General features: G+C 40.6%; 5 protein-coding genes, 1 long non-coding RNA gene and 3 pseudogenes across 11 annotated transcripts; 3 read left to right on the forward strand and 6 right to left on the reverse strand.

The window, feature by feature from the left end:
* Positions 1–720: 720 nt before the first annotated feature.
* Positions 721–10,239, reverse strand: CUNH3orf33 (chromosome unknown C3orf33 homolog). 2 transcript variants are annotated; one of them, XM_036444244.2, is made up of 5 exons: positions 10,070–10,237; positions 8,183–8,242; positions 5,490–5,637; positions 4,884–5,044; positions 721–1,513 (listed from the first exon to the last, which is right to left on the reverse strand). In XM_036444244.2, the coding sequence occupies exons 1-5, from the start codon at positions 10,181–10,183 to the stop codon at positions 1,124–1,126; spliced, it is 873 nt and encodes a 290-aa protein (XP_036300137.1). In that variant the 5' UTR covers positions 10,184–10,237; the 3' UTR covers positions 721–1,123. The 2 variants fall into 2 exon arrangements, with proteins under 2 accessions (XP_036300137.1, XP_036300138.1); XM_036444245.2 differs by lacking the exon at positions 8,183–8,242 and having other exon boundaries at positions 10,070–10,239.
* A 6,491-nt stretch (positions 10,240–16,730) lies between these two features.
* SLC33A1 (solute carrier family 33 member 1) lies at positions 16,731–36,082 on the reverse strand. Of its 3 annotated transcripts, XM_036444243.2 has the most exons (7): positions 34,841–36,080; positions 26,500–26,690; positions 22,341–22,525; positions 21,710–21,827; positions 19,188–19,403; positions 18,395–18,591; positions 16,731–17,028 (listed from the first exon to the last, which is right to left on the reverse strand). In XM_036444243.2, the coding sequence occupies exons 1-6, from the start codon at positions 35,613–35,615 to the stop codon at positions 18,424–18,426; spliced, it is 1,653 nt and encodes a 550-aa protein (XP_036300136.1). In that variant the 5' UTR covers positions 35,616–36,080; the 3' UTR covers positions 16,731–17,028; positions 18,395–18,423. The 3 variants fall into 3 exon arrangements, with proteins under 3 accessions (XP_036300136.1, XP_036300135.1, XP_045439580.1); XM_036444242.2 differs by having other exon boundaries at positions 16,731–18,591; XM_045583624.1 differs by lacking the exons at positions 16,731–17,028; positions 18,395–18,591 and adding an exon at positions 18,638–19,078 and having other exon boundaries at positions 34,841–36,082.
* Positions 16,731–44,403, reverse strand: LOC123650983. Its single transcript, XR_006742027.1, has 2 exons — positions 44,355–44,403; positions 16,731–17,491 (listed from the first exon to the last, which is right to left on the reverse strand). It is a non-coding gene; the product is annotated as an uncharacterized LOC123650983 (long non-coding RNA).
* A 5,752-nt stretch (positions 44,404–50,155) lies between these two features.
* GMPS (guanine monophosphate synthase) lies at positions 50,156–90,142 on the forward strand. 2 transcript variants are annotated; one of them, XM_036444721.2, is made up of 16 exons: positions 50,159–50,491; positions 53,929–54,110; positions 59,820–59,934; positions 68,486–68,583; positions 69,739–69,842; positions 73,440–73,633; positions 73,850–74,015; positions 77,264–77,415; positions 77,998–78,171; positions 79,889–79,994; positions 80,390–80,505; positions 84,442–84,567; positions 85,058–85,173; positions 87,670–87,800; positions 88,690–88,862; positions 90,020–90,142. In XM_036444721.2, the coding sequence occupies exons 1-16, from the start codon at positions 50,465–50,467 to the stop codon at positions 90,119–90,121; spliced, it is 2,082 nt and encodes a 693-aa protein (XP_036300614.1). In that variant the 5' UTR covers positions 50,159–50,464; the 3' UTR covers positions 90,122–90,142. The 2 variants fall into 2 exon arrangements, with proteins under 2 accessions (XP_036300615.1, XP_036300614.1); XM_036444722.2 differs by lacking the exon at positions 84,442–84,567 and having other exon boundaries at positions 50,156–50,491.
* A 44,233-nt stretch (positions 90,143–134,375) lies between these two features.
* Positions 134,376–142,363, reverse strand: LOC118722277 (annotated as a pseudogene).
* Positions 142,364–146,215: 3,852 nt separating this feature from the next.
* KCNAB1 (potassium voltage-gated channel subfamily A regulatory beta subunit 1) lies at positions 146,216–439,175 on the forward strand. 2 transcript variants are annotated; one of them, XM_045583626.1, is made up of 14 exons: positions 146,216–146,647; positions 348,303–348,346; positions 372,091–372,128; positions 377,804–377,883; positions 380,668–380,712; positions 384,448–384,492; positions 386,284–386,327; positions 392,027–392,113; positions 414,132–414,217; positions 415,877–415,997; positions 417,252–417,346; positions 427,505–427,625; positions 432,830–432,918; positions 438,510–439,175. In XM_045583626.1, the coding sequence occupies exons 1-14, from the start codon at positions 146,406–146,408 to the stop codon at positions 438,597–438,599; spliced, it is 1,227 nt and encodes a 408-aa protein (XP_045439582.1). In that variant the 5' UTR covers positions 146,216–146,405; the 3' UTR covers positions 438,600–439,175. The 2 variants fall into 2 exon arrangements, with proteins under 2 accessions (XP_045439582.1, XP_036300215.1); XM_036444322.2 differs by lacking the exon at positions 146,216–146,647 and adding an exon at positions 239,792–240,858.
* Positions 423,823–425,049, reverse strand: LOC118722626 (annotated as a pseudogene).
* A 5,631-nt stretch (positions 439,176–444,806) lies between the features above and the next one.
* SSR3 (signal sequence receptor subunit 3) lies at positions 444,807–456,061 on the reverse strand. Its single transcript, XM_036444324.2, has 5 exons — positions 455,860–456,061; positions 454,524–454,650; positions 450,449–450,547; positions 446,584–446,715; positions 444,807–445,428 (listed from the first exon to the last, which is right to left on the reverse strand). Exons 1-5 carry the CDS (start codon positions 455,993–455,995, stop codon positions 445,362–445,364), a joined length of 561 nt encoding a protein of 186 aa, XP_036300217.1. The 5' UTR covers positions 455,996–456,061; the 3' UTR covers positions 444,807–445,361.
* A 60,929-nt stretch (positions 456,062–516,990) lies between these two features.
* On the forward strand, positions 516,991–517,692 carry LOC123652799 (annotated as a pseudogene).
* Positions 517,693–555,690: the final 37,998 nt, after the last annotated feature.

Raw genomic sequence — 555,690 nt, forward strand, 5'->3', positions numbered from 1 at the left:
CTGCTCAAGGAGTCAACAATTTGGACTAGATGATGCTCTGACTTTTGTCAGTTACTACACATCATTAAGAAAGAGGTCTGTATGCTGAAACCGGTTTGGCTCAGTGGACAGAGCGTCAGCCTGTGGACTGAAAGATCCCAGGTTCGATTCCGGTCAAGGGCATGTACCTTGGTTGCGGGCACATCCCCAGTAGGGGGTGTGCAAGAGGCAGCTGATCGATGATTCTCTCTCATCGATGTTTCTAACTCTCTATCCCTCTCTCTTCCTCTCTGTAAAAAATTCAATAAAATATATATTTAAAAGAAAGAAAGAAAGAAAGAGGTCTGTAGACATTGTGGATGTAGGGGATTATTGTTGGCTTTGTAAACAAAGTATTGTCAGGATGATTTTAGCAGCAGGTATGTGCCAGATGCTCAAAGCAACAAACTGGCATTCAAATAAACACATTTATTATTTCACATAATGAGAAGTTGGGAGGTAAGATCTTTCAAGGGTTGGCGACGTTAGGAGTTCAACAATGTCATAAGGCATCTCTATTCTTTCTATTTTCTGCTGCCATCCTAAGCATATTGTTTTTTATCGTCACAATTCTTCTTCATAATTATCCTCAAGATTTTGTCCTCCCATCTAAAAGAGGTAGACATTTTCCATTCTTTTTTTTATTAGGAATGGAATGAACTTCTCTAACAGAACTGCCCCAAATTAAAAACAGTAAGCAGAGAGTAAAGAGCAGCTCCTTTATTATAAATAATCAAAGTTGGCAAAACTGGAAGAAATCTTTAAAAAAAACTTAAATACGGCTGCCCACGATAACTAAAAAGAACACAATGAGCCATACAAGTAAACTCTCTCTTCAAATACCAGTACAACATGTATATGTCCCCCAACCTGGTATATTTTTATAGTGTTTCATTTTTCCTAAAAGCGTATTACATCAATCACATTTTGTTTAAATTATTTTGATGTCACCTTTAGAACAATCATCTGTTAGATATTTAAATACCATGAAAATACAACTTTGATCATTTGGGGAAATTCCCATTTCAACTCAATGAAATATGTCCATATAGTTACATATTTTACTCTTTTCAGAGAAGGCCACCTCTAGACCTCTTGGAATATTTCACCCTTTTCTACGTAAGTGTATTCGACTCATAAGTTCTCTGAACTTCAGTATTAAGGAGTTGTCTTTCCATGCTTCGTAAGTATTTCTAAATTTGTCATAATAACTTTCTTTTTTCAGGTTGAAATCTGATCCAATTTTTTTAAAATAACTATCTTTTTTCCAATATTCTCCCCAGGAGCCTTTGAATTTTTCCAAATAAGATTTTTTTTCATGTTCTTCCTTCCATATTCCTTCTCCCTTTTTTAAGGCTTTTAATTCAGCTTTCAGTAAGCGTCTGTGAATTTTCCAATACAGTTTAGAATCATGATCTAGTCCTTGAACAAGAACAGTTTTACCAAGGCCTCTTCTCAAAATGTCTTCATTTAGATTCACATTAAAAAATCTACCCTGGAATGAAAAATAACACAAACCAATTATTTAAGAAAATTGCTAGTATGCCCATACCATCTATTTATTTTAAATCGAGTCATTCAGCAACTTTAGTTCTCCAGAGAAAAGCCAAAAAGCAAAAGGGTCCCCAAAGGCTTAAAACAGCTAATTTATTATCCAAGAATTTCATTACTAGAAGAGATATCTGCTCAAAGTCAATGGCCTGTTTTTTAACATATCACTCTCTACAGCCTCGTGTTCTAACCCAAAGAGGCTTAGAAGCAGTAAAATGTATGAAAAGCATGTGTTTTTTTTGTTTGTTTGTTGTTTCATAGAGGAATGGATCATACAAGATAGGCAAAATGACAGAAGGTCACAGTAAAAAAAACTAAAAAAAAGTAAGCAAATGCAAGATGAACTGAATCTTCATGAAAATATTAAGTTAGGTTCAGAATTCTAGCGTTTTGTAAGGCACTAGCATGTAAATGAATTTTTTAAAGACTTTCCACAAAATAATTAACATAAAAATAGGCCTGCCCTGGAATCTTCATCCTTCAGAAAATTTCATTAATGGAATCCCTCATTTTCCCGTGAAACGGGATAAATGGGATTTCCTCTCCCCATACCCCTCTTTAAGTTACAAAATTACAAAGTAAAGGAGATCCTGATTAGCTATTTTTATACTCCTTGTGGGATTTTAACAAATTATTAATAATTTCATAGCTCTGTTAGACAAGTAATTTACAGTTAAATTCTAAAAATGTGAAAACTCCAAGTTTAAAGTAGGAAAGGTTTTCTAGGTATTTCTAAAGAAAAAGTATCCTTTTGCTCCTTTAAATACAGTAATTTTTGCCCTGGCTGGTTTGGCTCAGTGACAGAGCATTGGCCCTTGGACTGAAGAGAAGCGGGTTCAATTGCGGTCAAGGGCATGTATCTTAAATGCAGGCTGGATCAGGTTAGAGTGCACACGGGAGGCAACCAATTGATGTGTCTCCCTTACATCAATGTTTCTCTCTCTGTGTCTCTCCTCCTCCCTTCCACACTCTCTAAAAATCAATTGAAAAAAATATCCTCAGGTGAAGATTAACAACAACAAAAAATCCCACAAAATAAATACAGTAACTTTTGGTATAGGAGTTCATAAGTACAATTTTTAAATGTTTACCATATTTTTCTCAATCATTTTATTTTAAGAGCTCATTCCCTTAAGCCAAAATCAGAATAATTAAAATTCAACCTCACACATTAGTAAAATTCAACAGATATGTAAATTACCACACTATACATATAGCACTGTTCGGTCACCTACTAGAAAGCAATATAAGATAAAATATACAAGATGAAGTGTGGGCTCAGGGGCCAGAAAGAGCTGGGTTTGAATCCAGGTTGGTTACCCTGACTCCCATTATTTTTTTAAAAATATATTTTATTGATTTTTTACAGAGCAGGAGAGAGAGGGATAGAGAGTCAGAAACATCGATGGGAGAGAATCATCAATCAGCTGCCTCTTGCACACCACCTACTGGGAATGTGCCCGCAACCAAGGTACATTCCCTTGACCGGAATCGAACCTGGGACCTTTTAGTCCGCAGACTGACGCTCTATCCACTGAGCCAAACTGGTCTCGGCTCCCATGATTGCAGGAAGAATTAATGGGCCAGATTTCCCAGACACAAGTGGGAATGAGGTTCTTAGGAGTCAGCTGAAAGAAGCATTTTCAGAAGCCCCCAGGAGGATGGGATGTGGAGGAGGCCTTATTTGCATAAAGTTGCATTTCTCCAGTTGTAAGGTCCCCTGCTTCATAAGCCAGTCCTGGGAAAGGTGTAGCTGGGATTCCAGCAAAGCCAGAAGCAAGGCCAGTGCCTAGAGTTTCCATTCCATGTTGTATCCCCGTGCTGTTTAGCATCCAAGTTCATTCAAGTCCGTTAATCCCTTGTGGAATGGTACGTGGCTGAGAACCACACGGGGGCAGGGGAGCACACCCCTGCCACAGAAGAGCCCTGACCGGGCACCAGAGAAGAAAAGAGAGAAGTAGGGAACTTCCTTTGTTTGGAAATTTAAATATTCAGGTGGCACTTGTGATGGCCACGCCTATTCTGGCCAATTACCTGTTCCCATGTCACTCAGAACTTTACTGGACATGTTTCTCAACTGTCCCTTCCCCCATGGTTCAGCTGGGGACAGAGTTGGGAGTGTTAAATGCAACTTTTTGGCAAAGCTATATAAAAGGCATGCGTATGTCAAAACTGGTTTGGCTCAGTGGATAGAGCGTCAGCCTGCAGACTGAAAGGTCCCAGGTTCCATTCCAGTTAAGGGCATGTACCTTGGTTGCTGATCGATATTCCTTTCTCATCAATGTTTCTAACTCTCTATCCCTCTCTCTTCCTCTCTGTAAAAAAAATCAATAAAATACATTAAAAAAAAAAAAAAAAAAGGGCATGCCTATGTTACTTAGCCTTCCCTTCCCTCCTTTTCTTTTCTGTTAAATAATAACCAGGTTATTACAATGATGTCACCATCTGTGAATGGAAATAAAAACAATGACTCTATAGGGTGATTTTGAAGATAACTAAAATATAATCCTTAATTAAAAAGAGAAGATAATATTTTGAAATGCCTTTGGCATCTCTCATATAATTTTGTGTCATCCATTTACTTTTAAACACAAGATGCTCTGGTTAATTCTTATTTTAATAGAAATGAATATGATCTCGACATGCAAAAAATAATGAATTCCATTAGGCTTTCTAGAAATAATTCAAAAACTAAAGAATTCAAATAGTTACCATTCTAATCATTTATTAAAAATATGTTTTTATTTATTTCAGAGAGAGGAAGCGAGAGAAAGAGAGAGCTATAAAATCAATCATGAGGAAGAACCATCCATCAGCTGCCTCCTGCAAGCCCCCAATGGGGATCAAGCCCAAAATCTGTGCATGTACCCTGACCTGGAATTGAACTTGGACTTCCTGGTTCATGGGTTGACACTCAACCACTGAGCCACATCAGCGGGGGTTTTAATCACTTTAATGTAAGGTTATTGTTTCTTCAAATTACTCTTGTTTATTATACAATAAGGGACTTTAAAACTAAGAAAAAACACTCAAAAAAAAAGCTTCTCCTTACATTACCAATGTTTAGAGTGAATAATTTAAAATTTTTCCTTTATCTTAATTTTCTATTTTTGATAATAAACATATATAACTAAAACTTTATAACAGAATTTACATATGAAACACCCGATTCTCTAAAAATAATCACTATGAGTAGCAGATTTAAGAGACAAAAATATTCAGTCCCATTATATAGCCAATGTTCTAATTAATGGCATATTAATGTGTCACTAAAAAGAACAAAATATTGCTTATTATTTCTTCACACTACTTACCTTATTCACTAAAAGGTAGCAAAAGAGTACTGAGTTCTCCCTTCCAAGAAGCTGGAACCACAGTAGTTGGGAAGGTTTTAGTTCCTTTTGTAACCACATGTTCCCAGATGTGGTGAGTTCTACTCCAGCCAGCTTAACCAACAAAGCCCCACTGGGCTCTTCTGAAAAGGTTAGGTAGCTTTAATACCGTGTTGTGAATGCAAATTTCAAAATAATTTTCCACCCCCCCAAAAAAAACACACAACAACAATTGAATGTATTATGCTTATGCATAAATACCCAGATTCTCTAGATGTAAGTCTACTTATTTCTATACTCAAGTTTTCTTTTAAAATAAGACAAGTATATAACAGATGGAATAATTTCAAAAACCTACTTCAGTCTCCACAACGGGAGAATTTCAGCAGGAAAGAACCAGCCCCTGCCCAGCTCTCCAATCTCCTTAGTGCCCCTTGTCCCCTTCTTCCCTGTCCCCTAGCCACTCGAGTCTTTATATGGCTTCACAAAAGCCAAGCCCATTCCCACGCACATTCTCTGATAACTTCTAATAAAAGAACACTACAATAGTTATTTCATTTTATTATATTGTACTTGCACCTTACTTACTTCTCCATGAAGATATAATAGGTAAAGTAATAGGAATGTGTTCAATTTCTAAACCATTCTCAGTTATTCGGCGTAATCGTCCACGTAGTTTAACATTCTTTCTTATAAATTCTAGTGGGATGTCTGAAGAACTTGTAAACTTTGATGTCTAATGATTTACAAAGAGAAAAATACATTTTGTTATTATTTTCACTTTAAAATTGTGTTAAATTATTACTTAGACACTTACCAAGAAGACAGCCATTGAAAAATTTTTATTTGGTTCTTAATTTTATATTAACATTTAATATGATTTAATCAAAAGTGTTTATAGGGACATTCTTTTCTAAAAAAATACATATTTTATTGATCTTTTACAGAAAGGGAGAGAGATAGAGAGTTAGAAACATCAATGAGAGACATTGAGCAGCTGCCTCCTGCATGTCCCCCACTGGGGATGTGTCCGCAACCAAGGTGCATGCCCTTGACTGGAATCGAACCTGGGACTCTTCAGTCCACAGGTAGACACTCTATCAACTGAGCCAAACCGGTTTCGGCTATAGAGACATTCTTTAGAAATTTTTGTCACCATTTTACTATTTCAAGCTACTATACAGAGCTCATTGAACAGATTCCTAACTTCTAAAAGTTTACATCCTCAAGATGTAACACAATTCATCAAAAAGAAGTGAGTATAATGAGTATATATCTGTACCTTGCACCACACAAGTCTGGTTAATAGTCACTATCCTATTCCTCAGATGTGTAATCTACTCAGACAGGTACTGCTGGGAAAACCTAAACCAAGCTGAGTCAAATTAAAATAGAACTTTTAATCAACAAGACTTTTTTTTACTTATTTTTTTATCTCATAGGAGAAAAATTACAAAAAAAAAAAAAAAAGGCCAACATTAGAAATTTAATTAAATACTTAAAGCCCTAGAGTTAGTCAATATTTTATACCTATATGTTCCACATTAACAATACTATAGGGACACAGGGATGAGCTTCATTCATAATCATGGCTAACCAAGAGTTTCCCATATGTAGGATAAATTAGTACCCAACTTCCTAAGAGAGTAAAGTTGAATTAAACATTACCCAAAAGAGTTACACACAAGAATAATATAGTAGCAGACAAATTCAGCATGTGAAACACTCAATGGGACAAATGACTCTTCTAACAAATCAATGGCTTGATGGGAAAAATAGGGATGGTGAATTGTTATAAAATAAATGAGACTTAACAAACAAGCACAATTTCTGGACCATCTGAATCCTGAGTTGAATAACTCATCTACTTAAAAAAAGACATTACTGAGACAATCAAAGAAATTTTAATATTGATGGAGTCTGAAATACTAAGGGATTATTAATTAAATTATGTGACATATTATAGTACACACAGGCATTAATGAGCTTCTTGATGCAATATAATAAGAAGTATAATATACACCACCTTCTTGTTCACACTAAATCTAATGAGGAAACACACACACACAGACAGTGGGACATTCTACAAAATAACTGGCTTGGACTCAGAGCATTGTCTTCTACTCTGAAAGGTTGCATGTTTGATTCTCTGTCAGAGCATATACCTAAGTTGTTTGATCTCAGGTCAGGGCACAAACAAGAGGCAACTGATCAATGTTTCTCTTTCACACTGACGTTTCTTTTTCTTTTTCTCTCTCTAAAAAGAACTGATAGTAAGTAAGTTCAAAACACTGAGGATACAAGTGATGACATGGAGTTAGGGGGGAAAGGCAATAGTTGGAAAAGATGTAGTATAGTAATGCTATGTAGTCATTGATAATATAAAACAATATCTAAATAATAAATGTAGGAAATATATACAGGAACAATAAATCCATGCCAAATTGCAACATGACATTAAAATTACATCCTATAGCAAGTACAGTTATTAAAAAAAACTTGTAAGTCTTGAAATGTCAAATGTATCATTTCCACAAAGTGTTTATTTTTAAAAAATATATATTTTATTGATTTTTTATAGTGAGGAAGAGAGAGGGATAGAGAGTTAGAAACATGGATGAGAGAGAATCATCGATCAGCTGCCTCTTGCACGCCCCCTACTGGGGATGTGCCCGCAACCAAGGTACATGCCCTTGACTGGAATCGAACCTGGGACCTTTCAGTCCGCAAGCTGACACTCTATCCACTGAGCCAAACCGGTTTATTATTAAAACAGTATTGAAAGTGCAAAAAAAATATGCTAACTGAAAGCATAAATTATTTTTTATACTGTGCAAGTTGCTTTATTCATTGCACAACTGATCTTAAAGACTGTTGCAAATTAGAGGAAGCATAAATTTTTCAGTTCAGAGGAACATAATTTAACTATGATCTAAATCTAAAACTGCTATAGAAACGAGTTTTGAGATATTCCACAATGTTAGAAATGCAAATTTAGTAATTATACCATCCTAACAAACTAAATCCTTTTCAGATTCCTTTTTAACCATGAAGAAAATGATTATGGAAATACAAGCTGTGCAATTACTTGCCATAAAAAAATACTGTGGATGTGTTACTGTTAAACAAGATCTTACCGGTAATTGTTCATTGTCCTAAAATACTATTTAAAGTTTCTAATATGAATAACAAAATGCTACACTGCTTGAGATAAAAACTGAAGTGAGAAAAAAGTAACTGTTTATTGCTTCTCATAATGTCTTGTTCATTGTTTAACTTACCAGCCGTACACTTCTTAGGAGTAATGATAGTCCCACTATGGCCATTATGGTGCTGATGTTCTTCAGAAAGAAATTCAATGATTAATTCTCACAACAGTGAAAGTACTAATTAGAAAGGGCGAAAAGGACAGTCCTCCTGTCCAAATAAGGTACATGCTTCAACTAAAGGCCTACTTATTCCAAAAAACTTTAACTGCCCACCTATTAATCTCCTTTTTCTCCCAAATAACCTGGCATGCCCAGTAATTCACATAATAATGTATTGTTCTCTATTATTGTATTACTTTATCCATGACTACCTTGAAAGCAAGAATCACTTTTAATAGATTTTTGTGTAATGCCAACAGCTAACTCATGTAACCCTGAGTCTACGGTGAGGGTTTAAGTATTTGGGTAGAAAATTTTACCACCAAAACCTTAAAATACTGCACCTTGAGAAATACATGTGGGCAAGTAGTTGAGAAAAACTCATTGATGTTCTTATAGTGTTTTCTATAAACTGAAATAGGTGTTTAATTTAAAAAAAAACAACAATAAGAACCCTGCAGCTCCCTACACAGAAGTGAGACTTTCGCAGGATTTTCTTCAATACATACAAGTGGGTATGTAAGAAATGACGTTGAAAGCATACTTACGGTACCTTCTGAGATGGGGTCCTTGGGATGATACATCCCTGTACTAACTTAAACACTGCTTCCACTCCCAATCCTGCTAACGTCATTTTTCCACTTGAAAAAGCCCAGGCACCCCTGCCTGCTTACCTGGCAGAGTGGAGGCCTGATCAATTCACATCTACATATCCACCACTCATTAACGCCACGTCTACTTATCCAACACTTACTAAGTAAGGGCTGGAGCTGTACCCATTGTGTGAAACCAGACATGGTCCTAGCCCTCTGTGCTGTTTGGCCACAGAGTAGGCTTAAGGCATTGATCCTACCCAACTTCTCAGCAGAATTCAACCGGGTTAATCATTCCTTTTGAAAGCATTCTCTTCACCTGCCTACTAGGACACCTGGCTTCCCTCTCCCCCTTCCCTGTTCCTTTGCCAATCTTTGCTGACACCCTTCTTCTCACTCCCCAATTTCTAAATGTTTTAGATGTCCTCGACAGGAGACTAGGACTTCTTCAGTAGTGTCTCTGACTCGCTTCAAGATGCCATCCAGGCTTTAAATACTCCTTTCAGATAACAGAGCTCATTCCCAAAGCTTTACGTCCTGTCCTGAGCCCTTCAACACGAGATTCCTCATCCAGGTGCCTAAAACCGTGGTCGGCAAACTGCGGCTCGTAAGCCGTGGCTCTTTAGCCCCTTGAGTGTGGCTCTTCCACAAAACACCACAGCCTGGGCGAGTTTATTTTTGAAGAAGTGGCGTTACAAGAAGTTGAAGTTTAAAAAATGTGGCTCTCCAAAAAAAAATCTCAAACGTTGTCCTGATGGTATTTGGCTCTGTTGACTGATGAGTTTGCCGACCCCTGAAACCATCAGCTGGAGCGAGAAGCCTAGGAACCGTGTTCCAGTTCACACATCTCTCCTTCCAAGCCCAACAGGCATCTTCAAGTTCAAGCGCCCAAAAAGGTCTCTGGATTTTCCTAACATTTACCCCCCCACTGCTCCCTCCCAGCAATGCCTGCCGCAGCCAGCAGGGGGCAGCCCCTCCATCCCTCTCTTTGGACCCCACACCTGACCCCGCTTAGCACCACCCTCCCCAGCTCCCCCTCCCTGGCTGGATCTGCAGGGGCCTCTCACCCTACGGAGAAGTAAACAAAACAAAACCACCCCCAGGCCTGCAGGGCCCACGTGCCGGCCCTCCGCACGGGCACCCAGGCCCCGCGGCGCCCCGGCCCCGCGCCCACCCCTTGCCCGGCCGGCGGGCGGGGCCGCGGTACCCGGACGAGGCGCAGGTGGTCGTCCGCCCACTGCGACAGCCGCGCCACCGCATTGGGCGCCGCTCCTTCTCGGTCGGCCGGCGGCGAGGCCCGGGCCTCCGGCCGCCCGGCCATGTTGCTCCCGGCCTCCCCGGGCCCTCGCTGCGCCGCGCTCCTCCGGGCGGCAGGGGGCGCTGCCCCCCCCCCTCCCCCGGCGGCAGGTGCGGATCCGGGATCCCCTAGCAGCTGGCTGATAGCGGGGTTCCCTTCACCCACGCCTGGGAGTGTCCGGAGGCCCGGCTGTTCCCTCTTTCCGACGTTGGGGGTGGAGGCCCCTCCTCCCCACACACACCCGTTATGAGACGCCCCAACACTGTGCAGTGCTTGTCCCAGGCCTGAGTGCTCCCTGTGGGGTAGGGGTGGGGCTGAAGGACTCTCCCTTAGGCTTCAGGGAAGCTGTCACTTTGTGATTTCAATGATTTGAGCCGCAGTGCGGAACATGGAGGAAGGAAATTGGAGCAGGTCATGCCTCCACTGACGGCGACAATTCCCTGAGCTCCTTAAGATGACCAAGCCATGTCCTGTTCATCTGCCCCCTCTAGTCTTCATGCCCATCTAACCTCGCTTTGACTCTCTGCTTGAGCGTTATGATCATTCCCTTGAAAACAGCTTCAACTCCAATTCCCTCCCCCAACCCCCATCTTCTTTGCATTTGTCTGGCAAAACCCCATCATTGGATTACACCCAGCCTCACCAAACAGTTGGAGTCTGGTATGGAGAGATCTTCAGCTTTTTTTCATGATAAACTGAAAATCTAGATTTTTCTATGAAAGCACCCTGTTTGAAATGAAATGTTGGCAAAACACTCTGTGCTGGGCATAAAATATATGTTCAGGGAGAGACTATTGACTTTCTGTGTGTTATCTCTGCTTTAATGGCTTTGCATTAAATGTCAGAAGTCCATAGGCTCCTGTAGAGGGGCTGCATAATGGAGGTTCTGACTAGCCAAGCTCTTCTTTAATCACCTGCCTCCTGCACACACCCTACTGTGGATGTGCCCACAACCAAGGTACATGCCCTTGACTGGAATAGAACCTGAGACTCTTCAGTCCGCAGGCTGACGCTCTATCCACTGAGCCAAACAGGTTAGGGCAAATTTGTAATTTTATAGACTGACTGACAGGCTTTATTTTTATTCCTTTGCTTGTCCTCTAGTCTGTAGGTCAGGACTGTGTCTCTTAACTATGTCTGTGTCTATGCCCAGTGTGAAGGACAGTTTCTGATACATAGGAGAATCTTATTAAATACTAGAGGCCCAGTGCACGAACTTGTGCATAGGTGGGGTCCCTCGGCCTGGCTGGCAATTGGAGCCAATCAGGGCGGGGGGGGGGGGAGATGAGGAGACCATGGGAGGTTGGACAGCCAGGGGGAGGGATGGCAGGAGGTTGGCAGACTGCAGGAGGTTGACTGTGGGAGTGCACTGACCACCAGGGTGCAGCTCCTGCATTGAGTGTCTGCCCCCTGCTGGTCAGTGTGCATCATAGCTACCTGCCAGTCGTCTGGTTGTCTAGTCACCTGGTCTTAATGGTCACTTAGGCTTTTATATATATGGATTAGCTGAGTGAGAGATATCGTCTTCAGTTATCTATACGGCAAAATCTCTAGCTATCTTTCCTGCTCTGCTGTTTTGTCCTCCTCTTCTTCCCTTCCTCTTCCTAACAAACAAATTCAGTCTGACAGCCTTTAGGGAACTAGTAATTAGAATTCACATGAAGAATTAAAGAGTACTAATAAAGAAAAAAATTAAATGCTGCATAAATGTATTTTTGTTTATAAATCTTTGCTTCTCCTGTGTGATTTCAAATACAACTATTTACAAAACCATGCAGCTGGGCTTATAATGTATATATATTTTTTATGACAATAGAACAAAGGAGGGCAGAGGAAACAACTATTTTGGAGCAGTTTTTGTATTTGATTTGTGACTTTATGTAAATTATATCTTTATTTATTATTATTTTTAAATAGGTGGAGGAAAAATTTGGAAAGTATAATGATACTTAGAGAAACAAGGAACCCTGGGACCTCAAGCTGGTTATCTGGCAATGATCAGGAATTGCAACATAGCTAGGTCTCATGTCTAGAATATAGTTTGGGCTACATTCAGGATCTAATACAACTCTATTGAGTTTAGGCATTAACATTACCCCTTCCTCAGAAGCAGAAGTTCATTGAGCCCTTCAAATATTATTAACCTATTGTTGCAAATATTATCCTATCTCCAACAATTCAATGTCTGCCTCACTGTGTATTTTTTATTCTCCTTTCACTACTAACACACACTTTTATCTCACACTGTTTGTATGACTTCCTATAAAGCTATGATTGGTCTAGGCATTATCATTCAAGGTTTTTATGCCAAGACAACTAATGAACTAATAACTATTCTATAAATTGGCTATGTTTCAGTCAGAGATAATCACCTGGAGTCAGTATGACAAGATTAAGCACTTAAAAATTGGCCATGTGAGCTTAACCATAAAGCTAGAGTTGCTTTGCTAAGCCTGGGACTCTAAGAATGGCATTTGCCCTCAGAAGGGGATAGGGTAAGCATGTAAAAGTATTCTCCAGAATATTCTCCTATTTTCCACAGTCCTTTTTTTGCTGAGTAAATCATGAACCTTCAAAGGAGAAAGATGTCAAAAAATTTTTATTGCAAAAACAGATAAATTTGTTGAATCAAAGTAAGAATCCAAGACTATAAGAGACTCACCAACATATTAAGAAAATGTATAGAACCCTAATCAATTTGGCTCAGTGGATAGAGCATCAGCCTGCAGACTCAAGGGTCCCGAATTTGATTCAGGTCAAGGGCATGTGCCTTGGTTACGGACACATACCCAGTAGGGAGTGTGCAGGAGGCAGCTGATCGATGTTTATCTCTCATCGATGTTTCAATTTCTCTATTCCTCTCCCTTCCTCTCTGTAAAATATCAATTTTTTTTTTTAAAAAGAAAGAAAATGTATAGATAGATGCCTGTAAAATACCTTGTAATCTTTCTATCAAGTTCAGAATTAGTCTTACAGTATTGTCCTATTTGTAATCTATTGCTCTACCATTCACTCTATCATGTAAAGCCCAATTTAGAAAGCTGGATAGTTAAGACTCTGAAATTTGCCTCGTGAGGTTATCATTAGAATCTTAGCACTTAGTAAATTTAACATGAACAATTTACTTTTCGTTTTAATGAAATGAATAGGCTTTAATATTTATATTTTACAATAGTGACTGATTAACTGTAATGGCTAGGGTTCTCAATTTTAGAGACATGATAATTCTCTAAGAATTATGACAATACCTTATTCATTTCTGTAGTGCTATTTAAACATTCTTCACACAGAATGCTTATAAGTGATGTCTATATTGACAATAAAAAATAATTGAAAAGTAGCAACCTTTTTCTCAGTACTCCAAGACTTCATATAAACTATGCAAATTAATACTGGTGACATTTTAATATATATTTAATTATATACTTGGCAAATTTGTTTTCAAGATGAACTATGATTAATCACAGAATTTTCATTTTGCTACATAGAACTTTTCTCTACAAAATGTCCTCTCTGCCCCACAAAGATAAAACAAAACTTGCTCCTTAAAATCAATCTTTATAATCCAACAGTTAAATGAAGTTTCTATTCACTTAAGGGGAGGGCATGAGTCCTATACATTAATTATTCTGCCCTGATACAGGACTTGCCTCTACAAATATAGAATCCCAGGAAGGAATATTAGCTCTTCATGCCTATTCTAAAGATTTAGAGATAAAATGAAGAATCTAATAGAAGTTCTCAACAGGTAAGGAAATGGAAAGGCTCTCAACCTCAAACTAAATTATATATATATATATATATATATATATATATATATATATATATATATACATATATATAATTGATTTTTTACAGAAAGGGAGAGGGAATTAGAAACATCAATGAGAGAGAAACATCAATCAGCTGCCTCCTGCACACCCTCTACTGGGGATGTGCCCATAACCAAGGTACATGCCCTTGACTGGAATTGAACCTGGGACCCCCGAGTCTGCAGGCTGACGCTCTATCCACTGAACCAAACCAGTCAGGGCTCTAGTACTCTTGATTTACAATAAACAAACCTTCATATTTAGGTAGATTATTTGTTAAAACACCATCAGTTATCTATATAGCAAGCATGTCAAACTCCCGGCCTAACGGCTGTATATGGCCCACAACAAATTTTTGCAGCCCCGCCAATATAATGGTATGTAAGAAATGTTTTAATAAAAATTTTATAACTTAATTTTTACAATATAACGAACTACAATGTTTGCTAATGACTGATTACTATAATCGTGTTGCATTCATTTCCCTTACTGCCTTACGGGCAGGCACACAATTTCTCTCCACTAATACTAGCAGGGAATATTTCAGCAGTTGATTGCCGTGTCAATAGTCTTTTCTTTTCTTTTTTTTAATGTATTTTATTGATTTTTTTTTTTTTTACAGAGAGGAAGGGAAAGGGATAAAGTTAGAAAATCGATGGGAGAGAAACATCAATCAGCGCCTCCTGCACACTCCCTATGTGCCCACAACCAAGGTATATGCCCTTGACTGGAATTGAACTTGGGATCCTTCAGTCCGCAGGCCAACACCCTATCCACTAAGCCAAACTGGTTAGGGCCATGTTAGTCTTGTACTATTTGGTGTTTGCAACAGGAAATATTTTGCTTTTGGGAAACAAGAAAAATATGTTTACTTCCATTATGCTTATTAATTTGTATAGTTACTCAGTGCCTGGTAAGTTAATATTCAAGAAAAAAATATTTTTTTTATTAAAATGTTCTATTAGCCCAAACTGGTTTGGCTCAGTGAATAAAGCGTTGGCTTGTGGATCAAGGGTCCCAGGTTTGATTCCGGTCAAGGACATGTACCTTGGTTGCGGGCACATATCCAGTAGTAGGGAGTGTGCAGGAGGCAGCTGATCAATGTTTCTCTCTCATCAGTGTTTCTAGCTCTATCTTTTCCCCTTTCTCTCTGTAAAATATCAAAATATATTTTTTAAAATGTTCTATTATGTTGATTATTCATTATTTCAGCTTTTTATTCAGCATGTCTCTATTGAAATAAGCCTGTTTCTATGAAAATTGAAACTTTTGGGGTTTTTTTATGGCCCACATAAACTTAAATCTGTTTTGGCCTGTGTTAGCTTTTGAGTTTGACATGCTTGCCATATAGTTAAACATAGCTAGTAATAAGTCATTCTGGATGCAGTACAAGTATGTATCCAAATAACCAAATGACTACAATCCATACTAATAAAAGCATGATATGCTACCTAGACCAGATAGCTGTATGTCCTTCCAGACATTATTCTGAACGTTCTTCTAGATTAAGCCGCAGTGGCAGGGTCTGAGGCAGAGGCGGTTAGGGGTGATCAGGCAGGCAGGGGAGTGGTTAGGGGCAATCAGGCAGGGAGACAGAGTGATTAGGAGTCATCACTCAGGCAGGCAAGTGGTTAGGGGCAATCAGGCAGGCATGCAGAGGGATTAGGAGTGATTAGGCAGGCAGAGTGGTTAAGGGCAATCAGGCAGGCATGCAGAGGGATTAGGAGTGATTAGGCAGGCAGAGTGGTTAGGGGCAATTAGGCAGGCAGGGGTGATCAGGCAGGCAGGCAGGCCAGTGGTTTGGAGCCAGTGGTCCTGGATTGCAAGAGGGTGCAGGCCGGCTGAGGGACCACCCCTCCCATGCACCAATTTTGTGCACCTGGACTATATAATAAAGAGGTAATATTCAAATTGACCTTCACACTCTTGAACAAGATGGTCACTCCTATGTCGTTAAAGATGCCGCTACAAGATGGCCAGCAGGGGAGGACAGTTGGGGATTACTGGGGCCAGCAGAGGAGGGCAGCTGGGGGTGATCAGGCCGGCAGAGTAAAGCAGTTGTGGGCAATCGGACCGGCAGGGGAGCAGTTAGGCATGGATCAGGCTGGTAGGGGCATGTTTAGGGGGTGACCAGGCTGGCAGGCAGAGGCAGTTAGAAAAGATCAGGCAAACATGTAGGTAAGTGGTTGGGAGCCAAGAGTCCTGGATTGTGAGAGGGATGTCTGACTGCCTGGACATCCCTTGAGGGGTCCCAGATAGGAGAGGCTGCAGGCTGGGCTGAGGGGCACCCTGAATTTCATGCACTGGGCCTCTAGTATATATAAAAGCTTAAGTAACCATTATGACCAGGCTCTATGATGACTCAATGACCACCAATGGCAGATGCTCAATGCAGGAGCTGGCCCCTGGTGGTCAGAGCGTACCCACAGCCAACCTCCCATGGCTGGCCAACCTCCCTTGTTCCCTCCCTCTGGCTAGCCAGCCCAATGCCCAATCACTGGCCAGGCCAAGGGACCCCACCCATGCACAAATCCGTGCACTGGGCCTCTTGTTTAAAATAACTCTTAATTTCTAGAGCAAATGCAATTACTGGCTTCCACCTCATAGTTAAAGACTTATAGAGTATTTTAAAACTTCAGTCATTAAATATTCGTACTTGAAAATATGTTGGAAAGTATGAATAAGAAAGAAATAAAAAGGTAATTCTGGTAATGTGAGCTCCGTACTTCAAAACTAAAAATCAAAATACATTTCACATATGATAGTTAAGTGGACTTTTTATTTATTCAAGTAAACATTTTTTATTTATAATACATGATAATTCACATGTGACAGAGTACTGGAATCTATTGTTTGGTGTAGTCTCCTTGTCTGTAGGTTGACTTTCTAGGTGATTCTGCAGGATCTGACATCAATGCCCAACACTGGCTTCCCAATGGCCATGCTCACATTTAGAGACTGTTGCCTTCATCTATCTTTCTTCGGATGCCAAATGCCATTTTCTCCCACCCAGTTTATCCTCCATTACTTAAAAAAAAACCCACTCAAAAATTCAACCTATGTTTTAAAGTTAAACAAAAAAACAGGAGTTAGTGTATATTTTCCAAATAATAATAATAATAATACTAGGACTCTACTTATAATCTCTTTTTTTTCCTCTAGCTTCAATTTTGAAGGATTTATATAATCTTTAAAAAGTCACAGTAATACACCACAAAATATGCAAAGAACTTTATTACTGAATGTACATAATATGTTAGAAATTTCTAAAGTACTAGAAAGCTTAATTCTCCTGGAATAGCAATTCTCTACTGGCAGCTATAGTTTACAAACAGAAGACTGTGCTTTAATAAGTGGAAATACAGTACTTGATTTGGTATAAAGTTATTGTGAGATCTTTTCTCACCAGTAAAGTGCTTAATTAAGAAATATTCTTCCACCACATGATATAATTTGTCAAAGGCACAAAATATCTCTGTCTCAGTGCTTAAAACATTTTTTCACTTAAATTTTACTTAATCTAAAAACTTTACTGTTCTTTTTTTTTTTCTGGTAAAAAAACAAACAAAAAAACTACTTGAAGAAAAAACTAATTTTTATTTTCAAAACTTTGCAACAAACATGTATTCAACACTAAATTTGATCCCCTCACGAGATTTCTGTGTTCCATGTAACTCCTATGACAAACAAAAACATGCAAACTTTAGGGTAAAAAGTTACAAGGAATAAAAATTCCAAAAAAAAGTGTGGACAGGGGAAATCAATAAATTAAATATCATAGCTTTCATGTTATAAAAAAATAGTTTGAGTAATCTTCTTATAAATCTTTAATGCCTACAAAAGCAGGAACTATATTTCAAATAGTCTTTTAAACACAGATTCATTAGTACAATGTTGTTGTGGTCAGAAAAATAACAACTAAAATGGCATTTCAGTCAGCAGTCTAAATTCTCTTTTCAGGAAATTCCACATAGAATCTAACAACTTGCAATTCAAAATGAGGTTTATCTTTCAACAGGTCAGGACTATTATAATTAGTATCTGATTATCATGCTCTTTTCCATTGAATATATTTTACCAAAATTTTAAATACAGCTCGAGGATAGGAACTGATAACAATACTTGACTGTGTGGTTACCACTCATGGCTACTGCTTTGCTGCCTAAAAAATACTTTGGTCAGTAAATTAAAAAGATATAAATCAAACAAGGCCTAAAAAGTTGTTTTAGAACAAATTTCCTTACCTTAAGTGAACTGTAAATGCACTAACAAGTCAAGGCAAAAATAATCATGGATGCAGAGAGGTCTCTATTTTTTAACCATTTGGCATTTTATAGCACTAATTTCCTTGTTCAAAATAATATTTTTTACCCCTGTTCACTGATTATCATAGCTCTCTGAATTAAAACTAAACTATAGTTACCTTTCTTAGAATGTCCAGTAATAGATGCACTAATTGTTCCTTTTGCACTTCCATGAAGACAGTCCTTCATCCTGCAACTTTTTAAATTTTGGACCAAAACCGAACCACCACCCAAATCCAATAAGCACACAAATAATGGACTCCACATAATAACCATCCAGCGCTGTTACACATGAGCCACCGAGTTTTTTGCAAAGCTGTTAAAAAAAAAAAAAATTCCATAATTTCAAAATGGAAGTATTTACAAACTTACATGTTTCTACTTTATAGTTTAAAAGATTGATCAAAATTTATTTTTGTTACATGTTACTGTAATATCTCTTAAATCTCTCTAATGCTACCAACAAGAGTAGAGCAATTTTCAGCTCATGCTATAAACAATACTCCAAAAGTCAGCTAGTTGTTACTTTGAAATAATCAACAAGCTACTAACCACTTGGTTTTACCTACAATTGTTAAATGAATAGCCAATGAAATTTCCCTTTTGCTGTCATTAAAAAACTTAACTATTAATAATGCATTTTTTTTAAGATCCTACTGTGTACAACAGCGATCCTCAGGTGGGAAGAGTGACTGCACCTCCCTTGCTGAGAATTATCCTCAGGTAAAAACTACTTTTATTGATTTCAGTTGCATTAAAACCCTTACTCATGATGGGAAAGATGTAGATTTCTGTATGAGAAACTATGGGCAGACATGATTTTTAAAATAGATATAGTTCTTCTAGAGGCAAAACGAGGAAATTAATACCTTAATGTTAGTTTAATGTTATTTAAAATTACAACACACTTACCTCAATAGTATCAGCTGTTCGACAACTCTGGTTTGATGCGCCTACACACTCTTTCACAGTGAGGGGATCCACTAGCCAAAGGGCTACTGTAGAAGGCCAGTTTCCTCCCAGATTGGACACGGTGTTTAAAAGGGTCATATATGTTCCTCCAATAAGTGGATCGCTAACCTTTGCATTAAAAGCCATTATGGAAACATACATACTGTATAATGTAACCTACAAGGAAAATGTAAAACATCTTTAATATGATTAGGCTTTTTAAAGCTATAGTCTGAATTAAGAAAATCAAAATTATAAACCTTAAAATTAATTTTCATGTCCCTTATTAAACTCATGTCAAAAAACATTTATTGAACATTTCTTATTGACTAGGCTTTAGGCCAGATCATGACAGTATAAAGATGACTAAGACAGTCTCTCTGTAACCTTCAAGAATTTATTCTAGGCTGGGAAAATAGGGAATAAATAAATATTATGAAATGCAGTAAATATTCTTAACAGAAGTATACAAATTGTATTACTGGGGTCTAGATAGAGCTTAAATTAAGCTAAATAAGAGCTTAATTTAAAATAAGTAGTCAAGGGATGATCAAATGAGAAAACGACAGATGAGGTGGCCTTGAAACACTAAGCAAAGCCCTATATATGTACTGTACCTAAATATAAAATACACACACACACACACACACACACACACACACACACACGCTTTTATATATATTGTATAAAAGGCTAATGTGCAAAGTGTCCACTTGGGAGTTTGACCAGGACACCAGGAGTTCTATCACTTGCTATGATGTATGCTGCCACCAGGGGGCAGCGCGGAACAAAGGAAGGTCCCGGCCGGCCGGCAGCTTGAAGGCCCCAATCGTCCCTGATTGCTGACCAGGCCTAGAGACTCTACCTCTGGAGGAATTTCATGCACTGGGCCTTTATTATCATATATGTGTATTTTATGTATATATGTATTATACATGTAAGCACTCAAATATAATTTTTGTCTATAAACATAAAAAAAAGCATTTCAAAATGTATGTGACAAATTGAAGAAAAAGTCTTAAAGGCAAAAGTGCTTAAGAGGCAAGAATTAACCCTTTATTTAGGAATATAGAAATAAACCATGCTTCCAAGACAGTATTCCTTTTATTATTATCCCATGGGATGTTACAATATCAAAAAAGACTGAGAAACACTAAATTACGTAAAATTAAACAGGTCCCTTTCACTCCAGGCCTTCTGAAAGCCTTTAGGATATAAACTCCTTAGGGTAGGGATTTCGGCATGGTTTATTCACTGTTATACTATAGTACTTAGAATATTTCCTATCATGGAATCAGTGATCACTTAAGATTTGTTGAAGGAATGATTAAGATGCTACATAAAGAAGGGTTGTATCATGTATCATTTCTCAAATTTACTTGGCCTTATACCTTTTCTCCCACAAAGCATCTGGTTGTCTGGGTTTCAATGACTATACTTTAAAAAATTACCTAATGAAATCCAAAGCCAAACGAATGATTTTTGAACTACTACATCATAGTTGTTGTTTTTTTACTTAGGTAGTAAAGCATTTGCTAAGCTAAAACACTTCTTTTAACTTTTATTTAACTAAGTATGTGCAAAACAAAAGAAAATTACATTTGACATTCTGGCCTTCATGATGTACATAGTTAGTCAGACATGATCCACTATGGAGATCTTTTAAATGAGACAATTGCAGGCAAAAAAAATTACTGAGATTATTTGATAGCCATATTTTTAGTTTCAGTTAAAAACAAAATGAGGAGTTGATAAATATAATTTTCAAAATGTAACTATAACTTTCAAATGTTTAAGCTAGGCTTCATTGAAAAATCCGAAGTGACTCTAAAATACACATTAGCAATTACTACAGTTGAGTCCCTTATAAACCTTAAAATTATATAAAGATAATCTGCCATTTACTTGAATCACTTGCCCCCAAACAAAACCCCATTGTGCAACAGTAGCTTAGGTGAGGCTATAGCAAAGTGAGGTATCACTTTTTTTAAGGATTACAAATGTATTTAATAAAGAAAGAAAAAGCAGATTGACACACAGCTTCCAAAATCACAAAAGAGTAAGTTATAACTTTCAAAACGATTCTAAACCAAAAACCTATAACCTTTAACCTAGTAGCCATCCTTATTTTTTTTAATACTTTCAGAAAAAAAAATATTGGGACTAGAAGAAAGAAAGAACCAAAGTCTAGGGTTGGAATAAGAAATACTTAGCAAGGATGGAATTACTAGTTTGAAATAAATTCTGAAATGTAAAAAATATTTGTCAAATGAACAAAAAAATGGAATAAAGAAGAAACTCTTTCTATGAATAGAGCTCATTAAATCAAAAGTAATAAGGGTTCAAGTACACTGTCAAATAATTTCATTGTCAGATCTGTGCTTAAATCTTAAAATTTATTATCATTATTTTAAAGCCACTGTAGAAAAATGTCCTCTTTATTTTACCAAGAACCGTTTACTTCCTTAGAAAACTACACTTACCTGGTGTAACGCATAACTCAGCAGCAGTACGAAATAGTAATATATAGGGAATCCCCCTTGATGTTCTACTTTCGGAGTCCACCAAACCAGCAGAGCAAACTCTAATCCAAGCAATAATCTATAGAGGGGGGAAAAAATGGAGCTGACTTCCATTTTAGGTTAAAAAACAACTAAAACAGAAATCCGTGTGTCTACCACAGGAAAAAAGCTTGAATCAACAACCTATTAGGCTAAAAAGAGAGAGAAAAGTCTGTATAAATGCTATTATAGTTAAAGATGCTTTTCAAGCTGAAACCGGTTTGGCTCAGTGGATAGAGCATCAGCCTGCGGACTGTAGGGTTCCGGGTTCGATTCCGGTCAAGGGCATGTACCTTGGATGCGGGCACATTCCCAGTAGGGCGTGTGCAAGAGGCAGCTGATAGATTACTCTCTCTTATCAATGTTTCTAACTCTCTATTTTCTCTCCCTTCCTCTCTGTAAAAAAATCAATAAAATATATATATATATATTTTTTTAAAAAGATGCTTTTCAAGCCTTTTTCCATATATACTCTACACACAGATATTAGTGACACTAATGAATGTTCCTCATTTACCCTTTTTTATTTAAGAAGATTCTACTTTGTTTTTACCTGTAGGGCATGGCTTTGTAAAATACATCTAGTGGCCGGGGACCTGAAGTGTATTTGCTGATAATCAGAGGCAATATTATCTGTAAAGGAACCATTGGAACTGCCAATAAGGCTAAATGTTCTTTAGGTACTCCCTCTTCTACCAATTTCAGTCCTGTTACTGCATCTGCTGCTGAAAAACCAATCTGCAATAGAAAAATATTTTAATTTATTACTTAGGAAATATTTTCTTCCAAGCATATGTAAGTTCTCAATAAACTCAATTTCATGATTAACCCATGACAGTTACAAGTATGGTAAAACAATCAAGTTAGAGAAGGTGCACTTTGCCCTATGGTCTACTGACAATATTCAGTGAAAACAACTAAAAATTCAGCACTCTTAGGAACTGTAGATGGCTCTAATTACAACAAAATTTCCACTTCAAAAGTTCAATCTCTTATAATAAAGTGTCCCAACCCAAACTTACTGATTTGTTCATTTTAAGTTTTTTTAAAAAGTCATTAATTGACTCCAAATAAATCTGGTTAAAATGGAGAATCACTGCCACATATATACATTTTTATGATTTCTGATTGACCATAATAAAAATTTCAGGTCTCCTAACATTTCAAAAGTAATTCTGAGAAAACATTATATCTGAAAAGTTGAATAAAATGAGGGAGAAGGGAAAAGTATAGTTAGATTAAATCTTAAAAACAACCCCATCTGTAATGGGGTACATAGAGGAGGCAAATGATCTATGTTTCTCTCTCACATAGATGTTCCTCTCCCTCTCCCTCTCCCTCTCCCTCTCCCTCTCCCTCTTCCCTCTTCCCTCTTCCCTCTTCCCTCTTCCCTCTTCCCTCTTCCCTCTTCCCTCTCCCTCTTCCCTCTCTCTCTCTCTCTCCCCTCTCTCTCTCTCTCTCCTCTCTCTCTCTCTCTCTCTACAAATCAAAGGAAACATATCCTTGGCTAAGGATAAAAAGACAAAACCCTGATTATTTTATTAAAGTTGTGGCTTTGCCATTCTTAGGAAATACATACTTATGGTATGGATGGATAAAGGGTCATGGTATGTACAAATTGCTCTCAAACATTTCAAAAGAAACAGGTAATAGAGTGCAAATTTACAAAATAAAGGGGAACTAAATGTTAATAGTTAGAGAACTTGGATATGACATATGGGAATTCTTTAAATTAAAAAGTAAAATTTTTAATAAGTATGAAACTCTATCAAATAAAAAAATTGTTCAAAGAAATATACTTTTACTGGAATGGAGCCAGAACGCAAATTTCACCATGAAAACATTAAAGGTCAAAGATATTTCACTTAAGTCTAGAAAATAAATTCACCCATTCTCTTTGTAAAAATCAGATATACAAACTCACTTCAACATTTACTCTGTCTTAAAACTGGTATAGATAGGAGATATTTATAATAGACACAACTAACAAAAACCTCAAATCTAGGATATATAAAAAAAAATCAAAGTTCTACAAATTTAAAGAAAAAGGCAACTCTGAATATTCATATGGCTATAACTATATGAAAAATGCTCAGCTTCTTTAGTCATCAGGGAAATGAAAATTATAACCATAATGAGATGCCTCTACATACTCACCAAAAAGGCTAAAATTGAAAAGACAATCTGTTCTCTAGGCTGTGAAGCAATTGGAACTCAAATACTGCTGATGGTAGGAGAATTGAAACAGCAACTTCTTTGGAAACTTGTTTGGCTGTATATACTAATGGAATATTTATGACCCAACAATTCTACACTTAGGTATTTACCCATCTAAATGTTCACCTAGGTTCACTAAAAGTAATATAAAAAATGTTTGTAGAAACACTATTCATAATAGTCCAAAAGTAGAAATAACCTAAGTATTTGTTGATAAAATAAATTGTGGCAAATTCATACAATGGAATACAATAAGCAATGAGATGAACTACTGCTAAAATTAGCAATATAGATAAGTTATACAAATACAGGGTGTCCCCAAAACTGTATAAATACTTTGAATACTATTATTAATCCCAATGGCTTATATCAGAAAAGAAAGAGACATCAATTGTGCCATCAACTGTTAAAGTGTGTTTTGGAACATTGTATAATGTTGAGTAAAACAATACAAGAGCTAGACATAAGAACACCTACTGGATATTTCATCTATAAAGAACTCAAAGGAAGGGAAAACTAATTTCTGATACTAAAACTTAAAAGATGTCTTTTGGTAAGATTTACTTTAAAGGAGAACATGGGATTCTAGATTCTGTAATTGAAGCACCTCTTTATATATTACTCGGGACAGTAAAAACTATTATAATTTTTTAAAAAGTAATTTAGCAGTTACATTCACTGACCCACTAATTGCCCATTTAAGAATCTATTGTTAGGAAACCGAACATCAAAGAAAAACTCATGCAAAAAAAATTCACTAGAACATTTTTATAATTAAAAACCCTAAGCAAATTAAATATGCAACAGAAAAATGACTGAATAAATTATGGTAAATTTATACAATGTGACAATTATATAGCTACTAAAAAGTTTTCAAGTATGATTTAATGATACAGGCACATGGATATTTCATCTATATAAAACTCAAAAGAAGAAGAAACTAATTTTTTTTTTTTAAATATATTTTATTGATTTTGTACAGAGAGGAAGGGAGAAAGATAGAGAGTTAGAAACATCGATGAGAGAGAGCCATCGATCAGCTGCCTCTTGCACACCCCCTACTGGGGATATGCCCGCAACCAAGGTACATGCCCTTGACTGGAATCGAACCCGGGACCCTTCAGTCCCCAAGCCGACGCTCTATCCATTGAGCCAAACCGGTTTCGGCGAAGAAACTAATTTCTGATACTACAAATTTAAGACAAAATCCTGATGATTATGGAATCATAAGACAGAAATGTGGTAAAAATTTATATACAGTATGATCCTATTATACTTTTAAAGTGTTTATGTATAAATATATATAGCATTAATATAAAATTGATTATAAAAGTTATATTTCTGCATATAAAGTATATGTATACAGATACATATATAAAGGGGGAAATATACCAAAGAAAATATATCAAAAATGTTACCAAAGGTGATTTCTACATTATGTAATTAGTTAATATAGTCTCCCTTGAACTTTTTACATTTACTACACTTAAACCTTAAGTTCCTAAAGTTTAAGCCTCCTTCATGTTTCCTTAAAATTTAACCCACTTTTTCATTAGAGAGGAGGAAACAGCCGAGACTGGTTTGGCTCAGTGGATAGAGCGCTGGCCTGCAGACTGAAAGGACCCAGGTTCAATTCTGGTCAAGGGCATGTACCTTGGTTGCGGGCACATCCCGGGTAGGGGGTGTGCAAGAGGCAGCTGATGGATGATTCTCTCTCATCAATTTTTCTAACTCTCTATCCCTCTCTCTTCCTCTCTGTAAAAAATCAATAAAATATATTTTAAAAAAAAAGAGAGAGAGAGAGGAGGACACACTATTTCAAAACATTGAAGCTACAATTTTTACCTCAAAGATAGTTGTAAAATGTTTATGCAGATAAGTATAAATATTAATATGAAATTCCTATAACTGATTTTAGATTTTAATAATATTAATTCCAACAATAGCAATAGCTCACTTTAACAGAGTATACTCACCTTTCTTCTAGCATATGTCTTTAAAATGTTTTAGAGATATAAGGACATCTTAATACACAAAACATAAAGAATAAAATCAACATCACCAAAATCCCCATTTCTTTTATGGTTTAAATAAACTTGTGATTTACAATGATATATTTCTATATCATTGTAAATCACATCTTAAGTAAATAGTTGCATTTCTTTATCATTGTAAATCACATCTTAAGCAAATTATTTTTTTCAAGGCAGTCACTTGTATACCAAGCATTAATATAATTCATTAAATAAGATTTCACTTATATTAGACTTACTTCAAATTGGTATAATTCTTTTCAAAATCCCATTTAGCTTACTTTGAAATTATATTTGATATCATCACACCTTTCAAAACACATTTAATAAACTGAAAATTGTTTTTTATTATTAAATTCTAATAGTAGTGGAAAGGAACCTATGATATGAAAAGGCAACAGAAGTATTTTACCATATTGTTAATTATAGCAGAATGGTAAATTAGCTTTAGAAATCTCTTACCTTTGCAGTTAGAATCAGAAGGCAAAATGTCAGAACAGCCGGCATTTTTATAATTGCAAAAAGCAGCTTGTAAGTATCTGTGATACCTTGGGTTTCTTCTTTTCCTACTGATACCTCTTTGTTTTCTTTTTTCAGAATGGCAACTAAAGTTGTTGTTACCAAAAATACAGCTCCCCAGAAAAAAAGGAAATCTGAAATTCAAAATGTTATAATCTATAACTTTTGAAATGACATAACTTCACTGGTAGTATATAATTCTGTATACAACTTTTCCTCAGAAAACCTTGGTTTAAAAAAAGTAACACAATGTGGCTATCATGTTTAAGGTATATAAGTACCAGGAAATAAAGATGAATGAGGCAGTCCTAGGTCTGCATATACAGCACAGACTCAAATAGACAGTGACACTTAACAATGGGGGTACAAGGGAGTTACACACATTAAATGGGCTGAATATAACAAAAGTCTGTCATTTTATTCAAGAAAAGTTCTGGGATGCCCTACCCAATTTGGCTCAGTGGGTAGAATGTCAGCCCATAAACTGAAGGGTCCTGGGTTCAATTCCAGTCAAGGGCACACACGTTGGTTGCAGGCACAATTCCCAGCCCTGATCCCAACCAATTGATGTGTCTTTCTCACATCCATGTTTTTCTCTCTCTGTCTCTCCCCCTCCCTTCCACTCTCTAAAAATCTATGTTATTCTCCGGTGAGGAGTAACAAAAGAAAGAGTTCTGGGAAATGATTTTCAAGCACCATCAGTCATAATTCTTAAGCACTTAAGCCATTTTAGTTCTTTATTAAATCATGACAATTTAGACAATAAACAGGTGATATTTTTACTATTAAACTTTAAAAAAAAAACTGTTTAAGAATAGTCTTCTCTTTTCAGTACAGTGGTGGGAGCCTCTCCCGCCTCTGCTGCAGGAGGGCGGTAAGGAGCAAGGGGTCCTGGACTGCGAGAGGGTACAGGCTGGGCTGAGGAATCCAACCTCCCCAACCAGTGCACAAATTTAGTGCACTGGGCCTCTAGTTTACAGATAAAGAAACAGGCTTAGAGAGGTTATGCCTGAAGTTACATTCTAAGTCGGTGATAAAATTGTGATTTAATGCCTTATATAATTAATTTCAAAACCTGAATCTCCTTAACCACCCTGAGAAATACATCTTAGTTTGCCCCTCTAGAACTTACTGGATAACCCTATCCAGTTTCGTTGTCTATAAAATAAGAAGCCTTTGGCTAGAAAATCCCAGACTTTCTAGCTCTAACATTTTAAATTTATACTCAGTTTTATATGTGGTTACTTGTTTTGTTTTTATTTCATTGCTCATATAGCACAACTTACTGTTCATGGAACCTAGTCATCTTTTTTCAAAAACAAGTAGAACATTGTTCAATCAGGGCTTTTCCTTGGCATTTAGTCTTGCTTCCCGGCTGTGCTAGCTGAAGGTGATCAGTACCATTTGAACCTCACTTATGGATGGAGGCATATAGCAATATTAGGTAAGACCAATTTTCACTTGAGTATTTAAATGCTCCTTTCTTATACGCTATCTGATTTGATTTTCATAGCAAATATGTGAGTGAGGCAAAGCAGGCATTACTATTATAAAGACATGAGGAAAAGAAGCCCAGAATATTTAAATCTTTGTCAAAGGTACAATTATTAAGAGGCAGAACTTGAACCTAAATCTGAATTTGAGTTTTATAATCTTTCAATTATTTCACACTATCTGCATAAAATTTTTTAAAAAATTAACGATGAAATAAGAACTTACTTGAATTGGCTAATTATTTAGTTTCCACAACCCCAATAAAAAACAAGGCTATACTATAAAAAAATAATACAAATTAAAGGAACTAAAATGCTTCAATACATATGGACATCTGTATTCTGAGGTGAATTCTTTCTCCAACATGGAAAAGTTACACTTGATTTTAGATATTAGAAGAAAAACACATAACATTCTTAAGCGCAATGGTATTACATCTTAAAATAGTAATCTATACAAGTTATGATTAAAGCTCATCAAAATAGCATCTTTACAACTTCTAGTTAACAAAACATTTGGAATCTGATTCTAAAGGAATGAACAACAATTTAAGATTATTCTTTAAATAAGGCTAATGTTCATTATTTTTGCATCCTTAATATCATCTGTGAAATGTGACAAATAATGACTTGTTTACAGAATTTCACCTACATTATTTTTTAATTTTTACATGTTTTTATTGATTTTTAGAGAGAGAGCAAGGGAGAGAGATAGACAGACAGAAAGATCAATGAGAAAGAAACTTCATGGATTGGCTGCCTCAAGTCCACAGTCCACAACCCGGGCATGTGAATCACACTGTGACCTCCAAGTCAACTACTGAGCCACACGGGCTGGGCTCATCTACATTACTATTCTTATTCAGAAAGGTTTTGTTCCTCATTTGGTTTAAATGAACTGTTTAAGAAACCCTGAAAACATGTATGATATATCACCGTCACCAGAAATTTCAATTAATGGTCTGTACATAAATGTTACGTGAAATTTAAAAGTTTGTCAGTTATATACCACTTTAAGAGTTCCAGTTCTTTTTTTTTTAAAAAAAACTTTTAGTATGTTCCACAATTTTAATGAATAAAATCTTCATCTAGAATTTAAAGTCCTTGACATTAGTAGCAGGAAGAAGAAAAAAAGAATAAGAACAAGTTAAACAGGTTTCAGTATTTGCAGGTAGGATTATTTGTGATTTCTTTGTGCTTTGAGGATAAAACAACAGTGCACTTGAGAGAAGGAAGTGGTAACAATGCATGATTCAGAGCCCTAATTTAAAGCTTTTCCATAGCTCACATGAACAGAATAAAGCTAATAGTTCACAAAGCATTACCATTGCCAGAAAATATATTAAGTTTTATGGACGTAATTACCATAAGTACTATTATAGACTATTGGCTATTATTTATTAACATTGTTTAAGGTAATGGATTTTTTTTTTTTTAATGAAGGTTACTTTTCTTGTTAATCCTCACCTGAGGATATTTTTTTCCATTGAGTTTTAGAGAGTGGGAAGGAGGGAGTGAGGGAGAAGGAAGAGTGGGAGGGAGGGAGGTGGGGGGAGAGAGAGAGAGACAGACAGACAGACATATTGGTAGATGTGAGAGAAACACATCGATTGGTTGCCTCCCGAACACACCCTCCACTGGGGCCAGGATGGAACTAGCAACCCAGGATGTGCCCTTGGCTGGGAATCAAATCCTCAACCCTTTGGTGCCCTGGCTAACTCTCTAACCATTGAGTCACCCTGGCCAGGGTTAAAGCTTAATTTTTTACACTTGATCTTAGCCAAAAGGCCAAGAAATGATTAAAGCTTAATTTTAAAAATTACTATACAGAAATTAGCTTTTAAAGAAAGGTTAGTTATTTTTATTTGTGTAATATTTACCCATATATTAGCTTTTAAGATAATGAATTAGTTATTTAAATAACTTTTTACTTTATTATCATACAATAGAGCTAAATATTTTTAGTGTACAGTTCTATGAGTTTTAATACATGTATCAATTTCAAATCACAACCATAATCAAGATTCAGAACAGTTCCATCACTACCCAAAACTCCCTCAGGCTATCCATCACCTTCTTCTCATCCACAACCCCTAGCAACTACCAATCTGTTCTCCATCTCTATAGTTTCATCTTTGAGAATATAAGAAGGTGTTTTAAGCTTAGATATAGATGCTAAAGTATGTATTACAGCCTATATAAGAATAACTGATCTAACTAGAAATAAGTCAGTCAGTTCTACCCAATTCTAAATATCATTTTAGTTACATAAAATATATTAATGAATACTGCTTCAGAAAGCAAGACAAAGAATTGGTCCTGATCTCTTCATAGTTCATATCATGAATGTTTTAAAAATACAGACTGTTACTATTATCACCACCAGTTTGATTAGCTTCACACTTAGAGCATCCATTTTTCAAAGCAACAGTTCCCTTTAACTCCTAATGTGTATGCTTATCTATAAACAAGCTGACTCATAAACTGTTAATATGTTTAACTGTCTTCTCTGTTATCAGACTATCCTTCTCCCTGCCCCCAAACCCATCACAATCACTTCTTTTATTCATTACTAGAGGCCTGTTGCATGAGATTCGTGCACTGGGGAGAGGAGGTGTGTCCCTCAGCCAGGCCTATGCCCTCTCACATTCCGGGAGCCCTCGGGGGATGTCCGACTGCCAGCTTAGGCCTGTGGGGAGCACTGTCATCCTTAGCACTGCCACTGAGGCGGGAGAGGCTCCTGCTGCGCCTGATAGCCGTGAGCCCAGCTTCTGGGGTTCTGGCTGAGTGGCACTCTCCCTGTGGGATGCACTGACCATCCGGGGGCAGATCCTGTGTTGAGCATCTGCCCCTTGGTGTGCATCATAGCAACTGGTCATTCTGCCGTTTGGTCAATTTGCATATTACCCTTTAACTATATAGGATTGTCACCACTGCCTATAGAGGAATTGGCCTCAACTACCAGCTGGACCTAGCCAAAACACATATTTTATATGAATCAAACCAGTGTTTTAAAATTAGGAGAGAAAAAAACAAAAAAGAGAAAATTTTCAGCTTTTGAATACTAATAAAATCTAGCAATCCTAGGATCCTGTTACCACAGGCAATGATTTATTGGGGTTGAAACTCACTGCCTTTATTTTTATATATATATTTTAAGAAATTGATTTTCGAGAGGAAAGGAGAGGGAGTGAGATATAGAAATATCAATGATAAGACATCATTTTGGTTTACAAACCTTCATTATAGACTATAGAAAGATTCCTTAGGAGCAGAGAATTCCCAGGTCTTATTCATTAAATTATAACACTGGCTAGCACCAAATAGGCACTCATGACTGAGTAAATGAATAACATGCATCACTTAAAAAAACAAACAAACAGCTGAAACCGGTTTGGCTCAGTGGATAGAGCATCTGCCTGTGGACTGAAAGGTCCCAGGTTCGATTCCGGTCAAGGGTATGTACCTTGGTTGCGGGCACATCCCCAGTAGGGGGTGTGCAAGAGGCAGCTGATTGATATCTCTCTCTCATCGATGTTTTTAACTCTCTATCCCTCTCTCGCTTCCTCTCTGTGAAAAATCAATAAAATATATATTTTAAAACAAACAAATAAACAAAAAAACCTTTTAAATCTTTCACTTCTGGGCATTATGTATTCCAGGGGTAGGTTGATGTATTTTATGGATCAGCAATCATAGTGCAAATTTTCTCTAGTAGAAAAGCTCGATGATATGAACATATTATATTTTAGTATTATGTTACATTACACAGATATTATATTTAAGGAGTCAGGAAATTTAATCCTGTAGAAATATCTCTACCTCTAATTAGCCACTTGGCTGCAGTTTTCTCATCTATAATAAAGGAACTGAAATATATTCTTCTTTCAAGTCATAAAACATTGTTATTAACTCTATGTTCTTCTGGGTTAATCAGTTCTTGCAGCTTAAAAAGTCATCCCTTTTTGCTAAGATCCTTGAAAGCCAAATGTGGCAGGAGAGAAGTCCACTTCTGAGTTCAGTACTGGACCCTGAAGGTACCAAAGCCAATCTCAGCATAGTCGTGGTTTTGTTTCTAAGGGGTTCTATCTCAACCTGTCCTTCTTGTTCCATATTTATTCTTTAGAATGTTTTTTAGATGGCAAAAACTATTCTTTCTCAATATTTTCCACTTTGAGTGTATCTGTAACACTCAAAATGTTAATCACAGAACATATTTTAGAATTTCACACACACACAAAAAAACTATGCCTACTTTTAATTTCCTGATTTTCTAGGGCATCTGTCTCAGTGTTTGGCTCTTCTTTTATTACCTAAGCAATTTTATATCCTTCATGATTATTTCTGTGCTCTTTAAATTACTCAAAATCACTGTTTTTTTCTTAGTTTTACTAAGTTTCAGAAAGTACAAGGCTACAAATGTGATATGTGCAGTCATAAAGAGACAAATGAAAATTCAGAAAGTCTTCAACTCTTAACTTACTAAAATGTTTGAACCAGAAACAGCAATCCACTACAGACATAAAAAGTTAAATTAAATAGTAAGCTATTTCTACCATTTACTAGAGAACAAAGTTCAAATTCCACAAAATAAAAGGCTATTCAAAATAAAAAAAATCAGTGTAAATAAAACTCCAATAGCACAATTTCGATCTTCCCATTAGGGAACAGCTCTTGATAAGGGAGGATATAATTATAACTAGAGGCCCTTTGCATGAATTCATGCACTGGGGTAGGGAGGGAGTTTCTCAGCCCGGCCTGTGCCCTCTCCCAGACCAGGAGCCCTCTCTTCTTACTGCCTACCTGCTCCTACTGCCTGCCTGCTCACTGCTCCTAAAGGCTCAGCTTGCTGCTCCTTAGCACTGCCTCAAAGGCAGGAGAGGCTCCCACCACCACTGTGCTCACCAACCTAGCCTGGTTTCTGGCTGAGTGGCACTCCCCTTATGGAAGCTCACTGACCACTAGGGGGCAGCTCCTGTGTTGAGTGCCTGCCCCTGGTGGTCAGTGCACATCATAGCAACTGATCATTCTGCTGTTCGGTTGATTTGCATATTAGGCTTTTATTATATAGGATGGCTCCTGAATGCCATTCTCCGGAATGATGTTTTATCATTCACTCTTATATCATAAATATTTAAGAGAAAGTTATAATTTACCTTGTTAGTAATTTAGTTTCCATAGCCCCTTAAATCTTATTTTCTCTACTGAGACTTTTGTATATTAAGTAACACATTATCTCATTAATCTTTCCTGGTTGCCTGAACGGTCCAGCACACAATGAAAAGCAAAACATATAAAAAGCAACAAGGTGCCAATTTGATGCAGTCACACATTATTTTTAGGCAAAGATTTATCCGTAGAGCAGGGGTGGGACCCCAGAACATTCAGAGACAAATCTATCTATTGCAAAGCAACAAGCTCTCAAACATTTTTGGCTTCAAACCAACTGATGAAAAGTACAATTATCATTTCATCACGAGAGCAGTTTGAGGTGGTAGAAAGGGGGTTCTACAGGGCGGGGTGTACAGTGAGCCACTAGCAATAATGAGCTTTCCTTCAATGTCACAGGGGGGTTTCAGGCAATGAGCAGTTCAGTTGTGGATCCCTCCCTCCTCAAGACACTCCCCAAATAGTATAATTCTTACACTTCCCTCACCACACACCTACCTGACATTTATGCTGTTGGGAATCCCTAATCTAGTACTGGCAAGATGAAAGTTTAGCTGTTTAAACTCATCATCACTACCAGAATGAAGAATTCTACTGCATTCCTGATGTAGGTTATTACTGATATTGGTCATTTTACTTCTGCTTCCCAGTTGTTAGGAAAGTTAAACAAAAAATCCTCAGAAAAACCTTCCAGAGGCATGTATTTTACTCATGCAGGAAAAGAGGAAATTTTGTAGAACTTATATCCAATTTCTTACTAGATAGAATTCAAGCTCTTTCTCATAGTATTTAAATGAAATCTTACTCATTTGGTCACTACCTTTCTTTCAGCACTATTTTCCCAAAGCCAGGCTCCACAATTACTGCCTCAGGCGCTCTGAACATCACCGGCACCCTGTACTTTGTGCGTTGCTTCTTCACAGTGCATTTTCACCTGGTATTGGGCATTCTGGAATTCCACTTACCCACTTCATGGAATCTTACAATTGAACAAGGTCAAATATCTGCTGATGAAATCTAACTCCCACCAGCAGTTAATAAGCAGCAACTGTGTTCTCCCCTAAAAATGAATCTTTCCTGTTCCTTGTGGGCTGGACTCTGCTTTATAATAGCAGGCCCTTAGAAGTCTGTCACTGAGCCCACTAGTTAATGTTTGAATAAATGAAGCCCATTCCTTTCACAAGAGGGCTAAATAAAGACTCTTGGTGTAAGAATAGGGGAAATGGACCATAAAGCACGCAGCTAGAAACCTCAATCCAAGGAACAAGAAAAGTAAAATGTGAACCATGGATGTCAGATTAGATTCGTGTCGTCACACTGGCCATACTGTTAAAAAATGTGTATTAGTCAATAGACTCCTACACTGAGTTGTGTATGCCATTCTACACTGTTATTGCGTACGCTGTCTCTCCCTACTTACTGCAGAGTACTGATCAATTAAGATTACTCCAATGTAGTCCTTGTGTCTGAAGCTCATTTTAGTGGAACGGGAAGCTTACCTCGGGTCATCTCCCATAAAATGATTTCTAGTGAATTAAGTAATGAGCTTCCCTTCCATGTCTTACGCTGTCAAAAGGATTCAGACACGTAAGATAAACCTAACAGCATATTAGTGGAAATACCTGAGAGAGTAACGATCCCCCTGGGTTGAGGCTGAAACCGCAAATACTTGTTGCAAAAGTCGGCAGATTCAAGGGCCAAAAACAAAACATTGCCCAGAAAGTAGCCCGCTGTTTGGCCCACCGAATTGCAGGTCGAAGCATAACCCACGTTCTCCCGGGATAACATAGTCAATGCCCAACCATCCACCGCGATGTCCTGTGTGGCCGCCAGGAACTCAAACAAAAAGAAGGTCACCGTGAGGGCCACCACATCGGGGGCTCTGCCATCAGTGTTCCCGAGCAATCGGTCCACCTGCGTGGACAGATACATCATGAAGATCCCCAGGACATACTGTGTGGGGACAAGCCAAGACTTCCGCCGACCGAAGTTCCTAAAGTAAACTGCATCAACCAGCGGGGCCCAGAGCAACTTGAGACTGAAGGGCCAGAAGACCAAGCTGAAGAAAGCCTGATCGGTATAGCTAATATTTTTGCTCTGCAGAATGAGCGGTATGCTCCCCGCCAGGCCCAGGGGAATGCCCTGCAGCACGTAAAGAAAAAGCAACAGCAGAATGCTGCTTAGCTCGGCCCGGCAGCTCCGCGGGGGCTTTGAGAAACCACTGATGCCAGTGTCCCAGAGAAGAGCTTCTTTGTCCCCTTCTCCGCCCACCACGTCCGGATGACAGTCATCCCAGCTGCCCGGCGGCAGGGGCCCGCTCTTCATATCCAGAGAGTGATTGAAAGTCCCCGGCCGGCGCTGCCGACTGTTGTCCTTGTGGGAGACGGTGGGGGACATGGTAGAGACGATGCAGAGCCCCGTCGGAGATGACGATGCCAGGGCTGGGCGTCTCGGATCCGTCTTAGTTCAAGGTCCAAGGCTACCTCTTGGACCGGGGTCTAGCTGCTGTGTGTTCAGAGAGGGAGTCAGGGCGCCGGGGGAACCAGGGTGCTTCTTACTGCGGCGCGGAGCGCTGAAGCCGGAAGCCAGTGCCCAAGCTGGAGACCCAGGCGCCGACCAGGCAGGCAGGTGCCCCTTTGGAGCGGCGGCAAGGAGGCTGGAGGAGACCCCCGGGCAGTCGCGCCGGGCTCCGGGCTGGGGGACGGGGCCGTGGTACTACGATGGAAACCGGAGCCTAACTAGCGGCGAGACCGAACGGCCGGTCTCGGCACCAGCCTGGGGCTCGCGCCGCTGCCCGAAGCGGCTGACAGCACTATCTCCACGGGACTCCAGCGGATGACTTCCTGCCTCATGCTTCAGGAAGTGGTCCTCTTCTCAAATAAGCCGGGTCCCGCCTTCCGAGCCAGCCAATCAGGGCGCGCTCCCGGGGCCCAGTTGGAAAACGACACCTGGTAGGAACCCACGACTCTGGCGGCCGGGATCTCGCGGGAGGGTTAACGCGGGCGCACAGAGCGGCGGGGGCGGGGCGTCGGCGGAGCTCCGGCTCTGTGAGCGCATGCGGCCTTGGGGAGCGCGTGGGCCTAGGTCATTGGGCCGCAGCTGCCACGTGACGGGGTGTTGAGCCCAGGCTCCGCCCCTGCTCTGTGCTGAGCAGCCTCTGAAGCAGTGGCTGCCCAGGGAGGCTGGTCGTTTCGCTGATGGAGGGCAATGCCCGAACTGCATGCTGAGAATTGTGCAATGCCCTTCCTTTCGTTTGCGGAACAGAAACCGGGAGAGGAGAGTTGTTTAAAGTTTAAAGTGTGTTAGCCTCAGGCAAGGGTGCTTTGTGGCCTCAAAAGCGTAGAAAAAGTCCTAGCTAAAAGGGTGAAGCGATGCCTTACAAAGCCCATTTATAGAATGAAAGAAATTGTTCCAGAGATGTTAGACTTCTCTGTAGTCCGTTTTTTTCCAACATAGAGGAAGACATGTAGGGCAGTTGGGGTGTAGGTGACCGCATGCACCAGTTGAGTGGATTGGGATTATAAAACTCATTACATACCACTATTTTTAAGCTACTGTGAAAGGTCTTCTGGAGCCAATATTAAAATTTTGTTTCGTCAAAACCGGTTTGGCTCAGTGGATAGAGCGTCCTGAAGGGTCCCAGGTTCGGTTCCAGTTGATGGCATGTACATTGGTTGCTGGCCCATCCCCAATGGGGGGTGTGCAGGAGGCAGATGGTCAATGTTTCTCTCTTATGGATGTTTCTATCTCTCTATCCCTCTCCCTTCCTCTCTGTGAAAAATCAATAAAATGTATTTTTTTAAAAATTTTGTTTCATGTGAACTCTTATGTATTCATTATTGAAATGATAAGAGAAAATAACCTGTGAAAGAAAAGCCATGTACTAACCTGACAATCTCAGGGGAGGCTTGTGTGGCAGTCTTGCAAACTCAGAGACCTAAAATAACCACAAAAGATGGTTTTAAAATTTAATATCTAACTACTAACAGGTTATTTTGGGTAGTCATGTCCCAGATATTTCACCTGACAAAGGTGCACTTGGATCTTCTTTACTGAGCCCATCTGCCTTCCAGTCTCTAAGATAACCTATCTGTGAGATGTCTGGGTAACTTGTAACTTCCTTTTTACCCCAGACCCCTCAGGGGACAACAAATGGCCTTGAGACATTCCCTCATTGTTATTGTTATCAAGTTAATTGTCAACTGTTAAATTACGTTAGAGAATCCTGTATCCAACTCTGTAAAAGAAGCTCATGTCCATCACCTCACCTTTTACCCAATCCCAAAGGTCCGTCATCGTCGTCCCCGTGTCCCGTGTGTGTGTGTGTGTGTGTGTGTGTGTGTGTGTGTGTGTGTGTCCCATCCCGCCCTGTCCGTCCCGTGTCGTGTGTCCCCCCCCCCGCTTCGCTCGGTCCCACCTCCCTAATCTATCACCAATGAATTTCATGTAACTCACCTACGTCCCTTTCCTTTGATTGCAATGTATAAATATAGAAAGGTAACCCGCCATTCTCCGGAGCATTATCTCAATCCCTTGAGGTTCTGCTTCCCAGCATATGTTGACAGTTTGGCTCAAATAAACTCACTAAAATTCTTTACAGGTTTCAATGGTTTTTCGTTAACAACCTTAGGAAACCAATAGCATAATTTATAATATAAATTGATTTGAAGTATGGTTTTGGAGGAGAGCTCTACCAATATCCTGAACTGTCAGAAAGATGAACAAATGGAGTCTAGAGCAAATATAAGGTCGGAAGCCCTTCAAAACAATACAATTTTCCTCAACTATTTACAGGCCAATCCAGACAGTCCATACAATAACCGATACATCTTGTAACTGACAAAAAAAAGATGAAATGATGAGTTAATTTTTAAAATATATTTTATTGATTTCTTACAGAGAGGAAGGGAGAGGCTTAGAGAGCTAGAAACATCGATGAGAAAGAGACATCGACCAGCCTCCTGCACACCCCCCACCGGGGATGTGCCCACAACCAATGTACAAGCCCTTGACTGAAATTGAATCTGGGACCCTCCAATCCACAGACCGATGCTTTATCCACTGAGCCAAACCGGTTTTGGCATGATGAATTAATTTTTATAGGCCACTTGGTTAAGGTTGACCAAACTGACTCTTGATATTTATTCTGGTTAGGTGTAGGTTGACAAAAAAATTAAATACAAACTTTCCTTTTTCTTTTTGCTTCTATGCTATTGAAAACTTCCGAACCAGGTCCTCTAAAATAAAATTGAAATTGTACAGTTAAAATTTGTGCATTTCAGCAGGGGTTAAGGGGAGGGAGGGATAAGCATAGATGATTAGGAAAGTGAAACTACTTTTTATGATAACATGCTGACTATAATGGCAGTCATATATTTGTCCAAATCTGTAGCATATACAACAATTCAACCCTAATATAAACTATGAACTTTGGATGATAATGATGTTGTCAATGTAGCTTCATCAATTGTCACAAATGTACCACTTTGTGAGGGATGTTGCTAATGGAGGAGGCTATGTATGGAGATGGGGGGCAGTTAATAATTATTCTCTGTACTTTCTGCTCAATTATGCTGTGAACCTAAAACTGTTTTATTTTTCTAAAACTGCTTTTTCAAAAAGGTATACTTGTAAAAATCTATGCACTTCAAAATATGTAAATTTTATCCCATTAGAAAAGGAATTTTAAAAAACAACTTGCATGGGTATTGGGGTGGTCATTTGATAAATTAAGAATGGCAGAATATTACACCAGCTGGGTAGCTCAATTAGTTAGCACATGTGTCAAACACAAGGCCCGTGGGCCAAATCCGTCCCGCCAGGCCTTGCAATGTGGCCCGCACCGCGCTGTCATCACTGCACTCCGCTGCGTTTCCATCACAATGACAGTTTATGACTGTTCAGTAAACCATTCGGCCCGCGATTTAGGCTGGATTTTAGATTTTGGCCCCTTCTCTGATTGAGTTCGACACCCCTAAGTTAAGGCATCGTCCAGATACAGCAAGGGGTGAGTTCTATCCTTGGTCAGGGAACATATAGGAATAAAAAATGCACAAATAAGTAGAACAACAAATCAACGTGTCTCTCTTTACCATCCTCCCCTTCTTAAAAAAAAAGAAAAAAAAAGGAAGAAGGAAAGGAAAGGAAAGGAAAGGAAAGGAAAGGAAAGGAAAGGAAAGGAAAGGAAAGGAAAGGAAAGGAAGGAAGGAAAGCAGATCAATGATTATTGATGTTTGCTGATATTGGGAGTTGATTATACCACTAGAGCAGTGGTTGGCAAACTGCAGCTCAAGAGCCACATGAGGCTCTTTGGCCCCTTGAGTGTGGATCTTCCACAAAATACCACGTGCTGGTGCACATGTATAGTGTGATTGAAACTTCGTGGCTCATGTGTAGAAGTCAGTTTTTGGCTCTCAAATTTCAATCGTTGTACTGTTGATATTTGGCTCTGTTGACTAATGAGTTTGCCTACCCCTGCACTAGAGGCTTGGTGCACAAATTTGTGGATGGGTGGGGTCCAGTCGGCCTGTCCTGATGGGGGCCCATTGGGCCGGGCCAGTTGGGGAGAGGGGCTGTGAGCAATTGGCTAGCTGGCCCTGCCTCCCCATCAGGATGTTGGGGGCAGATTGGGGTTAGGAGCTGATAGGGGCAGGGCCAGCCTGGGGTGGGCAACAGGGGCCCAGATCAGGCTGGTTGGCTGTGACAGTGTGCAACATAGAAACCAGTTGTTCTGGTTGTTTGCTATTCGGATCACTGGGCTTTATATATATATATAGATTCTGTTTATTTTGTACATTTCAAAATTCTCTATTACCTAAAATAATAAAAGTATAACATGCTAATTAGACCAGACAGCTGAATAGCCTTTTGGACATCATTCTGATGTCCTTCCAGACGAAGCCGTGGTGGCAAGGTCCAAGGCAGAGACTGTTAGGGGTGATCAGGCAGGCAGGCAGAATGGTTAGGGGTGATAGGGCAGGCCAGGCAGGTGAGCGGTTAGGGACCAGCGGTCCTGGATTGTGAGAGGATGTTTGACTGCCAAGTTAGGTCTGATCCTTGAATAGTCCCGGACTTCAAGAGGGTGCAAGCTGGGCTGAGGCACAAATTTCATGCATTGGGCCTCCAGTGAAAAATAAGAACAAAACAAAACAAACAAAAAATAAATTGGTCAACAGCCATCTTTAGTTTTGTTATTCAGTCTGTTTCAGAAAAAACCACCACAACAACAAAAAGTGAACTACAGAAAAATAAATTTTACTGGAAGGATATTGATGGCTTCCCAGAATCAGTGGGAGAGTGGGAGACTTGGTGTAGCAAAATGACAGAAACCAATGCAGCTCAAGGCTTGCTATCAGAAGTTACAGCTATGGATTTACAGGAAACTTTCCCCCAAAGTGCTCCACTTCCAAGTCTGTGATCTCTGAGCTTTAAGATTTTCCCTGGGCTGTATTACAAAAATTAATACCACCATCTAGTGGCCCCTTCCTAAATCTATGTGTGGTTGTATATTTCTTGACTGGGTTTTCAGTTCACTATTATCTGAATTATATCTTCTATATATTCCTCAGAATTTTTAACTGCTTTGGTGGTGGTGGTGGGGGAGGACGGTCATGTTTATTGAAGTATAATTTACATACAAGTAAAATTTTATACTACGGTAAGTTAAATTTTAGTGTATAGTTCTATGAGTTTTGGCAAATACAAACCCAACAGATAGATTAATAACCACGGCCACAATCAAGGTATGGAAGTTTCATTATTCAGAACAATGCCCTTGTATTCCTTTGAAGTCAGTCTCTCCACCCCCCCACCCCCACCTACCCCACCCCCGACCCTGGACATATATAGTTATGCCTTTTCTGAAATGTTATATAAATGAAGTAACACACTATATAACCTTTTGGGTCTGGCTTCTTTCAGTGAGCATAATACATTGGGATTTATCCACATTGTCACCCTGATTGTTAATTCTCCTCTTTCCGTCTACCACTAGTGCCCCCACTTATTTTCTTTTTTTTCCCCTCTCCTGTGGAATCTTTTTAAAAAATATATATATATATATATTTTATTTTATTAATTATTATTATTATTATTTTTTTTTTTTTTTTTTTTTACAGAGAGGAAGAGAGGGATAGAGAGTTAAAAACATCAATCAGCTGCCTCTTGCACACTGGGGATGTGCCCGCAACCAAGGTACAGGCCCTTGACTGGAATCGAACTTGGGATCTTTCAGTCCACAGACCAACGCTGAGCCAAACCAGTCTTGGCTCCCTCAGAATCTTTAGCTCCATATAGGCAATCTTGTTATTCTGAAACTGGTGATGAAGAGGCTATATAGAGGCAGAGATGCCAGATGGGCCATTACTTTTGAAGCCCTCAGCTGCTTGAGTCTCCCAGCTCAGGTGTCAGAGATGTGAAGTGGGAAAGCCTTCCAATGATTCTTGCTTCCAGCCTTTGAGCCACTTGAGCTGAGGCCTAGTATAGCCAGGCTCTGGGCTGTAACACATGTACATTAGGGCAGAGAAGAGCTGCCCCTTGTCCAAATTATAGTAAAATAAAGCATTGTTTTAAGCAGGTAGGTTTTAGGGTGTTTGTTACAAAGAAATGGGTAACTGGAAAAAATACAGGCCTGTTATTTTGTGGAATGTGCCTCCATTTGGGTTTGCCTAATGCCTGCTTACAGTCAGGTTACACATTTTAGGAAGTAATACTGAGTTCATCTCACTGTATTCATCAGATGACTCATGATGTTAATTTGTTCCACTGCTGTTGATGTTAACTTTGATCACTAGAATAAGGAGGTATCTTCAGGTTTCTCCACCGTAAAGTTACTCTTTTTCCTTGAATAATTGATGATTATTTTGTAGGGAGAGACTTTGGGACAATGTAAATAAAACTTATTCTTGATCCAGCTTTCATTAATGAGTTTTACCAACCATTAATGTTTCTTGTCTGAAATTATTATTATTTCTGTGATGGTTGCAAAATAATGATTTTCTAAGTCAATTATTATTTTACTTTTATTAGTTGATATTCTATTATAAGGAGTTTCTCCCCATTTTAATCATTCATTTTTTTTCTTTTTTTAAAATATATTTTTATTAATTTCAGAGAGTAAGTGGGAAGGAAGAGAGATAGAAACATCAATGATGAGAAATAATCACCAATTGGCTGCTCTCTGCACACCCCCTACTAAGGATCAAGCTTGCAACCCATGGGAGCACACTGACAACCAGGGGACAGATGCTCAATGCAGGAGCTGGCTACTGGTGGTCAGTGCGCACTATAGTAGCCGGTTGTTCCTGGTGGTTCCCCCATGAGGGTCAATTTGCATGTTAACCTTTTATTATATAGGATACAATGATGGATTCCTAACTTAATCAGCAGATATCTGTTTACCATTATTATTTTTTTCCAGATTAAAACATTTTATTTATTTTTCATTGATAAAGAATGCTTCCAGTAGGTAGTACTTTTATTGTTGATAAAACTGGTCTGTTTTACAGCTGAATGTCTTCAAGGGTGGTCATTTCCCAGGAGGAAGCAGAAGCCTGAAGACTAAGGCTGTAAAGGAGTGACCAGATGTGATTTTAGGTGCTAATGCCAGAAGAGACATGCCTGTGAGTACCTTTATTAGCATTATTGTTGTTCTTATTAGGGATCCAATTACAACATTCTGGTTATAACCTAATAAAGGACTTGAATCCAGAATATATCGATATAAAGAACTCTTATTCTATATAACAAAAGCCTAATATGCAAATTGACCGAATGGCAGAATGACCACTGGAACAACCAGTTGCTATGATGCTCACCGACCACCAGGGGGAAGACACTCAATGCAGGAGCTGCCCCCAGCCTTCAGACCCCAAGCCAATGAAGGTGGGTGCCAGCAGGGACCCCTGATTGCCCCACTGGTCGCCTCCCTCTGTGGGAGGCAACTAGTGGTGGCAGCAGGGGGCAAGGCTGGCAAGTGGGCAGTGCCAGACAGGCCAAGGAAGGTGCCAGCAGGGCCCCCCAATTGCCCTGTGGTCACCCCACAGATTGGTCCTGATCGCCAGCCAGGCCTAGGAACCCTACCATGAATGAATTTCATGCACCAGGCCTCTAGTAACTCAATAATAAAACAAACAACCCAGAAAAAATGAGCAAAATATTTGAAGAGACATCTCAGCAGAGATATGGATCACATACAAGCACATGAAAGGATCATTAGTCAATATCAGTGAGATACCATCACACACCCACTTAAAGGCTACAATGAAGATTGAAGATATATGTTAGCAAGGAGGTGGAGCACCTGAAACTCTCATACCCTGCTGGTGGGAATATAAACTGACAACTGACTCAGCCCCTTTGGAATACAGTTTGGCATTTTCTTATGAAAGTGTGTGTGCGTGTGTGTGTGTGTGTGTGTGTGTGTGTGTGTGTGTACCATCACTACCTGTCCCATATTTGGCCAGTAAAAGCCTTCTCTAACTGACTTCTGTGTCCCTCTGACATGTTCCTATTATTCTCTGGGTACTTCTTTACTTTCTGGCACACACAAACACACACACAAAATGTTTCTGCTTATTTATCATTGCCTCGGTTTTAAAATCGGCCATTTCTCCAGAAAACCCTGGTTCTTATTACTGGAGAATAGTATGTAAAAACCAGTATCTGGGTGCTATGTTTGCTCATTGCTACTGGGATGATACTGCATCCAGGACTTTCTGTGGACAGAGACAAGTGAACAGTAAACATAGTGGAGGGTGGTGAGTACTAGTGAAGGGAAAAGGGTTGTGGGAGCACAAAAGAGAAAGATACATCTATCCCAGGACTGCAGAGTTGTGGGGAGGAGAGCAGAACTACTCTAGACAGAAGATATTTAGGTCCAGAAGGCCCAAAGCAAGAGAAAACATTTCATGTTTAAGGAAATAAAGCAGTTTAATATAGATACAGTGTAAAGTGATGGGGGACGTGGTAAAAGATCAGGCTACAAGATAAACAGGGGCTGGCCAAATCTCCAAGTACTAAGCAAATACAGTAGAACTTAGTTTATCCTGATAGCAATGGAAAGCTATTAATAAGGGTCACATGATTAAATTTTATTTTTGAACAGTTGTTTACAATTTTTTTAAAAAACTCACATACCAGCTGAAACCAGTTTGGCTCAGTGGATAGAGCATTGGTCTGCGGACTGATGGGTCCCAGGTTCGATTCAAGTCAGGGGCATGGTTGTGGGCGCATCCCCAGTAGGGGGTGTGCAGGAGGTGGTTGGTTGATGTTTCTCATCGATGTTTCTAGCTCCCTTGCTCTCTGTAAAAAATTAATAAAGTATATTAAAAAATAAATAAATAAAAAATGAAATAAAAAACTCACATACCATCCGAAAAGAATTTTAAAACACTATGTACTTCCACATTTTAAGTTGACATCTAATATTTTTCATATGTTTAAAAGTTATTTTTTTTTGTTAATGAGAGATTTAAAATAGTAAACATTTTGAAAGATGAAATGAAATGACCACAGATTATGCCTGTATTAAACAGTCAATAATATGATACACAGAAAAACTGGAAATATCTATCTGCTAACGCTGCTCAACCGCTCACTATGATGTGCACTGACCACCAGGGGACAGACACTCTGACTGGTACGTTAGCTTGCTGCTGGAGTCCAGCTAAGCAAGATGGGCCAGACATGCCCCGGAGCCCTCCCACGTCCCTCCCCAGTCCTGATCATGCACTGGTGGGTTACCTTGGCCTGGCCTGCACCCTAGAAATCTGGGCTACGGTACCCCCCTCTCCCCACCTCAAGTGTAAAAATTTCGTTTCACAATAAGATTCTGGGTGATTTTGAGAGTACACTTATTAAAGCTGTAGAGTAGACAGTGAAACAAAAGAAGGACTTAGTGTAGAAGAAGCAGCAGGAGAAAGCCTGTGTTCTGTTTTGGCTCCCTAGAAGCATTATAGGAAAAATGTGAACCAAGGTAGGGCTGCTTTTATCTCACTGGAGAGTCAGAGAAAAAGAGGGCCTTGGAGATAGGATCGGGGGTAAGCCCAGGACAAGCTGCTGCTATTCGATGCTCCCCTGGCTGAAAGTCTCCTGGGAACCCTTAGAGTTTAGGAGGAAGTAAAAAGTTCATGCTCCAGATGGGCATGGGAGTTCTCTAGAGTGAGCCTGCACCAGATTTTTGTCTTGAGGGTTTTTATCTTTCTCCTGAGGGCAAGACTTTTAGGGGAGGGTTTTAATTGAATATTCATTAGCTTTCCAAGTGTGTTTTCAATATGCTGATGAATCAAAATGAGCCTATAGGGGAGTTTGGGATTACTCTTTAGTCTGCTTTACTGTTGGACTTTTATCTTCCATATGTCTGGCTTTACTGTGGTTTTTGTTATTTGTTCCCCTGACTTCCACTGTCCTTGAGTTTGGCTGGTACAAATGGCATTAATTGGGTCTCTGTTCTCTATTTTCCCTGACCAGGGTGATTGAAACTATGTATTCTCTGGTTAGGGAGGACAGGTATAAACCATTTGCTCTCAAGTGTCCTTGGTTAAGGAAGATAAGGTCTTGCCATCCACTAGCTGGCTGTAATTTATTCAAATTGTTTGGTCTTATTTAATTTTCTTGTCTCAGTTTCCCCTATCTACTTGCCCAGGAATTTTCCTAGCTTTTTCCTATTCTTTTTTCCATTACCAGGAATAAAGAATGCCATTTCCTAATTATAAATTGATCTACAACAATTCTAAAATATATGGCCCTATTAACAGAGCTTCAAAATAGATAAAGCAAAACTGATAGACCTATAAGGAGAAATGATAAAATTACAATTATAGTGATTCTCCCAATTCCTGATAAACCACTGAACAGAAAATCAGCAAGAATATAATAGTCTTGAACAATACTATCACCTTAACCTATGTGCCTTTATAGAACACTCCACAAAACAATGGCAGAACATTCACTGAGATAGACTATATTCTAAGCCATAAAACCAAATCTTATCAAACTTTAAAAAAATTAAGTCATACACAATATTTTCTCTGACTAAAATGGAATTAAATTAGAAATCAATAACAGAAAGTTCTCTGGAAAAGCTTCAAATATTTTTATACTCAATAACATGCTTTTAGATAACCCATAGATCAAAGAAGACATTTTTAAAAAATTTAGACACTATTTAGAAATGAATGAAAATGATATATAAGAATTTGTGGGATATTACTAAAGCCCTGCTTAGGGATAAATATATAGAGGTAAATACGTATAGTAGAAAAGAAGAAGGTGTCAAATCAATGATCTCAGATTCCAACTTAAACTAGAAAAAGAACAAATTAAAGCAAGCAGAAAAAAGGGCATAATAAAGGTGAAAGTAGAAATTAATGTAGTAGAATGCAGAAAAACAATAAAGAAAATAAGTGAAACTAAGCTTTTTTTTTTTTTTTAAGAGAATCAATAAAATTGGTAAACTTCTGGCCATACTGATGAGAAAAAAATAGAGCAAACACAAATCACCAATATCAGGAATGAGGAAGTTGACATCACTACAGATTGTATATATTTAAAAGATAAAAAGCAAATATTATGAATAACATTATGCATATGAATTTGACAACTTAGATGAAGCTGAAATTACTTGAAAGACACATATTGCCAAAGCTAAAAAAAAAAAAAAAAGATATCTTAAAGAACACATAGGAAGAAAAACACCACATGATCTCACTCATTTATGGATAATAAAGAGCATTATAAACTGATGACCAAAAAGATAGATACAGAGACAGTAAAGCAACAAGCAGACCGTCAAATTACAGCGGGAAGGTTAGGGAGAGGTGGGAAAGATAAGAGATCAACTGAAGGACTTGTATGCATGCATATAAGCATAACCAATGGACACAAAACTCTGGGGAGGGAGGGCATATATGGGGGGAGGGCAATGGTAAGATATGTACACATATAATACCTTAATAAAAAATGAAAAAAAAAAGAACACATAGGTATATACACACATACATATATAAAGAGCCTTATATCTAATTTTTAAAATTGAATTTTTGTTAAAAACCTTATTATAGTCCATCCGGCATGGCTCAGAGATTGAGCATCAACCTATGAACTAGGAGGTCATGGTTTCCAGGTCAGGGCACATGCTCAGGGTTGTAGGCTCAATCCCCAATGTGGAGTATGCAGGACGCAGCCGATCAATGACTCTCATTATTGATGTCTTTCTCTCTCTCTCTCTCTCTCTCCCTCTCCATTCCTCTCTGAAATATATATATATAATTACAAACACTGCAGGCTCAGATGGCCTTATTGGTGAAGTCTACCAAAAATTTAAGGAACTCTTCTAGAAGTAATTCTACAAAAAGTCTCAACTTTATTCTTTGAGTCCAGCATAACCCAGATACCGAAACTAATCAAAGATATTACAATACAACTACAAACTGATATTCCTCATGAACATAGATGCAAAGATTGGAAATCAAAATTTTACCAAATCCAATCCAAAATAGTACTTTAAATTTTTCCCAAGAATGCAGGGCTGATTTAACATTTCAAAATCAATGTAATTTACCACAATAAATTGAAAAAATCAAAATCATATGATTATCTCAAGAGACACAGAGAAAGTATTCTTCAAAGTCATTCAAGATAAAAATTCTAAGCTAAATTGGAATAAAAGGGAACTTTTTCAATTTGACAAAGGGTACCTATGAAAACCTGTAGTTTCTGGGTGAAAGACTAAATGTTTCCTTCTTTTTAAAAAAAAAATATATATTTTATTGATTTTTTTACAAAGAGGAAGGGAGAGAGATAGAGAGCTAGAAACATCAATGAGAGAGAAACATCGACCAGCTGCCTCTTGCACACCCCTTACCAGGGATGTGCCCGCAACCAAAGTACATGCCCCTGACCAGAATCGAACCTGGGACCTTTCAGTTTGCAGACCGACGCTCTACCACTGAGCCAAACCGGTTTTGGCTAAATGTTTCCTTCTAATATCACAGTGCCAGTGAGACTTGGCACAGAAATTTGGGAACTTCTGTTTTGGACTTGTTGAGTTTGGGGCCCATTATGCCTGGGGATGTGTAGAGTGATATGGATCAGATCGGGAGCTCAGAAGAGAGCTGTCAAAACATAGTTTATTAAGGGAAATTTTAAGCAGGTCTATATTTTTAAAATAAGTGCCCCAGGGAAACAGGTGAAGAGACAGATGAGAAAAGGGTTAGAAATGGAAATCCTGAAGAAACCAACACTTCAGCCTTCTCCTGTAGGACAGATAGAGGAAGGGCAAGAAAAGGTGACCAAGAAAAAGCCTGGAAGTGAAAAGACACCTCGACGCTGTATTGTAAGGAAAACCCAGTTTCAAGAAAGGGCGAGGGGGGTGGGTCAATGAAGCCAAAGGTGCAGAAGAAGAACATAAGATATTAGGATTCTGGTGCATGTCAATATTCTTAGCCATAACCGTAAGTGGCCACTAGAATATATTGGTTATTATTGGTTACTACATTGTTCTCTGGATTATTCATACAGACCTACCAAGAGAATCCAGTATATATGGCCTTAGAAAGTTCAAGTATCCATTTTTTTTACCCCCTTAAAAATGGGTAAGTGAATTCCTTTCGTTGATTCAGAGGCCCACTGGGGTTTGGGGCTCTTTGTTGTTGTAAATATTGTTCTACTAAACTTTCCCATGTCAGGTGCCAGTTATCCTACACGGAGAGCAAAGAGGCACCTATCTCCCTGAGCCTCAACTTCTCATTAGTTAAAAAGTGGAGAAGAACAGCAATCCTGCCTCACTCACTTCATGGGGTGGTTAGAAGGACATGAGTTTCTGGAGATCAGGGTTGTCTCACTTGGGCTCCTTAATATCTGGACTGGAGCCTGACATAGCATGAGCTCAGCAAATTTGGTTTTCTGTAACCGAGTATCTACTCAAAAGCTTTGCTGGTGAAGGCCTGGGGCGGGGACGGGGCAGACTGGAGAGGTCAAGGGGAGAAAATAGGGACATAAGTCATACTTTCAGTAATAAAGAGGAAAATAAAAAAGCTTTGCTAACTGGAAGCCGTTTCCACATGTTTATTTATTGTTTATTCCCCAACCCGAATGTAGCCTGTCAGGTGCCCAAATTCATAACCACCTCTCATCTTGACGGGCGTCAAAGAGTAGTTGGAAGGTCTGAAGCCCGTTCGTTCCCCACAAGCAATGGAAATGAAAACACTGTTTGCTGTGCAAACTAAGCTCCTGGCTGGCCCCCAGGTCCAGCCGCTCCCGAACCTCCCTTCCCTTTTGGAAATTCTGCCCGCACCCGCGTTGTGGAACTTTCGAGGGACGTCAGTGATCAGATCACACTTGGACGTCCCTTGAGACGTCACCGCGAGAATCCTTCCAAGCAGCCGTGGCCTCCTGCAGGTTCCCCAAACTTGAGATGAGGTCGCGCACCGCGGGCCCACCTCTCTAAGATCTCCCAACTCTCCGGCGGCGCCAGGGTCTCCGCCAGGGTCCGAGGCTGCAGAGAGGCGAGAGAACAGCAAGGTGGCGGCGGCGGTTTGGGCTTTGCTTGGGAGCGGGCCTTCACGGCGGGGTGTGTGTATGTACAATATGTATGTGTGTGTATGTGTGTGTGTGGTGGGGGGGCGCCTCGGACCCCTTCTCCTAGGGCCGGCTGCCCAGTGCGGGAGGCGGGAGGGGCGGAGCCTTCCGGAAGCCGCGGGCTCCTCCTCCCAGGGGGGCGGGCCAGACGCAAGCGGAACAGGTTCCTCCCCGAGGGGGCGGGGCTTGGGGTCGGGGCGGAACCGTGCACCTCAGGCCCCGCCCCCATGGGCGGGCAGGCCGGGGACCAGGCGGGTTTATTCTCCCGCAGCGCAGGCCTCTGCGGCCCTGCGGATCCCGGAGGAGGGGTCCGCGGCTGAAAGCCCCGCCTCTGGAAGCCGCTGTTTTTAGCCGCGGAGCTTGGGGGGGGCTGCCCACACCTCGGCGGCCCAGCCGAACGGGCTCTGGCTCCTCCCAGCGGCCGGCAGGGGCGGAAGCAGGAGGCGGGGTAGCGTGTTCGCTGCCGGTCTCTGCTCCCCCGGCGCTGGGGCCCGCGCTCCGCCGCAGCCGCTGCTGGATTCGGCGCTTCGCCGGCGGCCAGTTTCCCTCCGCGACCTCCCGCTCACCCACCAGGCCTCTCTCTCTCCGTCGCGGCCCGTGGCGTCCACCCGGCCGGCCCTCTCCCGCCCCGTCGTCTCGTTTCTCTGGCCGCCGCGGCCCCGGCCCCGATGGCTCTGTGCAACGGAGACTCCAAGGTCAGTGTGTGGCGGGGGGTCCCTGCCTCCCCGCCTCCGGACGAAGGCGAGACCCGGGGGGGCCGCGAAGCTAACGCAGCGGGGCCCTTGGGCGCCCCCTCACCCCAAACCCGTTCGCGCAGCCCCACGGCCGGGGCAGCGGCGCGGCGCGTCGGGGAGGCACGGCCGGGGCCTGTGGCGTGCTGCCTCCTCCAGAGGGGCAGGTGCTTTGTTGATGTTGTCTGTTGATGAGCGGTGTCCGGGTTCCTGCGCTCGCTGGGCTCCGGGCGTCGGGGAGGGCGTCAGCCTCTCCCTCACCCCCACCTCCCCGCGGCCGCCCCGCCGGCCCGGCCTCCCCGCGTCTCTGTGGGGCGCCGAGTCCGCGGAGCGCGGTCCGAGGGTGGGGGGTAGGGAGGCGGGCGTGTGTGTGCCTGTGCGTGTGCGTGTGTGTGTGTGTGTGTATGTGTGTGTCTGTTTGTCTGTCTTCCTAAGCTCTCATCCCGTCCTTTCGGGAGGATGGGGGCCTTTGTGGAGCTCCCGGGGCCCGCATGGGCCTCGCGGTGCGGGGATCCAGCTGGGCCGTCCCCTCGCCTTCCCGCCACCCGGTTTCCCGCCGGCCCTCGGTGGGGCCCGTCCCGTCCCGTCCCCCCACGCTGGCCTCGGGGTCCGCGGCGGCGGCGGGGCCAGCCTGCGGGCAAGCCGTGCGACTGCTGCCCCTACCCCCCCCCCCTCCCCCCCGCATGGGGTCCGACGGGTGGCCCGAGGGGCGCGCTCCCCGCTCCCCTCCCCCACCCTCCCAGCCGGGGGATGGAGCGGCTCCAGCCCCGCCCGCCCCGCCGGCGCGCGCCCTGAGTTACAGGTTCCTCTGCTGCCGGACGTGCTCCCGCCGCCGCGGGGAGCGGGCCCAGGGGTGCGGGGAGTCCCCGGAGCCGGGAAAGTTGCACGTTTGAGCCCCGCGGCGCTCCTGGCCACCTCCCGCTGACTCTTGTTCAGACCCTTCCTCCTCCGTCTCGCTTCCCGATGGAGCACCTTGGCTTTCATTTCTTGTGTGGCCGTTTAAGTTGGCCTGGAATTGTCTCTCGGACCCTCCCCGGGTCCGTCTCATCCGCGGGGGGGACGGCGTGGTTTTGAATTGCCATTTCCTGGAGCAGTTGGTGTGGTGCACCCCACCCCTGCACGCTGCTGAGGGCCCGGCGTTAGGCAATCACTCCATCCCATTTCATTCAGGTGTGTGTGTGTGGGGTTGTAAACGTCAAACGCCAGTGGTGGTGAGGCAGGGGTAATGCCTTATCCAGGCAGGGTGCTCTGGCACAGGTGACGATGCCCAAGTGTCACACTTGAGTGGGTCTTCTTCGTGAATGCTTGCCTAGTACTCAGGAAGCATTCATTTAGTGTTGGTTGAACAGATGGATCAGGATTGTCAAGTAGCGGATACATATACTCTTTTAACTGATGCTCAGTCTCGTTAGGGCTCTTTCTCAGGATTAAATAGATGAAGATATTCAGACTCTTCGTTTCTGACCTTAGAATGAAACCTCAACGTACAGACAGCTCTTTCCTGTGCACTAGTTAACAGAGCATTTTATGTTCTCTTATTTTGAGCCTTACAACTCATTGGCAAGATTCAGCTTTGTCCTGGTAGAGGAAATGACTGTTACTAGGAGGACTCAAACCTAACTTTGCAAAGTATGTGGTGATTTCAGAAGAGCCTTTTTTTACAAAATTAGGTTAACAAAGAAAGTTCAAGATTCAGTTTCCAAATACTTTCTCTGTCTCAGGAATATAGAACATACACTTTCTTCCTAGTTTTTTTTTTTCAACTTGAATTTTAAAGAGAACCAGGTGAATTATTTTTATTTCAAGGACCTTTATGTTTTATAACCATCAGGGATATGTGTGTGTGTGTGTGTGTGTGTGTGTATTTTCGCGCGTGCACACAAGCATATACATTACGATGAAGGACAAGGTCTGGAAGGAAAAAAAGTTTTAGTATTTCTTGCACTAATATATTCTGTAAACTGCTGCTTTCTGTGACCTGATTTTTCTACATTGCTCAGTATTCCTAATTAAAACCATATTTAAGGTCTAAGTAATTTTTTTTGGCAAGTGATTGGTCTGTTTGCAAATCCTCCTCGGTAGATGGTGGTGATCATTGCTTTTTTCATTACTGTAGCAGAAGTGTTAGTGGTATTATGAGATCTGTATTTATTTTTTCATGTAAAGGGAAAGGGTTATAAAAGAGCAAAAAAGACTGACACTTTTTTGTTATGTGCAAATTTTACAACTGGAGGGGCGAAAAACCTCAAAATATGTTTATTGTATACATTTAGAACATACCAAAGAATATAGAGAGAAAAATTTAAGATCTCCTGAAGTGCTATCAGATATAACCTCTATTAATACTTTGGTGTATATCTGTTTAGACTTTTTTTCATACATGCACACATTGTGTTTTACACAAAATATTTAAAAAATGGAACCACAGTCTAGATGCTTCCTCCAAGTGGATTTCCAGTATATATACACATTTAAAAGCTTTTTCATAAGTTAGAATATTCAGAATAGCATAGAGACTAGACTAAAATGAATGTACCTATCACTCACTTTTTTTTTTATTTTTAGTCTTCACCCAAGAATATGTTTTTATTGACTTGAGAGAGAGAAAGAGGGAGAGAGAGACATCAGTGTGAGAGAAACATCGGTTGCTTCCTATCTGTGCTCCGACTGGGGATCTATCCCGCAACCTAGATTTAGGTATGTGCCCTGACTGGGAATCCAATCCACAACCTTTTAGTGTACAGGACGATGCTTCAGCCAACTGAGTTTCTTGGCCAGGGCATTGTAACCTGACTGATTTCAGTACATAAGCAGTCATGTTTTATCCATACACACCTACACTTTCATTCTTTTGTACTCAGTTCCAGGAAAATATATTTCAGCACACAGTTTATTTTACGTTATGGGTTAAATGCTTATATATCATTTTCCTAATAAAGTAAATTTGGGCATACTTATACTCTGGCATCAAATTTTACAGTTTCTCATCAGTACATCCATCATAGGAAAGCCATGAGTACTAGGTAGGCTCACCATATAATTTATTGTCCAGTTGGATGCTTTTGAGATTTGAAAGAGGCATTATTAATAATATCAGTATAACAGACATAAATCAGGACTATATTTTGGCATGACTGGATTGTATGCATACCATATTATTAGATAATAATGTAGGATGCACTATATATATAAAGTGACTATATCATATAGCCAGTAAAGGGTAGATTTTATTAAAGTATGTATGCTAGTATATGGATATTTATGAAAATCTTTACTTTAAAAGAAATGTTTTGAATTGGCAACTTAGAAAATTCTAAGTTAACAGTTTTTGTTTCTGTGTATTTTTGGAGCTGACCATGACAACTGTTTCTTAAAGTAGACGTTTGTATTAATATTTGCAGCTGGAGAATGCTGGAGGAGACATTAAGGATGGCTGCCACCACTATGAAGGAGCCGTGGTCATTCTGGATGCGGGTGCTCAGTACGGGAAAGTCATAGATCGAAGAGTGAGGGAACTGTTCGTGCAGTCGGAACTCTTCCCATTGGAAACACCAGCATTTGCTATAAAAGAGCATGGATTCCGGTAAACTTTTTTCTTGTGTTTTTCTGAGGATATTGAGCTTACATTTTAGGGTATTTTATTATTAACTTGCTTGGGCACTGTGTTGTTTTAAAAGTAAATATGATATGGAATGGTTTTACAAGAAGTTTCCCATGGTTCTGATTTAAAAAAAAAAGGAAATATTTAAGTTTTTCAGTTAAAAAGATTACCTTAATTTTAATTGCATAGTCATGAGGACTTGCATTATATTTATTTATTTATTTTTTAAAATATATTTTTATTGATTTTAAAGAGGAAGGGAGAGGAGAGAGAGAGATAGAAACATCAATGATGTGAGAGAAACATTGATTGGCTGCCTCCTGCATGTCCACTACTGGGGGTCGGGGATTGAGCCCACAAGCCAGGCATGTGTCCTTGACTGAAATTGAACCTGGGACCCTTCAGTCCGCAGGCCGACTCTCTATTCACTGAGCCAAACCAGCTAGGGCAGGTTTTATCCCCCTATGTAATAAAAGGCTAATATGCAAATTGTTCTTTCCTTGACCAGAAGTTCGACCAGGGGAGGGGACTGGGTGGCCCGCCAACTGCCTGCAACCCCTCCCCCTTCCACATGAATTTGTGCACTGGGCCTCTAGTGTTTTATAAGATTACTGGGTTAGACTATGTAAGGCTATTGTGGTCATTCATTCATTGATCCCAGAGCATTTCATCAAAGGAATATATACAGTGGCTAGAGTACTTAAATGAGAAGAGTTCTGTGCACAGAATTTTGCTTCCTATGCCAAGAAAATAATTTCTAAAAGATGAAGATTTCTTAAGTCTAATATAAGGGCTAATTCCATAGCTTATACTTTTACAGCTAGTTCAAATGATAGCAAACAAACACACATACAATATGTTTCTTCCTTAAACAGCTATTTCTGTTTAATTTTATGCCTTTTCTCATTAAAGGGTTGGGAAATGTCTGACCAGGCCATATAAGGTCTGAAAAATCATTTACTCTGGCCCTGACAATGCATTCGGGGTGAGTTAATTAAATGTTTGACTAAATATAGCAGGCTTATTTTTAAGTTGATAATTTTGTGTGGACCATGAATGATGATATAAATATCCAAACGGCCCTTGGCAGAAGAAAGGTTCCCACCTTTGCATTAAGCTAATATTTTTTCTTATCCAGAACTAAGCAACTGCAATTTATATCCTTAAATGTTAATGCTATGTTGCTTTCAAAAATTATTTTTTTCTTAAAAACATAACTATTTAAAGAGCAAAACATTCGCCTTCATAGACATGTATACATTATCCTGTGATTCCTGTTTCTGAATTACACTGAATTGGAAATCTGAAAAGGCAGGTTTACTTAACTCTGTACTAATCTTCAGATGCAGGTTAAAACAGCTATTTTTTTTTTTTAACTTTGTTTATTGATTAAGGTATTACATCTGTGTCCCTATCCCCCCATTGCTCCCCTAACCCCTGCTCGTGTCCCCCCCTTTCCCCCCGTGTCTGTGTTATGCTTATATGCATGCATACAAGTCCTTTGGTGGTTCTCTCCCACTTACCCCCACACTCCCCTGTCTTCCCTCTTGAGGTTTGATGGTCTGATTGATGCTTCTCTGTGTCTAGATCTGTTTTTGTTCAACAGTTTATGTTGTTCATTATATTCTTCAAATATCATGTGTTATTTATTTTTCTCCAACTGACTTATTTTGCTTAGCATAACGCTCTCCAGGTCCATCCATGCTGTTGCAAATGGTAGGAGTTTCTTCCTTTTTACAGCAGCATAGTATTCCATTGTGTAGATGTTCCACAGTTTTTTCTTTTAAATATTTTTAAAAATATATTTTATTGATTTTTTACAGAGAGGAAGAGAGAAGGATAGAGAGTTAGAAACATCGATGAGAGAGAATGATCAATCAGCTGCCTCTTGCACACCCCTTACTGGAGATGTGCCCGCAACCAAGGTACATGCCCTTGACCAGAATCGAACTTGGGACCCTTAAGTCCACCGGCCGACGCTCTATCAACTGAGCCAAACCGATTTCAGCTCTTTTAAATATTTTAAAAAATATATTTTTATTGATTTCAGAGAGGAAAGGAGAGGGGAGAAAGAGATAGAAACATCAGTGATGAGAGAGAATCATTGATTGGCTGCCTCCTGCACGCCCCCTACTGGAGATCGAGCCCAGGCATGTGCCCTTGACTGGAATTGGACCTGGGACCCTTCAGTCTGCAGGTCAATGTTCTATCCACTGAGCCAAACCAGCCAGGGTACCACAGTTTTTTCATCCACTCATCTGCTGATGGGCACTTAGGCTGTTTTTAAATCTTAGCTATTATAAATTGTGCTTCTATGAACATAGGCGTGCATATATTCTTTCTGATTGGTGTTTCTAATTTCTTGGGATATATTCCTAGAAGTGGGATCACTGGGTCGACTGGGAGTTCCATTTTTAGTTTTTTGAGTAAACTCCATATTGTTATCCACAGTGGCTGCACCAGTCTGCATTCCCACCAGCAGTGCACAAGGGTTCCTTTTTCTCCGTATCCTCACCAGCACTTGTCATTTGTTGATTTGTTGATGATAATGATTCTGACAGGTGTGAGATGGTACCTCATTGTCATTTTGATTTGCATCTCTCGGATGATTAGTGACTTTGAGCATGTTTTCCTATAACTCTTGGCCTTCCTTATGTCCTCTTTAGAAAAGTATTTATTTAGGTCAGTTGCCCATTCCTTGGTTGAGAACCGCTGCCCTAGGAGCTGTGTCTGAAGAGATTGCCATGACATATGTCTGCTATTTTGCTGCCTATGGAGTCTTGTAGGATTTTTATGATTTCCCATCTTACATTTAAGTACTTTATCCATCTTGAGTTTATTTTTGTATATGGTATAAGTTGGTGGTCTAGTTTTATTTTTTTTGCATGTATCTGTCCAATTTTCCCAACACCATTTATTGAAGAGACTGTCTTTACTCCATTGTATGCTCTTGCCTCCTTTGTCAAATATTAATTGAGCACAGTGGTTTGGGAACAGCTATGTTTTCTAAACTGTAGAATTTTATAGTAAGAAGGGACTCTTGAATTTATTTAATCTGTCTTCATTTGCCATCGAGAATCAATTTTAAGAGAATCAAAGATGGTGAAAAATCCAAATAGCTCTTTGTCAAATTCAAGCTTCTTCATTCCACAACCTAAAAGAAACTAACAAAACATTCCCAGCAAACTAATTGTTTTAGGGTAGGATAGATAAATATTTGGTAATGGAAGTTTAATTGTTTTTCTTGTCACTTGATCATAAATAGTTCCTAGGTCTTGTTTGTGCCTAGAGCTTCTTTTCTTTGTAGGAGAATAGGAACTATGGGTTTTATTACTGTAACCTTTGCCACTGAGATAAATATTTGACCCCCCCCCCCTTTTTAATAAATGTTAGTTTTATGACAAGAGACATCTTAACCTACTTGTTTGTAGAACCTTGATCTGCTTGATAACATAAAATTGATATCTGGAATGCCTTATGTCTTATTGGGCCTTGTAATTGTAAGTTAGTTTCAAAATAATAGAAGCATAGAAATAGACTCAGAATGAGTGATTAGCTTTTCTCAAGATTTACTGAGATGAGAATTTTCATAATTGGTGTAAGTACTACTTGAGTTTTTATCCTTGGCTAAGACCATTGCCTTTTTAAGTATTATGACTCTTATAGAGCCTTGAGTTATTAATTAATTAATGTCGGATGCTGAGCAGTCATATAGTGGTTATCCTTTATAAAATGAAATATACTGAAATTAAAGAGGTTGTGAATATTAAATATATTTTATAGAATTTTAGCTTCCGCATATTTAGGATGCCAGGTTACATATCTACCATTAGGTTTAACCTAACACACCCCTTTAGAATTGTTGTCTTAAAGATGTTATATTTATCATATGAGTAGTTTGTCTTCAATTTCATTCTAAAGAAGGGCTAACAAAATATATATGACATAATTCATGTTACTAATACAAAGTTCTAAAAGTGGGGCTTTTGAGCTCACTTAAATTCTTGTAATTTATATTTTTAAAATGCTTGATGTGGGGGAAGGATGAAGAAGGTAAAAGGGTCAAATTTATGGTGACAGAGAGAGATTAGACTTTGGGTGGTGAGCATACAATGCAATGTGCAGATAATGTATTGTAGAATTGTATACCTGAAACTTAAATAATGTTACCACTGTCTCTCCAATGAACTTAATAAGTAAAAAAAATAGCCCTAGCTGGTTTGGCTCAGTGGATAGAGCATCGGCCTGTGGACTGAAGGATTCTGGATTTGATTCCGGTCAAGAGCACATATCTTGGGTTACAGGCTCGATCCCCAGTAGAGGGGGTATGCAGGAGGCAGCCAATCAATGATTTTCTCTTATCATTGATGTTTCTATCTCTCTCCCCTCTCCTTTCCTCTCTGAAATGAAAAAAAATAAAAAAAAAATAAAAAATATATATATATGTATGTATGTATGTATATATATACACACACACACACATATATATTTTTTAAATGGCTCTAGCTTGCTGAGAAATTTTTATAGACTTGACTTTGGTATATTATTCTTCTGGATATATCAAGCCTAGCATTTTAGTTTGTATGTTTTTACATGGCAGGCAGCCATTAATTATAAATTGTATAATCCAGATTTATTTATAAGTAGATTTTAGTTAGATCTTGGAATGCATTTTCCTTTAGAAATATAGATAAATCGGGATTCCTGCAAACTCAGATTTAAGATGAGTCTGAGAATATCTTAAATTGATTAAAGGGCCTAAGTTTGCCTGTTGTATGTAAGTGGGCATGTATGGCAAACTGGACAGCATATATGATATGTATGATAGTATGATAGTGCAACTCTGTGTGATTCGTTATTTGTAGCCATCTGAGAGTGAAGGCCTAGTTTTGCCAGATTTTCCCCTTCTTTTTCTTAAATAAAATCCAGAAATCTGAATTTTCTGTCAAATTCTTAATAGTAATAAAATGTTCTAAATTTTTTGATTGAATACTAACGGTCAAATTTGATGTGTCAGTGGCCTGATGAGGAATATGGGCCTCAGTTTGTAGCTTCATTTATATTAATTAGTTTGATTCTTAAGTTAACCTATAGAATACTTTGTGAGTTGCAGTGTAGCTAAGTTATAATATTGACCTCGATTCTGAGAGCAGGGCATATGGGGCAAAAGTGATGCTAGCTCCTTTTCCTGGGTCTCAAGTAAAATTGTTGGGAATATTGGACAGGTTTTGAAAAGGCCAAGTTAGGTAATTCTTCACATCCTGCCATTCTGTGTTGTAGAATATGTTGCTCTGAGGCATCCAGAGCCTTCATACCTTTAATTGTCCTTTTGTGACCTGCTTTACTCCTTGCCTCCCAGAAGGACATGTATGTTCTCCATCTATTAGAATTCTCACTTATTTCTCCCCTTAATGAAAACAATCAAAACAAATTTATGCCATCTTAATAGATAGAAACATTGGCATTTATGTATTTGGAAGTTGTGCTTATTAACAAATAAATGTTGACTCGAGGCTTCCACACATTGTAGTAGAGTAAGAATAATTAAGCTCTTTGGGAGGATATTAATTAGTTGTGATAGAATCTAGATACTAACAATGTACCAAAAACATAAATTCGCTGAATCTGTAGACTTTGTATAAAAGTTAGCAGTTAGAGATTCTCCACTGACTTTCTTGCTTAAATCCACAGTGCCATTATCATCTCTGGAGGACCTAATTCTGTGTATGCAGAAGATGCTCCCTGGTTTGATCCAGCAATATTCACTATTGGCAAGCCTGTTCTTGGAATTTGCTATGGCATGCAGGTATATCTGTAAATTTGTCTTAAGAGCTGACTTAATTTTATTTATTCTGTTTGTGAATCCTACTCTATAATAGTTTCTGTCTTTAGACTATTTAGGATATTTAGTTGTGTGAGATAATTTGTGCATATTATATATGTTTGTGAGTTGTTACACTGGTAAGGCAGAATGTACCTGAGTGGGAATCTATTTTTAGAAAAGTAGCTCTATTACTGCATATAACAATACTGTTCATTAAAATATAAACAAGTTTGACATTCAAATTTACACAAAAGTAGCAGAAATATTACACAGAGCTCCTATATATTTTTGCTCAATTCCTTTGACATTTTTAACCATTTGAGAGTAAGTTGCAGACATGATGTTCTTTCTTTGTATTTCCTAAGTACTAGAACTTTGTCCTATATAACCACAGTAAAACTATCAAAGTCAGAAGTGAACACTGATTCAGTGTTAGAATCTAATCCACAGAATTGATTCACATTTCACTGTTTTTCACATTAATGTCCCTTGTAAATCCTGGATTCGTTCCAACCATGTGTTGTATTTAAGTTGTCATGATTCTTTGACTCCTTTAGTTTGGACCCATTCCTTTGTCTTTCCTTCTATTTCATGACCTAGATAGATTTTATTTTTAAGTTACTTTTTAGATTATCCCTCAGTTTTGGTTTGTTTGATGTTTCTTCATTGTTAGGTTCAGGTCATATATTTTTTGGCAGGAGTACCACAGAAGAGGTGCTGTGGTCTTCCCAGAGCACATCATTAGGAGACATACAATGTTGATTTGTGTTTTGACTGGTGATGTTAATTTTGGTCATTTGGTTATGATGGTCACTGTAATATTATTATCTGTACCTTGGAGCTGAATGAAAGCAAGAACAAATAGGGACTAATTAAGATGTTGAGATAAGCTATTCTCATATGAGTTAAATATTTAGAAATACATTTTGACTCATTAAATATATATTTGCTTACTTTGCTTTAAAGAAGTATAAGTTTAACAGGTAAGTAGAATGTGATCCGATATAATAAAAGGCCAATATGCAAATTGCCCCTTAGACTGGAAGTTTGAACAGGGGGTGGGGCTGGCTGGCCAACAGCTCTCAGTCCCTCCCCTGGCTGGTCCTACTTCTGATTGCCCCACCCCCAATAAGGGTGGGCTGGCTGGACCCCACCTGTGCATGAATTCATGCACCAGGCCTCTAGTTATTGAATAAGATGATAGATAATACTGAGTTGTAATATGCTACATTCTCACTTATCAAAGAACTAGGGGCCCAGTGCACGAATTTGTGCACCTTGAGAGGAATTGTGGGCTGCAAGGCTACAGTGAGCACAGGGGCTGGACTTGGTCCATCCTCTGCATCATAACCCAGTCCCTCCTGTTGCAGCCCCCAGTCCTCTGTCTGCTGGCAGCCCCACTCCCACCACCACCACTGCCACATGCTGATGGCAGAGGCCACACTTGCACCCACTGACAGTGTTGAGCGATTGGGGCTGATGCCAGCAGCAGGTGCGAGAAGTGGCTGCCAGCCACAATCAGCCTCAGAGCAGGGTGAGGTGGAGAAGCCCTAAGGGGTGATTGGGGCCAGTAGCTGCTATTTACACCCGCTGATAGTGCCGAGCAATTGGGGCTGGTGCCAAGCTTTGGCAGCGGGTGTGAGCAGCTGTGAGTGGCTGCTCTGGCACCAGCCACAGGTGCGAGTGGGGCTGGCACCTGCAGCAGGTTTGAGCACCGGGTGGGACCATGATGCACAGGAGCAAGTAACTTTCAGTAACCAGCAGAGGCTAGCCCCAGTGACAGCGACCAGCGCTTCCCCTTGGACAGGTGCACCTATTCACCTGCTCCACCATCCTGCCATGGCCGACACCCACCATGTTCGGTGCTCTACCACCTGCTGCCAATACCTGCCATGGTCTGCAAACGCTCTCTGATGGTCAGCGCATGTCATAGCGACCGGTTGTTTGGTTGTTTTGCCATTTGGCCTATTTGCATATTAGGGTTTTATATACAGTATATAGATGATTGCTTCAATAAGATCTATTTACCGAGGAGGTGGGAATATAAATAAATACATTTAAGAAAAGTTATCACTGGTGATAAGCAAAATGACTTTCCAGTTAAGATAATTTTAAGAATGCATTTTATTTAACAGATCATCTCAAAATTGAATTACCGTATTTTTCGGACCATAAGACGCACCAGTTTTTAGAGAAGGGAAATGAAGAAAAAAACATTCTGAAACAAATAGTGTCCTAAAATATTTTATGTGCATTAAAACCCAACATCACAGTCATAAATACATGTAATCAACCCTGTAAAGTAAACAGCAGCGTTTAGAACCATTTTAGAGCTGGGCAAGCACACACAGACCACACAGAGCCGGGCAAGTAAAAGAACTTTTTTTTAAAAGTATATGTGTAGGCTATATTTGGACCATAAGACGCAGGGACTTTTTCCCCCCACTTCTGGGGGGAAAAAAGTGCGTCTTATGGTCCGAAAAATACAGTAGATGGGAAAGTATTCCCTGAGTAACACAGTATTAATAACTGATATTTATGGTATTTTTGCCTTTTCTAGCTAGTGTCAGAAGCAATATACTTATTTTTTTAATGCAGAATTTTCTGCCATGATAAGAATAGCCAAATAAATATAGTGGTTGTGTATTAATTGGTTTGTGATTTGTCTTGACCTCTTTTCCCTTTTGACCAACATCTGGCATAGCACATACTAAAGTGGAAGGGAGGATAGGGTCAGAATACAAGTGGAATTAATATAATTGTGAGATCCTACTTGACCAAAATGGAATTGGAGTTAATTAAAAATCAGCTTTGTAATTTCCTCATAATATTCTGGTCCTCCCTAATTGATTATTAATTATCTGTTAATTTTTAATTTCTTGAATAAATGGCTTGATAAAGATGTTTACTTTTCCCCAATGGCTGAGTTGTTTTAAGTCCTTGTATTGAGTATAATTTAAATTTTTGTAAGTGGGCAAAAAATCCAGTCTGATTGGAACTGTTGTGCTTTAATATGAATATTGTATTGGGAAAGCTGTTTAAAAGGTAGAAAGTGAACAGATCAATATATTTTCTTTTTTTCTTTTTTTTTTTTTTTTAAAAAAATATATTTTATTGATTTTGTATAGAGAGGAAGGGAGAGAGATAGAGAGTTAGAAACATCGAAGAGAGAGAGTCCTCGATCAGCTGCCTCTTGCACACCCCCAACTGGGGATATGCCCGCAACCAAGGTACATGCCCTTGACCGGAATCGAGCCCGGGACCCTTCAGTCCCCAAGCCAACGCTCTATCCATTGAGCCAAACCAGTCATGGCTCAATATATATTTTCTTCTAGCTGACTCTGGAGTTACCAAAGAAATATAAGGAAAGATATATAAATCAATCTGCCCTATATGATAGAGCTAATATGCAAATGGTTGTCACACCCTCACGCCGTTAAGGCTCAGACACTCAACAATGGGGAGATAGGAATTGGAACCAGCCAGGCACAAATGACCTGGTGAGAGAGGAATGGGGATCGACCAGGCTGCGGCCCGGGAGAGGAACAAGCCACCCGCCCAGTGGCTGCATCTGCATCCCAGGGTAGGGAGAAGCCTCCCGCCGCACGGTCCGGGCACCAGAGCCGCCACTGCGGCCAGGAGAGGGATAAGCAGCCCACCCCACGGTCCGTGGTGCCAGCCTTTGCCTCTGTGGCTCGGGCACAGCCACCCGCCCACAGTTTACCTGCGGTTACAGCCAGCTCGGGGGAAGCCACCCCGGGTCTTGGGTACCTGTAGCTGGCCAGAGGGAGGGAAGCCCAGGTCCCAGGTGTGGGGTGAGGCAGAGGCTGTTCGGGTGATCAGGCCAGTTAGGGACAATCAGCTAGGCAGAGGTGCTTAGGGACAATCAGGCAGGCAGGCAGGTGAGTGGTTAGGAGCAAACTATTCTGGATTGTGAGAGGCAATTGGACATCCCCTGAGAGGTCCTGGATTGGAGAGGATGCAGGCTGGGCTGAGACACACACCTCCCCCCCCCCTCTGCTCCCCAGTGCACAATTTCTTGCACCGGGTGCTAGTCTATATATAAAAACCTAAGCAGCTGGAACTGGTTTGGCTCAGTGGATAGAGTGTCTGCCTGTGGACTGAAAGGTCCCAGGTTCAATTCTGGTCAAGGGCATGTACCTTGGTTGCGGGCATATCCCCAGTAGGGGCTGTGCAAGAGGCAGCTGATCAATGTTTCTCTCTCACTGATGTTTCTAGCTTTCTATCCCTCGCTCTTCCTCTCTGTAAAAACTCAATCAAATATATTAAAAACAAAAACAAAACAAAACCTAAGTAACTGAACAACCAGTTGCTATGACATGCACTGACCATCAGGGGACAGGTGCTCAATGCAGGAGCTGTCCCCTGGTGGTCAGTGTGCTCCCAAAGTGTGAGCACTGTCCAGCTGACCAACGGACAGCCAGATGCAGGGCTCACGGCCATTGTGGCAGCGCAAGCCTCTCTCAACTGTGACTGACTGGGTGTGAGCCTGCAACAGGTGCAACAGGGCAGGAATGCCAGGAAGAGTGGCAGGCGGCTTTGGACTGCTGGTTTCGTTCGCCTGGATCCCGCAGGCCAGGGATCCAACAGAAACCGGCAGTCTAACATCCCCCTGGGGACCCAGATTGCAAGAGGCGCAGGCCAGGCTGAGGGACCCCACTGTGCACACATCCGTGCATTGGGCCTCTAGTGTTTATATACAAATGTGAATAAATATTTTATTATTTCTATTTTAGATACAAGAACTGTTATTAAAAATCACTGGTTTTGCCGAAACTGGTTTGCTCAGTGGATAGAGCCTCGGCCTGCGGACTGAAAGGTCCCGGGTTCGATTCTGGTCAAGGACATGTACCTTGGTTGCGGACACGTCACCTGTGGGGGGTGTGCAGGAGGCAGCTGATCGATGTTTCTCTCTCATTGATGTTTCTAGCTCTCTATCCCTCTACCTTAATCTCTATAAAAAATCAATAAAATATATTAAAAAATAATCACTGGTCTTGAAAACAGCTTTACCAGACTTCGTTAGTTGCTAATTATTATGGTTATCCACTTTGATTTAAAAGAAATACTGATCACTAAGAATATGTCAAATACAAAGTAAAAACTCTACAGTAGATATTTTCTTCTATAGGCAAATAAGCAAGCATTGTGTAGCAAAAGGCTTGTTTTCCCCTGTTAATGTTTTCTGAAAAGCCAAATGGTGATTATGAATTTGACTTGGATAATAAGTAACTTATTTTTAGGTTTTCTCACTTAATATTCAAAAGATATATTTTTTAGAAGAGCCTGTATCCTAATTGCATTAAACATTGGAAATTGACTGACTTTTTAAAAATATACCTTTGCCCCAGGATGTAATTTATTGATTTCCTTTGCCAGAGTAGTCAATATTAATTATATAGCACAACTTATAATTAAGTTAAAAGGATTTTGGTATACTGAGAGGCATTTTAACATCTTGTAACGAAGAGTCTTGCAGGAATTTTCCCCCCACCCACTTATAGTAAAATTGATCTGGAAAATGCTTCCTTAATTTAAGTGGTAGAGGCTCTTCCTCTGCCGGCCTGGTCACCCCTAACTGCCCTTCCCTGCCAGCCTGGTCCTTTCCAACTGCCCTTTCTTGCAGGCCTGGACTCTCCCAACTGACCTCTCTTACTGGCCATCTTGTGGTGGCCATCTTGTGTCCACATGGGGGCATCCATCTTTGACCACATGGGAGCAGCCATCTTGTGTGTTGGAGTGATGGTTACTTTGCATATTACTTTATTTTTTTTATTTTTTATTTCTTATTTTTTTATGTTTTATTGATCCTTTACAGGGAGGAAGGGAGAGAGATAGAGAGCTAGAAATGTTAATGAGAGAGAAACATTGACCAGCCGCCTCCTGCATACCCCCCACCGGGGATGTGGCCACAACCAATATACATGCCCTTGACCGGAATCGAACCCAGGACCTTTCAGTCTGCAGACTGACGCTCCACCACTGAGCCAAACTGGTTTCGGCTGCATATTACTTTTTTATTAGATAGGATAGAGGCCTGGTGCACAGGTGGGAACCAGCTGGTTTGCCCAGAGGGTGTCCTGGGCCAGGGTGAGGGTGCCTGTGGGGCGGCCTGGGTGAGGGGCCTGTGGTGGTTTGCAGGCCAGCCACGCCTTCCGGCGACCCAAACTGAGGCCCTGGTTTCTGGGTTCTACAGTTGAAACTTTGTAGCCTGGAGCAGAGCCAAGCCTTTTGCTCCCTCCATGGTGGCAGCCATTTCTGTTGGGATTTATTTATCTTCTATAATAGAAACTTTGTAACCTTGAGTGGGGGCCTAGGCTGGCCAGATGTACAGAAAGCTTGCCTTTCTCCATTGCAGGGGAAACGCAAATCTCCTGCTCACTCTGTGGCAGCAGCCATTTTTGTTGGGATTTATTTATTTTCTATAATTGACACTTTGTAACCTTCAGTGGAGGCTTGGTCTGTCAAGGGCAGGCCGAAAGGTTGGCTTACTCCATCGCCCGGGAAACCCAAGCCTCCCTCCTGCTTTCCATGGCCTCAACCATCTTGGTTGGGTTTATTTGCATATCTACTCCTGATTGGCTTGTGGGTGTGGAAGAGGTATGGTCAATTTGCATATTATTCTTTTATTGGATAATTTCTAGAATGTGTGATTTTTCATTCTTTATAATTTCATTGGGGTTTTTTTTTTATTGTTGTTCTTTTGGAGTTCTAAGAAACATCTTTATTACAAGCACTTGATTTTCTTACACACTTCCACAGGTTTTGTCAAATTATTTTTATTTACAGAATTTCTGTCTTTGTTCTAAACCTAATATTTAAAGCTTTGGCATATAAGGTAGATAAAATAGGGGCTGATCTGATGGGGGTAGTAGACCTAGATTCCTACAGGGATTTCTTTGAGGCATTTAGGACTTTGGGATTTTTAGAAACCCACACTGAAAACAATTTCTTTAATTTAAAATAGAATGTTAAACAAAAATTTAATAAGATAGCAAATTATCTTTATTACACAAAAAATTATCCCCATCTCCCACAAACACATAGGATAGAGGCCTGGTACATGGGTGGGAGCTGGTTCTTCAACTCGTTGCACTTTAAAAAAAATTTATTGATTTGAGAGAGGGAGAAACATCAATTTGTTATTCCACTGTTTTGTTTTTGTTTACTGATTTCAGAGAGAGAGAGAGAGAGAGAGAGAGAGAGAGAGAGAGAGAGAGAGAGAGAGAAAGAGATTGACTTGCTGCCCCACCCACTTATGTTTTCGCTGGTTGGTTGTTTGTATGTTGCCCTGACTGGAGATACAACCCACAATCTTGATTTATGGAGAGGATGTTCTAACCAATTGAGCTACTTGGTCAGGGCCTCAACTCCTTGCACTTTCAACCTTAAGTTGTATAGTCAGGAACAAAAAATAAGTATGAAAGCCTTCTGAATAGGTGACATAGCTTTAATCTTTACTGCAAGCCATTGGCTTTATAAACTTTATGGACTTTAAAATTGTATAGAATTCCAACAGCTTTGGTTATCTTGATCATTCAGGATAGGGCAGGATGAAGAGAACCTCCTATATAATAAAAGCCTAATATGCTAAGTATCCAGTCCACCAGTTGGTTCAATCAATCAAAGCATGATATGCTAATGACATGCTAAGGTTGCTCAACTGTTTGCTATGACATTGCACTGACCACCAGGGGGTAGACACTCCAACAGGTAGGTTAGCTTGCTACTGGGGTCTGGCCGAGATAGGACATCCTTGGAGCCATCCCACTGTCCCTCTTCCACTAGACAACCTCCTGCATCCCTCCCTGGCCTCGATCATGCATCTGTAGGGTCCTTTGGCTTGGCCTACACCCTCTCACAATCCAGGACTCCTAGAAGGATGTTGGAGAGTCAGTTTTGGCCCAGTCCCGCATGCTAGGCTGAATTTGTGCACAGGGCCTATAGTTTAAAATAAAAGTCTATACTAGTATATGGGTTTTGAACAAATGAGTTTAATTAAAAGACCAGATTTTTTGCTTATCCTATCTCCATAGCACAATCTTCTGCCAGCTTTCAGATTGTTCCTTTGGGGCCACAGATTAAACAGGTTGGAGGAATTTATACGTATCTAATTTTAATACCACAAATCTTCTGTTGTTTACTATAGCCTTTTCTAAGCTCATATTACTTTTTAAATTGAACTCAGATGAAAGTATTAGAGAAATTTACTTTTAACAGATGAATTAATTAAAGTACACTAAATAGAAAATCTGCCGGTGTTTAATGGAAATTAACCTCAGGTCAGATTTTTAATCTAGTTTTGTTTTATAACTGTCTCTCTTAATTAACTGTATAATTATATAATAATGCCAAGATATCTACATTTATCAAACTCCTTTTTTTTATTTTTTGGTCACAGACCTAATATATCCTGAAAATAAAGAATATAATTATGAAATGAGGGTAATTAAGAAAGTAGCTATTGAAATAGTTTTCTTTTGATTTATATTAACATTTTATCTTTGAACAGATGATGAATAAAGTATTTGGAGGTACTGTGCACAAAAAAAATGTTAGAGAAGATGGAGTCTTCAGTATTACCATGGATAACACATGCTCATTATTCAGGTATTACAGTTTTTTTTACATGAATAAGAATAGTAGTAGGTTAATTTAAAGTTGTGATTGTTATGCTTCAAAATTGAAGACTATAATTCAGTATTGGATAAAGGTATAATTGTCATAGTATTTATTTTTCAATTGCTTGGCAGAGGAGGGGGTGATGTATACTAGGAGTAAAGAAAGCACTTACCATGTAATTTAAAAACACCTCTGCAGTCTTGGACACCTATTTGGGATTGCATATTGTGATTCCAACATTTGTAGTTTTCCCTCATCACTCTTTGATGTAGAGTGTGATTCTAAACATGTATGCCAGATGTGGCAGATGGATCCCGTTGTAAACTGTCCCACATCTACCAAATGCATTTATATACCTTTCCCCACCACATTCTTGTTGTTACTTAGCAATCCACCTATTTGTTGGACTCATTTCTTAATATGTGCTTTGTTTTCCCCATAACTTTATCTACATTGAGCATAACTGTACCTGGTATGCTGTTTTTTAATAGTGTGACTTTATTCACTGATTTTATTGCTACATAATAATATATTAGGTGTATGACTTTAAAATTGGTGAATTCACTAGCTTCCTAGAATTATTTATCTCTGCTTTACTAAAAAAAAAAAAATAAATAAATTGCTGAGTTTTCATTCAGTTTCCTGAAAGACCAGAAAATTTAAGTGTTAGTCACTTGCTTTCTTTTTTTGTTTTTTTCCACGTTTGAGGTTAAGCCCATTTTTTGACCTACATTTAATATTCTTTTATTGGCTTTTTAAAATAAGGGGTAGAAAAAATTTGAATTCTAGCAATGTTGCACTATTACATCTTATTTTTATTTTCCTGATCAAACTGTAATTTCATAAGTAAAAGAAAAAATTTCCGGTTATGTACAGCATGGTGACTACAGTTAAAACTGTATTGTATAAGTGAAAGTTGCTAAGAGAGTACATCTTAAATGTTCTCACCACACACACAAAAAAATGGTAACTACGTGAAGTGATGGATGTGTTAACTAACCTTACTGTGGTTGTTTCACTGTATATATAATTACGTGGTGCACCTTAAATTTGCAAGATGTTTAAGTTAATTATATCTCAACCCATTAATCATGTCTTTAATTAACATATTTATGTGGTATATTTTCCTTTTTGTGTCTTTAGGGGCCTTCAGAAGGAAGAAATTGTTTTGCTTACTCATGGAGATAGTGTAGATAAAGTAGCTGATGGATTCAAGGTTGTGGCACGTTCTGGGAACATCGTGGCAGGTGAAAATTCTAAAATTTTGCAGATTTAAAAAATTTTATTTAAAATGTTTCTTATGAGATACTGTTTTTGATTTTTCTTATTTTTAAAAGATAACTTAGATGTCATAGGATTGATCATTCTTTAATTTGTGAAGGGAATTTAATATTAGAAGGCTTATCTGGAAGTCACTGGTTTGCTCTGAAATACTTTTAAGAATGTTTATCCTAACGAGTTTTTCACATATAAAACAGCAGCTATACTTTTATAGCTCAGGAAAAATTTGAGAACTGTCCATCTTTCTAGAATGCTATTTTTATAATTACCTTTTTAAATGCCTTTCTTAGGTATGCGTAGGCATGTATCTTGGATGGCTGCAAAACAGAATTTCTCTGAACCAGGGTTTCCCACTGGGTCAAATCCAGCAAGTAGTCCTGTTTTGTATGTGGAACTAAGGATGATTTTTACCTTATTAAAGGGTTATAATAAAAGAAATAGACTATACATGTGTATTCCTAACATTTTTACTATCTAGTTCTCTGTAGAAAGCTTGTCAACCCATACTCTGAAACAGTTTTTGTTCTGTTTTTTTTTTTTTTGAATAAGAGGATTTTATTTTGAATAAGAGGATTTTGCTTTTCTGGCTGTTTGTAATCACTTGCTTACTTGATAACTATAATGTAAACAAGTTACCAGTAATTCTGGAAAAAAAGAAAAAAGTGGGTTAATTAATAAGTTTTTTTTGTTTGAAATGCCATATCTAAATAAGTTGAAAAAAGATTTGTCATTGCTAAAATGAATTGAGTAAACTGCCCTCAGTTACTTATCAGGATAATATACTAGCATAAGAATGATCAAGAATGGTTTTTATAGTGATGTTTTTATTTTATGTAAAAGATAACAGTGGTAGGTGGCTTATGTTTTTTATTCATTCAGCAAATATTTGAGTATCTGCTATGTACCATAAACAGTTCTAGGTGCCAAGATACAGTAATGAACAAAATGGACAAAATATTTGTTTACTTTCTAATGGAGGGGAGGAACAGACTAAACAGACTGTATTGGTTATTAAGTGCATTGAAAAAATAGGTGAAGAAAGGAGTGTTGTAGAACATGTGTGATTAAGGTTGTTTTATTAGATATTCAGGGAAGGTATTTCTGTAAGATGATATTGGACATGAAGGAAGGAAGTACAGACCCTTCTGGATATTTGGGGAGAAAGGAAAGGGCAGTACAAAGCTTCTGAGATGGGACCATGTTTGAGGAACAGCAAGGAGACTGGTTAGAATTGGGTAAACATGGGGAGAGTGTTAGTAGTTGAGGCCAGAGTGGTTACTGGGGACCAGAACACAGGACCTTTGAGGCCATTATGAAACCATTTGCTTTACTCATAGTGAGGTGGGGTTAAGGAGAGATGTGATCTGATTTCAGGATTATCATGACTATAATGAGGAGAAAAGACAGTCAAATGTGGAAGCGGGGAGGCTCACTAGAAATCTATGGTAGTAAATCAGAAAAGGAGACAATGGTGTAAGGAACAGTGTGGCAGTGATAGGGAGTAATTGGGGTCTTATAGAGATCTTGTACATATTTTATTAGATTAATACCTAAGTATTTCATTTTTGTGGGGGTGTTAATTGTGTTTTAAATTTCAAGTTGTTGTTCTTCACTGCTGGTATATAAGAAAAAATGAACTTTTGGTATTAACTGTATCCTACAGTCCTGCTGTAATCAGTTATTATTCAGGAATGTTTTTTATTGTTGATACTTTCAGGTTTTTTGCATAGACCTGGGGTGAGAACATGGTTTATTTTGGTTATCACGCTAGCTTGAATGGCTAGAATAGAGAATGAAAGGGAGATGAGAAGTAAAATTAATTGGACAGTAGCTATTTAACGACCACTCTTTGTTTAATATAAAGGACTTGGACTTTGTCCTGTAGTCAAGGAATCAGCAAACTACAGCCTCCTGCCAAATTGGGCTCACTGCCTGTTTTTTATAACCTGCAAGTTAAGATCGGTTTTTATGTTTTCAAATGGTTAGAAAATTTTTTTAAAGAGAATTATATTTTATAATGTGAAAATTAACTGAAATTCAGATATCAGTGTTCACAAATAAAGTTTTATTGGAACACAGCAGCATCCAATTCTTAAGGTATTGCCTATTGATGCTTTTAGTTGCTTCAGTGACAGTAAGGCCTACAAAGGCTAAAAAGACTTAGTACTCTGGCCCTTTCTAGGAAAAATTTACCCAATCCTGCTTGGCATAAAATTCACAAAATTTGTGGGATACCCCGATGACTGTGTCCTTCTGGAGTTTTTGTTTTTCAGATTTGTTCTTGCTGAGCCTCTAGCAATTCACCAGTTGCGTTCAGGTTTCCTACATCAGCAGTTTGCACCCATGGGTTTCTGCTATGTTAAGTTGACATTCTCTGTATTCACTGTCAGTCTCTCTAAGGGCAGTAGTCAGCTTTTTACTTCTTGTTAGGACATAGTGGCATCTTAGCTTTTTATATTTCAGACTGGAAATGGAAGTTGGACTGGATTCTGACACGTTTTGAAGGGAGAGGACTTACTTTTGGGATTGCATGTGGAGTGGGGATGAGGGTAGGGTCATGGCATTTCTGTTTACCTGATGGGGAAGATTGTATAAGTTTGGGTTTGCATATTTAATTAAAGATGCCTTATTAAAAATTAAAATGTAGGTATGAGTAGACAGTTTTATATATGAGTCTGGACTGGAGAGGAAAGAACTGGGCTGGAGGTACAAATTTGGGAGTGTACCAACAAATTTGGGTAGAATTTAAGGTCATAAGAGTGACATCACTCAGAATGTACAGAGAAGAGATTTAAAGGCTGAGTAGTGGGCAATTGCATGTGTGGTGAGGGATAAGATAAAGAGGAACTAACAAAAGATTCAGAACTAACAGTGAAATAATTAAGTGAATCGCGAAAGTAGTGTCTTTGAAGTTAAGTAAAGAAAGTGTGAGGTACTTTGGTATAGTAGATGAGTATGAATTTCGGAGTCTTCCGGGCCTGTTTTAACTACGTAACTAGTTGTGAGTTCAGGCAAGTTTCTTGATATCTCAGAGCCATAAGTGGGTAATACATGCACATGTGAAATATCTATAGTCTAACATCTGCTGCCTAGTAGTTAATCAGTAATTGTCAGAAGCACATTAGTCCAGTTAGTGAAGTTATATTTGTGGTTAATGGTACACTTGAAGTATTCTGTCTGGTCTAATATATTAGGTTCTTCTCAGAGAGAAAATTGGTACCTGCATATTCTAGATGGAAGCCAAGAACCTAAATTGAGTTATTGTATTTAATAGTCAAGATATTGAAGCAATCTATGTGGAGAAGTGAGGTTACTATTAAATAATCTCTGTAGGACTTATTTTATTATCACATAGTTCACTCATTGCTGCATAAGGAAAGACTTTTATAAAGAAAGATCATGATAATAGAATTTCTATTATTTTTTCCTGTTGCTTAAAATCCAGCTAACTCATATCAATTTTCACATTTATTGAGGAAGAAATAATTAGGAATTATTATAAATACTGGTGGAGTCTTTTCAGCATGAAAAAAATTGAATTTGTGATTATTTTTTCTGTAAAGGTATAGCAAATGAATCTAAAAAATTATATGGAGTACAGTTCCACCCTGAAGTTGGCCTTACAGAAAATGGGAAAGCAGTACTGAAGAACTTCCTCTATGATATAGCTGGGTGCAGTGGGACCTTCACTGTGCAGAACAGAGAACTGGAGTGCATTCGAGAGATCAAAGAGAGAGTAGGCACATCAAAAGTTTTGGTAAGCAATTTACATCTGAAAGTCTACAAATTTATGTAATAATTCTAGAACTAAGGGCTGGCTTCCTCAACATTATAGCCCTTCAGTGTTGCCTGGGCTCATGCGCTTTGTGAGTTGTACTGTTTGAGAGAGCTTTTACAGTTCCATACATTCCTGTGATAACAATGTCTTAGGTAACGATAAACTGATTTTTATCTTTTACATTTCACCCTGTAGGTTTTACTCAGTGGTGGTGTAGACTCAACAGTTTGTACAGCTTTGCTGAATCGTGCTTTGAACCAAGATCAAATCATTGCTGTGCACATTGATAATGGCTTTATGAGAAAACGAGAAAGCCAGTCGGTAGAAGAGGCCCTCAAAAAACTTGGAATTCAGGTCAAAGGTATTGATGACTCCCAGAAAAGTTAATTTGTGCGTCAGGACTTTTTAATCAAATCTAGCCTATGGTCTAAGTAAGCACATTGTCTTAACCAAGTTCAGTTTTCCCATTAATCTCAGGGTTGAAAATGTTTATTTTTATTTTTATAATTTTTTCTGGTTCAGGAGGGAATACCAGAATAAATTTTAAAACTGTTGCTTACTCCTATTATATATAGATAAAAAATCTACCATTTTCCAGTTGTCATCATTTTCTTCTACACATTCTGTTTCTTTTTTTTAAGTTATCTTTTCCCATCCATAATACTATTTATGCATGAGAATAACCAAGCCTTCCTATAAAGGTATGTCTATACAGTTTATTTTGCAAACAGTAAGGCTTATTTATATAAAGAAGAGTATTGAAAAGTTTACAGTCACTTTTTTTTAAAGGCAACTAATCAACTTCTTAGGCCATAACTATATTTACATTTGTGGAAATCTTAAAATGAAAACAAAAACCAACAAGATGCAATCAGTAGTTATAGTGAAATCATGTTAGTAGTTTAATGATGCAAACCATATATATTACGGAGTTATTTGAAATCATTGCCCAAAGATTGAATATAAAAATGAAGCCTTGTAATTAAACTTGTTGTGAAGATGGGTCTATTTCTCTTTTCAAAACTTCACTAAAATGACAGTATGAGTATAAAACAAGTGTAATGTCACAAGGAGAAAGAACAGAGAAGGGAATATGGGACTAAAGGTTTCAACAAAATGTTGGAAAGTGGAAAGCAGATTGATAAAGCAGATTGTCTCTAAGCTAATAAAGTTTAAACTTCATGACCCTTTACAAGTCAAACCTTTTCCAAAATCCTGGGAAGGACCCTAGTATTATCTTCAGATGGTCATATGTTTTTACGAAATTTGCAAAGTAAGAAATTTTAATAACTTCCAGTTAATTAAGTTAACACTCTTTTCTCTAACTTGACCTTTGTTGGGTGGTGGTTGAGTAGCTGTGGGCATTTTGGGATTAGGCTAAGAAAAAGTTGAGTAAGATCTATTGCTAGTGGTGGGTCTTGCCTTCAATTTGTAAAAAAAACAAACACAAAACAACATCTGGGAGAAGCAATAAAGTGAAGCACAAAGGGAGGTATGCCTGTACATATGTTTTATATATTTCATTTCATGTTAGCTCCCCTAGTATTGCCTTGTGATCTTTTTAAATACTTAATTTGTCAATTCTATTTCTTTTCTTTTTTCATGTATAAACCCTTCTGTTTTGTTTTGGTTTTTTTAAAAAAAAATTTTCTTGTTATTTTTTATTGATTTCACAGAGGAAGTAAGGGGGAGAGAAAGAGAAACATCAATAATGAGAATCATTGATCGGCTGCCTCCTGCACTCCCCCTACTGGGGATCAAGCCTGCAACCCAGGCATGTGCCCCTGACAGGAATTGAAACTGGAACTCTTCAGTCCACAGGTCAACGCTATATCCACCTAGCCAAACCAGCTAGGACTCAATTCTATTTCTTGAAAGAGGCTTCCAAATTATAAAAATTTTTAGCCCGACAAAAATTGCATTGTTCCTGGTAACTGACATAGTAGAATAAAGGACTCTAAAACCTTGGTATGGGGATGAAGGGAGAAAGCCAACAAAAAGCAATACTTCCGGGGAGACTCAGTAATTAGAAGCATTGGCTTCCTTGTGGTTCCTGGTTCTCTGGGTGAGCCTAAAATAGATTGGTTGGAAATCTGGGAAGCAAATTCTTTTCCTTAATGTGGGAACAAAACTGCTGTTGTCCCTCCCCATCAGAGGACTGGCTTCATTCTTTATCGAGAGGCTAAACAGGAGAGGCTTTGGACTTTGGCAAATTAATAATGCCAGGCATAGTTGAGAGTGAAAGTAAGATTTTACATTAAAAACAGTAGGATTAAGTAGAAATGTTTGAAGTGAATAGTGACTCTCTTATCCCACCTCAGAAGTAGTTGTAGGGTAAGAGAGTGGAGGTGTCTTCTCTGGAGTAAAGAACTTAAAAGAAAGACCCACAAATTTACTGTATGTTCCTCAGTGAAAAAGCAAGCTGCCTTGCTACCTTACAGTGAAGCCCACCAGTTGTTCTTTTTACCAAACTAGAAGCACAATGCATGGATTCATGCATCGGTGGGGTCCTTCATCCTGGCCTGGGCCCTCTTGCAATCTGGGATCCCTCGGATGTAGTAGTGCGTGAAGCGGAAGGCGACCAGAGGAGCCTGAGCCCTGGCCAGGTGTTGTGCTGCTTCTGCTCATCCCTGCCCCAGTGAACCTGCTGCTGCCGCAGCTTGATTACGCTGCCATGGAGGTGGGAGAGGCTCATGCTATTCCAGCTGTGCTTGCCAGCCATGAGCCTGGCAGTCCGCATTGAGCATCTGCCCCCTGGTGGTCAGTGCATCATAATGACTGGTCGTTTGGTCTCTTAGTCTTTTATATGTATAGACTAGAGGCCTGGCACACAGATTCGTGCTTTGTTGGGGTCCCTCGGTGTGGCCAGGAATTGGGCCAATGCCACCTGCAGTTCCTGTCTGCCTCGGCCTTGCACCTAGTCAGTCCCAATTGAGAAAGGCTTGCACCACTGCAGTGGTGCTTGCCAGCTGTGAGCCCTGGTTCAGGCAACTGTCAGTCAGCTTAGAAGTGCTCCTACTGTGGGAACCCACTGACCACCAGGGGGAGGCTCCTGTGTTGAGTGTCTGCCCCCTAGTGGTCAGTGCTCATTATAGCATCTCTTCGACCAGTCAGTCAGTTGCTTAGGCTTTTATATATAGAGGTAGAAATCTTAGTTGGTTTTTGAAAATCTTGTGCTTAAATATTGATATTAAGGGACAGTCAAGAATCACTAAATGTATGTTCAGAAATATCAGTTTCTCAAGAGACTAGTCTATGTAGTTCTGAAAACTTTGATCACTGTACATGAACCATTGCTTTTAATTTCCTTGGGGCCATGATTTTCTGCTGTTACTTTTGCCTGTTCTGGCGATGCACTGAGTAGGGGATAAACAACCAGCATAATTTATGCTATCGTGAGCCTAGATCATTAAATGTCACAGGATTCAAAAAAAAAGTTAATTTAGACTCCATTAATCATGGTTTATTGATTGTTCTGAAATATGTAGGCAAATTAATGGGAGATCAAAGGACCCATCTTGGTTTTCTTTCTGTAGTTTGATTTGTTAGTATGATATTTAGAAATATTTTTTAAAAATGTTAAAACACGTTTCTGCTCTCTTTCCCCAGTGATAAATGCTGCTCATTCTTTCTACAATGGAACAACAACTCTACCAATATCAGATGAAGATAGAACTCCACGAAAAAGAATCAGCAAAACCTTAAATATGACAACAAGTCCTGAGGAGAAAAGAAAAATCATTGGGGATACTTTTGTTAAAGTACCTTTTTAATATCCTCAATATGTAGTATTTTTAATATGAATTTTAGTATTTTCTTTTCCTTGCCATTATATCAAATGACCAAATTTGCTACTAACTAATTTTTATTTTATTTTTGGATAAAAGTTTTACTGTATATTACTACTATGTAGACTAATAGTATAAACTGTTTTATATTTTAAAAACATATATACTTATGTTTTGCTATTGATTTAACTATTTTAAAAAATAGGTATTTTCAGTTGATGTTAGACTTTTAATATTTCACTGACTATTTTTTAGCTTTTGAGTGGGAATGTCTGCATACCTTTTTGAATCATGTTATAAAGCATCTTCTTTTAAGAACATAAGTTGTTAAAGGAGTTTATTTTGGGAGTTGGATGATCTTTTTTTTATGTTTTCATAGATGTGTAGGTTACCTAGAAAAGTGGGCTATAAGAGAGGGGGAAAAAACTCTGGTTGGTACATTTCATCCTTTCAATATTGCACAAGGACTTTGAGAAATTTAGCTGAAAGTATAAAATTTTGCTGTCTTTTTAAAAGTCATCTTTTAAAAGGCTCCTTTACTCTTGTTGGTTATAGATTGCCAATGAAGTAATTGGAGAAATGAACCTGAAACCTGAGGAGGTTTTCCTTGCCCAAGGTACTTTACGGCCTGATCTAATTGAAAGTGCATCCCTTGTTGCAAGTGGCAAAGCTGAACTCATCAAAACCCATCACAATGACACAGAGCTTATCAGGAAGTTGAGAGAAGAGGTAGGTAAAAACTTATGAAACTTTCCCATAAGCCTTTTTCTTCTTCCCTTAACCATTTTTAAGTGTGCATTTTAGGTATATTTGCATTGTTGTGAAACAGATTTCTACAATTTTTCATGTTGCAAAATTGAAAATGTACTGTACCTATTGAACAACAGCTACTGTTTTATCCCTCTACCCAACCCCTGATAACTACCATTCTATTTTCTGTTTCAGTGAATTTTACTACTTCAGATAGCTTATATAAGTAAAATCATTTTGTGACTAGCATATTGCACTTACCATAGGTCCTCAAGGTTAATCCATGTTAAGACGTCCTTTCTAAGACTGAATAATATTCTGTTGTATGTATGTACACATTTTGTCTATCCATCTATCTGTCAGTGGACATTTTGGTTACTTCCACTTTTGGCTATTGGAAATTATACTATGAATCTGGGTTTGGGCATATCTCTTGTAGACCCTGCTTTCAATTCTTTTGAATATATGCCAGGAAGTGGGGTTGCTAGATCATGTAGTTGTATTTTTTTTTTTAATGTTTTATTGATATTTTTTTTGGGGGGGGGGGGTGGAAAGAGAGGGAAGGAGGGAGAAAGAGAAACATCGATCAGTGCTCTCCTGCATGCTCCCAAGTGAGGATTGAGCCTGCAACCTAGGCATGTGCCCTTCCTGACTGGTAATAAACTGGTGAACTCTTGGTGCATGTGAGCCACTCTTATCTGGGCAAGATCATGTAGTTGTAGTTTTTAATATTTTGAGGCTTTCTTCATGTTTTCATAGTGGTTACACCATCTTACATTCCCATCAACAATACCAAGAGTTCTAATTTCTCAAAATCTTGCCAACACTTGTTATTTTCTGTTGTTTTGATAGTAGCTATCATAATGGCTATGAATTATGTCTCTCTTTATTTTGTGCTTCTTAGTGTGTAGTGGTAACTCATTGTGATTTTAACTTGTATTTCCCTAATAGCTAATGTTGCTAAATAACTTGTCATGTGCTTATTGGCTATTTGTGTATCTTCTTTAGAGAAATATCAATTCAGATACTTTACCCCTTTGAAAATTGGTTTATCTTTTCATTGAATTGTTCTTTATACAATATATTCTAGTTACCAGTCTTTTATAAGATACATGATTTGGCTGAAACCAGGTTGGCTCAGTGGATAGAGCGTCGGCCTGCGGACTGAAATGTCCCAGGTTTGATTCTGGTCAAGGGCATGCACCTTGGTTGTGGGCACATCCCCAGTAGGGGTGTGCAGGAGGCAGCTGATCATGTTTCTCTCTCATTGATGTTTCTAACTCTCTATCCCTCTACTTTCCTTTCTGTAAAAAAAAAAAAAAAAAAAGATACATGATTTACCTTTTGTGTTGTCTTTTTACTTTCTTGATGGCATCATTTGGAGAGTTTCAGTTTGAAACACTAGTATATATTTAATTTTCCTTGTATTCTAACGAAAACTATATCAGAGATAGGGGAAGATTTGCTTTGATTTATTTATATTTAAAAGGTTTATATTTAAAATGTGTTTCAAAGGGAAATAAGGTCACTGAAATGTTTATCTAATGACTATAAGCATACAGGAGGAAATGAAGTTTTAAAAACTGATTTTTAAATCTGAGGTAAAAGACAATAGGGAAATCTAATAATTTATTACTCTTTGTTTCCATGTGATTTTGGTTACTAATTTGTGCTAATTGTTTTTTCCCCCATATAGGGAAAAGTAATAGAACCTCTGAAAGATTTCCATAAAGATGAAGTAAGAGTTTTAGGCAGAGAACTCGGACTTCCAGAAGAGTTAGTTTCCAGGCATCCATTTCCAGGTAAAATTGAAATTGAATTGTTTGATTTGTTCTTAGACCTTCATGTTGAAGAAAAATCAATTAAGACAATTTTGAAAGAATTTATTATCACAAGGAAAATATAACTTGAGAGAAAGAAAAAGGTGTGTAGGGAACAAACATTTTTTTTAGTTTCTAGTCATTTTGCTACAAAATTTACAAATACTGTCTTATTTGATCCTCACAATAGAAGCTATTTACAATGATGATATATCAATTATATAAAAAAAATAAATTTTCCAGTCAGTAAAACTGGAAAAAAAAACTTGAAGTGGCACATGGATATTAATTTTTGGAGAGGTTTTATATTTTGGGAGTAGGGACATTTTTATATTAACATTTCAAAATAATTTTTAAGTTATTATTCTTCACTTTAGGTCCTGGCCTGGCAATTAGAGTAATATGTGCTGAAGAACCTTACATTTGTAAGGACTTTCCTGAAACCAACAACATTTTGAAAATAGTAGCTGATTTCTCTGCAAGTGTTAAAAAGGTAATTAGGTTGGATTTATATAACTAGTGGCCTGGTGGACGAAAATCATGCACCCAGGGGGAGGCCCCTCAGCTCAGCCGGCACCCTCTTGAAGTCAGGGAGCCCTCTGGGGATGTCTGACTGCTGCAAAGGTGGGAGAGACCCCCGGTACTGCACTTGCCAGCCATGAGCCCGGCTTCTGGCTGAGCAGTGTTCTCCCTGTGGCAGTTCACTGACCACCATAGCTCCTGTGTTGAGTGTCTGCTCCCTGGTGGTCAGTGCACATCATAGTAACCAGTTGTTCTGCCATTCAGTGATTTGCATATTAGCCTTTTATTATATAGGATGGGAGTTTTAAACAGGCTCAACTAATCAGTACAAGGAATTGAATGGATTCTTATCGTACTCCAGAATTTACAGTGGTTTTATTAGGGTTTCATGATTTGAAAATTCAAAGTAATTTAACTTTTGGAATGACTATGAAGAAAATATTCTACATAAACACTTAAAATGCAGACTCCTATTTTTCAGTTATATAGCAGATTGGTTGCCCTGAATCCTTAAAAATGCTAGAAATGAAAAGGTGTTTTGTTTTATTTATTTATTTATTTATTTATTTATTTATTTTTGCTTTGTTGTTGCTCCTCCCCCAAGTTTTCATATTATTATTATTCTTTTTATTGTTTTTTAAATGTTTAAAGTATTACATACTAGAGGCCTGGTGCATGAAATTCATGCGTGGTTAAGGTCCCTAGGCCTGGCCCGTGATCACAATTGATTTGTGGGACGACTGACCAGCAGGGTGATTGGGGTCCCTATTCACACCCACCTTGGCCTGGAGCAGCCCCAACCCCAACCACAGCAGGTTGATCAGGGGACCCTGCTTGCACCAGCCTTAGCTGGTTTGGCACCACCCACTCGCCACCCCTGACCCCCACTGCTATTCATTGAAGCCTGAAGGTTGGGAGCAGCTCCTGCATTTAGGGTCTGCCTCCTAGTGGTCAGTGAGCATCATAGTGACCAGTCGTTCTGCCCATTTGGTCGATTTGCATATTAGGGTTTTATATAGATAGATATAGATAGAAATCTCCTTTTTCCCCCATCGACCCCTTCCTGGCCACTCCCACCCCTGAGGACAAGCCCCCACAGCCCCAGGGTCCAGGCATTGGTTATGCTAATGTGCATGCATACAAGTCCTTTGGTTGATTTCTTCCCTCTGCGGTTTGATGGTCTGTTTGGTATTTCTTTGTCTCAGGATCTTTTTTGTTAATCAGTTTATGTTGTTCATTATATTCCACAAATGAGATCATGCAATATTTATCTTTCTCCAACTGGCTTATTTAGTTTTGCATAATGCTCTCCAGGTCCATCCATGCTGTTGCAAATGGCAAAAGTTTTGTCTTTTTTATAGCTGTTTAGTATTCCATTGTGTAGATGTACCACCCTTTTTTAATCCACTTGTCTGCTGATGAGCACTTAGGCCGTTTCCAAATCTTAGTTATTGTAAATTGTGCTGCTATGAACATAGGGGTGCATATATCCTTTCTGATTGGTGTTTCTGATTTCTTGTGATATATTCCTAGAAATGGAATTACTGGGTTGAATGGGAGTTCCATTTTTAACTTTTTGAGGAAACTTAATACTGTTTTCCACAGTGGCTGCAGCAGTCTGCTTTTCCCACCAGCAATGAACAAGGGTTCCTTTTTCTCCACATTCTTGCCAGCACTTGTCATTTGTTGATTTGTTGATGATAGCCATTTGGACAGGTGTGAGATGGTACCTCATTGTTGTTTTGATCTTGCATCTCTTAGGTTATTAGTGACTTTGAGCATATTTTCCTGTGTCTTTTGACCTTCCATATGTCCTCTTCGAAAAATATCTACTTAGGTTCTTTGCCCATTTTATGATTGGATTGTTTATTTTCCTTTTGTTAAGTTGCGTGAGTTCTCTATAAATTCTGGAGATTAAACCTTTATCATAGATAACATTGGCAAATATGTTCTCCCATGCAGTGGGCTTTCTTGTTGTTTTGTTGATGGCTTCTTTTGTTGTGCAGAAGCTTAGTCCCATTTACTTTCTTAAAACATGTTTTAAAATATTCTATGTGTGTTATAAGAAAACAAGGGGAATTATTTCAGCTCCAGATTGAGAAAGAATGGAAAAGTCTTCCAGTCCATCTGCAGTTTTGGTGCCTAAATTCATAACCTGTGTTGTCTGAAAACCTGCAAGCTAATAATTCAGTTCTTATTTAAAGTGGACCTTGGTTGGTAATGCTTCCAGGTGTCAGGCAGGAAGCAATGTAAATTAATTTATTCTTTGGAATGTCTTCAGGCTTCAAAGAATTCCCATAAAGTTCTAGCAAATATGAGCACAATAAAAAAATTACAAAATATGTATAGAAATAAAGCTCCATGATGAAGAGCTAGTGGAAACGAGCAGAAAACCCTCCCAACAGTTCAAATACCGCAATTAGCAGATAGATAATATAAAGTACATAAAATTAAAAGAAGCAATAGATAATAAGAATAAGGTATATAATAAGAATATAAAAAATGACTGGGCCGTTTTTAAAAATTAAATTGTACAAATGAAAATAATAGCTGAAATTAAACAGCTATAGAAAGATGTTAAAAAGTTTACCAGAAATCAGAACAATGAATAGAAGATAGAATGAAAAGGTTAACATTAACATACTTTCAGAAGGAGGTAATAGACAAAAGTATTTGAATTTCTCCACAGTGGTTGAAACCATGCCTCAGATTCAGGAGAAGGTAACACATTGCTATCAGGATAAATGAAAAGAATTTGATACTGATTTGGCATACCTAGCAAAACTGCATCCTGCCAAAGACAAAGCAGCTGCAGAGGAAAGGTTGTTTTAATCTACAAAGGAAACACTATCATACAGAAAGCTGTAGTAAAAGCAAGAAGACTTCAAAGTCCCAAGAGAAAATAATGGTGAACAATAGTGAACAGATACACTGTCTTCTAAAAGTAGGGCAAAATAAAGACATTTTCAGATAAACAGTTTACTACCACCAGTGCAGATACACCTACCTTGGCTGTGTATTAGAATCTTCTGGGGGTGGGGGGGTTAGTATGTATTAATTTTAGAGAGAAATATGGACCGGCTGCCTCTTGCTACATGCCCCTTACTGGGGATCCAGCTGGAAATCTGGGCATGTACCTTGACCCAGAATCAAATCCTATTGACCTTTTGTTGCATGGAACAATACTCAACCAACTGAGCCACACTGGCAAGAGTTGGGGCGAGCTTTTGAAGTACTATTCTTGGACCCTTTCTAGAATTTCTTATTTAATCCAAGATAGAACCTGATTATATCAAGTAATTTGACTGTACAGCAAGGCTTGAGAACCACTGTTAATTTATTTTAATTTAATTAATTAATTTTATTATTTTGTTTTTTTTATTTTTTGAGAACCACTGTTTTAAAGGGTTGACTTTAGGAAAAGCAAAAGGATCTTTTTATGATATGCAAGAAAAAAATGGTAAACAAAAATAAATAATAGAAAAAAATGGTAAAGAAAATGGTAAACAGAAAAGAAAATGGTAACATTCAAGCAAACATGGAATATATAATAAAAATAATGATCTGTAATAATTGGTGTTTGTTTTAAAAATATTACAACAATAATATATAACATGTAAACCACAAGGGGATTGATTGGAGTTAAAGCATTTAAAGATGCTTGCATTGTTTTCCAAGTGGTTAGAGAGATTCTCTTGCTAATTATGCATAACATTTAAGGGGAACTCTAAAAGAATAAAAACAGGGTTAGGGTTTATACTGCATAGTACACACAAATCAAAGAGAAATGCCCAATAGGATCTATTGCTATAAAACAGTAAGTGTAGATATATAAGATAGTAATAGATACCGAAAGAGTGAGTACCTTATTTTTTGAAATCTTAAATACCTGTGTGTGTGTTTTCAGCCACATACGCTGTTACAAAGAGTCAAAGCCTGCACAACAGAAGAGGACCAGGAGAAGCTGATGCAAATTACAAGTCTGCATTCCCTGAACGCCTTCCTGCTGCCAATTAAAACTGTGGGTGTGCAGGTGAGTTGTGTGAATCCATTCCTCTCTGACATAACTTTATGCAGATGTTCTTTTCACTATTGTTCAAATAGGAATGATTTAGGAAAATGAAATATGAAAATAAGTAAAAAGGTAATGTTTTATGTAATACTTATGGAGTGAACAAGGTTATAGGAACTCAGTATTCAGGCTGAGATTTTGTAGTTTTGGAACATCTGTGATCTGTAACCAAAAGTAAAAACTCAAAGAATGACTTGCTATAGGGTTTGCTTGTTCATCAAATTATGTTGATCATTATATTCCACATATGAGTAAGGTCATGTGATAATTATATTTCTCCAACTGGCTTATTTCGCTTAGCATAATGCTCTCCAGTTCCATTCAGTTGCAAACAATAAAAGTTCTTTCTTTTTTATAAAAGTGTAGTATTCCATTGTGTAGCTGTACCACAGTTTTTTAATCCACTCATCTGCAAAACCATTAAAATCATTGAATGCGTTTTTACTTTCAGGGTGATTGTCGTTCCTACAGTTATGTGTGTGGAATCTCCAGTAAAGATGAGCCTGACTGGGAATCTCTTATTTTCCTGGCTAGACTTATACCTCGCATGTGTCACAACATTAACAGGTATGTTCTACAGTGGGAGCAGGTGATAAGGTGTAATAGAAGGATAAGTTTTTTTTGTTGTTTGTTTGTTTTTTACATGTTTTTATTGATTCCTTTAGAGCACATGTGTCAAACACAAGGCCTGCGGGCCAAATCCGTCCCGCCAGGCCTTGCAATGTGGCCCGCACCGCGCTGTCATCACTGCACTCCGCTGTGTTTCCATCACAATGACAGTTTATGACTGTTCAGTAAACCATTCGGACCGCGATTGAGGCTGGATTTTAGATTTTGGCCCCTTCTCTGATTGAGTTCGACACCCCTACTTTAGAGAGAGAGGAAGGGAGAGGGATGGAGAGATAAAATATCAATGAGAGAGAAATATCGGTCGGCTGCTTTCTGCAGTTCCCAAACTGGGAATCAAGCCCAAAACCTGGACATGTGTGCCCTGACTGGGAATCAAACTGGTTGGTTACCTCTTAGTTCATGGGTTGACCCTCAAACACTGAGCCACACCAACTGGGCAAAATGTTTTTTTGAAGGACCAAAATGCTCAAGTGTAGATACAGATATATCTACTTAGGTCACAAGTTTTAGATTTTGCAAAGTTCCTTTTTAGGAATTAGAAATAAATTTTACAATTGTTTCCCATTTTTTTGGTGTCTGTCCCCCCTCATCTCCACCCCCATTGACATGATGAAATCTTGGAATCTTTGTACAGAGAGACTCTGCTCCAGTTTTGTTCTTTTACCTATCCTTGCACATTTATTATCACCCTTGTTTGTAAAAATTAGACCAAAAAATCAAGTTGTGGCATTCTCTTGTCTACTTGCCTTTTCCTTTAAGGATTGTTTATGAGCTCTAGGAAATATATTGCTAAGTAGATATGTGTCTTACTTTCTGTGAGACAAAACTTTTTTTCCTGCTACAGCATATTTTGGAGGAGGCAATCAAGTAGTTAGTGGTAGTGGTGGTTTTGATCTGTTGCTCTATTCTTCTGTGTGCTTTATACTAGTACACTAGAGGCCTGATGCACGAAGATTTGTGCGAGAATAGGCCTTCCTTCCTGTGGCTCCGGCCCAGAGCCGCATTTCCGCCTTCGCTCCAGCAGGGAGCCACCTTTCCTCCTTCACTCTGGCCTGGAGCCACCTTCCGCCTCTCACCTTGTGTCAATTTGCATATTCCCTCCTCATTGGCTGTGGGTGCTGCCATCTTTGTTGTGGAGTTATGGTCAATTTGCATATTCTGTCTTTATTAGGTAGGATATTAAGAAGAAAAGAAAAACATCACTAAACTATGGGAGATTGCAAAGAGAGATTTATTTTCTTTGCTAAAGACAGATAGGGCTAAGAGAAAGTGATAGTTAGTTGACTCTGACTAGAGTTGGAATGGGGAGGCAAGGTGGCACTCCTATCTCTACCCTGACTGCCTCTTTTTTCCTGAGTGAAAGTTGTACAACAGTGCCAAACGGTGGTAAGATTCCCCTTGAGTTGTTTGATCCTAACTTCCTCAAGCTATGTTCCAAACCCTACTTTTATTAATACCTTCAGTGGTGTATCTTCATATATTTCAAATAGATATTTACTGAAAGCACTAGTGAGTTATTCCTTTTAGAAGGAACTACTAGGATACCATGTTTTGGTGACATTTTTAATAAAGTGGAAAGGAGAATCTTTCCTTAGGATCAATGCTGCCCCAAATGAAAAAAAGATTGAGTGGTCAAATAAGTTTGGGAAATGCACTATTGCCCCATCTTGGATATTTCCAGTGCATATTAGCATATTACAATTTCTGAAGTTTTGTGGTAAAAACTTATTTATTTGTTCAACTCATTATTTCCCCAAGCTTATGAGTATTAATTTCCTGGGTCTACTGATTTATATTACCACAAACAGAGAAGCTAAAACAAGATAAATTAATTATTCTCTCACAATTCTGGAGGCTAAAAGTCGAAGATCAAGGTCTCAGCAGGGCCATGCTCTCTGTGAAGGCTCTAGGGGAGGATCCTTTCGTACCTCTTCCTAGTTTCTGGTGTTTATTGGCAGTCCTTGGCTTGTGGCAGTTTAATGCCAGTCTTTCTTCATTCTCACATTCCCTCTTCTGTCTGTCTGTGTTACGTTCCCAGATTTCTCTGTTTTTAGAAAGACACCCAATTATTGGATTAATGGCCACCCTATCCTTATCGTAACTTGATTAAATCTACAAATATCCTATTTTCACCACAGGTTCCAGGTGGATATGGTACATTGGGGACACTCTAACCCAAGACACAATATGAAAAGAGGAATATGATAATCACATATATCTTTGCACATTCTAAGATATTAGTGTTCTAGAATGCACATGGAGGAAGGTACATAGAACATAGACCCCTCTATAATTTTATATTCTAACCAACCCATTTGGGGATTTGAAATGGGTAGGAGAGGGGCCTAAGTAAATGGAAAAAAGGTTATTCCTTGTGTATTGCTTATTATACTAAATTGTAATTCTCTCTAATTTTCTCTTGCCCCCTTCTAGAGTTGTCTATATATTTGGCCCACCAGTTAAAGAGCCTCCTACAGATGTTACTCCCACTTTCTTGACAACAGGGGTGCTCAGTACTTTACGCCAAGCTGATTTTGAGGCTCAGAACATTCTCAGGGAGTCTGGTAAGTTGCTCATTTTGCTTATCACTGCACGCTCTAACTAAAATTTGTATGCTTGGCATTGTGATTTCTACAATAGTATAATAATAAGATTTTTAATTTTTAGGTGCTTTCATTTTTATGGATATTTCTATGATACTGCCTTCATAAAAAGCTTATCCACCCTTTGATTGTGCGCAGACATTTGCAGAGTGGCAAAAAATTTGAGTTGCCCAACTTGCAACTGATGTTGAACAAGGCAGTACTTTGTCTACATACTGTAAACAGCTGTTCTCTTTGTAGGCTATTTAGTGGCATATTTTTGGCATTTTCATGCTTTTCATTGGTGATTTCACTATTTAAAATGTCCTCCAAGCATAGTGCTGAGGTGCTGTCTAGATTTCTAAGCACAGAAAGGCTGTGATGTGTCTCAGAGAGAAAATATGTAGGTTAGGTAAGGTTCATGCCTGAATTTTAGTGCTGTTGGCAATTAATTCAATGTTAATCTGCAATAAATATGAAATTAGGTGTCTTTAAACAAAAACACACATAAAACAAGGTATGTACTGGTTGGTTGATGAAAATGAAAACGTGACCAGAGGCTTGCAAGAACTTAACTGTATTGCCTCTACATCATAACTACTATGAATTATAAGAATAGACTTTAAATATATATTACATGTGTATAAAGTGTCATCACTATAACATAGCACCACAGTCAAATTTTATTACTTGTATTTGTGATTGAGTTTACTTAAAATGCTGTGAGAGTAGCTGGAAACAATGCTCAATGGCTGTCCTAACTGGTGTGTGTATGTGACTTCAGATATTGTCTGTAGGGTTTTATTGAACTAGGTCGCAGTGCTTTTCCATGGATGGCGATTGGCTCTATATGTTAACTTCCTTTCTCTAGGTTATGCTGGAAAAATCAGTCAGATGCCAGTGATTTTGACACCATTACATTTTGATCGGGACCCACTTCAGAAGCAGCCTTCATGCCAGAGATCTGTGGTTATTCGAACCTTTATTACTAGTGATTTCATGACTGGTATACCTGCAACACCTGGCAATGAGATCCCTGTAGAGGTAATTTACGTATTCCTTCTAATGTGTATTTTCAGTACCTCATTCATTTTATAATATGGTGAGTGGAATAGACTATGTCAATGTTGATATTTGGTTTTCTGTTCAGAAGATAGGCCTTTTTATCTCCACATGGTTGTTCAGTACACTATAGTAGAAAAAGGCCTTAAATGTGTTATAACCCTCTACATGTCTAATTACTATAATATATGGAGAGGAACCAACCAACTCTAATCTATAACTATTTAATTTTGCCAACCAACCTCTACTTTACAAATAATATTTTCTAAGTAAAGAAGAAAACGCGAGGACTGGAGAAAAGTTTATTGGAAATAAGGATGAGAATTGATGGCATTATGATCAGAAGCCCAAGAATTCTTTAATGTTCTGCTACCAGCAATTCAATAAAAAATATATATTTTTAATGATTTTAGAGAGGAAGGGAGAAGGAGAGATAGAAACATCAATAATGAGAGAGAATTTTGATGGGCTGCCTCCTGCATGCTCTGAGAGAGAATTTTGATGGGCTGCCTCCTGCATGCTCCCTACTGGGGATTGAGCCCACAACCTGGGCTAATTAAATAGTTATAGATTAGAGTTGGTTGGTTCCTCTCCATATAGCTCCAGTAGCTAAAGCAAGGTTCTGGTTGTAGCTGCACAGCTGGGCTGGGAAATGTGGCTTATGGTCTGTTTTCTGTTAGACTCAGATTTGCCAAGTTTTTGTTCAGTGACCAGGCTTTCTCCTTCTGTACACTTGCCAGTGGTTATTATTAAAATGCATTATGCTCCACCTTGGTAGTCTCAGAATTGTTTCAGCCACAGATAATTTGTGAAGAATTGGCTTAAACACATAAAATACTATTTTTAGATGCCAGAGCAATGTGAAGTTGCTATGAATGTTTCTAAACACTTGTTGACAAACATAACCTATAGGCTAGCACCTATCTGTGGGCCTTACTTTGAGTAGTACTGACTTTAAGTCACTTCAACCTATAGAGGGAAATAGGTTGACTACCTAATTAATCAGAGGCCATCCCTTGTATATAGAAACAAATAGTAAAAATAGATTACAGTTTCAAATTGCAAATGCAAACCCTTTGGGTTTTTTAGACATGCAATGGATTCTGGCTCTTTTAATTATAATCTTTGTTTTATGACAGGTGGTGTTAAAGATGGTCACTGAGATTAAGAAGATTCCTGGTATTTCTCGAATTATGTATGACTTAACATCAAAGCCCCCAGGAACTACTGAGTGGGAGTAATAAACTTCTTGTTTCACTAAAGTACTGTGTGCAGTTTAAATTAATTAGAGACCACTCCCAGTATTGACACGCAGTAATGTGAAGAGTGCTGGATCGGCTATATTACATCTGAATTCTTCACAGCAAAAATGTATGGCCTGAAGGCTCAGTTGGGGATAACTAAAGGGGACTGAAGTTTGTACGGGTATAATCAATGCATCATTGCCTACACTCAGACAAATTGACACTGCATTTGCCTTTGCCTCACTTGTTCTTTATGTGTAAACTTGCTGTTGCTGTTGATGTCTGTCAATGAAGATGTATGGAGGTGCGTGACTTTAGGGTAGTAATGGGCTTCCAAGTTCCCTTGCCAGTTTCTAAGAGCTGTTAGAAAACTTCCGTGACTTAGTATGTATGCCTGTTGGAGAATCTGAGTTCCCATGTAAGTAACTCTGTTTTTCCAAAGATTGGAGGAAGTGATGAACATGTCAGATAAAGGTATAGGTGGGCTGTTCTAGCCACTTTTTCAGTACACTGGCATTATAAGTGTAAGCTACTTTAAGATGAAAAGCACCAGGAATTTGCGGAAGTGCTTTAGAATTTTACGATACCACAGCCATGGGAGAAAGAAACTATGAGTGGTCTCAGTTGAAAATGTTTGCAAATCCTGTTTCCCATAGATGTCGTGTTGCTCACGTAGCCTTTTCACTAATAAGGAGCTTTATCCTCCCTACCTTCTATTGCCTGCTATCGCAGTCTTGCCTAGGAACTTTCTGTTTTCTTCCTAGAAGAGACTGGCTTTGGTGCAGCAACAAGTTTGAGGGCTTTTATCTTGTTTGGTCAGAGGGGAAGCTCTGAGACCACGAAGACCATCGTGCATGCCCGCAGATTACAAATGCACGCCCATAGCTTACAAAGACATGCCTGCAGCTTACAAATGCACGCCCGCAGCTTACAAATGCATGCCTACAGCTTCTATCACCTACTGAAGAGTTTAAAATGAACTCTTAGATTTCATATGTGAGACAGGTTCATTACCCACTGCCCAGAAGACTGACTAGTCTTGGTCTGTGCACACTGTTGCCAAACTTTGTAATCCTACCAACTGTAAGAGAAGATTCAAGAACTGGTGTAGGACTTGTTCTGATTGCCACCAATTTCTACCAGATCTTTTGTAATATTTATGTAAGCACTATAAAAATAGGCATTGTTAGACATACATTCTACAACCATTTCTCAGTATTTTAGCTGATGTTACTATTTAAGAATGTTACCATGTTTTCCTTCTTTTGTTTATTGAATTATAATTGAGATGCAACATATTAGTTTTAGGTGTCTATATTTTTCTTATACCACTTCCATCTCAGGTTGCTGCCTCTTATTCTCAAAATTCTGTATTAAGGTACACAATTTTGTATGGTATTCAGTGTTAGACAAATAATAAAATTATGTGTGGCAGATGTCTTCATTCTGGCTGGCCCCCAGAGTACAAGAAAACTATTGCTGGACCGTTGAGGGAAGAGCTCTGTCTATTGTAACCGATATTCTTACTTGAGACCAAGGAGTCCAGTGACTTCTACAAAACTTGAAAGGCTCCTTTTCTGTCCTGATGATGGGTTATTCATCATGGCCTTTTGAAAACAGGCTATGTTAGTGATCTGGCCTTTAGAGCTGGAATTAACCTATAAAAGGTTTACAAATATTTATGTTTATGTGAAAAATTTCTAGCAAAAGTGTCATGATTTTGTTTTTAAGCAGATACTAGGAATCTGTAGTAATAGTGGTTTTTTGTGTCCCCATCCCTAAAGTGCATTCAAAGGAACATTGCTCCACTGAAATGGTATGTAAAGAGCTAGACCATGAAAGCTTGGAAAGTGCTGTTCACTTGTCCTTCCATCTTGGGGACTGATTGAATATATTGCATTCAAAGCTCTGAGAAATTTTGAAGTTAACAATGGCTAAACATTTTTTAACCATTAAAATTAAACATTTTTTTAATTAAACAAAATGATATTTTCCTGATATTTAGTCACTAAACCCATTCTTAAATAGTCCTGCTTAATACTGGAAAATGGTTTCTCCAAAGCACACCTTGACATGATTCAGAAAAAAATAAAATTTCAGAAGTTTCCTGAAAATTGATACCATCTCTTCCTCTGCCAAACACTTGTTTTGTGCCATACAGTATTATTCTATATCTTCAGAGTATTTCATTTGAGCATCTGAGAAATGTTAAGATTATAATCCCATTTTACACATTAGGAAACAAGCTCAGTTTAGTATTAGATACCTAGTTTCAGATTAAATGTGATCCTTGGTAGGTCATGACTTGCATCCCTGTCATTCTCCACTCACCTGGGTATCTCTCTAATATACCTTGTTTCTTTGTACCTATTAGAAGGAAGGTAGCAGAGCACTGAAAGCATCGTTTCTTCCTATGATTGGGAAATACAAAAGAATATTTAAGTACCAGTTACAATATTTAACAACCTATCTTTTGCTGCCTTCTTCCTGAAGCAGCAGCATGCATGTAGCCAAGTAAGAATTGTAAAGTTTGTTTCTTGGTGTGTTTGGATTTAGCTCCTGAGAGCCTGTTCTACCAAAATCCTTGAATCAAACCTTGAGAGAAAGAAGGCATTCAGATTAGATAGGTGGGACTGTCCTTTAGTTTTTCCCCCCACATCAGATACAACCCAAAGGTAAATATAAAAATACATTGTAAAATCAAATGTTACCCCCTTTTTTGAATTATACCTAAGCAGTGTTTGAACAGTTGAATCTTCCATTGTGATCATGACACTTGGAAAATACCCATCAACATGTACCCACTGGCAATCTCTTCATTGTGTGGTTTTGGGAAAGTTGGCAGAATATTCTTTTGTTCCGAGACCAGTATAAGAGTCTCCCACAATCAGTTGTAGACAGGTAATTGTTGGCAGAGCTAGAGCTCAAATCCAGGCTTGCAACTAACTCTCTGCCTTGAAGAGGTAATGCTCCATGGGCCTTTATAGTAAGGCCTAACAGAAAGTTACCAGTGTAATTGACCATTGGGGATAAATATACTTGCAAAGTGTTAATCATCTTTTTGACAGTTAGTGATTAGTGCTTAGAAATAGTATCTTTCAGAAATTCCTCTGACACTCATGCCCAATTTATACCCCAGTTTCTTTCTACCTTTACATTCTCTCCCCTTCGCTATTCTCCACTCCTGCTCCTTTCTTTCCCTCTTTCCTGAATTCTCATTGGAATGTAGGGAGGACACACCTCAATGGAGGCTCCTTTCATTGTCCCAAATTAAGAATATAATAGGAAACTGAATACAAGTTGGATGCTTCCACCATAGGAAAGCATTCCCTTTGTCCCTACTAGAGATAGCTTAGCCACATGGGTGACATAGGAGCTTAGAGTATTTTACCACTGTAGGGTGTTGATAATAGTGATGTTGGCTTCCTTGGCTCTTATATTCCTGAGTGTTTGATTTAATGACAAGGGGTTTGGACTCTCCCAGTCAAATGCTAGCTCCAAGCCCTGGTCTTCATATTGAAGAGGCCTAGGTATGCGACCCAACTCTCCTCTTTCTGCCAGTGATTCTCAGCCCTGGGTGCCCATTACTACTGCCCGAGGACTTAAGTTAGGGTCATGCCCAGACCCCATCATAAACTCAAATGTGAATCTTGATGGGGCTCAAGCATTGGCAGTTTTAAGTCTCTCCACTGGAACAAATTATTAATGAGGAATGTACCTGGCCTATCTGATTATGGTTTAAAAATCTTAGACAAACCTATAGATGAGGAGCCCATAGATACTGCCTTGTCGAAGATCTCAGCTAAATTAGTTCAGACTCCAGAAATGAGTCTAACACTGCATTGTTGCTCAGACACTCCAAAGGTCTGTTTGGTGATATTTAAGGCAGCGGACATAAATGTTGCCCCTGCTGAGGTTGCTTCTCTCAATCTATTTGATATATATGTATATGTATATGTATATGTGTACGTGTATTTTAGAGGAAGGGAGAGGTAGAGAGAAACATCAATGAGAGAATCATCGATTAGCTGCCACGCCCCCTACTGGGGATTGAGCCCAGGCCGGGACATGTAGCCCTTACCTGGAATCAAACTGTGACCTAGCTCACGGGTCAATGCTCAGCCACTGAGCCACACGTGCCTGAGCATTGTGGCTGCAGCAACCTCTCCAAATCTGAGTCTGGCCAGATCAGGAAACTGATACTGAGCTAGTCCTGTACCCATTCAGAGTTCTGGAGATGTATTAGAATAATTCTCTGGAGAGCTAGAGATTACCTGCCTGAAACCTAAATTCCTGAGTGAGAATCTTTTGAGCACCTCCATCTTAATTTACCTACCTACTAGGTTCTTTGTTCACTGGTGATTCCTGTGGCATTTTTGGACTTTGTTAAAGGCCCTTTGATTAACAAAATCATGAAACTTCGGGTGGAGTTTGGCTATTTCTTGAGTATACTAAAAGTAACTGAAGTGGAATGTATGCTTTTGGAGAATACAGATATCTAAGGTAAGAAATTCTCTGTCTTTGAATTTACTATGACCTTACGTATTAAATGGAGAAGTGAATGTAACCTTTGGAACAGACTTTTTATAAAGAAATATTTTGTTAATTGGAGTAAGTAGTATAGTTGTGAAATAATCATGTAATTGTTCATGGCATACTTGTATGTTGTGATAATGTTGGCATAAAATCGCTTTGCTAAATTAATGCGAAATGACTTTAATGCCTTTGTCTTCAATATGCGTCACAAAAGAGGAAACTACTTTCACAATTTGTCGTTAAGTTTCAGTGTTCATGAGAAAGTCAGAAGCAAGAGCACAGAGGACACACTATCGGGACATGGGAAATAAGAAGTTGCATAGAATATCAGGGATTTTTGGATAATGAACGTAATTTTCTCTTACATTTATGAGAGGGTGGGCAGCATTTTGCCTAGAATGTTAACAGTAGCATAGTGGACATAAAATACTGGGAAGCTTTTTACTTAAATGATTAGCTTAAAGGGGTGTGTATTTGTGTTTCTGAAATTAAAGTCATACATATAAACAGTTCTTTCATATTTATATTTAATCAAATCTTCCCAATTTCTCAAGTTACCTTTATGAGATACAAAAGTTGGATCCATTTCATTGTTCAGAACTATGTTATCAGAGTTAATCAAAGTCATCAAAGTAAATGTGTATATGAGCGAGTTACAAATATGAGGATTTGAGGAAATAAATTTGTTCAGAACCAATTTACTCATTACTCTCAGCTAGCTCCATTGCTCCAGGATGTTTCCTTCACAGCATTGATCTGGTCTGGCCTGCTATCTGAGAAGACTTTAATTCAATTGTATTTTTGAAAAGTTTTTATTGTTTTAACATGGCTTAAATCAATATGGAGCTTATATCTTAAACTCTCAAAAATCTGTCATTCTCTCTTTTTTAGAAAAATTCTACTGTTCTCAAAAGCTATATTTCATACCATAGCTACATAGGGTGTTTTTTTTTGTTTTTGTTTTGTAGATTGTTACTGGATTATTGTAATGATAATATATATATCTTTTAAAAGAGTAATATGCAAATTGATTATACCTCTGCTACACCGATAAGCCATGCCCACCAGCCAATCAGAGAAAGTATACAAATTAATCCCAATCAAATTAATCCCTACTGCCACAGAGAGCAGGAGGGAGGTTTGGGTTCCCAGGCAATGGAAGAAGCCAAGCTTTCTGCCTGCCCTTGCTGGCGTAGGCCTCCACTCAAGGCTATAAAGTTTCAATTATAGAAGGTAAACAAATTCAAACAGAAATGGCAGCAGCCACGGAGCAAGAAGGCGGCTTGGCTCTGCTCCAGGCTACAAAGTTTCAAATGTAGAAGGTAAATAAATTTCAGATACCAGGACCTCCGCTTGGGTCGCCAGGGGGTGTGGCTGGCCTGCAAACCACCACAGGCCCCTCGCCCAGGCCACCCCACACCCCAAGGGAACCCCCACCCTGATCTGGGATACTGTTCAGGGCAAACCAGCTGGCCCCCACCCATGCACCAAGCCTCTATCCTATCTAATAAAAGTAATATGCAGATTGACCATCACTCCCACACACAAGATCAAGATAACTGCCCCATGTGGTCAAAGATCCTGCCTCCATGTGGACTCAAGATGGCCACCACAAGATGGCCAGCAGAGGAGGGCAGTTAGGAGTGATCAAACCTGCAGGGGAGGGCAATTAGGGGTGACCAGGCCAGCACAGGAGGGACGTTGGGGGCAAACAGGCTGCAGGGGAACAGACAATCAGGCTGGTATGGGAGTGGTTAGGGGGTGATCAGGCTGGTGGCAGAAGCGGTTAGTGGCAATCAGGAAGGCAGGCAGGTGAACAGTTGGGAGCCTAAACGGGCAATTGGACATCCCTCAAGGGGTCTCAGATTGGAGAGGGTGCAGGCTGGGCTGAGGGACACCACTATCCCCTCCCCCTGTGCATGAATTTTGTGCTCTGGGCCTCTAGTATACACACACACACACACACATTAGATACTAGAAAAGCAACTAGGAATTTCACTTTAATCTCACTGTTACCCAAATACTGTGTTGAATTCTAATTAAATACGCTTTCATATTTCAGAATGCTATTCTACATGCAGTTTTATATTACAGTTTGTTTAGCAATATATCACTTGCCAACACATTTTAAAAAAAATAACACCACAGAGAAAAGTATATTTTAAAATTTTCCACTTAATGTGGCCACATTGATTAGTGAGGAACATGAGAGCCTTTTGTCAAGATGCCTTTACCTAATTACATTAGGGTGATCAATATTTGCTCTGATATCTAAGTAAAAGCTTAATAGACAAAATATTGAGCTAAGTGCAAGAAAATTCCAGTTTCTGATTCTTTTAGAAAGCAGCATCTTTACAGTGTTGGTGGTAAGGATCTAATGATATAATGAATGGAACTATTTATTTTAGTGCTTTTTTCTTTTTTTTAGGGGAAAAGTGCTATGTCCATAATTAATCTCCTTAAGGTTTTTCAAACATACACAACTAGCATCCCATTATTTAAAAAAAAAAAAAAAAAATATATATATATATATATATATATATATATATATATATATATATATATTTTATTGATTTTTTACAGAGAGGAAGAGAGAGGGATAGAGAGTTAGAAACATTGATGAGAGAGAAACATTGATCAGCTGCCTCTTGCACATCCCCTACTGGGGAATGTGCCTGCAACCAGGGTACATGCCCTTGACTGGAATCGAACCTGGGGCCTTTCAGTCCACAGGCCAACGCTCTATCCACTGAGCCAAACAAGTTTGGGCAAACATCCCATTCTTATTCCTATTAGTTAGATTCAAGAATTGGTACTTTTACTTAATGATTGAATAAATGATGTAGCACATAGATTTCCCTGAAGTTGGTAATAAGTATCCAGAGATTTAAAAATCAGTAGTCCAGCCAGCATGGCTCAGTGGTTGAGCATCAACCTATGAACCAGGAGGTCATGGTTTGATTCCTGGTAAGGGCACACGCCTTGGTTGTGAGCTCAATCCCCAGTGTGGGGTGTGCAGGAGGCAGCCAATCAGTAAGACTCATCATTGATTTTTTCTTTCTCTCTCTCCCCCTTCCTCTCTGAAATCAATAAAAATATATATATTTTTTTTAAAAAGAGAAAAGCATAGCATAGTGGGTGGTAGACCCAGCTTCAGATGGTCTGAACAATTTCTATGGTGCTTACAGTTAGACTGGCCTGCTGGCAGTTCAGGTTTCTTTTAGAAACTCTTCTTCATTCTTCTCTGGACATCTTGTGCTCTTTCCCAAGGATAAGAGGAGAGCTGTAGAAAAGAAGCTTAGGTCATTAAATCTCAATGAGGACTTCAGGGCTGTTTTTCAGCTTCTGTTGCAGCCGAGAAATACTGTTTAGTTCATGACTCAGGAAGTGAAGACTGATGGGGCTGATCCCAGGAGGTTTATTTTTGAGTGCTAATGCGCTGCTGAGTGGCCTGGCAAATGCGAGGCAGCCAGAGGCTGCATGAATTTTGTGGTTTAAGGCCAGGAGAGCAAAAGATTTATTATCCATCGTAATTACTATAAACATTTGGCATTTATTCAGTAAGGGGAAGGCATATGTAACGTGACATTTATTATCTTCCGAGCCCACGGAGGTTCATTGTGGCAGTAACTACTGACTGAGCACCTGTTCTGTGCACTGCACTGAGCTGGACTCCAGAGAGCACTCCTCGCCTGGAGGAGACATAGGCGCGTTTGGTTCCTCTGACTCACTCACCATCCCCAGCCTTCCATATGCATATATAAATGTTTTGTTTAGGCAACACTATGTTTTTAATATCAGGAGACATTGTAGAAAGAAGCAAGATTTTGGGCTTCTCTTGAAAAATGGGAAGATTTGTGAATTTTTGCCAACCGTCCCATATAGCACAGCTGGCTGCAGCTGCATTGCTATTGCCCACTAGGAAGCAGTCTGAATGTCCAGGTCTCTACATGGAATCTAGGTGGGTTAAGGAGCTTAATATGAGAAATAAAACTAAAGTGTATGGGAGGAAATGCAGGAGAGTACAATATATTTGTCTTGCTGTTTAAGGACAGATTTCTTAAATAAGATTCCAGATAGTTTACATTGGACATTAAAAATTTATTTTTTTAAAAGATACTTTATTGATTTCAGAAAGGTAGAGAGAGAATCATCAATGACCAGAATAATTGAATGACTGCCTCCTGCATGCCCCCTACTGGGGATCGAGTCTGCAACCTGGGCATGTGCCCTTGACCAGAATCGAACCTGGGACTCTTCAGTCTGCAGGCTGACACTCTATCCACTGAGCGAAACCAGCTAGGATATGGAAAATTTATTTTTATCAGAAGTAAAGGTTCTTACTCATCAATGGGCATCATAGAAAAGCAATCTACAGAAACCAGCTTGGAACAACTATTTTCAGTGCATAAAACCAATAAGGAATTACCATCTAGATTCTAGAATTACCATCTGGACTATTCAAGGAATTCCTTTAAAAATATATATTTTATTGATTTTTTACAGAGAGGAAGGGAGAGAGATAGAGAGCTAGAAATGTCGATGAGAGAGTAACATCGACCAGCTGCCTCTTGCAACCACGGTACATGCCCTTGACCGGAATCGAACCCGGGACCTTTCAGCCCGCAGACCGACACTCTACCACTGAGCCAAACTGGTTTCGGCTATTCAAGGAATTCTTGACCATAGTTTTAACTTAAGCCAGAAAAGCCAGAAATAGACTATTGATAACTAACGAGTAGAAAGAGAAATTTGGATAATTATTAAGTATCTTAAGTGAATGTAATCAGAAAATGCAATTTAAAATGAAATGACTCAGTTTCCCCACAATTCAGTTGGTAAAAGTTAGGAAGTCATAATATCAAACGGTGGCCAAAGATAAGGGAACAGGAGAATCCTCGTGTGCTGCTGGTGGAGGGAGAAATGGCTCTTTCCCGTGAGCTATGTGGTCAGGGCAGAGTGAAATGAAGAATGTGTATGTGCTGTGTCTAGGATGTCATGCCTGACTGAGGTCATGTCAACAACCATGGGTGAGCCTGACTTGGGCAGCAGCACTGCCCAACACTAGTTGTTGCTGTTGCCTGTTACCCAGGCACACATTCCTGATCTTCCCATTTGGTTGTTCTCAATGTGTTCATTTATCTCCACTCAATACCCTACTCCACCAAGTGCCCTACTCCACCTTTGCCTAAGTAATGTTTTTCTACAAGCCAGAGGGACACTTCCTGCAACTTAACTACCCTACTGCTGTTGGATCTGGAGTGGCAGATGGTGGTTGGATTTTACAAGACTCCTTTGCCCTGTCCCTTCATTTTCAGCCTGTTTGTACATTGATCCTCTCTGTGCAGACTTGGCTAAATGGGTGAAGTACCCTCCTAGGAACCGCGTTAATGAGAAGCCCCAATCCGGGTCTCTGAAGAATGAGACTGCCTTGCATTTGCAGAGTCTGGAAGCCCCTCTGGCCTTTGCCATTTGAAGTTTTGCAGCAACTGTGATATTTAGAGAGCACACATATGCAGGATGGGCATTGGGGGTGGGGGGTGGGGAGGGAAGGCTCACAGTTTTCTCAGCAGAGGGCTTCCCTGCAGGCTGGATTTATTGAATTTTTCACTTTGCTTCACCATTTGGATTTCCAAATCCTATTTACTTTAGAGATGAGAAAAGCAGCTGAATTGTACCCGAACACTGCAGCCTTAGTCCCTGAGGGGCAAGAGCATCTGCCGAACTCTTCCAACCGGGCTGCAAGCAGCATCTGTTTGAGTCTCCTGTGCTTACCTCCTCAGACAAAGGGACATCTCACAGTGCTAGAATTTTTTTTTGAAAAAAATGCATCTGTGAGTGTATCTTATATCTCAGTTTTTTTTTCAATTATTTATGCTTCATGTTAATATTTCTAGTTTAAGAATAACTGAAGTGATTTCTTAATGCTTAACAGAGCAAAATGTGTTGCTTAGCTTTGAGGCATGCATTCATTCATTCATTCATTCAATAAGTGCTTTCTGAACACATGTGTCAGGTATGTGGCTCTAACTTTCACGAGGTAATTGTTAGGTTGTCCTTTTTCTTTGGTGATGAGATTATGTGTTGCATATTTTGGAATGCTTTACATTTGCTACATGGCTTTTAAAATTATTTTTAAAAAAATATATATTTTATTGATTTTTTACAGAGAGGAAGAGAGAGGGACAGAGAGTAACATCGATGAGAGAGAATCATCAATCAGCTGCCTCTTGCACCCCTCCCCCCACTGGGAATGTGCCCGCAACCACGGTACATGCCCTTGACCGGAATCGAACCTGGGACCTTTCAGTCTGCAGACCGACGCTCCACCGCTGAGCCAAAAACAGTTTTGGCTGATAAATATTTATTTTAAAAAATACAGACTGGCCCCAGCCCCATCCCAGTGCTTCAGCTGTCTTGGGAAGGAGATGGTTCTGGACATAACGTGTGTCAGAAGTTGGGACCTCAAGGCTTATTCTTCAGTGGTGAGCTTATCAATGCTTTGGAGGAAGTCTTAATGACCAGCCGAGTGTCTGCTGCCATTACATCTCACAAAGTTGCTGGTATCACACATAGGGGCAGTGTAGCTGCAGGTTCTCTGAACACCCTCTGGGGAGGCTATGCTATTCTGAAGCCTGGAGATGGCGCCTGTGAAGCTGGTGAGAGATAGTGGGTGAAGGGTTGGAATAAGGTGTCTCCAGATATGGTGGCTGTTAAAGAAGGCCACTGATGGAGTGTTTAAAGGAGTTAGGACTCTGGCTGGTTTGGCTCTGTGGATAGAGAGTTGGCCTGCAGACTGAAGGGTCCTGGGTTCGATTCCAGTCATGGGCTTAAGCCGGATTGTAGGCTCAATCCCCGGTGGAGGGCGTGCGGGAGGCAGCTGATCAATGATTCTCTCTCATCAATGATGTTTCTATCTCTCTCCTTTTCCCTTCCTCTCTGAAATCAATAAAAAAAAATATTAATGGAGTCAGGATTGGAAATTCCTAATCACTCTTCCCCTTGGGGAAGCAATTAACATACACATCAATAGCCGAGTTGAAACTTGAATACAGGTTTTGTTCTGCCTCCAGTTCCGATAGTCTCCCTAGTCTGGCCATCCCCAATGAGACGGTGCATGTATAGACTGAGGGCCGTAGGAGTAGCTAATTTGGCCAGCCTTTCCCTTGGTGCAGGTGCCCCGGTGTCAGTGGCCACTGTTCCCGAGCCCACGCTCAGCTCGCTGGTGTGCCTCTATAGGAGCTCCGGTGCCCCCAATGTATTTCATTGAGCGGACTGATATAAACTTCTGGCTCTTTCCTCTCCCTGTGTTGGAGTGTTCTCAGAGGTGGAGAAGTCAGAGGTCTACATGGCATTATTCATAACTCCCTGGATGAACTTGCACTAGTCTCAACCTCGCTGGGCACTGGAGACAAAAATACTTACTTTACTTGCTTTACATGGTTTGATGCTAGATTAAAGTGAGAAAATGCAAGAAGACACTTCATTCGAAATGGGAGGATACAGCCCTAACGGGTTTGGTTCAGTGGATAGAGCGTCGGCCTACGGACTGAAAGATCCCAGGTTCAATTCCCGATAAGGGCATGTACCTTGGTTGCGGGCACATCCCCAGTAGGAGGTGTGCAGGAGGCAGCTGATCAATGTTTCTAACTCTCTGTCCCTCTCTCTTCCTCTCTGTAAAAAATCAATAAAATATATTAAAAAAAGAAAAAAAAGAGAAAAAAATGGAAGGATACAAAGCATACTGAGAGAAGCTTATTTTAAAGGATTCCTGGAAGAGCAGAATGAAATTTAATATGTTCTTCAAGTCAATAAGGTATTTTGTGTTGAAGCCCCACCAACCAAAGGCCATCAGGAGCACACTGATTGTAATGAAAAGAAATGTAGTTTATTTTTCTTGCTGTAGCAAGACTGCACGTGCTCCAAAGGAACCTGGAGGAGCTGGGAGAAGCGTCTTGTAGCATGCGGGTGGGTTCCGGGTGACTCAGGGAGGACCTAAGGTTGTGGAGGCCAATGTGGGTTGGCTATTTGAGGAGAGAGCCGCGGGTTTGTGATTGTGTGTCTTTGCAGTGTGTATTGGTCAGTCAGGAGGACTGGCGTGGGTGGGTGTGCTCTTACTGAGGTGAAGGAGCAGCAGTCTCTCCTGTTAAACAGAAGAGGGGGATGTTTCACCATTTTTGTGGTTGCCGAGTGGCCTTATCTCTCTTATTCTCAATGTGGTCATGGAGTGAGTGGCCTTGTTTAGGCATTTTTCTATTCTCTGAGTGTGGCTTATATTCTGTTGGGAACAACATGGACTAGATGCCAGCCGGGCTGCTTTCTCACCTGGTTTCATGTGTATGTACTTATCTCCTTTGGTGGAAGGGGGAAATGGAATTCATATTCTAGAAGAGTGACAAGGCTGACCACTGGCACAGAGGGTCTCTACCTGGGTTTTGGAAGTTATTTAAAAAATGAGAAGTTACAGAACAAAAATGGGGAACATCAACCATCACAACCACCACAGTTTTTACATTTTCTCAATAAATGTTAAACTGGCTTCATGGAGAGAGAAGGATATTAGTTTGTTCATATATATATATATATATATATACATATATATATATATATATATGTATATATATATATAATTTATTATTTCAGAGAGAAAGGAGCGGCAGAGAGATAGAAACATCAAAAATGAGAAAGCATCATTGATCAACTGCCTCCTGCATGCTCCCTACTGGGGATCAAGCCACAGCCAGGCATGCGCCCTACCAGTAATCCAACTGTGGCCTCCTGGCTCATGGGTCAATGCTCAACCACTGAGCCACAACTGCCAGGCATTAGTTTGTTCTGACATATATCCTTTAGGGCAGTGGTTGGCAAACTGTGGCTTTTGAGCCACATGTGGCTCCTCTGTTGACTAATGAGTTTGCCAACAACTTCTTTAGGGGAATAATTCTGCTTCTGGTTCTAAATGCAATAAAGTTTCCTCAGTTCGGACTTAATTCCATTAAGAATTCCATTCTTAATTGCAAAGGGATTAGTCTGAGGTTTGCTCTGCCAACCATTTCTTTGTAGGTGATGAAAATTAATATTATAAATATGATTCTGGTCATGTCTGGGGTGTTATTGGTGATTTACATTTTAAGAACAACCATGTTCTAGTATAAAAAAATATATTTTTTCAATGCTAATAAAACATGGTGTCAAATAGATCATTTAAGATCATGGTGTCAAATAGATCATGTGCAAATACCCCTTTTTTAAGATATTAAAACCAAGCAAATACTTCTTCTGGTTGGTTTTAATATGTATCCATGTGGCAGACCCATTTTAGCCTAAGATTTTGTCAGGTTGATTAGAATTATGCCATTTTCAGAAAGCCAGGACCCACTTCCTAAGGTCTTAATGAATTCTACCCCCTGGCACAATGTCATCCAGGGTTAGTCAGGCATCTGAGCCATGACATTCTGCAAGGTAATCTAAAACACTGAAGGTGGAATTTTATGACTACTGAAAGTAAAGAAAATGATGCGTATCTTTTGTTTGTTTAGTGTTCCTTTCTGCATAGGAAACGCAATAACCTGGATAAATGACTGCCTTCGTAGCCAGGGGTTAAAGAAACACTATTAACTTCTAATGCTAGCAAGACACTTTATTTTGTGCCAGCATCCATACTGAGTGCTACACCTGCTTTCTCACAATTATACTCACTCAACAGCATTGTCTCTGTTTTTCACAGATGAGGAAACTGAAGTGCAAAATAGTTAAGTGACTCGCCCAAGGCCATGCAGCTAGTAAGTGGTAGAGCCAAGTTCCCAAGTCCTGGAGACAGATCATCACACTTAATTCCTGCTTTGGTTTTATTGTTTTATTTTTAAAATATATATATATATATACGTTATTGATTTTTTACAGAGAGGAAGGGAGAGGGATAGAGAGTTAGAAACACCGATGAGAGAGAAACGTTGATTCAGCTGCCTCCTGCACACTCCCCACTGGGGATGTGTCCGCAGTCAAGGTACATGCCCTTGACTGGAATCGAACCTGGGACCCTTGAGTCCGCAGTCCAATGCTCTATCCACTGAGCCAAACCAGTTAGGGCTAAAGTTAGGGCTTTGTAAAAAAAAAAAAAAAAAAAAAAAAAAAAAGAATCCTTTTGAAATGATTTTTCAAAATGATTTTTGGTGATTAAAAATTACTTTAATTTCTGAAGTCTTTCTACCATTAGAGCTATACCATGAAGTTTTTTGGTGCCAGGGAAGGGGGGTAATATTCCCCTGTAAAAAGGAAGCTCATAGGACTGGTAAGAAGGAAGCTGTGGCATAAGGAGAATTGTTTCCAGAAGGGAAAGTCCTTCTGGTGGGAGAGGAAGAAAGGGGCTGAGAAAGAATCTCAAGGGCCTGATAAGAGTTTCTTGGCTCTCCATGTCATCAGGATTAAACATTTAAACAGGTTTGGGGCTGTCAGAGGCTAGCCAGACTGGGAAGACTGGAGGCTGTTGAGGGAAGTCCTGGGTTTTTTTTGGCACCTGTTCATGGCTCTGTTCAGAAATGATATCAGGGAGAGATACTTCCATGAAGGGCCTAAAATAGTGCCCCTGTTCTCTGTAGTCTGTACCAGGGCACACTGGAGAGTCATAGGTACTTCTGCATGGAAGTGGAGAGGACTGATAGGCCAGAAGAAGCCTGGCGTCATGGAAAGGGGGTCTCTGAGTGAAGGGCCTTATGAATGGAAGGATGATTAGAGGTCTACAGCCTTGTTGGTGGTACTAACATGATAGCCACACGAATGATCAAAGGGGTGAGGCCAGCAAGGACCCAGAGGATGGCACATGAACAGGAGGCTCTTCCCCCCCCTAGCCATGAACTTTCCCTTGAACTAAGAGGAAAGGAAAATTGGTCGGGAAGACTTCTTATGGGGAAAGAAACCCCCATAATGAAGAGTCTAAATCTAAAATGCATTGGCCTTTAACATGGAAAGATATACTATTACTTTTATTTGGCAGAATCAAGTGTTCCTCCCAACTCTACCTCAATGGCTATCAGAAAAAATGGTGCCACAAGAGACTGGAGCAAGATGAGAACAATTGTGGAAAATAGATACATTTAGTCACATTTGGATCATTATAAATTCTGATTTTGCTATATCATATGGATGTATGCCATAAATATTGAAAGTCACTTCTGGCAAGTTGAACAGTAACCTACTTTTCTTAAAAACAGACTGGCATGACCCCTAAGGCACCAGGAGTTCCTTGAACCTTGAGTAGATGTCAGACCACAACTTCTGGCCACATCTGCCTCTTCACTGGAAATCCCCAATAGAAAGGGGCAGAGCTACTGGTAATGCCTCCTATTGTTTATCCTTGAAGGCTGATGAGCAGCTGGGATATGTGAACTCCTATGGGCAGGTCACTGAGGAAAAAATCCATTAAAGCCATTAAGGACCTTTGTGACTTTGAGAATATTGCTTATCTTTTCGGAGCTCCAGCTTCATGCAGAAGGTGGACATAAACATAAAATATTTGCTGCATACAGTTTTTGTAAGGATTGGTGAATGAGACAAATATGCTGTGGAATGATACACCATTATTGTTATTGTTAAGACTTTTGTCATTGCTATTATTGTTGTTATTAATTGATGTATTTTGAACTAACAAAAATACATCAATTGGGAGACCCTGATGTAGATAAATAATCTTAACACATGCAAAGCTATTTGTCTGGTTTTGTGAAATACCCCATCATCATTCTCTTAAAATCCAAGCTGTCAAACTCAACATTTTGTTGCATATTGCCTAATTTTTAAACTATTTTACTTAGTTTTCATGATTCTCATATCTAAATGTTCATTTCTAGATAGGCACTGTGTCTTATGGCACATAAATACCCATTCCTGTATTAGAGGTTATAACATAATAAGTATAATATGTACAAAAGCTATAAAAATGTGAACTAGAAACTGGAAGTACTTATTTTCAACCAATTTATAAGATAAAAATTAGTTATTATAAACATGTTGAGCAAATAATACAGGAAAAGCTGAATACATATAAATTAAAAAATAAAAAATCCAATCCAATCAAGCTCTTGAAAAGTCAATTTCCCCCTTTATTTTCTTGTTTCTTTCATTACTCAAGCTTATTTTATTGCCTTTTCTCTCTTATTATTAAAAACCCCCACCAATTTAGCTTTTAAGCTGCAGATTAAAAGAGAAGATTAGACTATTGAATACCCATAGCCTATGCACTTTAATAACTTGATAGCCTTCCAGATCCCTTTTAATACATTTAAAAAATGATTAAACTACACCTATTCTTTTGAAAATTATCAGGAGTTATGTAACTAATTCCATCCTGTGGACATTTAGGTTGTTTCCAACTAACTCCTCTTGTTGGATATTTAGGTTGTTTCCAACTAATCCCTTTTGTTGGATATTAGGATGTTTTCCAATTTATTACTATTGTATTAAACAATAACAGAAGCAATGGTTAATACAAGTTAGCAGCTTACAACAACACAAGTTTATTCTCTTACAGCTCTGGAAATCTGAAATCAGTTTCATTGGCCTAGGATGAGATGCCAGGAGGGCTGGGTCCTGAGTGGAAAATCTATTTCCAGCTTTCAGAAGCTGCCAATCAACCCAATCTCTGCTTTTGTCACATTGTTTCTTCTTTGACATAGTATCTCTTCATTTTTCCTCTTGTGAGGACACTTGTGACTACATCATTGGGTTTAGATGAATTTTATGGTATGTAAATTATATCTCAATAAAGCCATACATTTTTTTAAAAAATCACCTCGATATTAACATGGTCAATTTCCTTAAGTGTAGGAATGGAAGGGGGGAAAGATTGGAGCAGGCCTGCATGTCAAAATTTTTAGTTGAGCATTAAAGCAGGCGAGGTTTTCTTAAATTTTAAAAGTTGTTAAAAATAGATGTTTATTCTAGAAGACTGATTATAATGTTTTCCTGCTCCAGTCACTTGTGTGCTATTCTCATCATTGTTGTTACAGGCACAGCACATGTAGCTATGTACCATGTGATGCATCGTGAAGAAAGGATACTCTAGGTTCCATGTGGCAAGAGTTTGCTGCTTAGCAAGTCAGCTGATGTACAGGTAGGAGGTTAATCAGGCTGTCAAACTGTTTCTCCAAAAATAGATGGAGCAGAAGAGACAACTTGTGGCTTTCTCCGTTCAGCAAGGCAGCTGTTTAAGGTTTTACACCCGCAGTGTCTCAGTATCTCTTCTTGGCTATAATTGAGGGCTTTGTCTATTTAGACACACAGGGTCCTCTTCTGTAACAAGTAGTTAGTATTGATGTGTTAAAAAAAGATGACAAAACCTGCTTCTTACCTTCCCCAAGGCCTCTCATCAATAACGTGCACTTTATATAACAATACACTTATGAAAATTGATATATTTTTAGTGTTCCTTTCTTCTCCTGATAAAGATGCAGGCAGGCCATAATGTCCCAATGTCACAAAATTCAATACAGGGAGTAAAATTTTAACTGTTGGAGATATACACGAAAAACTATATAAAGTAAAAGCAATTTAAACACCCATAGCTAGGTGTTCACTTCTTAACTAGAAGACAGCTCTGGCTTAGGAAATAAGAAAATGAAGTGGCTTAGTATCCATTCATCGGATGCTAGTAATACCAAAGAAGGCCATGGGCATTGGTAACTCATTGTGGCACATAACAGCCTCGTGGACTCACATTTCTTCATTTATAAAGTCGGGTAATGTGTTATGAGGGCAGGTGGGGTGTTGAGCATCCATTACTGTGAACTTCATGAGAAACCTCTGCATAACAGCAACAATATTGTTTTGCTCATCCTCTGCCTCTTTTGGATGAAGTCTACCACCTATGGAGGCTGTACTCACTGTGGTCTGGGCTACATTATCCTGGGAATTACAAACACTGAGGGTAACCAGTGGTGGGGGTGGGGCTGGCAAGCATGTGGGAATGGCCTACCTCTTTGTCCCTCACCTGGCCACCTGTTAGGATCTTATGGCAGGATAGTGAAAGGGGAACTGGGATGGGTGGGGGTGGGGGTGGGGCCAGCTGATGGTAGCCTGGAAAGATGGTCCTGATCACAGGCTAGGCCTAGGGACCACACGGGTGCATGATTTTGTGCACATGGCCTCTAGTTATAAATAAAACTGTACTTAATATCTAAAATATCTGTACATATCACATTTATGTGGATGTCCATTGCATCCTCAAGTTAAATACTACAAAGTAAAATCATTTTTCATGCTCCTGGTACATATTTTAGAATTGTGTTCTATGAATTTATACTCCAAGGGGAGATGTTCAAGGGGACTGGGAATCTAGGTGCCCAGACACCTAGGAGGAAGGGGCTTGTAGATGTCTCTGAGAGGGGCCCAACAAGAAAGTCAGGAGAGGGAATTTTAAGGGAAGAACCCAGAAGTCCTCAGGGATTTGTGCCTGAACCAGTGACAAAGTCAGCAAAGTGAATGAGCTGAGGGCAACACTCCACCTTGAAGAGTGGGTTAAAGAAAAAGATGTCCTTGAAAAAATGTTCCTGGAACTCTTTTGGGCTTTATAAAATTTTTCCTAGAATGAGTTGATTATGATCCTGGTCACTGAGGAGAAACCAGAGGCAGAGAAATTGACTTTCCTACCACCACACTAATACAAGTGGCAGAACACGGATTCAAAATGATTTCTTGTAGTTCTCTAGTCTTTTTCTATACCACTAAGGAAAGAGCATGGTGTGATATCACCTTCTTCACCTTTGGGTCATGAGCAGTTCCCACAGTGGGGCTGAAATGAGAATGAATGAAGCTGATGGACAATAAACAAGAAAGGGACAATTTCTGCAACATGAAATGACTATTTAAAACCCAAAACCCACTATTTCATGACACATTATTGCTAAGCACAAAAGAAATCTTTACGAGACTCTTTTACTCAGCTCCTAGTCCAGATCCATACATTGCAGGTGCATGGGAGCTCTGTGATTGACTTAGGCATGGCAATTATGTGCAAGCAGTAGCAAGCTGAATCCACCAGGCTGTAGCGCACACTCATTGTGATATTCTAACAAGGTACCTCATTAAAACTTTTAATACTGGTTATTTCTCTTAAACTCACCTTATTAAAATGACCAGCGGGAAGAAGTTCTCTGTGTCTGTGAGTCTGTTTCTATTTTGTTTGTCCATTTATTTTGCAACAGGAGAGCTTTGATACCTAGGACTGAGAAGTAAGTGGCTGGTGAGCTAGAGACCAGGGGTTCCCTGGGTACTCAATGTACTAGTAAAGACAACACCCAGAGATATGTTGGGGAAAGTTAGGAAGGAACCTTACCCATGACAGCTGAACTTTCTACCCTCAGTGAAATATCAGTTGTAGGAGAGTAGGACTATACTGCTTTTGATATCGCAGTTTAGTGTTCACCACAGGGTGACCTGCAGGTTACAGTAAAATGATAGGGTGGTGGAAAAGCATTGGCAATTTAATCTTCCACGTGGATCTCAGAATGAAGGAACCAGCGGGAGTGAGAAAGAGCTGAAAGTGGGTGTCAGTACACCCAGTGTTTTTAATTTCCTGCCTAAAGACTTTTTTTTCCAGGGGTGTGGGTCTCTTTTTCATCTTGTTTTTTATTTATCTATCTTCCCTCTTCTTATGTGGCCCTCTTGAATTAAGGCCTGAGATCTCCTGTGTTTCAAATTATGCTGGGAAGGGGTCTACAAATAAGTGACAAGGCGATTCAGATTTCTGAGCTCCTATGCTGTGCTCAGACATCTAGAAGATAATTTTTTACTCTCCCTCCCCACACCTCTCTGTTTTCCATGGGTAGCTAAACATATATACTAGTAAACTCATACATGCTCACAAAAGCATACATCCTCATACATATATACACATATATTCTTGGTCCACTCTTAAGCAGCAGTTGAATACTTTATGACAAGATATAAAAATAAAACCTTATTAGTGTTTGCCACTCTAGGGGATTTTATTTCTTTGACCTAGAGCTGCTGTCCAATACAGTAGCCCCTAGTTACATGTAGATTTTAAAATTTAAATTAATTGAAATTAGCCTGACTTGATCGGCGCAGCTCAGTGGTTGAACATTGACCTATGAACCAGGAGGTCACAGTTCAATTCCAGGTCAGGACACATGCCTGTGTTGCAGGCTTGATCTCCAGTGGGGGTGTGGAGGAGGCAGCCAGTCAATGATTCTCTTTCTCATCATTGATGTTTCTATCTCTCTCTTCCTCTTTAAAATAAATAAAACTATATTAAAAATTAATTGAAATAAAATGTATTTCCTTAGTCATATTAGCCACTTTCCAAGTGTTCAACAGCCTGTGTGGCTAGGGGCTACCTTGTTGGACAGCACAGATATATAAAACTTCCATCATTGCAGAAAGACAGAGCTGCCGAGGCCTAGACTATAAACTGTCTTCAGTGGCCCAGAGCTCTCTCACTGAATGGAGCCTGAGACTTCACTTTTGTATTCTTACTGCTAGGCATATAGTAGATGCTCAACACACTGTTTGATATCACCACTTGTATACACAAAATTGATAGAAAGCTCCTTCTACTAAAAATTGATGGAAAAATAATAAAGTGTAGTAATTGAATTCTTATTTTAACATTGCTTCATTAGAGCATAGTAGTTTTATTTTTTTCATCTTCTTTAATAAAATTGGGATATTTGCTAATAAAATTGGTTCAAATGTAGTTCTATACAAATTTACTAAGCATAGACTATGAGTTCACCTCTGTCTTAAGCGTCGCAGGAAGACCAGTGTCCTTATAGCACTTTCAATATAATTAATTGAGCAAATATTTATTGACCACAATATTATATGTGTTTGACAGTTGTTCTAGGAACTGAGGATACACCATTGTTCAAAACAGAACAAATCCCTACCTAATGGGGCTAACATTTGAGTTGGAGAAAATAAGCAATAAACAAGTTAAACAGATAAATTATATATTCTCTTAAAGGGTAATAATGTTACAGAGAAAAAAATAGCAAGGGCTGAGATGGAGCATTCTGGTAAGACTATCACAATTTCACATAATGTGGTGAGGGCACATTTGAACAAAAACTTTAAAGGAAGTGAATCCATGCATTATCTAGGGAAGAGCATTTCAGGGATAGAATTCTTTATCTTATAGTTCCAAGCACATCCCTGCCTCAAGGCTTAAAAGTAGCTACTGCCCTGAGAATTCTTCACTACAACCTCCTAGGTTGCTGCTCTTCATGATCAGAATTTTATTGGGCTTGGTGTGCTTAGCCTTATGAAGCATGTTGGAACAGGTTTATTTTTATCTCTACCTTCTGTGAAAAAGAACACATATTGTACTTGTCTTTTGTCAAAAGGCATTCAATAGAAATTTATTTTAAAAAGATATTTTAAAAATGTAAAATTTTTCCCCGATGGAAAACAAGCACAATATAACCTGAACAATTTTTGGGACCCCATGTGGACTATTCTCTGCACAGAGTTACATCAAGGGAAGTCCAATCCAACAATCAGAGTGATTAAAAGGGAATTCCAGTTTGTGTTCTTTCTAAGAATATGAAAGAGATCTATTTCATGAGTCTCCCAAAAATTTTTCTCAAATAACTTTTTCTTATGTTGCAATATTCTCTCTTAGAGCCTCTGCCCAGTGAAATGCTTCAAATGTTTCTTCAACTTCTGTCAACAGGTTATTTTTGTTTCCCTTCTTCTTATTCTCGGGCCTTCTCAATCTATTCTCTCAAATCTACAGCTGAGGGTGAGGAGGGCAAAGCAGAGTGGGCAAAGACAAAGTTCTCTTCAGAAGGTAGAGGTGATGTTGAATGGAAGACTGAAAGTACTCGTACCCCTGTCATAATCCTCTTGATTGTTTCTCTTTAGTAGAATACTTGTTGCTATCAAAATTGTAAACCATTTCATAATGCTTTGGGATAAGAAGTGTATAATAATAGGCACATGTAGTCTAAGGTGATGGACAAAAAAATTGGATTCTTGAGTACATTTTAAAAAATATCATGGGTGTCTGATCTAGAAATTTATATTAAACAAAGTTACCTTGTGGTAACATCTTGTTCCAGGTTCTGTTAATGCCTCTGTGGAATAGACACTTTTCTATGATGGCAGTAAGTACAGCTCATAAACTTTCTCTTGAAACAGGGTCTTTGGTAAGAGAATTTGTATTGCAAAGTGCTCTGCAGCTTACAGAGAACATCGAAGGCATCCTACTTGCATTCATGATGGGAATACACAAGTTCCTCCCAGAGGGAAGGCACAGCCTACCTGTTTCATATTTCCCTGACAAATAAGCAGTAAAGTATTTGAGTTTCAAACATTCCTCTTATTTTATTGAAAAATACAATTGAAGGGGATTAGGATGTCAGCAAAGTAGTTATTAATTGATTATATACTGTAGTAGATACCTGGATGGGAAAAAAAGCATAGATGTTTGCCTACAGCAGGTATTAGAATGAAAGGGTTTTTAGGATAAATAGATATTTGCCCACCAAATATCCAGGGTTAACTGAAATTCTATAAAAATATTTTTAATCTTCTTCCAGATATGAGTCTTTAAAAATGAACTACACACACACACACACACACACACACACACACACACACACACGAATATGGATTAAATGTGTGGAAAGATAAAATTTGTAGAAATGCTGATAAACCATGTGCATCCTTGACTCTAATAAACCAACAGGCTTAGAAATAGCTCTCATTTCAAGAGAACTCAATAATGTTTGTGAATACCAATTAACCAAACTGAGGAGAGATTTATGCAGGCTCATGGGAGCAGAGACCATGACAACTAGTTTAGCAGGGTACATCATGAATTTATGTATTTATTTTTAAAGAATGATCATTCCAGACCAGATGAAGGAGATGTGCTTTCTGTCATTTTAATGAGAAGTTTACACCAAGGTACAGCAAAGCTTCAAGTGAGCTAATTTGTTGGAGGGCTAGTGGTATCCTATCGATAGTACCCTCTGGGAAAGTGTCTATTCCCCCATCCACCTCTCAACACTTCTACAGAGCTTTCATCACAGCCCTGGGATTCTTAGACAAGAGCCTACATTACAGCACAAAGTGTAGGGATATTGCTTCCTTTGTCCCTTCACTTGACCCAGGGATGGACTTTGGAAAGGAGAGGATGGTTTATCAAAGTATCAAAAAATGGGAAAATGAGTAATCCATTCCTTTCCAAAATGATGATTATTGAACATAATGGCATCTAAAAGATGATTCCAGAAGCCCACCTGGGCATTATCAAAGTCTCATTATTTCCTTTCATACCACATGGCTCAATAATACTGTCGTACTGGACTTGTGCTCTTTGCAGTTATTTATTTCTCTGATCAGCAAACCGTTTGGGAAACTAGAGAAAATAAATGTTATTAAAAACAAAATATTAGTTGAACTTGTTAAGCATGTTCAATGCTTACTTATACAACTTTACAATTTTAAGATACAACTTTTATCTAAAATTATCACTTGTTGATTTAGTGCACATGCATTGTTCATGGAAAATGGCTTATGGCAGATAAATTGAATAATATGTGATGATATAATTTTTAGTATTGATTTATTCTTTATAATTAATTATTTATCAAGTATTACAATGTTTTTCATAACATTACAATGTAATTTACCTTGGGATAAATGTAACATTGAAAAATTATTTATAGTGCAAAACAAATGACTGGAATCTCTGTCAGCAATATTGTCTTCTAAGAGAATCTCATATAGAAGTCCTAGGGACACTCCGAGCTGTGGGTGAGTATTTTGTTGTTAACCACATGCAGGGCCTTGGTTTATAATTAATTTCAGAGTGTTGCATCAAAATAATGTAGTTGCTCGCTTGAAGAGTAGCATGAAAACTAATTGTTTGAAAGAAAAAAAAAAAACTATTTCAGAACAACTCTTTACTCATGGTTGACCTAGACACATGTAGGTTTGAGCTGTTTTAGAAAAAGAGTTTTATCAGGGCTGCTCAAATTTGCTCTGTAAGATGAATTCCTTTGGGTTAAGGCAAAGAAAATTTCTGATAGAGAGTGAATATTATATATCACAGTAAAGAAAAAGATAGTAAAAATGTCAGATTAGTCTCCATAAACCACAGTTCTGATCTCATCCCTTCTCTGTTTATCAACTCCCAGTAGCTTTCCATTCCCCAAAGCATGACTTCAGCTATCTTAGCCTGACATTCAAAACTCTACTAAAGGTTTTGCATCTTCTATTTTCAACATTTGTCACCTGCCACCTTCCTGCCCACATCTTTGTAACACAATCCAACTGAATCTCTGCAATTCCTGGAGCCTCCTTTTATTTTCCTGACTTCATTAAAAAAAAAAAATTAAATCTTTTTGTTGAAAGTATTACATATGTCCCTTTCCCCCTCATTGACCCCTTCTTGCGCCCTAGGCCTTCACCTCCCTATTGTCTGTATCCATGGGTTATGCATATATGCATACAAGTTCTTTGGTTGATCTCTTCCCACCCACCCACCCTCCCATCCTTCCCTGCCTTTCTGCTGAGATTCACAGTCTGTTCTATGTTTTTATGTCTCTGGATCTATTTTGTTCATCAGTTTATTTAGTTCATTAAATTCCACATATGAGTGAGATCATGTCATACTTGTCTTTCTCTGACTGGCTTATTTCACTCAGCATACTGCCCTACAGATCCCAGAGACATAGAAGCAATGAACAGATTGTTGAATCTCAGAGAGAAGGTGGGGTGGGTGGGTGAGTGGGTGGGTGGAAAGAAATCAACCAAAGAATTTTTATGCATATATGCATAACCAGTGGACACAATAGGGTGGTGAAGGCCTGGGGTGGGGGTGGCCTAAGAAGGAGTCAATAGGGGGAAAAGGGGAACATATGCAATACTTTCAATGACAAAGATTTTTAAAAAATGCATTCCTTGCCAAAACAGGTTTGGCTCAGTGGATAGAGCATTGGCCTGCGGACTGAAAGGTCCCAGGTTCGATTCCGGTCAAGGGCATGTACCTTGGTTGTGGGCACATCCCCAGTAAGGGGTGTGCAGGAAGCAGCTGGTTGATGTTTCTCTCTCATCGATGTTTCTAGCTCTCTATCCCTCTCCCTTCTTCTCTGTAAAAAATCAATAGAATATATTAAAAAAAAAAGTATACCTTGCCCTTAATTAGTGCTGCTGGACAGAATAATTGTGTAGTTAAGTTGAAAGGAAGCAGTAAAACGTTTTCCTAAGTAGCTGCACCATTTTGTATTCTCACCAGCATTTTGGAGGCTGCTCTTTGCCGTCTGTGCTGTTGAGCAGAGAAGAATTGTAGCAGGTGCCATGTCTGGCCCCCACCTTGATGAAGACTGTGTCAGATATGGGCATTTGAGCAGCCAGTAATTTCCTGACTTGGTGAGGAGCAGATGTTGTATTGGTGGCCTAGTTCTGATGAGGCTTTGGGAGGTGTTCCTGGAAACTCGGCCTAGATTCTGTTTTGCTCACTTTCCGGTGAATCTGGTATAGTGCTTAATATCTAGAATGAGTCTCCTGTGCTAGGCAGATGGGTTTTTGTTTTCTGAAAATGAGCCCTGACACAATATATCTGCCATTGTATTTACTCTTTACTGGTTGGGAGGTAATGGTGGAAGAAAGACAATTAACCTAGGCTCTTTTTGTCTTCTCTATCTTCTGTACCAACATATACACCAGTAGTACCTATTCTAATAGTGATGATGTTAGTGATGATGATGGTTGTGGTAGTCATAAGAAAATCCAGGTTCACAAAGCATTGGTGAGTGATGCAAATGTTATTGTTGATTCTGTGGAGAGATGGATTAGACTAGTATTTGCATTCCTCTTGGTAAAACTTAAGACATATCTTTCATAGAGGCTTCATTTCTCCTCCCAAAGTTCTTCTCACTTGTCATTTCCCAACTTTCCCAATTCTTTCTCCACAGGCCTCTTTTACCTTCTGAATCCCTCACTTTCTTCTCCTCTCCCCATGTCATTCTAGTAAATTTATTGTAATATTAAAATTCTTCAGAATAAACAAACTCATGGAGAGATGCTTCCTTGGAAAAATAAAGGAAAACATACGGGTGCACACTGTTTTGAGTAGTTGGTGTTTTGCAATAGAAGGTTTAGAATTCTAAGCAATATTTGGAAAGTGATCTTCACAAATTTCCACAGAAAGACTAAGGCCCACTAACCTTGCCAAGTGATTGGCTTCCTGGGCATGTATTTATGTTAGTTAAGATATTGTCTTCAGTATCTACCTTTGATGCTTTGCTTTGTGACATTGAGGCTGGAATTGCAAACTGCCTTTCTGCTTTGCTCCCTGGATCTTGGTTAGACTCTGTCAATAGGGGGAGCTTACCGTTGGAGGAGGGAGGAACACTTGCTTCCGACTTGCCTTCAATTCAGTGTCATCCCAGCAATGGTCTCAGCAGTAGTCATTTCTCTAATGCCAGCCGAGTTCGGTTGGGAGTTTTTCTAACACATGTAAAAGCAGCTTCATTGTGTGTCCCCTCAGGGCCACCAGCTCCTGCTGAATGATGTCCCAGGGTACCATCCACCCAGTTCACTATTGTATCTCTAGCATATAGAACAATGTTTGGCTAGAGAAGGTGCCTAATAAATATTTTTTAAAAGAATGAATGAAAAAATTCAGACAGGCCAGAAATATGGTGGATTTCAAATGCTCCAAGGAATTCTCTCCTCAAGACGGCCTCCGCCCTCCTGCCCCCCAAATCCAGAGCCTATATAAGGGGCTCTGCATTAATCTTAATAAAGTAGGCATTAATCATTCCATTTTAGATGTGGAAATTGGGGCTCAAATCCTTTAGTACCGTTGTAGTCGGCAAACCACATGCGGCTCTTTGGCCCTTTGAGTGTGGTTCCAAAAAAGTACCACGGCCTGGGCGAGTCTATTTTGAAGAAGTGGCATTAGAAGAAGTTTAACTTTAAAAAATTTGACTCTCAAGAGAAATTTCAATTGTTGTACTGTTGATATTTGGCTCTGTTGACTAACAACCACTGCTTCAGTAGATTAAATAACCAACTTCACTGTCTGTATTCACAACAGACTGGGTTCAAATTCTATTCCATCTGAGTCCTAAATCTGAACTCTTTCCCCCCCCTGCTTTGTAAAAACTGTGATATTTTAAGGGCCAGTGAGAAGAGTCATTGACAAAACATAAATATTCTGATGCTACACATGCAGACCCTAAGAGACTGTAACTTATGAGTAAACATTTATTAGAAATACTACTATTATAATTTTCATTTATCTAATGAAAACATGGACATTGGTTTAAAAGATGCTTTATAAACTTTGTGAAAATTATCAGCAGCATACATTCTGGGGAAGTCAAGAGACATAGAATCTATTTCTGGCTCTGACTCTAATTAGCTTTATGACCTTGACCTCCCGGCATGTCACTTTTCTCATTGGCATACCATGTAGCCTTGTAATTTGACAATTCCATATGTGATATAAAAATCTATATGTGAATAAAAATGAACCAGCTCATCCCATGCAGACAATAGGAACCATCCAAGTCTAATTCAGATAATAAACTAATGGAAACATAGATTCATTGTTCTTCCATTAAAATGTTTGCATTGCCACACATGAAAATCTGTTCTTACAACTTATGATTTAGGTGCTAACGGAACTTGTAAAAGCATTAATTTTTTTTCTTTTTAAAGCTAGCTTTAGGCTACAATGATTTCTTAAGGTCTGTTTTGTTTAGAAACTGTTTATTCTACCCACTGAAAATTAAGTAGAGGATTCTGTTTTCTGTTACTGGGATAATGGAAGAATTTATTGAGAGGTTTATTCAATTAGAGAACTGAAGTAAGACTTCCTATTTACTTGTCCTGAATTATTTCTAAAAGGAGGCACTAGAATATTTTGATTAAATTCGCTCTTTCTTGTGACTTTGTGCTCAGTTATTATTTGGGGGATGCATCAGAAAGATTTTTAGAAATGACTCAGCCATTGAAATAGAATAGTTGCATCATAAATTAAATTCATTGAAATCTCTGTCCATTGGTTGAATGCCTGGGGACCTTTGACATTCTGTCGAACTTAGGAATCCATGAGTATTGTGACCACTGTAGCGTACAGGTAAAAAAGGATGCTGCTCCTTTCTCCCCCAAGGTTGCCATTTCTCTCTCCCCACTCCAAGGGAGACAGTGAAAGAGGGACAGGCAAGAATGTCAGTGTAAAGAACCCTGGACTGGCATGTCCCAGCCTTGGGTTCTGATTCTCCCTGGGCCAGTGCTTTGCTGTTACTTTGGGCAAATAACCCTCTTTCTCTGGGCTTCATCTATAAAAGACCCCCCCCCCCCCCCCCGGCTCTGACGGAACCCTCCCAGGGGTTGTGTTTATAGCCTCTGGCCTACAGGCCCACTGCATGGAGTTACCTTCAGTTAGCATCATGCCCAGATAGACAAGGCTGACTGGGGGGCTCTAAGGAGGCCTAACGAGGCATTTTTACACAGGAGTCAGGAGAGGGTTTTACTCTGGCCCAGGCTGTTTGACTAATAGGCTTTGTGTAAGTTAGCCTGGGAGTAGCCAAGCAAGAACCTGTTTCACAGGAGAAGTATTATTTGTTTGAGCAGTTATATTTAATAACCCAAGATCTCCTGGGACAGAGACTGAAACAAGAAAATGTTATTTATTTTCCCTTCACAACCCAAAGTGTCACATTCTTCTAGGTCAAAGCTGTATCTTGCTTTTCCACCTGGTTTTAATATAGATAATGTCTATTTTAGTGATCTTCAAGAATCCTACCTACCAAGGAGAGAAAGACCAAAAAAAAAAAAAAAAAAAAAAGGAATTATAGAAAAAAAAATTCCTTAGGCCACTTGCTTCCAATTTACATTTTTATTTGGGTGTTGATGCAATAAAATTAAGTGACTAGATAATGATCCCATTCATTTTAGACTTTTAATCTATTTGCTGTATCATAGTCATGTTGAAGAGTCCTGGGCCTACGGGGCCTTCAGAGACAGTCTAGTCTGTTTAATGCTGACAAACTGCCTCTCTGAAAACAAGGGTCCAGGTGTGTGGCTGTTGCTGGTTTCTGTGGTATAAATTCTCTCACTGTGGTCAATTTCAAAGTATCCATGTGACATCATTAAATGCGGAGATGGGAAGAAATACATATATTAGCTCCCTTAATCTGTAGGAGCCGTTTCAGCACATCCCTGAATATACCCAATGAATAGCTATGCTGAGGAATGCAGAGGCATATTCTTGGTATTATTTGTGTATTATTGGAGGGAGCTAAAGGACGAATATGATTTAAGGGGTGGGCAGCTTCTTAGGAGAGGACGGCAGGAAAATAAATGATCTGAATACAATTGAAATGAAAGCTGCAAAATTAAGCATGAGTTCCTGGGTCCAACTCTTATATATCATCTTAGGCTAGAAAGCAGGTGAATGGAACCAAACTGTCCAGAAACAGATGTCAGTACACATAATATGTGTATATGGATATATCATATGATGAAGGCAGTATTTCAATGAGAAAGAAATATCCTATGTAATAAAAGGCTAATATGCAATTGTCTTCTTGACTGGGAGTTCATCCAGGAGATCAACCAGGAGTTCAACGAGGGAGTGGGGCCGGCGGCCAACTGCCCTCAGCCCATTCCCACGGCTGACCCTGCTCTCCATCTGCTCGGGCTGGCCAAACCTCACCCATCCATGAATTCGTGCACTGGGTCTCTAGCATCTATCTATCTATCTATCTATCTATCTATCTATCTATCCACCTTTACATATTACATATATTTGTAATATATATCTAATTTTTTCTTCTTAATCGTTGTCTATCCTGAAAAAATGTTCCATGTGCACTATTCTGCTGCTTTTGGGTAAAATGTCCTAAAAATATTAATTAAGTCCATCTGGTTTAAAGTGTCATTTAAGGTCACTGTTTCTGCATTGATTTTTTTTTTTTTTTGTCTCAATGATCTATCCATTGATGTCAAAATGAGTTCAAAATGAACACACATTGAGTTTATAATTAGGGGGGAAAAGGATTCTTAGGAAAAAGGCAGGCAATCACTCTTTTCTTTGGGTAATCTTGAAAAAGGTTTCTATAAAGTGCCATTTCCTTTCAAATAGTCCCCTGTTTGTAAGAGAAGCATGAAATAATATAGTGTAGAAGCAGCAGCATTTAAAATTACATGGATGAGAAGATTCTCAAAAATGTTAAAAATGGATACCTTTTAGAAGGCAGATGTCTTTGACATTTCAAAAATAAAGCTAACATTTTCGTAAGCTATCAAATGACAGACGCTATTTGTCAAATGAAGTGGCATTTGTGTTGTGCTTTACCCTTTATAATGTACAGTCATTGTCTCACTGTTTTGTCAGTCCTCACAAGACTCCAGGGCAGGAAGCCTTATGATCTTCTCTAACTTACCCCCTCGGGGCTAAATAGAGCCAACTCAGGGCCCTTGGGTGGTAGAAACATGTTTCACATTTAGATCTTGTCTTGAGAACTCCCAAGGTCACACCACTGCACCACACAGTTTCTCCAGAGTTGTCAGGTAGGATCCTGACAACAAGAATACATTTTTTTGTGTCACAAGACTTTTTAGATTTGAAGCTGTTTTAATTTTTGAGAATGTGATGCCATCTGTAAGTGGGATCCCATTTTGAAGCTGAGACTGTGACTCATGATTTCCTGACCATACATACATACTGTCTACTAGTTTTGTCCTTTTTCCTTCCTTAGATTCTCTGTACCAGAAAGGAGGTAGGTGGCTGAAACATTGTAATATCCACAACTCCTTGGAAGCACCATTCACATCATTGTCTATGTGAATAGCATCTTCTGGGACTGTGCTGTGGAACATAGTTTCTGGTGAGAAATCAGCTGACAATATAGGTACCTAGGCAGTGGTACCTAGCCCAGGGGACACTGGGAGGAGCCTGCCTTCCATTGTGGTTCTCAGTTCAGGTAATGTTAGCTCTGAGGATAAAAAATCAAGTGTCCAGCAGAGGTGTCTAAATCCTTGCATTCTGAATTTGGCCCTACCTCGTATGGCCACAGCACCTTCCTCCGCCTGCCCATCCTGAGTCCTGGGTAGTATATGAAGCACAGAGGCTGCTACAAGAAAACAAGTGTTTTGCTATTATTTAAAGCTAACATTACACATTCCTTTATCCCAACTTAGTGGTTCTTAATTCTGGGTATATTGGCAACGTTTGTAGACATTTTTGGTTGTGACAACTAGATATCTGGTTCTATTGGTAACTAGTGGGTGGAATCCAGGAATATACATCCCAAGAGTGCCCTCACAATGAAGACTTGTCTACTCAAATGTCAACAGTGCAGATCCCTAAATGTATCTTCTTGATGAGTTGGGCTAATGAATTTGTAATCCGTGAGTATTTTCTTGGCTCTTTTCAAGCCTCTAATAGAAGAAGGCAAAGGGACTCCTTTACCCTAAATCTACAGCTTGTGGCTTCCTCCTGGGAATTTTCTATTTTCTCTGTGAGAGAAACACAAGTCTTTCTTGTGGAGAGTTTTCCTGAGCCATTTACTCAATGTCTTTTTCCCTCTATAAATTTTGGTGCAGCAAATGGTGTGAAATATTTCTTAGGGCAGGAGGAAGTGCACGGATGGAATTCCCCAGAGTACAAGAGGGCATGAGAAACATTTATATGTATGGATATTATCATTTTATGACATTGCTGCCCAACTAAGCATATCAGAAAGGTTTTGGAGGAGTGGATTGCCCCAGAGATGGTTTTCTGATGGTTAGGTTTCACAAAAACAACTTTCTCCTGCAGTCTTTGAAAGTGTTTTTAATTGGGTGATCCTTTGTACTGGGCTTAGTAATCAAAAGCAAGGATTTAAAGAGAAAAAGGAGCCAGGGTAAGCTTGGGAACTCTCGACTTTTTTGCCCCGGTACTGCACACGACTCTCTGCAGGTCTTTTTCTCTTGGCACAGCACAGCTGGTACACTGGAAAACTTCAGGTACCTTTTTGTGCCTAGCTCAGCTATGGGTTGATTTCTTGAGTTCCCTTCTGCCAGCAGCCATGTGGACCCCCTTCCATATTTGAGGACTATGCTGGTCCCAACAGCCGTGGATTTTGTGGGGTGCAGACTTCCTCTGAACCTCTAGATCCTGCTGTGCATGTTTCTCCCTCCAGTCTGGATCACAGACCTCACCTTTCTCTTGGCGAAATCTTAACCTTTCTGTGAGAAGGTACAGTACTTGTCAATGTCCATGTATTCGCGCTGCTTGAGATCCGGTGATAGTGGGTTTGCAGCTGGTCCTTGGGTGTTGTGGTTGTAGGGTTTCCGGGAGGTATCTGATTCTTCCTGGTTGAAGGTAAGGCTAGGATTTCCATCACAACCACTCTCCCCTTCAAGATGGCATGGTCTCTGCGTATGCTAACTATTGATGATAATAATAATAGAAAGGGGAAAATTCAAATGTCTAGAGTTTGCATCAGAGGAACGGTGAACACTGTCCCTCTTTGACATGTCCTCTGGACCTGGCACCCCCTTTGAAGCTGAGCTGGAGAGGGCTGAGGACCCAGAGGAAGGCCTGGAGGCCGCAGGAGCAAATTGGGGCCATTTGAGTCATCGTATTTTATTTTCTCTGCATGCTATACAGCTCCTGCCAAGGAGATGGCAGGCTCTTCTTTCAAATAAAACTGAATTTTGCACAGTCCTCAGAAGAAGGTTTATTTTCCTCTGTTGCTGAATTAGTTTCCAACGGGCTTCTTGCCAGCATGAAGAGAATGAAATGCTTGACTTTTCGACAACAGCCTCTGGCTTAATAATTAGAGATTCCAGGAATAACTGCTTTGGCAGGAGTCAGCTACATTTTATTTTGACAGGGAAGGAATCTTAAAAAAAATATTTTTTTCTTCTTCCTATTTCATTGTAAGGATGGGAGAAGCTATTTGGAAGCCTGGAGTTTTTGTAACACATTTTACTATTTAAGGCCATGATGTGTGCTAAAATTTTCCCTGAAGGTCACAAGTAGAAATATTTTATGGTTGTGAGATCATGGGGAAGGCCAATCTCCTATATATCCCAGCCAATATCTACTTAAGAAGTATTCTAATTAAAGCTATAATACAACTTCTTTCTGAGTTTATGGTATCTTTGCAATAGGAAGTTGGCACTGTGGGGTTTAAAAAAGATGGGAGGTTTGGGGCAGAGAGACCAAAGCATGGTGACTTATATAGAGTTATTTTTTTTAAAAATATATTTTATTGATTTTATACAGAGAGAAAGGGAGAGAGAGAGTTAGAAACATCGATGAGAGAGAGGCATCAATCAGCTGCCTCTTGCATACCCCATACTAGGGATATGCCCGCAACCAAGGTAGATGCCCTTGACCAGAATCAAACCTGGGACCCTTCAGTCCCCAAGCCGACGCTCTATCCATTGAGCCAAACCGGTCCCAGCTACTTATATAGAGTTTTGACCATGAGAAGTGGTTTTGCTGTGGGACCATCCTTGGTCCTCATTGGCTTCAGGCTGGTTGTCCACTTGACACAAGATTTCCTGCTTTCACAAAAAGGCCCACATCAGGGACTTGGCAGTTCCCTTGTCTTGACCCCAGCATTCATAACTCCTGGTGCCTTCCTATCCTCTTTTGATGGGAGGGGCCACTGCTATAGAAACATTTTGAATGTTCTTCTATATCAGGCTAGGAGTATGCGTTTAGAATGAACACACCTTTTGGTTTCTGGGACATTGCCAGTTTTTACCTATTGTTTCTCTGTAATTTAAAAAAATTAATTAATTTTTGTTTATTTCATATAGAAGATGGAAGAGGGAGAGATAGAAACATCAACAATGAGACTCATTGATTGGCTGCCCCTAGCACACCAACTACTGGGGATCAAGCCTGTAATGTTGCCTGACCAGGAATCAAACCATGTCCTCCTGGTTCATGGTCAATGCTCAACCATTAAACTACACCGGCTGGGATGACGTTATTATTAATAGCACACACTTCACTCTTGAAAGTGTCCCTGTTTCACAATACATTCTGTAGCCACGTTGGTGCACAGGGAGGCCCTCTCAGGCCCATTGCTTCCCTCCCACTCATGCCCTCTTGAATTCAGGGTAGATGGGGCCCAGGAGCATCTCAACCCGAATCAAGTCCACTTCAAGCCCTCTCGTCTCGCTTCAAGTTTCTTTTTTCCCCGAGGGATGGGAGAAGAGGAAAATAATACTGATGTGATCAAATATCCTTCTCTACTTCATGAGTTTATGATGTAAGCTTTCTCTCTTACTATTTAAACAGAAGTTTCTAGAAATAAAGAAATATAAAACATTTCTTTTTCAGGTTCCTGGCCCTGTCATTGACCTTCAAGAACCTATACTGGCGCTGAGGGGGAGACTCAATGAGTAGGATGATGAAGGTGTGTATAAAGGGGGACACCTCAAAAGGGATTGCAAAGGAGAGGGACTAAGGGCAGGTGGAAGAGGACAGCCTGAATTCAAGAGGGCATGAGTGGGAGGGAAGCAATGGGCCTGAGAGGGCCTCCCTGTGCACCAACGTGGCTACAGAATGTATTGTGAAACAGGGACACTTTCAAGAGTGAAGTGTGTGCTATTAATAACACTAAAATAGTCCAAGACAGTTCTAACTGGTTTGCCTCAGTGGATAGAGCTTCGGCTTGCAGATTGAAGGGTCCCAGGTTCGATTCTGGTCAAGGGCATGTACCTCGGTTGTGGGCACATACCCAGTGGGAGTGTGCAGGAGGCAGCTGATCAATGTTTCTCTCTCATCGATGTTTCTAACTCTCTATCTCGCTCCCTTCCTCTCTGTAAAAAAATCAATAAAATATATTTTAAAAATAGTCCAAGACAGCAGTAAAGAAGTTGTCACAAAGCTGTGAGTAATCCAGGTACCCTAATTAGTTCAGACAGTAAGTATGAGAAGGGCAGTGGCCTCTTCAGGTGGTAAGGAGTCAGAGGAGGCCTAGGACAGCCTGGAATTTCACTGAGGAAACTGGAAAATGTGTAGGTAGAAGCATATGGAGTGGGGGCTGGAGATGGGGGAAAGATGTGATAAAGATGTGGTGGTGTGAAACAGAGGGTGCTTTAGGGGAGCAGTGAGCAACCAGGGGTAAAACAATTTAGTTAGAACACACTTTGTGCAAAGAGGCAGTGGGATAGAAGCTGAATGAATAGACTACAGACAGATAGCAATTGACCTTTAAAAATCAATTTGATGAGTTTCAACATTATTCTCTGGTATAGAGGAAACATTGGATAATTTTGAGTCAAGGAGAGATGTAATTAGAGCAGGTTTTTCTCCCTTCTTCCTCCATTTTTGTTTGTTTGTTTGTTTGTTTGTTCAAGAGAAATTTATCTGTCAGAGTTGTTGAGTGTATAAAACTTTGGAATGATTAGAAAGAAAAAGATCAGATAAGAACTGAAATCCTTAAAATCAGCTATTATTGCTATGATCACCGAGATAAAGAAGATACTTGCAGTGAAAGAAAAGATAAGAAATATTGAAGTAATAAAGATATAGAAAATAACCAAATGAAAATACTGAATAAAAAAAATTACTGGATGCACTTAGCAGAATAGAGATGACAAAGTGAGCTTCAAGGGAGATCAATAAAATTATCCAATCTAAAGAATAGAGAAATTAGAATTAAAAGAGAAGGAACAAAGCCTCAAGAACATGAATAATATCAAAAGATCTAATATATGTGTTATCAGAGTCCCAGAGGAGAGTCTGTAAAAGTAATAGATACAACTTATCAAAATTTGGTGAAAGATAGTAATTTATAGATTCAAGAAGTTCAGCAAACTCTGAGCAGGATAAATACATAAAGAGAAAAGGTTGAACACATCCAGCAACATCTAACACATTGCATACAAGGGAAGATGACTCAACTAATCACTAACTTCTCATCAGAAAATATGGAAGCCATCCGAAACCGGTTTGGCTCAGTGGATAGAGCGTCAGCCTGTGGACTGAAAGGTCCCAGGTTCAATTCCAGTCAAGGGCATGTATGTTGGTTGCGGGCACATCCCCAGGTCGATGTTTCTCTCTCATTGATGTTTCTAGCTCTCTATCCCTCTCCCTTCCTCTCTGTAAAAAATCAATTAAAAATATATTTAAAAAAAAAAAAAGAAAATATGGAAGCCAAAAGACAATGAAAACACGTTTTGAAAGTGATGGAAAAAAAGAACCCGGTGGGGCGGGGGGCGGTAAAAAAAAAAGCGGGGGGGCTCTTTAAAGATGAAGGTGAAATAAAGTTATTTTCAGGTAAAAGAGAATTTGTTGCTAGTAGACCTACATAAATATTCAGGGAAGTTCTTCAGACTGTAGCAAACGATAATGGATGGAGCCATGGGTTAGGAAGATAGCAAGAGCATCAGCAATGGTGAATATGTGAGTAAATACAAAGGCAATCCTCTGGTTACACCTTCGCCCACCCAACAAACTTGATCTTTCTGCATCTTCCCAGTCTCAACAAAAGGCTCAGGTCAAAATTCTTTGGGTCATTTTTAACATCTGTCATTCTTTTATACTGCTTTCCTGGTACCAATCCACCAGGAATTCTGCCCTTTCTTTCAAAATATGTACACAAAGTTTGACTACTTTATTTATTTATTTTTTACCTTCCCTGGTTTAAATACCAATATCTCTCCTAGGTTATTGTTGCAGCCTCCAGACTGCCCTCCCCTCTGCTTCCTTGACCCTTATAGATTGTTCCAGCACAGTAACATAGTGACCTTTTTAAAGATCATATTACTCCCCTGTCACCACCTTCTAAAATCTCCCCATCTCAGAGTTGTGGGTAGATAAATTATTACATTTTTAATGACACATCATTCTGACTTTTTATATATATCCGAGTAGACAGTTAAAGAACTGAATAATTTTACTATGATAAAAAAGACTTCCTCTTCCATGAACTTATCTATATGAACAAGATTTCTCAGAACACGAATCTGAGAAAGGAAAATCACAAAAGGAAATACAATTGATGCCGAATCTTGTCTCAGTCTATTCATAAATATCACTCTATGGATACGTAACGTAATTCAGGAAAAAGAATTCCCAGCTCCATCCATGTCATTAAGAGATACATTTTAAATAATATTTTACTTATCATGTTAAGCGATAATTTTTCCAAATTTAGAAAATCTAATTTTGATCAATTATGTCCAATAATAATTGTTATGATAACCCAATTCCTGAGATGTTTTATAACACTTAGAGTTTTATGGTAATAGAAAATAAAAATTTAGCATTTTTTTATGTTCATATTTTTGTTGCAGAGAATTATTTGATAGGATCATCTGTGAAATATTTTCAAGCACACAAATATTTAATATCAGTATAAAATTCTGGCTGAACAATGGACTGGAAAAACAAGTTCAGGGAGAAAAAGGAAGAATGTAAAATTTCCAACTGCTAAAAGGCATGCTCATGAATTTTTTAAATGGATGATGATAGATATCAAATAGCTATGGGATTTAAATTCCATTGGATACATTTAAGATACCACTGTAACAACTTTATTTTAAAAACACCAACACTTAAAATATGCTGGGCCTGGCATCTTTTGTGATTTTTAAAAATGTATGATGAAAATACTTCATATTTTAAAATGTTTACATTGATATTTAGTTTACCAATTTAAAAAAAAAATGAAAACGTAAGCAGAACGTTTGAATGCCAGTGCTGCAACAGTATCTAACCTGGAGGATAAGTATTAATACTGATTAAATGTTAATATATGCTAGACACGGTTCTAAGTATTTCTCACATCTTCTGTTAAATATTTATAATAAAGATATGAGTAGTGTTCTGGTTACTACTGCTGCAAGGTAACCCCCAAACTTAATGGTGGTCATAAGGCATCCATTGTATTTGGCTCAAAAGTTGGTGGGGTAGGCATTTGGGAGGGGCCGCGCTAACGTGGGCTGTCCCGTGCAGTGACAGTCAGAGGTTGGCTGGGACTTCTGCCATCTGGAGGATGGACTGTGCCCAGATGCTCATGCTGGCTTCCTCACGGAGTTGGCACTTGCCTGGGAACTCGGCCGGGGCTACTGATCAGAGTGATTACATGTGACTCCCAACCATGGCAATCCCAAGGTAATGAGATTCCTTAGGTAGCAGCTGTCTTCCCCCAGAATGCACATCTCAAGAGCAGCGGGTGAAAGGTAGATGGCCTTCCTTCCACCATAAGACAGCTTCACTTCGACCAGATTTTACTGACCAGGAGCCCACCCAGCTGCCGGGGAAGGGAAGTAGACCTCACCCGTCAATGACACAAAGAAGTTGGGAGCCATGTTTTAAAACTGCCAAAAGTAGATGATTATCCCTATTTTTAGGAAACTAAAGCATAGAGGGGTAAAGTAATTTGCTTAAGATCACAGAGCAGGTACATGATGAAGATTCAAACCCAGAGCAAAGCTCTCAAACACAACAACACTGCTTCCTGAGGAAGGCAGTCCAAAGGGAGTGTGATGACCCCGTGTTGAATGTGCATAGACCACCCCCTCTCCCCAGTTCCACTGCAATCTCCTCCATTGACACATCCCCAAGAATGTCAAACTGGAAACTGTTTCCAGAGTCTATACTTGGGGAGCCTATTGCTATTGGATACCATGTTGCTGAAGCTCTTCTATGACTTAAGGGGTGGTGAGTAGAGAGGAGAGTTGGAGAAGCTGCTGGTGATGTTAACTATTCCTAAGACCACACAGCTTCAGGGGGGGCAGACCTGGTGCTTTGTAGCAGCTGCCTCCTTGCCCACGGATTAATGTTTCAGATTGCACATTGGTTAGTGGTCTTGGTTCTGGTCCTACACTACTCTGGAAGCTAATATGAAATAGCTTTTACCTGAATATGGATGAGTCCACATAGTGTGACTTGCTGTCCTCTCATTCTTGGCTTGGACTACTTGACAGCCATAGGGATTTGCAAAGTCATTTGCATACTTTCCAAAAGGGCCACCTCTTTAACCAGAGCCTCCTTTTTCCTCTTTTCTCTCCTGCCATTCTCAGAGTCTATAGGACCTTACTATACTTCTCTGATTTTTAATTTATGGGTTTGCATGGACAAGGAAATTCACACACCGTCCCAAGTCCTTCACATGCAGCCGGCACAGAGCAGTTGATCCCAGAGCACTGGAGTTGATTAGGGGGCTCCAGGGGCTTAGAGGGTCACCAAATGCTTAGGTGGGCACTGACATTAATGTGTCCTGAGCTAAGACAGAGCTCACATGTCACATGGGTGGGCATGTGTGTGGGTCAATGCCATTCATCTTAACTGAATGTTTTTTCCATATTCAGAACTAGTAGTCATGTGAAGTCGGCATACTGCCTCATTCATATCCACATACACTCAGACTCTTACGACTTCCTCTTTCTACTCCCCCTTCCCCCCCACTCCAACATCAGCCTCAGCCCCTGGATTAGAAGATGATTCTCATGCTTCCAACCATCAGAATCATCAAGAGGGCCAATTACTGAGTCAGTTATGGTGGGCTCATAGTGTTTTCATTCAGAATGAAAGGCTGTTTGACATAGTGATTCGCTGACATTCAAAAAGCCCCCCCCGCCCCCCAAAAAATAAAATCAATTAAAAATTTCATTTTAAGGCTTACACAAAAGGACTATTACCCTCCCCTTGCATTGATATTAGACTTGAGGAAATTCACATTAAAACTTTTAGAACTCTAAAGGGACTCTAGTAAAGAATGTCTAGTGAGCCTGTACATGTCCCTTGTTAAAAACAACTCTCACAAGATAATCAAATATAATTTACCATGCCTCAGGAGCTAAGGTTGAGAGTTACTGTTAGATGAAGCCGAGGTCCACACTTTGCAGAAGCCAGAGCACAGCAACACTTGTGTCTTACCAAGTTGTCGGAGGTTGTTTTGACAATTTCCATGTTCTGTGCTGTCACTGGTCCCCAGCTCTTCCTCAGGAAAATTAGAGATACCCTTTCATGCCCAGCCACAGACCCGGCTCAGTTACAGCTTCGTAGCAGGATAAGGTTAAAGGGATGGGCAAAGGCAGTGAAGACGAGGAAGGCCGAGCAGAAAAACCCACTCCAGCTGCTTTGATGACAGGCATTTGGAGTCTTTTCTGACACACAGACAGACAGGCCCCTCCAGGATGCTGTCAGCCCGGGTGGTAGAAGAGAGCAACACCACCAAGTTAAGGAAACAGGCAGCCAAGGACAAGCCTGTCAAGAAAGCCACTGACAATGGGAAGGATGGCAGCCTCAGCCCCATGGGGCAAAGCCAGCTCAGGGCGCAGCAGCTGGCGCTGGTGCGTGAGATGGAGATGAACTGGTACCTCAAACTCTGCGACCTGTCCATCGAGGGCACCACTGCCTACATCACCGGCATGCCCCACAGGTAAGCCTCCTCCCTGGGCGCTTTGATTTATTGCCCTGGGCTGCTGGAGACCTTCAGGGCTCTCATTGCCTTACGGGTGGATGATTGACACCAGAACGTGTAGCCACCAAGAGAGTGACTTGGTGAAAATGGCACATGATGGTCCCTGGGTAGTTGTTCAGAAACCACCCCTTGGAAGGAGGCAGCAGGCACTCATGAACTGACAGGACAAAGGAGGGCAGCATTAAGATTTCTCTTCAGTAACAATCAGTTCCAAGATTGCAGGGAAGTGCCCCCTCCTAAAACAACAAGAAAGGCCCTGTGGTCTTCTTGCACTTCTGTTACCCTGAGAACTTGGGGATGAGGGAGTGCAGTGCATTTGGCCTGTTGGAAAATATCCTGATTATCTGGTGTGAAATTGCTCAATGGGGCTTAGGTCTGGCCATGGGCGCAGAGTAGAACACGCTGACCACCAAGATGAGGGTCTGAGCATCTCTCCAAGACAGTCAACATCAGGGGGGGGGGGAAAAAACACATAAAAAAAAGAGGTAATATAATACAAATTTCTATAGATTTTTCTCTCTTGCTCTTTCTTGTTTCCCCAGTGTCAGATTCAAATAACGCAGAGGAGGAAACATTTCACAAATCTCTTTGTTATAAGGCAAAATGTACTGAGCAAAAGTGTCTGTAGTCCTGAAATTTAAGAGTGCCTATTCCCTGTAATTGCCATAAAAATCTCATAGGCGCTGTTCAATCCGGTTTATATTATTTTTGTTCCAGATTGCCTTATGCCCTGATGCAAGAAAAATTATTATGAAAATAAAGCCTAAAATAACTATTTGTATTAAGCCATTAATAAAAACCATGAGAAATGAAAAATGGTTTCAATGAAACGGCTGAAGTATGGAAAAGTAATTCCGAAGAGACTGTGTGGAAGTATAGAAATCCTGGCTGTATTCCATTTATCAAAGTGTCCCCATGTGCTCTGAGCTGCCCGGCTTTTATATTTCTGATTCCAAGAGGGCATGGTAGGGAAACTTACCTAGCAATTGAATTAACTGATGTGTAGGCTCTGAAAATTTGTTGTTTGACTATGAACTTCAGCTTCTTTTCTTTCCTTTCCAAAGCAGGAATAAAAGAGGTATTTCCAAATCTAAGGCACTGTTTAAAAATCAACATGTAAAAGATAGAATGAGATAAAAAGTGTCTGGAAATGTTCTGTGAAAGACAGTGACTATTTATGGCCAGAGAGATTTGTCTGAAGCTCTTGTAAAATGTTATTTAATGTACATGGAGGAAGGGCCAAAGGAGAATTATTTAATCAAAAAAGAACTTGAATGAACTGCCAGTGCTGGGAAGGTGCCTCCTCTCTGTCCATCTTAAAGCTACCACGAACAAGCTCCTGGACAATTAAGTGGCACAGAAAGCCTCTATAATGATTTCCTCCCATAACATATTATTTTAGTACTCTAGGCCAGAAACTGTCCTTCAAGGAGTCTAACACAGGACCATACAATTCCTGCTCTATTATCTGACATTGGAATGACATCTTTCAGGGTAGAGGGGAATATTCATTAAAGTAACCAGGTTTAGCCAGCAACTTTTGGAAAAAAACAGATGCTACTCTTTTCTGCTTTACTCAAGCAATAACAACATGTCCTGTAACCAGAATGAATGGTTTCCATGGTAATCTATAGAGTAATGTTATTAATCATTGCTTTGCAGTAGCCTTGTGTATCCCTTGTTTAATGAGTGTGCTAAAGAACAGTGAAAGTCATGTCTATCTTACATGACCTAAAATTAAACATGTCTCCCCCCTCTATTTTATAGTTTTAGGAGGAGAATAGTGTGTGCAGTTGAAACCAAGTCTACTTACAAATTAGATTTACTGCAGAGCTCCATGTGCATATCTCAGAAAAAACGCAATTTTCTCATCACCTGTTCCTTTCCTTTTTTTTTTTTTAACCTAATATTGGAATTACCTTCCTCAGTTGAATCATTGAATTTACTGGAACAATGACAAGGATGAATGGTGTAATTCCTTCAAATGATAATGTAAACAATAGACTGAGCAATTCCTCATGCAACCAGCTTTTCTTTCATTGGTAGATGTTGTCTGTGAAGAACTACAGAAAGTTCTTCCGGACTTCCAATTGTCCTTTCTTCCAACAACGTGGCCTAAGCAGGAGATCTTTATTAGAGACCTATATGTAGAAGATAGATATGATTGGTACAAAATATAGACATATGTATCCATCTGTAAAACCTTACTTTCAGAATATAAACTGGATTGAACAGGCCTAGAAGACATTACACATTTGCTATGGGCAAGAATTCTATGAGTCCTTGCTTTATGGCCATAAATAGGGAATTGCTAGAGGATCTAACTCTAATTTCCAATGAAAATATTTCACATCAGGTTAATTCCAGTTCTTGAGGGATTTGAGGATTGGCTTATGCACAGATTCAATGATAATCTATATTTGAAATCAAGGGTATTCTTAACTGATTTCGCCCCTAAAACTCAAGCTTCTTTTTTATTTTTAATATCTATATTTCTTCTTTATTTTTTTACTTTAAAAATCAAGGTTCTTGAGAACATGAGGCATTTAATATTATTCCATATTCCTTACAGAGAGCTAAGCATGATAAATGCAGCAGACACTAAATACTTATGGGCTTCTATACAAACACTTCCCAACTAGGAATCTTTTAATAGTTTGTCTCCAAAAACTTGAACTAGAGTGCTCAGATTTCAGGCATCAGGTGCTTTTAGCAGGATTTCTATCCCAATTGAACTCTAATTCTTAGCTCTCAACAGTCTGGACAAACTGCCCTTCACTGTCTCCAAAGTTTCTTATTCGTCACAAGCCAATCCCCTACTTCCCATTTTTTTATTTTATTTGAGTTCAATGTTATATATCCACATCAGTATCAATGTACCATAAAAACCCACCTGCCAGCCTAGCTGGACAGGCAGGAGGAGGGTCCATGGCAGCATAGAAAACCAGAGTTCTTGTCCCAAAAGAGGAGAAAATGGGTTTACTGTCAAGGAAACAAAACCAGAACCCAACATGATCAAGGAGAAGCCTTGAAACTGCATGGAGCAGAGGTGCTGTGGCAGCGGTGCATCTCGGCTGGCCCAGCAGTACCTGCTGCAACCTCAGTTCCTGGGAAGACTGGGGTCAGAGAGGGCCCAGCTCTGGAGGTTGTTTTCAATAATTTTGCTTTTGGGGAAGGAGGGTCTGTACAGCATCTCCATGTGGCGGTAACCTGTATGGTTTCACTTCAGGGTTTGGATAGGAAGTTGGGTCTGTGGACAGGACCTGGCCATGCCCCATTCCAAATGAGGTTTTTGGGAGTGGCCCAGCAAAGTTCCTTCTTGCCTTCTTCCTGCCCTGACCCCAGGTCTATGGCTTAGAAATCAGGCACCAGGTGGGGCTGAGCACCCAGGGGCCTTTGTAAACATGGCAGGTACAGGAGGGGAGCTTGGGGGAACTGTAGGAACTGGTAGGGGTAGCCAGAGCCAGGGTAGGGCAGTACCCATGGGAGAAGGGGGCATGGGGTGGAGGACGTATGTTCCTCAAACAGAGACTTAGAGGCACAGAGACTAAGAGAGATAGAGAGGACGGAAATGGGGACAGAAAGAGTAACAGGAAGAGAAAGACTCAGAAAAAACAAGGGAGAGATTGAGACAGAGAAAGATTCACAAAGAAGAGAGACAGACAGAAAGATGGAATCCTCCTCTGTATGAGTCAGGGTTGGGGGTGGGGCAGGAGATGTGCCAGAGTGACAGTAAGTGCATCATTGTGTTGCACGAGGGAGGTGTGCTGGTGATGTAGCACCAGCTCCATCAGAGGCCCCTACAGGTTGTAGGGCTCCCCAAAACCCAAGCCAGTGGCCGTGCGGTAGATGACACAGTGCTTGGTATTGCTGTCTACCACCACAGAGCAGGCGTGGCAGCATCGCTGGCTACTCTCACAGATGAGGAAGGTACCATCCCACTTGCCGTTCAGCATTTCCTCAGCCTGCATGAGGCAATCTTGCCCACACACCAGGTTTGCTCCTCATGGTGACGGAGATCATCAGCATCCTCATCAGTGCAGACTGGTGTTCAGTCTCCTTTTTGATTCCCAGCCACTCGTTGGTTTTCCTCTGCCGGGCGCCTTTCTGGGTGAGCCATACCCGGTGCTGGTCTCGGATCTTGCGCAGCTGCATGAGGTCTGGCCTCAGGCTGTTCATGCGCTTATGGATCTCCCGGTTGTCCAAGGCCTGTGCCCGCAGCTCCTGCTCCAGCTTCATGCGGCTCTCATGGTCATGGACCTTGGTGAGGCGAGACTTGAGCCTTTCTGAGTTCGGCGGGATCCTCTGCATCTCGTTTTCATTGCCCTCACGCTGGAGGCACTCCAGGCACTCCTTGTGCACTTCTCTTGAGTCTGGCCCTGCTCTTCGAAGACCTTGATGGTACATCTGCAGTTTCCGGGAGGTGCGTCTGTACTGGGCCTAGAGCTGGTCGCCCTCGCGGCTCTTGTCCTCGCTTCAAACCAAGGTAACAAAGGAAACCTTTCATTCTGATCTTCCTTCCCATGAGGGGACAGCAAACCTCAATGGAAATAACTTCCCGTCAGAAGTCAGGTCCAAATACTGCGAGGCTGAGGACTACAGGGGGACTATATACATGTGCAATAGCCGGCCCGAGTGCTACCCATAGGCGCCCAGGCGGCCTCCACACTCCCACAATCCTCTGGGGCACACTTCCGGTTCTTCTAGCTCCGCAGTAAGTGGTGTTTCCTTCGGTCCTGTTGCAAGTCCAGGGCCTCTAGTGGCATTGGTAGCTGTTTGCTGTTTAGAATCCGTGACGTTTCAGGGGCACTGCTGCTGCCATGAACATGTCGGTCCCAAGCGCACTCATGAAACAACTGCCCCTTCAGTCGTCGGCTGGAGCCAACCCAGTTCGCAATGAGAAAGGTACTGTGCTGAGCCTTTTCCAATCGGATCTTCCTCTCCTTTCCCGGCACACTCCAAACCTACTCCGGGCCGACCACCCCAACCCCGCAGACCCTTAAGACCTTCTTCCCCTCTATTTCTCTGACTTTCCCCATCAAACTTGCACCCTTTTGCATTGCCTATGGGAGCCCCTGACCCTCCCTGGGGGACAGGGCTGGCCTGGGCGAGGGAACATGGTGTTCTGGTCTCTGGTCATTTTGGTAGCTGGCTATATATATATATAGATTGCATAGATACAGAGCAATTTTACACATTCATTCTAAGGTACTATTCCGGTTGGAATATAATTCCACAAGAGAGAAAAAAGTAGCTATTGCATTCAGTGTTTTTCATCTCTACCTTCAGACCCTTCCCATGTTGCATTTTATTGATACCAGGATCTCAGGTTGAACCCCACACTTATAGCAGCATCAGACAGGGCCCGGGATGACAAGAATTAAAGACACATCCTGGCTCTAGCACTTGATATGATTTGGCACTTAGAACAAAACTCTCTTGCATTGTTTCTCATTTGTTTCCCAACTCTTGTTTAACCAAAGATATTATAAACTCTTTATGAACCTGATCCATGAGTAAATTTCTTTAATAGTTTCTAGACCAGGACTAGTTAGGCACAAAATAGATACCCCAAAATACTTATATTGAATATGTCTTCCAAGAACTTCAGTGGAACATAAAGAAGATACTTTCCCCTAATTCTAGCTTAAGGAAAGGATGCCTGACACTTTCATAATGGAAAAATACTTGGATGTCCTATTTTTTTTTGTATTTTATAATAAGGAATTAGGCTGAATGAATATTTTCATGTATTACAGCTTTAAGTGACAGAGTTCTTCCCTTGTTACAGGGATTTGAGTCATTACTATGATTATATGAGAACATTTATATAAGTAGCAGTGTGTGTATGTGATTATATAATAACTAAAATTCAAAGAGATTGAGAATCACTAAGCAACTTATAAAGTATCTGAATTAGTGGCCCTCACTTCCTTAAAATGATATGTATATATGTTTATGTGTGAATTACATAAAAACATATATGAGTAATGTAGTTTTCATAACTCTCTTCATATGACTGGAGATGGCTAGGCTTGGGAACAATAAGACTAGATTGATAACTATAGAAATGCATGTTAAACATGTTCTGAGGAATATTGCAGAATAGTGGTCCTGTGGGTTATTATTTGTGTGTACATGAAAAGGGTTCTGGGATCAAATAGGTTTGCAAACCGTTGAGCCAACAAAGGTGCTTTTTCTGCCATTACTGAAGCACCTGTCAGACCTCCTCATGTGCTGATGTGCACTGTTAATCTAGAGAAAGGGAACAACAGGCAGGGATTCCCAAACTTATTTGTGGAATATCTTAGTACGAAGTGTTCTATGACACACACTTAGGGAGATCAGAATTAAAGAATGAATAACATTTAAAAGGCACTGAGCTGGTGTGGCTCAATGGTTGAGCATGGACCTATGAACCAGGAAGGAGATCAGTGTTTGATTCCTGGTCAGGGCATATGCCTGGATTGTGGGTTTGATCTTCAGTGTGGGGCTTGCAGGAAGCAGCCTATCAATGATTCTCTCTCATCATTAATGTTTCTCTTTCTCCCTCTCTTTTCCTCTCAGAAATCAATACAAATGTATATATATTTAAAACACTGAGATACATATGATTGAATACCAAAGGAGAGTAAAAAGTAACAGAATCCTCAGTCAATCTAAATTGAATTAGATTCTACTTATATGAATTCAGCTGTCAAATGGATTCTTCCACATAGGGCTTATTCATTATGAACAAAATAAGTTATTAAATTAATAACTCTAAATAGCATTACCCCAGATGACCAAATAAGCAGACTGGCAAATTCTCTGGTTATTTTCTTAGGCTCTATTTGTAGAAGTGGAATGAAAGGGTAAATATTATGTACTAATATTACATATGCATGTATGCAGTCATATTTATTATTAATGCAGTTGCTATCTGGAAATATTTTCTCACTTTCCTTCCCACTGGCAATATTTGAGAATGCCTATTTCATTGCTTTCTCTATACTACACAGTGTTACATGGAATATATGGCATTGAGTTATATAGTTAAACAAATCATTGGGTAAGTTGATTAACTTTTCTGAGTCTCAATTTTTTTGACTGCAAAGAAGACTAATAGCATTAGAAAGGACCATTGAAAAAAAAAAAAAAAAAAGAAGTAATACTGTACAAGTGATTTGAAAGAGCAATGCACTTTGTTTTCAAACTCTCTGAAATAAGGGTTGAGGTGACCCCTGACTGTGCACGGTGTATTTAAATGTTATGAAGATAATTAAGGATAGGGTGACTCTTAAAATATCTGGAGAAAATGTGCACTTCACCTAATACCTGACTGCTGAGCTCAAGTAGTATTTACGGGAGATCTGTGTGTTCTTACAGAGGCTTTTAAGGGATTTTTTATATAATCACCAACCTCCCGGGAAAAAATGACTTTGGGATAAAATACAAAGAGCTTTTAAAACCATCATTGTCAACATTCCAAACCATAGCTGCCTGAACCTATTAATTTGAAATGACTGGGTACATTTAGTAGAACAAATCAACACATGAATAAACATTTAGCTCTAGTCCTTTAAGAGTGATTTCTATCATCTTAATAAGTGTTTCTTTTTAACTAGAGAGTGGGTACACTGAGCATCGTTTCTGATATTTCCTCTCTGCTATTAAAACTCCCTGACTTCCTAGAATCATTTACTTCAGCCACTTCCAGAGGATCAGCTGTGGTCCTGTGTGTGTGGACAGGCAGTTCTCCACATACAGTGAGCTGTGGTGCACTCGGTTCCTGCCCGCAGGGCAGCAGGTAATCCATGAGTTTAGCAACCTGGCTTGAATTCATGCAGGAAGATCTGGTGTTGAGAATCAACCTGAGGTGAGTGCAAGAACATTCAACAACCATTGAGTGAGCAACCGGAGATGAATTAGAGAAGAATCCTGCTCTGAGAGGATGTAACAGCTGCCCTGGCCTTTCCCGTTTAGTTTGTGGTTGCACTAAATGGCCCGTGGTTGTATTATGTGCATTTGCTCAGTGGGAGGAGGAAAAAGCATGATTCCCAGGAGTACTGACTCACATCTCTCTGGAGCTGCCGGTTGAGACCATGCTTCCCTTCCCCATGGCCTCCCGAGCGATGAGAAATGTCACCTTTCCGAGGCAAGAGAAATGAAGGATTTTGTGTGCATTGGTACACATATTGCAAACTGGTTACAGACAGAAACCTGCCAAGTATTATATTTGGCCAGTCACCAGGAAATTAAACTGGGCTCCAGATCAGATATCTAGGTCTGCCTCCTAATCCAGGAAGAACTACTGAATGCTCATTATAGGTAAACGGTAGGCAGATGCCCTTTGCAACATAAAGGCAATGATTTCATGAAAGGTAATCCTTGGCTGTTAAATCCTGAAACCTCAATGATTTGAGGGGTAGGAAATTCCAATCAGGTGAAAGGTGGGATCAGCCTATGTTTCCTAAGGTGGATAGTGGCTGAGTATTGATTGGCATTGATCCAACGGACAGGACAGAGACTGTGGAGGATTATGTGGAGGGTACTTTGTGGACGAGGCCTGAAAGTGACACCTGTGGGCAGAAGTGACATTGGCTGGAATTCAATCACATGACACACTGAACTGCAAGGGAGACTGGGAGTTGTGGGCCAAATGCGTGCCTAGGAAGAGAGAGAAAGGGGCATGGTGAAAGGTTGGTAAGTCTCAAAGGAGCTGCCCAGGAAGAGTCCAGCTGTTTGCTACAACCGTATAGAAGCAAAGAAGCTGCCCAGGAAGAGTCCAGCTGTTTGCTACAACCGTATAGAAGCAAAGGAGCTGCCCAGGAAGAGTCCAGCTGTTTGCTACAACCAGAAAGAAGTCAAAGCACAGCTTTCCCATCAATACTACTCTCCTCGTCCCAGGCCTGATGCACCAACCTAACCCATAGGGTGGGCCATTCACTTTTGGCTTCTCTACTTGGGACTCACTTTCCTGTTTCACTGAGAAAGCTGATGGCCCTTCAGGAACCTGTAGATGGTGATCTGACATTTACAGATGGCAGGGACTTGGAACACAGCCTGGCTTATGACACTCCATGAGGGCCCTCAACTCTCGTTTTGAACGGCTCAGAGTTTGTTTTTATTGCCCTAAGCATCACTTGGGGTGGATGAGCCAGGAGTCCCCCTGCAGCTCATTTTATTCCACCTGCATTTGGCTGTGAGATGGTCATCCCTCCCCATGGTTAGAGCCACAGGCTCTGGCGCCGGGGACACAGGCTGATAGCGCATGAGGCAGGATCTGGCACATGGTCAGAGAGCACTTGTTGAGCCAACAGAGCTCACTTACGGCAGCCTGATCTTCCAGAAATGGCCAGGTGTGTGTTTTCCAGAAGAGCTTCCAGGACAGTGTTTTGATTCAGACTGTAATCATTACACGTTTTTCTAGAATGCACCGATAAGATTCTAGAAGCCAGAGAAGCCTTGCTCCTAGCAGCAGGATACAGCATGGTTTTGAATGTAATATTATTAAATAAAACTGCTGATCATGGATGATGTCTTGGTATTCTTCCCCTGGCTCACTGTCTTCAAACAAAATACATGCATTTTGTGTGTGTGGGTGTGTTTTTGTGTGTAAAATGGTGAAACATTTGAGGAAAAATTAGTTAAAATATTGGATTGATTCAAGAGACTTTTTTTTTTTATGACAATACCTCCCATTTGAAATACTTCACCAATAAAAGATGAGCCGAGACTGGTTTGGCTAAGTGGATAGAGCATTGGCCTGTGGACTGAAAGGTCCCAGGTTCGATTCTGGTCAAGGGCATTTACCTTGGTTGTGGGCACATCCCCAGTAGGAGGTGTGCAAGAGGCAGCTGATCAATGATTCTCTCTCATCGACGTTTCTAACTCTCTATCCCTCTCTCTTCCTCTCTCTAAAAAATCAATAAAATATATTTTAAAAAAGATGAAAGCCCAAGGTGCATTTTATAGCTCAATCTTCATATTTAATTGGATTAGAGCAATGAACATCAAGCATGAAACAAGCTGTCGAAAGGGCTGTTTCATTATTTTGTTTCTTCTGAGGTTAAGGGGGTGGTAGGATAATCAATTCCACAAGTGAGCACATTGGATAGATCAGCTCTTCCTGTCCAAGCTCAGTAATTTGAATGATGTGACTATCCAAACACCAGTTGCTTGTTGAACAAAATATTAAACGCTTAACTCTGCTTATATTATTTTAGGTTCCAAGTGGTCATTTATCCAAAATAAATGACAAAGCAGTATTACGTTTAAATGTGTTTTTAAAGTATTTTCAGTTAAATGAATTTCTAATAATGCCAATATTCAGAACTCAGGGACACTCAATATTGAATGTGTAATATTAAAAAAAAGTTGAAGTTAAACTAGAAAATGAAATAGAAATCCATTCAAGAGGTTTGATCATCTCTTATGTCCCAGTTCCAGAGATATGAGGATATATAAGATAGGCTTCTTGCCAAGAATAATCTTGGAGTTTTTTTTGTTTTTGTTTTTTTGGGGGGATACAGATTATAGTATTGTTTTATTAGTATAATGTTAGAAGAGTGAAATTCTCTGGAATTAGAGGCAAAGAACAGGGGCAGACAAGGATATGTCAGAAAAAAAAAATACGCACAAAATACACCATTTCAGCTGGAGTTTTATAAGGATGCAAGGAAGTTTGTGGGAATGAGAACCAGCAGGGAGGCAGGGAGGAAAACAGAGGGAAGACACGTGTGGTCTGTGACTCAAGAACAAAGTTGACCTTTTTTTAGGCTGGGAATCCACTAAACCACCAAGTTCCTAGGAATGGTGAAAAAAAAAGTTCATGACAAGAGCAAGCAGTATAACTAAATGCAGAAATTCATCCCAGTTAGGCATTGTTTATCTGATATTGTGAGAGAATGAAAACTCTGACTCAAGTGATTTTTCCCTGAAACTTTGTAATTGTATCAAGGATTTTTAAAACTTTTTAAACCTGAAGTAACAACTTGACAACTCTAGTTTATCTTTTAAAAAAATGATATATGTTTTTATTGATTTCTAGAGAGAGAAAAATGAGAAGGAGAGAGAGAAACATCTATGTGAGAAAGAAATGTGGATTGGTTGCCTCCTGTCAATCAGGGATTGAATCCACAACCTGGATATATGCCCCGTCAGGGAATCAACCTGCAACCTTCTGGTGCATGGGACAACACTCAACCAATTGAGCCACCCTGGCCAGGACTCTAGTTTATCTTAACAAATGTCAACTGTTGTGCTGTGTTAAAACATCCCCAGGAACTTACGGCATGTAGAACTATTTGCCTTGAAAATTAGATGCCTTCTTTTGGTATTTTATTTTTAAAGTTCAGCTTCTGTATTTTTTTCTCCCTCCATTATTTTTCTGTATCTTTACCTTGCTGTAAGTTTTTCTTGCTGCTGTCGGTAGATCTGCCTCTAATGGGCTTTTTCATCTGATTTGCCATCTTCACTCTGCTGAGGAATGGGGAGCAAGAAAATCCACTTTGCTTGAATTTTGTGCACAAAAGAGTAAATGGTTTATGAATTGAGGTCCTTTTCCAGGAAGCCTAAAACTTTTTGTTTATTCTTGTTTGTATTCCATTAAGCAAGGTTGCAAAAAAGGTGACCTCTAAAAAAAAAAATCAGTTGTGACTTTATATGAACTAACATTTTAATCTGTTTGGGAAAATGGCAAATCTTGAAATGGCTTCAAGTTGAAGTTTATCTTGGAATAGTCCTTAGAGATGTTAGAAAAGCAACGCCTGTAGAACGCTATTTTTCAAAACGTTGGTGGGACAATTGTGTTTCAGGTTTTATAATTTTCCCAGCTGAAAAGAACATTCTAGCACAAAGTAAGGGAAGTGAGTTTGTCTTCCAGGGCAGAAACATACTTTTCTGAATATTGAACTTTAGTCAACGATTAAACATATACAACGATTATACAGAGGAATGGCATTTCAATAGGCAGCATGGTATGTTTGGGGATTTAAAATATACAACCTGACTTTGCTTCTCTAACTCTAAGGAGGTAGTATTATTTTACTAATTTTTCTGAGGAAGAAACTAACAACTCAGAGAGTACTCACACAGTACTGTACTGATGGGCAAGGATTTAAAACCCTGTCAGTCTGAACTCTAAGCCCATGCTCCTGGGAATTTGTACTTTATTCCAGTCCTCCTGATAACTGAATCTTTAACAATTATTTTTAATCATTAGTATTTTTATTTGAAATTTTAAATTGCCTTTTAAAAATTAAATGTATTGGAATAACTTTAGTTAATAAAATTATATAGGTTTCAAGTGTACAATTCTATGATTCCTCATGTAACCGATAGTATTGAAGTCCTCTGAAAATTGTTGCTTGCTAAGTCTGTCCAGGTTTACCCATCCAACTATGCCAGCTGAGTATTGCAACACTAGGGGGCGCCATCCACATGGACTGCAATGTCATGGCGGTCCTTAGAGTTGTGCCATGCAGGAGATATTATAATGACCACTTAGAGGGCTATTAATTTTGTGCCAAGTACATCAAATACTATATTTCCTTTATTCTTTAAACAGTACTATAAGGAAATATGGTGAGGTGTATTTTCCAGAGGAGGAAATTGGGACTCAAAAAGTGCCCTCAGTCAATTCATTAGTGTGTTATAGGGGTAGAATTCAAACCCAAGTCTTCCTGATTTCACAGCCCATGCTATGTTATTTCCACCTTACTTCATCCACCCCCATTCCATGGAATTTCTTATCAGCCAGGCAAGTGCAGACTGGGATAAAGGGGAACGTGTTCTCAGCATCCTGGAAGCATTACTTAAGTGATGACTCATCAGCACATGGACCACAATACTATCCTGATCTCAAACCTTCCATGGCTACAACATTACTTAAGAAGAGAGTGCAAGAGGACCAAAGCCCCATCGCCAGCCAACCTTCCTTCCTCCTCATCTACCCCTTCTCCAAGGCACTCTGTGCCCCCCACAGCTACCTTTCGAGGCATTTTTGGCTACAGAGTGCACATTTGCATATTGGAGTCCCATTGGTCATTTCCTTTGCTTTAGCTTTAGACTGAAGGCCACATGTTGTTTCCCTATCCAGAGAGCAGAAAAAAACAGTGATGCTTTGAAAGCCAGTGATGCATGCAAGAAGGTTCCTATCTCATTCTTCATTATTGCTTTTTCAGTTCACCTCTGTTTCTTCTTGGCTATTACAAATTAACCTGCGACGAACATTTGTATGTAGATATTTGTGTGAACATAGATTTAACTTCTCGGGGATAAATACCCAAGAGTACAATTGTTGTGTCAGAAGTTTTGTATATTTAGTTTTAGAAGAAACTATTGTACCATACTTTTCTAGGGAGAGGCTGCACTTTTATACTATACTAGAGGCCCAGTGTACAAAATTAGTGCACCGGGGAAGGGGGGTGTCCCTCAGCCCAGCATGCACCCTTTCCAATCTGGGACCCCTTGAGGGTTGTCTGAGCACCTGTTTAGGCCTGATCCCAGTGGGCCTAAACGGTCAGTCTGACATCTTCTCACAATCCAGGACTGCTGGCTCTTAACCACTCACCTGTCAGCCTGATTGCCCCTAACCGCTTCTGTCTGCCAGCCTGATCACCCCCTAATCACTCTACAGCCAGCTTGATCAATGCCTAATTGCTCCCTGGCCAGCCTGATTGCCCCTAACTGCCCTCCCCTGCAGGTCTGGTCTCCCCTAAATGCCCTCCCCTACAGGCTTGGTACCCCCCAACTGCCCTCCCATGTATGCCTGGGTTCCCCCTCCCAATTGTCCTCCCCTAAAGGCCTGGTCCCCCCTACAAGTGCCCTCCCCTGCCAGCCTGGTCACCCCTAACTGCCCTCCCTGCTGGTCTGATCACCCTCAATTGCCCTCTCCTACTGGCCTGGTTCCTCCAACTGCCCACAACTGCCCTCCCCTGCCAGCCATCTTGTGGTGGCCATCTTGTGTCCATATGGGGCCAGCCATCTTTGGTCACATGGGGGTGGCTATCTTGTGTCTTGGAGTGATAGTCAATTTCCATATTATTATTAGATAGGATCCCCACCAGCAATTTATGAGTGATCCAGTTTCTCTGAATCCTTGCCAGCATTTGGTGTTAACGCTATGTTTATTTTAGCTATTCTGATGGATGTGTGGAGATATCTCAATATGGATTTAATTTGCATTCCCCTAATGGCTAATGATGTTGACCACCTTTTCACATGTTTATTTGCCATCTGTATCTCCTCTTTAGTAAAATGTTTGTCCATATCTTTTGTCCATCTGCTAATTGGATTATTTATATATTTTTTATTGTTGAGTCTTGAGACTTCTTTATATGCTCTAGTTATAAGTTTTTTGTTAGATATGTGACTTGCAAATAGTTTTTCTCAGTCTGTAATTTGTTTTTTCATCCTATTTACAGGGTCTTTCACAGAGCAGAAGTGTTGAGTGTTTATGAGATCCAATTTATGATCTTTCATTTTACAGACCTTATTTTTGGTGTCAAGTCTAAGAACTCTTTTTTTAGTTCCAGATTCTGAAGATTTTCTCTTAAGTTTTTACCTAAGAGTTGTATCATTTTACATTGAAGTCTGTGATCCATTTTGAGTTAATTTTTGTTACGAATATGAGGTGTCAAAGGTCATTTATTTTGTTTGTTTGTCTTTGCTTATCAGTGTCCAGCTGTTCCAGCACCAATTGTGGAAAATCCTGTCCTTCTGTTGAATTGCTCTTGCACCTTCATAAAAAATCAGTGGGGCATATTGGTGGAACCCGTTGCTTTTTACAACCTTATTGATATGTCCTATCATTTGACAGCAGCATCTGAAGAAGAAAAGGATTAGTGGGCCTATTGCCCAAATGAATCATGTCAGTAGGATAGTAAATTTTGAAATATTTGAAAACTTAGAGAGGTCTGATTACACACTCCTGAATCATGCTCAAGGCCTTATGGTCCTTATGAGAACAGAACGCTTGGCTCATATCCCATCAAAATACTCCCTTTACCTAAATAGAAAGACATGGGAAAGAATGTCTGTATTTTTCTTGGTTGCTTACGTTTGATTTTGTGAACTTGTTGGGGTCGGGTAAAGTGATTGGCCTCTGCCAGGCTTCTTTTTGCGTAGGTTTCTGCTGAGACATGTAGCCAGCAGCTCTGCCAGGACCTCAGGAGCCAGCTCACATACAAACACCATAAGGGGCATCTGAGGAAAACAATCCGATCCCTTTTAGGGACACAGCAAAGCCGGGTAACTCAAGTTAAACATAGCAAGATACAGCCGGTCTTAGAGCTGAGTCCCGCGCCATTAGCACTGCTTCCCTGTGTTTTTAAAACATGCATCTGTATAAACCTGCCTGTGCAGACATCCCCAGCCCCAAGCTGGGTCTGCCCAAATCCAGCGACTCTGCTCCGAAATGTAGACGGCACATGGTGGTGACCAAGCCTCCGCTGGGAGAAGCCTGCTGGCCTGCCAGGCCCAGTGGAGCAGCGGAATGGAAACACCTGGAGAAGTTTTTACGCGTCCATGGAATTTCGTTGCGGGAAACCACCAGGGCAGAGACGGGCATGGCTTACAGGTACTTGCTGGTTGTAATGTCATCCAACCAGGGCACTGCACTGGAGTCAGAGGTTGCTGTTATCAGAGAAATAAGGATTGCAATAGCAAAACAAACAGAAAAAGGAGTAGGACTGGGAATGTAATGAATCCTCTTCTTGGGCTACTTTTTTTTTTCCTTTTCTTCCTTCTTTGAGCTTTCAATTGTCTATTTCCTCTCTGCTCAAAAGGTAACGCAAGCTCATCTGGGAAGCTCCTAACCATGAGCTGCCAGTAGAAGTATTTTTGACATTGAGCAGGCAGGTGGTTTTGTGGGTCATAATGAAGAAATAATAACGGTTTTGTGGGACTCTGTCCTTTTTTTATTTTTTTATTTTAAATATATTTTATTGATTTTGTACAGAGAGGAAGGGAGAGAGATAGAGTTAGAAACATCGATGAGAGAGTCATCGATTAGCTGCCTCTTGCACACCCCCTACTGGGGATGTGCCCACAACCAAGGTACATGCCCTTGACAGGAATCGAACCCAGGACCCTTCAGTCCCCAAGCCGACGCTCTATCCATTGAGCCAAACCGGTTTTGGCGACCCTGTCCTTCTTAAGAGAATTTACTAATTAAGAGAAGGATTTTTTTTCGCTGCCTGGGCTTTAGGACTGTTATTTCCTTCCAAGCCTGAATCATGTGGTCTGTGCTAATGGCTAATAAAGTAGTTCATGAAACTGAGGTAGTTATTGAAATGACAGGACTTTTTATCAATGTAGCCCAAGATAAATTACGGTTATTCTCTCAACTTCCAATCTCATCATTTACTCTGTGAAAGATTAACAAAAGGGAGAATTTTTTTTCCCCCCTGGTGTGGGGTGGGATGTGGAATATTTATAAATTGCCCTGAGATGGGAGACAGCTTCTTTTGCAGAACAATTATTAGTAAAACCTGTATAAGAGGTGCTTGTGATTAGCTAAACCTCACTGCAGAAATGCTTCCTTGACCATTGCCTGAAGTTCTAAACATCTGGGAAGCTGAGCCAAAGCCATTCAGAAGGACTAGGGTGCTTGCTGAACGCTTTAAAAAAGAAAAAGGAAATATACTGTTTGTATAACTAGTTGTTGTAGCTAGGTCAAAACTTCTGCTTCACAGAATAAGATTGTTTTCCATGGACAGGCTCTCCCCAATGATTTCAATTTTATATAACCTAAAGGCCAGTTTTAATGTAGTAGCTAGAACTGTCGTTTATCAGCTAATGTGATTAATAAAGCAATTTGCAGTGAGATAGCTTCTCTCTGGAGAACAGAGTGCAGAGTTTTTATGCAGAAGGCGAGTGAACTTTTCTAGGTTTCTAGGACATATAATCATAGGACAGCCCACCCCATCATGCTTAAGAAGTGGAATCTAAGAAGAATCTAGTCACCTTTTCAAGAGAACCTGTGACTCCATATACCTCCTTGTCCTGAATCCGTCCCACACAAAAAGGAGCAGCCGTCTCTCTCTCCCTCTCCACAGTCTCTCACATGTCTTCTCGATGTTTTCCTTGCCCCTCAGTGATAGACTATAGACCAGTGAGGAGGGACTGTCTCTCTTTCCATCTTTATCATAGGATGCGTGGTGTTAGCATGAACTTGGACAAACCTCCAGAGGGCAGGCCTCTTTCCCTCAGAAGTCCTGGTGTGAATATCGGTTACACATCTTGTGATGTGTTCCAATGTTCAAATATATGTTCTAGGACAGTGTCTTTATAATGAAGCAGAGGAATACTTTCTTCAAACCACAAAGGTGCCCTCGTTGACACTGGGGGCCAGGAGGCCACCTGCTTGAGGGGAGCCGTCATCCCCAGCCTGGTCTCTGAGGCACCGTACTATTCACAGAGTGAGAGTCCAGTTGTGATGTGACTCTTTATAATGCCTTGGAGAGCAGGGCTCTGTGACCTTGAGGATACCAGATCCTACACAAAGGAACAAACTCTTGGGCAAGCGTGCATACCACTGGATCATACTCTAATAAGAAATGGGACATAGGAGATTGTTAGCTCCAGATCAGAAATTCAGGAAAGAAAAGTGCAGTTAAATTGGGCCTAGGAACAGTGAAGGCTGTGAATTATGATGACCTTGCTGACTCTGCCACTTCTCCCTGATGCATTTCTCCATCCCCATCCTCTCCATCCCCAACTTGAAGCATGTCTCCTTTCTTTAAATTCCACAGTACTTTGTCTATTCTTCTTTCAAGGCACTTACTAATGAACACCATTTAAAACATCCTCCTTTAAGCATTAGGAAGGTATTGTTGGGAAAGAGAGTCCTGGTTCTTTTGGTTCCTCCATAACTTAGCTTTTGACCTTGACTTCTTATAAACATAGTTGAGATTTAGGAGAGAAAGTAACTTTCATATTCTAATATCTTTATGTTGATTTCCATCTTCCCTCAAGACCATTGGTTTGGTTCAAAGACCTGGTTCAAACTGTATGTCCCATATGCTTCTTCTTTGCAAGGGTATCACCACACGTGTGGTGGAAAGAAAGTGCACGTTGGCAAGACCGGAATTCAAATCCCAGCTTTTCTGGTTTACCAACTTTGTGACATGGGCCAGCTGCAACATCTAAGTGCCTAACACACAGTAGGTGCTCACTAAAGGTAGGCTCCCTTCCTGCTTATTCTGTAGACTCTGCGACTTGTTCTAGGAGCAGCAAATGAATGCCCCCTATAGATGAAACATAGAAATAGATAGGAGAATATTCGCAGAAGGAAAAAGACTAAAAAACTCTCAGCAGTTCACAGTCTGTGTAGGTTTCCATGCTGAGCTTTAGAATTCTGAGAGGCCTGGAAGAGCTGGGTAAGCTGCTTTCTCTTCCTAATTTGGTCCAAAGCCATTGCAGCCTTCAGCCCAATACCAGCTGCTCAGGTCCTTCGATCATCTGTGATAGAACATTATGCTGTGTTTCCATGGAGACATGGTTATATTTCTAACTAAGGGTGACCAGGAGAGGAAAAAAAAAAAATCAGTAAATATGCAAACACATGTATCTGAAAAGAAACTGGAGGAAATTGTTTGAATGTGTTTTGAAAAGTGCCACATAGCTGTGTAGATTCTTCTGTGGCTTAGAATTTTCAGCAAAAATAGACTTTTTTGTGGACTCATTTTATTAGTGTCTATAAAATAGTCACTGAAGAGGGTCCTTCAGTTATTTCTAAGTGGCTGAAAGTTAATTGTCTTTATTCCATTATACCGAACTCTGAGCCAGACAGTACGCTGCAGCTTGGGTCAAGGTTAAAGTGCACTGAGAAGTAAATTTATAGACAAAGCACACAAAATAAAATAGCGAGGCTAAGTAAGGAGGGATGCATCAAACACCAGCTTTGAAGCAATTTCATAAAACTAATATTAGCCAAGAGGAACTCAAATATGTAAAATGAAGGTCTCATCCAGGAGTCAGCAAGCTTTTCTTGTAAAAGGCCAGAGTGTAAATATTTTAGGCTCATGGGCTACCTCTGCTTTTGTGAGAACTACTGGACTCCGCTGTGGCAGGGTGAGAGCAGCATTGGCAACGAAGAAACGAGTGGGCACAGCTGTGTGCCAATACACTTCATTTACAGATGAGGAAATTTGAGATATATACAATTTTCTCATCTCACAAATATTCCTTTTTCTCCTCCCAAACCATTAAAAAAATATAAAAGCCAATCTTATCTTGGCAGGCTGGATTTGGCTAGCAGGCTGAAGTATGCTCACTCCTGGTATAAAAACAAAGCTTTTAGTTGTATAGGTTCGTGGTCGGCAAACTGCTGCTCTCGAGCCACATGCAGCTCTTTGGCCCCTTGAGTGTGGCTCTTCCACAAAATGCCATGGCCTGGACGAGTCTATTTTGAAGAAGTGGCTTTAGAAGAAGTTTAAGTTTAAAAAATTGGTATATGTACAAAAATAATAATTTAATAAAAAAATAGATTAAAAAAATTTGGCTCTCAAAAGAAATTTCAATTGTACTATTGATATTTGCCTCTGTTGACTAATAAGTTTGCCTACCACTGGTATAGGTTATTTCTTTATTTGATTGTTTATTTTCTTTTTTCTTTAAATAAATCTTTATTGTTCATATTATTACAGATGTTCCTCTTTCCCCCTCTCCCCCCTCCATTGCTCTCCTCCACCAGGTTCCCACCCCACCCTCTGCCCTTTCCCCACCCCCACATTGTCCTCATCCATAGGTGCACAGTTTATGTTCAGTCTCTTCCCACATCCCCCTCTCCCCTTTTCCCCAAGAATCATCAGTTCACTCCCCTTCCATACCTCTGATTCTATTATATTCAACAGTTAATATTGTTCATCAGATTTTTTTAATTTCCTTGGTTTTTAGATTCACTTGTTGATAGTTATGTATTTGTTGTTCATAATTTTTATCTTTATTTACTTTCTCTTCCAAAAGAACCCCCTTCAGCAATTCATATATTTCTGGTTTGGTGGTGATGAACTCATTTAGCTTTTTTTTTTATTAGTGAAGCTCTTTATCTGGCCTTCGATTCTGAGTGATAGCTTTGCTGGATAGATTATTTTTGGCTGTAGGTTCTTACTATTCATCACCTTGAATATTTCTTGCCATTCCCATCTGGCCTGCATGGTTTCTGTTGAGAAATCAGCAGACAATCGTATAGGTGCTCCTTTATAGATAACTACCTGCTTTGCTCTTGCTGCTTTTAATATTCTCTCTTTGTCTTTTGCTCTTGGAATTTTAATTATGATTTGTCTTGGTGTGGTCTTCTTTGGATTCTTTTTGTTTGGAGTTCTGTGTGCTTCCTGGACTTGTAAGTCTAATTCTTTCACCAGGTGGGGGAAGTTTTCTGTCACTATTTCTTTCAGTATGTTTTCGATATCTTGCTCTCTCTCATCTTCTGGGACCCCCATAATTCTGATGTTGGTTCGCTTGAAGTTGTCCCTGAGGTTTCTTACATTATCTTCCATTTTCTGGATTCTTTTGCCTTCTTGCTTCTGCGGAGGAGTGTCTTCTGGCTCTTTATGTTCCAAATCTTTGACTTGATTCTTGTGATCTTCCATTCTGTTTTTAGGACTCTGAATAATATTTTTTATTTCAGACAATGTATTCTTTATTTCTTGTTGATCCCTTATTATTTCTAGTTGATCCCTTTTCATATCCTCATAGGTCTCATTTATTTTATCAGCCTTTTCTAGGAGATTCTTGAACAACCTTATAAGTGTGGTTTTGAACTCTATATCCAGTCGCTTTTTGTCCTCCATTTCTTTCATTTGTCATCTATTTCCTTGTCTCGGCATTTTTGCAGTTTCCCTGATGGGGCGGAGTTTCATGGTGGAGCCTACAGGCTTGGCTTCCGTAAGCCCCATGCGGCTCCTGGGTCTCAGTAATCCTCAGGGTCCTTCAGTACTCGCTGGAAGCACCTCCGAGAGAAAGGTGCCCTCAATTTTTGCCTGCTACCAAACAGTCTAGGCTCTCACCCAATGAGCCCGGAACTGGAGTTCAGTTCAGTTGGAAGTGGGGTTGGAGGTAGTGTTCAGAGCAGTCTGGAGCTTTTGTCTCCTTCCCGCCAGGGCAATCCCACGGCACAGTCAACCGTCCCTTCTCTGCGTGCTATGTGCGAGCCTCCGGGACCTCCTTTCGCCGCTCCCCCAGGGTTCCGCCTTACAGCCCAGTCTCCCTCTGGATGAGCCTGGGTCCCAGGGTCTGGCCTAGAACTGGGGTTCAGAGTAATCAGTACTGGGGCCCAGCACAGTCCGGAGCCTCTGTCTCCTTCCTGCCAGGGCAGTCTGGCAGCAGAGTCAACAGTCCGTCCTCTACATGCAATGTGCGTGCCTCCGGGGGCTCTGCCTTTCGCCACTCCCCGGGTTTCTGCCTCACAGCCCCGGCTCCCTGGCCTAGAACTGGGGTTCAGTGCTGTCGGGTCTGGGATTCAGCACAGTCAGAGCTTTTATCTCCTTCCCGCTAGGGAATGCCAGCCAGGCACTCAGCTGCCCTTGCTCTCCGGCTCCCTCCTCTCCACGCGTGCCGCGTGTCTCCGTACCTTAGGCTTTTACAGCTCCTCCGCTCTTCCTTCTGGTTTTCTCCTTGCTTCTCGTTGTAGAATTTCCAGTCATTCTACTTTCCTGTAGTTCCATTTTATATTTTAGTTGTATTTTATTGAAATTGTTGTGTGCGGCTGCGGCTAGGTGTTTACCTGTGCAGCCATCTTGGATTCTCCACCTTGATTGTTTATTTTCTTACGTCTCCTTGTGCCTAGAGGTATTTAAGGGGCCCAAGTGCATGTAATTCAGAAAAGATAAAAATAAATATAAAAGGAAAAAGTTGAGACTAAGAAAGATTAGGAGCAGGAAGGGAAGACAGCCCAGGTGAGTGAGCATGCCAGGTTCAGGCCATGCACTTGGGCCTGGATTTGGCTCTGCACTTTCTAGCAGCACCAAACTGAGTAAAGGGAAATGGAGTTCCTTACAGCAGTCACGGAGTTCTTGAGGTAGAGGCGAGCCAGGTGTGCTCAGTAATGTGCTCTGATCTAGAGATCAGAGAGAAATTTCTCTCTTGATTCTTCTTCTTGGTGTAATCAACAACATCCTCAAAAATATCCTTACACTGTAGTAAACACAGCAGTGGGGTTCCTAGCGCTCTTTCCTATGGAGCCCCTAATATTAATAATGGCAGGGCATCAAATAGTAACTCATCAAAAGCAAGTGGGTGGATGACAGATGAAATGACGCTAGTTGATAGAAACCACATCAATCAGTTTGAGATTATTTATGCTTAAAACATTTCCCAGTAATGATGACACAGATATTGTTATATATTATAGTGACAGGATTTGTCCAGGTTTATGGAATAAAACAATTGTTTCTCAAAAGATAAAACAAAAAATAGCCAGTTATGCTATTTGCCAACCAAAAAGAATTTTTTTTATAGCCTTGAGTTGAAGGTGGGGAGGGAATAATAAAAGAAGGAAAGGAGAGGCAGGGGAAGTATTAGAATTATTTTATGGGACAGATTTCAGAGAAAACCTTCTCCAATTTCTGGTTTAATATCTGAGGGAAATTGAGGCTCAGAGATATTGGGTGACTGACCTGAAGGTGCAAAGCAGGGAACCCCTGTCCCTTGGGTCCCAGCTCAATGCTTTCTATAGGCTCTCCATTTTTATTTCTAATCCCCCAATCATCCCATTCCATACCAACACACACGTACCCCGCCCCCCCCCTCCACACACACACCTTCCTACTGGGGATGCTGTCGCATTCACCACCCTGCTCTGATCCACTTTTCCAGGTGCTGCTCTTTTTGCTCTGGTCTGGAGCCTGCTTCAGTCCTCTGCTCTACACACTGACCCTTCATCCCTGCCCCAAACACTGAGTCTCACTCATCATCACTTTCCCTATCTATCGATATAATAGAATATTTTTTCACAGCCCCTCTGCCTAGGAAAATCCAACCCAGAGTCTTTCCATTCTCTCTTACAGCATGACCTGTCTTTGGTCTAGATAGAGTTTGGATTATCAGTTGTGTGTGTGTGTGTGTGTGTGTGTGTGTGTGTGTGTGTGTTTCTTATTCTCAAAATTATGCCATTGTCACCTTAAGGATAAGGAGTAGAGTTTATAATATTTTTTAATTCTTCCATGTTTTGCACTTAGAAAGTGTTCAATGCATGTGTATTGCTTGATTGGGGTACATCCATTCAGAAGTTGGGGAACAGAAAGAAAGACATCAAAGAGCAAATAGAAACATCCCTTTCCCCATTTAATAGTGTTCTAGCCTCATATTTTCTTCTGTTACTTGATCTTGGCTGAGCCTTAGTTTCTTTATCTGTAAAATGGTCCTAATTCAACAGGATGTCGTAAGAAATGAAGCCACACATGTGAAAGCCCTTAGCTCACAGCCTAACAAACTGAGTTCCCTTGCTTCAAACTCCATGTTAACCCTAGGAATCCATTATTTTGTCCTCTTTCAGAGGGTGAAAGGAAATGTATAACGATTTAGAGAGAGGGGCAGATTGAATCTTGCATAATTCTGAGCACTTCTTTCTTCACTTTCTTTTAGAATTTTTTTACTTTTCCTATCAGAATATATTATTAGGATTTATAGAGTAAAAGTTTTTTTTTTCCTTTTTACCTTATACATGTCCTTCTATTTAATTAAGATGGCCTCATGAAGCATTGTTACAGATTACTCTCTAAATTTGGTAATATGAAGATGAATTCATGTATTTTTGTGGCTAGCTTTGGGTCTAGAACATAAATATCTGAAACAGAATGAAATGAAAGGGCTAAGACTCCCACTTGTATCCGCAATACTTCTCCCATCAGCTGGCTGGTCACTGTGTACGAGAATTTCTTTGACCAGAGGCATCAGTTCTCCTGTTAAAATGGAATCTAAGCTCTGGCCAGTTGCTCAGTGGTTAGAGCATTGGCCTGTGGACAAAGGGTCTAAGGTTTGATTCCTGGTTAAAGAAACATACCTGGCTTGGTTGTAGATTTCCCAGTCCCTGTAGGGGTGCTTGCAGGAGGCAACCAATTGATGTGTCTCTCTCATGTCAATGTTTCTCCTTCCTCCCAACTCCACTTACACTCTTTCTAGAAATCAATGGGGAAAACAAGGGAATCTAAGCTAATAGTGGCCTGAACTGAAAGCAGAGAAGGTGGGAGAAGATTCTAGACTAAACCAAGGGGAAAGCTTGGTGTCAGAGCCGGCTCAGAGCCACAGGCTAATTGTGCAGGACCACCGGAAGGAAGGAAAGCTAGAGAGAGACATCACTCACCCACCAGCTTTTCTCAAAGATGTCCATGCAAGCAATTAGGATGCATTCATAGGCTAATGGAGTTTTCACTGGTCTCCAAGAGAAGATTCTAAAGAGAAAGAGAAACCTTTTCATGCTGAAAGCCATTCCCTGGCACAGTGAGAATGTGGAGTCCTGGCTGGAGGATTGGAAGACCGTCTTCCTCCCTCTCTCTTTCCCCGATCCTCTACTCCCTTTCCGATAAAGTGGAAGTAAAGCGTCCTTCCTCCCAGGATGAAACTGTTCCTGCAAAAGGGGCCTAGAGCGACTCCGGAGAGGCACCCCTCCTCTTCATCTTCCTGTGTTATAGCGTGGGAGTTGCAACTTATTTTTGTTCCTAAATTCAATGTCTGCTCACCCCCGAAGTATCCCCTCCCCAAAACCTCTCCCCCAAACCTTTTTTCACTGCCTTCCCATGACCTACTTTTATCATGGAACACTTGGCGCACTCAGACCCACTTGAAAAGTGGCTATGGCTGTGACCGTGAAAATCAAAGCCTAGAACAAAATGCTAGGGGGTTGTGTTTTCAACATTAAAGAGAAAAGCCTACATGGCTTATTTTAGACTGGCCTCATTTTGGTCAGTCACAGGGCTGTGCTAATTTGCTCTAAGCCCTCTGGCTGTGGCTCTCCCGGCAGTGACATTTCTGGGTGAACATGGATGACACCTACATGGTTCCGGCTCAAAACCCATGTGATTGATCACATGAAACCTGAATAGGCTGCGGGTGAAGGGCCCAGGAGGCTTAGGGAAAGAGGCTCATTCAGAACAGGGTAGAATGCTTTTTTCTGTTGACTGGGACAGAAGTTTTAAAACAAGTACATTTAAAAAAAATGTCAGTTTAGATAGAAAGTGCTCTGAAGTCTAAGCGTGGGTGAGAGATGAGTGCCACTTGGAATTGAAATATTATTTTGTTTCGTTTTGAAATTTCCACTTGTGATTTTTCCAGAGGGAAAGTTGCTTTGTTTACATGGCACAATAAAAACACTGGAAATTCAAGGTCCGAAAACAACACTGGATTAAATGAATCTGCATTTCCTCATATGAAAATTGTGAGTAGCAGTTTCATATGAAAAAATAAGCATTTTGAGATCTGTGTTTTTGTCAAATATGTCTTTACTCAAGAAAAAAAAACAAAAAAACCCACACCTCTTCCTGCATTTCCCTGTAGTGCCTGTGAGTGCCAATAGAATGCGCTATTTCATAAAGAACATGGAACACTTCAGTACCCTAAACCCAAGAAATCTACCCAGGCAATGCTAGGGCAGAACTTAAATTTGAATGTATATATTTACTTTGTGAAAATTAAGAAGTGTCTCTTGATACCACATAGAATATTTTCCATAGTGAGAAGAAAAAATGAAGTTATGGCTAGCATACTCAGGATTCTGAGAAGCCCCTGCCCTATAGCAGGCATCTGTCTATATAAAAGCCTAAGCGACCATCCAAACATTCGACCCTTCGCCTGGCAGCAGATGCTCTGACCAGTAGAGAAGGGAGCCTGATTACCGTATTTTCTGGCGTATAAGACGACCCCCTAATTTTACAGTTAAAACATAGGCTTAGGCCTATATTCGCTGTATAAGACTACCCCCACTTTACTGTGGGGGTAGTCTTATACAGCGAATATACTGTACTACACTGTGTTCTAGTAAAAAGCCTGCTCAGATTGGCCAGAGTCAGAGAGGCGGTCTATTAAAAGAAGAACTGGTGTTGCCTCAGAAGTGGGGGGTAGTCTTATACAGCGAATTATAGGCCTAAACCTACGTTTTAACTGTAAAATTAGGGGGTCGTCTTATACGCCGGAAAATACGGTACTTGTGGAATTGGCCATGGGTTAGGTTGCTGCTGGGGCACTGTCGGCTCTGAATCTGCTTCACCTGCACTCTGGACCTAGAGAGGAGGGAGCCTGATTCTGGAGTGCATGACCCGAGAACTGCCCTCTTGCAATCCAGGACCCTTTAGGGAATGTCAGAGAGCTGGTTTTGGCCCGATCCCCACAGGCCAGGTCATTTCATTGGTGCATAAATCTGTGCACTGGGCCTCTAGTGTTATTATAACATAATCTAGTTAGGTATTTGATAAAGTTTCTATGTCCCTGAGTTTCTGAGCACAGGGGATTCTGAACCACACTGAAGACCTCTGGGGATGGCTGGTGGAGAAAGGAAAGGCAGATGTGTCCCATACGTGGTCTTCCTCGAGGGAATGTTTGTTAATTCCTTTGCACAGTTAAGATGGAGCAAATTTGGTCAATCTGGAAGGTGTGTGTTATCAGGATGATCTTGCAGAAAGCCGACTCAGAATCCAGGAATGTTCTTAGGACCATGATCTTGCCAGTCTGGCTCAGCACCAAATTAGGAGGTGGATGATTGATGGTGCCCTTCCTCCTCTGTCCCCAGGGCTTATTTTCACTTCTCATGGGACATCTCTCCACACCTAGCACTTCAGCCTCTCATCCAGCGATTCCTTTGCCAGACCTTAGCTAGTTATCAACTAATGCTCCCTAAGATACCAGTTATACATCTTGTGACGTGTCAATGTTCAGATAAAGATATGTTCTTTCAAACAATTGTGAAGCAGAAAAACACTTCCTTCAAACAGATGAAAGCAAAGCTGTCTCAGATGAAGTTGGGGCCTGAGGGTATCTTCAAACTCTGTCACATCCAAAGGAGTGAACCTCTAATGGTGGGAGTCCAAGTTATAGAGGAGCTATTTTTAGACAACATATGTGCCTCCCAGTACTATTACCAACTTCAATTAAATTTATACAATATACTTTCATCTCATCTACCTTCTGTATTCCAATTTTATCAGCCAGCACAATAATGCCCTTTATAGAAAACTTTTCACTCCACTAATACTGGAACCAGTTTAGAATCATGTATTTTGTTGTTGTAGTCATGTCTCTTTAGTTTTTTTCAATCTTGAACAGTTCAGGCCAGAATATTAGCCTGGGAGGGTGGTGAGAATTGCTGTGACCAATTGCAATGTCTGCTTTGAGTTGGGAGGTGGCGCTGTAGTGCCGCACAATTGCACTACGTGTCCTGAGGTCTCCCAGCTCCAGCTACGAATTCTGTGTCAAAGACTGTGTTATCCAGCAAGGGCCATCACATTTTCATCCTGTACTTTAGGTCCAAAGCTGAAGTGGACCTCAAAGACTTTCTGAGAAAATTGACCTGCATACAGTCATCCTCTGTGGGCTGTTGAGAATCACCAGGAACTGGAGTAAAGCACTGACAGGCAGGGTCAAGCATACAGTTTCCTCAGACTGTCCAGCCCCAAAGTGAAGTACCCATGGAGCTGGGCCAGGGAACCACCCCAAGAGGCTGGAGCAGCAGCCAAAGGAAGAGGCCTATTCCAAACAGGCTCCAGCACAGAAGAGGTGGATTCCGGCAGTAGGTTTTGGTGAGCCCACTGAGGGAGCAGTGGGAGTAGCTGAGCTGCCCCAGGAGTCAGGAAAACACAGGTTCTGAGTGGGTTAGATGTAATATTTTTAGACCCAACTACCTTTAATCTATTTTTCCTTCCATGATGTTCCTTTTAATTTGTTAAGGCAGGGTGAGATAGAAGCTCTGACAGTTGTGGAGTATGGGTGTAGAATATGCAGCTCATTAAGTATCTGAGCTCCTGCTTTAGCATCGGAAGAATCTGTAACAGGTCACTGATTCACCCTCCTTTTGAAATTTTACAGCACTCTTTAACTCAGCACATGGTGACAGCACATACATTTAGAAGCCTGTTATGGCTTACAAAGGAGCTATGATTGCTTCCTGAGAGGATCATTGTGTAAGATGGCACCTCTATGAATGATTTTTGAAAAGGTTAATACTCACTGGAACTTCTTTGTAAGATTCAGCAAACTAGCACCTCTCTTCTTTACCACTGTTTTCCCCCTTAGCACTCTTATTTATTCCTGTATTGTCTGTCCCTTCCCCTGGAGGGAACTCTAGGAGGGCAATGATTTTTATCTGTAGGGTTAACTGCTGAATCCTCAGAACCTGATGTCTAGTGCAGGACTCAATAAATATTTGCTGAATAAGTGAATTATTAAGCAGGGGGAGGACAAATAAGTCTTCACGGTTCCCTGGCTGACAGCATGCTGGGTCATCAGACACAGGGACGGAGTGTTCAACCAGGCTCTCCAGCCAGAGTTTCTCTGCCATGTACTTTCTCTGTTTACTAAACGCATCCAAAGTGTCCTTATTTAGGACAGTGATATTTAGAGACAGCATTGTTCCCACAGGACATAGGTCCTTAACTCTTGGATTTTAAGATCCTTTGTAAGTGTCCTTATACTTATCATATTGTCATGTGCTCAGTTTATTTTTGTTTCTCTGCAGACATTCATCTTGTTCACTTCTCATTCACTCATTTGCTTCACTCTAATCCCAGAGTTTTCACTGTCCTTTCCTCCAGAGTGGGGTCCTGAGTTACAATAACTAGTACAAGACACTTGGTGCTTTCACTTCTCCTTGGAAATGGTGCTTATATACCTACATATGGAGCTATGGGCCTATCCTTTCCCACCTCTTCCCACCACAAGCTCTATCCCCTCCGACCCTTTGTGTTTCAATCCCATTGGCCATCCCTCTTTAGTTTACTCTTTTCCTGATCATCTTCTATTTCTATTTCATTACAAGAGGGGCACCATCTTATTATATCACCTAGGTGTCATTCAGGGACAAGTCTGGAGAGTCAGCCCTCCGGTTGGGATTCCTGGATTACCCATCATCCTACATACACTAGAAGATTTTCTGTTTACTCAGTAATTATAAATGGTTATGATTGGACTTTCTTGTTCTTAGTGTGATCAGACTGTTCCAGGAACAAGCTGGCCAACAATAAGGAAACTCTAGCTGGTGATGAGCAGTTGCTGGATGGTACCTTGCTGGTATCATTAGGTCATCGTGGGGCTTCTCACTTGAATCTGGCTCCACTCTACTTCCTGGGAAAGATGCTGACTTGTTCAACGCAGTGTTAGTGGAACTGGGCAATGGCAATAGTAGGTTTTCCTACTCCATGGCTTTAATTGTCTGAAGGAGCCTGAGTGACACTCAATGACAGTGGACAGAGTCCAGCTATCTGCTTTATGATCCTTCCTCACAACCTCTCCAAAGACCTTCCATTTCTGACTCCACATTCACCAATTCTTGGTTTCTGGGTGTCCTGTATGGGTTAAATATTTTACATAATTAGTCCCATGCCCCCTTTAAACTGTTGGGTGATCCAAAACACATTCTCTTAGAAGATGGAAAATCAGGACCATGTGGCTAAATATAATACATTTTATAATGGAACTCTTCTTATGAAGTCATTTTGTATGACTACTAATCAGTCTTTGTTGTTATGGTAAAGTATCTATTTTTATTGTTCTTCTTGAACCACTTAGTTTATTTCTTCCCTGACATATACAGATTTTATCTTTCATTCAAGAGCTATTACTGGGTGTTAACCTGTGTTATGCATTAGTCCAAGAATTTGGGACAGAGAAGTGAACAGAACAGACTAAGTTCTCTGCTTTGTTGAAGATTTCATTCTAGTTGAGGTAAGGTAGACAATAAATTCACTAACTAAATGAAGTTTGTAGCATTTCAAAATGGATAAGTTCTTTATAGAAATAAAAAGTATGGAAGGAAGATGAGGATATGTATCAGAGGATAGTTGCAATTTTAAGTATTGTAGCCAGAGAATATGGCTATAATACTTCTCACTGAGAAGATGACATTTGGATAAATATCTGAAGGAAATGAAAAGGACAATAAGTTTTCCTGGGGTGGGAGGAGAGTACTGCAGACAGAGGATAAAGCATGTCTAAAGGCTTAGAGTGAGAGTATATAAGGGAAAAACATCACAGAAGCCAAGAGGAAGTGATGAGTGAAAGAGTAGCAAGAAATAATGTCATGAATGTAAAGGAGAATACTGCAAGTTCAAATGTTTCCCAAGACCTCCCTCAGGGTCAGTGATTCACTAGAAGGACTCACAGAACTCAGCAAAGCCATTATACTCACAATTAAGGTTTATTACAAAAAACGAAAAAAAGAATAAGAAAAAGAGAGAGATACAGATTAAAATCAGCATCAGGAAGAGGTGCCTAGGGGTACAGTCCAGGAGAACCAGAAAAGTCTGGTTGTCCTCTTCAATGGAATCATGTGGAAAGCACTTTTAGCTCAACAATAATGTGGGACAATATGCATGGAATGTTGCCAACCAAGGAAGCTTATCAGAGATTTGGTATTCATAGCTTTCATTTTAGATTGGCTACGTAAATAGACACACGAACCACCTGTATGGTTGACCTTGGTCTTCAGCCTGTGTGGAGGTTGAACTGATTCTGTATAGCCCAAGGCCTCCAGGTAAACATAGACACTTCTGTTGGGTAGAATAATTCCAAGGGCTTAGAGTTTACCTTCCAGGAGCTGGGGCAAAGGGCCAAACCTTTCTTTGGTCACCCCATCCCCAGCTACTTGGTTGAGAGTGGGGAGGCAGAATATTGTTGGTATGAGAAGAGGGGCGTAGATTATGGTGAGGCAACCTACTTATGTCAACCACATTCTCTAATAATCACATCTGGAGGAGACAGATGTATCATAAGCTGGTATGATAATAAACTCTCGGAAATAAGATTCCAGTTGGTCAGTCATCTGGAAATTGGGAATGAGGCTACCCTGCCATTAACCAGCAGTGTGCTATCTCCATTGCTGGAGCTTTGTTCTCTTATTGCTCTAAAATCCTCTGACTTTTTATGTGTAGAGAGATATTTTCCTCTTTTTACATCCCCAACAGCTTATGCTACTTAATCACATGACTAAAAGAAGCATAAATCTCATTTAACTAAAGGTAAGAAGGGAAATTCTGGCTTTAAATGATATTTAATTTAGCATGGAAAGTAATGCATTTTTAATAAGAAACACATTAAAAACTCATAAAGTGGTTTATTTATAAGGTTATTATTCCCCCCCCCACCCATTATCCCAATAACTACAGTTAAGTTCCATCAACTATTCAGGAAGTGCAATTACACAAATTCCATGTTTCATTTTGCATCTGATTATAGTAGTTCTCCCTCTGCATACAGACTGTGTGTGAAGAGTAAAGGCATAAAATTTTAGACTCTGTGAGATCACGTGGATAATCAAATATATCTTCCCCACCTCCCAATAATGTTACAAATACATTTTTTGAGTCTTGAAAAGTTTAAGCAGTCTGGTAACAGTCACATAAATGGTTTGCTAAGTTATAGTTAAGAACTTAACCAAAGACTTTTGATCTATTAGTTTATTTGTCACACAACAGAATTGCTCAAATCAATGAAGATTAACAGTTGTGCCTGGGCATTATGCCAATCCCTGACTCATAACAAAGGAGTACACGATTCCTGGATTTAAGCAACTTCAAGAGCAATCCAGTTGGTGAGAGAACCATGTCAACCAGATAATTAGAGTCTAGTTAGATACATGCAATATTGCTATTCTAAATACAGTCATAATAGCAGAGCAAGTGATGAATGCTTGCTTGAGACTCCAAGATGACTTTGAAGAATTGTCAATTTCATGCACAGGGTTTTGAAGGATGAATAAGAGTTTTACAATTGTGCCAAAACTGGGAGAACATTTGGTGTAGAGACAATAGTATGCTTGAAGGCCCAGGGGTAATTATTATATAAACAAGTTTTGGAAACAGAAAGGTCTGGATTGAATGCTGTTTCTAAGGCTCACTAAGTGAGTGACTCTCACAATTTGTTTATCCCTTTTGCATATTCACTTTTGTTCATCAGTAAAATGGAACTAATAGTACCTATCCCATAGGATAATGGAAAAAATTAAATAATGTTACAACTATAAAGCACATACATAGTAGGAACTCAGGAGCAGGTAGTTACTATTCTCTTCTTCCTTCTTACTTTTCTGCAGACCTTCTTGATGAGGATAGTGCTGGAAGAGGAGACTAGAGGCAGGAAAGAAATATGTTGATCATTGGAAAAGCTTGCTGTGAAAACTGTTGCTGGATACTTAGGTAAGAAAGGACAAGATCAAATTTGCATCCTAAAAAGGTAGTTTGGAAGAGCTGTGCATAGAAAAGGATAGAAGGCCATTTCACTGAGTAAGGGCAGTGGCATGGAAGGGAGAAGAGAGCACAGACAGAACAATTTGGGAAGGTACAAGGAGCGGGATGTATTCTGGTACAGCTCTGTTCATTGCATTTTGTTTTCATTTCCACATGTACTTGAGAGATTGTGTAGAAGGGAAAATGCTCACTGGTTTAACTGGGCCCTAAGGTATGGCACTCTGGCATCAGAAAGGAGGCAGAGGGGCAGAACTCTGCAGCAGCTGCTGTTGCCTTAGGTTCTTGTGTTCCTAAAGTGCTTGCACAGAATCACTTAAATTGTCCACATTCCCATTCACATGAAAAGAAACCTCAGAGAGAGCCGCTGCACAGTCAAATCTTTTCTTCCTTGCCTGACTTTAAAGCAACTCCTAAGCTGCTACATTCCTGAGGCAATGATCTCTTCACTGTAATTTGTTAACTCTGAGTAACCTCAAATACATCACTTTTAAGGAGCTCAAGACTTTTCTCTGAGGCTGCTTGTGTCTCCTCTTTAACAGACTTTGAACGGCCCAGTTGGGCATAGAGCTGGCTCCCTGGGGAGTGCTCAGCAGATCCCTTGGGTTGACTGCACAATCTCCATCACCTCTATCACTTACCTTATACTTTCCTTTAAAAGCCATGCAACCTTTACTACCTTTGTCTTTTTGTTTCAAATTAGTCTTTTAAAACAATTTCTTTATGAAGTTATTACATATGTGTCCTTATCCCCCCTTTACCCTCATTTCCCCACTCATGCCCTCACCCCCCTGTTGTCTGTGCCCATTGGTTAGGCTTATATGCATGCATACAAGTCCTTTGATTGATCTCTCCTCCTTACCCCAACCCTCCCCTACCTTCCCTCTGAGGTTTGATGGTCTGATTGATGTTTGTCTCTGGATCTGTTTTTGTCCATCAGTTTATGTTGTTCATTATATTTCATAAATGAGTGAGATCATGTGATATTTATCTTTCTCTGACTGGCTTATTTCACTTAGCATTATGTTCTTCAGTTCCATCCATACTGTTGCAAATGGTAAGAATTCATTTTTTTTTTTTTTTTTTTTTTACCACAGCATAGTACTCCATTATATAGATGTACCAAAGTTTTTTAACCTACTCATCTACTGATGGGCACTTAGGCTGTTTCCAAATCTTAGCTATGGTGAATTGTGCTGCTATGAACATAGGGGTGCATATATCCTTTCCAATTGGTGTTTCTAGTTTCTTGGGATATATTCCTAGAAGTGGGATCACTGGGTCAAATGAAAATTTCATTTTTAGTTTTTTTTGAGGGAACTCCATACTGTTCTCCATAGTGGCTGCATCAGTGTGCATTCCCACCAGCAGTGCACGAGGGTTCCTTTTTCTCTGCATCCTCGCCAGCACTTGCCGTTTGTTGATTTGTTGAGGATAGCCATTTTGACAGGTGTGAAATGATACCAAATTAGTCTTAACAGCTCTTTTACTGATGGCAAAACTGTAAGTTAACATAACACCCACCACCACCACCACCACCACCACCAACAACAACTTCCCCCTGACTCCCAGAGGACTGATATATATAAAAGAATACCTGACTTCCAACCTCCTAACATGGGTGTGCTAGGATCAGTCAGAGAGAGGATTTTTCCATTTCATGCTTATTTTAGCTTTCACCAGCATTTTGGTATTTATTCATATTTTTGTTTTGAATATAAATAGCCATCTATACACTTTGACAATGTTTTAATTCTGCCCACTTTGGGGCTTCTGTACAATCTATGAAAGCTGGTTCACATACAAAAGCAACATGGCTCCACACTGTTAATAAAATGATTGGTCTTTGACTTCATTATATACAAAAAATATGGGAATCCAGATGAAATTAAGTACAAAATTATTGGCAAGATATTTCTGCACTTATCTGTTAAAATAACTATGACTGCCTATTTTAAAAAAGAACTACTCACAGAATTTCCTTAGATCTGACACTTATTTAGGTATTGAAATCATTCTAAGAATTTACAAAAGCTCAGGGCACACAGTTAGAACACTGTGTTTGGGCTAACCTGACTTTCAGGATTGGGCACATAAAAGAAGTCTTTGAAAAATTCACATCTGAAGTGCTTTCATTACTTGAAATCATAAAGTGGTTTTCTAAACATTGCTTGAAGCCAAACGAATAGATCGCATACTTAGCATGTATTTATACTGGATATTGTTAAGCAAGAAAGACAGAACAAATAGTAGCAATAATACTATACCCATTTAATTTTTTGCTTTAGGTAAATTTGCTATTTATTCCAATTTTAGGACTTGCAATTATGCAGCCAATCAACTAATAATTTTGACCACCTGCTACATGCAACACATTATGTTAGACACTAACAAGGCTCTAACAACTCTCAAACCAAAACATCCTGGCAGCTACCTTTAATCTCCTCCCTCCTGACTGTCTGGAGGGGTTAGTTATCTTGTTTTCATTGGGCATTCACCTGCCTTAAGCAGTTTATTCAGGTTGGAGAGGACCACAGATGTTAAGATGTGGAATCTCTCACTTGAATAGGTGGCCACTACCATCTCTTATTAATGAGTGATGTCTAAAATTCTTTCAGATCATTCCTGCTGGGGACTCTAAGAGAGACCATTTGCCAGCCATCATTTTGACATCTTCAGTAACTATTACCCCTGCATTAAAACAAAACAAAACAAAACAAAACAAAACAAAACAAAACACTCACCAAACAGCTTGACCTTGGATCAGCCGGGGCTTCTGCCCATTCTGTGGCTCCAAATGAATAAAAACAACTCCTCGTCTCCTTCATGTGATTGGCTGTTTCAAGCTTAAGCCAAAGGAAGCTAAAGTCCCAACTGACATCTGTTTAAGACAACAACAAGATCAACAAAACAAGGAAAAACATTCTATAAAGTCAATTATGGGATTCACATAATTTGGGTGCTCTGAAGTTAGCAACACATTGCAGAAAAATTATACCTAGGTAGTTTAAAAACTGTTTTTAATACTGAAATCTAGCTGTATTTGAAAACAGGACTCATACTGTGCTATCTTCTATGGTAGCCACTAGTAATATGTGGATGAGTGAAAGTTAATGTTAAATTAAAATAAAATTTAGATCCTCAGTAGCATTAACATATTGCAAGTACTAAATATCTGCATGAGGTCGGTGGCTACTGTGTTACATAGTGAAGCTATAGAACATCTCCATCATCAATGGAGTAGTCCTGTATTAAAATATTAGCTCAAGGAAAGAATCTCAGACTCAGCAGCCATAGGATTGTCTTCACCTTCATGTATTTTTTTCCAGGTTTTCAAATGAATTATGGCACTTAAAAATGTCTACAGTCCCTTTATCTTGAGACAAGTCAAATAGTGGGAAGGTCTGGCCACCGACCATGCTGTCCTTATGGTGAAAGTGTAGCAGTAATAATCGTTAAGTATCCAATTACTACCTGCCAGTGGGGTTGATTAGTAACTTGTAAATAAAACTCTGTTATGGAGAAGGTGTCAAAATGAACCTCACCAAAGAGCATTTTGATGTATACTATTCTGCAGGCCCAGTTATTTTTTAAGGTAATGAGAACCATTATTTGGTCTCTGTGATGAAATTACCACAATGAAGAGGTTCCTGGCACCAGCTGAACCCTGTGACTTGGGAAAGAGAAATATGAATTTTGTCTTTATTCTTGTTGGTTCAAATCCATCCATAACTTTTGATGGGTGTAGACATTTAGATGAAAAAGCACTTATAAATTAAACTTTATCTTATTTCATTGCCCTTTTGCAATAATGGCAAACTTTGTACAGAATTATAAATCAAGGCCAAATGTTGCCTGGATGCCATAGTACAAAGATTCATTTAGTGTGCATACAACCTTATGATCTACAAGGTGATTCATCACTTATTATCCTGTCTTCTGATGGAGGCGTTGGATGCTGATGCATACTAATGTGCAAAGTCAATGCTGGGTGTCGATTCTTCTCAGATCTAACTGTTTCTTAACCCATTGGCTGCAGGGAGGGTTGCCTTTCAGAATCAATGACCTAAATACAGTGGATTAATCTGGGAAAGTGGTGAAATATGAAGCATGGCTTACCCTACCTCTGCTTGGCTGTTGACAGTTTGGTGAACATTGCAGTTTAGATGTGACCAGATAAAGCAGGAGATGAGTGCCCCAGAAGAGAAGAAATCTGTGTACTTTCCAAAGTGCTTTGTCCTATAATAACCCATTTGATCCTCACATCATTCTGTACCCAAGCAGGGAACGTTTAGGTGCCACGAATGAGGCAGCTCTCTGGAGAAGAATTGATCACGTCCCCACCTGTGTCCCATGGGCTCTGCTCCCATGAATATGCCTCTGTTGTAATTATCTGTATGCTTGGCCACCTCTTTCACTAGACTTGAAGGTGGGGGTGAGACAAACATGTTCTTATTTATCTCGTTTTTATGGCCTCTAGCATGATGTTTCAGATATAAGTTGTTTATCTGCCCAGAAAAAGAAGGGTGAATGTAACACAAAAGAACTCTAAAGGAGGTAGGATTTTTTTTTTAAGGGAGGAAAACATTATGCTGGGTTTTATTTGTTCTACTGAAATTCAGAAAAATGACATTTAGCATGATCTGGGTCACACAGTCCCCAGTGTTGGAGTTAGATCTAAGAGTTGGGTCTTCTTTCAGAATACATTTCCCACCAAAACATTCTATTCTTCTCATATTGCTGAATATTTATTTTAAGACATTCTATTTCTCTTTGTAGCTAGTTCAGCAAAAGGGAACATGAATCTTACCTGAATTTTGAGTAGTAAGAGATTACAAATGCTTGAGTAGGAAGAATTGAAAAGCTGAACTGCTGTTTATACTTTTGTTCCTGGACATGATGTCTTAAACCTCTTTGATGTGAAAGGAGATCGCAATGAAAGCAAACATGTGACTACAGTGTTCTATTGTAGCCCAGGCTCTAAGCACAGACAGAGGAATGGATTTTCTGGTCACAGATGAACACAGGTACGTGATACTGTGAGTGGTCAGTGGTATGTATAAGTTGTGGGCCTGTTCCAAAAGTCTTGTTCTGTGCTCAGGCTAGAGATTCAAAAGGAGAGGCAGAGTCCAGATGGGCAGAATAACAGAAAATTGAAGAGGTAGCAGTCTCCACAATCAGAGGACTTCGTGTTTCACATAATGAGTGGACACTCATAACAAAACCGAGCACGAGGTTTACTCTATTGACAAACATCGAACTCCTTTACTGATCTTTTGTGTTGCATTTGCTTTTTCCCTTCTGAGCAACTGTTTTGTTATATTGAATACTTTTACTTATACTTGTCTTTAGCATTGATTTTTATATTTATGGTTTAACTCCCTTTTATATCTCTGAACTCTTCCTGTTTTAATTTTCAAACATAAATGATTGGTACTTGCCTTTGACAATAGTAGTTTCGCCTTTATCTTTGCATGGCTTTAGTTACCAGTGGTCAGTCGTGGTCTGAAAATGTTGAATGGAAAATCCCAGAAATAAATAATTCAAAAGTTTTAAATTGCACATCATTCTGAGTAGTGTGATAAAATTTCATTCCATTCCACTCTGTTCTTTTTGGACATGAATCATTTCTTTGTCCAGCCTGTACAATGCAGTAAGATATTTTGGGAGAGAGAGAAAGACCACATTTACTAGTTTATTACTTTTATTTCAGTATATTGTTTTAACTTTCTATTTTATATTAGTTATTATTGTTTGTCTCTTACTGTATCTAATTTATAGATTAAACTTTAATATAGGTAGGTACCTATAGGATAAAATATAACATATATAGGTTCAGAATATTCAAAGTATCAGGCATCCACTGTGGGTCTTAGAACATATCCCCGAGAATAAGTGGGGACTGCTGTACCATTGTGAATCTTGCTGAATTGGGAACTTGTTTACTGTGTTTTCAAAAAGCCTTTCTCCACTCTGGGTCACAGAGTGGTTCCTTGAAAGTATGTGAGGGATTCTAAGCTTGTGTTCACATGCAACGGAAAGCCGGTAGTGATGTAGGGGACTGAGATGTTATGGGAATCACCCAGATTTTGGTTGGAGTTCATCTCCCTCATTTCTTCCCACATGCAGATTTTCAGTGACCATTCATATATTGTAAGGAAGAGAGGAAAATGGCCTTATTTGATGTAGAGGTAATAAGCCAAAATAAAATTGCAGAAGTGACAAGAAAGTGGAACACTGCAGATAATTTGCTGAGCTTTACTTTAAGTGTAGTGCCAACAAAGTTCTCAGTGTTATGCCATGGTACAAAATAGAGTTGAAGTGGACATATTCCCTTCTTTGAGGTACCATGACCTGTGAGGCCCACATTGAGTTTGCAGTATATTCAAAGGCCCTGAGGTCTCAGCCTTTGATGGGCCAGGGGCAACAGAGGATGCATTTGAAAACAAAGAGTAATGGAAGAACCAGTAAATGAATTGTGTGATAGGACCAGACAGACAATAACAGAGTAAGATAGAAAAGTAACAGGTAATCCCAAACCAATATCTTATTTTTATCATTGTGCTAGAATATGGTATACGGTATATTTAAAAGTAATCTAATTAATGAAATTCAGTGATATCTCTCTATTTCTTATGTGGTTTTAAACCTGTTAAAGAGATTTCAAATATCATCTTTTAGTTCTTTGCCAATAGTTTCTTTGTTTCTGTGGTAACTGCACTATTGCACAGACACCTCTTTCAACTAACTGTACAGTTGAAATGAGTAGAGAGAATGTGTGGAGTGAATAAATTGATCAGTAATTTTATGACAAGATCTTTGTTTCAATTAAACATCTATCCATTTTATTTTATTTATTGATTAAGGTATTACATATATGACCTTATCCCCTTCTTGCCACTCCCCCTTTGCTCATGCCTTCACTCCCTCTCCCCCCAACCTCTGTGTCCATTGGTTAGGTATTTGTGTCCATTGGTTAGGCCTATATGCATACATATAAGTCCTTTGGTTGATCTTTCCCCCTCACCCCCACCTTCCCCTGCCTTCCCTCTGTGGTTTGATGATCTGATCAATACTTCTCTGTCTCTGGATCTGTTTTTGTTCATCAGTTTATGTTGTTCATTATATTCCACAAGTAAGTGAGAGCATGTGATATTTATCTTTCTTGGACTGAATTATTTCGCTTAGCATAATGCTCTCCAGTTCCATTCATGCTATTGCAAATGGTAAGAATTCCTTCTTTTTTATAGCAGCGTAGTATTCCATTGTGTATATGTGCCATCGTTTTCTAATCCACTCATCTGCTGATGAGCACTTAGGCTGTTTCCAAATCTTAGCTATAGTAAATTGTGCTGCTATGAACATAGGAATGCATACTAGGTGTACTGGTTAATAATGCAGACTTTTTTCTTTCTTTTTAAAAAATCATCTATCTTCCTAATAAACTTCTTTGAGAAGGTTGGGCTTTTCGTGTAACTTTGTAAAAAGAGTTTTTAGGGTTTTTACAAACCAGTTTATATTTGAAGTGCTATTTTAATTTAATTTAATTTTTATTATTTTATTTTATTTGCAGTATTTTGGCAGGACAATTGGAAGTCATTCAGGAAATGGGCACTTCTTGATTTCCTTGGATTGTCCCAGCAGGACAACATGTCTAGCATTGCCCCATTGTTCCAGGCAGTTTAGGACCCTACTCTGACTCCGACAGGCAGAGAGTCCTTTGACCCAAGAAATGTACCCAACCAGCTGTTTGTCCTGTCTGGACCATCCTTCCTGCATATCCTGAGTTCCCTGCTAGAGGGCCTGCATAGCCTCTTCTGTGGGTCTCCTCCCTGGAGGGTGTAGATGTGCGGGCTGAGATGTCTGCGTAGGCTGGGCTATTCTCAGGGGTGGCATGTGTGGCTCTTTGCAGAGACCAAAGGAGAACAAGATGGAAAAGAAGAGGGCTTTCATCCACAAAGATTAGGCATGAGCTTGTCTCTGACCCATACCCACTAAACGGCAGTGGCAACTTAATCATCTTTACAATCAAAGTATTTCTGAGAATTTCTGAAAATCTCGCTAGAAAGTAATAGTGCCACTGTTCTAAGCAAGAAGGTTGATTTTATTTTCTAACATAAACTTTATCTGAGGATGACATCAGACAAACCTGAGAGATGTTCTGTGCTATGACAGCACTACTGAAATAAAAAGTGTATAATTTTCAAAGGAGCGTACTTTGAAGAAAATTAATTGAAATGTATAAGATCTGATATGTGTGGTAAAAACAACAGTCAAATAACTTTTTAACCAAAAGAAAAAATGACAGTGCCTATTGGTATTACTCATGGAATTTTTATGGTATAACGTGTTGTGTGAAATATTCAGCCAAAAGTCAGGAAAATGGCACTCTAGTTCTAGCAATTCTGTGGAACAGCTGAATTATTTGGGCCTTGACCTTTTAGGATCTCAGATTTGATATCTATTAAATGAGGGAGAATAGACAAGATGCCCTCTAAGGTTTCTTCTATATTAAAAAATCCAGGAGTTTTGTATAAGCCATCTTCTTTTGGTTAGATATGTGACATAAGATATTCATCAAATCAAAGATACCATCAGTTGTAAGATACACCATTAATTTTGTACTGTTAAGAATGAGACACACTGCCTTTCATAATTTTAAGACTATTGACTCTAAGAAGCATTCCAGTTTTGAGATGTGAAAAATATTTTAAAAAGTATATTTTAGAGTCTCTAATAAATGATGATTCTTATCTTATTTATCCTACCATTTTTCAAAGAGTCTTACAGAGTACTTACTATATCTAGTTAATCATTTATTCATTCAGTAAATAAATATAAACTTAGTGTCTACTGTATTTCAGGCAAAACAACATGCATGTATCAAAACATATTGAATAATGGAATTTTAGAAATATGCCTGCCTTCCATAGCATCAACATGTATACCAAACTAGAGATGTGGATGAGAATTCAGTTCAAGAAAACAGCAAGATCTTCTCTTTTGAGGACAGCAGAATCACCAGAAGCTTGACCTCAAATGTGGACACTGATCCATAGAAATTTGTGTTGAGAAATGGAAGGCAGGTAAACAAGAATCCCTAGACCCGTTTCTTAGTAATCAAGGGAGCCTGGTTACTTTTCCACATTTCTATGAAAAATCTTGTTGAAACAAGCACCACCTAATTCCATGACTCCAGTAGATTTCTTTTCCAGTAGAAATAAGGCAAGAAGTGAGTGTTCTATTAAACACTTTTATACTATACCACATTAAGCAATTTTAGATGATGTATTATTATTCTATATTATTAAACTTATTCATATGCATGTAAATATTTATATTATCCATTTGTGTCACATAGTACCCCAAGACTAAGCAAGACCTTAAATCAACACTCTGTAGGGAATGATACTTCTCCTAGTGAGCTAATTCTCAGAGTCAGTGTCTTGAGTGCATTAGGCAAGTAACAAATAATGTTCATTCAGCCCCAATATGCTTATCTATTGGGGTTGTGCTGGGACTTTAGGAAGATGGCAAAAGAATTAGCTAAAAATGCTCGAACCCACTTTCTATAATGGAAACCATGTACAGTGATTTTTAAGCCTAATTCTATACAACAATGATCTGCCCCTCTTCAAGAAGGAACTGTCAAAAACCCTAAGTCAAGGATGACTAAGAAAACAGTTTATGTTCTTGTTTGGCTTGGATTTTCCTTCTTGACTGTTTGGGTCATGTGGAATATTTGAATATTTCTAATTGGCCTTTTCTGTCTTTCTCTGTTTCAAATTGGTTTTAGGCACAAGATCCTGATCAGTCACATTTCTCGCTGCTACTGAAGGCTGCTCATCCTGAGAGCAGCTTCCTTCTGGGTCCCAGGTCCCAGTATCCTGTTCCTCTGTGATCTGAGCACAGTAGGCTTTCTGATCAGCAAAATCTCTTCTCCAAATTGGGGTGAAGAGAGGAGTTCCACACACTGCTCTTAGGATGAACTGGGCAAAATATGGCAACCAGGATACTTTGAATCATGGTTCAAAGGTTTATGGCAGGTTATCTGCATGAGTTTCAATACTATCTAATTATGTTTTCTTTGCTATTGCATAATCTACATTGGGAAAAAATTTATAGCTTTTAAATATGTTGCTTAGGGCCATATCATAGTCAGAAACTTAATATGCGCACACACACAGACACTTAAACCAGTTTCCACTTACATCATTTGATCTATGATACCCCTTCCAGGAGCATTATTGTAAGAGTAAGAATGGTTCATATTGATTTCTTTCTCTTATAAATGTCATTGAAGAGTAGCTTTCCTGAAGAATCCTAATCCTTATGAGTACGTTTTAAATTTAAATGTCTCCCTAGTGGTCCTTTGGCTATGGAGAAATTAGCACAGACTATAAAACAGAGTGCTTGGAGGACTCTCCTTGAGGGAAATGGGAGAGCAAGAAGGAGATTTATGCCTTTCATTTAGTGGTAATACTTATTGTATGCAATTTTATACCATTAGAATCATTAGAGGGCAAGGATATTAAATATGTCCTCCCTGTAGGCAGTCTTTCGTAACATTTTCCTCTGAATAATCCAATCACAAGGAAGAGTCCAATGTGGATGTATTCTACTGCTCTGACTGTTTATTTCAAGGGCTCTCCAATCCCCCTTTCCGCCCCACCCCCATCCTTCAGTGCTGGAACACCACAGAGCTGCAGTCCTTAAGGGCATAATAAGCTGTCTTCTCTGACCATCTGTTTCTGAAAATGCCTTTTGAAATCAACAGCAAAAATGCCCAATCTATTGGTTGGTTCCAGTTTGTAAGCTTCTCTTATAAACCACAGCCTGCTCAGGGATCTATGAATGTAAGTCACAGATTTCTGGGAGTAGAATGTATTTGAGAATGTGAGTGCATGCCAGACAAGGTTTTTTTTTCCTTCTTTTTTTTTTTTTTCCATAAGACATCTTATCACAGACACTTTTCAAATGCATTTCAGCAAAACCTGGACACGGTAGACTGGATTTCCTATTTCCTGGCAATGTCTGGCACACGTAATTTAAAAAAGTATATATAAAATTCAAATACATGTTGAGAATAATCCTTGAAATTGAAACAAGATGAGCAATTGATGCCCAGGAGATTCATACCCAAACATGGCAATTTTCTTCATATCTTCACTCATCAGAAAGTGTTAATAAACCAGACCCTGTGAGCAAACACAACCTAATTTCCTTTGGTTGCTCTGTTTTATAATTCAAATGGAACTTTTAAAAAAGGGAATTAAAGGTGGTGTCATGGCTGGTCACTTATATCTAGCCCAGTGGCTAGTGGTACTAAGGAAAGATAGAGGCCCTTCTAGGCAAACTGAGGCAGTCATTGTGAAAGTCGTAGGAAAATGAGACAAGGAGATAAGACCCTTAGTCCAAAGGACTGAGGTAGGATATGGAAAGTCCTCAGGATGGTATCAGAGACTGGATTTTACCAGCCATGGGAGGAACTGATACCTTTTAAGGTGGAGAAGTTCCATACTGTCTTTGTAGCCCCACATTTTCCTTGCTGTAACTCTACACCAACTTTGCTGTCATTGGGCAAATTCTTTCAGAGACTGGTTTGGGCATTTTATGCACTGATGGGCCTTAAACATTTTGCTGCTGCGGAAAGCCATGTAAGGTTCATCAAAAGCACCTGATGGTGCTGTCTAGCAAAGGCTTCTTCTCTGAAGGGGGGAAATCGCCTGGAAGAAACTCTGAATGTCAGATGCCTCAACCCACACTGTCAACTTCTAAGAGAAGTAGTAACCTGGTTATAAGATCCTGCCCCCAAAAACTATGTTCAGTAGAAACGGACTCAGCACTTTTCTTATAGCACATCTACTATATCTTAAGACATCTACTATATCTTAAGAAGTGCACTGCTGATTCCTCAGTAGGAGCAACAGGATTTTTATCAAGATGGCCGATGAACTGACCACAGTGTTTCTGAGATGAAAGAATGATGGAGGACATAGTAAGTTATGAGAAGAATAAGAGAAAAAAATAAGAAGAAAATTTATCCTCTGAACGTGGGGCTCTTTCTTTAACCAATTATTAACCAGAAGTGAGTGATGGACTATTTGGATAATAAGAACAATTGTTATCCAGAGTTTAATAAGAAAGAAAATGGCATTGTCCATCTGGGCTTGATTCCCAACTATATTATCACTGTCTCGGAGTCAAATCCCTTAACTTCTTGAAGGACCTCAGCTTCTCCATCTTTAAATGAGAACATTAATTGACATCTCTTCCAGCATTAATGCTCTAGGTTAGGGGTGTCGAACTCAATCAGAGAAGGGGCCAAAATCTAAAATCCAGCCTAAATCGCGGGCCGAATGGTTTACTGAACAGTCATAAACTGTCATTGTGATGGAAATGCAGCGGAGTGCAGTGATGACAGCGCGGTGCGGGCCACATTGCAAGGCCTGGCGGGACAGATTTGGCCCACGGGCCTTGTGTTTGACACATGTGCTCTAGGTAATAAGAAAAAGTGCAACAAGTTGTACGTGAAGGTTAATTTTATGTGTCATCTTCACAGAGTCCAGGCATGCCCAGATATTTGGTTAAATATTATTTCTGGGTGTGTCTCTGTATTTCCAGAAGAGTATAGCATTTGATTGGTAGACTGAGAATGCAAACTGTCCTCCCCAAAGTTAGTGGACATATATATTAAGTTGAGGTCTTGAATCAAATAAAATTGCACAAGAAGGGAGAATTTGCTGTCTGTCTAACTGCTGGAAATGAGACATGACTCTTCTGTCCTCAGGCTGGGGACTAGCTCTCCTGGCCCTCAGGCTTTCAGTCCTGGACTGAAACTGTATCACCAACTCTCCTGGGTCCCCAGCTTTCAAATAATAGATTGTGGAACTTCTCCATAATCACATGAACCAATTCCTTATAAGTATCTCTCCCTCTTTCTATATATATATCTGTTCTGTTTTGTTTCTCTGGAGAATCCTAACTAACAACACATTGTCCACTTGGGTATGAAAATACTGCTCAAGTCTAAGAGCCTTCTTGTCTCCAGTTTCATGAAAAGTAATTTTAGGAACTAAACACTTGCTCCTTTTAAGAAATAATTGGTTTTTAGTGGTTTGTTCCCAGGTAGGAATTAAAAACATTATGTGGCCGACAGTACACTGCATGTAGGGCTTATAAGAAGATTTTTTTTTTTTTTGCAGCTGGTTCCTTGATGAGAATTCAGCAGGAGGAGCTCTTTAGCTGTGCCAACAGCTGTCAGAGGGGTAACTAGTCAATAGGATCTATGGTACTCAAGAAAAGAAATTTCTCCCAGCACAGAGTGGACTGCTTCATAAGAAATGTAATGGGCTTATTCTTGACACCCTGTTTGTCTCAGTGTATAGTCAAGGTATCACCATTGTACAGTATCAACATATGGTGAAAGAAAACCAGAAATCCCCATATATACCAAGTCCTTCTTTATGTCTATGCCTTTAAGGTGGCGAGCTGCCCCTAAATGTTAGGTGCATATGAGATCCAGAAGAACTGAAAGAGCTGGTATTTAGCAAATATGGTTATTCCCACTGGCTTTCTGGGCCTCACAGCAAGCCACTGAGAGCAGAAGACAGAGAGCCACTGATGCAAGGGTGTAAAGAGGAAGTGGGAAGCCACATGGCTTGGGCTTCCAATGAGGGGGCATCTGTCAGTGAACTCTCATTTCTAGAAGATGTACCAGATTTTAGCTAACTCTGCCAGGTGCTGTTTGTCCAAGTGTCCTTAAATCTGTGGGTAGAATCCTTTAGGACAGCATTATGCTTCTCTAGATTTCAGGAGATTTATTATTATTTTTAAATTACCTATTTATTTGTTTGATGTAGGATCCTGCAGAGCTTAGACTGGTCTCAGCCAAAAGATCAGCCTGCTCATGAAACTTCTGATCTGCTGCAGTGGGTTTGGATTTAAACCCTTCAGGACTGTGGTTAAAAGAAAATGGCATGGTTTGGGTTTTGCCCCCTTTTCTGTGGAGCTGTCCCCATTCCCCGGTGTGTGGAGTCCCTGTGGTCTTGCTGCCTTCACTCCTGCAGCTTCTCCACAGCACTTTGAAAGCAAGATGATGACTCTGTATCCTTTGTGTGAGGTGATGACTTGTTTTGTTTCTCTAGGGGCACCTGTACTTGAATAGGGCAAAATCTATGAATCCTCAAGTGATTTGAGGCAAACACTCAGCAGTACTTGAAGGCTGTTATAGAAAGAGGCTTGTACTGCTGTCTTCACATATATGATGTGAGAATCTAAACATGAATCGAATGTTGCTGGTTCTGCCTCACACCCAGGCATTTTGTAGAATTGCCTGAAAAATAGCTAATGCAAGTTTGAACTTATGATTCTTAATTTGGTGGTGATGGTGGTTGTGATGAATCCTTTTGAGAATATGTTAAGAGCTGTGGATCACTTCCACATAGTTAAATATATGTATCCAAGCATACCCATACTTATTTACCAGTCTAAGAGGGTCACCAGACTTCCCATAGCTCATCTTGGGATTTCAGGGTTAGAGAAAACCTGATATTTGGAGTAAAGAGACCTGGAATTCAGGCCCCATTGTGATCTTAGACAAGGTCTGTGTGTTGCTATAGCCTATATCAAAACCTTGGACTAATCAGTGGATTTCAACGAAGGTCAGCCCTGCAGGCATATTCTACTTCTCACACCCATCCAGGATACATCTAATCTGGGGGATAGGCGAATATTGTTTTGAAAAATATACTCAAGTGAGCTGATATGCCTCCAATGAGGTTGAGAAATCTAGGCAAGGGGCCCTCTAAGATAAACTGGCTCCAGGGTTCTACGACTCAGGTTTTGCTCCAGAAATTCTACTCCACAAAGTTGAGAGGCTGCTCAACCAAGCACTAGTGGGAGAGTAGGGGATGTGTAGCATGACAGAGGAGGCCGGCCGAGGCTTGATTTTCCTCTCCTCACAATTCTGTGCCATTGTTTAATGGGGGTGGGGGAAATGGTAGGAAGAGAGAAGAACCCTTCTAGAATTCTCTTTCCTTGAGAGCCTATTGAATTGGAGAGTATTTATTTATTCAATCTTGAGAGGATATACAAACTAATTTATCTTTATCTTTTGAAAACCTATATACTTGTCATATTATAGCTACATAATAAATGTTTTTTGGCTAAATACATTTTTTTTTCATTAGTTGCTTTTTAAAACCAAATTTTGTGATGAACTGCTATTCCATTCAGGTTGAGCATCACCAATATTGTGTAAGGTGTTGTTTTACTCATCATTAAATAGATATTAATTTAATGATTAATTGAAATTCAAGGAATATTTACTAAACTCTTACCCTGTTTCCCCAAAAATAAGACAGTGTCTTATATTAATTTTTTTCTCCCAAAGTTGCGCTAGGTCTTATTTTCAGGGGATGTCTTATCTTTCCATGCGCTAGGTCTTATTTTCAGAGGATGTCTTATTATTGGGGAAACACAGTAGTATGTGCTCGACACAGTAGAGTTTTCAAAATAAGATATTTAAAAAGAGAGTTCATAATCCTATGCTAATAACAAACCCATATGTAAATACTAAGTACTGAAAAACATTACAGTCTATTTATGCCCCCCCCCCCCCCCCCCCCAATTCCAGAAAGGGGAATACAAACCTTTATAAAATAAAAGATAATTGAAAAATGTCCTTGCCCTAACTGGTTTGGCTCAGTGGATAGAACGTCAGCCTGCGGACTGAAGGGTCCCAGGTTTGATTCCGGTTGGGGACTGTACCTTGGTTGCGGGCACATCCCCAATAGGGGGTGTGTAGGAGGCAGCTGATCAATGTTTCTCTCTCATTGATGTTTCTAGCTCTCTATCCTTCTCCCTTCTTTTCTGTAAAAAAAATAAATAAAATACATATTTTTTTTAAAAAAGAAAAATGTCCTTTATTATTCCCTGGTTTGGACCCCCTTGGAGTTTTTTTCTGGCTGACTGCTCTTGTGGCTTCTTGTCAAAGGGTTCAGACACATACACGTGGTTTAGGCTGGGAAAGCAGCCCATTTGGGTTCCCTCAGAAAGTATGTGTCTGAAAGTATATGTCAGGTAGCTGAGCCAGTCTCACCAAGAGCTTTATTTCTCTGTCCAGCATTGCATGAAATCAATACTGTAGAGTTCTGGAGGCTTAAAGAGGGCAGTAACCACAGACACCAAAGACATTAATACAATGAATAAAAACCAATGAGGTTACATACCGCTTTGTTAATGGTCCAGCTCAAAATTAGTTCATTCAGGAGAGGATTAAATTGCTTCAAATACTGCGTGTAATAAAAGACTACTTTTCCCTTATGACAGTAGTTCTAGTTTTGATTTAAATCTTCCTGGAAGAAGTAATAATAATAAAAATACTACATACTGGATAGTCTCTATGTGGTAGGCTTTGCATTAAGCACTTTATTATTATACTACTTGACATATTTTGAACATTTACAGATCCCAAACAATCAGCCTCATTAGCTTAAAGCTATCATTATTATCCTCCTTCCATAGCTCCTAACATTCTCAAATTCAGAGTTAGAGCAATTAAGTAACTTATCAGAGGTCACTCAGCTGATAAATGGTGGAAAACTGGGATTCCAATGTTGATTCTTTAATCTTATTTCTAATGTAATCCTCATAGCAGTTATGGGCATTTCTGTTGTGCAGATAAGGAGACAGAGTTGGGAGATGGCTACTCTGATAATAGTCCCATAGCCAATAAATGGCAGAGCCAGGTGTGGAACCAGATTAGTCTGACTCATAAATTGGTGATTGTTTCATTCTGCCACACTGAGGAGCCCTGGGCCTAAAGCATGCTGCAGTGTGAAAAGAGTGGCATTTACCTTTCTAAACTTAAAAAATAATAGGCATTTATTTTGGTTTGCCTTATAACTTTTTTTTCTTGGATTGTCAATGTCAGAGGAAAATGCTGAATTAACCATTGAAAGCTGGCAGATCATTTGTGTTTACCAGCAGAAAATCTCTTAGCATTGAACTCTGCTTGGCTGGGCTTGGTTAGGCTCTGCTGCTCTGGGGGCCTCACCTAATAGCGAGTCGGACTTTGTGCCCTTCCTGGATCCCACTGTTTGCCCATCACAGCCTCAGATGCCAGCTTCTCTCACCTCCTCTGTGTTTGCTCTGTGGCAGAGATTTGGAGTAGAGAATCTGGCTCCTGACTCTGCCATCTCCTAACTGTAATTTCAATTAGTTGCTTTATCTCCAGACTCTGTTTCCTTATCTGTTAAGTGGTAATGAACAGAATTAAACATGCCCTTGGACCTTTCAGGGTTTGTATGGGGTTAAAATGAGAAAAAGTACAGGTGCAAATGCTCTATAATATGCTATTTACCCAGACTCCCTGGATTTGGCAACCATATCCGCCGCCCCTTACTAACTAGAGGCCCAGTGTATGAAGGTGACCTGGTGATCAGGGGAAGGCAACACCCTATCACACTTCTGCTGCTGCCACTGCCGGCAGTGCAAACCTCAACTGGCTTTGGTTACCTGAGACTCAGGAGGCCCTGGGCAGCTGGGCAGCCACCATCCAAGGCTTGCTTGTGCCTCAGGCTGGCCCTGGGTGGCTGGGGGCTGAGGGGAGTGGGGGATTCTGGAGGCAGGTGCGAAGCAGCCAGGCCCGCCTGCGAGTGGGCTGGGCCTTGCTGTGTGCCTGCTGCCCTGGTGGGGCTGAGGGGACTGGGCACCACCATCTTGTAGCTGTAGGTGCTGCCATATTTGAGGGTGGGGCAGTCAATTAGCATATTCCCTCCTTATTGGCTGTGGGTGCCACCATCTTTGTGACAGCCTGAGGGTCAATTAGCATATTCCCTCCTTATTGGCTGTGGGCACCTCCGTCTTTGCGATGGTATGAGGGTCAATTTGCATATTCCCTCTTTATTAGATAGGATTATATGACTTTGAGCAAGTTACTTAACTTTTGTGCCCTTTAGTTTCCTCATAGTAACATAGGGACAATGATTATACCTACTTTATGGGATAGTTGTGTGCTTTAAAGAAGGCAGTATATGTAATGGACATAAAACAAATCATGGCGCTTAGTGAATGCTATGTATGTGTTAGCTATTATACAGGTGGTAGTGAGTTTATTTATATATAACATGTCTTATCCCCTAAAGAAATCAAGTCTATTGAAGGTTTATACAACACAGAGAGATGACTTACATTGGAAGTAGGTGACAGATAGTTATTTCTTTTGCCTTCTCCCTGCAACCTCCCATTCTGACTTCCTTTCCTGACAGTTTGATTCTACTCCTGCCAGACCCAGCGGGGATCAGTTTGTGCTTCTTCTACCCAGAGAGAATCTTATGTTCTGACCAGCTCTGTTCTAGTCCTGAGTGTGGTTCATGGAGAGAGACACTCTAGAACTGCAGTGTGTTTGGAGGCCAGAGAGAAGTGGCCAGTGGAGGAGAGGTGGGAGGTGCTGGCAGGAAGGGATGATTAATGGAATCACTGCCTGGAGCGGCCGGAGGGGGAGAGTTCAAGAACACAGGTCTCTGAGAACAAAGTTGGCTGGGTTTTTAAAGCAGTCTTCATCTATCAAGTGAAATAAAAGCTGTCTACCTTTGCAGACTAGCATGACCAAAATATTTCTCAGGGCAGCGCCTTTAAGCCTTCACCTGTAAGTACTAAGGTCAGCCTGAAGCAAAACTGGGAAGTCTGTCAAAACAGCTTTGCTCTCCAAGCCCACATCTCCTCTTCTTTCTCATACTGGTCAGGCCATCCTCCCTCAGGTCACTGGCTCTGATGCCCGCCCTCCTGCTCATGCCTGGCACACCAGCCTCCAGATGCAATCAATACTGAGGGAGCTCGCCCATGTGCCAGGAGCTCTCATGCACGTTATTTAATATTTATGGTGCCTCATAAGAGGAAACAAAAACTCAAGGTCACACAGACAGACAATGGCAGGGATCAAATAAAATCTCAAGACTCCTGACTACACAAGTCTGTGGGTCTTCGTACTGTCACTCCCCAAATAGTCTCCACTGATTATCTTCAGGGACCTTCCTTGTCACTCCACCCACTTTGACAGGTCTTTTCCATGACTCACATGACATTTCCAGCTCTCAGGGCTCAATGCCTTTTGATCTTCTAGGACTCCAAGGTGCTTTTTTCCCCTCACAGCCTCCTTTCTCATTAGCATTATAGGTTCATGGTAGACCCGTGCCCCTACCACCTCCACAACCACCCTGCCCTCTCACCACCTTCATCTGGCAACAATATCTTAGGCATCTTTCTCCCCTAGCCATCCAAGCACACATCTGGAAATCTGTGGGCTGATAATCTCTCTTTCCCTAGTCTGACCTTGAAAATCCTAAGTTCTAGATTCCCAGCCTTGGAAATATCTAAATAGTCTCTTATGTGCATCCACACACAAGCAGCAGTTGAGCATCGTGGTGGAAAAAAATCATGTCATCATGCCAGTGGGAGGCCTCATGTTTCCAGTGACCAGCCACTACTTGTTGAACTTTCCCTCGACCCTGCCAGTTCAGTTTCATTTGCTACCTCAGTGCTTCAGTCCACGTTTCAAGCTTCCTTCTTGTGCCCAACTCCCTGACTTCTATCTGATGATCTTGCCTTTTTCTCCATAAAGAAATTGGAGACTATCTCTCAATAGCTTCCTTAAAATTCAGCCTTTTTAATCCACTGCATTATCTGTATTAATTCCTACCTCAACTCTTTCTCCCCTCCTCCCAAAGTATTAGTAGTGTCTCTCCCTATTCCTGTGAATGCCCCTCTCCCAGGCAGTGCTGTGGACCAATCCCTGGTGCCATTCCCACCTGCTATATCCTTTCTTCCATGTTCCTTTCCTCTATCTCTGCCCCCCTCAGAATACAAACCTGTTAAAAAAAAACAAAATGAAAACCCTCTCCTCTGCACTATAATCCTTCTAACTGCTTCCCTGCCTCATTCCCACCTGCTTTCACCTTCTCATTGCCATCCGGCCTCTCATCTCCTTGCCCTCTAGCTTTCTCCCTCCATCAGTCCAGCAACATTGCCCTGGATAAGGTGATGGGCACTTTCCTAAGGCCCAAAGGGAGGTCTCAGGCCTTGGATTTCTTGGCTTTTAAACTCTCCCTCCCTTTTGTGCACCTGTCTTGATTTTGGGTATTGCTTCCCTGACTCATATCAGTATCTTTGACTCCATCTGTGTACAATTTAGAAAAGCCCTTCAGAATCTGGTCATAAAGTAGTTCATGGCATATTCTCTCAAACTTTAGCTCATGTGTCTATTACCTTAAACTTTTAAGTTTGCTTTCATGGGATACTATGCTTCACATTGTTCTGAAACTTTAAATTTGTATTTAATAATGTATGCTTGAAAATGTAGAAACAAACTTTAATGATGTCTCAATTGTAATTATCATTTTGTGTTTTTCTCTTCTACTACACCCTGAGGCCTGGAAGCCAAGCTGTTTCCCTGCAGGCAAACTTAATTTCTTATTTTCCAAGTGATTTGAGAGAATAGCAGACAGGCAGATGTGACCACATCTCTCCAGAAAACTCTCTGCCCATTAGGGGAGGATGAGTCCTCATGAGCACCAGGAACTGGCTCAATTTTTGTTTTTAATCTGAAAGTATTTTTCTAACCCACATTCTTTATTTTTATTAACTAAAATAATTTTTAAAGGCTTTCTGTAATTTTAAATGAAAGATTTCTCAAGTTTGCCCTCTGAGTTTTATGTATGTCTTGTTCATAGGAAAACATTTGCTTTAATTCTCCAGATCCTCTCTTTTTAAATTTCTCTTAATTCCTCATATATGCAGTGATTGTTTTCTACTTAGGCTTTCAGGGGGATCTTTTTTCACTCATTGCTGGGATTGCAAATAGGTCCAAACTGAGCTTATGTGGGTCTTTCTCTAATATATAGGGTCAAGGCAAATGGTGAAAAGAATTTAGAGCAGAAATTTAGAACGTTTTCAAGGCAAAATTACAAAGTTTATTTCTTGAGCTTTATTGATTTTATATCTGCATCCATCATTTAGTTACTCAGATAATAAAAAAAAGCACATCTAAAATTGATCATGTTCTGAATTTTTTGTTATTTTCATTTTAAGCCAAGGTATTTTGTAGATGGAATTTCACCTGCTATTTATTCCACTTTACTACTTTGCTTTGCACGTGCATATTAAATCACTGTAAGCTTCAACTGTAATAGAAGTCAATGTTGTTAATAAATATAAAAATGAATTTGCATGAAACATATGAGAGTGAATAATAAGAACACCTGGAATGGGATAAAACATCTTTGTCAGTACCCAGGTAAACTCAAAGAGTCATTCTCATTTTCTCTCCTTCTTATTTGTTGTCAAGTCCAATTGGTTATCAAGTCTAATTGATTCTAATACCCAACTTTCTCTCCAAACTACCCTCTCATTCCTCTCCACTTAGACACCATCTTTTGCTTCTGAATTCAATGGCTCCTGACTTGGCTCCCCTCTAAGTTCCACCTCCTTCATAGCCTATTACATATTGTCTTTTTAAAATATGGATCTGACTGTCATGCCCCTGACTAAATGTATTAATGCCTTAAAGACAAGGCTGAGAAACCTTACCATTACATAAACTGGTGCCAAACACCGCTGCAGTCTAGAACTGTTGCAAGGCCCTGTGACCCAGCCACACTGGGTGTCCCATTGCTTCTAGTACCTACCTTACTTTTTATGCCTCAGTGCACTTGCACAGGTTGTTTTATTTCCAGGACCACTTCTCCCTTCAGTGCATTACCACATGCCTTCCCATCCTATTCCTCTTTCAAGAATCAGATAAAATGTTAACCAGCCCATTTGGGAACTTTGTTACTCCCTCTCTCCTTTTTTGTTAGCTTCTGGAACATTTTTGCATGTGTCTTTATTTTGTGATGGTTGCTTCCCTGGCATTCGTTCCCCCTTTCATTCACCAATAACACTCAGTTTGTCCCTTGGGGGTCTATTCCTCCTCCACTGTCAGGATGTTGGGTTGGATTTATTGGTTCCATACTCAACCTAAATGATGGGCTGTCCTTGACTTAAGTGAATCAGAATATTCCTTTTCTGGCCCCAGTGATTGGTTTCAGGAGGATTTAAGCCTGTCCATTTAAAGCAAACCCAGGACTTTACTTGTTTATGACACATGGATATTGCCTCTCTTCTGGGTTTCATGGTGCAAAAGTACAAGGTTTGGATTCCTACTACAAAGAGAATCATCCCGAGGATCCAAATAAACACTATGAGGAGGAAGAGAAGAGAGAAGGAGCCTGGAAACATCAATGAGTCCCAAATCAGACAAACATTGAAGCCAGTCCTGTCTTCTGCACTACCCTTTACATGTGAGTCCAGACAAACAAAGAAACAACAAAAAAGCAGTACCTACCATTTTTTTTATTAAATTAACATAGGTAAGGTTTATTAACATTTATCTTTGCATCTCAATGTATTCCAGGGCACTTGGGACATGGTAGTTGCTCAATAAATGTTTGTGAAAAGAGAATTATAATTTTATCTAAGTATTTTCTGCTTGGTTATGTGAACATCAAAACAGATAGCCTTAGATTTCAATCCTTTATATTTTTTCCTTGGTCAAAGAATGTGAATAAAAACAAAGTACGTACACAAGGAAAATCCTCAGGGATTTGCATGTCTCATTGATTTTTCCAGGAGCATATTAAAAGAAGTTTTCAGGAAATAATATTGTCCCTAGAAGGGGTTGGAAATTAAGAAATTCAAACATCTAAACTTATAGATGTTTAAGTTGAAAGAAAATATCAAATTTTAATTTTTTAAATAAAGCTTCTATTTTGTGCCTTTTTATCTTCTGCTTGCTTCTTTGGATCCACACTCTCCACTTTTCCACTCAGCTTGCTGACCCCTGGAGGCATACTTACATGGCTTATGTGTGATCCTCTACCATCTGGTTTGGCCAATGGAGGCCCCAGCTGCAGGGAGAGAAGTGAGGTTGGGTATTGACTCTTTGGGGAAAGCGTTAGGCTAACTTCATCCCTTCATCCCTTGAATCCATGACAATAAACTCATGACAGCCTTCTCTACATGACTTTCTCCAACCAGATTCTGGCAACCATGCCCTTCTCTTTGCTGCTGCTCACCCCGGGTTACTGCAGTGTCCTTTGTTATTCTTCTACACATATGCAAATAAACCTGGTTTGAATTGAGTAATCTGAGTGTGTCATCTGTGTTCTGTTGGGACCCCAAGTGATATATATTCATTTCAGAAATAAAAATATTAAACATAACAGTGCAAATCTAATGCATTCCGATGCTGCCACATGAAACACTACCTTTTAAGACTGGTACAAGTTAGCTGGACCCATGTGAAATGGCTAAAAGACAAAATCAGGGAAAGGAATTACTTAGAAGGTTTTCTTGATTTTATTCAAGTAAGTCTACCCATCACACAACCTCAAGGATGCCATTCACAGGATAATTTTGGGTAACTTTAGGAATGTTTGATAACCAGAATCATTTCTGCTTTTAAAAAGAGAATAAGAACAGGCCAAACAATTTTTTTCTGAGGGTGAAATGAGGTCAAACTGGTACCAAGAAGAACCACAAAGAGAAAAGAAATCCCCAAACTTGTTAGCTTCTTTTGGCCTTGAAAAATTACTCCTTTAGTTCTGAGGTTTTGAAATAATACTAACCAAGAGTTATGTATCAAAGTAAGGAGGGATAGTTAGCTTTGCCTTGGAGGTTTGATTTAGGTTAGAATATATTTAACTCCAGGTGGCTAATTTCCCAGTTTCCTTAGATCTGACATCCTAAACCCTTGTCCAGTTCTTTGTCAAGCTGGAGCGTCCCCAAGTTTGGGAAGTGGGATCATGATGTCCCATTCCTTAGGGTTGCCTCTGGTCCTGATACAGTTGTAATTAGTTAATTATTAATAACAGGAAAGGAGCAAAAAGAAAGTATGTCATTTGGGCAGGTTCACCAGGAAACTACAACTTTACACTCCCCTGGAATACAACAAAGGAGAGATAAAATTGGGATGACATAGGGAAAATAGTTGCCTGTCAGTCACACCTGGGGACAGAGATGATTGGCCAGATGGGCATGGCTACTGCAAAAGCAAGGAAATTTGGGCTATATAATCTTATACAAAGATGCCCACTCTCTTTTGGTCTTTGGACTCTTGTTGTTCTGGGTGTGCTCTCTTGATTCTCTTGTTCTGTCTGCATGGCCCATGGCCATGTGGACCCCACACACAATGGACTGCAGAGGGAAACAGAAGCTAAGCTGGCCTGATGCTGGACTGGACGGACCCGGCTCCACCATGGAAAAGAAACTCTGGACGTTAGCTCTGATTTTAGCTCTACCAGCTCTACTGTAGCCCCGGGTACACTTCTTCTATGAGTGGAATAAGGAAATTGGACTTTGGAAATCCAGGGGTGTCATTCCATGGAAATAAAGCTTTCTACCACATCACACCCACCTCTGAGTCTCAGAAAATTCCTTTTCTTGAGATACCGAAAACACTCCATCCACAGCAGCTCTTTTTGGGTAACTGTCTCACTTGACCTTTGTAACATCTATTTTGGTGGGTGTGTGGCGGGACTCCAACTCATCCCTCCATGCCTACCCTTTGGATGTTCTCTCTTTTCTGCAGCCTTGTTTCTCGTGACTTGCTTCCCATCCTGTGGCAGGGCTGCGCCTGTCTCAGCCTGGCTTTCTCTGAAGTGAAGCTGTAGCAATGTGGAGTTAAAAATAACGTCTTGAGAGACTAGCAGTGGTGCGGGTGTGGGTGTGCGGAGCAGAAAAGCAGGTTCATTAAGAGCTTTTAAATTTCCAAATGCCCCTTCTGAGTCATTAACATGCTTGATTAAGAAAATCTCTGACAACTGAGAGAGAGAGAGAGAGGTATCCCTGTGTTGTACTCTGAATATGTTTTGAGTATTTATGCTCAAAGGAGGGGAGGAATACTTGCCCATGCTGACAATGAGCTGAATTCCATGCTGTGAGTAAACAGAACAAAATGTTAATTCTGGATGAGTGAGCTGTCCTAGGAGCCTCACCTTGACCACCTGCCCTCTTACCACAATGGGCATTAATTAGCCGGCACTCTTACTACTTAGGAACATACTATATATTGTACAAAAGGCAAGCCAAAGGTAAACCTCACTGTTTATAATGATTGGAAGGACAACTAATGAGACAACAAGAATTATAAGCTTTGGAATGTTTATTTCAGGTGTATAGTTTTCAAAAATACACAGTAACAAAAATCCATGACAGGTAGGCATTCTTCTGGCCCTGCCTTCCTGAACAAGTATCCACTGTCATTCATCTGGCATTTAGTGCTAAAAAAGGAATAGATTCTATGTTCTGTATACTCTAAGGAAGTGAAGCAGAGAAATACATTGGCATATAATTATTGATACATTTAGAAGTGGTGTGTCATAATCAAAGCCTATGGTATTAATGATACACGGAGAAGACATATTTTAGCTTGATAGGAAGAGAGGCAAGAGTCAAGGAAGACGTCTGGAGGGAATGAGGAAATGGAATTAGAGTTGGATTGGGGATGGGCATTCTAGGCAGAGCAAATAGCATATGCAAAGGTACTGTAGCAGGGGAATAGATTGCAGTTATGTTAATGGACATCTTGTTTAGAGTTTATTCAGATTGATGAAGAATGCTCTACTTTGGGGAGCAGATACTGTGGGGCTACTGCATATGTCAATGTTTATACTAATTAATAAGCCAACATCCATATTGACAAATCTTAGTATAAGAGCAGACATGTCGAGGATTAAAAGAATTGTGCAAATATTCTCTGAATATCAATGATAGATGTTATGATTTTGATATTTTAGACAAAATAGAGCTGCATGCATTTCAGTTCACGCTGCCACAGATGCTTTTGGGTATGTGGGTGTACAGATATTCCATACCAGGTCACATATGCAGACAGAACACAAAAGCTCTGGAAAATTCCCTCACAACAGAAAGGCATAAGGAAGCACGTTGTGTGGGAAACTGACAAACATGCTCATTATCAATGTGTCAGCAAGCCTGCTGAATTCATTCCCAAGGGTTTATTCTCTTGTCAAGGTTAAATGCATCCAGCATCTTGTCATGCCATTTTTTCCCTGGTAAACCTATTCAAAATGGCAGGAAAGAAGATAAGTTGTCATTTAGAGCAGGTGATGGAAATAAAAAGGGGCTAGTTTCACACCAGTGGACTCTGTATTCTGCATTATGGAAAATGTCTGGAGGAAGGATCTTAAAAACATTATCTCATTCTTATTTCTTGAAAACTACCAAATCATCAGGAGACTGTGCCGATTCCCCCCCCCCCCCCCCCCCCCACAGGACGTCTGCAATGGTCTGAACTCATTGCTAATGTTTACTAAGCAACTGTCAGGCCGCATTGGATTATTGACTTGGAAGGCAACAGCACACTGAACCCTGTTGGCGAGCGGAGGGCTACTGCTCAGGAGAGCAGCTCACTGACCAGCAATGCCTGTGCTTTGTTACAGAACTTGGTCCTGCAGTTCTTACACTTTACTTCGTGTACATTACATTTTGTTCACGTGGATGTTTAGTTTTCCTACTGTCCTGGGATAGAACCCTCCTTTCCCTCCCTCTCCTAGGCAATGAGCGGGTTTGCATTTGTACTACAGAAAATTTGTACAACTCCCCCCAGTTTGTGTCTGTGTTTCCAGGAGGTTGGAGGGCTAGGGGAGTTAGAAGTTGTTTCTCCAGCCTATACTAGACCAACAAGAGGCTCTAATGTTCAGTATTTACTCAACACTCACACCAGTTATTCATCCACTCATCTGACAGTTACAGGTCACATTATGTACCAGGCACCATTCTAGAAGCGCCAGGCACCCCACCCACTACTAGCCCAGAGACCATCCCAAAATTGCTGAAGTGAGTGTCAGTGCTCAGACCCAAAGCCATGTCTTCAGAGCCCAGACCCTGTGCTTTCTCTACTTCCTTGCTGTGCCCCAGGGCCAGGCGCCTGCCTCTTTTGGATGTCTTCTGCCCGTCTGGAAAGTTGTTTTCCATTTTTAAGTCCCCTTACGTTTTACCTGCTTAGAGAGGAATGGGGTGGAGAACGAGTGGGTAGGTGCCTCAAAGTGAAACTTTCCATAAGATTTGGCCCAGGAAGCAGGGTTGAACAATGCAAAGCTGAGATTTCAACAAATTAAAAATAAAAATAAAAATCCCCCTGTGACAATAATGGAATCTGAGCTGTCAGGCTGTTTTTGATGTCAAACAAGGGAAGAGCTAAGATAGTCTTCAGTGTGAGTGTGGGAAGGGGGTGCCATCAGGGGCTGAGGACAATAGTGTAGATTAGTCAGGGATAAGAATAAAATGACAGCGACTGAAGTGTACTTTTTAACACCTTATTCTGAGGATTACAAGTCCAAGGGGAGAATGAAGAGTCAAAAGATGAATCACTGATTAGAAATTGACTTCAAGGTTTGCTTACTGCCCTATACTTTCCAGAAAATTATTACTTTATGATATATTGAGTACTTATGTGCAGTGATTAGTATTTGGAATATGCAAACATACATTATCTGTAGATAGATGATCGACGCAGTGGGTCAGATTTCTGTGTAATCAGCAATTGATTCTTTTCCATATTGTCAAGAGGTGCAAATAGATGTTTTTCAGGCCTAATGTAATTGACTCACTTCTACAACCACCCCTCAGCTTTATTTCCTCAGGTCCCTGCACACATACAGGATAATCACTGTGGAAAAAGCATTCCAAGGACAGTTTCTCTCTGCTATCGTCTTATCCCCCATGAAGATCACAACAGATGATGCAGTAATGGAAAAATAAGTTAGTTTACTTAGGCCAACAGACTTGCTTACCTCAATGCTTCTCATAATTCTATGGTAATTACTCAAAGGAAATGAATGATTCCAGAAAACTCAGGGATACATTTGTGGCCGTGTGACAACCCCAGATGGTGTCCAAGCACCTGGCAAGCTGCCCAGTGGAGTAACAGGAGATGCAGCAGGCTTAGCGAAAGATGCTCACAGGAAGATGCCCTCAAGAGGGGCTGGGCTGGAACCCAAGGGAGAGCCTGGGCTCTCAGGAGGAGATCTGTGTGGGTGAGGGAAACCATCCATGAGAAGAGTACAGATGAATGTAGCCACACGGGAAGCTCTGCCCTCCAGATCCCCAGGATCCGGCAATACTGTGGGGACTTTTGTCAGGAGAGAAATGACAATTTGTAAAGAACGTCTTACCCCCAACGAACCATGTTAGTTTTGAAGGAGAATGAAGTATCTCCAGGTTCTAAATCCTGGAGATAATTTATCCCACAAATGCAAATATAGGAGAAGGAGTGATGCAAAGAGCACAGAATAGAAGCCATTACAGTGCCATGGAAGAGGTGAAACATTCTTCACCTTGACCACTGCCGTGGGAGCAGGGGAAGATGTTCTCTTCCCCAGGGATAATTTAATATTATTGACTGCTCTGGGAGACTTGAAAATGAAAGACGGTGGGGTAGAATATTCTTATGAATAAAAAATTATTTTTCTCCTTCAAGCTTTCAACAATCAACAGCTAATTATGAAGCCCCTAGTGTGCTCAGATCAAGCTTTAGATGTAGTTACAGTGCAGCAGAAACAGACCACTATCTAGTTGCTGGAGGAAGGCAGGGCTTGTCAATGAGACATAGAATAAGGCAAATGATGGTAAATTTGCATCCTCATTACTCACAGAGTTTATTGCAAAGCGGTTTGAGCTCATCAGGAAGGACCTGGGTGTACTGATTGGGCTGAGATCCAAAGGGCTTTCACAGAGGGAGGGGAGCACTCCAGGCTGAGGGAACAGTAGGGGTGCAGGCCTGGGATGGAGTTTGGGGATGACAAGGCTTTGAAAGATTAGGTCACGTGAGAGGACAGAGGGAAAGTGATGAGAGATGCCCTGCAGAGGTAGACAGGAGCTAGACCTCGGGGCCATGCAGAGTTGTACCTGTATTAGTAGAGCAGTGGGGAAGCCAAGGAAGGCTTTTAGGAAATGGCGTATGATGTTACTGCCATTTGGAGAATGGGTTTCACAGCTAAGTGATGAAGCAGGGAGATTAGGGCCAGATTTCAAAGTTCCTTAGCAACTAAAACCAGTGGGATTTGGTGATGGGCTCACAGTGTGGGGTAAAGAAGAGGAAACTCTCTTCCTGCAATCCTGAGCTGTGTTCTGTTAGCACCCCAATACAACAGCTTGGTGGCATATAAGCCTCATAGACATGAGGCGTGGAAGACCCTGCCAAGATAACCACATCCCCACATCCCTGCACAGTCTCTGGGGGGATTGGGGCGCATTGGGGAAAATTCTTGCCATTGGTGTCATTTGCCTTTGTCTTGGGGGAATCTGGAAAGAGGTAATAAGCAAAGGAAAAAAAATATGAAAGTCTAATGAAAACACAAAGTTCCCCAACTCCCTATCTTTCCCCCCATTGTTAGATAAGAGATTTTTGTCAATTCCAAGTTGGTGGCCACCTGATGCAGTGGCCTCAGGTCAGGGCATTCACCCATCTAACAGATACCAGGCCGCAGAGACTCAGGGGACCATCCTGCCCTATGGGGAATGGCAGCATAATGGAATGACTTAATAAGCACTCACAGCTCCATTGAAGCCAAACTCCAATTTCTCAAAAGCTCAGATCTAGTCATATCATCCCAGTGGATGTGAAAAATAAAGGCTGAAGCATTTATTCTTGTCACATGGGGAGAGGGATTGGTGCGCTCATACCAAACAGACAGGCTGTTGCCCATCATTAGCAGGAGCTCAAGGCTCCAGGCTTTCAGGGTGTAAAGGCTTCTTTGAAAATGTCTATTTCTCTACTTGCCTCTGACATTACTCTTTATTTAAATCCATCACCTGTCAGTTAATTGTTTAAGAAGCAATTGTAAAAGTAATGAAATCATATTGTTCTCATTTTGGAGGGCTTACTCTATGACAGGCACTACACTGAGCATGCTTGCTACATTACCTGATTTTATAACAATTCTGAGAAGTAGGGGTGGTTAGCCTGTCCTTGAGATGAGAAAAGGGAGGCTGTAGAAGTTAGGTAATTTGAAGAATGTAGCTCAGATATTAAATGACAGAAGTAAGGGCTTAAAAAAAACCATGTCCTTGACCTTGATACGGAGCAAGGCATACGCTGTGGAAAGTTGGGCTGTGGCTGCAATCCACACTCAATCAACATTTAATGACCACCTGCTATGTGCCAGGTACTGTGCTTAGCAAAGGAATACAAAAATGGATAAGTTAAGTTTCTTCTTTGATAGGGCTTAAAGTCTTTTGGGAAAACTAAACCTAGATATCCACATAATACAAGACATTATATTAAATGCTAAAGTAGAGATTAGGCAGAGGTTATGGGTGCACTGAGGTGACAGATAAATTCTGATGGGGTGTAGGCGGTGGGGTGGGAAGTAACTAGGAACAATTTTGGAGATGTGCTGTCTTCAGTTTTGTATTGAAAGACCAGCATTTGACAGGTAATAGAGTCTGCTGTTGGAGTTCATATAGAACGCGTGACTGCTCGTTTACCTGTGAACTTGACTGGGGCAATTGGAAGTTCCTCATTTCCTCCCCTGTTCTTGGAATACTAATATAGGTTTTTCCCAGCACTCCTACACTAGGAGCTGTTTCGAGGATGCAGCCCTAATAGACTACTGTATTGTTAAGACCATCTTGATGTGACAGAACAAGTTAAGTCCTCTACATAGACTTTTAAGATTCTAGTAGGTGGGTGTAGAGAGCTACTCATCTTGTAGCTGTCCAAGATAAGCTTTGTATGTAAATTTCCTTGCTGCTTTTATTTTCCTCTTTTAAAAAATTCTTTATTGTTTAAAGTATTATATATGAATCCCTTTTCCCTTGCTTCTTTGTGAGAGCAAAACACTCATGGTCTGTTTGCTGGTGCTCACTGAAGTACTAGATTGGACTATATTAAAATGCTGATATTTGACCATTTTGACCTATAAAGATGATAATTTCATATGTTAAAACTCAAAACATTTTGAGGTTTTGATTATGGTTCTGGAAAAGTTTTTGCATATAGTGTGTGGCTATAAATTGGGGGTATCCCGTCCTTTGAATGTCACCAGAAATACCTTTGGAATTTGATGATTCTTTGGAGCAGCTTAGCTTAGCCAATAAGGCAGTGAAATAAAATTTTATTTATTTTAGCTGAAACTTGATTAACTCAGGATGATTATATGCCTACTGGATGGAGATCACAGGCTCTGATAGGTTGTTGAAACAATCAAAGAAATTTCTAATATGGGGAAGAGGGTGGATAGAGCATGAAGAACAAAGAATGTTATTGATGGTAAGAACTCCTGGCTGGTGTAGACTGCTACTGAGAGCTAGCATAGACAAACATACCATGATTCTAAGTAACCTTGGATATCCTGGGGCTGTGCTTACTTTTCTTCAACCACCAAATGTTTTCTGAGTGTCTAAATGTTTCCTGAGCAGTTTTAGGCACTGGGGATATGGTTGGTTTTAAACAGGATATATTTGTGTAATCTGGGTCTTGGGTTTGAAGGCAAAATTAGACTGAATAACAGACTATTAAACTTGTTCAGAAAGATCAATTTGTGCTGAGCCTGTTTGCGAATAGGGCAGGGTAGTCTCTCTGTTTGCAGAATGGACAGCATGTGTGTGAGAGAAACATATGATGTGATATACCTAGTACCAGACACTGGGCTTTTGTCTGATTGTCTCCTTTTCATCTTCCTCATCTTTGGACAAATTAGGTGTGGTTATCCCCTTTTAACAGATGAGGGAATGGACTCTCAGAGAAACTGTGAACATTGCTGGGCGTCACCCATCTGGAAGGTTGTGGAACAGGGGTTTAAGGCCAGATCTGTGTGTGTTCAAAGCCTGAGCTCTTTCCATCAGCATCCCCTACCCAAAGCAATTTTAGTTTTTGCATAACAAACATTGAGGTTCATGTGCTTATTTGAATAGGGACTTACTTTCTTTTCATCCAGAATGGAACCAGAATAGTGTAATATAACAATTTATTGGCAATGACTATGCAGGCTATAGGGATAGAATTAGTTCAATGTCAAGGCCAGGTGGTTGATATCTGCCAAAGGCATGAAAAGGCATTTCAAACTCAAGGTAATGATGCAGCATCATCCTTGCAAGTCAAAGAGATTCCACAGCAATTTCTATATTAGATAGAAAGATAAATCTTAAAGTCAGCAAGCATAACAAGAATTCCGTTCCAATTTTGATGAATTTGTAGATGTTGCAATCTAGAGGTTGTGGATTCATTTGGGTGATGTGATTATCATTACCTTGGCTTTTCTATCCCCAATATGTTAATACAACAACAACAACAAAAAGTCTAAGCCTTAAAGCTTCATGTTGCATTATGTTTAGAGATATACAATCAGGAAATAGGAATGAAATAGGCAACAAATTCCATTTTCTTAAGTTTAAGAAATAATTTTCTGCAGACTTAAAAACAAACAAACTTGCTCGATGTGTCCATTCATCCTGAAAAGATTTTTGTTCCTTTTAAAAATCACTTGAATTACCGGGGGAAATCACCTCGTAAATTATATAATTATCTAACCACTATGCTGTACACCCAAAACTAATACCGAATGTCAACTGCAATCAAAGAATAACAATTTTAAAGTCATTGAAATTCCACCAGAGTTGGGAGTGAACAAAGAAAAATAGCAACTCTCTCCTAAGTTGGGTACCAGGCATGTAGAGTGTACAGAGTTGACATCCTTATCATTTTTAAAAAAATGCACTGAGTCCTAGAATGCTTTAGTTCTTATTATTGGCACAAAAAGGGGGCTGCTCATTGATTATGCCTGCTCCTCCCTCCAGGGGATGACAAATCCCTGTTAGTGGTCATAATGTCCCAGGGACTGTGTGCCTTCAGTTGCCTGGAACAGGGAATCCAGGGCCGTGTGGTGGGAAGCATTATCTCCAAAAGCTTGCAAACAACTTGCCATGTTTTGGGGGTGATTCTTTTTATCCCAGAATCAGAAAACACCCTGACTGCTGGTGCTCTTGCTCCCGCCTGTGTGAGTGATAAGCACCAATAACAGTCATATTCATCTTGATTAAGTCTGTGCACAGTGATAAAGAGAGCATTTTGACTTAGGGGAAAATCAAATCGCCGTGGACATTGTGACACAGACACATGGATAAACATTTATTAGAAGAGAAAAGTCCAGAGCCTGAAGCTGGCAGGAAATTGAATAAAAATAAAGTCACATAAATAATAATTTCCAACTATAGATAAAAACAGCTACAGGAATGATAAAAAAAATTCTTGGGTTATTCTGGTCTGTAAATTTTAATGGTTTCCAAAATCTGAGTGCTGCTTGGTAACAATGTTGTTTCAAAAATTATTCATTCAGTCTTTGTGTGAACAAGTAGAGACCGTTAATCCACTACTCAGCAGCTCTAGCGAAAAGAAAAGGTCTTTTTTATTCTTTTACAATATAAGTTGCTTTGATTTCATGCTGAAATGACCAGTCATTTACAAAAATATAACACATTTTAAGAAAAATGGCAAATTACATTATTCTCAAGGGTATTAACTAGGTCCTACAAGCCTGATGTAGAGGGGAGAGGGTGGGCGGAAATGGTACTTGGAATATAGCCATACCAAGCATGCAGTAAACTGTGACAGTTCTGAGAGAGTGGAAAAAACTTTATGATTTCAGAAAGAATTATCTTTTCTCATGATACTCTTGGCCAGGAATATTTATTCCATACCACTTAACACATGGTTTTTGTTTCATTGGACATAGGTGATGTAGGGTATTATCATCCAATTTTAGGAAAAGAGGAACATTGGGACTCAGAAATTGGGAGGTTTGTTCCTGGTCACGCAATTGGTACACAGAAATGCTTGAACATAAAGCTTGGTCATTCTGACACCAGATGAGTCTTCTCTCTATGTAATGAGAGCAGGGACCCCATTAGGAGGTGTGAGGTTAGTTCTCATCTTGAACTCCTTCCAGGCTGCCATCCCTTTTCCGAGCTTTTTCAGAAAGTTGTGCTGAAAGAGGGACCTCTTTGAATAGAGCCTTTGGTCCAGACATTGTGTCCCCATCCAGCCTCTTCTGTCATGCACATGGTTCAGGGTCTGAAATAGACACCAAGTCACCAACTGGTGTGAAAACCAACGACACACTTAGCAAAGGCAACGTGGAGAGGGGGCAGGTACCTGGCAGGCCACAATTTTAAACGTATCTTCTTCTAACAAATGGAAACCTAACATCAGAAATGTCCTCTCTTTCAGGGCTTTGCAGTTCCTAGTACCAAAGTGGTTTGATTCTGCTCCTCTGTTCACTCTTTTTCCCCCCATCTTTCATATCTTTATTGAGCCCCAGCCCCATTGCAGTCTCTGTTTTGGTGAGAAGGTAGACACTGCACAGGCCTCAAGGTACAAGGGATGGGGCAAAAGGAAGGCAGTGCTGGATGGGAGGTGGTAGGTAGCTAAAACTTAGAACCTTGTGGATCACAGAAGGCTATGCATCACTTGTCCACAGTCCTACCATGTGCTTTGAAAATGACAGATGCATTTCATGGTTTTGCCTCCATTGGTCTCCAGCCTTTCGGTGATATTCTCCTTAAGCATTTCTGGAAGCCCCTGGATGTGTCTCATGTGTGGTCATAAACATGCCTTCACACAGTGTCTGCTGTTTCTTTCCTCTCTCTTTAGCCTGTCTCTTCTGGGTTTTGTTCTGTCCCACTGGAAACCCGTGCTGATTTGCAGGAATCGAGACAGCACCTGTCTCCTCTTCTTGTTGCTGAAGGGCCTCCCATGGCTTATCAGATCTTTAGTGGAAGATGTGATTGGATTCCAGGCCTTTCTTCCCCCAGACCCAGGCAGGAATCCATGTGGGATGCGCCTGAGAAGAATCTTGATGACATCATTCATGCAGCCAGCATAGTCACATCCTTGGATGTGTCCTCCACTTCTGACCACCACCCTTTCTTCTTCCATTTGGACACGTTGTATGTATTCTTTATTCAACCTCAAATACTCCTCCAGTTGTCCAAAGATCCATTCACATCAGTTGTGCCTTCAATGTCACATTCGTGAAGAAGGCTGTCTTGAATTCTTCCTACCTGGTCCATTCAGGGCCAGCCTCTGTGCCTACAGCCTGGCTGCCATCCTTTACCTCACTCCCCTGGGACTAATGTCCTTGATCCCATGTCTTCCCCATTGTTGGTTTAATCCCTCATTTTGAAGATATTGACACATTACCCCTTAGTTTCCTAAGAAGGGGTTCATGGGAGGTTAAGTTATTGAAAATTACTTGTCTAAATATATCTTCACACCCACTGTTCTTAATAAATGCTGCTGTTACTGTTTTTTGCCAGGTAATGCTGTGTATTACAATAAGATTTGAGTTTTAATGTAGGAGCTAACCTAAGAAGTCACAGCATCTAAAGTATTCTTTCTGACTTGAGGAGTCTTAAAAATCCTTAATTATGTGTTTAACATTCTCACAACAGTTTTTAATATAATTTGACTTGACTATTTCTTTTATTGACTTAAGAGCAAAAGAACTTGCTTATTTAATCCAACAAATAACTAATATTACTAAAAATTCATTAAAGTGGTTATATTCATTTGATATTCAAAGTAGGTAATTTGCTAATAATTATGTAATCTATGAGCTGACTTATTTTTTGGACATAGGTAGTGATACATAAACAGTTACACAGACCAACACATAAGCCAGTTAGGGAAAGACAAGTATCACATGATCTCACTTTTCTGTGGAATCTAATGAACAAAATAAACTGACAAAATAGATCCAGAGACATGGAAGCATGGAACAGACTGACAAATCTCAGAAGGAAGGAGGGAGAGGGGAGAGGAAATGGGCACCTGTACAGGATATAAGGCTATATGGCACATGGAGCCTCCTGTGCCTTCTGTTTCTTGGTGAAATAAGAAATGAGGTCAGTGGCTAAGAGTGGGATGAGTTGAGGAGCATCTTGAAGGTTTGAAGAGAGAAGACAGGTGGGGAAAAAAGGATTAGGGAATTAAAGGATTAGGGAAGCACATTAGGGAGCCATTTCTGGGCCCATTAAAGGCCCCTTGAGGTCTGTGTCATGAACTTAAAGTAAGACTAGTCAACATGGTTGTGTTTTGCTTCTGTCCCATTTCGCTACATGGGTGCAAGTGTAGAGTAGGATTCAGATTCAAAGATGATGCTTTTCTCAGGAAGTAGACTCACAATATCCAGACTCACACGAGATGCCAACATCTACCAGACTTTGCTAACATATAAGAAGAAACCTAACTAGTACTGTCTTTGGCCTCTTCTCTTTCTCATCCTGTATGTCAGTACCACTGGATGTTGCTTTTCTAGTTTTTAATTTCTTCATGTGAATACTTACCATGTCAGCAATGAGTAAGAAAAGCAACCGTGTATTCCAATGTGTCTGTCTGCAGGTAACTGGGCTCACACTAGCTAAGTGCCTCCCTCTGACCCACCAGCCTTAAATGCAGGATTTTAAGTCACGCCTCAGAAAAGCCCATTTGCTGATGGAAAGTGAAGCTGTTAAGTTCATAAGCACCACTATTCTGTCTACTCTGATTCATCTTTGTCATTCACCTTCTTTAGCCAGGCTGCTTGGCCTGTATGCCCCTTGGCCTGGTCACATCAGCAGCCCAGTTTGTTCACATGTATCCGGTGTCCACAATGGTAGCTCTTCCGCCTCCCTTATAGTTTACATTCTGCCTTATTCTGTTCTCAAATCCTCAACTTAATCTTTGTTTTGTGCCTACAATCTATGTTGTTCTAATAAATGGTGCCTGACACAGTATCCTAACCTTGGCCCATGTGTTTCATCTTTTTGAAAGGTCTGCCTGAAGCCTATGAAAAGCAGTAAGGCCACAGAAAATGCCTGCCAGGACACACACACAAACAAAATATTTGTAAAGTTTTTTCCTTCTCTACTTTTGGATGAAAGTTTCCTGAAAAGTACAGATCATCATTCAGCTTGGTGGCGGGAGGCAGAGGAAATGGAGAGCCCGGCCGTTCAGTATTGGAGTTTCCTAAAGGGTGGAACTTGGATTCTTGCAGGATAGTTGCTTTTCAAAACTAGCAATTCCTTGGTCCCAGACTGCTGAATAGAATCTCTGGCAGTGGGGCCAGGATGTCACTTATTTATTTAGTGCATAAGAGGTACACATGTGCTAAAGCTTTAGGACTACTAGCCAAGAGCAGTGGTTCCTAATCCACTCTCTCAGGATGGTTAATATACAGATTTGTGAACTTCATCCCAGGCATGTTGAATAAGTCTCTGTTTGGGGCCTGGTGTCCGAATTAAAATAATAACGATGATAAACAACAACTATAACGAAAACAACACTTCTGAAGTGAATCTGGTGATCAGCCAGGTTGAAAATGGCAAGTGTTCCTTATTCCAAGTCCTTTAGAGCTCATCTGGAAAAGCTGCAGAGTGCTGGAGAAGGTTCTCACTCAGAAAGAGCAGCAGCTCTGGGCACTGGCTGCCCTTCAGCTCCTACCAAGCCCTTCCTCTGCGGTGCGTCTCAAAACGGAGGATCTGCCAGCTCTGCTCTCCTAAAGCTCAGGCTACCAAACCTGGTGTGTCGCTGCAGGGGTTTGGGAGAACAGATTCCGAAGCTCCAACCCAGACCTGCTGAGTCATGGTCTCTGGGAGCAGAGCACAGGCATCCTTATTTTTCAGAAACACCCCAGCTGACTGCAGGGACAAGGCAAGTTGGGAGCCACAAGTCTGTGACCAAGGTGGGACCATTCCAACATGTAGGCATCATAACAGCCCTTTAGAGGTGCTCCAGGAACTGCCGGGTTGATTAAAATGTAAACACTCCTTCTAGCTGCACATTTCCTGGTCCCATTCCACTTTCTTCGACTCTTACCTAAAATTCTATCTATGAAAATGTGTTTCAGGCTTCTTATTCTCTTTCTTAAGGTCCCAGCACCTATCTAATTTGTTTGTCCACTGTCTGCCTTCTCACGTGGCCACTCCAGGACTCCTCTGGTTACTGTCACACATCTGTTTGAAACAGCAATCATGTAGTTGCTGGAATTACATATGTAGTCTATGATTGTATGAATGTATATTTAAAAAAAATTAAAATATATATATTTATTCATTTCAGAGAGGAAGGGACAGGGAGACTGATAGGCTGCCTCCTGTATGCTCCCTACTAGGGATCAAGTCTACAACCTGGACATGTGCCCTTGACTGGAATCAAACCTGGGACCCTTCAGTCCACTGAGCAAAACTGGTTAGGGCTGAATGTAGCTTGTACAATAAGGCATGCATGGTTTCTTAGTTGTTTCCATATTAAATTTACTAAATGCAGCACAACTCCTCCAGGCCCCTTCCTGGGGGGAAGACTGAAATAGGACCTGGTAAAAGGCTGAGTTAAAAGATCATTTTTATGGAATTACACTGCCATTGTTCTTGAATGTAGTTGATGATTTGCACAGAGACTGAGCCGGGCTATTTGTAAGGAATAAATGTAGACAGCTATTTGTTGTCAGTCTAAATGGTGTTTGAGTAGGAAGCCTTGAAGAGAAAAGGTTGAAAACAGTTTAGTGATGTTAGACCTTCACTGGACTAATCATTTATTTGATTACTTCCAAATAATTCATTTTCATAGATGATAGTAAGGTGAACTTCAGTCCAATGTGACTGGAATTATCCTAGATTTTAAATGTAAAAAATCTAAGTAAGTGAGGTTTAATAAAAGAATAAAAATGAAACTTGTCAGAGTAGTTGCTTTTTATTACAGTTGTAATTATTGCTAATTGTAGAATAATTAGAAGTGGCAAGAAATGCAAAGAAGAGAATAAACATTGCTCATATTTTTACCAGCCACAAAATGACTTTTGAATTGTGGAAAACAGTTTCCCAGACTTAACACACACACACACACACTGTTCTGTAAAAACATTGAATTTGGAGATTTTGCATTTAGCTCTGCCTGCAATGCTTTGCCTACCTTCTCTACATGGATATTTTCTTCTCATCAGTGTCTTAGATCAAATGTCACCTCCTCAGCAAGGCCATCCATGACTACTTGATCTAAAGATCCATTCTTCAGTTATTCCAGCCCCTTTACCTCCTCTGGCAGTTAGTTTTCCTTCCTGTCTTCTCCACTACAGTGTGAGCACCATCTGAGCCAGGACACTTACTTTCTGTGCTAGTTCACTGTGTTCCCATTTCCTAAAGCAGTGGTCAGCCAACTCTAATCAACAGAGCCAAATATCAACAGTACAACGATTGAAATTTCTTTTGAGAGCCAAAATTTTTAAACTTAAACTTCTTCTAATGCCACTTCTTTAAAATAGACTTGCCCAGGATGTGGTATTTTGTGGAAGAGCCACACTTAAGGGGCCAAAGAGCTGCATGTGGCTCACGAGCCGCCGTTTGCTGATCATGGCCCTAAAGCAATGCCTAGCCCAGGGTAGGTGAGCTGAAGATCCTAGATGGGCCAACAAAGGCAGGATTTGGGAGTCTGTTCTGAGGACAATGGACCACTTGTCCATAGTTCCAGAAGGACCTTAAATGGTACTACCTGGCCTCTAACAAATGGCAAATAACAAACTGAAGTTTTTTAAGTTTGAGACCCTGATTGAGGGTTTGGTAGAATTCAAATGATTCTATAGTAACTTTAGACCTTTCAGAGGAATAAGCTCATTTCTAGTTACACCTTGCCTCTTTCAGATTGTTTAGACAGAAACTTTGAGGTCACTCATCATTTACCAGTGGTTGACTCTAGAAAAACATGGGTAATTTTTCCAAGTGGTATTGCTTTTTGTGTCCTCAATTTGGCTCACTGGTACATCCTAGCCTGGGATCTAGAATTATGAAATATGAGTAATATTTTGAGATATAAAATAACATATGAATGCTCAAGCTATAAACAAGCTAGTTGACAAAAGGGTTGCTGTGAAAAATGTCTACAATATTAATATTCATTTCTCTCTAGCAAGCAAAGGTACACACTGTAGTGTAATATATGTGAAATGCATAATGAATTTATACATCAAATATGCAGCTGTTCTGCTCATTTCATGGGTATTTTGTGCTTGTTGGATAAATGCTTCTTTTTCTTGTCTTTTCTTTTAAGCTTAATGTAAAGATAAAAGGGTGACTTTAAAGGTAGTAGTTTGCATTTATAAGTGAATATTTTAAAAATTCTGTTGCTTTTGTTATCAGGGGCTTCTCAGCAGTCAGCTAGCAGTCAGTCCTTAGTGAAACTGAAAGTCGGTTAACTTTGCCCCCATCGCCTTCCTTCTCCTCCCCCCCCCCCCCCCCCCCACCCCCTTCCCGGCTGCTTTTCTCTCCTCCTCACCTGGGTTTCCTTCCCCGACCACCTTTCCTCCTCTGGAATGTTCTCCACAGGCATTGGCAATGCTCACAGAGGCCTGGCTCAGCACGTTGTCTAAGAGTTCTTTTGCATTTTCTCTCAGTCATCCTATTATTTATCCTTTTTATGGCATTTATCATAGTAAATACATATCTTTATAAAAGTTTGTTCATTTACCAGTTTCCTCCGTAAAATATAGGTTTTATAAAAACAACGACTGTGCCCTGTTCACCTTTGTATCCTTTGCACTTACATCATCCCCTTATGTTGGGTGTTTGTTTAGAAAGGGGATAAAAATGCCTTTGAAGGGATGGGAGAAAACAAAGCTCTCTCCCTTGAGGATGGCAAGTTCTTATCCCAACCTCTTCATCCACAAGAAACATTGATGATGTAAGATCAAAACATCAATCAGCTGCTTCCCTGCATGCTCCCTGCCCAACTGAGCCCACAACCCAGGCATGTGCCCTGACCTGGAATAGAACTGGCACCCTTTTGGTGCCCAGGACAACACCCAACCAACTGAACCACACTGTCCAGGGCATCAGAGGTACTTTTTAAATCCCAATAGCTGCAGGGAAAATGAGTTGGAGGAAGGGGGAGAGAGAATGAGAAACACACAGACTAATGCGGTCATTTATAACTTAAGTGAGTAATGGCAGACGTATTTTATTGGCTAAAAATATTTCCTACAATAGTCATGTTTTATGACTTCATGGTTCTCGAAAATAAATTTGCCTAGCTTTGGATTTAACACAAGCTTTGTGGTTAAGGAGTTAAGAGTACAGCTGATAAAAGGCAGTTTTAATCGTAAAACATTTTGACATTTCTGAGAGAGCTAGCCTCTATCTTTTTCCTTTTAAACTTCCTCTTTTCTCCTTTTTTCCCTTCTTTCTTTACTTTCTTCTCTTTCCCTTCTTAATTATATAAAAACAGTGCATGCTAGTACTAATGCTATTGAAATAATAAATACTATTAAAAAGTCAAATACTATTAAAGGGTTTATGTATCAAAAGATGGCAAGTTTTTGTCCTTTTCACTCTCCTGGCTTCCTCTTCCCAGAAACAGACAATTTGGACTTTTAGCTGTTCTTCTGACATTTGTGGATCTTCATGCTAAATAATACGTGAATATCGTTCTCTTTTGATTCATCCATTTGAGAAATATTTTTGGGTTTCTTTTATGATAGATGAATACGTCATTCTCTGTGCTTCTCCTCATGTAATTATACTACAAATGTTGCACAATAAAAAATATGCAAATTTTATTTCCTGAAATTTGTGATATCTGGGTTTCCCAGAAGACACTAAGACGAGGATTCTGATACATGGAGTTTACTTGAAGGGTACAGGAAACACTAATAGGAAAGTAGGCAGTGATCAAAGGAAGGGGAGGCAGTAATAAAGGGTGCATTGCCAAGTGGTTACCACGATGGGTAATTAGAGCTTATCCATTGAGAGGCATTTTGGGAAATGGTGCAGAACACACTACTCATGTGGTCCACAGGGAGGGTGAGGGAGCTGGGGTATTTATTTACCGGCTCCTATCAGAAATTTGTTGAAAGCTGCTCTCAAGGACTGTTAATTCCTCAACACCTGCATCCTGCTGTGTGCAAATACTGGTAGTTAGAAGCTGGCCAAGAACAACAATGATTAGTGCATTATGTGTGCTTTTATATTTTTTGTTTTTTCCCCCTAAAATTAATAAGAGCCTCTTAAAAGTTGCTTAGTTTTCCTGATACCTATTGAAAATTTTCCCCATGCCTTCCAATAATTTCTCAACATTTTATAAAATTAATCACATCGGGTGATCTGTCAGCTCCATTGTTTTCCTTGGAGACATGCCATGCTCTCAGGGTCTTATACACAGAAGTTGACTTTCTGGAACTGTCTGTGCTTCCATCCTAGGGAGATGCTTGGCCTTCTGAGGTGGACTTCCTTGCTTCCTGGCTCACATGTGTTTCTCTTTCTTGGATTACTTCTTGGTGGAACACACTGTTCAGAGCATAATTGGAAGACTGAGAGAGAATGTGTGTCTCCTGAGTCATGCTGCTCCCATCGGGCTGGTTGTCCCCCTTGACTCTTCATTACCACCATCCAGCATCTCTTTTGATACACTCCATTCCCTTCGGTAGCTCCCAGTGTCTTAGAAAAGGTGCCTGGGGGAATTAATGTTTGAAATCTTTTGTGTCTGAAAATGTCTTTATTTTCTTCTTGATTGATGGCTTCTCTGGATAGAGTTACATGTTGGAAATAATTTAACTTCAAAATTGTGAAGACATTCTTCTCTAGTCTTCTACCTTCCAATGTTGCCATGAAGTATGGAGCAACTCTGCTATATAAACCCTTGCATTTGGCCTGTTGTTGATGTAAACTCTAAAGCTCTGGATGCTTATAGAATCTCTTCTTTAGCTCCAATATTCTGAAAGTTTGATGAAGTCACTTGGTGTGGGTTGATTTGTATATTGTGTGCTCCATGGTCTTTCAATTTGGAAATTCATGTCCTCAGTTCTGGGAAATGTTCCTTAAATTACTTTATCTCCCCCCCCCCCCATTTTTCTCTGTTCTCTAACAGGTGCTCCTGTTATTCTGATGATGGACTGTCTGCTCTGGTTCTCACATCACCTTATGATTTCTCTCCTACTTTCCATTTTAATCTATGCTTTCTTAAAAGTTTCCCCAAACTCACCCTTCAATTATTTCATTATATTTCCCACTAATGTTTTAACTTTCTAAGATTTCTTTTTAGTTTTCTGGATGTTTAATTTTTTTAAACCATTCTATCAATACTTTTTCATGTATGCAATGTTTTTTTTTCCTAAACCCTCCAAATAAACCAGTGATTTCAATGATTTTTTTTTTTAGATTTTGTTTTCTGTTTCCTTGAGGTTGACATTTTCTTTTCTGATATTGATTTTTATGTTTTAAAATATGTCTGTAATGTTCAAGGCTTTCCCAGATGTTTGATAATCCTTGATTGTTTGCCTGCTTTTAAGAGTGAGAAACTAAAACTTTGATTGGAACCTCCAAACATATGGGTGGGGCTTGGAGACTTTAAATTTTGCTGCGGGATGAGTTATCTGGACCCTTTGTAAGGAAAACTACACTTGGGGCATTTTTTTTTTTTTTTGTCACAGTTGTATGACTGCTCCTATTTAAGATTAGGAATTATCTTTTCCAGATTCTACTTTCTTTGCTTGTCTAAGAGGAAACTTGCATATAATCTGGAAAGTGGAGGTGAAGTAGGAGACTTACTCTCAGAGGTCATAGTGACCATGACATAAGACACAGACGGACAGATAGTTTGTGGGCTCCAGCCTCTCATCTCAACTATTGACCCCACTGACTAATAGTGGCCCTAAGTCACCAATTACTTTACTGCAGTTCCATTAGCGGTCATAGAGTCTACAGACCTGCCAAGGGCTCCCCATTCATTGTTCCATTTGGGTGGTCAAACATGTACTCTTCCTGAAAATTTTCTATGTGCTCTGTTTCTATCCATTCCTTAAGCTGTAGTTAGTGTATTCATTTCCTGTGGCTGCTGTAACAAATTACAAAAAATGCAATGATTTAAAACAATGCAAATTTATTCTGTCACAGTTCTAGATGTCAGAAGTCATCAAGGTGTTTTTTTCTGGAGGCTTGAGGGGAGAAATCTATTTCCTTGCCTTTTCCAGCTTCTGAGGCCAACTACACTCCTTGGCTCTGATCCATCCCCAAAGCACACCATTACAATCTCTGTCTTCAAATCTCCTTTTCATCCTCCTGACTCCCTCTTATAAGGACTGCTATGATAACATTGGGCCCATCCAGACAATCCATTTCAAGACCCTTTGCTTAATAAACTTTATAAACTTCCCATTGCCATGTATAGTAAAATTCTGGGGAGTAGGGTGTGGATGTCTTTGGGGGTCACTGTTTTGTCTAACACAATGGGTAGTGATTATCTCTGATCTTCTGACTTCCATTTTTTTCACAGTTCCTCCAGATTTGTAACAAGCTCAAATTTCTAGAGTAAACTCAATGGTCCCCCCAATATTTTTAGTGGCTCTGATGTCCTGACTGAACTCTAATAGATACATTTCCAATGTCATTATCTCTGTGTATGTCCTCTAGTGCTAATTGGATTTTCCCAAATTATTCTTTTGGCTTCCAGCTTGGAGAATAAATACTTGGCTGCCACTAGTCTAGGAGTCAAGAAGGTGAATATGGTAGAGGACTCTTCTTTGGTTATATCTATTCATTCATTGACTGTTTTTGCTATTTTCAGTTTGGTTCTCCCTCACTCACATGCTGTAGAAGTCCCCAGTATGGAGGTTCTTTGCCTTCCTGTCTCTAGAGAACATAGCTTCAGTCTCTGGCCATGTGTATGAGGAGGAGCAGAATTTCAGGGGCAGGGGAGGGGAGGAACTCACAAACTAGCTGTTTTTAAAATGTCTTTTTAAAAAATCCTGCTTTCATTCATCTTTACCCCTTCACTCCATTTCTGGGCTGGGGGTGTAAGGAAAGGGCTGTTGCCACTAGTTCCCAAAACTTTTGAAGATTCTGTGGAAGGTTGCTTCTCAACTTTTTTCACTGTTGTTTTAGGATTTAGCTTCTGGAGTCAGCTAAGACAGTTATCTCATATCTATCTGCTTAACTGCTTCCAAATTTTTATTGATTTTATCCATTCTTTTTCTTACTATTTTGGCAGGTTTAAATGACACATTATATTGAGACCATTCTAGATTCCCATGTAATTATAAGAAATGCAGAAAAATCCCATATACCCTTCACCCGTCTTTTCCAAAATATAACACATTGCATAACTATAGCACAATATCAGAATCAGGGAATTGACACTGATATTATCCATTGACCTTATTCAGATTTCACCAGTTTTACATGCACCTGTGTGTGTGTGTGTGTGTGTGTGTGTGTGCGCGCGCGCTCGCACGTGCATGTGCATTTGGTTCTACGCAACATTATAATTTCAAAAAAATATTAAAAAAATAAAATAAAAGTACCCTTAATATAATTTAGTGACATTTTGGAGGAATCAACATTAGATGCTATGTCCCATGTACCATCTTTATCTGGAAGTTGAATAACAAGAAAAATAGCAGAGAATATTTTGAGCTTGTGAACAAAAGCATAGTATAGTCAAATTTTATCTTCTTTATAACCTTGTCCACAGACTGACAGGTCAGCTAACAAGGCTCTCCACTTAGCTGGCTGGGTTGTAAATATTCTCTGTTTACCTTCACCTAGAGAACTGAATTAACACCTCTTAGGATCATGAAGTTATATTCTCTCTTTGTTGGGCTCCCTGTCAATACTAAGTTATAACTGATGGAGTACATTAATCAAGCTTGGGCAAAAGAGATTTACAATATTATTTTTTTACATTTTACACTCTCTTCTTAAAGATGAAAATTGTGTTTTCTGATTTGTACAGGAATAAAGAATTAGAAAAAAAAAAGGAATCAAGGATCAAATAGGATGCATAAATAGAGACTGTGGTGCTCTATCTTTGGATATCTAGCTGTATCTGAATCCCCTAAAATCACCCTTAGTATTTCAGCATTCAAATTATTAAATTGTCTCAATGGGCCACTTGGACTCAGTTTTATGCAGCCATGGAAAACTTATAATGTGTATTTGTACTCAAAGTCAGAAAATAGAAATGGAGACTGTATGAAACATCAAACCAGGCAATATCTAAACTACAAGTCAACGTAGACAGTTAAATACACCCAACAATTTACGTTTAGTCTTCGGTATTGTGCCTTATTACAGATGTATTTAGATAAGAAAAAGAAATGCCATTTTTCTACATTTTCTTATCAGGCTCTTCTGGCAAGTTGCATTTCTAAGATAACTGTTGTTTTATTTCTTGTGTTTGATCAGGCAGAGGAGGTAATGAACTTGGTAGGCATTGATGAACAGAAGTGATAACAAAAACATTTTTTTTTTTTTTACTCTTCAGTCTTTTGTCTCAGCCTCTCTGTGATGCTGATTTAGGGCATGAGAAAGGCATTATGTGAAACTGTTATGGTTTAGAAGAATTAATGAAAACTGTAGGAAGAGGATTATTACATTAAGTTAGAACTTAATTCACTTTTTATTAACCCTGTTTAATAAAATTGTAAACTCAAGTTGGAAGTAAAATGGACACAAATTGGGTCCGGGCTGCCTGTCACTACTTGAGCCAAATTAAGCAGAGACAAGGTTGAATCATATATAAGCGTTTATTCCAATAATTCAGGCAATATAAAGGGAGCAGCAGGTCATTCCGTAATTTGGCTCTAGTATCCTCTACTAGCTGGCTGATTATACATGGTTTAGGAAGAAAGGCTACATGCAATGGTGCAGGGGGAGCAGGATAAGGGCTTCAGGATCTGTGATCTGCGTCTCCTTTCAAGATCTTTAACAAGGTATTTAATTTTTTTTTTTTATGGTGTTAACAGCTTGGTCAGCATTCGTGAGGCAAACTCCCAGAGGGGGTCAGGGTCCAGACACAGCAAGCAAATCAAAGTTTGTTCTACCCTTTGTCTGTTCTCAAACTGTATTTTCTTTTCTGGGTAATGGACCCATCCGGGCTCTGAGGTACCTCTTATCTTTTTGCAGCCTTTTTTCTGTTTGCAACACATTCCCCAGTTTCCCAGGGTCTGTAAGAAAACCTCTTATGTATAGTTAGTAAAGTGAATGGTGGTCCTATTCTTATTGTGTGTCCTTCCCCCTATCAGAAGGAGTTTTTCCGGTTACACATAGATGCATAAAAAACCATTTGAAAATGTAGCAGCTTAAGGCAACCACCATTTATTAATGACCCCATAGTTGACCAAGAGGAAAACTAGCGATCTTGACCAAGCCACTCTGATTCTTGGCTGCTCTCAGTTTTGCGTCTGTGGTCAGTTGGCAGATTGGCTGGGGCTGGCTGGTTTAGGATGATTCTCTTCCACGTGGTTGGTTGTCCTTCAGAAAGCTAGCCTGGATTTGTTCACATGGTAGTTACAGGGGCCTGAGATAGTGATGAAAGTGTGCAAGGACTCATGAGGGCTACACTTGGGACTGACACACCATCACTTCTCGCATTGTATTGACCAAAGGAAGGCATAAAGTCAGTCCATATTCAGGGCTGATCTCAATGGCTAAGAGAAGAATGCTAATATAGTAACATGATTAATATTTCCCTGTGTTGTGTTTTGTATCTGGTAGGTATTTTTTTTCTCTTATATTCCTGACACACTTTTACTCATTATTCAAGTTCTAGTTTAAGCACCACCTCCTCTGGGAAGCCTGCTCTTGTCCTGCCCCAGTAGACTGGATTGTGGAGGCCTCCTTTGGGTCACCACTAACTATATTGCTATTGTTTGTCTACAGTTCTCAGTGCCTTGAGGCCAGAAACTATTTTTCTAACCATCCTTGTATCCTCAGTTCCTAGCACAGTACTAAGCCCAACAAATATTTTCTGGTTAGATGAGGTAATGGCCATTCCTCAGTTCTTTCATTTTGCCCACTCACATTGTCATGACCCTATCATTTTGAGGAGACTCTTTCTTTCCTCCTGTTAGTTCTCTCCCTCAAATGCCTTAACAAAAATTACACTATTTGACAAGTTCTAATCAAAGGAACAATGCTGTCAGTTCCTCTGTGCTTTGCTGCTAGAGTTTTGAGCATTAGTGAAGCTTACTAGTTGCAATATAGTATTTTGACTTTAAGTCTTCAGTTGGGAAGGCCCTCTTCCATATCCTTTTAGTGGTGCAGTTGCAAGTGCCCAGGACTTAGCACTTGCAAGTCCAGAAATTCCTATGGTCAAATGTTCAGAACTCCCTAGCAGTTGTATAAGACACCTCTTGAAAGTATTTTTCTTTAGCTGTCAGTTTTGTTCCATGAAAAGTTGTTACAGAGTCCTTAGGGCCTGTAATGGCATTTTCCTTTTGTAACAAACCCCTCTATTCTGAGCATTTGCCTCTTGTTGCATGCTATTGCTTAAGGGCATAAGCACCATGGAATGAACATCTATAGTTAAGACTCCCTGGGCCTGAGATGGATAAAAGAGAACACTTAGTTCAATACAATCTTACTTTATAAAGTGACAACAGAGGCTGGGAGAGGTAAAGTGACATACTCAAAGTTACACAGTGACGTTAAGGTTTAGGCTAGGATTTGTGCTGTTAGAATACTTCAGAGGTGTTCTGGAGAAATAAGCTGCCCAGTCAGATGGCTCTTTTCCTCTAGCTAAGCCAGGCAAGTCCCTTGTGATAAGAGTTATTTATCTGTGGATCAGAGTCACCTGTTTAAATGCAAATTACCAGGCACCTTCCCAGACCTCTTGGATTTCTGGGGATTTGGGACAGAAATCTGCCTTTTTAGCAAGTGCCCAGGTGATTCTGAGGTACTTTGGAGTCTGAGAACAAGTGAATATGATATAATGTCAGGCAAAAACTAAGTGCCAAGGGGAAAAATAAATTAGAGAAAGGGATGATGGAAGGGGTGCTATATGAGTAAGTTAGTAAAGATTTTTAAAAAATCACAGACCTAGAAAGATAAGTAGCTGGTCATGCACTGGTTTATGGTTAGAGGAAATAAGTTAGAGTAAATGCAAAGGACCTGCTTAGGAATGAGCTTTGCAGGTTCAAGCAGAAAGAAGACCTTGCTGACAATGGTCCAATGATTTCCTGTCAATCTTAGAATAAAATTCAAACTCCTTACGATGCTCTATAAGACCTTATTGATCTGGTCCCTGCCCATTGACAAGAATGGTTCCACGACATAACGTGATTGTGGGGCCAGTAAGGGTCTCTGAGCAATGTAATCTCTAGTTCAGCAGGCATACCTCACCTCTAGTTCCATGCTCTGGAATGGGTAGCACAAAACTTAAGATGCTCTGAAAATTGACCACTGGATTTGGTAAGATGAAGATCATATGATTTTGAGTGGAGCCAGGGGAAATTTTTATCAGGAATGATTGCCAACTTTTAGAGGCGTTATATACTAGAGGCCTGGTGCATGACTTTTGTGCACTGGGGGTGGGTTCCTCAGTTCAGCCTGCACACTTTTGCAATTCGAGACCCCTTGGGCAGTAGGCCTAGGCCAGCAGTCGGACATCACCTGAGAGGTCCTTAGCTCTGCTGTGGAGGCAGGAGCTCTATCGCTACTACACTTGCCAGCCATGAGCCCGGCTTCTGGCTGAGCAGTGTTCCCACTGTGGTAGCACACTGACCACCAGGGGTGAACTCCTGCATTGAGCATCTGCTCCCTTGTGGTCAGTGTGCATCGTAACGACCATTTGTTCTGCCATTTGGTCGATTTGCATATTAGCCTTTTATTATATACTAGAGGCCTGGTGCATGATATTTGTGCACTGGGGGTGGTACCTCAGCCTGGCCTGCACCCTCTCACAGTCTGGGATCCTTCGCTCCTTACTGCCTTCTGGCTCACTCCTTGTTGCTCAGCTCGCTGTGCCTTAGCACTGCTGCGGAGGTGGAAGAGGCTCCCACCACTGCTGCTGTGCTCACCAGCCATGAGCTTGGCTCCCTCCCACTGTGGGAGCTCACTGACCACGAGGGGAAAGCTCCTACATTGAGCATCTGCCCCTTGGTGGTCAGTTTGTATCATAGTGACTAGTCATTTCGGTTGTTTCACCATAATGGTCGCTTAGGCTTTTATTATATAGATGGAACTACCTGACAATCATTGTGCCCCCCTAAGTGGTCCTAGTTTGCACGAGGGCACAGGCCAGGCCGAGGGACCTCACTGGTATACGATTGAGGCCAGAGAGATACCGTATTTTTCGGACCATAAGACGCTCCGGACCATAAGACGCACCAGTTTTTAGAGAAGGGAAATGAAGAAAAAAAGATTCTGAAACAAATAGTGTCCTAAAATATTTTATGTGCATTAAAACCCAACATCACAGTCATAAACACATGTAATCAACCCTATAAAGTAAACAGCAGCATTTAGAACCATTTTAGAGCCGGGCAAGCACACAGAGACCACATAGAGCCGGGCAAGTAAAAAACTTTTTTTTAAAAGTATATGTGTAGGCTATATTTGGACCATAAGATGCAGGGACTTTTTCCCCCCACTTCTGGGGGAAAAAAAGTGCGTCTTATGGTCCGAAAAATACGGTATGCAGGATGTTGATCAGCTAGAGAGGAAGGCTCCAGGGTGTGTCTGGCCTATATTGCTCAGTCCTGATTGGCTGGACCCCAGAAGCAAGCTAACCTATCAGTGGTTAGTGTACATCATAGTAACTGGTGATTAGTGTACATCATAGTGACTGGTCGGCCAGATGACTGTCTGTCCCCTTGTGGTCAGTGTACATCATAGTGTGTGGTTGAGCAGCCTTAGTATATCATTAGCATATTACTCTTTGATTGGTTGAACGGGACAACCAGATGACCAGAAACTTAGTATATTAGGCTTTTATTAAATAGGAGGATAGTGAATAGCATGATGGCTAGAGGAATGTGGGGTTTGGGAGGATCTTTCTTAAGGTTGGTGGTTCTATAGCATCTCTTTTATAACATTTTTATTTTATTGTTTAAAGTATTATAAATAGTAATACACATGTCTCCTCCCTCCCCCCATTGACCTTCCAAGCCTCCCCTACATGCCCTCACACCCCCAAGCCCCTAGTGTCTTGCAAACATTGGTTATGCTTATATTCATGCATATAAGTTCTTCAATAATCTCTTACCTCTCCTCTCATCCCTTCCCAGCCTTCCTGCTATGATTTGACAGTCTGTTTAATGTTTAATGTTTCTCTGCCTCTGTATCTATCTTTTTGTTGATCAGGTTATAATGTTCTTTATTATCGCTAAATAAGTGAGATCATGTGGTATTTTTTCTTCACTGACTGGTTTATTTCACTTAGCATAATGCTCTCTAGTTCCATTCATGCTGCTACAAATGATAAGAATTCCTTCTCTCTCGCTCTTTTTTTTTTTTTTTTTTTTTTTACAGCAGCATAGTATTCCATTGTGTAGATATACCATAGTTTTATAATCCACTCATCTGCTTATGGGCACTTAGGCTGTTTCCAAATCTTAGCTATTGTAAATTGTGCCGCTATGAACATAGGAGTGCACATACCCTTTCTGATCGGTGTTTCTGTTTGCTTGGGATATATTCCTAGAAGTGGGATTACTAGGTCAAATGGGAGTTCCATTTTTAAATTTTAGAAGAAATACCATACTGTTTTTCACAATGGCATCACCAGTCTTCATTCCCACCAACAGTGAAGGAAGGTTCCTTTTCTCTGGATCCTCTCCAGCACTTGTCATTTATTGATTTGTTAATGATAATCATTCTGACAGGTGTGAAGTGGTACCTCATTGTTTTGATTTGCATCTCTCTGATGATTAATTCATGTTTTCATATGTCTCTTGGCTTTTGAAATGTCCCCTTTAGGTCCTTTTCACATTTTTGATTGGTTGTTTATCTTCCTTTTATTAAGTTGTATGAGTTCCCTATAAATGTTGGAGATTAAACCCTTATCGTAGATAACATTGGCAAATATGTTCTCCCATCCAGTGGGCTTTCTTGTTGTTTTGTTAATGGTTTCTTTTGCTGTGCAGAAATTTTTATTTTGATGTAGTCCCATTTATTTATTTTCTCCTTAGTCTCTCTTGCTCTAGGATCTGTGTCTGTAAAAATATCGCTATGACATATATCTGCAATTTTGCTGCCTATGGAGACTTGTAGTATTTTTATGGTTTCCCATCTTACATTCAAGTCCTTTAGCCATTTTAAGTTTATTTTTGTGTAGGTGTATGTTTGTGATCTAGTTTCTTTTTTTGCATATATCTCACCAAATTTCCCAGCATCATTTATTAAAGAGACTGTTTTGACTCCATTGTATGCTCTTGCCTCCTCCGTCAAATATTGAGTATAATGGCTTGTGTCAATTTCTGGGTTCTCTATTCTGTTCCATTGGTCTATATGTCTGTTCTTGTGCCAGTATCAGGCAGTTTGGAGAAGAGTGGCTTGGTAATATAGCATGATGTCTGCATTGTGATCCCTCCAACTTTGTTCTTTCTCAGAATAACTGTGGCTCTTCAGGATCTCTTTTCTATTCTAAATGAATTTTTGGAGAGTTTATTCTAGATCTTTGAAATATACCATTAGTATTTTAATTGGTATTGCATTGAATCTATAGATTGCTTTAGGTAGTATGGACATTTTAATGATGTAGATTCTACCAATTCATGAACATGGTATGTTCTCCCATTTGTTTATGTCTCCCTCTCTCTCTTTTTTCAGTGTCCTATAGTTTTCCAAGTACAGGTCTTTTATGTTCTAGTTAAGTTTATTCCTAGGTATCTTAATTTTTTTGGTGTAATGGTAAATGGGGTTGTTTTTTTTTTCTTTTTTCTTTTTTCCATTTCTCTTTTTATGTGTTCATTATTGTTATATAAAAAGGACATAGATTTCTGGGTGTTAATTTTGTATTTTGCTACATTGCCAAATTCATTTATTAGGTCTAGTAGTTTTTTGATAGAGCTTTGAGGTTTTCTGTGTATAATATAGGACAGCTTTATTTCTTCTTTTCCAATTTGGATGCCTTTTATTTCTTCTTCTTGTCTGATCGCTATGGCTTCTAGTACTATGTCAGACAGGAGTGGTGAAAGTGGGCATCCTTGTCTTGTTCGTGTGCTTAGGGGAAATGGGTTTAGTTTTTGCCCATTGAGTATGTTGGCTGTGGGTTTATCATACAGGGTTTTTTATTATATTGATGTATGATCCCTTTATTCCAACTTTGCTGAAAGTTTTATCAAGAAAGGGTGTTGGATTTTATCAAATGCTTTTTCTGCATCAATTTATATGATTATATAATTTTTGTCTCTTAGTTTATTTACATTATGTTGATGCTTTCTATTGAGTTCTTTATTGCAGTGATATTATTTTTTATTTCTTCTTGATTCTTCTTTATTTCCTCTTTGTTCTTACACATATTGTTGAATTTGTCTTCCAACCTTTTCAGCAACCTTATTACAATTTCTCTGAATTCTTTCTCTGACATGTTGCTTGCCTCCATTTCATTTACTTCCTTTTCTGGTGATGCCTCCTTTTCTTTCAACTGCAGGCTGTTTCTTTGTCTCCCCATAATCTCTCCTCTCTGGGTGTCTGCTTATGTTGCTCTCTCTCTCCTGCATTGACTTAAAGGCACAAAATACAACACAACAAGGCACAAGGCACTGAACACAAATGTATTCATAACACTAATAACCCCCAATAAAGGTGGCCATCAGAGAAAAGAGAATTAGGGGATTTAAAAAAAAGAGTGAAAAAATGAGTTTGAGAAGGGAAAAAGAGTAAGAGAGAAAAGAAAGAGAATAAAAACAAAGAGGGAAAAACTATTTATGTGGGGAGAAAACTCCAATAGAACAAAAACTAATCCAAAAAAATGCAAACAACTAACACCCAGCTATGAATGAAAACTACAAACAACAACTAATAACAAGTGAGGAGTGGAAAAAGAAAAGAAAAACAAACAAAAAAAGAGAAACAATCACACACATACACACACACACAAACAATCTAATCAACAATCAAACTAACATTAAGACAGAGAAGAAAAAAGGGCAAAAGAAATAAAAATAAAACAAAAAGTAAATAAAAATAACCAACAACAACACCAACAAAAAAAGAGAAGAGAGAAAAACAATTTGGATAGTGAAGAGAAGAGAGAAGTGTGTCTGGACATGGAACAGGGGATTGGAAATTAGGTATATAAGTAGGATGAATTTTTAATGGGGTTAAAAGAAGAAATAGGGAAAATCTAAAGCAGGAATATGATAAGAGAAATAGGTCAACAAAAAGGAAAAGTGAGGAAGAGAGTATTGTCATAAAGGTAAAGTTGAGATAGAGTAAAATGATGCTATAGGAAAAATGAAAATAGAATGTAGAATACTAATACCAAAATAATAATATAAAATAAAATAAGAGAAAATAAAATGAAACTTTAAAAAAGTAAATAATAGTAATTATAATACTGATTAAAAATAATATAATTAAAAAGGTAAAATCAAGTGAGAAAAAAATAGTTTCTTAAGTAAATGATAAAAAATAAAGGTGTGCAGTAGTGAAGGTTATTCATTTCCTCTATTATTCTATTTGGCATGCCTGTTTCTCATCAGGTAGAAAGGACAGTATTGAAGTTCCCAGCGTTCCACAGCTCCTCTGTGTCATAAGCCACAATCTTGTTTTCAAGCAGGCAGTATTTCTTTGTATCTCAGCCTGCCTGTGGTTGTATTTACACAAGAGTCAATTTGTGATTCAACCACTGGGTGGCAGTATTTCTGTATTACATCCAGGGCTATAAGTCCACTTAACCAGTATTTAGATTTTGTTTTCCCTGCTACACTCAATACTGGTTGGGGGATATGGACTGTCCCAGAACTGGTTTTCTGATAATTTCTTCCCACTCTGATTCCCAGGTTCCACAAAAACTATTTTTCCCTGCAGTCGCTGAGAATATTTTTAATTGGATGATCCTATGTACTAGAACTAGCAATCAAAAATAAGGATCTAAAGAGAAAAAAGAGCCAGAGTAAGTGCGTGAACTCACAACTTTTTCGCCCTTGCACTGAGCGTAACTCTGCTCAAATTCCAGCTATAGGTTGATTTCTAGAGCAGCCTTGTGGACCACCTTCCACATTCGTGGACTATGCTGGCTCCAGCGGTCATGGATTTTTTTTGGCTAAGACTTCCTCTGAACCTCTAGATCTTGCTGCACATGTTCCTCCCTCCAGCCTGGATTGCAGACCTCACCTTTCTCTGGGCGAAATCTGACTTTTCTGTGAGAAGGTGCAGAGCTCGCCTGTCTGCACTGCTTGAAATCGGTGATCATGGATTTGCAGCTGGTCCCTGGGTGTTGTGGTTGTAGGGTCCCAGGAGCTATCCAATTCTTTCAGATTGAACGTAAGGCTAGGCTTCTGATCACAACCACTCACCCCTTCAAGATGGTGTGATCTCTGTGGCAGAGCCAATTGCTCTGGGAGATATTTCAGCAGCAGTGGAGGTTGCCTGGTCATAGGAGCCTGGTCCGGCAGTCCCCAATAGTCCCTTAGAACATAGCTGTCCCTCACTCACAAATAGACACTTCCTGTTCTTCCACACATTCCTTTCATTCTTTCGCTCACTATCTTACAGCCTGCCCCGTCAGCAGCCATCTTTGATCTCTCTCTTAGCATCTTTGAATGCTATCAGGAATAATCCAGTTTTGAGGGAGGAACTGACAATGTAGGGGAGAAGCAAGATAAAAACCTTTGAGAAGGAGTGGAAAGAATCCAGTGTACCAAGAAGTCATTGGCCCTAGAATGCAACGGAAACAATTCTCCTTTTTAACAGGGAGAGCTGGAAGGAATGGCATCAGGATCCAAATCAATGCTGTCCCATTCTATAAGTTTGTCCATAGCCAAACTTGTGTTGGAGAGTGTGGGGGAGATTTCATTGTTTTTCTTCTATTTTTCTTCCTCCTCCTCCTCTTCCTCTTCCTCCTCCTCTTCTTTTTCTTCTCTCCCTCCTTATTCTCCTCTGGTGTGCCATATGGTCATTTGCTCCAAATCCCATAGCTCCAACTATCAATATAACATTTATTCTTGCAATAAAGCTTTTTGTGCACCACCCTACAACATGTAGTGCCCCTGAGTGCATGCTGGGATACTTACCATCGGTGAGAAGCCAATCTCTTTTTCACCCCTTGGTAGAGTAGCTGTCATCTTTCAGGAGAACTGATGGCTTTGACTATCTGGCCACATTTCTGAGTCTGCACCTGGGAAGGTACCTTCTCAGTGAATGGGTGGTCTTAGGGGATAATGTCAAAAGGGAATTTCAGTCTTCTCAGCTAGATCAGCCAAAATACCCTAAGGATGGATGGGTGATAAATGTCACAGTCAGACCTCTCAATATCTGAGCCATCTTTAGGTTAATACCTTCATGCCATTTAACTAGACTGTGCTGTAAGCATAAGTATCTTATTAGAAATTGACAAGTGATATTATGAATACATGAGGAGCTCTGTTTACTTTAATATATATTTTTAATCTGCACACGTTTTTTTTCTTGAGTCTGCTGCACTTCACATAATTCTTTGATGCATAACTAAGAAGTTGGAAGGTACCCAGAGAGGGATCTTTTAAAAAAATGGAAATTCATAATTAGATATCTAGCTTATTGAAGAGTTTGGCTTACTGATGAATAACTTACTAGGCACCAGGTCAAAACCCGATGATAGGAGACCTCGGTCAGCAAAGAGAATACTTGAGCGTGTTTGCAATATAAATTTAAAAGGCTGTGTAAGAGAGGCTTTAGGGAATTTTTATGGTAAAATATGTTCTGAGTTCCAAACAATGGACTGAAGCCAAAGTTCTGACATACAAATCACTTGCAAGGAGGTATGCTTAATTGCCTAATTGTCCTTATTACTAACATTTAAGGCAATCAGAAGAAATAGATTAGGGATTCTGAACGGGATGAAGATAAGATTTGGACAGATTAACACCAGAGAAATGTATGGTAAGAAGTTCTCTGTATTTGCAAGGGGGCCATGAGCTTTGAGCTTCTTAGTGACCAAAGGAAAGTGAGAAAGATAATTAATTCTAAGATTCACAGTGTCTATAAAATGCAATCTCCTTGTAAATTAGAGGCTTTGAGTCATGTTAAGTCCTGTATGCTCTTGAGATAGGCTGAAGCAGGCTGGGGAGAGGCACAGGCCGATCCACAAAGGCCCCAGGGCCACTCCGGACACTGTCTGTGCCTCCCTGGTTCTTGGCTCACATTTCTCTGCTCTGATTGGCTTCCTGGTGCTCTGCTCTCTTGTCTCTTTTTGGTGGCACAGCAGCTGCCTCTTGGTTTTAATCTGTGTGGTTCTGGGCTTTCTCTTCAACACCTACACACAGCTGCTCTCTGGTTCTGACTCCCCGACGTCACGCAGCCTTTTGACCTGCTCAAAGCCGAGGCTTTTCTCTCCCTTCAAACCCAGCTTCATTCATTAGGCTCAAGCCTCCCATGTGGGCAGGTGCACACAGGAAACTGCAGCCAGCTCTAAAATGGAGGCCCCTAAAATAAACATTACTCAACCTTTTCCTTCTGGATGTATTTGAATAAACTATTCTTAATGAAAAGTGATGCATTTCCTAATGCTTTCTGCATGTTTGTGCATGTTTGTATGTTTATCATTTTTGCCTCCCAACTATAAGTGATTGAATTTATGTCCTGGAGAACAATAGAGTGAAGGCTGGGCAAGGAGATGGCAGACCCTCTCATTTGCATTTATGATTTGCCATATCTAAGTTAAAGTAGTGATATATTCTGCTCCTCCCTTAGATGTCTTAGAAGAGAAAGGAAAGAAGGAAGGAGGTTTTAAAAGTATAGCAATTGTATTGAATGTTCAGGAACATATTCTAATACTAGCAGAAATATGGAAACATATTTATGCCTGAGTAGCATAATCCTCTGTCTTCCAAGGTCACCTAGTGACTTTTGCCCATCTGACCACATTCCTGAGTCTGCTCCTAGGATGGGTGTGTCCTCTCCCATGAATGGGTGGTCTCAGAGGATGATGTAGTAAAGGGAATTCCCACCCACTCAGTGGGTGGATTTATATGTACAGAAAAAAAATATCCATTCATATGTTTTAAAACATCAAAGTATAGTCAGACAGCAAGAAGCTTTTTTACTATAGGTGTGCCCCTCAAGATTAGATATTCTATGAAATTGAAATTTAGGCTGCTAACTTTTAAATCTGTCTGCAAAGATTTATAAAATTTGCCTAATCTAATATATTATAGTAAAAACCTGTTGAATGTCTGTCAAAATCCTTGTTAGTCCAAACTGTGTTGGAGACAGAGAGCTTGTATTTTTCATGCAGTCCCTACAAAGGAAGCTGTACTTTCGGGTCTCAATTGCTCCAGGTACCCATGCCCTGGCCCACTCTGGTGACCTCCCTAGTTTCTTTATTGCTGGTGAGTAGAGTCTTCTTCCTGGGCTGGGATGTCTGCCATCCTCTCCCACCTCCCCAGGACATGAGATCTTACATTCTAGGCATGGCAGATGAGAAGGACCTAGTTCCTCCTGTGGAGGGCATCATTGAGCCATGCAGCCAAGGACACAGCCTTGGGACATTGCCTCAGCATCCTCTATGCAGGAAATGTGTCCATGCATGAAACAACAGACATGTGAATTTATCCTTTGGCAAAATGCTTCATATTATTCATACCAAAACTGACTGAAAGTGGTTTCTTTTCTTTTACCTCTTATCAGTATGTTTCCACCTATTTTCCCACTGACTGGGAAGTAGAGCAGTACTGTGTATGGTTGATAAACCAACACATTGTTTATTCTTTCTTTGTTTCAAATTCTGTCCACATTGATAAAAGAAAGGCATGGCTAATGGATTGTCTTTGACAGCACTCTATTTCAAGCAGCTAATGTGCTTTTGTGGATAGACAGTACTGAATGATATGGAATATATTTTCTCTTTCTTCAAAACCTGGTGTGACTGAGGCTGTCTTCAAAGAAACTGTTCTTCAGAATTGGCACATGGATTAGAAGTGCTTCTTGGTTTACCAGGGCCTGGAAGACACCTAGGGCCCTGGTGATAAGATTGCTGTGGAGGGCTGAGTGCCCAAGATGTATAGTATAACTTAAAACACTCCTCATTCTCACCCTCAAAGTACTCTGGAAAGACTCCTGTTTCAGTGTGGGAGCTTTGATGGGGACTTGTGGTAGGAGAGAATAAACAGTTTTCTACACACATTGTTTTATAAGCTTTTATGTCCTTCCTATTAGGTTATCTGAATAAGAAAACTCACCCATCAGTCACTTCACTCTGAACTCTCTCAAATCCCCCTGTCTCAATTCCTAAGACCCTAAAGTTAATGAAAATCAAAACTGTGCAGGGAGCAGAGCTTATCCTGTGAGGAGTAGCAAAGGCAAGGACAAATGAACAGATTTTTGAATGGCTCATATACTCACAGAGCACTGATGAAGCATATTTGGCCCAGCTCATAGCATAATTATAACTAGAGGCCTGGTGCACAGCATTTGTGCACTGGTTGGGGGGAGGTGTCCCTCAGCCCAGCCTGCCCCCTCCCACAGTCCTGGAGCCCTCAGGGGATGTCCTACTAAGCCGCAGTCTGGCCTCCCTCTGTGGGAGGTGACCAGGCTGATCAGCACCACCCCCATCACCCCACTGCTGCTGTCACTGCCACTGCCGGCTGCCATAGCCGCCAAGCTGTTTTCATCAACACAGATTCCAGTCCCTTCACCAAGAAAAAATGACAACTTTCTTTAGGCAATTTCAAGATGTCTCTTTCATAGGATATGACATTTCTTTCTTTTATTTTATTTTTTATCCTCACCTGAGGATATTTTTCCATTGATTTTTAGAGAGCATGGAAGAGAGAGGGACAGAGAAACATCAATGTGAGAGGCACACTTCGATTGGTTGCCTCCTGCATGAGCCCTGACCTGGGCCCCAGCCAGGGAGGAGCCTGCAACCTTGATACAAACCATTGATCAGAATTGAACCTGGACCCTGTGGTCCACAGGCTGAGGTTCTATCCACTGAGCCAAACTGGCTAGGGCAGGATATGACATTTCTTAGTCCCTCCAGCAGCAGATCTTGTTTTTTTTTTCTTCCTCCAGAGTGTGGTGGAAAAACACTAGATCACCTTCTTGGATTCTTACTACCTAAGTAACCAAGAACTGCCAGGGGTGCACAGGGAGCTTAGTCAATGAGCGGTCAAAAAAGGTGTTTCCTCTGTAGCTCCTGCAGAGATACGAGCGCTGCAGCCATGGGGCTGCTGCGGGCCGGCCCCCCTGCAGATTTGTGTCTGTCTCCACTCTGGCCCCCAGCAACCCAGTGCCATGGCCACCGGGCTACTGGCGGCCGGGCGGCCCCTCTGTGTGTTTTTCTCTTAGGCTGTAGACTGTGCCTGTGTGTTGTGCCTGGCTTCTCCTTCTGAGTTGGTTGTGACTGTTCTGGCCTAATTTGCTATAAATACACACACACACACACACACACACTTGGGTATTGCACACACAGGAGATACATAAAAGGCAAGTTGCTGCACCATACTTGAATTTACAAAGTCTGGATTATTTCATTTTAAAGGGGCAGTTCAAGATCATCAGTTGATTGTTGACTGTTTCATAATTTATCTCAGGAAACAGAGATACTTTCCCCAGGACATTGCACTGAAGTGGGATGCATAGCTGGTGCTTCTTGCTGGAGTGCATTGTCAACTCTTCCTTCACACGGGATCTTCTATGCCTTCCCACCGGGTCTCCTGATGGCCACTGACCACCTCCAACATAAGTTCCATCTCAGAGCTCACGCTGGGCTTGTTGGGAGCTCAGCTTGTTGCTAACCAAGTGAGCAAGAAGCAATTAATACAGACCGCAAAAGATGGCTTCTTTGTGAAGAAGTTCAGGTTTTAGTGGCTTCCAACCCAGAAGACTTTGGTGTTTGCCATTCAAGAGCCACACACCTACCCTTTCTCTCACCAAGAGGTTCTTGATTTGGTCCTTTTCCTCCAAGCAGCCACATGTTTAAGGGACGTTAGCTTCTTCTCTGTGCCTAAGGCTGAACCTTGATTTGTCTAAGCCATGTTCTCAATGTGAGGACCCACAGTATCAACCCAGGAACTTGTTAGAAATGTGAATTCTTAGGCCCCACCCTAGACCTACTGTATTAGAGATTCTGGGAGAGAGAACCTCATTCTGTTTTAATAAGCCTTCTAGATGAGAACCATGGTGTAAGCCAACCTTGGAGGCTCACGCCCCTGGCTTGGTGACAGTTTAGGGATGAGTGTGTGATCCAATCCCAGTGAAAGAAATGTGAGGGGAAATAGGCTCCTTAAGGAGATGGGAAAGGCAGATATATTTCCCTTTTTCTTGGCCTCTAGTTGTTTATAAATAGGTTTGACAAAAAACTGTTATTTCTTTGAAAAACATAAAATGTAAAACATAACAAGCAAGGTGGAGCTAAATGTAATTTATATGAAGCATTTGAAATATTCTGGCCATGAGACCTTATTCTGCTGCCTTGTCAGTAGGATCACACCTCATCCATCCCAGAGCTGGACACAATGATGTCACCTTAAGGTCAGGCTGTCAGGCACTGAAGGGGCAGGGAAAGGAGATGGGGAGCATTTTCCTAGGGTGGCAGAGGATGGCTGTTTGGTCGTCACTGGGCTCACCCACGCTAAGAGAAGCTGAGAGTCTCCAGACGTGTCTTTGCAGCTGCTCGGTGGCCGCTGCTCAGGCCAAGAGCAGTGTTTGCACAGCTCAACCACCTCTCATCAAGGACTGTTTGCAGTTCTTCCCAGGCTTGCGTGAAGTCTCAGTGTGAACTCCGCACAAGGCTGTCCCAATATTTAATTACAAAGGCTCACTGCTGTCAATGTGGCTCACTGGGCTCTGTTTTCCTAACTGAGCCCTAAAGCAGATGAAGTATCAGTTGCTAAGGGCTGGGCTGGGGACTTTCGCTTCCTTTCCGTGTCAGTTAGAGAGTGAACTTCACAGCCATATAGATGTGATTTCCCACAATCTCCTTGCCATCTTCCAGTCTTCTTTAACATCAAAATCTAAACGCATTTGGCCTTTGTTAGATAATAAACACTATAAATAGAGCAGAATTATTTTTTTTCTTTTAATTTTTAACACCAATTGCTCCGATGGAAAGGAAAACTGCAGTGAGTTACAATGGCAGAACTGGAGATTAATTAGCAGGCTTCCTCTTTTCTCCTCCCCCTCCCTACTGGACTATGTGGGAGACACACCAGCCCCTCTCTGTAGTCACACTGATTTATGGAACATTCAGCTGATTAGTGGGAGGGCCTTTTAGCTATGCAGCCTACCTGTCCCAACATGACTATTTATAGGCTACTTTGTTCCAACAAACCACTTTCATTCGAAGCTCCTTCGTCCGGTTGGTATTGAACTATTTCTATCATCCACAAGGGTGCTGTGAGCCAGATCTTTCTTACCGTTTGAAACCATTAATATCATTTAGTTGAAGTGATTTAATGTGGAACATTATTGATGACTGCACTACAGATTTTACTGTCACAAAAACAAATTGGGCACAGACATGAGGCAGTAAGATAGAGCGGCTATAAACCACGTGCTCAAAATTAAACCACAAAGAATATTTGTAACATACATCCCAACAAGACACGCCACTCATCAGTCTCTATTGCCTCCTGAATGAGGTGAAGGAGGCTGATATTTAAATTCTTCAGGATAGGACTCAACACCTTTTTCCTGCTCCATCTTCCTCTAACATCCTCTTTCACACCCTTATCCAACTGTACCACTTGAGTCCTTTGGTCTACATTTGCCCAGCACTTCATGCATCCATGTCTCTGTTCATACTCAACCCTGAATTGAGGTGTCCTTGTCTATCTGTCTAACAATGGGTTCTTATGACCTAAAACAAAAGCCTATTCATTTTTTAAAGCCCAAAGTAAACATTACCTCCTCCATGCAGCCTTCTTTGATTGTCAGAGTCCAAATGAATGTCTGCTTGGCACTCCCCACCACCCCAAAATTACTCCTCCGTCTCTGATTTATTATGTATTTATTTTAATTTTTAAATTACAGTTGACATTCAATATGTACAGCATAGTGATTAGACATTTACAAAACTTACAAAGTGATCCCCCCTTGTTAAGTCTAGTCCCCACCTGGCGCCATTCATAGTTATTACAATATAATTAATTATTCCTTATGCTGTTCTTCACATCTCCATGACAATTTGGTAACTGCCAATCTGTACTCCTTAATCCCTTCACCTTTTTTTCACCCAGACCCCCAACACCCTTCCCATCTGGCAACCATTAGTAGTTTGTTTTCTATATCTATGGGTTTGTTTCTGTTCTACTTGTTTTTCAGATTCCACATCTAAGTGAAATCATATGGCATTTGTCCTTCACTGTATGACTTAGTTCTTTAGCATGTAATTCATTCTGTTCTGTATTGGTCTTAGCCATTTTTATGTCTGTCTCTCTTATTAGACTAAGATGCTTAAGAAAAGATGGGTCTTGTTATTTTGGAATGTTCCTTCCCAGTACCCAGAACACTGCCCACTGTGTGGAAAATATTTATTTAATAAATGGAGGAACAATGATTTCTCTGCAATATTAGCTTCTCCCTAGAAAAAGGCAGGGGGAAAAAAAGCCTTTGATGGACTGCTGAGTTTAAATAATTTGAATAATTTTTTTTTGTCTTAGGCTTTATTGGATTAATTTTAAACTAAACAATTAAAAACATTATGTTTCCAGTACCAAATTATCTTCCTCTTTTAATTTTAAATGCAAAGCAGTGCTCCCCAAATATTTTTCACTTCCTGAATTTCAAACATAATATTTCTTCACAGTTTGATTAAAATTAGGCATTTAACTAAAAGACTGAAAGTATTTGATTCAATTATCTCTTTGGAAATGCCTGAAGGATGTGGCCCAGCATTTACAGCTAGTGCTGCTTTAAACGGATCACTTCAGATCATCTCTAAAGGTCACTGTGCATTTCATAAAGGCAGCAGCTTCTCATTTTATGATATCCTCAGGCAGGGCAAACTAGCTCCACCAATATGAGTGGATGCTTACTGTCTGTCTGGGTGTCATCTTCTGTTTTCAATGTCTCAAAAGCATCACTGGATCAGCCTGTTACAGCAAATGTTTATCAATCGGCCGTGTTGTACTGAGCTATTCTTGCCTATTTGAAGGAAAATGTAGCTTAAGTACTCCCCTCCCAATGTATATTGAATAATTTTCATTTATCTGTCCAGACCCATGCCCTACCCTTTTCTACTCTGCTTTGTACCCCATGTGGCTGCTGTATGCTCCTGAGACTTTTGGCTTCTAGTTGGGTTAAGGATAGAAGAGTAATTGGGATATTTATTTCTTGAACTCTTTCCCTGTGGGCTGGCCCTATCCCTCCATTCAGGGTCACAGTTTCTTTCAGGTGGTCCTCACCACTCAGCCCCCATCTACCTTCAAATTGTCCTTCAGGCTTAGGGCTGGTAATATATCCAGCTATTACTAGGCCTGAGGCTCTGTGGCCTCAGGGACAGTCCCTTGTCAGTGGTCTCATATCACTCTCCTCACATGGCTCATGAGTATACCATCCTTTTCCTGCATGGCCTTACTAAACTACCGTATCATATCAGACAAGTCTCAGGTATCCCAGATTTGGTTTTTTTTTTTTTTTTTAAATCTCCTTCCCCTTGTGAAAAACTGGTGACCAAGTCCTTAGTGGGACAGGTGTTGAGTAATGGGTGAGAGGAGAAAAATGAACGAAATTGTCTCCTTGGCAACTTCCTTTATTAATATTTGTGGGAAACATCGCAATACTAATAAAAATCTAAACAAAAAACGAAAAGATAATTAAAAAGGAAAAAGGGATTTGTAGAAACTTAAACTTGGAAATGACCTTGGGAATTGTTTGGGAAGAGATCTGGTCCATGCCCAGGGCCACATTCTGAGGACAGCTTCTATGTCTACGGCATCCTTAACTAAAAAGAAAAATTTGAGAGTCTAGTCTCTTTCTCTTCTTGTAAGGACACTAATACCATCATGGGGGCCCCACTCTCAGGACCTCATCTAAACCTAATTCCCTCCCAAAGGCCCTGCCTCCAAATACCACCACATTGGCAGTTAATGCTTCAACATATGAATTTGGGGGAGACAAAAATATTCAGTCCATAATAGTGCCTGACATAAAGATAGCCTCCTAGGGTGGCCAGCATGAGATCCAGAGTTCACTTGTGTGTATCACATGAATGGTGACTGAATGGTGTGGTCAGGTTCTTTCTCTTGGGGATTTAAATAGGAAGTTTACAATTAGGCAATCTATAGTCCAAGAAGCCATGGAAGCAGAGACCAAATAGCTAAGTCACAGTGACACAGAGAATAAAACACCAGAGTAGGAAAGAGCAGACACCACCTGCTGAGGGAGGCCAGGAGAAGAAGAGAACACTAGAGAATATGGTCTCCTAATGACCTTCCAGTTCACTCTCAAGCAGGCCCTTTCCTATGCTTACCTAGCTCATAATTTAAAAAAACAACAACAAAAAACAAAAAAACCTTTCTCTTTTCTAATGAAAGTCCCAGGATTTAGTGTTATTGAATTGAATTGAATCATATGACCATTATGGGTCAATCACTGTGACCCACACCATGAGCTTGAGAGGAGGGGTCTGCCCCACTTGAAACATAGGATGCTCTTATTAGAAGGGAGAAGAGATGTTGAAGATGCAAAAGAAAAAATCCACTTAGTTTCTTAACACCTGAAAGAGTCCATCAAACACAACTACCATCCAGACAAGTAAGTCCTCTCTTTCTCTATCATGTACTGCATCTGGTCCTGGGGCCACAATTTGAGGATTCCAGCAGCAACAAGCTTACCAGCTCTCCAGCAGTGTGCAGAATGGCCCCCATTACCAGCAGGTCCTGCTGCCAGCTCCCCTTGGTCCTGTTCCTGTCCTCTGCAGCAACACTCCCAAATGTCCTCCACATGACTGCCTTTTGGATTTCAGAAGACAGTTAACAATTAAGAATGATTATGGGGAAATTAAAAGCAAGCAATCATTTATTGGAAAGAACATATTTTCTCATCTACCTACATGTAATATTAAATAACTCATTTCTAATCAATTAAAAGGTAAAGCCCCAAGCCAAAAATGTTAGGTGTCCAAAAATTCTCTCTCCTCTTCCTCCATATGAAAGTTTTTATAATCAACAGCCATATTCCTACAAATACTGTGCACTGCTGTTGAGTAAGTGAGCACTGAGCCTAAATAATGATGTTAGCTACACGTTCTGCCCCCCATGTGGAACATAACAGCGGTTTGTACAGAAAATGCATTATGACTAGCAGGGAAATGGGATGACTGTGCTTCCAACTGGCTTTTGTTTAATGAAACCTCCATTTAAAATGTCACTTAATGAGTTATAAATGGGCGAATTGATCTGTAAATGAACCTAGAAACAGCCAGGGTATAAGCCAAAGTAAGCTCTTGGGACCTAGAGACTCAGTGAGCTCACTGCAGCAGCAAATCCTGGGAGGGCCTCTTGCATCTAGGGGTATTGTTGAAAATGTCTACAACATCCTTACCTAAAAAGAAAAATTTGAAAGTCTAGTCTCTTTCAAATCCCCAAGAGAAAGAACTTGACCACCATGTAGTCATCATTCATGTGATACACATAAGTGAACTCCAAGGGAGATCAGTGACAAGAAGAACGCTCCCTAGTCATAATCTTTGTGCACCTTGCCTGTCTGCTCAAACCCCCTTAAGAAGACCTGAGTCATCCTCTGATAGAGGCAAGCAGACATTATAATCTGATAAAGTGAGGCCCTTTAAACCCAGAATTGGCTATTGGGGGACATAGAAGGTTCTTCCTGGAAAATAAACCTGGTAGGTCTGAGGTCAAAAGTGACAGCATTAGACCCTCAGATCACGGGGAGCCTTCCACATCAACAGGTTTTACCTAATGGCCAGCTGATTCTAGCAGTCTCTAACTGTTCTTCCTGCATTGAATCTCTTTCACCTCCAGGCCATCCTATTGGCTTCCAAATGGATCTTCCAAAAATATTGCTTGCATTCCTCACTCCAGACCAGAATCCTTGGTGAACTTTCTTACTTCAACCCCCTTCCCCAACTGTCCAGGAGGGGAGTCTTTACCTAGACTTTTATTCCAGGCTGCACACAATAAATTCCAGTTGATTTATGAACATTTGTTTTGCATCATTTGTTAGCTACACTCTTCTTCAAATAAGTTCCATCTAAAGTGTTTTGCTCATTATTTCCCAATAGGCCTCTCAACCTCCCTGCCTGTGCTAAAGTTACTTCCTTTGCTGGTGTCTCTTCCTTCCTCTGTTCTCTTTCCTTGCTTGGGCTCTTCTCTGTCCCTAATGCTTAGATCTTTTCTGATGCCACCATAATTTCTCCACCTGCCCCATCCCCCAGTGAGCTCTCCCTCTTTCTCCATAATGTTAATCAGCTATATCACTCATCCTGACATTTAGAGTAGGCAACTAGTTATCAGGGAAGATCTGCACTGTTCCCAACCAGTAAGAAAAAGCCTTGAGAAGGGGCTGAGTTTCCTATCTCTTTGCCTCATTAGGGTATAGAACTTGTCAACTCAACAATGAAAAATGCAGATTGGTGTGGTGATCAATGAGTGGTGAAAACAAATAACTGAGTTAAGGATATATAATATACAAAAATAAAAAGACAAATGAGCAAATGCAAAATGATAGTATGTGGCAACTGATTCATGCCTTGAAAAGTATTCAATTGCATAAGACAATAGCAGCAATATCAACAACAACCACTAAATTATGCACAGAAAATGAAAAAATACAAAAACCAAGAAGATATTGACAACAATGTTAAACATTGAAAGTCTGGATCAGTGAGTACTTGACATTTTTTATTTTTTGGTCTTGCTTTTATGTATTGTTTCTTCTTAGATAAATCTGTGTTAAATTTATAATAGAAAAAATAACTTTAAAAGTATTTTATTTTATTTCTGAGAGTAATACATGTGCATTATAAAACAAACTTTAGACAATACAGTTCTTAACAGGGCAGAGGTGGGAGCTTGATCCTTCTATCTCCCAAATGAGTTTTGCTTTAAAGGAGATGAAAGCCTAGGGGTCTCCTACATTAACATCCTGTGATGTGCCAAAGGAAAGGAATTGAGTAGAAGAAATCTCATAGGATCTTAGATATGTTCTTTTTATAACACCTTTCCTTTGAAAATGGATGCAATAAAGAGAGAATACATCTTTTAGAAAAATGTATTAGATAGTATTTAGAAAAATTAGTTAGAGGTAAAGTGACATGTGTAATACAGCTTCTCTCATCCTAAGATGACCAATAAATTTGAACTCAAATAAGTAAATATTAATCCATTAATGTAGTTTTGGAAAGATCTTTAGTTGCTTTATTTTTCTCAACCTGATCAGGCAAGGGTGACTTTGTGTGGAAAGCAATTCTAGAGTCTGATTAATTTCTCAGTTTTTCAAGGGTGAAGATGAAAGCTTATGAAGCTCCACCTATAGATTACTTAATTGAGATCCCAATTAATTTAGATGTTTAACAAAGATATTTTTCTGCCTCTTTTTCCTCAGTAATGATAGAATGTTGTAGAAGACTTTGACACAATGCCCAGTACACAGTGGGTGCTCAAAAATATTTCTTTCCTTCTTTTCTTCCCTCCCTTTTTTCCTTCCCTCCTTCCACAATATTTTAGTTGGCATGAAATAAGAGCTTATAATATACTATCTTAAAAATCATCATAGTTCATCAATTCCTTGAAGCAAATATTTTTCCTTTCCTGAAATTGGGACATAATTCCTCGTTGCTGCTGGCTCATGCACCACAACTTTGAGAAGGGGTGTCAGCAGCTTGGAAAACATCCCAGAGACATCAGTAGAGGTTTTTCTTTTTTCAAAGCTGCATTATCAACACAAAGAATGATGGTGTGGACATTGATGACTCTTAGTAAAACATCCAGAAACTTCAACTTCTAAATGAGAACACATTTGGGGAATACTTTAACCAATTTATTCCCCTTATATTTTCCTCTTTAAATGTGTACAAGAGTGAAAATTTGGACTGAAAAGTCTACCTAAGTCTACCAATAATTTTTAAATAAAAAGTTTAAGGTAGAAAACTGTGTCATAATTACTTGGCCACAATTTTTTATTTTGGTGGTATATAAAATATTGATATATCTTATGGCTTATGGAATATTAAATTGGATGAAATATATTTCTAATAATCTTGGAAGACAAATTCTCTGTGATATTAGCTATTTAGAAAAATCTTTTGTCCGAAGACATGGCAAATGTTTCTGACCAGCTTTTTCCATTAGAAGCAACAGCAGAAATTACTATATTAATTGCTAGTAATTTAGGAAGAACTAATAACATTTATAAAAAATACACAGCTCACATGTCCCTGTTTTCTCCCAGTTTTATAACCAGATTCTTGACAAGTTTATGGGAAATTACCAACCATGAAGAGGCCTGAACAAAATAATGAATTGTGAATTTCCTACTTTCCACACTATAGCACTATGAAACTTTTCCTTGAGTCTATAAAATGATGCACAAATATTGGAGATCTGGCTGATACATCTGATTTGTCAGAAATTTGAATTAAGGACGTGTTTATCAGTGGCTGTGGATATATTTCCAATGTTAGTTGAAAAGTTTAACTATCTTTTAATTATGTTTTGGTTTTTGAACATGTGGCTGATACTGTGAAAATCCTTGTATTGGCTTGATCTCAGAGTATCCAGGTAATGATTCTCTGGTGACACTTTTCTTCCAGGGAGGCAGAAGAGTAGACATCTGTAAGTCTCTTACATTCAGTGGAGCCTTGGGTATTTCCAATTTGGCCTCTCAATTTTACTTTCTCTGTTATCCCAAACCTATATTCATGCAAATCTAAGCCCATGCTAATTTCCATGACTGATTCAATTTGTCAGAGTATAATCAATTGTTCTCCAAACCCACATGTTAAGAATTTCTGATAAATAGCAAGCTCCCACCCTCATAATTCCTCTTCTAATAGCAAATAATAGGCACATAAACTGGCTTGCCATCTGTACACTTGCATGTTTAAAATTCTTTGGATATTAGCAGATCTTTTCTGTGTTGAATGAATCCAATTTTTCCTGGCTGCATAATTGAATGTTTCCTGGCCCTGGCTGGCTGTGGCTTCCAATAGAAATAAACCATAAATTCTAAGTAGACTCACCAAAGCATTTGACCTTACTTATAAGAAACTGAATCAATCAAAAATTTTCCAGGTAATAGGGAAACATTTTTTTCTTGAGTAATGGGAATAAAGTACAATATTATGAAGTATTTAAAAGGTTGATAAAAGGCATATAATCTACCAAAGCTACAAAAAATGAATGATTTAATTGTTCTGAAAATTTTAGACGTTTAATATTGAATTTTTCCCCCTCATTCATAATAAGAATATGATTTTTCTTAAATGATATTAATGAAATGACACTATTTAAAGGCCTTCTCACAAGGAAATTCTTGCAGTGAGAAGCAACATGTGCAGTGTTAAGAAGGCAGGCTACCCCCAGGGAAATCCCAGATTTGCAGCTTCCTGGCTGTGCCACCTTGGGCAACTTATTTACTTCTCTGTGTTCCATGTTTTATAAACTATAGAATGGTGTTGATAACATAGCACCTCCTCATGGGGTTTTATAAAGAGTAAATGAGCTAATCCATTTGAAGTGTTCTAAAGCGTTCCTAGGCTGTAGGCAGTGCTGTGTAAGGGTTACTGTTATTAGTAATTGCTGAAGTCTCCTGGTGTGTTTGTTTGAGAGATTAAAGAGTTCTCATTAGCCCCACATTTAATAAATTGAGTTGGATACTTAACAATTATTAAGTGCCTTCTATGAGCCAAGCACTATTTTCATGCAATTCCCACTATTATCCAGAGAGGTATGTTCTTTTTAAAAAATTTTAAATTATCTTTATTAAGGTATTACATATGTGTCTTTATCCCCCTTATTGTGTCCTCCCTTGTTCATGCCCTCAACCCCCTAGTGTTTGTGTTCATTGGTTATGCTTATATGCATGCATACAAGTCATTTGGTTGATCTCTCCCTCATATTCCCATACCTCCACCCTCCCCTACCTTTCCTCTGAGGTTTGAAGGTCTAATGGATGCTTCCCAGTCTTTGGATCTATTTTTGTTCATCAGTTTATGTTGTTCATTATATTCCACAAATAAGTGAGATCATGTGATATTTATCTTTCTCTGGCTGGCTTATTTTGCTTAGCATAATGCTCTCCAGGACCATCCATACTGATGCAAATGGTAGGAGTTTCTTCCTTTTTATAGCAGTGTAGTGTTCCATTGTGTAGATGTACCACAGTTTTTTAATCCACTCATCTGCTGATGGGCACTTAGGCTGTTTCCAAATCTAAGCTATTGTAAAATGTGCTGCTCTGAACATAGGGGTGCATATATCGTTTCTGACTGGTGTTTCTAGTTTCTTGGGATATATTTCTAGAAGTGGGATCACTGGGTCAAATGGGAGTCCCATTTTTAGTTTTTTGAGGAAACTCCATACCATTATCTACAATGGCTTCACTAGACTGCATTCCCACCAGCAGTGCACTAGGGTTTACTTTTCTCCACATCGTTGCCAGCACTTGTTGTTCATTGATTTGTTAATGATAGCCATTCTGAAAGGTGTGAGATTGTACCTCACTGTCATTTTGATTTGCATCTCTCCGATGATTAGTGACTTTGACCATGTTTTTATATGTCTCTTGGCCTTCCTTATTTCCTCTTTAAAAAAGTATCTATTTAGGTCCATTGTTCATTTTTTAATTGGATTGCTTATCTTCCTTTTGTTAAATTGTGTGAGTTCCCTGTAAATGTTGGAGATTAAACCCTTATCTGAGATAACATTGGCAAATATGTTCTCCCATTCAATGGTCTTTCTTGTTGTTTTGTTGATGGTTTCTTTTGTGCAGAAGCTTTTAATTTTGATGTAGTCCCATTTATTTATTTTCTTAGTTTTCATAAGAAATTGAAGGAGCTGTATTGGTGAAGATATTGCTTTGGCATATGAGTGAGTGTTTTTTTTTGTTTTTGTTTTTTTTTTTGCCTGTGGATTCCTCTAGTGAACTTGCAGAAAGACAGATTAAAGAAACAATTCCATTTACCATTGAGTACACACAAAATTAAGATACCTAGGAATAAACTTAACTAAGGAGGTAAAAGACCTGTACTCAGAAAACTACAGGACCCTGAGAAAAGAGATAGAGGAAGACATAAACAGATGGAAGAACATACAATGTTCATGGATTGGTAGAATCAACATCATTAAATGTGTCCATACTACCTAAAGAAATCTATAGATTCAATGCATTCCCCATTAAACAGCATATTTCACAGACCTAGAACAAACTCTCCAAAAATTCATCTGGAATGAAAAAAGACCCTGAATAGCTGCAGCAATCCTGAGAAAGAAGAACAAAGTAGGAGGGATTTCAATACCAGATATCAAGCTGTATTATAAAGTCACTGTTCTCAAAACAGACTGGTACTGGCACAAGAACAGACATATAGACCAATGGAATAGAATAGAGAACCCAGAAATCAACCCAAACCACTATGCTCAGTTAGTATTTGACAAAGGAGGCAAGAACATTCAATGGAGTCAGACAGTCTCTTCAACAAATGGTGTTGGGAAAATTGGACACATACATGCAAAAATATGAAACTAGACCACCGACTTGCACCATACACAAAAATAAACTCAAAATGGCTACAGGACTTAAACGTAAGATGAGAAACCATAAAACTCTTAGAGGAATCCACAGGCAGCAGCCAGGTATGTTCTTGCACCATTTTTCCTCAGAGGATGCTGAGGTGCAGGGAGGTTGAGAATAAATACTGGTCAGTGGCTCATGGGAAGGAAGGGGAGAGCAGAGCTGGGATTCACATCAGCACCAACTGAACCCACACCCCAGCGCCCTTCCAGGTTACCATGAAGACTCCATGATGAGAAGGAGAAGACTGGTACACATTAAGTAGGCTGTGGTCTGTTCCTTACCAGCTCTGTCACCATGACTCGATGAGGACCCTTTGACATTATTTCCAAAGAATTTCAAATATCAGGTATAAATAGAGACCAGCTCAGACCATGATGAAATTGCAGAGTTAGTGGTAATAAGGCTTTACTAGTATGTAATCCTGTACTCCACATCTCTCTGAAAAAGCACTTCATGGGATCTGTAGAACAATAGAGGGTCTTGGAAATAAAAATGTATCGCCCTCATATTTCAAGTGAGAGAGAAGGGGTAGAGAGAACTATGACACCCGAGGTCACAGAGAAAGTGACATCGCTGGGTTGGGAACCCAGGCCTTTGGCTGCTGTTGCAGGCCTCTCTCCACAGCGTTTTTCTCCCTCTGTACATGTCTTTGTTCTAATCCACTCTTCTTATATAGATGCCAGTGATGTAGAATTAGGGCTCACCCTGATGACCTCATTTTACCCAAAATTGCCTTTTTAAAGATCTAATCTCCAATACAGTCACATTCTGAGATCCTTATTATTGGGAGTGAGGACTTCAACATAGGAATTGGGGAAGACCCATAGCTATATGTCTGTTTCTGTCTATGTATCTATGTCTGTGTCTATGTTCATGTCTATACCTATGTATATATACATATATATATATATATATATATATATATATATATACACAAATCATCATTTGTGGGGCTTATTTGAACCTGAAATAATAATAGTGAGAACTCCTCCAAATCCTATTGTGTGACTGTGAAAGCATACATATTCCAAATCCAATTTCCCTAGCTTAATTAGCATGTGGCCTGCTAGCACAAACCCATTAGGGATGAGCATTCTCACAGTCAACTAATATCTAATTTCTGGGCTCCTGAGACCTACTGCTCCATTAATGTTGGAAGGGTGAGCAGAGCTGGGGTAAGTCACCGCGCCGCTGGCTGGCTGTCAGGAAGCCCATGTGGAGTCAGATCTGAAAAGGTGCACTGTGGGCAGAAAGAAAGGGGCTTGTGCTGCGAGCATTCCTTGGGCCTCCATTACTGGACTCTCTTTGAGACACATACTAGAGGCTGGGACACTTGTCTGTACACAAGAGACAAAAACATGAATGTGGGACAGTTACTCCTTTTAAGTGTTCAGGTTGTGTGAAACTAGAAAGGGTGGGTTTTTCTTTTCTTTTAAGGAATCACATTTATCCCAGAATTTGGCATATTCCTACACTCTTCCCTCCTTCCTTTTCCCCCCTTATCTTCAATTATTTATTGAGTGAGGGCCTGCTGTGCACGAGGCACTCTGCTAAGTCCTGTGGGAGATAGAGAGATGACTCGGTGGGGCTCTGCCATGCATGTTTTTATTCTGATAACCTGCTCCCTGTTCTGCTTTTGGTTATGTGTCCAGCCCTTGCTCTGCTAATTCCTGGCAAGTCTGAAAGGCAGTTGGGTGAACAGTGTCAGATCTTCTGAACCCTCGACATTCCCCTCCTCCCTGTAGAACTGATAGCACCTCCTGTCCCCCAGCCACTGGCTCCTGACCCCTCTGGTCCTGTGATGATCATTTGCCCAACTTGCCTCCCAGGCTGCTTTATTTTTTCCTTTTTTATGAGCAGCTCCTTCTGATTCCTCCTACTTCTTCCTCTTCTCACTGTGACTCTTTTCCTGATTCACACTGATCATTTCCGATGAGCCAGCTCAGTGTGGAAAAAGAAAGGATCTAGTGACCTGCTTCCTCTTTGCCCACGGTTACTTATTCTAGGGAACAATCATACTGCTTGAAGAAGTCCTTCCTTAGAGTTGAGGGTAAAAACCAGGCCTCCTGGGTTCATTTGTCCCTTGCTACAGCCCTCACCCCATCCTAAAGTTACTTCCCAGCCACTGGACATGGGGCAGTTGTTTAAATTTTTTTCAAAGTAAGATTGAAAAGGGCTTGGAGTGTAAAAAATGAGATTTCACAATGAGATTTAAACCTTATCTGCAGGTTATAAAATGTTAAAATTCATACCTGGAATAGAATTCAAAGCAGGCACAGGTTCCACTTGAAAATTCAATTCTTACAATTTCATTTGGCTGGGAAGACCTGGTCAGGCTTGCTGTTTTTTATCATACAGACACTGCCAGAGTTGTGTTCTCCCTACAGCTGCCACCCCTGGGAGACAGCCTTCCTTCTCCCCTGCTAATCAAATTCATGCCCCAGGCAAAGTCCTGCCCCTCTCTCAGGACTGCCTGACATCCATGAACTCCCTGAGGTCCAGCCTCTGTAAGCCATCTTTGCACCTCAGTAGCAAAGTCAGATCCTTAATAGGTTCTCAATAGACCTGTGGGAAATCTAGAAATGAGACTTTCTCCAGTTCCCTATAATCATTTCCCTGCTAAACCCCAGGGTGTTTTAGTGTCTGCACAACTCATTCAAAAACCGACTTCATTAATGAGCCCCTCTGAGAGGTCAAGGGGGAAAAGGGAGACATATATAATACTTCAAACAATAAAGAATTTAATTTTTTTTAAAAAAGATGGGATGCTTTGTCCTCTCCACTCAGATTGCCAGTACCTTGGGGAGAAGAACAGTGTTTCAATTTTGTCTCCATATTTCTCTTTGCTGCCTAGTGCAGAGATGGGGCTCACAAATATTGTTGATTTGAACCCTGTTCCTTTTTGCTTGACAGCGGTGTCTGTTGGGAGCCATACTTAGAAAACCGATTTTGCAGAAGCCACAATTTTGTTGTAAATACAGTTACACAAGGAGCCCGGCTTCCATGCTCTTCGAACGGAGAGATAAACGGTTATGGGCCCCCGTTGGTGCTTAGTTTGATGCAACTGCATTTATGGAGCAGTTGCTCTGCACCTGACACTGCCCCCGGCGATGCTCCTGCCTCACATCCTGCTGCTGGCCCCTGATTTGGGGATAGGCTTGTTCAGCTGGCCACAGATGACCAGGGGGTAGTGCACATGCTTCCAGACACCAGGCCTGGGCCCTTCTGGGTGGTCATGTGGACCTGCTGCTTGCTCAGTGCAGGCCCCTTTGGGGTGTGGGGGTGTGGATGGGTGCCAGCTTGCTGCCTCCTCCCTCTGGGAGCCAGAATAGATTTTGCAGCGAGTTCGATGTCTTGACTCCAAAAAGTCTGCACTGTGGCTTTTCAGGAAACTTCAAACTTACCTGCTTAAGAAATAATGCAAAGGGGAAATGAATGCTGGCAAGGCTAATAGGGATTTTCGGCTGTGTTTTCCCAAACCGGCCAGCTGGTCAGAGCATTCTCCTGTTAATTCACTGGCGTGATCTTGGCGGAAGCGCTCACCCCCCCCCCCCCCCCCCCCCCCACACACACACACACACACACTGCCTTCCCCCAGTTCCAACTGTTGTGCTGCAGCAGGAATTGGGTTGAATCTGGGCAGATCCCCTCTTCCCCCCTTTTAGGACCAGCCCTCGGGATTCTGTTACCGCACGAGGAGCCTGTGAAAGTGATCCTCGCCTTCCCGCTGCACACAAAGGCAGGAGCTCTTTAAGGGAGCCAACTGCCTGCTCCTCCGCACCGCTGCAAACCAGGGCTCCCGTGGGCTCAGCCACCCAAGCTTCTGCCTGACCATGAGTGGGGAGGGATCTTGAGGAGTCTCCCCCTCCCCCCCAGGACATCCCAGAGCGGGGCAGGGAGGAAGCAGACCGTCTGCGCGGATGGAGACCGCTGGCCCCCGGGGATCGGATTAGGATTAGCCGCTGCTCGGGATGCTCAGCGCGCTGCTGGAGCATCCTGCCTGCGGTCCAGAGGGCGCGGGCAGCGCACGCTGCGGAATGCCTGCGTGGATTTGACCCAGCGCCCAGAGGCGAGCGAGCCCGCATTCGGACACGGACACGGCGGACGGGCTTCCGGCCGGGTTGCGTGCAGGCAGCAGGCACGCTCAGCTCCAGGCGGCTGCGGAAGCCTCAGGGCTGCATGGCTTTGGCTGTTTAAAGCAGCGGAGATTCCTCCCCCGGAGGATCGGAGAGCTCGATCCGCGCTCCAGCTGTGACAACTTCGGGGCTGGCTGTTTACTTCTGAGGGCTCCGGGCTCCGTCCTGCACTGCAGCCGCTCCCGCCCGCTCCCCGTCTGCCGCCAGGACCCCCTTGCTGGCATCCCCAGGAAGGGGGCCAAGGAGGGGTTAAAAGACGTGCAGAAACCCTCCCAGCTACTCAACCTCTCGTGACTGCCTGGGGTCGGGGGTTCTGAGAGGGACCGTGCGCCGCCCGGGGAAGCGATGCAAGTCTCCATAGCCTGCACAGAGCACAATCTGAAGAGCCGGAATGGTGAGGACCGACTTCTGAGCAAGCAGAGCTCCAACGCCCCCAATGTGAACGCAGCCCGGGCCAAGTTCCGCACGGTCGCTATCATCGCTCGCAGCCTGGGGACCTTCACCCCTCAGCACCACATTTCTCTCAAAGAGTCCACCGCCAAGCAGACTGGCATGAAATATAGGTATGGATGGGAGCGTTCCTCATTCGGGGGGTGTGCCGTGGTCCTTACAGGTGCAGTGGAGACGGTTCCTCAGGTTTGCAAAGTGTGACTGACTTATTGGCGGGTCACCTAATTTAGCATTCTCAGGTGTCTCTGATATAGCTCCTTACGAGGGTAGGAAGCCCAAATTGTGGTGTGTGTGCATAGGATATATGTATGTGTGTGTATGTATGTATATATATATATATATATATATATATTTTTAATGCAGCCCATTTTCTATATCCTGAAGTGTTAGGTACACCTTAGGAGCTGTATGCAATCTAGTCTGCAGAGAATGACACAACTGCTGGGAACTGGGTAGCTTTGGGCAGCATGTGGTTGAGATCAGGGTAGCTTTTTCAGCAGCATGTGGTTGTCCTAGTTTAGGGTACAGACTGTCGTTTCTGTGATTATACGATTAAAAATAGTTTCCCATCTAGTACTCGTCTATCTCTTGAAGGATCCCGGTAACAAATGCTACACCAGCTTTTGAGGAAGTTTTGTTGCAAATGAGATGGAACACTGACATTTCAATCTAAACTGCTGCTTGACATAAAATGTAGATGCAGTTGTGAAGGATGGAGGAAAAAGTCGGTTGTAATACTACTAGTTTCCTCATAAAAATTTAAGGTCACTCTTCCTCCGTAGTTTTCAGTAGTTGAAAATCGCCTTGGTGATAGTTGATGCTCTCTTAAATAGGAAATGACTTAAATTTGAGAAGTAGAAAATGGCATTATTCAGTTATATGTCTCCTGCCTTTGCTTTGCACTGAACTTACCTGACGTACTGCTCTAAAACTACTGTGTTTCTAATCTCGAAGGATGTTTGCAAATGTTGAAGAGAAAAGCTATTAATGCATGTTCCAAAGGCTTCGGTCACCCTAACGTGCAAATATGATTTTGTCGATGATTTACATTTAACTGTCCAGCCTCTTTCTTAGGAACCAGGTTCTAGGATAGAAGGAATGTGATGCAATTAAAATAGTGCACACCCATGATTGTATCCCAGGAGGGATTTTTGAAATAAACATTTAAACCAATTTCTATAAAACTTGTCCTTAAAAAAGTTTCTTTGCAAAGTTATAGGAAAGCTTCTTATTGCACAAAAAACCAAAAAACAACAAACTTCAGGCATGTTGTTTTGATATATTTCTGAGGCATTAAGGAAGCAAGCTGTGAGTGAGGTTAGGGGTCAGGGCATTATACACCATCCCTATGACCTCAGCATAAGGCAAGCAGCCTGACTCCAGGCCGCTCCTTATGTGTCAGCAGGGTGTCTCTGGTTTCCTGATATTCCATGATGGAGAGCGGAGCCCACGGTGCTGGTCTGCTAACTGAGACTGCAGTCTTGAGTGCACTGGCACTTTTTTTTTTTTTTAATATATATATTTTATTGATTTTTTACAGAGAGGAAAGGAGAGAGAGAGAGAGCCAGAAACATTGATGAGAGAGAAACATCGACCAGCTGCCTCTTGAACACCCTCTACCAGGGATGTGCCCTCAACCAATGTACATGCCCTTTACCGGAATCGAATCTGGGACCTTTCAGTCCATAGACCGATGCTCTACCACTGAGCCTAACTGGTTTTGGCTGCACTGGCACTTTCTATTGCTGCTTCTGTGGCACACACCCAACCCCTGCCCCATGGACACAGTGCTGCTCTGCACCCGACTCAGCGGCTGAGGTGAAGATGGGCTGCTTGCTGCTTTCCTCTGCAGGGCCCCTAGGATGGGACACTCAGGGTTAAGGCAGATCAGAGAGGTGATTTGAATTGTGGTCTCCAGCATGTCAGCAGCACTGTGAGCTTCCTTTTTGGAAACCCGAAGAAATAAAAACCCTTCCTTTCTGGCGGCACAATTTCCTAGTTGCTTGGGGATCACTGTATTGGAAGAGATTGGTCTTATGCTGGCTTTCAGACGCAGGAGATTTCTATTAAGGGTTTTCTGGTAATAGTTGCTCAGCTCAGATGGGATGATAATTGCCTCTCTTTACCAAAAGGTGTGCAAGTAAGATTCACGTGGGCATCTCTCATTACTGGTAACTAAAACCTGCTCTTTTCTGGCAAAAAAGTAGCCACCTGTGGTCTTCAGGATACTCTGAATTCAATATGCTATTTGTTGTTTATGGTGACTGGATAAGATACCTGGTCTCCCCTCCCCCTCTAATTCTGAGCCTTCCTATCTGTGACTGGCAGGTGGTTTTGTGTGTGGGTATGATTTAACCCCTCTCCTTTTTCAAATTCTACTCAGAGTGACCTTAGGGAAAGAATCATGAGATTATACCAAATGTACACTGAAGTTTTTTAGTGTTGGAGAGACAGATGTGCGAGGAGAAAGAGGCTAACTGTACACTTTAAAAACCACTAAAGGAATCATTTTATTAGCACAGTTAACTTTTTTACTTTGACATTGATGTCACTAAAATATAATATCCATGTGTGGACTATTGATTGATGATAACAAATAGCAGAACATAAAGTACAATGCCATAGAGTTGGGGAGGGAATTAGCTTACATAAGTGATCAGAAAAATGTCTGAAGGAACTAGAATGGAAATTCAGTGTCTAATTGTGTTTATAATAATACTTTTATCCTTGCCCTGGCCAGTTGGCTCAATTGGTTGGAGTGTCATCCCGTACACCAAAAAGGTCTAAGGTTTGATTCCTGATCAGGTCACATACCCAGGATGCAAGTTCGATTGATTCTCTTTCAGGGCACATACAAAGGAAAGTGATCAATGTTTCTCCATCTCTTTCTCTCTCTCTCTCTAAACATATCCTTGGGTGAGGATTAAATAACAGTAATAATATTTTTTATCCTCAAAAATTATTGCATTAGGCATAGCTTCATCTGGATCCACAAACCCTAGAAGGTAAAAATTATAATCTTTTTGTGTATTTTTTTTAGGAGAGGGTTCTTAGCTTTCATCAGAATTTGAAAAGTGTCTACCACTCAAAAATTGTCCAAAAGCAGTGTTATAGAGTAAAGAGATTTTCATTTAGTCAACAAATACTTAATCACACCTATTCTGCACCAGGAACCTTATTGGAACTGGATGCACAAAGGTATAAAAACCAGGCAAGGTTTGGGGCTTACATTCAGGTTGGGAAAACAAACAAACAATAATAATCTATTGTAAGACATTCCCATGATGGATGTGTTTTGGAGGGTGATAGTCATGCCTGGGCAAACTTAGTTTAACCGTTTTGAGGCTATCATCTCTGCTTTAGTTTCAGGACTATGACTACATCTTGGAGCACAGGTAATTGTGTCCATATCTGCCACCTGTTTTTGCCACCCCAGGGACTTCTTTTAGGTTCCCATCATGCTGTAAGGTGCTGCCTTGCCATTGAGGACTTATCTATAACCCTGATAAAGAAATAGAATGCCTTCTGCTCATATAATGCAATAGGATTTTAAAAGCCCAACTCATATCATCATCTGTTATTACCATTCATTAATCAAGAACTCATGAACTTGGATTTTAGAAATAATACACTTGTGTGAAGCATCTGCATTCTGAAGAATAAAATGCTCAAAGCCACTATTAGATCCACACTATCCTTGTGCAAGAATCTTGCATAAAATTAGCTATTGTTTCAAGAATAAGGATGAAAAAATAATCAACGAGAACAATTTGCTACTCAAATGATACTGTCAGCCCAATGAAAAGATTCCACATTATGTTTATCCTGGGGACTATCCTATATGTAAATAACAGAACTATTTATTATATTACTTAGAGTGTTTACACTTGTGCTTTGGTAATGCATGAGCATTTCTTTATGCTAATTTTGTGTGTTTTTAATCTCAGACTTCATTAGACCATGCTGGAGTTTGATGTACAATCTGCAGCCATATGTGATAGATGTAGACACACACATGAGCCTTTCATCCTAAGAAAGCCAAATCACTCAGAACCGAAGCTAAGCCAGATTGGCTTGGTTATTTTTGCTTGTTTGGTTGTTGGTATCATTTTTATAAGGTTTTAGAATGAGTCAGCTACTAGATTTGACATCTTCGCAGTGCTTTTGTCATTCAGATTTGAGCACATTTGTACTGATGAACTACCTCCAATTCTATTGTATCATTTCTATCATTGTTACTTTAGCTCCAGAGCAATTTAAATATTGATGGATGCATTTTCATTGAGAAACATTTTCTCTGTAACCCATGAGTTCACGTCAATATAATCTTGTGCTGTATAGTTACATAAGACATGCTAAAATTCTTAAGATGATTCTTTGCCAGGAGGAGTATTGTTAGAGCAATAATCTAAATTCCACTAAAAAAAACTTGTTTCCAGTTTTTTAGGTCAATCACATGACCACTTTAGTGATTTAAAAGTTTTAAAAATAATTATAGATTCATAGGAATACACACACACACACACACACACACAATCACAATTTCTTTATACCTTTAATCCAGTTTTTTTCTAGTGGTCATATCTTATGTAACTACAGTACAACATCAAAACTAGTAAATTGACAGTAGTACAGTCCACAAATTTATTCAGATTATACCAGTTACATATATACTCATGTGTGAGTGTGTTTAGATGTCTACAGTTTCATCACCTGTGTAAGTGTGTAACTTCCACCACCATGAAGAAGCAGAGTTGTTCCATTATCACAAGACTCCTTCAAACTACCCCTTTACAGCCATAGCCATGTACTCCTCCCAGTCCCTAATTCTTGGCAACCACTAATTCGTGATCCATCTCTAATTTTGTTGTTTCAAAAACATTATATAAATGGAATCATATGATTTTTTAATATTTTGGAATTAACCTTTCCCCCCCACTTAGCATAACACTTTCGAGACCCATCCTAATTGTGTGTATCAATAATTCATGTCTTTTCATTGCTAAGTTGACTTCTATAGTGTGGATGTTCCACAATGTTTTTAAAAATTTCATCCACTGCCGAAACTGGTTTGGCTCAGTGGATAGAGCGTCAGCCTGCAGACTGAAGGGTCCTGGGTTCCATTCCGGTCAAGGGCATGTACCTTGGTTGCGGGCACATCCCCAGTGGGGGGGGGGGCGTGCAAGAGGCAGCTGATAAATGACTCTCTCTGACTGATGTTTCTAGCTCTCTCTCTCTCTCCCTTCCTCTCTCTAAAAAAATCAATAAAATATATTAAAAAAAATAAAAAATTCATCCACTGAGAGACAAACAGGTTGGTGTCATTGTTATTTTTAGGATGCATTAGAAACCATGAGATTATAACATTATTTCCAAATTCTGTCCATGTCATTTAATAGCTCAGGAGATAAATTCAAACTAATTAATAGGCACCTAACGTACTTCATGGTCTGATTTCCATCATGCTTTCCACTTGCTATTCTTTGTTTTCTCATTTTACCTCCAACTTCATCCTTGAGGTAAAGTCTGCTCACAGTATCCCAAACCTTCGTGTGTGTGTGTGTGTGTGTGTGTGTGTGTGTGTGTATGTGTGTGTGTGTGTGTGTGTGTTTTATGTCTCTGTATAATTTTTCACACTGGTCCTTCTGTCCTGGAATGCTGATACTCCTCTTGACAAGTCAGGCAAACTCTTATGCATCCTGTAAGACCCAACTCTAATATAATCTTCTATATGAAACCCTTGGCTCCCTCCCATATAGCATTACTCTTTACTGTCTTTGCTGCATTTGGTTCTTACTTCTGTTATTGAAATGATTGATTGCATGGTACTGGGATCATATATCTGCATCTGTGTCTTCCCCATTAGTCTGTGAGTAGCATGAGGTCTGGATTTTATTTACCTCTGTAACCTGGCACCTAGCACATAATAGCTACTTGGAAAATGACTGCACGTGTGGGACACTCTGCTAAGTGCTGAAGATACAGAGAATGAGAGTCCTTTCTGGAATATTTATAGTTTAGCCTGATTAGTTTTTTACACAAAGGGCTGCATATGTTATGCGATACAAAGAATAAATCTTGCTGTAGTTTGAGGAGACCTCATTCACCAGGGCTGCCGGAGTCAGGGAGAGTGAAAGGTGAATAATGGAGCTTGGTATTGAGGAGGGAGAAATACCAAGATGCGCAGAGAGGAGGAGGACAACAAATTTCATCCGGGGAAACAGCATGTCCCAAAGACTGAGTGGAGTGAGAAGTCATGGAATAGGGTGGAGGGTTTGTGGGGGCAAGTGGTGAGAGAACATATTGTAGAGTTAAAGAGGGATTAGATGATGGTGCCTTGGAGGGTAAGCAATTTAGACAGAAGGTAAATATCAGCAATGGTGGAACCTCTATGGATTTTTGATCAGGGTGCTGGTTACACAATTCTTTTAAGAGAGGTTTAAACTGGCAGTTGCTCCCAAAAGGAAATTCATGGTCTCACCTCCCACTCCATATTTTACATTTGAAATAAGAGAATTTGTGTTGAATTCTGGAGCACTTCCTATTTTTCTATGTAGAATCAAGACCATCCAGAAAAGACACAGAGCAGTGTCCCAAGCCATTCCTTCTCCAGCCTCTTTATTAAAACACAGGTCTCATCCACTGTTCTTTACCTCCCATGAATGGTGGGCAGACTTTGAATCAAAGCAATTGAAGTGAGATCAGTCTTGCCAGCCCATTACGTAAAAGGCACCGTGTGTGTGTGTGTGTGTGTGTGTGTGTGTGTGTGTGCGCGCATGCGAGCCTCCGTATAGGGAAAAGTGGGAGGCAATAGGTGGGCTGAAGTGGAAGAGGAGAAGAGCCAGCTCTGGGGCTGTATTTCAAATAGAAATACTTGATGTTAGTCCAGAGAAGAAGAGAAGAGAGCAGCTTGGTTACTTAAAATGCCACACACCCCTCTTTTTTGGTAAAGAGTACAGTTGTCATTCCCACTGACTCCCATCATGGGTGTGGGCTTTCCTCTCTTCCTCAAAGCAAAATGCTGAGAATGGGGAGGAACCTTCCTGAAAATTAGTTGCTGATTCAACCTCGTGGAGTTTATTCCACCTCTGCAAAGCACCAGTCAGAAGTCTGGCATCCATGGGATGGTGAGAAAATGGTAGGAGGGAGGGAGCCTCCTGGAAGTTGTCAGGCAAAAGCAGTTCCAGTTCCATGGCTGGGTGTGTGTGTGTGTGTGTGTGTGTGTATGTACATGTGCAAGGGAAGGCATCTATCCAGTGTTTCCAGAAGCAGCGCCTCTTCTAGCTGCAATCTTTAATTGGGTTGTTTCAGGTGGAATCCTTGATCCCGAATCTACCTAATAACCCCCTTTAGAAGTGCCTTATTTTAATAGGTGTCCTTCTTAAAAGTTTTCTGCAAACATTTCAACTTGAGGTAATTTGAGAAATGTTCTGAGAGGAGGAGAAAATAGCATTAGATTCAAAAGGAAAATCAGATGAATAAATTTGACTGATTTTTCAAATTCATTTTATCAAATTCATTATCTATTATTAGTATATTAATTCATGAATAGTATGAAGTTTGAGACCAGAGAATCTGATTAAAACATATGACTCTTGGTTTCCTTGAGTATTACTCAAAACTCCTTTTAGGAGAGAAACCCCTTTTGAGAAGAATTGAATTCACAAGCATCAATTCGTACTTTTCCTACAAGAATTTTACAGCCATTATGATAGTTATAGACATAAAAAATGGTTTGATGTTGCAAATTAATCATGTTGTGTACTTAATAAACATCACCGTCATCAGTTTTCCACTCTTTCAGTATTAGGAAATAGAGTGATAGAGATTGAGGAATTTAAGGCAAAAGTCTTCAAAATTTCCATTTCAGTATTGAGAATGATTGACTAAATCCTGTGCAATCATTAGTAATGAATGAGTGAGCAGTGGCATCCACAGGGAGGGAACTTCAGATGCCACCTAGTTCAGTCACCTAGGTTTACAGAGAATGGCCAGTTCCTTGGCCAGAGCTGCTCCCCTGAGCAGATGGGAGGGTCGATGCCAAACTCAGGTCTCCTGATATCATGAGCATGATTCGCTGTACTCCTTTAGTTTCTACATTGCAACTTCTTGGTTATGCCTCATTTTTTTCAACACAAGAAAGAAGCAAAGTGTATTAATGCTTCTAGAAGAGACAATTCCCATCCGATACATATGCACAGTTTGCAATTTAGCTTTTATCTCTAGAAACAGCACAGCCATGCTGTGCACTGAGAGAGCCAGACCAGTTTTCTTCACCTCCTGCAGAGCTGTGAGGACCCCGAAGTATCCCCCTGATAGCTTTTTACTTGTATACGTTCTGGCCATAAATTAACTTTCAGATGACAGTGTGCTTAGCATCACAATGGGTAAAGAACGGGTTTCTCAGAAAGAGATCTACGAAATCATGGGCACAATGATCGGACAGTGCAATGCATCAATCCTGGATCACAAATGCTCACTCAGGCATTTGGCACCGAGCATGCTTCACTCTCTGTCACGTTTTCAGAGATTACTTTGAAACCTTGCTCCTGAGACTCAGAATCAAAGTACATTTAAAAATCCTCCTTGCAGGTTGATTTTCAGTTACTCAGATTGAAAACCGAAACAGAAGCCCAGCAGTGATTTTTTCTGTTTCCCTTGGAATCGACAGCGAGGGAGGTCTCTGAGAGCTCTCGCACGGGCCATCTGGTCCAGCCCTCATGAGAAATCTGCACAGTTTTTCCAATTTACACTGTGCAGCACGTACTTGTAAAGCCCCTGAAGAAATATTGTGTAATCTCCCTTCACAGCAGTCATGAAAAAAATTTGGCTCTTCTTTCTAAGAATCCGAATCATTCATTAAGCTCTGAAATGCTCAGAGGAAGCAATCAGGTGAGGGTGTTTAGCTGTCTCGTCTGTTGTCTGGATCCTAACAGTTTAGAAAGTGGGACTAGAAGATTGAGGGGCAAAATAAGCAAGGACACAGCAGTAGGGCAAGGGGGGAACTCAGTGGCATGTGGCGGACCCCCTGCCCCTGGGACACAGGGAGGGGACTCCTTCCCATTTTGATTCCAGCACCCGCTCACCTGGCCTGACTGTTTTGCTGCTGAACCATCCAAAACAAAACAAAACCATTTCATGAGGTCAAAGTCCTTCTTGCAATTGACTCAGCTTATTCCAAGCTGTATAGGAAGCTTCTCGGTCTGTCCTTGATTGAAAGAGAAAATGAGATAGCTATAATTTCCTGTTTCGTAAGGCTTCTGGTACTTGAAAACCATCACCACGAGTCAGCCTCTTAATTCCAGGATGGTTCTCATTCTTCCTCCTAGATTTCGTTTTCTGATTCCCAGTTGCAATTATGGCTGGCATTTAAACCCTCTACCGCATGACTACATCTCCTTTTTTTTTTTGTTTTTTGTTTTTTTTTTGACTACATCTTCTTGAAGTCCTCCAGAGCTGGATACAGTTCAAAGTAAAAGTCTAGACTTTTTATACAGAATAGCAGGATCGCCTAATAATAGAAGCAAATTGTCTCCTTGTTTGCATTTCATGATCATGCTTACTGTATTTGGAGAAAAATTCTTTTTAATATTTTGAGTCAATATTTGAAAAATTTGTTGGGAAAACCTTTTTAAAAAACCTTTATAACCTATTTACTAGAATCGTAAGGATGCCTGCACTAATATATAGTAATTCTTGTAAGATTGTCAGCTCTAAATATTATAATGGTGACAACTGATGTCTCTTGAGTTGAAGCATGAAAAGGGTCAACTTTAATTTATAAATTTCAATCCTGGCTGAGAATCCACATAAAAACTAATAAAGTATAGTACAGTTGATTTGACTTTTTATGGACTCTTATGGAGAAGTGTTTTTCAATCTAACAGGTTTAAATGTAAAGGCAAGTACTAGTCTTATTAACAAGAGAAGTTTTTGCATTTGTAATTACCACCTTTCAGGAAAGTATCCCAGAAGGGACTCTGTTGCAGTGTTCTTCATGATGAGTTTGTTCTATTATGTACTGGAAAGACCATTTGGTTTAAGGAGCTCTTATGTAAGAAAAGCAAGCTTCTCCCTGAAGAACATATGCTAATAAAATACCCTCTTTCCCATTTCTTTGAAATTAGTTTCCACTTTAAACTTGTTTTTTATGCCACTGGGTTTTGTTTGTCGTTGGCCTGAGACCAGAGCAGCAAGCTTATTATAAAAATCAATCATGTAAATAATCTGACTTTAATGCATGTACCTTCTCTCTCTCAACTCAAGAACCAGCAATGCATTCCCTTGAGGCATTTGATGAACATAAACCTTTTGACTCGCCCTGACTCCGTTTTTCTACCTCTTCATGCATGAGCGCTTCTGTATCACCTTGTATTTACTGAAAAGGCTGAAAATCCAGAAGTATTAGTCCAATTCCAGAGGGTGTTCATCTTGATGGAAAGCATATAAGATTAGTTTTAATGAAGAGAAAATAAATGAAGTGTAAAGGGACTCAAACAGAAAGTGGGTGTTGGGAAACTCATGGTCTCGCTTCCCACCCAATAATGGCTTATCTTTTGTTTCCAAGGAAGAAGATTAAGGTTTTGATGTCACTCAAATATAATTTATCCAAAAGGTCTAGACTTTTCAATGCAGAATAGCAAGTTTTATGAAGTAGAACATGAACAATTCTGCAAATCAGGAGACCTGGGTCTCTCAGTCCAGAAAAGCACAGGATCATTCCTAACCACAAACACCAGCGCACACTTGCCTGGGACTGCAGCCTCCACCAGATGTTTCCTGTGGGCTTCAGCAGGACCTTCTGTGGTCCTATTTCAAAAAAAGAGATGATTTAAAAGGGGTTCAGCAAGAACCCTTAGTTTCTTATCTTGCAACAAACTGCCATGGAATTAGTGCCTTAAAACAACACACATTTATTCTCTTACAGTTCTGGAGTCTGAAGTCTAAAATCAAGGTATTGTCAGGGCCATGTTCCCCCTGAAGACTTCAGGGTAGTAATTAATTTCCCTTCCTTTTCCCAGTTCCAGAGGCCACTTATATTCCTTAGCTCCTGGCTCCTTCTTCCACCTTCAAAGTGCATCTCTTCAACTTCTGATTTTGTCTTCGCCTTTTCTTCCCTTGACAAGGCCTGCTGTGATGGCCCTGGGCCCAATGGGTAATCTGGATGACCGCTCCATCTTGAAACCTTTAACTTAATCACCCCTGCAACATCCCATTTACTATGTAAGGTAATATTCTTCACAAATTAGGACATGAACGACTTTCAGGGGCTATTATACAGGCTACCCAACATATCATGCAAATATGTGACAAATTAGAGGAGAGAGTGAAAGGAACCCCAAAGTATCAGACATTACATCCTCATCACTTTCTGTAGCATTCAAGACTTATTCAGGTGAGGTGAGACAGCAAAAGGAATAATGAGGTCCTTGAAAAGGCAGGGCACTGGGACTTCAGTGTGTAAGGCTACAGCCTAGGTTTTGAATCAGAATAAAATCTCCCGTTTCCAGTGTGTAGCTCCAGTGTGAAAAGCTTAAACAGTTTTATCTTGGCCTTGGCAACTACTACAATGGCGGCTACATATCATCTGAATCTGCTCTGCTCCTTAGCTCTCCTCAATGCAGCACCTATTAGAATTACCCCTTTTTCCTTTTCCTGTTTTCCTTTCAAGACCAAAGAACAAATGAGAAGATTTGACATGAGTAGAAAAATCAATAGGTAACCATAAAGATCAACTGAAATTAAAATTCTGGTGGTTCAACAAGTTATACCCACCTCCACATTTCAGAACGATGACCAGTGAGATATGGACTCACCCTCCTTCCCAGCACCTGGGATGGTGGGAGCCACAGCGGCAGCATATTTTTCATCCTGATGGAGTGCATCTGTGAGGCTCTGTGCACATCTCATAACTGAATTTTACCTTTCTGCCTAGTTCCTACTGTCCCCGCCTCATAGCAGTTGTCATGGCAGTATTGAGGGGGAGGAAATAAGGTGTTTTTTGCAAGGATGTAAAAAGCTTTTTCTGAACTCTTCATTAAATATTGTTCACTTGAAGCCATTAGGTTGGCTCATCATTTTATTTTAATCACAAAAGGCTTTTATTCTTAGTCATAAAATCTGTGCATATTCTGACACAGATTTTCAAATGTTTTAAATCTCATGTAGTTTTTCTCCATGGAGCTTGGTCTCACCTACCCATAGAGGAAGCTGGTTGTTGCTCAGTTTTTCCATCTCCTTCCAAAGACCCACAGCTCCTCAACCACCATGTTCTTGATGCCAAATCATTGAAATCTACACCCTCGCTTGGCATGCAAGCAATAAGTACCAGATTGCATCAAATTTGGGGCAAAATAGTAGATCAAAATAAGTTAGAAAAGAGACTCACCGGAGATTCAGAAATCAGGGGAGTTGAGAGTTAAAACTCAACCTTTGCCTATAATTTATTTTTTTGTGGCCAGATACTATTCCTGGAGGCTAAAAGGAAGGCAATGCTTGAAGGAATTGAGGAAATGATGCCCTAGGAACCCTGCTGACTGTGGACTGTGCTACTGCCCTCACCTATAAACTTGGGTGCAATGCATGGGCTGGGATGCAATGGTGCGGGCAGTCATTGTAAAGCAGAAATGGGCAGGTGTTGTGGCAGAATCCTGCACAGGGCCAGGCATCTTCCCACACATTTTCAGCTCCATGTCATCTTTGTATAGACAGGGCAGTGAATTTAGACCCAATAAGAAGCACTAAGCCTCTCATGGAGGGCAGGAAGGGGAAGAGCCGGACTTACCCTTGCTGCCCACCAAAGTACAATATTACCAACTGTATTCTAACTCAGAGAAGACATTTTCTTTAGGCCTAATTCAAATCCAACAAGGACAACATTGGTTAATGTTGACAGCAGAACAGAAAAATGAGCAAACTGAAGACTTTATGTTTATTCTGCTAATGAATTCCGCCTGATGACAGTTCCGTGGTAGCCACTAACGAAGCAAATATGTGAACCTCCAATTTCACTGCTTAGCAGGAAGGCAATGCTGTCCCGTGACAATAGCCTTGATCAACATATTTGACCTTACTTTAGCAGTGATTCATTTTAGGAATAGAAACATTCATAAAATGTTAGTGAGTTATTTTTCTTGCTGGTTATTCCTGAGATGGAAATACCTTGGGAACAGTGTTTGTTTGTTTTTTGATGAGACAAATGCTAATTATCAGCAAGTGTGAATAACATACTGTGCCACTAAAAAGCATACTTTATGTTGATTGCTTATGTACATTTAAAGCAAGGGATTAAAAGACCTTAATATTATTTTTATCCTTGAGGAAAACTCTGTAAGGAGGTAGCAAGTAGTGTTAATGCCCATTTTCAGCTACATCAAATGAGACACAAAACAGAACCTAATGGCATATTGTACAATCCAAAATATCAAACTTTTGGTTTCGATTTTAAATTCTGACAGCTTCTGGCTTGGTTTTTCTTATAGTGATCAGCATATTGTTTATGCCAATAGTGAATCATGGTGAAAACAAATCTAACTTTGGCAAATGACATTTCTGGGCAAGGTGCTATTTTCTCTTTTTGGAGTGAGTCAGTGGAATGGTCCAGGTGCTCAGTGCCCAGAAAATCACAGTAGAGATAGGACCAGAGCAGCATAATGTGCATTCAGGATCCTAGAATCCACAGGATGATGTAAGGTTAAGGAACCATACGTTTATTTTTGGTTGTTTAAGCTACTAGAAATCTGTTTGGGAGAGGGGGAAAGTTAGTGCATCTTCATAGGGTTAATAGGTAAATTAATATATAGCTTAAGGACCTAACATATTTTGAAAGTGAATTTTTTGGACAAGTATTTGTCATACATATTTGCTCTAGTAAAGTTGTGAGTGTGTGTGTGTGTGTGTGTGTGTGTGTGTGCACAAACACAAAACATGGAGTGATAGTGATGAATGGCTCTATGGGAGCACAGCATAGTAGCTAAGGGAACTATCGTGTTTGTTTACCCCACTTTGTCTTCATTGGCAAATATCTCTGTGCCCCAGTATCTGTAGGATAGACTTAGTAATCAATCCTTTATGGGGTGATTTGGAAGATTGCATGAGATAATTTATTTCAAGTACCAGTTGTTATCCATTATACTTGTCATTAGCATCAATACCAACGGCAAGAATAAATGAGGCTCTGTGAGCATATGGTATGGTCATTGAAATAAGTCTTTTTGTAAACTTTTTGTTTGTTTAGAATACTCATATTTTAATCATCCCTAGTCCTAGCACAAGTCTGGCATGTTGTAGGTAATCAGTAAAGGTTTGTTGGATGGATGAATGGGTCCATGAAGGTCTAGTTTTCATACTTTCAAAGGCTTCCATAAACATTTTTTACAGTGTAACTCTTACGGCTTAAGAGCAGGCTTCATTCTCTACCAGACTTGTCTGATTCACGTTCATGATGGATCCTCTTCCCTTTGGAAGCAGGAATCCTGTCTGCTTTTGACCTTGGCGGCTGAAGAGCCTGACCTATCTTTGCTGTCTCCCATGGTTTCTGTTGTATCTACTTACCCCCAGCTTTGTACCAGAAAAGAAAGTGAGGAGGTTCCCAAAGTCATATGGGTTACAAAAATAGAAGGAAAACTCAAACAATAGGGTAAAGACAGGGATCAGGATGCTTGTGACATTTGTCTCATTCAGACTCTAAAGCACACACACACTTGGAAACCATATGCTGGCCACACACTGTGTGCAGGGTCTGGGGACAACCATAGGGGACAGGGACTGCTCGAGTCCTTGTTTTTGTTGGTTTTCTGCTAAGAATGAGGGTCTGCATGAAATGGAGATTCCCAAGTTACCATTTACAAAAACACACACAATAAAAGCAAGGTGGTTTATAAAACTATATTTGTATATATAGATACCTATTTTACTTTATATGACAAACAGATTAGTCAAACAAAGAGAATACTTTAAGAAAAATATACTTTGGGGGCAAATTATTTATACTGATAAACAATATTCACATGTTCTTATTGGTCAATTTAAAAAATGATATAATAATTCCGAGGCTCCTTCAGTGAGTTGGATTTTGAACAGAATGTGATATGCAGATGGAGCTGGCTGAGTCTTCCCCTATGGCACCTCCAGTCACCCTGGCCTTCTCTCAGTGGCTGTAGGAGATGGGGGTCTGAATTCCCCAAGGATAAAGCAGCAGGGCCACTTGAGACACCAAGTCCAGGTCCACTCTCTCCAGCCTACACTGAGCTACAACATTTTCTTCTGTGATCCATGAACAGAAACTGATTTGTTTTTACTGGGGCGAGGTGTGGTGGAATCAGTTAAAGATGCATATTGACATGTATGGTTTCTCACCAGGTTATTTTTTTTTTTCATTCAAGCAAATAGCTGATGCTTTTTTATTTGCAGAAAATGTGTTTTTGCATTTCCAAAATTCTAAATCCATTGAAGATGGTCAGGTTTGGGAGAAGAGGCACTTTCCAGATTCTATTGAGATTCTTCTTAGAAGATCCCCTGAGCCTTGCTCTCTGGTTAGCACCTGAAGAACATAATAGAATCTCAGAGGCAATGACCCTGTGCTACTGGGGAGACTAGATCCCCAGCCTAGGGTGTCCAAACTCTCCCAAGATCTATGAAGCTCGAGCTGAGGACCATGTGGTCTGGGACAAAGGCCAAGTGGACAGATGACTAGTGATGGGAGGGGTTTTCTAAAACCTTGGACCCTCAGACGTTGGCCCAATGCCAGCAGCATTGAGGGAACCATTATTGTTTGAAAGTTAAATTTCCTGTCAGTTTGGTGGGGGGTAGGAAAGGGGAGATGAGTTAAAATTAAGTTAATTTTGTAGAAAAATTTTAACATGCTTTATTTTTGCACAACTGAGTTTGTGGCCTGAGAGTCTCACCTGCTTTTTATGCATTTTGGAAGGTGGACAAGGCAGGTAGGAAGGACAATCCAGGCATCGTTTCAAGAAAGAAAGTAAGAAAGAAAGAGCGATGAGGAAGAGAAAAAGCACTGTATGCTGCAGACACAGGAGTCTCCGGGCTTAGCCATGCAGAGACTCTAGGGGTTTGTTTTAAGAACAGCAGAAGTTATTTTTATGGAAATAGGGAACATTTTTATTTGAAATGTTTTCAACATTTTTTTTTATTCTGCCTTTACAAAAATAGCAATTATTTATTTGGTTAAAAAGTTCCTTCTACTGGCATGCTTATTTCTCAAAAGAACAATTCAATGGTCTCCAGTTTAGAAGAATGGAATGTTATTAAAATTGCAGCAGAGCTGAGGACACAGAAAATGAAAGACTCTGACATTGTCCTGGGGCTGTGATTGCCCCTCTGAGGGACAAGAGGCAGGAAAGGCCAGACGTGTAAATAAGGCAGAGCAACACCATCTCATGGAAGCCCCTGACGGACCACATTATTACTAAAATGTCATCCACTGTTCTAACTTGGAGTTAGAGGACAGATGTCTGTTATTACTAAACTATGATTTTTAAGGCTTTTAAATATTTAATTGTGATTATTCAGAATGGAGCAGGATTATACAGAATAAATAGCACCTAGTAGAACATCCTGCTCATATAGTATATGGATTCTTAATGATTAAGGCAGATATGATCTTCATTGGATGGCTTTATTCAACAAACACTGCCTGAGCTCCACTCTATGCCAGGCTCTGTTCTGGGTGTTGAGAATAAGGGAATGAACAAAATAGTCTTTGCCTTTTAAAAGATTACATTTTAGGTCAGGGAGAAAGAGAAGCAAACAAATACTTGGCACATCAGGAGGTAAGACCTGCTATGAAGTAAGCAGAGTCCTATTTAAGAGGATAGACAGTACACTATTTAAGAGGATAGACAGGGATTTTTTTCATAACTTTTGATCGTGAGCTGGAAGAAGGTGAGAGAAGGAGAGCCATTTGAGTATCTGGGGGGGAGATCAATCCCAGCAGATGAAGGCACTTGCTGCACATGAGAACAATAAAGAGTCCAATGAGGTTGGAGTGGGACAGGGAGAGGAGTGGCCAGGAGTCAGATCAGATGGGCCTCGTGGACCATGGTGAAGACTTTGGATTTGCTTTGGAGTGGGATGGAGCCATTGCAGGGTTTTGAGCTGAGGAGTGACAAGGCTTTGTAAGGATTGCTCAGGGATCTCACTGGACAGTGGACTATAAGGTTGCAACTGCAGTCACAAGACCAGTCAGAAGGATGCTACAGTCATCTTCATGAAAATAACTTGAAATAGGAGATAGGGATGGAAGTGATGAGAAATGGTCAGAACTCAGGTAGACCATGCACAATGATAATGATGAGGTCCTCTTACATATGGAGCTTCTGATCTGGGGCTGTTTACTGTAGTGGTTAGACTTGAGCTTGAATTCAACTCTGTCACATATACTGCCTTTGATGCTAACTAAGCTAGCTTCTCATCAGTAAAATGTATATGATGACATTATCTCTCTTACAGATTGTTAAGAGAGTTAAATAAAAGGCTTATTTAGCACAGCATTGGTCTTAACATTTCTACCAGTAGTTTTAATTCTGTCATTTTAATGTAGTCAAGAATTATTGTAGTCATCTTTCTTTGTTTTGAACAGCTATTATTAAATGGATGCTACATTTGCAATTGCTGGAGCATTAGAATTTAGGAAATACAAGGTAAAAATGGGAACACATCTATCATGAGGATTTATTAGCATTAGCTTTCATATTTTTATTGAGTTACTTTTCTCTTTTCATTAGGAATCCTTTCTTATTTTTTATTTTTATTAGTTTTTCCCAAAGAGAGAGAGAGAGAGAGAGAGAGAGAGAGAGAGAGAGAAAGAGACCACCTCTCCTGTCAAACTTCATATCTTGAAAATAAACATTTCTTCAGGAGAGCTAGCAGTGTCCTTTTTTCTTGCCTTACTTGACTTTCTCTGGCACTATACTGAGTTTAAAGTGATAAATAATTTTTTAAATAAAATGCAAGCACTCAAATAAAACATAGATGTTTTCTTTCCCTGATGCTGTGAATCTGGATTTTAACTCTGTATTGTTGGAGTATTTGATGAACAATTTATTTTGAGTATCATGTAAATACAGCCTTACAGGCAGAATGAGGCTGCAGACCTCTTTACCACAGAGGCCTTAGCCCTCTCCAGTTCCATGTGGCAGTGGGCAGCCAGCACAAGGCCTCCTCAGCACAACTCCTGGGTCTGTAGCTCCTATTGTCCCCCATCCAAGTCAACATGTAGTTATCTAGTCCTTATGTATTATGTGCATAGCACTGGGGGAGGGTCTATGCACAAAATAAGAGAAATACTGAATTCTACTTATCAAGGAGCATCTCAGTTTTTACCTTATTGGGGAGACAAGATTCACCTGCTTAAAAGACTTAAGAATGCTGTAAGTGATATAAAATAAGTTACACAGTAGAATTATAACAAAATATCAAGTTGAGTATTATAAACCATGGATCCCAAATCACCCCATCCTTGTGACCCTAGAGAAGGAGGAGATAGTGGACCTGTGATCACAGAAGGAAGAGCAGGAAGGAAGCTGGCATTCCCCAGTCTTTCTGTGATCTTTGTGACCACCCTGACTGTCAAGTGTCGAAAGCCAGAGAATACAGGGACAGATGACTGGGACTAGATCCAATTCTAGGATCTAGACAGAAAGCTAGGTGCCTAGTACAATGTGTCCCCACTGTTGAGGGAATGAGACTAGTTCTGTACAGATAGTGGCCAAATACAATGGCACCATCTCCCACAGGGCTTGCTGAGAGGTGGGATTTCAGCAGAGCCAGCCTGGCACCATCTCTACCACCCACTCACCAAAGTATGTAGAGAGGCTGACTGGGGAAAGAATAAGAGGTCTCCTTGTGGATAAGTGCAATGTTCTTCCTCCTCTCACTAACCCCCCAAAGGGAAATAGGGTCTTTCTCCTCCTACCCAGAACCAAGGAAACTCTGGAAGAATCACTTATAAATCTTTCATAACCACCCACCATCCTCAAAATGAGAGATGAGAGATGCCATCCTCAGAGTTATCAAGCCCCTGGAGCATGGAGAAGGGGTCAGGAGGGAGATGGCTGGTGTGATATGCGGTAAGGGCATGGAGAAGTATAAAAATGTGTGAAGGCATGATTCCTGTGGGCCCTGGAAACTGAGGCCAAAGAGAGGAGATGACAGCTTCAGATTCCTGGGGAGTACACATCAGAGGAGTTGGTAAGAAGCCATTAGCTGAGCGTTTATAGAGAAGCAGTTAGGCCCTGGACATGGAAAGAGTCCAACTCTCCACACACAGAGCATCAAGGATATATCTCTCTCTTTCTCTCCCTCCCCCTCCCCCTCCCCCACCTCCTCCCCCTCCCTCTTCCCTTCTCCCTCTCTCTCTCCCTCTCCCTCTCCTTTGTTGTCTTGGAGCAACACCAGAAACAGCATGCAAGGAAAAGAGGGGAGAGGTGTTGGTAAGAGCAAAAGGCTCCATCTTTCCCCAATTTCATGTGCCAATGCATCTTGACTAAAGTAAGGTCAGGAATGGGAGGAGAAGAGAGATGGTGCATTAAATACAAGGTAGACATTCTAAAATGAGAAGGGCTGAGTCTTTGAAAGTGTTTTAAGAGAAGTGACTGAAAGGGGTGAAATTGAGCCAGCATGCCTCAATGAAAGCCACCACCCACTGGAAAAGGGGTGGGGAGTGTTCAAGGAGTAGAGTTGAAAACAGTGAGAAAAGTAAAATGGACTGATGTTTATAATCCAGTGAGTTAAGGCAATAGTAGTGCTGTGAGAGGGTTGGGGAGGCAGAGGTCAGTTTTTACTAGAGGGCTATCAGGAAGGCTTCAAGGAGAAGGTGGGGCTTGAGTCCTCCTATTGAAAGATAAGCAGCGAATGAGCAGAGCTGGGAGAACAGGTGAGCTACGCGGGTCAGTGAGGGGCCCAGCTTGGATGGAGTACAGCCACAAGGACTGTGGCAAGGCTGCACACAGCAGAGGTGCCCAGATGAGGAATTGGTGCCTAGCCAGAAAGATGCAAGCATATCCTTCAGAGCTGAGAGATGTGACAGGAAGGGTGCTACAAAGAGGACTGGTCTGTGAGAAAGAGAAAGGAAAAGATGCTTCTTAAGAAGCTGTTCCATCTCTGTGCGGGGCATGGGGCTCAGAAGTACCACCGTGACTTGTTAAACCCACACCTTCACTCAGCCCCATTTATTGACTATAAATAGTGCACGTGTGCTCTTGAGTCCCATCCTTTTAGGCATTTGAAGGGCTCACTGGGTAGAGATATGGGGACCGGAAGCTCTGCGGCCTGGTCATAGTTATCCTTGCAGGAGCCAAGGCTCCCGTCCTCACATATGCAGCCATCAACTTCAGAGCACCCCACCCATTGCACATTTTGCTTATGCTACTTGCTAGCTCCTGTTACCTGTAATTTCAAATTGCTCTATGCTTCCTCCCCCCCCTTTTGCAGTGCATTAGTAACTATGGAGACCTGATGCTGTTAGAATGGCCAGAACTCAGTGACATGCACAGCTGCAGCATTAGGTGGTTTGGTGTGACAGCTGGCAGGCATTCTGAATGTCTTCACTGAGCAAAGTAGGTGACAGGTGTTGTGACCACATTTATGGTAGGAGATGTGGATATTAAACTTAAAACAGAAAATAGGGCTACATCTTTGCTTTGAAGACAAGTTTCCAGAGGTTTTTAAATAGCATGAAAAGTGAACTATGGGGAGCACCAGAAAGGAGACTTTTCATATGCTAAAAAAAAAAATCAAATTTCCCAAAGTATGTGCTTACAAAAACCAGTTGTGGAAAGGTCAAATGTTTCATCATAATGAGCATAGTTCTTGTTTTTTAATAGCCCAAACTCCACTGGGAAGAAATAGGATTATTATTGCAGCTCCAAAGGTGCGGGTGGACTGCTCACTCGGCCGTCTCTGCATGGTTTGTGGAAAGTTCTCTCAGGGAAGTGGGGGTGTCAGCTGCTCTTGTCAGGAGTGGCCATAAGCCTGGCTCAGCCAGAATGAGCCCCGAAGCCTTCGATCACTTACTGAGCGTTGCTCTCCTGACCCCTGTGTCCCCTTAACCCCTCACCCCACCCAACATCTCCAACTATGTCTTTAATGCGTCACGCGTCTGTTTCTTTGGAGATATTGATTATTTTGTACTTAGCACACATTAGTTCAGACCTGTACATTCTAATGAAACTCAGTGGAAGAACTTAAGCAAAATCTGATTAATGTTAGACACAGAATGACAAGGGTATGTGTCTTAATTCAGTGACACATTTGCTGGATTCAGTATTAAGATGGACTAGAAAAAAAATAAGTGTTTGGTAGGCACTTCTTCAGTCCCCTGTTTTATTGGCTACTGTGGTAGGCCAAATAATGGCTCCAGAGATAGCCAAGTCTGTATCCTAGAGCTGTGAATGTTACCTGACACGGCAAATAGGACTTTGTAGATGTGGTTATGGTAAGTATCTGAAGATGGAGAGATTATCTTTGATTATCAAGTGTGCCTTTAAAAAACATATTTTTATTGATTTCAGATAGGAAGGGAGAGGGAGAGATAGAAACACCAAAAATGGAAGTGAATAAGTGATTGGCTGCCTCCTGCACATCCCTTACTGGGGATCGAGCCTGCAGTCTGGGTATGTGCCCTTGACAAGAGTTGGACCTGGGACCTTTCAATCCACAGGCCAATGCTCTATCCATTGAGCCGACCTGGCTAGGGTTCAAGTGGGTCTTAAACATAATCACAAGTATCCTTGCAAGAGGGCAGCAGGAAGATTTGACCACTAAAGAGCCAGGCAGGGCGTTGTGATGACAGAGGCAGTGAGAGATTTGAAGATGTTATGCATGTAGCTAGCTGGCTTTGGAGATGGAGAATGAGGCCAAAAGCCAAAGAATGAAAAAGCTATGGAAATTGAAAATGATGATGACTTGGCTTCTCTCCTGGGGCCTCCAGAGGAACCAGCGCTGTATGTGTATTGACTTTAGCTCAGTGAAACTGATTGGGGACTCCTGACCTCCAGAACTATAAGAAAATGAGTTTGTGTTGTTTTAAGGCACTAAGTTTGTGGTAATTTGTTTCAGCATCAGTAGCAAATAAATATAGCTACTTACTAAGCTAAAACCAGGAAAATGGAATAGAAACATTCAGTGTGACCAGAGTATGGAATGACACTTTTATTTTTCGATTACAGTATATTTTGTATTAGTTTCAGGTGTACAGCATAGTGGTTAGATAACCATGTACTTTACAAATTATTCCTCCCAATATTTGACACCATACATAGTTATCACAATATTGTTGACTGTTCTCTGTGCTGTTCTTTAGATCCCATGACTATTTTGAAAGTAACAATTTGTACTTTTTAATCCCTTCACCGTTTTCAGCCAGTCCTCCAGACCCTCTCTCCTCAGGCTACCATAAAATCAATCTATTCTCTGTGTCTATGAATCTGCTTCAATTTTGTTTTTGTTTATTTTATTCTCTAGATTTCACATATAAGTGAAATCATTTGGTATTTGCCTTTCTCTGACTGACTTATTTCCTGTGGCATAATATCCTCTAGGTCTATCCATGCTGTTGCAAGTGGTAAGATTTCATTCTTTTTTATGGCCAAGTAATACTCTGTTGTATGTATGGACCACTTGGATTGTGTCCATAGATTGGCTGTTGTAAATAATGCTGCATTGAACACAGGAATGAATATATTCTTTTGAATTAGGGTTTTGGGTTTCTTCAAACATATACCAGAAGTGGAATTGTGGGTCATAAGGCAGTTCCATTTTAATTTTTTGAGGAACCTCTATATTGTTCTCCACATTGACTATACCAATCTACATTCCCATCACAGTGCACAAGGGTTCCATTTTCTCTATATCCTTACCAATACTTGATTGCTGATTTATTGTTGATACCATTCTGATAGGTGTAAGGTGATATCTCTTTGTGGTTTTAATCTGCAGTTCTCTAATACTTAGTGACATTGAGCATCTTTTCATATGTCTTATTGGCCATTTGTATGTCCTCTTTGAAGAAATGTCTATGCAGATCTTCTTCCCATTTTTTTAATCCTCACCTGAGGATATTTTTCCAAGAGAGAATGGGAGCGATAGAGAGAGAGAGAGAGAGAGAGACATTAATGTGAGAGAGACTCATTGATTGGTTGTCTTCACACACACCCTGATCAGGGCTAGGGATGGAGCCTGCAACTGCTGTACATGCCCTTTACCGAAATCAAATCTGGGACTCTTCAGTCCACAAACCAACACTCTTTCCACTAAGCCAAACTGGCTAGGGCCCTCTGCCCATTTTTTAATTTGTTTGTTTGTGTTTTGGGTATTGAGTTATATATATGACTTCTTTATAAATTTTGGATGTTAATCCCTCATAAGATGTATCATTGGCAAATATATTCTCCCATTCAGTAGGTTGTCTTATTTTTTGTCAATGGATTTTTGTTATTGTAAAAAAACTTTTTGGTTTGATGTAATCCTATTTGTTTATTTGTTTTTTTGTTTTTTTTTTCCTTTTGTTTCCCTTGTCTGAGGAGATATATCAGAAAAAAAATTGGAGTGGCATTCTTTTTGAGCATTGCCCAACTGGAGGGATAATGATTTAAAGTCATTATCTGCATGTAGCCTTCCTTGCCAATCTGATCAGAACGGTTCTCTCTTACCTCCATATATATAACTCACATGCCACTTTGTTTCTGCCAGACATAATTACTAATTATCTGGTAATTAGTGGTAAATGCCTTATCTATCAACTTGATAGCAAACTTCTGGAGGGCAGAGACCCCATGTTATACTTTTCATTGATTCATTCATTCAATGTTTACTGAAATCTGCTATTTACTAGGCACAGTTCAGAGCACTGGAGAGGCAGAATGAGAGAGGGGGACTGAAAAAGCAAAAAATGTAAGTGAATTTATATAATAGTACAGTAAGTGTTGTTTAAAAAAATTTACAGTAGAGAGTTAACATTCATTGGCTTCTTTATACAGGCACATTGCTAAGTGCTTATATTCTGTTTAAAACTCTCAGCATCTCTATGAAGTTGGTATCTTCATTTTACTCAGTGAGTAAACTGAGTCTTAGAGAGGAAGTCAGTCCAAAGTCACACAACCTTCCTGACTCTGGAGGCCAGCTTCTTAACCTTCTGCTTTATTGCCTCAGTGGGCCTGCCTAGCCATATAACAATGTTAACAGGATCTTCAAGAGTGAGCAGCCCCAGGACCTTGAGCCAGAATTTTGCATATCAAGAACATTAAATGATTTAATGTCTGAGTAGGGCTGGTCATTTACAGAGTTAAGAGCATGTGGCAAGCACACAGTGGGGACAACCCAAGATACAAAGAATTAGTTATCTCTCTCTATGGCAGCATTTTCTTGGGTCTATTACAAAATCTTCAGGAATCTTTTGAGCAAGAGGCAAGAAGTTGGTACATACTTTGTTGATGGCACAATTGAGTTATCAAGTGACTAAATGGTATTCCCAATATCAGAGAATAAGACAGAATGACGGTGCAAGGAGGTGAGGCTTATCTCAGTGGTGCTGTATGAATGCTCACTTTTACCTCCCAGTGCTGTTAATGGGGAAGAGGTCACCATCAGCATATCTGTAGGCAGAGTGGGCTGGAGACCATGGTGCACCAGACAGTGTCACATCAGCCAAACCACCGAGGTTCTCATTGAGCCTATCTGACCACCACTTCCAGGTCAGGGAGCACCTTGCTCCTTGAGGTGTCCTGGAATTCCTCACAACTTGAGGCTTTATGGATTCCAAGCTAGTGTCCCAGAATATTGTCAAATATCTACCCACCTCCCAGCTAATGTAAAGGAGTGGAGCCCATCTTTTCACTACTTCTTACAGAAGTTTTTATTTTATTTTATCTCAACCACAATATGTGTTTTGTATCTCAACTATAGCGTAAATGTACCCAATTGAAGAAAAAAGTTTACCTATTTATATGGGAAAAATGCTATATTGTAAAAATGTAACTTCATAGCCCAAACAGGTTTGGCTCAGTGGTAGAGCGTTGGTCTGGGGACTGAAAGGTCCAGGTTCGATTCCGGTCAAGGGCATGTACATTGGTTGTGGGCACATCCCCAGCAGGGGGTGTGTAGGAGGTAGCTGGTTGATGTTTCTCTCTCATCGACGTTTCTAGCTCTCTATCCCTCTCCCTTCCTCTCTGTAAAAATCAATAAAATATATTATTAAAAAAAGTATCTTCATGTCTATATTGTACTTTTCCCTAAGGATTTAGGTATGTCTTGTTACATAATGGATTATCAATAGTGAATTAAATTTTCTTTTTAAAATGGTAAAGGGAGATCTGGTGGAGATAAGAGATCAACCGAAGGACTTATATACATGCATATAAGTACAACCAATGGACACAAAAATCTGGGGAGGGAGGGCATCAATGGGAGGGGGCGGCAATGCTATATGTACAAAGATAATAATTTAATATAAAAAATTAAAAAAAATAAAATGGTAAATTATAAATGTGGTATTCTAATAGGACATAAGTAGGAGTAGAGACCTTAACAAAGTGTTTTTATTTTTTAATCATGGAAGAATAGTGGCATTTATAGAATAAATAGGATGTACTATTCCACATGTGTACCCACGAGCTTGTGCACACACGCATGCACGCACGCATGCACACACACACATAAATACATAAGGAGATCTATATTTTAATACTGTTACCAGTTGTATAACCCAAGGGAAAAATAGCTTACATTTACATAGCACTCACATCCTAAGATCCTTCCACACCTACCATGTCACTTTTGTTCTTACAAGAATCTTGAGCAATAAGTGAAATAAATGTATTTCTCTTGATTTATAGATGTTGAAATTGAGGCTCAGAGAAGCCACATGGCTTTAGAAAAACCAGATCAACAGTGGTAGAGTGAACTCAGCTCCTTCTCTTGGACTGGAAATCCCGATCCTTTTCTTGATGTCTTTGTAGGAAACCAGCATAGTGGGGACTCTGCTACAGACCATGTACTAGATTGGGTAGGAGCCTGGGCTGAGAGCTCAGTTCAAAACTTGACTCTAGTATTTACTCACTGTGCTATCTTGGACAAGTCACATGACATGTCAAAGCCTCCATTTGTTTTTCAACCTATAAAAGGAAAATGATAGCACTGTCCTATTCAGAGTCCGTAAAGGTCAGTATCTAGCACATAGACCAGGGTAAAGGGAGATGGAGAGTGGTCCTGAAGGGACAAATGAAGGATAGCCTGTAGAAGGATTATGTTATGGGTGAGACAACATGCTTAACACAGGACCATCACAAGTTCTCAATAACTGTTAGTTGTTGACATTATTTCTATTATTATTATTCCCATTGATATTTATTTTTCACCTTCAGGGAGCTATTAATATTTCTAGAAACTAGACGGAAAAGAAACTACTTTGATCTGGAACCTAGAATAATTATTCTACTCAGAGATGGAATAGGTATGTCAGACATTCAAAATGTAATTCTAGACACATCTATAGGACTAATTCATAAGATGAAAAAGGAACATTTACATGTATATTTTACACTGTCATTGTGTCTGATGACAGTGTAATTAAGATCATGTTAGAGTTACCATGTATCTTGCTGTTTTCAAGCTTTTATGACTTGATTGTAAAACGTTGCTCTGGCAGAAACTGTGTACTATGTCTCAGCCTTTAGATAAAAATTTTTACAGAGAAAAATTACCTTTTAATTTTCTTTCATCTAAGTATCAGAATATATATGTGTGCACCGTGGGTATAGTTAAGTGTTTATCTACCCATTTAATACATGAGGTAATAGCTCTGGTGCTTTGTGCTACCTCTTTTCTATCTTGATACTATTAACCCTGCTACTTAATGAGAAAATGACTCAAAAAGATGACTCATCTATAATCTCACCTAACAAACAGAGAAGAAAGAGAAAAGATCAAGAAAAGAAAGGCTGAAGGACAAAGGGCTTACAATAACCTTGCAAGTAATTTTTCAGTATCTAACAACCCACATATTTTTCACAAAGCAATGGAGCTGAAACACATTACCATTACTTGGCACCCACTGCCTTCTTGGATTCACTGCAAAGGAGAGCAATGATGTAGTTAGTAACTAACACTGCAGAGTGAGCAGAGGACTTTCCAGAATGTTGTTAGAGTGAAATGCTCATTTCTATCCAACTGCTGCACTAAAATTTTAGACAAGTAGTTAAATATTGAAGATGCCTAAGGTATCTGCACCCCCGGTTATTTCCAAAGCGAACCTGCATCTCCACAATGAAGGGCATACAGGAGAGCAGCAACGGGAGGAGGGAGCTGGTGGAAGGTGCGTGCTGGGTGTACGCTCTTCCTGGGAGAGGTCAGTCAAGTGAGACGTAGTGGGGCTAAGAGGGTCACAGGGCAGAAGGGCAGAGGGCTAAGAGGGTCAGGGGGCAGACGCCATGTCCTTTTTTTTTCTTTTTTCTTTTTAACCTATTTTACCTATATGCACAGCTCAACTTACACAATTTGTCACAGTATTAAGATGTAGATTTTCTGTAACAGTTGAAAATACTCAGTTTCATTTTATATTGCTTATACTTTTAGAATCATGACTGTTAGGAATGAAGGTCTCTGAGAGGTCACTTAGTCCAAGCATCTCAATTTTAGGTGCCCATAGGGGCCAGGCAGGAACAGCAAGCACCTGGCTGGGCCTTGTTCAACCCTGCAGAGGCGGGACCCAATACCCAGTCCAAAGGTATCAGTGCTGCTCACCTTCCCAGGAATCCTTTCTATGCTAAAATATGGGCCCTGTGCCACCAAAAGTATATCAATTCCAGGAAGGCATGATTTTTTTGCTTGTTTTATGTATAATTTTAAACCCAGTGCTCAGTATCCATGGCGCACAGTAAGCACTCAATAAATGTTTGTGGAATGAATGCTTGTAGAAAAGCGAACATGGAAGCAGCGAGTGGTATTTTTATGTGAATTCTTTATTCAATTTCCTGATACTGACTGGTTTTTATGCTGTCATGATTTCATTAAAAGGGGGAAAACTGCCCTAACTGGTTTGGCTCAGTTGCTACAGTGTTGGCATGCGGACTGAAGGGTCCCAGGTTTTATTCCAGTCAAGGGCATGTACCTTGGTTGCAGCTAATCAATGTTTCTCTCTCATTGATGTTTCTAACTCTCTATCCCTCCTCCTTCTTCTCTGCAAAAATCAATAAAATATATATTGAAAAAATAAAAATAATAAAAGGGGGAAAACCCACCCCTTTGTGGACTGAACAAAACTTATCAGGACTAGATATAATTCATCATGGGTGCTCCTTTGCCTCCTGGAGCCTAATCCAAGTTCTTTTTGCTACAGACAAGGAGTCTGAGACCCCAGAACATTATTGCTTTGTTCGAGGGTCACACAGATGATTGATGACAGAGCCAGTGAATCAGTAAAACAATTGCCCATCTAGTGCTTTCTCCTCCTTTGTATCTTGCCAGGGCTTCAAAAACAAATACAACAGCAGCAAAAACAAAATATTGATAAATGTTTCTTTATGAAAGGTCAGAAGATGGGCAAGAGCTTTGAAATTAAAAGATAAATTGCAAGGGGGCAGTGGAGCGATTTAGAAAGATACAAGGGAAACCTACACAGCCAGCCCAGCCATGGAAAACACTCTCCAGTCTCACATTTGTCTGTCCGAACCCAAAGTCCTTGTTATGCTGCAGTAGCCCAGCCTCCAAATCTCAGTGGCCTCCAGCACAGGGCTTATTTCTCACTCACACTACATTTCCTCAGGGGTCAGCTGGGGCTATTACTTGGGACCTGTGCTGACAAGCAGCCTCCTCCGGGACATTGCCCATTGCTATGACAGACTAACCGAGAGAGGTGGAAAGTGATACACAGGCCATAGAGCTACTGCCCAAGAGTGAGACCTGTCACTGCTGCTCATAGGACATTGGCCTTGGAAGTCAGGTGGCCACCCACCCCTGTCTTAGGACAGCAAGAACAATCCTGCCACATGCTTGGAATGCAGAGGCCAGAACTGCGGGTGGACAGACCCACAACTCGGTTCAGCAAGTTCAAGGGCCCGGAAGAAAAGACGTGCCCTTGAGCAGCACCGACTTACGTGTACACATTTAATTCTTAGACTTAGGCTGGTAAAGGAAAACTAAATATTCCTCTTGTCAACATTTCCTATTGAAGATTCTCTCTGGTGTGCTCTCTTTTTTTCAGATTGTTCCAAATACCCTGGTAATGAAGTGCTTAGCCAGATGGAAGGAAACAAAGAGCTCAGAAATATGTCTTGTTGGTACCATGGGAATACTCTGGGTTTCCAAATAGATAAGTGTGCTTTCTGCTTCGGTGAAGTCTATGTTTAATGTTGATCAGGAAGTTCTCCCCGACTCCATGAATGTCCTGCACTCACACATGACCAGCATTCTCACTCTGGACAGGGCAGAGTGGAGTCTGCTCCAGAAAATAAAAAGTGTGTTCAGAGATGCTGCATGTCCTCTCTCTACACCCGAGGATCTCCTGGGCACAGAGGGCTGGGGAGCAGTGCAAACACAGGTGTAGATGCTGTGCCCCAGTGCACCGAAAAGCAAAGCTTTGGTTTGTTAACCACTGAAGATTAACAGTCCTGCCCTAAGCAAAGCTGGCCATTTCCGTTCCCTGTTCTACCTGTAAGCTTTCCAAGGGCAGAAAAGTTTCTTTAAACAAAGACAACAAACAAAAAGTTTATCTGTTTTGTTTTTTTTTTGGAATATTAGAAACTATAACAGCCTTATGATGACCTTGACTTCACATATAACCTTAGGATAGAGATTATACTTAAGATGAGCTCCTTAAATTGTTTAAATATCATATTATAAATAGGCATGGTCTGAAATTTCAGAATCTAACAAATGATTGATTGAGTACATGAATGAAGGCATGTTGCAAGCAATTGGTATGTGCTTAATTGCATTGAAAGAGGCCAGGAACTAGGGTTTACCAGGAACTTACTCTGAATATGCTTGATCTGAGGATTCCTTTCTTGAGATTGAGAAAACAGTGAGGGCCCACCGAGGATTCTGGGTATTATCACTTGGATACAGTCTGCAGTCTTCTGCCACTGAGCACATTTGGGAGATAACGAAGAAGGTTTGCAGTGGAAGGGCACCCAGTGGTGACAGCTGGACGCCCGGAGGCAGGGCCACAGGGGAATACCAGAGAGGCCCTAAGTTGTCCCGCTGTCCCTCCTGCTCAGGGTTGCTCTATGACACCTCCATGAGCTTTGTCCAGAGTGCTCCCCATCACCATCTCATGTCCTTATCTCCCTTTTGCTGTAGACACCACCAGACTGGAGGGGAGCAGAATAAGGTCAGCAGAGTGATCAGTCAAAGAAAGAAGCAGGTGTAGGTGTGCGGTGAGAGGGACTGTTCCCAGCTCCCTTCCCTTCAGTACTCCTCTGTCCTTCCCTTCCTTTGAAATTAGATCAGCTATTTATTACAGAGAATGTTTTTGGACTAGGTGTGGGTTCTCCCTCTTAAGAAATCCCCAGCAGAATGTCTTGAATTATTTCTTCTCTTGCTTTTCTGACATTGTGCATTTTGTTGAATTTGAGTCTGTTGAATAAATGTTTGAAGTGATTGAACTCAAAGTATATCTACAGTGAGGCAGAATGCTGAAAACTTAAGGCCTCTGAATGGTCTCAAAAGATGCACATGAGCATTCTCATCCTTACTCCTGCATACACCTCTATAGAGCACTTTAATATGCAAAAGAATTCCAGGAGATTTCCAGGAGAGTTTCCAGTAGTGACATGACCTTAAGGAGCAGAGGAATTATGTGCTTGCTCGAAGGCTTACTGAGCTTGCTTTCTTAGCTCACATCCAGCCTCAGGTTTTTTTAAAGTTGACCTCTCTGAGGAGACTTTATACTGTAAACTGCATGGATTATGAGACACAATTCTCTTTTTATTAAAAAACTAGAGGCCTGGTGCATAAATCCATGCAGGACCCTCGGCCTGGCCTGCTCCCTCTTGCAATCTGGGACCCGTTGGTGGATGTTGGAGAGTCTGTTTCAGCCCAATCCCTGAAGGGCAGGTCGAGGGACCCTCTAGTACAGCAGTTGCTGGTAGTCCGTGAGGTCTGAAAAGTTGACAACTGCGGCTCTAGTATGCATATAAGATCTTTGGTTAATCTCTTCCTGCCCTCTCCCCTCTCCTCTTTCCTCTGAGATTCATCAGTCTTTTCCATGTTTCCATGCCTATGGTTTCCTCTCCTGTGTTAAGCGTCTTCTCCCTAGTGGTCAGTGCATGTCATAACTACCGGCTGGCTGGTCAGCCAGTCACTTAGGCGTGTGTGTGTGTGTGTGTGTGTGTGTGTGTGTGTGTGTATATATATATATATATATATATATATATATATATATATATATATATATATATATATATAATTAATTGATGCCACTGATGTGCCAAGAGGAAGCGCACGTTTTGTTATTTTTCTGAGGGGTTGAATTTGACTAACTAGCCTCACCTTTTCACCAGCCTGGATCTGGTGCTGGAATATCAACAGGGCCCTCTACTCTTTGGAGGATTTACCCACCATTGTTTGACTCCTAAATCCTTATTAATTTTTCAGGATTTGGGACTCACAGTAAATGAATTCTCCACCTGCCCTCCACTCTCTTCATTGCTGTATATGTATTAGGTCCATAAGAAGAGCCTTTAGGTAAAATGACTGGAACAGGTAGGAAGTGCTTTTCAAAGCAGCATGGAATCGAGTCACTTCTATTCCATTGGTATTGGGTTGAGGCAAGGAGAAATGACCTCTGCATTCATTAAACTTCTCTAACCAGTGCACACAAATTTCTTATTTATTTACATTATTACAGTAGAACACCAAGCCTTTTTAAACTATAAAAATAGGTAATAATTTGTGTACTTGGCTCATCTTCAATATTTCCGTACATTGCTCACCCAACCCCAATTCCTAAATCTACCTTTCAGCTATTAAAAATAACCTTGGAGAAGTATTTTTAAATAAATCCCTTAATCCTATATAAGATTGTTGTCATTCTGAAGAAAGGGTTTGAGGTGTTTCTTTTATGTGCTTTAAAGTTAAGTTGCCATGGTAATGGCTTATTGAGAAATATTGGGAAAAGTGCATTAGGAACATGGCTCGTGGCAACTTCATTATTGGGTTCTTGTTACCATAGCTTGGGCAGAACTTGACTTTTCTTGGTCCCAAACAATCTTTCCATACTTTTTAAATATCAGGAATTTGTATTTCTATCACAAAGTTGCACTTTTCCTACCTCATGCTGCTTTTAAAACAACCAAAAAGAGAATCATTATGGAAATGGCTTTGTATCGGGTATGACAGAGAAATAAAGTTCTCATAATTTTTACAGCAATTCAAACATGTACAGTGCTCTCCTCCTCCTCCTCCTCCTCCTCCTCCTCTTCTTCTCTACATTATTACTACTTCTTAAAGCCAAGAAATATTACGTAGAGCAACTGGCAAGAACTGAAACCATTTATTTTGCATTTTATAACATTTGCTTTTCATTTCCTTGGGACAACACATATATTTATGAATATATATATGAAGAGTTGGGTCTGCTTTCAGGGCCTGGTCAGAAATGTAACACAGAAATAATAATAATAAAATAGAAACCATAATCTTCTAGATGCTGCTGTGTCAGCATTTTTTTTATTTTATTATTTTTTATTTTTTTCGCGCTGAATGGATAGACAAATAACTTCATTTAAATAATTCAAATTCATCCTGTCCTTGGCAATGGTTTGGCTCTCTCAAGCTCTTGGTAGGCCAGGTTGTATTTTCTAAACTGGTCTATATTGCAAAGCATTTTAATTAGGAAACATAATAGATAAGTACAAAGTGATTTCATGAAGACCTTGTTCTATAATTTCCATTTCCAGGAAAATGTTGCCCTTATGTTTCCCATGAATCAGTGACATTCTAGTGATTTTGGTGAGCATGTTTTCTTCAGAGGATGCCTCATTTATTCACTCAATGTATTACATTGAGCACCTACTTTGTGTCACCTACTTGGTGACACACCCTGATCTGGCTGACAGAGTTCCCAAGTTCAGAACTGTGTCCTAGGGACTTTGCTAGTTTTGGTACTTTCTCCCAAACTATCATAGTCATACTCATTTTGCAATGGGTCTTCATCTCAATATCATTCATTCATTCATTCATTCAATCAGCCTTTATTGAGCCAGGCTCTTTACCACGCTCAAAGAATATAAAGGCAACCCTAAGAGGATTGGTCAAGACCCTTCTGGAATCCTGCCTTTATGAGTCTGAACGCAGAGGAGCTTATTTTCCTACTGATCCCACTTCAGTCATATGTAGGCTTTTTTCAAACTCCTATATCTCTTCATTTCTCCTTTCCCTTTTTTCCTCCAAGCAAGGGTTTATAAAGGTGCAATGCCTAAAATCATGGCACTGAGCTTCATTTCCTGGGTGTTCCCAATAGCACAAGAGACAACAACTTTCATTTATTGAGAATTTATCATGTACTAGAAGTGATGTGAAGCACTTTACACATATTGTTTCATTTCATTCTCACAAAAACTATACAAGATAGATAGTATTATTATTCCTGTCTTACACATGAGGAAACAGGCTCAGAGTAACTGTCTTGATACTCTTAAGTGGTTAAGTGCAAAATCAGTTTTGTCTGACTTTCGTGCCCAAGTCTTAAACATTGCAATGCAACCATAATTATTCAATAGAAACTTATGGGTCTAGTTGTAGTTAGTGTCCATTCTCATTTATGAACACACTACTAGTGGTCTGGTGCACAAATACATGCACATTGAAAGGAAATTTATTAGAAGAAATTTTAATATCTCTATTCACCCTTTCTCTATAATAGGAGTGTCAACCAAATTCACAATTGACAATGACAGGTTGAAACACACACATGTGATTGGCACTAGCAATATATATATACTTAATTAGACTTGCTTTCTGGTTTAGCTAAACTTTTTCCAGCCCAGTGAAGCTTCCCAACTTCTCTTTTAGGTAATTGCCAGCAGCACAGCAGTAAATATCAACATGAAGCAGATTATTATTGTAGATCATGCAGGGAGAACAAAGGGTAATATATTTAACTGCAGCAGTGTTTGACTATATTCTGCACAGTGAGAAAACCTGAAGTCATTTTCAAGGTTCACCATTTCTTCTTTTCAGTTGGGTCAATTTTCTAAGCTTTCTAAATCTCTGTTTTCTGGCTAATGAAAAGAAAATAGGATTCTGTCAAGTCTTCTATCTACCTAGTCCAAGACTTCTTAGAGGATCAAATGAGATGAGGCATGGGAAAATGCTTCACATCAAATGTGTTTGAAGTGTAAAATATTTCCACCTGGCTATAAAGCAAGTCATGTTCCCGGGCTTAAACTGCAAGGAGGCTAATTGCTAGGGAGAGGAAGCTGGGTGTTGCTACTGTGACATCAATACCTAGTGCCTACAGGCACTGTTCCATGGGGTCTTGGCAGCATCGGCTGTGATTTGGTGGGGTCTCTCTCTGGGGTGGTTCTGGGGAAGCTGAGTGTTGCTTTGTTAGATCCAGGTTTGGGGTGCTGTTTCTCTGTCAATGGTCAGTGCACATCATGGTAGTTCCTGAATTGAGTGTCTGCCTCCTGTGGTCAATGCATGTCATAGCAACCAGTTGGATGCTCAGACACTTAGCATATTAGCCTTTTATAAATATAGATGACATTCACATCTCTATTTTTATCATTATACTTTATTGATAAACCTATGTCTCTTGTATCTTTCAAAATAAATGTAACTCATAAACCTAGAAAAAGTAGATACTATTATTTAGTGCATTTCATAAAGATTTATGAGTTAAATAAAGAAAATAACTTATCTTGCTTTCCTTTGAATACTTCACATTTAAAAATTAAATTTTATATATTAAGAAATGCAAAGGTTTTTTTAAATGTGAGGTTTCCACAATAAGGAATGCAAGATTTATGCATAACCAAAAAGTCTAAAATACATGTTATAAATATGTAGCTCATTCAAAATTTTCTCTATAATACATTTGGTTTTTAGCAGTTTGATATAATGTGTGCATAGATGGCTTCCTTTTTATTTATCATGCTTGGGTTTGCTTCTTGAATCTGTAAATTAAGGTTTTCACCAAATTGAAATTATAAAACCAACCATTAAAGCTGGTAAGCACCAAGTAGAGCCTGATTTTTATTAATAATATTTGCCCAATTAGCTTTTTTCACTTTTTTAATATTTTATTTTTAAATTACAGTTTACATTAAGTGTTATTTTGTATTAGTTTTGGGTGTACAGCATAGTGGTAGACAGTCATCTTCACAATATGATCTCCCTGATATTTCAAAGCAATAACATTGTAATAACTGTATGGTGCCAGGTAGGTGCTAATTAAGTTTCTTAATTGCACAAAATAAAGCCCCCCCCCCTTCAAGAAAGATGGAGTTTACTAAAGATTCCCATAATGTAATATGCTTGAATTATAAAAATCTCATGGCACTCCAAGGAAAACGATTATCGAACAGCCATTTCTTTCCTGAACTGGATACCAGGTTATTAATGGATTTTTTTTTTTTTGCCTAATTGTTCTATTAGTACTGAAAATGGAATTGTTTATTTCTCTCTTTGATGTCTTCAATTGTTGTTTCATACATTTTGGAGCTCTATTATAATGATTGTTCTATCATCCTGATTAATTAACCTTTATATTATTATAAAATGTGTCACTTTATTCTGAAATACTTTGTCTTAAAGTCTGCTTTATCTGATATTAACATAGCGACTCCTGCCTTCTTTTTATTGCTGGCATAGTATAACTTTTCCCATCCACTTACTTTCAACCTACCTTTATATTTAAAGTGTATCTCTTGAAAACAGCATATATTTTGATCTTGCTTTTCTATCTATTCTAACATTCTCTTGCTTTTAGTTGCAGTGTTTAGTCTATTGACATTGAATGTAATTGTTGATAATGTTGGTTTTATGTTTGGGTTATATTTTGTTTCTCCTTTCTGTTTTTTAAAATCTTTGTTCTTCCTCACCATCTTATTTTGGCATTTTAAAATTGCACTTAAAATGCATTTTGGTTTATTTATTGCCTTTTTAGCTAGACAACTTTGTATTATTTTTTAAGTGGTTGCTTGAGTACAATATACATCCTTATCTTTTTCAGTCTACTTTGAGTTGGTATTTTAACACTATATATACAATGTAGAAATTTGCAAACATAGAAATCTGTTTATAGATGCCCCTCACCCTTTAGATTATATATTTTTTATATAAACCCTCAAGACAGTGTTATAATTTTTACTGTATAGATTCAAGGTATTTTTAAGAAACTAACGGAAAAATCATCTTTTGTATTTACCCAAATATTTATCTTTTTCAGTGCTTTTTATTCCTTCCTAAAGGTTTTCTAGCTGGTATTGTTTTTTCTCTACCTGCAGACCCTCCTTTAGTATTTCTGATACAAAAAAAATCTACCAGTGGCAAATTTTCTTAGTTTTCTTAATCTGAAAAAAAAATTTTGTTTTGTTTTGTTTTGTTTTTGCAGGATATAGAATTCTATTGATAGATTGAATTTACTACCCTTGTAATTCGCAAATGTTGTTCTACATCTGGCCTCTACAGTTTCTACTAAGAAATTTGTTGATTTAAATGATTGTTACCAGGTTGATAATGTGTCATGTGTCTTTAGCTATATTTAAGTTTTCTCTACAACTTTGTTTTTTTTTGCATTTTGACTATAATATGCCTAGAGATGGGTTTCTTTGTATTTATCCTGCTTTGGGTTTGCTGACCTCTTGGATCTATAAATAAATATTTTCATCAAATTTGGGAAATTTTTTGTCATTACTTTTTAAAGTATATTTTCTCTCATCTTCAATTACATATATATGTTAGGCCTTTGAATATTATCCCTAATTTCTCGAGGGTTTGATAATTTCTTAACAGTTTTTCTCTCTAATTGTAAGTTGGTGATTTTTATTCATCTAGCTCCAAGTTTGAGTTGTTCCTCTGTTATCTCCATCCTGATGTTAAGTCCATCTTGTGAATGTTTTCCCAAACATTGTATTATTTAATTTGGCAACTTGCATCTTTTAAAATATACAGTTTCTATTTATTGGCTAAAATTTCCTTTTATTCATTACAAGACTATTTTTCCTTTCCATCCTTGAGCAAAGTTATAATTACCACTTTAATTTTTTTTTGTCTGAAAATTCCAACAACTTGGTTATCTCAGCAAAATTCTTTGTTGGTTGTTTTTTTATCTTGATAATGGGTCATGTTTTCCTGTTTCTTGATATACTGAGTAATTTTGGATTATATTCTGGACCTTGTACAAGTAAATGTTGTGTTCTAAAGATTCTGAATGCTGTTATATTCTCTGAAGAGTTTTTGTTATCACAGGCAATTAAATCAATTGAACTCAAAGTACAAATTCTGTCTCTTAGGCAACAAGTGCAATCTCACTTTGGAAATTTTAGTCTCTTCTTGGCCATTTAGGGTCCTGCCTTGTAACTTTGGTTCAGAGGTCAGCTAGAGATTTGGACAGAATTTATAGTTCCTTCCTCTGGCTCTCTCATTTCTGTGATTTATTTCTCACTTTGTAGAGGCTGTGCTTGTCCCGAACTCTGCCTTCTAATCCTTTAAGCCAGAAAGACTGAATGCTTCCTATCAGAGCCTTAGCTACTCCACAGGACATACTGTAGACTGAGAATTACTGTCAGACTAGAAGTCATGAAAATGGGAAATCCATCCAGCACCATTCCTTCACTCACATGTCAGCTCCCCTCTATCAGGTCTGGGATTTGATTGTACCCTACTTACAAAAAAATAACTAAATCTGTCAGTGTTTCATGGGTCATAAACATGGGCTCTATTATTCATGGCACAGCAAGCATCATGAGTATAAGCATGTTAACGTTCATTTATCTTGTGTCCATGTCCCACAAGGATGTTCCATGCCCAGATGGACGCCTATGCACATAATAGGAGAGCAGCACTGAGCTTAGGGAATCTACCTCTCTCTTACATTAAGCAGTTATCCAGCCTGCTCCTGTTCCTTAGGGAAACTTGATATGATCCCAAAAGATTGTTTACCACCAATTCTACCCTGAGTAATGGCCCAGGTTATAAGCAGTCAGGTTCTCACCTCCTAAGCATACCCAGAATGAACTTGCAGGGACATACAGCAGATTACTCCTCCCAGAACCCTCTAGAATGTATCTTCTTTTGATGGGTCTTTGTTGCCTTTCAGTAGTTGCTATATATATATATATATATATATATATATATATATATATATATATATATTTTTTTTTTTTTGTTTGTTTGTTTGTTTGTTTGTTTGTTTGTTTTTGTTTTTGTTTTCTCCATCATTTATAGTTGTTGTCTTCAGGAGGATCACTGTGATAGAAGCTTATTTAGCCACTACCAGAAGTAAAATTTACCACTTCACCAGTATAGACCACATTGTGAATGATTTGGGGAAGAGCCCTACCCAGCACTGATCAGAGACATACTGCCTTGTTGGGACAGCACCCTAACTGTGCAGTCAGTGGATCTTGTTTATGCATAAAGTCAATCATGTGTGAAAGGTCAGATAGGGGACAGGACCCTGAAGTCCACAGACATGGCCTTTCTGGCCCCTTCTTCTCACAATGCAGTGGAATCAGCAGATCTGACACTCTCATTTTAGATTTTGGTTTAATAAACTGAAAATGTTAGACAACTAAGGTTCTCATAAGTTATATGAACAGGAAAGCTCTGGGCCTGTATTGACTCAACTCGATACAACAGAAGTGTCACCTCCTCAAGGAAATCCCAGACCAGAATGTAAAGTGTAAGAAGACAGATGGATCTGGATCTGCCTTATTTGCTGACACCAGCAGATGAGGACTTGCTGTCATCATGGGGCTGCTCACAGGGCAGTCCTTCAGAGGGCAGGAACTTGGGCTGGCACATTTGCTGACCAAGAGGCTCTTTCTACTGCAAACAATGTAAAGAAAGAATCAGATTGGATTCATCATTCGTTCTATATTTTTTACCATCTACAAGCATTGGGCTTTATACTGCTATCCCTTCCTTACTTTGTTCATTTGTTTATTTTAGTTTTGCACTTGCTATTTCCTCTACCAGGAATGCTTTCAACCTAGCAATTAACATGCCACCCTCCCTCACTTCATTCAGTTCTCTACCCATATATTGCCTCCTCCAGGTGGTCTTAAGAGTCTGGGATCACTATCTAAAATAGTGTCTTTGTCATTCTCCAGTCCCCTCTTCATTTTTCTTTGTAGCATTTGTCACTATTTAGTATATTATGTTTATTTCATTGTTTGTTTTTCTCTCCTTCCACTGGAACATAAGGCTCTTAAAGGCATGATGTTGTCCATTCTGTTACTTGATGTGTTCTCAGCATCTTGACTAGTGCCTAACATAAAGGGGCACTTGACAATAAGTACATGTGGAATAAATGAATGACTAAAGCTTATTAGCTTTAAAAGTAGAAAGAACATTTATAATGCTGCTGCTCAGACTCCATGCTCTGAAAAAGCAAAATAGATAAGAAACCATTGACAGCAATGCTGGCCCATGAACATCTCTACAGCTAAGTTAGCTATGACACTTGTCAAAGCTTACTCTACTCATATTTTTAAAAATCTGGTAAAGGCAAGTGTAAGAGCAATAATAAAATAGCCTGTTTCCATGGTAGGGATTCAGCCCACTCACATATTTAAGACTTGAAAGGCAGTGGAAGGGTTTTGTGTTAAAATCAGGTCTTTTGTTTCCTTTTTAGTAGAAGACATACAGTTCACCCACAGCAGCTCTCAATAGGCAGGAGTGCATCTTATGGTGACACCATATGATTCAAATTCCTTTTCTTTGGGCAGATACAACTAACTCAGACTATGGATTGAAAAGCAATTTCCACTTAATAATGTATTTTTTAAATGATTTTCTCAAAATGAGATCAATAAGGAATCATCGATTCCTGTATGTTAATATTAGCATGATATTTTGAGAAATATGATTTTCACTAAGATTTAATGAGTTAGAAACACCATTAATTTATTAACATATACACACATGTGTGTATGTATATAAGTATATATGTACAATGTACTATGTGCAGATACTGTGGTGATGACACAGATGCCATTCTATGAACCAGACCCTGGGATTACACAGGTAAATCATGACTCATCATCAAGCAAGTATTCAGTTTAGTGTGAGAATTAGAAATATAAACAAATAATTGAAAATCTGGGCCATATGAAATCTAGTAGAGAAATATTCAGGGTAGAGTTGTCATAGAGAAGAGAGTGCTCAGCTCTAAGAGTCATGAGAGACAGAGAAAACAAACATCAAAAAGGTCTAGGGAGATGATTGCAGTAAAGAAGGCAAGCATCTCAGGTAGGTGGCTTCTTCCTTCTTTCCCACTTACCTCTCTTGCTTCAATTGTTTTATTAATACTATCGTAGCTTTGACACCTCCCTTCGGCACCCTCCCGACATTTGGGCTTCCCCAATTCTGCACACTTCTGATCTTTGCTGTCACTTTCCTCTGTGTTCTCATGCTGTCTAGATCCTGACTCCATGGAATTCTGTTGCCTATATCTACCACCACCCCAAATCCTTCCCATCCACACTTTCCCAGACCTCATAGCAGAGTTGAAAATTTATACAAGGATGACCTGGACAAAGAAACAAAGGCACAACAAAGCATGTAGAGAAAGTAGGCTGTGGTTTGGAATGGGACAGTGGGCAGGAAACATAAGCAATGGTAAATGAGGCTGGGTAGTTGGAGTAGATCATGAAAGGCATAGTACACTGTAAAAAAGGAATTACTTTGAGCTTTGTTCTGGAGGCAATGAAGAGATATGACTTGCTTCTAAAGAGGGGCTTTAACACTTGAAGGTTGAATAGAAGGTAGATGAGTTTTCTAAGACAAACTATAATAAGATAAATACTTCTTATGGACACTGATTTTCTATCAACACCGTCTCAAAGTCACTAGATTTCCCACCTCTCATCTCTCATTCATATTACTAGGATGGTTAAGTATTCAAGGATATGAATTTTAGTATTTTTTTAGCTATGTCACCTCTCTTGTAGTTATGACTTTGTTATATTAAATATGACTGTGAGATATAATTATTATTGGGTTGAGTGTCAAGTTAGTCTCTGTCCTTTGTTACAGCCAGTGTGTCCTTCCTAGCTATGGGCAAACTATAAATTTAGTACTCCCATCTTCTGTTCTTAGCAACAATAATTGATGGAGTTGTTGAACAGAATGCAGTACAGTATGAAACTGTGTCACACAGCATTAAAAATCTCCTCCCAGGGAGAAATCGATCTATAATGCAATAAGCTTGCAGCAAGTTGTTCAGTCACCTACAAAATCACTTGATTCCACCACAGTCCATCTGGTGAGGTTTTGCCTCATTGGAATGGAAGTGTTTGATATTTTTGTCATTTCTCTAATCTACCAATTTAATCCTAAGTAAACTGAGAATATAGCTGAGAAAGTGAAAGAGAGCTGAAGGATGAAGCAATCCAACCTTTGCAAATGGGGGGACACAGGAGAAGAGAGTGCATGGACCATCTAGGCCCAGACCAGAGACTCATAGTAGATAAGGTCAGAGAGGCAACTGTCCTTTGATTATCTTCTGCCACACTTCCATAACAAATAAAACAATGGAAAGTGAGAAATTAGAGCTAGTTTTGTATGGCTTGTTCATGCTGGTGGCTAATTATGAATTATCACCTTTTACTCTGCTAGGTCCATTTCATTGGTCCAGGAATCAGCATCTGACTTACAATGGAAAGTTTCCAGGGCCCATTTTTCCCCCCCATTTAAAAAAGTCAGGACAGCATTTGCCTGTGTCTGCCCCTCAGGCACTTCCATTCACCAAGATTTCTCCCAGACCCTTAACAGGTTCTAGAGTCTGGATCTCTAAGCTTGCAGATGATGACTCAGAAGTCCTCCAACAGAGCTTTTACATACAGCCCCGAGGGCTGTTTTATTTTTGCAGCCAATGCTGGGTCTCAGTTCTATGTTGATCCATTGCCTCTGACGTTTTCTCCTTGAGAAAAATGTCCTTCATGGAGAAAGATGGGGCTCAAAAGGAGAGCTGAGAAGTTTTACTACTGGTTGCCACCAGCCACATTATATCACCTGCCCCAAGCAGAGGCCATTCTTTGATCTCTCCCCTAAGACTATGCCCGACAGGGACAAAATCTCTGCTGAGTGAATGCGTGTTCACAGCATCATCTATGGTCCCGGAGCCTTTTTAATGGTCCTTTATCACTTTTGGTAAACCTCAGCTCACCTCCTTTTATTTTCCCAGGTCATACTGCAAGCCTTCTCAAAACTTCCTGGCCTCTCAGGGTTGTGAGCAAATCCCCTGACATCCCTGCCTCTAGCTTACTGTTTCAGTGTCCCTTACCTCCTTTCAAAGTTGTTTTTAAAGAAAAGACCCAGGAAACTGAACCTCCTTCTCCTCTTCCTGAGTATAGCCATCACCTTAGTCCAGGAAGTGTTCTTGCTGTTGACGTGTGGCCCTGGCCCCAGGGTGCTGCTGGGGAGGGATTCTTCCTGCATGAAGACTCTGGCACTGGAGGCCTGCTTCTAGGAGCCCTGAGGTGATTGACGTGGCTTTGCAAGCAGGTATTTCCCAGCCTGTTCTTTAACACTATCCTGAGACTTTTTCTGAACACTTAGCCCCATTTGTCCACTAGATAGTCTATTAATGGGAATGCAGTGCTGTGTGGATGTGGTATTCAGAGGCAGCTCGAGAAAAGCTAGGGACAGGGAAGAGACGGGGAGGCTGCTGTGCAGATTAGTAGGGACCTAACCATCCAACAGGGGTCCCCGCTGGTACAGGAAGACACCTTCAGCAGCACAAGGCAGAATGAGAAATATTATTGTAGAACAAAGTGAGTGTTTTACTATTCAAAGTAAAAGAACGCGCCTTTATCCTTCTTAGGATAATATTTTTTAAATGTTTTCACATACAGACACACACCCAATTTTACATAAATGAGAGCATATTGTTTCTAAAATAAAAATTTGAGAGTATTTTCTTTCACTGTTTTGTAGCACTAAAAAGATTTTTTAAATTTATGAAACCCTGGTGATAGCAGATGGTGGTGGGCATTTTGTTTGCATGTTTGTTGTGTCCTAAAATGACAAAATGAAAGTTAGCAACCTTAGGTCCAGTCCTCAAATTCTTTCAGAATATTTACTTGCATGTAAAATCTCAACATCTGGAAACCCCTAGTGTTGGTAAATTCCCTGTGAACCAAGTTTTGGCAGCAGATGGCCAAATTTTCTGGGTCTTATATGCTGAACCCTGGTGAGGTAAGCCAGACAATCATTAAAAGAAAGGGGATCAATAGTATCTACACAGAAGTCAAAAGTGATCTGGAATTTCCCCTGCTCCCGTTAGAATGTGCCTGAGCTCAGGGGTTGAGGCTGAACTCCCCTTTAATTCACCACTTGTAAATATGCACTCTAATGAGATATAATCCAGATCAGTTACATCTCATAATAAATTTTATTTTTTTAAAAAGCCATGAAGAACATATGGTTCTTATAATGAAAATTAGTTGGGTTTAAAAAAAGGCTGCTCTGGGCTTTATGTGTTTGTATTCTTAATTAGAGATTGTGGATATTCATTTCTTTGGATGGTATGTTTTAAAATATGAAATACTAATGGGACTTACTGTATATGAGTAAAAAGGTCAAGCATAGTTTGATGCCAGGTTTTTCTTGCTCTCACATAAGGATCCCACTCTTTCACCAGTTTTCCCCAAGTTTAGTCATCCAATTTCCTTTTAGTAAGTGGAATTGTTTCTATCCTGTCCCTCAATTAGCTCAATTGTACCTTATTAATCCATGTAACTGTGCCCTACATTTACTATTGGGAACTCGTCTGTGGTAGGATAGTGCACCCCCTAGTGTGTGGGTTAGTTCCAACCAGTAATATCTTCCATGGTTCACTGAGTATGTCCCTGCATCTCCACTGGAGAATGTGGCTGAGGCCTTTGGGCTCGGTAAGCTTCTACACACACATACCCTGGAATTGCGGTGACTGCCATCTGGCGCTCAGACCATGGTCAGACCAAAAGGATTGGCTTTTCTTTTGGAAAATATGACCATTGTGATACCAACCCATTTAGTAAGATTCAAAAGCGATAATGAATTTGAGTTTCATTATTCTGAAAACTGCTTTTACCTTAGGCTAAGGCAAGTAACAGCACAATAGTACATTTGATTTATGACTTCCCCTTGAGAGACCAGTTTTGCCCCTGGATTTTATGATCAATTGTTCATTTCCATGTTTCCAGAACCAAGTTTGGTCAGAATCCTAAGTGTAAAATAGTTCTCAGATTTTCTTCTTATCTTTTTCTTGGTCCCCTAGCCAGCCTTTTGTGGGGTTGATCTTATCAGTGTAAAGCCTCCAGGAGCCTTGATGCAGGTCTGAAATAAAATGGAAACAGATCTGAAAGCTGTTTGGGTCGTGTTCCTGAATTCTTACCCTTCACTCCCTTTGCCCTTCTTTACCTTACTCCTTTTCTTTTGGGAGAGAAAATAAGTGTACACAGTGAAAAGAATTTCAGACAGTGAAGTAGGGTACAGAGTGACAAGTGAATCTCACTCCCTTACCTGTCTTTAGTTCTTTCACTTTAGACAGTTAACAGTTTTCTGTGCATATACAAGTAAACGCATAAGGGTGTATACCTTTTACCCTTATAAAATAGTGATATATCCGTGCTCTTCATATTGATTTTTTTTCTTTAAAAATATATCTTGGAAATCAGGTCCCAAGAGTCTGCATCTGCCACATTCATTTTAGTAGAAGATTCTTTGTTTGCCTATACTGGACTCTAATTGACTTAGAGGGTCCCTATCAATGAATATTTAAATTGGACCTGGTTCTTTTCTGCACACGTACACATGCACACACAATAGCTGCACTGAACACCATGCCATACACAGTTTGTATGTTGGGACCCTCAGCACTACTCACCAGAACTCACTGTGGTCATATGCACTAGCAGGAACCTCCATTCTGTCTGCATTCTCCCCACTTCCAGACTTTTTTTTTTTTTTTTTTTTTTTTTTTTTTTTTATCTCCGGGAGCATACACTTTTCTCCTGATCATTTCCCTGACTCCAGCCTTGCCCTTCCTCAAACCATACTAGAGACTGCCGCTAAATTGCAGAATTGCTAAATTCTGCTTCGAGAAAAAAATTCCAATCACATTACTTCCCTACTTAAAGGACAAAACCCCAGTGGCTCTGTGTGGCAGACAAAGGACTACACAGCTCACCACTGCTGCTGTCTGGAGCCTCCATTGCAGGTACGGTAGATCCCTCGACACACACTTCTTTCTCTCAGCGCTGTGGCTTTTCCTTTGCTGCTGCTTCATCTCATCCCAGAACACCCTCTCCCTTAGAGGGGTTTCCCCTCAAAGAAAACTCTGCCCTATACCTTGAGATCCTGTTCCTGCTTCCTCCTTCTCTCTGTGAGTTTACACACCTCTCCCCCTTACCTCTGTCATGATTTGCCTTTACCTCTGCCTCTATCCAAGGTCAGTGGCTTTGAATCACTGTTTTATTTTATACACACATCAATCACAACTCTTACTGCCTCCATTATCCTCCCACTGTGTTTAATTATTCACATACATGTCTGGTTTTCCCTCGACGTGTCTGGTTTTCCCTTGAAGTTGAGGCTACAGCTCTATTTACTTCTAGCACATTGCCTAGTACAAAGCACAGCCTCAAAATTATTTGTTAAATATCCAGACATTTTCTGGGCCTCCAGGGAAGGGATAATTGAGTTAGGTTTTCCAGGCTTTGGAACATGTCACTTTCAGCTAACACGAAGATACCTCAAGGAAGAGTCACTGTTTTGTTTGTTTGTTTTCCACTGTCAGCATTTCATCTGTTATTTGAAATTTTATAACCTGAACCTTTTATAAAACACTAGGAGTCCAGTGCACGAATTCATGCACCTTGAAAGGAACTGTGGGCTGCAAGGCTGTGGTTGTGAGCACTGGGTGGGACCGTGGCATACGGGAGCAGAAAATTTTTAGTAACCACCAGAAGCTTGCCTCAATGACAGCGACCAGCGTCCTGCGCTGGTCTGGCACCCCCATTCAACTGCTCCACCATCCCACTACAGCCAGCACCCTTCATGCTTCATGTGTGCCCCTTAGTGGTCAGTGCATATCATAGCGACCGTTTGTTTGGTTGTTCTGCCATTCAGTCTATTTGCATATTAGGGATATATAAATATATCCCTAATATGCAAATAGACTGAACACACACACACACACACACACACACACACACTAGGAACCCTGCGCATGAATCCGTGCACCAGTAGCTCTCGGCGGGGCCTGGCTGCTCTGCACCAGCTGCCCAGAGGCTTTCTGCAGCACAGAGGCTCATCCGTGGCTGGATGCGGAATGCTTGCCTTGTCACCGCAGGGATGAAGCAAGCATTCTGCTAGGCCGCTCACGCTGCCCACTCTCATTGGCCACGCCCCTGGGACTAAGGGACTCTGGCAGGGCTGAGAGGACTGGGAGCCACCATTTTGTGGATAGGGGCACCGCCATCTTTGTGACGGAATGACAGTTAATTTGCATATTGCTCTTCTATTAGATAGGATATAGATTAGCTAATGAATCAGAATTATACTTAGATAAGAGCACAAATGCTTAAAAAAAACACCAGTATAGATTCTTTCTGATTCAGGATTCTTAAGGTATATTCCTAAAAGTGTGATCACTGGGTATTGGAGTTTTTGAGAGCTCCCAGGTGTTTCTGATGAATAGCCAAGGCTGGGCTGATGCTATGGGGACTTCAGGAGGGAAGTCCAGAGCTCTGGGCCTCTAGGTTCAGTTTTCTTCCAGATGTTCCTGAGGTGCACATGGAGAATTTTCCCTGATCACATGGATGGCTGCCATACAATGAGACACAGAGAGACTTCCCCCGTAGACAAACCATGAGTTATCAGAGTTGGTGCAGTTTGCATGTACATTAAGGAAGAAAACTCATACCTGCAACATAATCTGCACAGTCCCCTTCATTATGATAAAGAATTGTATTAGCCTCTGTACCTCACTCAACTCTCCCTTCCAGGATGTGAACTTAGATCTTGCTGCATAACGTGAGCTCCAAATGCAGAGCTCCCTAGCTGGCACAGTTTTGAAACATCTTCTTTAAACTTCAACATGCACACAAATCACCTGAGGATTTTATTAAAATGCAGGTGCTGGTTCAGTGATCTGGGAAAGAGCCTAGATTCTGAATTTCTAAGTAACTCCCAGATGATGTTGATGCTGCTGGCCTATTGTCTATAGGTCTTAGATCAGACTAGCTTCTGGCCACAGATCCCCTATGTGATGGCTAAAAGCAGCCGAGGAGCCACATGGGAGATGATCCCATGAAGTCCACCCAGAGACCTGGGTCAGAGGGGAGGGTGCAGCCAGTTTTCTTCAAAGAGAAGCACATTGGCCTCCCAGGGCAGGTTCCTTTCAGCATCCTCAGTTTGCAGTAGGGCGTGGGGCTTGCTCGGTAGGCACCAGTTGGTTTTTGCTCTAGTTGAGACCATCCCTTCTTAGTTCCTGTGGCTGATTGACTTCGATGCTGGTTCTGATGGCATCAAAAGCATTGTGTTTTGGGCACAAGTATCTTTAGAATAGGAGGCTTTAATAAGCTCAGGAAACAATCATCAGTGAACATACAAAAAGGCTACTTATTTGTAGTAACACAATAACAGCTAATTTACTTAAATATATTAATCAAGAAATACCAAGAAGTCAAAGAAAACACATAACTTCTAAGTGGAAAAATGTACACTGCTTCTTCTTCCTGGAGTATAAAGATCTGTTTTGATATATTCAGCTCCTTCTTGATTTTTTTTAAATAGTTGATGCCCTTGCTGTGATACTACATTATTACTTTCCTACTCAATAATTTGCTAGCACTGTTATATCTTGAATCCATCTGATCTTTGATAGAAAATCAGACTTTTATTCCTAGAATGGCCTGAAGATACCCATCTAAAACTCCTGTTTATTAAAGAGATCTATATCATTGTTACTTGAGTTTAGCTCTTTCTGGTTAACTTCTTAAAGGGGCTATTTATTTCAACCACAAATAACATAAGGATTGTAAAGAAAAGGGCCCTTTCCCTAGATCACATCAAACTCTGCACTCTAAGGTTGGAAAAGGAGGGGAATTTCACCTTGTAGAAAAGAACTGCTTGACTTCCAGCCCTAATTCTTCTCTGTTCTCTACTTCCTTGCCAAGACAAGACCCACTTTCTCTTTCTGGAAGCTATCACTAGCTGCCATTGAGTGCTCAGCCCTACAGGAAGGTCTTAGATACTAGGTTCTCCCTCTTAACATTCTTGCCTTGAGAAAACCACAGATACACCTACAAATGGCTTAGCAGCATAGTTAAGAAGATGGGAATATTTAAGCTAACCTTTACTAAGACTGGGACAGTGAATCTAAACTGGAGGGCCCATTTAATACTAGATAATAGGGTCCTAATCCCAAAGATTTTGCTTTAGTACACGTGGGATGATTCTGGGTGATTCTAAGTTGTTCATGGACTATACTTTGAGAAATACTAGCTCACAGATAAAAATAAAAATAAAAGAGGCCCAGTTGGTTAGAGTGTCGTCCTGATACTCGAAGATTACAGGTTTAATCACTAGTCAGAGCTTCTGCCTGATTGCCCCTAACCACTTCTGCCTGCCAGCCTGATCACCCCCTAACCACTCCCCTGCCAGCCTGATTGATGCCTAACTGCTCCTCTACCAGCCTGTTTGCCCCTTACTGCTCTCTCCTGCAGGCCTGGTCACCGCTAACTGCTCTCCCCTGCAGTCCTGGTCCCTCCAACTGCTCTTCCCTACAAGCCTGGGTCCCCCCACTCCTCAACTGCCCTCTCCTCTGCTGGCTCAGTCACTCCCAACTTCCTTCCTCTGCCAGCCTGTCCCCCACAACTGCCCTCCCCTACAGGCTTGATTGCCCCCAACTGCCCTCCCTTGCAGACCTGGTTCCTCCCAACTGCCCTCCTCTGCCTGCCATCTTGTAGTGGCCATCTTATGTACACATGGGGGCAGTCATCTTTGACCATATGGGGGAAGCCATCTTGTGTGTTGGAGTGATAGTCAATTTGCATATTATTATTTTATTAGAAAGGATCAGTTAGGATAGAGGCCTGGTGCACTGGTAGGGGCCGGCTGATTTGCCCTGAAGGGTGTCCCAGATCAAAGTGGGGGTTCCCTTGGGGATGGGACAGCCTGGGTGAGTGGCCTGTGGCAGTTTGCAGGCTGGCCACGCCCCCCAGTGACCCAAGGAGAGGCCCTGGTATCTTGGATTTATTTATCTTATATAATTGAAACTTTGTAGCCTGGAGTGGAGGCCTGGGCCTGCCAGGGTGTGCAGAAAGCTTGGCTTCCTCCATTGCTGGGGAAACCCAAGCCTCCTACTTGCTCAGTGGCTGCAGCCATCTTGGTTGGGTTAATTTGCATAGTTGCTCCTGATTGGCTGGTGGGCTTGGCTTACGGGTGTAGCAAAGGTACAGTCAATTTGCATATTACTCTTCTATTAGATGGGATGACTTTACAAACAAAAATGTTTTAGTCTGAGCATGTTCTGTTTGAGATTTCTGGACTCAGTTGTTGGGAATGTGGAAAGTTGTGTTGGGATATATTGCTGGAACAAACTCTGTTTCAAGCAGGGTTGAGAAGCTGGCTCTCCTGCTGAATCAAGGCTTTAACCATTAATTGCTGAATAGTGGGGACAGAGAGAGGGACAGGTTAGTATCTGGGACTGTGGTGGTTGGGGCATTTGGGGAGAGCTTGAGGCAGGAACTCTTTATAATTGATTTACAAGTACAGTGTAGGAATATTCTTTACCAACCCTGATTTGAATTAGAAACAAAGAGAATAATAATGATCAATTCCAGCCTCTACATGAAAGAAGTAAAGGAAAAAAGACAGAGGAAGGAAAATAAATTTATGAGGATGTATAATCCTATGCATCTGAACAGAATCTCTCAGTAGTGCTACCTCAATTTAAACAAATCAAATTGGGTTAAACTTAACTTTTGGAGCCATCTAATTGTTCTGAAGGAACAAATGGCTGGGTGCGATCTTAAATTAAATGAACGAAAAGCACTTAGCCTACCTGAAATAACAGCAATGAATTTGGGCCTGTCATGGTCTGATACATACATTTTCCACATTGATGTAGTTAATTATATGCTCTGGAGGAGTTCCTAGCAAAGCTCTGAAAGCAGAAGGGAAATAACAGATCAACTACAGTTGAAGCTCTAATTTCGTTATTTTTGAGCTGGTAGGAAAGAGACTTGGAGGACATAATTTAATAGGTAGTGCATTAAGCACTGATAGATATGGTCTAGTCCATGATGAGTTATGGTCACATGAAAGTCCATGAAGAAATCAATGGGCAGGAATATCATCTCTCCAAATGAATGTAGAGCAGCTACACTTCACTAAGAAGAGTGGGCCTGGTGGAAGAAGGCAAAGAATTTGTCCTTGTCTAGATTTCAGTCCCAATCATGACATTGTCTCTTCAATGCTTTATAATCAGGAAAAAATCTCACTAAGCATCAATTTTTCTTTCTAAAAAACAGATACAATAAGCCTCAGGGTTGGTGTGAAGATTCAATGAAGTGTGTACAAGTTATCTTATTTATAAATGATCATCCAATGCTAGCTATGATGATCACCAAAAAGTAAATAATCAAATATGAAGATGTATAGGAAAATTACAAAAGTTGATCAATGTTATGAAATGTTATTTTTTCAGTTATATACCTTATATTAATTTGGAAGGTGATTTTCAGACAATTTTACCTACCTAGTTCTGTTCTTGTCATCATGCCACTATCTAAAAACTTAAGAGTGATAGAATAAACTAAGCCCTCTTACTAAGATATTCAAAGGACAGAAGGGGGGAGGGAGGAAAGAAGGGACAGAGGGAGAGAGAACCTAAATGATATTTTCTTTTCAGAGTCTATGTGGCATAAATATTTAAAGAAAAGTAATCCTGAAGTAGAAAACATATATTAGTTAATGTTTTACTCATAAGGTTAAAAAAAGTAATACAAATTTTGTTAAGTTTAAAAGACAAAGAAAATTATTTTAAAGTTTAGCTTTAAGTACCAGGTAAAATGTATGATTTAATATTTCGAATGCAACAAAATATATAAATGGTAGCTATAAGAAGACCAGGGCACCCTGCACTGAAATAGTCCCCGGGGAAATGAGATCACGGGTCACACTGAACTCAGCTGCAAATGCAGTTTTCCGCCCCTGGGAGTCAGCTCTGACAGGTGTATGGGGCACTGTAGCTTGCTGTTTGAAGAAAAGGTCACAGTTCTGGGCCTGAGCTCTCTCTGCAGGCTTTTAAGACTCTGAAAAGACCTCTGTCTCCCACTGATCTGTCATCAATGAGAACCTGATTCATCGGAAGGAGGTAGAGAATCAGTAGGATTGGGCTTGTTGGGTTTTCATAGTATAAGAAACTCATTCACCAGTGAACACATTATACACAGAGATGTATCCATTATAGCATTTTATTGCCTGAGTAAGGTTAGTCAAAACAAACTTTAAAGAATATGTATTCACATAACAACTAATGAGAGAGCTTCTCTATCATTTCTGAGTGGTATTTTTCTTCCTAACACAATTTTCTAGCTCTTTAAAATTGTGACCTTTAAATTTTCTCACAAGTCACATCTTTGTTACTTTAAACTACCTTGGTGCTTCTGTGAGATTTCCATGGGAAATTCTCAAAAAGTGTGCTGCATGGATCAAACAGGGCAGAGTCGATGAAATAGGAAATAGACGAATCAGTTAGGAGAATTATGTCCCTTCTTCATTCATTTTTTATTTAAGTAACATATATGGACTTTTCACCTACCAAGCATCAGAATTCTTTTCTAGACATTGGGGAGACAGGGAGAGTAGGACATTAAAAAAAGAATGTAAGAATTGATAAGAGCTATAAGGGAAAAAAAAACAGGTGTCAAGATAAAAAGTCACAAGAGGAGACCTGTTTTATAAGATAGAGTGATCAGGGTGGGCTCTTTGAAGTTGTGACATTCCAGCTGAGAAATAAAAATGAGAAGATGGATAAGGGTGGGTAGAAAAGCATTGAGAGAGCGGAAACAACATTTGCAAAGGCCATGAGTTGGGAAAGAACTTAGCTTGGGAGAATGGCTTAGAGGGGTGCAGGCCAAGAATCACAAGGTGCTATTATGGCAGTCCTGTGGTCAGATTAGGGTGGCAGCAGCAGAGATTCGGGGCAGTTAGGCTTCAGATATACATTAGAGATGGAACTAATATTTCTTGCTCGTGAATTGGGCATAAGAAACTAAGACACAGTCTTTCTGTTTTCTTGTTTGAGTCATTGGAGGGATGGTGGTATCATTTACTGAGTTGAGGAACAGGTTTTGGGGGGAAAATTAAGACTTCCATTTTGGACGTGCAAGGTTTGCAAAATCTCCAAAGACAGACAGTTATATAATTGTGTCTGAACTCCGAGAAGTGCTCTGATCACCCAGAAGAAATAAGGTTGGGAGTCATTAACATGCATTCAGTATTTTGACTGAATTCATGGGCCTGGATGTGATTCCCTACTAGGTTTGTGGGAGGTGTTGACAGAGGAGCCTCTGTCCCCCGAGTTGGGGAGCGGGACAGGGACTCTGGAGCTGGTTCGCTGTGTGTTGAAGGTTCTGCGAGAGATGTGCCCAGGTGCCAAAGAAGATATGGGATCCAGCAAACAGATCAACAGGTCTTGGGTAAGGGGAATACCATACTTTTAATCATCCAGGATGGAAAGGAAATAAAAACCTGAGCTAATCTGGAAGCTCTCATAGGAAAAGTCTCTGACGCTCTTCACGAGATCTCAGAGCAGACACAGCCATGCTCTTATTATTCTCCGAGTTGGCAACAATGAGCTTACCTCGTGAATTGGGGAAGGTAAGCCAAGAAAGCAAAAAGAATCCTACCACTAAGAAGAGTCGGGGCTAAGCAGACAGCTCTGCGTCATGGGAGTGCGTGGGCTTCTGAGGAAGAGGCAGGTGATGGAGACGCAGGAACAGATGCCGGCTTTGCTTGCCGCCTGCTTGTGCTGGGCGCCATCCAATCTCTCAGCAGCCACCTGACGTTAATCAAACCCCTGTTTATCTCCAATTTAGCCCGTAATGTGTCCTATTGTTCACTGCCACCTGGTTTCCTCTTACTTTTTAATCCTCATTTGGGGTTCAGCTGGTAGGACAAACGTCTGGACTCACAGTTTCTTCCAGCCTGTTTAAAGGTGAGGGGGTTGTGGCAGGGATCCCCTTAATCTATAACTCCTCTGATTTGCCCTGCTGACCTGGGAGGCTCTGAGGTGGGTAAGACTGACCCCCCATCTCCCGAGCTGTACATAACCTGCACCATTCCTTTCCTCTCTGGATCTGAGATTAATTGTATTTGTTTTGGTCTTCATTCCTGTGGGTGTGGGAAAAAATCTCAGACAATTCAAGGTCTCTCCCTGCACTTCTTCTGGTCCTGGGGGACTGGCTCAGTGCCAGGGCTGTGTGGGCTAGGCTGTCCCCCTCTTCTTCAACCTCAAGTCCCCATCCATGCAGGTCCCTCCCCAGCCTGTCCTGTTGAGGCTGCCTGCTGCTCTCTGCAGCCCAGGGCGGCTCCTTGCACTGCACCGGGCCACAAGGAACTCTGTGAAGCTGGCTCGGGCTCATCTGCATGGCGTCCTACTCAGCCACTTCAGCTCAAACCCACAGTGAGGCTCAGGGAACTCGGGGCGGGGGGGGGGGGGGGGGGGGGAGGTCATTGCTGCCTTCCTGGGCCACCCTTCTGCCCTCAGACTCACTGTCTGGCAGTCAGCTGTGGATCCTCAGCTTTCCATCAGTTGAGTTGCTATTCTTTCACAGATGCCTACCGTGTTTCCCCGAAAATAAGACATCCTCCGAAAATAAGACCTAGCACATGGAAAGATAAGACATCTCCTGAAAATAAGACCTAGCGCAACTTTGGGAGAAAAAATTAATATAAGACACTGTCTTATTTTCGGGGAAACAGGGTACTTTTTTCCTTTCCCCTTTCCTGTTCTCTGTCCCTTTCTCTTCTTTTTACTAGCTCACACACAATTTCCAAATGAAAGATTTCTATTCAAGAACCTAGCCTTTAAGCCTGTTTATTATCCATTTGTAGTGTCAGAGGAAGGAAGGATTGAAAGCATTCCTAATTGGCTGCCTTGTAATAACGCATTTGAAAGGAAGTCAATTGGTATCTCAGTGTTAGTTAGGTGTTAGACCTATTTATAGGGGACTTATGTTTCATTCTAAAAGATTAAAAATGGATCCCATAAATGAATTCTGCAGTACCATTTAAGATTTTTAGGAGTAGAGTCCCATTTGTACCATTATTTTTAAAGAAACACATGCAGAGTGGAAAAACTAAATATTTTATACAGAAAGCATTATTTATCATAGAGGAATCTAATATTTTTATTCATATAAGTTGCCAGCATTGAAATGAGTTTTTAGATTCTAACTCAGTCTCACAGCAATAATTCAGTGTCCCTTGAAAACCCTCTGGGAGGTAAAGGAGATGTCCACACTGCCTCGCCAGCCTCCTCTTTCACGGCCAATGCCTCACTTGCCTTCTTGCAAAACAATTAGCCTTGCATATGTTGACCTATCTTAAAGCTCCTTGTTCATTGAAATATTGTAGCAAATTTGATTTTTTTTTTTAGTACAAATATACAGTCAAATCAGATTCACTCTATAACTCAAAACTTGGAATATCATTGAGTAAATTTATGTCCATAATCAAAATTTTGCTTGGGAATATTTCACGAGTCTTTCTATATTCGCCTACAATTGTATTTGGGGGATTTGGTTTTGAACCTTCAGAGCCTCAATTATTATATTTATTTATTTATTTAATTTATTTTTTATTTATTAAATTATTATCTGTGTACATATTTTAACATTGCCCCACCCCACATACCCTCCCTCCCCAGAGTTTTGTGTCCATTAGTTGAACTTATATGCATGTATACAGGTCCTTCGGTTGATCTCTTATCTCCCCCAGATCTCCCTACTCTCCCCGGTGTAATTTTACAGTCTACTTGTTGCTTTACTGTCTTTATATTAATCTTTTGGTTTATCAGTTTATAATGTTTTTTAATGTCCATAAATGAGTGAGGCCATGTGGTATTTCTCTTTGATTGACTGGCTTATTTCACTCAGCATAATGTTCTCTAGTTCTATCCAGGTTGCTGCAAATGATGAGAATTCCTTCTTTTTATGGCAGCATAGTATTCCATTGTGTAGATGTACCATAGTTTTTGGATCCAGTCATCTGCTGACGGGCACCTAGGCTGTTTCCAGATTCTAGCTATTGTAGATTGTGCTGCTATGAACATAGGGGTGCATATATCCTTTCTGATTGGTGTTTCTAGTTTCTTGGGATATATTCCTAGGAGTGGGATTACTGGGTCAAATGGGAGTTCCATTTTCAGTTTTTTGAGGAAACTCCACACTGTTCTCCACAGTGCTTGCACCAGTCTGCATTCCCACTAGCAGTGCATGAGGGTTCCTTTTTCTCCACAACCTCGCCAACACTTGTCGTTTGTTGATTTGTTGATGTTGGCCATTTTGACGGTGTGAGATGGTACTGCATTGTTGTTTTGATTTGCATCTCTCGGATAATTAGTGACCTTGAGCATGTTTTCATGTGCCTTTTGGCTTTCCTTCTGTCTTCTTTTGAAAATATTCTATTTAGATCCATTGCCCATTTTTTAATTGGATCATTCATCTTCCTTTTATTTAGTTGTATAAGCTGTTTGTAGATGTTGGAGATTAAACCTTTATCAGTGGTAACATTTGCAAATATGTTCTCCCACACAGTGGGTTTTCTTGTTGTTTTGTTGATGGTTTCTTTTCTGTAAAAAAGCTTTTTATTTTGATGTAGTCCCATTTGTTTATTTTCTCTTTAGCTTCCATTGCCCTAGGGGCAGTATCAGTGAAGAAGTTCTTTTGGCATACGTCTGAGATTTTGTTGCCTGTGGATGCTTCTAGCATTTTTATGGTTTCCTGTCTGATGTTTAAGTCCTGTATCCATTTTGAGTTTATTTTTGTGCATGGTGTAAGTTGGTGATCTAGTTTCATTCTTTTGCATGTATCTGACCAATTTTCCCAACATCATTTATTGAAGAGACTGTCTTGATTCCATTGTATATTCGTGCCTCCTTTGTCAAATATTAATTGAGCATAGTGATTTGGATTGATATCTGGGTTCTTGATTCGATTCCATTGATCTATATGTCTGTTTTTGTTCCAGTACCAGGCTGTTTTGAGAACAGTGGCTTTGTAATACAGTTTGAAGTCTGGTATTGAGATCCCTCCTACTTTACTCTTCTTTCTCAGGATTGCTGTGGCTATTCAGGGTCTTTTATTGTTCCAAATGAACTTTTGGAGAGTTCTTTTCAATTATTATATTTAAAATGAGATAGTATTTAAAGCACCTCTCACGGAATCTGGTGGGTGAAAAGTCCTCAAAAAAAGAGTAGAATTTATTATTGTTTAGACTACAGACTCATAAAGTTTATCAACAAAAAACTATATACCCCTATGCATAACATTTGAGTATTTAAGGGCAGCACATCCTGCAATGCTCAAAAGAGAAAATTTGTCAAATTTTTGTTTAATTTGTCAAAAAATATTTATTTTGAAATACATAAATCTTGGACTCATTTTATGTGAATATGCCTATCAGCAGTACCATTCCAGTTATTCTGAAAAGGAATGAATATATATTTTCTGCAGATCTCCTTTCAAATTGGATTGCTTGAATCTTGGGGCATTAAAAATGAAAGCCCCATCCCCCATCCACTGCAGAAGAAAAATATAAATTCTGCCAGTGGTCACTCAACTTGCTTTCTTTATGATCTCATAATTTTTTCCATATTCTTTGCTTGTTTCTCCTCTCCTCAGCTCCCTCGCCAACACCCTATAGTATTGCAGGCTGCAGGCTATGGCTTAGAAAGGACATCAGAAGCCAAGCTTCCTGACTCTAAGAGAATTTTTAATAACCTTGCACTTTGTCCTCCCTCTCCCATAACCTATTGCCTTTGGTTTTTAAGGGATTTCAAAAGGTGAATCCCCATGAATAAGCAATGATTTTCTTCCAGCTCATCAATTTAGATCAGTGGGCTCTTATTGCTTCAGATACAAAAGGTAGGTGACCTTCAATCAGGATCCAAGAGAATAGAAATGAGCCAAGGACACCAGAAAAAGAACAAATGATTTTCTTATATGACACTGAAGAAATGATCACCATGGTGTGTATATATCATTCTATAATACATTTTTTTGTCATCTGCAAATTATCAGATTGGATAGAAATTGCACATCACCATGTTGTGCAATACACAGATTGGGTCATGGATTCTATTTTTGCACAACATCCTGGGATATTTAAACAATATTTTTCTGTAATAAATGTTCCATAGATTTGTCACAGTTCGAGAAAATTGAAAATGAAAATATTACCTTAGAGGAAATGGTGGTGCGATACCAAAAGCTCTGAGTAATCCAAGATTGTATCCTATCTCAAACTATGCATATCCTAAACTAAATTCCTGATATTCCCCATCTCCACTCAACCAGCCCCTCCTCCAGCATCCCCTGTCTTCTCAATTAATAACCGTTAACTTCCTCCATTCTTCAGGTCATAAAGTCAAAACTTTGGAGTCATTATTGACTTTTATTTTTCTCTCCAGCCCTACTTCTAATCTGTCAGCAAATCCTATTGGCTCTTCCTTTAAAACCCAAATTTCAACTGTTTCTCACCTCCTCCACTGCTACCATCCAACCGAGGCCTTCTTTCCTCTCCTAGGTCATTGCCATGGCCTCCTACCTGGTCTTACTGCTGCCTGCTGCTTTTGAATAACCTACAGGCAGCCCAGCAGCCAGAGAAATCCTTTGAAAACCTAAGCTTTTCATGTCACTGCTCTGTGCATGAGAGAGTTTCTAACTCTATCCCTCTCCCTTCCTCTCTGCAGAACCTTCCAATGACTCTGACTCTCCATCCACTCAGAGTCAAAACCAAAGCCCTCACAATGGTCCAACAAAGCGCTACATGATCTGAACCTTAATCCCCCATTCTTTCTGGCCCTCATCATCCTTGCCACCTCTATTCACTCTGTTCCTGTCACATGGGGCTCCTAGATGCTCCTCAAACAGATCAAGCCCACTCTTATTCCAGAGCCTTTGCACTTGCATCTTCCTGCCTACTCCTTCCCCAGACAGCCACTTGGCTCCTCTTTGACCAATTTCAGGTGTCCTCTCAAATGGCACCTTCTCAGTGATGTCCTCACTAGCTCCTTATTTCACATAGCCCCCTACCCCACCCTCCTTATCCCCCTCTCCTGCTTTATTTTCCTTTGTGAAGCTTATCAGCATCTAACATTACCACTATTTGATATGTATATTTGTATGTTTGAGTATGCATGATATGTATACATGCAAACACAAATATATGTAATTTGCTTGTTTATTGTCAGCCACTCGCTACTGGCATATAAAATCCATGAGAACAGGTATCTCTATTTATCCCCGCTATAGCTCCACTGCCCAGAGCAGTGGCCAGCATAGAGAAGCCTCTCAATAAATATTTTTTGGAGTGAGTAAGTGAATTATTTATCTATGTTCATTGAACAAATATTATTGAGCCCTACCCTGTGCTAAGCATTGTACTAGGAATTTGAAATACCACAATAAATAAACTAGACAAAGATACTGTTCTATGGAGCCTTGTTTATACCTCTATTGACTTATCTCTACATCTCTAGTGTATCTACATATATCTCTCTATTTACCTATCTATCTACCTAGGTCATAATAGTGATGGATTAATGGATGATTTTCCATATTTGTGTCCCTCTGTACTTTTTAAGTTGACCTGTGATTGCTATTGTAATCAGAAACAGCTAGGTAGTAGAAAAGAAGAATGAAGGAACAGTTAAATGCAGAGGGAAACTTTATCATCTATCCTGTGCTCATGTGAACTCAAACATCTGATTAAGTATCAAACCATTATATTTCTGCGGTTATTGAGGCAGTGTGGCACTGAATTTAAGAGCAAGATTTTTGGAGACAGATTTCCTGGTTTTAATCTTTACTAGTTACATAACCTTAATTAAATATCTGCTGGTTCCTATAAAAAATACTCTAGAATTTTACTCTCACACATAAATTTTAATACCTTTATAGTAAGGTCTTCTGTTATCAATTTATCATGAATTAAAGCACAATTCTTTGAATAGCAGCAGGTTTCCCTGACAGCCCAGCCCAGTTCTCAGAACTGTCTCAGATGTGGTCTGTGGAAGCTGGCTTTCTGGGCACATGAGTAGGGAGTCCAGCTATTGCCTCCTGGGCTGCCACAGAAAGAGCAGTGAAAATGAAGTTGTGTAATTGGATCTCCAATGTGAATGCCTGGATGCCCGATGTGAAGTTAATTGTATTAACTAGAGAAGCAATTGCATTGCCTCAGAAGAAATAATTAATTTAGCCACAGATCACATTTAAAATTAATAACACTCTTGTGTATCAGGTAAATACACATAATTCTTTTAAAAATGTATTTAAGTGTCATTGTTTGACAAGCGGTTATGCTTTATGAAGTTCAACCTAAAAGGTTTTAGTACTTTGGTGTGGTTATTTATTTGTTTAGTTGTTTTTGCTTCTCCATATGTCCATCCAAAACCAACTACATTATTAATTTAAAATGTTTTCATTTAGCATTTTATCATATCCAGAGACAAATAATCCAATTAAATCCAATTAAGCTTATTTCTTAATACTGGAATGTGTTAAGACATCTGTGAATTCTATAATAAATATGACTGCTGAAGGCAACATTTATTATAATTAGGAACTTTTACAAGGTATTTACATAGAATGGTGCAGAATCTTAGCATTAACCCGTGTTCTCCAAGACTAAAGACTAGAATGCTCAAAGGCAAGACTCCACAGCTCCATTTCCATTTCAATAGCTAAACAGATGTGACACACCACAAATCTGGTGTGGTAGCTTAGGAGCTCTTTGCTTATATATTTAACATTTGAATACTTGTAATTTTCTCTCTGTTTCACACAATGCATAGCATTCTCTCAAATTCTTTCAATTCTGTCATTCCAAGAGAGATACTAGGGTACCATGCCAAAGAGGCCACAAAGTTATCAACCTGTGCCGAAATCGTTTGACTCAGTGAATAGAGCGTCGGTCTGTGGATTGAAAGGACCCAGGTTCGATTCCGATCTAGGGCATGTACATTGGTTGCTGGCACATCTCTGGTAGGGGGTGGACAGGAGGCAGCTGGTTGATGTTTCTCTCTCATTGATGTTTCTAGCTCTCTATCTCTCTCCCTTCCTCTCTGTAAAAAAATCAATAAAATATGTGTGTTTTTTTTCAAAAAAGTTATCAACTTGAATGGAGCATCAGAGCCAGTCCACTCTATTTATCTGACTTCCAGCTAAATCGCACAGTTAAGAGTCCAGCCGAAACCGGTTTGGCTCAATGGATAGAGCGTCGGCCTGCGGACTGAAAGGTCCCGGATTCAATTCCAGTCAAGGGCACGTACCTTGGTTGCGGGCACATCCCCAGTGGGGGGTGTGCAAGAGGCAGCTGGTTGATGTATCTCTCTCATTGACGTTTCTAACTCTCTATCCCTCTCAATTCCTCTTTGTGTAAAAATCAATAAAATATAAAGAGTCCAAACATGCATAGTCTCTCCCCTCTCTGAGCAGTTGAGAGGTGGATTTGAACACCAGGCAAAGTGCTTAGTTCTAGTTAAATCAGTCCATTTTCCATGTCAGGAATTCTCCCCTCAGATGTCAATTTAGAACGAAAGCAAGACCTTTGATGAATATAAAATGATCCTCAGCTCATGACATCACAAAGGAAGAGTTAATCAGCACAGCAGTGAGATGCCTCTCTGTGGGTTAAAGCTGTGGCATAAATGAACACAGCCATCTCAATGGAGAAAGGCAATATTCAAAAATCTATTTCATTGAAAATACCTTTATACTTATAGTCAGGGAAGGGGTGCCAAGGAGAGTTATTAGGAGAGAAGGTGTCCAGGAAGGAAGTAGAATCAAAGCTAAATATTAAACACAATCTATTAGCGGTGAAGATGGGATTGTTCTCTCCTAAAACAGTTACTTGTGGGACTTGAACATGAGCTGGGGGAAAAGAGAAGTTCTGGAATTTTCTGCTGTTGTTGTCCCAGAGATGGGAAGCTTGCCCCAATCCTAGGCTACATAATAAAAGAGTTAAGAGCAAGACTTTGGACTGACATGACCTGGGTTCCAATCTGGCTACAGCATTTATTGTGTGGCCCCAGACAGTGTGCAGAACCTCTTGGTTTCCCATTTATAAAATGGTCATTGAGACAGACCATGTGTTGCCTGGTACTGGGTAGTGTCAATGTAACTGTTAGTGTCTGTTCTTTGTAGAGAGTAGAATTACAAGACCAATGAGTGCAAGAGACTCATCTCTTGACCCAAGGAAAATGCTAATTGCCACTAAATTTCCCTTAACCCTGTATAATGTTAGCAAATATTAAACACACTGTATTAGTGGTGAAGATGGGATTTAAAAGCAGTAGAGGCCGGGTGCATGAAAATTCATGCAAGAGCAGGCCTTCCTTTCCCCCAGCTGTCGGCACCAGCTTCCCTCAGGCACCCAGGACCCAGGCTTCCCTCCTCCAGCTCCTGGCAGGCACCCAGGACCACACTGCTTCCCTTTGGTCTCCCGCAGGCACCCGGAACCCGGGCTGGTTTCCCTTGGGCCTGGCTACCTCCAGAAGGACGTCCAGGAGACATCCCATCTAATTAGCATATTATCCTTTTATTTTATATATTTTTACAGCCCTACCTCCTGTTTTCCCTTTGCAATAAGACACAACACAGCTTTATACCCATTTCCAGTGTTCTCTCTCTCATGCAACTGTATTTTTCACAGTTGTAACCACAGTCACTGCATGCTTTCATATCTCAATATTTTCATTGTCCTTTGAGTCTAGGCTTCTGGAGGGCCATACACTGTGCTCTTTTGTCTGCTCTGATTTGGGGAGGGCCTTAGACAAGGGACAATTAAACCATTTGGACCAGGACAAATCAAGCCATTTTTGTCAGGAAAGGCTTGAGACTTTTCATCTTGAATTTTCACTCCAATCACTCATTTTGTTGTAAAGCAGTTGGTCCCAGCTTCACTTTTTCCAAAATGAATGAAAATAGACAAGGTCTCAACCTCCAAGTGTTCACAATCTCATACAATCCAAATGGATGCAGACAAGACATAACTTAGGCAAACAAGACATAACCGAGGCAAACAAGTTTTGAAAATTGCAGAAATTAAATTATGCAGGCTAGGAAAGCATAGGCGTGAACACTCTTATGGTTTGGCAGGGTAGGTTCACTGTTCATAAATGCAAGGATCGGAGGGAAAAAAATATTCCTTATCTCAGCTTTTCTCCTGTTTCTCTATGGAATATTTAGTTTTTATTCTATACTTGATACTCAGACATAAAAAGTAATAAGAGCCGAAACCGGTTTGGCTCAGCAGTAGAGCGTTGGTCTGCGGACCAAAAGGTCCCGGGTTCAATTCCGGTCAAGGGCATGTACATTGGCTGCAGGCACATCCCCAGTAGGGGGTGTGTAAGAGGCAGCTGGTCGATGTTTCTCTCTCATCGATGTTTCTAGCTCTCTATCTCTCTCCCTTCCTCTCTCCAAGAAAATCAATTAAAAAAATATATTTAAAAAAAAAGAAAGTAAAAAGAGCCCTAACAGGTTTGGCTCAGTGGATAGAGCATTGGCCTGTGGACTGAAAGGTCCCAGGTTTGATTCTGATCAAAGGCATGTACCTTGGCTGCAGGCACATCCCCAGCAGGAGGCAGCTGATTGATGTTTCTCTCCCATCGGTGTTTCTAACTCTCTATCCCTCTCCCTTCCTTGCTGTAAAAAAAAAAAAAATCAATAAAATATATATATTTTAAAAAGGTAATAAAAGAAAGTAGAAATTCTTGGCCCTCCGTTGATAAAAATTATTATATCTGACGCACAGTATGTGAAATATGCATGCATTATGACATTTTTATGAGTGCTGAAGATGGAAGAGAATAAACATTTGTGGTTTACCATTTCTATTTTGAGATAATATGTCCCTTGTCTCCCATGATGTTTAAAACAAATGACAGACAAAAAGAGAACAAACTTTGAATAACAGAGCAGAAACTGAAAGTGTGGGACGATGCTGGAGGAAGGTGAAGGGAGAAGATCTGAAATCACGTACTTAGTTACTGATTTGGTTTCTATCTCGTTTTCTGAAACATAAGCTTCCTTAACCATAAGGAATGCTGGTGACGTTCACATTTACGGCAGTACCCCTAAGTCCCTATAAAAGGATTGGTCCACAGTAAATATCTGTAAAAAATAAGAAACTAGAGAACAGAATTTCAACCCCCTGAGGTTGCAGGGTTGTTAAAGCTGGGCATGACGGCCCCCACTGGAATAGCAACTAAACCCATGGAACATTCCAGCTCTCAGCAGCTTTGATGTCCTCTCAGGTCATTTTAGGGAGAACCCAACTGAGGAATTGAGATTTCCCAGCATCTCATTTCTTAAATTCACAAAGACTGCTGCCTTGCCACCTGATTCCACCTTTAGAGCTATAATGTGGAGTCATAACCTGGTTAGAAGGGGAATCCAGTACCAATGCATCTTAATTTTGTTTTAATAACATTTAAATAGGAAAACGACTTTGCCCACTGTGACCTCTCATGCGGTGTATGCTATATCTCATTTTAAATTTACATTTAAACCACACAGCTCACAAGAATAATGCATTTGAGCTCCTGAGGATAAGCACATTGTTGCAGAAGGAAAGGACCTTGTCGCTGGAGTATTGCAGGAAACCTGCAAGAGAAGCAGAAAGCCATAGCTGTATTGTGGGTCATCCCATACCTGGGCAGGTTGGTTGTATTCTTGAATTTAAATGGAAATTTTTCAGAAATCTCTGCAGTTAATAAAAGTCTTCTGCTTTAGTGATGAGTGACTTTAACAATTCCCGCCTCTAGTAAGTGGCATCTTAGAGTCATCTGGCTACCTTAATGCAAATCCTTCATCAAAGAAGCTGGCTGGAGAATATGAAAGAACAATTCCACCCTCAAAAATCAATAATTCAAAAATTGTAGCTGGTGCTATTTTAGTGGCCGGTAATTTTGAGCAGATTTTTCATTTTTCTTAACAAATTGCCTAGTGCAAACGACCATAGCAGCGATGTTGGGAAGGCACCAGAGATGCTCATTGTTTCATCCCTTCTCCTCTCAGCCTCACACCCTGCAGGCGGTTAAACCAGAAATGCAGAAGAGCCCTGTTGTAATTCATTGGCAGAGTTGAAATATTTTTTTAACCCTGTTCTTGACAGTGAAAGATCTTTTAGCAGAAAGAAATGAGACAAAATTTTTGGTGGCAAAATTTCCGTACAGGGTCCCTTTTTCTACCCGGAACCCCAAAGCCCAATGGTTCTCCCTTCCTCATCAAAGCTCCTGCCATGGTGGTGTTTGTGTGTGTTTGGCTTTTTGCAGTTACACCTGAGCCCTGGTTGTGACATGAAAGGCTCTAGGATTTGCAAGTTTCATGAAAAAGATGGCATAAGAGAGGGGGAGAGTTGCTGAATTTAACATTATTAAAAACACAGTTGCCCAGTTAAACTTGATTATTAAAAACACAGTTGCCCAGGTAAATCATGGATGATTTTTTCAGTGTAAATATCTTCTGTGCAGTGATCTAGACATAACATATATTAAAACATGTATTCGTTGCTTGTCTGAAATTCACATTTAACTGGCATCCTGTATCTTACCCTACAATCCTGGGAGGGATTTCCTGGGTACAGAGTAGTTCCCTAGAAGTTTCCCTCCTTCCTCTTCTCATCAATACCACTGCCCTAGAAGTAGCCATCATTCTGACTTCTATTACCATCGATTAGTTTTTCCTGTTCTTAAAGTTCATATAAATGAAATCACACAGAGTATTTACTTCTGGGTCTGGCTTCTTTCACATACTATTGTATGTTTTAGATTCATCCATACTACTGCGTGTATCAATAGCTTAATTTTTTTCATTCCAGTACAATCCATTGAGTGAATAGACTGTGTTTATTTATCCATTTTGTTGTTGAAGGACACTGGGGTTGTTTCCAGTGTTGAGTTATTTTAGTACATATCTTTGTGTGATTATATACAATTATTCCTCTTAGATGTGTAGGAGTAGAATGGCTGGGTCATGGGATGCCCATGTTCTCTCTCTAACTCCAGGTGCATAGCTTGCATTGCAAATTTGAAAATATGTGGGGTTGTTTTTTTAAAAACAGAATGAGGAACAAAGTATATAAAAAAGGAAAAAAGGAAGAAACTGTTAGACTAGTTCCTTCAGCAGACTTAGATGCATGCTCTAAATTCACATTTCTCTGTAGGAGAGGGCCCTGAGCTTAAGGGAGAACTTCTTTAACACAGCCCAGGAAACAGAATTCACAGAAAATCTTAGGCCATGAATAATACAGTTAATTTTTTAAACAAATGTCATTTGATTTAAGGGGAAAAAGTGGTTGTTTATCTTACATAAAATGTATGCTCAAACCTTCAGTTCTTTTGTCTTATATAAATCATAATATTTTTATCAATTCTCAAGTTGCTCCAACTGTCACATCATTGCAGATTAACACTTAGACCTTAAGCCTAACATGTAAGCTTTACAAGCAAGTCGTGTTGTAAAGGTCAAAGACATACTAACTGTCAATAAAATTGTTTCCATTTTGCAAAGAAATAAAATATATTGAATCTTATGAAAAATAAGGTTCTCATAAACAAGGACAATATAATGCAAACTTCAACTCCTGTGGGACGTTTGTGCCTCTGGCTGCAATTTCCCAGAATAGGGTTCAAATCCTTCTTCCTTTTTCAGGACTGCGGCACTAGCAAAAGGAGACTTGACCTTGAGCTGGATCACTGCCTGCACTCATCCTCCTTTGGTGTGAGCGCTAACCCACACAGTTCTGGGTTTCCACTGTTGAAGCTACTCAGGGAAGAATACTTATGAGACAAAGTCAGGGAGAAGCAGAGGCCACCAAAACCAGAGGTTTTTAAATAAAACCCCAAGAAGTTAAGGATGCAGTTGTTAAGTACAATTATTTGTAAATTGTTGTGAAATGAGTTATTCTGCCTGAAAATATTTTTTTGTACTGAAATAATAATACCAAAAGCCCAGTGCCAGGATTATAAGATTAAGCACTCAGAGGGCATATTTATAATGCCACAGGGCGTCGAAGGGTTGAGAGTTCTGGTGTGGTATTTGTTCATTCAAAACCCATGTAGTGCCCTGACTGGTTTGGGTCAGTGGATAGAGCATCGGCCTGCAGACTGAAGGGTCCCAGGTTTGATTCCGGTCAAGGGCATGTACCTTGGTTGTAGGCACATCCCCAGTAGGGAGTGTGCAGCAGGCAGCTGATCGATGTTTCTCTCTCATTGATGTTTCTAACTCTCTATTCCTCTTTCTTCCTATCTGTAAAAAATCATATATATATATGGAAAGAAAAAAAAACAACAACAACCCGTGTAGTGGCAACTAGTATATAGGACTGAACCAGGTCACTAGAAAGGCCAAAGGGTTGGTTTAGACTCTAGAATTGAGGAATTAAAGCCCTTCTTGAATTGTGCCTCTCTCACCGCCCCCTCTCAAGGGGTCACAGAAATTAGTTAGAGGAGAGCATGGACTTGGGAGACAGCAGGCTTGGGTTCAAGGCTCAAACTTGCCACTTACCAGCTCTGTGACGTTGCAAATATTAACCTCCTGCGCTGTAGTTTCCTTTTCTGAAAAAAGTGGGATCAACAGTGGCCACCACAGGATCATTGTGAGGGAAGTTCAACAAACATTGGCTGCCTCCTCCCCTACCACTGCCCTCCCCCAGTCTGTTTTTCTCTCAGATACCCAGAGCAGGTCAGTACATAATTTCTTTCTCTCCAAATCATCTTGCATGCTGACTGATGTTTCACTTCCTGAGACATGATTCTATTTAGAGAAAAATGGGATACTTCAGAACAGGGTCTACAACAGTTTTGAAATATTATAGAAATACATTTGAAAGAGGATTTCTCAAGGTAGATTTTTCCCAGGTGTAAAAGAAACCAGATGAATTGGGGCTTAAATTAATTACAAAGTTGATCAATTTTAGTAAAAAAACAACAACACCAAAAACCAAAAACCAAAAACAATTAAATCTGCCCCCCAGTTTTCACACTATTTTGCAGAAAAATACTTGGAATAGCCATTAGGTTTTGGAATCAATTATAATAGTCAGTCTAACGCTGAATGCAGTATAAGAGCCCATGCCCCTTTTTCTGCACAAAAGCTATCCTTCACAACCAGAAGGCAATAAAACAAGGACGGTGAATCTATAAATCTTAGCTCCTTGGAGAGTGCTGAAAATGGTTTCAAACTGATTTTAGTGCAGCAAAGTGTTGATAAAACCCCGTGATTTATTTTTTTCATTCTCTAAACAAATGTCCATTGATCATCTACCCCAGACCAGGCATGAGGTTTAGCATAAATTACTTATAGAGATCCTGTCCTGGAGGACATCACTGGTCTCCAGAAAACCAGAGACTCACAGTTATTTATTATAATAATAGAATGTGAAAAGAGAGATTACAGATTTGATACAAAACACTGGGGAACACAGAAAAGAGGGCATTTTGGAGGAAAGGAATTTCTCCATAGAGGAATAAAAATATCTGAAAAGTAACACACTGAATAAGTAGTAGGATATTTGGGTGGGTGAGACTGTTGCCTTCGCTTTGTTATTTAACTTCCCTGTGCCTCAATGGACTCAGATGTAATTGTGAGAATAACATTATTCAACTTCAAGATTGTTAGCAGGATTAAATGAGTTAAAACAGTGGTTCTCAGACTTGAGCGCACATCAGACTAACCAGTTAAATCTTAGGACAGAGTTTTTTATTTAGTAGTCCAAGGATGAAAATCTGGAATTTGCCTTTCTAACAAACTTCCAGGTGAAGCTGAAGCTGGCAGATGGGGCACAACACTTTGAAAACCAGAGTTAATAAAATCAAGGGCCTCAGAACAAGCCCTGGCACATGGCAGACAATGTGAACCCCTATTTATGGGCTTTGAGCAGGGTTTTAAAGCATGAGCAGGAGTTTGCCAGGTGGAGAAAGACACTCCAAGAACAGGGACTCTAATCGAGGAACACACTAGCCCAGTGGTCGGCAAACTCATTAGTCAACAGAGCCAAATATCAGCAGCACAACAATTGAAATTTATTTTGAGAGTCGAAAACCGACTTCTGTGCATGGGCCACAAAGTTTCAATCACACTGTACGTGCACACTTGCACGTGGTATTTTGTGGAAGACCCACACTCCAGGGACCAAAGAGCCGCATGTGGCTCTCAAGCTGCAGTTTGCCGACCACTGCTATAGCCAAAAGAAGCTGCATGATGTTTCAGGGATAGAGATTTGATGAAGCTGGAATGTGGGTTAGGGAGTGTCCGGATGAGACTGTGAAAGGATATTTGAGAACAGTTGTGAATGCCTGGGAGGGTCACAGAGACTAAATCATGAGTTGATGAGCCCCTTTCATTATAAAATTGTCTCTCAGATCTTATATCTTTTACAAGATTTTGGCTGCTGGAGGGCATTCATGAGACCACAGAGCGAGCTTTTAATAAATGCTTATGGCTGGATGCATATTAGCAGAAAAGATAACATTGGTGCCAATTATAAAGAGCAATAGCCAAGCAGTTAGCAACTTTCTAACTTGAAAAACACAAGCAGCCCTGAGCTGCTTAGGTCACACATAAGATTTCAAGACAGCTGAGCAGCTGAAAACTGTCTGCTTTCATTACTTCATCCCAACAGAACAGGGAAAATCCACAAAGCAATTATATCTACTGAAAAACAATTACAGCTGGATGGGGAAGAACACAAAAGCCCTGGAAATTTCCCGAGAGCCAGAATATATGAAATCCAGACAGAATAAATTGCCTTTGTTGCAGGTGACCCTTAAACGGAGAGCTTAATCGCATTTCATTTTCCATAAAGAATAATTTCGAGAGGCTTTGGGAAGCATGAGTCAAAGCCTCTTGGAGTCTGAGGGAAACTGTATAAGGCTACCAAAGTTAACGTGCTTATAAATGTTTAATTCTTATAAATTCACGCTTTAACATAAAATGTAAAGTGTAAAACGTTTTCATGGAACAATAGAACTTGTGTTTAGAAAACACACACTAAGCTTTGAAGATATGTTATCAGGCTGTGTGATGAAAATAGTTTATTTCCATCTTTTCTGTCTCCCAGAGACTATGTGTATGGTCTCAGAAGCGGGGTTCTTAAGGGCTTCTGCCTGCTCTCTACAGTCCAGACAAGGGGTGGGATTCTGGCTGTGTCTGTCCTGTGTGAAAATCCAGAGTGGGTTATTAAGGACGCTGAAGTTAAGAGGAGCCAAATGTCTTGGGTTAGACTCTTGGCTCTACCATCACTGGGCAAGTCACCCAACCTCTTTATACCTCAGTGTCTTCATCTGTAAAATGGGTATGATAATAATAGCTACCTAATATAGTTGGTGAACATTAGATGGGTTAGGTCTTAGTTGCCACCACCCAACCAGCAGTAATCAGATGCCTACCAGCTGTGTGGCCTTAGAAAACTCACTTAACTTCTCGGGGCCTCAGTTTTCTCAGGAAATGAGGGGGCAAGATGAGTTTATTGTCAAGAACCTTCTGGGTCTTACACTTTTTGATTCTGTGACTCTGTTGTGAATGTTGCCTTCAAGCAGGCAAATAAATAAAGGGATGGACAGGAGCAAAAGACTAACTTTTGTCTCCTTCCCACACTAATTCTGGACACAAACTCTTCAGCTACTTCAGAATTTGAATGACATTCAACTGTTTATATGCCTTGAGAAACTTGATTGTTCATGACAGTTTGCACATAGTATTTGTCAAACATCATTTTTTGAAGGTACAGCAATATTGAAGTTTAATTCTTAGCACTAGATAGTTCCAGTCCAAAAGCTTAATGTAGAAGAAATTGCAGAGAATAACAGCTGTTATGGTCAAGTGGGCAGAGAATTTAAATGCAGGATCCATCCTCAGCAAGCCCTCCACAGAGATGTCAGTGTCCTTTGCCCTCCCCACTAAGGACAGGCAGTAGGCAGAGTGCAGGGGTGAATGGCATGAATGTTAGTCCCATTGAGATAGATATGGGTGTCATGCCCATCTCTGCAACTTATGGCTTTTTGGCCTTGACCATATTACTCAACTTTTTAAAACCCCACTTTTCTTATACAAAAAGTAGGAATATTAACAACAACACCTACTTTTAAGTTATAAAGGCTATCATATATATATATATATATATATATATATATATATATATATATATATATTATTTCAGAGAGGAAGGTAGAATGAGAGAGAGATAGAAACATCAATAATGAGAGAGAATCATTGATTGACTGCCTCCTGCATGCTCCACACTGGGGATTGAGCCCACAACCTGTGCATATATGCATAACCTATGGACACAGATAGTAAGGTGGTAGAAGCCTGAGGCGGGGAGTCATGGGAGGAGAAGTCAATGGTGGGAAAGGGGACATATGTAATACTTTCAACAATAAAGATTTTTTTTTTTAAAGCAAAGGTCAAAGGTTGCAGAGGACAATCACAAAAGAGAGGACAAAAATAAGTGAGGCCAACACTATTACATCTCATAGAGGAATGAAGACCAAAAGACAACCACAGGGGAAAACTGTTGAAAGGCCACTTTTGGTCAGTGCACAAATCTTAATGGCGTGCAGGGGAAAAAAGCTAGGCAGTTGTTGATTGAAGAGAAATCTGAGGTAAAGAAGGAAACCCTCTGAGAGCAGATGACCTCAGTAAGCTTGGGTGGGAAGGAAAGGTAAAATCTGGGGGACATCCAAGGGCAGTCAGAGAGCTGAGGATATAAGTGAGGGAGGGATTTTTTAAAAGAATGTAAGAGGCTTGAGGGAAACACAAGGCACAGATAATAGAATAAGGGCCCAAGAAGACAGGAGGAGATGTGATCAAGGACATTGGTAGATAGAAGAAAGGATACATTTTCTTTAGGTAGGGGTAGGAATCTTATTCTGTTGCAGATAACAACAGAAGTTAATCACTGGTTTGCAGAATAAAGCAACCTACTGAAATAAATAAGGGAAGTTAATTGGCTCAGAAAAGGTTAAGACTGGAGCTAGTTTTAAGAACAGCTGGATCCAGGGAACTAGAACACCCTTCCTTTCTTAGCTCTGCATTTTTTTTTTTTCGGTTTAGCTTTAACCTCCTGCACAGCAACTCTCAGGAGGCATTCTCTTCTCATTGGAGTAAATTTTTCAAAACAATTTCTTGTTGTCCAGTCTGAGTCACATGCCCATTTCTACCTAATGATTCCCGTTAGATGGAAAGAAGATTTGATTGGCTTGGGCAAGGTCACATGCTCATGTCTTGATTTAGAGGTGGGATGAGCCCCTTCTAAGCCATGTGAACTGAGAATGAGGGACTTTTCCAGAAAAACAAGGATGCTATTACGAGAAAAGTGGGGAAGGATGCTGGATCAGTTTAGATAGATAGATCGATCGATAGATAGATAGATAGATAGATAGATATTAAACAAATCAGATGTCCACTACCACTTGTGACTGGAAGATGAGGACACTGTAGAGGAGGCATACAGGAAGTCCAGGCTCAGGCTGGTGGCCTGTGTTTTGTGAATGAGGAAGGAGGCCTGACTTAGCAGTGCTGTGCAAAAGCTTAGCATCTGCCTCCACATACCTCGCCACTTAACCACCCCTAATTCCCCTTCTCTATCCCTTCAGAAGCAAGGGAGAATGAAAGTTGGTAAGGTGAATTGAAAGAGGATGGAAAGAGGTCCCATGCAGAGGTGGAAATACCTGCAAGTGTCAGGAGGGAAAGAAGCAAAGAAAACTCAAACCATGTAAATCTGGGAAAATAGTTCTTCAAGTTTATTACTTATGGAAAGAAAAGCCCAATAAAGATTCAAGAAGAACAAGCTAAGCTTATAGAAAGTGCTGAGAACAGCTGGTTTATTCTCAGTGTGTCTTCCTATTTTTATAACTTACCTCAATTCTTCTTCAGACAAGAGTGACTAGTCGCAGCAGTATTGCATGGAGAGAGACACTGTCAGGGTAAATATTGATGACACTGTGTCCAGGGAGGTGCTACAGGCAATGATGGTAAGCAAGGGAAAGTGGACTCCCTGGCCTCCTGAACTAAGATGATTAATGTGCATGTGGACATTCAGAAAGGCTTTTTCCTCAGAGCACATTTCAGAAATGAAAAAGCAAGCAAAGCTGATTATGAGGAAAATGAATTTGCTGGAACCAAATTGTAGGAACAAACAATGGGCAGAAGTAAAGGCTGTGAGCCCTTTTAAATCCAAATGCCCCCAGAGCTCAGAAGTGGACTCTGCATATGTTTATGTCAGCCAGCTAGGGCACCCCCATGACTCCGGAGCAAAGAGCTAAGGAGGTGGGAGTGGGAGCCACTGTCCTGGGGAGCTGCTCCCAACTTTTGAGTCTACACAAAGAGAAGGCAGACACCTCCAATTCAGAGACTGGAGGAAGGCCCTGGCCTCACTCACCCAGAATTTTGCCCCTTAAATTTGGGCATTGAACCATGGATGTCTGGATGTTTCCAGAAAAACTGCTTCTTCAAGTTAACCTGCCTATTTTCTCTCAGCCCTTCTTGGGTTAGTTTAAACCTAACCCTCTTCATGAACCCTTCTCTGGGCATCCATGTTCCAGGGCCCCATTGCCCCTCCTCTAAACTCTAGTGGTGCATAATTCAATTAACATTTAAATCGGGTCTTGCTTCACTGTTTTTCCTCCCATGTGCATCCACTTCTCTGGGGCAGAGGCGCGGGTTAAGTCCTAGAGGGCACCATCCTTGACTGGTTCGTTTTGGGGGCCCTAGAATCCAGTACAGTGCCTAGCAGATAGTTGATGATCAAAACCTGTTTATTGGTTAAATACTTCCTTGCCTTAAGGTGGCTCCAAGCCCAGGAACCAGGAGGGCCAAGAGCTAAGGCAGTCTCAACCAAAGCCAGGAGTAGAGGGCCAGGAGAGAAAGCAGAATATCTCCAACCCCTTGAACGAGCTGCTGTGGGTGCCATCCAAAAGTCATAGGCTGTCTCTTCGAAAGTTTCTGCCCCAATCCCAGAACTATGGGAGCTCCTGTTTGCAGGGATCATGTTTCCTGTGGAATTTCTAGCCACACACTCATTAGAAAGGGTTTGAGGGCACTTGCTGAATTACTTCTTTATACCCCATCTGAGAAGTTCACATAAGCATTCCATGGCAATGTTGAGGAGGTGACACCCCCACTGGGAGGTCAGGTTCTTGTTTACTTCTGAGTTGGGTTCTAGAGGCCCCTGTCAATTCTGTGAGCTGTCCTCTAGCCATTCATTCATGTATTCATTCAACAAATATGTGCTGGGTCCCTATTACACCTGCCAGCTCTGCTCTAGGCACAGGGGATGTAGCAAAAAACAAAGCCAACTAAAATCCCTCCCCTCATGGGGCTTGCATTTTAGTTTGGAGAGGACAGATAATAAAGGAGATGAGGGAAATGTGTACTATATTACGTGTTAGTTCAGCGCATAAAAATAAAGGAAGGTAGAAGGAGGTGTTGGTGTGGGAACTGTATTTTAATCAGGGATATTAGGAAAGACAGCCTTGAGAAGGTGACATATGAGCTGAAGGAGGTGAGGGAATCAGCCTGTGATGATCTGGGAAAAGCACCTGTATAGAAAATGGCATGTGAAGGTGCTCACAGCAGGAATGTGCCCATCATGTTAAAGAAAAGCAGGGAGGTCGAGAAGGTTGCAGGCAGTGGGAAGGGCCAGATCCTGGAGAGCTCTGTAGGCTTTTGCGTGGGCATGGGAATTCTCAGGGGGTCCTGAGCAGAGCAGTGATAGGATCTGACTTGTGTTTTAACAATATCCCTTTGGCCTCTTAGGAAGGGACAAGGTTAGAGGCAGGGAAACTCTCATGAGGCTATTGTCATGATTGAGGAGATAGGTGGTGGCAGTGGAGGTACTGAGAAACAAGACAGCCCTGGGTGTATTTTGAAGGTAAGCAGGCAACATTTACTTCCTGATGGGTTGGGTGTGAGGTGTGAGATGAAAAGATGAGTCAGGACTGGCACTGCCTTAGTCAGCTCAGTCTGTACCACAGACTGGGTGGCTTATAAACATAGATCTGGAGGCTGGAGGTTCAAAATCATGGCACGGGCATGGTGAGGTGAGAGCTCTCCTCTGAGTCTCAGTCTCTACATTTTGTTCTGACGTGGACGGGGCAAGGAGATCTCTGGGGTTTGTTTCATAAGAGCACTAATCTCGTTAGGCCATGAGAACATTCATGAACTAATCACCTCCCAAAGGTCCACCTAGCAATGCCATCGCATGGAGGGGCCACAAACACTCAGACCATAGCAGGTGCTGAGGTGTTAGCTTGAGCACATGGAAAGGTTTGATTGCTTCAGGTCATCTTTCCAGTTCCCTTTCTATGCTTCATGATTCTAGATATGGGGGTTGCCACTGCAGGCATGTCAGCTACTGAACTGTCACATTGCAACAAGGTGACTTTCTGCTTCCTGACACCTTCCCATCAGTTGAGGCCTCTAAGCACATGTAGTTCTTCTCCAGCATCTTTTGTTTCCTCCATCACCAGGGAAGACAGCGGGAAACCAAGGCAACCAACCTGGAGCAGGTTCGTGTTGTTGGCTGGTTGGGATTACAGAGAAATGCCATCCTTCTCCTTCTGAGTGCCTTGATTTGGTTTGTGAATCATGTATTCTCCACGTGGCCAATATTTATATTTAGAGCTGATATGCATTCCTTTTGGTACTGAGCATTCATTTCAGAAGCCCAAATGATACTTGAATCTTTTTATTTAGATTTAAGAAAAACAAGACCGGAATCTCAAAATAACACAACTAGTTCACTGAAAACCAGTCTTCACGTCAAACAAAATCCTAAGGCGTTTATATGAAATCATTGCTAAATTGAGTGGGATTGGGGGTAGGTATAAATTCAAAGATAAATACAATATAGCCTTAGAGTTATTGGAATGAGGGAGAATGGTGAAATAAGCTCTATTCTTTACTTCTTTTCCTTCTTTCCTCCCCTCTCTCCCTCCCTCCCTTCCTCCCTTCCTCCCTCTCTTCCTCCCTTCTTTCCTTCCTTCCTTCCTTCCTTCCTTCCTTCCTTCCTTCCTTCCTTCCAGAAACATCCATTCAACCTCAAATATTCAATATTATAGGAATTTTGCAAGATGCTAGGAATACAAACATACAAAATAGATCTGTTCCCTACTCTTGAGGGACATAGTCTGCTAAGGGACACATTGACCTCCAAGTTAACTTATACGAGGTTGGGGAGAAATCAATTTTAGAAACGAACCAAGAACGAAAAGCCATTAGCCCCTAGAAAAAAGAAGTATTTAATACCGAGTTTAGGGACTGGGGGATTTTGCAGTGAGGTAGTGATACCTGAGCTGGTTGCTTAAAGATTGGAAATTTCAGCCAAAGGGGGATGAATACTTTAGACTGAGGGGACAAGGGAAGATCTACCAAAGTGCATGGCAGTTTTAGAGAACAGCTCTGGTAGCCTACATGGAGGGGGTTTTAGTGACACTGAGGAGGTGGGCCAGGATCCTGTGTTGAAGGGTGTGACACCTCTAGCATCCGAGAGAACAAAAGCATTCACTGGCTCCCACAGCTGCGGTCCCGTCTCTCAGACGCAGGCATTCTGAGTAGGTTTATGGCAGGATTCCCTAATAGGCTCCTCAGGGGAATTTACAGACCGTCTCATCTAACCCGATCAGTACACACTGAGACAGAAGGCAATTACCAGCATGGCCAGAAATACAAAGTAAGGGAAAGACCTAAAGGGGAAATGTGGAGTGGCTTCACAGGCAGGAAGCGCAGGGAAGTGGCCTGGACAGATCTCCCACCCAGTTCCTTCCCTGCTCACCCCAGTACCCTCTTGCCTCTGGAAAAGATGGGGCCTGGGAAAAATTGGGAAGGCCCATCCATTCATTTGACATGTGAAGAGGTCCGAGGAATCACCCCATTAGCTTCAAACAGATGTTTACTATTTTATTAAAGATTCACTCCTTTAGCCTGGCCTGTGTGGCTCAGTGATTGAGCTTTGACCCAGAAACCATTGGTCATTGGTTCGATTCCTGATTAGAGCATATACTCGGATTGCAGCCTCCATCTCCAGTTGAGGCTGTGCAGGAGGCAGCTGATCAGTAATTTTTCTCTATCAGTGTTTGTATATCTCTATTCCTCTCCCTTCTCTCTCTCTCAAAATGTGTGTGTGTGTGTGTGTGTGTGTGTGTGTGTGTGTGTGTAAAATATTCACTCCTTTAGCTGAAGAAAAAAATATATAAAATACAAACTCTTTTGAGGAAGCAGGATCACCATGTTGAAAGCATTGGATCAAAAGTCAAGAGACCTGACCTCATTTGACTCTGCACCTGAGAGGCTGTGCTACCTCATCTGCAGTTTGCCAACATGCTGCCCATTCCAAAATTCTGGAGCGCTTTTAAATGTCTTGATTTACAAGTTTCACCCAGGTTCACTGAATTGGGAACTCCAGAAGCTGGACCCCAAACCTGGAATGTATAGGTGTTTGTGTGTGCTTGTGTGTATCTGTGGTACACACCAACTATTTCCTGTTCAGCTCACTCATAGAAACCAGGCTAAGTTACATTTTGTGGTTGGGTGGGGCTGTGGGACTAGTTCCCGCCCCTGATTGTGAGTGGAAGGGCCCAGGGTCTGCTCCTGGCTGGAGCATTGAATGGCCAGATTGAGACAGTCTCCATTTGTCTTTTCCTTCTGGCACTGTGATCAGCCCTTTGGGATCCCTGAGTGACCCCAATGAGCAGAGCATCCTGTCTACCTGCAGTAGATATGGAGCCTGAGTGAGAAGTAACCTTTGTCATTATAAGCCACAAAGATGGGAAACTTGTTTGTTAGTGCAGCATAACATAGCTAAGTCCAACTTAGATCATCCTCAGAGGATTCTCACACAGCCAGCCCGATGTTGGCCAGGCAGGCCTCTAAGAACCCTTGGCTAGGTGACCTTTCGGATTTGTGAAAGGGGGTATCTTGGTGGGGGCAGGAGATCTCTCAGAGGGAGCAGCCTTACAAGGGAGCAAGGGGACTATACATTCCCAATTCTCATATCATCGGTAGGCTGAGAGCCAAGCCAGCAGCTGGAATTTCTACTTTATCATTTCAGTTTTTCCTTGGACTAGCATTTTCAAACGAATGGATGGATAGTCTTTTGGGGGGTTTTCCTCATGGATGAAGATGGTCCCTTAACATTCTGCTGCATGAAAACTCTTTTGTGAGTGTGAGGTCTAAGTTCCTTAGCACCACAATTTGGGTCACCTTGACCCATTTTTAGGGTGAAGAGCCATCCTGCAACTGTCTTGCTGTTAGCACTGAGAGTCCCAACTTTGGGAAATTCCTCCATCCTGGGAAAACAGACAGTTGGTCACCCTTGTTTCTTTCCAATAACATCACCATGACGATAAACTCTCACCACCCCACCGGATGGTTGGCAAAGTTAGATTTCAAGCTCTTTCCGTGTGCTCTAGCTCAAGTCAGGGGAAAAATAACCCCCCAACAGCTTCTGTTCTACAGAAAGAGTTTACAGATTTCAATATGCCAGCCAAAAAAGAAAAAAAAAGTCTCAGCAGGATTCCTTTGCCAGCTTGAAAGGCAATGGCGGAGCTGGGTGTCTTCCAGCAGAGTTTTCTGTCTCTGAGCTGGTTCTGAACCTCACAGCTCTGCCACTTGATGGCATCCAGTTTCCAGACGCTGGCAGGGATGCCACAGTCTGTCACCATCAGGCTGCTTCTGATTTTCCTGTTCTGACTATTAGACAAGATGTCTTTGGGAGGATGTTTTGTGCTTGGGTGGCTTGTTTTCCAGGCAGTCGGGCCTAGAGTAGATTTGCGTCAGAAAATATTATTAAATGTTGGAGACTCGTCTGTCCTCTACTTGAAGAGTCTGCTTAAAGAGTTATACTCTGTGCTATAATTAAATAAATTCATTGACCTTTTGCTGAAAATTGTAATCAGGAACTGGGTGATGAAGAACGGAATGGGAACTTATTGGAGAATGGCTGAAACCCTGAGCAATTAAAGCTGGTACCGTATTATCTTCTCCTCTGGCTTATACAAGGTATTATGAAGTGGCTAAGACACATATTTAACTTTAAGAAAAAAACCTCTGAAGTGAGCTATTAGCCTGACTGTCCATCTACTCTGCAGCCCAATAGAAAACAGGGATTTGAGGAAAGGCCAGATTGCCTCTAACTCAATCACCCTTCTCTGTTTTCCTCCCTCCCTCCCTCCCTCCCTCCCTCCCTCCCTCCCATCCCTCCCTCCCTCCCTCCCTCCCTCCCTCCCTCCCTCCCTCCCTCCCTCCCTCCCTTCCTTCCTTCCTCCCTTCCTTCCTTCCTTCCTTCCTTCCTTGCTTCTTGATTTTCAGAAAGAGAAGAAAGGAGAAGGAGAGAGGAGAGAGAGAGAAATATCAGTGTGAGAGCAGAACATTGACTGGCTGCCTCCAAGGACCAAACCCACAACCAGGCATGTGCTCTGACTAGGAATCAAACCAGCAACCTCTCAGCGCATGGGATGATGCTCAACCAACTCAGCCACACCAGCCAGGGGATCCTCCTCCCTCTTTCAGCTCCCAGTGTGCATGGGTCCCAAAGCAAAGGTTGTTGTGGAAACAATTTGCCCTTAGAGCAATATACAAAAGAAAAAATCCACTTCCAGGGAAACAGAATTAGGAAGAAAGGAGAAAATGAGATGTCAAATACAATGAGTGGAAAGGAAGGAAGGAAGGAAAGGGAGGTCATTTCTAAAGACAGGGATGGCCCAGGTGGTAGGCAGAGTCCTGGGTGCCAGGGAATAAGGCTTGAACAATGCTGGGAAAGGCTTCTTGTTTCATGTAGTCACTCTGGCATAGGAACCACAGCATAAGAAATTCTACTTTCTTCTTTTAGATTAAGTTTGGTTTTTCCCACAAAACTTTGATTATATTGAAATCTTCCTTGGAATGGGATAACATCTACATATGAGTAGATTTATCACCTAAATTTTATTCTGCCAGCAGCAAAGCATGGCATCTGAGGGGTAGGAGCACCTAGAGGCAAAAAGGTATAGAAAAGAGTGTGACATGCAACAAACACTATTTATTCGACTTTCTATCCTCATCCCAACAAGGAGTAGATTAGAGGAACAGGTAGGTCTGAATCTCCCAGCTATTCCTGTCACTCTAGTCTAGGGGTGTCGAACTCAATCAGAGAAGGGGCCAAAATCTAAAATCCAGCCTAAATCGCGGGCCGAATGGTTTACTGAACAGTCATAAACTGTCATTGTGATGGAAACGCAGCGGAGTGCAGTGATGACAGCGAGGTGCGGGCCACATTGCAAGGCCTGGCGGGACGGATTTGGCCTGCGGGCCTTGTGTTTGACACATGTGCTCTAGTCCCTGCCATCACTGCATTCTTATGAACACATGCCTTTGTGCTGAGATCCCATGTATAGGAAGACATGTATTTATCACAGTGGGTTCTCAAAGTGTGACCTTGGACCTGGATCATCCATACCATCTGGGAACTTCTGAGGAAAGCAAATTCTCAGGCCCCACCATAGACCTTCTGAATCTGAAATACTGGGATTGGAGCCTGACATTCTGTGTAGAAAGCCTACTAGATGATTTTGTTAAAAAGTTTGATATTTGTATTCCTCACAGGGGATAAGATGATACAGTTGACCTGAAGGCCACAAATTGAGAACCAGTTTATAAGCTTGGGGAAATTAGCATTCCCTACCAGAGTTTACCAAACTATAGCCAGTGGTCTAAAACCAGGCCATCAACCCCTTTTCAAATAAAATTTTATTGCAACATAACCATGCCCATCGATTTACATATTGTCATGGTTGCTTTCATACTATAAGGACAGAGTAAAATAGTTGTGACAGAGACCATATGGCCCTCAGAGCCTAAAACATTTATAGAAAAAGATTGTTGACTCCTGGTCTACACAGACAAGTCCTCTTTGGGACCAACTACATGGCTTCTGGCCAAATCAAATGTAAGCAAAGACAACTTCAATAACACAGTGGGGAGTGGGCATTTGCATTTTTTTTCTGCCTAAAAATGAAAGGGCTTTTGCCACAGATGTGAAAGCAGCTCTAGTTGAGGTCAGGAGTCTCTGGTAGAGGCTGTTGCTGGCACTGTGCCCCGGTTCACATTTAGACTGATGGCTAGACCAGTGGCAGGATTGCAGGTGCACAAAAATGGAGAGGCAGAAACGCTGGGCTGTCAGCTGTGTACAGAAGAGGCCACATTTTAGCAGTCCAAGCATCCCATGACTTAAAAAAAGAAACAAACAACTGCAGATTTTTAAGGCAGCATGCTCATGATTCTTTCAGATGAGCATATTTATAAAATGAAAGCCTTTATATCAAGAAGCTATTTGATTATCTTGGACTCTTTAAAAAAGGGGGGTGATGTTTAAACTCTTTCCCTTAGCAGTTAAGAAACTCCCATTTTTCTTTCTATGGTATCAAAAATGCTTTTCCACACTCTGCAGTTGCCAGGTTTTCCAGAACAAGAGCAATCTGTAAATGTCTGACATTGGAGAATGGCATTAAGTCAGACTTCCAATTTGGATTTGTTGTTCAGTCTCCAATACTCGTGGGAGGGGGCTTGGAGGCTCTGTTTTGAAAATAAGATATTTTCAACTTTTCTTAAGAAATTCAGAAAATGGGAATAGCCATTTGGAGACAGCAATTACTATGGAAGGTCAAAAAGACAATGTAGTAGAGTGGTAAGAAATAACCACCAGAATTCGACTAGAACCTGAGTACCCACTTGGAAATCTCAGTCCAGTAAATTTCTTATGCTGCTGCCTTAGTTAGGTTACTTAACCTTCACCTTCTGGACCCATTTCCTAATCATATATATATATATATATATATATATATATATATATATATATATATAATAGATAGTCATATCTACATCAAAGGTTCAATTAAATTTGATGTGATCAATTCCTAACCCAGTATAGAGATAATTAATGTTACCTTTATTCACTTCCCTAGCCAGCTGATAGAATTTTTCCTTTTATGTTTTATAATTTCTTGGTTCTATAATTTTGGAAAATTTAACAGAACTGAGAAAAGAGAAGCTTTTGGGGAACAAATTTTGTTGCTTTAAGAAAACTACAGAACAGTAACTCGGTTAACAGCTTTACATGATGCTAGAGAAGAATTGTCAGCCAAAGAACAAGGATTCTAGGCACATCCTAACACCTATGGGTGGGGAAGGGATGGGAGATGGAACTAAGTATAAAGATGATTCATTCTAATGCAACAGAGTTCTAGCCCAGCCTAGGATATTGACCAACCAAGTCATTTTTACTCCTGAGCTCCTCAAGAGTGAAGTAGCACCAACAGCATTTTCCTTTTTCTAAAAGGCATGTGACTGAGATGGGAGGATGTCACATAGAAAAAAAGAAAGAGCTCCACATCCTATATAATAAAAGCCTAATATGCAAATCAACTGACCAGGGAAACAGTGGATCTGTGGGGGGCAGGGCTGGTGGGTGGGTGGCACCAAACTAGCCAAGGTGAGTGCCAGTGGGCAGAGGGAGGGGGTGACGATTGGGAGAGCAGCAGCAACCAGTGGCTGCTGAGGGGCGATGCAGGGCGGGGCCAGGGCTGGCACTGTCCCCCATCAGCCTACCATCCCCCCATTAGCCTGCCTGTCACCTCCTGCAGAGGGAGGCCAGTCTGCGGCTTAGGCATCAGTTGGACATCCCCTGAAGGCTCCCAGACAACGAGAGGGTACTGGGTTGAGGGATCCCCTGAGTGCACAAATTTTCGTGCACTAGGCCTCTAGTTGATAATAATTATTAATAGTATCTCAACCTTTGTAGGTGGCACGTGTGCATTAACTTACAAATCATTAGGAGAATCTTTGTGATCTTCATAAATAAATATAGCTTGTCAACCTGTGTTTTGTTATTAAAGGCTGTGCACATTAATCTTATAAGGAATAAATTAATTAGTTTTGAGGAAAGGCCTGTAGTGTTCTTGCTATTCAGTGTGAATTCATTCAGGTTACTGCTCATTTTTACCTCCTCAGAGAGGATTTCTCATCCACCAGTCCATCTTGTCTCTCTCCTGCCCCTAGCCCACTTCACTGTCTTGTTATTTGAAATGACATGCTACAATATATTTATCTGATTAGTTGCTTATTGTTGGTCTCTCTAACAAAATGAAAAAGGCCTTTGCCTTCTTCATTGCTGTCTCCTCAGGGCTTAGAGCAGGTACTCAACAGACAAGTATTTGATAAAAGTATTTATTCTCCCCTTCCCCCAAAATTAAAAAAAAATCTAGTTAGAATTTGTGTTCCATTGTAAAAGGGAGGTTTTAAGTCAAACAGATTCAGTAGTCTCCTGTTTTAGAGATACTCACCTCTATTTCTGGGTTCAAATTTATCATTCATTTGCTCATTTCTAATCCTTATGCATTTACTTCCAGTTTTATTGTACTGGTACAATTAAATATTATCATAATATTGAATATTATCATAATAATAAGCATCGTTTTCTGCTTCGCAATATCAAAGGGAAAGCTTTCAACATTTCACCGGTAAGTATATAATATTTGCTGTAGGATTTTTGAGATGCCCTTTTTCAGATTAGGGAAGTTCCCCTTCTATTCCTATTTTGCAAAGATTTTTAAAAAATCATGTATGGATGATGATATAAACAAAGAATTATGAAGGGGATGGTAAAGTATAGAAAAAACAGACTGCGTTATTTTTAGCTTCCTATTAAAAAAAACACAAACAACTCTTGGAAATATTCGGAGATTTGTGTCAGGGTTGGAAAGACATGGAAAGGAATTAGAAGAACCCTCTCCACCCTCCTGCCACACATACACAAACACAAAAGAGTTCTGGGGCCAGTCCAAAATAGGCAGGATTGTGGGAATTCGTGTTTAGACTCCCAAGGAGACTGCTTCAAAATAGGTGACACTCATCTGAATGGACAAGACTGAATTAAAAAAAATTTTTTTTTAATAAAATGTTTTATGTAACCCAGTATATCCAAAACAGCATTTCCAGATGGAAACCATTTAAAATTGTTAAGGAGATATATATTTTATATGAGGCCTTTGAAATCTGATATATATTTTATCATTTTGGAGTAGCCACATGGTAAGTGGTCAATAGCCACTTGTGGCTCATGGCTGTTGTATTGAACTATGCAGATCTTGGACATATTGCCCATGTTCCAATTAACCTACTTAAAATTGTCCCATTACTCTTTGAAATGACATGCTATATTTATCTGATTAGTTGCTTATTGTCGGTCTCTCTAACAAAATGAAAAAGGCCTTTTCTTTCTTCATTGCTGTCTCCTCAGGGCTTAGAGCAGGTACTCAACAGACAAGTATTTGATAAAAGTATTTATTCTCCCCCTCTCCCCAAAATTAAAAAAAAAATCTAGTTAGATTTAAGCGATGATTAAAGTATAAGCCAAGGTTACACATAACATTTTGTAGGCAACGTTATGACATCTTTTCCCCAATGTAACCAGTGTGGGCGAGGCATGGCAATTGTTAATAGTGGTTCTCTTGGGGAGCCCCCACAGTTACCTCAGCATAGTTCATCTGCCAAAACTACTTGAACTTGTCTTTAATAAGACATAACTCTGTAGTCTCTCTGGAGTATCTGTCCCTTAGGTACATCCCATTCCTCACACAACCCCACACCCTGTTCATCTTCACTTCCACACCTTTGCTGCCCCATCCTCTCTCCAGGGATGCCCTCCTTCTCGCCCCATAGCAGCTCAAATCTCTCCTTACTGCCAGGTCCCTTCTCTTCTGTGGACCTTCCTCTTACTAATCCAGCTTCCACTACTTCTCTCATTGTCCCTGGAAACCACACAGCACTCCTACGCATTTCATCCCCTCCTTTTCTGTAATAATTCATTGCTTTTCTATAATAATCATTCCAAGTCTCTATGCATGTCTGCTTCTTTGGAGCTACCTTTTAAATGTAAGGAATAAGCTTCCTATCCTCGCGTGGTACAGCAGAGAACACTAACTCCCTCAATAAATACTCATGAGTTAAATAATAATAACCAATGTGGGACAATACATGGTGAAGTCTTATTTCTCCCTCCATTTCCCTCATTCTAGGGAGGGTTGAGGGGTTGTTCAAAAGAAGATAGCTTGATCTAGTTAAGAAATATGTGATTAATTTATTCGTTTGCACAAATTGGAACCTTCAGCTGCCAAGCTGAACATGGTTACCACAGTAGCACCGGGAAGAGGATGCTAAAGAGAAAAGGCTTTTTTGTTCCTTTAATTCCTTTCTGTCACCAGCTGAGAGTGACTGACACCAAAGCTTAGGGAGAGAACACAAGCCCAGGAACTGGATGACTGGTGTTGGAGGCCGGATCCATCCCTTGTAGTAGTGAGGGAGCTAGAATAAGACAAATGCTGACTCTGCCCGGTTCTAAAAATGAGCCCACAGCAATGCAGTCTATTTTCAAAGGGAAGGACCAGAAGTGGCGGAGGAAGTTGGACCGAGGAACAAAAAGCTGTGGAGGAGTTTGGCCCTCCGGGATATCACACCATGTTGGTTCCTGGCAGAGGAGGGGTAAAGAGAAGCTTCTTTCTCCGCTGACTTGTGCAAGGGAGGAAGCTGCCTCCACAACCATTTGTCACCTTCTCTCCTTTTCTGAACATGGTGAAGGCAAGCCCTGTGAGGCTAGAAAGGAAAGAAAAAGCATGTTTGTTGCCAGACCTCACAGAGGAATTCCACACGTTTGCCTCGTGTAGATACCATGAAGCTGTTCAGCACCATCTTTGGACTAATCCTTGCAATTTACCAATTAATTTTCCATTTTGCATATTTTTGCGTACCAGTTTTATTCTGTTCCCTTCAAGTCCCAGAAAGAAAGCAGTGGGAGTTCTGTTCCAGGGTTCAGTGAAACTTGGAAATGGCCCAGGATATAAATGAACTTAATAATTATATGTCAGTCATCGAGTGTTATCGAGTGCTGCAGACACTGACATACTCTTAAATAAGTGAAGACGACTATTTGTGAGCTGTTTTACATGCAAGCTCTTGTTAGTATTCTGCCATTTGATTCATATGATATAAAGTAAAACTTCCCCTAAATTAGTCTCTTAAGCTTCTTTGTTCAAAATGTCGCCGTAACGGGCTTGCACTCTTTAATCCTGAGAGCGCTCATTCTTTCTGGATACAAATGCTGGCCCAGCCCAGTTTTCATTTATCAAGGCAAATGCCTGGTGTTTCTCTCTGTGTCCTTAATCGATACATTTCCAGCCGCACTTGACTTGTAGTCGCAAAGCCGGGGCGTTTTCATTTGTGAAGGCCAAGAGTTTCAAGCATTTGCAAAAGGAAGCCGGTATTGCAATTCTTTTTTCTTTCACCTAAGAAAACAATGGGTTGTGGATTTAAGGTAAATGTCCCCAAGGCAGAATGTATCATTTTAGGAAGCTCTCTCTTTCCAGGTTTGAATACACAGGTATACTGCCAATGGTGTGCATGAGCGTCTGCGAGAGCAGGCCGGCTAGTGATTGTGAAGAGACTAAGACCTCACGTCCTCAGGAAAAGCAGCCTCCTTCCACCCTACTTTATACCTTGTTAACTTATGTGGGAAACACCTGCTCAGTCCTACCCAAAGTTGGTGCTTTTAAAGGATGGTCAAACAGCCAACAGAAAGGCTGAAATACTGCCATTTGTGACAGTGTAAATGGATTTTAGGAGTATTGTGCTAAATGAAGTAAGTCAGATGGAAAAGGGCAAGAACCATAGGATTGCGCTCATGTATGGGATATAAAATAGCAATAAATGAACAAAACAGACAGACAAACTCAAAGACACAACAGAAGGGTGGTTACCAGAGGGGAAAGGGATTAGGAGAAGAATGAAGAGGGGAAAGGGAGTCCAATTTATGGTGAAGCGGGGAGACTAGACTCTGGGTGGTAAACACAAAATGCAGTGTACAGATGATGTGTTTTAGAATTGTACAGTTAAAACTTAAAGGCCATTAACATTGTCACCCCAATAAACTTATTAAATAGGAAAGTTTTTTGAAAAAAGATAGTGAAACCAAGCTAAAATATTATTACCTCAAAAACTATCATAGGTGCAGTGTGCTGATGACCGGTATTGAGAAGGTTAAACAACACAGGGAACCCAGAAGGTTCTGGTGAAACTACCTGGCTAGGTAAACCGTGTTTTAATGACTTTGAAGGGCTGAAGAACATTTCCCCTGTTCAAAACAGGGCTTGTTTGTGTTTCCCTAAAGAGAGTGCTAATCGTTTTAATGCATATATTGGCCCGATATAATTTTTCATGCCTAGTTAGCACTAACCTTGCTGTTTGCAGGCAGGTGGAGCTATCTCAGATGGAACTGTTTCAACATGTAGATTACGCAAGTTCTAAAAAGAAGTTAGAAATATTCTTTTGCTTAATTTTGTTAAAAAAAAAAAAACACCCACAAAACTGGAAAATTAAAATTCAAAATATAGAGATTGAGAGCTGGACAGCCACTCTCATTCTTTGATACTTAAAATGCATTTTTTCCAGCAGAGTGAGACAGACAGTTCTCACCAATATTTGCTTAGATGTAGCCTCATTTACCAAAGAGCTCAGTCCACGACACATCTAAATCAATCAATCAGATATAATATTCAATATTTCTACTTACTTGTCTCTGCAATCTTGACCCCAAAACCTCCCAACAGCTACAGGACCAAAAGAACATTATAGGGTGGGGTCTAAAGCTTTCTGGCAAATACACAATTTAATAAAACATGATTTCTACTGCCCCAAGTTTTCTGGGTAAGCCTTATCTGCCTGGGTATATATTTAATAGCAATATTCATTTTCCGACATTTTCAGTAACAATTAATTATTCTAAACATGGGGATGGACAGCAGCCATGTAATCACTCAGGAAATTTATATGAGCAGCACTGGGGCTGGGAAGCCTGAGGTCCCTGGGGATTCTATTTTTGTGGCTCTGGCTTTCACATAACCAGTTACTTCAATTCATATTTCTTTCATCTTAATTAGGACAGGCGACGTAATGACACAGTCAAACACATATGGTAGAATTAACAAACATTTGGGATGACTCTTGGATGCTGATCTGGTGGTATTTACTAGAATATATTGATTTGCACATGTAAAAATATTGGGCTGCTGAGTAGGACTTGCCACTGTGCCTTGAGGCAAGAGAATAAATATACTTTGGCTACCAGAACCCCATGGATAATCAGAAGCTAGACCTTGTTTTACAAAGCACTAGAAAGCTGTGTGGCCTAACTGGTTGGAGCAAGGTTAGCTGGAACTCCCACTTGAACACTACTAGCTGAGAGACCATGCATTAGTCACTGAAGCTCCCAACTCACACTTGTTATTTATGGGAAGTACATGAGATAGTGTATGTAAAGAGTTGGGTACAAATTCTCTGTGGAGAGAACCATGAGTACCTGGATACCTACTGGACATACTTGACTTTCTTTACTCTGCACACTCCTGATTTCACTAACTTGAAGAAAGCTCTGGGAACAGTTCACATGGGAAGCCAAGCTGCCTTTGTGGAAAAAAAAAATAAAGTTATAAATGTTCCATGCCTTGCTCTTCTGCTTTAAAATGATGTTCCCCACCTCCTGGGGAGCAGTAATGGCTTGGCTCCTAGCAGCCTGAGTGAAGATGTCTGTGTTTCCTTTCCATATCCTTCCATAGGAACGTTAGAAATTCCTTTTCTCGGGTATATTCAGAATCCCATATTCAGGAGAATAACAGCCTCAACCCCCAAAGACCATCTGGGGAAGAGGGTTGTTCTTTGTTCTTTACTTCATTCTATTCACTCTTTCTTCTACTTCTGATCTTGAGAACCATTACCGTGTGTGTGTGTGTGTGTGTGTGTGTGTGTGTGTGTGTGTGTACGTACCTGGGGAAAAGCAACTACTGAATGTATGTTTATAGATGTATTTTCAGCTCCCTAACTAGAAAGGCCTTTGAAAACAAAACCTTTAATGTAAGCTGGGGTTTTTATCCATAGCTTTCATTGAGTGCCTACCTCCAATAAACAAGTATTTATTTTTAAAGCATGCACTGCTATGCTAATATCATAGTAATTATAAAATATACAAAAAGTAGACACTTTTAGAAGAAAGCAATTAAAATGCAAATATAAATACTTTTAATGTTTTTTGTCCCACATCGCCGTGGTCTGTCTGATGGGCATCAATGTGCATTTCGGAGACTACTGCCCCACAACACTGAGAAAGCCACCCCGGCCACCCAGGACCCACATGCATGTTCAGGGTTGCTTTTTAAAAATTTAGCATAGATTCTTTTTTTCTTTTTTTTTTCTTTTTTTAGTTGTTGACAGTTTTACCATGTTCCCCACACCCTTTTCCCCTGCCACTCAGCCCCCATCCCACCCAAAGCCTTTTTATTTCTCACCAGCCTCCTGGCAACCATGCTGTCTCTCTTCAGTTCCTCCCTCCCCATGCACATTGTCTCTGTAGGGATCTAAGGGGACATCTGGGAGATGAATTTCTTACTTCACTTACACTAATGCCCTCCATAATTATTTTCTTGGATGTAAAGGGTGCACTAGCGTCCTGAATTTCCCCTCTTGGTAATAAATGCAAGAAGCCCTCAGAGGCTGTTGACTTACAAGGAGCTCACAGTCTGCCAAGTGTTTTCAATGTTAGGTGTGCTACATGGATTGGCTATTCATGAAAGTCATGGGGAACGTTCTTTGCATAAGCAATCTGGCTTTTCATTCCAGGGTGCAGCTGAAGGTTTGGTAAAGAGGTGGTGGGGACAGGATGGGATATGTGGAACCTGGCCCATCTTGAGGATTTTTCAGGATCCCTTGCTGTAAATTGACACAAACATGTCACCAAACTCTCTCATCAAACATGTGGGCCCTGCTAGTCTGAGAACTCTAAGATAGGATTGTTCTTTTCAGGGAGTTTTCAGTCTTCCTTTTGAAGACAAAATATGGACTAGAGAAACTAAACTACATTACAAGCAGTTGATAATGACAAGACACAGTAACATCATGCAGAAGAAGATCAGTCTCACTATCTGAGACCTGCCAACCCACATATGAGTCCATGGCTGCCCCAAAGACATATCTGGATTGCCTAGACTTGGTCATGCATACTGAACAGGGTGCTGGGCACAACCATGGCAGCGGGCCAGAGCCACTCTCAGTGAATAGGATCTACCTGGAAAGGGCAGACCACAAAGCAAAATTTAGCAAGTGGGCAGGTCTTATCAATAGAAGATTTTTCATCACAAAAAGCTAAAACATAAAAATCATTCAATTGTAAAACAGCCTGCAACCATCCATCTCAGCAGCCATATCATATTACTGCACCACGTTCTCAACCACAACTCTTCCTTCAGGCTCTTGGCCTCCATTGTCCTGCTGTTACTCTCTATACCCCACAGAGGCCACACCACACTCCTCAGGAGCCTTCATCATAAGGATAACCCCTCTGTGGCAGCCACAGTTCCAAGAACTTGAGAGTCAAGGCCAATCATAATTAATTCTTAACATGTTCCCAAATGTGATCTTTTCATTTGCTTTCAATGCCCCCTAGGGAGGAAAATATGTAAACTGTCAGTGACATAGAAAAAAAGGAGAAAAGATTTATAAAGGTGTGAATGCTGAAAAATGTTTAAATTTCCTGAGGTTGTTTCCTGGTCTGGTCTTCCTTCATTCGCAAAGAACACCAGCAATGTATTTAGAGACCATAAAACTGCAGTCTGCAAAGTTAACAGCTGTTGTACTCCAGGTCCCTTATAAGCCTCTTGTCAGTCAAAGACAGCTGCTCTAATTTAGACTGATACGTTTTTCTTTAGACAACTGAAATCCCCTCCTGATTGATCCCTCCCCTCCAATCACTGCCTCCTCAATCCATCCTTCCACACTGCTGTCAGTATCTTTCTGCAATGCAGATTGGATGATATTTTAGCCTTGCTTAGATATTCCAATAGCTCTACTTACACACAGGTTACATTTCAAATTCATGAAATGTGGCATTCAAGTCTTTCTTACACTAGTCCCAATCAGTCTTTCTGTCTCAAGATCCCTTGCTGTAAATTGACCCACTGTCCATCTGTTAACCCTACCGTGTACCTTCTTGAGTCTCCTTACTCAAAATGGTTCCTCTGTTTGGAACACCTTCCCCCATTTAAAAAAAAATTTTTTTTTACCTGATGAACACCTCCTCTCCCTTCAAGTCTTAGCTCAGATCCTTCTTTCCTGTGAAGCCTCTTTCAAACACAAGCAAGCAGAGGTCCTCACTCACCTCTCTGTCCCCACCTACCTCCTACTTAGTCTTGCTATGCACTCACCATTGGTATAGACGGATTCTTATCTACTTATTGTCATTCTTCCCTCTGTTCCTCTAGACACAGTGATACCCCAGGGCTACTCAATAGGCCCTCCATGAATGATTGAACAGAAGGAACTTATTGATCTTTAAGGATTCTTAATTCAGATACTCTCTTTCTGTTGGGTTCATATAATTCTTCTTTGCAAGTGGCCCAATCCACAGGTCTGAACATAGAAGACTCCAGATTCATTCAACACTTCTCTAAAAATATCTTAAATTAAATTCTAGGACATCCTGTAAATAAATGGAAAACCTCAAGCTGAAATAGAATGTAAAACAGAGCATCATTCAGAAAGTGTCTTTTATGGCTAAGTCTTCTTTCCTACTACATATATTGGCCACTATTTAGATGTTAATTCTACTTTCTATTTGCCATTTTTAGATGTAAGTTCTACTTTATGAATACATGTATGTTCCAACCAGATAAATCCTGGGTGAACCAGCTCCAAATTGAATTTACTAGCAGCTCTGCGTCTGATGTTCTATGATTGAACCAGCCTTAGACACTGAAAATGCATTTAATGAGTCACTGACTTGGGTCTTGATTGCCTTTCCCCTCCCCCTATTTTTATAGGGACTCAGTGAAATCCAAGTTAAGGGTACTTAGTTGAAGGATGAATCCTGGAATTGAAATGAGGCCGCTTTAACCCATCCATGTCCAAGTTTATTCATTTAATCCACAGAAAACTACCAGGAAGGTCTGAGTCCAAACTTCCATGATTTAATGATTAGAATTCACTTTCCCTTCAGCTAATAATTCATCACACCAGGGTCACATAAACCCAATGGCATTGGCCTGTTTTACAGAATAGTAACAAAGGCATACAGCCAGTTTTTTAAAATACTTTCTCCAAAATGAGCCAAATTACATTTGAAGCTCATTCCAAAACATGTTCCTTTTGACGTTTGTAAAAGAATGACTACTTGGCAAGGCACTATTAAGAGACAAGGGCAAAGTCTCCCCAAAGATTTTCAAATTTATTTTTTACATTAGTTAGAAAAGCATTTGGCAAAGCCAATCGCAGTTTGACTTTAAAAAAGGAAAGAAAAAGTATTGTGGGTGGGAACATCTGAAGAAAGGTAATAATCATAGTGTCTCATAATCCCTTGAGACCAATATTAAGTCCTACCAGACTTTAATATCTCTAAAAATAGAAATAATGTATTTACAAGTTAATCTAAGAGATACATTTTTCTATTTACTTAGAAGAAAAAAAAAAAAAAACTTCACACAAGCTCTTTACATAAACATATACTTTTGGCCTACCAGTATTTTCATTGAAAATATTTATTTTAGGGATTTCTGTGTAATTATCAAACTGCCCCGAGTTAAATAATTAGGATCTCAGTAGTTGAATTTGCATTCCTTCAACATCTGCTATTTTAATGATAAATCTAGAGTTTATTTTTCTCTCCCTTTGCAGACAAAAGAGGCAATGATCCATAATTATCTAAAATGTGTTCAGTTCAACTGGTAGAGGTTGGGACACTGGAGATACCTTAACTGAGTTAGATCAATGGAGGCTATGATCCATTAGCTTGCTTCTGGCAATTGCCTATATAAAGTGCCATAAAGGAAGGCTAAATCCTTGTAATTAGAGACTGGATTATAGTATGTTACCATGGGATATGCAATACTATCTAAGACACAGTAGTTGACAGAGATTACTTTCTAAATTCCTTTGTTTTCTTCCCTTTCTGTTATGGTAATTATAGCTATGAATATTATTTCAGGAAGTGTTTTAATATTTCTGCAGGATTATACTACACTAGCCCATGTTTGATTACAATTTTTCATGATTTGAGCTTAAAGTCTTCATTTAACAAATGTTTGTTGAGGATCTATCCTGCCCCTGGCCCTGTACTGAGCTCTGAGGATATGAGTATAGATGGCATGATATTAAGCTCCTACTACTTACATGTGGGTGGTGGGGAAGACATTTCTTGGTTTCCTATAACTGATCTTATTTTTCTCTAAAATCTCCATTATTGCTGATGGCAGGTGATGGGGGCACTTAAAACATCCCATTCAAAGCAAATTCTATCCTTCTGATTTCAAGGATCAAACTCACCTTAGGGAATCTCTCTCCCTTTTCCTTCTTTCTTCCCCAAATGGTGTCAGTGACTGGCAGAAAGCTTGGGAAACTTCCTGGCCATCACCAGCCACATGAGGTTAGTGTGAAGCTTCTCCTTGGAGCTTGAAATCCTCCTGGGTACCCTGGGCCTAAGGAGTGAGTGTTAGTCCTGAGAGTCTCGCAGACATCTCTGGTTATTGCTAATCTCTCCTTATCCTCTGGACAGTTTTACCACAGTGGGCAGGTTGGGGGGAAAGTGGAAATGGGCAGGTTGGGGGGAAAGTGGAAATGGGTAAGCCTAGACACTCACTTCTGACTTATTTTTTCCTTTCTTCCTGTCTCCTGCAGAAAGGGAATCTATTTTCTCTCCAGTCTAAGTTGCAAGGTCACAATGGATTAGATTAGGGACACCACATAATTTATCATCCCAAGTATGATACTTTTGAAAGTAAAAAGGACGGATGGTTCTATGAATAATTAATTGTGCACCAAGCAACAGGTATAATCAAACCCCAACCTGGGAAACCAACATGAATGATCTCTAGTTAAGAAGGATCAAAATTCACCTATCCCACTTCCAGATTTAGGATTTTTTTTTTCTCTGTGCCACAATGGTTCTTCCTAAGTAACCATGCACAGTAAGATAGCAAGAAATCTCTCAGGAAAAACTTTGTGTATCCTGGAGTTCTTAAAAGAATGACTACCTGGCCCTGACCAGTGTGGCTCAGTTGGTTGAGTAGAATCCCATGCACTGAAAGGTTGCTGGCTTCATTCTTTTTCATGGCACATGCCCAGTTGTGGGCTCAGTTCCTAGTACAGGGCATGCAGAAGGCAGCCAATCGATGTTCCATTCTTACTTCAGTATTTTTCTCTTTCTCCAGTTCCTTTCTTCTCTCTCTAAAAATTCAATTAGAAGTCAAGCGAGAGAGGAGAGAGGAGAGAGGAGAGAGGAGAGAGGAGGGAGGAAAGGAGGGAGGGAGGGAGGGAGGGAGGGAGGGAGGGAGGGAGAGAGAGAGAGAGAGAGAGGAGAGAGAGAGAGAAGAGAGAGAGGAGAGGGAGAAGAAGAAGGAGAGAGGAGGAAAGAAGAGGAAAGGAAGGAAGGAAGGACGGAAGGAAGAAGGCAGGAGATGCAGGGATAGGAGGAAGGAGGGAGAGAGGGAGGAGGGAAAGGGAGGGAGGGGACTGGAGGGGGCGAGGGGAGAGGAGTGAGCGATTAGGAACCTGAAAGAAAGAAAGAAAGAAAGAAAGAAAGAAAGAAAGAAAGAAAGAAAGAAAGAAAGACCGCCTGCGTGTACTAATATGTATATACAAGAATCTGGTAACATCAATAGCCATTGGCTGAATCCAATAATGCAATCAGTGGAAGAAGTAAGTAGCTTTTCATGGGGGCACTTCAGGTTTTGAGTAAATTGTGTAAGGAAAGCATTCCCAGCAGATGCACATGCAAGGAGCTATTCTCCCTATTCCTGGGAGTCATAGTATGCTAATCCCTCCTCCACCACAGGCAACACTTGGTCATGTTGGCCATCTCCATCTTAGTGAGAATGAGTTCTGACTTTCCTGAGAACAGAATTTGATTAAAGGAAAAGAGATGGAGCCTGAGAACTAGAGCCACTTGAGACCAGAGGGAGCAAGAGAGAATACCATTAGAAAAGGAAAGGTGTACAGAAAGGGGAAACAGGAACACTGAGACAGTTGGGAAAGATAGATATGTGCCCCCAAGATTGTACATCTCTGCCTAGGAAAAGAGAAGTTGAGCTCGTTGTCAGCAGCATTGCAAATTATGGCTCCCATCTCTCTGTCTCACCTCAAATTGTACTGTTCCCCTCTTCACAGTGGCCTCCAGCACACTCACCTCCTTTCTGCTCCTCAAGCTTGTCTCACCTTTAGGCCTTGCTAATCTCTCTGCCTAAAGCTTTCTTCCACAAGATCTTTCCAAGGCTGCTCCTTCCTATCCTCAGGTCCCTGCTCAGATGTCACCTCTTCAGAGGGGCTGTTGCTGATCACCTTGTCTGTCCCATCTTCCAGCTTTATACTTTCAGAGCACCTCGCATTTGTTGAAGCTATTTTCTATGCCTACTTGTTTACTGTGAGCCAGCCCACTAGAATTTAAGCTTCCTGAAGTCAGGAATTTGATGTAGTCCTTGAATCTAAAACAGTGCCTGCCTAAACAGTTGGTGCTCAATAAACATGAACTGAGTGAATCTGTAATCCACTTTGCAGAATGATTTATTTATGTCCGTAGCTCCTTGCCCACAGTAGCTCCAAAGTGTGTGTTGGATTGAATTACTCCAAAAATCTCTCTTGACCCAACCTTTTCCAGGGTTTCTCTTTCAAACTTTCCTTTCAATTCCCCTTTCCAAACCCTTAGCCCCATACCCCTATAGCATGTAGTGAACATGGTCTGTCAAGGCCCCCTTGGTCATCCAATCGCCAATCTGCAGATCACACGAATTAATTTTTTTTTCCTTTTCTCAAAAGAGGAAAAAATGATGAAATCAGTTCTCTGTATTTTAAACAATGTGAACTGTACATTTCCTTCTGCCTACTTTCCCCCCTATGGTTTCTGTAAGAAGGCTGCTTGGGAGAGGAGTGAGATGAGTGGCAGTTCACCACCTCCCACTGCTGCCATGGCATCAATCACAGAGACTGTGGAAAGCTACAGCTAGGGGTGGGCGTGGAGGGGGAAGTCCATAAAAGACATCAAGAGGATTTGGATGCCTATCAAGAGCCACAGAAACTCGTTTTTCTTTCATCTCTAGGCCTCCAAAGTGTGCCCAAGCCAGGCAGAGACCCTCTCCCTGCCCGTCTCTCTTGAAATAGCTAACTGTTGGCTCATTTCGGATAGGCAGGGCATGTGAAGGCAGCGTGGGACAGTGGAAGGAGCACATACTTCCACAGCAGAAAGAATTCCACTTCTGCCTGCCATGTGCGAGATGGGTGGGATCTTGGCCTGTTATTTAACCTCTCTCAGCCTCCACTTTCTCATGAATAAAATGAGCACAAAAGTGCCTACTTAGAACGACTGTTGGCCTTTATATGCAGGAATTATGTGTGAAAGCACCTAGAATAATGCGAGCATCTAGGTGGTTTCCAGTGATTACAAGTAAAGCTGCCTATATGTTATGTGTGAACATAACTTTTCAGTTCACTTGAGTAAATACCTAGAAGCGGAATTGTTGAGTCATATGGTATGGGCATGTTTGACTTTACAAGAAGTTGTCAAAATGTTTTCTAAAGTGGGCTGTACCATTTTGTATTTCCACCAGAAATATATGAAATCTCATTTGCTCTTCATCTTTGCCAGTACTTGGCATTGTGTTTGGTTGTGGTTCTGTCTTTAATCTTATCCATTCTAGTAAGTGTGTAGTGCTATCTCATTATAGTTTTAATTTGTTTTTCCCTTATGACTAATGATGTTGAGCATTTTTTCATATGGCTCATTTGCCCTCCAACTATTTTCTATGGTAAAGTGTCTGTTCAGTATCTTGGCCATCTTTTACTTTTTTTGCAGGTATTTTCTTCCAATCTGTAGCTTGTCTTTTTATTCTCCTAACAGTATCTTTCATGGAGCAAAGTTTTAAATTTTTGTGAAATCCAATTTTTAAATTTTTATGGATCAGTTTTTTGATACTATTTCTAAAGCTTCCTGCCAAACCTAATGTCTCACAGATTTTCTCCCATTTTTTCCCTTAAGTTTTGAAGTTTTAAATTTTACATTTAGATCTATGATCCATTTGAGTTCATTTTTATATGAAGTAGAAGATTTTTATATATTTATATACACACACACACACACACACACAATTGTCCCATTTGTTACAGCATCATTTCTTTAAAAGACTATATTTTTCTTTATTTGATTGTCTTTGCACCTTTATAAAAAATTAATCGGTTGACTACACTTGTGTGGAGCATTATTTCTGGCTTGTCTGTTTTGTTCCACTTAGTGTCTATTCTGTTCCACTTAGTTTCTATTCTGTTCTATTTATATATGATTCATTCCTTTTGATGACACCACACCGACTTGGTTACTTTATATTAAATCTTGAAATCAGGTAGTGTGATTCATCAGGTAGGGTCATTCTAATTTTGTTCTTTCTGAAATTGTTTTGGATATTCCAGTTCCTACATCTTGCCATGTAAATTTGAGAATCACTCTGATATTTATGAAACATTGCTAGGATTTGAATTGGGATTATATTTACTCCACAGATCAAATTGAGAGGAATTGACATCTTAACAATGTTGAGTCTTACAATCCATAAACATGGCATCTCTTCATTTATTAGGTCCTCTTTCATTTTTTTCTTCAATGTTTTGTAACTTCTAGCATACAAACAGTGCCCAGATTTGGATAAATTTTTAAATAAATATTTTACTTTTAGGGTGCTACTCTAAATAACATTATTCTTTTGAATTCCAAATGCCAGTTGTTCATTGCTAGAAATACAATTAACTTTTATATCTTGACCTTATATCATTTAACTGGACTAAATTATTACTTCTAGGAGCTTTTTCATAAATCTTTGGAATTTTTCTATATAACAATCATGCTGTCTTCAGTAAGAGACTGTTTTATTTGTTCCTTTTTAAAATCTGCATGCCTTTGATTTTTTTAATGCCTTATTGTACTATGATATTAAATAGGACAGTTGAGTCTTAATAGTCAATCTAAACCCAAAAGAATTAAAACTAAAATAATATATAACTCTGGAAGTTTACATCAAGAAGGTAAGAAAGGCTTCTCAGACTTACTCATGTGAGCATTCATTTAATCAATGAAAAATTTATTTGTACCTCATGGTGCAGACTGTTATGAGGAAGTCAAATATAAACCAGGCATGGATCCTAACATCAAGTATTTGTAGTTGTGAAAAGACAGTAAAACATGAACAATAGTTACTACATACAGTTAAGAAGGTGAGAAAGTGGGTTAGATGAACAGAGAAAGAACAGGAGAGAATCTAGAAGCAGAACAGGTAAAAAGTCATTTGTCATAAAAGTATGACCTGATAGTGGCTGTGAAGAAGCCAGGATTGGGGGGTCAGGGATGTGCAGAAGTAGGCTCTTCAGGATTTACTGATTGCAGAGGCCAAAGAAGAGGGGAAAACAAAGGAATCTTTGGGAATTAAAATCTATTTTTGGAGGGAGAGGAGAGGGGAGCCACAGATTGATATTCCAAATTTGAGGGATGTGTGTACTGCAGATTCAGATGGTGGGCTGGCTGGAACTAAAGGTTAAGATCTAAACATAGAAGTAGACCTTGGTCATGATTCTCTCTCTCATGCCTGCCCAAGGCTCTGAGTCTGTAAATACTAGAAGGCTGGCCTTGGCCCTCCCATTGAAGCAGGGACATAGTTAGCTGGAAAGGCAGGGGAGAAGAGGAAAGGTATGAGTAGGGTTAGGAGGCATCCTGCCAAGCAGGTTCCCAAGATCCAGCCCCTTGTAAAATTAGAAGAAGGAGATGTCCTAACACCTCCATTGGATGCGAGAAGAGTGAAAGGCCACAGTGTTTCCTGTGTTTCTTCTCTCAGGGAGAGCGTAGAAACTCATTTTGCAGAAGAGGGAACCTGTGTGAGGTGAATGAGATTCCCACAGCAACCAGGAGCTCGCAAAGCTTGGATCCAAACCTGTGTCTGTCTGGTAACAGCTTGCGCTTAGAGAGTATTTACCATGTGCCAAGTACTATCTTACATGCGTTTTTCCTCACAATCACCCTCTGAGGTAGTTTCTATTATTACCCCGGTAACAGATGGGGCACAGAGAGGTTCAGTAACTGTCCCCAGGTTTCACTGATAGTGAGGGATAGAAGCACTTCTGCACTATTTGTACTTGTGCTGGCCTGTGATTTCCAACAAACCATACAGCCTTCTTTATCCACAGCAAGATGATAGCATTAGAACACCCACTGTGAGCATCATGGAACACCTACTATGCACCTCACACTGTGCTAAGCAGATGTCTCAGTCCCTTCCCTCACAGATCTATCTAGTATGAAAGGAGAAAACCTCAAACACAATGTGTGTAACATATTCCATGATGTATGGCACTCTGAAAGCAGATCTCAAGGCTATGGACACAGAGAGGAAATAGGCATGAATTTTCTGTTCCTCTGTCAAGGAAAGCAGAAGGCAAACTAATGTATTATGGCTGAAAGCATTTGCTTTTGATTAAGTGGCTATTTAAATACCAACCTGCCTTTCACCCAGGCTCCTGCCTCAGTCTGCATTGCGCTGCTGACTTTGCTTTCTAAAGAGAAAGAAACTCCCCCACAGTAAGTGGAATTGAAAAGATGTGGAGCATGGGACTCCTCCTTCCGATGCTTTTGTTTGTTTCATTTGCCTTTGAAAACTGCACATCTCATTATAGTGGAACTAATCATAGTTCTCATTACAGTGTGGATGCCAGGGAAGGCTAGACCTTTGCTTCAGCAGGTGTGTGTATGATATTTATATAGGAAGATGATCATTCTGTTGTGAAGAGAGAGGTGACCCTGAGCAAAATTAGGAAGGGGGCAAAGTGTATTCTTCCCTTTGGGGACTTGCTTCTTCTATTCCATGTCATTCCCCCTTCCATTTCTATCAGTATTTCAGTGCTTTCTCTCTTGATTATACCTTCAAATACCTCCAAGCTGATGTAAGAACAAAGGTCTGAAACGCCTTCCCACTAAGGTGTAAATGACAGGTAATGGGGTGGGCAGTCCCTGCTGCAGGTGGGTGGATGCTTATATACAAGAAGAGATAACACAAGCACTGGGATGAATTTGGAATTAAATTCAGCAGGGCTTAAGAAATATTTTTTAATTTACTAAAATTAAACAAATTGGGATATTAAGTGCCAATACTATAATTTACATTATACACATTTTAAATAGTAGGAATTGGGAATTGCATATGTAATATTGCTTTCAAATATGTTTTAGGATTGTCTCTCCTCTCATTTGAAAAAAGATCCTTGTAAACTCACGTTGCTTTGTGGCAGATGGATGCCCCAAGAGGCATTTTAAAAACAACCTTTATCTTTCATCTGCATCCAAGATTCTTCATGCATAGATCCCTCTAGCAGTTCATTGAAACCTACAGACTATTCAGAAAAAGAGCTTTTAAATACACAACAAAACATACAGGAGTCCATTCAATTCAAATACAATTCAAAGTATTTATAATCCAAATTTGCAACCCCATGAAACGTGCAAATAACTTTCTAATTTCTGAAGCAACTGAGACAGAAAACTACCTGTAATTTATTGATAGCAAAATCATGGGTAATGTAAATACTTCTTGCCTATGGTCATATTTGAAGGAAATGCTACATTTTAGTTAAGTTGGTGAAAAATGAAAATGTATTTTTTTCTATCCCAAGTTCATGACCTATCCCTTCCAAATTATATGCCCCTGAGTTAGAGGTTCTAGATTCTTCTGATTTAAGAATGAGTTATTGATTTCCAGCTATTCTGGTTGCTTTGGATACTTGAGATAGAAAAATAGAATCAATGACTAGACCTGAATGAATATTTCTCAATCCCTACCTCACTCATGCAGAACTCACAAGTTTGGATAATGCCACCCACACAGCATCATGTCCCATCTTCATTTCCCACTCCTGGTGACTCCAAAAGAACTATTCTAAATTCCTCAAACCCACATGACTTCTCCAAACTTTGCCAACAAATTGCCACCTTCTCCTTTGCCTCTCTTATTTATCTTTATCTCCTAGTTCCTACTTTTCTAATGATTTCTAGCAAAATGACTCACGGTGCATTTAATAGATTCAGGATGGTTGCAATATCTAAACATGAATCCACAAAGTAAAAGGATCATGAGATCGAGGAGTGTGGGCCTCCTATCAGCTTCAGTACCTGAATTCAATGGTGGAGATATTACTTTTCATAGGAAATAAAGAAAGGCCAAAAACAAGGAGCACTTATTGAACAGTGAAATGTGCTGGGACTAGTGCTGCATTTATATTTTCTCAATCTCAAAAAAAAAAAATATGGGCTATTAAGGTTTCCATTTATGAATTAGTAAAGAGGCTTACCAAGGCTAAGTAATCTGTCCAAGGTCACACACAAGCATTGTTTCTGCACCTCCGCTCTCCTCAGTCAACCCAGCTACATTCCCACCCACAGCACCACTGAAGTGACTGCCACAGAATTCAACAGTAGGCCATGCTGCTGAACTGTAAGGGCACTTCTCTGCCCTCCCAGTACTGGACCTCCCCACCCTGTTCAAACCATCTCCATGTTGGCTTCTACACCAACACTTTCCTGGTGTCCTTCTGCATCTGTACCACTCCTTCCTATGCGGCTGCTCGCTGCCACCTAGGATATTGGAGCTCCTCAAGGCTAGGTTTGTGGCTTTCTTCTTCAGCTGAGCATGGTCCCCTTTGGCAGTTGACCCCAGCCCATGGCACCTGTTACCCTAGACACCTAGAAAATGTCTCTCCGCACTCTGAGCTCCAGGCAACTAGCTAGGATGTTAATGCATGTTTGCCTACATGCCCAAAGATGAGTCAAACCCTCTGTTTCTCAAATGAACCCTAATCTAGTGAAATTTTAGCTAACTACATTTCTTCATCCAGCTGCCCAAGTCAAAAATCTGAGAATGACCCATTACTCCTCCTTCTCTTTCAGCCTCATTTTCAACCAAACAGAAAGTCTTACAGATTTTAATGGATCAGAATATCTGGAATCTTCCCCATTCTTCTATGTCCACTAAATCCAATTTTAGGGTACCATTATTTCTCATCAGGATTTCCAAAGCAACCTCCTATCTCCTCTTCTGGCATCCCTTTAACCTATTTTTGCTGTGGGTCCTCCCCCCCCCCCCCCCCAGTAGTTTTCCATTACTCCTTCATAGTAAGACCAAAATTGGTAGCATAAACTAATCAGAAAGGCCCTGTTTGATTCACTTCCTGTCACTCCCCCAGATTCATTTGGAGTCACTCTGCACTCTACTCTTCCACTGCCCTGTATTCTTTCACTTCTTCAATTACTCATGCTTCTTCCAAACTCTGAGCCTTTGCACATGCTGTTCGCTCGGCTCATCATGCTGATCCCTACTCCTTTTATTAAGTAACCTCCTACTCCTTCATTGGTTCTCGGATTACATGCTGCTAGAGAAGCTTTTTATAACCATCCAGCCAATGTCAGCTTCCCCAACATCCCAATTTTACACTTAGGGGCTCACTGTCCTTTTAATTAGGATTATAATCAAATAACAAACTCACTATGTAACATCATACCATTCCCCTTTCTTTGGTGTACACTCCATGAGAGCAGCAATTATCTGCTACTTAGCCCACTCCAATACCCTAATATGAGGCTTTGTATATAGTTGAAACTTGGTACATCTCTACTGAACTAATTAATTAAGTTGAAGTCTCTTTTTTTTGCCATACTTCTCCAGACTTTTTTAGAATGATACAGATCAATAGGTGATTTTATATGTTCAAAAAAATAAGAATTTACATAACAACTGACAAATGACTTAAACCTGTAACTCAAAGAATCTAAAAGAAACACATTCTACTGTCTTCCTACTTCAATAAAAAGTAAAGAATGAAATAAAATTCCATTGTGCTATTTGTCAGTGCCTGCCATAAAATCTTGGATTTTTGGTTTCCAAATGAGTCATTATTCACTTATCAACAGTGATGAATGATGCCTTCATAAGAAAGCATATTACAGGTTGAAATCACCTTCCTGGCAATCACAATGTATGTTCCTGGGCAACCATCAAAAGCAGCTGACTAGCAAATGAATATTTTTTTTGTGTTCTGGATTTTTAAGGAAAGCTTAAATGTACATTTCTTGTTTTTTAAAATTTTTCCATACCTCAGATTTGACTAGTAACTTCCAAGTGAGGCACCCCATGACAGCAGAGTGTGAGTTAGAGGGATAGAAAAGTGTTTAAGTAGAGTGAGACAGCAGATGATGTAATGATCTGAGCACATGAAAGCGGGTCAAATCGAAACATTTCTGCCAGCCTGACATGGCCACCAGAACCCCTTACATGGGCTTTTAGTTGTCCCTGTTGTGTCAACCTTAAATCAAATGCAAGGTAACTATTTTAGCTAACTACATTTCTTCTTCAAGCTACTTACAACTGAGAATAATGTCTAAAATGCAAGTATTCAGAAGCAATCAATTTAAAACAACACATTTGGGCTGCTAATCTGCTGTTAGAATCTGTAATTTGTAAAGGAATGGTGAGCATAAGGATGGCTTGTAATGCTGGACCTACATGATGCTTTATTTCAGTTCTCAATGCTTCATTATTGCCTTAAAATCAAAGAAAGCCTGCTGGATGCACAAAAGATGAACTTTTATTTTGACTTAAACAGGAACAGATACTAATGCTTCATTATTGCCTTAAAAATCAAAGAAAGCCTGATGGATGCACAAAACAACACCAGGAATTATATATAGTTAATGCCTCTGCCATTGCCCTAAAATAAATTCAGCCAAGTATTCACTAAGTAATAGACCAGGCTCCAGAAAGAAAGGAGAAATACCACCACTGAGTTCTCAGAAGCAATATCTCTTCTCCGGGTAACTCTTTCCTGAAGTTTTTATTTAAGACTGAGGATTTCCAAAATTTGACTCACAAAGCTCAATGTCCCATGTCCCCACACTGATGTCATCCATTTCTAATATTAGGTGCGGAGCAGCTCAGGTTCACCCGAGAAAGATGAGCTTTTATTTTGACTTAAACAGGAACAGATACTAAAAATGAACATGCTGAGGCTTTCTTCTGATATATCTGACACTGTTAAAATAGTTAAGTCCATGCACTGGAACTAGTATTTTGAGTCAAACGAGAAAGGAATTCAATCTAATTGGAAATTGGATGTGCATTTTTATGCAGCCTCAATTGTGCAAATGCGGAGGAATTAAGAAATAAAATGAGCCAAGACTGGTTTGGCTCAGTGGATAGAGCGTCGGTCTGCAGATTGAAAGATCCCAGGTTCTATTCCGGTCAAGGGCATGTACCTTGGTTGCGGGCACATCCCCAGTAAGGGATGTGAAGAAGCAGCTGATCGATGATTCTCTCTCATCGATGTTTCTAACTCTCTATCCCTCTCTCTAAAAAAATCAATAAAATATATTTTTTAAAAAGAAATAAAATGAAGACCTATAAAGCTATTTGTTGTGCAGTGTCACACCAAGATCATAAAGTGCTCACAAAAATTCCATATGGTGAGATAATGAAGGTTCCTGGGCATCTGTTGTAGCCCAGCATGTTGTGTAAACTTGGCCGTTGTGGGTGGTATAGCCACACAAACAAGCTTTGGAATGATATATGTTGTACTCGTTAGCTCAAATGCATCCAGTAGGTGCATCCTATTGTCCAGCAGAGCTTAAATAGATTAGCCTAGCTGGACAATCGCCATGTCTCCAGTGAGTACTACACAGACCTAAACCCAGGCAGAAGGATGCAGATGTGCCATTTGGAACTGTGGAAATTGTGTTGGAATTCCATGCCATGAATTGGAGGGAGCTAATTCCTCCTCCCCTGTCCATCTGCAGAGTAAGAGGCACCATCACGTGCTGAGAGTGCTTTATGAGAAAGAGTCTCACAAAGATAACGCAGCCCTGGACAAACTCGGGGCAATGGACTAAGAGGTATGGCTTGTACACAGAAAATGCCTTTCATTTTAAAAGCAACCACCTGAACACGGTAACCATTCCCTCAAGGGTGAAGATATTTTTTTAAAAAGAGTTAAAGGATATGAAAACATCGTGGCTCGTGGAAACCAGTTTGGCTTAGTGGATAGAGCATCAGTTTGAGGACTGAAGGGTCCCAGGTTCGATTCTGGTCAAGGGCATGTATATTGGTTGTGGGTGCATCTCCGGTAAGGGGGTATGCAGGAGGCAGCTGGTCAATGCTTCTCTCTCATCAATGTTTCTGGCTCTCTATCCCTCTCCTTTTCTCTCTGTAAAAATTCAATAAAATATAAATTAAAAAACAAAACAAAAAACCATCGTGGTTCAGTGCAGAACCTATCACCACCACACCTGAACTTTTCTTACGGTGCAAAATCTGCTAAGACTTTCATTCCAGAAAAGCTGGCCTGGGAGTTTAAGCAGCGGTGGCAAAAAATGGGCCACGTTTAGTACTTGCTACTTTGCAGTTTGTTTTTGCTGACGGTTCTCAGCTTCCTCAGATTGGTCCTTCAAACCCATAGCAGAGTGATTATCATCTTCCTAAGTCACTGTCATAGGTCAGGTCTCCCCACCTTCTGTGCCCAGTGACATAACCTTGCCCTATTTGAGCTTGTGATAAAAATGTCGTGCGTGCTCTACATAATTTTCTGTACCATGTCCCTCCATCCTGTTGTTCTCAGAATCATTGAATGATCTTAAAATAAAAATCCTTACCTAGATTTCCCTCTCCCCACATAGGTATGCAAATACAATCCTGAGATAGTAGTCTCCTTCCCATGTACTCCCAAAGACCCTGGGCCTGCTTTCTCCCTGTATCCGCATGACCTGGACACTACTTGGAATGTGCCCACCTTGCCATAAATCTTTGCTGACTCGTCAGTGTTGAATAAGTCCACCTGGAAGACTGCTCATCACATTTACGTATATGCCTTTGTTGTAATTTTTTATTCTCCCCACTATTTAGCTTTTGCTCTTAATTCCCATTCTTAAAATCAGTAGACTTTTAGACTAAAAGAAAGATCTTCTGGTTGCACAGCCTGTAGTTTTCTGAGAAACTACTAAGAGAATAATATTTTTGATGTACAAGTATAATTTAAAAATAAATAAAATAGATCAAATAATAACTTCTTATACAAATTATTTTCATGGAGAGGTCTGATTATTTTTCGCTTCGTACAGCAATTCAAAATATTTTTCACAATCCCCTTTATGCAAGAATTTCCTTTCAGTTGGACATATCCAATTCATACTGGAAAACTCAGCACTATTGCTGAAACCGGTTTGGCTCAGTGGATAGAACTTTGGTCTGCTGATTGAAAGGTCCCAAGTCTGATTCATGTCAAGGGCATGTACATTGGTTGAGGGCACATCCCCGGTAGGTGGTGTGCAGGAGGCAGCTGACCGATGTCTCTCATCGATCTTTCTAGCTTTCTATCCCTCTCCCTTCCTCTCTGTAAAAAAAAAATCAATTAAAAAAAAAAAATATATATATATATATATATATATATATATATATATTAAAAACAAAACGAAAAACTCAGAACTGTGTCTGTGAAGGCTGAGCAGAGGCAGAAGGCACCAAAACTAACTGTGGCTTGCTGTTGTGTACTGCACAACACTTTAGCAGACGTTGTCATGTCACAGGCCCATAACAGTGATATTGGATGAATGACAATCTTAATGTCCCATCATTCTTATGAAGAACTTGAACCCCATAGGAAGGAAGTGACTTCTCCAAGATTAGCTAGCTAGTTGGGTAAATGGGATAGAAACCAGGCTCTTTCAACTCTGCAATACAATGCACTTTGGACTCTGCTATCAAATTAAATGTGTTGCTTAGGTGATTTTGTAAACGATAACAACAAGTAGAGGAAAGAAAAATGGTGCAAAAATGAGAGCACAAAATACTAACTCTGATCCAGGGAGGACCCGGAGTTGCTGAGCAGGGCTACCATTGGATATGTTTGTGGGTGCTGTTTTGTTTGGGATGGGGAGGAAAGTTGTGTTCTCATAAAGGCATCTGATCAGAATATAAGGGATGTGGGTGCTTGAAATATCAGGGGGATCACTTTATAAATGATATTTGTCTAACCACTGTTGTATACCCGATACTGATAACAAAATAATATTGAATATAAACTGTAATTGGAAAAGAAAATTTAAACAACAAAAAGGGGTACAATTTTCTGCCAAGTTTCCGTTATTTAAGCTTCACCTCCTCATTTTGAACCTCCCTACAAAATTCTGTGAGGCATCCTCTCTGAGAATTTGGTTTCTGCTTTGACAGCAGTTAGATGATGGGTTCGGTCTGGAACTCCATGGACACACCTTCCAATAAACACTAGAGTCCTTGCTTAGAGAGTGAAAATATATTTCCTTGCCCTGGTAAATTTCAGGGTTGAAAAGCAAAGGTGTTAATGAGGGGAAAAACAATCATTTACAAAAGGACTGTCTTGTTTTTTTATACCAATTTTATGTAGCACTTTATAAAAGATAATATAATTTATTTTAATTAGCCTGAAGGATTTTGTATTTGTTCTTTTAATCATCTCCATCCACTAGTATCGATAATACTCTACTTTGGAGATTAGGTTATCAGTTTCTCAGCCAACAAATATATATTAAGGGTCCACTGGCATCAGGCTCTGCCAATGAATTACTAATAAATAATGAATGCCTGGTTGGTTAATGAATAAGATATAGATCTTGTCCTCAAGGAACTCAGATTCTAGAATGAGAAAGACAATTTGTAAGCAAATTAATAAAAACTATCATTCAGGGCTGCAAAGCTGTGTTTGCTGGAGACATTTGTTCTTGTGCTGAGCTTGAGCAACTTCTGAGCTCCTAGTGCAAAATAGAGAGGAACAAGAGCGTCTCCCCAAGGCCACAGCCTGTGCCTGGAGCTCTGTCTCTACCACAACTCTAGTCAAGCACCATGTCATCAAGGTGAGATAGAATCTTCATGATTAAATGTACACAGTGCCCTTGAGGAAACAATGACCACATTGTTCCTTTGTTTTTATTCCAGGAATCTTGGAAAATCAGGACTCAGAGTTTCTTGCTTGGGTCTTGGTAAGTACTCATGGTATCATGTAAGGTGGGCTGGGAGGTGGAAGGTTGGGGAGGATACTATAAAGTGATTGGTGTACAAGTCAGGACCCCATTTAAGGTGAGAAGGGCTTTGTGACCAGCCTTGTCCCAGTCCTCCTTCTGATCCTTTCCTGCCCAACACAGCCCCTTGCCTCTCAGGCCCAAGGAGGCCTGGTGCCCATGATGCCTTAGGGGGGCATCCAACAGGAAGAAATCTGATACTAATGTGCACCCTAGAAGAAGACTCAAGTGTTACTTCCAATTAGCAAATGGGAAGGACCTCATAGCATTTGTGTACTCAGTTTATCTATAGCTTATCTGAACTTTTTCTATCCTTATTTTCTCTTTGCCTAATTTCTTCATGGATTTTTCTGTATTGTTATGTATTTTAGATTTTAGATATTTTTATAATCTACTTTACATACTGTGAGGACAAGGTGATATACATGTGAAAGTTCAGGGGAAGGTTTCTTGATTCCTATTGAATGGAAGAGTGGAGACCAGGGAAAGAATGGTAATGAATAAATAAGAGATAGTGGCAACAAATTCTGCCTCCTTTCACTGTATTTCAAAGATATTAAGGTGAATGAGGCCTAAATTTTTCTGATTCATTCTGATGATCTGATTTGGAACCTAAGGGAGGACTTTATTCACTCTAAGTCTAAGGGAACTTGCATTTGCTTAATTTATAGTTCTGATCTTGTTACTTTTCACTTCTGTTTGAAAAGAGACTCACTATCAGGAACCATCTAGCCTTAGTTTTATGAGAATGTACTTAATGGTAAATAATTAATCACTATCTATTATTGAAAGAAACTCCCTATAAATACAAATTATGAAATATGATAATTTAAGAAAATACAAATTAAGAAATATAGTAAAAGATCATTGACCAATTATCTCATAGAGTCAGTTTCTAGGGCAGAAAATAATTTAGTCAAAAGTACATAGAAAATTCCACCAAAGACCCTTAAGACTAAAAAATTGCAGGTGTCCATGAAGTGCTACATGTAAATGAATGTCTGGAGGGCAGAGAGCAGTGTTTTAAAACCCCATGTGTGTGAGTGGAGGGGTGAGCTTTGGAACAGACGATTCAGGAGCAGAAGTCCTAACTTGAGCTTTGAGCTTCTCTGAGAGCCTGAGCACTTGTGATAAGACACTGTGTGAAAAACAGGAGGAAGCAAGGAAGTTCAGGGGCTGACTGGCTTCATTCAGAACAGGTTAACAGAGCTTGACAGCTTGAATAAGCATTCTTTAAGAACTGCTCTGAGCTACCTCTGTAAGCCAGAGGAGACAAAAAAAAAATTCAGAGAAAGGAAAAATGCACCTGCCTTAGATAATTAGTCATGCTCTGCAGACCCCAGCTGTCCAACCCAGAGGAAGCTGGGTTTATTGCTGTGGACTTGGGATGTCAGCAAAATCACAGCCCATGTTCAACCGAGGCTTTGGAAATTAAGCATCATAGTTCCAAGTTATCACACAATTATATTGGAATACTCTAAAGGCCATAGTTTAAGCTAACCATTCTGACTTTCTTCTCTATGAGAGGACAGGATGGGAACTTCTAGCTCTGACAAGCTTTCTTTCAATGAAATAGGAGCATGTGTAAATGAGAGCGGGCAGGTGAAGTAACTCGAGGATGAACTGAAAATACATTTGGAGGAATAAACTCTGCCAGTAAGCGAAATGGGTAAAAAGAATTAAATGGCCAAACCCACTTGTGTGTTGCTTTGGCTGGCCTGTTTATAAATACACTGATGGAAAAGAGTAAATCCACAAAAGGGTGACTGAAAATTGCCTCAGTCTAGTGGGAGGTAGGATCATCTTCTCAGAGAGGAAGAATAGAATTATGTACTCATTCATTCATTCATTCATTCATTCTGAGCAAATATGTAGGAAACTAGGCACTATGCTATTATGGGGGATACGTGGGTGAAAGCAGCAAGGCCTCTGCTTCAGATTGCTCCCAGTTTAGTAGGATCAGGCATGCAAACACAGACAGTGCCAGAGTGGAGTCTGGGACGAATCGAGCACAGGGTCTTTGGGACAGCTTCACAGGGAAGGTGCTATAGAGCTGAGACTTAAAGGGAGTTATCAAGCAGAGAAGGTGGTGGAAAAAGAGGGCAAATAATTCAAGACAGAGGGATCAATACATGCAAGTACCAGTTGGGGAAACATTAGAATATTATGAGTGCATGGTGCTCAGGAACCTTAAGAAATGAGCTAGAAAAGAAAGCTGGGCCTGATGGAGAGAGCCCTTGTTTGCCTTGCTAAAGCATTCAGCTCTTGTCTTCCAAGTTCCTCCAACTCCTACGGCCCCAAGGTCTCAGGGTCGCTTGGAGGAAGAGAGACAGACAAAGCTCCACCTCTCTCCGCCCTCCTCCTTCTTTCACCACAACCTCCATCCAAGTGGCTTTAAAAAAAAAAAAGTAAACTAACTTTTTAAATGTAAAATTTTAATGTAATAAGTAATAACCATTTTTAGAGCAAAACTGAACAAAAAGTACAGAAAGTTCCCCTTCTCCCACATACATATAGCTTCCCCCACCATCAACATCCCACACCGGAGTGGTTGGTACATTGGTTACCATTTTACATTGACACATCATTAGCACCTAAAGATTGTAGTTTACATTCGTTATATGTATAACTATTGGTGTTGTACTATGACTTTGGTAAATGTATAGTGCATGTATCCACCATTATATTATCATACAAAATATTCCCTGCCCTAAAAATCCTCTGTGCTCTGCCTATTCATCTCTCCCTTCCTCCTAAACTCTAGCAACCACTGATCCATTACTGTCTTCATCGTTTTGCATTTTGCAGAATGTCTGATAGTTGGAATTGTGGCCTTTACATATTGGCTTCTTTCACTTAGAAATATGCATTTAAGTTTCCTCCATATCTTTTCATGGCTTAATAGCTCATTGCTTTTTAGTGCTTCACATTCCATTTTGAAGGGACTGGGGAAGCATCCTTCTGCCAAACAAAAGTTTACAACTCTGCTGTAGCGTGTGAAAAACCATTTTAGAACTTGGATCAGGAGTAGGACATGATCAAACGTATTAGAATTGTTTTCTGGCAGCGATATAAAGGCTACATTAGAGGGGGAAGGGTTGTGACTGGAGACAAGGCAGACAATGAGGCAGTGGTATTAAAAGTGGACCAGAAGGAGATGATTATTCAGATTATTCAGGAGGAAGAATAAACAGAACCTGGTGACCTCAGGGTGCAGAATAAGAAGTCTCCCTGAACAAGGAAGGATGCTTGGGTTCCTGGATTGGGCATGTAGTGGATGAGCTGAAACCTCAGGAGGAAGGCCAGGAGGGGACAGTAAGAGGAGGAAGTGGGAACATTGCTAGGGAGTGGTGATCAGAGAGCCTGTGACCTTCTCCAGATACCCAGAGGGAACTCTGGGCTGTGAATAAAGATCTGGGAACTTATAACAGTGATGAACCCAAGGATGTACTTAAGGCCACCTGCATATTCAGAGGGTTGAGATATTTGCCCAGGTTTAGGACACCTGCCTATGGAGTTTGCCACATGACATGCTCCCTGAGAGCAGAGACGACCTCTGCCTTTTCTACACTCCTATTGTACCTTTAGCAGATCACAGTATCTGGCAAGTAGTAGGTGCTCAAAAATATTTATTGAATGAATATCTGCATAGATGGATCAGTTGCTACAGAATGACAAAGTGCACTGTGTATTAGTGAAGATCCAGCAGAGGTCAGAAATCATGAACTGCTGAGGTCCAGCCAACTCAGTTCTTTGGTTTTCTTCAGCAGCACTTCAATGCAGAAACAGAGAAGGCCACGTGAAGGGAGGTGAGGAGCGGAGATAGGGGTCAGCCAAGCAATGAGAATTGCCCCCAAAGAAAGTCATGGACAAGGGGTCTACCATGCCATGGAGTCCAGGCTGGGTCAGCTCAGAGCCTTCTCAGCAGGGCTCTTACTTCTGTCATTACAAAGAGGCATCCGCCTACATTCTGAGTTGCTCCTTAAAGTCTCGCATGAATAGAAGAAGGCCCGTCTGATTCACGCCATGGGAGGCGACACACCACTGTGGGTAGCTACTCCTATAGGTGCTTGAAAGGGGCTGAATTTACCCGGCACCACTTACTTTCAGGTGAGTGGGCTTCCTTCCAGATGAAATGCTCACAAGAAAAAGGTCACGTGATGATTAATTTTATGTCAACTTGACTGGGCCATGTTGTGCCTGGATATTTGGTCAAATGTTATTCTAAGTGTGTCCTGAGAGTGTTTTTGGATGAGATTAACATTTGGATGAGTGGATTGAATAAAGTAGCCCTCCCCAGTGTGGAAGGGTGGCCCTCATTCAGTCAGTGGAAGGCACGAATGCCTAGTACAAAAAGGGGGACCCTCCATCCAAAAGGAGGGGACTCCTTCTGCCTGACCACTTTGAGCTGGAATGTCAGACCTGTCTGGCCTTTGGAATTGAACTGAAATATCCTCTCTTATCAGGCTTGAGCCTACTTGCTTTTGGACTAGAATTTATATCATCCATCAGCTCTGCATGGCCTGAATATACTACAGTTTACAGATGGCAGATCTTAGGACTTCTCAACCTTCATAACCAATTCCTTAGAATAAATCTCTTTGTATATGTACATGCATATTTAAATATCATATATATTTACATAAATACATTTGTATGTTTTATAATATATTACATATTATAATTATATAGAAATGTATGAATATATCAATAAGGAATTCTATAAAAATTATAGGTTTCTATTTCTTTGGTGAATCCTAACTAATAAAATTATTTTGCTAGTTTTTAAAAACATCACCCAGGCATATGTGCCAAGCTGACAGGTACTCTGGGAGTGCTGTAGTATATAGGAATATAGGGAGAGCTCAGATAGGGAGATATATGGTCATGTACTCATTTGAGCATATATTGAACACAGGTAGAATACCATCATCCTAAAAGGACTTCTGCGCTGTTCACTGATCAGAAGGACACTTTATACAGTCCTACATGACAGGGTTAGGTCTTGATCTAAGCAATAAAGAAGAGAAGGAACACTACACACCTCTGGGGCCCTGTTTTACACAAACCTCCAGGCTGTGATTCCTAGGTAGTGCCAACTGACTCCATGAATATGGAACCCCTTGGCAAACCTACACTGAACCTCTCAAGAAATGTTTCTTCTCTACTCCAGCTGCATATTGGCATTACTTGTGGTGCTTTCAAATATGCAAATAACAGCCTGGAGCAAGTGTTTTTAAATGGCTGCACTGATGATTCTAAGGCAGTGGCAGGCTTGGAATCCATTGCCCTTACCAGATGGAAGTGGATGGAGACAGGTGTAAGCTGGTATCTGGTGAGCTAGTGCCAGCAGCTATGATTTCTGCCCACTCGATAGCTGCTATCCTCAGTCCCAGACCCTGGATCTGGCCTGAGTCATTTCCACCTGAGCTGTGGCCTCCAAAAGGAAAATCTGCCCAGGGTTGGCCTGGGACTCTCTGGAGCTGAAGTCCGGGGAAGGTTCCTGGGGCTGGCAGATCCAGCTCACTCCCCTTCCATTCAGCACCTGCCACCTGGACTCACCCTGCCTATTCCCTTCCCTAACCAAGGCAACCTTCTAGTGCAAAAGCAGGGAATCATGAAAATAAGCTGGTGGCTTCTTTCTAATGTGTAGAATGTACCGGTGGCTCACCTCCCTGTTTGAGATGCTGTCACTGCACTAAATATTTTGACAACAGGAGGACGTGACTTTTAAATATTTAACATGAATGGCGTTATTTTTGTGACACTGAGGCCAATGCAAACTGGGCACCTCACCTATCATTCTAACAACATAACAACAACAATAGTATTTATAACGTGCCCCCTGAGACTCTTTAGAAACAATTTAAACAGTGCAGTTTCTTCCCTCAAAGAACTTACCAATTTTCTTGCATAGCACAAAGTAAACTGTCTGAAGACCAAAATAGCCACAGAATTTAAATGGTGCATGAATATTAAACATGAAACGGGAGAGTTTTAGGCTTGTCACTTTTCCTGGAACGTCTACCTTGAGTAAATGCCTTGGTGCACACACATTAAAAATGAATCGGCGTTTGTGTTTTTACAAAATAGTTTTAAAATGTGGCTTCTTCATTTTTTATACCTTCACAGATAAAATCCTTCTTAAGAATTGCTGACAACCTGGCAGCCTGTGCTGTCCCTTGTAGAGTGTATTAGATATGGGGGGAGAGGGGGGCAAAGGCACAGCAGCCTGAGGTTCATGGTCAGAGTTACAGCTCGGGGAAGAACTTGAGAGGAAAAAGCAGAAGACGCTACAACAACCCCAATGTGTGTGCGCACACACACCCCTTCCTGGCCCTTGCTGGAACTGATAACAATTTAGAAACATGGTCTCACAGTTAAGAGATTGAAAATTAGTCCTTGCAGTCGCCATCCCCTTTACAGACAAGAAAAACAGAGGCAGGAAGAGGGGAAATGTCACAGCCAGTGGTAGAGATCACAGAGGCCTCTCCACCAGCTACCTGGTTCCTGCCGCCCATCACCTCCAGCTTCCAAGTCCCCATAGTCACTGTCATCATCTGTGATAATGGAGGCTCTTCACTTCCTCGGCCTCCTCTTCCCAGGATGAATTAGATCCTTGGGCTAAGTGTCCTCAGAGGACACCCTGCGTTTATGTTTGCTGGGAATAACTTTAAGTCTGACTTATTTCCTGCTGGGTTATCAGCTCAGCACACATGCCTACGCCTATGCCCATTTATGAAATGAATGACTGACTGACTGACTGAATGAATGAATGAATCATAATGTGACCAGAGTTCTAAGAGAAATATGAGATGCTATGAGAACACATACAAGGACTGCCTAGGTTTGAGTGGAGGAGGTTATGGAAGATTTCCTGAATGAAAAAATATCTTAGCTGATTACTAAGAGGAAAGAGCTACTTCAAAGAGTAAACAAGCAAAAAAGCAGTTTAGCAAGACCATGATAGAGGTAGAGAGACAGAAAGGCAGAGGTAAAAGACAGAAATAACACAGATCAGGAAGTGGCCACTTTTTCTGGGGAGCAGGGTGGGAGCCTCAGGAGGCACCAGGATGTTGAAAGATGCATAGGAATCTGCCAGGCTGATGAGAGAAAGATAGACACAGGCCGTTCTTTCTGTTGAATTTTCCTACTCTCTCCTCACTCAGATCCAGGCTTGATTTGCTTTCCTGACCATCCAAGTCCAGCTAGAGACTTTCTATTAGTTCCCATCTGTCATCTCTTACTAGTATGTAGCCCTTGGGGCTATGTACTATAATTGTTTGAACATTTATCCATCTTCCCTGCTAGACTGGGAGCTCCATTATCATCATCTGCCATTTTGACCCTTTCATCTGGCATGGTTCTGGGGAAATGAAGGGAGTTCAATAAATATTTTCTAAATGAATTGATACATAGATTTTAGGAAGGGAAGCTTGAAGTCTAGACTAGCATAGCCTGGAGAAGGACCTGCTTGGGAAATAAAATGAATAAAGATGGTTTTAGAAAGATTATGAAGAGCATTGAGGCTAGACCATGAAGCTTAGAATTTATTGGTTTGTGCGTGGGAGTACGAAATATTTAACTCCACGGGTCACTTGATTAGATGCCTGTAAGGAAACTCATTTTGGTCACAGTGGTCACCAGCACATATGGCAAGTTGGAGAAGACTGGGGACAGAGGCAAAGAGACAGGCTACATATGACTCAAATATGGTCACTTTAGCAAAAGATTAAATGTGACAATCCATTGCCCACTAACTGCGAGACCGGTTCATCATACTGTGAACATATAGAGAGAGCCTGTACAGAATCCATCAGGGGGCTGTGAGCTAGATGAGGCTCGACCAAATTAAAGACAGGTAAATAAAATGTTCTAAAAGAATGAAATAAAATTTCAGGGAAAAAAAATCTAACATTGGTATCATTGTAGTAAATTACAAAGTTCTAGAATTGGATAAAAAGAAAGTGCAAGTTCCTAGGTATGCTCTTTAAGGAAAGGGACAAAGATAAATGGAACATTAAAAAACGGGCAAATGCGAATCAGACAAGTATGAACAAAAAGGATTGGGTGTGAAATTAAGAGTAAATAAAGTAGAACCAGACAAAGAAAAGATACAATAATGAGAAGTGCAGATCCATGGAGTTTCCTTAACTCTGGAGCCAGTGCACACCCACCGAAAGATTAGGAAAGAGGAGTGTTTGTACCCCAGTGGGAGTTCTCAGGCAGCTGTACCCTCATGGGGAGTGGGCAGGGCATCAGTCTTATCTGCTATGGGGAGGCTGGTAGATTTGGTAGCAGGAGGTGGAGGGGGTTACAGTTTGTTTGCTTTTATGTTCTTTGCTGAATTGCTCTGTGAAGCAGGAGGCATGATTATCTGCCGATGATGAAGGAAGAGGAGGTGGGATCTGAGGTTGAGAGAAATAGGATAGGTTTGAAATCCAAACAGTGGATAAAAATGATGAGAAACAAAAGCCTAGTAAGCTCTATGCATAGTTAGTGTAAACCAAGGAACTACAATGCATGGGGCTCAGCGGCCTGTAATTTCCTCCAGCACAGCTCAGCATCTTGGTTATAGGCGATGAGTACAGAGAGTCAAATTCATTCAGGTGTGAATTTTTGCCAGACAACTGCAGTGAAGGAAGAGTGAAGCAATAGAGTTGAGAATAGGGCAAGAGAGTCTTCTAAATGGTGAACCATATTATCCAACCATCCTAATCTTCCTGGTTAAGGAAGGAATTGAATAAAGAGACTAGGTGAACTGAAAGAAAGTAAAGAGTTAGAATACAGAGTGTGAGAAAAGGTAACTGCACAAGATAAGCCAGAGTGAGAGATTATAGCTTTTGAGAGCTAATGACCAGATTTTCAAATATTTGTAAAATTGATTTTTAGAGAGAGAGGGAGGAGGGAGAGACAAAGAGAGAGAGAGAGAGAGAGAGAGAGAGAGAGAGAGAGAGAGAGAGAGAGAGAGAGAGAGAGAGAAACATCAGTGTGAAAGCAAATCAGCAGTCTCCCACAGACCCCTTATTGGGGATTGAGCCTGCAACTGAGGCATGTGCCCTGATCTTGGATTAAAAACCAGCAACCTTTTTTGGTGCACAGGACGACACCCAACCAACTGAGCCACACTGGCCAGGGCTGATGACCAGATCTTTAATGCATATATTGGCATATAAATGAGGCACACCTTCATTCAAGTTTTCTTGTGTGCAAGTTCAACACATCTGTGGTCTTCTAGCTCCACCCATCAACATTTTTCACTGTCCCATCTGTCATTGCCTGTCTTGCAAACATGTTTTAAATTAAGGTTTATACTTGGGAGTTTGCACCCTCCAGGGTGTGCTAAATATATGTAATTTCTTTACTAGTGTAACTTTAAGAAGAGTTGGCGTTTTATTCAGATGAATTGGTGACTGCTATGTCACTTTTTCAATCAACCCACCAGAATTATATGAGGGAGATAGCAGATCCTCAATTACCTCTGCTAAGAGAGGGAACAGTGACACAGTAAATAAAAAATGCACATATATTTGTCTTTAGAATGAAATTTGCATTTCTATTTCTGAATGCTATAGACATGAAAACCTGTTAGTGAAAAATCAAGAGATGCCCCAAGTTAGTAAATGATGTAGGAATGATATAATGACCTAGTAGCCCATCTCCAACTAGACTTTGGTTAAGCTTTTAAGTCTCTCTGTTGAATTAATCATTCTAAATGGCACCAGTGGGAGAAATCCTGTCCTAACCCCATAAGTCTGATGTGTCTCATTTGTACCCTATTCTATCAGGATTTGTGGCCTTTATAATCTTGTCCTGGAAAATGAGACTGCTGATGCTCTTCTTTATTCTCCCCATTTTTAATTATGTTCACTAAGCTATTTTTGCTACAGTCATTTACTGCCACTGGGATTTTTGTGGAGGTTTAATAGTAGTAATAAAATGAAGGGCAAAGCACCAGAGAGAGAGAGTTTTGAAAGAATAGCGTGTAACCTTTTATTTGGCCAGGGCTAAAGACCCTACAAGGCATCACAGTGTCCAGTTTGGAGTCAAAGCCATGTTCAGTCTTTGCTGAATTGCTTTTCCATGTTTGGCCCTATATCTACTGTGTCTCTTCCTCCCACTCTTAGCCTCCCATCATTCTGGGAGCTTGTAAGGGGATTGAATCCATTCCAACAATGTATTAACCACTCTCTAAACGAGTTTCTAATTCTGGTTGCCAATACAATCACGTGGGGGCTTTCAAAAAATACCTGTGCCCATATGGGACAGGGCATCAACTCCTAAGAGATAATACGAACTGAGTCAGAGTTGAGGATCACTGGCCTGAACAAGGAGCTCTCCACCTCTGTTACTTTCTCATCAGATGGCTGAGTCCATCATGGAAGTTTTGTGCAATTGAGGGATTTTTTCCCATGCAGAAGACACACACGGTGACCAGGGAAATGCCACTTTTGATGCCTGGTGCAAGAAGCAAGTACCACGTGGGGTCTTTCTTTTATATTTAGCTTTGTCTTTAATTGGCCTCCAATTAAAATTCAGAATCTTGCAGCATTTTTAATGTTAATGCTTTAGTCTATTCATTACTTTCCATATATCACTTCAGAACAATCCATAATAAATAATAAATTCTCGCCCTACCTGGTTTGGCTCAGTAGATAGAGCATTGGCCTGTGTACTGAAGGATCCCAGGTTCATTTCCAGTCAAGGGCACATGCTTGAGTTGCGGACTCAATCCCTAGTAGGAGACGTGCAGTAGGCAATCAATCAATGATTCTCTCTCATCATTGATGTTTCTCTCTCCTTCTCCATTCCTCTCTGATATTTATATTAAATAATAAATTGTCCTGTGCTTTAAGATGGTTATACTGTTAGAATTGATGCATTCTCATGTTGATTATGGCTTTCCCTGTGGTTGTTGGAAAAGTTGCTTGTGTTCCTATAGAATTTCTGCTGCCTCAAATATTATCTCTTTGGAAGATAAGAAGGAAAGTAACATCTAGTGAGTACCTGTTGTATGCTCACCACTATACTGGACACTTGACATATGCTGTTAAAATTATAAAGAGCATGGTTGTGGAGTCAGACTGCCTCAGCTCAGATCCCATTTTCTAGAAAATAAACTCAAATCACAGAGTGGAAGTGAGTTTCAAATTAGATAATGCCTATAAAGTGTGTAGCACTATGCCTGGCATAATGTAAGTTCTCACAAAAGGGTTGGCTGGCATCATCATCGCCTCATTCTGTTCTCACAACAACACTAGAGCAGTTGTCATTATCCATTTTAGAGGTGAGCAAAGTCTCAAAGGTGAATCTGTTTATCCATGGACATAATCTCAGATGTATCCAAAAGAAAATGAAAATGCCTACCATTCAGGGTTGTTGCAAAATATAAGAAATAATTTCAGTGTGTTGCCTAGGACCTGAGAGGTGGTTGATCTGCAAAACTGTGCTCTGTTCTGGGTGTTGGAGGGACAGTGATGAACAAGACAGTCAGATTCCACATCCTGTGGAGATCAGGCCGACGACTCCACCCAACCTTCAGGAACCATGAGGTGTGCTACAGATCTTTTGGAGGTACATCAAAAGATCTGTGTTAGTTAACAGGAAGTTCTAATCCTTTGTAGCGAGTGGCCCCTGAGGTTCTCGACGAATCGCAAAATGATCAAAGATGGAGAGTCACCAGGCGAGTATCCTTGCTCCCCAGAGTTCCTTCTGGGAACATTCTCCCTTGTTTCCTGAAACGAGGGTCCCTGATGTTAGCAGAACGAGTAACAAGACTCTATTTCTGCTTAACTTATTGCTTTAAGATGGCAGATGCAATCTACCATAATGACTTCCTGGATCCAGGCCAGCCTCCCAGCCATCCTCTGTGCACACTCGTATGGTAGCTGGTGTATACCCAGACCATTAACTCAGATAAAAGCCACAGATGGATTCATTCAGATCAACTCTTTTCCAAGCAATAAATTAATGAAATTATCAGCAGGTGATAAAAGAGTTTATTGAATGTTACTTCTATGTGAATAATTCCCTCTCTGCAGTTCTTGAATTTATTCATTCATAAAACACTTAACAGCCCCTCCTCTCTGCCTAGTTTTATTTAATCTCTGGGAATACGGAGATTATCCCAAGAGTTTAGAAGTTTTGAAAATGTTTTAGGAAGGCCTGTCTTCTGTGTTTGAGACTAATACAAAATATTGTTGACATAGAAATATAATTTTTATATTCTTTGATGCCCCTGGTTATCTAAATTTCTGGATATCTTTCCATGCATGATGTTTGGAAATTCCATTCCAAACATAGAAATTCTGTGGTTATATTGCCATCTCCTCGATGCCAAAGCCTGGCTGGGAACAGCAGTGTCCAGATTGGGCTGCCAGGAGCTGTTCCGGGCTTCTCCCATGCCATAATTAGTTTTTCAGTATAGTGTAAAGAATCATTTCAAAGGAGAATGGCTCTACGTAAAGATTTAATTAAATGGGATCTCCTTAGATTGAAGATATACCAACACAGTTTTATGATTTAGTATCGCTCCATTTTCTTCTTTAACATGATACATTCCTACATGTAATCATTGAAAAGGGAAGGTCTCTGTTAATTAGAAATAGAGAATCAGTTCATTTAAAAAAATATCATGCCTAGTTCTATGGGAGATGCAAAAATAACCCATTTGTTTCATCTGTTTTCTACAACTATGAGTATTCTATTAGAAACAGGATGTTGTAAATTTAAAAAGCTAAAATAATTAATAGTTCATACCCATCGGGCACAGATAAAATAAGCTAATCTTTTCAAGTAAACTTATAAAGCTACAGGGGAACATGGGGACTGGGCTAATTTGGGAACTTTTAAAATCTTTAAATCTAAATTGTCCCTTACATAGTTTCTCAGTTTCATTTTTTTTTCATTCTTTTTTATAGTATATTATCTGGTTTTCACTAAAAGTTTCTTTGCCTCACCATGGAAAATACACTTATTTCCATGCATATCCTGAGCATCCTATGAACACATACTGTAATTTTAACATACAGATACACCAGAGTTATTCAAAATTATTACTGTTTGGAGAGAATAACTGCCTGAACCATCAAAAAATATATCCCTACAAAAGATCAAAATTTGACATGAACTTTTCAGAAATTAAAAAAAAAAAAAAAAAGTGTGCATAAACCGGTTTGGCTCAGTGGATAGAGCGTCGGCCTGCGGACTGAAAGGTCCGGGTTCGATTCCCGTCAAAGGCATGTACCTTGGTTGCAGGCACATCCCCAGTAAGGGTGGTGCAAGAGGCAGCTGATCGATGACTCTCTCTCATCAATGTTTCTAACTCTCTACTCTGTATCTCTCTCTCTTCCTCTCTGTAAAAAATCAATAAAATGTTAAAAAAAAAAGTGTAAAGGAAATTATGTTGACTTTAAATTTCTTGACATCTCTATTTTGCCAGAGAGTTCTTATTCACAGAAACTTCCTGTGGAAAGATAAAAGATAAATCCAAAAAGGAAATAAAAACATATATTTGAGCACATGCTATGTTCCTGGACCTGTGCTAGAAATTCACAGAAAACAACAATTACTGTCAATCTTAGTAATGTATCCCATTTTAGAAGATATTGAAAATAGTTAAATGTTCTTTAAAATATAAATTGCCATTTGGCCCTAGTGTCTGACAGTAGGTATCTGGTTTTATTCTGACACTGGGTACATTTCTTATATGAGTTTTTCCAAAGAACGAAGAGAACCAGGCACATTAGTGAAACATGCTAGTGATAACTGCTCTGTAAACTTCTCTGTAAGAATTTTCAACATGGAAATGTCAGTAGAAAGAAAGTGTGAGGAATTTTAACCAAGAAACTTAGGACAAGATACAAAACACAAACATCTCTTTTTCATGTTAGAAACAGGAACAGTTATGCTTTGTTGAAACCCTTATTTATGAAATGGATTTTCCTGTGAAGTAATAAAGATTTAAAAAAAAAACTTTGCTTCTTATTATAAAACTAATAATATTCATTTCAATTGTGTGAGCAAAAAAAGTAAAACACACTGAGAAGAAATATTCATCTAAGAATCTTTTGGCCTTTTTTTATGTTAAATTTCTACAAAAGGCTGAGGAGCTAACTAAATCAATTCAGGAGTCATACCTTTATAATGAAAAATAAGCCGCTTAAGCCATGGATTTAAATTACTATGTATTTAAATTACTATGTATTATTAACTCTGATATCTAAATGTGAGGTGTGGAAAGATTTATTTTCTGGGGGGAGTTTTAGGGCATTGAAATTTCATTCCTATACTATGGTCACAACAGCTTTTCTAGAGGAATATTCAACCTCGAAATACCACCTCTTCTAAGTTCCCCCCTCCCCCACCATTCATGCTCCTTCCTTGTCCCTGATCAGATTAGAAGGGAAACGGAACAAAATGATTCCAAGATTTGCCCAGAAACAAATCTTAGAACCAAATGGAGCTGGCAGCATCCCTTGGTACTTAACAAGATAAAATCTTAAATCAAAGGAAAGTATTAAGCCGGGACCGGTTTGGCTCAGTGGATAGAGCGTCGGCCTGCGGACTGAAAGGTCCCGGGTTTGATTCCGGGCAAGGGCATGTACCTTGGATGCGGGCACATCCCTGGTGGAGGGTGTGCAAGAGGCAGCTGATCGATGACTCTCTCTCATCGATGTTTCTAACTCTCTATCCCTCTCTCTTCCTCTCTGTGAAAAATCAATAAAATATATTTAAAAAAAAAAAGGAAAGTATTAAAATTTCATTACCCTCAAAACCTCAAGCCTACACATGGGTGTTAGAGGTTCAGGGTCCAACTCTCCTCTGGTTTTTCTGGGAGACCCAGCCAGCCCGCCACCCCCACCCCAGCCTTGCCTAACCTAAGACCGAGTTCCCTTTGCCACTGCTTGTCCATTGGCTCAGCCTGTCCATATTACTTCAGTGACAGACACATCTCATTATTGCCCAGCTCTTAGCCTTGGCTCTGGGGTTCTTAAGGGTGTGAGAGTTAATAGCCAGGATGGATCTGTGCATGAGGTCTCTCGGGAAGACAAGATAAAACCTATCCTCAAATTAAATTGGGAGACCCTGGGAACAGGGAAATGGCCCAGAGGACTGAAGTCAAGTGTGTGCCATTCTTCATCCACAGACGGGGCACTCTGAGGACAGAGAGAGATGTGAAGCTTATCAGAAGAAAAGTTTGGTGGGAGAGGCATTTGGCAGAAGGAAGAACATGGGAGAGTGGGATATTGTTACAAGCACATGGAACAAACTCGATGCTGCATCATCTGGCACAAGGGGTGGGGAAGGGAGGTAGGCATCATTCCCAGGAAGCAGCAGGGGCCTGGGAGAGACCATGGCCTTAGAGGCCCCACTTCTAACCAGCTGTGGAAAGTTATTTCTCTACCACTCGTTCCCTCACCTGTAAAATGTGTAGAATTCCTTACCCTTTGCAACAGCATGGATGGATCTGGAGAGCATTATGCTAAGTGAAATAAGCCAGTGAGTGAAAGATAAATACCCCATGACCTCACTCATTTATGGCTAATGAACATTACAGACTGTTGAACAAAAATAGACAGAGGCAAAGAAGCATCAACTAGACTGTAAAACTACAGCGGGAAGGTAGGGGAGGTTTGGAGTGGGAGTAAGAGATCAACCAAAGGACTTGTATGCGCGCATATAAGCACAACCAACAGTCACAAGACACTGGGGGTGGGAGGGGATGAGGGCAACTGTCAGGGGTTAGGGGAGGCTGGGGGGAGGTCAGTGGGGAGGAAAAAGAGAGAGTCATATGTACTACTATTTGTAATACCTTAAACAAAATTTAAAAAATTAAAATTAAACAAAAAAATAAAATTCTTCAGACCTTACAGAGTTACCTGCATATGGGAACACTACTTGCACTTCACCTGTCTGAGAGCCCATGTTGATGCTACATAGCCTTTAGCGCTTCCATACCTGGCTCCTTGGTGATTTCAAGCTCTTTCATAAAGTGCACCTGTGAAAGCCCCCTCTGAACCCCCGGAACTTTAGTAGTATCATTGGTTCTTGCCATAAAAGATAATCAAAGTAAAAAAAAAATTTTTTTTTAAAGGCTAACTTATTATATTTGTTAACTCAGGCCAGATGCTCATTAGCAATACACTGGCAGCCAAAAATGAAATACCAGCTGGCAGCTTGAACCCTAAAACAAGGGCCAGGCTTTAAAGAAAACATCAGCAGGTGCAAACCAGTGCAAGAAAGAGATCTTTGCCTGCACCTTTTATAAAAGATGGAGCCTTGAGCTGGGTCCCAGGTGCCCAGACAGAAGTCCACATCTTGTTTATCTGTCTGGACACAACTGGGCTGCTTGGTGTTTTGCTTCCCAATCACTTAGGCTGCTTGTTAAATATAAAGTCTCCCACATTCTACCTTAGACCTGCAGAACCAGAATCTCAGAGTGGGGCTCCTGGAAGGTTGTTAATGCGCCCTTTGGTCTGAAACTGGACATTAATGCTCACGTGTGACAGAGGCTGTTAAACGCCCACCAAATCTCACAGCATCCTCCTAGCAACCCTGTAAACTAGTTATTATTGTTACCCTTCCTCCCTGTGCTAGTGAGTGATGGAGTCAGAATTCCAGCCCAGAGCTGCCTGATTCCCCCTGCTTGCTCCACAGCTCACTCTACTGCCTACCCAGCAGGAAGGTATAAACATTTTATGCTCTTCAACTGGTAGACAGTTCCAAGGGCAAGAAGCCAGTTCTTCACCTCTGTCACCTGTTTGGACATCCCAGCCCTGTCATCTGAGACTTTCCTTCAGGCCAGATTTCCTGGTATCTGCTTTCTGTTTGTTTGTTTGTTTGTTTGTTTGTTTTGGATCTTGCATCAGTATGGACGTCAAGGTACTTGTGCTAGTTATGTATCTTATTGAAAGAGCAGTGCTGGCTCCACACCATGCTGTCATTAAGAGGGGAAAGTTGGTTGGGGGTTGGGGGGTGGGGGTGGGAGAGTCCAAAGAGACATGAACACAAAATGTTACATTGGGTCCTGCATAGGATCCTGGAATAGAAAGAGGACAATGATATTCATAAAAGGTCCATAGTTTAGTTCCTAATATTGTACAATGTTAATTTCCTGGTTTGATAACTAAACTATGATGAGATAAAATTAAAGGTAATATCTAAATGTCTAAATAGCTCTTCATACTCAAGCAAGTTGTCATTTAAATGATAAGCATGTTTCCCGAATGTATGGCAAGAAGTAAACCACCAGCAAGGTAACTAAGTATCCAAGATAGGGGTGTGTGTGTGTGTGTGTGTGTGTGTGTGTGTGTGTGTGTGAGAGAGAGAGAGAGAGAGAGAGAGAGAGAGAGAGAGAGAGAGAGAGAAGATAGTTTTTTTTTCTGTTTTCTATTTTGCCAATCATTTTTCTATGCAAAATGGTAGGTGTGCAAGGGACCCAAACAGAGGTTTTCAAAGCATCTATTTCTTGGTACATAACGGGGTTTCACCAGAAAATACAATAACAATTGAAATTTCTCTTTATATTCCCTCTGCTTTTAAAAAATTAGAAATAACAAATGTCAGTTTAGTAAATTTGTTATCTAAATAACATCCCACTAATTTGAGATTTCACAGTGAAATAATCACTTGCCATCCTAAGTCTCAAGAAGGCATGTTCTCATTAGAGGCAGAAAAATGATTAAGAAAACTGTCACAGCGGGTTTTGACAATCCTATTAACTAATCAACCACCTTAGACCTTGTGTAGGTGGGCAGTAGAGAATAAAATCATACCAACAAAATCCCCTGTCTAGAAGGCTGCCACTCTATCCTCCTCCATCAGGAGAGAATATGTCCTATTTAGAAGTGGCACCTCTTCCTCAAGTTCGCTGATGGACCCTGCCTACACTGTGCCATACACACATCCTCGCCCCCGCCAGGCCTTGCTACCAAGGAGAACCCCCCTCCAGGGGAAGGTACCAAAACACTTTAATCACCTCGGGCCTAGGACTGTAGATGAGAATTGCTCATTTTTCTTGAAATTGAAAGAAGCAAGCTGGTTTGTAAAGAAATTTATCCTGTATTTTGAAGATTAATGACATTCCAAAGGCAATTTAATTTAATTAACAATTATTAACTATCTACCAAGGACTCACTTCTATTTTAAGGCTGTAGAGATAAGATGATAAATGAAAAAAAACCTAACCTTCAGATAATTCATTGCCTAGTAAAAGTTATAAAGTTGGTAAACAAATAACTATAAACAAATGAATAAGGAATGTCTAAAGGGGGAGAATCCAAGATGGTGGCATAGGTAAATACCTAAAATGCTGCCTCGCACAACAATATTAAAACTACAAGTAAAAGACAAAACAGACACCATCCAGAACAACAGGAAAGCTGGCTGAGTGGAAATTCTACAACTAGAATGAAAGAGGAAAGCACATTGAGACTCAGAGGAGCTGCAAAAGGCTGATGTACAGAGACGCATGTGCGCGGAGAGGATGGGCGGCTGAGTGCACAGGTGGCTGAATACAGCTAGCTTTCTAAAACAGAACTGAGACGGAAGCTCCTGACTGTGCTGAATTCCAGTTCCAGGTGAGTTTCTGGGAACCCAGACTCATTAGGGGAGAAACTGGACTGTCTGGCAGTGGACACAACTCGAGGGCAGCTTTCTCTCAGAAGTACTTGCAGAGAGTACCAAGGGACACAGACCCAGGGGCCTCCTAGGGCAGGGCTAATGGGAAGCCAAGGCTGTCTGCTCTACCTTGAGACTTACCCATCCAAGCTGAGCACAGAGGCTTTTGCAATTTTGCAAGTCTTTTCTCATAAGGATGTCTCCAGAAAAGAAGTTCTCCCAGCATAGACACAGCTGATCCTCACAGCCAGTTGGCCTGGAGGTCAATTCCTCCCAGTGATACCAACAACAATCAAGACTCACTACAACAAGGCAATGCACACAGCCCACAAAGGGGTGCACCAAAAGTGTCCACCTCAGGTAACTGAGGAGGCTGAGTCACTAGGCCCTATAGGACACCTAACACACAAAGCCACTCTGTCAACTCAGGGAAGCAACCAAAATGTGGAAACAAAGAAACAGGTCACAAATGAAAAAAATGGAGGAAAGTAAATGACTGGATATAGAGTTCAAAACCAAGGTTATAAGGTTTTTCAAGAATTTCCTAGAAAAGGCCAATAAATTTATTGAGACCCTCAAGGAAATGAAAAAGGACCATCTAGAAATTAAATATACACTGACTGAAAAAAAAAATATTATAAAAATACTAACGACAGACTAGAGGACCACAAGAATCAAGTCAAAGATTTGAAATATAAAGAAGAAGAAGAAAAAAAAAAAAAAAAAAAAAAAAAAAAAAAAAAAAAAGCAGAAAAGTAAAAAGAAAAAAGAATCCAAAATTTGAAGATAGTGTAAGGAGCCTCTGGGACAACCTCAAGTGTACATCTGTTCGGAGGTGCCAGAACAAGAGAGAGAGTAAGATTCTGAAAACCTATTTGAAGAAATAATGACTGAAAATTTCCCTCACATGGTGAAAAAAATAGATGTACAAGTCCAGGAAATGCACAGAACCCCAAACAAAAGGAATCCAAAGAGGACCACACCAAGACACATCATAATTAAAATGCCAAGAGCAAAAGACAAAAAGAATATTAAAAGCAGCAAGAGAAAAACAGTTAATTACCTACAAGGGAGCACCCATACAATTGTCAGCTGATTTCTAAACAGAAACTATGCAGGCCAGGTGGGAGTGGCAAGAAATATTGAATAGCAAGAACCTAGAACCAAGATTACTCTACCCAGCAAAGCTACCATTCAAAATTGAAGGGCTGTGGGGGGTTCGGAAAGAGACAGTACAAAAATTGCACCCTTATGGATGAGGACAGTGGAGGGAGGGAGGTAAGGACAGAGGGTGGAGTGAGAACCAGGTGGAGGGGAACTATGTGGGGCGAGGTGCGGGGGAGGAAGAACAATTGTAATAATCTGAACAATAAAGATTTATTTATTTAAAAAAAAAAAAAAAAGGAATGTCTAAAGCACATGTGTCAAACACAAGGCCCGCGGGCCAAATCCGTCCTGCCAGGCCTTGCAATGTGGCCCGCACCTCGCTGTCATCACTGCACTCCGCTGCGTTTCCATCACAATGACAGTTTATGACTGTTCAGTAAACCATTCGGCCCGCGATTTAGGCTGGATTTTAGATTTTGGCCCCTTCTCTGATTGAGTTTGACACCCCTAGTCTAAAGGGTCAGGTAATAGCCTATCTCAACAAAGTAAGCTGAGTGTAAGAATAACAGGGTCCCAGAATGGAATCATGTATATATTTATGATAAGTGTATATGCTATCCATATTCTATTTTATACTAAACTTTTTTAAATAACTAAAAAATCAAATATTTAATTATTACTATTTCCTTCATAATTCATTACTGCTTTTATGTGAAATAAAAAACCTTACATCTTTATTCTATACTACGATGTCAGTTAGGTCCTGTATATTTTCACTGTGATATATGTTTTACAGCCATAAATACTTATGATAAGGTTGGTAGGTAGCTTTATGTAGATTGATTTTTCAAATTCATATCTCTAAAACTAAGCTTTTCTCAACATGGATAGAATTATTGTAAATTGTTCTTATAAGTCGAGTAATCTCCCTCAAGATCTGTGTGTAATATTGCCATCGTTAGTCTGGCTATCAATGTTGTCATATTTAGTCTTCAATGCCATTTTGTACTACATTTTGAGAACTTCAAATCATAGCACTTCATTTGTGCTATCAAAAATCAAGAAGCAAAATAAGCCAGTTAGAGAAAGCCAAATATCACATGATCTCACTTATATGTGGAATCTAATTAACAAAATAAACTGCCAAACAAAATAGGGCCAAAAGTATGGATGCATGGAACAGATCTCAGGGGTAGGATTATAGGAAGAGATTGACCAAAGAACATATATAAATAAAGCATAACTCATGGACACAGACAATAGTGTGAGAGAGGCCTGGGGAGCTATGGGGTCTGGGTGGAGGGAGGCAAAAAGGGAAAAAATGGGAGATGTCTGTAATACTATAACAACAAAACATTTTTAATTAAGAAAGCTAAAGCAAATAATTCTGGTTTATTTTCATAAAGTTTGAAATCCAGTATTTAATGAATGCCCCAGTTTCAAAGAATAAATTTCAGGCTATCAATTTCATTTCTGGGTACTGACTGCAATATAGGAAAGTGGGCTAAATTATTCTTTAACAACTGAAATTTCCCAAAGACTCTATTTTGTCAGAACTGAGAGAAGCAAATGAGATATTTATGCAAATACTTGTAAATGCACCTAGAGAAAAAAAATTCAAAGGGTGTAAATGAGTTGTAATGTCAGCAAGAAACTTGGAACTTCGAGACAGTCTTTGGAGATAGCACTGCTCCCTTTGATGACATGAACGGTTAAAAAAAAAATTCTGTCATCTCAGTATAAGTAAACCAGTAGATTCATCAAGCAGACACCTGCCTGATTTTGCTCCAAGATGCAAAAGAATGGCCAATTCATGGCATCAATTATTGAATTCATGGCCTGTCTCATTTTAGCTTTTCAGCCCAAAGCAAACTCCTGATGAATGAGAAAATTAACAATTATGGACTTCAATATTTAGTGCCCCTACAAAATACTGCTGCCTGGGGATCTGGTGTTTGACAGGTTCAATGTTAGCCCCATCCTTTGTGAGAACCCCATCTGTAGTCAACACATAACTCAGAACAGAGCATCCTACGTCCACTGGTCTGAGATCTTTCTCATCACAAAGTAAACCATCCCCTGATGTTGTGCTTTGCAGAACTCTCTTTGCAGAATCTCTTTCCAAAATTCTCAAAATATCACAAATAAGCATAGCTAATAGCATGTTATTATTTATATCTGTGTTCTCTTTTGTTGCAATAGGAAATGCCACCAGTGATTTAACTTATTCTGAAAGCTTTGTATCATATTTTTAACATGCTGAGTACAATGATTCTGATTATACTAAAATTTGCAAATGCTGGTTTATTTTCTGGACACATGATTTCTGCTGCATTCAAAAGAGACTCTTTTATAAACAGTACTAGTGGCCCAGTGCACAGAATTCATACAAGGGGGGAGGGTGTCCCTAAGACCAGTCTGACCCCTCTCCAATCTGGGATCACTAGGGGGATGTCCAACTGCCAGTTTAGGCTCGATCCCAGCAGTTGGACATTCTTCTCACAATCCAGGACCACTGGCTCCTAACTGCTCACCTGCCTACCTGCCTGATCACCCCTAACCACTCATTTTGCTGGCCTACTTGCCCCCAAGTGTCCCCCCTGCTGGCCTGATCACCCCCAACTGCTCCCCCCACCTGCTCTGTGCCAACTGCCCTCCCCATTCCCCGCTGGCCTGATCACCCCCAACTACCCTCCCCTGGCGTCCTGATTGCCCCTAACCACTCTGCCTTGGCCTCACCACCATGGCTTTGTCCAGAAGGACATCCGAAAGGTCTCCCAGAAGGTCTCCCGGTCTAATTTGCATATTACCCTTTTATTAGTATAGATTGTCTGTAAAAAGGTTTTGATGTCATAGCTATTTTTTCACCTAAGAGAACTGCATTTCACAGTAATCACTTATTTTGCTTTCATTCAGAAACAAACACTGCCATTTTTCCTGTTCATAAGTTTCTCAACCCCCATCTTTTTAGTATACCAGTGATGACTGGTTTTATTATGTTATAATTTTTCTGTACAAACAATCTTTGTTTTTTGGTTCACATGCACCAAAAAAAAGTACACTCCTATTTTTTTTTTTTTCTTGAATCCTCCACTCTTGTTTTTTAGGAGATGCACAAACTTATTTTTCTACAATTTAAAAAAGAGCAATAAACATGTGGTAGGAAATAACAACTGCATTTGATTTCAGTGTTGGAAATGCAAAGGAAAGTATGTGGACTTTGACAGACTGTGGAGGGCATAGCCCTTCCACAGAGGACATTGCCCCACAATTTAGGAATGTCTGCCTTGTGGGGATACCTAGCCTTCTGTTTTTAACAGAAACTGAAAATCAGACATTTTAAAGAAAAATCTCCTAATTATTTAAATGTTGGTACCTTATTCAACTTTCATTAAAACAGCGAGCTGGTCAGCATTGTTTCAGCCAGGCAAAACAACTCAGCAAGTAAGTACAAGGTGGTACATGTCACCTCCTGGGGCTTGGAAGTGGGCACTGGAAAGACATTTGAGAGGCTTCCTTTTGAGAGGTAAGAAGGAATACAAAACAGTCATATTTTTGAGACAATGAAGGAAAGAACCACAACCCAAGATCTTATCTTCACTTTCAGCTAAGGGTGGCTCCTTAGCTAAGTGAGAGCAAGAATGAGTGTGTATCCAGAGCATCCATTGCCTTCTTGCACATTAGCATTCGTGGTCCTCTGTCAGAAGAGAAAGCATTGCATAAGACTGGGTTGTCCCTAGCATCTATGGTACCTATGAATGAAGAAAGGACGTTCTCTCCTTCAGGAGGATGCAGACTCCTGCTGGATGACTTAGTGAGAGGAGGAGGATGGGCTGGACTTCAGCCCCCAGGTGTCCTTCATCCACGTACCTTCATGAACAACCTGTTGTGAGGAAAAATTGTTTCCTCATATTATACACAATATTAGAAAAATGACTATGTTGTAAAGTAATGTACAAATATTTATTCTTTTCTAGGAACATGGGTGACATTTGGAGGTCAAATTTCAGATGAGGTAAGTTACTTAATGTCTTCCATTATGCTGATCAAAGAAAATGCAGAGAGAGCTATGTGGTGGGAGTATTCTGCCTGAGTTTCTGTCATTTTACAAGGATTGCTTTAATCATGGGAAATGGCCAAGATTGACTCAAGTACTATTTTCAATTTTATCTTGCTTCTTGTATTTTTCACATTTAGACTATTAATCTTTGAGACTGTCAGTGTATTATATGTGCAGACTCGGTAGGCAGGGAGAAGGAACCAGTTTTGAATAAATATTAGTCACTTTATAGAAAGATTGCATTGCTGTTGTTTGTTTTAGCTAGGGTGACCAAACTGGTCCCAATTGGCTTGGGCTTTCTCATTTTAGCAGGAGGTTTCTTAGACAAAGACAAACCAGGACCATTGGTCATCCCAGCTTGGACAAGTTAATCCAATTGCTCTGAGTCTCAGTTTCTCCTTTTATGTAAAAATGGGATAATAATGTGGTCCTTCAACATCTGTAGAAAGAATTAACCACGTTAAGACATTTATATAGCCCTTTGACTAGTAGGTAGCAGACACTCAAAAAGTGGCAGACACTCATTACATTCCTTTAAATTTTTGTTTACAATTCAAAGACAGGGCTTATCGTGGTTATATGCTTATCATTGTATTTAAGGAATACTTTCATATGAAACCTTACCATTATAACAGCATGGGAGGACCTAGAGAAAAATATGTAACTCAGTTAGAGAAAGCTCATTACCATATAATTTCACTCATATGTGAAATCTAAAGAACAACAACAATAAACACATTGAAACAGACTCGTAGATACAGAGAGCAGATTGATCATTGTCAGATGAGAGGGAGGGTGAAGAACTGGGTGAAAAAGTAAAGGGATTAAGAATCTAAACTAATAAAAGGCCTGTGGCCTTCATGACCAAACAAACAGCAGCTCTCATGGTGGATGGGATGCGAGTTTCTAGCAGTGATGGGTGGGGGAGCCTGCTGAGGCAAACGGAAGTGAGCTACTTACTCATGCACAATTTTGTGTACATTGAGCCTCTAGTTACTTATAATGTGTTGAGCCTGGTACCTGTCCTAGAACACATCATTTTATAAAGGTAGTTCTTACTGTCATTCCTAAACAGAATCTTGGGGGGCCTGGGGATCTTTACCCAGCTCCCAAGGTCACTAACATTTGTTTATAGATCCAGGGGAGGAATATTATCCACATACTCTTATCTGTCTGAATGCCTGTTCCCAGTATTGGGCATAGGTCACCATAGAAAGCTTGTCACATAGGGGATTCCTTGAAAAAAAAGACTCTGAGATGGAGATTATCATGCAGAACAGTATTAGGAAGTGATCTCAGAATCAACACAAGGCAGAGAAAGAAGCAAAATTAGGTAGACAGTGAAACTGAGGCATGATGCAGTCTCAACAGTGACCTCAGTTGACCCCACTGGGAGTTCCAAAGCTGAGATGGCCACGTAGGATTGTCTCAAATTGGAGCAAATGACTGAGCATTTACATTTCTTGTATGACCAACCATTGGATAGAGGCTACTCTGGCTAGTAGGTTTGATGTTGGGCTAGGCCAGTGGTCAGCAAACTGTGGCTCGCAAGCCACATGCAGCTCACAAGTCACTGTTTGCCCCTCTGTTGACTAATGAGTTTGCCTAGACTCTGTATTCCAATAATTACAGGATGTTGTTGTTCCTTGTGATTAAGCCCCTATCCCAGTGGTCGGCAAACTCATTAGTCAACAGAGCCGCAGTTTGTTTGACCACTAGGCTAGGCGATTCTCTTTAGCTAAGTGCAATTTCCAGAGCGGTCTGATAACTTGAAGGCCAGGAGTCCTATGGGAATAAACCCTTCAATTCTTAACCTGTTAACTGAGCGGGACCTATAAATACGTCAAATGTAAACAACATATTGGGAACGGGTAGGACGTATGAATACGTCCTGGAAATATATGTTGCGCCCTGAGAGGGACGGTCTATATTTTTTGTAATCTTTATAATTGTTTGTAAAATTTATAATTTTTTAATTCGATGTTTCCATTTTTTTGTTGGTATTCTTTTCTGTTTTTTGTAATTTAATATTTTCCTTTGTGCTTTATATATAAATAAACGAAAAAATATATATATATCATTTATTTTAATTAAGTATAAATAAATAAAAATAATAATATGAAATTATGTCTTCCGGGTGTGATGTACTGACACATCCTAGTGAAAGAGTACGTGCCCATTGCAGGTTGCGTAATTAAAAAGAGAACTCCCCAGTTAACAGGTTAAGGAGGATCTAGGCATCACAGGGCCCTCTGACTGGTATCAGGTAGGATGTGTGGAGGAGGCCTAGCTTGCCTAGGTCAGAGTGTGCATGGCTGGCCTCTGAAATGAATCATTTCTAAAAACTGCACAATAAAGTTGGCATGAGTGGCTGGAGCTGCTCTCATCTCAGATGCAGATCAGACAATATCTACTCTCCTTCCAGAGAGAGCTGTGGCTTCCCCCCAGGTTTCTATAGAGAGAATGCCAGCAAGGAGAAGAAAGGGAGGCACAGGTAGACCAGTCACACCAGTGGCTGAATTGCTGGAGCTCAAATATTTCCAAATGGAAAAAAAAAAAATGTAAGCCATAGCAATAAATTCACCTCCCTAGATTTTCCCACTTTCTCTCTGGCTTTGGATGAGCTCAGCACAAAGCAAATACAAACATAGGATCCTGGGATGACCACACCATATGTGCTGGGTGACAAAATCATCAGTGTTGCCTCTGGAAGGGATGTCCCTGTTACTAGGATAGTTCAACCATATATTAAGTTGCAACTGGACAGGGATCTCATCAAAATTTTTCAAATATGAAACTAAATAACCCTGTGAGGTACCTCCCAAAGATGACTTAGCTTCATTATAAAATCAAATTAGATGTTATTCATATGAATAGTAATTTTAAATAATGGTAAGAGTGTATTATCATCTGATAGCACTTAATTTTCAGAATTTTACTTACATTTCTCATCAGTAAAGTAGTTAGGGTTCTTTCAATTGCAGGTACCAATAAACTCAACTCAAATGGGCTTAACCAATAAAGGAAAAAATTATTTTGTCTTTCACCCTGGAAGTGTAGACCTAGAATAAGCTTCAGGGTTGACTCAATCAGTGGGCCCCACTTCATTTCCTAGGAATTCTCTTGATCCTGTATTCCTTGGTAGTAAGAGAACTATAGGAATCCTAGGCCTAGCTGAAACCAGTTTGGCTCAGTGGATAGAGCATCGGCCTGTGGACTGAAGGGTCCCGGGTTCTATTCCGGTCAAGGGCATGTATTATACCTTGGTTGTAGGCACATCCCCAGTAGGGGGTGTGTGGGAGGCAACTGATCGATGATTCTCTCTCATCGATGTTTCTAGCTCTCTATCCCTCTCTCTTCCTCTCTGTAAAAAATCAATAAAATATATTTTTTTAAAAAACAAAAGGAATCCTAGGCCTCAATGAGGATAATACCTGCAGGGGAAGAAAAGAGGAAGTGGGCTTCCTCGGGGCCCCTGGGTTCCATGGGGGACCTGAACAGAATCACCCTTTTTTTTCAGATGTAGAAACTGAAATACAGAGTGGTCAAATGACTTAGCCAAGTGTGTTTATCGAGAACATGGTACATTCAGGACCAGAATTTGGTCTTCTGACTTAGCTCAGTGATTTCATTGCTTCTCATTGAGGTCTTCAAATGCTATTGTTGGGAAACATCTCAGCAATCATTTAGTCCAACTCTCCATCTAGGAGTCTTCATCTTATCTTAAAATTTCTCTCTATATAAGATTTATTATGTACTAAAGGCCTGATGCATGAAAATTCATGCACCGGAAAAGGGTACCTCAGCCCAGCCTGCCCTCTTTATAGTCTGGGAGCCCTCAGGGGCAGGAGGTGACCTGTTGATCAGGGGAAGGCAATGCCTATATCACACCTCTGCTGCTGCCACTGCCAGCAACATAAGCCTTGGCCAGCCCTGGTTACCTGAGCCTCAGGTGGTCCTGGGTGGCTGGGCAGCTGCCATCCAAAGGGTTGCCTGTGCTTTGGGCAAGCCCTAGGCAGCTGGGAAGCTGCCATCCAAGGCTTGCCTGCACCTTGGGCTGGTCCTGGGCAGCTGGGGAGTGAAGAGGACTGGGGCTATGGGTGCTGCCATCTTTGAGAGTAGGGCAGTTAATTAGCATATTCCCTCCTTATTGGCTGAGGGTGCCATCATCCTTGAGGGTGGGGTAGTCAATTAGCATATTCCCTTCTTATTGGCTGTGGGCATCACCATCTTTGTGATGATGTGAAAGTCAATTAGCATATTCCCTTTTTATTAGATAGGATGTTTTCCAATAACAATCCATCAGCATGTCATGTGACATAGCACAAGGTTAATATTATAATAATACAAGCACAGAAACTTCATAAACACAGAACAGTCATGATGGGAAAACTATGCTTATCTTAATTTTACTCTCTACTTGGGGTACATTAAAAGTAGTAATAGTACTTTTGCTGCTTTCTTCCTAAAGGATTTACAGGGACTCCATTGTGCTAGCCTAATAATTTTCTTGGTTGGCCAATTTTAAAAACAGGAAAGTAGTTTATCTTAGAAATGCTGATGAAGCACTTCAGCCCACAATCAAAAGCATAAGTGGAAAAATCAATTTTAATTATTTGTGAGGTGTGTAATTTCCCAATTGACTAATAAGTCTAAATGAAAAAAATGTCCCCTCTCCACCTTTCTTTATCGCTATTCCTCAATGGCTGTCCCTCAAGCTGTCATTTATAGCTATCCTCCACTCTCTTGTCACATTTGCCACTTGCATCAGCAGCACAAAGGAGAGGACCAAAGCTGACAGTGAGGAGCTGGGTCCCCATGCCCCGCTCCCTCCTCTGCTTGTCCTGTGGATTCGGCTGGCTGGCCACTCTGATAGTGTCTGGGGTTTTGCTGAGTTAAAACAGTCACAGTTCCATCTAACCTTTCATTCATCAAAAGAGTCTGCTAAGTTTTGAGGAAAAACAGGTTCAAACTTTTAACTCACAAGTCACCCAGCTGCCACAATCCATTGGCCTGGAGTAAGGAAAAGAAATGGAGTCAGCTGCAAAGCAAGTGACCCTCTGTGTCAGAGAAATTACGGTGCCAAAGAGAATGTCAAACCAGGCCTTCCAAGCAGAGTGAGCAACGATCTATCCACCTCACTGGGCCCCCTAGGGCTGCTGGATCCCAGCGCTGAGGGAAGTTCCTCAGTGCCCAGCTATGTCTCAGGGGAACATGTATCCAGCCTCAACAGGCTAGCTGAAATTTTGGTTTTCTTTTTTACTACAACTGAGAAAAACAAGCTATGGTTAGGGAAATTTCATTGTTCTTAAAGATTCAGAATTGCTTCCCACGTTTGAAAAGCATTTGGCGCCGAAGCCGGTTTGGCTCAATGGTAGAGCGTTGGTCTGCGAACTGAAAGGTCCCGGGTTTGATTCTGGTCAAGGGCATGTACCTTGGTTGCGGGCACATCCCCGGTAGGGGGTGTGCAAGAGGCAGCTGGTCGATGTTACTCTCTCATCGATGTTTCTAGCTCTCTATCTCTCTCCCTTCCTCTCTATAAAAAATCAATAATATATATATATATTTAAAAAAAAAAAAAAGAAAAAGAAAAGCATTTGGCTTTTCTGACTGACTGCATCCTCTTGCAGGTTGCCGAACGGCTGATGACGATCGCCTACGAAAGCGGAGTTAACCTTTTTGATACTGCCGAGGTCTACGCTGCTGGAAAGTAAGTTGGTACCTGTTTGTGTCCCTCAAGTGGCATTTCTAGAACCATGGGACTCTGCCCTAACCATTGTTGACATGCAGGTGAGAAGGATCTGTCCTTGCCACATGTGTTATGGCACCACTTTTCCCCCTCCCTCACAGGAGCATCTCTGACCCCTTCTGCCCACCCAAACCTTCCCACCTCTGGCCCCTGTATGAAAAATGGGCTGGAAGCAATTGCTTTGGTCTACATGAGCGGCAGAGGAGTGGAGGCAGTGGAGATCAATAAATATTAGTTCAAAATATGAGTGAGCAAATAAAAGAGCAGATTCCAATGTGGTTATTACTTTGTAACCACATTTCATAGTTTCTCAACCCTCGAGGGAAACTGGGCCATCTTCAAAGGGAAGCAGGAACTGATTCTCCTGTTTGCAGGCTTGTTCCTCCACATAACATTACAGGTAGATCAGAGATTAAAGAAGGATCCTTAAAGATACCAAGAAATCCAATATCTATACATACAGAAGCCTAAGCGATTGTTAGGGCCAGTTGACTGGTCACTATGATGCACACTGACTACCAGGGGGCAGACACTCAATGCAGAAACTGCCCCCTGGTGGTCGTCAGTGCCCTCTCACAGCCAACCTCTCATGGCCCTGGCCTGCCAACCTCCTGTGGTTCCTCCCCCAAGCCAGCCAATCTCCCGCAGTCCCTCCCACTGGGATCACCCCCATCAGGACTGGGCAAGATGGCCCTCATGGCCCTGATTGCTGGCCCAGGTCCACGGACCCCACCCTGGGCCTCTATTCTCTTATAAGAGGGTATTTCAAACCGACTCTGCGGACAGAGGGGGCTGCAAAGAGGTCTCACTTCTTTTGCTGGATAAGTCCCATCTAGCTACAACCTTCCCCTGGACCCCAGAGAAGGCTTGGGCTCTAGGACAGGGCTCACTGCTAAGTCAGAAGACCTGGGCAATGTGCCTTCATGTAGCCCCAAGGTCCATGTCCTTCAGGTTCCAGCACAACAAGCACATTTTAGAACAGAACGGAACACCTTGGCCTCCTACTGTGAACACGGACGCAGCTCCAAGAACTGAAAGGCACTAAGTAGCGGGCAGCGGATCTGCAATTTTCTAACAGGATTGCGGTGCATGGTTACCTGCAGGCCTAATTCCCACCCCACGCTGGGTGAGAATGACAAGCAAAATGCTAGACTTGCTGAATCAGGTTCATCGTTGCCTGGTCCAAGTGTATTTTCCTTGCATGGGTTTCCTCCTTCTCAAGGGCAGGCGTAAATGTTTAAGAACCCTCTAGGACAGTGGTCGGCAAACTCATTAGTCAACAGAGCCAAATATCAACAGTACAACAATTGAAATTTCTTTTGAGAGCCAAATTTTTTAAACTTAAACTTCTTCTAACGCCACTTCTTCAAAATAGACTGGCCCAGCCTGTGATATTTTGTGGAAGAGCCACACTCAAGAGGCCAAAGAGCCGCATGTGGCTTGCGAGCCGCAGTTTGCTGACCACAGCTTTAGGAGGTTCAGAGCCCACATTCCTGATGTTTTCTGTTGAGTCCAAGAAGAGAAAGTGAAATTGATAAGTAAGGCCTTGCTCCTTTCAACATCATACCCTTTCTCCGTGTTTTCTTCTTTTGTTGAATCCTGCTCAATACCAAATGGGGCTAAGGTTGAAAAGGGGGAAGAGTGGTAAACAAGTGTATAAAGAGTTCTGTTTGTATTTCTACTGTGAAGAAGAATCAATTCTGGTTAATTACTGTTTGATTTGTCAGTGTGTAACTGAGATTGGTTCCCACTGTGAAAAGCAAGATTGCAAAAGGCAACCATTAGAGAGACAGAAGGGGAGTGGGGAAAGAACACTGTGCAACATTCAGCACATGTCTATTTGGGGTGCGCTCCATAGCTAACTGAATCGTGGCCTATTACCAGGCTCCCAAATACACTCCAACAGAGAGGGAACCTTCAGTCAAGACGCACAGTGATTAGCAATGACTCCCATCTATAGGACCTTTTTGTGGACAAAGTGCTCATTCCATTGATGTCCCCACTCACAAAGCCTCACAGAGCAGAATTGGCCTTACCAGGAGGGGCCTAGAAGATAGTTTTAGTTTCCTCAAGCATGGGTCTCAACTGGGCTAAGAAAATGGGAATAGGACAGTGGGTATGTCCTCAATATACCTCTCCATGACCCAGCCTTAGGTGCAGGGAGAACACTTCTCTACACTTCCTTATGTCCTGCGTCTATAACAATGCTTGTCACTGGAACCCAGGACATTCTCTATGTGGGCCACTGCATCTTCAGCCCTTACATTTGGGTCTTCTAGACCCACACATGGGTACTTTTATTCTGCAAGATCTCCTGGGAGTCGATATTGTCGGTCTAACCAGTGTGAGCTCTCTTTGTCCTCCCAGGTCATAATTGGAAGCCATAGCAAATAGAAGCAAAACCTTGACTCCCCTTTGGGACACAGCCAAACAGGACATTTAGAGATGAGATCAGTGGTTTAAAAACACCAAACTGCCAAATGACTGCACTGTTTCTTGGTGTCAGGACCACAGGTGGTCTCCTGCCAGCGTGAAAGGATTTGGCAGGTGCCTCTGCAATACTTTGGAGCAGAATTCTGCAGGCACAAGCAGAAACAGTGGAAACTGTGCTGCCAGCGAGAGCAGCTTCTATTTTTAGGGTCATGGAGGCTCTGAGTTCAGACAAGGAATGGCTCTGGTGTTTTGCGTTGACTCTTGCATTTCCAGGCCACTGTACCCTAAGACACTGTCTGTGTTCCTCTCCAGGGCTGAAGTGATTCTGGGGAGCATCATCAAGAAGAAAGGCTGGAGGTAATGCATTCACCACCATCATTTACTCGCCTTTAAAAAGACTGACATTATTTTATAACCAGAGAAGGGAAAATAAAATAGGATGGCAACTGACCAAAAGGTTGTCCAAAAAGAAGTCAACTCTTAGTTGATTTACAGAGTTTTGAAAATAGGTACCAGCAAGTTCATTACTTGTGCTTCAAAACTTATTGACTAGTCTTTAATCACAAAGAATTACCATGAGGATAAGCCAAGAAGGAGGGAATGTTTAGGAAGTATTTGTCAATAAAAGAAAGGGACATTTTCATGGCTTCTGGCTGCAATTTAGTGTAATTTGGTGAAGGAAGCCATATGACAGGAGGCTGGTTATATATACACATGTATTTATGTTCATTGTTCATTTTATTACCAACTCTGAATGCAAAGAGATGATGAAATAAGAAGTCCTGGGGATAAATATCCCAAAGCTTTCTTATCTTCCAGTGTCTCTTCTGTGTCTGGAGAGCCCTATTGTCTGGGGGATCACATTCCATTCCATCACCTTCTGTAGTCAAAGCCGGGGGATTGTTCCCCTGAACCCAGATGTTATGGTAACAACAGATGCCATAACATCTGGGAACAGGGGAACAATCCCCCTATATTTCACTATGCGTCTCTGCCCCAATAACCCCTTCTCCCCACCATGAGTACAGAATCAGGCAAAGCCCAACAAAGACCATTGGACAAGTTTGGGTTTCTCTTCTGTTCTGGTATAATCTCTGCTGATAGCCAAATGGGTAACAATTCAATAGTATCAGTGAGAAAGTGCAAAGAACACTGCACCTGTGCATGTACACAGATTGCATAAAATTTAGGCTAGGAAAAAGGGACATTGTCACAGAGTATAGATCAAGACTGATTTCATTATGCCTTTTCACAAAGCATTTAAACTCCCTCTGGAGGGAAAGCTAGAAGGATGGAGGAGAGCTCCATGTATTCTTAGGGCTCCTTACTCCTTACTCTTAGAGAAATCTTTGGTAAGGATAGAGGGCCTTGTGAAATAGAAAACCAGAAATTTATGAAGTTGTCAATAAATAAAGTTTGGTGACCTATTTTCTCCCTCTTGCTTCTCTTCCCCCCATCTTCAGGGATTGTAAATCTATTAAGAAAGAACCATATTCAACCTTAAACATGGAAACATATTCATCTTGCCTGAGTTACCTGCCCACTCAGCATGCTGGTCAATCCACCACTATCCAAACAGGGACTGTACCCATTTTCTAGAGCTGCTGTGACAAAGTGTCACAACCTGGTTGGCTTGAACCAAAAGAAATGTATGTTCTCACACTTCTGAAGGCCAGAAATCTAAACTCAAGGTTTCGGCAAAGTCACGTTCCTCTGAAGCTCTGGATAAAATCATTCCTTGCTTCTTCCCAGCTTCTGGTGTTCTTAATGGCAAATATTGGTGTCTCTTGATGCACATACAGCTCTTCAACATCTGCCACTATCACCACCTGGTATTCTCCCTTCCTATGTGTCTCTGTGTCTTCTTATGAGCACACTGTTCATACTGGATTCTCCAGTGTGACCTCAACTTAATTTAACTAACTACAAGTTTTCAAATCAGCTACATTATGAGACACTGGGGGTTAAGACTTTAATAATATATATTTTTGAGGGACACAATTCAACCTATGACAGAGACCTTGGGGATGAGTCCACTAGCAGTCCAGTGAGATCTGAAGCAGGGGTAGGCTGACAGAGTCCACCTGAGGAAGGAGGGGAGGAGTCAGTGCCATGGCTCTTTTCCCCTGGACACCCAGAGGACATTTAGCCATCAAGTTCTATAGTTTGTGGAGCCTATTATATATCTCAAGGAAGTAGATTAACATGCATCTTTCACACATTGCTTTTCAGTCTTGCAAATAAAAGCTTAAGCTATCACCAGACCACAGAATATTGATATCCATTCACCATACTCCCAGAAAACTGGTGAAAAGATAAACTGTATCATCGAAGCATTCAAGCAATTTCAACTAGAGTATACTTGGCTTCTGCTCCCGGGGCCACCACTTGCTAACTGTGCTGTCCAGGACATGTTACTTCACTTCTTTGAGTTTCAATTTCTCCACCTCTAAAATGAATGTCATACCTGCCCTAAATGTCATTCTGATAAAGTGACATAAAGGGAACAAATGTCTTCTGAAACCTGTGCTTTAACAGAGTAAATATTCATGTTATCATTCTCCACCCACTCTAAATGCCTCCATGAAGCCAGTGAAAATTGGCCAGTTTGCTGTCTGCTCATGTTGTTTGAACATTAATGTTAGTGTGCACACCCACGTAGGCCAAACATTTTACAGAAAGCCTAATTTTGAAAGAATAAGTGAGTCTGCGGGGGTACTATTTGAATAGAATGTGCAGCTTCCGCGGGTCCACATGCTTTGAATAATCAAGAGGGCTGCATTCATTTTTTTTTTATACTATTCCATCCAGCATTTTGTTGAAGCTCTGACAATGTTTGCTAAAGCAGACCTGGCTCCCCCAGGATATCACTACAACACTAGGTATCATGCAGTTGATGGATCAACCAGGAAAGTGCATCAGCTCTTCTGGAGTATGTGATCTTCAGATGATTCTATCTGTAGACCTTCCATTACAGTGATTCTCATTACTTTTCAGGGAATTAACTTCAGTGGGATGCGGTTGCTGACATTCTCTACGAATTTTTCTTGTCGCAGCCAAGCTGTCAGACTTGCTACCACCATCTCTCATTGGTTGTCATTCATCAGGCTAGGCTCTTATACCTGAGGGTCCTGAGGTGTTGCCGCTACAGCTGATGAAATTATAAATGCCTTGCTTCAACTATTCCCAAAGTTTGGTCTTGACCTTTGAATCAAAAATTATTTTTTTTTCTAGGCAAGTTCAATTGAATTACATACCTGGAGAAATTAAATTACACTGAGATCTACCTCTGAATTTTAAATTATATGACTATAGTTCTCAAGACATATTTCCTTTTCCATGATCATAATGGCATTTCCTCCCTTTGAGTGTGATTTTGAAAAAGTAATACATTTGCTAACAAGATTTCCACATTATATTCCCTTAAGAATAAGGTGCTAAAACTTTGAGTTAAGGATTTTTTAACTGTTTTCCTAAAATAACATTTCCATTAAAGTGACACCCATAGAAATTTCATTCCTACTTATTGACTATTGTAATTTAGTTCATTATTCATATTTCCATGTAGTCAAGTCCTGCCTGTGAATGTGATGATTAGAAAACGTAGTAACTCAGAGCCATTAGGTCCATGGCCCTTGGAAGGTGGACTTACCCCAGGAAAGTTCACACTCAATCAAGGTTATCTTATATGCCAAGTAAGTGTTAGTGGGTGGCTGTTTGTTTGAGATCCTACAGCCATCCATCAGTTAGTCCTTTCACTTACCCTCCTCATTTACTATTTCTGACCCTCCATGCCACCCTTCCCTTTGCTTTGCCACTACCCACTCACCTATTTGCTGTCATAGCCCTCAGCTTCCTCCAGCCCCTCCAGGTAAAGATCACTTCTATTCAACTTCTCCTCTTCTGAGATCTGACTTCAAGTCTTTGTTCTCACATTTTTTTTGTGATGTGAATTAACAAATTTATCACTTTGCCAATTTTTTAAAAATAGGTGGTACAATAAATTATTTGGGTGTTATAATAATATGACAGTATAATTACAAATAATTTATTTAATATTTCTCTGTGTGTGTTTGTCTGTTTAACATACAGGAGGTCCAGCCTGGTCATAACAACTAAACTCTACTGGGGTGGAAAGTAAGTTAAATAACTTTTGTTTTTCTCTACTTGATAGGAAACAAATAGTAGTTTTATATTTTTAGGCCATCCTTTCACATCTAATATGCAAAAATCAATTGGTTTAGAGTGAAAGATGATTATTTCTCACATGAAGGAAATATCAATGAGCCTAGGATTCAATTTGAACAAGATGCTTCCAAAGAAATTTAGTAGCATGAGGTCACTTGTTACTAAGTGATTCACAGAGAGTTTTCAAAAATCAACCTCATACTTAGAACCAAAATAGAGTCCAAATTTTGGGGAAAGGAAATGAGCACATAGCATCACCGAAGAAAAGCTATTCAACTCTGCCAACACTCAGCAACTTCTCCAGAATACGAATATAAAAATATCTTGTCTGGTCCCACTGTACTAGTAAGTCTCTGATCCTTTCCTCAGAGGGCTCTGAAAGTGCTGATCAAAGGGGGCATCTCCCTGGAGAATAACATAGAGCTTCCTGGGTTACTCGCTGCCAGGCCACATGAAAGAGAAGTCCTCTCTCTGGTGTGGGGTTCAGGATGAATGGCTTCTGGTGGGCCTTCTAGTGTTTGAACTGATACTTACATTATCCAGCAGGACTTAGAAGTTCTGGTCTTTAAGACAAACTTGTACGAATACAGCAAGCTATTCCATAAGCCTTTGAATGGAAATCTCAAATATTTCTTAACAAAATGTAAATACAAACACACGTAACTTTATTTACCACCCTATAATTGATAGGAAATAGTTAAAAACAAAATTGGAGGCAGAGACCAGATTTTTAGAAATCTTCTAACCAAAATGTATGTGTATCCGCCCCCCCCACACACACAGACTCATATTTTATTGCTGTTTTCGAGCCTGCATGTGATGAATATGAAAACAAAAATGGAATTTAGATCTTCACTACCATTGTAGTCTATATAAAAATAAGGCAACACGGTGCCTATGAGAAATGCAAATTCACATTGTCTATGCTCTGATTCATGGTGCCATGGCTTGGTGCTTTTGCAATGGTACTCAAAACCTTGTGTATGGTTTGGAAATAATCAGGAAGTAAGACAATCTGCAAGAACCAGTATGTATAGAGAATTACATATAATATTATCTAATATACTTATAAAAGGTACAAAATTGCCAAAGGTGAAAGGTGAACTACTAAGGTTGACAAAGATATTGATGTTGAAGAAATATTTCAGCAATGCTTTAAAAACCAAGCACCACATTCCTTTCCAGTTGGCCAGAGTTTGAGAATGATCTGAAATGGCAAAAGTCCTGGTTGAATGTTGGTCTTCGTAAGATACAATTTAAGGAAAAGTTGTTTGGTCACATTTTATAAAAATAATTGTTCATTTCTTTTGAAAGTCAAAAGGCACCTTCCAATTTGCTTCTTTTCTCGGAAAAGCTAATGCCATCAGCAGCCTGGCAAGCTTATAGTAAGCTCACACATTTCTAGCAAGCCTTTTATTTCATTTGTGTGGGATTGGTAAGGACAAGGTGGGGAGGTTGAGCCCTGTGTCAAGTTATATATGGACAGGGTGTGGGTGGCCGAGTTGTTATTATTGAGGGGTGGTGACAGTCATGCTAGTTTCACTTCCTGGGTTCTCTGAAGAAAAGGGGCTCAGTGTGCTGCCCACCAGCTTCCTCTTCAGCCTGCAGTGGTGCAGAATTTGCCAAGAACAGGGTATAAAATTAGCAATTCCATCCAGAACAACCATCTCCTGTACTTTTGAAACAGCGGTGAAAGAAAGCACACCCCACTCAAAGTCCTTTGCTTCTTTTTCTTGTTAGAGCTGAAACGGAAAGAGGGTTGTCAAGAAAACATATAATCGAAGGTAGGTTCTGCTGCTTCATTTTACTTTTATCTGTGGGCTGCTGGTTCATGGACGGTATCAGCCACATACATTCAAAACACATTGGGAGAATTACAATCAACCAAGTCTCTTCCTGGGGTTGTGTGTTGGGAATGTAGTGATAGAGGGAAACTCAGCAAAAGGCCAAAATTTCTAGGACTGTTATCACGTACAGCTTTGCTCACATTAATAAAACGCTTGCATAAGGCTTTTTAAAAGAGTTTTATTGAGCTATAATAGATATAACATAAAAATGTATCCATTTAAAGTATATAATTCATTGGTTTGGAGTATAATTAGAGTTGATCAGTCAACTCTAATTAATTTTATTCTAAAACGTTTTTATTTTCCCCTAAAAGAAAACTTGTACCCACTTTCTGATTTAAAAAAAAAGAGATTCAGAAGGTGGTTCAAATGGGCAGTCAACAAAGACATATGATATTAAAGATAAAAGAACAGCATGCCACTTTGGGCTTTTTAACTAAATCTCTATTGCTTTAATATTTACCTGTGACCGTTCATGATTTCAGGATTCTCTTTTTAAAAATCAGTTTTCTTCAGCTTAACATTCCATAGATGGGGGCAGTTTTATATCCTATATTACAAAGCATACTAAATGGCAATTTGGAGTCAGTCATGCATTTGCTATATCTTAGGCATCTTAAATTACCTCTATTCACATGTTTTTGATAGAATTGTTTCTTAAAAAAAAACAGAAAACCACCCCTTGATCTTGGTTCTTCCTTATAGAATTTTGTGCATAGTTGATGTGGTAGTCATTTTCCTAGTAATTTTGTTAATTTGCTGTGAAAGATTGAAAATTTGATAATGTAGTATATATGATATTAAATTGTGAATTAGTGGGGCTTTGATGTAAGAGTGTATCAACATTTAAAGACATTGGTACTTGATACTCTACTAAGGAAAATTAGCCTCCAAATTTTAAGCTGTAAAGTCACAAATAACTGTTTAGAAAAAAAATAGCTCAAATGACTTCATAATTTTGGTACATACGTTAAGAATTGTGTACAAACTGAAATGTCTGTGTACTGATCCTCAAAACATAATGAAATCTCAATTACGAAAAAAAAGAAAAATCTATTTTCTTGAAGCTTCATATAACCTAATAGAAATATCTTAAATTCTCCTTTTAAATAAGTCAGGAATCCTCTTAGGAACTAATCTCTCATGAGGCATAAACTAATTCAGCTGAAATTCCAATCAACTTAGAATCAAACTTTTAACACAAAATTTCAAACTTTCGAAATTGAAAAAGAATTGGGATCTATTATTATGTTGTTATTGTTGCTGTTATTTTACAGTTTATAGTTTCAGCCAAAGACAAAAAATAATCATAAGTGCAAAAGAGAGTCAGCAAAAAGGACTGAAATTGGGGAATTGAGTGGATTTCGCAGAAAAAAATGATATTTCTAGACCCAAAGTAAAGTTTGAATGATTTATAAAATGTAGGTTTCATTGGTACTTGTTCTGTGGTAAAGGTGTCCTTATTCATCTATTCAACATTGGAAATTTATACACACATTAAATTTGAGAATTGCTCTTAAAGAATAAGACAGAAGCCTGACTTATGTAGAGTTCAGGTCATTGTGTGCTGGGTAACTTTGGCCAACTGAGTTAGTTTATAAAATGTAAAATGAGCTTGAATAATGTAGTTTTGAAAAAAAAAATTCATAGGAAAGACCTTTACAATGAGTCCAAAGTCATTGCCTCAGATCCAGTTAGGAATAATATTCTCCTTAGAGTCACAAAGAAGGGGTAGAAATCTCATTAACACTTTATTATATCCATTTAGAATCCCAAGGTCCTCTCAGGTTCTGAAAGTCTATTTATTCATTTAGTCATTCCACAAACATTTATTAAACTCAAGTATATGCCAGTGTTAAAATTCAGCAGATCCAATTTCTTGGTATGCAGGGTGAAAGAATAGAGACAGTTTGGTAAGCCAAAGTATAAAAATAAGTAAATTGTTTGTGTGCTTTTATAGGCAAAACCTGTGTCTAAATCTATAGTTGCCTTTCAGATAAACAACAGTTTTCTGATGTGATTCAAAACACAAACCCACTGTCATAGTTTCAGGAACAGAAAAAGAAAATAGTCTGAGAAAGCTCTGCTTAAACATTATTAATGAATGGCAAGTGGTTACTGCTACTATCTAAACTTTTTTTTCTTATAAAAAGATCATTTATTATTTTTTAATTTAAAAATAAATTTCATAGCAAATGGATTCACCCCAGGATTCCTTCCCAGTGTATCATGTTCACAGTAATAGAAATTATCCACCAGAATAACCAGGCTTCATAATGGGAGAGGCTGGCACATATATTATTCTAATACAGGGCAGTCTTTATTTAAACAAACAAAAAAAAAGCAAGTGTGTCCCCTACATCATGATTAAGAGGTCTGCTGAGAAGAACCTGGAAAATTACATAGGGACACTGTGTATATTACTGACGGCAACTTTTTCTCACGCTAGATAGGAAATCAAATGTGCGGTAGATATAGAGGGCATCTTTGACGACAGGGCATATATGAATAGAACCCTTGCAGAATCTCCAAACTACTTACTGATCTCCTTGTTTCTACACAGTTAGACCTGCAAGGCCTAAGCACCTGACCCACGTGCATGCCAGCCTGCTTAATGTCTGGAATGAGCACCTGTCTTTAGGTAGATGCCTGTACAACAGGCTTAAATTGCATTAAGGATCACCTTATAAACGATACAGTTCCTGTTCAACTTCAGAACCTAAAAGAAAAATGAACTTAGATTTCTCTTTCCTACAGTCACTTGAGAGCCTTTTTCTTTGTATATCATAATTTATCATCCTGTGGACTTTCGAGGAATTGCCAGTTAATTTCTAGACATTCCTCAAGGGCAGGGAGCATTCCCCCTGCTTCTCTTGTTTCACTCCAGCAGATAGACACTGCGTTGGTGTCCAGGAACAGGTTAAGGTCAAAGTGCCTTCAGCAAGTGCACTCACTGCCCTGGAGCACTTAGCTCCTTAGGTTGTGATTAGCTGTCAGAATGCCCCTCTGGAGCTGAGGTTAATGCATTTTTGTATGTCTACTTAAACTTAAAACAATGCCTGGCTCCCAGCCAGTGCTCAACAAACATTTGCTAAGTGGACATGGGTCTTGACTGTTTGTTTATTGGAAATAACCTACATGGTGTTTAAGGAGACATTGGTGAACATGTCTTTATGTTGCTATGAGTTAGCTGTTTCTACAAGATTAAAGTATCCCAAGGAGGAAAAGGAAAGACTACCTGACTTGGTTTGCAATCACATGAAAGGTCAAAAAAGAAAGTTCATCTAGCTCTAGCTCTATGTTGTCTTTGACAGATGAAGAATGACCAAGTACAATGACCTTTCTATCAAGTCCACGCCATTATTTTGGGGCATACATTATTGCCTTGAATAATGAGCGTATGCCAATAGAAGCTCTCAACATGCACTGTTAGCTCCTTGGGGATGAATGCAGTGTCCATACATCTTTATACTCCCAGAGCCCAGCACAGTTTCAGAATCAAATTGGGATTCAGAACATGCTTACAGCATGGATAAGTGAATGACTTAAGTCGTGACTGATCATATTGCAATCACAACAGGGCCAAGTCAGTCGTAGCTTCTTCTCCAGCTTATTCTCAGCCCACCCTGACTGCTGAGAAGAGACACAGGAGGAGAGGGCCATCATCAGGAAGGAGGCCCTTGTTCCCAGGGCCAGGCATGGGACAAAATGTCACTAAATGCCTCCAAAACCAGGGGTCTAGTGAAAGTCTCTGGCAGTAGTTGTTGGGACCTCTCATTCTGATATGTGAATACCACCATTCTAATTACCACATTACTAGACTATTGCATTTACAAAGTACTTACAATTGATTTTACTTGCTCTCTGGAGCAGCAATTCTGAAGGTAGCAAGGACCATTATCCCCACTGCAGATCGGAGAATTGAATCACACAAAAAAGGTGAAATAAGCCAAGTGAGATCACACAGCATGCTAGGGTAGATTTCCAACCTTTCAAACCTTCTAACACCCTATTAATTTGTTTGCTTCATTATCAGGTCCTCCCCTTGACACCTTCATACAATTGCTTCCAAAAAGTGGCTTACATCATAAATCTTTTTAAGTTAAATTTAATTGCAAGCTGCCCCTTGCGATAGCTGCTAATGCCCTGAACCTGAAAGTCACTGCAGTTTTTCAAGAGCAGGCATTGGACCCTGTAACACCTGTCTGCCCTAATCTGCTCATCAATGCTTCCTTTAACAAGCTGCCACCACAGACAGTCCTTTCTTAATGAGTGAAAAATACTTCCGGAACTATATTCAAGCACTCCATTTTCCTGTCAGAAAGGTAATTGGGGCTGGCCAATAAACTAGTTTGAAAAATCAAATTTAAATGAGCCAAATTTAAATTTTTAAGAGCCTCATTTAACATGCAATTAATTTTACGCCTGTAATAAAAAGAGAAAACCCTCCGGTCTTCCTGAAGAATTAAATAAGCTGATAAGGAAATGCCATAAAATTTTATGTCATGGAAATGATTCTTGAACACTGTCCTTTCGGTTACATATTATGTACAGTAAGTACATTCTATTTCAGGGAAACATTAATTTTACTGAGATTAAATATTTTTTTCTGAATAGTCATAGGAATGTGACAAAATGGTTAGGGTTGAAACAGACTATGGGTTCTAGATTTTATTGTAAGCTATCACTCTGTCCTTTATATTACCACTTCAATCTTTATAGCTTCTAGTATTTTTGTTTCTCCCCAAAAGAATAGGGAGTAATAGAAATAATAGAGCTCAGCTATATATAGGATTCTTCGAACTTTGTTCCAATCAATGAGATGTTGAGTAACACCCTCACTGACCAACCCTTTTATTCCTATTATAATCCATTGTGGTATTGGTTGTCACTTATTTATGATATATACTATTTTTATGTTTTGCTATGCAATAACATACCTCCATTCTATTATTATAAGTCCATTAAGTAATTAAATACATGGCATTAGTTGAATTTTTCAAGAAAAAATTCTTAGGATGCTTTTTATTCTAAACTTTGCTTCCGGACAGTGCTACACATGAGTCACTGCAAGATGAACACTAAGTCTGTATTTTCTAATGTGGTGGGAATACTAATGCCATAGAGAAAAGAATTTTCTTTTTTAAATATATTTTTATTGATTTCAGAGAGCAGAGGAGGGAGGGAGGGACGGAGGGAGGAGGGAGGGAGGGAGGGAAGCAGGGAGGGAGAGAGAGAAAGAGGGAGAGAGAGAGAGAGAGAGAGAAACATGATGAGAGAGGATCACTGGTCGGCTGCCTCCTGCAAGTTCCCTATTGGGGATCTAGCCTACAACCCAGGGATGTGCCCTGACCTGGAATTAAACTGTGACCTCCTTAGGTTCATAGGTCAATGCTCAACTACTAAGCCACTGAGGCCAGGCTAAGACTTTTCTTTGTGGGGACAAAATCAAACTTTGACATAATTTTACAAGGACTTAGGGGTCAGTTAGCACATCATTGTATTTAGTGCTTCCCTGAAGCTAATCCAATGCTTTTTAATTTTAAAAAAGTAAATTCTTAAAGATAACCAAACTTCAATTCTTTCCAATAGTGCTCATTTTGGACTTTCTCTGTTTGCCCTGCTTCTGTTCCCAGGACTGAAGGGCTCCCTCCAGAGGCTGCAGCTGGAGTATGTGGATGTCGTCTTCGCAAATCGACCAGACAGTAACACCCCCATGGAAGGTGAGTAAAGAAATTTAATAAAAGACTCTGGAGTTACTGATTCTAGCTCGATGACTATTCCACTCATGGTAGGAAATGAAACACACTCAGACTGATTTGACTGAATATGAAAAATAACCACCTTTCCAGTAAAAGTCTTTCAGCCTTAATATTTACCTTCAAAGCCAATGCTCAGCATCCTGCATCTTCATTCCTTTTTAAAGTAGTTGCAGGCATTGGAATTGTGGCTTCTGCTGGGTACAGTGCTCACTTACTTTTTCCAGGTTCTTTTCACTTCTGTGGTTCCATAAATGAAAACAATAAAATTAATTAGAAGGGGAATTTATAATCCAGCCATCTTATTTTACATCTTATTTTGAAGTAAGTCATCTGAGTGGCTTCCTATTTTATAACGACTCTAGGTCTGATTAGTTCCCAGTCTGCAGAGCCACTATTTAAAATGAGCAGAAACTGGTTTGGCTCAGTGGATAGAGCATTGGCCTGCGGACTGAAGGGTCTCAGGTTCGATTCCGGTCAAGGGCATGTAGGGGGTGTGCAAGAGGCAGCTGATCAATGATTCTCTCTTATTGATGTTTCTAGCTCTCTATCCCTCTCTCTTCCTCTCTCTAAAAAATCAATAAAGTATATATTTTTTTAAAAAATGAGAGCCTTCATTGCAATTTGGTTTTTGGTTCTCATTTTATTTCCCTTCTGTTACAACTGTTTGAAGACAATATTTTGACATCTCCTGTGAAAACTTTCAGGACATTCCTAAAAACAGATTTTTTTCAATTTACATTTATTTATGGAACCTACATAATATTATTGAGAAAGAAGATAGTTTGGGAGGGCAAATTAAAAAGAATGATCCAGTTAATTGAGGTTTACAATGATCCAGTTAATTGAGGTTTATAATCATGGAGTATCACCCAAAGTTAATGAGAATGAAAATACTTGGAAAAAAGAGGGGGGGGGGGGGAATGTTCTTGTTATTTGAGGCTTACAATAACATAGATTTATAAATTTTCAAAGAATGAGAATAAAGTAATCAACATAAAATTATACTGAAGGTAATTTGTCCTTGATGATTCAATAGGTAGTTCATGATCTTATAATATCAACAGGTTCTATAAAGATTTATTCTTGCTATTGGGCTATAAAAGTTATAAATAATCAAAGTGCATATGAGTTTTTCTGTGGGTTTTTCTGACAAATATAATGTTCTCCTAGAGTTTTCTGTTTCTTTGATTCTGAGTTAATTAGGAGTTTACTATAAAGCAATATTAATGTTGGAAATTCAGATAAAAAATTATCTATGGAAATGACATAAAAATGCATATTTTTATCAAATCAAAGAATACATGTATGATAAGGCAAATTATAATTGTTTTTAGTCTAAGAAGAGTTTTTTACAGGGATAATATGATATCACACTATTCTCAATAATGAAACATCAAAACAGAGCACTAAAGTGTTTGAGCGAGTGAAAGTGTGCAAGTGCTGTTTAGGCTGTGAAAGCCCTAAATTGCTTCCCATTTAAGTCCAGGGACTATTTTATTTTGGAAAAGTATCCTTTGCAATTACACCATGTATAGAATAGAATAGCAATTTTCAACCAGTGTGCCACAAGAATTTTTAAAACATACACTGACCTCTTTTCCCATTAGATTATCAAATTTTAAAAAATGACACTAGCCATCCATTTGAATGAATCAAAAGTATACCTTTTTTTGTCAAACCTGCTAAAAACATATGTTGTGGTGTGCCACAGAATTTTAGTAATTTGTTTAGGTGTGCTGTGTTTTGTGCTTTTATAGAAAGTTAAGGATTCCAACCTTATTCCATAAAGTTCTGATCTGAAGGGAGGGGGAGGATCCTGGAGAAGAATATGTATATACTCTATGCAATTTAGCTACTTGCTCTATTCTCCCCACCACACACACACACACACACACACACACACACACACACAGCTTTGTCCTTTCTTCACATCTTCAGTCAACAGTGAAGGCAGAAGCGATTCAACCCCTATCATTAATGCGACACATAAGGAGGGAAAATGTGGGCCACATGGCTGGGCCCTGTGGGTCCTCTTCACCACAAATCTGTGGCTTTCACCGAGTTCAGAAGGCATGTTTTCCCTCCTAAGTTACTGTTAGGCAGAGGGAGAACGAAGATGGCCCTGCTCACCCCAGCTGTCAGGTGGAAACACAGCTGTTAGTATTTGAGGGGCTATGGCTTTGTGACACACGTGAACATCCTTCTGTGGGAGTTGTCATCTCCCTGGAAGATCGCTGGAGTTGTGACAAGACTTACCTCCATATTCGGAGGAGATGTTGAATCGGTCTCGGGAGAATTCATTGTTATACTCATCTCTGTAAGTTCCTCATTGTGCTGCAGCTGATCTGCAATGACATGGGTAGAACTCGGAGACGAACATTACTCAGCTCTCTAATCTGGGCAGGTGGGGTTACAGAGTTGAGCAGTTGTCACTTAGCAGCATCTCACTTAAACTCAGGGCTGACGAGCATGCTGATTCCATGGAGTGAGCAGAGCCACCTGTACTATTGCTAATCTGGAATTCCCAGGTGAATAAAGACCCTTCAGTTTCACTTTCTGTACAAAATGAAGTAACAAAGGGAGTAAATGGTTTTGTTAAACCCCTATGGGTATGGGTATTTAATATGTGTAGTGGAAAAAAAAATGGGAGTCTTCAATCAGAGGGTGAGGGCATTCGTTTTAGGTGTGTATACTTGGTTGAGTTGCTCAGACTTTCTGTTGTTCAGTTTTTCATTTGGAAAATGGGAAGAATAAAACTATTACCTTCTCTAGCTATTTCCAAGATTGTTGTAAAGATAATATGAGACAATATAAGTGAAAATGTTTTTATATATTGCAATGCCCTGCACATACATTCTAAGGTTGAAATTGTCATTATATATGTTTATACTTTTAGGAATTAATATTCATAATAAGATGTAATAATTTAAGTTTCATCCAGGCACCAAGACACAATCGAAATAAAATTTCAAAGAGAGGTACCTAATCTCCATGTTGTGTACTTGCAAAGGAGATGGGTGAGGGCTGGATCCATGTCTCTTTCTGTCCCCAACCTTTTATTCTGAAAAATTAAAACCTACAGAAAAGCTGAAAAGGTAAACATATAATACTCTCCACGTAGATTTACCGAATTGTGCTGTATTTGCTTCTATTTCTCCCTTCCTTGTTCTCTCTCTCTCTCATGATATTTCACCCACACTTGCTTCTGTCTCCTGAGAACAAGGCATTCTTTTATGTAACCACAACACAATCCTCACCCCCCAGAGCTTCACCATTGATGCACCACTATTATATAATAAGCAAGCCATATCACATCTCCTAAAATGTGCTTCATATTCTTTTAGGTTTTGGTGGATGTGGAGGCAAGCCTAGGATTTAATTAAGAATCCACAGTGCATTTAGTTGTCTTGGCTTTTTCTTTTCTTAGTCTAAAATAGCTCCTTCACCTTCTTTTCTCTTTAATAACATTATCTTTTTTTTTTTTTAATCCAAGCCAATTGTTTTAGAAAATGTCTCTCAGTCTAGATCTGTGTAGTTGTTTTCCCTACGATTAAATTAATAGTAAGCCTTTTGGGCAAGAATACTTTTTGGGTCCTTCTCAGTGTGTCCCATTACTGGTCATGTTAAGTTGACCACTCAGTTAAGATGATGTCTGCCAGCTTTCTCCAACATGATGGTACCTCTTTGACTTAGTAATTAATAACATGAGGTGTGTTTCTTTGAAACTAGGTGAATTTCCTGTGTCCCCCACAAACTGAATTTAGCATCCACTGAGGCTTCCTGACCAAATCCATTATTATAATGGGGGCCATAACCCTTCTCCATTCATGAGTGAGCATTCTGTAAAGATGAGTTTCCTTTCTCTTCCTCCCCCTCTCTCAGTTCTGGGACTCTGAAGCCCCTCACTTGCTTGAAGAATATAAAGGTTGAGACAGAGGAGAGAGGGTCTAGTTGAGAAGGACATACCTGAATAAAACTGTGCTCTGAGCACCATCAACACCAGCAGGGTGAGAGGGCTTCCCCTTCACTTCAACTCTGGTTGGGAGTGGGGAGTTTCAAACATGATCCCCATGGTTGGGGAATATAGTAGCTTGTAAGCTGACTCATGTTTGGCAAATCCAGAGGTGGAAAAGTGGACTGAGTCTCTTTAGTGGTATAGCCAGGAGAATGCTGGGGTGGCAGGGAGGGCCTCTGTGTTTGTTTCCGGTGTGGTATCATCTTAGGTCCTGTCCTCTAGGTTATGTTTGAGAAAAGGATGAACAAACATCCAGAGCCAGTAGGAGAAGGGCCGGGAGGAGAAGCAGAAAGTAGAGGAATGAAAACACCAGCCATGCCCCATGTCACTACCCTTTATTGCAGGCTTCTAGCCTGAGCAGGTTCCAGCTAGGAAAGGGAGAGGAATTTGAGTTTGAAATTTTGATTGACATCTATGGAGGCTGTGTTTATATTTTAAAATTATGTCAGGACTGTCTATGGCCCAGAGGGGGCAGAAAATCCATGGGGCCAGTCTGAGTTTTCATTAGTTTCAGAAAACAAATTGGTTTACTTCATAAGAAAATATCATTATGTCCAAAATAATTGGAAGTTTAGGAAAACCTTGTATGCTTAAGATTCAAGTCTCCACAAACTATAAAATAAGGCATTTGGCCAGCTGTGTAAAATGTATACATTACACATAGACATCCCTCATATCCCACCACTGCTCCTCCCACAAACCCACCATAGAAATCTGAATATTTTTGAAAGTGTTACTTCTCCTTGGGGAGTAATTGTTTGTCAGTGTTCAAATACTGGAAAAGATTAGGAACCACAAAACCTTACTCCCTGCAGTTTGGAATTTTCCATCCTTTCTAAATATGTTCCCATTTTTAGCTTTTGCTAATTTGTTTTTAATTCTGAGAGGTAAGCTTGTGTTGTGACTTGCTTCAGTGAAGAGAATCATGCAAAATTAATGAGAATTAGAGAACATACGTTTAGATGACTTTTTGAAACCCTACTACAGTCAACCCCAAATTTACTTATGTAAGAAAAATTTTTTTTTCTTTAAGAACAAGTGGATGGAAGGGTCCAGGGAAACAATAGAAAAGGAATGGAGAAAGGAAGAAAGGAAGGAAGGAAGGAAGGAAGGAAGGAAGGAAGGAAGGAAGGAAGGAAGGAAGGGAAGAAGGAAGGGAAAAGAACCAAGGACTGAGCACCCTGGGGCTCCCCCACATTAGGAGGATGGGAGGAGGGAGAGAAGAGTATGGCGCCCAAGGAACAGGTAAAGGAAACAATCCGGGAGGAAGAAGTGATCACCCTTATCAAAGGCTATGAAGGGTCAAGCAAGTTGAGGACTATGAATCATTGGTGTTGGTGCCAGGATCATCAATAACCTCGACAAGAGCACTTTTGATGAAATAGGGAGTGAGGGAGTAAAAGCCACTAATCTCTGACTCTCAGTTTTCTCATTTGGAAAACAGCAAGGAAACCTGTTGATTTAGGATGATAACATAAAATATTTCTGCCCCTTTCTTTCAAAATAAAAAATCACCTAGTAAAAAGCATCCAGGGCAAAGAACTAATATAAAAACTTCCTTTCTAATGAAAGTAGCTGACAACTCAAAACTTGGACCAAAATATATGAAAATAGAAAAGGAATGGAGAAATTGTAAATGGCTTAGCAGAACTAAAAATATTTATTGAAAGTGCACACAAGGCATCTCTCAGGGGTGAGTGTCGGGGCGTGGAGTCGGCTCCTCTGGACAAGTCCACTTCCAGCATTCTACCTGGAAGCTTTCCCAGCACACATGTTTGGGGTCAGACCCATGGAGTTTTTACTGGTTGGGAACATTTATCTAGGGTGTTCCTCAACCAGCTGCCGGTCTTGAAATTTCTAAAGCTACTATGGTCACAGAGAGTCTTAGCTGTAAGAGTCACTCGAGAGAGATCCCCTTTATCTAAAAGCTACATGTCCAAGTCAACTGCAAGTTTTATCTAAAAGCTACATGTCTAAGTCTTACATCTGCACTGTCTTCTGGTCCTAATGTGGTGCCCCGTTTCCAGAACTCTCTTTAAAGCATTTAAAAACAACAACAACAACAACAACACACTATTTTTTATAGATGAATACTCAGGATAACCAAGTAGATATAATCTTGAAAGTTCCATGATTACCCACTTCAAGATCAAAGTATTATATGCTTTTCAGTTGTTAGTGCCACAAACATGTATGCTTTCTGTGGGCGAACCACAAGTGTGTGCTTACGAGTGTGCTTCTGCTGGAAGCAGATCAAGGTCTCCTTTGCTCAGCTTATGGAATGTTTGTGCAGGCTCGCTCCAACTTTTCTGTATGAATCAGTTGGTTAGGTTTTCTGTTGGAATGGAGGGTCTCCAATGCCTGCTTCCTGTCAAAATCTTCCTACCAAGGCAGTGTTCTGCCAGTTAGCCCAGTTCCCAGTGTGTGCCTTAGATTTTTTTCTTTTTTTTAAGTAAAGATAATCTATCCTGAATTCATGTGGATGTTCTGGTTTTAAAGGGTGAGCTATATATAGGCTGTGTGTTTTTGTACTAATGTGGCGCTTATTAAATACTTTTGTAAGAGAAATTTGAGGTGTTTTGCAAAGGAAAAAAAGTGTCCACAAGTGAGAAGCAGGTTAATTTGCACCACACAACCTGAAATGGTTAAGGCATTAGAGGCACCAATGTTACAGAACACGGGGCTGAGGTGGGAATTAGAAACAGGGTAGTTATTTAAAAGACTGTATAGAGCTATTAAAGCTCATGTCCCCACATCTGTAGGCAGAGTCCTGCCTTTCTCCTCCAATGAAGGAGGCAAGGGATACATCAACGGGAGAAATTCATTGAGAAGCTCTAGTCTAAGGGATACCAGACACAGAGGAAGATGAGACCAGGCTTTTAAAAAAATTGTGAGACCCCAGACCTTCCCTCTCACTTACCTTCAGGTCACTAACATGCCCTTTCCCCAGGCAAAGTTAAGAGAACATTTCTCTGGAGAAAATTAACTATCTCAGAAAAAAAATAATCTAACAGATACTGACGTTGTTGTGAAAGAAAACCGCAGTGGGACAAAGTGGCAAGTCTCCTAATTGTTCTAGCTGAGAAATGCCATCTAAGTACAATTTTCGTGCTTTACTCTTAAACAGGAATGGAAACCCAAGGATCACGTGACATTCAAAGGAAACTTCCAATATGGAAAAAAAAAATGTTCATAGCTCAGTAGAAAAAAAAAAAACACAGAACAATGCAGAGAGATACAGAAAACTTCATAGAAGCTATAATTAATATACTTGGTGGGATAAGAAAATATATTGCATCAGTGGAATAAGTACAGGATAAAAGAGAAAACAATAGCAACATAGAACTAGAAAAAATAATAGAGATTATAAACTATATAGTTAACTTAAAAAAAAACAATAAAAATGTTGAACTTTAAAGTTGAGGGAAATTTTTAAAAGTAGGAAATGGATAATTGGAGTGAAAAGATAAGGAAATGATGGTTCTTTCCAAGAAGTCCAAAATCAATTCAACTAAAAGATTTCTAGAGAGCACAGGTAAAATGGAAGAGAGGTAGTTAGTGAAAAAACATTATAAAAAAGTCTAATTTGAAGAGTATGAGTTTCCTGACTGAAAGTGCCCACCCAGTATATCCGGGACAATGAATGAAGACCCACACCAAGAAACTTTAACATGAAATTTCATAGCTGAAAAAAATAAAGAAAAGCATCATAAAATATTCCAGAGACTTCATAGAGTATGCACATGAAGGTTAAAGAATAAAGATTGCCCAGTGGTTTTCAGCAACAAAACTGAAAGCCAGAAGACTGTGGAACAAATCGTCAGAATCCTAAGGAAAAAACAAACAAACAAACCAACAAAAACTCCTCACTCTTGGTTGGTGGGCAAGCTACCAAACAAGAGTGAGGAAACAATATTTTGACTTTTCTATCTCCCAAACACAATTGCTCGGAAGCTACCAGAAAATCTGCTTCACCAAAATGAGAGGATAACTCCACAAAGGGGAAGCCATGGGATCCAACCCATTAAAGGGAAGGAGACAATCTCCAGGGTGACGGGGATGTAGGGTGTGGCAGGCGGATGGTGGACTCTACCTGGGATGTTACATGGGGAAGAAAATAAAAAGAAACTGAGTTCTCCACAAGTGTGACCATGTGGAAAACTATACTGAGAGATATTTGTTTGAACAAAAAAATTTTTAGCTATAGCTCTAAATAGAACTAAGTTAATGAAAGGATTGTCAACCAAAAGAAAAATGAAAAGTAATAGAAGAAAGGAAATCGTAAATCATCATAAACGGCTCTGCTCGGTAGTAGACACTAACTACACCATCATTATAATGAAAACACAGGATGTTGATTCAATCCTAAAATGAGATGAAAATATATTGAGAAAATAGTGAAGGTAGAAGAATGTATGCATGGAAGCTAAAACCCTCACTTCCACAGGCCAATAGATAATGTCTGAAAAAATCTGGACCATGATAGTAATGCATAAATGATGAAAAATGTAGAGAAGGATACCAGAATATGTTGTGTGTGTTGCAAACGGTATCCTCTGGCATGCAGGTGAAACATGGAAGGACTATCATTGCTCTTTGTTGCAGGCCTTTTTATTTTGATCTAAACTATGCATATGGGTTACTTTGACAAAACTAAAGATTGAAACAATAACCCCACACATACACACGCAAATGAGATAAAATGCCAGTAGTACTGAGCTGTCAATAGTAATGAGGACCTCAAGGCTATTGAAGTCCAGGCACAGTCCTTAGGGTTTAGAAATACACAGTCAATGCTGGTTTTCCTCCCTGAGACTCCACCTTCAGAAGCCAAACCACTTCTCACACATCCCCCCAGGAGCGTGCCTGCGCCAGATATCCACTGTCATTTCCCAAAGAGGCTGTGCTGAGCCGGGCCCTTCCCTCAGTGGCCGCCAAAGCAGGCTGTGAGAGAGAATCCATGGCAGGGTGAGAGAAAACATAATGTCCATTTATTTTATAGTTTACTGTTTTTAAAGAGTAATAACAGAGGAGCAGCATGTGGTCACACACACTCACTGGGCAGCCACCTGTATGAAGCATGTGATCTCAGGGAACAGAAAACGGTTCCTGCTGGTGCCTAGGGGAGCTCCACAGTGAGCGTCTGGCTCCTCTCACTGCCTGTCCTGCTCCCTCGGGGCCTCTCGGGCCACGCGGCTGGGCACAAGTCTGCCTATTTCTAACTTGCTGAGTGTTCTCTATGGCCAAGAGCAGCTAGAGCTAGACTGCTTGCAAAGTCAAAGTTGTCTAATAACATTTTCTTTTGTGGCACTGAAGTGGATCCTGTGGTAGACATAATTAAGACACACTATCTTTGCTCAGCTGGTGTGGCTCAGGGTTGAGCATCGACTTATGAACCAGGAGGTCATGGTTCGATTCTGGTTAAGGCACATGCCTGGCAGCCAATCAGTGATTTTCTCTCATTATTGATGTTTCTATCTCTCTCCCTTTCCCTTCCTCGCTGAAATCAATTTAAAAAAATTTTTTTTAAAGAAACACTATCTTATATTAAAAAGAAAAAAAAACTTGCTAAATCCTCCCTTTGCAGAAGATTCTAATGGGAAAAAAATAGGGGAAAACAGACATTTTTGGGTGAGGGATGGAGGAGAACCTCAGAAATGGGAAAGAAAGCCCCAAAGAAAGTGATCAAAGGTTCCAGATACAAACACACACAGCATGGAGCGGAAACTAGATACAAGGAAAAGAATGCTGAGCATCCCAAGGTAGACCGGGACAGGCCAGCGCCTCCACAATGGCTCTTTCGATGAATGTTGCTTGGCCACTCCTGGGCCTGCCTCACATATTAACATACAGAGTGACAGGTGCCTCGCTGTAGTTCCTCTTTACCAGTTCAGCAGTGATTTACCAGTATTTACCAGTTTACCACCAAGCCACGTTTTGAAAATCCCTTTTGGTTAGTTACCACGTTCCTCCCAAACATAGGCAGGCTCTGCAGAGCCAGATGGATCTGGGGCTGCTGGGAAGCCACATTGTAGAAGGGTAGGGTTTTTGATATCATTAAAATGAGGATAGTGTCTCCTTCCAGATGTCTCGTCTCCTACGACAGGACCAGGAACTAAGGCCAGCTCTACACTTTGCAAGAATACCAATTGCTTCCTGTTACAGCATGAAGATAAATTTGCCAGTAGAAAAATCTCATTAGGATAAATATTTTTCCCTCCTATCAATCCTCTGCCAAGCTGCCTTCTTTAATCTTTCATCCACAAGATAGAATTCCTTTTAAAATAAAGTTAAAAGCCTGTCCCAAGAAGCTGATACACAGACAGCTGTACAAATGTTAAAAGCTGCAGACAGGATAATAGAGTAAGAAGTTACAAATCAAGATTCTACATCCGCCTGTCTAACCAATGATGGTGACCTTCACACAATGAAAAGATCAGAAATGGGATGCTTGAGTCAGATATCTGCAATGCCATGACAGATGTTCCCAAGTATAAAAATAATTGTTCCATTAATAATGGATGTAGAAATATTAGGTGCCATATAGAATGTGTGGGATTTGGTTAAATTAAATTTTTAATATCTCAATGAACATTTGGAAAACCATTCCTTAATGAGTGTTTTGCATAATACATTTCCTTTTGACATGCCCAGAGGTTTACTTCCTCACTTGATAGAGATATTTTAAACCTCTACACGTGAGCATGAAATGCATAAATACAGCTGAAGAGAAATGGGAAAAGATACGTTTCATTTTGTTTGGGCATGGGCATTTGTGGGTGAGGCTGGTTTTAGAGGAAAAGTGAAAACCTGGTTTCATCAAGTTTTTAATTTCTCTGAGCCTCAGTCTCTTCAAATGTAAAATGAAAATATAATAATAGCATCTCATTGTTCGGCAGTAATGCTTAAGTGCAATTGTGTTGATAAAATTCCCAGCACGTAGTAGACACTCGTAGAGTTAGCTCTCTCACTGTCCCTGTGTTGTGGATGTGCCCAACCAGACCCCATGTGAGCACAGAGGAAATTGTTGGTTGTCAGCCCAGAAGATTTTCATGTAAGTGACTATGCTTCTCCCAAACTGCCAATTGGCCCAAAGGAAGGCCACTCCCCCTCCCCTTGCTGGACCTCAATTCCAAGGTGAGTTCTGGGCTGTGTTAAGCCAATCAGCTCAGATCACTGGTTCATGTAACCAAAACAGTCCAATCAGAGTGAATGTCAAGAGTCTTGGATTACTGAGGCACACAGCCCTGGACAGAGATGGACAAGGAAGCAGGTGGCCACAGATGCTACTGTCAGCCACCCTCAAGCCACAAGGAATCCAGCTCTGGATAAGCAGAGCACAGAGCCAGGAAAAAGTGACTTGGAATCACCAACTCTGAAGCACATATAATGATCTCTACTAATAAATCTCTTTGATAATTTAAGCATTTTCCACTAAACAAATCCAAAACACCATTGATATATCAAAAAGTTTGAGACATTCTCATTTCTAAATAAGAAAAACGGCAGACCGAATCACAAGAGGATCACAAAATAAAAAGCTAATAATTCTCAAATATGTCATCTTTTGACTTTTTTTATATATTATGACTAAATGAGGGATCTTTATAACTAATATCATATCTTCCTATGTGTTACTGATAGGTTTTTATTGCCCTATACAAGAATACCTTCCACCATAATTGTTTCATCGATAAATTTGTTCTATTAAATGAACCTACATGGCATATGAATTTTCTCATTTATTTCTGTATACGTTCTGTAGATTACTCATCCTGAAACATTCACTAAGAAACATTAGGTTATTGAAAATCAGGTGTTCATGGGAATATTATCTATGGCAAAGATGAACAGTTGTTATCACCTGCTTTGAGAATTTTCTAGGTCACTGCTGTAGACTGAATGTTTGTGTTCCCCTCCCCCCTCCACCCCCCAAAAATTCCCATGTTGAAACCTAATCCCCAACATGATGCTATTAGGTGTGAGGTCTTTGGTAAATGCTGAGGGCGTGAGGGTAGGGCCCTCAGGAATGACATTAATGTGCTTATAAAAGAGACCCCAGAGAGCTGCCTCGCCCCTTCCACCATGTGAGGACACAAGGAGAAACCGTCTACAAAACTAGGAAGAGTGCTCTCACCAGATCCTGAATCTGTCAGCACCTTGATCTTAAACTTCCCAGTCTCCAAACTGGGAGAAATCAATGTTTGCTGTTTAAGTCACGTAGGGTATTTTTGTTAATAGCAGCCCAAACAAATGAAAACAGCCATATTCTACAAGGAAATTGGTGGCTTAATTGACAAGAGCAAACCTTTAAAAACTTGAGAAGGATAAAGAACCCTTTTCCAAATATTATTTTTTTCATTTATGTCAGAGAGATAAACCATATCCGGAGAAGACCCATGTTTGAACTTTAAAAAAATTGACCAATGGCATTGTCAAAGGAAACCCCAGGACACTAATATAGACGCCTACAATCCACCAATGATACAACTTTAAGCTTCACAGATGAAGAAGTAAGTCAGGTATCTGGGAAATGTGTACAACCCTGGAATTTTAGTTCACTTATATCTGTTTATTTATATTTGTTCATTTATTACCTTGCAAAATTTAAGGCAATGGGGTTTACTTACTCTCATTGTGAATGTCTCTAAATAAGTTAGAACTCACTCTCACTCCATAAATCTTAAAGGATTTGGTATATGGAATAATAGCACTGTACTTTATATTCACTGTGAATGCTACCTCCTTTTAACCGGGACAGAAATGGTCTGATTAAATAATTTAATTACTACCATTTAGTATTAACCAAACGTAGCAATTGCAAATTGATATTTTGGAATCGCCAGGTTTTAATAAGAAATAGTGGGGACCATGTTTAGATTATGTTGGAGAACGAGGTGCCATTTCATGATAAAATATTTGAAATAATTATTTCTTGGAGTGTCAGCAGGCACTAGTTGGTCTAGGTGAGCTGCTGGAAAGACTGGGTGTAGAGATAAGAATATTATAAAGAAATAATAAAGATAGAGTGGAATTGAAAGATAAGAAAATTGTGTCATTGCCTCAGGCGAGTCGCTTGGCCATTCTTATCTAAATGTGTAGGACAGTTGCTCTCTTGCTAGGATTAAAGGTACCTATCTGGTGAGGAAGAAATAGCATAGCCCCCTTACCCCGCCCCCTCACTAGGGAGAGTTGAGCAAGAATTGAGCAGAGTCACAGCGAGTTCAGGCTCTTATTGTGGGGAACTGTTCTTATTTGCATGTTCTGCAAATGGGATTTTCTGGAGTTTTATTCAGTTTGACATAAGGTAAAAAATGGAGGGGAAGGGAAACATGGCAGGGAGAGGTAGAGATATGCCACAAACTCAAACAAGTTCAATTAAATTGTCCCTCAACCTTCCGAAGCCGGTTTGGCTAGATGGTAAAGCGTCGGTCTGCAGACTGAAAGGTCCCAGGTTCGATTCTGGTCAAGGGCGTGTACATTGGTTGCTGGCACATCCCCAGTGGGGGGTGTGCAGGAGGCAGCTGGTCGATGTTTCTCTCTCTTCGACATTTCTAGCTATCTATCTCTCTCCCTTCCTCTCTGCAAAAAAATCAATAAAATATATTTTTAAATTGTCCCTCAACCTTAACTTTCACCCCCTTATTCTTTCAAGACGAGGGTTGGACTAAAGATGGCCAAACCTTTTGCACCAGTCCTACATGGATGATCTAACCTCACTTTGAAACTTATGGGTACTTACCAACTGCTGATGTTGTTCAGGGCCTTTGAACTTAGGGTAAAAGTGAGACTAAAAGGGTCCCACTTTGCTGAAACCGGTTTGGCTTAGTGGATAGAGCATCGGCCTGCGGACTGAAAGGACCTTGGTTCAATTCCGGTCAAGGGCATGTACCTTGGTTGCGAGCATGTACCTTAGTGTGCAGGAGGCAGCTGGTCGATGTATCTCTCTCATCGACATTTCTAATTCTCTATACCTCTCACTTTCTCTGTGTGTAAAATCAATAAAATATATATTAAAGATAAATAAATAAATAAATAAATAAAATAAAAGGGTCTCACTTTAATAACATATCCCACATTCCTGAATAAAGTTTGGAAATTGCATCTGAGCAATATCAAAGGCTCAGCTCAAACTGTTTAGGGTCAGGGAAAACCAGTGTGTGGCAGAGCAGAGACAGAGGGCCCTGTGCCCTTTAGGGAGGGTTCTCTCAGGGGAGCAGCAGGGTGAGGACAGTGTGTTCTCCTTGGAGATTTAAAGCTCCACAGGTAACCCTTCCTTGTCTCTTGAATCTGGGCTGTTCTGATCCAGAATCATCTGATCTTATAAAGGAATATCTTCTGAAGATCACTCTTTCTCTAAGTTTCAACAAGTCAGACGCAGACACAAGCCCTTTTAAAACGCTCTTTTTCAAAGGGTCATCAGATTTGAAGTCTTTCTTCAAGGAAGCAAAAAAGATAGCTCACGTTTCTTGTCATTAAAATGAATCATGAACTATAGTCACGGCACATTAAAAGCAAAGAAATGGATATAACCACACACAAGGCATCACACATTCACAAAAACACAGTGGGATCAATGTTGCTTTTCTGTCCCCATCTCTTATAGTGTACCATGCACAAAGCTTTCAAAGTGACAATCACCAAACTTCAGAGCTAGAAGTGGCCATATAGGCCATCTCTTGAGAACTTGCCCAAATGGCTACCTTTCTGAGCCTCAGCTTCTTCATCAATAAAATTGAAGCTAAAATATAACCCATCTGAACAGTTAGTATAAAGATTTCCTATGTGCTCAATATCAATATGCTCATTTGTTTTGAAAAAACTGAAACCTAGGGAGGCTGAGCAATGTGCCCAAGTTAGAGACAATGACGGGACATAAGTGTCTCTTCAGTCCTAGTATGTGCTCTGCTAGGCCCTACCCACCCCCAGTCAGCAAGCCTTAAGGCTAGGCATGACGCTGCTTCACTTATGGGTCTGAGTTTCCATTCCTGTGAGGGAGAATGGTCCTCTCCATACCCTCAGCTGAGCACCGAGGGAGGATTAAGACTGATAAAGAACCAAAAAGATACCTCTAAGTCACCAAGAGGCACTATCATAAACCAGCACCACCACAAGCTTCAGAAGTTAAGTAAATACAGAAACAAGTTGAGTTAGATAAATAAAAAACAAACAGCTGGTTTGGAGTAAAAATTGTGCCCAGGTCTAGACCTGGTTGTTTTTAGTGTTCACAACTCCTCTGATGAAAGCAAGTCTCTGCGTCCTCCCTGGGCCCCAGCTGACACCACCTCGCCTCTCCTCCCCCTCCCCCTCCCCTCGCCCTCGCCCTCCTCCTCTCCCTCTCTCCCTCTCCCTCTCCATAAAGAAAGGATCTGAGAGCAGGGAGATTTAACCTCATGAAGGGCACTGCCAATGGGCAGCCACCTTTGATTTCTAAAGATGTCAATTTCATTTAGTTGAACCTATTATTTATGAATTAACCTATGGCATGTTGGTGCTTGAAAGTGGTGCCTTTGCTTGCTAGGGAGCCTTTTTTCTTTTTTAGATTTTAAGAGTATGATAACACAAATTTACAGAAACGTGGAAAATACAGAGCAAAATCACATAATCCCACTCTCTAGTATAATTATTATTTGTGTCTTCACTCTCAGCATTTTGTAGGCATTTTTTAAAATATTTGTAAGATTCATGCTTTGTGCCTTAAAACAATGAATTCCTTGCCTCTGTTTTCTCTTCTCAAGTGAGAGGAAACTGCTCTGGAATATCTGAGGTTTCTTTTGTTTTTATTATTATGTCATGTCCCTTTGGCCAAATGAATTTGAGTACATTTCATTTGATCAAAACACTAATTTCTGCATATTTGTATCTTCAGTCCCTATGGCTTATTATTCATGCAGTATATCTATTTACTTACAACTTTCTTTTTTTATGATTTGATTTTTTTGTTTTGTTTATTTTTGTTCCTTGTGTTTTCTCTTTTTTTAACTTCTTTATTGAAATTAAGGTATTGCATATGTTTGCTTGCATCTTTCAAAGTTCTAGGGAACATTTCCCATGAACAAAGGTTTCATGTAAGCAGTCTATCTTTGCATGAGGGCCATTTGAAAAAAAGTTTATCAACAATTTTTTTTTACTCAAAATAAATAGTTATATTAGGGCCTTTAGCATAAAATACACATTTTAAAATATGAATGACGTACTGACAGAAGAATGTCAACATTATTTTTCTATAACTAAAATGTTAAGAATCTGAGCCTATTGGAGAAAAAACAATCAGGGCCACATCCTGCTTCTTGTGAATCTTTTAGATTCACAAATTGGTCTACACACATTATCTCATGTTAAGCTTGAAAGGATCAATAGCATCCTCGCCTTACAGATGGGAAATTGAATCCTTGGGGAAGCAAAATGGACTGGTGGCATTTATAGCAGGCCAGTGTGCACTAGGGTTCAGGGAATAAGAGAGAGCTGCCTGAGGCCTGTGGGTTAAAGAATAGTTAACAATTATTTCAACTTGGAAAGAAGCACACAGGGAAGATTTAACAGAATTTTTCAATAGTTTAGGCAGTATTTTTCAAATTTGAGATTTGAGAGCTGATGAAAATATTACAAAGGCCCAGGCTCATTGAAGTAGGATAGGACACACACCTCTGCATGTTCATCAAATTTCTCAGGTGATCTGATTTATATCAAAGTATCAAAGTGGTGTGTGTGTGTGTGTGTGTGTGTGTGAGAGAGAGAGAGAGAGAGAGAGAGAGAGAGAGAGAGAGAGAGAGAGAGAGAGAGAGAGAGATGGAATTCATGTATGTCATGGTGTCTATCTGTTTACATATCTACTAAAGCAAATAACTAAACTAAAGGTTAAATTATAGCATGACCCATTCAGATTATATAAAAGCTGAAAGGAAATGTGGGAGGAAGTTTACAGCCACTGAAATGGCTTGCTTGGGAATGATATGAAGCAATGGTTCTCAAACCTGGTTCTGCACCAGAATTGCTTGGGATGCTGGTTAAAACACCGACTGCTAGTCCCTACCCACCCTCAGATTTTATAATTCAGTATGTCTGGGGTAAGACCCTAGGAACGCCTCTCTATGGGTTCCCAGGGGCTGCTGATGCTGCCACACTTTGGGAGCATTGGTGTGGACCAGCAGAAGGTTCCACGCCTGCACACCAGAATCCTCCAGGAGGGGTTTTAAAGTGTTGATGCCAGGCCTCACCCAGAGATCTGATATAATAGGACTTCGGTGGAGCCCGGATAGTGTCATTTTGAGCCCAGATAGGGCAACCATAGTTGAGAACCACAGAACTAAGGATTCCTGGAAGAGCAAAGTGGTCACATTCAGTCCTGGGTTGTCAGATTGAATAAGTCTGTCTGTGTGTTCTTTGCAAGAAGGAGGTGAATGCAATGCCCTAAATGATCTTCCTAATGTCTTTCTCTCCACTCAGAATCCATGCCCTGACCAGATGCTTTTAAAATGCATTTCCATGATACACAAATCAGCAGACTCATTTTTTTTTCTGAACAATGCTGCCCTCTAGTGTTCTTAAGTAGTCAAATAACGTAAAAATCCACCTCAGCCATCAGTATGGAGATTCCTGTTAGCTCAACACTTGGGGGATTTTTCTCTGACATTAAAAAGAAATTTTAATGTATATTAAATTAAATTTTTTCCCTGGCAACATGAATCTCTACCTGCGGCCTATCGGTTCTCCCATAATTCCTCTCTGCAACCTCCTCCAAGATAAGAACTCCTGGATTAAAGCTTTTACTACAAATACAATTCAACTGAAAAGTAGAGCCTTGGTCCTTCTCTCTTTCTATACATTTTATTGTAAAATAATTTGTAGGGACGATTACAGGAGCAATTGGTGATATTATCAGTCCATGTGGTTCTAAAAGACATTCTTTTTCTCCAAACTTGGTGAGAAGTGCCTTCATCCAATAAAGGCAAAATGGAAAGAAAAGAGAAAGCTAGCTCTGTTCATGTGGTCCATTTTTACAATTTTTGTTGTCCTTCAGCTCTTTTTAAAATTGTTATACTTCAATGAGTCAAACTTAACTACACATCTTGCAGTACTGTTTCCATTATAGACTGTTCTCAAAGATAAGGATTTTGCTTCTGACAAAGAAAAAAAGGACTCCTGGTGTTCTCCTTTCAATATTCCATCGACCTTGTCTCTGTGGAGTCAAGGGCCAAACGAATCAGGGAGAAAGAAATTACCAGCAACTTTAGTGCTGGGACATTGGAGTGTCTTCATAGGCTCTTCCACACTCAGAGCTATTTGTTCTCTCCTTTCCCTCACTTCTCACACCCACCTCATTTTCACTTGACTGATAAGTCATTGAGAATAGAATTCATCAAACAGGAGCTCCCATGTCTTCCATGATGAGTTCTACAAACCTCCTGGATCCTACTGTGTTGATGGGCATGTCCTTCCCACCCAGCATTGCCTCGCTCCATCTCACTTTAACAAGTCTCCCTTTCCCTTCTTTTTCCCCCAACCCCCAACCCATATCATCAATAACTCCTCCTTCTAGATCACTTCCAACATCATACAAGTTTACTCTTATATCGCCCATCTTTAAAATAAAACTTTCATCTGGCCAACGTGGCTCAGTGGTTGAGCATGAACCTATAAACCAGGAGGTCGGTTCAATTCCTGGTCAGGGCACATGCCCTGGTTGCAGGCTTGAGCCCCAGTAGGGGGTGAGCAAGAGGCAGCCAGTCAATAATTCTCTCTCATCATTGATATTTCTCTCTTTGAAATCAATAAAAATATTTTTTAAATAAAAATAAAACTCTCCTTTGACCTTAAGGGCCCCTTCAGCTACTGCCCTTTTTGTTCCATTCACTTCCAAACTCAGCCTACCCAGGTTGCCTCTCAAGTCTTCCCATTCCCACGCCCATGCTTCCCATCAGCTACAGCTCGGCCTTGGTCTTATCACACCACCGACAATGAAGCTACTCTTCTCATGCTCCACGATGACCTCCCTGTCATGTGGCCAAACCCAGTGGACACTATTAGGGGCCCTTTGGACTTAAATGCTCACGGCGTTCCAGGGTGTTGGCACAGCTCCTTCTTGGAGCACTCCCTGCTCTTGATTCTGAAACAGTTCCCCCCCCCCCCCCCAGCTTCCTTCCTGCCCCTCTGTTTGCTGATGACCCTGACACCACCGTGTCCTATCTCCAACCTCTGTGCTGGTTCTTAAAACGTCTTCTCTTCCCTCTGCAGATTCCACTCATATAGTCTCACCTAATTCCATGAATCTAAGTATGCATAACAGACAAGTAACTAATAAATATAACACCTCCAGCCCATGTTACTTACTGTGTCATTCATTCAATTTTCTCTATACACTATCTCTCCTTTAATATATCACAGGCCATTTCCATTTTTTGCATGTTCAACGAGGAAACATTGATTTTCCCCACCCTCACCCCTCAAAAAAAAAAAACAAACCTGTTTCTCCCTCAGTCTCCTTCACTCTAAGTGGCCAGATATCTATGACATTGCCTTGATTCCTACCTTTCCCTTACCTGCCGCATTCAGTCCTTCTGCAAGTCTTAATGGATTCTTCCTCTAAAATATATTTGAATCCATCCATTTCTCTATTCTGCCACCCTAATCCGAGCCATCCTCATCTCCTGTCTGGAATACTGCAATACCTGCTTACAGATCTTCCTGCTTCCTGCAATCCTCCCCCTGGGATTCTCCATGTGCAGTCAGGGATAGCATTATGAAACAAACACATCCTGTTATTCCCTTACCTAAAAAAATGTTAATGGTTTTCCATTAAGCTTTGAATAACATACAAATAACATAGTTTTCCCTCTGCCAACTTCATCTTGTATATCTGTCCTCTTTTCTTACTAAATCCTGCTGCAATGGTTTCCTTCTGATTACTTAACTCACTAAGTTGTGCCTCGGGGCCTTTGCACATGCTGTTCCATTTGCCTAGAGATTGTGCTTCCCCTGTTCTTACCAAAGCTGGCTCCTTTTTATTTTTCAACTCTACACGTTACTCCTCAGGAAGACCGACCTTGCCTAACCAAATAGGTCTTTCCTCCCTTCTCTATATCCGCCTGCTATTTGTTTACTTCATAACACTTCAAATTTTGTGATTACTTGTTTACATCTCCATTTTCCCCACTGGACTCAACTCCCTGAATATAGGAGGCTTGTATGTTGTACACAGAGATGAATCCAGCAATTGGCACAGTACCTGGCAATTATTAGGCTTTTAATCCTGTGTATTAAGTGAATAAAAGCACTCACAGCCTCCACTCCACCTTAACTGCTCTGGTCAAGGTCTCAGTGATGGCCATGTGGCCAAGCCATGCAGAGTTCTGAGATCATCTCACTAATTATGAACTAGAGACAGGAGAAAGTCTGTAGGGTTCATTTTATTATCTGTGAACCTCTCTGTGTTTCACCACAGTATCCCCAGCCCCCAGCTCACAGACACTTAATAAACACTGTTGATTGAATGAACTCTTAAACTCTGAGTGGAACAGGATGGGGAAGGAAAGGGAGTGGTACGCTGATGGTGTTGTCAAAACTGTGAATACTTCTGGGGCAGAAATTTTAAAAATGCCTTCAACCTTCAGAAATGTCTATCATTCTATTTGCATAATAAAAGAAAAATGTTCTGTATCACTTTTGCTTTATAAAGGAAGAATAAACTTCCTAGTGTCCATTGCTGAGTTAGTTTAGCTTATAAGCCAAATTCTACCCTCCGTTGTTTAGAAATGGTGAATAAAAGCTTTCCCTTCTTCCAAAGAAAGACACCAAGGGCAATTTAAAATGGTTTACATAAACCAAGCAAGGAAGCTAAGACCCTAATCCTGCTGCCTCATTCAAAATCCTGTCCCCTACCAATTTAGACAGTGCTGTTTATGAGAAATAAGAATACGTCCACCTCAACTCGACTTTGATTCTTTTGAAGGACGTTTAACCCACAGGAATCAGTGGGACACAGAGAAGCTAAAGTCTGCAGCCCCTTGAAAATGCCAGTTGATGTAGCATCCTGGGCTGACCTGCTCTGTAGAAGAAATCCAACCGCGATTGTGACTTTTCACTCAGTTGAACTGGCGGCTCTGCATGCTCCCTGCTTCTACATCCCATCTGGCTGGTGCCAAGAGGATTAACTTGGCTCCTCCTCTCTGGCAAAGTGATTCATTGTCCAGTTTAGGAAATGTAATGTCAGGCTGAGAGAAGCAGATGAGCAAATTGGGTGGGGCCACAAACAGCTCCCCCCCAACCCCCTCTGCCCCGCCCTCCCTCCTTCCCCTACTCTCTTCCCTTCCCCTACCCCCCTCAGGAAAATTCATTACTCTTAGAATAAAGTTTGGTTCAAAGGGATTAAGAACAAGGAGTGCCATTGTGGGCTAGGAGCCACTGCGGCTTCAGCTGTTTGCTCAGCATTTAATATGTTTATCTTTCCGCTAAATACATTGCTGTTGAGTCATCTCTATTATACCGCCACCCTGTGTGAGGCCCAGCTCTGCAAATCCAGCACACAGAGGCAGGCCTTCTCTCCTCCGTGACCTTACAGTCTACAAAGCCAAAACAAATGCTTTCTCTTACTTCTCACTTTGGTGAGCAGAGTACCCAGGTTCTAAAGGAGGTGAATCATTTGTTCTTTCATCAGGCCAGGAACCATGAAGCAATAAAAGTCAAGGAAGAACTTAAAGTGCTCATTAGGTTCTTAATATCATTTAGTGTGATGGCTGCAAATGGAAATGGAAAGTCAATTTGCCCCAAAGTACCATCAGCCTCCACATCATCAATATTTCATGGTAGACTATTATGTTGTCATCAATGTCAAAGCAATTATATTAATCAAACTAATACTTGGATTAAACTTCTAAGCTTTGGGCAGGAGGGGAAAAAAACACCCAAAGACCATATAACTTGGAAAAATAGAAAAACTCACGACATGCTCTATTTGGCCTTCCACAGAAATTGTCCGAGCCATGACACACGTGATAAACCAGGGCATGGCGATGTACTGGGGAACCTCGAGGTGGAGCGCTATGGAGATCATGGTAATTTCATGTCTGTTTTTAAATGGCCATTGAGCATCTTATGACAGTTATTATTGCACTTTACTGTTCTTCACACATACTGAATTTTTTACAAATTGAAGTCTTGTGGCAACCCTCCATGGAGTAAGTCTCTTAGTGCCAGTTTTCTAATAGGATTTGCTCACTTTCTGTCTCTGTGTCAGATTTTGGTAATTCTCACAATATTTCAAATTTTTCATTAGTATTATCCTAGAGTCCCGGTGCACAGAATTCATGCATGGGTAGGGTCCTTAAGCCTGGCCAGCGCTCAGGGCTGATCTGTGGGTCCTGGGGCCTTCAAACAGGAGGCAACTTCTGAATTGAGCGTCTGCCCCTTGGTGGTCAGTGCACATCATCGCAACCAGTCATTCCGCTGGTGGTTCCACGGATCAGTATATTTGCATGTTCAGCTTTTATTATATAGGATTTGTTATGGTGATCTGTGATCAGCAATCACTGATGTTACCCTTCACCAGCAAAAAAGTTACCTCTTACAAGCTGAAGACTCAGATGATGGTCACCATTTTTAGCAGTAAAGTATTTTTTAATTAAGATATGTACATTGATTTTTTTTTTTTTTTAGACATAATGCTATTGCACACTTAATAGACTACAGAAGTGATTTTCAACCAGTATGCCACAAGAATGTTTAAAATATGCAAAACCTGACTACTTAGTCAGGGGCACTGAACTCTTTTCCCTTAGGTTGTTAAAAAAAAAAAAAATGACAATAGCCAGCATAATAATAGCCATCCAGTGTGAATGAATCAAAATTATATCTATTTTTGGTAAGAGTGACAAAAATATTATATTTTTTGATGTACAGCAAAATTTTAGTAATTAGTTTATCTGTGCCATGAGATGAAAAAGGTTAGAAATTGCAGGTCTACATTATAGTATGACCATAACTTTTATATGCACTGGGAAGCAAAAAAATTCATACGACTCGCCTTATTGCAATATTCACTTTATTGCAGTGGTCTGGAACTAAGCCTGCAATATCTCTGAGGTATGCATGTGCTGTTTCTCAGATGCCATGTGTAAACTGAAGACCTCTTGCAATCTTTCCTCACAATCGCTGTGGCACCAGAATTCTCTGGTCAATTCCCTCATTACAGAGAGGGATGTGGGAGCTGGAACTCATCAGCTCAACACAACAAAGAGTGTCTGCAAGTCTAACAGGAAATGCGTTTTAGCATGTCTTTGGCAGCAAGAGAATAAATTGAATTTCTTAGCTAATGAGAACACAATATTTCAGTTTTCTTTTAAAAACTCTATTAAATGACTATACTGTTTAGCACATGCTAATTAAAGATCACCTGTAGATACTGTCTGTTTCATTTCATTGACTCTAAAAATAGTCAAACTACATTTTCTTTATTGTCGTCCATAATTCACACTGGGACTAATTTGCCCTGGGTTTTACTCGGTCCAAACCCTCCCAAAGAATAATAAGGATTTCTTGTGTTTGGTATTGCTCTTAGTGAAATTGATGGTCATAACTTTACCTATTGTATGTCATCCTCCATGCTTCTTCGTTTGTATTGATTTTACTAAAATGAAAATTTCTCATGCATAGAATCACAGGGCAGTCTTGTTTCTCATCAGCATAAATCCAGTTGCAATCTTATTTCTCCCTAGGAAGCCTACTCTGTAGCAAGACAGTTCAATATGATCCCTCCGGTGTGTGAGCAAGCCGAGTACCATCTTTTCCAGAGAGAGAAAGTGGAGGTTCAGTTACCGGAGCTCTACCATAAAATAGGTAATCTCCACAATCACAGTCAAATTTGCTGATTATTTTTAACAACAGTAGGCCCCATGCATGACCTGGGGGGTGGGGGAGAAATATTAAAATGCTTCCCTAAATGTCCCTTATTAACATAATAAGAGCTATGCATTCCAGAGACTATAGAAAAATCAAGTGTGCCTTTATGTAGTCTGCGGGGTAACTAAAGTAGAGGTGCAAACTGTGACTGGCATATAAACTATACTCAGTGGGTGTTCGAAAAATGCATACAGAATGCAGGGAAGAAACCCATGAATAAACTCATTTTTCATGGGGTGCTTGCTGTGGCCAAAGCATGCATCCTTGAGAAGATTATCACCGCCTTTCCAGAAGATTATGGATATATACGTATATATTTCTCGCTCTGTGCCTGAAACCAAGTCAGACATGGAATTCAAGGACAACTCACAAACCAGGCACTGCATGTTTGTGTAGGTAGACATAATGATGTCAATGAGAGGAGGGAAATATATGCACAACATATACACAAAAATTGTAGGTACCAGAAAAACTTGAATAAACCACATTTTCAGGGTTATTTACATATTTATTTTTTAAAAGTTTCCAGAGATAACTACTCCTGTTTCCCTGAAAATAAGACAGTGTCTTATAGTGTCTTATATTAATTTTTTCTCCAAAAGTTGCGCTAGGTCTTATTTTCAGGGGATGTCTTATCTTCCATGTGCTAGGTCTTATTTTCGGAGGATGTCTTATTTTCGGGGAAACACGATATCTTCCTAAAAAACAGAGGTTCACATGAGCAGGAAAATGCTGGGTAGGGGAAGAAGGATAAAAAAAAAAAAAAAAGGCCAACAAAAACTATTGTTATTATTGCTGTCACTCATTGTGTGTTTACCATGCGCTGGGAATTGTGCATCTGGTACGTACCAGGCACTATCTAGTCACTGAGTGGATAAGCAAAGCACCGAATTTCCGTGCAAGTAAAAGTGTTTGTGTCTGAGTAAAAATAAGTGTGACATTTGGACATGAATAAACCACAGTTTCAGGCTTGTTTATATGGTCCACTCCCTATGACTACACGTTTAATTGGCTCATAAAAATGAAGTGCAACTTGTAAATGCCTACATGTTAATAGAAAAATGTATGCTGGTGTGAACTCTTTTCATGTGTCCAGCTTTTTCCCATTACTAACCAATCCTGCTTAAACACCCCCATGCTCTTGATCCCCGTTCACCACCGTCAGTTTTTCAAGTTGTTTTTCTTCTGCAGGAGTTGGAGCAATGACTTGGTCTCCACTGGCCTGCGGCATCATCTCGGGGAAATACGGAAACGGGGTACCTGAGAGCTCCAGGGCTTCTCTGAAGGTATGTCCCTCTACCTCTAGAAGAGAGTCTGGGGATGGGTAAGAGGGATGTAGAGAGGGAGAGAAAACATGGACTAGAAGAGATCCGCAGCAGCCTGTGTCCTCCGGCTCATGCAGAGTGTGGCCTTGGCAGGGAGGTGTCCTCTGGCCGGCTCCCCTGAGCCTAGAGCCCAGAGCCTGCCAGAGGTCTCTGCTCTTGGCCAAGCATCAGTCAGCCTTTCAAAATCGGCTGGCACAGAAAATTCTCCTTTTCTGGGGGCTAGGGGAAATGCCCAGTGACCTGGTTGGACTCCTGCTGGAGCTCAGATCCCTACAGTTATTTATTCTTGTTAAAAAGGCATTTCATTCCTCTTTTGATACTGATGAAAGAAAACCCCTTTTCTATATAGGAAGATCTAATTTTACTTTTCTTGACAGAACAAAATTTAAGCCCATTACCAGTTGTAACTGAGTGTGGTTGGAAATCGGTTGACATCTTTTTACTGTATTGGGGTGGAGGGTCAGGAGGGAGGATTCAGAAAGCAGAAGCATTACTAAGCCTTTGTCAGTGAGGCTCAAGGCTGATGTTCAGAGGTCGACTCTGGTCACTAAGTCTTTTAGCTTAAATGATTTTCTGAAGCGTAAAGATATTCAAGATCATAGACATAAAATTACTTCCATTCAGAACATCTCCACGATTAATTTATTGGCGAGTACTCAAAACATCTCTCCTTATTAATAATAGCATGCCTGTGTTGTTTTTTCTGTGTTTTTTTTTTTTTTTGAACAGAATGTGTAATAACATTAGAATCACAAATTACTCTATAGTATCAGAGGAGAGAGTATAGGCATTTTCAAAATTTAGACAAGCCAAAGCCTCTTGCTCCATTAGCACAAAGTTAGTGGGAGGTCAGCTTAAGTAAGGCCCAAACCACCACCCCTTTAATCAGTGTAGCTGGACCACCATGTGCTTCCCTAATCAGAAGCTTCTCAAGGTCTGTCTCTTTCCTTTCTGCCAGTAACAGTTGACCTATTAGCTTGTTTGTTTTCTAAAATAATACAATATAAGCGTGGTGACATTGTCCTGCTTCTAGGTTTGCATTATCACACATATAAATATTCTAGAATATTAAATATGGCCGTGCTTCTGTAAATTAAAGATTGTTCTGAGCTAAATCTGAATAAGTCAGCAAAGAAAAACTAAAAGCATTTTAGTGGAAAGGCAAGAAAAGAGTGAAAAGGGAAGGGAAGCATTGAAAACTGCAATTTTACTGAGCACCTACTAGGTGCCAAACACTGGGCTAGGAGTTTTTATTCCTCTCCTTTTACCCTCACAAAGATACATGTATGCAGATGACTTTTAGTCAGTTATGGCTAAGCATGTTGCCTTGCATTCTTTTCAGAGGCTTTCTGAAAAGCTCAAAATACTTCCACATGAATGCCAGGTATTTGTTCTCAGACTATGAGACATTTTCCAGAGGTAGAAACTGAGCACAAAGACGTTAGCTCCCAATCCGAGAGCAAAAACTCCTAATAGAGAAAGTTGTTACGAGAACCCAGGTCTCCTGACCCTCGCCTTATCTCCCCCAAAGGAAGATAGTAGTTACCCTGTCTTTGAATTGTGTGCTGGGTTAACCTCCATCATTGCTTGAGAAAAGCTTACAGAGACCTGAAAAAGCTTTCACAAATACAGTAACAAAAGGAGGAAAAAAAAAAAAGAAAAAAAAAGAGGGGCCGAGGGAGATACAATATATTTGAAGGTGGCTAAACCCAAAACACAAGTCAGAAAAGACTTCTATTTTTTACCTTTAGAAAAACAACTCAACATCTTCCTTGAAACATCCTTAACAATAAACAGCGAGGGCTCTCAACAGGTGAAAGGCAGCCAATCATAAAGCAGATGTTTTTAGTGCTGAAGACAGTTGACGCCTCCTTAAGTCATCAGTCTAGGTTTTTCCCGGATGGATACATGTGCACTTAGGAAAGCCACTTGAGTACAGTGACTAAAGAAAGGAAAAAGAAAAAGGAAGCATCAGGATAATCTTAGAAGTGAATGAGAACGCTAATAGTGAAAAAAAAAAAAAATTAGAGCTAGAGAGCTAGGCAATTTGATAAATGAGTTGGCAACTTTCACATACCCACCCCTCCCCTTCAAAAATAGAGAAAAAAAAAATAACGGTGTTTCACAATGGCTGTTGTAAGATACACCAATAAAATAAAAATGTTAATATTCTGTGTCTGTTGTAAATATTGAACTGTGTTTAAGGAATAAATTAACCTTGTTTTAAAAATACCTGTCTTTTAGAAAGTAATACTAGCCCGGGGGATTCTGGGAGGCTGCAGTAATCCTAATGGAATCCATCCTCACTCCCCGGAACCTGCCCTTCCTTTTTGATTAACAGCCCTCCACCCAGCCACCTGGTCATCTTAGTCAGAAACCAAGGCTTTTTCTCGCGGCCTCCTTTCCTCCCTCACTTTTGTCCAAAGGGGCAGCCACTCCTCTAGTCCACACCTTGACCCTTCTATAGTCCATCCCCTGCACAGCCCTTGTTCAGATTGTTTCATACCTGGTTTGCTGTAGTAACCTGTCTGGATTCTCTGATTTCCCCCCTCTTCTCTATCCACCACTGTAACCAATTATCTTTCTAAAAAATTAATCTGACCATAAGATAACCCTGCTTACAATCCTTTAAAGACTTTCGAATCATTGCTTATGGGACAAAACCCAAACCCAAAAGGAAAGCATTGAAGGAAATCCTCTCGGGATCTAAGTTGGGCTCATTTTTTTGTTCTTGCCCCTCTCTAAATCACATTAGCTCATTTTCTTCCCAAATGCACTGGACTCTTGCCTCCCAGAAATGCCTTTCCTTTTATCCTGCTGTGAAAGCTCTCCTCATCTCCAAGGACAAAGCTTGGTTGTCTGTCTTCCCCCTGTGAAGCCTGTCCTCACTTTATAAAACTGAGTTCTATGCATCTTCCTCCTTATTATCCCCCTAACACTCTTACAGAGGCTTAGAATTCTCTGGTTGCAAGCAATAGGATGAAATTCAAACTAATTTAATCAACTAAGGGCAACACATAGACGCTTCTTGGGAAGGAAGAGGGGAGACGGTCTCAGGGGTGACTCCATCCCTAGACTTGCACAGTGTCAGGACTCTCTTTTTTCTCTATTTCTTTCTGCATAGGGGTATCATTTTCTTCTACTGCAAATAGGTCTTCTCCATGTGGCCAGGGGCAAGAAAGCTAGTGATTGCAGGTTTATAGCTTTAAAGCCATGTAACCCAAGGGAAGAGAGATCTTTTTTTTTTTTTATCAGCTTCTGACAAAAAAAGGCTTGTGAAGCTTGGGTCATGTGCCAACCTGTTAGTTCAATGATAGTGTTAAAAAAGATAAGGTGCTATCATGAGCTCACATCCTCCTCCCTTGTTGGGTATTATCAAGGCAGTACAAACATAGCCCTGAGGGGACACCCTAACTATAAAACACTTCTCAACTTACCAGTAATTTGTAAATACTTCTAGGAAAGACACAGAAATTTACTTATGTAACTCATCACAGAGCCTGGCACACTGTAGGTACTCAATAAATGCTTGTTGAGTGAATGCAATAGAAGGTCAACAAAGCCGAAACCGGTTTGGCTCAGTGGATAAAGCCTTGGCCTGCAGGCTGAAAGGTCCCAGGATCGATTCTGGTCAAGGGCATTTACCTTGATTGCGGGCACATCCCCAGTAGGGGGTGTCCAAGAGGCAGCTGTTCAATGATTCTCTCTCATTGATGTTTCTAACTCTGTATCCCTCTCTCTTTCTCTCTGTAAAAAATCATTAAAATATGTATTTTTTTTAAAAAAAGGTCAACAAAGTCAGAACAAGAGACCAGGTGTGTAGCTCTTAAATAAAAAGTTTAAATAGAAGTGAAAAGTGCAACAAAACTTACAGGCAGCTCTTCCGTGTTGTTATTAAAATGCCTTATAGAAAAATCATAAAAATATGTCTCCTCTGTCAAAGGGAAATAGAAAACATACAAATCTAGGTGACTGGGTAGGGGGGAGAGACAGTCCAAGTACTGTAAGTGTTACATTAAAAAATAAAGGATAGCCGAAAGCGGTTTGGCTCAGTGGATAGAGCATCGGTCTGTGGACTGAAAGGTCCCAGGTTCAATTCCTGTCAAGGCCATGTACCTTGGTTGGGGGCACATCCTCAGTAGGGGGTGTGCAAGAGGCAGCTGATCGATGATTCTCTCTCATCAACGTTTCTAGCTCTCTATCCCTCTCCCTTCCTGTCTGTGAAAAATCAATAAAATATATTTTTTTAAAAAAAGAAAGAAACAGCCGAAGTCGGTTTGGCTCAGTGGTAGAGCATCGGTCTGCGGACTGAGGGGTCCCAGGTTCGATTCCGATCAAGGGCATGTATAATACATTGGTTGCGGGCACATCCCCGGTGGGGGGTGTGCAAGAGGCAGCTGGCCGATGTTTCTCTCTCATCGACGTTTCTAGCTCTCTATCTCTCTCTCTTCCTCTCTGTTAAAAAATCAATAAAATATATTTAAAATATATTTTAAAAAATATATTTAAAAATATATTTAAAATATATTTTAAAAAAAAGAAAGAAAGAAAGAAACAAAGGGTATTGCACATTATGGTCTAATTTCAGAAGGAAATACTTTAGCATTTTACCTCGAGATTTCAACCTCACAGGTAAAGACTTTGCTGCTCTAAACACAAAGACTTTTATGCGTAGATAGAAATAGTCGATAATCTTGGGTGGCAAATTACTGTAGACAAAATCCAGAGGTGAAATGTGACTGGTTCTGTCCATGGCTCTATGGTTGCTGCCTGAATTCCAACCAGGGATTATTATCAGGGAATTGGGGGCTCCATGGGGCCAGTCTCACAGTTTGTTCCCACTCCAGTACCATCCTATCTAATAAAAGAGTAATATGCAAATTGACCTTCACAAGACATAAGATGGCCACCCTCATGTGGACACAAGATGGCCACCACAAGATGGCCAGCAAGGGAGGGCAGTTGGGGGGCAATCAGGCCAGCAAGGGAAAGCAGTTAGGGGTGACCAGGCCGACAGGGGAACAGTTGGATGTTGATCAGGCTGGCAGGGAAGTGGTTAGGGGGTGATCAGGCTGGCAAGCAGAAGTACTTAGTGGTAACAGTCAGGCAGACAGGCAAGCAGTTGGGAACCAATAGCCCTGGATTGTGAGAGGGATGCCTGACGGGCAGTCAGGCATCCCTCAAGGGGTCACAGATTGGAAACGGTGACTGGGCTGAGGGACACACTCCCTGCACGAATTTCATGCACCTGGCCTCTAGTCTATAATAAAAAATAAAAATTAAAAAAACCCCATAATATGCTAATTAGACTAAACAGTTGAATGATCTTCTGGATGAAACCAGGGCTGGGAGGGCTGAGGCAAGCTGCTGTGGCTGTGAGGGCCCAGTCTCTTGCACGAATTTCGTGCATCAGGCCTCTAGTTATCTATAAAGTGGAGACACACAGATAACAATTGGGAAGCAGCCAAGTAATGGGCTTTAGGAAAACTTTAGAGAATATTGTGATTTATATAGAAAAGCAATAGCCCACTAACCTGTGGAGAAAAGCCTTTGGAAATATCTCCTGAATGTCCATTCTGTGTCCGGCTCTGTGCTGAGTGCTGAGGATACAGGGATGAATGGGACAGCTGTGACCCTCAGAGTAACTTGGGGACTTATTCAAGAGTCAGACAGAAGGGGCGAATTATGAAAGAAGTAGAATCTACAAACGCTGTGGACTCAGGCAGAACTGACAACAAAGTCCTGCTGTGTGAAGGTGGGATGCTCAATCTGGAGAGTTGAAGAGGTCTAGTTGTACCTGTAGGGCCCTGGTTCTCAGATTCCTCTCTCTCTGCCATAGGTTGAGCCCCTCCTCTGTGCCACCCAGTGTCAGGACTGGAGACACTGAGATGAACAAAAAGCCATCCGTGCCTTTCTCTTAATTAGAACAAAATATCAACATGTAATCAAATCCCTGCAGCAATGGGGAAAATGACATGATAGAATTGGAAGAGGAAACTTCATCTTTGGATTTGTAGATTATGACCCACAGTCAACAAGCTAGTTTATTATTGTGCACAACCACACCCACCACCAATCTTCTTACCTAAAACACTGGTTTATTTCCATAATTAACTAATAATTTAATTGAGCCTCATCTCTTCCCTATACTTTTTCTCCACTTATAAAGCAGTTAAAGCTCTTTTAAAAAAAAAAAACAAAACACACTTTGATATGATAAAAGCAATATAAATCCTATACATCTACTTATCTTTATTTTTGCTTTATACAACTTTATTTTTTAAAATCTTGGTAATGTACAGGCATTGGCACATTTTTAAAAACAAACTACATAAATCCAGGAAAGTGGAATGTCAGGAGTCAGAAACGTGGTGAACTTAAAGTGCTAGAACGAAGGCACTTCACAGACTCTTCACGGGAAGAAACATAGCCCCTTGGACACCTTCACTTATTACCTGGCAGTGACTGTCAGGATTGGAGCACAGAAATATGACAGTTTCGTGGCAGTAAAAGCAGAACACAAGTGATGAGCCCCTGGCCATTTTGATTTTTGATGACCTTCAACCTACTTTTAACTTGCCTCTCCTCAGAGTAAAAACAGGAGTTAGAATTGGAAGGGAAGTTGAAGTCCCAGAATGCACTCACTCCAGGGGCTTCGGGGCCCTTTGTTTTCACAGTGAATGTTTTGTGAAGTCAGAGAGCAAATATTAGGGAAGGAGACGTCAGAATCAGCGACCTAAACAGCTCATTATAAATTCTCAGGTTATTAGCAGGTCTACAAGGTTTCAGTTAGTGGTAGATAACTGTTCTAGGAGTCTAATAATTTAGTATCTGGACATCAGACAGGTCACACACTCCTTCACTGTCATCTCAATTAAAGTTGTAGTCATCCGCAGGGGGGTGGGGGAGAGCCGCAGGAGAGGAAACATCAGAAGACATCAGCTCATTAATGATTTCTCCAGTAATAGATCCTGAAGCCGAGTCTATGGCTGGGAGGTGCTGGAGGCCAAGCTCTCTTGGAGGCAGGCTGTCCTGTGGGGCTCGGTGGGGCGGGGCTGAGCTTATGCAGAGTCTGAGGAGGAAGGGAAGAGTTGAAGGCTAAGGGGGAGGAGGCGGGGCATGTGTGTGAGGTTATCTGGTGGGGGAACAGGAAAAATCACAGGCTGAGCCAACTGGACTCTTTATAAGCAGCATGTGGATGGGGCCTAAGTGAGTCTTTAGATTGACCTGGTCCTTGGGTCCATTCTGGCCCATCTCTGAAAGAGGGACCTCCAGCTGCGTGCCAGCAGGTGCCTGGATGGCCAACAGCGCGTCGCTGTGGAAGCAATTGCGGATGTCCTCGTGAGTCATGTAGGAAAACCTGCTGCTAATGGCGTCATCCATCACATTTCCCATGCTCTGCTGCAGCCAGGACTTCTGCTGATCCAGTCCCTTTCCTTCAGGTCCAGGTCCTCAACCTGGGCTCTGAGGTCTCTCCCTCTCTCCAGGACTTCCTTAGTGTTGCAGCCAGAACCCACACCTCTTCACTGGATGCTGTGTTTGGACATTTTCTCAATCAAGTCAATGCCTTCCAAAGTGTTGCGATATAAATTCTTCTTTTCTGCCTCACAGCCAAAGTATCTGCAGCTGCCTTGAGGTCCAGCATGACATCCTGCGCCTGCTGCAGCAGCTACACGAATTTGGCCATGAGCAGCCCCAGGCTCTTTTCGAGTAGGCCGCTCCAGAGCTGCAACAGCAACGCAGGGAAAGCAGGAGACGCCCACTGGCCCTGGGGCTGGCCCTTCGGCACCCAAGCCCTGCCCACACCGAGTTTAAATGCCTATGCATTTTTAAAAAATTTAACCTGCTTGCATTCCAATGATTAAGATAACAATGAGTATAGTTGAGGGTGAGGAGAGAGATTCGATAAATGAATATCTGATATTTGTAACTTTTAGAAGTCTGCTTCTCACCATGGTGTGTATGCCCATATACTCATGTAATATGTAACTTGTAATCCAAACCTAGGAGTCAAAATGCATTGCACATATGATCTGAAAAGTGGATTTCCATAGATTGATAAATAAACCAACCATTCTTTGTATGTAGGATATATTGAAACCTCAGGAACTCTCTTAGTAATAATAAAGAGTAATTGTTCAAAAAAAACAAAAACAAAACATTTGGCCATTGGACTTCAACCTTTCCTAAATATGAATAATATTTGGGGATATCTACTGATCCCTGAAAGATGTTATGGAAGTGGGGAATGGTGATGTTTTCCCAGTGAGGAGAACAAAAGCAAGCTGTGCTCTCTGATGTACCCAGCTTGCTGCTCAGGGAAGGCTGCTGGGCCCAGGTGCATGCTCATTGTTGTAACTGCCCATGTCACCACCACCAGCACCAGCTGTGGTCGCCACACCACCCTTCCTCCTGGAAGAAGCTGAGGTTTCCCAGAGCTGAGGCTGTGAAAACTCTTGGCCATCTCCCCGAGCGAAGTCTCAAGTGAGGAGCCAGACCATACGCCTTAGAGATGTAGGAGGCGAACAGAATGGGAGATGGCTTGCCCTCTCTTTCACATCTGCAAAATCATTCCCCAAAGTCCTAACTTTCATTCTAGAAGCATAATGTGGTTATTCTTTTTGGAAATACTGTCTTAGAATAATAATTAAAAAAAAAAAAAAACTTAAAAAACAAACACCAGCTGCCCGTGGAAATCATGTGAGTGGAGTGTCTGTGACAATTGCAGAGCTTCCTGCTGCCGCCTTTGGGAAGGCAACCGTCTGTGGTGGCAACTGTGTCACAAATAACACGCGATGGAGAAAGTCCACATGGCCACCCAGTGGGATGGTTTTTATTATTCTCACTAACACAGACTTAACAGACTCTTACAATTGTTCCCTATGTCATAGTAAGCAGAAACCTCTGGGAAGTAGGCCATTGAGAAGTTCCGAGGGATTTTTCTCCTTATATAGGAAGTAGAGGCCCAGTGCATGAAATTTATGCACAGGTAGGGCCGTAGGCCTGGCCGATGATCAGAGATGATTGGGGCCTTCTTGATGCTGGCCGGGGCCTGCCTTCTGGCTGTGGCCTTCCTTCGTTCTGCATCATCCCCTGGTGGTCAGCGCACATCATAGCGAGTGATCGTACTCTCGGTCTCCCGGTTGAACTCCCGAGGGGACACTTTGCATATTAGCCTTTTATATATATAGATTAGGCTCGCTTTATAATCTACAGATAAGAGTCAGTCATATCTCATAGGTTTTACAGAACAGTTTCTCATTTTGAGTTTCCTTACCTAAGTTTCATTACAGAAAAGGTACTAGACATTTGGGAAATATTTATCCAATTGACAATTTTCTAAATGTGCTTGGTTCCTGTCAGTTATACCATGTCTATTCTGGGAAGGAGTGAGCAAGCCAACAATAGAGCCCCATTATAAGAACACAAAATTGGGAGTAAATAGAAGGCAAGAGGAAGAATGTAAGCTAATGGCTTTCTCTGACCAGAACGCTTGGCGCCCAGTTTTCTTGACAAAAAGGAAGCATAATAGACATTGGTGAAATGTAAATGCTTTTTTTTTTTTTTTCCTTTTGCTGCATTATAAAATTGGGCTACCTCAATAAGAAACATCACTTCTCCCACTATGCAAATAGGATGTTATTGATTAGGTCAAGATTTCAACAACTTTTGTGCATGTTGATGATTTCAGTGGCGATTTAGTCAAAAGTAACCTGTTTTGGCCGGCCGGTATGGCTCAGTGGTTGATCAATGACTCATGAACCAAGAGGTCCCCAATTGAACCCCAGTTGGACACATGTCCAGGTTTCAGCAGGAGGCAGCCAATTGATGTTTGCCTCTCATCGATGCTTCTGTCTCTCTATCCACTCCCTTCCTCTTCTCTGAAATCCATGAAAACATATATTTTTTAAGGAACCTGTTTTAAACCAATAAATAAGGAGTGAGACCATGAGGAACATTTCTTTGCAAGAACTGGTAAGCATCCTGTCACCACAAAACATAAAGTTCAGAGTGAAGGAGATGAATTCCTGATGCGGTTCTTATATTTCATTGAGTTAGCAATCTTGGACATCAAACCCTTGCCGGACATTGCCATTTAAATGTTCTTTTTATTCCCAGTGCTACCAGTGGTTGAAAGAAAGAATTGTGAGTGAAGAAGGGAGAAAACAGCAGAACAAGTTAAAGGACCTCTCTCCAATCGCTGAGCGGCTGGGCTGCACGCTCCCTCAGCTCGCTGTCGGTAAGACAATTATGGGCCCAGAAAATATCATTTTCTCTGTGTGATCCACATCCCTATGGTGATACAATATCTGTTGTAGGGCAGACTGATGTCAGGAGCATACATTCCTGGTTAGCACTATCTAAAATGAGGTTTTCAGAGTACCCCAGAATTTTCTACGTGCTAAAAAACTGTTCTTCCTCCCTTTTCCTCTCCCTTATAACCCAGCTCAAGTGAGAACAGGTGAAAACGTATACATCCTCAGGGCCGGGGATGAGAGCCCTCTGAGCGGGACAGGGACATGCATTTCTTCTGGCTCACTTTGCAATCCCTGTCAAAGCTTAGGCGAGGGGGCTGAGAGGCTGAGAAAGGGCCGCCACAGAGCCCAAGGCCACGGCCACATGGAAAGCTCACCCTAGGGCAGCAGCTTCCCCTGAACCTCCTGAGGGTCCAGGAAAACCGCTCTAACCTGTGAAGCGGGTGAAAGGTCATGGTCACTGGTAACAACTGAAAACCACACCCACCAGCCACGTCCAATAGAATTTCAATATGAACCACACACTTAAATTTTCAATGTTCTAGTGGCCATATTCAAAAGGAAAATGGAAACAAGTAAATTAATTATACTACTAGATTTTCTTTAACCCAATATAGACAACATATGACCATTTTAACATGTAGTAAACATAAAAGTTACTGAGGTCTTTTGCACATTTTTCATAGTAACTCTTCAAAAATCCAAAGTGTATTTTACACCTACAGGACCTCTCAGTCAGGCTACCCACATCTCACGTGTTCAACAGGCCCATGTGGCTGGCTGTTGGACAGAAAAGCATTTAGACTTCCAGCTCCCTTGCTGGGAATATTTGCCAGGCTCTGTGATAAGCACTTGCTGCCACTGTCTTGTCCCCTTAATGGTCCAAACAATCTGATGAAGTACATGCCATTACAAGCCCTATCTCACAGACGTTAGTGGAGTATTTGCTATTATCTCCAACTTTACAAATGAAGAAACTGAAGATAAAAGAATTCATGTGATAGCTGTTATTACCAAATTCTAAGAGTTCACCACTTGGGGTGCTCGGTTCAAGAATGAGACATGTTGTCACAAGATAGTTTTATTTACTTGCAGCAAGTAAAGAAGACAGGATTCATATCCAAAGCTCTGTCTCCCCGAAGGGAGGCTTCGCCATTGCTTATATACACCATTTGGTCAATCATATTGATTGCAGTTGGCTACACTTTTTTGGGGTGGGGTCCTATCAAACTCATCCTGTTTACAACTGGCCTGCAAGAATAGCATTTAGTAAAAATGGCCCAGACCTTTGAGGCCCTTGTCCTATCTACCATTGTGGGAAAATAATAAAATAGGTATATAATCTAGAAAAACAAAATCCAAAGGATTAAGAAATAGCAGGAATTGGGATAAATCAGATACAATGACCCGATGAGATTAAAAAGCTCCAGATGAATTCTAGGCAAATAAAATAAGGTGATAGAATGTTTGTTAGAGGGTTGACCTTTGTGAGGTTGGAAGGCAGGAAAATGGCAGTTGCAGTTAACAGTCATAGAAAGATGAAAATGGAAGGTGGTCTAGGTGGGTGGGAAGAACACCCTTTACCTAAGTATAAGTAACTGTTGCTTTAATCTTTTCAAACTACAACAAAAAAATGGGATTAGTTAGCACCCGGGCAGCTTTAATGGACATAGTAAAAAGTATTAGCTATTTGATCATCAGCAAGTTATTTAACCTGCTATCAATTTTCTCATCTGTAAAATGGGCATAAAATACATATCTTACAAACTACTTGAGTAAAGGATAATTACATATGCAAAGCAAAGAGCAAGTGCTCTTTGTAGTAGTACCCTGTTTCCCCGAAAATATTGTAAAAGTGTCTTATATTAATTTTTTATCCCAAAGTTGCACTAGGTCTTATTTTCGGAGGATGTCTTATTTTCAGGGAAACACGGTAGTGATGATGATGATGATGATGATGATGATGATGATGTTTGTGTTGGGGTTTTTTTGCAAAGAATTAGACACCCTGCACCTGAAACTGTCTACCCTTAGCCATGGCCTATGGGCAAAGTAACAGGCACAAAGAGAAACACTCATCCTTGAAATAGTCATAAATGTGGTTTTTAGGTAATAATAACGTGAAAATGAATTTAGCTCTGAAAGAGATGGAACAATGTCTTTCTCAAGAGATTTTTACAAGATTTAGGCTTTCGCTGGATGTTAGATGCACACCAAAAATCCACTAGAGTCTAAATTTTAATTAAAACATGCCTTGATTTTCCTTTTCCTCCCTCTCTGTGCCCCTAGCTATCTATCTTGCCTGTCCTTTTTGTTTTGTTTTGTTTTTTCATTCTTTATAAGCAGTAGTTTTGTTTTTAACCACAGAACTCTCAAACCAAGAGAGGAATTATTTGCAGGCATATTACCTTTTATCTGCTAGAAGGGTGTGGGGAGGGGAAATCCTTGAGCAGGAAACAAACTACTTGAACCCAACCGTGGGCGCTGTCAACTATTAATAGTAATTTGCCTGCACAAGAGCTGCACTCACAGCTTTTGCTGGTAAAGAGGCACTGGGATTGCATGCTCGGGGGCATTTGCTTAGCCGCTAAATCATTCGCATCATCTGCATGTGTTACCTCTGCTGCTAGGCAGACCTGGCCAGTGGGCTCCCCTGCACCCTGCTTCTCGGAGTGGAGAGTTGGCTGTTGCTGACACCACATAGTTTATGGGCAATGATTTTCCCTGGGCCCTGCTTTGCCCTCAGACCTTTCAAAAAGAGTTATAAGTGCAAAGCAGGAAATAATACTGCCAAAAGAAAGAAAAAAAGAAAAGAAAGAAAAAGCCCTGAATCATTTGACTTGTTGCCTTTATGGAACATTATTTTGCCCATGTGGTAAGATTTAGTGATTGCCTTAAAAGGCCTGAGCATGGTAACAGTTTAAGATTATTAGTTGACAGCAGGCCTTGAGCAAAAGGGGCAGAAAAAGTGCTTGGACCTTCTTCCATCCATCAATCATTCATGTCTGTTTATTCAATAAACATTTATGAAGCACCTACTATGTGAAGGTCCTCAGCTGAATGCTGAGCATCCAACCACAAATAAAACACATTTCACAGGCTGATGGGCAAGTCAGGAAGTAAATAGCTCACTGTAATGCAGTGTTGTAAAATAATTGGGAAGGGCCCAAGGGGTTAAGTAACTTAGAGGCTCCCAACCAAGCCTTGGACTCAGGGAAGGACTCTGTGAGGAGGTAGTTCCCATGGGGAATCTCAAGTGATGAGTAAGTAGATATTCATGAGGCAAAGGAAGGGAGGCGGCAAAGGGAAATTCCAGGCCAAGGAGCAGTTGGAGCCAAGGGGCTGAAGAGGATTTACAAACGGCTCTGTGCTCCTGAAGCACAAAGTTCAAGGCAGGAAATGAGAGGACATGAACTGGAGCTGGGCTAGACAGCAAGGTTTGCCAGGTGAGAAGTGAGAATTCATCGTGTAGGACAAGGATCACGTCAGGCAAGAATGTTTAGCCAGGCAAGTGACATGGTCAGATCTGTAGCTGGAGAAACTGTGCCAAATGAGCGGGGAAGGGATGGAGGTGTGGGTAAGGGGAGGTGGGAGACAGGGGGCAATCCAAGCGAGAGGAGCAAAAGGCCCTTGCAGAAGATGGTGAGGGCCTGAGGACAGCAGACAGCTGGACCAGAGCAGTGATCCTCCACTGTGGTCTCTGCATCCAAACAATGCGCTGCTGTTCAGTGAGAAAAAAGAATGATACTCTGAGAGCATGCTGAGACACGGATGAACCTCCCAAACCTGCTAAGTGAGAGAATCAGACACAAGCCCACATTACGTAAATTCTGTTTACATGAAATGTCCTGAAACAATAAATCTGCAGGGTGCAAAGGAGATTAGTGGTTTCCTAGGGTTGGCTGTAGGAATGGGATTAATTTTGTAAATGGGCATGAAGGAGTTTATTGGGGTCATGGAGATCTTCTAAAAATGGCATCTCAAATGGTGATGGTTGCACACTTGATACATTTACCAAAAATGATTTAATTGTACACAAAATAGGTAAAATTTTTGGAGTGCAGAAGTCACCCGAATAAAGTTTAAAATAAAGATAACATGGTCTCTGTTATCAGGGTTCTCTCATCATTGCTGTTTTTCTCTCTCCCTCTATCTTCCACATATATACATACATACATACATATATATATATATATATATATATATATATATATATATATATATATATATATATATAATATTGCCTTTCAGAAATTTAAAGGGAGAAGGATGGGACAGTAGCTAGGCAAGTATTAAGGGTTGGAGGAAGCTTATTTTAGAATGGGAGAAATTTGAGCACATTTTGGTGAGAGAAAAGAAGATAGTATGAAATAAGAAATCCAGGAGAAAGAGAGAGGGAGAGAGGGAGAGGGGAAGAGAGAGAGAGAATGAATGAATGAGAATGAATGAAGTCCAAGAAAGGGCAAAAAGAGACAGATCCAGGGCAGAGTCTGGCTTCAGAGTTATTAAACAGCACATGGCATCCTCTGAACTGGAGGATGCGGATGTGTACTGTGTCCAAGAGAGAGTGGGGAATTCAGGAATATCCCACCTGATGGACTGAGTGTTTTCCATAAAGCCAGAGGCCAGGTCATCTGCTGAGAGCGACAGACAGGGCTGAGAAGGTTTAAAGGTAGAAGTATCTAGAGGCAGAGGAAGGAGAGGAGCGAGGGATTTGGGGGTTGGTGGGATAAGGAACACAGGATGAACATGGTGTTACGAAGAAAGGTTGCAGAGAGGGTTGATAGTAGGTGGAAATAAAGGAACCAGACACTCAAAGTCTACAAGGACTCCAGCCACAGAGGGAAGAGAGAGCCTGAAAAGGTGGACAGGCAGGAGGCTGTGGGCCACTGTGGAAACAGGAACCAAGATGTCAGCCAGGGAGCAGAGCCAGGTATTTTCAGGAACAAGAGTGCGCGCGTAGCTGGGTGAGTAGCTGGATTGGGTGCCCCAGTCGTCAGGGCAAAGCTCATGTACCAAATCCTCTCCACGGCCTGGGTGCTGCTGACGATTGTAATCCTGAAGCAAGTACACTGGCTATCCTCCCCACAAAAGTCAGTCCGTTTTGGTGCAGCAATGGTGGCTGCAGGGGGGCTGTTCAAGGTCATCAGAAGGGCTTTGATGTCCTGACCGTGTTCTCTCCTCCCAGCCTGGTGCCTGCGGAACGAGGGTGTGAGCTCCGTGCTCCTGGGGTCCTCCACTCCCGAACAGCTCATCGAGAACCTCGGTGCCATTCAGGCAAGTGCCACAGCCCTTTCCCACAAACCACTCCGGGGGTCTCGTGGTGTCAGTGATGATGTCCCCAGGCCGTGTCCCCTCTCTCCCAGCTCTGTCCTTCATGCCACTGATTCCAGTTGCATGGAAGTCCTTAACAGGCTACTTATTCCTAGATTGGGGAGGGAGGCATGGATGGGGGGGGGTGTCAGGGGGGGGGGGAAGGATGACACACACAAAGGTACAAGAGGTAAGAGAACTGTTATAGACATGAATCCAGGAGTGTCCTCTTCTGTTAGCAGGCACTGTTCTCAGATCTGATTTCTCACGATGGCTGGTTTCTGTGAGACAAGGCATTCCAAGATCTAAGCCATGTGACACCTGGGTTCCCAAGCCTGGCCATAAACACAGCCTAATAACCTGCTTGAAATGTAGTAGCCCCAGGACATGTCCCGTTTGTCCTTCCTGCACATTTACTGCCAACCTAGTGTGCCAAGCCCTCGCAGCGTCTGTATTCCCGCTCCCATCTCAGCACCTGTGATGACATAGTGTAATTGCTGGTCCTCCCTACTGGACTGTAAACTCCTGAGGTCAGGGACCTGTCTCCGTCTTTCTTGCTTCTCATGGATTTCCGGTTCCTAGTAACACTCAACAAACACCTGTTGAGCAAATGTGGTGAATCAGGATCAGCATTCTAGTCTGGACTTCCAGGATCACACCTCCCTGGCAGCAAATTCAGGGGTGCCCATCCCCCCTCCCTCCTGGGTGGATTGCCTAAGGCCCCAGGCACTGGATGGAGCCTGCAGTGTACTCTGGGGAGCCTGCTGGGGCAGTAGGAGGGGGGTGGCAGAGGTGTTCCTGGGAATACTCTCTGAGGAGAGGGGTGGGGCTTAGTGGCTGGTGGGACCATCCTCCTCCCACTAAGGGCACATCTCAGGCCGTGGCCTCCTCCCCTCTCAGCCCTGCTGAGGCCCCAGGAAGGAGCCTGCCCATGACTTGCCATGGCCACCACCTGCCAAACAGGTGTCTTCCTCTTGCTCACTGGGGAACAGAACTATCACAGCTTCTTCCCCATCCACCAGTCCCTGAAGCAAGCACTTATCGCCCCATTACCTCTCCCAAAAGAAACAGGTGAAGGTGAGGACCAATCTGATTAAACTTAATTAAAAAAAAAAAAAAAAAAAAAAAAAAAAAGCCCTAGCCAGTTTGGCTCAGGGTCCCAGGTTTGATTCCAGCCAAGGGCACATGCCCGGGTTGTGGGCTCGATCCCCAATAGGGGGTGTGCAGGAGGCAGCCAATCAATGATTCTCTCTCATCATTGATGTTTCTATCTATCCCTGCCTCTCTGAAATCAATAATTAAAAACAAAAAAAACAAAAAAAACAAAAACAAAAACAAAAACCACCTTTCAAAAAGCCCAGAATACGCTGGGGATAAAGGGTGTGGACTTCCCCACCGGCACCTTTCTTAGGAGTGTGCAGCCTTGTCATCATCCGCCTCTGCTTCCCAGAACCCTCTGAGCCCCACAATTCCTCCCGGATTCTGGGGGTTCTCCTTCATTGCATGGGAAGCCTTCCTCTTGTGAAAGCCCCCCAGCTGGGGGGAGTGGGGAGATAAAGGCTACACAGCCATAAGGAAATAGGGAACAGTCTGTACACAGAGAGAACTGGAACTCCGTCCAGTGACTTCTATTCCACTAATAGGCAGTGAGCACCACGCCCGGCAGAGTCCTGGGCAAAGAACAGAACTCTGTCCTTCTGGGCCCAGGGGCTGGCTGAGCGTGAACAAGGCAACCTCTCTCTGGATCACTCAGCAGACCTCTGGGAGCCTGCGAGGCCAGGCAGGCACTGACACTGCCCAGCTTTCGGGGATATTACACTCTAGTGGGAGAGGCACATAACAAGAGCATAATTGCAACTGTGAGGAGGACTAGTGAGTGAGGAGGGTGTTGTAATAGAGACTACGTGAGAAATGGGTGCACCCACTTTAACCACTGTCCTTGCCAAGGCCCTCTGGTTTCCGTGCGTTCTGAAGCCTGGGAGATGGAGACACAGCATGGGAAAGCCCAGGAAGGAGCATTCCAGACAGGGAGGAGCATTCCAGACAGACACAAGGAACATTCCAGACACAGGGAAGAGCCTCCAGACTCAGGGAGGAACCTCCACACACAGGGAGGAGAAGTGTAAAGGTCCCGAGGAACTGCCAGCCTAGGCCGTGTGGCCAACGTGCAGTGAGCAAGATAGAGGGAGCACTGACGTGGCGAGTCAGGCAGAGGTCCGATCACAGGACACGGAGTTTTATTCTACATGGAATGGGTCAGTTGGGGGTTTTAAGAGGAGGGAACATGCTGATATTTGAATGTCTAAATTAGACTACCCTGCGGCTGTGTGGGAAAGGGCAGTTGTCCCAGTGATGTGGCCTGGATTAGCTAGGATGGTGGCCATGGAGGTAAAGTGGGTAGATTCTATAGGATTTGGAAATAGAGACAGGACTTGCTGACAGCCTGGCAAGAAGAGAGAGGGTCTGAGGATTCCTGTAATGCTACCACATTGTAAATGCTGCCACCACGAGGAGTCAAGCATGCCTGGGATGGTAGAGACGCCAAGCCTGGGCTGCCGGAATACTCCAGGTAGCTGAGGGTGCATTTCAGAGGAAAACAGTCTGTCATCTTCCCAAAGCACCTCCTCCCCAGCAAGGTTCTGGCTGGTAGCAAGATGGATCACCCATGCTCCAAGGGTAAGAGAAAAGGGAGGCTACCCAAGCAAAGAGGCTGCCCCCTCAGGTCCACCATCCCCCCTTTCTACTCCCGCCAGCCCAGCAGCTAAGAATTTGCCCCAGGCGAGCTGTGATTGGACCCTTCCGTGGAGTGGGAAGTGAGCTAGGTGGCTGAGGGTTCTCAGCCGTGGAGGGGAGTGGGTGCCAGACAGAAAGCTGCAGTGCAAGCAGTTGGAAGGCAAGGAAATTTCTAGTGGGCCCGGCAAGGCAGCTGCTCCAAGGGATATGTACGTATTGTTAAATGTGCATACACTAGAGGGCACATCTACAATATACCAGAGCCTCAAGAGATGGGAGACTGGAGAGGAGAAACCACAGCTGCAGGCGGCCACCATCTTCTGCACAGGCCTCCCTCCCCCCCAATTCTACCTGAAAAGTGGAGTTGCCTCTCCCCTTCCACTGCACCAGCCTTAAAGCCCTCGAGGCCCCTGTCACCCAATCTGAGCAGTTCAGGCTCCGCAGTGGCCCTTCCCATCCAGGGCTCATCTTCCCCAGAATCCAAATCTCCAGCCACCGTGAGCCACTAAAGGAACACTGGTCCTCTGCCTGCCAGTGTCCACCACCCACCAGCCCAAATCGCCCGGCAACACTAACCAGACCGCCCCTCACCCACCAGTTATCCCAGGCAGTCTAACACCAAGGTTGCAAAATTGGCAGGCAAGCTGTGGGATGCTTGTGTAATTGTAGGTGGAAATGTTTTAAAATAGCTGTCAACATTTTTAAAAAACTGGGCAGTTTCACATAAAACTCTGGATGTATGGTTCCTCTTGAAAATTTAGACCTTGCAACACAACATATATATATATTTTTTATGTTTTATTCAAGTACTTTTATGGTTTGGGGGTTTTAAATCTCTTATCTGAAATTTATCTTGGCGTAATGAAGCATTTTTTTCCTCACATGGCTAGCCCACTATTATTTTAGCATAAAACTTCCGACAAACACAGCTTCTAGATTAAAATATATATATATATATATATATATATATATATATATATATATATATATATATAATTGATTTTTTTTTTTTTACAGAGAGGAAGAGAGAGGGAGAGTCAGAAACATTGATGAGAGAATCATCCATCAGCTGCCTCCTGCACACCCCCCACTGTGGATGTGCCCGCAACCAAGGTACATGTCCTTGACTGGAATCGAACCTGGGACCTTTCAGTCCGCAGGCCAACGCTCTATCCACTGAGCCAAACCTGTTTCGGCTAGATTTGCAATCTCACTTTAAAAAACACATTAGTTTAGAGATGCCGGAACTGGTAGGAAGTCAAACTCTTCCTTTAGCTTGAGAAAAACATTAATGAGAACCAGTTTTCCAGGTTGAGTAGCTCTGCTCTTCTGCCAGACCCTTTGGGACCTGAGGAAGCTTCTGAGTGAAGACAAGGTCACCCTGGCCAATAGGCTTGCAGCCGAGGAAGGGCGAGGCAGAACCCTCAGAACTGGCTGCCACAGTTGTATTTCATCAGCCTCCACACAGGGTCAGGCTATTCCTGTGAAAGTCTGCCTTTGTCCCTGGACTTGTGGAGGAATGTGTGTCCTTGGCCCACTTCTCACAATGAATGAGGGCCCGGGATGACATCACCCTTTTCCGGGCTTTAATTAGCATATCCATGGAGATGCTCACAAATCCTCAACTCTGGTCCCTCTACCTGCAAGCAAGCTCCACTGCTGCCCTTCCACTGCCTGCAAATCATTTCCACATGGGTCTCCCACAGACACCCTGAACTCAACACATCCTACTCCAAACGTCTCCTCCAGGGAACGCCAATCTCGGTAATTCACATCATATGTTTCTAGTCATGAGTCTGGAAACCACCACCATCCTCCAAAATGCCCCAGATCCACACTCCTTTTCTCCTCTACTGCCCGTCTGAGTTAAGGCTGTGTCACTGCACAGGACAATAACTTTCTAACATCTATGTCCTTTCAATCTTCTCCAACTCATCCTTCAAACCACCACTAGGTGTCTATTAGGTTCACTCCCAGCTAACAGGTCCTGAGAGGTTCCTCAATGTCTACTGAATAAAGTCCCCCTCACCTCCCCCAAAAAAGATATGCAAGACCTTCTGCCCCCTTTACCCCAATGTCTGTTTCTCCTGTTCCTACCACCCCCATACCTCCACCACTCGCACTTGTATCACTCCATTCCTCAGACTTTTCACTTTTTCATGCTATGCCATCCACTGAGGATGCCTGCTAACCCCTGGCCATCCTTCACCAGGGTGCGGACCACCAGTGGTAAAGAATCCTCCTAGTGTCTAAACTGTGCGGCCCGGTGCCGTAGCCTCTAGCCACATGTCCTTCTTTGGTGTATGCAAGGTGACTAGTCCAAACTCGGAGTAAGCATAAAATGCAGATTAGAAAAACGTAGTACTTTAAAAATATGCAACGTGTCTTAAGAATTTTCTCTACTGGCTACATACTGAAACGATGTTTTGGCTATAATGGAGTAAAATCGGGTATTGATTTCACGTTTCTTTTCACTTTTATTAATGTGGCCACTGGAAAATCTAAAGTCACGTTATGTGACTCGCATTATATTTCTACTGGGCAGAACTACTGTTGGAATTATACATTTCTGTTAGCCTTCATTTATATCATTTATCCAGCCAACTGATAATTGTGAGCACTAACTATGGGCCAAGCACTCTTAGGGACACTGGAGATACAGTGAACAAACCAAGGTCCCTGACCTCAAGGAGCTTAGGGTCTGGTGAAGACTTTCCAGTGGTGGTTCTGAAACGTACACCAGCCTAGACAACTCTGCCTAATAGTGAGCACAAAGGAAAAATTTCAAGTACTAACTACATCCTTTGTACTTATGCTCTCAGGTTCTCCCAAAGATGACATCACATGTGGTAAATGAGATTGATAACATATTACGCAACAAGCCCTACAGCAAAAAGGACTACAGATCATAAGGCAACGAATGCATGAGCCACCGGAGCTGCATGGTTCAAATATCGGTCTATACCGGTACAGAAAGGTGTTCCTAGCCAGTCTTTTAAATCACTTAGCAGCCGCTGCTCAACCTCTAGTGTCCCCGGATTCTGAGGTGTCTGCTGTCGCCACCACTGTGCACCTGAATTATGAGCACATCTGAAAACTCACAACTAAGAAAATCCATTCTATTTTCTTATCGTGGACTGGAGTCACCTATTCTTGCATTGCTCTGTACACTTCATGCTAATGCAATGGAAAGCATATGGCAGGGAAAGGAGAATTACCTTCAGGCATATAACTTAAAGAAGGCTACACAGATAGATCTGTTTTTTCAAATGAACAAAATCCAGATACAATGAGGATTGTGTGAGAAAGAAGAGGCTATGTTAATTCTGAAGTCCTGCTTGGGAAAATAAGCAAAAGCAATTTTACATTTGTTTTCCTATTTTCACATTCCAGTTGTTAGTAAGCTGCTTCCCTTATCATTTTCAACAAAATAAAATTCCTAGGTATTTGCTTTTGTTACCTTTTAAATATTCAGTGTCGCTTGGCCCCCAAAATGACCCTGTGTAGCAATTTATCCAAAGTGTCTTAGAATTCTAATAATGCTCTACTCATTTACACGTAAAGATAGTAAAAGGATCAATACCCAGTCTCTAATTAGAGACCTTATGGTAAATGTATGCAAGTGAGGATTACACTATTACACCATTATGGAAGCTTAGCCATTATGGAAGCTTAGCTTTGGATAAAATGTAATGCACCTGCATTACATTTTACAAAGTGTTCATTTTTTACTACATTTTATGAAAACCTGCTTTATATTTTTGACTGCTTGTAGGCACAACTTCTGCAAGTTTAAATATTTAAGCTTTAAAAATAAATATACACATGCTTGATTTTTGTAAGTAAACCTGTAAAATATCCATAAAGGCAAATGTTTGCTGTTTAATTAGCACTGGGATTTTACAATAGAAAGCTTGTGTTTTTGAGGAGTTAGTAACATCAAAGTAAATCATGGACTTTGTGAAAAATGTTACTACTCAGCATATGCTGGGTGAATTAACTTGCCCAATGAAAAACAAATGTTAAAGAATTTCCTGAATCTATAATCACGTAATGTGCACTCAACCATATGCATGAAAGCTCACTGCATGAGTTAAAGGGGCCTTGCTTTAATGTACCCGGAAGCTGAGGCCTATCTAGTCCTGCCACTATTGGCTACCTACCCTCATGAGTACTCCACTTGAGAACAATTTTGAGAATATATTGTGTGTACCTGTAAGAAAGACATTTCCCCCCCTCCCCCTTTTTTGGGGTGTGTGTTGGGGGTGATGGTCCTATAACTCTATTTGAACACTTGAGCATGCACAAAATTCTAATTTAGTTTTCTGGCCAGCTGGTCCCAATATATACTAGAAATCATTGAGACTTACAGGACAAATATATTACCAGCTTCAAATGCTATTTTCTGCCATCATTTCCAGGTAATTTCATGGTTAAGTTCTAAATCTCAAGATGTTAATGTGAAATACCAAGAAATTTCCTTTTTGATTACTCCTACCTGTATTCAATTAAGGAAATAGTTTGGGTTTTTGCCTCAGAATATCAAAAATGGAAATGGATCCTTTTTATTGTTCATTGTACATTCAATCAATCCAGTGAATACTTACTGTATGTATAAATGTGCTGAAGTTGTCTAATTCAAACCAAAATTCAACTTAATTTGCATAAAGTAATAAAAGCATTTTGTGCATTTAATCTCACAATTAGTTTTTATCTGAACTTTCTTTAACTATAAGGATGGATATAGATAGATCGCTCAAAAAAAACAGGCATTAAGATTCATTTAATAAAAATGATGTTGGCAGGTAAGCTGCATTGAGTGATACCTAACAGAAACAGCAGTGATTACGATTTGAACTGCAATTCATACTTTTCTTATTAATGGAGCAAATGATTAGTTACTAAAGGTATCATTTCTCAGTTGGTTTCAGAAATACTCCACACTAAAGGTTATAGCTTCTCAAACTCATTTAAAAGAGCCTGCAAATTAAGCAAAATAAGCCTGTCAGAGAAAGACAAGTATCACATGATCTCACTTATACATAGAATCTAATGAACAAAATAAATTGAACAAAACAGATCCAGAGACACAGAAGCACGGACAGACTGTCAAATCTCAAAAGGGAAGGTGGGGCTGGGGACAGGGTGAGGAAGGTATTAACCAGGGAACTCATAGGCATATATGCATAACCCATGGACACAGACAACAATGTGGTGAAGGCCAGAGGGGGGGTGCAGATATGGGGTAAAGGAAGTCCATGGGAAAAAAGGGGGATATCTGTAATACTTTCAACAATAAAGATGAATTAAAAAACCCAACAACAGCCGAAACCGATTTGGCTCAGAGGATAGAGCGTCGGCCTGCGGACTGAAAGGTTCCGGGTTCGATTCCAGTCAAGGGCATGTGCCTTGGTTGCGGGCGCATCCCCGGTAGGGGGTGTGCAGGAGGCAGCTGATTGATGTTTCTCTATCATCGATGTTTCTGACTCTCTATCCCTCTCTCTTCCTCTCTGTAAAAAATCAATAAAATATATATAAAAAAACAAAAAACAAAAACCCAACAACAAATATAAACATTATTGCCTGTGGGGACAGCTAACTTTTTTTTATATGCAAGCCATCTGCTATGGTAAATATACTAGATAAGAAATTTATTTCATAATTGTATCCTTAAGAAAAATTTCCATGCATTCTCATTGTATTTTCTATTTTGGAAAGAATTCCTTGGGAGAGAACATACCATTCCTAAGAGTAACCTGGGTAGCAGCCATACTAAAATCTCAGCCAAGGGAAATGAAAACTAGAAACCCTGTGCCTAACTTCTCACTTTACGAACTGTCACTTCATCGTCATTAAGCATGCCAAGGGTGTGCAGAAGACAGCAGAATTATCATTAAGTAGACAGCAGGCCATCTTCAAGACCATCCCTCCTGGGCAAATGAGGAAACCAAGCCTGGAAAGATAGAAGGGTTTGCCCAAACTCACACTGCTGGTTGATGGCAGAACCAGGCAAGTTATTTTGTTCAGTGTTGTTTTAGGTACAATTTTCTTTTTTGGCTTTAAAGCTTTGTAAAAAAAAAAAAAAAAAAAAAAAAAAAAAAAAAGTGTGTGTGAATTTTTAAGGTAAAAACAAAACAAAACTTGGGTATGAATCCAAATTCAGTTAAGATGGAGAAAGGTCAAAGAAGCGATACAATTAAAACTCATGAAGGCCAATAATTAGTGTTTATCCACCTCCATGAAAATTTAAACCAACCACTTAAACAGCACTCCTAATCTTCAATGTCCCTGCTTGGGAATCCAAGCAGGCAAAAGATAATCCCTTCCAGCCCAGAACATGTATTAATAAATTGGTTCTCTTAATATATGTACATGCCTATGTATATCCTTCCATTGTGTCTCCTGAAACAGCATAACTGGCACAAATACTGAAAACACAGAAACAAGGTGGGCAGGATAGCACAGCAGGCACATGCTGGCAGAGAGGCCTGGCATTCTCTCTGTAACAGAACTGCACTGTGCCAGTCACTGCCACACACATATCTGAACAGTGACTATAAAGTGCATTGACAAGTTTAGGAAATTTAAATGATGAGTAATGTAAGACATTGTACTAAAGATGATGAGCTCAGCCACATGGTTCTTTTAAGTGTCTAGGGAAAATATAAATTTTAAAAAGCAAAGCTTAATGACCCTTAATTAGCAAGGCCTTTTACAAGAATTTTAGATATGAATCCAACCTCCATATTTCAGTTAACTTTAAAACTTATTTCAAATTATTCTTTCTAAATTAGAATAATTTATCAAATGGAACCACCAGTATATTTTTACTGTCTAAGAATAATTTCAAGTCAAGGTTTTTATTAAGTTGTAAATGAAGAAACTAAAAATAGGGAAATGCCAAATGTCCCAACAGTTTAAGCCTCTAATTATCACAAGGGGTGTGAAAAAAGGGACTTAATCACTTTATATCCCAATTACAACAAAACCCTTTATTTTACTAGCTCTGAGGGTCTTTTGAGATAAAAATTGTACAGCAAGTTTTTACTAACTAACCCAGATTTATTAGCTCATTGTAATTCTGTGTGTCATATAGCCATTTCAGACGATGGGGACAGGACTGGGGAATTTGCAAGAGCAGAGTAATGATAACCTGCATAAAACTGTGGAATTGTAAGTATGTCTATAAACTCGTGCACAAAAATTTATCTAATATAAGGAAGTTTGAAATCATCAGGATGAAAAATACGGTGCCGTAGGAAAAAGTCCGAACAAAAATCAAATTTTGCTTACTTACATTTCTACAAACTATTTTGATTGTTAATTCAAGAGCAACTCTTAAAAGAATATTAAGCTGATGCTTCTATTTCACCACCCCATTTTAACTATAATAGATTGCCTTATTCCAATAGCGGCAATTCTTCCCCCATCAATACAGGCACTGCCATCTAGTGGCATTTTTTTACCTGCAATTTAAAAAGATTTACAATTTGGCCCAGCTCTGGTAACAAATAGATGCTGATAGTTTGTCAAAGAGACGTTTTGTCAAGTAAATGCATTTGATACATAAACTCCATGCCACTTGTCAAAATACTTACTGGTTGTTTATAAAAAAACAAACCAGCTTAAAACATCAAAATAAAACTAACCACTGGAAGTGAATCTCTTCTGGCATCCCCATTCACTATGTACTATCCAGTGATGACACATGAGTAACACATCAAAGAAAAGAACTGCAAACTTCCAGAAGCAATGATGAACTATAATCCTCAACTGAAGGTAATGATGGTCTGGGTCTCTGTTCAAGTGTACTCCTCCCTGTGTTCCTTCCAAGTGCTTGGATGTGGCCTACTGAGACACTAACAGCATGGAAATGAAAAATGAACTCCCAATAAATACCCTTCTATACAGTTACAAATAAAACAGCAAGTACTATTTGCAACATTCATCTTAATTTACAAGTGAAAACTAAAGGATAAAGTTAGGATTAGGAATTAGGAATGTATTTCCTTTGAGATACTATGATAAGAAATTACTGAATGTGGTCAAAGCTAATAGGAATATGAAACCACTATCTCCTGGGATTTCACCACCTTTCAGCGATACAGGTTCCAGAGCTTCCCAAACTTTTTCAAATCACAGAACACATATAAAATTATACTATCTGTACACACACTGGTTAAAAAAATACAAGAGATATTATAATAATATAAGCATAACCAATGGACATAAAATGCTGGGGGGGGTGAGGGCATGTATGGGAGTGGGTTGGGGGGGGACAATGGTAAAATATGTACACATATAATACCTTAATAAAAATAAAAAATAAAAAAGCAAGAGATTGCTCTCCACTGGACCGCCAAGGGCTGAAGAGAGCAATATTTTATTCCCAATCAATGGGAACATGTGGTTTAAATGTCAAATTTATTAATGTAAAAAATAGGAAAATGCTGACAAGCACGAACATCACTTTAATTCCTTAGAATGCTCTTACAATTCTGGAGCTAAGATCACAAGAATTACTTTGGTCTTTTATGTCCATTTTCAGGAGAGGTTCTCTCTCACTCAATACTCCTCCAGTGGCAGAGACCCCGCTCTAAGAAAACAATGATGCTAGTCTCTCAGCAAGTCAGGAGGGTCAAATTAGCATCTGCGGCTGCCCAGGGCCAAGCTGTACAGCTGAGCAGTGTGCTTAACCCCACAGGACAACTCTCTAAAGTAGGGGTGTCGAACTCAATCAGAGAAGGGGCCAAAATCTAAAATCCAGCCTAAATCACGGGCCGAATGGTTTACTGAACAGTCATAAACTGTCATTGTGATGGAAACGCAGCAGAGTGCAGTGATGACAGCGCGGTGCGGGCCACACTGCAAGGCCTGGCGGGACGGATTTGGCCCGTGGGCCTTGTGTTTGACACATGTGCTCTAAAGCCTGAGCACTATTTTTATTTTTTTCTTTATATTTTCCCATCACCATGTATCCCTCCCATCCCTCATCCATCTCTCTCCTCCCTCCTTCCCTCCCAGGCACTATTAGGTTATTACCTTGGATGCCTTTTTCTTTTTCTTTCTTTCTTTTTTTTTTTTTTTTAAAGGATGAAAAGAAAGAACTTTTCCACAAGTTTCTTTTCCCCAAATTGGAGAAACCATGTTTTCAACTTTAATTGAGTTACTATTTCAAATCACATATTCAGAGATTTGTAAACATGCAATTCAATCCCACCCCCCAGGCAGGGGGAAGGGGAGGAAAGAGGATTCACTCTGATATTTATGGTTCCCAAAAAGCTGTAATATTGTGCTTGGAACACACAGAACCAGCTATTAACTTCTTGCTACTAAAACAAATACTAACAGTTCAGTCCAGGTTACTGTGACCCCTGACAGATCAAGGAAGCAGGTTATTTTCTCCTCTTGTGATTATAGCACATTACCAGACACATTTGCCTTTTTAATAAATGTCCTGGTACTCTGAGTTTCCCTTTCAATTCATGTAATTTCAACAGTTTGTCAAAAAAGAGCCAATAAACAAATATTGAATTACATTTTGTTGGGTCTTTCAAACCCTCAAGCTCCAGACTATAAAAACATCTTCTGTCTCCCACCCCGACCACCCAGCAACTTTTCCATACACCACAGACCACCCATAGATACAAAGCCACGGGGGAAGCTGACACGGTCTATTTGGAGCCAGTAGACAGGAGGGCGATGAGACCAGATGAAGCACTTATGGACAGAATATAGTTCCTGTAAGAATTTAATGTTAAGGAAAAATTAAGTACCCAAAATTAATTTTCAACAAAACAAAACAAGCCCATCTCTTTGGAATATACTGCTTCCCTCCTGACACTCTGGCTAATGACAATGCTATGTGGTCCCATTGTCTGTAAACACAATTTACAAGACTATAAAGAATATTCACAGGAGATTTTAAAACCCTTGAGACAGAAACCTAGAATACGTGACCACAAAGGAAACACTCAAATCCCATTTAACCTTCAGAAGAGCTGATCAACTACAGGGAGGAAGAGACTTCTTGTTCTTTCTCCCCTCTCCGTCAGCCTATCAGCCACAGTGGGCCTATAAAAGGAAGGAGGTTCTGAACTTCTGCAGCTACTCTTGGCCTCAGGACCGGTCTGTACCTCCGGAAGATACAAGTTGAAGGGTGTCACATTTTATTATGTCAAAATCTCCAACTGTTAAAAATTTGGTTGTACATTCCTGGATAACAGCTTTAATAAATTACCTTAGCACCTTTCATAAATGCAGGTTGACTCTTGCCCAAAAGCTCAATTTAAGAGCAGCTTGAAACACTGTTAAAATATGATGAAATGTACCTATTTAAACTGGCTATCCACCCAATCCCAAAGCCCAAAATATCAGAAGACACGTGGCTTACATCAAGAGCGATCAAAGAGAGCAAGTTTGCTTTTCCTCCTTGGAACTCTTTTTAAATAGGTGGGTATACTAGTACATAATCATATATGTGAGACTATTTTTTTAAAGTATTCTTTTAAAAAAATATGTATTTTAATTGATTCCAGAGAGGAAGAAACCACCATGATGAGAGAGAATCATGGATTGGCTGCCTCCTGCAAGTCCGCCACGGGGGATCGAGCCCACAACCTGGGCACGTGTCCTTCACCGGAATCGAACCTGGGACCTTTCAGTTCGCAGGTCAATGCTCTATCCACTGATGAGGGCTATGTGAGACTATTTATAGTTACTTGCCATGAAGCCCTAATTTATAAACTTGAAAGAATTTTACAACAAACCAAAAGCCCTTATTTTAAATATTCAGAAACGTGCCTAAGGTCACAGTGCTATTAATAAACCCTATATGAAACCAAAACAAACTATTTCTAGACTTCTGAAAAACATAATCAACCTTTAAAAGGATACACGGTGGGGTTGAAGTTCTTCAATATAAAGAAGGACGCAACAATGACCAAGACCAGGAACAGGGTGTTGTTATAGAAGATGGAAAATGTTGTAGCTTCATAATCAGCAACTTCATTCTTCTTCCACAAGATTCTGTAGGCACAGAAACATGTCACCTGAGTTTATACATATGTTTAAAAATTTTTAAATACCACATAGCTCCAGTAAGTTTTCTTGTAAACTAGTGTGAATTAGTGGATCTATGTATGAACCAGATGATACCTTCCATGGATCCTATGGACAACACTATGGCTAATATCATTGGAAGCTGCCATGTTTTGTTCACTAAATGTTCTAATGCAAATTCAACAAGCATGAAGGAGCTACATAAAGAGTATTAGCACCTTATCTCCATCATAAGAAATTTGCAACCTCTAACATACTAGTATATGCCATGTTTTCTTAAATCAGTGGATACTCTTAGAATAATAGATCTCCAACTTACTACAAGTTTGGAAGCAGTGAAGGGTATTACAATATATTCAATGTAGCCATCAACTATAAAACAGCTCCTGATTTCAAAGAAGTTTAAATGTAAAAAATGTATGATTTGGAATGGGAGGAGATTGGAGATACATTATAACATTCTAGCACTAACTGATCAAAGAAAACATTAGCTCAGAAAGATGCATAGACCCAGTGTGGTTTAAAGAACAGAACAACTTTCTCTGGTTTTAAGACTCTCACACAAGACCCAATAAAGATAAGTTCCTTAAAAAGGCTACTAACATGCCTTTGCTATGGAGGATTAATTATCCCCCTCCATCACAGCACTTCTTCCTAACTCCCTGAATCAAAAACATCTTCAAAACAGCCTTGATGAAAGAAGTAGCTCACTCCTGGTTACCCCAGCTCCCAAATCTGTGTGCATTACATCAGTGTACATAGTCAGCCCTGTGTGACAGCTTTTAGAACGTTTTCTAGTCTACACATATCCTGGTTCATTTTGAAAAAAAAGTGGGACTCCCAAGTGGCCTCACTAGCAAAGGTTCTGCTAAAGCGTCCCTGTGAGGAAATCTAGAGGAAAGCTGATACCAAACTCAACTACCGGTATTGCAATCAGACCATGGTAAATGACAGATCATTGATCTATTGGTAAGTCAGGGAGAAATAGCACTCACACCCTGGGGCAAATATTAGTAAATCTGATCACCTCTGCTAATTTCATCCTTGAATAGATGGCAGTGCAGTTTCAAAGTGCAAATGGTACATACTCCAAATGATTATAGAGGGAGCTTTGACAGATATGCATCACTGCAAAGAAGTGCTGATAAGCCTTCTCTTAAATCAAATCTGTCCTTTGAAGAAAAATATTAGAATATAAATGGTCCCAGATATCAGAGTGAGTCATGAATACAGACCCGGGTACAACTGTATCCAGTGTGGCTTTTGTGAGAGGAATACAAAACAATAACTGCACAAATTTCTGATAATAATAATAGAAATTTAATCTTCTGACACTCTGTATTTTATGTCTCAATGAAACTTCACTTCATCCTCCTTTGAAATATCTGGTCCAGCCAATGGCACTGAGGTTTCATTTTCAATATCAACTCTGACTTATTATTCGTGATTAACTGAATAGCACTCACTGAGAAAAATTCTGAGACACATCTCAAGATCAAGTGCAGACCAAATCAGGCAAGTCTGCTGTGGGCATATGAGACTCCCTTACTATCTGATATAACAATGTTATCTACAAAGTGGTTTGTGAAATCACCTGAAACCTACAAGAGCTTTAACAAGCATTTTGAAACTGGGTATAAGCACCCAGTTTAAAAACTGTCTAACCCTATATAATAAAAGGATAATATGCAAATTGACCCTAATGGTGGAACGGCCAGACCACCGCTCCACCAGTCACTATGAGGTGCACTGACTACCTCTTGGTCCCTTTTCCAGGCCAGTCGGCAGGCTCCAATCACCCGATGATGAATGGGGACCCAGGGGTCGGTGGTGGGGGATACTGGTGGTGCCAGGCCGAGGCCGAGGCCTCGTGGGTTGCCCCAGACACAGAGGGCAACCTGCGGTAGGGGCAGGGCCAGTGACTTGGCAGGAATGGCCAACCACATGGTCTTCCCTCCTCCCACCCCCCCCCCCGCCCCCGCCTGGCAGGCTCTGATCACCTGATGGTGAATGGGGAACCAAGGAGTGTGTGGCGAGGGGGGGGCAAAGGGGGCCGGCTGCCCCCTTTGGGAAGGGGGAAGATGGCCCTGATCACAGGCCAGGCCTAGGGACCATACATGCTCACAAATTTTGTGCACTGGGCCTCCAATAAATATCATAATTCAATAAAAGGGTTTTTTAAAAAAGTGTTCTAAATTCTCTAACCTCCATCCCTATGCAAAAATTGCATTCAGAAAGCTATGCAGCTAGCCCAGCCGGTATGGCTCAGTGGTTGAGTGTTAACCCATGAACCAAGAGATCACTGGTTTAATTCCCAGTAAGGGCACTGGGTTTCAAGCTCTATCCCCAGTAGGGGGTGTGGATGAGGCAGCCTATGGATGATGTTTCCCTCTCACTGATGTTTCTAACTCTATCCCTCTCCCTTGCTCTCTCAGCTAGACCTCATTAAAGCTATTCGGGGGGTGGGGGGGCCGCCGCACGGGGAAGGCAAGGCCTTCATTGTCATGATTTTAGTACTGTGCCTTCAATTTTATAAAGGATCCATAGGCAATAACCACTTCAATACTTGGTGCCTTTCCAAAACCACTGTAGAAAACACTGTTCATTAAGTTACTCAGTGTCCCTTAAATAAGGAGCCACTTGATAAAGTCCTTCCGGATTCAGTGCCAGGAAAGTTTCTTTTCAGGAGAACCGGCACTCTGCTTCTCACGGGACAATGGAAGCAGCATGACTTCAGATGCTTCCCCTGACACTAGGACGCTCAGAGCTAAGTTTAGTGCTCAACTGCTCTAACTGACTTTGAGGTCCTTGTTTACCCACTTTTCAAATCGCTTCCAATCTTTTAAAATTGCATTGCTCTATTTTACACACACTTTAATACCCCAAGTCCCACAAAGGCTTCCTGAAGCAAAGTGGGATAAAAATTCCATTTCACAAACCACTTTGTAGATACTAAAATTTAAGATCCATGAAAACAACCTCAATTCATGACTCTATTCAACCATCTGGCAGCTCTGAAGCACAAGTCTACTCAGTCATTTAGAGACTTCTGTTGCTCAGATGTTAAGACTGCCTGTTAACCCCTTTCAGAGCAGTTGATAGTTAAAACTGGGGATGGGAGCCAGGACCAACAAATGTGGCACAGGACTGTGCAACAGGAGCCAAACTGATTTTTCTTTTTCCCAAAGCAGATAACCCTGACTGACAGCTCAGTAACAGAAATACCACCACCTAAGAATGCTAACACATAACACAAGGTACACTTTTCAGACCCAGAGGGGTTAGGTGATAAGTTCAAGGTCACACAGCTATCAAGTGGCACCAGACAAAGCTCTGCAGCAGAGCAGGTATGAGCACAAGCCAGCCTGCCTGTGGTCTTATCATGGCTTTACCACCCCCTAATGTAAGGCCTTGATCAAGTTACTGAAGCTTTCTCTACCTGTTTCCTGAGGTGTACAATGGAGATAACAACAGTACCTACCTTCTTAGGACTCTTGGGAGAAATAAATGACCTGTCTACAGCTCAAAGGCAGGAGTAAAAACTCAAAATTCAGTTATTCCCATTACTATCTTTTCTACAATACCAATGTTTGCCTCAGACAGTTCTGACACCCACATTCTCTGAGCAGAAATCAAAAACTTCTACAAAGTATCCCCTCCTTTTCTGGTTAGCACAAACACATTCAACAAGGAGTCAAACCTTTCATCCTTTTCCTTCCGAGACATCTTTCTGTTATCAGCTTCAGAAAGTTTTCGAGTCACTTCTTTGGAAACAGCATCCTCCCTCTTCTGTGCTACTCTGGAAGGAGAAGAAAAAGGTTTCCACAGGCTCCCGGAGTGGCATTACTCTCTCAGAAACACTCTGTTCTCAGATTTTGTCCTGGCAACTGTATAATACTTTACATTTCCAGAAAACAAACTGTACAGAAAGTTCCAGGGTTATCATGCTGTAGTATTAGTTAAAAGAGAAGGAGTTCAAGAAACTTTCAAGATGTGGTTTAACAGTTATGGGTCTGATTTCTGCTTAAGAGAGAGAAATTCCCAAAGTTTATGTATTTAGTATGGAAACAGAAGTCAAATGCTACTAACACAATTTAGTTATAAGTAATTATAAATCCATTTTGTTAGAGCCTATAATTTACAGTTCAATAAATAAATTTGACAAGGCATTAGCAAATGATACGTGATTTTTATTCCAGTAAATAACAGGAGAGAAAACTAGGCTTAAAAACAAAACAAAAAAGAATTACAACTCTAAGTAATGCTTTTAACTCTACTCTCAAGTACAATTTCAATAAAAAGAAATAATACCAAATGGTCAGAGACTGACAAAGCACGTTTAGTTAAATGAACCATTGGGAAGAGGTTTGCACAAAAAGATCATATGGAATCAGCCAGAAAAGGCTGGAAGTGATATTCATGCTATTAGTAGATCAGAATCTTCAGTGACAAGTCAGCTAAAGAAAAAATTAAATGTATACTCATCAAAAAAATATACATGGTGAATTTTATCAAATAAAATACAAAAAGTCCCCCAAAGATTATGACATTTAGATTCAACATATATTTTTCACAAAGTAGGAGAAACTTATTAGCCATAAATATAGAAGAAAAAGTAAGAACTGATCACAAGCAACATAAAACACACAGTGCCATTATGAAAACATTTGACATGATACGGGGATGTATTAAAAGCAACAGGATGTGGAACAGAGATAGAAATCTATTCACTCTATGTTCAATTAATGAATCCCTGGTGACTATGCTATTTAGTTCTGGTTAATGTACCAAGGAAAATTACACATTTAAGAGCAACAAAGCTGGGACAGAAATCCAGACTGTCAATTCTGAGCCAACTCCCCTCTACTACTAATACCTGTCCACACTCAGCATCTCCCTTTGAGCTTCCAGCCTTAACCTTCTTGCGTAGCTATAGGAGTTTCAATAGCAATGGTAGTATTTCATATTAAAGCAAAACTATAACTAAAAAATAATTCCAAAACTGGTATGGCTCAGTGGATAGAGCATCGGTCTGCAGACTGAAAGGTCCCAGGTTCGATTACAGCAGAGGCTGAGGTGGCTGAATCCTGGAATGGCAGCTGGTGACAAGGGGTTAACAACAGAGAGATGACAAGGGTGACTTGATCACTATTGTCTAGCAGAACTGCGGTCACTCACAAGCTGAGCTCCCGCTGGTCCAAAAGAGCAGTAGAGAAGCTGCTGAGGTCACTTTCAGCTGCTGAGGCTGTTCTGTCCTCCTTACAATAAACAAATCCGTTAACTGAGATCACTTCTATTCCTTGTCACCAGAAAGATGCTAACACGGGGTAAACAAACTTAGGAAGGATTTCTCTGGAAAAGATTCCCAAGTCTTGAAATAAGACATGTAAGGATGACAAGGAAGAAAGACAATCTTAAATGAGAGAGGGCAAAAGACGCTTTCGAAGGACGACATGATAAGAAGAGCTAAGAACCAATGCTACGAGATGAAACCACACTGGGAGGAGTTAGGTGGGTTGCATTCCAGGGACCTGGAAGAACTTGGTTTTCATATACTTAGAATAGGGTGTATGGTGCTCATGGGAAGCAGATATAAATGCTGAGTTTTAAGTAAGAGAATGACAGGGTAAAAATGATGGCTGATAAGGATAAATACATGTTCTTTTATCCCATAAGGCAGTTCATAAGTGTAACATAAGGATTACATAGAGTAACATGCTTTATACTGTTTATGGCAGCCTATTGTTAAAAGACTAGATGGAGACTGCTACAACAACCCAAGCAAAAACAGCATCTAAACCAGAGTGGGAACTATGGAAATGAAAAGAAAAAGCACACATAAAGCACAATGGTACTTCAAGTCTCATCAAAATTCCAACTGCCTTTAAGAAAGTACTTCCAAAGAAATATAGCACCAAGAAGGCTCCATTAAGAAACAGACAAATGTCCTGCTATCCTGAATCAAGTATCAAAGTGTGCATGAAATTCCAATTAAACATTAATGTATACCTGCTTCCCCTGAGCACCACAGCACTCTGAATAAAAAATATCACCTTTCCTTAAATTTTGACTGTTCCCCCCACACTTTAACCTTTATGAAATAGAGTATATAATCCTATCTAATAAAAGAGTAATATGCAAATCAACCATCACTCTGCTACACTCACAAGCCACAACCACCAACCAATCAGGAGCACGTATGCAAATTAACTCCAACCAAGATGGCTACCACCACAGAGAGGAGGGAGACTTGGATGGAAATGAAGGAAGCCAAGCTTTCCACACACCCTGGAGGGCCCAGGCCTCCACTCAAGAGTACAAAGTTTCAATTATAGAAGGTAAATAAATTCCAACAGAAATGGCGGCAACCACGGAGCTGGAGAGAGCAGGAGGCTAGGGTTGCCCTGGGCGATGAAGGAAGCCAAGTTTCTGCAGCCCTGGCCGGCTCAGGCCTTCATTCTAGGCTACAAAGTTTCAATTATAGAAGATACATAAATTCTAACAGAAATGGCTGTGGCCACAGAGTGAGCAGGAGGCTTGGCTCCACTCTAGGCTACAAAGTTTCAATTATAGAAGGTAAATAAATTCCAGATACCAGGGCCTCAGCTTGGGTTGCCAGGGGGCATGGCCAGCCTGAAAACCACAACAGGCCCCTCACTCAGGCCACCCCATTCCCCAAGAGAACCCCCACCCTGATCCCGGACACCCTTCAGGGCAAACCAGCCAGCCCCTAACCAGGCCTCTATCCTTTCTAATAAAAGAGTAATATGCAAATTGACCATCACTCCAACACACAAGATGGCTGCCCCTAGGTAGTCAAAGATCTTTCCCCCATGTGGGTACAAGATGGCCACCACAAAATGGCCAGCAGGGGAGGGCAGTTGGGAGGGACCAGGCCTGCAAGGGAGGGCAGTTGTGGGCAATTAGGCAAGCAGGAGAGGGCAGTTGGGAGGGACCAGGCCTGCAAGGAAGGGCAGTTAGGAGTGATCAGGTCAGCAGAGGACGGAAGTTGGGAGCAAACAGGCTGGCAGGGGAGCAATCAGACATCAATCAGGCTGGCATGGAAGTGGTTAGGGGGTGATCAGGCTGGCAGGCAGGCGAGCAGTTGGGAGCCAGGAGTCCTGGATTGTGAGAGGGCAGTCAGACATCCCTTGAGGGGTCCCAGATTGGAGAGAGTGCAGGCTGGGCTGAGAGATGTCCTCCCCCACACCCCCATCCCTGTGCACAAATTTTGTGCGCAGGGCCTCTAGTTGCTTATAATTAATGTGTAAATTTATAATTGTGTGGTTTGGGTTTTCTCCAAAAGCTATAATTAAAATGATATATTTTATAGTATGTGTGATCATAAAATATTAGTTTTCATATACAGAAAAAAAATTAGGTAGCATTAAAAATGTTAGTTTAATAACAACAAAGCCACTTTGTTCACATCCAAAAATAGATCATGGAGGGCCCAAAACAATTCTTTCCACAATTCTTTCTTTGGAAATGTTAAATTACTTTGTAGGTTTTGTTTTTCTGATTAAACCCCAAGATTACAGACTAATTCCACCCTCAAAACCTACTTTCATAGAAACGTCAGAAGCACTGTCTCTGCTTCAAGTAAGTTAATAATTCTTCATAACATTAAGGATATGAGCATTAATATATGCCCCAAAACAGATACATATATATCTCAAATTAATGCTTACTGAAACCAACACAAACACAAGTGGTCTTTAAGCCACTCTAGTATATAAAAATGCATCACACTTTCACTTAAGAAATATACTTACTTGTGCTTGAGTACAAACTTCACATTTTTGTAGGCAAAGGCTACCAAATAAGTGCTTACAAGAGTCATCACGCTGTACAGAACAGCAGACTGAATAAGATCCATATGCCATATTCGCCAGTATAACCCTGAAGATAAAAAAAAGGGGGGGGGGGGTTACAAAAAGAAAGAAAATTTTACCACTCAGTTATAAACTATAGGTAAGGCTGGTAAAATATAGTCTGGGTTAGGGAATCCAGAATATGCAAACTTCAGAAGTAGGACACCCAGGAACAAGTTACAGTTTCAAAGCCTGCCCCATTTCAGAACACTCGAAAAACATAACCTTCCATATGCTTCTCCTAGAATGAGAACTCCAGCTCCACAAAAATAACAATTCCGACTTCAAAGTTCTTTCGTCGGGGTGCTATTAAGCTAAATCCAGGCCATTCCCAAATGCCACGTGCAATCCTCAGCCACAGTTGACGTGCTGACGTGGCTGTCTGTCTGAAGCCAAGGCCCTGCTCCCGGCAGCCAGTGAGCCACAGGGGCTCCGCGTTCACTGCACTCTGGCTTTTACTGGAGTTTACGAGGCTGCAAGAGAAGACAAATCTAGATTTGACCGCCCAGCAACGGAGCAGCAGCGGTGTGAGCGACAGGAAATGCAGGATCGGGGAAGCCTGAGCCATAAAAACAACGTTGGCCCAGTCTGCAAAGTTTTTCCTTCCACGTGAGAACAGCCCTAATAGGATAGTTAAAAAAAAAAAAAAAAAAAAAAAAAAAAAAAAAATTTAAACAAGGGAGAAAATCGCTGGCCCTTGGTACTGGACCTCAGGAACTCATCAAATTAGGAAAAAAACGATGCTCAGGCCTGTGTGCATCGATTCACCGAAAAGCTACACTTTTAATTCAGAGCGAGAGTTCCCAGGAACCTCCCTCTCCCTTCAGTGCATGAGTTTCTCCATAATAAGTCATGTTGTAAGTTTAAGGTCTCATAATGGCAAAGGAGAGGGGTGGGGGACTATATGCGGGAAAGTCAGCATCAGATCTTCACTGGGGCGATGGTTTCAGTGCAGATTCGGGGGTGCGAGCCCAGCACCGGTGCATCCGGGGTCGGCGCCCGGGGCCCGGGAACCGGCGCGCTTCTGCAAAGCGCCCCAAGCAACTTTCCCGGGAGGCCGCCCCCCACTACCCCGGCCGGGAACACGGAGGCCCCCGGGGGGCACCGTGATTCCCCCGAGCTCCCGGCGAGCTGGGAAGAGCCGGAGCCGAGGGGCACAGCGCTCCCTCGCCGGCCGCCAGCCGCCGGCCCCTGCCACGTCCCCGCCCAGCCCGGCCCGCCGGCCCCCGGCGCTCACAGATGGGGATGGCGGACACGATGAAGGCGTTCCCGAAGAAGAGCGCGGAGGACTTGGCGGAGAGGTTGCGGCTGAAATCCTGAAGGAGCAGGTCCTCCTCGGACTGCTGCTTGGAGGAGCCGCCTTTGGGAGCCATGGTGGAGCCGGAGCCGGGAGCGAGGAGGGCCCAACCCTGCGCGAGGCCCAGCCGGGGGCCTCTGGCCCCGCCCCCGCGGCCGCCTAATCCGCTAACGACTCGTCAGCCCTGCGCGCGGGGCGGGGCCTGTGCCGCGCGCCGAGCGAGCTGGGTCATGATTGGCCATTCTGGAGCCGCTGCCCGGGCGTGATTGGGCGAGTCGGCTAGATTTCCGCCTTCCTGGCGAGTCTTTGGACGCCTACGATTCCAGATGACGACTGGGATTTGTAGTTTAGTAGGTGCATTAAAAAAAAAAAAAAAAAAAAGTAAAAAACCTTAATGACAGGCCATATCACAGCTTCTGAAAGACCGGTGCTTTCCAAGGCTGGAATTCCAAAGGAAGGTCTTTGGCTCGCGTCATGCACTCATTCATTCAACCAACAAACAGTTCGTTCCTTCTCTGTGCACCCAATCCTGGGAGAACAGGAGAGAGATTAAGGATAGCTAGCAAGGGTAGAGTCCCTTCTCCTTTACACATCCATTAGGTCATTAGACATCCTCAAAAGTTCTGTGCTAAGCATTATCCTTGACCCGTTTTGCCGGAGAAGAACCTGAGAGTGGGGGACCTGCAGGGTTGGTCTCCCTGTCCGTTGGCTCTTTTAATCATAATAAAGGGCTACCTTTGTACAAAAAAATAAGGCACTTAAACTTTGAGAAACTCATGGTCTCATTAAGATAATATTTAACACGTGTCTAATTCATTTACAAATTACTACTATTTGCTTACTCTGATTTAAACTAAGTATTTAAAGTAGTGTGGTCTGCAGAGCCATGCTCAATTGAACCTAATGCTAAGTAAAGGCAACATATTGGCTAGACAGGCTTCCTCTGAAGCCCAGAAGATTGAATATGCCTATTAAAACAACTAGGTACCATTTTGAACTCATCAAATGATCACTTTTTTCTTGATGCTGAACCATTGCACTCTGCGCAAACGCTTCTTTCTTCTACATGATGGACATCAGATAAAATTTCCTCAACCTGCAGCTTTCCTATTAGATTTGTATATTGTTTTCTCCCTCACCTTATCAAATTGTAGGCTACCTCTACACGTTTCATTCTAATGGCATTGTCTTCTACCTTTTTCAATCTATTCTCTATATAGATACCACAGTGAGTTTTCCTGGACTATAAATCCCTCTATTTAGGATATTATATTATCTACAGCAAATATTCTCAAATGCCAGAAGTCATCGATTAACTGAAAAATGAGAAAGAAAAAAATAGTGAATTTTTTTGAAAACTAAAAGTATTCATTTTTAAATATCTGCATTTGTTCACATTTGTGATATTAAAATTATTTTTTGTTTATTATGTAGTGATGGTGATAGAACTCTTATTTTTCTCTTCCATCATACTTCTCTCCCAGTCTTTTCTGTTTTAATAAGCCCATTTGCTCTGGCTTAAATGCTAGGTTTCAACAGTAATTCTGCTGTTTTCCCCTCCAACTGTGACCAATGCATCAATGAAACTGCGTGGCCTGTCTCTATAACTAGATTTCCTGATTGCTATTTGTATAGTAAGTATATAAAAAAAATGTGTTGTAAAATCAGAAAACTGTAAGATCAAAAGGGACAAAAACTACCAGAATATTTAAAAGAAGAGAGGAAGGAAATAAGAAGTATTGGGTCTAGTAATAATTAATGTCGTTTTTAAAGATTCGTTTAAAATCTTGCTTGGCGTTGACTTGTATTGACATAACCTTCAAACACGTGGTATCTACAGAACGTGTGAAGTGCAATTAACAAGTTTTGCTTGAAAAAGTTTGTGTTTGGTTTGGTTTTTGTTGCAAAACTAGGGCTAAGAAGATGGCGGATGAAGAGCATATTCGGCACTGCATGCTTTACGAGTTCCAATTAGGAAGAAAAGCAAGTGAGGCTGCAAAAAACATCTGTAGTGCTCTTGGTCAAGATGCAGTTAGCGCCAGAAAATGCCAGCGTTGGTTTGAGAAATTTCGCGAGGGAAATTTTTCGTTAGATGACAAGAGTGGTCGAGGCCGTGTGTCCAATTTTGATCAAGAAGCTCTTTTGGTGCAAAATCCTCAAATTACCCAACAAGAGCTTGCGACAACTTTAAATTGTTCACAAAAAACAATTTCCAATCAATTGCGTGCACTTGGCAAAGTCCAAAAGTTTGGAAAATGGGTTCCTCATGAGTTGACCGACAACAACCGTAATCAAAGAGTCACAATTTGCAGTTCGCTCCTCTCTCGTCAAAATCCTTTGCCGCTTTTAGAGCAAATTATTACCGGAGATGAACAATGGGTGCTGTATGTTAATTTGAAAAGGCGGCCTCAATGGTTGGACAAAAATGAGGCTCCGCAGCCCACGCCAAAACCTGACTTGCATGTGAAAAAAGTGATGTTGTGTTTGGTGGAATTTTAAAGGAATTCTTCATTATGAACTTTTACCATCTAACCAAACCATTACAAGTGCAGTGTATAGTGCCCAATTGGAAAGGTTAGCCCAAGCTTTAAGAGAAAAAGAATCCGCACTGATTAATCGGAAGGGCGTAATTCTTCACCACGATAACGCACGACCGCATACTGCAAGAATCACTGCTGAAAAACTGCGCCAGTTGGAATGGGAAGTTCTCCCTCAACCTGCATATTCTCCTGACATTGCCCCTTCCGATTACCATTTGTTTCGTTCTTTGCAAAACTTTCTTCTTGGAAAAAAATTTAATAATGAAGAATGCCTCGAAAATGCATTGACCGAATTTTTTGCATCAAAATCACAAGAATTTTACAACAGAGGGATTAAAATGCTTCCTGAGCGATGGGCACAAGTAGTAGAAAACAACGGCAACTATATTGTTGATTAAATTTTGTTGTATTGTTTAAATAAATTCGATTTAAAAAAGTATTAGAAAACGACATTAATTATTACTAGACTTAATAATAATGGTTAAAAAGAATTAGACCTGAGAAAAATGTTTAAACAATTGAATGCTAAGTAGATAAAAATGTTAAAATTAAAATGATCAAAAGGAACTAGATGAGAAAATTAATATACTTGGTAAACCAAAAATAAAAATCTAAAATAATAGATATAAACAGAAGAGAATCAAAAATAGTAGAAACTTGAATTTTTTTTATAAGGGTACGTTACAGAACTATGACAAGCAATGATGCTCATTACAAGGTTTCATGGTGATGGTTATACTGAAGATTGCAAAGGCAGCACACTTGAAGTACTGGAGCAGTGTTTTCTTATATCAAACTAGAGACCTGGTGCATGATATTTGTGCATGAGGGAGGTCCCCTCAGCCCAGCCTGCACCCTCTCCAATCTGGGATCCCTCAGAGATGTCCCAGGGATCAGGCCTAAACCAGCAGTCGGACATCCCTATCACAATCCTGGACTGCTGGCTTCTAATCGCTCACCTGCCTGCCTGCCTGATCACCCTAACTGCCCCCCACCCCCGCTGGCCTGGTTGCCCCTAACTGCCCCCCCTACTGCCAGCCAGGTCACCCCCAACTGTCATCCCTGCCGGCCTAGTCACCCCTTTGCCCCCAACTTCTCCCACTGCTGGCCTGGTTCCCTCTAACTGTTACCCCCACCCCACCAGCCTGGTTGCCACTAACTGTCCCCCCTGCCAGTCTTTTTGCCCCTAACTGCACCCCCCCCCCCCCCCCAGCTGGCCTGGTTGCCCCTTACGGCCCCGCTGCCAGCCTGGTCACCCCATGCAGCCTGCTGTTCAGTCATTTGGTTGTCTCTTATCAGTTGCACCTAACTGCCCCCCCTTCCCAGCTGGCCTGGTTGCCCCTTACGGCCCCCCCCTGCCAGCCTAGTCATAGGCAGCTATCTTGTGAGGGTGTGATGGTCAATTTTCATATTACCTCTTTATAATATAGGATGTTATCTAGTCCCTTTTGAAGAGTAGCAAGACCTAAGGACAATTTTTATATAGTACTAGAGGTCTGGTGCATGAAACTCGTGTGTGGATACGATCCTAAGGCCTGGCTTGCAATCAAGGCCATCTTCCCCAGCTGCCCACAGCTAGCCCTGCCCTTTGCTGTCACCCACCCCCAGTTCCCCATTCACCATTGGGTGATCGGTGCCTGAAGACCTGGAAGGGACCAAGAGGTCTGCTGTTCCCACCCATTCACTGGCTCTGCCCCCCTGTGGGTGGTCATCAGGCGATTGGAGCCTGCCAGCCAGGGAACGGGACCAAGAGGTGGTCAGTGTGCCTCATAGTGACTGGTCCAATGGTTGTTCTGGTCAATTTGCATGTTACCCTTTTATTATATAGGATACCAGAAGCCAGGTACATGAAATTCGTGCACTGGAGAGGGATTCCCTCAGCCCAGCCTGCGCCCTCTCATAATCTGGGACCCCCCAGGGGATGTCTGACTGTCAGTTTAGGCCCAATAGCACAGGGATCCCTAAATGGGCAGTCGGAGATCCCTCTCGCAATCTAGGACTGCTGGCTCCTAACCACTAGCCTGCCTGCCTGCCTGCTTGATCGCCCCTACCCACTCTGCCTGCCTGCCTGATGCCCCTAACTGCTCACCTGCCTGCCTGATTGCCCTATGTCTGGATAACATAAGGAAGGTACTTGACATAGGGAAGGTACCTGGGAACAGGTTATGGGGCAGAGTAGGTGTGGCCACTGCAATCTTGAGAAGATTTGAGATGTATAAGCTCCTAAACAAAGGAGTTCTCTCTCTTTCTTGGTTGGTTTGTGCTCCTGGCTTACAACTCTCATGATCCTGCATTTGCCCACATAGCCCATAGCCATGTGGACCCCACACAATGGACCAATGGACTACAACTAGCCTGATGCTGCACTGGACCCATCTCCACACTCTGGACCCAGCTTCATTTCTAGCCCTCCTGAATCCCCAGTTGCACATCTTCCAGGACTGGATTAAGGGACTTGGGACTTTTGAAGCCCAGGGATGTTATTCCATGCAAATAAAAATCACTCATCCTCACATGGGAGTCTCATAAAATTCTTTCTCTCAAGAAATCATAAGGACCCTATCCTGAGCACCCAGTGGGGAAGAGGATCCCCCACTTCCACTGCTTGACACCCCACTTTCACTGATAACAGAACAGGATAGACTTGATTCTATATCAGCCTGTTTCTAATGTGTTAATTTAAGGCCTAAGATTTCCATGATATCACTTTACACTGATCAGCTTGGAGAGAGAGAGAGACAGAGAGAGAGAGACAGAGAGAGAGAGAGAGAGAGAGAGAGAGAGAGAGAGAGAGAATTTAAAGCACTATTTATTGCTGTCAGGGTTATGGATAACAAATTTCTCTCCTCCACTGCTGATGGCTTTGTGGAAGAAAATCTGGCAGGTTAAAAATTAATATATCTTTCTGTAGCAGACGCTGTAAGTTGTCTAGCCAATAAAGAAAGAAACAACGCTGCTAGCTTTTCACTGAGTCCTTATGAAGGGTAACAAATAAATCACCCAGGGCTCCAGGGGCAGAGCGGGAGCTTCTGCTGGAAGCCCAGTTGAGCTGCAAATCTCATTCTAGAAAGAAATTTTATAAGTAAAGATAAAACATGTATATCAGTCTCTAGGTATAATACTTTAAGGTTTTACCTGAAAGACAATTTACTCTGTCAAACTACATATTTCAGGCACTGGTGTATGATTCCTTCATTGGTATACAATTCACACAAATATTTATTGAGGCATTACTACCTAAAAGGTACTATGCTAGACCATTGGAAGTGTCCAAATAATAATCATGATCATTGTGTTTATAACAACTAACATTTATTGAGTCTTTGTTATATGTCTATGCTTGGCCCCACACATACATCATCTAATTTAATCCTTAGAGCAACACTGTTATTATTATTATCCCCCTTTGTTGGATGCAGAAACAGATTCGTAAAGTGTCAATGATAGAAAGTCCAAACCTGTAGAAAAATCTCACATGAGTTTATTGGAGTTTATTTGAATCACACTGAGAAAAAACCTGGAAGCAAGATCTCAAAGTCTTGAGACAATGCTCCAGAGAACGGCGGTTTTGCACTTCTCTTTATACATTTAGAGTCAAAGAATAAAATGTAAGGAAAGCTACATGAAATCCATTGGTGGGAGATTAAGATGGCAGGAGAAAGCAAGGCAGGAGAAATTTCTAGGATTGGATTAAAAGGAAAATGGAGAGGTACACACTTATTTTATACTAGAGGCCCCGTTGCATGAAAATTCATGCACTGGAGGAGAGGGGTCCCTCAGCCCAACCTGCCTCCTCTCACAATCTGGGAGCCCTCGGGGGCAGGAGGCGACCCAGTGATCAGGAGAAAGTGATGCTCCACCACACCTCTGTTGCTGACACTGCCAGCCTTGGTTACCTGAGCCTCAGGCAGCCCTAGGTAGCTAGGCAGCCACCATCCGAGGCTTGCCTGTGCACCTCCATCTTGTGGCTGTAGGCCTTGGCATTCAATTAGCATATTCTTTCCTTATTAGATAGGATAGGTGGGTATAGGATAGTTAACATTTAACATTTATAGTAAATCAAGATATTATTCTGGAAATAAGACAACAGTAAGGAATTTCAGGATCATGGTGCTCTGATTTTGTCTACAAGGGATTTGGGAAATTACTCTAGTATTTCCTAGATGCATAAGAACAATGGACAGAGTTGGCTTACAGTAAAGATTAACCTTCTCTAGGTAAACTATATGCCTCAAATATGACTACCCACAATGACCTGCCTAATCAGACTAGAGGGCCAGTGGGGTCCCTCGGTCTGATCTGTGGGATCAGGTTGAAACTAGCTCTCCAACTTCCCCCAAGGGGCCCTGGATTACAAGAGGGTGCAGGCCAAGTGAGGGACCCCACTGGTGCACCATCGGTGCCAGGAGAGTCATGGGAGGTTGGACAGTGGAGAGGGAGAGGCCAGTGCACAAAATCATGCAATGGGGGTGGGGGGGGGAGTCCCTCAGCCCGATTGTGAGAGGGTGCAGGCCACACGAGGTGCACCAGGGCTGGGTAGGGACACAGGAGGTTGGCCAGCTGGGGAGGGACCAGAAGAGGGCTCCACGGCATGTCCAGCCCATCTCACTCAGTCCCGATTGGCCGAATCTCTGAAGCAAGCTAACATACTGGTCAGAGCATCTGCCTCCTAGTGGTTAGTGCACATCATAGCAAATGGTGGACTGTCTTCCCCCCGTGGTGGTCAGTGCATATCATAGGTTGAGGTCCCAAACAAAGGAGCCTCTGTCCCCTAGGACTTTGGGGTCCAGCTCATAGATGTGTTTTGGTTCAACAACCTGGAAGCACTCTGAACCTCCTCCTTTAGATTTTTATAGAGACTCAATTACCTCTGCAAGACTGATTAAATCATTGGCCACTGGAAATTCATTCAACCTCCAGCCTCTCTTTTCTGGGCGGCTAGGGGTGGAACTGAAATTCTGATTGGTTCCCTTGGCAAATATAATAGCCCCATCTGGCTGCTTTCCAATGTCACCTCATTAACATAACAAAAGACATCTTTGTATTCTTAGCACTTAGGAAATCCCATGGGTTGTAGAAGCTCAGGGCAGGAAAAGAGGACTCAGACCAAATCTATATTTCTTATTATAAATCCCAATACCACAAGTGTAGTGAAAAAAGTCTTACAATTTCAGAAAAGAAAAAAAGAAGTGCCCCTTTGCAGAGAATTCTGCAGAATCTTAGGCTCTTAGACATGGTCAGGCCCTCTCTCTCACTGAGCACATACCACACCTTTCATAGGACTTGCTTGTCAGCTGGGATATTATTATTATTATTATTTTTAATAAATATAAGGTTTTGAGAATTCTACATGCCAACTTTATTGTGGGATTGATTTTTAAACTAAATGAGGCATTAAAACATTTCAGGGGCAAGCATTTGTCTTCAAGCTTGAAGCTTAGGTGTTCCAAGGTAAATATTGTTTTCCTTTTTAGGAAATAATGATTTAACCCACGTTAACTGGGTTCTGCTTCTTAAACAGTCAGCAAAGCCTGTTTCGTTTGTGCCTAAAGATATTTATAAAATCACTTACTTTTTAAAGGAAATGATACACATCTAGAGAAAATATATTATCTTAATAACCACTGATAGAGGTGATAAAACTCTAATTCTCAAAATTCCCCCTGGAATCGTCTAAATATGAGACTTATCACACATGCATCATTGGTGCAGCACTGCAGGGCACAATAAAAATTAAGATTTGCACTGGAAATCAATCTTCTTTAGTTTCACAGTTAACCTAAGCACTATGGCAACAGACTATAAGATAAAGTAGGTCATGGATTTTAACCAGAATGGCTTAGAAGATACAAAAGCTCAATGGTAATTTGTTGCTAATCCTTTAGAAGTCTTTATTTAAATTTTCTTTTATTTAAAAATTCTTCTATTTCACATGCCCAACAATAACTAAGTAGATAAAAATCAGAAGACCCACATTATGAAATGAAATTTATTGAATCTCAGTCTTCATTTCATTTGGTTTGCCAATTAATTTACTATCACCGTATATCTCACATATAGACAAGGAAGACAATTTTAGGTAAAAGGAATAGCTATATGGGTGCACTCATGCAAAGGTACAGTATATGATTTTTTTCTTTGTTTTTTTATTTAAAAAAATACTTTTATTGATTTCAGAGATGAAAGGAGAGTGAGAGAGACACATCAATGATGAGAATCATTGATCGGCTGCTTCCTGTACATCTCACACCAGGAAGCAAGCCTGAAACCTAGGCATGTGCCCTGAACAGGAATCAAACTGTGACCTCGTGGTTCATAGGTCAATTTTCAACCACTGAGCCACACCAGCCAGGCAACAGTATATGATTTGAGATAATTTGAGGGCACAATAAAAACCAGACACAATAAAAGAATAAAAAATAGAAAGTTGTGCTTCTGTCACTGTAAGGTCAATGAAATCATCAGTGATCTCCTAGGAATTTTGTTGGACACCTACCCAGCTACGGAGGCTATTTTTATCAAAATAAAATGAAATTAAGTTGTAATCCCTTCTGATTCCATCTTCCTTTGCCTTTGGGGTAGATATGTCCCTCTGCCTTACTAATCCACATTTTTTATTCCAACTCCAATGACTTCCTCTAGGACCTTTATGTACTAAATACACTTTCCTCCTTTTCCTCTGTTTTATACAAAGAGCTTATGGGTCTTTAAAGTCAGAAAGATATGTCTGTTTTATTTGCTAGAGTAACAGCTGTGTGATCTTGGGAAAATTACTTTCTTTGAGCCTTGCTGTGCCATTAAATTAAACAAATAATGTGAGGCCCCAGCACCATGTCTGAAACAAAGTAAGCTTTTAACCATGGTAGTTATTCTATCCTCTTGTCTCTTGGTGTGTTGTCTTCTGCTCAGTTTATAAACCTGCTCTGCTTTCTTATTTCTGGTGCATGCTCACGTGTGTGCGCGCACACACACACACACACTTTTCCTTAACTCTGTTACATGCCTAAACTTCCCACTACCCTTCCCTGCTAAAGAAAGAAGAGACTGCTGGGGCTCACTCAACGTCTCACTGCCCACCCACTGCTGACCACCAGGCACCATGAATTCTACTCTTGCCTCACTTCTGAATCTGTTCCAGAAATGGTTTAATAAATTGCCAAATTCAACCTTTTCCCCTCAGTTTTTAACCACTTAACCTGTGTTCGGCTTTTAGCACCACTGACCATCTCATGCTCTGGAAAGTTTCTCTTCTCTGGTCTCCAGTGCAACTGGAGGAACTCTTAGTTCTCCTTGTACCTTCTCTGGCCTTGCAATGACCACTGCCCCACCCTGCTTCTTCCCAGGAGTAGCTTTGCCCACTCAAGAGGGTGTGAAAGAGACAAGGGATAAAACTATAGTGGCTCCAACCGGAGGCCTCAAAAAGTAGTGCCACCCTGGCAGGGACTAGCTTCTTCAGATAAGGCTTAAAGCTCAGTGCTGCTCCCTAACCAACAAAAACTGAGGTGATCTTTAACTGCTTCACACCCCAGCAACACAGAACAAAGTGAGGGGAGGCTAGAAAATGTACCCAGAGCTTTACAGTGAGCACTTTAGAGAATATCTTCCCTTGTCTTCTTTTCCTACCCAGATCTATGCGGAAGCTGGCGGGAACAGAAATATTTAAAACAGCACACATAGCTGCTCAGCCCTGTGTATGTCAAGTCTGAGCTCCAATCAGTTACATGTAACGAACTTTTTCTACAATTATTTTTAAAATCCTTAATCCAACAATAACCTTAAAGAAATGGTGCAGAATTAGATCATGATATCTTCTGAAACTTTCCCTTTACCACCTTTGCAAGAAGAATTAAAAAAAAAAAATCATGGTGTATATTACCATGGTTTGTCATATATTTTTTTGGTAACAGCATACGCCCACAGTGAAATTGCCTTGGTTCAAATTCCACTTCGACCACTTATTGGCTGTGTGAAGCTTGGAAAGGTGTTTTATCTCTCTTTAAGATTCTGTGTTGCTAATCCATTAGTCAGGGGAAATAATTATACTTTTTTTTCATTGGGGTTTTGAAAAGGTTAAATGAGAAAATATATATAAAATACTTAGCACAATGCAGGCCAAGTGGCTTGCATTCAAAATATGTTATGTAAATATTTATTTTTATTTTGCGATATTTCCATATTTACCTCCTCTGTTTTTGAGAAATTCTGCTTTAATTATTTGTAAGTAAACAAGTGTGTGTGTGTGTGTGTGTGTGTGTGTGTGTGTGTGTGTGTGTAAAGCTAAACTGGGAGCTAAAGAAGGGAACTTGGCTGTAAGAAGATGGATTCACGCTTGGTGATTTTTTTTAAAAATATATCTTGATTTTTTACAGAGAGGAAGGAAGAGGGACAGAGAGCTAGAAACACGAATGAGAGAGAAACATCAATCAGCTGCCTCCTGCACACCCCCCCAACAGGGATGTGACCTCAACCAAGGTACATGCCTTTGACCAGAATCGAACCTGGGACCCTTCAGTCTGCAGGCCAAATCAGCTTGGTGATGGTTTTTACAAGGCTTCATTCTCTGCCCATTCACTAACTCCTCCAGAAAGGACAGAGAGAGGATTTCAGCCCCTGATCTGGGAAAGGAGGAAAAGTGTCAAGTATCCTATTTCAAAGAGATGGGAGTGAGGTAGAGTTGCTATTTCAAAAGTTTTTTCCACCAGAGTAACATTTTACTGTTGTACTAGAGGACCGGTGCATGAAATTGGTGCATGGGGGTGAGGGGTCTCCTCAGCCCAGCCTGCACCTTTTCCAGTCAGGGACCCCTTGAGGTATGTCTGACTGCTGATCTCAGTTGGACATCCCTCTCACAATCCTGGACAGCTTGCTCCTAATCACTCACCTGCCTGCCTGCCCACCTGGTCACTCCTAACTGTCCCCCCCTCACCAGCCTGGTCACCCCTAACTGCCCCCCCTCCCCTCCATCCCCTGCCAACCGGATCGCCCATCACAGCTCCCTGGCTGCCCCGCGCAGCCTGATGTTCAGTCATTTGGTTGTCCCTCACTAACCCTTTTGCTAGCCTTGTTGCCCCACTCAGCCTGCTTATTCAGTTGTTTGGTTGTCCCTCTGGCTGGCCCTGTGTGGCTGGGGGGCTGAAGGGACTGGGGGACTCTAGAGGCAGGAACGTGGAGCAACTGGACCCATCTGGGGGCAGGCCCAGCCATGCTGAGTGCCTGCTGCTCTGGTGGGGCTGAGGGAACTGGATGATGCCATCTAGTGGCTGTGGGTGCCACCATCTTTGAGGGCATGACAGCCAATTAGCATACTCCCTCCTTATTGGCTATGGGAGCTGCCATTTTTGAGAGTGGGGCAGTCACTTAGCATATTCCCTCCTTATTGGCTGTGGGCACTGCCTTCTTTGTGATGGTGTGAGGGTCAGTTAGCATATTCCCTCTTAATTAGATAGGCTTATGATTATAAAAGATTAATTCTGATTCTTAAAGTTGGAAAAATACAAACACATATAAAGAAGAGAACAGAATTAACCACGATCTCATAACTCAGAGGAAACTTCCATTAATATTTCAAAGCAATTGCTTTACTCATTTTCTCTGCATCTATTTGCACATCTATAATTAACATAATATTTATAGTTTTGTCTACCTTTCCAATTGTTCTATTATGAGCATTTTTCAAAGTCACTGAAATGTCTTCAAAACATTTTTTCTAATGACTACAAAATTGTCCTCTGGATGAATGTTCTACAATTTATATACTATATTAATAACACTTATTATTTTCTAATCACAAAATAATTGAATGTCCATTTATAAAGTTGGAAAATATAATATATAAATCACTCATAATCTTATCCTCAGATTATTACCACTGTTTATATTTTGATATATTTCCTTTTATGGCTAGCTATTCCATACTTAAAATAATTAAGATCATATATTACAAGTATTTTGCTATGTCATTAAAAAATGCTTTCAAAACAATTTTTAGAGCCTGTAAAATGTTAAGTGATACATGTGTGATCTCACTCTCTTACTGGTAGGGAGGAAAGAAATTTTTAGTGAATATGGACAGAAAATGTCCAGAAAGAGAGGGAAAGGTTTGCATCAAGCCATGCCCCTAAGTCAAGAGGTTCTTTAGAAACAGCACAGGCTTGCTTGGCAAGCAAATCCACTGGGTTCTTTACAAAAGCCAGATCACCAAACTCAGGGAGGGGAACTGTTTGAGTTAGAACTCCTTCAGTTATAAGTGACAGAGCGTTTCTCAAACAAGCTTAAGGAAAACTCAACAACAGGGAAAAAATTATAAACAGAGACAAGAAGGAAAGAAGGGAAGGAGGGAGAGAAGAAAGGGAGACATTCATTAACTAAAGTAAAAAACAATAACAACAACAACAACAACAAAAACAACAACATTTCATCATTACAGAATCCAGAGGCTTGAACAATGCTTTTAGGACTTTTTTACTGGTCATCTCTCATTCCTACTCATCTGTGTTGGCATCTTTCTCTCCAATATGGACAATATGGACATTTTCTTGAAAGAAAGGAGGTCATATGACTCTGGCTTAAAGTTTGTTTGTAAATAAATAAATAGTGTGTGTGTGTGTGTGTGTGTGTGTGTGTGTGTGTGTGTAAACTGGGATATAAACTGGGAGCTTGGCTAAAAGAAGGCAGCGTCACTTCTGGTGAAGGTTTTGCCCAGATTAGAAATAGACACCCATTCACTAGTTGGTGAAAGTTTTGACAATGCATCTGTCTCTGCCTAGAATAGAAATGGATCCTCATTCACTACCTTCTCCAGAAAAGACAGTGGGGACTTCAGCCCCTGATCTGAGGAAAGAAGGAAAGATGTCAAGTATCCTATATTAAAGGAGTGGGAGTGAGGTAAAGTAGTCTTTTTTCCCCCCACACACAAGTCAGTGGGAAGGAATAACACATCCCAGAGGACCCTACAAACTCTGCTCTGGGGGAAGGAGGGCTGGGATGAGGGATAGACAGAGAGTTCTCCAGAACCCTAGGGCACTCTGGCAGAGTTGGCAGTTAGGAGTGGGTTTCTTGATGGTCCCCTACAGCTGGGAAAAGAGCATGGGGAAAAGGAGGAGGTGAAGAGGGACCACTGCATGGACCAAAGTGAGTAGGAGAGGTTTTCAGGATCACCATGAATACAGAGCTTTGTCCAAAAGAACAATGAACCAGGAGAATTTCTGGGATGCTTTCTGTAAGGTGCCATGAGTCTAGTCTGGCTCTTTAGAAACACCAAGAACAAAGATATGAATTAATAATCTTCAAGGCTTCCAAAGACAGACTTATGTTTCTTTTCAACGTGACTCTGTACAGAGACTGGGCCACATGAAACCTGGAAATAACTTTTAAAAGTAACCAAAATGTGAACCACAATATTCTCCTTAGAAAGATGCACTCAATCTCTTTCACACAGGATCTATAGAATTCATCCACTCCAATTCTCCCCCTCTGGTTCTCCACCCAAATGTTTACTATCTTTCTATTTTATGATTGGATTAACTCAGCATGTAGTTGTGAAGAAGGTATTCTAAAGTTCTTGTGGTTTCCCTGTGCTCTCATCTTACCATGTTTTCCTAACTCAGTGGTCGACAAACTCATTAGTCAACGGAGCCAAATATCAACAGTACAACTGAAACTTCTTTTGAGAGCCACATTTTTTAAACTTAAACTTCTTCTAACGCCACTTCTTCAAAATAGACTCACCCAGGCCGTGGCGTTTTGTGGAAGAGCCACACTCGAGGGGCCAAAGAGCCACACTCAAGGGGCCAAAGAGCCACATGTGGCTCCCAAGCCTCAGTCTGCCGACCACTGTCCTAACTGATTATAGGTTACTAGAGGCCCGGTGCACAAAGATTCGTGCACTCAATGGGTGGCAGGGTGTCCCTCAGCTCGGTCTGCACCCTCTCACAGTTGGGAGGCCTCAGGGGATGGCCTACTGATGCATCTTCGGGAGACAATTGGGCAGCCGATCAGGGGACAGCCTGGTTGTCCCCAACTGTCCCCCCCCCCCCCCCGCCCCCGCGCTGACCTGGTTGCCTCACACAGCCTGCTGTGCTATAGTATGCCTGGTTGTTTCAGTCATGACAGCCCCTGACTTTCTATGTATTAGGATTATATCTCAATTTTAAAAAAAGAAATAGAAGGAAAAAAGAAATGCCTACTCTTAATTCTGGAAGCCCTTAGACCTAAATATGGTCTAATATGAAAAATCTAAGCATTTTAATTCTATAAACTAGTCTGAAATTTAAAAAATATATATTATAAGGAGGCTTTGTGTGTCTGGTGCAAGATCCATTATATGTTTATGAATACTATTTGCATATTAAATATTTGAAAATGTATCATCATTTATTGTATAGTACTTGCCCCCAAATTCTACTCTTTTCCTTCTTATAGAGAATCATACAGCTGTTAGTTAAGGAAGCCTACTCTTTGGTCTCTTGCACAGGACATCCTGGTCCCTACTCATGGAGAGAAGATCAACTTTGGTGATGATGACGTTGGTTAAAATTCTGTGACTTTTCAGAGGCTGTTTTCAAAGGAGAAAAAATGTAAAGTTCTAAAAACTGTTTTTCTTACACTTTTATTAAACTACAGTTTCCAAAATTTAAGATAGGTTCCATTACCAGTTCTAAAAAAGGCTATTTTCCCATAAAACTCCTATGTTGACTTTTAGGAATTGCTGGGGTTAATAATTTGTCTCCGCACCAAACCCCTGGCTTCATTTTCCTTTGCCCATCTGCACACTTTGCATGCATAAGGCTGTTGGTGTGCATATGTATCTAGGCCTTTGCATATGGAATGAGGTCGCTTTCAAAAGCAGGCCCATAAAAGTTTTAAAGGAGTCAGTGAGTACTTTGGAGGGGGTCCAGGCACACACTGCAGATGTGTTGCTGCCATGGGGGTGGGGGAGGTCACAGCCCTGATCAGGCTTCCTTTGCTCAGATCCCCTGCACTCTTGAATGGATGGCACTGGCTCTGTGCATTTACTATTTATTAGGGGCTTTCACACAGCACTAAGTATGAAGTTCATGGAGGAAAATGCAAAGCTATTTTACATGAATACAGAATAATGCCTGCTCTCCTTTGTTTGAAACTTGGAGAGAAAAAAAAAAAAAAAAAAGGTCTAAAAGGGTAAAGCAGTGTCAGTATTTAATCATAATGAAAAATAAGAATAGTGATCATCAAGCTCTCTAACTTGCTATGAAAGAGGAATCAAATAATAACAGGCTAGCTATGATCTTGGGAATGTCTTAATCTTTTTCACTTAGTGCCACAGAAAGCCAATTGTCTAGTGAAAGTAATGGTTTATGTGGATTTCAGTCATGATGCTGCCTGAGGAGGCTGCTGGATGAGAAGGGGGAATGGAAGGAAGTCCTTGATCTGATCTGAGAAAGAAGAATATTTAAAATGTTAGGTTGGAACAAGTGGAGAACATTTGGAATGTGTGATTTTTGAAATAGGGCTTTTTTTTACACTTAAGTTTGTATTGATAAGTCAACATTTGCAATAAAAGTTGTGATAAAGAACCAAATAACCAGCATCAGCACCTGATTGGTTTAACCCTGAGCTGCAGTCACAAGCAGTTGTATTTGGGGATAGTGGCTGACAGCACAGGTCAGGCCTGAGAGCTAGAGGAAAGGGGACAGAACTGTAGTTTACTTTTGAAAATTTTTGTTCCATTCATCATGCAGTCCACTGCCTGGCACAGTTTCTCGTGTACAGTGGTAACTCAAAAATATTTTTTGAGCTGAAACAATTGGCTACCAACTTGACAAACACCATAAGGGGACAGAGAAGTGACAATACTTAAATTAGCCTGTGCAGTTGAGAGAGAATGGCCTCAAAGAGTTTAGACCACATGTGTCAAACACAAGGCCCGCGGGCCAAATCCGTCCCGCCAGGCCTTGCAATGTGGCCTGCACCGCGCTGTCATCACTGCACTTCGCTGCGTTTCCATCACAATGACAGTTTATGACTGTTCAGTAAACCATTCGGCCCGCGATTTAGGCTGGATTTTAGATTTTGGCCCCTTCTCTGATTGAGTTCGACACCCCTAGTTTAGACTGACCCCTAAGGGAGCCTTGTAACATATCTTTTGATGGGATGAAAACATAAACGCCTTGATTCTCACACAATGCAATGAGAAACAAACATGATCTAAGCCAGTGGTCGGCAAACTTATTAGTCAAAAGAGCCAAATATCAGCAGTACAACGATTGAAATTTCTTTTGAGAGCCACATTTTTAAAAATTAAACTTCTTCTAATGCCACTTCTTCAAAATAGACTCGCCCAGGCTGTGGTATTTTGTGGAAGAGCCACATGCAAGGGGCCAAAGAGCCACATGTGGCTTTCGAGCCACACTTTGCTGACCATGGATCTAAGCCATTTACCAGGAAAGGTAGAGTTTTCTTAGGAAGAACAATTGGGGATTGTCATGTTATCCATTTATGCACAAAGTTGTTCCAGGAGTGGACATTCTCCTTAGAACGTGTCTCTTTGGACCCTCACTGAGGCATGGCCAGCTGGGAAGCCAGGGAGTGGCTGTCCTGCCTCTGTGCTTTCTTCAGCTTGTGGATTTCTCAAATAAGTGGACTATAGATTTTTTATAAAGTACTCTGTTGACTTGACAGTTGTTAAGACTATGGTGAAACAACTTTAGAGGAAGCACATTGAAAGCAAGAGTTGTGAGTATGAGAAACAGAGTTTATTCTTGTATTGTTTTTTATTAATTATGTTCATATTATTTTCCATATGAACAACTAAACTTACTTTTGCCCACCCCTGTATATCCTAACACTGGGTCATCAGCAATCTGCATATTATTCTTTTATTAAATAGGATAGAGGCCTAGTGCATGGATGGGGATCAGCTGGTTTGTCCTGAAAGGTGTTCCACATCACGGTGGGGGTCTGTTGGGGCATGGGGTAGCCTGAGTGAGGGGCCTGTGGTGATTTGCAGGCTAGCCATGCCCCCCGGTGACCCAAGTGGAGGCCCGGGTATCTGGAATTTATTTACCTTCTACAATTGAAACTTTGTAGCCTGGAATGGAGGCTTAGGCTGGCCAAGGCTGCAGAAGCTTGGTTTCCTCTATTGCCGGGAAACTCAAGCCTCTCTCCAGCTCTCTGTGGCCGCAGCCATCTTGTTTGGGGTTAATTTGCATTCTTGCTCTGATGGGCTGGTGGTTGTGGCTGGTGGGTATAGCAGAGTGATGATTAATTTGCATATTACTCTTTTATTAGGTAGGATTTAGTCTGACATGTTTAATATGTTTCTTTTCTTTTTTCTACACATTAAATATTTTTTTTACAATTTACCTGTTTTTTTCTCCATTAGACAGGAATATAACACAATCAGTTTCCCACTTTATTTTTGAGTCCTTATAAAGGTTATTTTTAATGGTTGCATTACACAACTTAATTAATGAAGCCCCTACCATCGAAAATTTGTATTAATTTCTAATTTTCTATCAGGAACTCTGCCTCTAACTCATTTATCTTTCATACCTTTACATTTTTCACAACATTTAATTTAATAGATTAAGCAATATGAATGTTCTAGCGGCTATTGATTTAATTTGCTAAATTGCTTTCTAAGTTGGGTCCCAGTAGTCTTTGTGATAAGCATAGGCTTTGTTATAAGCACAGGCCATGCATCCTGGCTCCATGGGCTGGAGGAAGACCCTCAGGGGTCCTCACCAATGATAAGGGAGCCACCTGCTCTCCTCAATAGGTAGCTCAAATTCAACATTTAGCTGAAAATATGTCGCAAGGAAGGCTAATGAATAGATGTTTCTCTGTGATGACTACTTCAATGCTCTTTGTTTCACATCAAATTTCAAACTCTAATTATTTCCTTCTGTTTGTTGGTGCTCCTATTTCACTAGCCTTGACACTTGCTTGGTTCACTTGCAGAGTAGTAGGATCACAGAGAATCACCCTTTGTGCCTGCAAGAACTCAGCTAATAAAGGCTAATAAAACCAAGTTCCATGGGTCTCTGTAAACTTTATCTTTAAACTGGAGATCGAAGTATCTATTTATTTAGTTGGCTTGTCTTAAGGGTTAGGTCAGCTTGTTTGCTCTGCATAGTGTTTGTCATGTAAGCATGCAATAAACGATAGCTGTTGTTATATTTTTAAAGAGTTATGATAGTTTGCATCCTTAAATACCAGCAACATATGACAGTGCTTACCAATAACAAATCTTCAACCATGTAGTCATTTAAAAAAAAATGGGGCCTCAATCTTATTTAATCTTTACTTTGCTTTACCTTTTTTTTTCATGTGGTGTGTTAATAGTTTACATTCTCATTTAGAATTATGTGTAGAGGTTCAAATCTCAGTTCTTCCACTCATTTTCTCTGTGACAAGGCCTTTGGTGCCAAGCCAGGAACACTCAGACTCAATGGGATAAAATAATAAGGAAATGTGAGGTCTCCCATAAGGTGGAGCTCCAAATAGAGCCACTCCAGCAGGAGCAAGTATGATTAGGATTTGGCCTTCCTCACCCCTTCCCCAGAAGACTTGTTTCTGTCCCACCTCTAATGATCATAAGATGAACATAGCATTTTTAAATATCTCAATCACACATGACTCCCAAAATACAACTGAATTATCTTCTGATTTCTCATTGGGAAAGAACTTTCTCATCTATAAAACAGTGGCAATTAATAAAAAGATCAATACATTTAGCCCTACCTGGTTTGGCTCAGTGGATAGAGCATCGACCCTTGGAGTGAAGGTTCTCAAGTTCTAATCCAGTCAAGGGCACAGACCTCAGTGGCAGGCTTGATCCCTGGCCCTGGTTGGGATTAATCAGAAGGGAATCAGTTGATGTGTCTCTCTCACATCAATGTTACTCTCTCTCTCTCTTTGTCTCCCCCCCTCCCTTCCACTCAATGAAAAAATATCCTCGGGTGAGGATTAAAAAAAAAAGAAGATCAATACATTTAAGCTCACTAACATTGTTAATTTCTTTAAGTTATTTATTGCATTAGGTATTGTGTATTTAAATGCAAATTAAAAGCATCACAGCAAATTATCGCTGCACACCTAATAGAATGGCTAAAATACAAAAAGCAAGCAAGCAAACAAAATAACAGTACAAAGGGTCAGCAAAGATGTGGAGCAGATGATTAAATATTCATGAAATTGTGGTAGGAATATAAAACAGCAGAGCAGAAAAACAAAAAAGGGAACTGTCTGTTTATGAGAGGGAAAAATTATTTCCCCAAGTCCACGGGGGTGATTTCGCCCTCCCTGCTAATCAGCCAGAATGTGGCACATGTCCATTTCCAATGCCAATCAATGGCAAGAAGGATGAGACCATACCTTCAATAACTGAGACCCTTGAGGACCCATCTTCTGGGCCTGGGGTGCGAGCCAGGCTCTCCTAGGCACTGGGCTGTGAAGGATGGGGGAGTGGCAACCTGAAGGAAATCAAGGTGATTATGAACTTGGAGGATTGGGTTGGAAGGGAGCAGATGTCTGAGAGCAAAAATCACACTTGCCCATCAGGTGAGTGAGTAGGCAAGACCCTTCATACCTCCGATTCTCAGTTTCTCCCTGTGCCAACTGGGGATGTCTCCTTTAAATGAACGTTTGCAAAATATCTGGCATAGATCTGGCTTGGGCGCTCAGAAATTGTATTTCTGCTGATTTCAATGTGCATTTTATAAAGTATGCAGTCTTTTACGATAAGGCAATCACTTTGTAAATACATTGGGGATATATTCATAGGGGAATAAGACCCCTATAGAAATTTGCATTGATTGTTGGGTCAAGTACATTTAACCTTTTCTTTGTAAAAATTTCTTTCTAACACTTCTAAGCTTAGAAAGCGCCCCCAGTTTACTATCAAATTCGAAGTTTCATTTTTCCTTCTAGACTTTTTTTTGGCGTGATTTGCTGCATTCGGCTCTCTTTAATCCATATTAGATTTGGTATGGTGTTGAATGTATGAAGAGGATCTATATTGATTTCTTTCCTAAACCAATTGTTTTGCTACCATTTATTAAATAATGCTTCCCACCTCAATTGTGATGCCTCTGTTACAACAGATTATGTTCTTATAAAATTTGAAAAGACAAGGAATACCTCTTCTCATGTAAAACAGAGGAGTAGGAGAGAAGCACTCCAGCACCGACCCCCTACACATACAGCATGCATGCGTTTAAGAACTGACAACGGCATAAAATTCAATCTTTCCACCTGGCTAACTGCCCTTCCTCTCAAATCTTCATTTAGCACATTCAATTAACTTTCTCTAGTTTCCCTCAGATCAAGTTCTCACATTTATCTGAGACGAAAGAAGAGACTGAATCACACCATAACAAATTGTGCCACCCCCAAACTAATATATATATATATAAATTCTGGTTATAAACTGTGCTCCAAGGAACAGCTGGGCAATGACAGAACTGTGGTGGACTTTGGATTGTTTCCCTGCCTTGCAAATTAGCTCTGTCGGACTATGCAATGTGGGCTTGCCAGCAAAACTCAAACAACTTCATTCACCACTGATGTTGTTGTTTTCAAGACTAAGTATGTCTCTACAAGATGAAGTAAGAAAATCTGGAAATTTAAAATTAGATTAGTTTGCAGTTACTGGCATTTTTCTTCTGGTGTAAGGTCGCTCTGCCCTTGTGGGCCAGTGTCAGGGGAAGTGACACATTTCTTTCTTCATCCCACACTTCTGCTTATTTTCATGCAATAAAAAGCAAATCTTCAACATCTCCAGTGCTCAGTGCATGTGGCAAACGTTTTTATCCTCATTTTAACTTTGAAATTGAAGTAACACAATGTAAAAAGTAGACTGCCAGACCACTGGTGTGCCAGGCCGTTCCTAGGTAGAAAACAAAATCCTGTCCTTGCAGAAATAATTAGCTGACTCAAGTCTCTGCAGCGTTAGGCTGCCTGCTGCTTTGGTTTGTGTCATGCTTTTCAGTTTTTAAACCGGTGACAATACTACACAAAAGAAGGCTCTCATAGTTAGTAATGGCTTCCTGTAGAGGCTCTCCATGCTGAATACCAATACCGTTATTATTTCCACTTAACCTATGAGCAAAACCAACCTCAGTAACTTGGCTGATAAGTGGCAAAGCCAAGATCAGAAGCCAGGTTTATCTAAGTCTAGAACAATCTGTTAACGGTTCCCAACCCAGGACAGTGTAACAGTGTAAACGGACAGTTAAGTGGAGATATATATATATATATATATATATATGTCTCTGGGGACCATCATGGTATCTGTCTCATGGTCATTGTAAGAATTAAATAGTTAACTTATATATGACACTTAGGACTGTGCCTAGATTATGCTATGAGAAAGTTAGGTATTACTCGTTTTTTAAAATAATAGTTTATTAAAACAGTAAAGCCCAATCAATGAATTTGTGCATGGGTAGGGTTCCTCAGCCTTGGCCAGCAATCAGGGTGATTGAGGCATCTCGCCCAGTTCCTATGGGGTCCAGCCAGCCGGGGGGAGGGACTGAGGGAGGTTGTCTGGCCATGGGAGGTTGGCTGTGGGAGGCACTGACCAGCAGGGGGCAGCTCCTGTGTTCAGTGTCTGCTCCCTGGTTATCAGTGTGCGTCATAGCGACCTTTGACAGGTGGTTTGGTTGACCTGTCCTAACAGTTGCCTAGACTTTTATATATATAGATAATTCACATACTACAATCCAAACGTTTGAAGTATATCATTTAATGGTTTTTAGTGTATTCAGAGAGTCATATAACCATCTCTACAATCACTTTTAAAACACTTCATCACTTCAAAAGAAACCCAACACCTATTAGCAATCACATTCCAATCCCACCCCTTCTCCAGCCATAGACAACTCCTGATTTACTTTCTGACCTTATAGATTGATAAGAATCTATTAAAGCTGAAACCGGTTTGGCTCAGTGGATAGAGCATCGGCCTGCGGACTCAAGGGTCCCAGATTCAATTCCGGTCAAGGGCATGTGCCATGGTTGCAGGCACATCCACTGTGGGGTTGTGCAGGAGGCGGCTGATCAATGTTTCTCTCTCATTGATGTTTTTAGCTCTCTATCCCTTTCCCTTCCTCTCTGTAAAAATTCAATAAAATATATATTTTAAAAAATAATCTATTAAATAGCCCTAGCTGGTTTGGCTCAGTATATCGAGCCGACACTAAAGGGTCCCGGGTTTGATTCCGGTCAAGGGCACACGCCTGGGTTTCGGGCTCAAGCCCCAGTGAGGGGAATGCAGGAGGCTCTATTGGCACTGTCTCTGTAAGTCCAGCTACCAGGCTTCTCTTGAAAAATGGGAAACCTGGCCACACAAGATCCAGGTTCCTGAATTAGCTTTAGTTGCTGCTTGTAGCAGAGGAGTGTATGTTCCTCTCGACTGCCCCAAATTTCACTCACATCTATTATCTGGCTAACCCTGTGTGTAGGTTCCTGAATTTGGAAACCCTGTTTATAAACAGCTAACATTTGCTCATTATTATCCTGGGGGAGATTCTGGCCAAGTAAGCTAGAACACTGAAAACAGTGTCCTTTTATAGCAAGTGAAAGCAGCTGGTTCACACGAGAATTACTGATTGAGTTTGTGGTGAGCCCTGCTTCAAACTGCTCAGGTATGCAAGGGACAGATCTCCCGTGTTCCTTCCTGTAACGCAGCTGGTCTTTGGTTGGAATATTCTTGGCTCATTTCCTGTGAGACTCATATGAAGAGCTGGAAGGGAGTCTAGAGGCAACCCAGTAATATTCCCATCCAGGTTGCTGGTTTGTAGGAGGTGAATTTCCTGAGGGTCATAAGACATAGGAGGATGAATGAAGATTTTCATGTATGGTGGGGAGAGACATCCAAATAACGGAATTACTCTTTTTTAAAAAAAGAATATACTTCTTCATGCTCAATATAGAGGGTGGAGAACATTGCAGTCATCTGAGCTTTTAGTTATCTACTAGACATTTATTAAGCACCAACGGTGTGCTGCACACTGTGTTAAACTGGAGACATGGTCAAGAGATAGAATCTAAATATTGATCCTCCCAAATAGCTACCTGAGAACTGATAGGAGGAAAGCCACTACTCAGGTGCTGCCCACTGTTGGTAGGAGGAACCCTGGCCCAGTGTTAGTGGAACATCTCAGGGTTTGTAAGAGAAGCCAGAAATTGGGATTTTTTAAAATTTAAGTAATGCTTTCTTTTTTGAGCGTTAGAGTTCACAAATATTTTTAAACTCAGTGCAGATAATAAAAAATGGGTTTGCAGGCAGATTTCAACTAGGGGTCCCCAGTCTATGACCTCTGAAGCCAGGGGACCTAACACTTCATGCCTCATTGTGTTTCACAGGGAAGCTTACCAAGAACTGGCAACCTGGAATTTGCCTTTTCCAGGAAGTCTCTTTGTGTCTTTTTTGATTTTGAAAATCAACACAATAATAATATTCAGACTTCCTACATATTCTCTCTCTCCCCTTCCCTTTCTCTATGTAAAAATTATTTTCATTAAAAGGATGGAACTTGAATACATTCATCAATACACATTACTCTTATAAAATAACATTTGAAATATATAAATGGTTACAATATCATTTAGTTCTTCTGACGCTAATCCTGTAATAACTTTGCATATCCGCGTCTTTCTGGCTTGGTGTCTCACCCTTTTCTGAGCCCTGGCCCTTAACTTCTGGGCTGGTCTTGAGCTCAAGAGCCCTTGAGTGGCTTATCATTCATTCAATGGCTACAAAGACTTCATTCTCTGCCACTCACAGGTGTTCTTATTTGCCCTGCCTAGATTGTGTAGGCTAATTACATGAAAGATTTTGTTTTGATTTTCCATCTCTCTCTGTTCTCAGAGCTGTTTTTTGTGGTATTTTTTGTGTGTTTTTTTTGTTTTTTTATCCAACTGCAGCTAAAAAGAAACAAGATAAAATTGAGAGTGTAAAGACCCTTTTGTTTTGCTTTTATTCATGGAAGATATTTTCATCCTGTAATTATTTTACTGCAGCTTCTCTCCTCATTAAGACCCAATTTATGCACAATAAGTAGAATTAATTTTAATTAGTAGTCTTGGATCGTGAAATTTCCTTAGCAACGTCCCAGAAGAGGCTCGGCTTTCATGATGTTTCAGATTTCCTATTTTTCTAGAACAGTATTCCAAACAGCACAAACAAACCAGATATACAAACCAGTCATTCTAAAACAATATATTTATTTAAAACATTTTAACCACCTTGGGATATTTATTTATAACATTTAAGTTACCTTAGGATGCTTTGATTTATATGTGGGTTTGTTTTTCTCCCTAACCTTTTTATACTTTTCATCAAAAGAATGTGAGTTGAGCCAAAACCAGTTTGGCTCAGTGGTGGAGCGTCGGCTTTCGGACTGAAAGGTCCCGGGTTCGATTCCGGTCAGGGCATGTACATTGGTTGCAGGCACATCCCCGGTGGGGCGTGTGCAAGAGGCGGCTAGTCAATGTTTCTCTCTCATCGATGTTTCTAGCTCTCTATCTCTCTCCCTTCCTCTCTGTAAAAAATCAATAAAATGTATTTAAAAAAAAAAAAAAAAGTATGTGAGTTGAATATCACCAACAGGGATTCTTCTCTAGAAATACCTGTCCCCCAGGAACTTAACCGTGATTATTTTGTCATCATGACTTTAGGTCGAGGCCTTAGCAGTTAGTAATTCCTATATGTGATGTAATTTTCTGCAAATGAGAAAAGTGACAATGTATGCCCAAACAATCATATCACTAGCATTCTTTAACATTTTTAAATTGCTTGCTACATGCTAACATTGTCCAGATCACTCTGTCTCTGGCAGCTCATTGACTCCTGTTAGAAGCATCCCATTCTCCTTGGTGGCATAGCGGAGGCAGGGAGAGGCAATGTAACTTGCCCAAGGTCAAAGCAGTGGGAGCACAGCATATACTTAAACCCACAACCCTCTGGCGCCAGAGCCTGCAACCTTAATCACTTGGCCTCCCTGCTTCTGGGCTTGAGTTGAAAAAAAGCAGAAATATGGTTAAAGCTTATGTGTTTTTTCCTTACCAGTTCGCCATGGGTAGGCTTAGTTCTTCCTTTTGTCCCTTAGTTCTTCATTTGTAAATTCCAACAATTTATTTATCAAAATGCTGTGGCAACTCATTATTTAAATGTATTCATAGTTCTTTGGAAGAAATGCTACATAAATATTACAGAACCATTTAAAAAATATATAAGTGTAGTCATCTAAATATGTGACAGTTACATTTCTCATTATAAATAAATAAGTTGCTGCTGACATTCAACTGAGGCATGACTACATGGTTGTTCTGGGTCCCTCTGCCTAACTTCACAATTCAGGCTACTGAGCCTACCAGGTTCAAGGTCAGACGATATACTAGGCATGAGTCTCTCTGAGGCCACAGGAAATTGTTTTCCCAGGCAGTCAATAAGCCTCCATGTGCTTTTCATTCAAATCTTCTACTATGCTAAGTAATATAGGAGAACTATAAATAGATATATCAATTGGGATTGATATATTCATATAGTGAAATACTACTCAACAAGAAAAAATGAACTAAATATATATACAACATAGATGAATCTCACAAGCATTTATGTTGAAAAGACAGACAGCATAACACATTTGTATACTTTCCTTTATATAAGGTTTAAGAACAGGTCAAACCTGGAGTGTGTATAGATTGAGAAGGGGCACAAGGGAAACACAGGAAGTGAGAAAAATGTTTTATGTATTGATCTTGCTGTGGTTACCTCTGGGCACAAAAACATATTAAAATCATAAAGCTGTACACTTGGGATAGATGCACTTATACCTCAATAAAAAATAAAATGACATAAAAAGTAAGTAAGTTGAAGACTATTGAGCTGTGCTCTGCATGGTAGGGTCTGCAGCCAGAGCTGCAGGCAGGGACCAGCTCACAATGGGGCTGGTATGTCCAGTTAAGAGGTTGCCCTTTATCCAGGAAGCCCAGGGGCCTCCTGCGGAAGCCACGTGACCAGATGGGAGAAGTGACAGCTCACTCAGTGTCTATCTGTACAGAGGGAGGACTGGAGCTGGGCAACATGGAAAGCAGGAGACGAGATTACCTTACATAGTCCAAGTCGGACACAAAAAAAAAAGCTAATTATATTCCTATTAACTTGGTCAATGCACACTTTTTATAAATACAACATGTCCACCCATGAAGTTGGGGGAGGAGATAATAGCTACGTGGGCCCACACTGCCATCCATGGCATGTGGACAATTTAAAAACTGCTTTTCTTCTGCCACTGTGGGTTCGGGAAGCCTGGAGCTCCCCAGATCCGGCTTTCCTGGCTCTCTGCCCTTCACTGCTTCTCATATTTTCCCACCTCCAACTCCCATCCAGGTTGCATAGTCTTCCTTTCTTCATAGTATTTGCATAGAGGAGGAGGAGGTGGTCACTGCTGGCCATGCTGACCTACATAAAATGCAAGGGTCAGAAGGTCATTTCCATGGGGATGGTATGTAATTTGCATATTCTCACTCAGGCATGCTGTCAAAATTCAAGGAATTCTATTAAAATTAATATTGATGGCTTAAAATAAGCAATTACAAAAAACTGAATTGAACACAGATGAGTTTTAATATATATGAATTATATTGTAGCTGCAGGTCCTTTAACTTTTTAGTGTTGTTTTGAGCTGTTTCTACTTATTTAATAAACAACTTTAATTAAAAAAACTATTTAAAGTGTATCTGTTTGTGGGCTTTAAATACATACACACAGGATAATGCTGTGTCAATAGTTAGGGCTCTTTTCTGATTGTAAGCTTCTTCAGGTATGATCCTGTATTTGTCAATAGACACACTGAAGTAGCCAATTATATGTCATTAAATAAACAAGATTTCTAAAAATTGCATTCCAGCAAATGCAACACTCTAATTTTAAAAAATGATGTGTGTGTGTGTTAGCATACATGTTAATTTACAAACAGATTACCTGAACCTTCAGGTACTCTCAAGACCTTTAGCAGTTCAGATATATAAACTATGATCCAGAAATTGTACAGCTTGGAGGAATTTTAAAGATCAGTTATCTTAACCCACCTACTTTACAAACGGAGACAGCAGCTCCACCAGCGCTAAGGAACTTGCCCAAGGTCACTCTATTGATGCAGGTTCTTTTTGATGCTTTCTTTCATCTCCAAATCAGTTTAAAGAAATATCCTAAGTGAAAATTCATCCTGACAATTTGAAGAGAGGAAGAATAAGGATATTAAAAAATAACTATGGTACTGGCCAGGTAGCTCAGTTGGTTAGAGCATCATCCCAATATGCCAAGGTTGCGGGTTTGATCCCTGTCAGGGTACATCCAAGAGTCAACCAATGAATGCATAAATGAATGGAACAACAAGTCTCTCTCTCTCTCTCTCTCTATCTATCTATCTATCTATCTATCTCTCCTCTCTCTCTCTCTCTCTCTCTCTCTCTCTCTCTCTCTCTCTCCTCTTTCTAAAAATAAATCATTTTAAAAAAAGAAAAAGAAAAAGAACTATGTATGGATATAATAAACTGGCTACCTATGGTGGGATTAACCTAACTCTGAGCTGAAAAAGACAGGAAAATAGGGGAACAAGGCCTGAGATTGATCACACCCCTAAGAAAGAAGAAAGCACCGATGAGCGGTGGGGAGGGAGGCAGGGCAGGGTCAGCTTTGTGTACAGACACCAGTTAATGTTGTTAATCTAATATAACTTGGTAACTGCCAAAACTGATGGGAGTGAGATGAGAAACCAAGATGGTGGAATAGGTAAACACCTAAACTGCTGCCTTGCACAACAATTCCAAACTAAAAGACAAAACAGACATCATCCAGAACCAAAGGAAGACTGGCTGAGTGAAATTCTACAACTAGAAGGAAAGATAAAAGCACACTGAGACTCAGAGGAGCTGCAGGAGGCAGAGGTACCAAGGCACATGTGCAGAAAGGGCTGGCAACTGAGTGCTCGGCTGGCTTTCTCAAGCTAGAGGGAGATAAAAGCTCCCAACTGTGCTGAACTCAAGTTCCAGGTGAGACTCTGGGGACCCAGACTCATATGGGGAGAAACTGGACTCTCAGGAAAGAGAAAAGCACACTGAGACTCAGAGGAACTGGAGAAGGCAGATGTACCGAGTTGTGCACTTAGAGAGGGCAGGCAACTGAGTAAACAGCTGGCTTTCTCAATTGGAAGGGAGACAAAAGCTCCCAATTGCACTGAACTCTAGTTCTTGGAGAGAGTCTGGGAACCCAGACTCATTCAGGGAGAAACTGGACTATCTGGGAAAGAGGTATGGGGGGTGTGGGAAGAGACTGGACAAAAATTGTACACATATGGATGAGGACAGTGGAGGGGGGCTGGTAAGGGTAGAGGGTGGGGTAGGAACCAGGTAGAGGGGAACTATGGGGGGAAAAAGAAGAACAATTGTAATAATCTGAACAATAAAGATTTATTAAATTAAAAAAATAAACAAAATTGGCCGAAACCGGTTTGGCTCAGTGGATAGAGCATCGGCCTGCAGATTGAAGGGTCCCGGGTTCGATTCTGGTCAAGGGCATGTACCTTGGTTGCGGGCACATCCCCAGTAGGGGGTGTGCAAGAGGCAGCTGATGGATGATTCTCTCTCATCAATGTTTCTGACTCTCTATCCCTCTCTCTTCCTCTCTGTGAAAAATCAATAAAAAATATATTAAAAAAAAATAAAAAAAATAAACAAAATTGATGAGAGTGAGAAGTTTAGAAGGCAATTTAGATATATGATATATTTTTTAAAGCCAAAATTAATACCAAAAAAATCCATGATAAACAATAAAAATATAAACACAGAACAGGATCTGATTATTTACATGCATGATACTGCCTCACTGACCTTGCTCAAATCCTGGCCCTTGTTCTAAAAAAAATTATCTACAAAATCTTATTTACAAAATTTATTTACAAAACAAAACAAAACAAAACATGACCTGTGAGTCATGGTTTGTTCATTTGGTTTTTAAAACACTGCATTAAAAATATCACTTAACTTGATTGCTGAGTTTTTCAGCATCCTCTTAAAGTTTGTGCCCAAGATAAGTACCTCACTCATCTCACCTTAGTCCTGGCACTGAGGCGACCCTTGCAAACAGTGGCCAGTGGCTAATTTGGCTGGTAAGGCAGCCTGAGTATAAAACAAAAAAAATATGCAAAATAAATAATATCCAACAAAATGAAGTTTCATGTGCATTTGTTAATGTAATTATTCTTCAGAATAGCTACTTTAGACAGTACATTTTTATAAATGAGAGAAAAGACAGACACCATGGTACCTCCTGGGCCTCGGTGGAGTGGGCCAGGGCACCAGGATCGCCCTGCTCAAAAGCTCGTTGAGCTGATCAGGAGCAAAGCTACAGCACTAATAGATCCAGGGCTGGAACTAGTGTTTCAGCAATCCCCACATTACTTCAGTGCCCTGTATCTTCTAATCTTACATTTATATCTCCCCAAGCTTCATGTGAGAGCCCCTGTGGTCGGTTTTAAGCATGCATTATGATTCAAAAGCAACTCGGGTTCCAAAGAAAACCGCAGTCCAAAGATGAAGTCAGAATTTCTTCAGGATGTGAGTGGTGATTTGTCTGTCTTATTATTCTTCTGTACTCATTTCCCAAAAAAACCTCCAGCCTGAAAGAACACATCTGAAATGTTACACCTCCTGCAAGAATGTACAGTACACTGACTTCCCGTTCCAGAACATTATAAGCTTTAGTGACTCCAGCAGATTTTGTATATTTTGTTTTCTCATTAAGGTGTCAACTGAACTCATAATCACATTGAGGGTCAGTTTGGCTTTCTTTTCACTGATCAAGTACATACTTAAAGATTTCCTGATGTCCAGATCTGAGAACATCATTACCCATGGGGTCATTGCGAAGGTAGCACAATTGTCATTAAAACTCTGCAAGCAGTTCTCAGAATGGCTAATGTAATGTTTACATACATCTACCCCATCTGCTTCCCAAACCAAACCTACTATTTTGATTGCGCCAGTACTCTTTGGGCTCATCTGTACAGCCATTTATTTGGGGAACAAGTTCATTTCTTGCCATGAGAATTCTAGCCACTTTCTATCCTAACTTTCGGATTTCATTGCTGCCGGCTGAGATAACTGTATCCATGAATTATTTTTTTCTTCTCTCTCTTTTTCAGTTTTTGCTGTTGTTTTTGTCATTGTTGATTCCTGAAAATATGGTGAGGTTTCTTTTTCTTTACATCTTACTAGCTACACTATTGGTTGGGTCACAAATAAGTAACACAGAGCACATAGTTATTCATTAAGGAAGAAAAAGTTAAATTATAATGAATTTCCTGGAGCTATCTTTTCTCTCAGAGCATATTTGGAATATAAAATCAGAACAAACCTAAGGACATGTTGGTTTGCATGCTTTCATTGCCAAGTACAAGAGGTGAAATAAGTTTCTGATAAATATCTTAGGGGGTACACATTTGTCCTGGACAACCCCAAATTGACTGTCCTGTACTGGAAGGAACATCATGCTCCCTCCAGTAATTTACAGGCGTCCTTTTCTTTCTGTGCCTGCCAGTACATGCTGGGTAAACCAGTTGGCTGGAGCATTAAGCACCAACTACTCCACAGGAGGGAACAAGCCCAGAGTGCTCTGGGGGCACTGACATGGAAATGCTCAGCAGGGACAAAGATGAGGCCATCTAGGGGTGATCCCTGAAAAGCCAACCTGATGTGGCCAGATGGTGGCCAGGAGAAGCAATCTGGCTAGCAGGGCATTCCTGAAGTTGGGGGACACCAGGGCTACTTCCATTTTTTTAAGGTCCTAGCATATTAAAAACTAAATGCTAAAAACATGTGTTGAAATTGTGGTATATTTTAAGTGTCTACAACAATTAAAATTGAGCATCTTTTTCTTCTGTGGGTATATTTCTGTGGTGGCTTTACCTCTTTGGAGATTATGTCCAAAGTCCACATTTGAGGCCCTTGGTGAATGGTAGACCTCAGTCAAATGCCTTCTGGGGACTCACTGCCCTATAGTTAACCCTCAACTTGGACCAGACAGTCCAACCAGCAAGGCCTGCTTCTTTTTTACCCTACACCCTGGACTGTCTGTGCCCTGAACAGGCCCTTAATAAGTATCTACCAAGGCTAATATGCTAAGTGTCCTTCTTACTGTTCAACCGGTCGCTATGACATGCACCGACCACCAGGGGGCAGATGCTCAATGTAGGAGCTGCCAAGACACACACAGAGAAACAGCACCACAGACCTGGTGCTGACAAAGCACCACTCAGCTTCCCCCAAGTGGGATATAGGCCCTGCCACCACCCTGGAGTGATAGCCCACCAAATGTGATAGCAGCTGATGCTGCCATGGTGTAAAATGCAGCCCACAGCCAAACCAAGTCCGCAAACGGTGGCTATGGGCACTGGTAATGACGTCACATTTTTGTTGATATTCTGAAGTCAAAATTGCCAACAGAATATGACTGAAGACCAACTATTGGCGCAATGTATCTCTGAGGCTGAAAGAAAGAGGCATAGTAGGCAGAATATCTCTGAAAAATAGTCTTTGACTATTACTACCAATACTTCTTAATGAAAATGAGGTAAATGAAAATGCAATTATTGAACACAGTTTGTTGGAATGACTGTTACATGCCAATTTTGCCTATCCCTAAATTTCTCCAATGAAAAACCATCTGATGGAAAATTTACTCTATGTTGTGGCAAAGTAAAAGTTAATCCAAATGATATAAATTTTCCAAAATACTTGGCATATTAAAAAAAAATTAATGATAAACAAGATTCTGACAATAAAAATTTCATAGAAAATATTATATCATGTTGTTATTGCTTATTTATTAATCAACCAATGTATTATTTTTATGTAAATTTTACTAATTTTCTTTCATCTCTGACACTTCTATTATAGAGAAAGGGTGAATAGTGATATTAAAATATTTCTTCTAATTAATTTTTTTTTTCAATGTGCACGAATTTGTGCACTGGGATACTAGTGTTGAATAAATACATAAAATGTTCTTTAAACATAAATAAAATCTTTCTCACCTCATTCCTCTTCTGAAATAACATCCCCCCCACACATTCTTCCCTCTAACCACACATTCTCCCCACCTTAGGCACCACGATTTTTATGAAGTTTATCTACCCTAGAGGATTAGGGTAGCTAAATTTCTGAATTTCCTCAGAAATTCTCCTGTGCTTGCAGTCAGAACCATTTATAATAGTTTGACACTCCCAGACCTCCAACCCCCACTTCCATCCCAGCCCAGAAAATTCAAGCTCTTTGCTGTTAGGAACCCTGTCTTACTCTTCTTTTGCACATATAGTTTAAGGGGCCTACCTATGGGCTCTCCTGCTTTTGCCAGATAGTTGCACCCAGTGGGAAAGTTTCCCCACTTGGCTGGTTCCCCTGTTAGCCAGAACAGTTACACTCCACCTGGTCCTCAACCTACCGTATTTTCCAGCGTATAAGACGACCCCCTAATTTTACAGTTAAAACATAGGTTTAGGCCTATATTCGCTGTATAAGACTACCCCCACCTCCGAGGCAACATCAGTTCTTTTTTTATTAAATTTTTAATGAATGACATTTTTCGAACATACCGTAACATACCTTACATTGATACGATAAATGGAAGGTCTCTTCACAAATGGCAATGCCATGAACTTGACCGAGACATTTTTCGGGATATACTCGGCGTATAAGACGACCCCCTGATATTTTTTATTTTTTATTTTTTTTTTCAGTTGACTTTTTTTTTATTTCAAAAGTCGTCTTATGCCAGAAAATACGGTAATAGGTATTACTTCCCTGCCAGCCTGTAAAACTATTTAAACACCTAGTCACATCCTCCCATGGGAATCAGGGGTAACCCTACCTCTTGTTGCTATAAAGCCTGCCTCCTGCAGCCCCTGCTTGTTCACTCAGTTCCCAGATAACTTCCAGTGTGTGATATCTTCCCATTGGCTGTGGGTATGTGTGACTGATATACTGCTGTCATTCTCATCCATCCAATGTCAGGTGTGGTATGCTTGGCCATCTTGTACCATTAGGCTGGGAAATCCCTCCTTCAATGATGGGGTGAATAGGAAGTGATCAGAATGGTATCCCACACAGAGCTGTCACTTAAATTTGTGTTGATTGCAAAATGTGAAGTTCCTAGTCAGGTAGAAAGCTGGAAATGAAATAGGTATTTTATGTAAATGATGGCATTCATTTTCCTACAAAGAATCCATTTAAGTCATTTAACAACGACTTACATTTGCATAATTCTTTTTCAAGCATTTTTTTTCTTTACTACTCATCAAACTGTTGACCAATAAAAGTAATATTGTCTTAGAGAAAATCTGTATTTAATTTCTATATTACCTATCTGGCATTTACATTGTATTCCTAACTGCTAACAAAACTACATTATAATGTCCACTTATAAAAGCAAGATGCTAGTATTAGTTCATATAACCAAGAGACCAAAAACAACTGAAAGCATGTAAGAACTCAGACTTTTCGCACATCAGAATTTACTTAATCTATTTCACTGCCTCCATTTATCTCACTTCTTTGTAAGCACAAATGGCAACACTGGAGGCACTGGAAGTCAAAGAGCATCATCCTGAAATCTGAAACTAGTATTGAATTTATTAGAGCTTCATTGACGTGACTGTGCTATTTTATCACTTGTTTCCCAAGGGGGAAAAAAAGTAGCCACTTGTTTTTGCTTCTTAGGGTCCCTGCCCATCCCAAAGCAGTGGGTGAAAATACACAATAGCAAGCAGCTCTCCTGCCCAGTTTCCAAGTCACACTCCTTCCTTGGCCCCCCCTCTCCTCCCAGGGCCCTGCCACTTCCCTCTTCTGGTTTGTGCTGCTGAGCTCCAGACAGGCTCTGAGAGGGAAGAGAAGACCAGGAAAGTGGATGAAACCTCAAATGCATTCTGCTACTACTCTTCCTCCACACTGAGTATGTAATGACTCCTTTCTAGCCTCAGTCCTCCAAGAGGAAAACTCCAGGAGGCAAAAAGTTAGTGGAAAATGATCACTAAGCAATTCAGCGAGCTTCATACCAGGAAGTCAAGTACGGGGCCATTCTTTGAATACCTGGCCAGTGCTTGAAATTAAGCAGCCACTCTGCTGTGCCTTCTCCCATAATGGATGGTGTGGGTGAAACAATTGGTTCACAGTGATTACTGATCATGTGACAACTATAAGGCTTTCGCCAGAAGGAAGGATATCAATGGCACTCAGGGTAAGGAGCAGGCAAGGAAAAGAGACATTTCCAAGTAACTCAAACAGCTTGCTACTGGGGACTAATAACTTCATCGGGACGGGGAGGAGTGAGACAGGCCTGTGTGAGTTCTGCAGGCTCCATGCATAGCAGGCTTGGCTATGCACCACACATGCTCATGTTCATGTTTCAAAGCTGTGTTGTCTATGCTCTAGCAGGTCATGGCCCTGCCTTCAAAATAGGCACCGGAAGACAGGCTTTGCTTCCCACAGTGGCTAAAAAAAAAAAGAGAGAGAGAGAGAGAGAGAGAGAGAGAGAGAGAGAGAGAGAGAGAAAGAAAAGACAAAATAAAAAAACACTTTCCCATCACAGCGCTAACGGAAGGGGCCAGGTAGGACACCAGGCTCCCAAAGATTCATCATTCAGGAATGATTTACTGTATCTTAAAATAAGAATTCTGGGTTAAATGGAGGCAAGCCAAGAGTAGTAGCTGGCCTGCAATTTTTGTGCCCAAAGTGTGCCCAGTTTGCTGCTGATTGCTGCCGGCTTGATCAGCCAAAAAAAAAAAAAAAAAAAAAAAAAAAAAAAAAAAAAAGCCCTCACATTTGACCCCTTAGATATGGAGACCTTTTTCAGTATTTAATACACAAACTTTCCAGATTTTAGGGGGGAAAAAATAATCAAAGAGGAAAAATTAGTTTCCACAATCTAATTATCTAGTACTAATAGTTTTATGTGTATATTGCCAGTAATTGCATATATGCACAAAAGTAGTTAAAATCAGGACATACCATAGAGCTATGTAATGTATTTTTAAAATTTTTATCATGTTTATCTTTTCATTTTAAGAAATATATATCTACTTCATAATTTTTAAAGCTAGATAGTATTATTCCAAGTGGATGGTTATACCATGGTTTATCCAACTAATCCTCTGTTCTTGGAGTGTGTGAATATCTCATTTTTCTAGAACAATGGATCGATGGTTCAATAAAGTATTTTGAGTGAAACCACATTGACATAATTTTAATATGCTATGGTTATAGTTGTTCTATTACTAGTTATGGTTGTCAATTTCTTACCATGCCTAATTTATAAATTAAACTTTATCATGGGTATGTATGTGCAGGAAAAGGGTTTGGCACTATCTGCTGGTTCAGGCATTCACTGGGGGTCTTGGAATGTATTCCTGCAGACAAGCCGGGGAGGGCTATTGTACTGTAAAAAGCTTGGAGCAAAATCTGGCTGGAAAAGATGTAGGGGGGCAATTGTAATATTCACTAAAGCTGAAAGAAAATAATTTAATTTCTGGTTGGCTATGATTTCTGTATGATTACTATGTATACTCAGGAGAATGAGCCTATAATCTGCAAATATATTTCAAACATAACATCTTTGTGAATACTAAATTTAACAATTAATGTAGTGAATAGAACTATATATTTCATAGACATTTAACTAAATATTTAATGATTTTCATATTACTATTTTCTTTGTGCATTTGGAAAACAATACATTGTTTTTCAGGTCTCAGATATTTGAATCCCTGAAAAGCTCTTAGACTTCAGGCACAATGAATGAAAAGGCTCCAGAGGCAATACCGGAATGGTATAGTAATTAAGAAAATCCAAAATATGATAAACTATTGTGTTCTTTACTTGAAGAAAAACTATGTTTATGGGGAAACAAAATTCCTCTGGAAGCAAGAAAGAGGGAAGCAAAAAACAATAGCAATTTTCAGTGTATATTCAGCACCACCTAAGGAAATAAATTTTGACCAGCAAAATCAAAGATGTGGGCAGGCACTACTAGAATCCCCTTTTCCTTACTAATTTTTCTTTGCAGCAATTTGTTCAGCAAAACAAAAACAAAGTCAACCACAAGAATGAAGCAACAGCAAAACCAAAAAGAACCATATTTTTCTCTCTGTCATGCAAAATGGGTATCTATCTAACACAGTACCGACCAAGGAGATCCAAGTGAAAGTCTGTTGAAGATGGCTGGGAAAGTTTGCTTTTCTGTAATACTGGTAGATGTCTCTTTTCTTCTCCTTCTTGGTTTTCCTTTTCCCTACCCGGAAGGCAGACTTAGGGCTGCAGGTAGATCCACTGTCTTGTGATGATAAAGTAACCGTGAGTAGAGAAGCCCCACACCAAGGATGTTCTGAAACTAAAAGGCAGAAAGAACCTGGAGGCTGATGATGCCAGGAAGCTGCTGCACCAGGCCTAGACTGACCCACCTCTGGACACATGAGGAGGAGAAACAACTATTTGATTGAAGTATCTCACCATGGTTTCTGTTGTATGCAGCTGAATAGGATCCCTATGAATGCAAGAAAGCTTCACTGATATGGCAGCCTTTTAGCTGGGGCTAAAGATCAATAACATTTAAACACGAATTAAAGGGAAGAAACGTACTGCAGCCTAAGGAAAGGGAAGCAGAAAAGGGCAGTAGAAAGTGACACTATCTTACAATGTGAAAGAGGGAGGGGTCTGTATTGTTTATTCGTTCTAGATTGAGAACAGATTTTAAAGCAGAAGTATACTGTGAGCCATATATATGTAACTTAAATTTTTCTAGTAACCACCTTGAGAAAGTAAAAGGAAACAGGTACAGTAATGGGATCAATTACTCTAAAAAAAGTAAATTAATTTTAATATACACTTTTTAAAATTTACATATACATGTTATTTCAACATATAATCAATATAAAAATTACTAACTAACTAACTAACTAACTAACTATATATATATATATATATATATATATATATATATATATATATGTATATATATATTTTTTTTTATTTTTTTATTAAAAGTCTTCAAAATCTGGTTTGTAGTTTACATTTTCAGCACCTTTCACGACTGGCCACAGTCCACAGGTGGCTAATGGCTATCATATTGGACACTGAAGTCTTGAATCTCATATTTAAAAGTGTGAACCTTAACAAGTATAAACAGAGCCATACTTAAATTTGTAAAAAAAAAAAACAACAAAAAAAAACCTCTAATATATTTCAATATTACAGTATTGTATTTTGTCTCAAAATGTTATGGCATATGGTTTCTGGAGACAAAACCCACAAATGTAGATTTTCATAGACATTTATCTAAATATTTAGTGATTTTTATATTGCCAGTGTTTTGGTACACTTAGAAACCAATATGTGGTTTGTTTTTTTCAGGTTTTAAATATCTGAGCCCCTGAGAAGTTCTTAGACTCTAGCCATTGTGCACAATGAATGTAGATTTTCAAGATAGTATGCTTCTATGGAACAATAACACCAGTGATCTGAAATCCAAGGTCTGGAGTATCTGCTGAGCACCCTTAACCTTAGAATATTTCTTTCACAATTACAATTTTAGTGTATTTTAAAGAAAAAAACGGAAACCAATAAAAAAGAAAATAAAATCACCTACCACAGAAAACTATGATCAACATGTTAGCAAACTGTCTTCTCTGAACTTTTTAAATGTATGAATCCTTGATACACAATTAAAATTATACTCCTCTCTATTTTTAACATTATTTCAGTCTGCTTTCTCAATGGCTCTACCATTTGTTCGTCCTAACACTGTAGTCGGCAAACTGCGGCTCTTTGGCCCCTTTAGTGTGGCTCTTCCACAAAATACCACGGCCTGGGCGAGTGTATTTTGAAGAAGTGGCATTAGAAGAAGTTTAAGTTAAAAAAAATTGGCTCTCAAAAGAAATTTCAATTGTTTACTGTTGATATTTGACTCTATTGACTGCATGAAAATTTCAGTTGCTCCACATTTTCACCAGACCTTGGGATTGCCAGTCTTTTGTTGTAGTTTTTGTTTGTTTGAAGTGAGGCAAATTAGAACTGTTTACTTTTCACAGACTCTTTTATACTTTATAAATGTTCATGGATTTTTAAATCATGTATGCATTAATTTTTCAATTAAAACAAATTGATTAAAAACAATAAAAATATGGCACCTGTTTCTATTACTCAAGTGAGAAGTCCTGGAAACTCTCACTGGCAGAGGCATTTATCCAGGTAATCTCAATTTTTCGAACAAATCACTTCTCCAATAGCCTTCCAGAATGATTTAAGTTTGACAACTGAGGTTCCACTGGATTTTGTTTAACCTGCTAGTTTTCACAACTGTTATTCACAGCCAGGCTTAATCCTGTTGTCCCAACTTCCTCAATATCAGAACCCTGCAATATTAGCTAGAAAACCAAGAATGTCACATATCGCCAAGACCGGTTTGGCTCAATGGATAGAACGTCGGCTTGGGAACTGAAGGGTCCCGGGTTCGATTCTGGTCAAGGGCATGTACCTTGGTTGCGGGCATATCTCCAGTAAGGGGTGTGCAAGAGGCAGCTAATCGATGACTCTCTCTCATTGATGTTTCTAGCTCTCTATCTCTCTCCCTTCTTCTCTGTACAAAATCAATAAAATATATATTTAAAAAAGAGAAAGAAAAAAAAAAAGAATGTCACATATGTTAGATACATGGACACAGCTTTTTTTAAAATACACATTTTTAATTGTTGCCACATTAGGGTCAGAGGCTTCTAAATATTTAAAATTTTTTGTTATTAGCCTATATGCTAATTCATCTTTCACAAAGTCAAATTATTTATTTAAAGAATATTCACATGTCCCCAGAGACCACTAAGAAGAAAAGAAAATAACATGAATCAATGCTTCCTGTGCCATGCCAGGGTCTTTGTAAGACGTGGGCTCCTCCAGGGTGCATGAGGCAAGCCCTAGGCTCTCAGCCAAGTTCATTGGAGTCTTATGGGTACCAGCCTGTTACTCCTTAACCTTGGGGACCTCCTAGCCTTTGGCTCAACCTCCCCCACACCTAACATTGCCAGAGTGGCTTTCATCATCTATTGTTCCCAAAGAAGCTTGGCAGAAAGACAACAAGTTGGAGGGTTTTTTTTTTTTTTTGGTTTTTTTTTTCCTTAGCACTTCAGATATTTGAAATTGCAGGGGATGACTCAATTCCAGGAAACTTCAGGTATCCTGTGACACTTGTTCAGCAAAGTGTTGAAAAAAAGGCCTGCTGTAGCGTTTTAATGAAAGACCGTGAGCAAGCCAACTCGTGGGAGGCAAGGACAAAATGTAACTTCAGAAGAGTGTCCCTCTCATTCCCTTGTGGTTTGCAACAGTGGTCTTCTCTGCCCCACTCCTGCATTGTTTCCTCCAGCCCTGCCTCTGTGTGCTTGGCTCCAGCAAAGCCCTACCACTGATTTCCCATGGCAGCGGGCTCCTACCTTCCTCCAAGTTCTATTTATGAATGTGTGTATTTAATGATAAGCTCTTTTAAATCCTGTGAAGAAAATATTTATTTGATGTTTATTAAATCTTTGATATTAAATACTATCTCCTTTACTTCTCTTTTTTTCATGCTATGCACTGTGAGGTCCATTTTACAGATGAGAAAATAAACGTAGAGGTTAAGAAACTTGCCCAGGGTTACAAAGCAAGTATGTATTGGAGCCATTCCTTAATTGCAAATTAATGCAGTTGCTTATTTTTTTCAAGACCTCCTTCAATCAAGCCAGGAAGAAACTTGCTACTAGCAAAATAGAAAAATCACAGGCTTTGGAATAAGACAGACCTAAGTTTAATTCCATTTGGATATTTCTGAGCTATGTGACCATAGGCAACATATTTAAATCAGTTCTCTCATCTGTACAATGGGGATAATCATAGTACCTACCTAATGGGGTGGTCAAGAGAATGTGAAAAGGAACTTAGCACATGCTAGGTATTGCATGACTAGTAGCAATGATGGCTTTTAAAAATCAACTTAATAATAATAGCACCTACAGTACCTACCTATTATGGGGTGGTCAAGAGAATGTAAAAAAGAACTTGGTGCATGGTATTAATAGATATTGGATGACTAGTAGCAATGATGACTTTTAAAAATTAACTTAATCTATGAGATCATGAGTAGCTAGCATATGCCAGGCCTAGGTGTTCCAATTGCCCCTAAAATGTCATTGAAGAAATAGAAATTTATTCCTTCTACAAATGTTTATTGAACATCTACTTAATATCAATTCTGTTCCAGGGACTGGGGAGTCCTGAAGCTTACATTCTAGCAAGGTGGTGGGGAAGAAGCAGTAAATATAATAAGTAAGTTAACTATATAGTATATTAAATTATAATAAATGCTATGGGGAAGGAAAAAAAAGCAGAGGAGTGGAGGAATAAGTTGCAGCATTATACCGAGACATCATGGCAGGCCTCATTGAGAAGGTAAGATTAGAACAAAGCTTGAAGGAGGTGAAGTTATCAGCCAAGAAGATATCTGAGGAAAGGAAAGAGGTAGATTTACTCTAAATCTAGTGAAATGAATATTTTAAATCCATAACTTCCAGGGGCTCCTTCTAGGACTTGTATATAATTTTGCATTTGAATTACTTAGCCCAAGTCTGCTGACCTGTATGCAGTTCAGTATTTACCCCTGTAATAAAGTATTTGCAACAGAAGAATCATAGCAAAGACTCAGAAGTGAATACACCTGCCTTGCTCAGGGAATAGCAAAGAGACCCCTTCATGGTAGAAGCAGAATGAGCAGAAGCGGTAGGAGCAAGTGGGCAGGGCCACTGTAAGGACTTTGACTTTTATGGGAAGCTATTGGGGGGTTTGAGCAGAATTGTGATGTGATTTGACTTCGTGTCTCTCAAAGCATTGTTTTGCCTGGCATATTGAACAGAAACTAGGGAGCCGAAACCGGTTTGGCTCAATGGATAGAGCATCTGCTTGGGGACTGAAGGGTCCCGGGTTTGATTCCGGTCAGGGGCATGTACCTTGGTTGCGGGCACATCCCCAATAGGGGGTGTGCAAGAGGCAGCTGATTGATGACTCTCTCTCATCGGTGTTTCTAACTCTCTATCCCTCTCTCTTCCTCTCTGTAAAAGAATCAATAAAATATATTGAACAGAAACTAGGGAATGGGTGGGAGGCTGTCATAGTAATCCAATTATCAGTAGATCGGTGTGGAAGCAATAATAATGTGGCTGGATTCTGTATATATTTTGAAAGTCAAGTCATTAGGATTTCCTGATCAATTGGTTGTCAGTTATGAAGAGAGTGGCATATTTATAATGAGATAGCATGCATGAGAGCACTAACTAAGTGAGTCGAGAGAAAGAAAGATAGCGGAGTTCTGAGGCAGGAGACATACCAAATTTTCAACACAAGTGTTTGGAAACACTGGCCTTCTGTTTGATTGCAATAATTCTTTCAGAGAAAAGCTCAGGTTAATTTCTTCTTAAGTCAACACTGACTTGCAATTTAATTGGATGTTTGTTCACTTAAATGAAACCAAGGTGTGTATGAGGCTAAATCTTCCCTCTCCCACTCTGTGAATTTCAGCTGAAAAGATGTATTGTATTAGGTCAATTAGAAAAAGGCGGAATTGGAGTCAACAGTCAAGGATTCCAATCCCTATTCAACAGATAATGGGACCATGAGCAAATCACTCAAACCTCCGGTCATTGATTTCTGCATCACTGAGGTGAAAGGATTGAAACCAATGTCCCTTCCCCTCCCACATTTACATTATTCTTTTTTAGATGAGTCTGTAATTGGGTAAAACTTCTTGTTTTATTTGTTTTGTTCTTGATATAGTATAAGGAAGATAATTTGAGCAGAGACAACTTGAAGAGTGCTCTTGTTCTCTCCCTCACATCCGTCTGTCTGCCAGGAAAGGGCATAGCCTGAACCAAATGCTTTCATCAAAACCTAGAAGAGCCCTTTCTCTTTGCAGGGTTCCTAGGGGAATATACTATGCAGTCCCTGCTGAGGAAGGGCTGTTTCATTGGCCTGGCAACCTGGGGATCTCCTGCAGGCATTTCATCAGATTTTTACCAGCAAGGAGAATACAGAGCTGAGGCCAGAAGGCAGCAGCTCTTGCGTGTTTGGGATCATCAAGCCTCTTGAGAATCTGATGCAACAGCTGCTCTATCGGGTCAACAGGAAAGACATCATTGCCACCAAATATCATAAATGAAACCCTCATCCTTTAATAAATAAAGAGGCTGAAGATAGAAGTTAAGAGACTTGACCTAGACCTTGCTGTTAGTAAGTAGTAACTGCAGCCCTAGAATGTAGGTCTTGACTCTTGGCCAATGTTTTCTTCCATTACATGAAGTTGCCTTGGCAAATTTCATATTTCCTCTATTTTCCTACAAAGTTATGTTTTTTTATGTTTTATTTGAGGGGGTACCATGTTTTGTTTTTAACAGCATTATTGAACTTTAATATACGTACCGTCATATTCACTCATTTAAAGTGTAAAATTCAACAGTCTTTCGTACATGCACAGAATGGTGCAACCATCACCACTACCTAATTTAGAACATTTTTCACCCCAAAAGAAAACCTCGTACCTATTAACAGTCATTCTCATTCCTCCAATCCCCAGCTCTAGGCAATCCCTTAACCTACGTTCTATCTCTATGGATTTATTACAAGTGGAATTACACAGTGTGTGTTTTTGTGTGACTGACTTCCTTCACTTAAGTTAATGTTTTCAAGGTCCATCCATGTTGTAGCATGTCAATACCTCCTTTTTTATTGCCAAATAATATTACATTGTGTGGAATGTTTACCCATTTGGGAGATGGACATTTGTGTGTGTGTTTCCACTTTTAGACTATTATGAATAATGGTACCATGAACACTCTAGTATAAGTTTTTGTGAGGACACACGTTTTCATTTCTTTTGTCTGTACCTAAGAGAATTGCTGATCATGGGCTAACTCTATGTTTAATATTTTGAGGAACTGCCAACTGTTCCAAAGTAGTTGCATCATGTCGCATTCTTACTAGCATTGTATACAGGTTCCAATTTCTCCATATTCTGGCAAACACTTTTTATTGTCCTTTTTCAATGATAGCCATCCCAGTATATGTGAAGTGGTGATGTATGTGCGTAATGGCCACCACTTTGAACAGAGTGCTACTGAATAGTCAGGGACTAAAATGAATTCAAAGTGAGATAATAAATTTTACCCTTATTTTTTTCCCCCAAGTCAACATTTACTGAACCTTTACTACCTGGCAGCTACTATGCTAAGCATTGTCTTAGATTATCTCATTTAATTCTCATTATACCACCAGCAGTATAAACTGTTACTGGCCCATTTTATAAATGAGAAAACTGATGTGGGGGGGGGGCAATGTTAAAATATGTACACAGAAAATAATTTAATAAATAAAAAAAATTTTTTAAAAAAATGAGAAAACTGGTTAGAACAGTTAAGTACTAGTGGTTAGTAAGTGGCAAGTCCAAGCTTTAAGTCTCCCAAATGGAAGTCTTTAACCACTGTACCACACTGCTAAATATTTTATTCAGTAGATTCACTTTTCCAAAATGAATCGAATCAATCATTACTTTTCAAACTTTTACCCTCATCATGCTTCCTTTTTAGCTCCCAGAGATATCTGTAGAGTTATTCTCCAATTAAGTCATCATAAATCACCTACTTTAATGTGCCTTATTAGCTTGGTAGGTATTTCTGCTATATACACAATTTGAGAACCACTCAGTCTGTTAGAATTAAGTTCCACTGCATTTAACAGAAACAGTGCCATAAACAAGACAGAATTTTTTTTTTTTTTTTAAGAATCTCAGAGATAGTCAGTCAGTCTAATGCTGGTTTCCAAGCTCTGTGGTATTAGGAACCAGGCTCCATCTACCCTGTTTCTTTGCTTCATGTGGCTTCTATTTTCTAAGTCATCTTATAGTCCAATTGGCTGTTGGAGCTTCATGTGTTAGGTTTGCATTCAAGCTACCAAGAAGATGGAAAAAGATAAGAATACACACCTTTTCTTCAGAGACTGTACAGAAATATGCACACAACCCTTCCACTTAATCCCATCGGCCAGAATCGAGGCATAAGGCCATCCTCTGTTGCAACGGAGGCTGGGAAAGTAGCCTTTATTCTGAGTGGCCATGTTGTCAGTGAACTACTAGAAGTTCTCTTAGGATAGAGGATTTAGGTGGGATGAATATTTGGGACAATTAATCTCTGTCACACGTAGCAAGGAGAAAATTTTACCTACTTCCCACTTCAATTTTTGACATGAGATCTAAGATAATTTTTTTCTATAAAAGATTTTAGATTCTCTGATGAAAGTACCAAGGCAGTAGTTCTCAAACTTTGCCACACAATGAAATCACCATGGAATCTAAAAAATTATTGATGCCTGAATTCCACATCCATGGCTTCCCATCTGTATATATAAAAAGCCAGCGACCTTACTGGCCTTAACAACCATAACGACCAGTTGCTATGATGCCCACTGTGGCAGGGGGTGGGGCCAGCCAGCCAACCTCACGGCCCCTCCCTTCTGCTGGCCTGCCCCTGATCAGACTCTCCCACCCCAATCAAGGATCAAGAACTGGCCACAGGCCAAACGTCCCCTTCTTTCCCCCAGGACAGTCCTGCTCCCAATCACACCCCCACCCCAATAGGGGGCAGGACTAGCCAACCAACCTCCTGTAGCCCCTGCACCACCCAGCCCCACCTCAACTTGGTCCCCCCACTATATCAGGGGCAGGGCTAGCTGGCTAACCACCGATGGCCCCTCCCCTAGGCTGCTGGCCCCCAATCGGCACCCCTCACCCCATTCAGGGGTGAAGCCAGCTGGCCCACTGCCCACAGCCCCTCCCTATGGCTGGCCCCACTCCCAATCAGTCCCCCAACCCCAATAAGGGGCAGGGCCAACTGGCCAATCAGCAGAAGCCTCTTCCCCTAGCAGCCTGGCCCTGTTCAGGCCCTGATTGGGGTGGGCCAGCCAGCCAACCTCCCAACCATCTCCTCCTCCCAACAGGCCAAGCCTGGATCCATCCCGATTGGGGCTGGATCCCACCCATGCACAAATTCATGCACTGGGCCTCTAGTAGTGATTATAATGTGCAGTAAAATTTGAGAACAACACTCCTAAAACTTTGAGATCTTCAGCCTAAAATCCATTGAGTGTGGATTTGCCCCATCAATGACTTCCTATTTTCTCCTCTGAATTGAAACACCAGCAGTTGTACTGGTGCATGGTACAGGTAATAGGTTAGGTATGATTGGGCCAATCTATTACCAGCCCTGCAAAAGACAATTCAGAGGGCATGTCTTACTGACAATAGCCAGTGACATTTTTATATACAGAGGAGAATACATTTCATTTGTAGCTGTATTCAAACACATGCATTATTTCTGGGTGGCATGAAAATAGCTATTGTGTGTGTGTGTGTATGTGTGTGTGTGTGTGGTGTGTAGCAGGACTCCGACACGATGATGTATCATCCATGAGAACAACATTTACCTTTCAAACCCAAGAACCTATTCAAATAAAAAATTCGAATGGCCCTCTATATTTGGCAGTTTGCTTGTCATCTAGAAGCTCAAAATAGCCTTTTAGAGATCCAAGCAGTTTGAGCTGTGGCATCTCAAATGGTTACTAGCTGTCTTATGTTTTATCCTTTCAAGCAGAGAGGTGGGCAAAGGTTATGTTTTCTTTGAATCGTTAATGCAGAGGTCTGTCTTTTAAATCGATGTGAAATGAGAAGAGAAATAAAATAGAAAAATTTCAAAGAAGTCTAAACAGGTCATTTCATCCACCTTTGCACCGTCAGAGAGAATGACATTAAAAGATTCTAAACAGATAAGAATCTATACTATTTTTACAGCTCTCAAGTGACAGGATTGCACAACCCCATTCTCACCACACCACGTTTCCTTGTAACAATTTGCAGCTAGAAAATTTTTCTTTGCATCAATCCCAAGGGCTTTGACTAGGTTAATCTCATTTCCTCCTTGCTGGTGCTTCAGTTCAGATAGAAAATAGCGTTCTTTTTTTTTTTTTTTTTTTTTTTTTTAATAAAATAGAAAACAGCGTTCTTTGTGAGATTTTCTCACACACATGGACAATATAATAATAAAAAAAAAACTTCAGGTTTCTCTTTTCCAATCCGAATAACCTCCATTCATACCTCCCTCTTACATTGTTTTCAAATGCAATACTCTTCCTGGCAATCTTCTCTTAACCTGGGGTACCCAAATTTGTCCCCACATTGGAATCACCTGGGGAGCTTCAAAAACTACTGATGTTCTATGTCCCACTCCCTGAGATTGTGATTTAATTATCTGGGGTCTGACCTGAATTTGGGGATTCGGGAATATTTCCAAGTGATTCAAAATTGCAGACAAGTTTTGAAACCACTATCTAAACCTACTGCAGGCCCATTACCCTCCACTCCTTTCTCCTCATGAGTAGAACCTTGATAACACCCCCATCATGATTGGTCTAAAAAGTGATATCCATCCTTAGCTACTATTAATATAATCTGTAGAGCTTTGACAATAGAAATACCTGCTTTTTACATGGAGAAAACTCAGCATTAAACCCAGTATTTATGCCTGGATTTTATTGTGCTAAATTTAATTGTGCTAGATTTAAGGGACTAGCATCTTCTACTGGTGGTATTCTAAATACTACACCAGTGGATCCCAAATCCGGTTACATATCAGGATTTGTGCACATTGAAAGGAAATTAATTAGAAGGTGGCCAGTGGGGTGAGACTGGGTGAGAGTAGCCAACCTCCCTCAGTCCCTCCCTGGCCAGCCACATCTGGAGTGGTGCCAGGGATCAAAGGGTGTCTGCAGAGTGAGTGAGATCTCTCTGGCAGGTGGGGTTGGGCCTAAACAGGCAGTCCGACATCCCCTGAGGGCACTCTGCAAAATTGCTGTCATTCGGCAGCTCCTGCATTGAGCATCTATCCCCTGATGGTCGGTGTGCATCATAGCTATTGGTCTGATGGTCTGGCAGTCAGACAGTTGCTTAGGCTTTTATACATAGATAGATGAATCCTGAACCTTATCCCATATGTACTGAATTGGAATATCCCATTTTTGGAACTGGAATACTCTGTAACTTAATCAGGTAAGTATTCCCCTTGCCCCTCACTGGCCTCGGTCTATAACACTGAGACTAGGGTAACACAAGTGTAAAACTCAGGATACAAAATTTAAGGAAGAACTTGCTCTCATGGTTGCACAAGTGTAAAACAAACAGGTGCATGACTCTGAGAGTAAGTGCCTTCTTACATTTTGTTCCCTAGGCACTTTATTTGGCTTCCCCTTATCTCTACCCAGATCCAGATAAGGTAAATTTAGCAGGTGGTGCCTGTCATTACTGGAAACCCAGTCAAACAATCCTTTATACAAAACAATTAAGTCAACTGAACTGTTTAATTTTTCGGTGGTCTTTCCAGCATCATAAAGACACGTTTACATACAAATGATGCCACATATAGTTTAATTTCAATCTGGGGTATGCATCTAGGTGTCAAATGAAATCGATTCCCTTCCGGGTTAAAACATAACTATATAAAAAATGAAAACAAACAAACAAACACATAACTATAGTACCAATTGTCTCAGTCCCTGTTCACCACAGGAAAACATTTAATTAGGTGAGCCGATGGGTGTTAGATAGCGTGGTGGTGGCCGAATCCAGGACTGGGGTCCTTCTGTAGCTACAAAGTCATCAAGTTTCGGTTACTCAAATTGAAAGTGGAAACTAGTAGGTGTTTGTAGAAACATGTGTCGAGCATGGCTAGTCCTGTTTCCTGAAAGCATTTTAGGACACATATATGCTGCCGTCTCCCAGAAACAGAAGTGTGGGCCACTCAACCCAAAGTTGCGGTTCCTGTGTCCAGTCATTGCTGGATCGTACATCAGCAGAATGAGTGGTGAAGAATCTCAGCGGAGGATATTCTGGAGTGTCCTAAGAATGGCCCATTAGGATCATCGTGGTGGTGGTGGGGGGTGGTCCCCAGCCAGGCTGGCTAAGGGAAGTCCACACCTGGCTCTGGTTGAGACAGCACCTTTACATGGATATGTTTCACTCCACACTCCATGACTCTGGCTTTTGCTTTTATAGGTGTAGTGCTGGTGGGTACAGCTGGTGGTATGCAGCAGGAGGACAGCCTCAACCCAGTGAGGTATAAAAGGGCCCTCTCCTCGCACCCTCACACCTGCTGCAGAGGTGACGCTAGAGTACCTTGCATGTTAGTGCAGCTGGTGGGCACACAGCATCGATTAGGCCAGTGGTCGACAAACTCATTAGTCAATAGAGCCAAATATCAACAGTACAACTATTGAAATTTCTTTTGAGAGCCAAATTTTTTAAACTTAAATGTCTTCTAACGCCACTTCTTCAAAATAGACTCGCCCAGGCCATGGTATTTTGTGGAAGAGCCACACTCAAGGGTCCAAAGAGCTGCATGTGGCTCGTGAGCCGCAGTTTGCTGACAACGGGATGAGGCTGGAAATAATGACTCCTCTTGCCTGATGATGTGTGCTAGAGATTTTGACTGACTCCTCAGAATGTGATTGTATCTCAGATTTATGGCAGCAAGACTATACGTCTTTTATCTTACTGGACTGAGAGGGTTGGTTCCAGTCCTACCTGTGAACTGGAAATTGAGTAATTTGTCCTTTCCTGACAGTCTTTTAGTAGGCAAGGCAGCGCTGAGCAGCAACTGGCAAACCAAGACCAGATGAAATCAATATCCGAATGTCAGAGGGTTTGGAGGGAGCCCAAAATGTGTGCCAGCCAGGATGATTGAGAGCCCACACCTGGCTCCAGAGTGCAACATGGGCCTGCCAGCACATCCGGAAAAGTTCACGGTGCTCACTGCAATCTATGCTCCTGGTACAGGAGGTCCCAGGTGGCAATGCCTGCAGAGTCACACTTCATGCACAAGGTCGGGTGTTTTGCTAGATGCACCCTGAGGTATAAAGGGAGGAAATGGCATGATGTCTGGGATTTTTTTAAAAAATTAAATCTAAGGATTTCAGCTAAGAATAAAGAAGAAAATAATAAAGGGGCTAGATAGAGCAAGTGTAACCCAATCATAATTATTTCTGAATCTGGACGTTGGGTAAATCATCTAGAGGCCCAGTGCACAAAATTCATGCACTGGGAGAGGGGGGTGTCCCTCAGCTCAGCCTGCACCTTCTCCAATATGGGACCCCTTGAGGGATGTCCTACTGCACGTTTAGGCCCAATCCCACTCTCACAATCCAGGACTGCTGGCTCCAAACCACTTGCCTGGCTGCCAGTCTGATCACCCCCTAACCACTCCCCTGCCAGCCTAATCAATGCCTAACTGCTCCTCGATTGCCCCCAACTGCCCTTCCCTACAGGCCTGGTTGCCCCCAACTGCTCTCTCCTGCCGGCCTGGTCACCCCAACTGCCCTCCCCTGCTGGCCTGGTTGCCCCCAACTAATACCTTGCCCTGCCAGCTATCTTGTGGAGGCCATCTTTGACCACATGGGGGTGGCCATCTTGTGCAATGGTATGTGGGTCAATTTGCATATTACCTCGTTATTATATAGGACTAGAGGCCCAGTGCACAAAATTTGCCCATCGGGGGAGGGAGGGAGGGAGGTTATCCCTTAGCTTGGCCTGAACCCTCTCTAATCTGGGACTCCTCAGGGGATGTCTGACTGCCAATCCCACAGGGTTTGGGTCTAAACTGGCAGTCCCGATATTCCTCTCACAATCCAGACCATTAGCTCCTAACTGCTTGCCTGCCTGCCTGCCTGATTGGCCCTAACTGCCTCTGCCTGCTGGCCTGATTGCCACCTAACTGCCCTCCCCTGCTGGCATGATCACCCCCTAACTGCTTGCTCCCCTGCTGGCCTGATTGCCCCTAACCATCTCTGCCTTGACCTCCCCCCCACCCCCACCCCCAACGTGACTTTGTCTGGAAGGAAGTTGGACGTCTGGAAGATGTCTGGTCCATCCAGTCTAATTAGCATATTACCCTTTTATCAGTATAATAGTAGATTCTTTCTAATGTTGTATATTTGAATAGTTTCATAATTAATAATCTGTTCGAAAAGTTAAAGTGATCAGAATAAAGCTCATAAGCCTGAGGGAAGTTGATGTGTGTCTTTTTATACTGCCCACTTCTTTTAGGTGGTACCAAGCAATAAGGAGCCAGACCGGTGTGGAATTGGGTTTAGAATGTCCTTCCTGCTCAACACCATCCATCACCACTTACTCAGGCTTAGTATCCTTATTTTTCAGCGAAAAGATGGCAAGTCTAGGGCTGAAACCTGGGTGCAGGTTTATTCTATTCACTAACAGTGAGACATTAGGTAAGTCATTGGCCTGCTCCTCAGCTTCCTTCCTTCCTCTGTAAACTGGGTATGAGCCTGGAATAATGCCAGTCTTGTGGGTTATTGAGGGATCCTGTGAAAAAAGGAACCCTGTAAAGTGTTAAGGAAGTGTTATTAACACCAGCAACATGACCTTGGACCAGGTGGCCAAGTACACTGGCCTCGAAGTCCTCATTTATAAGATGAGGGAAGAGGTTACATTGCCATTTCTAAGGCTGTGTGAGAGTTTTATTAAAATTTTTGCTCGTTCCCCACCACAACCCACCAAATTCTACTGATCTAGGATTTCTAGAGGTGGGGCCCAGGAAAGCTATGCAGCTGATTCTCCATGGTAGCCTAGCTGGGGTCAACTGAATGTAGTAACAGTAGAGGTTCTTTTGTGCTCTAACAGCTGGAAAGGCTGTTTGGGGAATTGAGAGTCTATAATAGCAAGTTACTTTGATGATTATGTGCAGGTCATAGTTTTGTTGTGATTTCATGGTGATAAACAGTTCAAGAGAATGAGAATTAACAAAGAGAAGGCAGCCGGAACTTGTCTGGTTTCCTCCCAAGTGAGCCTTCTTACAACTTACAAAGGCCTTTATAGCCAGAAGTAGGCACATAAATTGCATAAGGGAGGGAATCTACTGTTTGTTTAGTTACATGAAATGACTGGTGGGAGGGCTTCCTCAAGCTGTCTGGAAGAGCTTATAGCAGGAAAGCAAACAGTCTGGAGTGAGAGCAGCATCTATGACTTCTGCCATCCTCAGGCAGCTGATCCAGACAGCTGGGTCACATGTGGGAAGGTGACCTTGCAGTCCTGGCGCTTCTTCCTTCACTGCCGGGGGGCACGTATGATTGGCTGTCCCCTAGGCCTGCGTCCATCTCATTGGCTGCCTGCCCTCTCTGCTTTTCCTTCAGCAGCTTCCAACATGTGTGCATACCGTCCTTGCTTTACAAGATGCTCTTCCCACATTCTCATGTCTTCCCGAATTCTTGTTTGTCTCATCTGAAAATCAACCCAATTGAGTATTTGTTGACCGACTGTTAGGGTCAAGACCTTGTGCTACCAACCTCAGATGGTACAAACAAAAGCAAAAGGGAGCTTTTGTACTTAAAGCACCAGATTCTTGCAAAAGGGAGGAAAGTATAAGGAACAAAGGCACAAAAGGAGAATAAGGTGGTGCATGTTTAGAGAAAAGCAAGCAGTGCCTTCTGGCTGGGTCCTGGAATGAGAAGGAGACCAGGAGGACATTGAGAAAGGCTGGGATCATTCAGAAGAGTTACTTACTTCAACTTGCTAAGTAAGAAGGGGCACCATGAATGTTTTTGAGAAAAGGCGTGATGTGATCTATGCAGTACTTTGGAACATTGACTTAGTGCCAATGTGCAGTCTGGAAGGTCATGTGGAGCAAGTTACCTAGCATGGGGAGGATAAGAGAGTAGTGGTACTCAGGATGGGCCACAGGGGTCACCACATGTCAGTACCCAAAGTCCAGGAAACCATGGAATCAAACTGAGAAGATGTCATAATAATTCTAATTAACCTGAGAAAAGAAGCCTTTTTTTCACATGTGTCAAACACAAGGCCCTCGGGCCAAATCCGTCCCGCCAGGCCTTGCAATGTGGCCCGCACCGCGCTATCATCACTGCACTCTGCTGCGTTTCCATCACAATGACAGTTTATGACTGTTCAGTAAACCATTCGGCCCGCGATTTAGGCTGGATTTTAGATTTTGGCCCCTTCTCTGATTGAGTTCGACACCCCTATTCTAGATCAATACTTGAAGTCTGGAAAGGTCAACATTTTCCTATCAAGCACTGAAAACACAAGTTTCCTCCCAAGTGAGCCTTCTTACAACTTAGACAAATTCATCTCCTGTTTAATATCAACAGCCATTCTGCAGGGATCTGTAGCGAAAAGACAAAAGTGGTTGACATGAAAGCCAGAGCCCCCTGCCTTCTTTGTGCCTCAGAACGTCTAAACAGCCTCTGAGTGTTGATGATTTTATTCTTTCATATTACAGTTTTCCTCCTCTTCCTCCTTCCCCTCCTGGGCTCCCAGGTATATTTCTTCCCCATCCTCACAGCATCTGCAAGGTCTCCCTCTCTGATGGCTCCAACCCCTGAGCATCCATCTCACACTCCTGCTCCAAACCACCATTTCTCATTTCAGCTACTATAAGAGCTTCCTAACTGCCTGCTTGAGCTCTCACCTCTTCCCTAGCCCCACCTTTCAGGTCACAGTCAGATATTCCAAGTGATCTTCCTAAGGATAAATTAATACCATATCACTGTCTTGGTTCAACCTTCCACTGGAGCCACTCACACAAGCTAACATCTAATGTCCTTCACATGACTTACATAGACTTTAGTGACCTAGCTCCTGGGTCTCTTACCCATGCTGGCTTCCTGTTGTTTTCACCCAGACTCAGGCCTGGCCCTTGCTCTGCCCTCTACCTAGAATGTTCTCCCTCAGATATGTGCATATCCATTCCCTCACTTTAAGGCTTTATTTATTTATTTATTAGTTTTAATATATTTTATTGATTTTTTTACAGAGAGGAAGTGAGAGGGATAGAGAGCCAGAAACATTGAGGAGAGAGAAACACCGATCAGCTGCCTCCTGCACACCTCCCATCGGGGGGATGTGCCCGCAACCAAGGTTCATGCCCTTGACCAGAATTGAACCTGAGACCCTTGAGTCCGCAGGCCGACACTCTAATCACTGAGCCAAACTGGTTTTGGCTTTAAGGTTCTATTTAAATGCCACCTCCTCAGAGAGGCCTTTTTGGACCTGTCATTCTCTATCCACTTACTGTGCTTCATTTTTCATCATAGCATTGATCATGGCCAATATTTGTTTAGTAAAGATCTTCTCCAGTAGAATGTAAACCCCATGAAGATAGGTCTCTGTTTTGCTCACCTCAGTTTTGTTCAGGGCCTGCATAAAGGCCAGTTTCCTAATAAATATTTGTCAAAGAAATGCATGAATATGGAGATCTTCTCTCTGGAGAAACACTTTCCTTTGCCTTCGCTTTTGTTTCTTGGTTCTCATTTGCTTTGGTTGTTGAAGGTTTTGACCTAACTGAATACCACAGCCTTGCCTCTTGACCAACATGGAGCTAAATGTTTCTCTTTCACTCTTTCACTTCAAACCATTCCTGATACTTTCTTTTTTTTTTCTTTTTTTTAAAATAATTTTTATTGATTTTTTTACAGAGAGGAAGGGAGAGGAATAGAGAGCTAGAAACATCGATGAGAGAGAAACATCGATCAGCTGCCTCTTGCACATCCCCCACCAGGGATGTGCCTGCAACCAATGTACATGCCCTGACCGGAATCAAACCTGGGACCTTTCAGCCCACAAACCGACGCTCTATCCACTGAGCCAAACCGGTTTCAGCCAACCCTGATACTTTCATAGATTCTCAAAACATAGTTCTGAAGCTGGCAGTCTAAATCTCTGTTGGCAAGGTTGGTTCCTTCTTAGGACCACCTCTCCTTTTCTCTCTCCCTCAGCCTTTTCTCCATCTGCATCTCCAATCTTTCTATACTAGTAGATGATATACTAATACTGTATTTATTCTCAGCCTAGACCCCTCATAACTCTAGTCCTTTCAATGCCTGCTGGGCATCCTGATGGCACCTCATATTTCTTCTTCTTTCTCACTTTTCTATGTGTGTGAATAGCATTATTATTTTTTTGACTCCCAAGTTAAAAGTCTTAAAGTTATTTCCCTATTCTTTTTTCATATCCCCTTTCCTACTAGTCATCAATCCAACCAAATCTTCCCTCTAAATGACTCTTATCTCTCTCCTCCTTTTTCCATTCCCATACCCACCACCCTGACCTGGCCTTTACCTGCCTGATCAGAATGAGCTTGACCACTTTTATGGTTCCCATCCTGTTTATAGGCCCTATGTAAGGCCCCCTCCCCATGTATCCCTGCTTCCAGGACTCCTTCCAGACTCTGAGCAAGCTGGCCTCACCTCTCTAATGAGCATGTATGTGTTTCCAGCCCACATTTGGCATCCTGCTTGCCCCTGCACTGCCCAAGGCTTCCAACCCTGCTCTTAACTGAAAGGCCAGAAGCCATGGATGCCAGATTCACTCATTTCACAGCACGGGCCCTGCTCCTAGTGACTCAGTCCAGCAGAAGGCTTCAGCTGCCATTTCCCTAGGCAATGAGGTTTAAAGACACCTCTTCACCCTGTCTCCTTCTCTCATTCCCAGCTTCAAGTAAAAGTCAGAATCACTTTTGAAAGGGCTGCTTCAAACCTTGGCTAACCTATTGAAAGTTATTAATGGCTTTCTATTTCCTTTGGAATGAAGACCACATTCCTCAGGTTTGAACTCAGTTTGACTGTGATCTATTGTTTTATAGCCATCAAATTCCTAAAATAGGCTTAAGACTCAAGTGCTTCTTAAGGAGTAGGAAGGTAATGGAAATGGATAATATGGATCCTGCATTACACCGTCAGGAGTGGTGTGACAATGGCAAACTGGAAAGCATATGCACTACTTAAAGGGGCAAGCCAGCTGTTGCCATAAAAAAAATTGGGGCCTACAGTTGCCAGGTGTTAAGCTTATTCAACAGAAGATAGAAATCTGGATTTTTGAGCAAAGTTTTCTGCATCTTAAAATGTATGCAAATCATACCTGCAGGCTGCATCCAGCCGCAGAGCCACCCGTTTGGGATTCTGCCCTCTGCGTCAACAGAACCAGCCAAGAGCTCTGAGCCTATACCTGTTAAAATAGTAATAATTAATAGTAACAGCAGTAAGCAAGTGTGAGAACTGTGTGACAGATCTTTTAGCTCCAAACTGAGACCACCTACTTGCAAGCCAATGACTTCAGTGTACAATCTAAAACCATCCCATCGCACCAGCAACAAGGGCCCAATTTAGAAAGCACAGACACAGCTCTTCCCAACCTGGCATAAGATACACAAGAAATGTTTGTCATGGTACATTGGCGGGGTGTGTTTTGTGTGTGTGGCGGGATATGTTGTGTGTGTGTGTGTGGGGGGGGGGGCATTTCCAGAAGTTGTAAGGCAACATTCTTTAAAAAGTCTGTGTTCCAAGTGTTTATCAGGGTCTTGTCTTTTTCAGACATAGAAACATGGAGCACCATCTCCGCAGAAACAATGAGATTTCTGGGGAAAGCAACACCGCTGATGGGTCACTTCACACATGCACTGTAAACAGAGAGGCAAAGGAAGCTGTTGCAAATGTATGGTGTGCCTGTTTCAAACCAACAAATGTCCTTTTGCCCTAAGGACTCCTAGTTGCAAACAAACCTCTGGCAGGCAGGCCTCTGAGAGGACTGTGGTAGGTGGTGGAGGGCAATGTTTGACAGAGCACACAGTTTCTGAAGTTCCTAGAGGGAAAAGTAATGGTCTTTCAACCCCACTCGCTGTATGAGTCATTGGTACTGTCCCAGGAATGGCCCTTCTTTGAGGCTGAAGGCCTTGGTGTTTGGTCGAAAGCCAGGAAGGTGAGCAAGACTGTGGGGAGCATTCCGCCTTTTGTCCCAGAGCTGGGGACCACCGGACAATCCAGTATTCCTTCCTGCTAAGGTCACTGGTGCAGTGAGGTTGAGAGAAGGAAAAAGGAACCATATGTGGAAACATCTCCAGCTGACTCAGGTCAGGCGTTCCCCTCACCTCCTTGTTCCTTCTCCCAGTCCTGCTTCTGCCTGGGAGCTGGCTGGAGGCACTTCCTTTATCCAGCATTTCACTCTTTTTCCGGAAGCTCAGTTAAGCGGAGCTGACAGCACCCCAGGGGACTCCTACCCTCTCCTCAGTCTCCAGGGAGATGCCTCCTGAATGAAAGGATCTAAAAAGAGACACACACACATTTATATACGCGCCTTCCGGTTCTCTCAGGCACCAGACTATTTTCTGCTCTGGGCTCCCACACTCAACAGCCTCATTATCTTCCCTTCTCTGAGATTTTCCTCGCCTTCCTCTTACCACTGCCTCTGTCACCACCCCCCCCCCCACACACACACACAGAGAGAGAGAGAGAGAGAGAGAGAGAGAGAGAGAGAGAGAGAGAGAGAGAGAGAGAGAGAGAGGGAGTTTCTGGGCTAGGAGAGCTGCTGAACAGAGAGGAGCATCTCTGGAACTTCATTTACCTCCCAACTTTGCCTCAGCCTCACTGTGAATACTACTAAGGAAGCTGTCAGGGTACTGGAGGGCACACAGATCTCTCCCCACCTCCCCAGTTCATTCCCCGCAATCTCACCCCATCCAAATGAGTGAGCCCATACTCATTTCAAGGCTTCTGCTCAAACCCAACTTTCCTCAGCCAAGAGAGCCACAAAAAGTTACGGTGCCCTCTGCATTCCTCCCTCCCTACTTGCTCCATTCTCCGAGCCCTCTCTCAACCTCCCCTCCCCCTCCCCACCCCCCAGTCTGGGGGACTGTATCTGGCTTTTCTGTTTTTGCCAATTGACAAGATGCAACGCTAAGACACCACAGGGTGCTCAGACTGTCGGATTAAAAAAAAAAAAACAATGCTTGCGAAGAGTATTTTAGTTACATTTCCAAAGAATATGCTGAATGTCTTTCTTCAACCTCCAAATCCCTTTTCAGGTAAAGCATTTCTAAATGTAATGTAGTGAGTCCAATTGTTAACCAGAAAAGTACAATAAAAATAGTACAGGAGTTACCCAAAAGTCTGGAAACATAGACAATATTGTGCATCTATTGTACTTTTGTACTCCCTTTCCCCCCCCCCCCCAGATTAATAATGAAAGCTACTGTTTTACCTGGAGAGAATCCTCATCTGAATACAGTGGAAAACAAAAACATATTGATTGGGTTTTCCCCATGCTTTCTTTACCAACACCCTGCAGAATGCCCTGTAACTTAAAAAACCTAAGTGGACAATAAGATTGGTGTGCATTCTCCATTCAGTCTTCCAAGCGAATCAGTTTACTGTAAAAGCTATTTATCTATACATAAACCCTTCCAAGAGGATGACTAATTCAAATGATGAGTAAGCTTATAAGGTATGTGTCAGGAGACACCAAAAATGAGGATGATTTTGAGTTTTGCTCTTTAATGAAATCCTGGCTCCTCCAACAAGAAGCAGAGTACAAAGGGTCATAGTGTCCTATTTCTCCTTTTCTCTAAAAATAGAATTCTTATTATATAAATATTCTGTGTTACACAATAAATCTAAATAAGTAGGGGAGAACTTTTGCTCCCAATCTTGTCAGCTCAGCAGAGCTAACTTTTCATTAGACTCTGCTCCCTCTAGCCCTTGTGGATAATCACGAGTGCATTCTCCTGTTTTCAGTTAATAGCATCTCTGAAGCATGTTCCATGTTGCCGTGTAGTCCTTGTAATTTAAATTTTAATAACTTACACCATATTTTTAATTATTCCCCTGCTGTCAGACATTTATTTGGTAATATTTTCTAGGATAATTAATGTGGCAGTTAAGCTTTTTTTCCTTATGGATTATTTCTTCAGAATACATTCCAAGCCTGGCTGGCATGGCTCAGTGGTTGAGCATGAACCAGGAGGTAAGGGTTAGATTCCAGGTCAGGGCACATGTCCTGGTTATAGGCTCCATCCACAGTGGGGGCGGTGCAAGAGGCAGCCAATCAATGATTTTCTATTACCATTGATGTTTCTATCCCCCCCTCTTCATTCTTCTCTGAAATCAATAAAAATATCTTTTAAAAGAAAGAAAAAAGAATACATTCTAAGTGGTAGGATTGAAGGTGGAAAGCCTGAATGTGAGGAGGTTTTTATTTTACCCAATGACCAAGGAGCTCTGAAGCCCCCCCCCCCCCCCAGCCTTCCCTTTTCACCCCACCTTTTCCTGCAGATATAGGCAAGTCTGCCTCAGAGGTTTATCAAATACCGGCAGTCCCCAACTTCTGTCCTACCTCCCAGCCCCACAGAATGCTGGGAGAAGCTCAGAGTCTATTTCAGGAAAATATAACCTTAAATACTATCATCTTTAATCCATGTGGGCTTGTTATATGTTATTCTCAACAAGGACTAACACCAACACTAAGATATAACAATTTCACTGAAAAAAAGAAAATGAACAACATTTCTGTGGCCAAGTAGTGACATTTAAAGAGTTGTATGTCCCTTTAATAAATGTAAAATGGTCCTCATTGTTTTAATTTGCATTTATTTTACATTAGTGAGATTGAACTCCTTTCCATATATTTGTTTACTAGCTATTTCCTCTTGAATGAAGCATCTATTTATTTCCCCAGTGTATTTACTTATAAGGATCTAATATTTTTGTATAAGTGTTTTATATAATATATATTTTAAGCCCTTTTAATATATGCTAATATTTTCTAATTTATTTTTTCTTTTTAATGTAATTTTAAGATTGTCTTAATAAGCTATAACCACCTTCAATTCTCATAGAATTGCTTCAGAAAGCTTTGGATATGGATTTTTCTTCACACATGTTTCCAGATATAATACAAACTTGTCAAGTTTGGGGATTTTGACAACATGCTATACATATTATGGAAATATCTTTGGTCAATGTCAAATTTATGTAATAACTTATTGGGTTTTGTGGTGTGTGTGTGTGTGTGTGTGTGTGTTTTAACGTATAAAGAAAATAGCCAATTAAAATTGATTGGGACTTTTGGGGACCTCAGTGTGGATAATGGGGTTAGGGCCTTAGAATGTGGAGAGGCAGGACCTGGGCTTTTTGAGGATGACATGAGATAAGGGTATATGGATTGGGAAGAACTAAGATAAAAGGGGTTTCTCTTTTTTTCTCTGGCCTTCCCCATTCTCTTTTCCTTTAATCCTTTCTGGTTACTAGAACAGATTTCCATATGAAGTAGTTTGCTATTACTTTTAGTATCTCCCTTTATTTCTTTTCTCTCGGTTACACTCCTTTTTCTTTTTCTCTTATGGCATATAGCACAGTTACACTGGGCTCAGACAGGCTGAGACTAGGCCCTGCCATTTGATTACAGTATTCCCCCTTATCTGTGTTGGATACATTCCTAGACCCTCAGACCCCAGTGGATGGCCTGAAACCATGGACAGTGTATATACTAGTATTTCCTATTCATACATAGTTTTCACTTAAAGGAAGCACTTTACAGTTTCTCTTTGGCATACTGAGTTGCCAGCATCACTACTCTTGGGCTTTGGGGCCATTATTAAGTAAATTAAGAGTTACTTGAACTTGAGCACCAAAATACTTGGACAGTTGATCTGATAATTGAGATGGCTACTAAGTGACTTAACAGGCCAGGAGTGTATACAGTGTGGACAAAGGGGTGATTCATGTCTGGGCAGAACTGAATGGGAGGGTTCAAGATTTCATCATGCTTCTCAGAATGACATGCTATTTAAAATGCATACATTATTGTTAACTTCTGGACTTTTTCATTTAATATTTTTGGACCAGGCTTGACCATAGAAAACTGAAACTCTAGAAAGCAAAACTGCAAATAAGGGAAGACTACCGTATTGTTTGACTTTTGCCAGGTTACTCTCTGAGCCTCAGATTCTTCATCTGTAAAATGGAGACAATAATATTATCTATTTCTAGAAGGATATTATGAAGATTAAAGAAGAAATTGTTTGAATGCTTAGGACCGTGTGGTAGACTATTTCATTCACAAACATTTGGTGTTCCTTCCTGGCGAAGGATTAGATTTCCCTATTGCATTGTTATTAGCCTTGGCCATAAGATTTGATTTAGCCAATGAGATATGAGTAGAAGTGACGTCTGGCACTTTGAGGTAAAAGACTTAAGAGCCAGTACATTGTTTGTTATGTCTTTTTCTTTCTGCCAGTAGAACAAGTAATGTTTCAACAATGACTGCTCCATTACTCTAAGTCTCAAAATAAAGAAGATGCAGAATAGTCACAGTCAGTATACAGTGGCCACACAGCATAAGCAAGAAGGAAAAAAAAAAAACTTTGTTAAGTCATAAGCCGAGATGCCAAGTTAATGAAGTTTTATTACAGTTTTTGTTTGTGTGTGTCTTCTTGCTGGAGGAGGTCATATGTTGAGAGTCCTGCTGACCTTGGATAACTCATGAAATGGAGTAAGAATGATTGTAAAGCCTCTTCTGTCTAGCTGATTTCACACGTTGTCTTCTATCCTCAGCTACAGTCAGGCCCAGGCTGCAGTGCTTGCAGTATTACCTCGGCTCCATCAGCTCAAAGTCCCTACTAAGCGACCCACTGATTATTTCGCAGAGATGGCTAAGTCTGATCAGCAGATGCAGAAGATTCGACAAAAGCTGCAGGCATGGAGAAGTCAGAAAAGGCTAAGCAACTTGGAGCACTTAGGAAATATAGAAAGAAGGTGCAAACAGGGGTTCCTCAGAAGAGGCAGCGGGAGAAAACACACATGATGAACACCATTAAGAAATACCAGAAAGGCTTCTCTGACAAACTGGATTTCCTTGACAGAGATCAGAAACCTGTTGCACGGAGCTTTAAGGGAGGAACTAAAGGCCAGAAGATGAAGAAGGGTCTCAATGCCAAACGACGCTGTAAAAGCCAGAAGTTTGGGTTTTGTGGTAAGAAAAAAGGCAGCAAGTGGAACACTCGTGAGAGCTATGATGGTAGCTTCCGGGCCAAGACAGCTCATGGCAAGGGCCTCAAGAGGCCAGTAAAGAAAGGGTCAAATAAGAGACCTGGAAAACGGACAAGAGAGAAAATGAAGAGCAGAGCACACTAAGCAGCATCTTCAAGAAAAAGGATGAAGATTTGGTATTTCACAATATAATTGGGTTCCTTTTTGTAAAAAATCTGTTTCAATAAACAAAAAAAAATTAAAGAAGCATGCATCCTTGGGTGAAAACACAGTTAAGACTAAAAAAAAAAAAAAAAAAAGTCATAAGCCACTGAGCTTTGGGTATTGTTTTTGTCACAGCACATAGTAGTCTATACTGATTGATAAACATAGTATTGTAAGAGTTTCTATACTGACTGAGGAGCAATAAGCCAATTTCCAGTGCTCACATTAGCTTCAAATTACATGAAGTGAAAACTAGAACTGTAAGAAAAAATAGACAAATTCACAATTATAGCCAGAGATTTCAATACTTCTATCTCAATAAGTATTTGAAAAAGCAGATTAAAAATTAATAAGGTCATAAAATATTTAAATAAGAATCAAGTTGATCTAATTTATAAACTATTCCAACCAACAATAGCAGGATATATATTCTTTTCAAGTGCACACAGAATATCATCAAGATAGGCCATATTCAGGACCATGACATAAATCCCAATTGAAACCATTCAGAGGAGGGATGTTCTCTTACTACAACTGAAATCAATAATATCAATAGAAAATATCAATCTGGGAAATTCATAAATATCTAGAAATTACACTACACACTTCTAAACTGGTGCATCAAAGAAGAAACATGGAGAAACTAGAAAACATTTTGAATAGAACAAAAGTGAAAGCACAATGTGTCAAAATTTGTGGGATGCAGCAAAAGTAGTGCTTAGAGGGAGATTTATAGCTTTAACAGATTATATTAGAAAAGAAGGTACAAAGCAACAGTCAAAGCTTTCAACCTAAGAAGCTTTACAGATAAGAATTTATATCGAAATAAGCAGGAGGAAAAAATAATAAGGATAAGAGCACAAGTCAATAAAATAGAACAGACTAAAGAGAAAAATTAATATGTCCAAAGCTGTTTTTTTAAACAACAATAATATCAATAGATAAGAAACAAAAAGAGGGAATAGACAATACTACATATTCTATAAATATTGAAGGCCTAATGCAATAATGTGAACACTTTTGTTAATGAATTTAACAACTTAAATAAAAAAATTCCGCCCTAACCGGTGTGGCTCAGTGGATAGAGGGTCGGCCTTCGGACTGAAGGGTCCTGGGTTCAATCCCGGTCAAGGGCACGAACCTTGGTTGAGGGCACATCCCCAGGTGGAGGTGTGCAGGAGCCAGCTGATCGATGTTTCTCTCTCATCAATGTTCCTAATTCTCTATCCCTCTTTCTTCCTTTCTGTAAAAAATCAATAAAACATATATTTAAAAAAAATAAAAATAAACAAATTCCTTAAAAGACATACACAATCAACATTGATTTAAGAGAAAAAAAAATAGAAGTGGTATGTCTACACAATGGAATACTATGCTGCTATAAAAAAGGAGGAATTCTTACCATTTGCAACAGCATGGATAGAACTGGAGAGCATTATGATAAGTGAAATAAGCCAGTCAGAGAAAGAAAATATCTCATGATCTCACTCATTTGTGGAATATAATGAACAACATAAACTGATGAACAAAAACAGATCTAGAGACAGAGAAGCATCAATCAGAGCATAAAAACCTCAGAGGGAAGGTAGGGGAGGGTGGAGTAAGGGGGAGAGATCAACCAATGGACACAGACACCAGGGTGGTGAGGGCAATGGTGGGGAAGGAGAGGGGGCAATGGGGGGATAAGGTCACATATGTAATACCTTAATCAATATAGAAAAAAAAAAAAAAGAAAACCTATTTAGCCTCATATCTACTAAAGAAATTAAGTTTTAAGCCAGAACCGGTTTGGCTCAATGGATAGAGCGTCGGCTTGGGGACTGAAGGGTCCTGGGTTTGATTCCGGTCAAGGGCATGTACCTTGGTTGCTGGCAGATCCCCAGTAGGGGGTGTGCAAGAGGCAGCTGATTGATGTTTCTCTCTCATCGATGTTTCTAACTCTCTATCTCGCTCCCTTCCTCTCTGTACAAAATCAATAAAATATATTTAAAAAGAAAAGAAAAAAGAAATTAAATTTTAAAAATTGAAATCCTAATCTAGGCCTAAATCTAGACCCAGATAGCTTCACTGGTGAATTTCATCAAACATTTAATGTAAAAAATGTGTAAATTCTACAGAAACTTCTCTACAAAATCGAGGAAGGAGTCATGTATCCCAACTCATTTATGAGGACAGCATTTCTGACACCAAAACCTGTTAAATACATTATAAGAAGAGAAAACCATTGATCAATATCCTTCATGAATATAGATGCAAGGGTCATTAGCAAAACATTAGCAAATCTTGCCAAAACTGGTCTGGCTCAGTAGATAGAGCACTGGTCTGTGGACTGAAAGGTCCCAGGTTCGATTCCGGTCAAGGGCATGTACCTTGGTTGCGGGCATATCCCCTGTAGGGGATGTGCAAGAGGCAGCTGGTCGATGTTTTTCTCTCAAAAATGTTTCTAGCTCTCTGTCCCTCTACCTTCTTCTCTGTAAAAAATCAATAAAATATATTTTAAAAAATTAGCAAATAAAAGCATAGCAGTATTTGAAAGGGGATTATATCATGATCCAATGAGGTTTATCTCAGGAAAATAACATTGATTTGAAATTCAAAAATTGATTAATATAATTAAGCATACTAACATAACAAATGGAAATATAATCTGATCATCTCAACAGATACAGAAAAAGCATTTGATAAATGTTTATTTTATGATACTTTCTCAACATATCAACCTGTGCAAGGACATTTACAAAAGCCTGCAACTAGCACCACTAGTTTTACTTAGTTGTAAAACCTGGGTAAGAAAATATGGAAGAAAATCTTTTTGAACTTGGATAGGCAAAGATTTCTTAAAACAAAAATAAGAGGAAATCACTTATGAATAAATTGAACTTCATGAAAATAAAAGACAAATAGACCAGTCACAAACAGAAAGAAAATATTTGCAAAATACACATTTAACAAAAATTTGGTATTCAGAATATATAAAGAACTTCTACAGCTCAATGGTATGATGATAAAACAATACAATACAATAAGGGGCAAATGCTCTGAACAGACATTTCATAAAAGGAGATATATGAACAACCACTAAACACATGAAAAGATGCTTCAAATCATTAGTCTTTGAGCAGTACAAAGTAAAACCACAATGAGTCACCACTACATAACTACTGGAAAGTCTAAAATAGAAAAGATTGAAATATCAACTGATGGCAAAAATAAGAAGCAGCTAGAGCTGTCATATATTGCTAGTGGGAACATAAAATACTACAACTGCTTTGAATTGGGCAGTTTCTTACAAAGTTAAACATCACTTATTATACAACTAGCCAATTCCATTCATAGATATTTACCCAATACAAATGGAAATATGATCAGTATATATCTATGCATGAATGTTTGTAGTAGCTTTATTCATAGTATCCAAAGTCGAAAACTACCCAGGTGTTCATTAACAGATGAATTGATAAACAAATTAGGGAATATCCACACAATGAAATATTACTAATCTATTGAAAGGAACTACCAATGTAATCAATGTATCAATAACCTCCAACAGTATGCCGAGCAAAAGAAAATAGACTAGAAGAGTAGATGCTCTATGATTCTGCTTATATGAAGTTCTAGAAAGAAAAAAATTTAATATATAGTTACAGAAAGAATATTAATGATTGCCTAAGCCTAGTGGTGGTGGGTCAGGGAGCACTAACAGCAATAGGATACAAGGGAACATTTTAGGGTGACAAAAAATATGTGTTATTTCTTGACTGTGGTTGTAGCATGGTTGTAATCACTTGTTAAAGCTCATGAAACCCTAACTTAAATTGGGTGCATTTACTTGATGGAAATTATGCTTCAATAAAATGCATCTTAAAAATAGTTACAGGCAGTATTTTAAGGGAATACACTCTGAACCTGTCAGCCTGGACTAGAAATCCAGATCCAACTCTTTTTAGCCTTGGTATCTTGGACAGTTACTTACTTTCTCTTAGCCTTAGTTTCATTACCTGTAGCATCATGATAATAATACAATAATAGTAGTAGCTGGCTCAAAGGGTTGTTGTAGGGATTAAATTATTTAACACTTGTAAAGCTCTTAGGTCAGATAGCAAGTATTAATATTATTACTGATATTTGCAGTGGCCACCTGGCCATTCACAAAAAACACAAATGTTCAAAAGTGGGCCACTCTATTGTTTATTCTTGCTTGTCATGGTTGTTTGGTTATTCATCTCATTTTGAGCATAGGATAATACATACAATGGGTACTTAATAATTATGTTTTTAGTGGGTAAACTATTTAATGAATGAACACTTACTCAACATGTTGCATAAAATATACCTAATGATACAGGAGTTTCTGTTTAGGGTAATGGAAAAGTTTTGGTAATAGTTCTGATGGTGGACAATATTGTGAATGTAGTTAATGCATATTTTTGTTAAATAGTAAAGTGGCATATTTTATGTTCTGTATATATCTATCTATATAAAACCCTAATATGCAAATCAATCAAATGGCAGAACAAACATTTGACCAGACACACACTGACCACCAGGGGGCAGATACTCAATGTAGGAGCTGCCCCCAGCCCGCAGGCGCCAACCCGCGATGGCAGAAGGCAGGGCTGGTGAGTGGGTGGTGCCAGGTCAGCAAGGCAGGTCACCCCATAGAGGGAGGCAACTGGCAGTAGTGGCAAGGGGTGGGGTCAGTGAGCAGGTGGTGCCAGGCCAGCCAAGGTGGGTGCGAGTCGGGGCCCCGATCACCCCACCTGTCACCCCACAGTTCAGCCCTGGTCGCTGGCCAGGTTTACCTGTACACGAATTTTGTGCACCAGGCCTCTAGTATATATATATATCCTAATATATAAAAAGCCAGGGGCCATCACAACTGAAACAACTGGGTGAACAACTGAACACAGGCTGCATGGGGCAACAAGGCTGGCAGGGAAGGAAGTTGGGGACAACTAGGTTGGCAGGAGGGGCAGTTGGGATAACCAGGCCAGCAAGGGGTCAGTGAGGGGCGACCAGGCTGGCAGATGGGGAAGTTGGGGGTGACCAGGCTAACAGGGGGCTCAATAAGGGGCAACCAATCCAGTAACCACAATAAAAGAAAGTTCATACATATATATATACACATATATACTATACATGTATGTACATACACATATAAGATAAAAAAAGAACCTGTAAACTTGTCTTCCAGCTTTGCAAAAGGTAACTCAAAATAATTACTACATCTGTTTTCTCTGTGGCTAAAATGTGAAGAAAAATGTTCATTTGTAGATTCCTTTAAGGTGTTAAGATGGGGATATTTTTGTAACATCTTGACAGGAAAAGCTAAAATTTGGATCCATCATGGGGTACATTAAGAACCAAAAAAACTTGATCTATCCAACATTTGTCTAGTAAGATGAAATTTCCAGCTAAATCACAGCTTGCTTCCTACACAAAAGCTATTAAAACATAGAAGATTCAGCTCCTATTAGCAAAATTATGAATTGAAACATCTTGACTTCTGGTGGTAAGTTGCTTATTAACTATATGATTAACATTCTTCTTCTTTAGAACTTACATAACACGAGTTGCTTGTATACCTTGAACATCTCTAGAAACACTATAGAAACACTGATTTTGTTGATAATAGTCAAATTTCAGAAAATGTCCTTGAAGCATGACAACTTGAAAAGTGTTAGTTTTTAAAGTACATGAGTGAGTTTTATGGATATAAAACATTTACATCTTTTTCCTTCCTTAGATGGAAAATATTTAAGAACCAATGGTGTCTAAAATGATTAAAAATCAGACAAAAGGTACAGATGAAAAGAGTTTTTTTGTTTTTGTTTTTTTAAAAATATATATTTTTATTGATTTCTTTACAGAGAGGAAGAGAAAGGGATAGAGAGTTAGAAACATCGATGAGAGAGAATCATTGATCAGCTGCCTCTTGCACACCTCCCACTGGGGATGTGCCTGCAACCAAGGTACATGCCCTTGACCGGAATTGAACCTGGGACCTTTCAGTCTGCAGGCCGACGCTCTACCCACTGAGCCAAACCGGTTTTGGCAGGAAAACAGAGCTTTAGTGCTTAAATTAGTTTTGCCTAGTATGTAGTGTTACTTCTTATAAAAAACACAGGATAAAAGGATACCCTCTAGTTCCATTAAAAAGGAAAGTTTTATTCACCTCTTTCCTCTCCATTTCTCTGACTACTGCTGCATGGCAACCATTCGAGAAAAGAGGAGGCGTGTTAAATTCCACAGTGACATCTGCCATGATGTAGATGTAGGGGTGTCGAACTCAATCAGAGAAGGGGCCAAAATCTAAAATCCAGCCTAAATCGCGGGCCGAATGGTTTACTGAACAGTCATAAACTGTCATTGTGATGGAAACGCAGCGGAGTGCAGTGATGACAGCGCGGTGCGGGCCACATTGCAAGGCCTGGCGGGACGGATTTGGCCCGCGGGCCTTGTGTTTGACACATGTGATGTAGAGCAATGTTCTGCGTCTGTTAATGTATTTTGGTTTTCTGGTAGACTACTATCTAAACCTCAATTAACTTATTATCAAAATTCCATTGTGATAAGAGTTTCTCTCCCTGGGGGATCCCATTCACTTTACAGTTATTAATCTGTGAAGAGCCACAAGGAGACTTTTATGAAGAAAAAGGATAAATGAACCATGCTTATTATTTTCTTTACAAGACATATAGGCTTAATCTTTGAATGGAATATCAGGTGGAAGTTTCCAAGATATTTTAAATGTTTCAAAAATTCCAGTGAAAATTCTATCTATATTAAAAAAAAGCTATGAAAAATACAAGCAAAAAAAAAAAAAAAAAAAAAAAAGGCCCTACCTTTTTTTTTTTTTTTTACTTGTATTTTTCATAGCATGATGATTAATTAAGTGCTCTAATTAGGGGTTATATATTTCTAATTAGGAATTTCATCTGACTAATAAGTAAATTAGTTTACTTTTTCTGATTAATTTCATCTGAAAAAAGTAAATTATTGCATGAAAAATGTAGTTTACTAGATAAATGTTTTTCTGAAATATGAGGTCACTGTGGGAAAAGTGAATGTCTTTTGAAAGCTAATGAAACAAATCCTTGGTGTTGAAAATGTTGGGAAACATGTGTCTATGTGGTAATCATTTGTCAATTAGTCGTCTTTCTATACTGTGCTGCCTAAGTGAGTATTTTTTATTTACATATGAACTATTCCCTACCTTTTTCAGGAAGCACTTATATTGTCTCATGCCAGCTAAGTGTTATTGTTCTTTCAGTATTTTGGTTATTTTTTTTATTTGCACAATGATGAGAGTGCAGAATCTTTAAGGAAAAGGAGCACCAAGCATTTTCTGCACAGAGTAGGTGGTTTTCCCTTGTCCTAGTCACTGACCTGTGAGTTGGTAAATTTTCTTGTCAAATCCATTTGGTGCCCTCATTTAGTAAGTACTTATTCAAAGCCTAGTATGAGTCAATCACTGTACATAATGTAATTAAGCAAAGAGAATACACATAAAATGAGTAGGCAGAGTATTCAAGGAAAAGGGAAGTTTATGCAAAAGCCCTAAGGTGGGAAAGAAGTGGGCTGATTCCAGAAACTGAAAGGACACCAGGTTTAAATTCTGTGGGCGAAGGAGAGAATGGAATGAGATGAGCTTGGAGAGGCTAGCAAAAAACCAAATCATGCATGGCCTTGGAGGCCATAGTAAGAAGTTCTTCAAAGTTTATTCTCTGTCCTGAGTCAAGAGATTGGGGTGGGGTGAATGTGCCAAGAAGGGTATCAGAGAAATCAATTTAGAGGCCAGGCTTTGGCTTAGTAGTAGAAGGGGAATAAAGAGAAGTACATTTGAGATTTACTGTGAAGGTATAATAGAAACCATAGGGTTTACAGATGGCTTCGATGTGGGAGAGGAGGGGAAGGGAAAGGTTCCTGGCTTGAGCAATTGCATGAAATGTGATGCTGTTTACTAAGCTGGGAAGTTTGGACAAGGACAAGTTGACCTGAGAAGTTTTGAAAGAAAATCAAAACTGGTCAGGGCTGTTATGTTTGAGATGCCTGAGAGACATTGAGAGGAAGATATCAAGTTAGTAATTATGTTTACAAGTCTGGAGCCTACTTAGGTACATGGTGGATCTGAAAAGGAAAATGGCGGGGCTTGCAACCTAGTTCAGTATCTAGTTAAAACTGTAGTCTTTTTTTAATTTTTATTAATTTTAGAGAGGAAGGGAAAGGGAGAGAGAGATAGAAACATCAATGATGAGAGAGAATCATTCATCAGCTGCCTCCTGCACACCTTTTACTGGGGTTGAGCCCACAACCCAGGCATGTGCCCTTGACTGGAATCCAACCCTGGCCCCTTTAGCCTGAAGGTTGACGCTCTATCCACTGAGCCAAACCTGCTGGGGCTAAAACAGTAGTCTTACTTCCCCACTCTGACTGACTTGGGCAGAACTGCAGAGCCTAACCCCATGGTCCCACCACAGCTGAGTTGAGCAGAGCTGCAGAGCATGCTCCCATGGTTCCACCAAGGCTGACTTGGGCAGAGCTTCGGGGACCCTCAGGGGCCCGCCACAGGAGGAGATATATAGATCAGAGCGTCCTCACAAGTTCAGTTCAGGCTTTGGATCCAGAATTCCTCGGGAGTAGCAGATCTTCTAAATAAAAGTTAAACTTTCCTCCCTCAGAGTGCTGACTGGTTGTTTTCCTATGCATTCTGCCATACATTTGGTGCATTTTTGGCCAGGAAACATCAGTTGAGCTGGCTCTTAGGCCACCGCTGATGAGAGCAGACTTCAAGGTACTAGCTTCGGGCACTGGGACACAAGGAAGGCACGCCACCAGCACATTCGCCAGAAATTGTAGTGCTGTCTTAGAGCACTAGTTAAGTATACAATTTCACCTATATGTTCCCCAAAATTCTAGTTTAGCACTTCTTAGTTGGGATTCAGGAATCTGTATTTTAACAACTCCACCAGGTGATTCTCATCATGAGAGAAGTTTGGGAAACACTGATCTAGAGGAATGGCTTCTAGATGGTATTCACCGTCTCTGGAACTTCCTGTTAGGGAAGTCAAAACTGGGACTGGCTAAGGATTTGAGTCTGGCCTGCCTTTGAAAAAGGTAGAAGAGAAGCATTCCTAGGCAGTTTTCTACTGCCTTTCTTCAGGAACTTGTTCTGTATCTCTGCCCAATTTAAACTGATTTGGTGAATGAAATGTGGTAAAAGTATTTATTTACTGATTTTTTGTGTTGTTTTTTTAAAACCTTCTAAACCTCTCCCGCATTTCTGTGGTGATTAAAAGTTCTTACTGGGGAATGTTATCTTGTCTTTATTGTTTAAATATGTTTCTTTGTTGCTTGTTTAAATTGTTTAGATATCATATCACCTAAAAATTAAAGCTGAGAGTTCTAACTAACTGGAAAGAGAGTATGACTTTGGTGTAACGGAGGAAGGTAAAGAGAAATTTTGAAAGAAAGTTGAATGGATGACAGACCAGTGAGCTGGGACAAGTATAATAGGGAAACTAAGTAGAAATCTTGTTCTCCCTAAACCAAGGACACTTGTGAGTGAATTATTTGGATTTTGCCTCCCTAAACAGAGCTTATGTCTCTACTCAGGAAAACTGATAGCAGAAATCTGATTAGTCATTTTCAGTCCACACCCAAGGACAAATGAAGTTAGAAAATAAGCCTTATTTTGATTAGTTTTTTTATTCTTTTTTTTTTTTTTTTTTTTTTTTAGGAGGCAACCCAGTTCCTCCCTGCATCATGGGTAATAGCTCCTCCTCAAACTCTACTGTCTTAGAAAGTATGTTAAGGAATTTTAAAGAGTTTATTGGGGACTACAGAGTAAATCTAGTCCCCTGGGCATTAAAAAAAGGATGTGTGGAACTCTGAGTTTGCATTCTCTAGGAATCCAGAGAATAAAATTAAATTTGTTAATAAATAATTCTAACTAATTAGAAGGAAAGTATGGCTTTGGTGAAATAGAGAAAGCATAGGCATAGAAATGCATTTTGAAGGAGAAAGAAGGTAATTGCTAAAGCTGGTTATTCCTGAAACTTGTAAGAATGTTTGTGTTTAATACACTTTGATATATAATCTTGGTAAAATCAAGTTTGATAATCCTTCAAGGGTTTAAATTTTAAGAAACTTTCTCTTGACCTAGAATTGGCTTTAAATCATCCTAATATGCTTTGAAGTGCCTCAAATGTTTGTTTTCTGAAGGTACATAGGAATTTTTGTCAAATATAACTATAACTAATAGTTATTAGTTATAATATTATAAAATACTAGAGTCCTGGTGCACAAAATTTGTGCACTGGGAGAGGAGATCCCTCAGCCCAGCATGTGCCCTCTCACAGTCTGGGTCACCTTGGGGGATGTCTGTCTAAGCAGGAAGTCAGACATCCCTCTTAGAGTCTGGGACCCCTCACTCCTTACCACACCCTGCTTGCTGCTCTTTACCCCTGGGCTCACTGCTCCTTAGTGTTGCTGCAGAAGTGGGAGAGGCTCCTGCCACTGCCATTGTGCTCACCAGCCATGAGCCTGGCTTCTGGCTGAGTACTACTCCCCCTGTGAGAGTTCACTGACCACCAGGGGGAAGCTCCTGCATTGAGCATCTGGCCCCCTGGTGGTCAGTGCACATCATAGAGACCGGTCATTCTGGTTATTCCACCATAATAGTCACTTAGACTTTTATTACATAGATGGGGTATTACAGAAAGAATTTGCCAAGGATTATAATGTGAAACTAGTTCCCTAAAAGTTAAGAAAATTCTGTAAATTAGAATGGCCAACCTTTGGTGTAGGTTGGCCCTCAAAGGAAACCCTAGATGTCCCAACTGTCAGAGCCCTCTTTGAGGTCATCATGGGTGATCCTGATCATCCTGATCAGTTTTCTTACATAGATCAATGGCTAGAAAGAGCTTGGCACATGCTCCTTGGATCTGGCTCTGCGTGTTTAAGAATGGACAGAGTAAGGTTTTAGTGGCAGGAGAACAGAAGGAGGCAGGAGAAAAGGAGCAGGTCTCTCAGAAGAAAGCTCAGCCCCCTGTTCTATCGGAACTCTCCCTCCCCCCAAAAGAAGTAACACCAGTTTTACCACCTCCATATGTGCCTCAAGTGGAACCCAGAGCTCCTTTGCCTGGTCAGGGAAACTTAGATACACCATCTCCCCACAACCAGTTGGATGATGTTTGCACTCAGCTGATGAGAGACACAGGCCATCCCCAGCTTTCCAGATGCCTCTCTGAGATACTCAGGGTCCCCCAGTATTGGGAGAAGATGGGACCCTACAAGGGGGGGGGGGGGGAGATTAGTCTTTTACTACCAGTTTTCACTATGACTCATCTCTTATATTAGAAACCTCATACTTCCGCTTATTCTGAAAACCCTCAAGCCATGATTGACCTTCTGGAGTCAATTTTTTAGACCCATAAGCCCACCTGGGTCGACTGCAAGCAACTCCTTCTCACACTTTTTAACACTGAGGAGCACATGAGAATAACAGAAGCTTGGAAATGGCTCCAGACCAGGGACATTAGACACAGACAAATGAGTCAGGAAGGTGCTCCTAGATGTGGAACCCAGATGGGACCCAAATTCGTAGGACGGGAGGGCCAGATTAGAGCTATATCAGCTGGCCTTCCTCCAGGGACTCTGGGCTGGGGCCAACAAGCCCACTAATATGGCCAAGACCTGTGAGGTTTTCCAGAGGCCTGGTGGAAGTCCAGCACCTTTTATAGACCTTATCGACCTGGTGGCACCCAACTCCAACCAGGACAGACCGGTCTCTTTTTAACTGGGCCCCCATGAGCTCATGGCTGAAATGAAATTCCAGGCTCAGACTGTGAACTTTATGGTTGATTCAGGAGCAGAGCACACAGTAGTTACTCAGAAAATAGCTCCCCTGTCAGGGCAGAAAGTCACTATTATCAAAGCTACCGTGACCACATCTGCAGGCCATTTTGCTGCCCCCACCAATGTCAGTTAGGTGGCCACCAGGTGGTTCAGGAACTCCTGTATTTGCCAGACTTCCTGGTCCCTCTAATAGTCAAAGACCTTTTGGCCAAGATGGGAGCAGAAATATACCTCCCAGTCAAAGGACTCAACATTGGAATGTGAATTAGAGAAGGAATTCCCACTTTTCTAGGCAGAAGGCCTTTTTCTGCCTTCAGTTGGCACCCTCCAGTCATTCCCTGTTTGCCTTTGAGTGGGAAAACCCAACCATAAAGGCTGAAGAAACAGTTCACCTGGACCAGACTGCCACAAGGGTTCAAGAACTCCCCGGACTCTTTTAGTGGAGCACTAGCATCAGGTTTGTCCAAATTTCCAGGGTAGGACTTGGGGTGCATTCATTCTACTTCAATATGTAAACAATCTCCTATGGCTAACTCCAGAAGAGCTCAGTGATGGGAAGGAACACAAGGCCTTCTAAGACTCTTAACTGAAACAGGTTACTGGATGTCCAAAAGGAAGGCTCAGAGCTGTCAAATACCTAGGTTTTTGAGTCACCCAAGGGAAACAAAAACTAGGAACTGAAAGGAAGCAGGCAGTATGTATCATACCAGTACCCAGCACCTGGCAACAAATTCCCGAATTCCTAGGGGCAGCAGAGTTCTGTCAAATTTGGATCCCAGGATTCTAAGATCTAGCTAAGTCCCTCTATGAAGCCTTAAAAGAAGAGGAAAAGGTACCCATTAACTGATGTCTAGAACAGGAAAAAGCCTTCTCGACTATAAAGACAAAGCTCACTGGCCCTAAGGCTCCCAGATGTGATGACACAGGACTTTAACCTTTTCATTCACAAGAACAACAGGGTAGCCCTAGGAGTTCTGACTCAGGAACTGAGACCCTGGCATAGGCCAGTAGCCTACCTTTCCAAACAGGTTGACCCAATTGCCTCTGGATGGCCCCCATGCCTCATGGCCCTTGCACCCACAGCCTTAATAGTCAAAGACACAGACAAGCTCACTTTGGGACAGAACTTAAATGCTAAAGTGCCTCATGCTGTTGTCACCCTAATGGAAGCTAAGGGGCAACATAGGCTGACTCAGTGCTTAGATGACTCAATACCAAGGGCTTCTAGGTGAAAATCCACTAATAAGATTACAGGCAGTAAGAACGCTTAATCCTGCCACTTTCCTACCCATCACACAGGGAACCCCTGAAGCATGATTGTCTAGAAGCCCTAGAGGAGGTTTACTTCAGACAACCAGATATAACAGATAGGCCTCTACAGAATCCAGACTTAGTATTGTTCACTGATAGCAGTTAGCGTCCCTAGCTGAAGGAAAGAGATAAGCTGGGTATGCAGTATTATCAAACTTTTGAGATAATAGAGGCACAAGCCCTGCCTAAAGGATGGTCAGCACATAGGGCAGAACTTTGGGCCCTAGTCAGAGCCTTAAATCTCAGTAAAGATAAATGTGCCAACATCTACACTGACTCATGCTATGCCTTCGCTACCCTGCATATCCATTGGGCCATGTACAAGGAAAGGGGATTCCTGATGGCTGGAGGAAAAGGAATCAAAAATCAGAATGAGATCTTGGAATTACTAGAAGCAGTCTGGGAGCACAAGGAAGTAGCAGTCATCCACTGTAGAGGACACCAAAAAGGAAAAGACTCAGTATCAGAAGGGAACCATCATACAGATGCAGCAGCAAGGCTAGCTGCTAAGGAGCAGGTGGCACCAACATGAATCCTGCTAGTTTTGAATTACCTGAACCTCTGAAATACACTCCTTAAGAGGAAGAATGGCCCCAACGAGAAGGGGGTAAAAGGACAAAGGAAGGTTGGTATAATATTTCCAGATTATAGGGTCTACGTTCCAGAACAGTTAGCTCATAGAGTAGTGCTCCAGCAGCATGAACTTACCCATTTAGGGAAGATGGCTCTAGAAGCCTTGTTAAGCAGGTACTATCTAATTGCCCATCACCCCTCCTATGCACCTGTCCTCAGAGCTACCTCCTCTGTGCACAGAACAATGCAAGGCTAGGGTCCTGAAGGGCTGATAGGAATTCAGCACTGTGGGCAGGCTCCCTTTGAAGATCTAGAGGTAGACTTTACAGAAATAGAGCCTAGTAGAGGAAATAAATATTTTTTTTAGTTTTTGTCTGCACCTTTTTCAAGCTGGTTTGAGGCATATCCTACCCTTATAGAGAAGGTGAGAGAAGTCACTAAGCGTTACTGAAGGACAATTCTGCAGTATAGGATGCCATTAACCATAGGGTCAGTTGATAGCCTCACCTTTATAGCTGAGGTAGTACAGCAGGTAGCTAAGGACTTCAGAATTAAGTGGAAGATACATATAGCCTACAGGCCCCAGAGTTCAGGGAAAGGAGAATGCATGAACCGGCTATGGCTAAGCTATGCCAGGAGGTGAACTTACCATAGACAGATATCTTCCTGTAAATGTGCTGTGCCCTGAGAGCCATTTGAAATTCTATATGGCAGACCCCCTCCCTTAATTTGGCCAAATGGATATTTGGGGGAAATAGGGAACTTAGAAATTCATAAACAGCCACAAGGACTTGGGAAAACTATCCTTAAAGTCCACAGATGGGTTACCGATCAATTGCCCATCTCTCTAGGAACAGCTGCGCACCATCACAAGCCTGGGGACCAAGTTTGGGTAAAAGATTGGAAAAAGGAACAGCTTAAGCCAACCTGAAAGGGACCTTATCCAGTCATACCAACCACCCCCTCAGCTCTCAAAGTTACAGGACTGAACACCTGGACCCTCCTGAGTAAAAGTAGCCCACCAGCTGAACAATCAGCATCCAGAGTGAAGGTGACCTCTGACCTGAACCACCCCATGTGAATCTTCTTCAAGAAGATGGTGGATCTGGCTGACTGACCTAAATCTCCTTATCTTCTTCTATCTGGATAATTATTGTTTTTTATTTTTTTCTAACAGTTTTATCCAGTCTTCATACAAGTGTCACTGGAACCCCAGACTGGTACTGGGAGGAGAACTTCTCTGCCCTTGCTATGCCAAAGACCCCCTTGGGGAAGATGGGGAAGACAGGATTCTGAACTCCCTTTTTCATTCCTCACCCCCTTCAGCAGGAAGAGGCAAGAGAGGCCATCAACCTTATCACCAATTCCTGAGTCTTTTGTAATCCCCAAGGCTAAAGAATAGCTTGTGGGACAAGAGGGGGGAATGAAAAGGAAAATGGGGGGGGGGGCCTTAAAACCCAGTTCAGTATCTGGTTAAAACTGTAGTCTTACTTCCCCACTCTGACTGATTTGGGCAGAGCTCCGGGGACCCTCAGGGGCCCGCCACAGGAGGAGATATATAGGTCAGAGCTTCCTTATGAGTTCAGTTCATGCTTTGGATCTGGAATTCCCCTGGACTAGCAGATCTGTGAAATAAAAGTTAAACTTTCCTCCCTCAGAGTGCTGGCTATTGTTCTCCCATGCATTCTGCCATAACAGATCAACATATATTGATGATTTTTTAAGATATGTTAGAGGAACTTTGTATTTTAGAGTTTGAAGAGGAGAATGTTGAGAAATAGAGAGGAATGGGGAAAGGAAATAGAAAGAAAATCAGGATGTGTAATGTACCTGAGGTCAAGAGAGGAGAATAGTTGTCTGAGAAGTATCCTGTTTCCCTGAAAATAAGACAGTGTCTAATATTAATTTTTGCTCCCAAAGATGTGCTAGGTCTTATTTTCAGGGGATGTCTTATTTTTCCATGAAGAATAATACGGTACACATCTATTGTTAAATGAAAATAAAGGAAATTTATTACCTGTATATGGTAGTATGATAGTTGTCAACACAAACAAGACAAACTGTGAATCCTACAGTATCAAGAATTTACTCATTTATTCAATGATAATCATGTCATGATCTTCTGGAACATCATCATAACAATCCAATTCCTGAATTTCCTGGTGAATTTCTTGTGACTCCATTTCTTTCAGAATCAGTGGACCAAATCTCTCATGTTTAGCCTAGGGTGGGGGGCTTATTTTCGGAGGGATGCCTTATATTTCACTCAGAAGGAAACCTCTAAGTAGGTCTTATTTTTGGAGGATGTCTTATTTTCGGGGAAACACGGTAGGCAGCTTGAATGCTGCTGAGAAGTTATAATGAAGAGAATAAAGTGACTATGAGATTGGGCACCCTGGGGTCACTGGAGGCCTTAATCAGGCCATTTCAAGAATGTGAAGGATATTTAAGACAGGCTGTATATTCTGGAGGAGATTAACAACTTGAAATAGTACAAGTAGATAACGCTTTTGAGAGGAGTTTAGGAGAGATATAAAAATTAAATTCAAGAGGAAGAGAGAGATTTGAGGGAAGCAGATGGGGCTGAAATGGAAGAAGTTTTCAGGTATAGTGAGCTTTGGGATTTGACAGCTTATAGAAGCCTTGAGGGAGAACTTTGGAACCATATATGTGCAGCCAAAGCTCGGACAAGAATCTGGCCCAGGTGCCCTTTTAGTATACCCTGTCTCTTCTACGGTACATAGTCAAGGTCCTGATGTAAAATAGGAGATGCAACACATAACTCCTTTTCTAGACATAAGTCTTGGACTACCCAGCTCAGCCAGTAATCACAGACTTCACCCTCACTCTAGAATCTATAAACGACTTTAGTCCTTTACTTGGCCCTTTGGTTTTCTCCTAGAAGAGAAATTTCTGCAAGTAGCATTTCTGGACCATAAGGTATACCTTAATTTGACATGTCAGAGGCAGCTTTGCATCCTCTCAGGGACTGTGGGAGGCTAGAAAAAGCTACATGAGATATGCTGTGTCTCTCTCTTCCTGCTCTGAGTAGCATTTTATTGCTTGGTTTCTGTAGCCTTTGCTAAATAAACCAGGAACTTAATCCTTCCTGGAGTCAGTCAGTGCTGTCTCTTGGGCCATTCCATAGCCCACAACTTTCAGTATTGGGAAGAAGAGAAGAGCTATGAAAATCAAAAGAGGTGGGAGGACTTTTGGAGGTGGAACCCATCATGTATGACTGCAAAGATGTTTTCTCAGCACTTTGATGAAGGCTGTTTTAGGATTTCTTGTGGGAATATTTTCTTATGAGAGTAGCATGCAGGTATATTTTACAGGCTTCTTTATTTCCCCCCCCCCCCCCAAAAAAAAAAATAACTTACACCTACTCAAATAAGCTACCGGTCTTGTATGAATTGACTCATTTGTCAATAATAAGTCCAAAAGCCAGTATGGGGGTTGACTACTCCATCAAGAACACAAAGTGTTTCAGCTTAAGTGTAGCAAGAAGCAGTGAACTTTTTCTTCTTGTTCTAATGGCACCCACTGACTTACATGTGTTTCTTTGTGTACTGAGATAAACTGTAAATTTAATGCAAAGGGATAGGGACACAGCCTGGGCAGCATGTCAGAGAGATGATTTATTGTACATTATGAAAGGAATATTTCATCATATCATTGTACAGTATTTGTTTCCTAGAGCTGCCATAACCAAATACCACAACCTGGGTTGTTTAAAACAACAGAAATGCATTGTCTCCTCATTCTAAAGACTAGGAGCCCAGAATCAAAGGAATGAGGGAATCCTTCTTTGCCTCTTTCTGGCTTCTGGTGGTTGGCCAGCAAGCTTTGCTGTTCCTTTGTTTGTAACTGCATGACTCTAATCTCTGCCTTCATCATCACATTGTGTTCCTGTGTGTGCACATTGCCATCTTCTTTAAGGACACAAATTATATTGGATTAGAGGCCTGCCCTACTTCAGTAGGCTCTCATCTTAATCACATCTATTTCCAAAATTCTGTAGCTCTATTTCCAAATAAGTTCACGTTCTAAGGTACGAGGGGTTAAGATTTCAACATATCATTTTTGAGGAGACATAATTCAATTCATAATATTCATTTTCACAAAAAGGAAAGAAGTAAAGGTGATAGTTATGGATAATGAGTTGAGAGGCTAGTTGTCCCTATTACTTTCTAGACCTTATGATAGCAAAAAAATGCTTCACAGAGGTCTCTTCTATTTGGCTAAACTACCCTCTCTTCCTTTCTCCTGATATATATTATTATGTACTGACTAATCAGTTACTTCTCTCCACTAAATATTAGGCAGTGGTTCTAACACCTTGTTGTAAATTCCAGATCACTTGGGAACTTGGTAAAATTATACAGAAGTCCAGGCCCTATCCTACTTCAACAAGCTTGTCTCTGTATCTTCATTTCCAGGTGACTCTAATACACTCCAAAGTTTGAGAACCACTGGGCTTGGGCACATTGCTTGCAGTCTTTCTACTCAAATTTTGCAGGCATCATGGGAGACTTCGTTATCCACAAAGATGTCATAGCCAACACCATATCTCTCAAACCTTCACCCTCAATGACATTCTATTCCAGTACATCAGAGCCAACTGCTCCCTCAACCACACTCTGGAGCTTGTAATGTTCAATAGAATTTGAGCCACATTCAAAGCTAAAGCTCTTCTCTTCTCCCACCTTATTAGTGCTGCTGGCTGGGAAGGACTACTAATGACAGCTTCTCTCTGTCTTTCCCTACTCACCCCCTAGTTTGGCTACCTCTGCTTACATTAGGAAGAGAGAAGCGATTGTCAAGATTTCCCTTGATTGGCACAGACACAGCCCAGCATAATAGCCTCTGGGATGACAGAATCCTATTGATCACTCTTTCCTTAAGGACTTTTGAGGAGATCTTCACTCCTTGATGGTGGCAATGTCTCTGGCCTCCTCCTGGTTTCCTATAATTTATTCTTCAGCCCATGACCAGCTGGTAGCCACTCCCTCCAGCCAGCTATAGAATCTAAGATTGCCCCAGACTGGCTTCTCCCAACCTTGCCCACTGCTGGTGGATATGTAGCTTGCTCCCAATGTAACCTTATATCTCCACCATCACCCCATCTAATTTGGTCATTTTCTCTTATCAGTCCTTATACTCTTCAAACTCAAGGAGGCACAGTTGAAGCTCTTCAACTAATTTCCTTGAAATATCTCTCTCACTTGGTTTAGAAAGAGAGAAACATCATTCCCTTCACCTAGAATAAAGGGGAAGAACAAGCCAAGGCACCCAACAATTCTCCAAAGAAAACTTTGCTGTCAATTTCTCAACTCCAGTTCTTGTACAAACTCTAGGTGGGTGATGGATTAAGGGTCACAACACCAGTTTGACCCTCTCCTTGCAAGCTCTGTATTAGGTGATATAGCCTCTCATTACAGCACATTGTTTACTTCTTTCTCTGTAGGGTCTCAGCCACAACTAAAACAGAAAGAGCCCAAATTAAACATCCTCTTTACACAGAGCTCGGCTCCCTAATTTAGGAAATGGCTACTTTGCTAGTTAAATAATTCTCACTCAGACCATTATTTGACCTTAAGAGGACCCTTCCCTTTATCTCATCACTAAGCTCCCTCACAGGTTACATTTCACAGTCCATACTTTGAGTAATCCTCTTGCCAATATCACACATTCTCTAGTCTCTTTATCTTTTCCTCACAACAATCTGGAAAAACCGCAATCTTAGGTGAACTCAACAGCCCACATCCTTCATGTCTGAACCCAGGCAGCTATGCACCACATCTGAGAAACACAAAAGGGCTAGCTGATATCACTATAATTTTAAGGTCACTATCTCTGGGCCCTCAACATTACCAACAATCCAGTCACATTTATTTGGCCAACTGGCTCTCTTGGCCTCTACAAAGTTCATGTCAAGTGTTCCTTACTCTTCTGAATCTCTGATCCCTGCCTGCTACTAATTATCATAAAATACCTTGCCTTTGCCTGGCCAGTGTGGTTCAATGGTTGGGCATCAATCTGAACCAGGAGGTTACAGTTTGATTCCAGGACAAGGCATATGGGTGGCTATGGTCTTGATCCCCAGTAGGGGGGCATAGAGGAGGCAGAAATTCAATGAGTCTCTTTCATCATTGATGTTTCTCACTGAAATCAATAAAAATATATTTATATATTTATATATTTATATAAAAAGAAAATACCTCCCTTTTATTTCCAACTTCAACCTCTCTTTTTTAAATTCTTATAAGAATCTAAACATATTAAATTCTCCTCTATCTCAACAAACCTGCAATGGCTTACACTTATAAAGTAATTACTATGTACCACTATTGTTCTAAGTACTTCATGTATGCAATTTATTTAATAATTATATAATCCTATAAAGTAGGTAGTATTTTTATCTCCATTTTTTTTTTTCAAGAAAACAGATTCAGAGAGATTGTATAACTTGCTCAAGATGACACAGCTGATGAGTAAGGTGGGATTCCAACCCAGGTCATCTGATTCTATTCTCTGGATTTCCCATTGGCCTGCTTTTATTAGCTATTGTTTTTCTAGGTTTTTGTTTTTGTTATCTCATCTCTTCATGACTTGATTCTCCACCCTAAATTTTATTAAAATAATCTGAAATTTAAAGAAAAGCTGCAAGAATGGTACAGTGGACATCTATTATATATACCCTCTACCTATAGTCACACACACACACATACACAATGACATGATTCAAATTTTAATTCCCCCGATATATTAATTGTAATTGTATAAAGAACAAACTTCACTCCCAGAACTTCAGTCTTCAAAGCACCACAAAATTAACGGATGCCCATCCTGATTAGTGACAGTGACCAATCAGAACACTTCTTTCCAAATCTGTCAGTGATAGGTCACTGCACATCTGTTATTCAGTCCATGACAGACAGCAAAGCATGCTATTGTGTTGCCTCCTTGTCTCCCTGTGATAAACTTACATGACATTTTATAAAAATGGATATTTGAAAGAGAAATTTGACCAAAAAAGATGAAGGTACAGAAAAAAATCAAAAGTGATAATGCTGAAAGTAAAATTAGAATCAAACATAAATAGAGTTATGGAAGAGATAACTGGGAATATTAATTTTACATCGCCACCATTAGAAACACTAGCTATACCGCCAGAGGAACTTGGTGAAGGCACATTTATGAAGATTAATGAGGAAAGTGGTTGTGATGAAAAGGATGAAGATGCCTTGGAGGCAGCGACACTGACAAAAACTTCACATTAAGAGAAATTTTGGAGCTATTTCATGACATAAGTGCAAATGACAAAATGACTTAGGCTGATCAAGCTTAGAAAAGAGTATGACAATTTGCAAAGGCATAAAGAAGATGCTTAATCCATATAACTAATTATACAATCAGAAGAATTGTTCAGACTATCCTTTGAGGGTTTTTAAAAAATATATATTTTATTGATTTCTTACATAGGGGAAGAGAGAGAGAGTTAGAGACATCGATGAGACAGAAACATCAATCGGCCAACTCCTGCACACTCCCCACTGGAGATACACCTGCAACCAAGGTACCCTGTTTCCCCGAAAATAAGACAGTGTCTTATATTAATTTTTTCTCCCAAAGTTGCGCTAGGTCTTATTTTCGAAGGATGTCTTATTTTCGGGGAAACATGGTACATGTCCCTGTCCAGAATCGAACCCAGGACCCTTGAGCCCGCAGGCCAATGCTCCGTCCACTGAGCCAAACTGGTTACGCCTATCCTTTGAGTTTTTACAAAGAAATTAAATGCTTTAATCCACAATGTTTCTAGTGTTTTAGTGTTTTAAATTATAGTGTACTAAAGAAAACATTGTTTTACTAGTTTTTCATTTTCCTGCCTTCCTAACTAACCGTAATGTTTTGACAAAAATGTTTAAAGGTCATGGAACAGTGGTAGTTTTTTTCCACTATTAAAATAATTTTGGTCGAGCTGGCATGGCTCAGTGGTTGAGTGTCAACTTATGAACTAGAAGGTCACAGTTCCATTTTCAGCCAGGGCACATGCCTGGGTTGTGGGCTCAGTTCCCACTAGGGATCATGCAGGAGGTAGCCAATTAATGGTTCTCTCTCATCAATATTTCTCTCTCTCCCTTTCTATCTGAAACCAATAAAAATATATTTAAAAAAAACATTTTGCACACTCTTATGTAGTCCTACACTATCATGCAAAGTGAGAACTATATATATGTATACATTTTTTCCCTAAACCATTTGAAGTACTCTACAGCTGTTATGATGCTTCACCTCCAAAATATTTCAACATGTATCTCTATCCCTTTAGAACAGGGACATTCTCCTACATGATCACAATACTTCTCTTATTAGTCTGAAGAAATTCAACATTGATACTGAGAAGGCTAATAGACTAATTCCAATGTAACCCTAATATCTGAGAGAACTAGCAATCTGAATCTATGCCAACAAGCCCAGTGTACATTTTTGATAATCTACAATTAAGTCACTGCCTCTTTCCCAGAAACTGCTCTTGCAAGACCTATTACCTAAATACAGAGGCCATAAACTATGAATAGTGCACAGCCTTGGGGGAGGGGGGGAGGTAGGAGTATTAGTGCTGGCGCCAGACCAGACCATTAGTATGGTCTCAAGACCCCCAACACCTAGGCCCTTTTTTGCAAAACCCACAAAAGGACTGGAAGCATAATCCATATTTGGGGAACAAACACCAGAAAAATATAAAGGAGAAACACCCTGCATGTTACTTTGCTCAGACTTAGGAAATTATTCTGTTGAGTCTGCTGGCGTAATAAAACTGTAAAACTCCATTTTCTAAAGCATTGCTTGGTTTTTCTCTGGTCTTCTACAACATCTGGTTTTCTGACCAAGAACCCCAACCTCACTGGTCTTTTGGCTTCCAGTGATTGGACCAGATTTGAGGCCTGGGGGATGATTTTAGTAGAATTGAACCAGAGGACTTTGGGCTCTCCCAGTCCTCAGCCTAGGACCCAGCATTTGGAGAAAGTGAACAGACACCTCTGTATCTATTTACAGAAATGGTAAGATAGAGCCCACTATGTGGGATCCACTACAAGAGAATGGAAGGGAAGCTTGATCATCTCCCAGGAAGTCGTAAGACTTTGTCAAGTAAATTATTCAGAAAGTGGGTGAACTGTTTAACCTCTGAGTGAATGTCTGTTGAAAGTGTATGAATATGGAGGGAGAGGGCATGCACTCTCCTATCCATTTTGTGGCTCCATGACCTTGGTTACAGAGTCCGAGTGGGCCCTTACCTGTAGTTTCATGATTTGTCATAAGGCATAATGGTGTCTCACCCCCACATGGAGGTGACCAGGCCCAGAGTTTATACGAGAGCACCTAGCTAAGACGAATCTAAGCTCCCAAGGGATGAGGCCAGATGGGCATCTGAGTGGATCTGTGAAAATAGGTCATCCCCTCCCTTGTCTGTCTCTTGCCACTGATCATCATGGGGTCAGGACAAAGTAAACCCACTGTCCTCAACTGCATGTTGAAAATTTTTAAAAAGGGTTTCAATAGGGATTATAGATAGTATTAAAATGGATCCCAAAACATTGAGGAAATTCTGTGAATTAGAATGGCCAACCTTCAGGGTTGGCTAGCCCTTGGATGGCTCTTTAGATGAAGGACTAGTCAGGGCAGTCTGGAATGTAGTCACCAGAGACCCTAGACACCCAGATCAGGTTCCCTACAAAGATAGCTGGTTAGAAATTGCTCAAACCTTGCCTCCTTGGGTCTGGTTCTGCATGTGTAAGAAGGGACAGAGTAAGGTTTTAGTAGCACGAGAAAAGAAGCTGGCAGGAGAAAAGAAACAGGTCCCTTAGAAGGAAGTTCAGCCCCCTATTCTACAGGAATCACCTGAGGAAGCCCTGCCAGTTTTACCACCTCCATCTGTGCCCTACACAGCACCAACTGCTCTCCCTGCTGGTCTGGAACATCCAGAAAGTCTAGAAACACCGTCCCACTCCGTCTCTCCTCAACCAGGCTCTCCAGAGCCAGTTGGGTGGTGCTTGTGTTCAGCTGAGCAAGGGTCCAAACCACAACAGGCTCATCTGATACCTCTCAGGGAGATTTGGGGTGCCAAAGTGCTTGGTGAAGATGGGACCTTGCAGGAGGGAAGGCCAGCCCATTATTATCAGCCCTTTACCACAAATGACATCCTGAATTGGAAACATCACACCCCAGCATATTCTGAAAAACCTCAGGCCATGATAGACCTTCTAGAAATGATCTTCCAGGCCCAGAAGCCCATCTGGGTGGACTGCAAGCAGCTCCTTTTCGTGTTCTTTAACACTAAGGAGTGCATGAGAGCAGTAACAGAGGCTCAGAAGTGGCTCCAGACCCAGGCCCCAGCAGGGATATTAGATACAGATAGGTCAGGGAGGCCTTCCCAGATGAGGAACTCGATTGGACCTTGAACTCAGAAGATAGAAGGGCCAGGCTAGAAAGATATCAACTGGTCTTCCTCCAGGGGGTAGGGCTGGAGCCAAGAAGCCCACCAATATGGCTAAAATCTCTGAAGTCTTCCAGAAGTTTGATGAAAGTCCAAGCTTTCTATGAGGGACTATGTAACACATACCAGGTCTATACCCCCTTTAACCCTGAGGCCCCAGAAAAATCAAACTATGGTAAATGCAGCTTTTGTAGGTCAAGCCCTGCCCGATATAAGGTGAAAGCTACAGAAGCTAGAAGGATTTGCAGGAAAAAAATGCTACTGAGCTGCTAGAGATAGCAAACAAGGTTTCCATCAATCGAGACAGTGCGGTAAGGAAGGAGGAAGAAAAGAGAATACAAAGAAGGGCCAATATAATATCAGTGGCTTTTAGAGGCTCGGGCTCCCAGACAGATCAGAAAGGGAAGCAAGAATACAGATCGGGGGGGAGGGGGGCGAGGAAGAGCGAGCTGAGACAAGACCAGTGTGCCTATTGTAAGGAGACAGGACTCTGGAAGAATGAATGTCCCAAATGGCAAAGTAAGAAAACTGGACCCTCTTTTCCACCCAGTCGCTATCAACCACTGCCACCTGAAGCAGATCTCATTGGGCTAACATGGCTGATTCTGACTAGGATAGACTGGGCTCTTTTCAGCTGGGCTCCCACAAGCTCATCATCAGAATGAAAATAGGGGGCCAGTGAACTTCATGGTTGATATGGGAGCTGAGCACTCAGTATCACACCGAAAGTAGTGCCTCTCTCAGGAAAGGAGATCTCTGTTATTGGAGCTACTGGGGATCAGACCCATAGACCATTCTGCCACTCTTGCCGATGCTAACTTGGTGGCCACCAAGTAATTCATGAATTCCTATGCTTTCCAGACTCTCCAGTGCCTCTAATAGGTAGAGACCATTTAGCCAAAATGGGGGCAGAAATCACTTTTGCTCCAAATAGCTCAGCATAGCTTTGCCTAAGTGAGGAGACCTCCTCAATGATCCTGTCCTTAGCAGTGCTGAGGGATGAAGAACATAGACTATTATAACCCCCAGTCAAAGGCCTCACCATTAGAACCTGAATTAGAGAAAGAATTCCTACTGATCTGTGCAGAAGGGAATTCTCCAGATCTGGCTTAAGACCTCGCCCTGGTGCTAATTGATTTAAAGCCTGGGGCAGTGGTCAGCAAACTCATTAGTCAACAGAGACAAATATCAACAGCACCATGATTGAAATTTCTTTGAGAGCCAATTTTTTAAAACTTAAACTTCTAACGCCACTTCTTCAAAATAGACTCTCCCAGGCCTTGGTATTTTGTGGAAGAGCACTAAGAACTCTTAATCCTGCCACCTTTTTATCCATTGCTGAGAAAGCCCTTGAGCATGATTGCCTGGAAGCCTTAGAGGAAGTTTACTCCAGCCGGCCAGATCTAACAGACAAACCCCTGCAAAATCTGGATTTAATATTATTCACAGACAGCAGTAGCTTCTTAGATGAAGGAAAGAGATGAGCGGAATATGCAGTGATATCAAACTTTGAGACAATTGAGGCACAGGCCTTGCCTGAAGGATGGTCAGCGCAGAGGACAGAACTTTGGGCCCTAGTCAGAGTCCTAGAACAGAGTAAGGATAAGCATGCCAACATCTACACTAACTCACACTATGCCTTCGCTACCCTGATATCCATGGGGCCATATATAAGGAAAGGGGGCTCCTGACAGCCAGAGGAAAAGGAATAAAAAATCAGAATGAAATTTTTAAGTTACTAGAAGCAGTCTGGGAGCCCAAGGAAATAGCCATCATCCATTGCAAAGGTCACCAGAAAGGGAAAGACTCGGTGTCAGAAGGAAACCAATGTGCTGACGCAGCAGCCAAGCTGGCTGCTAAAGAAAAAGTAGCACTGTCATGGATCATATTAGCCCCTGAATCACCTGAACCTCCAAAGTGCACTCCTCAGGAAGAGGAATGGGCCCAGCAAGAAGGAGGCATGAGAACCGAGGAAGGCAAATGGATACTCCCAGGTCATAGGGTCTATGTCCCAGAACAGTTACCCATAAGGTAGTCCTCCAGCAGCATGAACTTATTTAGGGAAGACTGCCCTATAGGCTTTGTTAGGCAGATGGCTAATTGATCAGTAACCCATCTGTGGACCTCAAAGACAGTTTTTCCAAGTCCTTGTAGTTGCTTCTGGATTTCCAAGTTCCTTATTTTCCCAAAATCTCCATTTGGCCAGTAGAAGGCCATTGATGATGGTTTGTCCTCCGCTGTTAAAAATCCTATCAGATGATATATAATATCTATTAGTGCTAATTTTAAGTTCAAATACTTGGTTAAGGTGATGTGTGCCCTATACTTGCCCATAGGAGGACCTTTAATCTGTATGTCATTTGACATGTCCCATCAGTTTGTGAATGTTCACCTGCTTATTTTTAGTTGAGTATCATATATGGCATTTGGATAATTGTAAAAATATTGTAGTTTGAGTTCCAAAATAATATCATCTTTCTTCAAAGAGGATTTACATTTGCTTCTGAAAAGAGGTTAAGGCTACTAGCAATGATAGGTCTCCTTAATCCAGTGTTTCCCAAACTTCTCTCATGATGAGAATCACCTGGTGGAGTTGTTAAAATACAGATTCCTGAATCCCAACTAAAAATTGCTAAACTAGAATTTTTGGGAACATATAGGTAAAATTGTATATTTAACTAGTGCTCTAAGCTTAAGTTTAGCACTTCTTAGTTGGGATTCAGGAAAATGTATTTTAACAACTCTACCAGGTGATTCTCATCATGAGAGAAGTTTGGGAAACACTGCCGTAATCAACTGGAAGACCTCAGAGGACTTGAAGCTGGGAGGGCTGGCTTATTTCTGTTTTATCTTTACTCCCAATGTAGTAGCCCTTTGGATCTCAAACCAAAAACCTGGAGTCATACCCCTTGACCTTCCTCAAACTTTAATTTTATATTCCTATTCCTAGTAGTCTATCAAAAGTTCTGTTTAGCTTCCTGTGCTGTGCCAGCATGGCCAAGGGTGAACCTGAGTCGGGGAGGCTGAAAGGCTAAGAAAAGAAAAAAGAATGAAAGCTGGGTCTCAGTGGGACGCTGATTCTCTGAGAGGCAGCGACCACGCCCACAAGCCGTGTCTATTTTTTAGCAGATGCCAGGAGCCAAAGTAAGGGCGTGGTCAAGATGTTTACAACATTCTCATAGGTTTCAATTCTACTCAACTACATGCACCTGAACTCTATCAAGCCTACATTATTCAGGCACATGGGGCCATGTGTTCGGATCATAGGTTCATGCTTACAACTACAGCTGTTGGCTATAATTGTGCTGGGAGGGCCCTGCCCTCCAAGCTGGGACTTGCACGTGGCCATGAGAGGACTGTGCCCTCTCATCAGTCCAAGGCTTGAACCTGTCCAAAGACTGTAGCTGCTCTCCACAGCTTCCCAGTCACCTTCTTGGGAAAAGCAGCTCTAAATGTTCTGCTCACCTCTCTGTGTTTTCTTCTCTTAGATCTTGTTACTTTACTTCATTGTCGTGCTAGCTCTCGGAGTGATTTAAAAAATATTTTGTCCAACTTCTGTAGGGTTTTTATTTTTATTATTTTTTGGTAAATGTGTTAGCCTGAATTACCTAATCCATTACTGGAAGTGCAAGTTCTCCTTGCCCCAGAGTTGACTTTTAAAAATAAAAATATGGTTGTATCATTTTCCTAATTAAAACACATCAATGACTGCCTCTTTTTCTTCAGAATCTTTTATTAAGCTTAATGGTCTACATCCCCAAATCATCTCCAGCCATTCTCCATCTCGCTTTGTACTTTCCAGACACAGTGGCTCTCTTTCACAAAAATTATGATTTTCAATCATTCAACCTTTACAATTCTGGCATGGCACTGTGGTTTCCATCTCCTGACTACTGGTAACTGCTCCCACCCATCACCTCCCTCTGACCTCGTTAATGCTTACTAATGGCCAGAGCTCAGCCAAATGTTCAGCATGAAAGACTTCCCCGACTGTCCTGGCCTACATAGGTCAGTCTCAGCACCCAGTTTCCTCTTCAAAGCACTTGTTAAAGTTTGCAATTATACGTTGATTTGAATGATTAATTGAATAATCTGTCTTCTTCATATGCTAGGTGATGGCAGGGGTCATGTCTGTTTTGCTCACCATTGCATGCCCAGCAACTACTTGTAACAGGTGTTTAAATAAAATAGAAGAAAGAATAAAAATGATGTCAATCAAAAGTCCTTTTCTGGGCCCGTTATCTATGCAGTTGGCCCATTAATTTGCACCAAAAGTTCTGCACCTACGGTTTGTTGATGCAGCTGAAATTTCCTGGCTTTTACTTTGAAGTCTGATTTATAAAACAAAACAAACAAAAAAGAAAAAACCACACCAGTTTCGGTTTCCATTCCTCCTATGGTCACGCTGATTTCATGTCAATAGAGCGTTATTTTTAACCAAGGAAATGTTGCTTTCTTGGTGACTTTGTAAAACTTTGGAACAAACCGAGATTTACTTTGGTTTCAATGTAAAAACACTGATTCTTGAGAAAAAGCCATTCCGATGCTTAGTTTCCATTTTGGCTAACTCCTCAGAAAGTCAAAAATGAAAGACAGAGTCTCAGGCAGGTGATGGAAGTCAAAATACTACAGCAAATAATGTTGCAAATATGTTCTTTTGCTGACTATAGATTTCCTTGGTAGAGTGAATTTCCATCTGTTTTGCAGTTGAAAATAAAAGACAGCTGCTTCTTTAAAATTTGTAGGTAAGAAGTCAACAAATAATGGGAACTCTAATTAATATTATAGGTTTTTGTTTTAAAACCAAATTTAAGCTTACATAGTGGTATACACCTGTGCCAATTTTGTATTTTAATAGGCTTATCTTGGAATTGCCTATTTTTCTTTCTCTAGGTTTTAGAATACACAAACAATAACTATTTTACTTTTTTTAGTTTCAAAGTGATTTCTTAGTTTTCCTGAATGGGGTATTCACTGATACAGTTGGGTAATGGTAACTGTAAATTAGCTTAAGTTTATAGGGATTACAGTTTGCTTCTGCTGGAGAAATATGAAATGTGTCAACACATCACTGGGCAGCACCTCACTTTCACACTTTGTAAAACTAAATCTTCCTCTGCAAACGCTGTCCTCTTTTTAAAAGACACATGTTTATCCCTAGCCACTTGACTCATTGGATAAAGCTTTGGCCTGCAGACTAAAGAGTCCTCAGTTTGATTCCTGTCAAGGGCACATGCCCCGATTACTGACTGGATCCCTAGTAGGGAGCATGCAGGAGGCAGTTGATCAATGATTCTCTCTCATCATTGATGTTTCTACCTCTTTCTCCCTCTTCCTTCCTCTCAGGAATAAATAAAAATACATTAAAAATCAATATGTTTTCTATGTAGGTTTAGAAAGGGAAATATTCTTAGATATGGCAGCAAACAGTCCCAACGTTCCCCCTAAAGTTTTGCCTTCATTATCCAACTGCCTACTAACCATCTCCTCTTGGATATTTATCTCAATCTTAACATGTCTAAAACTACACTCTTGTTTCCCCTTGCTCCCAAAAGTCTAATTCCCATAGTCCTCATCATCTCAATAAATGAAACTTCATTCTTCTAATTGCTCAAGCAATTGAAGGGTCATCCCTGGCTCTTTAGTTTTCTTCATACTCCATTTCTAATTCTCCAGCAAATCCTCTCAGTTCTACCCTCAGCACACGTCCAGAATCTAATCACATCTCATCACTGCCACCATTAACCCCCTTAGTCCAAATCCAAGCCACCATAAACTCTTGCCTAGACTATAAACTGATCTTCCCGGCTTTCACTCTTACTATTGTATAATGCTCCTTCACACACAGCAGCCAGGGTTATCCTTTCAAAATGTAAAGCATATAGATTTTGTCTTAAGGTAGAACCCAAAGTCCTTACCATGGAATCAAAAGATAAAATAAGGCCTCTGGCCACTTCTTTGACCTCTTCAGCAGAATTTCCTTTTGTTCATTCCACTCCAATCAATCTGGCTTCTGTGATTTTTCTCTACCATGCCAGTTTTGCTCCTACCTCGGAGACTTTGCATATGATATTTCATCTACCTGGATTGCCCCTCCCCTAATATCATCGTGACTATCCCCTTAATCTTCCTCAGGCTTGTGGTTAAATGTTTCCATTCAGAAAATGCCCTTCCTGAATAGCACATTAATTTTTAAAAAGTACCTCATCCCCTACCCATAGGACTCATTCATGCCTTTCCTAGAATAAGGTTCTCCAGGGTAGTCCTGATTTCATCTGTTTTGACTTGACATAGTGATTATAAGTAATTATTCTCAAAATGTCCTACTTTGATAAATTATGTTGTTGCACACCCTTATAATGTTTCCTTCTTATAGTTTTCATCACTGCCTGATACCACCTATCTCTCCCCGTTTGAATGTTGGTGAAAGTTGGCCATTTGTTTTATTTTCTGCTGTAACCCTATCACTAAAAAGTACCTACAACACAAAGATTCAATAAATATGTGTTGAATGAATGGGGTCATTAGCTACTTGATAATGTCAATTGCTCTCCTGGAAACCAGGGAGGAAAAGATAACTAAGAGACCCTATTCAATACACAAGGCCTACCTGAGAGATTGTGTTTTGATAGAAACTGGGGAAAAAAAATTTAGGTAGAAAATCTATGATCTGGGAGCTATCTGCCTAGTGGAGGAGTCAGAGATGAAAGGAAGATGGGCATCTGAACATCTCTCATCAGTGAATGGCTGGGATGTCCAATCTGGCAAAATCACGATATTGAGTTTACTATGTACCTAGTCCTGCCCAGTGTGGCTAGTCAGAGCTAATGATAAACTAAATTGCCAAATTCTATTTTTGTCACTGGAAAAAGTTTTTACTACAGAGTTTTGGCTTTGCAGAGCCTAAGCAGCAAAAATAGAAAGTATTTATAGTCCCAAATGTCTCATGACAGAATAAGAAGTGGGGACAGGGAAATTGTCTCAAAGAGAACTGAGTTTGGAATTTGTTGGACACAAATTATTTGCTGCAGGGAATAGCTTTGTAACCAAACTTTTGTATATAACTCTAATTATATCCTTAAGATAAATCCACACAAGTTAGAAATGCTATTAACTTGAATGATCTTTGCATATGATTTTCAAGATTGTCTTGAAAACTACTTGGGAATTCTTTTTTCTTTCTTTCTTTCTTCCTTTCTTTCTTTCTTTCTTTCTTTCTTTCTTTCTTTCTTTCTTTCTTTTTTTTTTTTTTAAGAAAACTCCATTAAATGTAGCTGTACTCCCAATAGAAACAGCTGAGTTTCTTAACCTTTTAGGTATAGTAATCCTAGATAATTCAAGACATATGCTGCATAATTCTCTCTCCTGGCAATATAGAGGTAGGCTTAATTCCTCCTCTCTATATTATATTCCTAGCACTTTGCAGGTACACCTCTATTATAGCACTTGCCACACTACTAGTATAGTGTATTTGTTTTCCTATTTGGCCACCCTCAAATCTCCTTTCCCTCCTACCCAACCCCCAAGGGTTTTAAAAGCCTGTGAGTTCTTACTAGTAAAGTAGCAGTTCTTAGGGAACATCTTCAAAGTGCAGAATTCGTGAGGGCATGTTCATTAATTTTAGAGAGATGGGGAAGAAGAGAGAGTAAAAGAGAGGAAGAGAGAGAAGAGAGAGAAAGAGGAAGAGGGAGAGGGAGAAGGAGAAGGGGAGGGAAAAGGAGAGAGAGAAGGAAAACATGGATGTGAGAGAGGAACATCAATTGGTTGCCCCACCTGGAATCAAACCCTTGACCTTTCAGTGCCCAACTGCCTGAGTGATGCCCAACTGAGCCACATCAGGGTCAGGTCATGCCCTCTCAGATTTTCACTCAGAAGTTCTAGGGTGGGGCTGAGGAATCTATAGCAGACTTTCCCAAGTGACCTGGATAGTAAGTTCATAGACTTCACCATATGAAAATGACTGAGAGTAAGGACTATCTTAGTCATCATTGCATAACTAGTGCCTGGCACATACACACCCATAAATGTGTGCTGAATCAACTGAATGAATGGTCTGGAAAACATCTGGGGACTTCTCTAAGAGAATCCTTTCAAAAAGAATCAAAACCAGTTAGATGAGACAGCACTTTGCTTATATGCTACGGGAGTTATTTAACAAACAGGTCTAAAACTAAAGGGGATTAAAGAGCACAGTTAGCTAGCCTGTGAGGATAAGAAAAGTCCAGCAAGTGATTAGGCAGTTTACAGATGAAAGTCTTAGATAAACAGAATACAGCTCTGGCCGGTGTGGCTCAGTTGGTTGAGCATCATCCCATGTACCAAAAAAAAAGGACACCGGTTTGATTCCCAGTCTGAGTTCCAGGCTCAACCCCAGTAGGGGGTGTGCAAGAGACAGCCAATCAATGTTTCTCTTTCTCCCTTTCCCTTCCTCTCTCTCTAAAAAAAATCAATAAAGACATATTTTTTAAAAAGTCAAACAAAAACAGAATATAAAGGGTCCTAATTTATGATGGTTTGACTTATTATTTTTCAATTTTATGATGGTGCAAAAGCTATATGCATTCAGGAGAAACTGTACTTCAAATTTTGAATTTTGATCTATTCCCAGGCTAGTGATATGTGGTACAATACTCTCTCATGGTGCTAAGCAGCAGCAATGAGATGATTTTGCCCTATAGTAGGGTAATATAAGTGTTTTGAGCACTTTAAGTTAGGCCAGGATAAGCTATATGTTTGGTAGGTTTGGTGTATTAAGTGTACTTTTGACTTAACAACTTTTCAGCTTTATCAGGTTTATCAGGATATAACCCCATCATATGTCACGAAGCATCTTTAGTTTTTGAACTGGCATAAGCATTTTAGGACTCACCCTACTCATATTTTATCTGTTTATTTTCCCTCATCTTTTCCAGATAGAGGTACCTTGTTGCTTCATCAGAGGCAGAGAGAAGTGAGTTTCAAGAAAGAAGTGATTATAACTGAGAAATATTTTTAAAGCCCAGAAATGATCTGCAAAGTGAATATTCTATCACTTTATGAAAACATGAATCTGAAGTTTACATTTATCAAAATATGTTCATGTCAGGCTCCAAACCAGCCATGAGCATTTTATTAACTCACCCTAAATTCATGCTGATAAAATGAATTCTCTACCTTTTGTTGCTCTGACATACTCTCCAGCAGCACTTTGCAATCTTCTTCCATAAACACCATATTTAAAATCCACTTGATGTGAATACGTTCAGCCAAATCTTTTATTGCCTTAGAATCCCAAAAGTACAGAACTCCCTCTCCAGGAAATAAGAAATCTTCCTTTAAATAAGTCCCTAGAGTTGGCCCAAAAGTAACAGCATCAAGACAGAATTTTTCAATAATAGAATTTATATGTTTAAAAACAAGTCATTCAATTGTTTAAATAATAACAGTTGGACTTTTCCTTCACTTTGGATATATTAGGTATATGCACATTAAAGAATAAGTTGTTCTTAATACATTGTCAGAAACATTATAGCTTGGACTTGGCACTCAGAGATAAGGAATTGTCAGTCTGCCATGTATGCAACGTGGCTGCATTCTTCATGTAATCTCAGACCAGTATTGCTGAGCGCCAAGGCCTTTGTTTTAAAATCTCAGGTCTTTCACTGTGCTCTCTGAGTCACGTTAGTCACAGTTTCCTTCTTGGGGCAGTAACCAGAAATGATTTTTTTTTTTCCACCAGAAAGATGTTGGGGAAATAACTATTACTAATAATTATGAAAACAGAAAGCAACTGATATTGATACTTGTACTTTATAGCATGTACTCTGTTAACGAGTAGGGAAACGGGAGGTTTTGAGTCACTTGAAATTTCAAGTATGTAGTTTTGGCATTTACATTAATAAGCTGTTCATTGGGAGTACTCAACTGAACTGATCTTTGTTGAGACAAATCCAGCAGACAAGGAAAACAGAAAGTGAAAAAAGAAATATGTGTAAAGAAAATTAGAATATTTCGATTCTATAAGCATATTTAAAAGATATTAACTGGTTTTGGGCCACATATAGAAAGTATACACATGCATATGCTATATATATGTTGCATGTACATATTTGTATCTTTTGCAGTTTTGAAGAGCATTCAGAGAGGAGGCACTTATTCATGTATGAGTACTTACAATTTCTGGATGTTTTTGTTAATCAGTTTATGTTGTTCATTATATTCCATAAATGAGTGAAATCATGTGATATTTATCTTTCTCTGACTGGCTTATTTGCTTAGCATAATGCTCTCTAGTTCCATCCATGCTGTTGCAAATGGTAACAATTCCTTATTTTTTATCATAGTATTCCATTGTGTAGATGTACCACAGTTTTTAATCCACTAATCTGCTGATGGGCACTTAGGCTGTTTTAAAATGGGACTTTGGAAGTATTCTTTGGTCTCCTATCTACTTTCTATTTTTTTCTTTAATAAATATGTTTCTTAATCATATAATTTGGTATAAGGGTAGAATTGCCAAATAATGCTATAGGAGTTGATGTTTTGCTTTGTGACAGCTTTTATATCTCTGATATGCTATGTCATATTATTATTATCCAACTGGCAGAGCCTGCAAATAGGAAGAATAGTTGGAAGATAACATGATAGTTTATGTATCAGCTGAGAAAATTTTTAGCTACACATAACAGAAAACCAAGTAAAAGTAAGTCCAGATGTAGCCAGTCTAGAACTGCTGCAGCAGCTTCAAGATGTCAAGAGTGACCCAAACTTATATCTTTCTGCTCAGCATCCCTATCTTGTAGATTCCATCTTTATATTTTCCATATCATGTTCATTTTCATTTTTGTCATGAGGTCCTCCTCCATCCTCATTCTAGAAGGGGAAATAAGGGAGAAAATGGAGTTTTGAGGTGGTTAGTAGACGTATTAAGAAAAAATGTTTTTTTCTAGAAATCTTCACTATATGTCTAGAAATATATCCCAGTATGGGATCTAATGAAATGAGTTTTTTAGCCAAGCTCATTGCCATCCTTCCTCCCACCCCCCCACAAAAGTATCAGGATAGCCCAGCTAGTGTGGCTCTGTGGTTGAGCATTGACTCATGAACCAAGAGGTCACTAGTTCAATTCCCAGTTAGGGCACATGCCTGAGTTCTGGCTCTATCCCTAGTAGGGGACGTGTAGGAGGCAGCCGATCCATGTTCCTCTCTTATTGATGTTTCTCTCTCTCTTATCCCTTTCCCTTTCTCTATCTCTAAAATAATCAATAAAAACATTTTTTAAAAGTATCAGGATATTTTAGATATAATAGATAGGGACAATAAGTAGTTTCTGCCCTTTCTTTTCATATAAGGAATGCATTCATCCCCTCCCTAAGAGAAACAATCTCAAATTCTCATCCAGTTACTGCAATGAGCTTAAGTCCAGAATCCAGAAGTTCTGATGTTGTGGGGTACTTCTCATCAAGAGTGTGGATCTAGCAACCAATATTTAAAGAAAATGTATCTGCCTCAATACTCCTAAAAAGCAACGGAGGATAGATAAGTACAGAGTGTTGGTAAAACTACTATTCAGGAAAGGGGGAAATGGGGAACACAGTGGTCTCTAGCCCTTAGAAATATCAAATCCTGCAGGATAATTACTGGTATGGCAGGGAATCCATGCCTTTGGTCAAGTTAATATGTCAGTCCCTGGTTCTGTTCTGTAAGAGGTTCTTCCTATTCTATTGTCTTCCAGGAGTCACATCTGAGGTGGTCATTGTGGAGAATACATTTTGAAGCATTAAAATGTATTTAGCAGTTTGAAGAGACTAAATCTAAGAGTGCTGAATGAGTCCAGAATCTGGTGCCATTTTACCTTCTGAGGCAACTGACATTCTGAAAGCAGTAGTGGAGAGGTTTAAAGTTCTCAAGGGCAGCGGGTGGGGCGTCGAGGGTGAAAATGTTGAGTTTAGGACCCAGGAGGAAAAGATTTTAAGTTGGAATTCCAAAGAGTTACACCCTGGAAGAAACTTTTAATTAATCCGATTGGATTAAGTTGATCTGTCCTTAATCTAAATGGCCCCCAATGAACTACATCTCCTAACATTCATGGCCTCTTACCATAGACTCTGCTCTTGGCTGTGTAACTTGCTTTGGCCAATGATACCTTAGTAAGCAAAGGCCTGCACACTGAGGCGTGTTCTCTTGGAATGCTCCCTTTCGGAATCCTGGAATTACCATCCTGTGAAGGAGCCCAAGTTAGTCACATGGAGAAGCCATGTAGAGAAAAACCAGGGAATCTAGCCAACAGCCCAAGACACATGGGCCTACTTGAGCCAGCCCCAAACATCTGAGCCACCCCAGTTGAGGCCCAAGAGATAGTGGAGTAGATGTGGCTCATGCACTATGGCCTAACTGAATTCTTGAGCCAAAGAATCTGGAATCTTGAGCAAATAAGAGTTAAGCCATTAAGTTTTGAGCTGGTTAGTACACAGCAATAAATAACCAAAACACCACTAAAAGAATAAAGAATGTATAGCAAATAATGTAATTGTTGGGGGAAAAATACAATTAAAAGTAGGTAATCCAAAGGAAGGCATGAAAAGAAAGAAAACAGAACAGATTAGTAAATAAAAGCAAACAGTAATATCCATTTAAACTTGCTTCTAGGCAATTCCGTGTATGAATAAACAAGTAGGCTTGTCTCAAATCAGTTTTTAAGCCTGAGAAACCTTATTTTTTCTGTATTAGCCTCTGTATCCTGTCCATATCATTTCCACCTTAGTTTAATGGCCTAGCTTGATACAATTTGAAATAAACCTGCAGTGGCGATCCTACCCTTAATCTATTCTTTGCTAAATAAATAAATAAATAAATAAATAAATATTCTTTGTTGAATAGATTTAGAAGAGTTTGCCACCCGGTTTGGTTTAGAAGAGTTTAAGAAAAGCTTGGAACCGTATATCTATTACTATCACCTCTCAGCTCCTACTTTTATAGGCTTCCATATGTCTGGTAAGGTAACTATTGGCTTTTTGAACCCAGAAAGTCTCCAAATGATGTCATTAAATGAGTTTATACTTGAGGCCACAGGCCGAGAGCATCTTTTTCGCAAGCCTTATTGTGTCCTCTCTCTGCCAGCTGTTGGGGATAAAGCCATCATTAACTTTTATTTTGATCAGGGCCTTTCCTTCCCATAGATAGAGATTACATGATGTTTCACGTGTTTCTTCCTCCACAACTGAAAAGCTGTTCAACATAGGGACTTACCATAAAGGCATTTACAATCCAGATAATACGGCAAATTCTTATGGGGGTATGTGTGTATGTATGTATATATATATATATATATATATATATATATATATATATATTATATTTTAGAGGGGAGTATGTGGTGATCCTGCATGCTGCTTGGTGGGTGTCTGGGTTGATCAGAGCTGCAGCCTAAGGCGAAGCCTAGCACACACACACACATATATATATATATATATATATATATATATATATATATATATATATATATTATATTTTAGAGGGGAGTATGTGGTGATCCTGCATGCTGCTTGGTGGGTGTCTGGGTTGATCAGAGCTGCAGCCTAAGGCGAAGCCTAGCACACGCCGAGCACGGAATAAACAAGTATTGAGTCAATTAGCATGGTGTCTGTGGGCTTTAAAACACATCTATTGGCGCTTTTTCATTAAAAAAAATAATAATAAAAAAATAAAAAAAGCCCCAAAGGTAGGTCACCTGAAAGAGGAATGAATGCCTTCGACCCCATTGAGGCAGGGGATACATGGTGCCGCCTGGCCTGCCGGGCCGGCCCGTTGGGTACG

The sequence above is a fragment of the Pipistrellus kuhlii genome, unplaced genomic scaffold, assembly GCF_014108245.1.
Source record: "Pipistrellus kuhlii isolate mPipKuh1 unplaced genomic scaffold, mPipKuh1.p scaffold_m20_p_2, whole genome shotgun sequence".
NCBI classification, from domain to species: Eukaryota; Metazoa; Chordata; class Mammalia; order Chiroptera; family Vespertilionidae; genus Pipistrellus; species Pipistrellus kuhlii.

Coding starts and splice junctions, on each gene's coding strand:
- CUNH3orf33 (XM_036444244.2), bottom strand. CDS start 10,183: ATGGCCGGGCGGCCGGAGGCCCGGGCCTCGCCGCCGGCCGACCGAGAA. Junction 5,638..8,182: donor TCCTAAGAAGTGTACGGCTG/GTAAGTTAAACA, acceptor GTAAATCATTAG/ACATCAAAGTTTACAAGTTC. Junction 1,514..4,883: donor GCTACCTTTTAGTGAATAAG/GTAAGTAGTGTG, acceptor TTTTCATTCCAG/GGTAGATTTTTTAATGTGAA.
- SLC33A1 (XM_036444243.2), bottom strand. CDS start 35,615: ATGTCCCCCACCGTCTCCCACAAGGACAACAGTCGGCAGCGCCGGCCG. Junction 26,691..34,840: donor GGGGATCGTTACTCTCTCAG/GTATTTCCACTA, acceptor TTTGAATTTCAG/ATTTCCTTTTTTTCTGGGGA. Junction 22,526..26,499: donor TTCTGATTCTAACTGCAAAG/GTAAGAGATTTC, acceptor TTTCTATTGCAG/ATTGGTTTTTCAGCAGCAGA.
- GMPS (XM_036444721.2), top strand. CDS start 50,465: ATGGCTCTGTGCAACGGAGACTCCAAG. Junction 74,016..77,263: donor ACTTGGAATTCAGGTCAAAG/GTATTGATGACT, acceptor CTCTTTCCCCAG/TGATAAATGCTGCTCATTCT. Junction 78,172..79,888: donor TCAGGAAGTTGAGAGAAGAG/GTAGGTAAAAAC, acceptor TCCCCCATATAG/GGAAAAGTAATAGAACCTCT.
- KCNAB1 (XM_045583626.1), top strand. CDS start 146,406: ATGCATCTGTATAAACCTGCCTGTGCAGACATCCCCAGCCCCAAGCTG. Junction 348,347..372,090: donor AGTTTCTTGCTTGGGTCTTG/GTAAGTACTCAT, acceptor ATTCTTTTCTAG/GAACATGGGTGACATTTGGA. Junction 384,493..386,283: donor AAACTCTACTGGGGTGGAAA/GTAAGTTAAATA, acceptor TTTTCTTGTTAG/AGCTGAAACGGAAAGAGGGT.
- SSR3 (XM_036444324.2), bottom strand. CDS start 455,995: ATGGCTCCCAAAGGCGGCTCCTCCAAGCAGCAGTCCGAGGAGGACCTG. Junction 450,548..454,523: donor AAGTTTGTACTCAAGCACAA/GTAAGTATATTT, acceptor TTCTCCTTCCAG/AGTAGCACAGAAGAGGGAGG. Junction 446,716..450,448: donor CGGAAGGAAAAGGATGAAAG/GTTTGACTCCTT, acceptor CTGTGCCTACAG/AATCTTGTGGAAGAAGAATG.